Source organism: Cygnus atratus, chromosome 7 (genome assembly GCF_013377495.2).
Source record: "Cygnus atratus isolate AKBS03 ecotype Queensland, Australia chromosome 7, CAtr_DNAZoo_HiC_assembly, whole genome shotgun sequence".
NCBI lineage: Eukaryota > Metazoa > Chordata > Aves > Anseriformes > Anatidae > Cygnus > Cygnus atratus.
In genome coordinates, this window is record NC_066368.1 from 14865621 (window position 1) to 15413995 (window position 548375).

Consider the following 548375-nt stretch of genomic DNA (forward strand, 5'->3'; position numbering starts at 1 on the left):
GTAACCAGGTGAGGCACGGCACAGGGGCAGGAGGAGCACCGTGTGCCCAGGATACATCCCACGGCAGGCACAGTGCCAGTAGGCTCCAGAGCAGCCCCTGGGACGATGCACCCACTGCCCCCGAGCAGAGGGGAGAGGCTGGGGACAGCTCTGCTGTTCTGCTGGTAGTGGGGACACCTGCACGCCAAGAACCTATACAGCTGGACCATGTCTGTGCCCCACGGGAGGAAAGTTCTCCCCATGGGGGTCCAGCCTAGAGACCCAGAGACCACCCCGGAGGGTCTGATGAGCGGGGAGATGGTGGCACGGGGCTGGAGGCTGGTCACGCTGTGGGGTCCCCAGGGGAGACTGGGGGGACGGGACCTGATCCCTGGTACCACACGCAGCATTTCCAGGCAGGTTTCCCAGGGACAAAGGGGTGCCCAGCACGGCTACAGGCTGGGGGTGGGAGGCGCCCACAGGCAGCCCCTCCAGCTGCGTGGGTGCCCCGCGGGGACAGCCCCACACCTGCGTGTGGGCGCACAGCTCCTCGCGCGCTGCCCCAGGTCCCTCACACCCATGACCACCAGTGCAAACGCCCCCTGCAGCAGCCCCCCCCGCACAGCTCTGCCCCCCAGAACTGGCACACGGGGGCTCTCTCACGCTCTGGACCCCTCGCGCATCCCTCCCACGGACGGGGGCGCTGCACAAATACCCCGCTCCCCACCTCGACGGGGCGCACCCCACGGCGGGATGCTGCCCGCGCCCCCCGGCCGGACCCCTGCGCGCACGCGAGCAGGACGCGCCCCCCGACGGGCTCCCGCACCCGAGCCCCCCGGCCATTTGCACAAGCCCTCCCCAGACGCCCCCAAACACCCCCAAAACCTCCCCAGGGCCGCTCGCCGGGCTCCCGCACCTACATCCCCGACGGGCTCCGGGCCCCCCCGGGCACGGCCCCCCCGCCCCCGGACAAAGGCCGCCGGAGCCCCGCGGCTACTCACAGGCGCTCGGTGCCTCGGGGGATGCTCTTGGGCACGGCTCGCAGGGCCGTGCCGTGGCAGTCCACCGTGGTGCCGCTGCAGGCGCACAGCGGCGGGCAGGCGGCGGCGGGGGGGCCCCGGCACAGCGCGGCGCAAGCCAGGAGCCAGGCGGCGACCCGCAGCCCCGCCGGGACCCCCGCCGCCCCCCCGGGGGTCGGGGCCGCCGCCATGGCAGCGGGCAGCGGCGCTAGGCGGAGGGGCCGCTCAGCATCACCGGGGGGGGGGGAGCGCGGCGCGGCTCGGCTCGGCTCGGCTCGGCTGCGGGGCGAGAGCCCCGTCGGCGGCACTCCTCACTGCCGCCCCATCCCGCAGCCAGGCACAGCCTCCGCGCTGGCTCCTCCTTCCCCGCCGCCCTGCCCCCCCCCCCCCCCCCCCCCCCCGCAGCAGCCCCCGCCTCTCCCGGAGCCTCCCCCCCCCCGGTCCCCAGCCCGGCCCCCGGGCACGGAGCCGTCGGGGCTCTGCGCCCCGAGGGGAGAGGGGGGCTCCGGTCCCGGCTGGGGGTGGAAGATCCCGGGGGCTGGCAGGGGCTGGGGGCATCCTCCGCGTCCCCCCGTGCGCTCCGAGCACCGTTCTCCGTCTCCTTTCCCATCCCAAGGGAGCAGCTCAGGAAATAAAGTAGCGTAAATGTTGCTGTGGCTGATCCTCGAAGAACGAAGAGGCAAAATGTACCTGTTTCAAGGCAAAACATAGGCAAACCCAAGAAATCTTGTGAGCTTGGCTCCAGGCTGTTGATATCTCAGAAACGAGAGCAGTGCGTTCGCTCTGGTGCCGTCCATTTTCTTCTCTGAGGTCTACAAATGAAAAGAAGGAGAGTGCAACCAGGAGGGCCAGACACCTGCTTTATTAGTGGCACCCGAAACGCTTCCATAACCCCACGACTCCAAGAGCTGAGTCGTGAAGGGAGACAGCAAAGCTTTCCGAGATGCCCACAGAGCCCTGGCTGCTGGAGCAACCGCTGCAGATTTCCTTCTCGGAGAGGAAACCCATCAAAGGAAGGGATGTGGGAGCTATCAGGTTGCTCCAGCAGCAGGAGACGAGGTGTGTGAGCACGGACACCCCACCACGCACCCCTTCCCCTGGCCAGCAGGGTGTTTGCAGGGCTGGCAGCAGGTCCTGGGGCCAGGAGCACCTCTTAAACAATACGGTGCTACACTATTCCTTAACCAGAGAGCCAGAGAGGTGCCTGCTCGGGGTCCCCCTGCAGCAAGGACCCCCTCGCACACGCAGGGCTGCGCGCCTTGGCGCGGATCAGCAGCCCTTCCCCGTCCCAAATGCCGGCTCCCATCATCTGTCTGCATTTTCGTGACATCTCCTTCCTCTGGCCCCAGTCCCGGGAGGAAGCAGCGGCTGGGACGCATGAAAGGGGTTTGTTCCCTGTTGCTACACAGCAGCCCTGACAGCGAGGAAGATGAGCAGCTTCCCAGGGGCTGGGAGCTGACCCCGCGCTGGCACGGCTTCGGCGGGGACCCTGGTGGCAATGGCACCTCAGAGCACCCGCAGGGGCCTGGGTCAGCGTGCCAAAGACCTCAGCTGAATTTCTGGGCGTGAAGGCTATTTCCTAATAGCTCTGTGCTCCCCAAAGCTCCCGCTCCTTCCCTCCCAAATTCCCTGTTGCCCCAGGGCCATGCCGCCGGGCAGTGTCCCCAGAAGGGGACATTGTGTCCCTGCAGGCGCTGTGCCGGCTCTCCCTAGGCTGCTCTTTGCCTCTAATGCTGCAGGAAGGCAGGGCAGGACGAGGGATCTTGCTTCCCATCTCTTGCAGCCCCTTGCCCAGGGCAATTCCCAGGGATTTTGCTGGGCTCGCTCACCGCAGGGTCGTGGTCCTGGCAGAGCCGGGAGCCAGCTGCCCCGAGGCCACCTCCTGCCTGCTCCAGCCCAGTCACGGCTCAGAAAATCCCGTCCCAGGCCAACCTCTGTCTTTCATCCTGTGGGTACCCTGGCTCCTCTCCTCCTGCCGGAGCTTCTCGCCCCCTCCTGCCACGCAGCTCCATGGAGCATCCCGCTGAGCTGTGCTGACAGCCACCGACAACCCCTCTGCAGCTGCTCTGGTTACAAAAGCAATCCCCTTCCCGGGCTGCAAGCACAGCGAGGGCTGAGCAAGCCTTGAGGGGCAGGGGGTGGGCTTTGCACCGAGCCCCCCCTTCAAAAACCTCAGCCTGTGGTGCACTGGCTGCAGCCTGTGTGGCAGGGAGCAGCCCCGGCACAAGTTGAGGCTGGTGCGGAGGAGAGGGAGGTGGCACCGCTGCGAAACGGGCCCAGATGAAGATTTGGGAGGCAATGCTGCAGGCTCCTGAGCACGCTGCATGGGCTGGTGTTAGCCTCGGAGAGCAACAGCTGCCTGGGAAAGGCCCAGGGTGCCGCTGAATATGGATGAGGAGCAGGGAGAAAAATAAAAACCAAACTTTTCTTTATCAGGGGAGGCCTGGTCCTGCCGTCTGCCACCGGGATCTGGGCCAAACTGCTTGATAGAGAGAGAGACCATCTGGATCGTCTGATGGGCTCTGGGTTTGGTTAAAATCAAGCAGAAGCTTTTTTGCAGGAGAGGAGTTTCCATGGGAAGATCTGGGGAAGGATTCCAGGGTACGCGCCAGACCTGTCGTGTAAAGAGATGCGAAGCAGCTACAAAGCTTCAAACAAAAACTGCTGCCAGCTTTACGCCAGCCCCCCCAGGGCAGCACCCGGGCACCATTTCCATCCACCCGGGACGGGCCATGGCACGCCACTGACCCGCCTGGCCCCTCTCCTTGCTGGGCACGGGCAGGAGCTGCAGGACAGCCAGGATCCGCCGCTCCCGTCCTTCCCATGCACGCAGCAGCCCCCGGGCGGCTCTTCCAGCAGGCGGGATTTGCTCAGGGTAGGACCGAGCGCTGGTGCATGTAAAACGCAGCCTCTGTGCATGCCCAGAGCCTGCTCCAACTCCCTGCATCACCACTAGCAGGGTCTGCACCGGGGCTGTACTTTGAGCTTTCCACCAGCAGTGCTGCCCAAACACGCCCAGCCTGGGAGCGGCTGCAGGACCCGGCTGGAGACGTGCCGGGACCTCCGGCTGCCCGGCGTTCCCCAGGGACCTCTCCTCCATCCGCGGCCACAGCTGTCACAGCCGGCCGGCTGGTGCTGGGAGGGCAGGCTGCCTTTGTCACTTGGCTTCGGAGGGTGAGGCATTGTTTGGAGCGGGCGGCGTGTCGGCCACGGCACCTGTTGGGCTTGCGCAGCGCGACAATGCCCTTGATGGGTCTATTATGGAGTGGGGCGGGCAGCCGGGGGCCGCTGGGCTCACAGCAAATCTCGCCTGGTTAGCAGCAGTGTCGGGCAGGGCTGGGACGTGCTGAGGAGGCACTCCTTCTGGTGACTCTCCAGGGATAAGACCCAGCTCCCTGGCAGACACCACCAGCGTCGCCCTGCGAATGTGGCCAGCATCGCCCCCGAGACACTGCCAACGTCGCCCTGCGAGCGCTGCCAGCCTTGCCCTGCAAACCCTGCCAGCGTTGCCCTGCGAACGCTGCCAGCACCAACCTGCGCCAGCACCACCCTGCAAACACCGCCAGCATCGCTCCGCGAGGACGGCCCCGCTGACTGCGGGAGGGGGACGAGCCCCGCACCCCGGCTTCCCGAAACCACTTCTAGCCCACAAGGAAAACATTCGCGCCGAGCAGCCCAGACGCAGCTGGGGAAATGCTTGTTCCCAGCGCGGCTGGACACACCAGCAGCCTGGGAGCCGTGCGGCACGGCGCAAGCTGGTTTGAATAAACCACACGCGAGGAGGTGCTTGCGAGGCGCCTCGCACATGGAAGCACTATTGTTCGTGCAGCGTGGGACCGGGGGCTCGGGGTCCCCAGATGTAGCGATCGTTCCACATCCGTGCAGTGCATACACACGCGCTCTGCCCTGCTCGCTCTGCCTGGAGCCATCCGCTAACCCCCCTCAATGAAGAGGCGTTGGAGGGATAATTTACTGCTTAATAGAGTAACTTTCTATTTGCTTTTGCCAAGCGCATCCAGCATATTTCTCCGCGGTGCCATAAACTGCAATGCCTCCACCATAAAACCCTGCCTCCCCATAGGAGCAGGTGGGTTTTCAGCTGATGACCCCGGCCACAGGGTAAGCAGAGACGCTCAGCTTTGTTTTTGGAGGAATAAGGCTTGTTCTCGCCAATCCCTTCTGCTTTATCACAATCCCCCTTCGCACTGACACCCCTGAGCTGGGAAACCATCTAACCTGAAAATAACGAGTGTCTCAGCCTGATGGATGAGGGAGGCAGCAGCTCTGTCCTGATCTTATTAATGAAGACACCCTGGGTGCAGACGAGCTTCCCTCTGCTCCATATTTATGGCTAGCTGGCGGCTGGGCCCACGCTGGGCTGCAATCAATAAGCTGCGTGCCCGCGCGGGCTCGTTGTGCTGCCGCAGTCGCAGGCAGCCTCTGCGCCTTGCTGATACGCACCCGGTGGAGGAGGCACTTCAGGGAGCAGCTGCTGCAAAAAGGAGTTGCAGACCCAGAGGTGTGAGCCCAAGGGACTGGGTGTCTGGCTCTGGCCCTGAAGACGGATGACAAGAGGATGCCAGTAGCCAGCAATCACTTGAAAAGCAGAGGGAAAGGGTTTGTAGCCTGTCTTGTGGCAGCTCTGCTCAGCTGCAGATGAGTGCAGGGCTGTCATGGGGGCTGGAGGACCGCACTAGAGGCTACCTGCAGAGCTGTGTCCTTAGGGTGCATCCCTCCCAGCACCCTGAGCGCTGCTCCCTCCCTTCTCCCTGCCCTCCACGTTCTTGTGTGCTTTATTCTTAGCCCCAGGTCGCTCCCTGCCTGTCCCCCAGATGCAGGCAGGGAGGAGAGCAGGTCCCCAAGGCCACAGGGTCCACGCCAGCCCCAAGAGGGTGAGGAGTACAGGGGTCTGTCCTGCCAGCCCCCTCTTGCTCTGCTGCAAACAGCCCTGGCGAGGCACAGCAGAGCAGGGCTGGAGGAGATGCACCCCAGGACACCCCCACATCCCAGACCTGTGCAGGATTGGGCCCAAGAGCTGGTCCAGAGATCCCACATCTACTCGCCTACACGATTTATGAGCTCCAGCACGGAGCCCTCACAGGGGAGATGAGCAAACAGAACTAAACATGGTAATTTATTCACTCCATGAAAAAATATTAGTTAATCCAAGCCAATGAGATTGTGAAGCCTGATAACTGGTCTGGCTGGTGCCAACATCTATCGCTAGCAGTGCTTGTGTTTTTTGTCTACATCGTTGCCCTAGGCAGTGAGATACAGCAGCAGCATGACAGCTCCCAGCCACACATGATAATTTAAGAGAGAAAATACCTTATTTCATCTCTGAACCAGGGCAGAACAGTTTAAAAAAGAAAAAAAAAAATCAAGACAACTTGCAAAAATTGATTTAGATAGCAGTGACAGTCTGCAGAACTTATTTGCAAGTCTGGGCAGTGCACTTTAAGATAAAAACTGTTTAATGAAACGAAGGATGAGTGCTGCTTGTTTGCTTTGTAATGTCACTGCTGTGCAGGAGTAGTGACAGGCCAAACCAAACACCCTGAAAGCTGAAAGATCCCCTTCCAAGGATGTACCTTCACCCAGTGTTTGGTCCCAAAGACTGCAGCCAAGTGCTTGGGTTGTGGTTTCAGGGACTGAAAACTATTCATTTTCAAAATTATGTAAGCAGGCTGAAGCTGTCGCTTTGAATCACAGCTGCCTCGGTGCTATCAGGGAGGCGATATTTGGATTTGCAATATTCAAAATAGCTCCTGTGAGTTTTTGCATCCCTTTGTTCAACACTTTCAAAGCCAGAACTGTCTCTCCAGACTCCCAGGCCCGCTTCCCAGTGCGGAGAAGTCCACTCGCTGCTGCTCCCCAGGCTGCGGGGAGATGGGACACGCCAGTCCCTTGCCACCCAAGCGCAGCCCCAGAGGAGAGCACGCTCGAAGCTCACCCTGCAGGAAGGCAGCGCTGCTTTCAAACGTACCGCGCCGCTCGCTTCTCCTGCTTCATTTTCACTTGCATGGCGAGGATGTTAATGAGTGTCTGAGCCACGGCGGGCAAGCCCAGGGCATTTCGAATGTGGAAGAACTTCACAGAGAAATAATCTGCATAAAAATCTGAGACACCATTATTAAGGAAGCAAAAATGCAAGCAGAAACCATCCTCCCTCAGCAGCCAAGAAAGGAAGGGTTCTACAGAGAAAAATGTATTCATTTGATCCATTATTTATATAAAGTGCTCTTTGTAAACCTGATTTCCCATCACCCTGGATGACAGCAGGGGGGAAGACAGGAAAGGAAGAGGCCCATCTTTCAACCTCCGGGGAGGACAGTCTGCCCGGGCACCCTGCATCGTGCTCAGATCCCGCGTGGGGAACAAACACCAGTGCCATGGGAGGACAGAGCTGCAGGCGGGCGGCGTCTCTGCACTCCGGGGACAGCAGCACTGGGGTTTCTGAGCAGACATTTCCTTCCTTTTGAAGGCGGATGCACCGCCAGGTCCTCACGGTCCCAGTGAAACTGCTTAAGTCACTCAACAAAACCATTAAAAATAAAAGCATTTAATATGGGGTTTTCACATGAACACACTGAAAGGCAGCAGTCTGAAACGGTACGTACACAGCATATATAAATAAGAACAAAGATTAAAAATACTTCGGAAATGATAGACTCTGGGAACAGTTAGTGGCTGCTCTGGGAGGAAGCATCCTTGTGAGGCAGCATGGCACAGGGCAGACAAATGAGGCACATCCCAGACACGACTAAACCCCCCTGGTTGTGAAGCAGTGTGAGCAGTGGGGCTGCTACAACCAAGGGTCCTCGAGGCCAGGGCCCTGCCAGCCACCGCCATGCTCAGCACGGGCTAAAGGCAGGGCACCGACCCCAGGACCTTCAGTTCTGAGCCTCCCTGGGGACCGCCCTGTCTGGAGACTGCGCCCACCCCTTTGCAAGGGAAGGCATCCAAGACAGGCAGAAGGCTTGGCTGGTGCACCAACGATACTTTTTCTTAGGGCTAAGCAAGTCTCAGCTGTGCCAGAAGCCAGCAGTCTCTGAGCTGGAGCTAACAGTAAGGGGCGACACGAGAGGTGAGCTACTTCCCTCTCGTCTGTACAGGAGCAGTGTATTTAGCACGAGGGGCTAGATTGCCTTGCCAAGCCAACGTCCACACAGACACAAATACGCCCAAGTATGCCAGGGGCAAGGGGGAGAGGAGGGATGGGATGAACAAAAGCTTCACCCCACGATTGCCTTTACAGTCTCTGCTAACAGAGCTCTGCTGGGGGCCGCAGGAGCAGGGCTTTGGCTTAGCCAAACACACCATGCCCTTCGGAGAGGAGCACAAAGACAGCCTAAGCCTCTGGAGGGAATGATTACAGACGCATCCGAACAGCACATACGGCTACCATAGCAAACAGCCTCTGCCTTTCCTGACAGCATCCTCGCCTGCCCAGTCCCTGAGGAACCAGAGCTCTTTCTTTGCTGTGACAGAGGCTCCTAACACCAGCAACTCACAACTCCCACATCTACGGTCCCACTAACCCCTATGTTTTCAAGGCAGCTCCTCCACTCCGGGGTCAGGCTGGGGGCAGGCACCCCCGATAAAACACCAGGAACATCCCTCTGGACATTGCAGCATGAGGCACGTGGCTTTGTAGCTCTTCAAAACAAATAAAAATCCGAGTACAAACCCATGAATAACTCCAGCTAAGCTGCTCAGGGCTCCAACAGCCCCTTCTGACAGCTCTAGCCAGTCAGACTGAACTCCCTGCTCGCATCCCGATATTCACACCTCCTGCCACCAGTTGTCTGGGAGAGCTGTCAAGGACAGAGCTCTAACTCCTGCCGGCTGCTGGTTCTTAAAGATTAGAAGACAATTATAATTGGATTCCAAAGATTATTTGCTTCACCACGAAGGGCTGAGAAGCATTTAGATGGTTCCCTGACTGATTAAATCTTTATTTCACAGCAGTGACCCTGTGTGTCTCCTCCCAGAGAGCTTGCAGACAGGTACTTGGCAGGATTGGCTTACTGGAGCACTCCAGCTTAACACCACAGCTGACACTGGCCAGCTGCGATGGGGGGGTTACCCTGAATCTAGATGGTTTCATCTCATTTCTGCAGCTCAGGGCAAAAAGCCCAACCTGGCTCCAGCCCTTTCTCCCCACTTAATGACTAATCAGCCGGGCACCTGACCAGCCATCCAAATGTCTCGAGCCAAAGCCTTTGGCACCATTTGCAGCAGATCACAAACGGCTGGAGCCCTCCCACACCTCTCACGCTGCAGCTATGCTGTGCAGACAGCCACCGGACTGCCTGCCACAGCCACCCCAGCATCCAGAGGCTGGGCTGCCCTGCCCCTGACAGCTTCTGCCAGCCTCCTGCCCCCAGGAATAAGCCCTGCTCCTCTTAGCCTCCCTGGGGAACACGAAGCAGAGCCACTTCTTGCTCACCGGGCAGGGCGAGCAGCAGCGTGGCACTGCAGAAACACGAAGGCAGTGAGCAAGGGCTGCCTCCAGCCCAATCTGAAAGAGCGATGAGAAAGGGGCTTTCCCCAGGCCCCACCTGAAGTGATGGCACCCAGAGCCTCTCCTCTTCCACCAGGCCCCTCCTGTGCTCGGTACCATTTGTGTGCTCCAGCCCTGCAGGGACAAGGCCAGAGGGACCCCGCAGGAAGCAGAGATCCCAGGAAGCACAGAGGGCATGGCTCCAAAGAGGCACGGTTAACTGTCAGGATGCGGGTAAAGGTTGGAGTGCACCGCTCACACTGCTAACAGAGGGAAGGAAGCAAAACCAAGCCGATGTGTTAAACACCCAGAGCAGAAAGAGCAAAGAATACAGTCTAGCAACATTGCAGAGAAAGCTGGGAGTAAAACAGGGCCCCACAACGCACAGGGCTCCCCTTGTAAGCAGCTCTTCCCAGAGCCGGTAGGTCAGACATGCTGCACAGGTTTTGGTTAGATAGTGGTTTGCCCCATAGTAGAACGAAATATAATTTATGTACAGAACGAAACAAGTCCCTGCAATCTTTGCCAAGGTCCGGTTTCACAGGCGCTGGAGTGTTGGTAAGGGCTGCAGGCTCCCCGCTCAGTGCAGCACAGTATTCACAGCTTGCGAGGCCGGGCACTCCCCACCCGTGCGTCGGTGCGAAGCCATTCAGAGGGACGAGGAGTCCTTGGAAAGCAGGTGGGCTCGCATGCGCCTACAGGAGTCCTGGAGCAAAGAATTACAGCAACTGAATGCCTGAGACACAGAACACCATGCAGGAAGAAGGGGACACGCTATTATCCCCCTCAGGAGGACAGCCCAGCAGGCCAGGTTCTTTCCTCACAGGGAAAACGTGTGCATTTGTCTCCCTCACCTCTTTCCGGCCCTCCAAAGATTTCAGTTTTGCTTGGGACATGTGAGCTGGAGATCCACATTTCTGTAACTGGACGAGATAGGGGAATAGGAGCAGAGAGAGGAAATGAAGTGGCATCCACAGCATTCTCTGGGAGCTACCTGTACCACCAGAGAGCAGCTGCCACCCAAATCTACTCTTGGCTTGTCTGGCCCAGGGGACAGCCCTACGCACAGGCAGCAGGCTGTGTGCAACTTGTGAGGGAGGATGTGAGGAGTAAGTGGGCATAAGGCAATGTCCCAGAGCAGGAGTGCAGATAAACCCAGAGGGACAGCCCTGGACTGGAGGCCCAGAGCTGCCACCCATGCCCCGGTGGTGCCCTCATTAGCCCTGCACTGCTCTCCTCACAGCAGCTTCCTAAGGCCTTATCTGATCACATTGAAGAAACTTGGAAACCTTGTCTTGAACAGAGAACAGTGAGCAGCCCCCCAGGATCAGTCAGATGGGTGCCCAAGTTGCATCCAAACTCCCTTCCACAACTTGAGCAGTGCCGGGAGCAGCTCTTACCAGGTGGATGTTCTCTTTGCTGGCTCGTTTGGGCTCCGGTGTGGTGTCCCTGCTCTTCCTCTCCACAATAACTGGGGTTCCCAAAACCTTCCGCTGCCGTAAGAAGAGAGGGCCATTGGCTAGTGCTTAGAGTGCAGAGAGGAAAAGAAAGGGAAGGAGCAGGATACATTGCTGATAGGCAGCTGGATGCTGGGAAAGAAAACAGGAAGCCAGGCTGGAACAAAGACTGCAAAGCAGAACCACTTGAAACACCATGCCACCAGGCTGAGCCTGCCTGATCCTAGAGAGTTTGGGAGCTGACAGAAGAGCTGGCCAGGAGCCCAGTTTGTCAGAAGCAGGTACATGCTGCTGCAGGGCAGCCTACAGTGTGCTCACACCTATGCTAACAAGCTAGACTACATGACCAGCTCCCTGTCGGTCCTCATCTCGTCTCAGAAAGCAACCAAACTCTCAGAAAGATGCACAGTTCCTACCGCCAAGCGTTTCAGCAGAGCACCTCTTAGGTGATTAAGCTTTATACTAGCAAGGCTTATTCTCACCATGCTGCCTTTTCTGTCCCCAGTGGATCCGTGTTCTCTAGCAGCCAATACTTTGAACAGTCCCTACCTTTGAGGGCATCATTCAAGCCAGGGCAAGGCAAAAGCAGAGAGCAACATCAGAAACTCACAGCAGAAAGCAGGGCTCAGAGGCTGCCTTTACCTTAATGAGGCCGCTGAAGGAGCGCGAGCGGGTACGTCGTGGTGCTGGGGGTGTGGCTGCTTCGGAGCCAGGAGTGAGAGCTGAAGGATGCTTATTAAACTAGGAGGAAACACGAGGGCAGTATGTTAGCACGGTTACTGTCAGTTAAACCAGCCCCTTGCTGCTGCATGCTGCCCTCTGGCTAAACCTCTGCCTGGCTTTTCCACACCCCAAAATGGAGGAGCAGTTCATAGGTGCTGGGAGAAGAAAAAGGAAGGTTACACCTCCCACACAGGACTACAAGGAGCCTGGGTGCAAGGCTGCTTTATGCTCGCTACCAGGTTAGCTGTTGAAGCAAAAAGAAGCTGGAGGCTAGCAGCCAGGACAGGAGCTGGCCATGTCACCCAGTCTCTGTGGAGCAGCAGGTTGGCTGGGAATGCTCACCTGAAACCAGTTTGTCCCTCTCTCTGCAAGCAAGAGAGGAAGGAACTTTTCCCTTCCCAAGGCAGGAAGCTCATTAAGGCCATGATCAGGACTGGGGAACTGCTGGCTGGCCCATCCCTGGCTCAAAATACAGCTCACAGCACAACGCGGTGCAGGAAGCTCCACTGTCAGCCACATCCAGGATAGTCTTCCTCCTCCCCTGCCTTCGTACCGGTCATACTGCCTCTTACACAGCCCGGAGTCCCATCTCCCCAGCCTGCCCAGGACTAGGAGCAGCTCTCAAGCAGGCCCTACTTTCAGCCCTACACACAGAATTGTGCTGACAAGCACACCCCAAAGAGATCTTTCCTCCCCATGCTACCTGCCGAATGAGCTTTTTCTTCTTTGCAGAGTCAGGCATATTGTGGACATGGCGAAAGAGCTCCCTCAGAGCCGCCTCCGTGCGCTGCTGGGTCTCCTCCTGATGGCAGGAGTCCAGTCGGCTTCGCTTCTGAGACTTGAGGGGCTGCAGCTCCTTGGAGCCAGGAGATGTGAGCAAATCCAGGTCATCCTGGGAAAGAGGAGACAGCAGTCGCTTGCCATGCTTTAATCCAAGTGAGCCACCCATCTGAGTCAGGCTGGGGAGAGTCTCGTGAGCTGCCTCACCCCAGTGAATGCACAGGGCTGTGTTTTCCCTACCCCTCTGCAGCAGCACTGCACCAGCAGGCCCCGTGCCAGGAAGAGGTGACAGCAATACAAAGGTGACCCCATTGCTTCTTCCCTCCCTTCCTAGATGCCAGCTGCAGAAGCCCTTCCAGGCCTGAGAAGAGTCAGTGCAGCTCCTTGTGACACCTTTTCCCTCTCCTGCACCTACGAGGGAGAGAAGCATTTGCTGGAGAGGCGCAGCCAAACCTCGTCCCAGTGGCAGCAGGTAGCCTTTATCCCAGCCCCTCTACCAAGCAGCCTGGCCATGGCAGCAGATGCATCTGTCTGGAAGGCAGAACCCCGTGAAGGAGCAGGTGCTGCATGTACTGGGCACGGGGAGCAGGTTTGCTGCTAAAGAGGTGCTGGTAGCTTTCCCCGCGCTTTTGATTAACAGATGCTCCAACTCTGCCCAATTTCCCTAATGCAGTTGCCTGCACTGCCACACCATATGGTTCCCTCAGTCCTGTTCTCTAACAGATCCTCTTTCACGACTTGGTTTGTTTTCAGTCTCTTTCACTCACAAAGACCCCTTCGTAGCACCACAGCCTTTGCCCTTTCATGCAGGGCAGGCACCACAGCTGCTGGCCTTACCTTCGACGTGTGGGCTCTGGATCCCAGGTAGTGCAGCCTGGCACACTCCCGGATGTACGCTGGGGCCTGTGACCACGAGCAGAGAAAATACCATATGTATGTTTAGTGTGCTGGGCCCTGGGGCAAAGGCAGCCCCACAAAGAGCTGCTCTGCAACCACTCTGCTGCTTAGGGCAAACAAGGCAATGGGTTTTCATATCCTCCGTGGAGTCCCTGCTCAGTTTCCCTTTGATACATGCAGCCAACACAAGAGGAAAACAGAATAAGAGCTGGGTTCTACAGAAGCTTTGTCCAAGCAGTTCCCCCAGCTCTGAGCTGGACAAAGAGGGCAGAAAGAAAGCTTTCTATGGGAAGTCTCTTTGCAGAGGGTAGATGCCTACAGTGACCAGGAAGTCAAAAGACTGTTGCAGAAACATTTCCAACATTTCCTTGGAGAAACCCCCAGACAGCCCCACGTTCCTGTCCTACCACAGCATCCCACTCTGAGCTAGACAGAGATGCCCAAGACTGCAGACTGTGCCTATAACAGCAACAGGTTGACTGCCACTCGCAGAGAAGTCCACAACGAAATGACCCTTTGTATTAGGGATGCAGCTCTTGGCAGCACTCATCCAGGACAAGCCCCTTCAGTTTCCCTCCCCTCTTCAAAGGGAGCCTGGCCACCAACTGCCCCAAGGAGACAGGCTTCCCAGGCAAGAAGCAGGTGCTGGGTGTCCAGCAGAGGGTGGTATTACACTGCACCGTGCTCCTGACCTGCCAAGGCACAAAGGCCACCTCTGAGCTGGCTGCCTTCTCCTGGGCTGCACGCCCAGCTAAGGCTTCCTCTCACTGAAGGAACAGCTTCTTGCAGGAATCCTGCTCTCACTTCAGAAGAGAGCACCCAGAATATACCCAGACAGATCCCAGGTGGCAGGGGTAAGGGCCATTCCGTCTCATGCAGAAGGTGCATGGAGAGCAAGACCCCAAAGCACACTTACCTTGAAGAGTTTCTGTGAGTGTTTGATCATGAAGGTCACTCCATTGTTTAGCTTTGTGATATTCTCTTGCAGGTCATTTGCTGTCACCTGGCAAGGGGACACAAAGGCACAGCTGTTAGAAGGAAAGTAGGAACTGTCTCTGCTGCTGCCCCTGTTGATTCTGGGGTACAGACACAGACGATGTCTCAGCAGGAGGTGGGCAGGCAGGGCTCAGAACACACCAGTGAGCAGAGCTCAGAGAGCCAACACTGCTCTGAGATGAATGCTGACCCAAGACCTTGGCCACCCAGACAATTCTGGGGCCACACAGTTCACCCACAGCACAAGCAACCTTGCAGAGAGACATCTGCAAGGTTTGTGCAGAGCTGTGACTCGTAAAAGCAGGTTTGTGATGTGCTTTAAGTTTTACTGAAAAAAATACAGAGCAACAATTGCAAAATGAAACCTACGGTGGGTCTGGACTGAACACTAGGACCGAGTCCTGCCAGACAGCACCACCTCACCATCCCAGCCTCCAACCCTCACACCACTGATTGTATCAGCACAACCTGCCCGTCTTGGTTCCTCCCCTGTAGGCCTGACAAGCCTCTGCTTTCTACCTTGCAAGATCCCACCAACAGATACCGAGGCACTGCTCACATTTCTGGGCCACAGGATATGGGGCGCGAACATGAGGGCAAGATTGTGGGCAGACATCTTGTTCTTGTCCTGCTTCTTGGCGGTCTGGTAGAGCAAATCCAGCAGCAGTTTGAGTAAGCTGCGGTTGGGTGCAGGAAGGATCAAGAAGAGCAGCTGGAGGGCTTCAATTTGGCGCTCTTTGTCCGGAGTGCTGGTCTTATTTCCCTTCTCATCAAACAGCGTCAAGTCTGCCAAATCACAGGGCTGAACATGAAGGACATGCAATTCCCCCTCCGACAGCAGGCTTGTTGCAACCAGTTACCCTTCCCTCTTCACATGCGGATCTCCTTTGAACTCCTGCACAGCCCTTCGCCCTTTGTATCCCTCCCCAGCTCCCAAACCCCCCACCTGACGTCTCAATCTCCCACAGAACAACACAGTCGCTAAGAGTTTTGGTGGGTTGAAGGCAAGATGGAGGTTGTTCACGTAAAGTAGAATCACAGAATATCCTGATTTGGAAAGGACCACAAGGATCATTGAGTCCAGCTCCTGGGTCCACATACAACCACCCAAAATCAAGGTAGTTCAGCAACGGTCATTAAGTACATGCTCAGTTATTAAGTTATATTAACCATTAAGTAATAGTGGTTTGTAAGTACTCCTCAGTTCAGGAGACCCCAGGCTTTAAATAGATGGAGACCCAGGTAACCCATGCAGGCTCTTCTCTCGAAGGCATCTTATGCTGGAGAGAGAAGACTGGGCTAGGCAGGCCTGGTCTGATTCCTTAGGGTGTTCAGCTCCAGTCTTTCCACCATTAGGTGGAGATGGCAGGAAGATTCCTTCTTAGGGTTTGCATTTCAGGATCTCCCACAGCCTAGCATGCAGCTCTTGATCACTACCAGTTTCCTAGCAGGCTGGCTCCATCCCCTCTGCTCATCACTCTTCTGTTGGTCACTCACCTGCAATTTTGAGGTGGGCATGGAAGTGCTTGTGTGTCAGCAGGGGCTCTGGTAATTCACCCAGGAACATCTTAAGCAGGGTGGCCACATCGTTGGAATGAAATTCCCCAGAGTCCAGGTCGATATCTGTACCACTGTTCAGAGCATCCTTTAGCATCTGTTGCCTGATGCTGTTGCCTGGCACCCGAAACAGACCTTCTGCTCGTAGATCTGTTCAACAGAGGGGAGCAAAAAAAGCTACCAGTTATTCAGAGACTGATTTCCATCTTCTTACTATACCAGTTCTCTTTCCAGAGCTTGACAGCAAACCTCGGTGATCTGCATTAAGAGCCACGACTTCAGGCTGACTCCCATAAGCAAAAAGAGTACATGCAGAAGGTGAAATAAATCAGCTTATTTGCTAGGCAATTCTGGGGAACAGCCATCTAGTCCTGCCCACAACTCCTGCTGCTGGAGAACTCGGAGCTTTCCACCCTGCCAGCACCAGAGACCTGAGGTGGGCCAGATACCCCTTGAGATAGGAAGAGAGCGAGAAAGAAGCACTTACTTTTGTGCAGATACTCAATTAACTGGGAGACCTGCGCGATGCCTTCTTCTGTCAGCGGTGAGCCGAACACCACCCCTTTCTCTGCGGAAGAAAAGATAAGATGTTCAAGCAGCACAGAGCACAGCAGTCACAGATGGTTGGTCCCCACAGAACAGGATCTCAGCATGCAAAGACCACTGCCCCAAAATACTAAGGGTGAAGGTCACAAGGACCCCCCCCCCAGATGTTATTTCACAAGCACTCCCAAATAAGTCACTTCATCTCACCGTGCTGTACTTACAAGAGCTTCATCATCCTGCTTCTTACCTCAGCTTAATTACAGTTTTTATCAGCTAAGGCAAACATTCTCTAGCTCCTGAAAAGAAAACAACACCAGAACAGATGCTTCAGTTTTAAAGGGCATATCATCCGCAAGCCTGGACCCTATGGAAGCAGCAGCGTGGGAAGTGTAGGTGTGACAGCCTGGACTGCCCAGGTGCCTGATGCATTGGCACACTCCACACCTGGGAAGCAAAGTCCAGCTGAATCCTCACTGTGACTTGTCATGGAGCGGAGCAGAGAACTATGAGACTACGGGAGAGGGGAACAGGCACTAGTGGGGAGAGCAGGCATGATCCAGAGGGCTCATGCTGGCCTCCTTGACAGGGATGGGGAATCCCCAGAATTCCTAAATCTGGTGAATCTTTTCATTATCAGCTGCCCCAAGTAAAGTGCAAAGTATCAGAGGGATGAGCAAGGAAGAACTAGAAAAAAAGGAGAGTAGCAAAGCAATGAGCTGGGCCCTGCTCCATAAGGAGCACCAACAGCTTCTCTTACTCCCCAGGTTTGCTGGAGCGGGTACAGATCAGGCATGAGCTGGCACAGATCAGCTCCACAACTCCAGTAGTGGCAGGCTCCAGCCCCAAAGGAAGAGAAAAGCAACTGAGCTGAAAGGAAGGAGACTTGCATGGGAGGAAGCATTAGATGAGAAGCATGTTTAAGTGAAAAGTACTTGAACTAGTGCAGAAAACTGTTCTGTCCAGAGGGGGACTCCCAGGTGAGTGTTTATCAAGCAGGACAGTTTTTTCTAACAAATGGAGTCTTGCTGGTGAAAGGCTTTTTCCACCAGATGGTGGAAACAGCCAGCACGCTCAGTCCCTCTGAAAGCTGAGGTAACTCCTACAGGCTTCACCAGGAGCAACCACAGCCCTGTGCACCACTCCTTCCCTCCCCTGCACAACGGCTTTGGCTGCAGGCAGCCAAAGAGCTGCACAGAACACACCGCACGTGCTGACTGGCACTGAGAACTTGACCCAGGTACGCAGCTGGTTTGTCCTGCCCTCACACTTCGGCTTCAAAGAGCCTGCAGATTAAAGAAAAGAATGTTCCTCCCTCCTCCACGGCCAGACTGGCAGCACTGGCCACTTCCGAGGGCTGGCTGGGCGTTTGCACCCCAGCTTTCTGTGGCTGAGAATTTTCCTACTTGTAGTTGCAACTGATAGGCAAGCTATCCGAGCAGTGCGTTGGCTGGCCTGACAGAAGTTCTCCCCCCACCAGCTTTGCCTTGTTTTTTTTTTTTTTCCTCATAGCACATTGTGATTTGACTAGCCTTTGGTCTGCTGTACTACAGATCTTACTGTTCTGTGGTGTTGATGTTCACAGCATGTGAGAAAGACCTGGTTAACACTGTGCACTTCTCGAGCAGCCTTCCTGTACGACTAAATTTATTCTGCCTAAAGAATGTTCCACTTTCTTCCAGGACTTCTGAAATACATGGTAAGTCACCAGGAACTCCAGCCTCCCGTTAAATCAAGAACTTTCTGACCTCCCTCTGATAAAGCACAAGCTCCAGTCTTCCAGGAGAAAGGAAAATGTGACCTCTTGATCCACACGTAAGATTTGAAAGGCTTGAGTGCAGAGGGAGAGAACAGTTGGCAAAAGGTTCTTGTCCTTGAAGAAAACTAAACTCATTAGACATTCAACAGATAGAATCAATAGTGGCCAGGAAGAGGAGAGGAAAATACATCTTCTTGAGACATGCCTGACAGATTCGATTTACTTTTGAAGTCAGAAGCTGATATCTGAATGAGAATTTGATTCTCAAAGAAACTTGAAAGAAGCGTCTGGAGAATGGATGCTGAGTTACAAAGGCTTAGATGTTACGGCACGACTGCTTCTGAAACTAAGCAGCAGCATGAGATTGAGTTTCCTGATGCCCAAAGAAGTCGTATTTGCAGTTTGATCAGCTCTGAGCAGTATGGTCCTTGGCCTCTGGCTTTGAAGAAATAAAACCTGTTTGTTCTAGCTGGTCTATAACACAAAGGAAAACAAATGATAGCTCAAAGATGAAACACACAGTACACGAAATTGATTTTCTCCGTAGGCACAAACTCCCTTTTTCTCCGAGTTTGGTCAAGGAGTTCACAGACAGTGCCTGTCAATGGAGGGAGACACTGCCATTGCAGCCCGGGAGCACAGCCAGCAGACCTGGAAACATCTGCTAGCTGTAGCTGCAGTGACACATGGCCAGGGAATGGTCTGAGTGGGGAAAGGCACAGCTCTTGGGGGGAGAGGGCGAGCAGGAGGTGTCAGGTCTGAAAGTCGGCAACAGCAGTGCTCCAGCAGAGTACAGATAATTAAAAAAAAGCTAGAGAAGGCTCACAAACCCCTGCTAGAAGGTTTTGACAAGAACAGGGAAGTTTTCTTATGCACTAAGAAAACCCTCTCAACTCAGGTACTCGCTTGCTCCTGTTTGCCAAATAACAAGTGTCTGAACGTCAGGTGTCTGGCACAGAGGCAGGAGCGACACAGGTACGAGCACAGTCTAACCGCAGTTTGGGGGCAGCGTGAAGACCTGTTATTATGGAGCAGCAAGGTAAATCATGGCCATGCTCACTAATTCTCGCCTAAGTATGCTAAAGTACTTGATTTACAATACTTGATTTTCCCCTGCAGTGCTGTCCAGCCCAGGGTGAGTGCTCCCAATGGGTACAGGGCAGACGTCAGCACCAGAAAATTCAGCCTGAGCACTGGAGCTGCAGGGCTTGTCCTTATAAAACAAGATGGAGGCACAGGTTTGGTAGAAGCAAACACTTAGAGAAACTATACAAAGGACAAAAAAAAAAGAAAAAAAGCGGCCATACTCAGACACACTGGAACCTCCCTTCTCAGAGGTGCTCACGATAGAGGAACTGCTCAAAGGAATTAGAAATGTCCAACCCCAGGCTGCCAGCATTTGAAGGCAGCTACCCACAGCTTCTCTGCCAGCAGGCAGCTGGTCTAGCTAGTAAACCATGGCAGACAGAAGGATGTGAGAGGTGCCCAGATGGAGGTAGTTTGTCTAGATGAGAGAGGTTTCACTGAACTTACAAGGAGAACCAGCATCCCCTCGGAGTGTGGGTGGAGGTGGGAGAAGGCACATATACACCTAGAATGGCCTGTAAGATGTAACAAAACCAAGCAGTAATGCGAGCCAGCGAACAGGAGAGGATCCAAACACAGCTGTGCTGCTCAAAGGCGAAGCTCAGACTTCTGAGGAGGGGGCTGAGGCTACTGTTTTGTGACTCCAGAAGAAAACTGGAGCTGAGTGCTTGCCTCAGAAGCATGATCTCCCAAGGCTGAACCTGGGCTTGAGCAGAGCCAGGCAGCAGAGCTTTGCCACTGACCGCTGGGACTGGGACGTGGATCAGAGCTGCACTGGCACTTGGAGAGGCTCTTACCTGTTTTATAGATTTGAGCTGAACAGAAAAGACCTTCAAGACAGCTTTTACAGCAACTGAAGGAGACAGCAAGCACCAAGTGAAGTCAGTGGCCTGGAAAACCTGGGCATTACCGTTCTTCACAGAACTTGATGTTCTCAACCTTTATTAATACTCCATCACTTATGAAGAAAGCTAACGAGCTAAGGAAAACAGAGCATGGACTGCCACAGACAAAGTCAAGCATGCTGCATGCAGAGACAAAGCCACCTTGGCATGCACTGGAAGAACCTGCAGTTTGTTCAGACACACCTCTCCAGCTCTGCGCTATCCAGACCTGGAGCATGCACACAGCCACGTCTCTGTGGTTTGTGCTGGAATCCCCCGAGATCACCACCAACGGTATCAGGCATTCAACACGAGCTCAGAAGAACAGGTCTATGCTGGAAGGTATGTAAACTACGGGTGACAGAGGATGACTGTCAGCAACACCCTGAAGGTAGGCACCAGACGTCATGCCATACTCACCTTTGCGTTTCAAAGACATCAAGGAACGAAAGAATCCAGAAGCTGTGCTGTTTGCCCCAGGCAGTTTTGGGTCTTCCTCTCCCATCAGCTGGGCCAGCTCTGCCCCAGGCAGGTCGATGAGCCTGGTAATGTTGCTGACAACCAGCTCTGTGAACACCTCTGGTTTTTCATGGCGCAGCTTTTCCACGAAGAAGTCGGGATTGAAGATGATGGGCTGGCTGCGGAGGGAGGAGTCATTGCAAATGACAAGATTGCAGATGGCATCACTAGAAAATAAAAGAGAAGGAGAAAAAAAATAAGGCAACTCCTCATCACTTTTACAGCCAGCTGGTCTGCCCCAGAGGAGGCATCTGCTGACACAGGAGCTACCAGTCTATACCGACGGCGCTGTCTGTCTTTGGTGAGTGTTCAGCACCGTGCGCTTACGTTTCCCTTTGGAAAAAAAACATTTCTGGCCTGTTTGCACAACGCAGCCCATGCCTAGCACTCCACGGTGTGATGGTAAAATATGCAGCACACGACAACGCCCAACCAAAGAAACTGTCACTGCATCCACGTCCTCCTAGCTCAGGCAGCAATGACATACAACATTTTACATCAACTTACCACTCCCGGTCATAAATAAGTTTGGTTCTGTCTCCTTTCCTCCCAGAAATTCACTCCCAGTGGCCTGAAAGTCTAAATCCCAATCTAAATACTTTCATGGCCAGCTCACACTCAGCAGTTCCCATTGCTGTTCCAACGTCACTACCTTTCTACCGACAAATAGGAAGTCGCCATGCCCTGGGACTCTGTTTTTAGGACCATGATTTTGCCACAGCACTGGCTCATAGCATCGCTAGGGACCCAGGTGACAAGCTGCCAACAAGGTGACACCCTCCGTTCAGATACACATTGATCAGTCCCCCCGAGCCTCCTCTTCTCCAGGCTGAGCAGGGCCAGCTCCCTCAGCCCTTTCCCACGGGGGATGCTCCCGTCCCTTAACCGTTTTAGCAGCCCTTCACTGAACTCACTCCAGGAGCTCCAAGTCTCTCTTGCCTCTTCCTCAGGCTGTTTTTTCTCTGACCTCCCAATTCTCTACTGACACCCACCTTCTCCAGCTTGAAAGCTTTTCACGTGGCGTGAGAAAAGGGATGCATCCGAGACACTGCCCTACTGAGGGTTATCTGTAACAGGTACTTAGCCCTAGCAGAGGTTAGGCAAATCACATTTCCCATGTCTAAAAATAAAGTTATCAAAGAGATCCCGGTTTAATCAGCACTCTTCACCATGCTCACGCTGAACTTAGCCCGATTTCCGTCTACCTCTAGGTCTTTCATTACCATCTTCCCACCACTGTCTCAAAGGCTCGCACACTTCTGAAGTCAGGCCCAGAGGCTAGCGCCTCCCTTGCTTCTCCTCTCCCTCTTTTACTCAAAAGTGAGGGCTCATGTCGTTAATCCCCAGTCACAAGCTCCTGCCACGATGCCATACATTGCTGCAAAGCGCTGCCCTGTCCCCGCGAGTCGGTGTGCTGGGAGGAGGCTGCCCACCGCCCGGCTCGCACACACTGCCTGCTTTCACTCGCTGACGTTCCCAGCCCCACCAGCCCCATGCCACCCGAGGTCTCCCCGTGCCAAGCGTGCTCCCCCGGCAGGCACAGCACCCTGCCCCTGCTGGGGATGGATGGAGCCCGCGGCACGGAGCTCTGACCGCAGCCGGGCGGCCGTGCTCGCTTCCACACCTGAGCAGAACGGCTATCTGCGTAAATTTGACCCAAAAGACCATCTCGGTGCAATTCCCAGGGTGCGTGATCGGAATAAGAGAAGAAAAGCCGGGCTCTGGCTCCGCAGGGAGAAAGAAACTGGCTGAAATCACAGGACACCAGGCGCCCAGCAACACTTGCACCGTGAGAATCCCCACAAATCCCTCTCCCCTTCTCACTGCTCCCCGTGGATGTCTGAGGCTCCTTCAGGAGGACGGAGAGGAGGAAGGTCTGCGAGGCAGACCGCACGGCAGGCTGCCAGGCCAGCCAAAATTTCTGAGAGCTCCGAAAGGTTCCCAGCTGCACTGCTCGGAGCGGCCTCGGGAGCATGCTGCCGACTCCAACTGGGGGCCACATTTTCCCGAGTACCTCCCAGCGCGTTTTTCAGCACTTTGTTCGACGCAATAAATCGAGACCGAAAAGGCAACAGCCCGATCCCCGCTGCCAAGAAGCGGCCGGCGATCAATCCGATCATACTCGCATTTCATCGCACAGGGCTACGACACACGAGCAGTGCCGGCCCTGAGCCCCTCGACACCTCCTCCCGTGGCGCTGCAGCCCCTGAGAAGGGTTAACAGCGAGTGTCTAGGCCCAGTGACCCCGCCGGCAACGATCCGTGCGCTGGTATTCACCCGCTCGCAGTTTTGTTTCCCCACAGAGAAGATATGCAAATACTCTGCAGCGGTTACATCGAGCAGCACGGATGATCTGCGCCCTCCGACAATCAGACACCTAGATTCGGAGAAAGGAAATTAAACAATTTCGTCAGCTAGAACTGACTGACGGGGCTCCTCTGCACAGCCGGTGGTCGAGCTGCACGAAGTTTAGCGACATTTAATGCGAGAAAAAGAAATAGAGAAAAGTAAATTTCTTACATGAGTGCTGAGAGCTTTTGGAGAGGCATTAGGAAGCAGAGACAGGGGAAAGAACTTGCTCCTTGTCTGCAGCAACAAAAGAAACCTGCCTGTCCCAGCACAGCCTATGCAAATCCCACGCATGCTACGAGACACAAGGGCGCATTATTGGGGCTGAAAGGCCCCCTTGGCACACACTGGGCATCAGCCTTCACGCAGAGACAAAACAGAAAAGAAAAGCTGGACAAATTGATTCATGTCTCTTGCCAAAGGCTGCGTAGCTGGAGTTTAACGGCAAATAACTCCTACATGGAAACCAGGGCTCTGAATCAGGACCGGCGTGGCATTAAGTGCTCTCCACCTGTATCTAAGAGGGGTCCACAAAACAGCCCCAAACCCACCCCGCGTTTGCCATGAGGAAAGCCAGGCAAACGCGTCCCCAGCAGCATCCAAGCACAACCGGTGTCGCGGCACCAGCAGGACAAGAATGAAGTCCCCTAACCGCACAACCCCGTGCCCAGGAGCCTTGCTCGAGACGCTCTCAGGCCGTGCCTTTGACACTTTTAGATCATTTCAAAGACTACGCGTAGTCTGCGAGCTGGGAACGGCCCTGTCCCTTGCCGTGTGCCACAATGGCTGTGCCACCACGTGCCGTTCTCCCACTCCCACTCCGCCCGCCGCAGCTGGGACCAGCCTCGCGCGCCCTTATTGTGGCACTCCGACCAGCCACTTCATTCCGAAAGGTCGCTTTACTGGCGGCTCTTCCTCGCGCGGAAAATTTGCCTTTGTACCGGTATCGCTAATCAAAATGGAAGTGCGGAGCACACCCCCGTTTCCGAGCAAGGATAAAGCCCCCACTGGCTTCCCGCACAATAACCCTGCCAATCCTCGATGCTGCGCACACCACAACCTTCAGAGAGAGCCATGTGCCCCATCTGCTGTTTTCACGTTAAAAAAGGAAGATGGATGTACTCTGCCTACACTCAGTTTATGTAACGGCAGCGAAGGGGAGACAAACATTTATTCAGGGAGGTTTTTCGCTAATTTTTTTTCTTTGCTTGCAATTAGAGATGTATTTTTATATGCTGTGAGCTCAGATCGCTTTCCGACACGGCGAAAGGCAAAATAAAGGGCTAAATAGCTTCCTCCCTGATCCCATGAATAAAGTCAAATCCCAATGAATAATAAAACCTTGTACTAATAGGGTTGTGATTAAGACAGCAGATTAAAAAAAATGGGCCCTATATTGTGCCGAGATTCTTGCCATTCCCGCATCTTTCTGGAGCGAAGCCTGTGATCCCGGCCAAGCCACAAAGAAAGCTGTCTGTCACACCCGGCGTTCTTCCTTCAGGCATGACAGCCCCATCATTTCATGGGGAGTGGATGGTGCAGGAGGTCAAAATCATGATGGATCAATTAATCCCTAAGGTAACTAGAGCCGATCCGGGGAAATGTCTCGGAAACGAGGACAAAAATGAGGTTTTAAGTGGCAAAACCTGGTGATCGAACCTGTGGGTAGGAGCTTTGCAAGCAGGCAAATTAGCTCGTGTGGAAGCAAGCTTGCATTCAGCCAGGTGAGACCTGCTGTTTTAGCAGCTTTCACGGAGTTGTGTTTTTTTTTAATTGTTCTAACTCCGTGCATGTGAAGGCAGAAACAGATTCAAGCAGCATGAAATAGAGCATAAAGAGAACGCGAGCCAAGAAAGGGAGGGAAGGGGTACCTCTGGGGCAAGGCGTTAGCCGTGTTTGCCTAGCTGGGGAAGAGCTGGAAGCTGCTGATGTACCTAATTCAGCGGCAAAAGCATCTCCAGTGCCATTTTGTGCGCCTCGGACGTTGTCGCTAAAAAGCTAATACCTCCGTCACACCACAGCGGACGAGTCTCACCACAGAGGAGTAACAGGATTAAAGAGCTTTTGAAAATAAGGCAGATAATGGAAGAAAATCTCCCTGTATAATAACAAAACCTTTGGACTGAGAAACAGGCAGGCTACCACCGAGCAGCGAGCGCGGAGCGATAAGCAGCCGCTGCCAGGGAGCACGAGACGCGAGAGATTCTTCGCCTGGCTAAGCACAAAGGGAGACGGGATGGATGCGCTCAGGCTCACGTTTCCCCGGGGAGGGAGAAGGAGCATCGCTCCCCGCGCCGTGCCGGAGTAAGGAATCAATTAATGAGGCTGTCTGAAGGCCGTGTTCCGGAGCCAGATAGGAGCCAGCCCAGATTCTGCGACGAGATGAAAGAACCGGAGTGGAATTATGTGAAATCGTTTTAAGAACAAAAGGAAGAGAAGACAAATTATTTCCTAGATTAAAAAAAAAAAAAAAAAAAAGAAAAAGATTTAAAAGAGCTCTAATGGGAACGGACTGCAGGGACATTAGAAGTGACTCCACAGTTAAGGGTGTTTTGAGGCTTGTACTTCAGGCTGACATTCTTGCAGGGCAGCGTAACAAAGATCACATTCAGCCCTCCGATTCAGCACAGCAACTCTTCCCGGGGTGACCGATTTTCCTCCGAGAAATGTCAAGAAAAACATGCCACAATTTTTGCCTAGGGTTGTGCTCGTAAGGTCCATGAGGGCGAAGTCCCTTTGTGATGAGCACAGAGTGCGCAGCACAGCGGGTGCCAAGCCTTGACCGCTGTTTCTAGACTTAATCCAAGTGAGCCATAATGGAAAACACTGCCTTTTTTAATTGTTGCTTTGCTTTCTTCACCTCCGAACAGCTAACACGGAGCGAATCAGCCTTTTGGCTATGGGAATCAGATAATAATATACAATTTAAACAGCAGGGAAGCGGGGAACAAAGCTGCTATTATGCGACTGCAGCCTGTGCTGGACAACCTGGAACTAATGCGACACTCGGCCATCTTTTGGACGGCGGATAAATTGGCTATCCGGATCCCTGCTACAGCCCATGAATTCAAATCCTGCCTCAGCAAAGGCCTCAAAGCAGGCCTCGGCAACATCAGCTGCACATCTGTGATGCGAACCTGGAGGCAGGCAGACCTATCTGGGAAGATAAAAGGGCTGGGGGGGGGAGCGTGCCTTGGAACAAGCTGAGAGTGCAACGTGTTACGAGCATCGAGCAAGACTGCAGCAGCAGGACAGCTCTGTGCATGGGAAGCGTCGGGAAATTGACATTTCAGCGTGATTTTCTCCAAGTTTGACCTCAGCGAATTCTTCTACGGTATTTTGCAGAAAGTCCGCAGGAATACTGTGAGCGGGGCGAAGCAGTACTTCAATCAGCCGCCAGCACAACACCAGAGCACCCGGATGCCTTCTGGTACTACAAGGAGACAAACTAAAAGGGGAAGACAAACTAAAAGGCACCCCAGAGGAGCTGCAGGCTCACCACGGCGCTCCTCACCCAGCCTCCATCCCAGCGGGTGATCCCGCGGTGTGCCCAGGGCTCCGCAGACACACCGAAACCCCGCCAGGAGCTCTGTGATTTTACATGAAGGATTTGCAAGTTGGTGTGTCTGCCTTAACGTAGTCTAACAGCTTTAACTAAATAACAACCCCGATCTTCACGACTTCCGATGCGGTACGAAGTTTGTAAATGTCTTTATTTTAATGTAAACCCCTCCAGGAAGCAGCTCGAAAAGAGCAGCCTTAGATCCAATCACGATTGCACTGAAGGCAGCACCAAAACTGAACCTTTTCAGATGGCAGCAGCTGCCTCTCCTCATTACTGCTCCATTCACTTTTATCACTGTGGCATTGGGAACCTCAGTCACAGCTGGGGACTCCGCTGTGCTCCGTGCTGTACAAACACAGAACAAAGGCAATACCCCGTCTTCAGAGGGCTGATAGCTAAATCTGAAATGAATGCTGGAGGGACAGAAAAGAGGAGGAATCCCAAGAGGAGAGGCAGTACGATCAGTCAGCATGACTGATAACTGAACTCCGGCAGCTTTTTTGTAGACACTATTAAAAAGGAGGGCGAGGAAGGACAGGGAAAATAATCAGGTCACACTGCAGACATTTAGAGAAAACCCAGCTTGTGCACGGGGGCAGCGTGGGGCTGCGCACAAAGGAGCGGGTCCGAGACACATCATGCAGGGCGATGGGACGTGGGGAGCGAGCCCAGGCCGGGAGCTGCCAGCCAGGCAGCCTGAGAAAGCCCTGCAGCCCCTTCCCATCGCCCAGAAGCATCCTACCCGCCTTGGAGAAGGTCACAAAGTCCTGGGGCTGGGTGACAGCCTGGCACAGGCAGCGGGTGCCGTCACCAAAGGGTGAACGCCAGCCAGGTAGGTCCCCCTGCCACGGTACGTACCCACATATACTGCAGATGCTGCTCCTTGGAAGAGCTGAAATTAGCTTGATTGTTCCTTTAAAGCCTCCACCATTTAAATTGCACAAATTTATTTTAAAAAAAAAAAGGTTAAGTTCCTTTGAAACACTTTAAAACACCCATGACCACTGACAGCTCCCACTTCAGGTGGGAAGGGTTTGTATAAACAGAAACTGGTGTAGTTTTCTCTGTATAGCGATAACCATGACACAGCGATGCATCTTTTTTGTTGTTTACTTTTCCTAACACGCCATTTGCTTTGGGAACACCGTACCGTAGACCTGAGTTTTTCCGTAGACCACTTGGCACCACGGGGGATCTGCCAGGGCTGCTGCCTCCCACGTCCAGCACAGGGGAGCGCATCAAATCCCTTCCCACCAGAAAGCCCCCGCAGACACCACGGAGCAGGGCAGAGGTGGGTCCCACGTTCCAGATGTGTAAACTCTCACACGCTGGAACAGCGACAAGGCACCCCTGGACGCGTGCCAGCCCTCCGGTAAGCCGGTGACATCTGGTCGGGGCTGCCGAGGCACACAGATAAGCAGGCGAGGCGGCCGCGGAGCGGCGCAGCACGCGGTGCCAGCAGCAGAGCCGCGCCAATTAACCAACTCACCAAGCTGAGCAGAGCGGGGGCCTCCCAGGGGGGATTTGGGGCAGGCTAGGATGTCAAAAGCTGGAACGTTGCGCGCAGCCCGCTCCTCGACAGCTCACGGGGCCGCAGGAATGCCCGTGTGGAAGCCCCAAGGCGTAACGCCGCGTTTCAGCATCCTGTCTGAACTCCAGCTAAAACAAAAAGGGAAACTAATGCCGGCTCCCCTGAGAACGCGCTGCCTCTGAAAAATCAGAGCTGCCACGCTACCGCTCGAGAAGAAAGGATGTTTTTGGATGGACTCCAAATTATTAGAGATTTATAGGCCAAAAGCAAACATATTAAAAGTTTTCGTTAGCCATCTGGCAGGCAATTATTTAAGCAGCTTATTGCATTCCCCGCTATCTGCAGCTTCTGAAAAAAAAAAAAATCACGAGGGAACTCGAGATAGCCTTATGGCAGTTACCTAGCACAGAGGTGAGAAAGGCCAAGAGCCAGGGTGCGAGGCTGCTGCGCCGTGGGGGAAGATGTGCAAGGGCCCCGTTGGATCTGAGAAGTGCGAGGAGGGGCTGGGACCCAGCAGACGTGTGTGCGCCCACGGCCTCAGCACTGACCAGGCTCTACACCACAATCCAGCCTAGAGGGACGGTGTTTCCAAGAGGAACGTGACTTCAGTGCAGTCACTAAGCACAAGCCACCGTTCCCATCCTGCCGTCTCCTTCCCGTCTGTCTGTGCCTCTTGTGAAACCACCACACGCTGCAGACCGTTGCCCTTTGGGACAAGGGATTCGGTTTCCCCAGCGCAGCATCCAGGCTGAACCGAGCGCCCAGGCACCTTTCAACAGCGCTAGTGAAGCCCAGTGACATTTCCATATGCATGTGAATGCGCGCACAGCGCCCAGGCGATGACTAGGCTGGCAAGGAGACCCAGACGCTGCTTTGGGATATGTGGGCAAGCCACTCTCCCCCTTCAGACAAACACACAATCAACTGAAGTGCAGCAGAACAAGGATCCCGTTGTCCAAGCCCATCCCAGGCCCTGGATGGGAACAGGAGGGGGTGTTACATGCAAACATACAAAAATACTGCAAAGGCAATGCAGCCTTGTGTCGGGATGTATGGCTATGAGGGCTGGGCAGAGTGGGGGATTAAATGCAATTCTGAGCCTCAACGCTTTTAGCGAGGGCTGTGGGGAAGGGAACGTTTGAATAAGCTCGTCCCTGCTCCAGGCTGTCTTTGGATGAAAGCAGCCATGTGTTCGCCCTTGGCTTTAACAGCCAAACCAGCCGTTTTTCCTGTGACTCTCAGCAAGTCGCTTTGACTTTTTACCATTAGGTCATGCTTACAGCGAACATATTCCTATTCGCAATAGGACATAGATGGCAATTGTCTCCCCTTTCAGTGCCTATTTACGACGTGAGCTGTTGTCGTCCAGCTGTTCTGTGACACTACCAAGAGGCCTTTTCCCAGGACACCCTGCCTTCCAGGCCCGGGGCTGGAAACCTTCCCACTCACGCCACCCCTGCCACATCAGGTGGGCGACACGAGCACCGCATTGAACCTTAGATGTACTCACTGAACCTTAAATGTACTCGTTGAACCTTAAATGTATTTCACAGAAGGGCCGAGGTCGGAAGGGACCTCTGAAGACCATCTAGCCATGCCGAGCAGGATCAGCTGGAGCACGTTGTGCAGGACGGCATGCAGGCGGGTTTTGGGAATCTCCGGAGGAGACCCCAGAAACCTCTCTGGGCAACCCAGTGCTCTGCCACCTCCCAGTAAGAAGCGGTTGTATGGTTTATATGGAGCCGGAGCCTCCTGGGCTTCCGTTTGTGCCTGCCGCCTCTCATCATGTCGCTGGGCGCTGCCGAAAAGAGACCGGACACATCCTCTTGATGCTTTAGATACTGACATGTGTGGGCCTAGACGCTTATATGTGCGCCTAGACACCTGTATCCTTTAAACCCGTTAGACATTTACAGGCGCCGACGAGCTCTGCCCTCCGCCTTCCCTTTAGCAGAAGGACGTTTGTCCTTTTGAGGCCAGGCGCCGTGTCACGCCGCAGCTATCGCCCCGTTAGGAGGAGCCGGGCAGAGGCTGCAGACAGGCCGGCGGACGGACGGACGGACGGACGGACAACCGAGCGGCTCCGACCGCCTCCGGTGGCACCGGGCACGGGCACCACCTCGCGTCTCCCGTCCGTGCCAGCTACCACCCGCCCTTCCCTCAGGACGAGAGAAAACGGGGACCACAAAATAAAAACACACAAAACGGGCGGAATAAAAACGAAAACCAGCGGCCGCGCTGCCCCCCCCCGCCCGCTCCTACCTGCGGCCGCCCCGCCCGCCGTCTGCCGGCGCTCCCGCCGCCATTTCGGCTCATACCTGCCGCCCCGCCTCCCCATTGGCCCGCCGCGCCACCCGCTGGTCCGCCCCACTCCTCGCTCCCGACTCGCCATTGGCTGCGGCCGGAGGCGCCCCGCCGCCATTGGTCGGTTCGAACGAGCACCGGGCGAACGAACACGCGCGACGGGACAACGGGTACCCGCCCCCCCGCGCGGGGCACGCTGGGAGTTGTAGGCGGGAGGGTGGTGATGGGGGCGAGGAGGCTGAGGGCCATTTTGCCTGTGGCTGAGTATCCCTTGTGGCTGGGCTGGCACGGAGAGCCCACACGGCTCCAGGCAGAGGAGAGGAGGCTGGGAGCTGCCTGCAAGGCCGGCACCTGCGAGCCTGGGGCTCTGTGCAGAGCTGTGGAGGTCCTTGTGTCGCTAGCATTCAGTATCCACACACCTGACACCCCAAGTTCTATCATTCAGTAGAAAAATGCACATTGCTGCCCTTTTAAGGGAACTTTTAAAATGTGGTTTACAAGTAACGGGTGCAGCAGGACCTGCCCGAGCCTGCAGAGACAACGAAGTGCTGCAGGAAGTATGACTTGCACCATAAACCCCAGCTCATGTCTCTGCACGAATGTTTTTTTAATCTTTGTTCGCCATCAAGGAGAAATATGATGAGAAACAACGGACAAGCACTCTTCTTTTTTCCTTTCTGCATGGAAGCACCTGCCTTGCCCCTAGCCTGAGTCCATGTTCCCCTGCACATTTGCTATACACGGGTTTGCACACAGCTTTCAGGTAGCAACTAAAAGAAAGAAAAAAAGACTTTTTAGAAACAGTAAGTGAAAGTGTAGATCAGAGTGCTGAGGGGACTGGAAATTAATCTGACAGTTTTTTTTTTAATTGACTAGATTTCTGCTGGAGTGGTCCCTTGGCATCTTAAACCTCCACACTTAATTATCTCACTGCCAATCATTTTAGCATAAACACCAAATTCCTCTTATGCTACTGCCCCCAGGAGGGTTTCTCCCGTCCCTGCACCTTGGTGTGTGCCAAATCTTGACTGCAGAGGCCCCGGTGTGCCAGCAAGGAGCCCCAAGGGCACTGCAGTGTGCTCAGAGGTGGCGACGGCCCATCCCTGAGCAGGATGCAGTAGGGGACAGCCCACAAGACACATTTGTCCCTCTCAGGGACATGTGTCACCCCTCACCCTGCCCCATAGCAGAGCTGCTCTGGGGCTCCCGTGGGACGCAGGGACACAGCTCTGCTCCCTGCCAGGGACAGCTGCTGCTGGGGAGGGGGCTTGACTCGGAGCCAGCCCCCCCCGGCAGGATGACGTCTCCTCTCCCAGGGTTTCTATTGCATTACATGATTAATTAGCTGATTAACAAGATGTTGTTGTGGAAGAATCTGTTCTCTGGACACCGGCTCAGGCAACACCATCCTCTGTGCTAATGAAACGCTTCTGTTCCACGCAGGCGTGCACTAATTTAAGCAACAACATGCAAATGAAGAACAATGCAGTGAGTAATCTGGAGCTTTTAAATGAATTAGCTACAGCCTTCTCCAGGCTCTGTCTCCAAGGAGCGAAGAGAAAGCAGGAAGATAGATAGCTCTGGTGGGCCCAGAGCCACATGTTACAGGTGCTGGCTGGCTTGGAAGGTGACCTCCGACCGCCGTCTGTCCCACCATATCCTGCCCTCAGGGGATGGAGGAGCCAGGCCTCCCCCCCAGGCTTTTAAAGGGATCTTGAAACAACAAAAAGAAGAACAGAAGAGAGCCACTAAACTGGATTTGCAGCCTCCAGAAAGCAGCCTGCAGTAAGAGGCTGAACAAGCACAATCCGTTTAGCTTGTTAGGAGTCTGAAAAGCGTTGCAATTCCAGAACATAAGCTACCACAACATGAAATGACAAGACTAACGGCTTCTTAATACAGAAGAGGAAAGGGAACCCAGGTATGTTCACAAATGCATGTTCTTCACGATGTGAGCCATGGGACCCGTATCCTCCAGCCACTGCCCCCACTTCCATTCTTCTCTACAGCATGCTTTGGCCAAACACTATCTTTTGGGCTCGGTGCAGAAGTAACTGAGTGAAAACTGATACTCAGGCCAACCTGAGATGTCTGGGCAGCTAAAGGTCCAGGGTTGTTGGTGCTGCTCAGGTGCAGCTGGTAGGGAGGTGGTGAGAGCAGAGGAAAGACCCACTCTCAGCTCTCACAGGTAAGACAAAGGGCCAGCCAGAGAGGTTAGCAGCAGCAGCTTTTCAGCCAATTAAGAAAAAAAATGCAGCAACCTTTTTGTGCCTTGCAACCAGGCCTGGCTGAAATGATCAAAGCAGAGGCAGAAACCTGTGATGGCCAAAGAGCAGACAGCGCCTGTGGCACAGATCCCACAGTTGAGGGATCGCCCAGGAAAAGGTGCGGCCAAAGTCACCCTGTGCTGAGCGAGGGAGTTATACAAGGAAATGGGCTGCAGCAAAGGACTTTTCACCAGCTCTGGCTTCTCTTCCCGGCCAGCCCCCTCGCTGCTCTCTGTGCCACAGCTTTGCTGCTGGCAGCCCCCAGCCCCACCATCCCAGGCTGGTGCCCCGCAGGGTCCCAGCACCAGGACCAGCTGCACCGCAGGAGATGTGCTGAGGGCAGTGTTCACAGGAAGGAGAAGAGAAATCAAGGCTGAGTGTGAACAAGGGGTGTTTATCAGTACAGGGAGTTCATTACATTACTTGCTCTCACACACACACGCACACACACACACCTGCACCAGGCAACCCAGCAGCTTCCTCCAGGGCAGGGCTCAAGCCATGAGTCCATAGAGGTGGCTTCCCAAGGAGTCTCCACTCACAAAGTCCCTGTCCCACAGCTCCTCTATGTCGCAGGGTGTTATCAGGCCTTGGCAGGTGCAGGCAGAGCCTCCGAGGCTCCTCAGGGGCGCCGGTTCTTCAGGCGGCTCTTGCGGCCGGCCTTGGCCCCGCGCTGGGCGCCCTTCACCAGGCCCTTGAACTGGCCCTGCATTTTCGCCTGCTTCCTGGAGGAAGAAATTGGCCAGTGGCCGTGTTAACGTGGCCACAGGGCACAGCCAGCCCCTTTGCATGCTAGCACAAGGTTGCTCCAAGCTCTGCGAGGAACAGCACAGAGGCTGGCAGGGAGCCCCCAGATGCACAAAAAATGACAATGAGCACCATCAGGCCCAGGTTTGACCCCATTCCCCACCCTGTGCCCTTCCCAGCCAGCCCCACCTTTTGTTGAGCCTGGCCCTGTTCAGGGGGATGTAGGCATAGGGGTCGAGCTGGCCCTTCTTCTTCACGTCGCCTTTGCCTTTCTGTGGGAGGTATCGACATGGAAGAAGACGAAGCACAAAGGGATATGCATTCGTCTCCTTCTGGACAACACTGGCACACGGTCACCCCAAAGACTACATTGCGTAGCCCCTGGGACTGATCTCCCACCCAGCTGATGCTGCAGCACCAGGCATCTGCCTTGAGTGCTGAGCAGGAACCGGCCACAGCGAGGGCCAAGATTTTTAGAGGTACCATGTGTTGACAGCTCCTCTTGGAGCAGAGCTTCCTGCGCTTCCTGCCCCCAGGCCAGCAGCAATCCTGCCTCAGCAGAGCCCAAGGCATCCCTCCCCAGGCCCTGCCACCCCTGGGGCCCTCACCTTGGATCTGTACTCTGCACCGAAGGCTGGCTCCTTGCCTAGCTGCCGGTGGATCCCAGAGCCTCCAGCTGGAAAAGAGGCAGCGTGTGTGTTGGAAGGGTCTGCCAGGGCCTGGCTCCCCCTCCCCAGCTCCCACACTGGGATAAACCAGGGCTGGGGGAGCTGCTCCTATTTCTGCCTCCTCCTCCTGAGTGCGAGGGCAGGAGAGCAGCACAGAACTGTGACAACTTCACATGAGCAAAGACCTCTGCTCCAGCTGGCTTGGAGCAGCCCAGCACGGAGGGTACATGGTCTTGGCCCCTGCAGAGCAGGCACAGGCATGTGACATGCAATTACCTCTGTACTGAGGGTAGCTCCCGGCCTCTGGTTCCTCATCGTCTGCCTCCTCTCTGAACCGACGCTTCTGGCTCTTCTTCTGCAGAAGGAGGACATGGGGTCCCTGCAGCTGGCTTGTCCTTACGGCGCTGCCCCCCACAGACCCACGACCTCCTGCTTCCTCCCACAGGGGTCCACGGACCTTCTTCCACAACCCCCACGCACATCCCCTGTCCCAAGCCAGCCTCCTATCCCCTCCAAGCAGCTGGTGTGTGCCCTGTGTTCCCTCTGGCCTCTCGGGCAGAGCCGCAGCTCAGGCACCCCCTGTCTCCCCGGGACCACACGCCCCACACTCACAGTGCGAAGGCCCACTTCTTGCAGCACGTCCGCCACCTCTTCGTCCGCACCTATGGCACAAGACAAGGGGGTCAGCGCAGGGCACAGGCACAGGGGAGCCCCTGCACCGTGTCAGCCTCCAGGGCAGGGAGCCCCTGCCAAACCAGCACGGGTAGCCGTGTTCCTCCCAGTCACCCCCTCGACGATGGAGGATGCTTCCACCCATGTTACCCCAAACTCCCAAGAATGCACAGGCAGAATAAAAAAAAAAACAAAAAAACATACGGAGTGCCAGAGCAGGTCGAGCATAGTCTCTGCCATCCCAGACAGTACCTTTCGCTCCATCATCCTCCATCTCCTCCTCCTCATCGTGGATGATCAGGCGCCCGTCCTCAGACACCTGGAAGTCATGGCTCACTTTTCTGGATCTCTTGGGGGCTGGCTCGGTGGCTGCACATGGAGAGATGGGTCAAGGCCTGGGGAAGGGCCCCCTTCCACAGCAGCCATACCCCAGGGTCCCTGTGCATTGCACCACCCCTTGCCCCATCCACCCCAAAGGCTCTGCTCCTCACCCAGCACCCGCTGGGACACATTGGGGTCCAGGAAGTTGAGGGGCTCATCCTCTTCCCCTTCTTTCAGCCATGCCTGCCCCTTCTGCCGTGCTTGCTTCTTCCGCGCCTTGCCTCGCTGCCGTTCCTCCTCTTCCTCCTCCGAGTCCTCTGAGTCTGCCAGGATCTCCTCCATGCTGGGCACAAGGCACAGAGGACGATGGAGATGGACCAAGCTGGGGTGCAGACCCCAGCCTGCCCCACAGCACAGTAACCCTAATGCCTGAGCATCTCCAGAGGCATCGGCCGAGCAGATCCAGCACCAGGCCCCATGTTGGGGCTGCTTCTAGTTCACCCCCAGCCCATCTCTACCTGTCTCCTCTGGGCTGGGCAGGTGCCTCCTCCTCCTCCTCCGTCTCTGCAGCCGCCTGCCTCAGGGCGCGCTGCTTGCGGCTGCGGGCTTCAGCCTTGCGGATGTTCACCAGCACCTTGTGGTACTCGGCTGGCAGCAGCCCCTGCACCAGCTCGAAGCTGCGGGGAGCACACAGAGCCCTCAGTGCCCGCGGTGCAGCACCCGGGCCTCCCGTACCGCTTCCCGGGAGCTCTCCCACTGCCCCAAGCTATGCCCCAGGAGCCGAAGGGAGCCGCAGCGCGCCCGACTCACCCGAACTTGCGGATGAACTTGGTGAAGAGGTTTCGCAGCTTCATGCGGAAGTGGCGCCTCATGTCATCCGAGAGGCCCCCCACAGCTTCCAGCTGCCAGCGGAGACCCCTGAGATCAGTGCCCTGCAGCCTCCCGCCCTCCTCCTGCACCTTCCTGCCATCTCCCTGCACCCGCTTGTGCCGCAGGCAGGGCTGCAGGGAGGTCTCCCTGCTTGGTTTGTGGGGGGTCTCCGGCAAATCCACGCCAATATTTGGGAGAGGAGCCTTCTCTCTGCCACCAGGACCAAGGCTGTACCCCTCGGCTCCCAGGCAGGAGCAGGGCACAGCTGGGGACACCCCTGACATCCCCAAGGCACCAGGGGCAAGGCAGCTCCAGCTCTACCACCCCACGCTGAGCTCTCACCATGGTCTGGACGTGCTTGGCCAGCAGCTTGGTGTCGACCAGCAGCAGCACGACCTTGAGGAAGCCCAGGGCAGCCTTCACCACGTCGCGCGTGCGGGAGCCCAGCAGCAGGCAGACGTTCTGCAGGAGCTGCTCCACCACGCTCAGCCCCATGTGATCTGCGACCGCAGCAGGGCTCAGCCCGTGCCCGGCCCGCTGCCCGGCCCCGCCGCGCCCCGCACCCCGTCCCCGCTCACCTTTAAACTCGAAGAAGAGGCGGGTGAGCGCCAGCACGGTGCAGCTGATCATGGTGACTGAGCCCGTGAGCCCTGCGTACACCAGGAGCAGGAACCGCTCCATGGCCTCTGCAAGAGTGGAGGAACTCAGGAGCTGCTCGTCTCGTGCCCCGCTGCCCTTCTGGCCCGTTTCAGCCAGGGAGAGATCAGCATCGGGGCCTGGCACAGGTCTGACTGCCCGGGTCAGAGCAGCCGTGGGCCCAAGGCAGCCGCTCACCTTGGGGAGTGGGCCCGAAGCGGATGAAGGCGTTCCCCATCTCCACCAGCAGCACGAAGGCGTTCTTGCAGGCCCCCGCCGACACCTCCTTGGTGCACAGGATGACCTGGAGACACAGAGGCGGGTCACAGCCCCGCGCCCACCCACCACGGCCGCAAGCCCCTGGGTCCCACGCTCACCTCTGGGACCAAGGCGGTGACGAAGGGCTCGTGCTCAGCCGAGAGCTGCTTCACGATGTGGAACAGGCACTTCAGCCGGGGCTGGGGAGAGAAACAGCCCGATGCCGTTAGACTTAGGGACACAGCCCCATCCCCTGCCCGCAGCAGCCCTCGCTCTCACCCTCTTGGCCGGGGATGCCGCGCTCTTGAGCGAGTCCAGCAGCGCTGCCTGCAGCTCCTCCAGGTGCGAGCGGACGAAGGCCTGGCAGGGGGCATGGGGAGCGGCACACACCTCCTCCAGCACCCTGTACGCCTTCTTCTGCATGCTGCGCTCCTTGCTCTGCGGGGACAGCCAGCGGCACCGCCGTCAGCGTGGCCCCTTGGCACGGCATCACTGCGGCACCCTGCGCCACGCTGCACACCCGTCCTGCAGCACAGCTGCGAGATGGAAGCAAGCAGAAGGTGCCCCCAGCACCCCGTGCCTGCTGGGGCTGGGAGCAGACTGACCTGGAGGGAAGGCTGGATGGTGCTGTACAGGGAGCCCAGCGACTGCTCGTCAGCGTAGGGTGCCATTGCCACCACCAGATCCAGGAGGGAGAGCCTGGAGCAGAGAGGGACGAGCAGGTAGGTAACTGCAGGGTCACCAGCGCTCCCCGACCAAGCTGGGACTCTGGTTTCGAGTCCCATTCGATGCATGAGAGCGGCACGTCCTACAGGGGACAGCTTGGGTGCCCCCAGCGCCGCTCAGTGTGAGGGAGCTGGCAGCTTCCCCCCATAGCACCAGTCCTCGGGTGTTACCTGGCAAACTCTGAGCTCTCAGGACTGGTCAGCTTCTCGCTGGCTTTCTGCAGGAACCCGCACACCATCTGCAGGGCAGGCACGCAGTCAGGACTCTCCCTCCTGCTCCCCACGAGCACCGGGGCTCAGGAGCGCAGCCCCCACCCCACTGCATCAGGGCCCTGGCCCCATCCCTCCCCTGCCGCACCCACTGCGCTGCTGTGGGCTCTGCAGCAGCCTCGGGGAGCTGGCTGACCTGAGGGCCTGCAGCAGCTGCTGTGTGAGCACCCTGTGGCTTCGTGGGCAAGCCGGCAACACAACAGCTCGGGCAGGCTCCGGCACAGCCCAGGAGCAGGCTCAGAACTGAATGAAGGGAGTTTTATTTTTATTTTTTTTAACGGCACGTGCTATCCGCTGGGTAAGTGCCACACAAGACCTCATGGAGACCAGAAGCACGAGTGGGTCTAAAAAGGGCCAGACAAACCCACAAAGGGCTCACGCGTGGTGCTCCAGGTGTAGTTACAAGACTGGGAAATCCCAGACCCCTGACCAGAAAAGGGATGCTTTCCCATCAGGAAAGAGAAGGGGCTGCTCTCCGCCCAGCTTGCTTCCTACCGTCCTCTCAAGTCATGCACCCCCCAGAATGGGACCAGCTGGGAGCTTTTAGCCCACGGCCCGCAGAGCCTCCCCCCTTTCCCCATGAAACGAGGGAAACCACGAGGTCCCCGTGCCCCTCACCTGCGGGTCGGTGATGGTCAGGTAAGCACGCACGGTGTCCAGCACGGAGCGGCGCTGAGTACTGCTGCTGCCGTCCTCCTCGGGCTGGCTGTACACGTTGAACAGGATGGGCAGGAAGTTTTTGGCAAAGCGACCCACTTCTGCTCGCTCCGCATCTGGGGTGCGAAGGACAGGGGGGTGCGGATCAGCGGGGCCGTCAGACCCCACAGCTGCCCTCACCGGGTCGCTGCGGGGGACAGGGACCCCCCGTTATCCCACCAGAGCCCACCCGACCTGTCTCGCAGCCCCGGTGGATGAGGGTGCGCAGGGCCTGGCACACGGTGGGGCGGAGGTCCGGGCGCTCGCTGATGGCCATGCCCAGGGTGCGGGCCAGCCCCTTGAAGGCCCCCACCACGTCCGTGGGGTGGGTGCAGAAGCCGGGCAGCAGGCTCCAGACCTGGAAGGCACGGGAAGGAGAGGGAGGCCAGCAGCCTTTGTCCAGGACGCCACGGCCCAGCCTGGCACTGTGGATATGCCACGGCAGGGGGGGCGAGCACCCCCTGTTACCTGCCACTGCAGCGTGTCGTAGATCTTGGACTCCAGGCTCTTCCCAGCCTGGGAAAATTCCAGGGCTGCAAAAGAAGAGGGAGAGATGAGCAGAGCAGCAGAGGAGGCAGAGCCCTGCTCTGCCCCAGGGAACGGAGGTCCTGCGGAGCACCCAGCACTGCACCCCTACAGCCCCTCTACACCGCCCCCTCCTCACCTCTGCTCTTCAGGGTGGCTGCTAAGGGCAGGAAGTAGCTGGTGAAGAAGCCGAGCCGCGCGCCCTGCATGTAGTCCCGCAGCACGGGCAGCAGCCAGCTGCGGGGGAAATCCAGATTCTCCCTGGGGAGGGAGCGCAGAGGTCAGGGGGAGCACGGGGTGCTGCCAGCACCAGCCCCTGGCCATGGGGCACGGCCCCAGAGCTCGTGCCCACAAGGAGGCTCAGCACCGTGGGGAGGCAGGGGGGCTGGAAACCAGCAGACGTGGGGCCCCCAGGCCCTGGCTAAGGGGCAGGCAGGCTTGTTTCCCACCGCCGGGGGCTGCGCTCACTCCTTGCCGTCGATCTGCAGGGGCACGGCTTCCAGCAGCACCTCGGGGCCCATGGCACCCACGGCGGCCCCCACCGCCTGGTCCACTTCAGCCGTGTAGGGGAAGTGCGGGGAGAGACGCAGGTCACACAGCGACTGGAGGCACTGCGGGGACAGGGCAGGAGGGTGAGCGAGAAGCCGCGGAGGCTGGCTGACCCCGCACAGCCTCCCCGCCTCGCCGCTCACCTTCCTCATGACGGGGTGGCACTGCTTCCCGCACGACTCGAAGAAAATCTCCAGCACCTGCAGCACCTCGTCCCACGCCGCGTGGAAACGATACGTCAGGCCGTCCTCCACCGACCTGGAGGGAAGGGACAGCGATGGGGACGCACCCAGCGCCGTGCCACCCGGCCTGCCAGCCCCCGCTGGGGACCAGGCAGCGGCTGGAGCCGGGGGACGGCCTCTCTCACACCCCACTGCCCCCACCTGAACATCTTGCAGAGGTAGGAGGCAGGGGCTGGGGCAGACGCAGTGACGGTGCCCAGCTCGTCCATGTGGGGAGCCACGCACTCGGTCAGGAGGTTCTGCAGGGCAAAAAACAGGTTGGTGGTGGGCTGTGATGGGCCGGCCCCAGGCAGAGACCCCAGCCTGGCCATCAGCAAGGACCAGGGCAGCTTGCCACCCAGGAAGGCAGACTGAGAGAGGGACCCTCAATCAGTACCTCGAGGGTCTGTGCTGCAGCTGACACCACCTGAGAGTGCGGGGACAGGAAGCAATTCATGGCCGCCGAGAAGAGACGGGGCAGGTGAGCCCAGCACAGGTCCTTCTGCAGCCTGGGGGAAGGACAGGAGGCTGGTGAGACGGAGCCTGGCCTCTCCCCTGCCCAGCCCCGGCCTCTCCCAACCTGCCCAGGTTGACGTGCGCCCTCTCCATGGTGGACAGCCAGGTGAGCAACGGCTGCAGGTCACTGGCGCTGGGCACGTAGTCGTACAGCGCCTGGGGGAGCAGAGGGGCGGTGGGAAGGGTGGAGGTGACAGCAGCCCTGTCCCTCCCCGCCGCAGCACCCAGCACTCACGGTGATGATCTGGGCGTTGAGCTCGGCCGGCAGGCAGGAGGTGCTGGGGTGGGCGCTGAAGAGGCTGTAGAAGGCCTGCATGGCGCACGCGGTCACCAGCTGCAAGGACACGGGGTCAGGAAAGACAGCTCCGTGGAAGACCCTTTGTGCTCTGCATCCCTACCCCAAAACGGCCTCTGCCCTACCCAGCCCTACAGGAAAGCCCCATCTCCGGTAGGGCATCCTCCCTCCTCCACAGCAGCCAGGCCTGCAAGCCCCATCTCTCCCTGGGGCGCTCCACACTCAGATCCTGCATTTCCAGGTCCTGCAGCTCCCCAGCCAACAGCCAGGGAAGTCTGAGCCCCTCCAAGGGCAAGCTGGTAGAGCTGGGACTGGCATTGGGGCCGTCCTGGCAGCCTGGCACGGCAGCGGGCACAGGGACAGAGGACACTCACCACGTGGCTGAGGGTCATGACTCTGAGCAGGGTCTCGCAGCAGGTCTTCACCGCGGCCGCAGGGAAGCAGGGCAGCAAGTCCCGCAGCAGGGTCAGGACGTGCAGGGTGGTGGTGGCCTCCTTGGCACCTGGGGGAGCGGAGCAGCACCCGTGCTTGTGACCGCAGCTCTGCCCAACGCAGGGACCCCACGGCAGAGCTGGGGCTGACCCATAGACGTGGGTGGGGTGAACTGATATCCCTCCCAAACACTTCTGAGAAGAACAGAACAGACAGAGGGCTCTGCAAACACCTTGAACACCTCAACGTCATCTCACACCCCTCGCAGCTCCTCTCACAGCAACCTGCGGCGCTGCGCACTGTGCCGTTCCCTTCCAGTCCCTGTTCTCGCATGCTGCAGGGCCCTCGTTCTCAGCCACAAACCCCTGCCCCAGCGCCCCGTACCTCCGGCTTTTTCAATCTCTTGCACACAGAACTTAGCAGTGGAGGGTGCCGCAGGGTGATGCTCAGGGGCTGCATCTCCAAACATGAACTCGCTGCCTCTCAGGACAGAGCACACGCCGTACTGAGCTGCTTTCCGAACCTGGGGAATGGTTTGAATAGAGGTGTGTAGGAACCCTGGGCACCAGGAGCACAGCCAGCCCCAGAAACGAGCCCAGGAGGCAGCACGGGCACAGCCCAGGGCGCTGGGGACTCACCTTGGGCTTGGTGTGAACGCAGAAGCTCAGCAAGCCGTGATAGACCTGGAGGGTGACAGGGTAGCTCCAGGCTGCCAAGTCCTGCTTGCGCAGCAGCGTGGCCAGGCAGGACAGGACCTACAGGAGGGGCAGGAACATCAGCACCACCCCTCGGAGACCCCTCACTGCCTGCCTAGCCCCGCAGAGCTGGCGCTGCTGCCTGCCTCTCCGTTACTCACCCATCGCAGGGCAGAGGTGGAGCCGCTGCAGGCCTGCGAGGACACGATGCCCACGAAGGCTTTGGAGGTATCCGAAAACTTCTTTATGAGCACCGGGCTCGGGACCCTGCAGGGGGAAGGCGCGCAGGGTAGGCAGTCACACAGGGAACCACGCACCCGGCCTGGTGAGGGGGGACAGTGCCAGCCCTCTGCCAGGACAGGGGCAGCTCCTCTGCCGGTGACTCACCGCTTCAGGACGAGGTTGAGCAGGTAGGCCACAGCAGCCAGCGACTCCGGGGTGTCCACTGCCTCCAGCGTGGTCATCTGGAAACAGAGATAGGGTTTGCACTGACACAGCCCTTCCCAAAGCCTTGGAGAAGGGGACAGAGAAACCAGGAGCAGCCTGACAGCAGCTCGGCAGGAGAAGGACGCCCGGTGCATCTGACGGGAGCACGGCACCCCTGGGAGCGCACCCAGGCTGCCAGCAGCAGCTCCCGTTGTGCCTGCTCCCCGTGGCGGCCACTCACCAGCGCAGCAAAGTACTCCGTCTCCGTCTCCTTTCCCCCCCGCGAGCGGATCACCTCCGTCACGGCCGCCAGCACCGCACAGATCTGTCACAGCACCAAGGGGAGCCGGTCGGTGCCCTCGGTGTAACGGGATCCCCCCGGGACCCCCGCACCCAGCCCAGTGTCTCCCAGTACCTCCTTGTGAGCGGCGGAGCTGGACTCCCAGAAGCGCTGCACCTTGCTGAAGGTGACGTTGGTGCAGTCGCTCAGCCCGCTCAGGAAGGTGCCCGAGGACCTCTCCGTGGCGGCCTCGCCGTCCTCCTCCTGCTCCATGGGCAGCGGCACCGCGCTGCCCTGCGGCCGCCCCGAGCGCAGGGACCCCGACTGCAGCTCATCGTGCAGCTTCACCGCGTCCACCGTCAGGGTGCTCTTCTCTGCCGGGAGACGGCACGGGCGGGGGGTCAGGCCGGTACAACCGTGCCCCACACCTCCTTCATCCTCATCTTCATCATCATCGTCTTCCTCCTCCTCATTTTCCTCATCTTCATCCTGCTCCTTCCCCCCCCGGGGGCCCTATGCAGCTCACCCTGCGCATCCCCCCGCACCCTCCCGGTACCCCCCGGTCCCACCGGCTCCCGGCAGAGCCCCCCGGTCCCTTCAGCACCCCTCCGGTGCCTCCCGGTGACGGTGCCCCCCCGGGTCCCAGCAACACCCCCGGTCCCGGCAGTGCCCCCTCGGTCCCCGTAGCACCCCCACCGCCCTCCCGTCACCCTCCCGGTGCCCCCCGGTCCCGGTGTCCTCCCGGTACCGGTACCCCCCGGTGCCGGTACCACCCCGGTGCCGGTACCCCTCCGGTCCGGGCGGTGCTCCCCGGGTCCCGGCAGGGCCCCCGCCACCCTCCCGGTACCCCCGGTGCCGGTGCCCCCGGTGCCGGCGCCCCCGGTGCCGGCGCCCCCCCGGTGCCCGTGCCCGTGCTCTGCGCTCACCGGCGGGCCGGCTGCAGAAGCGGCTCCTGGCGGCCAGGCGGTGCCGGCGGGTCTCGGGGTTGCAGTCGCTGCTGTGCCCCTTCCGCCAGCGCCGCAGCTTGGCGGCGGCCCCGGCCCGCAGCCGCCCGCACCGCGCCATGCTGCCCCGCTCCGCGTGCCGCCCCCGCCGCGCTTCCGCTTCCGGCGCCCGCCGCCATTTTGAGGGAGAGCGAGGTTACCGGCCGCGCGAGCCGCGCGCGGGAAGCTAAGCAGGGTCGCGCCCGGCTGCGGCTGGGATGGGCGACCTAAGTCGGTGTCTGCGGTCGGGGCTGCCGGCTCTGCGAGGGGCGTGCGGGAAGCTAAGCAGGATCATCCCCGGCTGGCGCTCGGATGGGCGACCTAAGTCGGCGGCGCGGGCAAAGGGCGCCGCGTGACGCCGCTGTACCGGGGGAGGAAATACGGACAGCTCCGCGCCCTCAGGAGCTCCTCGCGCGTTGCCCGAGGCCTGCGTTCCCCTTTCGCCCCCCCTGCAACCCGCACACCGCACCGCCCTCCGCCGCAGGGGGATTGGCGCTGCGCCGCTATTCGCGTCGCTACGGCCCGCAGCGCGCCGCGCCGCGCGGCATTACGGCGCGCTGACGTCACCGCCCGAAGGTCGCGCCGCCCTTCGCGGGCTCGCCATGCGCTACGTGCGGCCTCGCCCGGGCGCCGCGCCGGGCTGCGCATGCGCGCGGGGCGCTGCCCGGGGCGGGGCGGGGCGGCGCGGGGCAGTCGCGGGCGGGCGGCGGCGGCGGCAGGAGCGGGCCCGGCGGCGGCATGGCGGCGTACCGGCTGGTGCTCGTGCGGCACGGCGAGAGCGCCTGGAACCTGGAGAACCGCTTCAGCGGCTGGTACGACGCCGACCTCAGCCCCGCCGGCCAGCAGGAGGCGAGGCGCGGCGGGGAGGCGCTGCGAGGTAACGGCGGGGACCGGTAACGGCGGGGCCTTCCCCCCCACACCCCCCCCCCCGAATACGGTGCCGGTAACGGGGCCCGTGGGGGCCGCTCCGTGCTGGGCTCAGCCGGCCGCGCACCATCTCGGGGCGGTGGGCAGGGCCCCGGTGTCCCGTCCCCGGTATGTCCCCAGTGTGTCCCCCCCCCCCCCGTCCTCGGTATGTCCCCGCTACCACCCTCCCCGTCCCCGGTATGTCCCCGGTGTCCCCTCCCCGTCCCCGGTGTCCCCCCCTAGGTCCCCTTCCCCCCTCGTGGTCCTTCCCGGTGCCCGCTGCCCCCCCCCCCCCCCCAGCCCTTCCCATTACACAACGCTGCCGCACCGGCCCGGTGCCCGGTTCCCCCCCCCCCGCCCCCCCGTTAAGCAGCCGCCCCCCGGTGCCGTTGCAGACGCCGGCTATGAGTTCGACATCTGCTTCACGTCGGTGCAGAAGCGGGCCATCCGCACCCTGTGGACCGTGCTGGACGCCATCGACCAGATGTGGCTGCCCGTGGTGCGGACGTGGCGCCTCAACGAGCGGCACTACGGGGCGCTCACCGGCCTCAACAAGGCCGAGACGGCCGCCAAGCACGGCGAGGCGCAGGTGAAGATCTGGAGGCGCTCCTACGACATCCCCCCGCCGCCCATGCAGTCGGACCACCCCTTCTACAGCACCATCAGCAAGGTGAGCAGCTGCCCTCTCCCCGGGGAGGACGAACCCCTGGGCATGGCACGGAGTCGAGGGGAGCTGTTAATTATTAGCCCCGCGATCTGCGCTTTGCTGCTTGCTCTGGGCAGAGAGGCTGCAGCGAGTGTCGTGCTGCTGCCGCCCGGCAGGGCTGGTAGCCGAGTGCAGTCTGGAGGCAGATCCCAAAGGTGCTTTCTCACGGGCGTGTAGCTGCAAGCCAGCGCTGTGCGTGCAGAGCACGTCCTTGAGCCGAGAGCTGCTGAACGAAGGCCCCGGTGCCACCTTCCCGCGCTGCTCTGCCCCCGGTGTTGCTCCTCGCCGGCGCACAGCAGCGGCTGGGAGTGCAGGGCCGTGGTGTGAGCGCGGTGTTTCTGCAGGACCGGCGCTACGCTGACCTGACGGAGGACCAGCTGCCCACGTGCGAGAGCCTGAAGGACACCATCGCCCGGGCTCTGCCCTTCTGGAACGAGGAAATCGTCCCGCAGATCAAAGAGGGCAAGCGAGTCCTCATCGCAGCCCACGGCAACAGCCTGCGGGGGATTGTCAAACACCTGGAAGGTAGGGCAGCTCGGGGTGCCCCACGGCCCCAGCTCTGTGCGAGCGGGGCTCTCCCTTGCGCTCCCCGCGGGTGACCGGCCCCTGTGTTCGCAGGCATGTCGGAGGAGGCCATCATGGAGCTGAACCTGCCCACCGGCATCCCGATCGTCTACGAACTGGACAAGAACCTGAAGCCCATCAAGCCCATGCAGTTCCTGGGGGATGAGGAGACGGTGCGCAAGGCCATGGAGGCTGTGGCCGCTCAGGGCAAGGTCAAGAAGTGAGGCCAGGCGCGCAGGCTAGCGAGTTAGTAGAGTTGTCCCCCCTCTGTCCCCACCCCTCTGTGCACACCCCACAGCCGTAGGAACTTGGAGCTGCAGAGCTGGAGCAGGGAGCAGCTCCCCAGGACTTGGCCCCTTCCCTTTGGACCAGGCTCCCCTCTGCAGGCAGCCTGGGAGCCCGGGGGCGAGGGGCTGCGTGCACGGGGGTCTGGTGTGAAAGGGAGCCCTCGCTCTGCCAGGCAGCAGCTGCACCCCTCTGTGTTCTCTTCCCAGCCCTCGGGGGATGCTCTGCGCAATTCCTTGCCGTGCCCGGCTTCTCTGCTTTGCTTCCCCAGCAGTTCTTGTCACTGTTACTGTAGTTCTGTTGCTTGATTTAGTTATTCCCGGGGCCCGACAGGAGCGGTGGGGGGAGCGCGGCGCGGGCGGTGACCGGGATGGGTGCCCTCTCCCCTTGTGGGAGCGTGGCGTGAAGACCGGTTTGCTTAGATACTGCCAGGGTGGTTTTGTGGCGCGTGCCCCACCGTGCTCCTGTGTGGTGCGGCACCCAGCGGTGGTACTCGCGAACCGGGACCTAGCTCCACCAGCCCATGCTTTAATTTATTGCCTTTGGACAAAGGAGGGAGCGTGTTGCCTGGAAGTTTGTGTCCGCCGCGCGCTTCCCACGGCCAAAGCCAACCCTAGCCCCGCTGCCTCGTGGTGGGGGCGCAGATGCCGTTGTGCCCCATCCCACAACCGTGTACTTGGCACCGTCACTGTGGCCTCCCCCGCTGCTGGTGTAGTGAGCCTGGCCTCGCACTGGGTCATTGTAACTGTCCAACAGTAGCAGCTGTCTTGTTCCAGTTCAATAAAAGGTTAATATGCAATAAGGAGCTGGTGCTGATTCCTGCTAACGCTGCGCCACGTGCGCCCGGGCCACGTGGGGCTCCTGCCTTGCCCCCCGCCTCCTTTCCGGCTCTACCACGTGTCCGCGGTGCAGCAGGTGCTGGTGACTCGCAGCTGCAGAAGGTGCTTGGGCTCCGGGGAGCGAAGCAGCGCGGCTCTGCAATCGCGGCAGGAGGGAGGGAGGGATTCACCGCTGCTCAGCCGGGCTTCGCTGGCTCGGGGGTGGGGCGCTCCCCGGGCCCCAGAGGCACGCGGGGCACGCGTGGCCTGAGGTGATAACGCAGGCTGAGACCAGCCGCGGCCTGCGCTGGTTACCAGGGACCTCAAAGCCGCTTGGTGCTCCCCAGGCTGGTTAACAGACAGCTCCTCGCACCTGCACCCCTGTGGGAAACGGCCCCCTCCGACAGCTCCGCTGCAGCAGCCAGACCAGGGGGGCTACAGGCAGCCAGAGCAATTCCTCCGGACAAAAACCGAGCGGAGCACAGAGCTCTCAAAAAAGGATTTATTACCTACAGCAGAAATATAAAACCCACCCTGCCGTTCCAGCCTCTCACGCCCAGAGGAGCCCCCTCTGGCCCCACAGACCACCCCCTGCAGGGTCCGCGCAGCTCCTGGGGGTGCAGGCCGGTGGGCGAGGGGGCTGCTAGGTCTGCAGGAACTGCGGCTGCACGCGGGCCACCTTGCGGAACTCCTTGGTGTGCGTCTGGGGGCACTGCATCTCGCACCAGCTGATGGGCACCATCTGCACCCCTGCGGACATCCCCCGTCAGGGGGCTGGTTCCCTCCCTCCTTTCCCACCCCCAGCAGCCCCAGGCCTCCTCCCACGGCACGCGAGGCTCAGCAGGACGAGGCAGGGAGGAGGCCGTTCGCTCCCCGAGCTGCATCAGCTGCTCCTCACGCAGGGCCGCCCGTCCCTACCTGCCTCGCTGCGAGCCACCACCACGCCCAGCTCGTTCTCCGCCGTGCTCAGCAGGTAGTTGGACTGCGCGTCCCCCAGGGAGATCTGGGCGGAGGCGGGTTAAGGGAAAGGTCTCCCTGCACAGACCCTCCGTCCCCCACTGCCGTCCCGAGGGGAAAGGATACGACTTTGGCCAGGACTATGTCACCCGGGCGGAAACTCTTGTAAACTTCTACCTGCGTGGGACAGAGCGGACGCGAACGCACAGCGTGTGAGGGTGCTGGTCAGCGGCAGCCACCCCAGGGCCCGTGGCAGGATGAGCGCCCCTGCCAACAGGGCGCCGGAGCGGAGGCGGCTCAGTTCCCAGCAGTGCCTTGCTGACCTTATCTTTCTCGGTGGCTCGAATATCTTCTCTCCTGGAAAAGGAGGCACAGGAATCTAATACCAAGCAGGTCTCTCTCCCCCCTCACCCCATGGCAGGAGCTGCCCCAGCCTCCCTGGACACCATCCAGCACCCGCTGGACACGTCCCAGCAGCTGGAGCACAGCTCCTGCCAAGTGCCCAGGCAGCAAACTTCCCCCAGCTGGCCGGGGCCAGGCGGGGCGGGCCAGGACACCCCTTTGGCCGGCGGGCAGTCGCACGCCCAGCCCTTTCCTTACCGTATGGTGCCGCGGAAGGTGGATTTGAGCGGCGTGGAGCCGACGTAGAGGATGTGCACCTTGGCGAAGCGCGAGTTGATGCTGCAAACCTGCCGGGAAGAGGGGCGGGGGGTCGGCGCCGGCACAGGCGGCGTGCTCTGGTCCCGCTGCTCCTTCCCAGGGCTCCTTCCTCGGCGCCCGGGCTCCAGGGCAGGGACGCCACAGGGCGCGTGCCGGCACCTCGCGCCCCACGCTCCGCCCGCGTCCTCCTGGCAGCCGGAGCCGTCGCAGCAGAGGCAGGGCGCTCACCCAGCGTCCTCCTTCCTCAGAGAAGTTTCTGGAAGGCAGAGCGCCCAGCAGCCCCCCGGGGCGGGCAGGCAGCAGCCCCCCCCCCCCACCCTCCCTCCTCCCCCCCCCCCCGAGCGATGCGGGCCCTGCGGGACCCCGCCGGCTCCCGGCCGCACCTTGCAGGTGACCACGGCGCCCACGTCGGGCAGCAGCTGGGCCTCGGCGTCCCTCAGCACCGACACCACGGGCACCTGCGGGGCGCGGCGGGGCTCAGCGCGGCCTCCTCCCCCTCCGTCCCCTCGCACCCCCTCCCCCCGGCGGCTCACCCCGCCGTCCTCGCCCCCCCGCCGCAGGCAGCCGGCCAGCGCCGAGAAGACGGAGCCGTGCCGCGTGTAGGTGCCGCTGCCCGCCGCCGCCTCCGCCGCGCTGCACAGCCGCTCCCCCGGCACGCAGTACCGCGCCGCCGGCGGCGCCATCTTGCCCGCACAAAAGCGCCCCCCCCCCCGCGCTATTGGCTGTTAGCACGGGACGGAGATGAAAGCGGCGCGGCTATTGGTTGCGCTCCGGGCGGGGAGGGACGGGGGAGCGCGCTGCCCGCTGGGAGTTGTAGTTCGGGCGGGGAAGATGGCGCTTCACCGGCGGGCGCGGCGCGCAGGCGCCGCCGCGGGGCCGTGAGGGCGGCGGGGAGCCGGGCATGGCGGCGGCGGGCGGCGGGGAGAGGGCGGCAGGTGGGCGGCCGCGGCGGCGGGACGGGCCTCGGGGCGGAGGGGGGGGGCTGGGGACCTGGGGGGGGCGGGGCCGCTGGGGGGCCCATGGGTGCTGGGGGGGCCCAAGGGTGCTGAGTGCCCGTGGGGCTGGGGGTGCTGGGGGGGGGCGTGGGGCTGGGGGCCTGGGGAGGGCCCGTGGGGCTGAGGGTGCTGGGAGCCCCATGGGGCCGTGGGTGCTGGGGGGCCCCTGGGTGCTGAGTGCCCGTGGGGCTGGGGGAGCTGGGGGGGGCCATGGGTGCTGGGGACCCATGGGGATGGGGGCCTGGGGAGGCCCCATGGGACCCGGGGCGCTGAGAGACCCATGGGGCTGTGGGTGCTGGGGGTCCCCGTGGGGCTAGGGGAGCTGGGGGGGCAATGGGTGCTGGGGGACCCATAGGGCTGGGGGTGCCCCGTGGTGCTGGGGGTGCCCCGTGGTGCTGGGCTGCGGGAGGCCGGGGGCTGGCAGGGGTCCGGCCGCTCTCAGGTGCCCCCTTGGCGGCAGCGGGGGCCTGCCCGAGGTCCTGGCTGCGCTGGAGGCCGCGGGCAGGCGGCCCCGTCGTGCTGGGTGCCCCGCCGGGGCGCTGGGCTGGCTGCAGGGGGACGCCGCCCTGTCCCCGGTCAGCTGCTCACCCCCTGCGGGCTCCCTGCCCGCCTGCTGCCGTCTGTCAGGGAGGGAATCCCCCTCGGCTGGGAGCCTGGTGCTCTCGGGAAGGGGGGAGCCGGCGTGGCAGAGAGGTGCTGGGCGTCCCCATGGGGCTGACCCCCAGCTGCTGGCCGCAGCGGCGTGTCTTCCCGCGCTGAGGCCGTGTGGGTTGGTGCCACCCAAAGCCCGCCCAGACTGAAGTTGTTAATCCGCTTCTCACCTAAGCGTTCAGAGAAACACCCTTGGAGGGGCTAAGGGGAAACGGGAGCTCGGCGCTGGGGTTTGCATATCCCTGATCAGGGTACAGGAGACGCGGAAACCTGGGTAGGAGCTGCGCGTGGGGTGCCGTCCTCGTGTCCAGCCCCACACCGCTCATGGGGCACAGGCACAGCTGACGGAGATGGTTTTGGGGCTGGGGCGTGCTGGGGGCTGCCGCCAAGCACGCTCTGTGGTGCAGCGCTGTGGACGAGCGCTCGGCCCCGGCTCGGAGCGTGCCTTGGCAGGACCGTGGGGCGGCCGCGCTGGTTAATATTGATGGCTGTGCCCGCGCGGAGCCTGGGGGCCCCGACCCAGCAGATCGTTTGCCTCGTTTCTGGGCCGGCTCGGGTTCCTCCTGGCTGCGGCACGGCTCCTGAGTGGGACAAGGGGCTCAGCGGGAAGGCGAGCGCTTGGCTGCGCGCGCCCCTGCTGCCCGCGCGGCCTCGCCTCGCCAGGGGCTCTCCTTCGCTGCCCTTATCCCAGTTACACTGGGATTCTTGGAGCGGGGCTGTGAGGTTGGGACAAGCGTGGGTTGGCCTCTGCGGCTTGGTCCGGAGGTTGACGCGAAGGGAAGCAGCGTGCAGGTGCTGCCTTCCGGGGGTGAGGAGAGGGCACGTGTCTTGTGTGGGCTCCCCCCTTCCCGAGCCAGTCGGGACGGGCTGGGGCTGGGGCTGGGGCTGGGATCACCCCGCTCTGCGAGCAGCCCTGGCGCAGCCCTGCCCTGGAACGGGCCCAGCACCCCGGGTGCCCGCGCCGTCTCTGGTTTCCTCCGAGTCAGACTCTCCGTGTCGCTCCCCGGCCCCCTCTCCTCCGGGAAAGATGAGATGGGACCAGGGAGCGCCTGAGGTCAGGCATGGAGGGCTGGGAGACCCGCGTCCCCCCGCTGCACGCCCACGCAGCCTCACAGCCTCGTGGAGCTGGGGCTCAGCTCCCCCTGCTGCTGCTGCTCTGCGCGGGACAGAGGAGAGCCCGGCCCCGCGTCCTGCAGAGCTGCACCGGTGGCGTCGGCGCACCCAGGAGGGGACGCCCACCCCGAGGGACAGCCGGGCCGGAGGGTAAGAGGGCGTCCTGCCCACGCCGAGCCTCTCCCCCGCAGGCGCGGCGCGGCAGGGATGAGGAGCCGGCAGCGGATGTTCGCCGCGGCGATGCGCCTGCTCCTCAAGTGCCTGCGGCTGGGCCGGCGGCGGCGCTTCAAGCTGGTGCGGCAGGGGTGGCAGCTCTGGCACTACGGGCGCCTCTGCCTCCGCTCCCTGCTCTACAACTCCTTCACCAACAGCGACGTGGTGCTCGACTCCCTCTTCGAGCCGGTCTACTGGCTGGTGGACCACGTCACCCGCTGGTTCGGCGTGGTGAGCGCGGGAGGGGGCTGGCGGGGCGCTGCTGGGGCAGACGGGGCTCAGGGCCGGGCGTGAGCTGCGCTGCTCCAGGAAAGAAGGGGCAGGGGCCGCGGCGTGGGTTCTGCTTTTTTGCTCTGCGCCTGCGTTCTGTCTCTCCTGAGCAGCACGGGGCAGATGCTGCCCGCTCTGCTGACCCAGACCCCTTTCCCGTAGGTGTTCGTGGCACTGGTGATCGGGCTGACGAGCTCCATCGTGGCCATCGTGTACATCTGCCTGCTGCCCCTCATCCTGCAGACGTACACGCCTGCCTGGATCTGCTGGCACCTCACCTACGGGCACTGGAACCTCATCATGATCGTCTTCCACTACTACAAGGCCATCACCACCTCGCCTGGGCACCCCCCGCAGGTGGGCACCGACAGGCAGCTGGGTGCTGGCACCGGCTACAGCTGAGCCCCGGGAGCGCCTCGAGCACCCTGAGGGCTCCTCCAGGCTGGGCAGCGCTGGGACGGGAGGCAGGGGAGGTGCGGAACGCGAGGAGCAGGGGACAGCGTGGGGCTCGGGTGCATATCCCCTCTTCTGACCTGCGTGCAGGCCAAGAACGATCTCACAGGCGTCTCCATCTGCAGGAAATGCATTGCCCCCAAGCCGGCTCGCACCCACCACTGCAGCATCTGCAACAGGTAGGGCTCCCTCGCTGCCCGGGACAGGACACCTCTCCTTCCCTGCCACGTGCTGGGAGGGCTGAGCCCCTTCCCCTCTGCTCTGCTGGCTTCTCGCCCGTCTCTAGCACAGCGTGAGGGGCCGGGGGGGCTGGCTGCCCCTTCCCAGACGCGGTGCTTGCGTTGGCGCTGACAGTTGTGCTGCTCTCCTCCCTCCCAGGTGCGTGCTGAAGATGGACCACCACTGCCGTATCCTCCTGCAGTACTACCCAGCGGCGCCCTCCCGGGGAGCCAGCCCTGCTTCCTCCTCCTCTCCCGGCCCCTCTTCTCTCCCGAGTCCCCCAGCATGGGGAAGGAAGGGTGCTGGCAGCCTGGCCAGGGGTCCTGATCCCCGCGGGGTGGGTTTGGACTTGCGACCTGTAACAGTTACAGACCTTTAACCCCAGAGGCAGCCTGGCTGAATAACTGTGTGGGACACTACAACCACCGCTACTTCTTCTCCTTCTGCCTCTTCATGACCATGGGCTGCATCTACTGCAGCATCAGCGGCTGGGACATGTTCCGGGACGCCTACGCAGCCATCGAGGTGAGCAGGCGGGCGACCAGAGCCCCTGCTCTGCCCCAGGAGAGGAAGCGCTCGCGTGCTCAGAGGCTGCCTGGGCTCCCCGGGCTGAGCTTGCAGAACAGGGCTGGACCAGCCCTGGTGTCGCAGTGACTTTGCTCCCCTTCTCCCTCCTCCTGCGAGGCCCGTGCTGCCCTGGTCCGGTGAGGTTTGAGGGGAAGGAGCCCTCCCCTCCGAGCCATGTAACTGGTGCCCTGTTTTCCATCCCCCTAGAGAATGAAACTGCTTGAGAAGGAGAGACTGCAGGTGGCTGCCAACCAGGTGGGACATCCCTGCTCCCCAGCTGCTCCAGGCAGCGCGGGGCAGAGCTGCCCTGCAGGCTGGGGCCTGCTCTCGAGGTGCAGCCTGCGGCCAGCACCAGCCCCCCTGCTCGTCTCACGGGGTCACAGAGCCGGCGCTGGCTGGGCAGCGCTGCTGCAGGCACTGCCTCCAGCAGTTAGGGGCCTGCTTCCCTGCGCGCCGAGCTTTTCCAGGGGCTTTGGCTGGTGGCGGCAGCAGCCTCGGGCAGCAGCTGCTTGGCACGTGCTGCTCAGGCCCTGCTCTCCTGGGGAAGCAGCAGCGGGTACGCCTCTCCCCCCCAGCATCACCGCTGCGCGGTGCGGTGACCTGCCCCCCTACCTCCACCCCCCCCCCCTTGCTTGTCACTCACGTGCCAGCTCTCGGGTGGCGTCTGTCTGTCTCGCGGCTGTCGGGCTGCCTCCCCGTCGCCCCGGCTGTTGTGTTGGTTCTGGCTCCAGCCCTCTCCAGCTGCCTGATCCCCGCGTCAGCGAGGGGCACAGCGGTCCCTGCCCGGCTTCACGCTGTCGAGCAGCCGGGGTGACCCACCTCCTCCGTCCTTTCGCAGACGTACTACCAGACCCCGCCGCCCACCTTCTCCTTCCGCCAGCGAGCCTTCCACAAGAGCGTGGTCTACCTCTGGGTCCTGTGCAGGTAACGGGGCACGGGCTGGGCGCGAGGGTGCTGCAGGACGCAGAGTGCGGCCCGCTGCAGTGCTGCCGTGCACCGGCCCTTGCACTCCACCTCCCCTGGGCCACGCTGCCTCGCTCTAGCACAGATATCCCTGCCCTGCTGGCTCTTGGGCCTCAGGAGGAGCAATTTCAGGTCCCTGGCACAGGATGAGACTCAGGGAGGCAGCCGCAGCCCCTGACACTAGTGAGGGTGTTAGGTGCAACCTGCTGTGCCTTGCTGTTCCCAGCTCAGTAGCCTTGGCCCTGGGCGCCCTCACGCTGTGGCACGCTGCCCTCATTACCCGCGGGGAAACCAGCATCGAGAGGCACATCAACAAGAAGGAGAGGCAGCGACTGCAAAAGAAAGGCAAGGTGAGCGCAGCCCCTGGGGCGGGGGGGCCAGCCGGGCAGAGCCGGACCTGATGTGCATCTCCCTAACGTGCAGGTGTTCAGAAACCCCTACAGTTACGGCAGCTGGGACAACTGGAAGGTGTTTCTGGGCGTGGACGTGCCCAGGTAAAGCCCCGGGGAAGCCCCTGTGTGGGAAGGTGGTGGCACAGCAGCGGGTGGGGGTGCTGGGGGTGAGCAGGACAGCGCCTGGCCCCCTGCCAGCCCCCCCTTTCACCCACCTCTGCGGGCAGGGAGGCTGTCACGGCACCCGAGGGACGCGGGCTCGCGCTCCTCGCTGCTGCTGACAGCCCTGGCTCCGCTCCCCAGCGCCGAGACCTCAGCTTTCTCTCTCCACAGGCACTGGCTCACCCGCGTCCTGCTGCCCTCTCCTCACCTGCCGCACGGAACGGGCCTGAGCTGGGAGCTGCCCCCCTGCGTGTGCGAGCCGCTCCTGGCCATCTGAGGCCTGGGTGCCGCAGAGACGTCCCTCCCCGCCGGCAGGGGAGCACGAGGGGACCCAAACCCACCACCGCGGCTCTGTTTCGGCCCGGGGGGTGCTGGCAGGCGGGTGCTGGCACGCACCGCTGACCCTGGCCGGAGCCAGAGCCCTGGGAAGCTCTTTGCACTCGGTCGGTGCCTGGACGCCTGCTCTCCGGCACCTCGGGGGCTGCGGGCGGCCCCGGGGGAAGGGGCAGAGCTGCCGCTCCCTGGTGTAGCTGGAGGTGCCGCCCTCGCCGTGCACGGGTCCGGGGCCCAGCCCAGCTTCCAGCAGGCTTGGGGGCAGATGACGACTTACCTGCTCCCCAGGCAGACTTTTTAAGACCATCCAATAAATGTGGTTTTGTTTTGTTTTTAAGGGCTCTTTCCTGTGGTGGGGGGCACAGCAGTCTAGGGGCAGGGGAGGAGAGGGAGGCCGGTGATTCCCCAGCGAGTAAAGAGGAGCAAGGGCCTGCACCCAGCACCTTTAGCTGTGCAATGGCTGGGAAGGGCACTGGAGTCCCAGCCCGGGCTGCGCTGAGATCCCTCACAGCGTTACCAAAACAGATGTTTATTCCTCCTGCAGAGGGGCTGCTGCACACCGCACCCGTGTGCACAGGCCTGCCCTCTCCCTTCACGCAGGGCGAGTCTGTCCAGCACTGTCCCTGGCTGCAGGCAAGCCACAAGCAGCACAAGTCCTTCCCTCCTGCGGGCGCAGGGAAGATGGGGGGGGTGCCGCGGTGTCGCTGTCTGCTGGCCCCCACGCTCCAGGCAGTACCAGCTCCGAGGGAGGCTGCGCCCGTGGCGTCAGTTGCATGGCTTGGCAGGGCAGCAGCATCCCCGTCAGATTGTCAGCCAGCACGGGGGGGGGGATGCGGGGCGCTCACCTGCCCGGGCTCCCCACCAGGAACCTGAGGGGACAGAGACGGCGCTGAGCCACGTCCCCGACACCCCAGCTCCTTCCCAGCTCCAGCAGCACCCGCTTACCATTCCCCCCGTGCTGCTACCGCCTCCTTCCGCACCAGCCTCTTCTTGTCATCCAAAGGCTTGGCCAGCGCCCGGATCACTCTGGCCTTGTAGGGGAGCAGCTGTAGGAGAGAGACTGCTCTTAGTGAGGGTGCCGGGGTGCTGGGTGCCCCCCAGGAGGCCTGGGAGCCCCCTGCACAGCCGCAGGGGCAGGCAGCGGGCTCTGCAGGAGCACTTACCACTATTGTGGGCAGGCTGGTGAGCGCGTGGGCGCAGCGCAGGGCAGCGATGCGGACAGCCTGCAACAGACAGGGGTGAGGGGACGGAGGGGACAGGGGCGCAGGAACGGGGAGCGCGGTGTAGGAGAGGGGTGCACCCACCATGGCGGGGCTGGAGGTGAGGCTGAGGAACTTGGTGACCAGCGTGTCGACGTGAAGGCTCATGATCTGGGGAGCTTCGAGCAGCAGCGGCTGGAGGCAGCTCAGGGTGGAGAGCTGCACCACGCGGTCCGAGCAGGACAAGGCCTCAAGCAGGAGGGAAAGCAGCTGCGGGGGGGGGGGGAGGACACAGGAGACGTGAGCGGCTCCCAGCTGTGCGGTCTGTGCACTGCCACGGTCCCCCCGCTGGGGCCGGCTCTCACCGTGGGCAGCTCTGTCACCAGCACGGGCTTGGGAAGGTGGTTGAGCACGTGGGACAGCCCCTTCAGGTAGTTGGCCTTCACGTCTGCGGAGGGCAGAGACGGTTACGGGCAGGAAGGAGAGGACGCTGGCTCAGACCCCCGGGGTAAGGGGGCACTGGGTGGCGGGGCTGGGGCCAGCTCTCACCGGGGCCAGCCCCGTGGAAGCCCTGCACCAGCTTGGGCACGTTGTCAGTGAAGAAGCGCTGGCGGAACATGATGCGCACGTCGGCGTGGCAGCCCTTGTGCAGCACGTCCGGGGACTCGGCCATGAGCAGGGAGAAGCCATCGGCCGCAGCGGGGCCCAGCTCCACGTCGCCCAGCAGGCCCAGCAGCTGCGAGAGAGAGAGCGCTGAGACGGGGTGCCCGCAGCCAGGGGCACGGGGGGAGCAGGCGGGCTCCTCCAGGAGCACCCAGCCTCACTGGTGCCCACCTTGTCCGTCAGGTGGGAGCTCAGGGGGTGGTAGCGCATCACCAGGGCTTTGGTCACCTGTGCAGGCAGAGCAGAGTCAGCACCACGCTGCCCCTTGGAGGGGGGAGCCCTCTCCCACGCGCAGGGCAGGCCTTACCCAGAGCAGCAGGGTGAGCGCCTGCACTCGGCGGGGCCCCTCTGCAAGGCCAGGCTCCATCCTGTTCACTGCAAGCTGCAGGATCTCATCCAGCTGCTGCCCTGGGGACACAGAGGGGACAGGCTGAGCCATTTCCCTGCCACCACTGTGCAGGGACCCGCACACCCTGCCCAGCACCCTTACCCGCTGGGTGCTTGTTCACCAGCCCCGCGAAGCACTTGGCGGCCGTGGTGGCCGTGAAGGGGCAGTTGCAGGAGCAGCTCAGCGCCAGCAGCTCCCGGAGCAACCGCTCCTGCTGAGGGATTGCCACCTGAGAGAGAGACAGAGCGTGTCACAGCCTGGGTCCGCAGCTGCTCCCTTCCTCTGCCCGTGGAGCTTGCTGTGGATCGGGACAGGATGGTGCTCAACCAGGACCCTTCTCCCCACCAACTTACGTTGCGAGGCAAGGAGCAAACGAAGGCCATGAGGAGGGCGACCAGGCGTCTCTGTGCCTCCAAGCACTCCCCCTCCTGTGGGGGAAAAACAGCGCCCACATCAACCACGGTCCCTGCCGGCAGCCTGTGCCCACACCCTCACTTCCTGCCCCTGTTCAGTGCCCCAGCCCCAGCCCCCGACGCACCGCAAAGGGCTGGAAGGAGCAAGGGAAACTGTTCTGGGGCAGGAAGGAAACCTCTCCATCCAGGAAGAGGGGCACCACGTGAGACACGCTCTGGGCAGCCCGCCTAGGAGGAAGGAGACATTGCAATGTGCTGCTCTGGGAGCATCACCAGAGAACTCCCCGGAGGCACAGGACCCCCCCCGTGGAGCAGCAGAGGGGAACGCAGCCTGCCCCGTGTCCCACGCCAGCGCTACTCACTCAGGGCTAAGGTGGGTGGTGGCAGCGCTGATCACGGGGACCATGGCAGCCAGCACGTCCTCCTCCAGCAGCGCCTTGCCCAGGAGCGGGTGGGCGCTCTCTGCAGACAGCAGGGGGAAAGGGACGTGGCGCTGCCCACCGCAGCTCTGCCTCTGGCAGGGGGCAGCAGGGCCCGCGGTGCCCGCGCCTGCCGGCGGGTGGCAGCAGCAGCGCTCCGCAGGGCCCCAGGGAGCCGCTGCCGCCCCCGCCGGGGCTCCAGCGCCGCGCCTACCTCGCGTGGCAGCCAGCACGGCCACGGCCAGCAGACAGGGCACCGCCGCCTGGTGGAAGTACCAGCAGCCCTCCGCGTCCTGCTGGCACCGCAGGGCCACGCGGTGCAGGCTCTGGCACGCGGAGACCACCTCTTGGGCGCTGCCGGCCTCGCTCCCTGCGGGGCACGGTCGCCGTCACGCCGCGCAGCCGCTGCACCCGCCCCCCCCCCTCGGTGCCAGCAGCGTCCCAGGGCAGCCACCAGGAGCAAGAAACCCAGCTCCTGCCCGGCCGCGCTGTGCAGAGCCGCCCGCTGCGTTACCTTTCTGCACCTTCCGGAGATGCTGCAGCAGGACGGGGACGGTCTCCCTCACGATGCTGGTGTGTGTGGACACAGCTGCCAGGGCCTGCAGGCAGCGCTGCCGCAGAGAGCGGAGGTCCAGGGACCTCTCCTCGTCCCGCTCTGAAGGGAACGCACACCTCAGAGGGGCGTTAGGGTGGCACCCAGGCTCCCTAGCCCAAGGACATTCAGGGCCCAGCCTGTGCCGGGGTAGATGGGGTGCAGAAGCTCGGAAGGACCACCCCGAGCCAAGCCCAAGGCTCCCTGCCCAGACCGCGGCCGGGCAGCTCCTCGAGGGCAATCCCAGCTGCAATCCCTAGACACAGCCCTCCCCGTGCCAGCACCACAGCACTTGTGCTGGGAATTTCACGACAAGGCCAGCCATGGACGGACCTGTGCCATGCGGCACGGCCTCACGGCTTCACCCCAACACCAGAAGTCGTTCCCTTCCCACCACCACCCCTACCTGACCGCAGCTCCTCCCCGAGCCTGGGCACCATGCGCCCGGAGAAAACCGCTGGGTAGATGGGGGCCAGAGATCCAGCTGCCTCCATCGCCGCTTCGCTGCCAGGAGGGAAGAGAACAGAGGGGGGTAACGTAAGCAATGCAAACCCTGAGCTGCTTGTACACCACCTGCAACGGTCTGGGCCAGAAGGTGCCTCCAGAAAGCCATTTCTCAGCAACCTGCCTTTTTCATGCTACCGGCTAGCAGCGCAGAGCCCCCTGCATTGCAGGCCCAGGCTTCCTAATTTTCAGACCACAAACTACTGGTTTAACCCTTTGCTTTTACACGCGTGCCTCCACCGCCCCTCTCTGCAGCAAAGACGAGTTCTGTTCCTCCTCCCAGAGCGTGGGTGACTGGAGCGCAGCCCTCACCTGCTCTGGGAATCCTCCTCGTGCAGAGCGAGCCGGATGAGGTGATCCACAACCAGCTCCAGGTCAGAGGGAGACAGGAAGCCTGGAACAAGAGCCGCAGAGGAATCACGCCCTTGGCCAAAGGCAAAGAAGATCCTGGCGTTCTGGCCAGCACCCTCCCCCCTTGTCCAGGCTATTCGCAATGCTGCAGTACGCAGACTCCGGAGATACCCAATATGAACAGGCAAGAGAGAAACCGAGCGTCCCTAGAGATCACAGCCTGGGTAAGAAGTGCTGCCACTGCTCCCGTGTGCCTACGTGCAGCACAGGCGGCCAGCCAGGGTGCCCCAGCAGCCACGTGCACCACGGCTCCCAGAACGGGGTGACACCTCCCCCTGCCGCCCCAGAAGTGCGGCACCAACCTCGCAGGGAGCCCAGGACGGTCAGCGCCCTGATCCCAACCAGCTGCAGCTGCACACTGGGGTCCGTCAACGCTGAGAACACCACAGAGCAAACTGGGGCTCGGAGGGACAGCAGCGCACTCTCATCTGGAGACAGAGGCACAGGCGGAGTCACTGTGGTCATCCGGCCGTCACAGCAAAGCCACCCCCACGGCACTGGACAGACTCTTCCCGGGGCAGACTCTTTTCCCTGTCAGCTCACACCCACCCACCCCCACGGGATCCCTGGCACAGGCAGGTGGGCTGCACAAGCAGCTGCCCAAGTCAATGAGCTTTTGTTCTCCGTCAGGGTAGGGGAAGGTGAGGGCAGTGCCAGGGACACAGCGGGGGTACGTGGGTACCTCCGGAGGGACCGGCGAGCCTCACCTTCTTCCACATGTCCCCACTTCCGCTGCAGCTCCAGGAAGCCCAGCAGCATTTCCAAGATTGTCCTCCTCTGGCTGCTCTGCAGGGACACAAAGGCATAACCCAGCTCACCGTGACCGCTGGGACCCAGCTACGTCTCGGCCCAGTGCCAGGAGGCCAGAGGGTGAACAGGGGGTGCCACCCACAGCCAGGGAAGGACACCCATTTCAACTGACGCCCACCCACCCTATTCCCACCGAGCCGGGCAGAGCAACCGGGTGCGTTCAGCCCTACTGCGCGTGACCCCTGCGCCCGGGGCGTCCCTCACCTGCGAGTGCTTGGTGTACTGCTCCAGCAGCAGGGGCAGCACGCTGTGGGTGAGGCGCTGGTAGGTGCGGAGGGAGGCGCCCGCTGCTGCCTGCAGGAGTTTGGCACTCGGCCACACCAGCTTCATGTCGGGCTCGCACAGATGGTGCCTGCAATCTGAGATAGGCCGGGCGTCAGCCACGCCGGCAGGACTGCCTCTGCCTCGCGTGCGGGGCGCAGCTGGTAGCTGGGCTGGGACACGCTGCTGGGGCACGGCTCTGAGCTGCAGCGCGGCCTCCTTGGCAGAGCTGCTGCCTCCGGTTCCAGGCACGCAGCACAGCTTTGGACTCCCCGGTCCCAGCTGCGAGGCAAGCAACTCGATCCAATTTGCATTTCCTACTGTACCCTCTCCTCCTCCCTCCTACAGCCAATTCCCTCGAGAGAATTCCCTCAGAAGCCAACGCTAGGTGCGAGACCCAGAAAGAGAAGGAACAGGCTTCAAAGAGAACATGAGGGCAGACCTCCTCTGGCTAGGAGGCTGCTTGCAGGCCTGGCAGCGCCCGCAGGCCTGGCTGCTCAGGGCAGGGTAGGTCTCCCTGCCAGCTACCTTGCAGGACGCTGCTGAGGAAGGAGTCCAGGAGGTCCTCGGCGTCTGAGCTGAGCACGGAGCGGGAGAGGCAGGCGGAGAGGGCGTGCAGCGCGGTCAGGCACTCTGCCTCAACCTTCTCGCTGGCTGTCTGGAACACCTGCAGGAGAGGCCGCGGGATGAGCTACGCGCAGTGCTGGCCCCAGCCGCAGGCTTCACGTTCCCAACACGGGGCTGAAGGGCTCAGGCCCCAGCACGCAGGAAGCCATGCTTCAAACAACACACCCCGCAAGCCCCGAGGGGTGGCCTGTCCCCCCATCCCTGTTTTTCAGCTGGGCCGTCCGAGGCCACTGGTGGGGGCTGGGAGGAGATACGGGGCCCTTGCGGACTGCCTTTGTTAGGGGCCCCGCAGTACTCACCTCCCTGCGCAGGGATGACCAGAGGCTGGGGAGGAATTCCTGCAGCTCCTTCTGCCCGTAGATGGCACAACAGGCAGTCTGCAAGAGGGAGCCAGGAGAAAGGATCAGAGAGAACTCAGGACCAGTAGCACACAGAGCAGGGACACTCTGAGACAGGAAAATGTGGACCGGGCTCTGCAAGGGAGAGTCTTCGGCTGTCAGACACAGGAGAGGAGCTACTGCTGGCACAGGCCAGCTGTGGGCTGAAGGCACTGGGGGATCCCTCCTTACCAGAGTCTGCAGGGAGTCGAGCTTGGCACTTTGCAGGTCTGAGTCCATCTTCTCAATGAGCAGAGGGAGCAGGAACTACAGAAAGAGGCGGTTAAGACAACCCGCTCCGTGCCACATTGTCCCTGGCCCTGCAGGGCTGCAAGCTCGTCCTCTGCCGGAAGAGCAGAGCTAGAGAGAGACATGCAACAGGCAGCCCCTTCCCAGGGTGCCACCCTCCCCACGCCCAGCCCCAGCGACAGGCAGGACACAAGGGCTGCCAACAGGCTCCTGCTCCCAGTTGTTCCCTTCCCGCAGAGCCGCTCTGGGAGCTGCAGAAGTCGGAAATGCAGCCTGTGCTCAGGCACGGTGCTCGGGAACCCGAGGAGCCACCTACCTCAGCAAACTGGGGCGTGGAGGCCAGGACAGCCCGAAGGCTTAGGATCAGGTCTTCTCTCTGGATGCCATGAGGGTCGTTGGGGGGCTGGAAGAAGAGAGCAGGTCGTGAAACAGCAGCCAAGCCTGCGTCACCTCGTCTCCAGCAAGGCAGCAGCAAGGCCAGTCTCTACAGCCAGCTTGGCACTGGCCTGGGTACCGCAGCTGGCAGCACAGCACTGCCCAGCTCAGACTCTTGCCCATCCTCTCCTCCCAATCCCTGGAGGGGACATGAGACCCTGGGAAAACACCAGAAGGAAGGGGTTATGGCACGGGGCAGACTCACTCACTGGAGTAAAATCAATGGGGAAGTAGCAGGACGTCACTTCAAACAGCTCCTCCACAAAGGGACCTGCGGGGAGGGGACGGTGTTAGCAGAGACGCTGAGCAAGGGAGGCACAGCAGCTACGCCCAGCACCCGTGACGGGTCGGCTCCACAGCTCCTAAATCACGTCAGGGACAACCCAGCCCTGCTCGGACCCAGGAGCCATCCCTCCAACGGTTCAAAGAGAAGCGATTACGTCCCTCGATTGGCTCTGCAAAGCAGGCCCAGGCTCACCCAGGGCATAGTTCTTGGCAATGAGATCGCGCACGATCTGGAAGGCCACCAGCAGGTTGCGGGGATCCTTCTCGCCATCCATCACCTGGATGAAGCCAAAGGTGAAGTCAGCACCCAGGCCCTTCAGCTCTGCAGAAAGAAGGTGCAGGACACGAGACCTCACCAACGCGGCACGAAATCAGCCCAGCTTCCCCAGTCCCACGGCCCGTCCAGCTCTCCTCAAGCAGTGCCACAGAGCCCTCGGAGCAGGAGAAAGCAAGCCACGTCCCCAGCCCGAACAGCCCCGGAGCGGTTCTGGCATCTGCCCTCACCTTCCTCCCTGGTGACCATGAAGTTGGTGATGATGCTGTAGACTGTGTGGCGGTCCAGCTGCAGCAGGGACTGGAGGGAGGAGCAGAGGAATCAAAACAAGCCTCCGTACAGGGCAGCACTGCTACCCCCCACCCAGGGGCGCACGCGTGCCCTTGAGAAGCGGGCAGCGCCCCCGCAGCTCAGCGGCATGCGGGTCCCACGTACCACATGCAGGGCGTGCACACGCTTGTGCGACTGCACCTGAACGCGACCGCGTCCATCACTAAATGGACACTACCACAATCACGCCTGGGCCACTTATGCTGCCCAAGGCCTTCCAGCATAAACTGTCTTAAGACGGAGGAGAATTTGGGAGCTGGAGCCACCTAAACACTGCCTGGAGAACAGAAAAAAGGAAATAATCCCCCTAGGGCTGATACAGGAGAGGACAAGGGCCAAACAGGAATCTCAGCTGCCTTCTGCCTCTCGCGCTGCGGCGAGCCACGCTGCCTGAGCTCTGCAGGAGCGCCGCGCTGCTGCCGGAGGATGTGCTACGCTGCGCTGCCGCTGAAGGTGCTCGGCCCTAAAGCAGGCAGGCTGTCCCCAGACACACACAGAGAACAGGAGGAAGGAAATCACACTGCTCACCTGCACGTGCACCTCCTGGAAGATGGCTTTGAGCACGGATACTGCTAGCCCTGGGGCTAGTACCTCACACATGCTCTGGGAACAGGAAGAGAAAAGCAATAGCAACGATGACTCTGTACTCGCAGGACCCTCTCCCTCCTACCCTGGGGGGAGCTTGTCACCCTCACGGAGGAGGAAGGACAGGACACCCGTCATCCGTGCTGCCCCCAGGGTAGGCAGGGTGTCCTTGCCCCAGTGCCAGCACGGGGCAGAAATTCATGGCATTCTCCACGCCCCTGCGAGGGGCACAGCAGGAGCAGGAGGAGGCAGGGCGACGCTGCGGGGCAGGAGCTGGCGGCCCAGCCGGTCTCTGCCCGACACGCTGCTTCAACTCGCACCCAGGAGCTGCACCCCCCCAGCGCCGCCCCGGAGCCACGCTCGTGCCGAGGGCCGGGGGGACACAAGCTCACCAGCGCACGGAGTCCCTGGAGCACCGAGGGGATCACGAGGTGATGGTCTTGCAGCCGGTTCTCATAGAACAGGACCAGGTGCAGCACTGTCAGAAACAGACACCGGCGCGCGTTAACCCCGGAAGGAGCTGCCGGGTGAACAGCGAGAACGTCTCGCGCCGGTAAAAGGGACGAAGCGCCACTGCTGGGTGCGCCCCCTGCGTGCTGACACCGTCACCCTCCCCGTGAGGGACCCACAAGCGGCCGCAGCGGGGCAGCACCCGCCTCGGGAGGTGCTGCAGCCACCCGAGAGGCGCTTGCCCCGGCCCGTCCGGCCACGCGGCTGCAGCCACGGGCAGGGAAGCGGCAGCCGCCCGCTTGGCCGAGGCCGCAGGATGTCACGGGGTGGGGCGGGAGCCCCGGCCCCCCCCGCGCTCAGCTCCACAACACGTTCCTGGGGCCTGAGTCACGGCCGCGGGCGCCTGCACAGCCCGGCCCTGGGGAGCGGCAGCAGGAAGCAGACTGGAAGAGCCGGCCGGCAGCATCCTGCGCCCACAGCTGCTGCAGAAAGTCACCCCCCCGGCAGGCAGCCTGACGCAGCGCCTGAGAAATGGACTGCGTGAGGAGGGCCACGAGGGGAGACGGGCTGGCCGCGGTGCCGCAGCAGCTCCCCTCCCGGCGGAGGTGACAGCTGCTGGAGACTTGGTTCTAACCTGGCGTGCTCCCCTGATCCCGCCAGGCCTTCCCCCTGAACCTCCCCAGCTCCTTCCGCTCCTGCAGAGCTAACCCATCGCCGTCGCAGTCACCACACCTGACCCCAGCTACACCGGCAGCTCGGAGCGCGTTCTCCCTCTGCCCCGCCCAGCACCAGTCTGAGACTTACACGGGGCCCGGCACGTTCCAACTCCACCCTTCCTGTCCTCTGCCTCGCCTACTAACTGCTCCCCTGCCCCGCCGCCAGCCTGCAGGCGTGGGTTCAGCCACCCACCAGCAAGGCCCCCAGTCCAACTCCAAGCCCGGCAGCGCTTAACCGGGTTTCCCTGCCGCCAACCAGCCGCCCTGAGGCCTTTAACGCAGCCAAACCTTCTCCTTGCCTCCACGAGTGGGGCATCTTCCTCTCCTACCCCGGTCCCCTCCTCCGCTCTCATCCTCAGGCTGACCTCCCCTCCTCCCCAGGCGACAGGGGTCCCCCAGGGTTAACCCGGGCAGCCCGAGGGCTGCGGCGTGACTCGCTTTGCGAGCGACGGCTTTCCTGCAGCGAATCGCCACCCGGGGATTTCGACGCGCAGATGCGTCCCCGAGGCTTCCCACGCGGCGCTGAGCACGCCCGGGTACGCAACAGCCACACGCTGCCGGGGGCACCGGCTGCAGCGCCAGGCCCCTGCCAGGCCCCGGCGCATTGAGGGAGCCACCCGAGTCGCGTCGGGAGGGTGGCAAACAGGCTGCGGCGCGAGGCCCCGCGTCCTCGTCGGACTTTGACTCTCCAGGGACACACGCAGAGCTGCCGCGGTGCTAAAGCAACCCCTCGCCAAGCGCAGGGCAGGCTCTGAGCGCCCCCAGCCTGCCAGCAGCCACCGCGGGGCCCAGAGCAGCGCTTACCCTCCTTCTCCTGGAGCAGGGAGCGACACTCGAGCAGGACCTGTGACAGCAGCTGGATGCCTCGCCCTCGCGTCCGAGGATCCGTGTTCTCCAAGCAGGACCTGGCCCACGCACGGCGAAAACCCAAGAGGGCCCTTGTGAGCGGGGACCCCCAGCGGGCAGGGGGCACGCCCCGAGCGAGCGCGTTACCGACCCGACGGCGCCGCTCGCCGGGCACGGCCCTGCCCGACGGCACGCGGGGGGAGCCGATTCCTCCTCCTCCTCCCCGGCCACGCTGTCCCCAGCAGGAGCCGTCTCGGCTGCGACGCGTTCTGGGGCTCGCTGCCTGCCACGACACCTTCCCACCGTGCCGGGGGGGCCTCGTGGGCTGCCCCGGCCCTGTCCGTCCCCAAATGGCTCCCCTGTCCTGCGAGGGCACCGATGGGGCCCCGTGCGGCGAGCAGACGGCACGCCTGCTGCCCAGCAGTGCTGAAGCCAGCCTGCCCTGCTCGAGCCGGCAGCACGCACGCTTCTCCTCCTTGTGGGGGCGTCCCCGCAGTCCCCTCACACGAGGTACAGTGCGTATAAGGCTCTCCTTACCCCAGCGCCTCCACGAGCTGCAGCACAGTCCAGCTTCCGTCTTTCACCCCTGGAGAAAAGAGGTAAAGAGAGTGAGCCAGGGACTCCCAGACCGTCCCTTAGGCACGGCGCTACTGAACGCCCGGCTGCCCCAGCTCTGCGCTGAGCAGCACCTGCACAAACTCCCTGCAGGATGGAGGGCATGGAGAAATATGGTTTTGTGGCGGGAGTAAGGCAGCGCCGGGACTCCTGGAGCCTATTTCCAGCTCTGACTCAGACGCCCCGGCCAGGTTGCTTCACTCACCTCCTGCCTCAACGTTCCTGCAGCCGAACCGGGGGAAGAGTCGCTCCCCGGGAGGCTTTGGAAAGGGCTGGCTGCGTCCTACGGGAGCCCTGGGGAAGGGCGGGTTCTCCTCTCCTGCCACCCACAACCGCCGCGTGCGAAGGCTCTGTGCGTGCCTTGTGCTCGGGCACGAGGCACGGTGCTGCTCTGCCCAGCCCACTAAGCCGTACCTCAGGCGGCACGGGGCGGTGCTCGCGCCTCTCCCCCCGACCACCCCGCGGGAGGTCCGAGCAGCGAGCCGCTCTGCGTTTTCAAAGCGGCACCCCCACGCAGCTGCCCGTGACCTCAACAGGAAAGAGCGAAGCGCGAGATCTGGCCACAGCCAGCTGTTAACGCTCCTGCGGTCAGGAGCCCCTCGCTCTGCCGCAGCCAGCGGGCTCGGCCCGGTCTCGGGGAGCAGGGGGCCGCAGGGCTTTGCCTCTCACGAGGTGACCGCGCCAGCCCCGGCGGCGCCACCCCTGCCGGCTCGCAGGGACCTGTGCCCTCCCTGACACCTCCCCTCCCGTCCCCCACGCCATCCCAGGCACCGTTTCCGCACACTTTCTGTTGCTCCTCTCTCCCCCTCTCCCTTAAAACCTGAGCCCGGTATTCCACCCCACGGGGAGCGCGCGACGGATCCCTGTCACAGCGCCTTCCCCCCGCCTGCCTTTTAATACCAACAAACTCAGCCTCCTCTGACACCTGTGCAGCCCGAGCTGCCCGTGACAGCACCGAGGTCCTTCTCCCTACGTGACGCGTCAGCCAGCGCTCGGCAGCACGCGCGAGCAGCTCACTGTGCCTCCTCCAACAACTGCACAGGGGCCACGAGGTTAGAAAAACCTCCCCTTTCGCTCAAGTATACGTGATGCAATCTAATACTCCCCGATGTGCGGTTCTGCGCGAGGTCAGAGGGGCCCGAGGCGCTGGCTCGTCCAGGTCGGTTTGTCACAAGTGCCATACGGCTGGCGGGAGCTGGGGACCCCTCTGCGTGTGGCTGTGAGGAGACAAAGCTTTCTCCGGGCACTGCTGTAACGTGACCACGGATGACAACAGCAACTGTAAGGTTGTCTTCCCTTGCCGCTGTGTTTTCCGCCCCATCACAAATATGTCAGGGGCTTTGCGCAACTCTTTTGCGGTCTCTTCGATGTCCCATGGGTTAGTGTCCTTTCACCTCCTCCAATTTCCCTCCATTTTCCGCCAACGGTCAGTTCGCAGCCGAGCATCTCGGGAGGGGTCCACGAGCCGCTCCTCTCTGCAACGCAGCCTACGGAGCCCTTCCCTGCTCTCTCAAACCCTTTCCACAGCGTGCCAAAGCCGCTGCCTACAAACACAAACGCGCCGCCTTATCCTTAAAAAGCCGCCCTCCCGCAGCTACACATTCCTTGACGCAACCAAGTCACCAAACGGCTGCTCCAAGCGGACGGAAAATCGCCCCAGGAAAGCAAACGCCTAAAGCCCTGCCGGAAGAGGAGAACCCGCAGAAAGGGCAGCACGAGCCTCGTGCTCCTGTCAGCTCACCCACCCCCACGGCCCGAGCTCCCGCTCCCTGATGCAGACCAGCCCTGGCACCGCTGCTACGCCGCACGCCTTCAGTCCCGCACCACGCTCCCGACCGGCCCTACGAAATCCTGACCCCGCAGCCCCCGCAGCTCTGCTTCCACCCCAGCCCCCACCAGCCCCGCCTCGCCCCGTGCCCCTTCCCGTGCTGCTGCCCCCCGCAGACCCCGACCCTTCGTCCCCAGGTGCCGCTTCCCAGCCTCCCACGGGCACCCCCCCGCGGTGCGGCTCCGTTACCCGCGGCCCCCGGCCCCTGTTGCTCAGCACCCCGGGGCTGCCCGCGCCCCGTGGCTGCCCCCGCCCGTGTCCCCGCCGCCATCCCAAGGCCACGGCTCGCCCCCAGCTCCAGGCCGCCCTCCGCCAGCCCCCGGCCCTGCCCCGCTCCCTGAGGCCCAGCCCCAGGCCCAGCCCCCAGCCCCCAGCCCAGGCCCTGCCCGCGGCCCCCCCCCCAACCCCCTCAACCCCCTCCCCCCCCGCGGCCCGGCCCGGCCCCGCCGCCCCCCGGCCCGGTACCTGCCGCCACCTCGGCGGCGGGCCCGTCCTGCTGCCCGCCCGCCGCGTCCCGGACGAGGCCCCCGAGCCGCTCGGCGCCCGCCCCGCCCGCGGCCGCCGCCATGACACCCGCACCCAGCCCGGCGGCCGGCGCCGCTCCCGCCGCGCGCACGCGCGGCCTCCCTATCCCTATCCCCCTCCCCCTCCCCCTCCCCTCCCCTCCCCTCCCCTCCCGTCAGCGAGCCTCGGCGCACGCGCGCTCCGACCCGCGCGCCGCTCGGCCCCGCCCCGCCCGCCCTTCTTCCGCCAGGAGTACGGCGGCGCGGGAGGGCCACGCGCGGCGGGAGGACGGCTTCGCGCACGAGGGCGGTGCCGCTGCCGGCGGCGGGGCGGGCACGCGCGCACCTGTGGGGGCGGGGCGGGCCGCGGCGGGGGGTGGGGGGGGTCCGGCGGCGGGGCGGCCCCGGCGCTCAGAGCCGGGCGGAGGCGGCTGCGCGGCGCCGGGGCCCCGCGGGTACGGGCGCAGCGCGGAGCCGGCCCGGCCCCATGCCGAGCCGCCCGCCCCGCCGCCGCCGCCGTCGAGCCCCGCCATGGGCGGCTGCGTGGGGCGGCAGCGCCGGGAGCGGCCCGCCGCCGGGAACCCCCGCAAGAGAGCAGGTGAGCGGCGCCGGGGGGGGCGGGGGGCGCCGCGCCGTGCCCCCGGGGCGGCTCCGGTGCCGGCGTCCCCGCGGCGGGGCCGCCCCGCCGCCACCGGGGGCGGGTTTTCCGCAGCGCTCCGGTGCCGCCCCGGTTGAGGAGCCGGGCCCGGGGCGCGGCGGGCGGCCGGGAGCGGGCCCCGCAGCGCTCCCGCCCCGTGCGCCCCGTCGGGGCCGGGCGGCGCCGGCCGGGAACGGGCGCCCCGGCGTGCGCCGGGGGGGCGCTGCCGGTGTCCGCGGGCAGCCTCCGGGGAGCGGCGGGGCGCAGGGGGGGCTCCGCTGCCCCTGCTGCCCCGTGCCGGCGTCGGGGGGGACGCGGGGGGGCGCCGGGAGCTGCAACCGGAGGCTCCCCGGGGCCGTGCCGGGACGGGGCGCGGTGTGCGGCTGCCCCCGCCCGCGGCCGGGGACGCGGCGCCGGGCCCGGCACGTCCCGGCACGTAGCGACCTGCCGCCGGCGGGCAGCGGGGCTGCGCCCGGCCGCTGCGGGGTGCTCCCGGTGCGGGGGCCGGGAGCTGAGCCCCGTGGTGGGACCGGGCTGGGGGCGTCGCCCTGTGCCGCCCCGCCGCGTCCCCTCGGGTCCCGGCTGGGGCCGCGAGCTGGGCACGGGGGGCTCCAGGGGCTCCGGGAGATGCTGGGGACCCCCCCACGGGACCCCCCACGGGACCCCCCCACGGGGCGCACGGCGCTGGGAGCGGCCCTGGCGCGGGGGTGCCGGTGCCGTCGGGGTGAGGCTGCCAGCCCGCTCCTGTCGGCTCCCGCGTGGGCGCAGCGAGCGGCCGGGCCCCCCGGTACCCCCCGCGGGCACCGGCTTGCACAACGGGCCGGGAATAGCGCGGCGCGGGGCGATGACGGGCTGGGCCCGGGCTGGGCGGCGGCGATAAATAGCAGAGGCTCAGCTCCTGCCTACCTGGGCAGGGCTGGCGTGGGGCGGCCACGCCGCCAGCTCGGGCCCCGCGGCCCCCGGATCCCGCTTCCTCACCTGGGCCGGCCTCTTCCCTTTCCTGGAAGCCGAGCGGGGGGCCGGGAGCCCTGCCGTTCGTCCGAGAAGAACCCGGCCCCATGGGAGCCCCCTGCCCTGGCTGCAGCAGGCTCTGCTATCTGCCGTGCCAGCCCGCGCCCGCCTCCGGGGCGGTGAAGGTGGCAGCGCCGGGGTTGAGCCGTGGGACGCGGGAGGACCTTCGTCGCCCTTTAATCCTCGCGTGTCCTTGTCTACCTGGCTGCCCTCGCACCCGGCCGGGGATGTTCCTCTCCGGCCCCGGCCACCTGCAGCAGCAGCCGTGGCGCCGGTGGCTCCCTGCCCTGCGGTCCCCGCCGCGTCCTCCAGGCCGGTGCCGCCCGGTGCCCGGGGCGGGTGCTGTCCCTGACCTCGCTCTGCCACGCTGCAAATCCCAACGGCCCAGCGCCGTGACTGCCGAATCGGCGGCGCTGGCTGCAGCCGGCTGCCCTCGCTCCTCGGGGATGCTCAGCGCCCTGCCCCAGCCCTCGGGGTGCCTGCGCTGCCCTGTGCTGCACGGGGACCCTGTGCCGTGTGCCCAGCTCCAGCCTGGGTGCTCGCTGGGTCCTGGGCGAGCAGGGGATGGAGAAGTCGGTCGTGTAGTGCTTTGCGTCACCCCGACCGATTTCTCCCGGGGGTGGCGGCTGTCCCCAGCAGCAACGGGCGGCATCACCCCGCCCTACAGGTCACGGCGGGCGCTCAGCATCCTTCCTGCGCAGCCGGGGTCCCACCTTCCCCCCGCGCCCCCCGCAGGATCGGTGCCGGCTGGCCGCCCCGTGGGGCGCGGAGGCAGGAAGGAGCTGTTGTCACTCATTGTCCCCAGCTCAGCTGGGAGTGACAACAGCTCCTTCCTGCCCCACGCTTCCGGCCGTGCCGTGGGGCTGGCAGCACGGGGCCGTTCCCACGGGGCCGCAGCCTGGCGCGGGGCCGCTCCACAGCTCCAGCCCGCCCGGCGCCCCGCGGCGGTCTCTCCGGCACCACCACCCATCGTGGGTGTCCCGTGGGTGGTGACACCCCCGTCCCCTGCCGCAGCAGGGTGCTGCCAGCCTGGGAATGGGCTTTTGCCACCGCCTGGGGCGACATCCCGGTGCGCTCGCCCTGCTGGTCCGTGCGGCGGGCTGTCGGGGCCAGCAGGGCCTGGTGCCACACGGTGCTGTCACCGCCCGCAGCAACGCCCCGCGTGCCCCGGGCGGGCAGAGGACCCAGAAGTCGTGGCCCCCCCCACTCAGCGGGGCTGCGGCTCAGCCCCCGTAATCCTTTTCCCACTCCGGCGCACCGGCTTATTTCCTGGCTAATTCCCCAAGCTATAAATACTGCTCTGCCTCAAAGGGCCCTGCAGCCACCCTGCTGGCCCCCGGCCCATCCTCCCCTGGCCCCAAAACATGCGGGAGAGAGCCCTGCTCCCTGCTGGGGGCGAGGGAAGCTGCTGGGGGGCAGCTGCTGTGCTGGGGGCTGGCTGGGACAGACGCTGCTGTGCGTGGTGTTTGGGGTCCCCACCGGACTGCGGGGCAGGGTGCCCTTCCCCGGGCTGTAGGGGCTGGAATTTGGGGTTTCGGCCCCCTGCCCCGAGCTGCCGCTGCCCCCCCCCCCCCCAGGCCGCAATGAGCCCCTGAAGAAGGAGCGTCCCAAGTGGAAGAGCGACTACCCGATGACGGACGGGCAGCTGCGCAGCAAGCGGGACGAGTTTTGGGACACGGCGCCCGCCTTCGAGGGCCGCAAGGAGATCTGGGACGCCCTGAAGGCGGCCGCCTACGCCGTGGAGGCCAACGACCACAGCCTGGCCCAGGCCATCCTGGACGGAGCCAGCATCACCCTGCCCCACGGTGAGGGGGTGGCAGCTCGGGGGGCGGCGGGGATGAGCGCCCCACATCGGGGTGCGGAGCCGGGGGGGGGGGGGGGTTCCAGGAGCCTGGGGGCGTGACGGGGACGCCCCACAGGGCACAGTCGCTCACCCCGCTGTCCCCAGGGTCGCTGACGGAGTGCTACGACGAGCTGGGCAACCGGTACCAGCTGCCCGTGTACTGCCTGGCGCCCCCCGTCAACCTGATCCTGGAGCGGGGCGAGGAGGAGGCGGCGGAGCCGGCCGAGCCCCTGCCCAGCGCCCGGCGCGAGTTCGCCCTCAAGGTGCGGCTCTCCACCGGCAAGGACCTGCGGCTCAGCGCCAGCATGGGCGACACCATCGGGCAGCTGAAGAAGCAGCTGCAGGCGCAGGAGGGCATCGAGCTGGCCTGGCAGCGCTGGTTCTTCTCGGGCAAGCTGCTCACCGACCGCACGCGGCTGCAGGAGACCAAGATCCAGAAGGATTTCGTGGTGCAGGTGATCGTCAACCAGCCCCTGCCGCCCAGGAACTGAGCTCCGGCGGGGAGGCCCCTTCCTGCGACGGAGCACGGGGGCACCTCAGGGATGTCCCAGCCCTGCCAGAGCCACCGGCTCCCCTCCCCGGGGCCGTGGCGCCGCGGTGGCCCCGCTGGGCTGGAGGCACGGGCACAAATTTGCAGCGGAAGGTGTGGGACCGATGTGTGCCGGGGGGCCCCGCTGTGGGGCCGCCCCTCGGGGAGAGGCTGTGACCCGCCAGCCCCGGCCACGAGACCGGGATCCCGCTGCCAGGGGGCTGCGCGGAGATGTCTCCCCTCTGTACATAGTCCGTGTATTTATCAATAAAGCCTTTTCATCCTTCAGCCACGCGGGGGCTGTCCCCATGCATCCTCGTGTAATGGGTGCCTGCCTTTGCGCAGCCGGAGGCTGTGGCACCCGTGGGACACGGCACCCAAGGGACCTGCCCGTGGCCAGGAGGGGGCCGTGTCCCCGTCTGTCCCTCCCCTGTCCTCAGCCCGGTCCCCGGGGGCCAGGTCCCAGCGCATTAACTGTCCCAGCACAGGGCACGCTGGCCTCATCTTACAAAAAGGGAAAGCAAAATCCAGGGGGGCTGAGCAATGTCCCCGGCACCGGGAACAGCTGCGGGCTCTGCCTGCCGGCCCCGCGTGCGGCGGGGAGACCAGGTGGCGCTCGGGATGCTCCGGCCCTGAGGTCATCCTCCAAAGCAGCGCGGAGCCGCCGCGAGCATCCCGGCTGCCCGGGATGGGTGGCACGGGCTCAGCACCTGCGGGTTAACGCACACCGTGGCCCAGCTCCATCCAGCCTCCGGACCGCCGCTGAGGGCTCTGCGCGCCCCAGGTCCCCCCAGCCCAGCGCGGGGGTCCCGGGCGGCCGGCTGGCTGGGCCGTGGGTCGCTTTAAGAGCGCGCAGGAGGTGAGCCAGGGGCACCAGAAAGCGGCAGGGTGAGCTCATGGCTAAGCTGCCCCAGTCATGTGGAGCAGGCACAGCTGTCGGTGCCCTTGGGCAGCGGGACGGAGGGGCCGGCGGCATAAAGCCGCGCCGCCAGCGGAGCCGCCGGCAGCGCCGGGAGCTAACACCCGTGGTGCTGAAGAGGAGGAGAGGCCGCGTCCTGCCCGGGGCTGCGCACGGGGCGGACATGGAGCTGGACGTGGAAAAGGCCAAGGAGCTCATCGACCAGAAGCTGGCGGAGGAGGAGGAGGAGGAGGAGAAGGTGGGTCCCGCGGGCTGCCGGCCATCCCGGGGACCTCAGCAGTGCCCGGGGATGGATGCTGGGGCTGCCCCGCGCACCCAGGGCTCTGCAGCCCCCCCGTGTCCCCGCAGAGGCTGAAGGGCGATGGCCCGCGGGAGCCGCCGGCCGTGGAGCGCATGAGCACGCCGGAGCTGGAGGAGGAGAAGCGGCAGGGCCCCCGCCACAGGGGCATCGAGGCCATCAAGGTGAGGGCCGGGTGCGGGGAGCGGGGCGCAGGAGGGCACGGCGGGGACGAGCGGGGCGCTGCGTGTCCCCGCAGGGCCAGGAGCGGGTGCGGAGGAGCTCGGTGGACCTGCGCCGGGAGATCATCGACGTGGGGAGCATACAGCGCCTCATCGAGCTGCGCAAGCAGCGCCGCAAGCGCCGGGAGGAGCGGGCGGCCACCCCCGAGCCCCCGCCGCCGCCGGAGCCCCTGGAGATCGTACGTGCAGGGGCTCCCCAAAAAGCCAGGGTGCCCTTGAGGAGCAGGACACGGGGCCCCCTGTCGTCCCCGCTGCCCCAGCCCTGCCCTGCCCTGCCCTCAGGAGGGTCCCGTGGAGCCGGAGACCTTCCTGCGAGCTGCCGTCCAGGGCAAGATCCACGTCATCGAGAAGTTCCTGGCGGATGGTGGCCCCCCGGACACGTGTGACGAGGTAGCGCAGGGTCCCCGGTTGTGCCTCGGATTGTGGTGGGGGGCACGGGGGGGCAAAGCCAGCCACCAACGCGGCACCTCGCCCCCCCCAGTTCCACCGCACGGCCCTGCACCGCTCCTCGCTGGAGGGCCACACGGACATCCTGCAGAAGCTGCTGGACAGCGGGGCCACCGTCGACTTCAGGGACCGGGTGAGGCCGCGTCCTGCCCCCATCCCCACGCCCCGGCCGCTGGGCACGAGGCAGCCGGAGCGAGCGGCAGCGGGGTGGGGGTCCCCGCGGCAGGGCTGGCTGTCCCCAGGGCGGAGGTGGCCGTGGGCTGGGGGGGGGGCACAGGGTGGTGGTGTCCCCCCCCCGTGACGCGGGCTCTGCGTGCCCAGCTGGACTGCACCGCCGTGCACTGGGCCTGCCGGGGGGGGCACCTGGACGCCGTGAAGCTGCTGCAGGACCGCGGGGCAGACCTCAACCTGAAGGACAAGGTGAGGGGGGCAGAGCCTGGGGAGGGGGCTGTGCTGGGGGGCACAGCAGGGAGGGGGGTGCCGATCCCTTCTGGTGTGTGTCTCCCCTGAACCCCAGCTGCTCAGCACCCCCCTGCACGTGGCCACCCGGACCGGGCACCCCGACATCGTGGAGCACCTCATCCACTGCGGGGCGGACATCAACTCCCCGGACAGGGTGAGTGCGGGGCCCTGCAGCCAGCACGGGGGGCAGCGCCGAGCCCCCTCCGAGGGCTGTCACGCATCCCTGCCCGGGGTGCTGCCATCGGCACGGCCGGGGCTGGGGTGGGCACCGTCCCCGTGTCCCCTTGGGGACGTGGGCGCGCAGACGGAGCCAGGCTGTCCCGCAGGAGGGGGACACGGCGCTGCACGACGCCACGCGCCTCAGCCGCTACAAGATCATCAAGATGCTGATCCTGCACGGGGCCGACATGATGGCCAGGAACCAGGTGGGCGCCGCGGGGCACGCGGGTGCCCGTGCCGTTTGCTGCCGCCCCGGCCCCAACCTGTGCCCCCGCTCGCAGGCCGGCAAGACCCCGACGGAGCTGGTGCAGCAGTGGCAGACGGACACGCGCCAGGCGCTGGAGACCAAGGAGCAGCCGCAGGGGGAGGCCGAGGTCCCCGCGTGATGGCGCCGGGCAGGGACCGGGGCTGGGCTCGGCGCCAAGGAGCGGGACCCAGCTGAGTCAGCCGTGTTAATAAAGCCAGCACAGAGCAGAGTTCGGCTCCGGCGGGCTGCTCCGGGGAGGTGGTGGGGCCGGCAGGGGCTGCGTGGTGCCCGGACACCGAGCACAGGGGTGGGTGACGCCCGCGGGGCCGTCACACGGGTGGCTCGGTGGCAGGACTCGTGGCTGCGGGATGCCCGGGCACTGTTTGCACTGCTTCGCAGCCCCGCCTGGGCACACTCGGGGAGGAAAACCATCGAGGGCTGCTCAGACAGCAGGGGCACCGCCAGCCCCTCAAAACACGCGGTGCTGGGGAGCAGCAGCACTGCTCTGCCTCACCGGAGCCGTGCCAGGAGGGACGCAGCAGCCCCCGTACACGATGTGCCACTTGTGCTGCGCACCGTGCCCCTCGCTCGCTCCCCACCGATGTTCCCACTCGCCCGTGTTTACGGGAGACCCTACACCAACACCCGGAGCAGGCAAACGCTGCTCACGGCCCTGGGACTCCCTGCGGTGCTTATTCCCTTCCCTGGCCCCGCAGGTGCTGCAGCCCAGCTCCAGCCTCGTTAGGTGGGAAAAAGAAGGGAAAGCGCCGTTGGTGCGGCCGGGGCTGATCCGGAGGGGCGCTGAGCTCCTTCTGCAGGCCCCTCCTGCAGGAGGGGAGAGCTCACCCGGTCCCACCCCCCGCCCCGTCTGCCCAGCGGGGCCACGGCTCCCTCACGTGCCCCATCAAACATTAACAGCCCCTCGGCGGGGCGGGTGGCACGGGCTGGCCGCAGCACCCAGCCAGCATGGCGCTCAGCACCCGCCTCGCCTCGGCCCTCCGGCCGGCCCTGGCAGCTCTGTGCCGGGCAGCCCCCGGGCAGCGCCGGGGGCTCAGCACCCCTCCTGGCCCGGAGCCCACGCTCGACCTCGGGGGCATCTTCCCACCCCTCGCCACCCCCTTCTCGGCCCTGCGGGAGGTGGACTATGCCCAGCTGGAGGCCAACCTGCGGCGCTACGCCAGCATCCCCTTCCGAGGTAGGTGCTGCCCCCGGCCCCGCCGCTCTCTGCGCAGACCCCTGCCCACCGCAGGCGTCCTGCCGCCCTCCCGGGGGTGCTCAGCCCCCAGCTGGGCTTCGCTCGGTGGCGGGCAGCCCCTGGGGTACCTGCCTTGCGTTTCAGGGCTGGTGGTGCTGGGCTCCACCGGGGAGCACCCGTACCTGGCACCCCGCGAGCGGCTGGAGGTGCTGAGCTGCGTGCGCCGCGCGCTGCCCCGGGACCGCCTGCTGCTGGCGGGCTCCGGCTGCGAATGTGAGCGTGGGGAACGCGGGGAGCACGGCGGGGCTGCATCCCCCCGGGACGTCCCTCACCGCTCTGCCACCTCCCCAGCCACCCAGGCCACCGTCGAGCTGACGGTCAGCATGGCAGAGGCCGGGGCTGACGCGGCGCTGGTGGTGACGCCCTGCTACTACCGGGGAGCCATGAGCAGCGCCGCCCTGGTGCGGCACTACACGGAGGTGAGCCCTGCCCGCTGCCCGCCCGCGGCTCTGCCTGGGGCAGCAGGGCTGGGGACACGTCCCGCCTGCCCCCATCCCACCCGCAGCTCTGGCTGGCTGCCCGCAGGTGGCCGAGGCGTCCCCCATCCCCGTGGTGCTCTACAGCGTCCCTGCCAACACCGGCCTGGAGCTGCCGCTGGAGGCTGTCCTCACCCTGGCTCAGCACCCCAATGTCATCGGCATCAAGGACAGCGGCGGGGATGTGAGCGAGGCGGGGCTTGCCAGGGGAACCCAGGGCTGGCCCCAAACCTGTCCCCGAGCTTGGAACAGGGTGTCGCAGCCCTTCCCCGAGCCACCCCCAGGACCCCGTGGTGGGGACGGGGTGATGCGCGCCCCCAGGCACACCTCTCTCCCCAGATCACCCGCGTGGGTCTGCTCGTCCACAAGACGCGGCAGGAGGATTTCCAGGTGCTGGCGGGATCGGCCGGCTTCCTTTTGGCGAGCTACGCCGTGGGTAGGTGCTGCCGCTCGCCTGGGGGCGCGGAGCGCCAGCGCGGGGGCACCGCAGGGCGGCGAGGGGCAACGATGCCCAGGAGCTCGCTGCCAACGTGCCCCCGCGTCCCCAGGTGCCTCGGGGGGGGTCTGCGCCCTCGCCAACGTCCTGGGGGCCCCGCTGTGCCAGCTGGAGCGCCTGTGCCGCCAGGGCTGCTGGCAGGAGGCCCGCGACCTGCAGCACCGGCTCATCGAGCCCAACGCGGCGGTGAGCGGGCAGCGCAGCCGGAGGTGGCCCCGCAGGGCTGGGGGTGGTGAGGACGAGGGTGCCTGGGGGCTGTGGGGCAGCCTGGGCGGGCAGCGCAGCGCCCGGGCGGGGAGCCAAGCCCGGGCTGGAGGCGGCAGGGTGGGAAATGCCAGCCCTCTCGTGCCAGGAACAGCGCGTGCCCTGGCACCGGGCACCCGTCCAGCCCCAGCGTGAGACCTGCAGGCTATTTATGGGCGGTGATGGGGGGAATTGCTGCGCCTTCCCGGGGGCCCCGTCCCACCGTGGGATGGCTCCCGGTGTCCTGCAGGGATGCTACACGAGTGGGGACCCACCTCAGCCCCGCGTGGCCCTGCCCCGGGGACGCGGTGGATTGCTGCGCCCTCCTTCCCGCAGGTCACCCGCCGCTTTGGGATCCCGGGGCTGAAGAAGGCCATGGAGTGGTTCGGGTACTACGGGGGGCCCTGCCGCGCGCCCCTGGCCCCGCTGAGCCCGGCCCAGGTGGAGGAGCTGAGGGGCACCTTCAGCACCAACGGCTGGTTGTGAGCACCCAGGACGTGGCCCCGCAGCGCAGGCAGCATCGTCTCCCCCTGCCCCTTCCTGGACTGGGAAGCCAGGGAGCTGGGGACGTGGTGGGGACACTGGGATCGTGGCCAGGAGGAAGCCAGCCATCTCGCTCCTTCCCGCTGGACAGGGCTGGTGGAGGGGAAGCTCAGCACCCTGTGGCCGCCCTCGTGTCCCCCCTGGGCACGCGCCCAGCCCCGCCAGACCCCGGGACAACCCACCCCGGGGCTCCAGCTGGGTGCCCCTCATCCACGTGGGCGCCTGCAGGGAACAGGGCCTGCAGCCCCCAGCTTCTTGCTGTCCCTGCGTGGGCCGGGTGGCCCCGAGGTGCGGAAGCCCACGCTGGCCCAGCCGCCCTCCAGAGCGCCGCGAATAAACCTGCTGACTCCCCTCCGCGCCTGCGTTTGTGCCCATGCAAGCAGCCTCCCGCCTGCTCCCCAGCAAACAGGACACAGCCCGGGCGTTTGGCAACGTGGTTTACTCAGCTGAGGCCCGTGCAGGCGGCAGCACAAGGCAGGGGCGCAGCAAGGCACGGGACTGGTGTGGGCACAGACCGGCAGGGGGGGGCTCGGCCAGGCGGGGCGGGACGCCAGGACCCCACGCCCCTGCGAGCCAGAGCATGCCAGGGGTGAAGGCAAGCACGCGTGCGGATGAGGGATGCACACGGGGAGCGAGGCGGGGAGCTGTGCGCGCCCTGCCTGCACCCCTGCCGTGCCCCTATCCCTGCCCACCCGGCCCAGAGCCCCCTGCAGCAGCCCTGGCACCCCACGCTGCCCTGCCCTGGCCCCTTGCCCAGGCTGAGCCTGCTTCCTGCTCGCCACCGCTGCCGTCCTCACCCAGCTCCCCAGGGACGCAGCACGAACAGGCCGGGCCAGGCATCCCCTGGTCCCCTTTGGCGGGGATGTCCCCAAGGCAATGGGCAGGCTGAGCCCTTCGGGGGCACGGCAGTCACCCAGCGCCGAGGGCACAGGCCACAGGGTGCCGCCCCGCCGGGGGACCAGGGCTGGAAGAGCGGGGCCAGGCGCTGCCCCTCTGCAGGCACGTGGCCCGGCCTGCTGCCCGCCGGCATAGGCACCCTAGGCAATGGGGCCAGGAGCCAGCCCCAGCCCCTAGCCACCCGCCCGGCTCCCCGTGGCATGGTGGCAGCCCCGACCACGCCATCCCCCAGCCCTGCTGGCGGCTGCTCTGGTGGAGCCGGGGGCAGAGCGGGGGTTCTGGGGAGAACCAGGGCTGTGGGCAGACGGAGAAGGCGCCACGGCGGCCTCAGAGCCGCCCTGGGGCACTTGGGTGGGGGGCAGAGGGGTCCGTTCTCCCACCAGCAGGGTTTTGGCACAGGGGCCCGCCCGGCGTGGCAGGGGGACCCCTGGCCCTGCCGAGGGGGTGGCTGGCAGCGCCATGGTCCTGCCGCCCTGTAGGGCCAGCCGGTGCCCGGTGGGGCCCTGCCGCAGAGGGAGGGAGGTGCAGGGGCCAGGGCGCCGTCACGCCGTGAGGCTGTGGGCAGACTTGGAGGCGCTCTGCGCCCTCTGGATCACCGCCTGGCACTTCTCCCGCCGCAGCAGCTTGTTGTTCTCGAAGAAGCCCTCGTTGCGGGGCACCCCGTGAGAGCCGTCGGGGAACGTCAGGAGCCCTGGGGAGGGAAGGGACGGGAGTCACGGGGTCGGGAGCAGCGGACACGGGGGCCGGGCCTGGGCAGACACAGCGGGAGACACTGGGAGGGCAGGACAGCAGGGGCAGGGGCGAGCGGGACATGCTGAGCTGCGGCGGGCACAAGGCGCCGGCTGCACATCCCGCACCGGCGAGACCCCCCCCCGGTGCGCCGGGCACTCACCGAAGCCGTCCACGCGCCCGCCCTTGAACTCGCCCTCGAAGGTCATGTTGTCGTAGCGGGTGAAGACGCCGACGCCGCTGAACTTGCCCTGCACGAACTCCCCCTCGTACCTGCGCGGGACAGCGGGGGCACGGGCGGGGATGGATGTCGGGGGGGGCGCGCGCCCGGGGCTGGGCAGGGCAGGGCGGGCCCCGAGGGGTGCTGAGCTCACCTGGAGCCGTCGGCGAAGCTGAGCACGCCGCAGCCGTGGAAGAGCCCGTTCTCGAAGTGCCCCACGTAGGCGCTGCCGTCGGCGAACGTCAGCTGGCCGGTGCCGTGCCGGCGTCCTGGGCAGTGACAGAGAGAGACGGTGAGAGGTGGAAAGAGCCGGGACCGGCGGGGAGCGGCCACCCCCGCACCTGCGGGCTCAGCACCGGCTGCCCCGTCCTGCCCCGTCCAGCCCCGTCCTGCCCCGTCCGTCCCGTCCCGTCCTGTCCATCCCTGTCCCGTCCCGTCCCATCCAGCTCCATCCCATCCCCTCCATCCCATCCATCCCCGTCCCGTCCCATCCATCCCCGTCCCGTCCCGTCCATCCCGTCCCGTCCGTCCCGTCCATCCCGTCCCGTCTGTCCCGTCCCGTCCATCCCTGTCCTGTCCCGTCCCATCCAGCTCCATCCCATCCATCCCCGTCCCGTCCCATCCATCCCTGTCCCATCCCGTCCCGTCCCGTCCATCCCGTCCCGTCCGTCCCGTCCATCCCTGTCCCGTCCCGTCCCGTCCAGCTCCATCCTGTCCCATCCATCCCCGTCCTGTCCCGTCCCGTCCATCCCGTCCCGTCCATCCCGTCCCGTCCATCCCTGTCCCGTCCCGTCCTGTCCAGCTCCATCCCATCCCCTCCATCCCATCCGTCCCGTCCCGTCCCGTCCATCCCCGTCCCGTCCCGTCCCGTCCATCCCGTCCCGTCCCATCCCGTCCCGTCCAGCTCCGTCCCGTCCAGCTCCGTCCCGTCCCATCCATCCCGTCCCCTCCATCCCATCCCATCCCGTCCCGTCCCGTCCATCCCGTCCCGTCCCGTCCCGTCCCGTCCAGCTCCGTCCCGTCCCCTCCATCCCGTCCCGTCCCGCCCGCCCCGCCCGCCCACCTTCCTTCCACTCGCCGCGGTACTCCTCCCCGCTGGAGTACGTGAAGGAGCCCTTGGTGAGCGTCATGGCCGCCGCCTCCGCCACCCGCCGCCGCCTCCGCTCCGCGCCGCGCCCCGCCGGGGTCCCGCCGAGGGGCGGCGGCGCTGCCCCCCCCCCCGCCGGCCCCCGCCCCCCGCCGGGCGGCGCCCCGCCGCCCCGCGTCCATCCCCGCTCCCCGTTGGCTGTCCCCGCGGCGCCGCCTAGCAACGCGGCCTGCCATTGGGCGGCCTCCGCGCCGCTCCCTCCGCCGCCGCCATCTTCGGGCGGGGCGGGGCGGGGCGGGGCGGGGCGGGGCGGGGCGGCCTCCCGGGAGGGGCCGCGGCGGAGCGGGGCGGTGACGCGGCGGCGCCGTGCCGGGGCGGAAGCGGCGGGGCCGTGCCGGGATGGACGAGACCAGCCCGCTCGTGTCCCCGGAGCGGGCGCAGGGCCCCGACTACGGCCTGCCGGGCGGAGCCGTGCGCGCCCCACCGGCCGCCGCCGTCCCCGTCCCCGTCCCCCCGCCGCCGCCGCCCTCCCCGCCCGCTTCCCCCGGCGGCCGCGACCGCGAGCGGCAGCCGCTGCTGGAGCGCGGCGCTCGGGGCCCGGCGGCGGCGCAGGCCCAGGCCCAGGCCCAGGCGGCGGCGGCGGCTCAGGCCCAGGCGGCGGCGGCGGCGCTGGCGGCGCAGCGGGAGCGGAACGAGTTCCCCGAGGACCCCGAGTTCGCCGAGGTGGTGCGGCGGGCGGAGCTGGCCAGCGAGCGCGGCATCTACCCCGAGCGCATCTCGCAGGGCTCCAGCGGCAGCTACTTCGTCAAGGACCCGCAGGGGGTGAGCGGGCACCGGGCCGGGGGGGGGGGGGCACCGGGCCGGGGGGGGGGCACCGGGGGGGGGGGGCACCGGGCCGGGGGGGGCGGCACCGGGGGGAGCCGGGCCCGGGCAGCCGCGTGCCCGCAGCCACGGGATCGGCGCGGGGCGGCCCGTCTCGTGACCTGCGGGGCCCGCTCGGCTCCTCCGGCTGCCGCTCCCCCCCCCCCCGGTGCCCTCAGAGGGTCCGTGCCGGGAGCAGGACCCGGCTCCTCTGTCCCTCGTGCCCCCGTTTTTCGGCGCCGGGTGGAGGCTGGCTGCTGGCCGGGCCCCTGCCTGGGGGGGCAGCGCGGGCTTCCCGCTGCCGCAGCCGCCCCGGCGCCCGGGAGGAGCCGTGGGGGCAGCCGGTAGGGGCTGCGGGGCAGAGCGGGCCCGGCTGTGAGGCCGGGGCTCTGGGGGCTGCTGGGGGACGCGTGCGAGGAGCCGAAGGCCGTGCCCTCCCGGCCGCCTCACCCGGCGGGTGCCCTGGCTGCCCTGCCACGAGCAGGCGGGGTGCGCGGCCGGTTGCTGTGACTCGCTGCCCGGGGTCACCCGAACCCCTCCGCTGCCGCCCGGGAGGGAGCGCGGCGCGCCGCCCCGGCGGGCGGGTCGGGGGCGGAGGGCGAGGGCACGGGGGGAAACCTTTCGCCTCGTGCTCGCTTCCCTGGGGCCTGCCGGGGACCCGAGCTGTGCCTTTGTCGGATGTGCCTCCCCCAGCCCCGGGGGCTGCGGCGGTGCCTTCGTGCTGGCCCGGCTCCCTGTGCCCTGGCGCCAGGCAGAGCTGTCTCTGCTGCGCGGTTCTCGGAGCGAGCTGCTGCCGGCGCTGCTCCCCGGGCACCGTGCTGTCAGGCTCCGCTCCCCGCTCCAGGACTGGCGTCACCCTGCTGTACGTACTCCACGCGGCGCCGTGCTCCACGCTGCCGGAGCTCCCGGCAGGCTCAAACCCAAGGACACGGCGGCAGCCTTTGTGGGGCTGATAAGGGGATTGCCCGTCTGTCCCCTCGGCCTCCCCCACCTCAGGAGGGGTTCTCTGTGCGGTCGTGGGACAGCTGACCTGCTCCCGCTGCCTCAAACCTTCCTCCCAGTAGGCAAAGCCTTGCTCCCGCCTCCCCTGGGCTGGCCTCCGGCCCCGGCACAGCGGGATTGCCGTGGGGTTCCCCACCGGGCTGTTGGGACACGCACGTCGCGCTTCCATGCCGTGGCAGGAGCTCGGCTTGGGGAAGTGCTGGCCGGCCGCGGGGAGGAGCGCTGGTCCTGTGCGCTGCCGACTCATCCCGGAGGGGGCTGTGAGCCCGGGCTGCTGTGCAGACCCCTGGGGTGCCCGGCCCCGGCCCTGGGGTGGGCGACCTCGCTTCTGCCCCGAGCCCTCATCTCGGCTGCGTGGCTGGGCAAAGCTGGCTTGGTGACCGCACGGCGCCTAGCTCGGGGCCTCCGAGCCCCTCGCAGCAGTGGGAGTACCTGTTTGGGAGCTGCCCGTGACCTCTCACGTACAGGACCCACAGAGCAAGCCCCTCTGTTGACTCTGTTGGGCCCCGCATCACAGAACTTTGTTTTCTGCTAAGGTCCTCCAGCTTGCTTTCTATTTCGGCCCCGTTTCCTCCAGTCAGTTGGGGATTGGCTGCATTCACTGCATTTTGGAGCCAGGGAGCCCTGTCCCCCTCTGCTCCCCTGCACGGAGGCAGTGAGCGGTAGCTCCCCCCAGCCCCATCCCAGTGACCTTTGGGTGCTGGGATATTTACCAGGGACAGCGTCATCAGCGCTCTCGTGTGGGACGAGGAGGGTGGGGGCAGGTTGGAAGGCCGTTGGGCACTGCTCACAGCAGCTACGCAGGGAATGGAGAGGGAGGCACCTAAAAACCCAGGCCTGCACCCCTGGGGCGTTTTGTCCCCAGCTGCTCTGGGTGGTGTCCGTTAGTGGGGGGCTGCAGCAGCCCCCAGGCTCCCTCCCACCCCGGGAGGAGTCCCCTGGACCTGGGGGTGGTGACGGGAAGGGCACGGCAGGGCCGGGCGCTGCAGGAGCGTGGGCTGGGCTGAGCTGTGCTGGTAGGGCAGAGCCCGTCCCCGCCGCACGCTGGCTCGGGGCGAGTGCCCTGGCTCTGCCAAGCCCTGAGCGTCAGCTCTCTCCCGCTCGCAGAAAATCATCGGCGTCTTCAAGCCCAAGAACGAGGAGCCGTATGGGCAGCTGAACCCCAAGTGGACCAAGTGGCTGCAGAAGCTGTGCTGCCCGTGCTGCTTCGGGAGAGACTGCCTCGTCCTGAACCAGGGCTACCTGTCGGAGGCGGGCGCCAGCCTGGTGGACCAGAAACTGGAACTCAACATTGTCCCTCGCACAAAGGTGAGGGGATGGCGGCTGGCACCTCGTCCTGGGGAGGCCTTCGTGTGCTGCTGCCCAGCTCCGCTTGCGCCCTGTCGTGTGGCGCTGCTGAGCTCGGGGATCTTGTGCTGAGAGCTCTGGACCGGGACTGCTCCGGCTCAAGCCACGGGGATCCTTGCGCAGGGCAGAGCCCGCAAAATGCTGCGTCCTGTTTTATCGACGAGCCTGTGACAATTGCCGGCTGTCCCTGCTGACCCCTGTGCTCCCGTCCCCCCAGGTGGTGTATCTGGCCAGCGAGACCTTCAACTACAGTGCCATCGACAGGGTGAAGTCCCGAGGGAAGAGGCTGGCCCTGGAGAAGGTGCCCAAAGTGGGCCAGCGCTTCAACCGCATCGGCCTGCCGCCCAAGGTAGGGCTCCCAGGCCCTGCACGTGCCTGTCGCTGCCCCCCCATCCTCTACGCCCCTCCGTAACGCGGCCTCTCCTTGCCTCAGGTGGGCTCCTTCCAGCTCTTTGTGGAGGGCTACAAGGATGCTGACTACTGGCTGCGACGGTTTGAGGCTGAGCCGCTCCCCGAGAACACCAACCGGCAGCTGCTGCTGCAGTTCGAGCGGCTGGTGGTGCTGGACTACATCATCAGGAACACAGGTAGGGCCGGCCGCCTGCTCCTTTGCGCCCTGGCGGCTGGAGAGCAGGCAGGGGCTTGGCATCTCCTCCTGGCGCCCAGACCTCCCGGCAGCACCGCCTGGCTGCTGCCGGACGGCACCGCCTCTGGAGGGAGTGCGGCTTCCGGGGCTACTCGCCACCGTGGCCGTCCTGTTCCCGGAGGTCTGGAGCCAGCTGGGACCCACCCAGGTGCTGGGGTGAATGTTTGCCAGCTGCAAGGACCCGGGGACACCCAGAGACGCAGCACCCGGCTGTGCCACTGTATCCTACCTGTATCCAAGCCCCTTCCAGGCTGGAACGGGGTTGAGGCGCACCCCAGGGCTCGCAAGCTGACCTCTCCCTCTCGTTCTCTCGAGAGCTGGGGCTGTGTGGATCTCTGTGGTATCCAGGGCGGGTTGTGTGGGGGCTGATGTGGCTTCCCAGGCCCGCTGCAGGCTCAAGGACTCTGGGGCGGAGGCTGAGCCTTGAAGTCTGTATAAACCTGCCTCGCCTCTGCGTCGGAGGAGGAGTTGTCTCCTGCCCAGCACGGGCAGGCCCCCACGGCTGTTTTTCTCTCCCTGCAGACCGGGGCAACGACAACTGGCTCATCAAGTACGACTGTCCCCTGGACAGCGCGGGCGTGCGGGTGAGCGGCTCCTCCTGGGCAGGGGTGCGCGGGGCTGCCTGCTCCCGCGAGCTGGCGGATGGGGAGGGCATTTCCCAGCTGGCTTGGGATCCTGGGCGTGCCGGGGCCTGATCTTGTCTGCTGGGCTGCCCGTTGCCCTCCGCGGCGGCGGGTTGTGGCCTGGTGGGACTTGGAGGATGCGCTTGGGCTCCGTGGGGGGAAACTGGGCGTGCTGCGTTGCTGGACTTGTGCGTCCTTGGCGGGAGGCCTGGTGGGGGTAGCTTCGTTTTCACCCGGACCGGAGGTGCCCTAGCATTTGTCCGCAACGCTCCCCGGTGGGCGAGGGACTGCATTACTGGCGAAAGGCTGCTGAGCCTCCGGTAGCCAGGGCCAAGACCCTGACGGTGGTGCCGCAGGGAGTGGGAGACGGGCCGCTTCTGCTGGGCGGCCTGCCTTGTAACTGGTGCTCCGCTTCTTTCCAGGACAGCGACTGGGTGGTGGTGAAGGAGCCCATCATCAAGCTGGCTGCTATAGACAATGGCTTGGCCTTTCCTCTGAAGCACCCGGACTCCTGGAGAGCATGTGAGGCCCTCAGGCTGTGCTGGGGCACCCTGGCGAGCCGTGCAGCAACGCGCTGTCCGTCCTGGGGACGTCTTCCTCGGGGGCTGGAAGAGGCAGTAGCTGGGCTGCCTCTCTGCAAACCTTGCAGGGGCGCAGACAGCTCCGCCTCGGGGGGGCCGTAGGAAGTGGGTGCTGGACCTTGTGTCCCAGGTGCAGGCGGTCCCGTACCCGAGGTCACCTTGCACCTTCCCTGGCTCTGACGTCTTGTGCTTCCTCCCACAGATCCCTTCTACTGGGCATGGTTGCCGCAGGCCAAAATCCCTTTTTCACAGGAGATCAAGGACCTGATTCTCCCCAAGATCTCAGATCCCAACTTTGTCAAAGACCTGGAGGAAGATCTGTATGAGCTCTTCAAGGTGAACTGGGGAGGGGCTGAGGGTGGCATGGGAAGAAGAAAAGCAGGGGTAGCGCTGGGGGTGCTGCGTCAGGGTGGTGGTGGACAGAAGGGTGTTCGAGCTCCTCGCGGTGTTGCTGGGCCGAGGCATAGCAGGGTTATCCCAGTGCCAGGAGCCGAAGATACAGCTTGGGGAGAAGCAGGAACCCTGTGGGACAAGAGGGGAGAAGCTTGCTTGGGAAGTAGTCGTCTCTTGAGTAGTGTGGGGCAGAGGGTGGATACTACCGCGTCCTTCGCTCTCTCTTGCAGAAGGACCCTGGCTTTGACAGGGGGCAGTTTCACAAGCAGATTGCTGTCATGAGAGGCCAGGTAAGGCAAATCGGAGTGGCTCCAGAGCCTCGTCCTGCCTGTCTGGCAGCGGGGGTGCTGGAGTGCCAGCTCTGTTCCCCCGGTGGGGCGGCTCAGGCTTCGCTCCGTTGTGCTGTACAGATCCTGAACCTGACTCAGGCGCTGAAGGACGGGAAGAGTCCCCTGCACCTGGTTCAGATGCCACCCGTGATCGTGGAAACGGCGCGTTCCCACCAGCGCGCCGCCAGCGAGTCCTACACGCAGAGCTTCCAGAGCCGGAAGCCTTTCTTCTCCTGGTGGTAGCTGTGGGAGCCGCGGGCAGGGCTCAGCTGCCTCGGACTGGCACTGCGAGAGGAGCTGGGCCGCTCCTGTGGCTGGGATTTGACGTTCCGGGTAGAGCAGCGAGCAGGCGTGGCTGGAGGAACCTGCAGCTGGAGCAGAGGAGCCAGGCAGGTTGGGCACGGTCCCCCTCCGGCTCCCCTGGGGCTGCGTGGTGCGCGTACAGCCCTGCCTGGGGAGGAGCTCAGGGGGAGGCGCGGGAAGCGGCTGCGAGCTGCAGCGTGGCTGGGACCCTGCCCGCGCCTCCTCTCCCTGGCCTGCATGCGGTTCTGAGCGCGCCTCCTCGGGCTGGGACGAGCTGGCTCCCCGGGCCAGGATCCGTCCAGCCCTTTACACCGGCTGCCGGCCTTCCTCTTCCCTGCCGTGCCTGCCGCTGGCTCCGGGGCTGGGAAGGCCTGGAGCGGGTTGTGCTGCCCTCCCCTTCCTCCAAGGCGTGCTCTTCTCCTCCTCACTTTCTCTCTTCTGCCCCAACCCCGTGCAAGCTGCTTTCCTCAGGGGGAGTTCCCGCTGCCTGTCGGTGCAGTGGGGACCGCAATGAACGGCTCTTCTCTGGCTGGGGGCTCGAGGAGGGGATGTAAGGAGGACCCTGCTCTTGCCTGCTCCCCCGGGCAGGCTTGGGTGCGGTTTGACACTAAGTGGAAAGAGGTGCTGGCTCGTCCTGGTGCAGAGCAGGCGGCTCTGGGGGGTGCTGGAGCCTAGCCCGCCCCAAGCAGGGGTGCAGCAGCCTCGCCCTCTGCTGCCCCGGTCCATCCATCCTGCCAGGTCCCCACAGCTGCTGCTGCTTGGCTTTTGCCCCTGCTCCCAGCAAAACTCCCCGGCTGCTGTGCAGCCGGTGTCGGGCCAGCCAGCACGGCTCCAGCCTTGCTGTACCTAGTGCCGCCCTTGAGGGACAGGGGGGCTGCTGGGGACGGGGGGCAGCTGGAGGGGGCTCTTCCTGCTGCGTGGGTGGGAGCCACGCGGGAATTAGGGTACTGGGAGCACACGGGGACCAGTGCGGGCTCCTGGCTGCCCCTGTGCTGACAATCTGATGGGGGGGGGGGGGGGGCGAGGCAGCGAGCATCCCCTCTCCCCAAAAGCTGCTGAGCTGTGTTGTATGAAACGGTACCGGGGCTGCTGCCTGCGTCTGCTTGCCTTGAGCTGTGGCTTTCCCTGTCGCTGAGGAGAGCTGGGGGTGGGTCTCGCTGCCCTGTTTGCCCGTCCTTGGGGGGGGGGGGGGGAGGGAAATGAAGGCCGGCTGGGGCTCTGCTGGGGGGGCTCTGCTGGGGGGGCTGGGAGGGGAAGGCAGCTCACTTGTCTCCTGTGAGCGGGGGGGGGGGGGGGCTCGGCCCCGGCTGTGCTGAGGATGCTGCGAGCACAGGGGAGCGGAAGCGAGGCCCCAGCTCCCCAGCCAGGCCTGGCTGCGTCTCCGACTGACCCAAACCGTATTGTTCTGACGCACTGTAGAAATGTATGTAATGTATTTAAACCATGCAACCGGCTGAATAACAGAGCTGCCTTCACCTGGCCTCCTCCGCGTCTCAGCAGCGGCTCCGAGCGGCGGTGGGGACGTCCCTCGGGGCCGGCTCCAGCGCAGCAGCCGGGATCCGGGTCGCAGCCGCAGAGCCCCAGGCAGCCTCTGCCCCCCTTCTGTTAACCGCTGCGCTCGGCGTCTGGGGCGAGCCCAGCCAGCGCCGCCGTCCCGCAGCCCCCCGGGGCCGGTTCCCGGGCCGCTCAGCACTGCTGCGGGGACCCCGGGGCCGCCTCAGCCCCTCCGCCGCCGGGCTCCGGCTCCTTCTCGGTGATCCTGCGGGGAAGCGGCGGGTGAGGGCGGCGCGGCCCGGCCGCGGTCCCCCCGCCGTCCCGGCCCACACCTACCGCAGGCGGCCGAAGCTCCGCAGCGCCGCCGTCCCGAGGCCGTGCTCGGCCGCTCGCCGCCGCCGGAGCCGCCGCAGGGCCCGGGCCATCCGCCGCTGGCCGCCGTACCGCCAGACGAGGCGGGCGCGCTCCTCGGGCCGCTCGGCCCCGCCGCTCCGGAACAGGCTCCGCAGCTCCGGCAGCCCCACGCCCTGGAAGATGTCGGCCGAGGCCCGCTTGCGGCCGCGGGCTGCGGGCGCCGCCCGGCGCGGGGGGTCGCTCACCACCGAGGCCGGCGTGCCCATGGCCCCGGCCGCTGCGGGCACCGGAGAGAGACGGCGTGAGCCGAGGGCGGGCCCCGGCCCGGCACGGCCCCGGCAGGCGGCGCGGGTCGCGGCCTGCCCAGCGCGGGCGAGCGCCGGTGAGGCCGGGCGCCGGAGCCCCCCCGGCACCGGGCGGGGGCGCGGAGGACCCGGCTCAGGCCGGTGCCCGCCGTCCCGCCCCGCCCCGCCCCGCCGTGACCCGCTTTCCCCGCGCCGCCCCGCGCCCTCTCCGGCCCCGCGCCCCGACCTGGCGGTGGCTGCCGCTGCCGCTGCCCCCGCCCCGTCACCGCGCCCGGGCCCGCTCCGCTCCGCGGGGTCCCGGCGCTGCCCCGCGCCGCGCGCCCCTTCCATTCACCCGCCGGGCCCCGCCCCGCCCCGCGCCGCGCAGCCAATCCGCGGCCGCCGCTCCCCGCCCGGACCAATCGGCGCCCGGGGGGGCGTGGCCGCGCCGCCTCCCGGAGGGGAGGGCTACGTGGCGCCCGTGACGTCGGCGAGGCGAGGGGGGCGGGGAGCCGCGGAGGGCGCGGCCACGCCCCGGGCGGTGCCCGCCTGCGTCACTCCGAGGGGGAATCCCGCGTGACGTCACCGGGGGGACCCCGGCGCGCGGGGGCCCGCCAGCGCCCCGCGGGCCCCGCGCCCCGAGCCCGGCCCCGCGGCGGGACCGGGGGGACGGGACGGGACGGGACGGGACGGGACGGGACGGGACGGGAAGGGAGGGGACCGGAGGGGGCCAGAGGGGACGGGCCCGGAGGGGGGGACGGGACGGGATGGGACAGGATGGGACGGGATGGGGCCGGAGGGCACGGGACCGGAGGGGACCAGAGGGGACGGGGCTGGAGGGGAGGGGACGGGACGGGACCGGAGGGGACCAGAGGGAGGGGGCGTGACGGGACCGTAGAGGACGGGACCGGAGGGACGGGGCTGGAGAGGAGGGGACGGGACGCGACGGAGCTGGAGGGGACGGGAGGGAGGGGACCGGAGGGGACGGGACGGGACGGGACGGGACCGGAGGGGACGGGAGGGAGGGGGCGTGACGGGCCCGGAGGGGCCGGGCCGGGCCCGGAGGGGACCGGAGGGAGGGGCCGGGCCGGGCCCGGAGGGGAGGGGACGGGAGGGGCTCGGCCGAACCCCGCCCGGCGGCGGCGGGCAGCGGCAGGCCCCCGGGCGTCCGGTGGGCCGTCGGGAGGCGGGGCGGGGGAGGAGGAGAGAGGCCCCGCGCGGGGGGACCGCTACGCGCCAGATGTTTGGCAGCGGCCGGCGGCCCGAATCGCTGCCGGGGCGCTGAGTCCCGCCCGAGCCGCGCCGCAGCGAGGCAGGGCCCCGCCATGGCCCGCACGGCTCCCCCCGCCGCCCCGCCGCCCCCGGGGCCGCCGGCCCGCGGCTCCCTCAGCCTGCACCGCGCCTACCTGCGGAGCCCCCTGGGGCTGCTGCGCCTGGGGCAGCTGGTGATGGGCGCCGCCTTCTGGGTCACCGTGGCGGCCCACAAGTACGAGGGGGCGGCCCACTTCGCCCTCTTCGCCGCCGTCCTCGTCTGGCTCCTCACCCTGGCCCTCTTCGGCCTCAGCCTGCTGGGGCGCTGGGCGCTGGTGCCCTGGCTGGGCTCCCGCTGGCTGCTCACCAACCTGCTGCACGACCTGGCGCTGGCCGTGGGGCTCTACGCGGCCGCCACCGGCATCATGGGCTACAAGGCCGGGCGCAAGAGCTACTGCAACCTGCCGGGCTACAGCCAGCACTGCCTGTACGGCGCCTACCTGAGCGCCTCCGTCTGCGGGGCCGTCACCGCCTGCCTGTACCTCTTCTCCGGGCTCTACTGCCTGTCACGGCGCTGCCGGGACCAACGCGACATCATCTGAGACCCCGCGGCGCTCGGCTCCCCTTCTCCCCGCGCGTGGACGGACCGCAGCCCCCCTTCAGGACACAGTGACCCCGCCGCCTGTCCCCTCCCGGCTGACTGCACCGCGCTTCCTCCGGAGACTCCCGCACGGACGGGCGGACAGACAGAGGCCTCCCCGAGCACGGCTTCCCCCGCGTCCCGCCGGGACAGCGTGGACGCCCGCCTGCTGCTCGGGCCCCTGTCGCACCCCCGGACAGAAAGATGGACGGATGTAGGCGAGTCGAAGGACCCGAACGGGAAGCCCTCAAGAGGGACCGTGATTTCTGGGAGCCCCGCGGGGCCCTGCCCAACTCCCCTGCCCCAGGCCCTGCAGATGCCGCGTGCTCAGGTGGGTGCCAACTCTGCCCCCAGGGGGACAGGGAGACCGGCCCGGAGGAGCCGAGCGAGGCGAACGGGTGGGCGCAGCCCCCCCACCCCGCCGGCAGCCCCTTGTGCCTGCGCCCTGCTGCGCGGCACTTCTGTTGTTCTCTAATGGAGGCTCTGATTTCGGCTTCCCCAGCCCGGGCCCCTCCTCCTGCCCAGCCTGACCACGTCTGCTTTCTTCCTGGAACTGCGCGGGGCGCAGCCCCTCCCTGCCCCGCGGCCCCGCAGCCACCCGGGTCCCGCTCCGGATGCTCGGCACAGCCTCACCCGGCGGTGCCCCCGCCCTGTCCCGCTCCGCGGCCGAGGGCAGCGCGGCCTCCAGCGCTGCCGCCAGAGCCTCCAGCGCCGCCAAAGGCTCCAGCGCTGCCGTGCCCGCGGCCGGTGCCCCCCGGGCAGGGGGATAAGTTCCTCCGCCCGTGGGGTTTGAGCTGCCCTGGGACGGAGCCGGGTGCCCCCTGGGGAGAGGGGGGCTTTCGTCGCCCCAGCCTGAAGCTCGGCGCTGCTGGCTCGGCCTCGGGGCTGCGCTGGGGAGCGGGGCAGGCGGCGAGTCCCCGCGTGCCCCCCTGCAGCGGGGTTTGCGGCTCCCCTCCCACCTCAGCGACCCCCCGAGCCCGCCCAGGGCTCGCCCCGCGGGGCCGCGCAGCTCCTCTCGCTCCCTCGCCCTGGAACGCTCCCGTGCGGGACTCCCCAGCTCCGTCTCCGGCCTGCGACGAGGCGGAGGAGGGGAAGGGCGAGCCCGAACCACCGGGGGAGGACACCGGCGGCGGGGCCGGGAGCGGCCCCCGCGGCCCGACGGAGACGGGGAGCGTCGGGGGACCGCGGCCGCGAGCCCCGCCTGCTGGCGACGCGGCCCCTGCCGCCGCGGGGCCCGTGCCCGCGGCCTTCTCCGCCGCCTTTGGGGGCTCCGCGGCCCCGTGCCGTGCCCGGGCCGGTCCCGGCACGGCGCCCCCCGCGCCCGGTCCCCGCTGTCCCCGCGTCCCCGCTGCAGCCCCTCCCGGGTGCCTCCGGGCTCGGCTCCCAAATAAAGAGTTGTCGGCGCTGCCTGCGTGTCTGGGCCTTCACTGGGGGGGGCGGGGGGCGGCACCGGGAGGGGGGGGGGGGGACCGGGACCGGGACCGGGACCGGGGCGGGCCCCCGAGGCGGCTGCCAGCGCGACGCCGCTTCCGCCCTTCCCTTTGCCCTCACGGGGGCGGGGCGAAGGGAGGAGTCCCCGCCCCTCCTCTCCCTCCTCGCTCCTCCGATTGGCCGCGCCCGCGTGACGTCACGCGGCAGCCGGGCGCGCACCGGGAAGCGTCCCGCCATGCAGGCGGCCGAGCGGGACGGGGCGGCGGCGGCGGCGGCCGGGGGAGGGGGAGGCGGCCCCGAGCCGGCGGCGGGCGGCGCCGAGCCCCCCCCGGAGCCCCCCCCGCCCGGCAAGGCGGCCGCCTTCGACCTGCTGGGGCTGGTGCGCAGCTACCGGCGGCTGGAGCTGTACCTGGAGCCGCTGCGGGACGCCGCCGAGGCTGTGCGCTGCCTCCTCCGGTAGGTGCGGGGCGGGCCCGGTGCCTCCCGCTGCCCGTACCGGTGCTGCCCGCCCCTCGTCCCATTCTCTCCCCCCCCTCCCCCCTCCCCCCCCCAGGTGGCAGCGGCCGCTGTGCTCCCTGCTGGCCTGCCTCGGCCTCAACCTCCTCCTGCTCACCCTGGACCGAGGTAGGTGCGGCGGGAGGGCGGGGGGGGGGGGGGGCGGCACCCCCCCGGTGCGCCGCTCCCGGTGTAACGGGGTGCCGCTCCCCCCCCCTCCCCCGTCCCGCAGCCGCCTGGTACTCGGTGCTGGCCCTGCTGGTGCTGCTGCCCGCCCTGCTGGGCTACCTGCAGGAGACGTGCCGTGCCCGGCCGGCGCAGCAGGAGCTGGTGCGCAGGAGGCAGCACAGCGTGCGCAGGGAGGAGCTGCGCAGCGTGCGGCTCTCGCACCAGGAGGCCCTCGCCCAGGTCAAGGGCTTGTGAGTGTCCCCCCCCCACTCCCCGGCCCCTGCCGCGGGGCGTCGCCTCCCCGCGGGGCTTATAGGGGCGCCCAGCGGCCCGGCTTCACGCTGGCCCGGCTGCTGGGGTGCGCCTCCGGGGTGTTGGGGGGGATTTTGGTGAGCCCGAGGGGTCTCGTTGCAGCCTGATCCAGCTGGAGGGCTTCCTGAGCGGGCTGTGCTGCAGCTGCGAGGCGGCGTACCGGGTGCTGTACTGGGAGAACCCCGCCGTGTCTTCCCAGTGAGTGGCGCCGCGGTGGGCTCAGTGGGGAGGGGGGGGCAGGTCTGGGGGGCGGCGGTTGATGTGCTTGGAGAGGGTAGGTGGAGGGCCGGGCAAAGGAAAGGGGGGCTTGTGCTGTGGGGGGCGTTGATCCGCCCCGACCAAGGCGTCGTGCTGCTCCTCCCCAGGTTCTACGGGGCGCTGCTGGGCTCCGTCTGCATCCTCTACCTGCTGCCGCTCTGCTGGGTCATGGCCATCCTCAACAGCACCCTCTTCCTGGGCAACCCCCAGTTCTACCAAGGTGAGAGCCTTCCCTGGGGGCGGCCTGGGTGGGGTGGGTTGGGGAAAGGCCCTCTGAAGCTGGGCCCCCTGCCCTCGTCCTCTCCCAGTGCCCTCGTGTGGGCCCAGTGTCCCGTGCTGGGCTCTGCTGCGGGACCCGTCCCCAGCTGAGCAGCTCCTGGCTGGCGTGTGAGCAGAGGAGGGCTCAGGGCACTTGGCAGAGAAGGCTTGCGTGTGCCGATGGCCTTCCTGCGCCCTGGAGGCTGCTTCTGGCGGCCAGCTGCTGCGTGGAGGGGCCGGGGGAACGGGAATGCCCCTCGCTCCAGCCCTGATCCCCTCTCACCAGTGATGAAGGAGCTCAAGGCCTCGATCGAGCAGTGTCTGGGCACCAAACCCCTCGAGAGTGCTCCGGAGCCTGCCGAGCCCCTGCCAGCCGCTGCCCCGCCGGACCGGACCCCCACGCCCACCAGCACGGAGGTGAGGGGCGGCAGGGCTGGGACGTGTGGGGTGGGAGCTGTGGGGCCGCCAGGGCTGGCTGTGCCTCTGTCCCTCTGCCCACAGGCGGCTTTGGTGCGCCTGGCCTGAGAGCCCATCCTGAGCTGCCGAGGGGCTGCCCTGCCCTGCTGGGGTCTTGGCTCAATGCGAACCTCTTGCAGGACCTTAGCCCTGGCAGTGTGGAGGAAGCGGAGGAGGCAGAGCCCGATGAAGAGTTCAAGGACGCTATTGAGGTTTGAGCCTGGCGGGGAGCGGGTTGGTCCCACAGGGCAGCCGAGAGGGGCAGGGGGGCTGCTGGGGAGGGAGCAAGGTCGCGGCTCGGGGAGGGCAGGAGCGGGGCTGGGCGCCCCTGCAGCCTGACTCCCCCTCTGCTGCCTGTCCTTTCTGTCCCATGCTGCGGGGAAGGAGAACCAGCTGCTGGTCCTGGTGAGTAGCGCCTGGCTGGGGTGCGCGAGGGGGCATCAGCTCCGGGCTGCAGCCGGCAGCCTGCTCTTGGTTTGGCGGTGACTGGTGGCGACGCTGGGGGAGCACCCTGTTTTCCCGCCCGTCCCTGGGGGCGGGCTGTCCCACAGCCCCCAGCCGCCCCTCCGCTCTCCGCAGGAGGATGATGAGGGCTCTCAGTGCTCAGCAGACTTCGACCTCAGCCTCCCAGACAACGGCTTCATGAGCAAAAACGACGTGATCCGCAGCAAGGTGTCGCGCCTGACCGAGCGCCTGCGCAAGCGCTACCCCAGCAACAATTTTGGTGAGGCTGGGGGCCCGCGCTGGTTGGGGAGGCGCAGCGTAGCGGGGCCCGTGCCGCTCCCAGTGCGCAGCGGTGCTGGAGTGGGAGCAAACAGCGTGGCGTGCTGCCTGCTAGGGCTGCGCTGGCACCTCCAGCGACCTCGCCCTCGCCAGGGGGGTGTTCGTGGCCCTCCTGGGACGAGCAGGGGTGGCGGGGTCTTTGCGGCAAGCAGGCGTGGGTGCTCCCATGCCTCTCGGGTCCCGGGGAGCAGAGCCCTGCCTGACCTCTGCCCTGTCTCTGCCAGGGAGCTGCACGGGCTGCGGAGCCACCTTCTCGGTGCTCAAGAAGAGGGTGAGTCTTCGGCTTCTCCTGCTCGCCGCCCAAGTGAGCTGTTACCAGCGGGTGTCTGGCTTGCTCTGGCTGTCCTCAGTCACGGCCCGGCCGTGGGTGACCTCAGCTAAGTGCTGGGTGTTGTCACGTACCGAGTGGTGCCAGGGAGCCTTTGTGCCTTTGGAAGCTGCCTCAGGCCGAACCCGCACGTGCTGCCGTGCGAGGCACCTGCTCCTGTGCCCTGGTTTAGCTGTTGTCACCTGAGTGCTTCCCGGGGACGCGGAGCATGGTCTGCCTGGGGGCTCGTGTGGAGGTGGGAACGGGGCTCAAAGCCACTACAGCGTGTGCCCAGAGGAGCGAAGGCCACCCCCGTTGTCCTAGCTGAGTCCCCCTGCGTGATGCTTGTCGCGCAGCCCTGGGCAGGTACAGGAAGGCCGCATCTCATCCCTGCTCCGGATAGGTATTGCTTGCTGTCTCCCTGCTGCCTGCTGATCTCCAGACTTGGGGCTCCTTCCCTTTTCTCCTGGGTTAGTCTGGTGCGTGTCCGGGACTCTTCCAGAGCTTGCGTCCCTGCAGGATTACAGCATAGGAAATTACAGTCTGTGAACCTCCCCGAGCCTGTGGCTGCAGTGCTCTCCTGTGGTGTTAGAGCATACTCGCATGCGGATCTAGCATTGGGCCTGGGCACTTTGTCCTGCTGTTGTTGTCAGGCTGCCATTCTGTGACCAGGGCTTTCCCCCCCTCTCCCCTCCAGCCGGGGTCGCTGCTGGCAGTGCCCTGGCACTGGAGCTTGCTGGGGAGGGCTGGGACCTGGCCCGGCAGCTCCCGGTGCTGCAGTTAGCGCCTCACCTCTGTCTCTCTCCCCAGCGGAGCTGCAGTAACTGTGGGAACAGCTTCTGCTCCAGGTGTTGCTCCTTCAAAGTTCCCAAGGCTGTGATGGGAGCCACGGGTGAGTGGAAGGGGGAGGAGGGCGGCGCGTTCCCCCTCCCTGAGGGGTTCGCAGCAGGTCGCGGCTGCGGTCCCGAGCCCTTAGTGGGTGCTGTGGCGGAAGGGGGACGTCTGACACCTGCCTTCCTCCTTTCCAGCCCCGGAGGCTCAGAGGGAGACGGTGTTTGTGTGCGCGCTGTGCAACCAGGTGCTCACCAAGTGACTGCGGCAGCTCGTGGGCGCCGTGCTGCCTGCTGCAGGCCCTGCCCTTGCTCGCCAGGAGCCCGCTTCCCAGCGTGGCGTCACCGCCCTGCCGGAGGACCTCTGTGCTCGCTGCTCCCCCCGCCAGCACGGGGCTGGGGGCAGACCCAGGCGGTGTTTGCTGCACCGTGGCTCCCTGCAGCAGAGCGCTGCCCACAGCTGTGCCCCCGTCCCTGCGGCTGCCCCCCCGCCCCAGCCCCAGTTGCTCAGTGGGGCTCCCCAGCACTGACTGCACCCTGCTGAGAGCTTGCCCGGGGCCTGGCTCAGTGATGGAGCAGCCATCCTCCCTCCTTCTGGTCCTACCTCCACCTCCTGGCAGGGGCAGAGCAGCCTCGGGGCTCTGTCCCCACCTTCCTGAGCGCTGTGCGGGGTGACCGCTTTTGGGATCGAGTCGGAGCTCTGCCTGCGTTCCCAGGAGATGTAACTTCGGTCCTGGCTCGGCTGAGGCCCTGCTCATCACTCCCGTGTTCCTCGGCCTCGCTGCGTTCAGGTTTAGTCCCCGTCCCCCTCCCCGTCTGGCTGTAGCAGAGGAGGCGAGAGGGTGAGTGTGGGCTGGGCTGCGTGAGCGGCTCTCGGCTGCGGCGAGAGAAGAGGCGTGAGTTGGTGCTGCTCTGCGTGCGTAGCGACTGCTGCTTCTGCTGCAGGTTAACGTGTGTGTATATAGAGAACGACCAATAAATCTCTTGCCACCGGCTGGACCTTGCCTTGCCCCAGCGAAAGCCGCCCCATTCCCTGATGTCTCTGCAGCCTTGGCTCCTCCGTCCTGCATGTGGCCGCGGAGGAATGGTGTCCGCCACCTTGTTACTGCGGCTTCCATCGTTCTGGCATCCAGCAGCCTTGTTGCCTGGGTCCCGGGGCTGCGTGGAGCTGCTCCTCCTTGGCCGTGCCAGGGCCTGATCCTGCTGGCTGGGGGCGAGGCTCCCCGCCCTGCCGAGGCGGTGGTCCCGGCAGCTGCCCGCCCGCACAAGGGTGACCTTTCCCTGCGCGAACAGCAAAGCTCGCAGCTATCCCAGGAATGTGACCCTGGCTGCTGTGCAGCTGGGAACGGCCGCGGCCGGGCCCCCCGCCAGCCAGCTGCAGCTCCCCGGGGGGGCCGGGCCCTGGGGCTGGCAGCGCCCCCGCCCCCGGGCTGACACCCACCGATGCTCCGGGAGCACGGGTCTTGGGGTACCCCGCGGCGTGGGAGCTGGTGTGGGGCAGCCTCTGGGCTGTGGGCTCCTGGACCCCTTTCTCGAGCCCTGCCCTTGGGAAATTTGGGGAGAAGCTGAACTCCGCGTGCCCGAAGTGTGCTGGGCGTGCTACGAAGCTGGGGTGTTTGCTGGGGGGACGCTGGTGTGCGGAGGGGCAGGGGGTTGAGCTCAGCTGGCTCGGGCTGGGGGACAGGGAGAAGTTGCTCATCTTCCCAGAGAAAGCGCTTGGCGAGACGAATGCGATGTCCATGTATGCCTAAACGCTCCTCAGAAGGAGGCTGGTGACGCAAAATACAGAGGGCTACAGATAAACGCGGGCTGTGGGAGATGGGGATTTATTTGCGCACTGCAAGTTTTGCTGTAAATGACATAATTGATGATGTTTATTCCTATGGCAGCGCGCTGAGCAGCCTCGGTCGGAAAATACCTCCTAACACTACTCGAGTTTTTCCTCCCCAGTTTTTTTCCACCTTGGCTGGGGCAGAACCCACCTGCCCCTGTGCCAGGCTGTCGCGGGGGCTGCCTGCGCCCTGCCCCTTGCTGGCGGTGGGGCAGGAGCACGTCCCGCTGCTGGGAGCAGGATCAGTGCCCCCTGGGGCTGTGCCCGGGGCGGGGGGGGCAGCAGGAGCAGGGCTCGCCCTGGCGTGGGGCAGGTGCTGGGAGAAGCCAGGCAGAGGCAGCCCGCAGCCTCAGCTCCCCTCTCGTCCCCAGGGGCTCCCCCTGAGGAGCTGCAGTGTGCCGCCGCCAGGCGCCGGGTAAATATCCCGGCCTGGGATCTTCGTGCCTGGCTAGGCGGCCAGGACACCCTGTAACGCAGCAGGCTCAAAAATGCGCTGGGTAAACAGGGCTGGAGCAGGACGGGGGAACCCTGCTGCCCCCCGAGGAGCCAGCCCGGGGCTGCCCTGGTCCTGTGCTGCAGGGCAGGAGCTGGTGGTGCCCGGGGATGGGGGCTGCCCCATCCAGGATCTGCAGCCTCCTTGTGTGCGCCCCAAAACTCCCAGCCCGCTGCAGCTCCTTCCCTGGAGCTACAGATCGAGCCAGGACCCTTGGCTGCCCTGTCCCCTGCTTCCCGGGGTCCCGAGAACCACAGGGAGCAGGACGCAGGCTTCTCCGAGGCAGAATAATTTACTGGGGTGGGGTCAGGCTCGGACGGGGGGATGAGGGGTGCAGCGGGGCCGGGCTGGAGGTGGACCCCCACTGTTGAGCTGTGTGGGATGGGAGGGCTGGGGAAGCCCAGGCAGCAGCTGTGCACCTCCAGGCACTTGATCGTGGGAGCTGGGGGGGCAGTCTGCGGGCACGGAGGGCAGCAAGGAGCTGCCTTGGCTGCGGGGGGGGTCCCTGCAAAAGGGAGGGGGGAGATCCAGGGCTGGGGCACGAGCTCTGCAGGAAGGGGACACGGCATGGGGATGCTCTGGGGGGCTGGAGGAGGGATTTGGGGAGGCTGAGGGTCTGAGTCACGTAATTAGGAGCTGGGCAGGGGGTGCAGGGTTGAGGTCTTGGGGCAGCCAAGGGAGAAGCAGGGGCTGTATGCGCAGGCAGGGGTCCTGGGGGTGCAGAGCTGGGGGTTCAGGACGGGACAGGGGTCCTGGGTGCAGATCGAGGCTCCCTTGAATGCAGCTGGGAATCTCCGGGGTCCTGGGGTGCCACCAGGGGTGCGGAGCAGGGCGAGTGCAGGAGTCCCGGGGCAGAGCCCTAGCGCTGCCCGGCCCCGTAGAGCAGGGGGTGGTAGAGGGGGCAAGGGTAGGAGAACATGAACTTGACGGCGAACTTCATCTCCTTGTTGTGCTTCTGCCAGGGGTAGATGGCGAGGAGGAGCAGGCGGCCGCCCACCTTGCGGCCCATCACCAGGAAGCTGCCGCTGAGGCTGTCGAGCTGGGGACAGGGGCAGGAGCCCGCGTTCCTCATGTGCAGCACCAGCTTCTTGGTGTCCTTGCGCTTGAGGGGGCCCAGCTTCAGCACCTTCTTCTTCTGGGCGGCCACCAGGCGCCGCTCCCCGTTCTCCTCCGTCACCTCCTTGATGCGCATCTTCACCACTGCGTGGGGACAGCCGGGGGGGCACTGCTGGGGGGTGCTGCGGGGGGTGCTGGGGGCACTGCTGGGTGCTGTGGGGTCTGGGGCAGGTGCCTGTGCAGGACAGGGTGCGGCGAGTCCCTGGGGCTGGGTCCTGATGAAGGGTCTTGGGGGAAACCCCTACCTCATGTCCCGTTCTGCCTGTCCCCCACGCTGCCCTATTTCTGAGGCACCCCAAATCACACAAGGTCCAAGGGAAGGGCTCGAGTGGGTTCCCACGGGGCTGTCCCTGGACAGCGGTGCCTTTTGGCCAAACCCCTGCCTGGGCTGCTCTGGGGGCAGCTGGCGCTGTCAGGGGCAGGGGGGTGTCGGGGAAGGGGACCCCAGCACTCACCGAAGTCGCTGGAGCACATCTGCTGCATCATGCCGTCCGCCTTGTGCTCCATCTCGCACTGCGTGCAGATCCTGGACACTGCGGGGTGACACCAGCTGCCGTCACCGCTGGCTGTCACCGGGGTCAGCTCGGTGGGGACACGCTGAGGGAGCCCTGGCAGCCCCCGGGAGCTGCGCCAGGGTGATGGGGGGCACCCAGTCCCAGCACCCGCTTCCCAAGAGGGACAGGGAGTGGGGTGACCCTGCCAATGCTCTGGGGCGCAGCAGGGAGGGTGGCAGCGGGGCGAAGGGTGCCACAACCCTCAGTGCCTGATCCCAACCCTGCTCTGCATTTGGGTGACGTCCCTTCCCCTGCCCGAGGGGACAGCCACCAGCAACCTGCACGGGGCGAGGGGGCAGCACAGGTGCAGCGCTCAGCGCTGGGTGCTTTGGGCTGCTGTGATGGGACGTGGTGAGAGGAGAGGGACACAGCTCCCGTGGTCACCCCCAGCACCGCTCCCTGCTGCCCTGGGGCAGCTCTGTGCAGGCAGCGAGGGGCGCCCAGCCAGGGCTGCTGCCACCCTGGGGGCTGTGCTCCTAGAGGAGGAGCAGGGATGGGGGCTCCGCGGTGGCATCCCATGTGGGTGTCCCTGCCTGCATGGGTGTGCACGTGTCCCATCCCCTGTCGCAGTGCCCTGCCCGCTTACCTGGCGGCGGGGTGGCCTGGCTGTTCCCGAACTGGACGGCGATGCAGAGGTCGTGGTCGGAGGGGAACTTGGCGCAGTGCAGCATCTCAGGCCAGGGGAAGCCGTAGGACTCCATGACGGGGGCGCAGGAGTCACGCACCACCTCGCAGAGCGAGCGGCATGGGTAGACGGGCCGGTCGAGGCAGACGGGGGCGAAGAGGGAGCAGAGGAAGAGCTGGGTGTCGGTGTGGCACTGCTTGGCGAGCAGGGGCACCCAGCTGCTGGCCTGCTGCTTGGCCTCGGCCATGGACTCGTGCTCCAGCAGGTTGGGCAGCCGCATGCGCTTGTAGCCCACGTCGTAGCAGAGCTGCATGTCGGCCGGGATGTCCACGCACTGCGGCTCCCTGCCGTAGAAGCGCCCGCGGGGCACGCTCTCGGGCTGCCAGCCGTAGTAGTCGTAGTGCTGCCCGCTGCCCAGCGCCAGCAGCGCCAGCAGCGCCAGCACCGCCGTGCCCGCGGTCCTCGTGGGGCTGCTCGCCCGTGGCATCGCCGCAGCCGTGCCGTGCCGAGCGGGACCGAGCCGGCTGCCTGCTCCCCAGGCGCCTCCCACGCCGCCCTTTCAAAGGAGCCCGCAGGCCTCGCCGGCAGCCAATCTGCTCCGGCTGCCGGGCCCCCCCCGGGCATGGCCCCCCGGCCCCACGCCAGGCCGCTCTCCCTCCCTCCCCGCCGCCAGCCCTGCCTCGCACCGCGGGGTGGGCGCACGGCGCTGCTCGGGGTCCCCCCGGAGCCGTGTCCCCACCGGGGGTGATGTGCTCCGGGAGGATGGCTCAGCACCGGGGTGCTTCGTGCCTCCCTGCCCCGCGGGGAGGTGGTTGTGGTGCCCCCGTTACCCACAAGCACAAGCCCAGCCTGCCTGGTCCTGGCGTGGGGTGGGGGACCCCGGTTCCTGCCCTGTCCCCCTCCCCTGGAGAGACCCCCCCGGAGTAGGGGTGTGGGGTGCAGGGGCTGGGGGCGCAGGACAGCCCGGGGACCCCGTGATGCTGGAGCACCCACGTGCACGGTGCCACCTGCAGCCTCCGCTCCTGCTCCGTCCCCTTCCTCAGGTCTGGGCTCTCTGTCACCCCAACCTGTTGCTCCCCATTGAGACAGGACGAGGGGGCTGGGGGCGGGGGGGGACGTTCAGACCCTTTCCCAGGCACTGCCAGTGCCTGGGGCACGGGAAGAGCCGGAGCCCAGCGGGACGTGCCGGGGCCACATTCCCCCATCCCCTTGGAGATGGGCCGTGCTGGGGGTGCCGGGCTGAGGACCCCATTAGAAACCCATTTGTCTGCAGGGGTTATCTGGGGCGCCCCCTCCCCTTCCTGCGATCGATGCCCCGGCCTGGCCAGCGCCCCCGTGCCGCCCCCAGCCCCTGCCCGCCGGATAAGGCGCTCTGCTAATGGGCGGCAGAGCAAACAGCCCGCTGCAGGCAGGCGATAGCAGCTGCCCTTTGCCCCGGGCAGGGGGCAGGGACGGTCCCCAAAGCCCCTCCAGGAGCCATCCGCTATGGGGCCGTGCTGGCAGCCTCACCCCCGCACCGTGCCCGTGCCTGCAGCCCGCTCGCCCTGCCTGTTTCCACCGTGCTGGGCGCAGCGCCTTGGTCCACAGCCCCCAGGGATGCTCGCTGCTGGCCTCGGGACTGAGCTCGGCTCTCCTGGGCCAAGCCCCGGAGATGGCACCGTTAATGTGTAACCGCCGGGAGCACGATAAGATAGAGCGGCCCCGTTATCAGGGCTGCCCGGTAGCAGGAGGGGAGGGTGTTGGAAGCATCGGGTTGTCCCAGGAGGAGCGAGATTGCCCGGGGATAAATGGTGATGGGGAATAGCTAACCTGTGATGGATGGCCTGGGGCAGGGCAGCGGGGAGCTCGGCTGATTGCTGCGGGTTCTCCGCTGGGAAGGGGCCAGGGAGCAGGAGCTGCAGGGGCAGGGGTGGGAGCCTGAGGGATGGAGCCGTGGGGGCGTGCGGGGCCCGTGCGTGACGCTGAGCCTTGCCCTGAGCCCTATCCGAGGAGCAGCCTTGGCTGGTGGGACTGGGGATGGCGGGGGGGGGGGGGGCAAGGGGCTCCCTGCCAGCCCCTGGGCCCCCCGTCTGTCACGATGCCTTCATTAGAGCCACTGAGTCACCTCCTGGCAGCGAGGCTGGGGGCAGCAGGGCTGGGCTGCAGAGGGTGTTCGTAGGGACCGAAAAAAAAAAATAAAATAAAAAAGGCACGCTTAAAGGGCAACGGTTGGGATGGGAAGAAGGACCTTGGCTCCTGGGGATGTGTCCCAGCTCTGGGGGTCCATGCTGCACCACCCAGGTGCCCCCAGTGCAGGTGGAGCTGGGCCGTGGCCGGGGCGATGGGATGGGATCGGCGCCCTCCCGCTGTGGCAGCTCCCACGGGTGGGGATGAACGGCGCTGCCCTTCCCCGCGCCCTGTCTGCGCAGGCTGTGCCCGCGCCCGCGTCCCCAGCCGGCACCGCACAGTGGGCCGGAGGCGTGACACTTGCGCCTGTCACTCGGTGCAGCGAGGCCACCAGCCCTGCCACCGCCTGGGTCACCCTGCCCGGCACTGAGACCAGGACGGGGGCTATGGGGGCTGCCCCCTCTGCGGTGGGGACCCCAGGGATGGCCGGCCACGGGGACACGGTAAGGGGACGTCCCCTGCAGGGGGGCTGCCCCCAGCCCTGCCCCGCTCCCCCACCAAGGCACCGGTGCCGGGCTTGGGTTGCACCCAGCGTGGAGCCACCGCCCAGCTTGCCCCGCGGTGGGGTGCCGGAGGGAGGTGAGGGCAGGGGGAGCACGGTGGGACCGAGCTGTCTGGGGGGCTGCGGGACCCCCAGGGCGGTCAGGATCGGCGGTGGCCACGCACTTGCCCTGCGCCCACACACGCTCGCGCTTGTCTCGCGGCCCCAGGAATGCGGCTGGCAGCGCTCCGGGCACAGCTGCGGGGCCGCGGCCACCCTGGCGCCCTCCCAACCCCTCGGTGGCTCCTGCCCCGGCTCGTAAATCCTGCGAGCACACAGAGCCGCTGTGTGCTGCCCGCCCGACCCCCGGCCCCGTGCAGGGCAGGGACCGCGTGGGGACCCCTCGGCGCGAGGCCGGGGGACAAGCCCCTTCCCTCGCCTTGTGCCTGAGGACGTGGGGACCTCTGGGCAGCGCCGTGCAGGGAGCAGGGGAGGTGTGGGAGCCAGCCCTCGCCCGGCCTGGCTTCCCAGCAGGAAGCTTTACAGAAGCTGGTCCGTCATTTTGGGCACCTCCTGCCCAAACCGCATCCCTCCCTGCCCGCTTGCTCGCAGAGCCGGCAGCACGTGGGACCTGGTGCTGCGTCCCCCCCGCCGCACACCCCTCGGGTGGATGCAGCCAGCCCTGGGGACGTCAGTGTCCCCTCCCTCAGGGTGCTCAGACTGCGGGCAGTTCGAGGCAGCGTCCCTCTGGAGCAACACCTCCTGCACCAAGGGCCACGCTGGGGTGCCTGGAGCTGTTTGCTGGTGGCTCGGGGTGTGGGGGACGTCCCCCCCCCCCCCCCCCCCCCCGTGCTGACACACACACACACCTGGTGCCTCCAGGAAAGGTTATCAGCTATCCTCCTCGCCTCCCAAATGTCACCGTTGTCCTCGACAGGGCGGTGAGCTCATGCTCCCCCCTCGCCGTTCATTCAAGGCCCCCCCAGCGCCGTGTGAAGCGGCTGCCAGGGCTGGCACTGCCCTGGGTCCCTTTGAAGTGGAGCCGGGAGCTGCTGACAGCCCCGACGGGTGGCTGCGGGCTGAGGAGGGGGCTCTGTGCCCCCCAGATGGGCAGGGGCTCGGTGCAGGATGGGGCTGCAGGGGGGTCCCCTCCGATGGTCCACAGCCACCGTGCTGGGAGCGCGGGGAGGGTCGGGGCTGTGGGCAGGGGGTGCAGCTCCATGCACCAGGGGACGTAGTGGTGGCACCCCCTGCTCCTGCACCCCTGTCCTGTGGGGAGGATGGCTCTGGAGCAGGGAATAACGGGAATAAAGGCAGCTCCCGCAGCAGCCGTGCGAGCGGTGTCCGCCTCTGCTGCCAGGCAGCCTAAAAATAGCCCCCTGGCAAAGCAGGGGGAGAAGGGCCGTCTGCTTACAGCCGGAAAGCCCACGGTGGGGCATCAGGTGGGGGGTCTGGCAGGCTTGGGGGGGCTCTGGGGAGCTGGGGAGTGCCATGGGGCAGGTCCCTGACGCTGGGCAAGGCTCGGTCCCAGGCAGTGAGGCTGCACGGCAGCTCCCTAGGGATGGCAGCACCGCGGGGTGCACGCAGGTGGGCAGAGCCCGGGAGATGCATCTGGGGGCGGCGGGGACAGCTGCCCCCCCCCCCCCCCCCGGCTGCTGTCGGCCCCTCGCCACCGCGTGGGAGAGCGAACCTCATCTCCTGGCAGGGGAGACATTGCCATGGAAACTGGCACGGCCGCTGCCAGGCGGTGACGTGGTGTGGCACGCCGCACGGGAAGGGGCTGGCGAGCGGGGCCTGGCTCTGGGGGCATCCGGGGACACCCCGGGGTGTGCGAGCCTGTGCCCGTGGGTGCACGGGTGGGTGCACGCGTGAGTGTGGGTGCACGCCCGTGCCTGTGCACATCCCCAGCTGCGTCCGTGCGCATCCCCAGCTGCGTCCGTGCGCATCTCCAGCTGCGTGTGTGCATCCCCAGCTGGGTCTGTGCACATTTCTATTTGTGTGCCATCCCCAGCTGTGTGCCCGCCCCCAGCCGTGCGCGCACGTTGCCAGGGCTCTGTCACCCTTTGCCCTGCCCGGTGTCCCCAGGCGCTGAGGGACGGGCTGGCCGCCCTCCTGCCCCGCACAGGCCCTGAGCCCCCGGCCACCAGCCGTCACCCCCTTCCCTGCTGCGCCACCCCCTCCTCCTCCTCTGGGGACAGCGCCTGTTTTCCGCCCGTTTGCCTTCCCCTGGCTCTAACTGAGCCGCCACCGGGCAGAGATAACAGGGAATTCGTCAGCGCTCCCCTTTGACGTCTGCCCGCGCCGTGACCGCAGCCCTCCCTCCGCAGCCGCAGTTTCTGCCCCAGCGACGCGCCCCGGCGGGGGGGGCTGCCAGCCCCTCTGCCGGCCCCCCCGGCCCCCTCCCCAGGGCAGCCACCCCCCGCGCACCCCCCGCACCCTCCCCAGGGCAGTCAGCTCCATAAGCGCCCCGTGCGCCCTCCCCAGGGCAGCCACCCCCGTGCACCCCCGGCGGCACCCCCCCGGCAGCCGTTTCCCCCGGCCCCCCGCGGCCCCCCCCGGGGCGGGGCGGCTCCTCCGGGGGTTCCCCGCTAAGGGCTGCGGGCGCCCATCCCCGCGGCCCCGGGGCCGGCCCGGGCGGCTGCGCACACGGGGCCGTGCCGGGCCCGCCTCCGCCTCCGCCGCTCGGCTCGGCAGCACCGCGGACAGCGCCGGTCCCGCCCGCCCGGCCCGGCTCGGCTCGGCCCGGCCCGGCCCGGCCCCGCGGACAGCTCCGCTTCCCCTTCTCCCGGCCCGGCGCGGCGCGGGGCGCACGGCGCGCCATGGCCACGGAGGTGGGTGCGGGAACCGCCGGGCGGTGCGGGAGCCGCCCGGTGCGGGGCTGCGGCGGGGACCGGCCCCGGGGGGACGGAACCTCGGTCTGCCCCGGCTGCCCGGGGCTGGGGGTCGGAGGGGCGCGGGGGGGGGGGGGTGGCAGGATGGGACCCGCGTGGGGCTGGGAGCTGGGGTCTGCGCGCACGGGCGGGTGCGGGGCTGGGGTCGGCGCGGGGTGCCCTTGGCGGAGGGGGCCGTGCGGGGCTGGGGTGCGGCGCCCTGCTCGCTGCGGGTGGGGCAGGTGGCAGGAGGCGATGGCACGCCGCACGAGGGGTACGACATGCCCTTGGCGCCGCCGTCCCCCTCTCCATCCCCGCTGCGACCCGCGGCTGGGGGAGCTGGTGGGGGGTTCTCATCCCGCGCGGGGTGCCAGGGCTGGCCGGGCCCTGCTGATCCCTTTTGTGCCACCGTTCCCCTGCTGCACGGCCGCTGCAGACCTGCTTTTGCAGCCCCCTGCTCGGCTCGTTGCCCTCCTCCTGCTGGGGACCGAGGGCTGTCCCCGTGCCTGTGACACCCCAGGGGACGCACAACCACGCATGCAGCAGCCGGTGCACACGGGGACAAGCGCGTGGCCCGCACCGGGGGCTCCCTGGGAGAACGGCACCGCCGCCAGGCGCTCTGCCTGGGGACCCTCTCCCTGGCCGCAGCCCCCCGGCTCACCCCGCTGCCCCCCGGCCCCAGGTGCACAGCCTGCAGGAGCTGCGGCGCAGCGCGTCCCTGGCCACCAAGGTCTTTGTGCAGCGGGACTACAGCGACGGGACCACGTGCCAGTTCCAGACAAAGTTCCCCCCCGAGCTGGAGAGCCGGGTAGGGAACCCAGCGGCGTGTGTGTGTGGGGGGGGTGCCCTATTTTCGGTGCCCCGTGGGGCCTGGGGGGTGGGAGAGGGGTCTGAAGGCATGGGGTGTTGCAAGGCCCTGAGCCAGCTGATGCAGCTGGGGCAGGGTGTGTGCTGTCACTGCCCCCCTGCCTGGGGTTTGCAGGGACCGGGAGGCTCTGGGGGAGGCTTGGTAGGTCTTGGCATGCAGGGGCCAGAGAGCTGAGACAGCAGCTGAGCAGGGAGAAGAGGTTTAAGTGGTCCCCAAGGCACTCCCTGGAGCGGGACGGGGCAGTGCAGGGGGCAGCTGCTGGCCAGGTTTGTCTTCACCGCAGCTTCTGCCCTAGATCGAGCGCCAGCTCTTCGAGGAGACCGTGAAAACTCTTAACAGCTTCTACGCTGAAGCGGAGAAGATCGGGGGCAGCTCGTACCTGGAGGGGTGCCTGGCCTGCGCCACCGCCTATTTCATCTTCCTCTGCATGGAGACGCACTACGAGAAGGTGCCGATGCCCAGGGGAAGGCGCAGGGAGCAGGGGGGCTGGAGGCCAAGGGCAGGCACCCAGGGACTGCCGGGGGGGGGGGGGGGGTGTCCTTGCTGGCGGGCCCCGAGCATCCCTCTGCATGCCGGCAGGTCCTGAAGAAGATCTCCAAGTACATCCAGGAGCAGAACGAGAAGATCTACGCGCCACGGGGGCTGCTGCTCACCGACCCGCTGGAGCGTGGCATGAGGGTCGTATCCTCTGCAGCGGGGCGGTGGGGTGGGGAGGACATCGCTGGGGGGAGGACGAGGGTGAGGGAGGGAGGCAGTGGGCAGTCGGGCGGCGGGTCTGCGTCTGGCGTGTCCCCGGCTGGTCCTTAGCAGTGCCCAGATCGAGATCTCCATCTACGAGGACCGGTGCAGCAGCGGCAGCTCCAGCAGCGGCAGCTCCAGCAGCAGCAGCGGTGGCGGGGGGGGGCGGCGCGGGGGGCCGGTGACTGGCAGAGAGTCCCTGCAGGGACTCGTACTGCCGGGACAGCGGCCTCTCCGAAATCCGCAGGCTGCACTACCAGAGCACCCGCTTCTAAGCCCAGAGCGGGCGGGCGGGCGGGCAGGGGGGGCCCAGGGGCTGCCCGCCCCCCCTCTGCGACGTGCCCCCCACAGCGGCTTTGCCCCTGCTCAGACCCGCTGCGGGCAGGGGCTGCTGCTGGGGCGTCCCAGGTGCTTCCCACTGAGCCAAACGAGTGCCAAAGGGCTCCCGCAGCCCCCACCCCGGGGTGCTCTGCGCCGCCGCCCCTGCCCCGAGCAGCCCCAGCGGGCAGCGCCCCAGTGCCCCTGGCAGTGCTAAGGATGGGGGGGCTTAGCCCCGTGCCCCCGGGGCGCCCTGCTCTTGGTGCCACGGGCCCGTTGTCCCAGTGCCACTTTGCGTGTCGGTGCCGTGCGCGCACCCCACACGCTGCCCATTGCTGCTCCTGGGGGCCCCGACTGCTCCGGCAGCACCCCGCTCCCTGCCCGACCCCGTGCTGTCCCCAGCGAGCTCCCTGCTCCCACTGCTGAGCCCTCCTCTGCCCCACACGTCCTGCATGCGTCCGTCACCTCCCTGCATCAGGGGTGCCCCGCTCCCTGCACCCCGCAGGCACCAGCTCTGCAGAGCCCCCCGCACCCCAATTTTCAGCCTGTGGTGGGGACCCCTGGCTGCAAGCCAGGGCCAGGTGGGGGTTTGTCAGAATGGGGGGGCAGGAGATGAGCATCCCCACTACGCCCAGCACCCCAAGGAGAGTGGGTGCAGGGTGGAAGCGAGCTGGCGTGGCTCTCCCGGGGCTGCAGGGGGAGGGCTCTGCCCCCCAGGACCCCCCTCAGCTCGGTCATTGTGTGCGTGGGGACCCCAGGCCCGTTGTTCCCGCTGGGGCACCCTGCATGGAGCCCTTCAATAAACCTCACGCTTCATCCCCGCCACCTGCCCTGCCTCCTCCTGCGCCTCAACAATGCCGGGGGCTGTGCTGGGGCCGGACGCCCCCTGGCACAATGGGGGGCACCGAGCAGGCTGTGGGGGCAGCCCCGCAAGGAGGGTGAGCGTGGGGGAAAATGAAAGGGAGGGATGGGGCATCACAGCCCCAGCAGGACACGTCCCCGCAGGAAAGGGCTCGGTTGGCAGCGGGCAGAGCCTGCATGGGGACCGTGCCCAGCAGGGCTGGGGGGAACAGAGGCAGGTTAGGGGGGCCGGCAGCATCCACCCCCAGCCAGGGAGAAGCCACAGCAGCATCAAGAGCATCATGCACATGCCCCGTGGGTGGTGGTGCAGAGCTAGATGTGGTCCTGCAAGCCCTGGGGAGCAGCACCCAGGGGCAAGGTGGGGGAGAAGCAAGGGGAGGCGGCACAGTCCCCAGGAGCAGGGACCCTCCAGGCATCTCCTGCCAGCCTCCCCCCAGGGTCAGGGGGTGCTGGGGGTGCTCCCAGCCTGCACAGCCCAGTTACTAGACAGTGTATAGTTTATTGGGGGGATTCTCGGGGACTGGGGCTGGAAGACTGAGCAGGGTCTGACTCCAAACAGTGGGGTCAATACGTTAAAAAACAAACGGGGGGGTCCCTCCCCTGCCAGGCTGGGGGGACCCTCCTCTGGCGGTGTTGGGGAGCGGGGTCCCCCCGCTGCAGAGGGGACAGGAGAAGCAAACACGTCGCAGGCCAAACCAGCAGGCACATGGTACGGTATCAAGTCGACGGAGCAAGCGACCACCAGGGAGGCGCCGGAGAGGCGAGGGGAGCGCTGGGGCTGCTTTCCCTGGCTGCTGTCCCAGGGAAGGTGCCGCCTTCCCCTGCCCTTCACGAGGCGGCCGCCCCGGCACGGCGCAGCCGGCGGTTGCAGGGCGGTTCGACATGGAGAGAGAGAAAGAGAGAGAGGAAGAGACAGGCAGAGGGCGGCCGGTCCTTCCGCCAAGGCTGCTCTGGCGAGTTACGGGCAGGGGCTAAAGTGCATAGAGGCAAAAGCAGAGTCCGAAGCCTAGAGGGAGGAGGGCGCCTTGGGGAGGCCAGGGCCAGCTCCCGGCGGAGGGGTATCCCCCAAAAAAGGCCACTTGAGCTGCGCAGAGAATGAGAGAAGGAGAGACAGAGAGACAGAGAGAGAGAGAGAGAGAGAGAGAGAGAGAGAGAGAGAAGGGGAGTCAGTGGCAGCTCAGTGGGAGGCGCAGGACCAGTGGGCACAGAGGCGAGCAGCTACGGAGCCGGGGTGTGGGTGATGGGGCAGGTGCCCAGCGGGGTGCAGGAGGCAGCTGGGCCCTGGGCTGGGGCACAGCACCATCCCGGGGTGCAGCACCATCTGGGGGCCCCGCCGTCACTCACCCACGCAAGCCGTGCCATCCTCGTTGGGCTCGAAGCCCCGGCTGCAGCGCTTGTTGCTGCGGCAGCGGTACCCGCCGTAGGTGTTGATGCACACGGGCTTGTCCCGGGGACAGACGAAGGGGAACTCCGTGCACTCGTCGGTGTCTGCAGGCAAAGGGATGTGGACTGGGAACTGCTAGCGGTGGCCCCCCTGGCTCCCCCTGTGCCCACGCGGCTCCCCGCTCCCTGCTGTGCCCCACTGCTGCTCCATCCTCTGTGCCAGCCCCACGTCCCCCTGCCCTCCCCACCACATCCCCCTGCCCTCCCCACCAGGTCCCCACACTTGCAGGCCACTTGCCCGTGTCCCCAGCAGCCACTCACCTACGCAGCGTCCGTTCTCGTGCTGGGAGAATCCCTGCCCGCACTGCAGTTGGGGGAGAAGCGGACACAGCCAGGATGGGGCAGGAATCGGGAGAGCCCAGCCCCTCCTTTCTGCCCCTCAGAACTCCCCTTGCTCCCCACAGCCGGCCCTCACCTCCAGCGGAGTGGGCACCAGCGGCTCCTCAGTGTCCTGGGGGTAGGGGACCTCCAGCACAGAGTTGGTCTCACTGCTGGCCACGGCTCGCACCAGGACGCGGCCATCGGGCCAGGTCACCTCCAGGCTGCTGGCCTCATCGCGCCCTACAGGCGGGCAGCCTGTTACAGGGGTGCCTTTGGGGTGGGCAGGGACAAAACCTCCCCTCGCTCCTGCAGCTGGTCCCTGGGTGCTCGGGCCACAGAGCTGGCCCCTGCCCGGGGGGTGCTGGCAGGGTTTTGTGTCCCCCCCCCCAGCCACTCCAGCTCACCCAGCCCAAAGTGGGCCACGGGCTCCATCTCGCACAGGTACCCCGAGCCGCCGTCGATGATGCGCAGGTGGGCGCCGCTGCGCCGCGTGAACAGCACCACCTTGGCCCCCCGCGCGAAGGCCCCGAAGCGGGTGCGGGGAATGACACGCAGCCAGTTGTTGTCAGTGCCCTGGGAGGGAGGGACGGGCTGGGGGTGAGCCGGGAGAGGAGGCAGGGACGGGGGACAATGCAAGGAGCCCCTGCTTGACTCACCTGGGAGCCCTTGAAGATGGAGATCGGCTGTGCCATGGACTCGCCATGGGACAGGATCAGGTCCAGCATCCCATCGCCATCAAAATCTGTCACCGCACCCCCTGCAAGGACAGAATCAGGTCGTGCTTTGTTATGAGGGCACATTATGACAGGCACACCCCAGCACAGGCCACCCCTGACCCTGGGACCCACCCGTGCCCCGTCCCTCAGGCTCCAGCGCATCCCCTGGGTTCAGCTCTTCCACGATGGGGTCTGAGTGCTCTCTGCGGGTGAGCCTGCCGGACACAGACAGGGAGTTAGGGGACATGGGGGCTGGCACATGTCCCCCAGCAGCTTCTCCTGGCAAGTGCTTGCTCCCTCCTGGAGCAGTCCCGTAGAGAGGTGACAGCCCCGGTGGCACCTGGAGGTGATGGGGTTGGCAGGGGTGCTGCTGATAGCTGTGCAGGGTGGTTGGGGGACTGGCCCTGCACCTCACATCCCCAACCGCTGCCACAACCCTCAGGGATCGGAGAACCCCCCCCCAGGGGCTCCCAGCTCCCCACAGCCCCCCACCCTCCACCCGCCCACAGGGCCAGCAGCGGGCAGACAGCAGTGAGGTGAGGGGGTGCCACCAGGCAGCAGTGAGGAATTGATCCCCACAATTAGCGGCAGCCACGAGCAAGCTTCCAGGCAGCTGCTGATCAGCAGCACGGGGACCCCAGGGGCTGCTGCAGGCACGGCCGCAGCAGCTGGTAATGACACGGGGAAGGGCTCAGGCATGGCTCCTTCTACGAGCAGAACCGGAGCGGGGGGCCCCCCGTGTGCCGCCGGTGGAGAGCGGCGCGGGCTGCTCGGCCCCCCAGTACGGGGCACGTCCCCCGGCCCTACCGGAAGAGGCGGTTGGCGGAGGAGCCGCGGTAGGCGATGTTGTTGAAGAAAACCTCCAGCTCCTGGTCGTTGTCGAAGTCGGCGGCGATGACGGTGCGGACGGGGGACGGCATGGAGAACTTGGGGGTGGCGATGTCCTGCGCAAGGGACGGGCAGGGGCTGCCAACGTGTATGGCGAGCAGGACGCCGCTGGCGAGCAAGGCTTGGAGCCAAAGCAGGGTGAAGCTGGGGTCCCCCCAGCAGCGAGGGCTCAGCAGCCCCAGCCCTCACCCGAAATCGGACACGGCCGGGGGCCCCCGCCTGCAGGTAGAGGCGGTGCGGCCCGTTCCAGTTGCCGTAGACGATGTCCACGCGGCCATCGCGGTTGAAGTCAGCCAGCGCCACACCACGTCCGTGCTGGTAGGGGTCATCCAGCCCTGCGAGCAGCAAGGGGACAGGGAGACGGGACCCTCCCTGCTGCTGTCTCCCCAGGAGATCTCCGGAGACGTGGCCCTGTGGTCTCCAATCTCAGCCATCCCCTTCAGTCAGTGGGGCTGTTGGTCCCTGTGTCCTCTCCACCCAGGGTTGTCCCCCCCCGTCCCCCTACTCACCCACAGCAGCTGCCACGTCCCGGTACGTCCCGTCCCCCCGGTTGTGGAAGAGGAAATTGGGGCTGTTCTCGTTACCGCAGAATATGTCGGAGGCACTGTCACTCAGGATGGGGCCCACGGCCACCCCACGGCCCCCTGGGGACAGCAGCCAGGGGTGAGGGGGCTGCCCTGCCCCAGGGGGGCGCGTGCCCCTGTGCCAGTCCCGGTGCTCTTGGGACCCCCTGCACCCCCTCCTTGCCCGTCTCCCTCCTTCAGTCCCTCTCATCAGGAGCTAATTGGGGCTGGCAGCCGTTTGTGTCACTTCCAACCTAATCACTGCCATCGCCATGGTGACAACACTCCTAATTAGCAACAATTTACCGCCACAGAGACAGGGCCCAGCGGCGGTCCCCGTGGTGGCATGGGGCGCAGGCTGGCACACACCTCTGCCAGCATCCCCAAGCCCTGCTGATGCCACGGGGGCGTCAGAAGGGTGACAACAGGCACCGGGGGGGGGGGGTCCCACAGGTCCTTCCCACGGGCCGTGGGGCTGCTGATAGACAGGGTAGGCAGGCAGATGCGTGGCACGGGTTGCGGCAAGGGGCTGTGCCCCGTCCCCTCCGTACCTGTGTACCTGCTGACGCCCGCCTGGGCGGCCACATCCACCAGCACCACGACGCCGCGGGCAGGGTCGCTGGCGGCCACGTCCATCTCGATGAGGGCATGGGGGCCCACGTTGCCGCTGGCGTAGTTGGCGATGTAGATGGAGTACCTGCCCGAGCCCTGCGGCCGGCGACACTGCCTCAGCGCCCGCCAACGCCCTGCGGCTTCACCCTGCTCCTCCCGGCCAAAACCTGGGCCCACGGGGATGGGTTCGGGCTTAATCCTCCCTGCCGTGGGGCTGGGTGCTCTCAGAGGCGCTGGGTGCCCGGCGTATAGGTAGCAGTGCCTGGTGAGGGCTGGGTGAGACCGTGGCTAAAAGCACATGGGACTGGGGACAGCCACATTGTCACTCTCCAGTTTAGGGCACCCTGTCCCACCAGCTCCCCAGTGGGGCAGATGCCCCCCCTCCCTCCCATCCCCACCACCCTCTTTGTCCCATGCAGCAGCAGCTGGGCCCTGATTTAGCGATAATCGTTTGGAAACAAACTGCTGGGGGAGGAGGAAGAAGAAAGAGCAGGTGACAGGAACATAAATCACCTCGACAGGCACGTTTATCAGCTAGCGGCAACCGCACGGACAGGCGCCCGGAGCCCTGACAGCCACCGGCTGCTGGGAGGGGGGGGGACGCCCCCAGCTCTGGCAAGGGTGGGATGGGGATGGTGCCCATGCAAGTGGAGAGCTCCAGGGGGCTGGCCGGGCAGTGGGGATGCGGGGATGCCCCCTGGCCACCCTGCCCTGCCCGCTCACCGTCCGGTCCACGCAGGCAACGGAGCGGCCGGCGAAGCGGCTGGCCACATCCCTGTTCACCTTGTCGCTCAGCAGGTCCTCCCAGCGCCCGTTGCGGAGCTTGAAGAGCTTGTCCGTGTAGGTGGCCATGCCTGGGGGAGCACGGGTCAGGGGGCTGCAGCAGCCATCCTCCCCCTGAGCCCTGTGTGCAGCCCCCTGGGATGTGAGCTGGTGGTGCCAGATGCCAGTTTGTTCCCCGAAAGCAGGGATCAGTGCAGGGTGCCCCGTGGCAAGGCGAGCATCCCAGCCCCCTGCTCCTGTCACTGTGAGAGCTCCCATGGCTCTTAAGTGCCACCAGGAGACGGAGAGAAGAATCAACTCATTAAGGTAAAATGTGTCCCAACAGGGCACAGCCCCGTAGATCATCCCTGGCAAGGCAGAAACCGATGCCGTGCCAGGCGCAGGCAGCGAGCTGTGCTGCCTGTCACAGTGCCAGTGTCGGATTTAGGGACAGGCGTGCCGGCAACCTGGGTAATTGGGAGAATCGGGGACATACATCTGCTGCTGTGGGATGGGGACAGGGCAGAGCCGGGTTGGAGCAGAGACACAGGGAGCTCTGAGGGTGCCTGGTACCAGCCTGGGGCACACAGGTCCCCTCTCCAGGAGGGGCATCCCCAGGAGCTCAGACAGCACCAGCAGGGCAGGATTAGCTCCTGGCTTTGTCCAGAGGGCACAGCTGCTGCCAGACACACCGAGACTGGCAACACAAGGTCCAGAGCACACATCCTCAGCAGCGAGGGGACACTGCTGCCCCCGCTCGGGGTGCTGCGGGGAGGGCGATGGGCAGCGGGAAGTGCTGACTCAGCAGCTGGCCGGGCTCCGCGTCCCACCCGCGCTGCCATCAATCAATGGAGCCACTCAACTGAGAAATTAACTCCAGCCCGCACACATCCCTCACGCGCCGAAGGTCGCGGGCAGCCGCGCCGGGAGCCTCCCCCCTCCCAGGGGCTCACCGGAGAAGGCGTTGTTGGTGTTGAGGAAGTAGACCTCCTCGCGGCCATCCCCGTCGATGTCACAGGCTGTCACGCCGATGGCGTTGCCCTGCCGGTCCCGCAGCGCGTAGTAAGGGGAGCTGCGCTCGTCCTCCGCCACGTTCACCAGCCGGCCCCGTGCCTTGTCGTACTTGAGCACCAGGTTCGGGCCGTTGTACCTGCGGGTACGAGCAGGAGATAGCTCCCCAGGGATAGGCAACAGGATGAAAGCCCCTGTCCTGTCCCCACGTCCCCCGGCACCGCACACTCCCCACGGCGGGCACAGCAAAGACCTGCGTGGTTTGTGGTGGCTGAGGGAGGCATGCTGCCCTCAGCACCCAGGTGGGGGTCTGGCTGCCCACGGGGAGTGCTCAGCCTGGGCCCCTTCCAGCACACATCGGGCATCCTGTGTCTGCCCAGCCTGGGCACCCAGGTAGGATGGGGCACAGGTCCCTGCTTGCAGCCCTTTGGCAGGGCAGGGGAGGCAGCACGCAGGGCAAATCCTCTTGGCACGCTGCGCCCCACAGGCTCCCCGCCTGCTCCTGCCCTGCGCACCAGTAAACAAGTTATACAACGGGCACCGCTGCTTACAAAACCGCTGCTGGCTGCGAGCGGTGGCCTGTGCCCCTCCAGGGATCTCCAGCTGCGTAGGCTTGGTGGTCCCTTGGGCAGACACCAGCAGCCCCTGCAGGGATGAGCCCCCCTCGCGGTGGGGGGGGGGGGGGAAGCAGGTTCCTGAGCCAACCCAGCAGCACACAGCCATGCCTGTGCCCCTTGCCCCCAGCATCACGTTCTGTGCCACTGAGGGACAGCCGGGCTCCTGCAGCCCCATATGGGCTCACGGGTGAGGGATCCCCCCTCCAGGTGAGGGCACGTGTGTGTGCAAGCCTCCCTCATGGAGGAGTGTGCTGCACACACAGCCTGTGCCACTGCCCCCATGGCTGGACCCGCTGGCAGCAGCTGCTCTGTGTCCAGCCCTGCTCTGGTGCTGGGGCAGCGCAGCACACGGCTCCTGCCTTCCCAGTTCCTGCCAGCCCTTCCGAGCCATCACACCAATAAAGGGCTATAAAAAACCTCCAGCCAATTAAGCGAGTCTCCAGAGAGCGCTGAGTCCTGTCAGCGGAGCCGAGCCGGCTCAGGGACACGCTGGCTGTGTGCTGCGGGGTGGGACCTGGCCACTGGGAAGCTTTCACAACCCTACAAAGGGTACCTGGCCCCAAAGCTGGGCTCAGGGCACCCGTGTGGCCCCACACAGGTGTCCTGCCAGCAGTGACACTGGGGCACCACACACCTCCTGCCGGCTGGAGGGGCTCGGCAGGGGGTGGGGATTAGCAGAACAGTAAGCCTTCCCACAGTCAGGGAACTCAGCTGGGCACCACATGTGCTTTTTTGGAGAAAACAGAGTTTGAGCAAGTCGGGAAATCAGCAGGGAGGCTGCCAGCACCAGGACACGGGGCTGCAAGGAGCTCCTGTCCCTGCAGGGCCACCACATCCCACTGCCCCCAAGGCACCGCGTGCAGGCTGCCCCTACTCACCCCGCCACCACGATCTCGAAGTCACCATCGGCATCCAGGTCGGTGACGGCCACACCATAGTTGAGCTGCGTGGGGTTGCTGTCGTAGTCGGGCGGCAGGAGGCGGTGGGTGACGGCGGTGAACATGGGCTCGCTGCGCTGCGAGCCCTCGCTGAGCCAGGCCAGGGACAGCAGGCACAGCGCCAGCATCCTGGGCACCTGGGGGAGACCTGCAGCCTGTTGGCTCCCCTCACCAAGCCCCCGCTCCTTGGAGCCTGAGCACCCCTCTGCCCTTGCATGGGAGCTGCTCTCTTTCCCCTCCTCGCCCCCCACCCCACAGCCCCGCACTCCTCCAGCCCCAAACCCCCCAGGCACTGCCACAGCACTGAGCCCCCATATGCATGGCCCTGCCTGGCTGCAGCTCACCCTCTGGGCTCCTCGGGACAGAAGTGTGGCACAGTGAGCTGGGAGCAGGGCCATGAGAGCCCATCCCATGGGAGGGACCAGGGTGCTGACGAAGCTGGGCTCAGCCACCGCTCACCCTGCCCCAAGGGGCTGCGGGCACCCAGGATCCCAGCAAGAGATGTGGATCACGGGCTTGGCAGGGCCAGGGGGAGCAGGCAGTTGCCTGGCTGGAGAGGAGGCAGTCGCCTGGCTGGAGAGGTTGTGCCCTGCCTGGCCAATCCTCCAGAGCTGGGAAGGCCCTGGGAACAATGCCTGGTGACTCCAGTGTGCCTCAGTTTCCCCATCCTGACCCACAGAATGTCCCGAGTTGGAAGGGACCCCCCCAAAGGATCATCGAGTCCAGCTCCTGGCTCCACACAGGAGCACCAAAAATCAGACCGCACACCTGAGTTGTATGAGCACTTCTTGATCTCTGTTAGACTCGGTGCCATGACCACTGCCCTGGGGAGCCTGTCCCAGTGCCCGACCACCCTCCGGGTGCAGGGCCTTCCCCTAACACCCAGCCTGACCCTCCCCGTCCCAGCTCCATGCCGTCCCCTCGGGTCCTGTCACTGTCCCCAGAGAGCAGAGCTCAGCGCCTGCCCCTCCGCTCCCCTCGGCAGGAGGCCGCAGGCCGCCATGAGGCCTGCCCTCAGGCTCCCCTCGCCCAGGCTGGTGCTGTTCCTCCTGGGGACCCCGCGGGGCCAGCTCCCCCCCGGCTGGCAGGGAAGGTGCCTGCGCGGGGATGTGGCCACGGGAAGGAGGTGCAGGGAGGAGAGGCTCGATTAACCCGGACTGCGGAGAGCAGTGGCTGCCAGCACTGCTGGCAGGGCTGCGGAGCTTCTGGAGCTGGCTCTGACCTGGCTGTAGCGCAGGTGACAAGTGAGGTGGCACTCGGGACAGCCACCCACGGGGCAGGCAGTCCCCTCCAGGGGACGAAGCCCCAGCAGCAGCGAGCTGCGCATCCCCAGCAGTGGGCAGTCCCATGAGCTGGCTGGGAGCAGGAGAAACCAGCCCTGCTCCCATGGCCTGGAGGGATGGCTGGGTGGCCCAGCAGGGGACATGGCTCTGTGGTGCCATTTGTCTGCTGTCCCTGCTTCCCCGGGGCAGCAAGGTGTCCAGCAGCAAGGGAAGGGGAGCCTCTGCCCCCAGCCCACCTGGGCTCACCAAGGCAAGCTATCCACACACAGACAGGGGTGCAGGGCTGCCCTGTGACCCCAAGCCTCTCTCTCTGTCCCCAGCCTGCAGGGACAGTGGCTGTCCCCATGCCACTGGCAGGGCTCTGCCTCCCCTCCAGCTCCCCCTCTTCGCAGCTTGGCCCGCTCCCTGGGTGGCCCCCCCACCCCATCCAGCTGCAGCCAGAATCCCTCCAAGTTGGATGGAGCTTTTCCAGGAGGAAACAATGCTCCTGATTAGAGACAAAGGGCCCTTCCCCACAGATCCGGTGCTGGGTGCCATGGTGGGGGCTGCCCGGCCCAGAGCCAGGCCATTTTGGGAAAGGAGGAGGAAGATCCAAGCTCCTCGTGGCGGATGGGAGAGGCCCCGTGCCTTCCAGCATGGCAGGAGCCTCCACCGGGGCTTTGAGGACGCCAGGCCCTGCTCACACAGCTGGCGCAGGGCTCAGTCCCATCTTGTCCTGACAGGGCCACATCCTGGCTCACATTGTGAGCGCCTGGAGGCAAGGTGACCCCAGGAGCTGCAGTCACCCCAGGGCACCTTGCTCTGCATGGCAGGGCCTGGTGGCACCGAGCCGAGCTGCGGAGGACAGGTAGAGGCGGCAAGAGGACGGGAGTGTGGTAGGAAGCAGCATGGGCGCCCACGCAGGGGATAGCTGAGCAGCACGGGGACAGGGTGCTGGCCCCACAGCTGCTCCATGGCAGGGAGGTGGCTCAAGGCTCTTCCATCTCCATGCATGGCCGCTGCCAGCAGTGCCCTGTGGGGACGAGGGGATGGGGCTGGGGTAGCAGCAGGGTGTGTGGGACCAGGAAGGGGGCTCTGGGGCAGGCAGGGGGTTGCACCCCACAAACCCCTCACCACAGCTGGGGAGGTGATATCCTCAGGGCTCCTCATGCACATCCCCATGACCCTCAGCACGGGGAGGCAGGAGCTGGCTGCCTGCACAGCCACCCCATCCCGTGTGCCACCATGGCGTCGCCGCCTGCTGTGCCTCACATCCCAGCCATGTCACGCCCCACCACTGCAGCAACAGCCCATCCCGGGCCACAGCCACCACCAGCACCGCTATAACATCGCGTGACATCGCGCAGCAAGGGCCCTGTCACACCCCAAAGGCACCTCAGAGCAGTGACAACACAGTACCATGACAGTGCCCCATGGCATCCCGCTGCCTGTGTCCCAGTGACATGGTTTTCCCCTTCCTGCCACTGCTGTGCCTCCCAGGGAGGAGCAGGTCTAGGTGTCCTGCAGACTCGCTGCCCCTCTCCCACAGGGGCCACGGTACCATGGGGATGCCAGCAGCACCCCTTCCACAGCGCCTCGACCCTGCAGTGCCTTTACTCCAGCCGAAACCGCGTGCCCCAGTCCGGGCTCAGTGGTGCTCCCTTCCACACCCCCTTGCAGGCCCTGGCCCGGGCACGCATCCCACCAGGGGTGCTTCTGACGGGCCCGAAGCCCCCAGTTCCTGCCTGTCCCCATCCCCGTCCCCTCCCACGCAGGACTCCTCAGCGCCGGACCCGGCGCGCTGGGGCTCAGCCAGCAGCGGCTAATGCAGTGTGGAGACGAGCAGTCACCTTAGCCTCGGAGCTCAGCCCGAAGGGACACCGGGTCCTTGGGGGGCTTGGCTGGGGCAGCACAGCCGGCCCCTTCCCGCACAGCCGGCCACACCGAGACCCCCCTCCCCACGTCCCCCACCAGGTGGGAACGCCCCCGAGAGAGGGGCTCCCCCTTCTCCCCTCTGCCCCCCACCACCGCCACGTCCCCAGCGCCCCCGAGGCCACCTCGCGCCCCCGCGCCCCCTCTCCCACCACCCCGCCCCCACCGCCGCCCCCTCCCCAAACCCGCCCCCAACTTCCCTCGCCACCCCAAGTCCCCGACAAAGTTACCGGGGGAGGGAAACGGGGTCGGGCCGCGGGGGCGCGCCCCCTACTCACGGGCGCGGGGGGCTGCCCGGTGCCCCCGCGGCGGCGGGAGCGCATCCCGCGGCGCCCTCCTCGCCGCCCGCCTCCGGTTCCTCGGCGCCCGGCTCCCGACGGCTCGGGCCGCCCGAGCGGGGTTTATGTAGGGCCGGGGCGGCCGCGGGCTCGCCAATGAGCGGGGCGAGGGGCGCCGCTGCCAATGGGGAGCGGGGAGGTGGGGCCGCGCCGCGCTGATTTACTGCCCGAAATTGCAGTGGAAGCACGGCCGGGCAGCGCCGCTCGGTACGGAGCCGAAATATTACGGGGGGACCCGCTGGGGGGTGCGCCGGGAGCGCGGCTCGTAACCTTCACGGGGTGGTGGCTCGACCCGTCCCACCCCAACCCACCCCAACCCATCCCAACCCATCCCATCCCACCCCATCCCACCCCACCCCACCCCATCGCATCCCACCCTATCCCACCCCATCCCACCTCACCCTATCCCACCCCATCCCATCCCACCCCACCCCACCCCATCACATCCCACCCCACCCCATCCCACCCCACCCTATCCCACCCCATCCCACCCCATCCCATCCCACCCTATCCCACCCTATCCCATCCCATCCCACCCATCCCACCCCACCCTATCCCATCCCATCCCACCCCATCCCATCCCACCCCACCCCATCCCATCCCACCCCACCCCATCCCACCCCATCCCACCCCACCCTATCCCACCCCATCCCACCCCACCCTATCCCACCCCATCCCACCCCATCCCATCCCACCCTATCCCACCCTATCCCATCCCACCCCACCCCATCCCACCCCATCCCACCCCACCCCACCCCATCCCACCCTATCCCACCCCACCCCACCACACCCCACCTGCCCCCAGGACCCCCCGGCGCACAGGTCCGGGTGCTCAGGAGCGGAGCCACCCAGCGGGCAGTCCCCGCAGATTTCCACCCGGGGCACGGCGAGGGTGGCTCCCCACCAGCTGCCCCCTGGGTGCGTGTGGCCGTGGGTGCACAGACCTGCCCCGTCCCCTGTGCCTTGCCCGGCAGGGCAGTGTGACTGTAGGCAGGGAGGGGAGAGGGAAGCCCCCGAAGCTGCACCCGAGCGCTCTGCATCTTCCCCGTGCCCTCACCTGTGTGGCCCGTGGGTGCTGCTCCACTGCTGCCACCTACCCTGCGGGGGCCCTGGACCAGCTGTGCCCTGTCGGGCAGCATGTAACAGCGGCCCCATCTCAGGCCACGCAAGTCATGGACTTGCCAAAACCTCACAGCCAGGGGGTACCTGAGCGGGGTCACGCACAGCCCCCAAGGGCTGCCTTCCCTGACACATCTTCCCCCTGGGCAGCCACTGTGCTGCACAGAGCATCTCGGGATGCAGAAAGGGGTTGTGGCAGGGATGGGGGCAGCGCCGGTGGGGCACTGCCTGGGTCACCCCACCGCAGCACGTCCCCAGGCACCGCAGTGCAGAGGCTGCAGCCACACCACTTGTGCCGGGAGGCTGCAGGAGCCCACGGCAGTCTGGGCTGCTTCGAGTGGCTGCTCTCGTGCCCTGCTGAACCCCTTGTTTCTCACCAGGACGTGTCTGGCTGCAGCTTCTGCCCGTTTCTCCCGTTTCTCCTCTCCCTGCTGGATTCGAGAGCTCTCAGTCCTGGTGATTTTCTCCCACGGTGGTGCTGCCACGTGAGCATCAAGTACCCCTCCACTGCATTTCCAGCGATCCCTCTCCCAGGGCGCCTGCCTGAGCAGTGGGCTTCTGCACAGCTGCCTGAGCAGGGTCCCCACGGCTGGCAGGATGGTGGCCAGGCGTGGGCGGCCAGGGAACCCGCTGTGGGGCACTGCTTTGGGGCAGGAACCACCACTGCCCTCAGTGTTCACCGTGAGGAGGCCAGGATGCCAGGCAAACGTGGTGTGAGGGTGCACATGTGTGTGCAATGCTGTGCTCATGTGTGCTTGTGTGCCCCAGAGCTGTGGGCGCGCTGTGCCTGCCGCCTTGCACACACGTGTGCACTCAGGGCAAGCACCCCCCTGAGCCCAGAGCCCCGCTGAGCCGTTAGCTCGTCCCCGGTTTGGTAACCACCCCGGTAATTATTCGCACAAACTCTTCCAACACCGTCCTGGCGAGCGGCAGGTACAGAAAACAAACACAGGCAGCGAGCCACCTCCGGCGTGCCGCGACTGCGAACGGTGCCGGCCACATGGGGCCTGGGGCATGTGTGTGGGGCCACAGGGTGCCCCCCGATACGTGCTGCCTCCCCCAGGGCCCTTCCCATGGGCTTTGTCCCCCCAGCGGGCTGGGACATTTCTCTGGGGGGACAAGAGCAGGACCACAGCCACGGTGGCCGTGCTTCAGTCCCTGTGCCCCTGTGCTGGCTGGGGACGCGGGCGAGCACCCAGGAGCTGCAGAGGGGAGCGGAGGGTGGGCAGGAGACGAGCCGGGCTGTGCCGGGGAGGCGAGGCAGGGCGCGGGGCGCATGGAGCCTGGCTGTGCTGGCGACCGGTGGCGGTGGCGGCAGGGACAATGGACAGGAAATTAGAGCGAGGCGGCAGTGAGACATGCTGCGGGGGGGAGGGAGCCTGAGCTCCATGGAGGGCTGCAGGCAGGCTCCGGGAGGCTCTTTTCCTGTGGCCCTTGTGTGCTCGCTCCATCCCTGCCGACCCAGCTCCTGGCACCCTGCAGCCCTGTGCCTGGTGGCTCATCCCCCAGCAGGATGAGAATCAGCCTGGGACCAGCTGGGTTCATGGCCCCCCAGCGTGTCCCCTCCAGCAAACCCCAGGTGGTGCAGCACGGACTGGGCGCAGGTGAGCAGAGCAATGCTGACTCTGAGCACTATCCTCCAAGACCCTTGGCTGGGGCTGTCCTTGCTCTTTTTGGAGCACCGTGAAGGCCGAGGCACCTGCACACAGCCCAGCGAGCACACAGCACCCACACGCAGTGTGCACACTCGTGCATGCATGCAATACAGCCTGCGTGCAGCACCCCTGTCTGCACACACCCTGTGCACACACATCACGTGTGAGCACCCAGCACAGTGCCCAAGCACACGCGCGGGCCTGTGCGCACACCCAGCGTGCACACCACATGCACACACTGTGCATGCTGCGTGCATACACCGTGCACACTGCCCTGCACACACCGTGCACAATGCCCTGCACGCTACTCCTCGCTGCGTCTCCTGCCCCGGCTGGTGGCTGCCAGCACAGCCCAGGCAGCAGCCTGCCAGGCCTCACCACGCACCCTCGCTGCTTTTTGACAGTAGAAGAGGGCGCATGATGTCGCCAGCAGCATGCCGCAGGATCCCTCGGCTGCTGAGCTGCCCCTGGCTCCTGGCACCGCTTCCTTCTCCGGAGGGGCTGTGTTGGGACCTCCCCGCTCCGAGGGTCTAATTTCCACCCTAAATGTATTCATGGATAATTTATCCCCAGTTGTTCCTGTGCTAATGTTGTCTTTTAGCTGAAATAGCTCTTCTCCTCCCTGGCGTTTACCCCGCTGATGTATTTATAGTGCGCGCTTTGTTCCCCCGCAGCCTGCGCCGTGCCGTGCACGAGCCGCCGGCCTCCCGCTGCGGGTCCCCCGGGCTCTGCCTCCCCCTGCGATGTCTCTGTTCCTCTCCTCCCAGCACTTGCAGGTCCCCGAGACCCACAGAGGGCCACAAGCGAGTCCCCAGCCCCACCAGAAATGCCTCTCCTGGTGCCTCCTAGGACTGCTTTTGCCTCTCCCATGACTGCACACCCCTCGCACGGTGGCTCACAGCCTGCAGGCGATGGATGCCCGCACTCGGCAGGCTCCTCGCTCCGTGCCTCTCCTCCCTGCTGTCCCCTCCCCACCACTGTCCCATGGCACCCGCCCTCCTCTCTCGCACACCGACCCCTGCCAGCTCTGCTCCTGCCCCTGGTGCCCAGACACCTCCCAGCCCGGGTCTCTGTGCCAGGGCTCGCAGTGACCTGCGGGCTCCCACCTGTCCCAGCAGCCCCCCAGGAGCACAGGGGCTGCTGCCTCCCACTGGCGACATCATTATGGCCCTTCCTGGGTCCCTGCCTTCTGCCAGCCAGCCTGGCAGCCCCTGGCAAGGGGCTAGCACTGGGGCCAGGTCAACCCCGAGGTGCATTTTGCCTCGTCTTCCAGTTCCTTTCATCACGGGCTTGCCGTGCTCCCTTGGCAGCAGCAGGGCACAGAGGCAGTGCCCCAGCACCCTGCCCCTGGCTCTCCCCGTGCCCAGACCTGCACGGCCCCCAGCCACTCCTGTCCCCGTGTGCAGTGCCCCCGGGTCCCCACGTGGACTCTTCCTGTCGCCGGGACATCATTAGAAATGTTAATTATTAATTATCACTAAAAGCCCTTTTTGCTGCATTGCTGTTCTCTGCCGATCTCTCTGCCCCGTGCTGCCTGTAACCGGATCTGCCCGCGATCGGCTCCTGCCTCGCGGTGCCTGTCCCTGCTTTCCCTCCCTACCTGCGGGGGCTCGTGCAGGGCAGTGACAGCAGACAGAGCCTCTGTCCCCTGCAGGACACTGCCCCGCGGACGAGCTGGGCTTGTGCCACCTGGGGACCTGGAGGAGATGCGGGACCGCCCTGCCCTGTGCCAGGAGAGGGGACGCAAGGCTGGGGAGGGAGCTGGTGGGTGCCGCGATGGGGCCTGGGCCCATCAGCTCTTCTTGGGCAGGGCCATGGGGTCCTCATAAGGGGGCACGGGGACGGGGCTGCCTTGCTGGGGGGGTCTCAGGTGGGTGGAGGCCCTGGGCCGTACCCAGATGGGGAACAGCAAATGGAGGCTGTGGGGAAAGCTGGGCGCTGCTGGCAGCCAGCTGGGGCTGGCAGGACCCGTGGGGCGGCTGCGTTGGAGGAGCCGTGCAGCTGTGGAGAGGCAGGGAGATGTGCAGCCTGCCCCGCTCGGCCTCCTCTTCCAGGGCTCCTGCAAGATTTATCAGCTCCAGGTGGGTCCCGCAGATGGATCGATTCAAATCACGGACCACGGAAAGCAGCCGGGTTCCTGCCCACGGGGCAGTGGCTGTCACCCACGGGCAGCAGTGCCACAGCCAGCGCCGGGCGAGACACGGACAGAGACCCAGGCACGGCTGGCGGGCAGGAACCACCTCACAACAGCATCCTGGGTGCCTCCCAGGGACCACAGCCACAACAGATCAAGCTGTGACAGTGACAACAGGGGCTAACTTGGGCAAAAGCACAGCCCGTATCCCCTGAGGCGTCTCTCCTGCTTCTGCTGCCCATTTCCCAAGAGCGGGGCTGCCCGGGTAGCACGCTCCCCTGCTCGGGGGTTGTCACCCACGCCCCCATGCTGCTGCACGGCCATCAGGCACGGTCCTGCTGAGCAGGCTGGCAAACAAGACAGTACCGGGAAGGAGACAACAGCGATTGCTCAGGGAGATTGCGCTCGGGGGCAGGCTCCCCGGGGGAGTGCAGGGAGGAGCACCCAGGCTGTTCCTGGAGCGGTATTGATTCCTGCAGCACCGGCGCTGCTTTCCCTGCCTATTTATTTTCGATGTGCAGGAGAACAGAGGGAGCAGGAGAGCCCTGCTCATCCCCCCAGGCCAGACCTGTGCTCCCAGGGGCATGGCCAGGGCTGCCGGCCCGCAGCCCCATCGCCTCCCTGCCCGCCAGCCGCCGGCAGCACCGGCGCCTGCCCGCACCGCGGGCTGCTTCCTCGCATTATACAGCGCTGTCACGAGCCGCCGGGTCCCCAGGTGTTTGGTGCAATAATGCAAAGCAGATCTAATCTGCCCCAGCCCCGAGCTCTCCGCAGTCCCCTCCCCTGGCTGCTGCAGGCTCCCAGGCCAGGCGTTGGGGAGAGCTGGGGTGAGGGCGCACACGGCTGTGATGGGCGATGCCCTGTGTGCCCCTGCGCGCCCACTGCAGCTCCCGGGGCTTTTCTCCATCAAAAGCACTCTGCTAGCACTTGCTCTGCAGCAATAAATCAGCTGGGTGCTCACGGCAGCGTGGGCCCACGTTGGGTTCCCTAGAACGGCTCAGCAAGGTGGGAGCTCAGTGCCAGCTCCCGGCTGCGCTGCGTGACCCATTTATTGCCCGGTGTTTCCGCAAGAAGCCCGACATGCACAGCTCAGGGTTCACGGGTCGTCCTGGCAGCTCTCTGGGCTGTACCTGGCTCTCGGTGCGTGGGGAGCCCCCCCTGCTGTGATGCACCGTGTGTGTGTGTCGAGCTGGCAAGTTCTCAGCTCCGAGGACACGGGAGCCCTGGGGCCACGGGCAGGTGACCAGCACTAGGGCTCAGAGGCAGGGCTGGGGGAGAAGAGGCTGCTCGGGGAGCAAGGGCAGAGCCGAGGTTGCCCCGTGCCGCCTCTCCTCCCCGCTCCTGTCCCCGGGGCTCAGCGCAGCGCAGGATGCTGTGCGTGCAGGAGCTGGATGCACGACTTGCCTCCGATCGGAGCCGGATCTGGGGCTGCCGACAGCCCCTTTCTCTCCCGTGCTGCTCCTTTCAGCCTGTGCCTCCCCGCGGCCCCGGCTGACGCAGCTGCAGATGAAGAGACAAGGAGAGGCAGGCAGCACTCCCGGCCCGCTGTGCCGTCCCCTGGGAGGCACAGGCACGGCAGCTTCAGACCCAGGCTCTCTGGCAGCCCCGCTATCAGCAGAGAGCGGCCGGCCGGCTGGCTGCCCGAGCTGTGCCGGGGGGGTTAAGATGCCCAGGCAGCCAGGGCTGGGGTGCAGGTGGGGGTCTGGGACCCCTGGCGCAGAGCCATGGGGTGCTGCAGCTCCCACCAGCGCTCTCCCCACCCGGGATGACTCCCAGGAACCCTAAAACCACCCTAGCCCAGGAGAAGTGGGGGCACGGCCATACAAAGCCCTGCAGCCCCATGCTGGGGCGGCCAGCCTCGGGGCTTGGTGCAAGCAGGGTGGCGGTGCGAGGGGACCCTGTCCCCTTGTGGCACTCTGGAGGGGACCACAGTGTCCCTTGCGGGAGGCAGGAGCACACCAGGAGGGGACACCTGAGGATGTCTCCAGCAGGGGGAAGCAAGGGGGGGGTCCTCCTGCAGCCCACACCTCGCAGCGCTTGGACCACGCTGCTGCTGCCATGGAAACTGCCTGCGGAGCATCGTCCTGCCTCTCCGTCCAGGGAGACAAGGCCACCGCTGTCCCCAGCCTTCCCAACCTCCAGCCAGGGTGCTGTGACGCCCTGAGCTCAGCCAGGAGCACCCGGGAACAAGCACTGCCCAAGCCCGGCAAGCCCAGTCCCCCCAGCTGCTGATGGCTGCTGACCCCAAGCACGGAGCTGGGCCCATATGGGGTTTTGGGGTGGGCTGCATGGGTTTGACTGGGCAGGCATGACTGGGTGCTGCGGGGTGCTGTGGTGGGGTGGGGGCACCCTGGAAGGGACACTCCGGGCGAAGCAGTGATGGAGAGGCCAGGGAAGTGCTGGCAGGGGCTGCCTGGTGCCGTTCCCAGACAAACCCAGCTCCCACGAGGCCAGGGGCTCCACGCTGCTTGGCCTCCCACAAACATAAATCATTTTCTAATTTATAACATGAATAATTGATTTTGCCTCCGTAGCTGGCGATAAATCTCCTGTGCGCACATGCATAAGAAAATAATAATAATGAAAGCGATCAGGAGCTGCTGCCATCGATTACCTGCAAGAGGGGCCACGGTCCCCTCTGGGACATGGTGGGCTGGGGCTGGGGCTGCTCCCGACGGGCGCCGGGTGGCCCTGCTCGGTGTGAGCCTTCCTCATCCTGCCCTGGGGCCACGGGGGTGGCAGGGATGGCCCTACACATCTCAGTCTTGCCCAAGGGTTGCCCTGCTCAGCTCCCAGTAGAGATCCTGCAGGGCTGCGGTGATGGAGCACAGCCTCCTTGTTCCCCACTGAGCCCAAATCAAGGGAAATAAAAGGAAAAATGCATCATCGCCTGGGCCTGCCACCCAGCATGGAATAACCAGGTCCTGGTGCTCAGGTGCCCCCGGTGCTGAGCCCTCAGGGCTGTACTGGCATGTAGGGGCAGGCACGCAGCTCCGTGTCCCCTGGGCTGTCCCCTGCCTCCAGCAGAGCCCAGCCGGTCCCCGTGCGCCCCGTCCCTCCAGCCCAGGAGTGCTCGGCGGCGGCAGCGCCTCATTAGGAGCCGAGGCTGCGCTGCTCCCCGGCGCGCTCCCCTGCCGCCCACGCTGCCGGCGAACGCGTGCGAGCGCCGGGGCCGCGTTCATTATCCGCTCGGCAGCCAGCCTCGCTCCACGCCAAACCCCAGGAAGGATGCGGAGCGACGCGGCCCGGCGCAGACACCTTCCCTCCGCCCGTTCGTCTGGGCCTCCAAGGCGCTGAGCACCCCGCAGCCCTCCGCCTGCAGCGGGAAGGCAGGATGCGGCCCGAGGGGCGCCTGGGAGCCTCCGAGCAGGCAGCAGCGCTCCCGCTGCCTACGTGACATTAAAAGCTAATGGGAAATCAATGGCAGCCTCCCGCGGGGTCACGCCGGCGGGCAGCGCTGCGGGAAGCGGGAGCCCTGCGCCCACCGCTCCTGTTGGCCATGGAGCCCCGTGTCCTTGTGTCCCTGTGTCCTTGTTGCCCCATACCCTCGTGTCCCCATGTCCTTGTCACCCCATGTCCTTGTTACCCCATGTCCTCGTCACTCCATGCCCTTGTGTCCCCATGTCGTTGTCGCCCCGTGTCCTTGTTTCCCCATGTCCTTGTCACCCCCTGTCCTTGTCGCCCCATGTCCTTGTGTCCCCACGTCCTTGTGTCCCCACGTCCTTGTGTCCCCATGTCCTCGTGTCCCTGTGTCCTTGTCACCCCATGTCCTTGTGTCCCCATGTCCTCATGTCCCCGGGTCCTCGTGTCCCTGTGTCCTTGTGTCCCTGTGTCCTTGTTGCCCCATGTCCTTGTTGCCTTGTGTCCTTGTCACCCCATGTCCTTGCCACCCCATGTCCTTGTGGCCCCATGTCCTCGTGGCCCCATGTCCTCGTCCCGCTGCCCCCCAGCACAGCTCCTGGCAGCACATCCCAGACGCCCGTCGGGGTTCCCGTGCCCACGGACGCCCTAAAAGCCAGCACCGACGACCCTCGGGGGGTTCCCTGGGGGACACGGAGCCCCCACAACGGGGAGGGAGCAGCCGGGCCACCAGGGTCACCCGCTGCCGTCGCCTCCCCGGCCGCCGCGCTGTCCCCCGGGGCCGCCCCGGCGCGCTTCAGCCCGGTGGCGCGGGGCGGTGCCGCGCCCGCGCGGGTGCCGGTGCCGGTGCCGGTGCGGGTGCGCGGGGCGGTGCCGGTGCCGCCGCACTACAGGTCCCGGCGCACCCCGCGGCGGGACGGGGCGGGCTCGGCGTGGCGGAAGCGGCGGCGGCGGCGCGGAGCGGCGGGGGACCCGGCGAGGCCACCGGTAACGCCCGCGCCGAGCCCCCCGACGGGCGGCCCCCGACGGGCGGCCCCCGCTGCGGGCACGGGCACCGGGGGGGCACCGGCGAGGGGCGAGAGCGGCCCGGGGGGGCGCCCCCTGCCCCGTCCCCGCCGTCCCCGGTCCCGCCGTCCCCTTCCTGTCCCCTGCCCCAGCGCGCCCGGGCGGCTGCCGGAATCCCTCCGGCCGTACGGCCCGGGTGCCTCGTCCCCGTTCCTCATCCTACGGGGCGGGAGCCCGCCGTGGTGGGCGTCCGCGGGCTCCGTGCCCCCGCACCGGGGGCTGATTCTGCGCCCGTGCCCCCCGGCTCCGGTGTTGTGGGGCTCCGTTTTGGGGCTCGCTCGCCCTGCCACCGCCGTGCCCCCCGGTGAGCCCGTGGCGGGGTCGGCGGGCACGTTCCCGCTGCGAGCCGTCCGGGTGCCCGGCTCTGCCTGGCCGCGCTGGTTTTGCTTCCCTGCGGCTGGCTTTGGGAGGCCCCTGCCTCATTTGCATTTTTCTGGTTAAAAACAGTAATTCTGCCCTTTTGAGGCATCTTTATTTTTGAGCCGTCATTAATTTTCCCTCCCCCCTTATTTATTTATAGACCTCCTCGCTTTTGTGCTGATCCTGCCCTGGTATATTTGTAAAGCCTTTCGTATTCCCCGTACCCCCTGAGCGCCTACTAACTCCTTCTGCTTTTGTGTGTTGTCCCTTTTTTTTTTTTTTTTTCCCCTGCAGCTGTTAAGGGGACGGTATCGACCTATAAATCACCTCCTGCCTGAAACGTCCCCCTTCTCTTGTTTCCAGGTATCTCCTAGGAGCATCGGGAGCGAGAGGCGCGATTGAAATCTCTCCCTTTTCTCCGCGTGTTTCCCTTTGGCAGCCCGCCGGTGTCGGCGCTTCGCCGTCTCCTCGCGGGTTCCGTGGCTGGTGCCGTGCCTGGAGCACGTCCCTCTCCCGGGAGCAGGGCAGGAGGTCTCAGAGCCCCAGCAGCCGCGGGGCCGGGGCAGGCGTGGGTGGGCAGCAGCCCCCCGTTCTCGGGGTGCTTTGCTTGGCGTCGTGTTGTGCCGGCGGCTCTGTGCCATTGCATCACCCCGCAGCCAGTCCGGCCTCACCCTGCTGGGTACCCAGGTCCTTCCGTGGCCCTGCTGCATGAGCCCGTCCTGCTCTGCTTAGAGCAGGAGAGGTGTGGAACGCTGATATCTGTGATGGGAGACACCTGGGAAGCCTTGCAGCTTTCTAAAAGGGCGCAGGGAGGTGGCGGGTGCGGACGGGCAGCTCCTGTCCCCGTTCTGGGTGCCGGCGCCGTGCAGCCAGCGAGCGCTTTGAGGTGAGCTTCATAATCGGGGCTGTTTAGAATCTCCTTGTAGCTTCGTTTTTATTAGTAGTTGTAGGATTTTTTTCACCCGAGCTGCGGCAGGCTGTAAAGAGTGACATTGCCAGCGTGCGAGCTGCACACCGAGGCTGCACGCGGTCCCCCAAAGGGCGCTTCCCGCTCCCCGAGCAGCGCTGCGAGCCGCGGCCCCGAGGTGTTGCCGTTCCCTGCCCGCCGTCAAGGCTTTAAGGTTACGTGCTCTATCGATGGCAGTATGGATTGAGTGGAATTAGAAACCTCGAAGGCTAAAAAATACAGCGCCCTGCCAGGAAACGAGGCAGCCTGCTGGGAGGGCGGGGCTGGGTGGCACTTCAACTTTTCCAGGAACTGGCACGCTTGCGTGCGAGCCCGACAGCCCGGCATCCGTGCGTGGCCCTAAGAGAGGGAGGAGAGGAGCGCTGCCCGTGCACGGTGCCGGTGGTTGCAGAGGAGCAGCACGGGCCGGCACGGTGCCCGAGCAGCTGCTCAGACCCTCACAAACTCGTGCCGGAGCCTCATGCGCCCCAGCTGAGCCCGCACGGCGCAGGGGAGAGGAGATATAGGGGCGAGCGGTGACTTGGTCCCCAGTTTGGGATCCGTGGGGCTGCCCTGCCAGCGTAGTGTGAATGAGACCTGCAGCCAGGGCTGTTGCTCTGCCTCCCGGAGCGTGAAATCAGTCGGAGGTGACGCGTGGCCGTGGCATCTGATGAAGTGTGTATAGAACCGGGGCAGGAGCTGCGCTGCCCTTAGCAGTAAAAAAAAAACCCAAACCCTCTGGGCTGCGGGTGTCCCTGCCAGCCCGGGCTGGCTGCTGGGGGCTGCTGCAACCTTGCTGTTGTTTGTTGCCTTGCTTTGCCTGGTGTTCCCTGCGTGACATGCCCGGGGACAGGAGCTGCCTGCCGCATGGCTGCGGGACGCGGCTCGTCCCTGGCAGCGCGCGGGGAGAGGATGCTCCCAGCACCGCCCGTCTGGCTAATGCCGCACCATCTGCTCTGGAGGGTGAGGCAAGGTGAATGGCAAGCTTTCGAGGAGCCCATAAATCCTGCGTGCGAAGGCTCTTCTTGGAGGTGACTTGGGATGTGCCTGGAGCGATGCTGCTCCTGGCTGGGCTCCCCGAGCGGCGCTGGCACGTGCGGTGGCTGAAGGGAAAGGAGAGCACCCTTGCTGGGCAGCGTCCCGGGGCTGGAAATCCGTGCTCCCGTCTGGGGAGCAGCGCTGATGGGGCTCAGCAGTCCCCCCGCAGGCTCAGCCCCTTTTGCTGGAGGGGAGCAGGAGCAGCACCAAAAGCCCCGGCTCCTGCACGGGGTGCAGGTCGCACGGTTTGGTGCGGTGGCACAGCCACGTTGTCTGCCAGGCCTGGCTGCTGGGGGCATTTTCCCTGGGGAAATTCCCCCCTTGGAGGATGTGGAAGCAGCTCCGCAGCCCTGGGCGAGCGAGGCGACGTGGTGGTGGAGAAAGCTCTTTTCCCTACGGTTTTTTTTTTAGCTATAAAATGCCCTCAGCCCCATGGCCGTGCCTCCGAAACGGCATCAGGCGTGTGGGCCTCGCAGCCTGGGCGCTGCTCCCCGTGGGCAGGCAGATGTGGCTGGAAGGTTTTGCTGAGGAAGCGTGTGTTAGATAGCATTACGTGTGCCAAAATGCTGATGGCCGGGGGCTGCTCCCGGTGCCCCCTCCCCACCGGCACACGGCTAGGCTGGGCTGCCGCTCGGTGAGAAAATGTATAACGCCTCGGTGCTGAAAAAATGGACTAACCCAGAGCTTGGACGGTTTATAGGATGCGTTGCTTTTTTCTCAGTCGATAAGACAAAGGGGACCATTCTGCCAGCGAAATTAGTGTATCAAAGAAGGGAAAAAAAATGACAAGCGCCGCATATGTCTCCGCAGTGAGAAAAATGGTGGGGGCAGCGTCGCCCCGGTGCCCCCTCCTGCCCCGCACCGAGTGCCCACGGGGGTGGGCAGGGGCATGGAGCTCCTGGGGAGCACCGGGGATGAGTTTGAGGTGTGGGGTGAGACCCTGCTCTTTGGGGGCTGTGCTGGGTTGGGAGGTGTGAACAGGGGGCAGCCGGGTCCTTTGCCGGTGGTTTCCCCACTGAAGCCGCCGAGCCGCCTGCTGTCTCCGTCTCCCCGTGCCGGGCTTGCTGGCGGTTTCGTGAGAGCCGGGAGAGACCCATCCATCACGCCAGGGCTCTGCGGGGAGCGCTGCCTCCATCCGTCTGCCTGTCTGTCCGTCCATCCGGCAGGCGCGGGCAGCCCCAGGCGCTTCCCGGCCGGCCGCGGGGCAACGGCGGGCTCTGGCAGCCCGGCACCGCCGGCTCTCTGAGCGGGGGCCATGGGCACCAAGCGTGCCACCGCCGGCCGGGGCCGCCCGTCCCGGAGGCTCGGCGTGGTTCGTGGGGAGGGGAGAGGAGCCTAATGTACCGGAGGTGCCGCGGAAATGAGAGCCTTGGACGGATTCCTGGCCCTATTGATCCGCCGGCAGTTTATGCATCCTGACATTCATAATCTCGGTAGGCTCTGATGTTCCAGATTAATGGGCCCAGGGGCTGTCCATCCGTCACTTCCACATTAATTACTGAAGAGGTGTTTTTCCAGTGATTTACCTGACAGCGGCCCGTGATGAATACCCCTAAACAGAGTGGGCAGTGATTAATCACGGGGCCCCGGCCCGGCCCCGCTCTGCCTTCCCCTCAGCCACAGCGCAGCCCCCCCACCCCATCCGTCTCCATAAACGCTGCCTGATGCATATTTATAGGGGCACGGGGCCTGGCAGATAGCAGCGCGCCTGGTTGTGCCAAAGATGATGAAAAATAAATCTCCGCCAGGATGGGGCAGCCCAGGAGCCTGGCATGGCCACGGCTTCTCGCCAGGATGTCCCCGTCCCGACCTGCTCGGCGTGCTGGCACCGGGGATTGCTGTGGGTGTGTGCTCAGCCCCATGCATTCAGCAGGAGCTGAGCTCCCCTGCCTGCAGCACCAGGGCTGGGGTGGGCATTGGGGTCCCGTTTTTGCTCTCAGCACCTCCTGTCTCCTGTGTGATGTTTGCACCGTGATGGTGATGGTGAGGCTGGTCCCCTCCAGGAGACCTGGAGCACGGTGCCGAGCCACCGGGAACTGTCCTGGGAACCGCAGGCAGCCCCTGTCCTCTGCCCAGCTCCTCTGGCTGTGCCGGTCCTTGCAGCAGCGAGTCCTGCTGGTTGCGAGGCCCTGCAGGCGGCGTGGCTGCCTCTGCTGGCTGGCTTTCAGCTCAGCCAGACCTTTAGTAGTTGCATGTCAGCTCCTCATCTCACACCCGTGTGCCAGGTCCCCGCTGCAGCTCCGTCTCTCCTCCGTGCGTGGCACGGTCACTGGCTGCCCCTCGTCCCTGCCCTGCGATTCCTGGTGCCCTGCAGCCTGGTGCTCCAGGGATGGGAGCCCTGGGACTGCCTCCTACCTGCCCACCCCGCTCCCGTCGTGCTTGGCCTGAGGGCTGCTCGGGGCGCGGGTGGCACTGACGCTTCTCCCCTCCGCAGGTGGCGGCGGCACCATGCAGCCGGAGGCGCGAGGGCGGACCGGTGCGCGCCGCAGGAAGCCCGACATGGCGCTCTACGTGCCCAAAGCGCGGCGGGAGAGAGCGGCGCAGGAGGCGGCTGCGAACCACCGGGAGCCTGAGAAGCAGCGCCCGGCGCTGGACGTCGGCCGGGGCGGCTCCGAGGGGCAGAGGCGAAGCCCCGGGGCCAGGACGCACGTGGGCAGAGCAGCCGGCAGAGAGAGCAAGGCGGGCGCTCGCCCCAAGGAGCCCCGGGCAGCCTCCGCCGGGGATGGAAGGGTACCAGGTGCGCACAGCCGGGGCTCCAGGGCTGGCACGGAGCCGGGAGGCAGCCCGGAGAACACGAGGGCATTGCCCAGTGTGCAGGAGCCAAGCCTGGATCTGAGCGCTGCCCAGCCCTCGGACAGGCAGGGCAATGCATCACAGGACGCAGGGCTCAGGGACGAAGCTGTGGGGTGCTGCGGACGGTGCCGGACCCGCTGTCCCCGCAAGGTGCCCAGCCTGGGATGCGGGGGTGACCCCTGAGCCTGGGGGTGACCCCGATAGCCCAACGGCAGCTCCGCCGAGCGTGGTGTGTCGGACAGAGCCAGGCGGGTCGGAGCATCTGGGGGACAGCACCCGGGTCCGGGCAGGGACCTCTCGGGGTGCCCGGCACAGGGTGGCCCTGCAGCCGGCAGGGGAGGGCAGCACGGGCAGCACTACCCAGCTCAGCTGCAAGGGTGCAGGTCTGGACGCCCAGGAGGAGGAGAAAAAAGGAGCGTGGAGTGTCTCTCCTCGCAGGGCAGAGCGAGGGCTGTGCCCCCAGGGCCACAGGGGAGGAGGAGGGGAGGCAGGGAGGCAGCACCGTGGCTGCCCCAGGAGGAGCTGCCTGCGAAGCTGGGTGCTCAAGGGGGGGCGTGGGTGACGGATTGGTGCCACTGGGGCAGGCTGCAGGCAGCACATCCCAGCTCCTGCCAGAGCACACAGGGCAGCTGCCGCCTGGCAAGGAGCAGAGCGCTGCCGGTGCCGGGCATGCCGCTGGGGAGGGAGTCCCTGCGCCCCATGGCAGCACCGGGGCTGGGAGCAGCCCACCAGGGGCGGAGAGTGGCACTGGGGAAGGGGCTCCCCGGGAAGCCCCGAAGCCCCGCCGTCCCTGGAGCTGCTGTGCTGCGCTGTGGAGCGGGCTCTCGCCCGGGACCGGGGCTGAGGAGCGGGCGCAGGCGGATGAGGACGAAGAACTCGCTGCAGCAGCAGCACCGGGAGGAAGAGGAGGAAGAGGAGGGAGGTCTCCGTAGCAGCTCCCCAAAGCCAGGGCCCGCCAGCACCGAGACCCAGAGCCGCGGCAGCCCGGGCGGCGAGGAGAGCTGGGACGCGCTCTTCAACGATGACGGGGACTGCCTGGACCCACGCCTGCTGGAAGAGGTGAGCTCGGCGAGTCGGTGAGCCTGGGGGTGGCTGGGGGTGGCTCTGGGCTCTGTCCTTGGGGTGCTGCCTGCCGTGCAGCGTGCTGTCACTTCCAGCCACCCCCCAGGGCACAAAGTGGTGCCGAAAGGTCCAGGAGGGTGCTGCTGGGAGCTCCTCGCCCCTGCCTGGACCCATTCCCCTCCTGTCCCTTGGTGCCAGCGAGGCCCTGTGAAGGCTGGGGGAGATCTTCCCTCTCTAGTACATAAAGTGCACCCAGCAAAAACGTGCTCGAGAGCCGTAAACTGCAACTGCACCCTCGTGAAAGCAGGGCTGGTAATAAAGAAATGGCTGAGACGTATGGGCTCCCATTGAAATAGCAACATGAAGTTTCCTGAAAACTACATCTTCTTAATCAGCTGTGGCTCATTACCATGCCCTCCTGTAAGCGTGTGCCTAAATTTACTACAATTAGCTGCTTAGCACTGGGAGCCGTGCCGTTCTCCTGCCGTTTGCAAGGAAAGCTCGGCTTCTGCAATGAGCCTGGAAATCCGTTATTGCATTTTAAATCAGCGGCGTAAAACTGGTAATGTTCAGAATGACATCAATGGACCCAAAGTAACAAACAGCGCTAATATTAAAAACGAATGTCCAGCCCTGACTGAGAGCAGGGCTCCAAGTGCCCAATAGTAGCGGTGTGCAGAAATGGGATTAGCTCCGGAGGGTTTTCCCTGGGCTTGCACGGGGACATGGCTGTGCCGTGTTATGGTGTGGCCGTGGGATGCTGTGGGCAGCTTGTGCCACTCAGCGTCAGTGCTGGCTCTGAGGAGCCCTGGAGCACCCGTGTTACATCCCCCGTGCACTCGCTCTGAGTCAGGGTTGGCCTTTCCAGGGAGCTTCCCCAGATGGGTGAAAAAGGACCTGGAAAAGGGATTTATCCGTGAAAAGTTGCCGTTTTTCCCCCCTCCACCCTCGGAGTCCCGTGCCGAGCCTGGTTGCTTCCCGATGCCTCCGAGCTGCTGGGAGGCAGATGCGCCTGCTCGGGGAGGGTTCGGGCTCTTGGGGAGATGTAGCTGTTGTTAATTAACTAAAAGGACAAGAAAATTAGTAGCGTTCTTCGTCATAACTGAATCCTTATGCGCTGCGGATAGCCGGCAGAGAGCAAGATTTATGACGTTCTGTGTCGGGAAGAGATTTCTGATAGCAGACGGCTCTTTAATCTAGCAGGAGAAAACATAACGAGATCCACTGGCTGGAAGCTGAAGCCAGCTGAAGCCAGACTCGAAGCCAGGCGCACGTTTTTTAACACGGAGGGTGCTTAACCACTGGAACAATTTCCTTGCAGCCTTGCTGGATTCTCCACCAGCTTGCCGTGGCTAAACCCAGGTTGTCGGTGTGCGAGGGACCCGCTGTGCCTCCCCGGGGGCTCTGCCCTGCAAGAGGAGCTGTGGGGTGAGGACAGCGCCTGGGGCACTGCGTGCTGGTGGCAGCAGCTCTCCAAATCCGTCCCTGCAGGGCGGGGTGGTGGCTGAGGCACCTGTGCATGCTCCTGCACCTCTCAGCACCTGGATGGTGCTGCTCCGTGCTTCTCTGGCTGATCTCTTGGAGCAGGAGTGTAAGCAAGTGTGGATGGGTCTTTGGAGAGCAGCGAGCCGCGGCAGACAGACTTCATGTCCTGGGGCGTCCTGCCTTGGCCATCCACGTCCCCCAGCTCTCCCCGGAGCCTATCCATTGCAGGGGAGGGCAGGCTGAATCTGTCCCACGTCCCCTTTGATGGTGCCCTGGGATGCAAAGCTGCACCGCTGCTGTTAATCCTGCCTAGCCAGAGCATCCTTGTGCATCGGTGAGCTCGGGCTTGGGTCCTGCCCTGGCTGAGCAGGGCTGGGGGCCGTGCTGCTGCGGCTGGGGGGCTGCGGGCACAGGGGGACCTGTTGGGCCATGCCTGCCGCGCAGCCGAGCCCGGCTGCCAGCCGGCTCCAGTCCTTGCCGCCCCGCCACACTCAGTGATTTGTGAAGGTCAAGGACCGCGCCGGCACTCCGCGCTCCGGCTCTCCAATCATCGTCCTGGCGCCCTGGCGCTACCCCAGTGCCCTGCTCCCTCGAGCATCGCGGCAGGGCTTCATCCTGCTCCCTCGCGTCCCCCAGAGCAGGCAGGGGGGCTGGAGCCCAGCCAGCTGAGTCGCTCGGCCGACGGGAGATGGTCCTGTCCGGCAGCGCTGGGCTGTCCCGCAAGCTCCATAACTCAGCTCTCCCCTCCGCCGGCATCCAGCCGCCCCGGCGGCACCCCCTCACCTGCCGTGAATCCATCTTCCCCATAAAATTGTCGGAACGAGCACTTTTTATTGACTGAGCTGCCCGGGATTTATGGACTCTAACCTTCCAGCCGTGGTGCGCTCCGCTACGACAGCTGGGGGATCGGGCTGGGGACCCGGCTGAGTTATGTGTGCCTACTCCCCCGGCACCGCGCCGCAGCCCCTTGTCCCCCTGGCACTACATATTTTGGGAAGCTGAGGTGCAGCGAGTGGTGCTGAGGGGGCCCATTGGCACTGGTGCTGTTGGGACACAGGGGAGCGGGGTGGCTGCGTGCCCCCGCTGCGTTGTGCAGCCGGCAGTGGGAGACTGATGCCTGTATTTTAAAGTGAAGGTTGAAGAATTGGAGAGGTAGAAAAGAGCTACAGCCGTCATCTTTTAGGGCTGGAGAAATGCCCCGCTGTGAGATACTAAACGAGCACAGCCCGTTCAGCTTATCAAGGCGAAGGCTGAGAAGTGACTTGATTACTGTGAGCGAGTGCCGTCACGGGGAGGGGAAGCCTGGGACCCAGGGCTCCTTAATCCAGGAGAGAGGCAGAACGAGAACCAACGGCTGGAAACTGAAGCCAGACAAATTCAAATTAGAAATAAGGCATAAATTTTTAGCGGCGCAAGTAGTTAACCGGTGGAACTGGCTCCTCGGGGGAGCGGTGTCTTTCCCAGCATGGTGCCGCTGGTGTCTGGCAGGCGGCGGTGTGGGGAGGTGGGACGGGGCTCGCCGATCCCCGTGTTCCTGCATGGTGGGGTGCTCGTAATGGGAAAAGCAACCGCGTGGCACGAGTGTCCTGGTGGCTAACTCCCAATGTCCCACCGCTGTTAATCCAGCAGCAGTGCTGGTATGTGGCACGGGGGTGAGACTGCTGCCCGGGCAGTGCTGGTCGTCCACCAGGCGCTGGTGCTGGTGCCGGGGTTCGCTCAGCACCATCCCTCTCCCACCCCGCAGCTCTCGGGGGGCGAGAAGCGCCGGCAGAGCCTGCAGGAGCCCCGCTTCGACTACTACGGGGCCGAGCCGGCCGCGCCGGACCTCAGCGATGCCGAGCTGCCCCACGTCATCGAGATCTACGACTTCCCCCCGGATTTCCGCACCGAGGACCTGCTGCGTGTCTTCTGCAGCTATCAGTGAGTCCGCGGCTCTGCCCGGCGCTGCAGGCTCGGCGCCGGGCCCCGCTGGCAGCACCAGGGCCTTGCTGACCCTCCCTCCATCTCTCCGGCAGGAAGAAGGGCTTTGACATCAAGTGGGTGGACGATACGCACGCCCTGGGCATCTTCTCCAGCCCATAACAGGTAGCAGCCCGCGGGGTGTTCGGTGGGAAGGCAGAGGGGGGACGTCCCCTCCTGGCACCGTCTGGGCGCACCCCTCGGCTCAGCCGTGCCCCGTGGCCGTGCTGGGCTGCCCGGCAATGTGCCGCCCCTCCCCACAGCACGCGACGCCCTCAGCACCAAGCACCTGATGGTGAAGACTCGCCCGCTGTCCCAGGGCACCCGCGCGGCCAAAGCCAAGGCCAGGGCGTATGCTGGTGAGTGGGAATGTGGGGGCACCCCCAGCGCGCTGAGCACTCTCATCCCAGTGCCCTGGCTGAGCTGGGGCCGTGCCAGCCCCCTGCGTGGGTGCCCACGCTGACTCGCCCTCCTCTGCTCTCCCCCAGACTACCTGCAGCCGGCCAAGGAGCGCCCCGAAACGTCGGCCGCCCTGGCACGGCGCCTGGTGATCGGCGCCCTGGGGGTGCGCAGCCCCCAGACCCCTGCCCAGCGGGACGCCGAGCGCAAGAAGCTGCAGGAGGCTCGGGGTGAGCTCTGGCCCCGGGAGCCTCTCCCTGCGCTGCTGTGGTTTTCTCCTGACCCTGGGGAAGAGCTGTGGGCAGCTGGGGGGCGATGGGGCTCGGGATTTACCCGTTTTTTTTTCCCCGCAGAGAGGAAAGCGGCTGGAGAACAAGCAGCGGGAGGATGCCTGGGAAGGCCGGGAGTGAGCTGCCTTCGCTTTCAGCCCCTGCTGGAGGGTGCTGCCGGGGGCCTGAGCCCCCTCTCTGCGGGCAGGCAGGGCACCGGCACCTGGCGATGGAGCTGGGCCTGCCGCTGCCCCGTGGGATCTGTGCAGGATGGTGCTGGGCACGGCCACGGGGTGCTCGAGGGCTCTTTGGGGCCGTGCAAGCGCTGACCCCGTTGGGTGCCGTCAGCCGGTGCTGCCCGTCCTGCCGGCGCAGGCTCCCCTGGTGCTGTGGTGGCAGCCAGCGGGACGCGGGGAGCTCGGTGGCGACAGCGCCGGCCACACATTGCGGGTCAGCCATGGCCACGCTGGGCCTTGTGAACGAGAGTGTCTTTTATTTTGCTAATAAATACCATTTATTTTGCCTCGCCTGGCCTCCGAGGAGGGGACACAGCAGCGCGGGGGGCCGAGCTTGTCCTCCCCTGCATCTCCCTTGGCGTGTGCCACGTGTGTGCTGCGTCCCCCCCGCCGCTGCTGGGGCTTTCCCCACTGCGGGGTGGTGGGCGAGTGGCAGGAGGGGCAGGGAAGGGCTGGAATGTGCTGGCAGGGCCCCTGTTTTACATGCGCGGCCCCGAACAGCGGGGCCCTTGTTGGGCTGCGGGAAGGGCGGCCCCGTTCCCACCCCAGCCCCGTTCCCAGCCCGCGCGGGGCTGTGATGTGGGCTGCGCACCTGGGCCCGGCGGCGGGGGGCTTCCTGCCCTGCCCCGCTGACCTGCCTTTCTCCCAGGGCCGTGGTGCATCAAAACCCTAAAACCACCCCTGCTGCCGCTGCCGGAGGAGCACAGCCTGCCCCGCAGCCCCCAAAACTCTCAGGGCCCTTGTCTGGGGGGCTCTCGTGCCCGCAGCAGCAGGTGGGGAGCGGTGCCCCGCTGCCTTTCCGCCGCCCGTGCCAGCGGGTTGTGTGTTTTGGGTCACCTCGTGGCAGCCGCCCCGTGTCCCCTGGCTGTCCCCCAGCTCGGTGGCGGAGGAGCTGGTCGTGACCCCGCGGCGGTGGCTGCCTGCCCCCGCTGCCAGCTGGGAACCGTCTCGGCCGTGGCTCTTGGCAGCGAGGCGGGAGCGGCCGGGTGTCTCGGCCAGCGGAAAGTTTCAGGGCGAGAGGATGCTCTCACACGGAAAGCATCTTCCCCGGTCCGGCGGGGAGCGGGGGGAGCCCTTGGCGGGGCGAACCTCCGGCAGCACGCGCCTCGCCACGGGCCTCGCTCGCCGACATCCCACAGGGCTGCCAGCCCTTGTGGTCCTCCACGTGCGGGGACAACACATGTGGAGCCTGTCCTGGCTCCGGGGAGGAGACGGGGGCTGGCCAGTGCGAGTCCGAGCCAGTGGGATGGGGATGGGGACAGGGATGGGGTCGGGGCAGAGCGGAGGTTCGGGCTGCAGTGCTGCCAGGAGGGGGTGGCGGTCCCTGGTGGCTTGCTAGGTGGGATTCCCATTTATATCCTTAAAAAAGTAATATATGCTGGAAACCACCCAGCGGAAAAGAAACAGAGAGCAGGGCACGTTGTCCCCTGTGTCCCCACCTTGCCCTGAGGAGCGAGAGCTCCCAGGGGCAGAGCAGCCCCATCCCTGCTCCTAGGGCTGCTTTGGGGCCGGGGAGCTGCCAGGAACAGCCTGGGAAAGCCCAGCAAGGGCTGCAGCCGTGGCGGCCGGCGGGCTGGCTGCCGGCCCGCGCTGCCGCAGAGCTGGCTGTGCTGTTGCTGTGCTGTGCTGCGCTGCTCACGGGGTCAGGCAGTTCAGGGACAGGGTGCCCCGGCCTGCGGGCACTGCTGGCCGGGAGCCGGAGCCGCCTGGCACCGGCCCCACGCAGCCCTGCACGAGGGCTGGTGGCCCTGGGTGGCAGGGAGGGGACCTCCTGGGGGCAGGATCTGTCCCTGCAGGGACCAGCTGCGTGTCCCGGAGGGGAAGGAGCAGTGAGAGGGGAGGTGTGGGGAGTTGGGCTGGGCTGCTAATGGGCTACGTGACCCTGTGCCACTACAGCACCCCCGTCCCATTGCACAGCACCTTTATTGAGGACGCGACTGCTGCACGGGTGGCAGTGCCCGGGGCCTGTCCTGAGTCCGGGGGGGCGGCGGGGCTGGGCGGGCAGGCTGAGGTAGTCATCCCGGGGGGCACCGGAGTGGCAGAGCTGGGGGCTGCTGCGGCACCGGGGCCCCTCCCCGCGTCCTGCTGGCAGCACGGGGCTCGGCCCCCCTCCGGCCACGACGTTCATCCCCATCCTCTGTGGCAGCATCAATAAATACAGAAGGCTTCGAGTCCCTGAGCTCAGTCGGGTGCTGCCGCGGCCGGACACAGGCTGGGAGGCCCCTGGGTGCTGGGGGGGCAGCGTGGCGAGGCGGGGGCTCACACGAGGTTTGTTGGCCAGGCGCTCCCGCCGCTCCATCTCGCTCACCACGTCGGCGCCGTAGGCATCGCCTGGGAGGGTGATGGTGGCAGTGAGGGGACAGGACCTGCGGCACCCCTATCCTGGGTATTTCCCACTGCCCCCTCTCTGCCCCTGGCCCTCCTTACTCGTGTGGCAGCCGTGCACCCAGACGCGCTGCCCGTCGTACTTGCACTGGCACCGCATCACGTTGTTGGAGAAGTCCGACTCGGCCACCTCGTGCTTGGGGTTCACGACCACCTGGGGAGGGCAATGGGGCACAGCTGGGGGCACCGCGGCGGTGCCACCGTGCCTGCCACACACACACCACCACGGGCACACGTGGGTGGCCAGGATAAACCCCAGAGCAGGCAGCGGCGTGCGCCCACAGGGTGCCGGTGGTGCCCGTGGACCCCAGCCCCTCACCGATCCCGTTCCCGTGTCCCCCCCAGCCCCTCCGTGCCCGTACCTGGAAGGTGTAGCTGCCCGCGGCACGTCGGTGATGTCGATCCACTGGCAGTCGATGTCGTGCCGGTAGGTGTCCCAGCACCCCACGCTCACCCCCTGCTCCCCAAAGTTGGCGCAGGCAAAGCGGCGCTGCAGCCCTGGGAAAGGATGGGGGGGGGGGGGGAACGTGAGGAACGGCGGGGCTGGGGGGCTCCCTGTGCCCTGCCTGCAGCTGCCACCTACCCTCGGGGCAGTTGGTGTCCTCCAGGCAAAAGCTGGCCTTGTGCCCTTCGGCCACCTTGGAGCCGTTGAGCGTCAGCAGGGTCGTAGTGTGGTGAAGACCTCGATGCTGTGGAAGTGCCTGCGGGGACAGGGGGGTGAGCGGGGGCCGGGGCAGGACGGCGAGCGTGCGGCCGGCCCCGACGCCGAGCCAGAGCAGGCAGCACCTAGAGACGAGCGGCTCTGCACACAAATTACAGCCTTGCAGCCAAATAAAGCCCTAATGACAGTGCCGGCCCGGACGCTGCTAATTACCCCCCCCGGGCGGGCCGGCCTCTGCCAGGGTGGGGGCCGTGTAGGAGGGACGGCGCCCAGTAAGCACCCTGCAGGGCACCCCCCGACCCCCGGGCAGGGGGGGGGACGGGGCTGCCAGGTCCCCCCTGTACCCAGCCTGGCCCTGCGCAGGGGCAGCCCTGGGACGCAGGGCACCCACCGGTGTGGCACTGGTGCCAGGTCCAGGCGTGCCGTCCCATGCGGGGGTCGGGAAGTCGGGGCTCTGCCCAGGTTGTGGATCTGGGAGGAGAAGCGCCAGCAGGCGGCGGTGGCCGTAGGGCCACTTGCATGCTGTCGGCCGAGCGGGAGAGGCAGCGCTCCTCGTGGGCGCAGTACAGCAGCCACCCCAGCGGCCGTCCTCCAGGTAGGCCGTCTCCTGCACCAGCTGCGCGTTCATCACCAGGTCCGGGGCGTCTGGCACGGAGGGGATCGGTGGGGACAGAGCTGCTGGCCACCTAGCCTGCACCACCCCGGCCACGCAGGGCTGGGTCCCGGGAGAAGGACGGGCGCCCTGTGGGCTGCCAGGTACTCACGGGTGGTGCAGGTGACCCCCGCCGAGAAGCGCCCTCCGCCGCTGGGGCAGTGCACGGGGCCGTGGCGCTGGCACTGCTGGAGGGCCAGCTCGGTGCCCGTGCAGCGCACCCCGCTCATCACCACCTCGGAGGCGTTGGGGCTGCCCGCCCAGTACCAGGTCTCCTGGGCAGGGAGGAGCACAGCGCTCAGACCAGCCCTCGGGCTCCCCAGCACTGCCACCAGGGCTTGTCACCGTGTCCCCACGTGCCCTGTCCCAGCTGCTGAGCCATCCCAGCACGCCCAAGCTGTGCAGCCCCTCGTGCCGGGATCCAACTCACCTGCAGGGCGTGGCTGGCGAAGCCCAGCCCCAGCTGCCTGCAGACGACCATGGCCTCATTCAGCCCCCACTGAGCACCACACACCGCGCCCCACCGCAGCTTGCCCTGCACCGGCACCAGCACCTCCACGACGCCCTCCTCGGGGCTGCGGCCCCCGGCAGGCGCACCTGTGGGCAAAGAAGGGCTGAAATGGGGCATGGGGCAGCGCCCCAGCCCCTGGGAGTGGGTCAGGTAGCACCATCCATCCAGCTGAGCATCTTTTCCACCTTCCTCTTCCTCCCGTGAGAGCACTTTCACCACTGGCTCATCCTGAGGCTCCCACATCAGCGTGGTTTGGGTGGCTCTGCCTGTCTCCATCCCCTGGCCACACTCGGAGCATCCACGCTGGGCGGGGGGCTTGGGGTGCTGGGGCAGGGGCTGTGCAATGGGGCCGGGGCTCAGCGGGTGCTGGCAGGGAGGCAGGGACTCACCTGGCTCTGGAAGTCCATGTGGGGCACGTGGCAGCGCACGGCCGCGTCGTTCTTCGTTCCCCGTGCTTGCACCCGCTCTGCTCGGCATCCTGGAAGCGGCACTCGCCCAGGGAGCGCTCGTGGCCGGTGCAGCGCACCTCGCTCATGTGGATGGGGCCCAGGCCTGAAGCAGTGGGGGGGACGTGAGCGCTCCTGCCCCTGTGCCCATCCCGGATCCCCCCCGCACACCCCCGGATTTGCTCCAGCAGTGCGCAGAGGGCTTTTCCCCCCCCCATGCGCTTCCAGGCCCAGCAGCACCCCAAGTCCCTTGCCCCATCTCCCGCCTCACCTTGGCCCATCCGGGCTCCCACCAGGGCTTGCTTCGCCGTCCCGTAGCCCAGCTGCCGACACACCACGCTGGCCGCCGCCAGGTCCCACCGCTTGTGTCACACACGGTGCCCCACTGCCCGTGGCGCAGCACCTCCCACCCGGCCCTCGCCGGCGTGGGCGCCCGCTCGCAGGCGCACGGCGCAACGGGAGGCCCTGGCACGGGGAGCGGCCCCGGTCAGCGGGTGCAGGGGGGGGGTGCCGGGGTGCTGCCTGGCCCCAGGAAAAAGCCTGCCTCAGGGGGTGCGGGGCCGTGCCGGAGCTCACCTTTCCCGGAGAGGCTTTGCTGGGAGGTTTCTTGCCCCTGCCCTTGCCCTGCTGGAAGGCAGGGCCGGGGATGCAGCTGACGATGGCGTGCATGCCGCGGGGACAGGCGTGCTGGCGGGGGGGGGGGGGGGCCGGGGGGGCCAGCTGCGTGGGGCAGCGGGCCAGGTGGGGCTCCGTGCCCCGGCACTGCACCTGGTGCAACCCAGAAGCTGCTCTTCTGGCTCAGGTTCTTCAGGCTTGCCGAGGGAGAGGAGCGGAGACGGCGGTATTCTGGGGGGGGAGAGGCTCCCCTGCAGGTGCCCCCTGCCCAGAGCTGGGCCCCTACCTGGAGCTGGGGTCCTTCAGCTTCATGTTCCACAGCTTCCTGCAAGGAGCACGGCCGGAGGTCGGGGGGGCTCAGCGCCCCCACCCCGTACCCCTGCCCTCCCCAGCACCCCACAGCAGCAGCTGGGGCTGGAGGGTGCTTCCACAGCACGCTGGGGCCTCTCCCGGTGCAATTCCACACCAAAGTTGTGCCCCGGCGGGACAGCACGACGCCTGGCACCGGCAGGGACTCATTATGGGCTGTATTTATAGCCCCAGCACAAGGCTTGGCTCTCCTGTGCCTGCACCCACGCTGTGCAGGGACAAGGTTGGGGAGCATCCTGCAGCTCCCTGGCTGCTGCCAAGCCCAGCTCTGCCTCGTTGAAGCCCCCAGGAAGGGGGGCACAGGCATGGACAGGTGCCCACACACCCAGCCATGGGTGCACCCCTTCCCTGGCACCCCCCCCTTCATCACCCTACTGACCACCGTGCCCCAGCTGCTTGTCCCAGGAGCCCCACGGCATGTCCCACCAGCCCCTGGCACCCTGCCCCGTGGCTCATGCCGTTCCCTACCGGTAGAAGTTGGTGCTGACGTGCTTCTCCTGGGGGAAGCCCAGCATCCCGCAGACCACGCGGCTGTTTGTTCCCGGTCCAGCCGGCATCGCACACCTGCCTCCAGTGCCCGTTGTGTTTCACCTCCACGGCTCCCTCCGTCACCGGCATGCTCAGCCTGGCCCGCGCCAGGATGGGTTTGATCCGCACCTCCTCCAGGCTCAGCCCGGTGCCTGCGGGGTGGGCACGGGGGCTCCAGAATGGGACACGGGGTGGAGGGTGGGGACAACGGGACCTGCCCCCAGCCCCTCGCCATCCCAGTGGGCGCCAGGTCCCCGCTCACCTCTCCCAGCAGACCAGGGGCTGCGGCCGGGTCGGGGCCGCTGTGCAGGCGCTGCCCCGAGCAACCACGCCCGGTGTCCTCGCCGTGGTGGCAGTCGCTCACGCCCCAGCCGTTGTGGGTGCACTCGGCCAGGGAGGATTCGCTGCCCCCGCACCGCACGTTGTCCAGCCAGATGGGGCCTGGGGGATGGACGCGGGCTGGGGGTCACCGCTGGTGGGACCCCCTCAGCACCATGGATCCAACAAGTGCCCCCCTTCAGGCTGCCCCCTCCCACAGCACCCCATGCACGTTTCCCCAGCCAGCCCCCAGCTGCCCCTTACCTTCCCCCTGGCCGTAGGTGGCACTGTGTGTCCAGGTGATGGCCGCGGTGTAGCCCAGCTGCCGGCAAGCGACGGTGGCCGCGTGGAAATCGAAGCCATCGTCGCACACGGTGCCCCAGCGCCCCTGGTACAGCACCTCCAGCCGGCCCTCCCCGGCTGGCCCCCGCGGCCCCGCCAGCCGCAGCTGCAGCCCGGCCGTATCCTGCGTGCTGGGGACCACCCGGCACAGCAGCAGCACGAAGGGGAGCAGGATGGGGCTCGCACCAGCCGGCATCGCCATCGCGGCTCCTGGGGTGGGATGCCTGGGGACAGCCCGACGCTGAGCCCCTGGGGAGCACAGCGGGGTGGGGTGCTCCCACAGCCCCCCCGTGTCCCCAGCAGCGTGGTGTGGGGGGGGATGTTGTGCCCCCTTGCATGGCTGGGGCACCCCTGTCCCTGTGCTCTGCGGGATGCAGGGGCTGGTCCCTCTGCATCCTGCACACAGCCCTGTCCCCATCCCCACTCCTCTCCCCCTGCACCCCCACTGGGAGCACCGCTGGGGCTGCTGCCCCCCCACCCCCCCGAGGTACCCGAGCCCCCCCGGGCCAGCCCAGCACTCACCCTGGGTGTCGTCGGCGTGGGGCAGATGTGGGGCAGGCAGCGGCGTGGGGACGCGGTGCTGGCTCCCGCTGGCCTCCAGCAGCTCTCCTGCCGCCCGAGCACCGCCTGCTGCCGCTTTTATGGTGCGGCGCGTGTGGGACGCCCCGGGTGGGGGGGTCCCACGCTGCCCAGCCCAGCCCCAGCCCCCCCGCACACAGGGCCCAGAGGCCGGCCCTGCACCCTGGCCCCCCCTCCAGCCCCACTCTGCCACCCTGGGGGCAAAGCCACCCCTGCCCACCCCCAGCAGCTTTTTGGGGGCGCAGAGCACACATGGGACAGCCCCCACCTGCCATAAGCCTGCCCCCCACCCCAGGATGAAGCCAGGACCCCCAGCTGGGCTGCCCCCGCCCAGCATCACTGCACCGCGGGGCTGGCCCCCAGCCAGGCAGAGCATGGCTGTGCTGGAGGTGGCAAATTGTCCCACGGGGACTCCCCAGGAGGACACCCCTCGCCCCACGCGGTGGCTGAGGGGGTGCTTGGACATGGGGTGGCACAATGGGGCCAAAGGACTTGGGGGGGCACTGATACCAGCAAAGGGAGCCTGGGAGGGGCAGGGGGCAGCACCTGGGCTATCCCTGAGCCAGGCTGGCTGCGGGGGTCCCCAGGTGCTGCCTCCCCCCCCCAGCCGTGCAGACAGGGGGTGACCCCCCCGACCAGTCCCCGGGGCACCCCGCCGCCTGCGCCCCGCCGCGGGACGGGGATAAACAGGAAGCGCCTCTGCCCCGGCCGTGGCCACCGGCTGGCCAGGAATGTGCCGGTGGCTACCGGGTTGTTTGTTTGGAGTTAAAGCAGCCGGTTCCTGCCGGGACGAGCCAGGAACAACACGGCCGGGAATAGCCCGTGAGCTCATCGCCACGTCCCGCCAGGGCCTTCGGCACCCCCCCAGGCACCCTGCGTCCCCATGTAGGGCACCCTCGCCCTTACCCTCTGCCCCAGCTGAGCTGGTGGGGCATGTGTTGCGGCATCTTCTGGGGGGGCTGGCCAGCCCTGGTGCCCCGGGAGGATGAAATGAGGATTTGGGGCCACGGGGGTGCATGCGTGGGCCACGGGGCAGCGGGATTGTGCTGCAGCCACAGGACGGCGGCCAGGGGAAGCCCTGGGGAAGGGCAGGGTGGGTCCAGCAGCGGAGCTCGTGACTCACGGAGTCACCACAGCTCACGGTGTCTGGGTGTTTGGGAGCTCAATTGCCTGAGTGTGTGGCCAGGAGCCCCCCTCGTCCCCCAGGGGATGGCTGCAGGCGGGTAGGGACGCCTGGGGTCCTGCTCCCAGCTCTGCCCCTGCTCCTGGGGGGAGCAAGAAGAGGGCAGGGGGGGCTCCGAGGAGCTCTCGGCACCGTGTCCTGCCACGGTTAGGCTGGGGACGGTGTCCCCTCCTTGCTGCCACCCCAGCCCAGCCCTCGGGGCTCGCCGGGCACCGGCACCTGCAGTCCGTGCAGCCGGCGGCAGCTAAAAATACGGTGCTGCAGCAGGGCAGCCCCGGGCGCGGGAAGCTGTGGGCAGCGGGCGGGCGTGCGGGGCTATTCTGAGGGCTGCGGGCCTATTCCTGGCCGGTCAATATTGATTCAGCCAGCTCAGGTGCAGCAGCGCAGCCCGGAAACGCCGTATTTAGGGCCCGGCGGGAGGAGAGGCTGGGAGCTGAATCGGGAGCATTGTCCCCGGGAGGAAGAGGGCAGGGAGAGGATGTGAGCTCTGTCATCTGCTGCGAGCGGCGCCCGGCAGCGGCACGGGGCAGAGCGTGGCACACCCAGCGTGGGCTGCCTGAGCAGGGCTGCTTGTCCCCGTTCACCGTGACACTCCTGTCCCCTCCGGCAGGGCCCCCAGGCAGTGCAGGTGGCACAGCACAGCCCACGCTGGGGGGGGACACGGGGTGGGCTCTGTGCTCACACACCCCAGGACCAGCGCACCCCATAAAGAGAGCTGAAAAACCATGTGGAGAGGGCCAATGCATAGCCTCTGGCTGTGTTTATTTCCGTGGGTGCCACAACACCCGGGGCATGGTGGGGCCTGGGGAGGGGGTCAGCCCGGGCCCTGCCAGCCTGCCCCCCCACACACAGGGGTGCTGCTGCCAGTGCTTGGCCCGCTGCAGTGGTGGCAAGCAAGGCGGGGACAGCAGGCTCTGCGTGGGGACAAACAGGGCTCACTGCAGCCGCATCCCCACGTCGGTGTCCCCGCTGCCGTCACAGGCGCTTGAAGTCCCCGAGAGCCACCCGGGCTGCATTGCGTCCTGCTGCTCCCATCACGCCGCCTCCTGAAAGGCAGAAACGGGGAGCAGTGGCCGCAGCAGCAGGGGCTGCACTGGGGGGGCTGCTCTGCCTCACCGCCAGGGCTGAGACTAGCAGACCTCACACCTTGTGCTCCCCTTGCACCTCGTCCATGCGCCCCTGCCCTCCTCCTGCAGCCCCCTGGGGTTTTCCCAGCTCCCAGCCCTACTCACCAGGGTGTGCTCCGCTCCCACACAGGTACAAGCCTGGAACTGGGGACCGGTAGCCCGAGTAGGATGGTGCTGGCCGGGCAAAGTACAACTGGTCCAGGGACATCCCTCCATGGAAGATGTTCTGCAACTGGAGCCCGGGCAGGGTGAGCGGGCTGTGCCTGGCCGCTTGCTGTGCTCAGTGCTGAGTCCGCACGGTACCCACCCCGCCGGGCAGCCCGAAGACCCTCTCTAAGTCCGGGGGTGTCAGGATGTCCCTGCCGATGACGGACGCCTTGAAGCCTGGGGCATAGGCTTCGATGCAGTCGAACACTAGGGAGGGACAGAGGCACTGGCAGGCAGCTCGGGGGGACGCGGTGACCGGCCCCTGAGCACGAGGGTGGCTCTGCCTGCAGCAGGGACCAGCATTCGTGGTGTTACCTGGCTCCGTGCACGCGTTACGTACCCGTGTCCGCATATGCATTTCTAGCCTGCTCGTCCCAGGGCTGCCCGCCCGCCAGCTCGTACGGGGTGTACTGGGTGAAGAGGGACACAACATGGCAGCCCCGCGGGGCCAGCCCCGGGTCCAGCGCCGAGGGGATGCACAGCTCGATCATGGGCCTGGGGGAGCGGGACTGAGCCACCCCAAACATCCCCCCAGCACTGCTGGTCCTGCCCCTTCTCCGGGACACCATGGGGAGGGAGCGAGGCGGGGGGGGCTCCTACCTGCTGGAGGGGTGCCCGCCAGCGGCCTCGGTGTAAGCCTGGTGCAGGAGGTGGGTGCCCTCGCAGTTGAGGTGGATGGAGCACTGGTGGTGGGGCAGGGGCTGGCCGTCACGGGCGTTGGGGGCAGCCAGGAAGCTGGGCAGGCGACCCACTGCCACTGGGATGGGGGGGAGACTGGGCTGCAGGCTCCTGGGGAGCCCTGCAGCCTTGTGCTGGTGTGCCCCCCGAGATGGGATGGCGGAGGAGGCAGCCTCTTGTACCTACCGTTGATTTTGGTGACAGGGGAGCGCGTGTCGACACGCCGGATACGCCGGGCAAAGTCCTCCGGCAGCTGCTCCTGGAGGGGGACAGGGGACACCGCGGTGATGGAGCCACCACGGGGCAGCCCAGCCATGGGGGTGACAGCCCACCAAGCCCCGTGGTGGCCCTGCGTGCCCCATACCTGAGGGGTGAGCTCCAGGAAGGTGATCTGGGGGGAGGCGTTGGACAGCACCACTTTGCTCCTCACCTCCGTCCCGTCCCGCAGCACGACGCCCTGCGCCTGCCCGTCCCTGCCCAGCAGCACGCGGCACACGGCCTGGGCAGAGGGGAAGGGGCCAGCACCTCACCCAGCTTCTCCATGGGGCCACCGGGCAGCCTGTGGAGGTCCCCGTGCCCAGAAACCCAGTACCTTCTCGGTAAAGATGTGGGCGCCCCGGCTGGTCGCTGCACGGGCGATGGCTTGGGACAGGGCCCCCATGCCACCAGCCACGTAGCCCCAGGCACCGCGCCGCCCCTCCAGCTCGCCCATGACATGGTGCAGCAGCACGTACCTGCAGGGATCGGGACAGACCTCACCCAGCCCCTGAGCCACTCTGGAAAGCCTTGGGGCCACGCCGGGCTGAGTGGGGTGGCCTGGAGGGGATGGCGTGGCTGTGAGCCCCAGGGAGGGGACGGCACCCTCACCCGCTGCCAGGGCTGTGGGGGCTGCTCATGGCTCCAATCACCGCGTCGGTAGCCAGGGTTGCCTTCAGGGGCTCCGACTCAAACCAGTGATCCAGGATCTGGCCCAAGAGACAAGGATGGGAGCCGGGCTCAGGGCTGGGCTGCAGCCAGGACCTTGTGGGCACGCAGGGAGGCAGAGTGGGCACCCGGAGGGTGGCTCTGTGCCACTGCAGCCGGCACACACCTTGGAGATGGGGGCTGTCAGCACCTCGTAATAGCGGGGCAGCTGCCGTCCCAGCGCCAGCCCTGCGGGGAGAGGCAGCTCTGGGGTCTGCACGGCTGCACCAGGACACAGCCACCGGCACCTGGTGGTGTTGAGGCCAAGCAGGAACCCAGGACCAGGCACACAGCCATTGCCAAGGGGATCCCAAACGTACCTGCCCGCAGCAGGGGCTGCAGGGCTCGCAGGGCTCTGAGCCGCTGGAGCAGGGAGCCCTGCCCCAGGGCAGCTGTATCCACAGGGGGGGCATCCAGCAGCGGGTCAATGGCAGACACTAAGCGCCCCATGAACGCCTCATATGCAGGGTAAGCCTGAAAGGGGACAGCAGGTGGCCAGAAGGGACTGAGCCTTGGTGGGTGCACAGGACACCCTGCCGTGAGCATCCCTGCTGCTCCACGGGGCAGGGCAGCTCCTCTTTGGGGCTTTGCTTTGCCCCGGCCCCTGCGGTACCTGAGCATCCTTCTGGGAGAACTGGGCGATCTGCCGCTGGGTCTGGGCCATGTCGTGCCCCAGCAGGAGGGCGCGGGGTGGGCTTCCCGTCCTCCAGCAGCGGGGTGAAGGAGTAGGGGTCCCGCGGGAGCACCCTGAGGCCATGCCGCTGCGAGACACGGAGGGCAGTGAGACAAGGAGGCAGCAGTGTCACCCTGCCATGTGCCAGGAGGTGCTGGTGGCCCAGCTGGCGACAGGCACTGTACCTGCAGCTCCAGCTCGGTGTAGATCTGCGGCCGCAGAAGGCTGAGCAGGTAGGATGCCCGGGAGAACTTAAAGCCTGGAAGACGTGGGGTGGTGAGGGGTAAAAGGGGCAGACAGGGGTCAGGAGGACACAGGGCACGTGGGGATACCTGGTACGATCTCCTCGGTGACGGCCGCGCCACCCAGCACGTGGCGCTTCTCCAGCACGGCCGTGCGCAGCCCTGCCCGCTGCAGGTAGGCAGCCTGCGGGGAGTGTGGCATCATGCTGCGGGTGGCACGTGTCCTCCTGGTCCCAACCACCTCCCCGACCCCTCGTCAGGGTGGTTCCCGCTTCCTGAATCCCTCTGGGAGCCCCAGCCCCTGCTCTCGCTGCAGACCCTCCCCGGCCCCACAGCGTCCCCAGGGTGAGCGCTCTGCCGCCGGTACTCACTGCCACCAGCCCGTTGTGCCCTGCAAGGAGAGACGGAGGGGAGCTGAGCCCGGCTGAGCCAGGACGGCCCCACGGCACAGCACATCCCCACACCAGGGATGCAGGGCACCCAAATAACAAGCTCTGGACACTGTAGGGAGCATTCTCCCCCATCCCTACATCCCTGGGCCCCAATGGGACGGGGTAGGGGACAAAGGCACATCCCCCAGCTCTGCTCTGACCCCTTAGCCAGCAGCACGCCGGGGAGCTGCAGCACACACCCACCCGTGCCAGCCCCCATGCAGCTCCCCGGCACAAGCAGCATGCCGGGGGCCGCCCCCTCCCCGCCAGCTCCTCACCCCGCGTTACCTGCCCCGATCACCACCGCATCGTACTCCTGCTGCAGCCGCGCTGCGGCCCCGCTGTGAGCCAGGCGCCGTCCCCGCAGCCCGCGGGCAGCAGAGCCCGTGCCCAGCCTCGCAGGGAGCCCGGCCGCCATCTCCGTGCAGTGCCTGCAGCTCCTGGACTTTGCTTCCACGGCCACACTTCTCACGGGGCACGGGGAGGGGACACGGGGCCCAGGGCAGGGGACACCTTGGCGCAGGGCCGGACGCTGCGTCCCGGGACTTGCGGGGAGGCTGGGCAGGACACGGTGCCCACAGCAAGGCGCCAAGCCCGGCCAAGCATTGCCCAGGGTGTGCAGAGAGGCTGGGGAGAGGCTTTGTGCAGGGCCAGATCCTGCCTGGTGCTCAGCAGGGTGCCGGGCACACCAGCTCACTGCCCTGCTGGCACCGCAGGGACCCAGGGCACTTGGCTAGGCCATTTGGCCACTGAGTGGTGTGGGGAGGGGGAGCTCAGCCCCCCCGGAGCAGCTGGGAAAGGGGCAGCCTGGGGCTGGGCTTGGCTCCAGACCCACAGCTTCTGCTCAGCGGGGCAAATTCCTACCCAGCAGGACAGGGCAAAGGCCCTGCTGCGGTCCAGCGCTCCCCGACCCACAGTGCCCAGCCCCAGCTGCACGGGGCAGCGGCTGCACAGCCCCCGGAGCAGGGGGAGCCCCGGTGCCGTGCCCAGAGGGCTCGCACATGCACCGACACCAGATGTGTCTGGCGAGCACGTGGGCTGCCTCAGCTCTGCCGCGTGCTGGCTGCCCAGCTCGGCCCCGCCGTGCCCGGGAGCTGCGTGCAGGCAGGGGGTGCATCCCGTGCACCCCATCCCTCGGGGACCCCGACCCATCAGCCCCACATTTAGGGGCGCAGGGGGGGAACGGGGTGCACCCCATGCCGTTCACGGCGCAGGTTTGGCTACAGCATTTTGTTCTCGGGCCAAAGCCAGGCAGCGGGGCCAAGCCAACGCCATAAATCCTGCTTTGGAAACGCGCTTTTCAACAAGGCCGTGATTTGCCAAAAAGCTCTCAGCCCCGCTCCCGGCCCGTCCCGCGAGGCTGCTGGGTGCCAGCCAAGCAGGCGGGGAGGGGAGAGGCGGGCAGCGCAGCCCTGGCCGAGGACGGGGAGGCTGCACGTGGCCGTCCCCAGGCACGGCCAGCCATGCACCCAGCTCACGTGCACCCCCTGAAAGAGCAGCACGAGGAAACATCCGCACCCGCTTTAATCCCGGCCCCGGGGGCTGCTCAGAGCAGGGGGATGCGGGAAGGCTCCCAGAGGCGCCGGGCCAAGTCGCAGGCCTGCTGGACCACCAGCTCGGAGGGGATGATGCCCAGGTGCACGGTCAGCAGCTCGTAGCACTTTACCACCTCTGCCTGGTGGTTCTTGCTGTAGTAGCGCAGCAGCTTCCTGGGGAGGAAAAGCGGGGGTGTTCTGCAGGGCACGGCGCAGCCTGCAGGGGACGGGTCTGCAAAATCAGCCCCTTTTGGGTCGTCTTCCCCTAGAAAGGCCCTGCCAAGGACATCCCTGCAGGGCCAGGACCACAGCCTAAGGCTGTGTGGCACCCCAGCCCTCCCAGCATGGGTGCCCCTCCACTGCCCCGTCCCAGCAAGCGCAGACAGCGGTGCCAAGCAGCAGGGCTGGGGACTGCTGACCTGTAGTAGTCTCCTGCCAGCATCCCGATGGGAGCGGAGTCGTCGGAGAGGACGGGCACCTCCATCACCTCCAGCTTGTAGCCCTGGGGACAGATGACAGCAGAGGGCAGGACCGTACCAGGGAGGGGAGGAATGAGGGGGCCGGACCCCAGGGGTGCTGTGAGAGGGGCTCAGCCCCATCCCATCCCTCATACCAGCTCGTTCTCGAACCAGAGGAAGTAGGAGCAGCAGTAGTCGCCGTCCTGCAGCATCAGAGTTGTGTAGCCCTTCTGCAGGTATCGCCGGGCCAGCGCGACCAGGGACCAGACCTGGGGGACAAGGGGCAACCGAAGGCTGAGCACCAACAGCCGGCTGCACAGCGCTGGCCCCGCTCAGGCGCTGCAGGGCCGCATCCTGCCGGTACCTTGCTCTTGACGAACTCGGCCAGAGGCCCCTTGCCCAGCTCCGAGCTGGACTTCTCCGCCATGCTGAGCGACGGAGCCATCATCTGCCCAGCCGTGCGGTCGACGTAGATGAAGTGCACCAGGCCAGGAAAGTCCTCCAGGTACGTGGGGCAGGTTAAGGGCATCCAACAACCTCGGTGCTCTTTTGGGACAGCCCCCAGGCCCCGGGGAAGCCCCCCTGACTGCCTTCACCTTGCCCCCATGCCCACCTCCGCCCACCCTGCGGGGGTCCCGGCCCGCCCGAGCCGTGGGGAGGGATATGACACCATGGTGATGTTGCGCCTGCTCTTCACCAGCAGGAAGTCCCGCCAGTCCAGCAGCTTCTCCCTGTCGAGGAGAGGCGTGGTGAGAGGCCAGGACCCCCTCCCCAGACTGTGGGGCAGCCCCCCGGGGGTGTGGGTACCCCCCTCACCTCATCAGCTTCTGGGCACGGTCCCGCAGGCCCTGCGACAGGCTCTGGCTGGAGGTGCTGAGGAAGAGCTGGCGGTACACGGAGCAGAGCTGCCGCTTCACCGTGCCCAGAGCCTGCAGCAGCCTGGGCCAGGGGACAAAGGGGACCCGCTTTTAGTCTGTGGTGAGCACAGCAGGGAAAACCCCGGGGGCTGCAGGCATCCCCCGCCACCCCGTACTCACTCCAGGCTGCTCCCAGGCTCGCTGCGGGAGAATATCTTGTTCTTGAACTCCACCCAGGCGTTCTGCAACTAGACAGAGACAGGGCTCAGCGCCTGGCCAGCGGGACAGCAGGACGGGGTCCTTGCATCCTCGCTCCCACCTGGATGTCCTGCCCGCTCAGCTTCTTCACAAACTTGTCCATGCGCTGCCGCAGCTCGGTCAGGATGGGAAAGCTGCGGGGGGCTCCCACCTCCTGCCCCTCTTCCAGCTTCTTCTCCAGCAGCAAGAACCCATCCAGCAGCTGGTGCAAGGTGACGGCCACGTGGGTCGTAGGGCCCTGTTGTAGAAGAGGGAGAGGGGTCAGGCAGGACCCAGCCCAGCTCCGCTGCCTTCACCTTACAGCTCACCTTGGTCAGGAGCACGAGGGAGATGCCCGGCCAGAGCGGGAGGCAGTGCATGGTGTGGGGCAGCAAGGGGCAGTAGCCTTCCCGCAGGTTGGCATCCAGGAAGATCCTCCTGGGGTTTGAAGCTTCAGGGACCAGAGGCTCCAAGGTCTGGAGCAGGTCCTCTGCCACCTGGGCAGAGAACAGGGATGCTCAGCCCCCTGCAGGGACAAGACAGCCCGCACCAACCCAGAACCTTCTGGAGGGACACGGGGGCAGAAGCAACGTCCTGAGAGCTGCAGCCAGGCACAGCCGAACTGAGCAAGCTGGAGGGGCCACACAGCAAAACATCAGCAGTGAGGGAAGCGCCCAGGAATCCCAAAAGAGCAGCACACAGACGGGAGGCTGCTTGTGAGGGATAAGTGGCAAGGAGCAGAGGCCGCAGAGAGCACCACGACAGGCTGGGGAGGCATGGATCCGGGAGCAAGCCTCTGCCCACGCTCACCTGGACATCCGCAAAGTCTGCATCCCCAGCAGCCGCCGGCTCAGGGCTCTCGGACCAGCTCTCACTGCCTGCAGGGAACGCAGCAGCTCCGCTCTGCCTGCCAGTCTCCCACGCCCCCCCAGACCCCCTGTGGGGCTGCAGGACCGGTGCACGGCTCCTTCCCAGCCAGGCACTCACCCGTGCTTTGTCTGCCCGGCGAGGGCTGGGGCGTGTAGTAAACCTCGGGTGTGGAGAGATCATCTGTGTCCTGCCAGCCAGGAAGGGCTGGATCAGCCGTGCCCTGCAGGCACGACTCCGGTGCGAGCAGCACCGCCAGCGTCCCACGCTGCAGCTCCCAAAGTCCCGGGCCCTGGGGCAGCCACCCACTCTCACCTGATCGTCTGACTCCTTCTCTGCACCTCCGCGGGAGCTGGGGCTGCTCACCGGGATGCTCTCGCTTCTCTTGGGTCCTTGAGGCAACACCTTCCCTGCTTCAGGCTTCCGAGACGAGAGAGGAAGAAAATCAAGCCCTGGCCCCAAAAATGTCAGCCCCCCAGGGGCACCCCAGCCCGCTGCCCCCACACCTGGGGGCCAAGCTCCTCCTCGGCGCTCTGGCTGGGGTACAGGTCCTGCACCAGGAGGATGAGGATGAGCAGGTCGGCGGGGCGGATGGAGCTGGCGTTGCGGCTGCGGAACAGAGAACGGAGGGGTCAGGAAGGATGGTGAGCGGCCGCCCCGGGAGGGTTGGTGGGGCCGGGGTTGGGCGCACCTGGAGTAGAAGGCCAGCAGCTTGGTGTGCACCAGGAGGAAGGCATGTCCCACCTCGTCCCCGCCGCGCTCGGGGCTGGCGTTGATGTACTGCACCACCTGCCTCTCCAGGAACTCGATGCACTGCTCGCACAGCTGGGGGTGGATCAGCCGCTCCACGGCCTGGGGCATGGCAGGGAGGATGCTGAGCCCCCCCCCATACCCAGCCACACAGCCCCAGGGCAGGCCTGGGCTGCTCCCTACCCCCATGCACCCCATGGCTTGTGGGGCTGCCCCTATGCTCCCTACCAGGAGCCCTTCCCCAGATCCCGGGATGCCGTTCAGCATCACACCCTGCCAGCCTGGGGGGCATCCCCGGGCTGTGACCAGCAGGTCCCAACGCACGGTACCTCCACAGCAAAGCTCTGGTCCTCCTCTCGCAGGCGGAGGTAGGTCTCCAGCAGGCCCCGCAGCAGGCTCCAGACGTGCTCCCGCTGCTCCGAATCGGCCGGCCGCAACCTGCGATGGCCTCAGAGCATGAGCCACGCGTGGGGTGTCACCACCCCGGGTGGGTGGGCACCCCAAACCCCAAAAGCAGCCCAGCAAAGAGAAAGCAGGTGGAAATCCCACTGTATGGGAGGGTCTCAGCTACGGGACGTGCTCCCAACAGCCCCGTTTGGCAGCTCCCCCGGAACCCCCGTGCCCCAGCCCGCCCTGGCCGGCGGTCCCCGCTCACTCCTTGCGGATGAGGTGGGAGTCGAGCGTGACGAGGCCGCAGTGAGCCTCCACCAGGCGCCGCAGCACGAAGAGCGTCCTGCGCAGGTCGTCCTCGCTCTCCGTCCCGTCGCCGTTGACCGCGATGTACAAGCAATCCCCAAACTGCAACACGCAGCGGGGTCAGACCCGGGAATGGCCGGGCCCCCCCGCATCCCCTGCCCAGCCCTACCATGTGCAGGACGTGGAGGTGCCGCCCGTGCTCGGCCCTGAAGCAGGTGTAGGTGTCCGACAGCTTCTCCAGCAGCGCCGTGCAGGAGATGATGAGGGGCGCGAACAGCGTGTTCAGGCTGTCCTCCACCGCCGGGCCCTGGGGTGCACGGCCGGCTCAGCACCCCGGGACCCCCGCACTCCCTGCCCCACCCCTGCTCCGCCCCCTGCCCCTGCCCCCGGGGCCGCCCCGTCCCGTCCCGTCCCGTCCCACCTGCACGGCGGCAGCGGCGGGCGGCCGGAGCCGGCGGAGGAAGGCGGCATCAGCCCAGTAGAAGAGCAGCTCGGCGGCGCTGCTGGCGATCAGGACGCACCGCATTGTGTCCCCCCCCCGTGCCACCGGGACCCCGGAGCACCGGGACCCCGCGGCTCCGCCCGCCCCGCGCCGCTTCCTGCTCCGCCGCCCGTGGCCGCCGCGCCCACGCGTGCAGCGCCCCCGGTGGCCCGGCGTAACCCTGCACGGCCGGACCCGGCTGTCCCCCGCTCCCGGTGCCGCTGCCGGTGCCGCTCCCGGTGCCGGTGCCGCTCCCGGTGCCGGTGCCGCTCCCGGTGCCGCCCCGGGATGCTCCGGGCCGCCCCGCTCCCGCCCCGCCGCGGACAGAAGACGCCGGCGCGGTGGACAGCCCAGCTTTATTACCCCCTCTCGTCCCGTCCCGGTGCGTCCCGGCTGCTCCAGCCCGCACCGCCGGTACCGGCGGGCAGCGCTCCCCCATCCCCGCTCGGGCCGGGAGCTCCCCGCCGCGGGGCGCGCACCCCCTGCCTCCGGGCTCTCCGCTGCGGGCCTCATTAATTTAATTACCAACATTTACAGCCGTGGGCCCGAGCCCTGCCCGCACGGCCCGGGGCAGAGCCGGGCGCCTCCTCCTCCCGGGCCGGCCCGCAGCATCCCCGGAGCACCCCCGGAGCACCCCCGGAGCATCCCCGGAGCACCCCCGGTGCATCCCCCGAGCATCCCCGCAGCATCCCCGCAGCATCCCCGCGCTGGTCCAGGCCGGGCCGCGCTCGCAGCGGCCGAGCGGCAGCAGAGGGAGCTGCTTCCATGCGCTTGCTGCGAGGCTCCGGGGAGGGTGCCCGCGCTGGGCTGGCCGCCCACGGCGCCGCCGGAGCGGGGCCCGGCCCCCAGCCCTCCCCGGGAGCCCCGGGGCTTCTCGCTGCGGCCCCGCTCCCCTCCCCCCCCGCCCCCCCAGTTCGCCGTCGCAACGGCTCCGGCCGGGCAGAGCGGAGCTTTTTTGGCCACGGGTTGGGAGAGGCTGCCGAGGAGGAGGGCGTCCAAGGGTGCGAGGCCGAAGGGCGCGGTGCGGAGCCCCCGCGGGGCTGTGCGGGCTGCCCAGGAGGCAGCGTGTCCAGGGGATGTGCGTGGGGCAGGAGCGGGGCTGCCGGCTCCGTTCTGCGCCGTGGGCTATCGGTACCGGCAGGCCAGCGCGTTCACGTTCTTCACCACGTAGAAGCTCATGGTCAGCGGGGGGATGACCAGGGTGCGGCCGGCCCGCAGCGGACGAGGCTTTAGCTCGGGGAGGGTCCCATCGTCCACCATGGCCAGCGGCTGCCCGTTGAGCTGCACAGACCTGCGGGGCCAGAACAGGGTCAGGGCGTCGGGGACGGGGCGGCGGTGGCAGAGCCAGCCTTAAGCATGGCACTTACTTGGAGTGGAGCCCGTCTTTGCCGTAGGGCTGCAGCAGGTACTGGTGGACGATCTTATCCCGCAGCGTCCCCGCCAGCTTGATTTTCTTCCGGGAGCGATGCAGGTTGATGATGTAAAGGGTGATGGACCCCCGGACGTAGTTGTGGCTGCGAAGGGGAGAGCGGGAGCTGAGGGGTGTGCTGGCACGTGCCCTGGGAGTGTCACCTCTGAGAAAAGGGCCTGAGAGTGTCTGTGTAAGACCCAGCCTTCTGCAGCCACCCGGATGGGATGCTGCCACCCTGGCTGCCCCTCCATGGGGAGATGCCACCTCCCCATCGTGACACCTTTCCAACCATCCACTGCCCTCCTTGGCCACGGGTGGCACAGCTCGAGGCGGTGCTGTGCCAGTGCCCGCAGCAGGGGTGGTGGTCCCTGGGCAGCCCCCCAGGGCCTCGCAAGGAGGAGGCTGAGAACGGACGGGAGCTCTGTGCGCGAGTGGCGTCTGCCCTCGCTGCCCCGGGCACTGAACTGACAGCTCCAGACACTGATCCTCTGTCCCTGCCTAATCAGACAGCCCCAAACAAAGGCTATAAAGCACTTTGCACCTGTCAGTTACTGGACAAGGTTTCCTACCGAGCTGGAGGCATGTTGAAAGCATCTGGACTGTGTAAAGAAACAGCCTCTCCTCCTCCACAATAGCAACTTGTGTCTGCGGAGGAGGTGGCCGCCTCCCCCCCCGCTCGCTGGGGCGCTTTGAAAGACCTTATCAGCGAAACAATAACCAGGCCGGGCTCCCCGGCACTGTGGCCAGGCGGGTAACCCGACCGACCGGGGGCCCCTCGTGAAATCCACCCCCTTGATCTCTGCTGCCGGGGCTGCCCCGCAGCCACCGCTCCGTCCCCCGCCGTCCCCGTTCCCAGGCGTGGGCTCCCTCCGGCCCCCGCAGCCCCCAGGCTCCCTCGCCCCATCCCGGCTTACTTGTGGTAGCTGGTGCAGTGGGCGTAAATGCGGAGCTTGTCGCGGATCACCCTGCCCGGCCGGGGTTTCCTCTGGAGCCCGGCCACGTGGATGGCCAGGACCTTGGGACCGATGAGCCGCTTGTAGAGCAGGGACAGCCAGTAGTCCTGCGGGGCAGAGGGGACAGTCAGCAGCACCAGCCCAGGAGAGACTGCTTTCCCGGCTTGCAGCCTAGCAGAGTTTGGGGCTGTTTGGGTGAAAATGTTCCATGCCAGATGTCTGCCTTTGGGGTGAGGGTTTTTTTTTTTCCTTTTCTTTTTTTTTTTTTTTGCACAGATCAAGCCGAAATGGCGTAGCTGTTTCCAGGAAGGAGGTTAAGGAAGGAATACATTGCTTTGCCCACACCAAGAGACGCTGCTGTCCTCTAAAGGAGCTCAGCTTTGGCTGGGCTGTGGGGCTCGGAGGAGAGCAGCACGGGTGCCACCTCACGTTCCCATGGACCCGCTTGTAGCCCAGCCGCAGACCCACACTGCCACACACGTGGGACCATGATGTCTGTGAAGTCTGTGCCTTCACCGAGCACGCAGGTCCCCTTCCACTCTCTGCACGATGCTGGAGCCCACCAGAGCTCTCCCATGCTCTCCAGCTACGTTGATGGCACACTGACTTTGGGGACTGCTCAGGGTACTCCATTTCCCAGAGGAATTTCTCCTCCTTTAAATCCTCCCATGGAGTTAAGCACCCATGACCATAGCGCGGGGAAGCCAAAGCTCTCAAGAAATAGGAAACGTTGAGCCCCTGCACACATGCGTTAATGATGCAGCCTTTAATTACGTCACCACATACTATTTTTTCCCACAGGGCACGGCCTCGCTCAGCACACAGGATGGGCCCCAAGCCCCGGGGAGGGAGGCGAGGCTGTGCAGTGACGGCGGCCGCCGTCTGCAGGGCCCCCCACTCATCCGCTGCAGAAGCTGGGAGGTGTGCGGTAAATGAAGCAGGGTTGTGGGAAGGGAAGGGGCAGTCTCAGGCGGCGGTCGCTGGGGCTCTGTCCCTGCCACTGCTCCAGGCACTGCAGGTGACACTGGGGACACAGAGCCTCTGCTGCATAGCGTGCGAGCAGGGCCACGCTTCTTCCCTGGGTGCTGCCTGTGGGTGCAGCCCCAGAGGACAGCCACCTGCTGGAGCAGGCTGCTCTGTTCCAGCAGTGCCTCCTGTCCCAGCACAGGGACGTCCAAACCCACTTCCCCTTGCTGGCTCAGCTTCAGCCACAGGGCTGGAGGAAAAGCCTCCTCCTGCCCTCCTCTCACTGCTCCCGGCCAAAACCACGGGGCTTTGTGCCACAGCAGCCTCGTCAGTGCTTCCTCTGCAAACCCAGGGCCCCAGAGGAGAGGTGAGGGTGCGGGCAGAGGCGAGCACATCACTTGTGCACCCTGAGGATGCTCAGCCCACGACGCCAAAGCTCTCGAGCTGTTCCATACCACAGACGTGTGCTGTGACCGATGCACGTGCTGCTGTCCCCGTGCTTCCTTGCAGCCTGGGGACGTGCCCACGTGCTTCGTTTGGTGCCTGCCAGCCTTTCCCCATCACGGGAAGCTGCTCACCCTGCTCGGGCGTGCTGCTGGCAGGATAAGCAGTGCCTGGCGCACTGAGGGCTCCCCGGGGAGCTGTGCTGGTTAGCAGGCGTCGTTACAGATGAGTAATTACCCGGGTTTATGGCGAGGCCAAAGGTGAACACAGATCGCGGTGTTTAGCCCCACGGTCGTGAGTTGAAAATAAATGAGTTCAGCGCCCCGAGCTACCTGTTAGCTCAGGCTCTTAATTCTCCCTAGCAGCCCTGTGGGGTTTCTTGCCTCCTCTGCACATTCCCACCAACAAGATGCTGCATTTGCCTACAAATTATGGGGGCGACGGAGGCTACGGCCAGGGACTCAGAGGGTCTCCCTGAGCACTTGGTGGCCACCCTTGAAGTTTCAGGTGCAGCCGAGGAGCACTTGCAGACGCCACAAGACAGTAAGGCAGTGAGCAGCAGTGCAGGGCGAGCTGTCCTGCACAGTGTGGGATGTCTCCAAGGCAGTGGGAAGTATTTTGGTGCAGCCATTGCCTGTGGGGTCAAATGCTCCCCTGAAAGCTGTGGCTTAGCTGTGTCCCTTTGGTGCCCTGTGTCCCTTGGTGCCACAGCTGCCAACTGCCCTGGCAGAGATGCTCAGGGCGGTGCGGGGACTGATGTGTCCCTCCAGCATCTGCGAGAGGGAGAGCAGTGATACCTTGCTCTGAAACCTATGTTTCGAGAAGGATGTGGAAATACCAAAGAGAGTTCAAAGGAGGGCCAGAAAAATGACCCAGGGGCTGGAAGAGGAGCCTTTCTCTGCAGACCCGGAGGAGCTCGAGCTATTCAGCTTGCTGCAGGGAAGCGCTGAAGACAGCTGCAGCTTTTCGCGTCATCGCAAGCCCGCTTGCAGCAGGGGCCAAAATCATGTTCCTTGCCATAAATTACCAGGAGCTGGTGACACCGAGTATTTGGATGATGAATTGCACACGCACCTAGCATGACGAAAACAAAACCACTGGGCGCGGGCACTTCCCCAGCTGCTCTGGGGCTGCTCCGACCGCTTACACGAGCGAGCCCCAATTAAAATCCCGTCGGGGCTGCTGGGCACCTGCGGCCACGGCTCGTTTTCACTCCTGTTCAAATGGTTACCAACTTGGGAAGAAGCTGGTCTTGAAGCCCATCTTGGCTGCCACCAGGGTGGCTTTTTTCCCAGCCACGTGCCCTGGCAGTGCTGCCACCTTGCAGTGAGCCACCAGAGCCTGGTGCAGGCAGCCCTGCATGGGGTGGCAATGTCCGGAGAAGTGCTTGGCTCCAGCCAGCCCCACCACAGGGAGGACTGGGGTTTTGGAGTTGCCGAGGGCTCCTGCTGTGAGCCATTTATACAGCTGTAACGTTAGAGGAGGAATAGCAGAAAGGAATCTGGTCCGCTATTAGTCCCCGGGGAACCGAGGGAGCTTTCTTGCTTTAATTACTTTGCAGACCCATTAAGCAGTGCTGCTGCTACAGCCCTCCCTGGAGCTGCAGGCGAGGAGCACCTGAACAAAGCCGCCCTGCACATCAGGAGGTCTCCTGGCCGGGACGGCTGATTTACAGGCAGGAAGGGCCGTTGTCTCACGCGGGTTGATTTGTGGGGCTCAGGCCAGCCACATCTTCTGAGTGCCATGGGGCCAGCGGAGGCCCGAGAGCTTTCCACCAGACAGGGAAAGCTCAGAGGGTCCCGCTTTATCTCTTTGCACGTTTTAATTCATTGCAGGAGCTTTTAGAAGCTTAAGCTTTTGGAAACGCGGCTGATTAGCCAGCCCTTCAGACAGCCCTGCTAACCAGATCCTCCTGCCTCCAGGGCCGCTACATGGGGTGCAGGAGCGTATCCCTTGCTCTCCTCTACAGGCAGCAAAGCAGCTTTACAGCCTGTCCGAGTGTGTCCAGCTGTGCACTCTGCACACATGAGATGAGGTTGCCATAGCCTAAAAGCTTGAGTCCCAGACCTGCAGCCTCTCTGCAAGCGGCAGAGGCAGCTGGACATCTGGGATGGACACTGCCGACCCCGCGGTGCCCAGCCTGCCCCACGTCACCAGCAGCACTCGCTGGCTTCTCCTCTTCCCCTTGCTTCTTTCCTCTTCTGAACCCATCCAAGCTCTTCCTCTGTCCCTCAGGCATGCTCAGGTTTCAACGTCCTGCTCCATTTCTGCACCGCGATCTGCATTCTTACAGCCCAAGCAACCCTTACGGAGATAAGAGAACTGGCTTCCCGCACCTCACAGGACAGAGGAGCTCGCCCTTTTATCCCTCTGCTGAGCCTGATGGCTTGTTTTTGGCAAAAGCACCTTCCAGGAAAGCAGTGACCGTGGTTCGGGCGGCTTGGCAGGATGGAGAAGCCGCCACTTCCCATGGAGCCTGTTCCAGCAGCTAAACATCCGTGCTGTTAACAACCCTTACTTTCAGCTTGAATTTGTCTGGCTTCGGCTTCCAACCAGTGGTTCTCGTTCTTTCTTTTTCCACTAGATTAAAGGATCTTCAGCATCCAGAGCTCTCTCCCTGCGGAGGTCCTTGCATCCTGTTCAAGACGCGGCTGGTCGCTGCTCCAGCACGGCTGGACCGTTGCAGCTTTTAACATTACACATGACCTTGGCGTGCTTCTTGGACGGTGCTTCTTGCCCAGTGCCTTTCTGCTGAGGAGCAGAGGGGAGCAGCTGGGCACCAGGTGCCCTGACCAGGGCAGGAGCATCTCCATGGGGCAGGAGAGTTGCCGCTGCGGCCGCAATGCCCCCCCTGTGTGCTTATGGGGGCTTCTTTCAGGCTGGCTCCTGTCCACCCCTGCGGGCTGAATATCTCCTAGTGGTTAGGGAAAGGAAAAGGCCACACACTGACGTTAAGGCAAAATCCAGGCTGGGAGTGTGGCAGCCCTGGGAATCACCGCCGAGCACCAGTGGCACAGAAGGGAGAGGCTGCCCGGGCACTGCGTGGGTGCCGTGGTTGAAGCAGCCCTTGGTCAACACTGCCCTTCTTGTGCTGTCTCCTAGCAAGGCGGGTTCTCTCCCGGCCAGCAGAGCAGCTGGAGGAGCAGCCAGACCCCTCTTTGTCATCACCTCTCCCTAACAGGGTCCAGGCCATGGAGGCAGCAGGAAGGGAGCAGAGCTGCAGGATCAGATGTGTTGGGAACCAAATGCAATTTTTTTTTTTTGCTGTTTTCCATTCTTCTGCTGCTCTTCACCATCACGCTACTTCCCTCTGCTCTGCTGGCAAGTGTGCACTGCCCTGGGGGGCGCCCTGCTGTCCCCACTGGTGGGTGGCACAGGGTGGCTGGGTGCACAGCCTGCGCACAGCGGGGCTCCTTGCTGCACGTGTCCCACAGCCCCAGCGTCTGGGGGCCGAGCTGCAAGCAGCAGCGCGGCTTTGAAGCGTTTGAGAGTCCAAGCATACGCACTTCAGAGGCTTTTTTTATGGCGCATGAAGAGGGAAAGGGCCCTTAACCCAATGTGACAGCGAGCAGAGAGTAAGCGCTTTAAATCTGTCTCCTTGTTTGCAGATAAAAGGAGCCTCAGCAGGCTCAGAGGTCCTGGAAGACTGAGTGCAGTGAGGGTAGGGACAAGCAGGGGATGCCGCAGTCCCTGGCACATGGCACAGGGCTGAAGGAGAAGGCAGCAGGGGGGTGCTCAGCCCCTCGCACCTGCACTGGGCAGCTCCCACCTGCAGCTTTGGGAGCTCACTGGAGATGTCTGCAGGGCACCATTTCCCCTCTGCCCATCAGAGGACCGCTCTCTGGCTGGAGCTGTGCTGGGAGAGCCCTTTCCCTTGCTCGCACTCGACCTGCCTGGGGTTTCATCCCTCCCTCCCGTGGCCAGAGCCCACGTCCCACACGAGGCACCGCTGCGCGCCCTCGCCTCTCCCGTCCCTTCCCGGTCTGCAGGCGTCGCTCGAGCGAGAGCCCGTGCTCCAGTGTGCGGGGCAGATGGGGGTGCCAGACACCCGCGCTGCAGATTTATGGCCCCGAGGAACAGCTTCCATCTGTGTGCGAGCTCCATTGGACCAGCTCCCTCTCCCCACCCTCCGTCACTCCCTGCCTTGGGACGCTGCCTTCCCCTCTGCCTGTGCAGCGCCCAGCGCCACGCGGCCCCATTCGGGCGGCCCCGAGCCAAGGGTTCTGGACCCCGGCAGCGGGGTGGCTCAGTGCTGAGCGTGCAGACGGGTCAGTGCCGTGGTGTGGCTGAGCCCCACGGCCCCACAGCCAGCTGGCTGGGCCGGGGGTGGGAGCAGGAGCGTTTGCAGGAAAGAGCTCTCTGCAGACCCAGATGCTGGGTCTCCTCTTCGCCCCGGGGTGGGTGCATGCGGCCATGGGGCAGCGGGGCCAGGCTGGGTGCAGGGGGAGAGGATGCGTCCCCCACAGCTCTGGCCGGGGGCTCCCTTCTGTGCTGCACGAGGCAGGAGAGGCTCCGGCCGGGGGGGAGGCCGGGACCTCCAGCTGCACCGAGCCGCACCGCCGGCCAAGGCAGCTCAGCTAACGAGCGCACCGGGGACGTGTACGTGCTGCAGGCAGGGAGCACGGCCGGGAGCCCTGCTCCCAGCACTGGCACCGGGTCTGCAACCTCGATGCCGGACCCGGTACAAGCCCGGAGGCCTCCAGGGGCCTCCACCCTCCAGGACTGACTGTAACTTTCCCATCGAGTTCCCCAGTGCCTGTGGGCTAAGCAGAGGAGGTGAAAAATAACCCGCAGCATCCCGGCCCCGCCAGGCAGAGCACTGCGCACCGCTGCGCTGCTCTCCCAAGGACGCCATCAATTCCCGTGCAGCATTACCCTGTCTGCTGCTACCACAGCTGAGCAGGCAGCCTCTGCCATCGCTTCACCCCGCCATCCCTGGGGCCTTTCGCATGCCTCCATATGCTGTATATTAAACTTACAGACAGAAAGGAAGTTTTAGCATCTACCTATGGCAGGAGAGCCAAGTGTCTCAGCATCTACAGCCTTTGGGAGAAGGTCTGAGAGGAGCCACGTTATCAGGAGATGTAAGTTGGGATTTCAGCTTTGGCCTTTCCCTGGGGCTGGAATCGCTCTGGCCCTGCCTAGAAACATGCCCAAGTTTCTCCACACATAGCTATAACCTCACAGCACTTTTCCCTGCGCATTAAGGGAACAGGAATCAGCACTAAGGATGGGTAATAAAGAGGGGAGTGCTACATGGAAGAGCATCTGAAAGGGTGTATAACATGCTCTAACAACCTGAAGAGACAGCTCGCACTTACCTGGGGGGACTTTGCAATGAAATAAATGTTTTGCATCATTCTGGACTGTTTCAGAATGATATTAGACAGGGGGATGCATTACACACACGGCGTGCCTAAAATGAGCATACAGCCACTAAATGCCAGACGGGCCTTTCAAACTCACTGCCCTGTGAAGGGTGAATATCAGTGGGCTTCTGCCCTTGTTTCCTCCACTCCCCGCTCCCACACACGTGGGGATGGGTTTAGGTGCGTGCAGACAGCCTTACATACAGGACAGAGGCTCTGTGTGAAGGGCTTCTCAAACACGTGCCACGCAGTCGAGCCCTGATTATTTTACAGCTGGCTGCCCCAGTTGCTCAAGAAGAAAAAGCTCTCCAATACCTGAACAAATTCCCTCAGAAATAACAAGGCATTAAAGCACTTGAGATCAGCAGCATTAAGGTCAGCAGAAGCATCCATATTCCCCAGGCTGATCGCATCTGTGCCCTGTCCAGGCACCTCGTGCCGGCCTGTTTCTCCTGTTTAGTACCCCAATAGTCCCAAGAAAAGCCCATTTCCTCAGCTCTGCCCCTGGAAGGAAGCTGGCCTGATACATTAATGGCAGTGCCTCAAAGGAGAGGGTGGATGGGCACCCAGGGTGACCTGCATCCCGAAGCACCGCTGCCCTTCTCTCAGCAGCCGGCTGACTCGCGCCCAGCCTGGCAGTGGAAAAGCCTTTGTCCCGGCCGCTGATGGGCAGATTGGGTTTCACAGCCTGGCGACCCCGCATATTGGGTTTCAGAGCCCGGCGACCCCGCACAGGTACATCCAGCCGCTTTCATCCCGCTGATAGCTCCCACGGGAAAATCGCAGCCGCTGCGCCTCGGTGCAGGTCACAGTCTGGTCTCGCTGGGCTTTTTTCATGTCTGCAGCTTTGAAGCCCTGCACCAATTTGCACCTGCTCGTGGCTCTTTTGAAGCATGGGAAGGGGCCTGGGGAGCAACACTGGCACTTGCACAGGACCATGGTGCTGCGAGGTGGGAAGAGGATCTGCTCTGAAGCATGCAGGGGAGCGAGGAAGAGGCTGTGAAGGGTGTCTAATTTATTGGGAAAACTATCTTTAAAACAACAGCATGATCTACTCTCAATACCTTCATTGTCTTTACCAGCCCGGGGTTTTTTCCCTGAACTCCTCCCCTGGCGCTGTCCTGCAGCAACCCCATAAATTCCTTCCCGGGGCGTGCAGAGCACCCAGCCGCCCTGCCAGCTTCTCCGCTTACAAGGTGGGGGATTTACTAGACCAAAGGGGGAAAAAAAAAAAAAAAAAAAGAAAAAAAAAACAGATGAAAAGGAAACCTGCTACTTTTAAAAGGGTTTTGCATATGCTTTCTTTATTAGCACCCTGTGCACGGGAAGCCCCAGCTGCCCAGGAGTTTTTGAAGATTGAGGGATGCTGCAGGGCACTGCAGCCCCGTGTGAAGCCATGCGTGCCCTTCAGCTCAGTTTCAGAGCCCTGCAGTGGGTGCCGAGGCTCCAGCCCTGCTGTCCCCAGACCAGCAATGGGGCTGGGACTGATCCTGCCATGTGCACCTGCCTGGGGCTGTCCCCCAGCCCGTCCCCATTGTGCCCTGCCCCATGTCCCCCATCCTCACTGTGGCACCATCCTCCCTGCCACGCTCCTGAGCCCTGGGCACTGGATGAAGTTTCAGGCACAGCGGCAACGCTCCCCCATCTGCCTCCAACATGCTGCATTTGACATTAACTAATGCCTCCTATTAACACTGAACGGAACGGATCTGGAAAAATTCATTTGCGAGCCGAGTTCAAACAGGCCACAAGCAGAGGTGGATCCTCAGCTGTGCCCTGGAGCTTTCTGTGGTGAAGCCAGGCATCTGCGAGAGGGGTCGGGGACAAAGGCAGCACATCCTTCTGTGCGCAGGGAAGAGAAAAACCAGATCCCCCCCCAAAAAAAAACCATCAAGGAGAAGGGCGCATCTCTGCGAGCGCCCCCGGGCAGACCTACCGGCAGGGGGTTGAAGTTCTGGTCCACCAGGTGGTTGTGGCCGTGGTCGAGGAAGGAGTGCCGCACCACCACATCGATGCCCTGGCTGGCCAGCAAGCCCAGCGTGTTCAGCCACCTGCAGCCGGGGGGAGTGGGGAAAATGGTTTCCAGACTACAGCCTGCACCCTGTGCTCTGGAGAGATGCAAATGCCCAGGGAGCAAAGGAGGGAGTGAATGCATGCAAGGACATGGGGCTGCAGAGCAGAAAGAGGGCACGGGTGCTCCTGAGCTGGCTGAGGGTGGCAAGGCCACGGGGTGCAAGCCCCGGATTTGGGGTGCTCGGGTCACAGCCTCCCCTTCCCTTCCACACCCTGTGGGCACACTGGGGGTGCTGTTGTGGGGTCCCCAGCAGCCCTCTCACCCACAGAGCAGCAGGGCAGACGGGTCATAGGGATGCTACGGAGAAAAGAGCAGCACCCAGGCTGCTGCTGGGGCACCGAAGCAGCGTGCAGGGGGGCTCTGGGCGCAGGGCTCACCCCCCAGCTGCCGCAGCCACAGAGCCCACACGGACGGCAGCACCCTGGTGCTGGGGAGCTGGCGGTACTCACAGGAACCCGGCCGCGTAGGAGTCGGAGAGGTTGTTCATGCCTCCGGCCGAGGTAGCGCCAATGCCTTCCAGCCAGATCTTCTTGCCTGGTGTGTAGGTGTTCACAACCTGTGCAAGAGACAAAGGCAAGCACGAGACCTCACTCCTGTGCCCTGGGGAGGGCAAGGTTTGCTGTCTCCAGCATGGGACAGCTGTGTCCAAGGCGGGGACAGTGTGCCTTCATGCTGGCAGCGTGTGATGGAAGGGGACATGGCTGCCAGTGTGGGAGCACCCACACCTTGGCGTCTCTGCAGCATGGGACATGGCACCCACAGCCAAGCACAAAAGCACCAAGGGCTCAAGAAGCACGGGCACGTGCTGGAGCCCCTTTTGAAGGCATGGTCGGAACCAGAGTGGCTGTCCCCAAGCATGGCAGCACCATGGCTGAGCAGGAGCCACTTCACCACCTGCGGGGTCCCTAGCACAGCCGTGACGTCCATGTCAGAGCACACTGCCACCCCTCAGAGCTCCAGACAACAGCACAGACACCTGCGAGATGCCGGGCACAACGGCACGGCTCGAGTGGCAGGAGCTGCCCTCTCCCAGCCCGAGCAACCTGCAGCACCACGCGACAAACCCTCTCCTCCCTGGTGACCCCGCTTCTCCAGGCCCGACCACGGGCTCCCACAGCCAGATGTCTGTAAGCCCCACGGCCCGAGGAGCGCGCCGCGCAGCCTGACGGATCCTGCCCCATTAGTGAGGAGCGCTGGAATGTGCTGGATGGACTGGGATCCCTCAAAGCTGTTAAATACGCCAGCTCTGGGCTGCCTCCCACTCACAGCCTGCGAGAGTCGACATCCCTGACTGAAGCCCCAGAGGTGTTGGCATCCTGCCTGTAATTATCTAAGCCCGCCACCTTCCCCAGTCGGAGAGGAAGCAATAAAACAGGGAAGTGGACAAGCCCAGCTGCTCTAATCAGCCCCGGCAGGATGCACGGACTCAAAGCCAAGCTGGAGGCTATTAGCACCCAGCGCTGTGCTTTCGCTCAGCCACACTGGCATTCCCGAGAGAGCCCTTCCCTCTCCCAGACCCGATGGAGGGCAGCTCCTCGCTGCTGAGGGTTGGGGTTGGATGGGGACCAGGGACCCCCAGGGCTTGTGCCCTGTCCTGCCAGGCTGTCACCGCCCTGCTGCCCATGAGCGCGCCCTGGCTGTCCCCTGCCCTTCCCCTCGGTGGCCCAAAGCTGAGACGGGATAGGTGCCACCGGTTACATGCGGGAGCAGGGTGGGGTAATGCCCTGTGCTCGGCCCCATGTCCATCCCGTGCTCCCCGCCATGGGGGGATTGCCCGCATGCCGGGATGATTCCTAGCTTGTGCTGGAGGACTCGGCAAGCAGCTCCTCTCCCCCAGTTTTGCTGTGCCGACCATCACATCCCCTTTCCCGGGGCCTCTTTGAGTTGTTTACTCATCCTATGGTTTCTCCCTGCAGGAATTACAGCAGCGTGGTGACTGGTATGGGATGAAAACCTAGACAAGACAAGCGGACGGACATGTCCCCTAGTCCTTAAACACCTCCCCAACTAATACGTGTTCCTCATTAGCTACAGGACTGGCAGCTGTGCCAGCCAGGCCACAGCCCCGGTGCCCACAGCAGACAAGGCAGGGACCCCTCGAAGCCCCCGTCCCCTGCACAGGGGCTGCAGCCGGAGCCATCCCTGGCCGGCGGGGACGGGAAGGCTCGCTGCGCGCTGCGCTAGCCAGGGCTGCGGGCTGCGACACAGCAACAGCTGGGTTTTATAACACAGTCAAAACACGATCATTGGGGGAAAAAAACAGTTGTTCATAGTGACCGTGATTCTCTGCTAGTGAACATCGCCCTGGAATTGCAGCAGTCACAGCGCCGCAAGCAGTGCTTTAAGCACGGGCAGAGAGCAGGGTTCAGGACGAGTCCTCTCCTGAGCCACCGCCCTGCAGGCAAGGCTGTGGTCATGATCTGGCTGATTTGGTTCCTCCTGATCCTCTCCTCTTCCTGGGGAGGATGGTTTGGAGGATACTCACTCTATACGTTGCTCCCTTTTTGGGTGGAAGACTCCAGAGAGTCAGCTGCTTTAGAAAGGCTTTGCACAGCAGCACCTGCCCACGTGTCCAGCCCTCATCCTGGGGCACCTTCCCTCCTGATGCCCCACACATCCCGTTTGGGGCCAGCACTGGTGCTGCCCCTTCTCCCCTCCCATCCCTGGGCACTCCTGTCGGCTGCCCTCATCCTTCCCCACGAGCACCTGGGTGCTGTGCCAGCCCCACGGGGCCCCGAGCGGTGCCAGGCTGGGGTGCTGAGCTGCAGCACCGTGGGCACATGCCCTCTCGTCTTGCAGAGCCTTTGCACTCACGCACTTTCTGGATTTTCCTGATCTGGTCGGACAGCGTGTCTAGCAGGCGCGTTTTCAGGAAGTCGGTCACTTTGGCCACTCGACCATCGATGTAGTAGCTGGAAGGAAAAAAAGAAGGCGAGAAATCAGACCACTGGCAGGAGCTCTGCCCCAGCCCACATCCTCCTGTCCTGCGCCAAGAAGGCTTTTTCCCTCCAGTACAGCCCCTGCCTGCACCCTTTGGCTGTGCCTGTGTCTAGAGGATACTTCTGGTCTCTGGAGTGCGACGTGATGTCGTTGCACCCTGCATACAGAGCATTGCACGCTGCAGAAACCACGGGAAGTTTTGCTTAACTATTGCTGGTGAAAGAGCGATGCTGGGAGCAGAATGCAAAGGGCCAGGAGCAAAACAGCACCGATGGCTTCGCAGCACCTTCTGCACTGAGACCCCACAGAAGGGGAATCTCAGACACAGTGCCTGTGATAGCAGCACCTGGGCTGCACGCCCAGGGGAGCTTGGGCATTAAGGGGTACCCTGGGGCACAGGGGTGCTAAACGCAGGAGCTGAGCAGCCTGCACCTAGGAGCTCCTGGGCTCCCCTCTGCAGGCTCGGCACTCTGTCCCCTACTCCCCCAGCAGCAGCTACACCCAGGAGAGCACTGGCAGCACCCAGAAGAGCACTGGCAACACCCAGGGATGCCAAAGGATGCGCACCCTGCCCTCTGCTTCCAAAGGCACGTGCACAAGGGGGCCAGCCTCGTTATTACCAGGAAGATTGCTTTTATGGGATGTCAAAAGGATGTCACACATCTAATGGCTTAAATGAAGGGCCCCTTAGGAGGTCACTACACAGACACCGAGGAGAAGGATCCCTAACAGCGAAACACCCTCTGAGACACACTGGAAAAAGGCAGTGCTGGGCACCCTGGGAGGAGATGGGGGCACTGACATTCCTCCTGGAGACCACGAGACTGCGCTCCCTTCTGCTCTGAGCACCAGCACCCTCCTGGCTAAGCCCTTGCTGTTTTTTCTGAGCAAGGACTAGTGACATTGGGGTCCCCAGGCTTGGAACCTGGGGTACCAGTGCAAACCCTGCTCCCAGTACTTTCCTCATTCTCCAACCCAGCACAGCCCACAGCCGTGTGCCCGTCTGCAGAAAGGCAGCGTCCTGCCCTGCATCCCCCACCGGGAGGCTGCGGGGAAGTCCTGCTCCTGCAGGGATCCCTGCTGGCCTGGAAATGGCACAGAGCGCTTCCCATCCAGTGGGCTGGCTCCTGCTCTCCATGTGCTTGCTTACATAAAACACGGCTCTAGTGCTGCCAGTCATAATCTGAATCAGCTGTCTCCAAGTGTGGGAGGAAGGCTTTGAAATGCCTCAGTGCTGGCTCCTGGCTCTGGGACATAAGGTGAAGTAGTCTGCCCTGGGGCGCAAACATCCCACATTTGGAGGCTCCTCCTGTATGAGTGTCCGGGGCTGGCACCTCTGCCGCCATGCGAGGAGCAGTGGCACCCCTTGCAGACGTCTCAGGGGCTCCAGGTGACACCAGGATGCCTGCTGCAGCGTGCACTGACATACCCCAGGGACAGCCATTTGGCTGATAAATAATTTTTGCAAGAGCAGCTCTGTGAACCTCCTCCACCCAGATCCGCAGTGTGCAGCAGCAAGCCCCGGCGCATGTCGGAGCCGTGCCGGGTGATGCAGGAGCAGGGGGATGGTGGTGGCTATGGGGGGGCTGGTGTTAACTCGAGTTACGTGGGCCCTTTGCCCCCTGCACAGCACCCGTGGGCACCTCAGCAAGGAGGTAATGGAGCACGAACCTTACAGCACCTGTACCTGCCCCCATGGGTGTTTTCAGGGCACGCTGGGGTGCAGCAGTGGGGTTTGCCATGGGCTGCCCTACCACCCTTGGCACTGGAGCTGGAAAAATGGCAGGGAAAGAGGTTTCCTCAGGGCTCAGAGCTTGGCGATGGACACAGAAGAGTGCAGCAGGGCTTTTTGGTAACACATATCTTGTGGGTGATGCTGCTGCAGACAGGTGGATAGGTACTACGTGCTGGCTTTGGTTTCCTGGGGCATGAAGAAAGGCAGATTCCCCTTTCAGGAGGTGCCTGCTCCTCTACAAGGTGATTTCCATGTGACAAGCATCTCTACCGCAGCGAGGCCCTCGTGAACAGCCTGGTGCTGAATGCTGCTGTTTCTCTAGGACCAGGTCCAGCAGAGACAAGAGGCAACAGCAACGTCTCCTTGCAGGGACACTGTCAGCAAACCCCTCTCCACGTGGGTGCAGGAAGGTGAGGGCAGGAGCACTCCAAAGGATGCCGCAGCCTAAATCAGCCTCAGCCCAAGCACACGGCACACGTGCAACATGCACGAATGCTCAGAGAGGATTTTTGCTTCTCACTGCTCTGCCCCAGTGATCAGGTAATGGGGTAAGCTTGGAGCTGTGCAGGGCTGCAGGGAGGGAGCAGCCAGCACTGGCTGGCCCAGAACAGGAAAGAATTACAGCTCAGCTAGCGGATGCCCTAAACACCAAGGGTCTGCTCTGCAAATCCTCTCCCAGCTGCGTGGTTCCAGCTGTGTCCCGCAGCAAAAGTCAGGACCGTGCCAGCCAGACCCCCAAAGCCTTGTATCAGGGGGGAATAAGGAAGAGGCATTTTGGCACATCTGTGCTGACTGCAAGGGCAGAGATTATCTCCGGGTGGGGGGCTTGGGAAGTGCTTGCCATCGCTCACCATGCTGCTGACTGCCGAGAGGACAGCGGGTCTGAGCAGCAGGCAGCCAGGGGGCTTACAGAGATCACTTTTTAAGACAAAATTACAAAGCAGCGGACTCTGGGGATGGCAGATGTTTGGATTTTACTACAGCACTTAAGAACTGAACAGAAACGATTTTTTGGACTGCTGTGGACAAAAAAAAACACTATCACCTGGGCTGAAAACTGGCTGCAGGGCCGTAAAAGGGAGGTTGTGTGAAGTGGGAGTGGATGGAGTTAGCGAGACCTCAGCCTGTGGGCTCAGCTTGTAAAACCAATGCAATCTCAGAGCCCAGAAGAGACCCTCAGAAGCCAAAAGCAAGCTGGCACCCCCTGGTCGGATCCTCCTCCAGCAAGGTGTGCTCTCACCTACAGCTCTGCTGCCTACTGGGGACAAGATCTCGGCTTTAACCAGGAGCAGCCCTGGGGCAGAGCCACCATCACAGTTTTTTCACACCTGCGTTAACCAGCCAGAGAAATTGGGGTTGGCACGGGGACGAAAAGCAGAAATCAACCTGCTTTGGTCCCAGGAAATCTCCTTGCTAACAGCTCGCCCCTCAGGGCAGCAAGGAGGGCAGCACCATGGCTTTGGGTTTTTAAATGGAGCCTGGAGACAATCCCAAGGTTTCTCTGAGGTTGCCAGAGACCTCTTGCAGATCTGCCTTGCAAGTTTTCGGACACCAACAAGTTCTTTCAACACCTCCAAACTGGTTAGGAGGGGAAGTAGCATCAGTTGCACAAGCCCTGCGAGAAGAGAAGGTGTGGATGTCTGCGCTGCTTTGGTACCAGGCTGCCGAGGGACAGGGAGGTGACCTGCGGCTGTAGGCTTTGTGGCACGCTAGTGCATTTCCTTTTGAGAACCTCAGCTGTCAGTTAGGACAGCACAGAAATCTACACAGAACGCAAACAAGCGACAGATCTTTAAAGCAGAAGAAGCGATCGTTAGGCGTGGATGATTCCCAGGAGCAAAGGCTGCAGCTTTTCTGATATTCACAATGACTCAGTGCACTTGACTTAAAACAAAACAAAACAAAATAAAAAACCCCAAGCAGCCGCAACTCTCCAACCTCCGAAACCGCCAGCAGCAGCTGCAGAGCCCCGGCGCTGCCGAGCACGTCCCCGGGCGGCAGCAGCAGCAGCAGCAACACCGTGCACAGGCATGGGCAGAGGCAGTGCCAGGGCTGCAGCCTCCCTGCTGAGGTCCAAGGCCAAAGGAGATGCATGGTCAGGTCCCCCCCGAGCAGCACGGGGTCTCTGGAGGTTCAGGGACAAGCAGAGCAGCTCCAGCCCAGGCTGATGGGTGGGTTCTGGGTATAACATGGCACCGGTGCAGGCCCTGAAGGACACATGGGCACAGAGCATGCGGTTTCTCCTGGTATGGGAAGCGCTAGGTAGTGCGACTGCACTCAGAGCTGGCTCAGTGTGTCCCCAGTTTGATGCTCCATCCCTGCAGACAGGCTATCTGCAGGAATATAAAGGCCAGCCAAGGAAAAGAGGGATGGAGCAAATGAAGTCTGGATGAGACACGTCTCTGAGGAAGGGCCACGTGCAGCCTCCTCGGGTGTCCCAGGGATCAGTGTGCTCTACAGAGCTGAGCCCGTTGCAGAGCAAGGGGTACCCCACTGCTGGAAAAAAAAAAAAAAACAACGTTCAGATACACAACAGAAACCCAGTAGGTGCTCGGAGCACTGTGCTGGGGGAGGCCCCGCTGTATCTCCCCAGAGGCGGACACGGCAGCGCGGGCAGGACCCAGCCGTGGGGTGAGCCACGACCTGTGCCAGCGCCCCGTGCCCGGCCCCAAACCCTGGCTGCAGCCAGAGCCTGGGAGCCGAGATGCAAAGGCAAGGCGGCAGCCCACCAAAAAGCACCGCGGGGAGCCCAGCGGGGCAGGACTGAGCTGGAGGTGCCCCGGTGCTGGGGTGGGCTCTGAGGGTGCTGCTGGAGAGGGGCTGGCAGCACAGCCCTGCCCTGCCACCCCTGAGCCTGCTGCCACCTCCGCAACGTTTTTCTGGAAGGATCCACAGCTTTCTGCGTGGCACCACAAGCACCGAACCGTATTTAATGAAGGCAGTGCACTGGCTCCTGGGCAGCTGGTTTCATTTACCTCCCCTTTCATTTTAAAGAGAAACCTTTGCCCCTATTATCTGACCTCTTCTTCTGTTGCAGCTAATTACATTAAAGCCCACTTCCCAAAGCTCAGGAATTTCCGGATCTACTTTGTTGCCTGCCGCTACGGGGAGAGTCTGCTCGGAATTAGGGCCTGCCGGGGACGCGAGCGGGGCCGACCTGGCCGTCAGCATCACACCCAGCTGTCACCAAACCGGGACACCTCTGCCAACACGGGTGGCCCCATCCCTGAGCATCTCCCCAAAATGAGGCACGGGTCCTGCCACCGCTGCCGCCTCGGGAGCATCTCTGCCTGCATATTCTACCTATCGAGGCCAGAAGAGCTGTCATCCAAACCCAGCCCAATTAAAGCACTTTAAGCAGCATCCCATGCATATCTGTGTGCTTGGCACCCCTGCTTTGCCATACAACGTGGGTGACTTTCCACCTCGGGAGGTAACATGGTGTTCTCCGAAGATCTACAGGGACAGATGTCCACTGGCTTTGAAGATGCGAACATTTACCTTCCCCATGAGTAACGGGGATTTGTGTGCTGCACAAAGGGGATTTGCCCGTTAAATTAGCCGAACTTGGAGCTCTGCACAGCACTTGAGATGGAAAACCAGCCGTGCAGCCATACACAGGAACGGGCCCAAGGCACGGCTGCAGGTTAAGGAGGCAATGAGTCTTGAATGTGTGCAGGAACACCGAGCTCCGGAGCAGAGCCAAGAGGAGATATAGCTTTGGGAAGGTTTCTGAGTGGTGGAGACGTGCTTCCAGAGACTGAGGGGGTCTGCAATAAACCGAGCATTTATTCCTAACCAAGCATAAACTAGATTACACGAGAAACGCCAAAACTCTCCGAGCCACTGTCAGTCCTACCTGCCACACCCTCTGCTAGTGGAAATTCCCTGAGCATTTCTAAGCCGTTCACACATCCCTCTCCAGCAACACATTACTTCTGAAGAGGGAGGCACACATGCTGAGTTACATATGTAAGTGAAACCATACTAAGAAAGGCTGGCAAGTCTGCTTATTTACACCCAGTGTCACTTCTCTGTCAGATGTATTTCAAGAAGAGGGAACAGTCGTGTGTTTTCGCATAGATGATAGGGATCCCTGCAACATATTCCCCACTCAATTCCCTCTCTGGACTGAGCACAACCTTTTCAAAGGAATAACAGATTTGACAAATTTATAACCAATATCCCTGGAGAACGCTAGGATTTGGAACAGAAAGGCTCGTGCTTGCAGTTAGACAGCAGTTCAGTTTCCTGCTAATAATTTTCTTCTTGGATACAAAGGAACTTGTTTTGTTTTGTTTTGCTGTTTGGAGCAGAGGGATGAGACACTGTTTTGACATTTACTCATAAACAGTACAGAAGCCCAGATTGGAGCCGTGGCCATTGCCAGTCCTCACAAAAGCATACGGGTGCAACCCTCCCGAGCTGGAAACCCGGGATGGGGGAGAAGCAGCTCCTGTGCTTGGGTGGAAGCGTTCAGCACGCGATGTCCTGGCTGCTCTGCCTGCCTGCAGGGGCTGTGCCATCCGCCCTGCCTGCAGCACCTTGCCCTGCTCTGGCAAGGAAGGGTTTGCAAGGCGTCGTGCGGGCAGTTCCCTGCACGCCGGGCTGCAGTTCCCTGCGTGAAGGCTGGACGTTTGTTCCTGCAGCTCATCCAAGGGCTTGGCCCAGCCATCAAGCCCCGTTTCAGCAAGCGAATTCCTGGACTAAGTAAATGCGATCAGCACATCGTGTAATCATGAAAAGCGAACTCCCAGCTGAGACATAGATCATCATTGCACAGCGTGAGCCTGTAAGTAACACAAATCCCGCTCCAAGCGCTCTGCTACCCCGCTGCCCCGCTCGCACCGAGCTGCTGCTGCTGCAGGGAAGCCCCGGGCGAGCCACGCGGCGGCACAGCGCAGCAGCCCCAGCTCCCCGAGGAACGGCACCTGCCAGGCATAAACCACTCTCAGACGCAGACGTTGCTTTTGCAGGAGGCTCCCAGGCTCACGCACCGACACAGAGACCCTGGGTGCGCTCAGAAGAAATCCTTGTGTCTTAAAAGCCACTGAGCTCTTTTCTGCAGGTCTCCAGATGGGTTTACAACAGCAAGTGGGATCTGCAGGAGTGGAGCAAATGCCTTTGCACCCTGGCCAGGGAGCCCTGAATCACCACACTGCTCTGCTCCTGCAACCCCCTGAGCACTCCCAGAGGGCTGGCTGCTGAAGACCAGCCTGGGGACACAAGCCCACCCGGGGACGTGAGACCCCAGCTCCTGTGCTCAGGGCACCAGAGCACACAAAGTGGTCTCACCCTGCCCTCTGCTTCCAAAGGCACGTACCCCCAGCTTAGCTTTGGGCCAGCAGTCATGGGGAGGGAGGAAAAGGGCTCTCAGGCAGTCCCCTGGACCCACCACATGCGTCTTTCCCCTCCCTCTCCTCCCCAACCAGCACCCCGAGCTGTGGATGCAGCGGTCCTCAGCAGGGCTCGGTTTCCTGCAGGCAGGTGGTTTTAGCCTCTGCCTCAGGCGCAGTGGTAGAGGTGGACACATCCCCTCCTCTATTCCCTCCAGAGGCCCCAGAAGGAGGGGCAGCACCTCCTTTTCCTATTTAAAGGCAGTACAAGGACAGCGGAGGTGGCTCCCATGACCTGTCCCCTTCCCCACCCAGACAGCCCATTAGTTCTGCTCTAGACGTGGTCAGATCGCTGCAGTTAGTGCAGGGAAGCAGGAGGAAAGGCGAATACCTACTGTTGCCAGGTAACAGCATCCACCGTGCTGCCAGCCACTTTCATGAACCTATGGGAAACAGAGGGAGAAACGAAATAAGCCCAATGTTGTCGCAGGCGTCCATAAGCGCAGGGGCAATGCGAAAACAGCCGATGCCCATCCTACATCACAGGATCCCAGAGATGGTCACCATGCTCACGATGTTGTCAGATCCTTTCTAAAGAGATCTATGCATCCTTTAATTGGAAGAATAAATTATCTGTTAGAAACAAGATATGGGATATGTACTTAGTTCTATGAAAGCAACAGCTTTCAACAGTGATTAAAGAAAAAGCTTTAAATGCCCATCTTAGAAAGAGACACTTCTTCACCCAACATGTGTTTGAGGTGAGGAACCCCTTCTGGGTTCCAGTCCCGTCAGAGACTGGGAAAATTAGTGGAATTAAAACCCAGCAAAGCTATTAAATTCAAAGATGCCACCCCCAGCTCAGGAAGCCCCTTAGCATTGGAAGACGGGAGGAAAGGCTGGACAATTACTGCTACATGCTTGCCTTGTTCTGGGGCTCTTTCCTGGGCATTGGCTTTTGGAAAACAGGGAATTCAGCCGTCAGTGTGGCCAAGAGGACATGATGATGTTTTTTGGTGCACAGAGACCCAGGAGCTGCCCCAGGGAAAGGAGCTGCGAGTCCCACAGCACCCCCCAGGCCTGCAACCCAGGGTGGGAGGGGAAGAGGAAGGTTTGTGGGGAGAGGGGAGACCTTTGATCAGAGCAGCTGGCGAGGCAGGGAACAGCAGCAAGCCTTGCAGCACATGAGCCTCTAATCAGGTCTGAAACAAGAGCAGCAACTTCAGCCTAAATATAGCTCGGAAACAATCATTCCGACTTTAAATTAATGACGATGGTCAATTATAGGCTGGGACAAAAGGGCAGCTGGACCCTGTGAAGCATAAGAGGACACTGGCAAAGGCAGAGGTAATAAATCCCTGCGGACAGGAGGGAAGAGACACAATTAGAAATGGAAAAACAATAACACGCTGTAATAGCGCTGATGCGCCGCCGCTCCCGCTGCCCAGCAGGGCAGTGACTGTCAGTTCCCAGGCTTGTTCCTCAGCAGTGCTTTGTGTCTCTCCCAGGGCCTGGTTGGAGTGGTGGCACTGGGGACATCTCCTTCCCAGCTGCACAGGGCAGGCGGGATGGAGCACAAAGTGTGAAATCTGTGCTGCATGCACAGGGTGTCTGGCTCAAGGGGAAAAGGAGCACCCATCGTGATGGAGGCGCCTCTGAGGCTGCTCTTCTGCAAAACTCACCCCTTGCACAGCCACCACACCGGTCTTTTGCAGGGACTGAAAGCAAAGCAACCCCCCAACAACAGCCAGCATCCCTGGAGCAGAAGCAGTACCTCTGCCTGCCCGATCTCCCAGGGAAAATAATTGACTTCTTGTTAATAAGCTCCTGGGAAAATTTCGTTCTAGGGCACAAGCAGCACTCTGCAGACCAAAGGCTTCAAAGAAAAGGTCCTGGATTGCTCCGTTTTCCTCTTCTGTCTCCATAAGAGTGAAACAAATTGAATAGTTCTAGTCATTTTCAAATCTTAACATAAAAGATGCATATCTAGCTCAAATTTTGCTTTCTGGATCTGTATTTTTTTTTTCCATGTTCCTTTTTTTCTGCCATTTTATTGAGATTTTCACAGAAGGAAGATCAAAATTTCCTGCTAAAGCTTAGGGCCCTGCCTCAGTGATGGAGTCGTGCCTGGAGCATCCCAGATAACTTGGGTGTTGGCCTCTACCCTCCAGAGGGAACCGGGGTCAGCTCAACAGCCAAGAAGCTGTACTGCTGGAGCCGGAGATGAAAGCCTAGGGCAGGTGGAGACCAAGCGATGCACAGGTACTCGAATATCTGCAGCTCAGGAATACAGATGTTATTAATCCCTTTATTCCTCTAGCACCTGTACTGCGCGAGCCGTGGATTTTGAGGCCAGCGAAGCTCCGTACAGCCCTGCAGTCCGACCAGTGCTGGCACACGTCTGCCTGGGATTTCCTGGACTGCACGATGCGCACATGTACAGCACCACGCAGGCAGAGCGGTCCAGAGGCTTCCGGCATGGATCAGATCCCCTGCACATGTGCCGCCCAGATGCTCCATGCCGGTGCAGTAAATCTGCCATCTTCCCTAGGCTGGGCTCTGTGAGCACCGACCGACGCCGCGGTGCACGTGCAGAGAGTCTCCCCCTAGGAGCAGAGGGACAAGTGTGGGGCGGGCGACACGGGCAGTGCCTGGAGCACGTCCTGTAATTCAGGCGGCAGCCCCAGATACTGCAACGTGCCTGGCTGGGCTTCCACACAGCAAGTTTAAGCATCCTCAAAATCTGGTGGGGCTCAGATCAGATGTCCAAAGCAGCTGGCAGCCCAGAAGGGTACTGCTGGTGTGACACGGGGCAGCACCCCGAGGACAGGGCAGGAGGGCGGCTGCACTGCCTCTGTCCCCAAACCTCTGTGCTGTGAAACCTCACCTTGTGTCTGACCTCTCCCTGAGCACCTCCCCAGGCACATCACAACCTTCATCTGAGCGTGGGCATGTCTCAGGAATACATCTCCTGTCCTGATCCAGTACTCGCCAGTCCTCGAGCACCCACTGCAACCTTAAGCAAATTGCTCCCATGGTTAATTAGCCTCCAAGTATGTTATTGCTCATCTGAATGTGTCTGGCTTCAGCCTCCAGCCACTGGAACTTCCTAGGCTTATTCCTGATACATTAAAGAGCCATCTGCGTTTGGAAATCTCTTTCCCATGAAGGTAACTGCAGATTGTCAACCTTGAAATAAAAAAAAATAATAAAAAAGTAATCCAGTAACAGAGAATACAGCTGCACAAGGGAGACAAATTACTATCTCGCAGCCCCCAGGTGGTTCAGCATGTCCCGGCTCCTGGAGCTGGATGTAACAAACATGGCTTATTGCATCTCTTACTCCTTCGAGTACTGTGAAAGCAAACTGTGCCAGGGCTTAGCCACCAGAAGAGCAGCTCTGGAAAGCTGGGGCCAGTGTCAGGCTCTGGAGTGGAGCATGCTCCCATCTGCACTGATTTTTCTGCCTTGCCACCTTTCTGGTAAACCCAACAGGGCCAGCACCCATTCTCTGGATCCAGCACTAACTGCTAGAGCAGCCTCTGCCCATACAGCTGTGCCCTCTTTGCCATCCTAAGGCCTGCCTGACTATGGGGCTCTAGCCCACCTTTTTACCCAATAAACTGAACAAATTGAGACCTGAGAGTGGCTGCTATAAAACAAACAAAATAATCAGGTGCATCTTTATCTGCTGACTGTAATGGGAAAAAACAAAAAACAAAACAAAAAAAAAAAACATAGTACAAGGTTTCCAGAAGCACAAGTACCTGCAGCAGCACTCAGAGATCCCAGCTGCTGCAAGGACCTTGACCTGCATGCCAGGCTTCAGACCAGATTTCCCTCTGGGGACTATGTAAAAACCTGCTGCGATATCACATTCTCTTTCTGCTCAGCAAGACCTTCCTGCAACCAGCACGATCTGCCTCAGGGCTGGCCAAGCCTTCCGGCAGAAAGAGCTTAGGTGAGGGCAGCACCACCCAGCTGTGCAACCTGCACCCCCGGGGCCCTGGGGGCTGCATTGCATCGTGGCACTGCATTACCACTGGCATGTTTCCCCACCAGCAGTTTGTCTAGTCCCTTTCTGATCACACACACTGACGACAACTCCTGCAATGCCATGCATGCTGTGTCAAAAAGCCTTCCAAAGCTTCTTTCCAACCCACTGCCTGAATTGTAGGAGAAAGCACAACCCACTTAATCTCCTCTCACGTGGCGGACATCGCATACCTCCGCACCTCCTCGGCTCCTCTCTGCTACCTTTCTGGTTCTATTACTCCTTTTCTGAGATTGAATGACCAAGATTGTAGATAGACGCCAGGATGAAGGTACACCGTGTACCTATGCAGCGGTTTAATCTCATTTATATCTTTTCCTACCAGCTCGTTCTCCCTATACAGGTGACAGCTATTTTGGCTTACCAGCCAGATCAAGTTTCAGTCACAAAAATTGCCTTAAATCTTTCTCCCAAAAAAGCAATAGCTAGATCCTTTCCTTACATCTCAGATCTTCATTCCTGCTGTAAAAGCAACTGCAAAATGCCTCACCACATCCCTCACGTCTCATTTCAATGTATTTATGAATGCATTCATTCACAAGCTTAACGCTACCCAAGTTTGAGTTTACACTGCAGTGTCCTGCCCTTTGTATCATTAATTCCTTGCCCTGTGGCTTGATTTTTTTTTACATAAAATTCCTGCTCTGGACCTATTCAATATCCTGGTACAGCCTGTGCCACAAGACTTGCTGTAGCTTGCAAAAGGGCGAAGCTGAGGTGCTTATGTGGCAGAGAGGGCAGAAGCCCTTGTCAGCAAGACAACAGGCCAAATACCTGTGTTTCTTCCTGAAACACACCATCTGTGGATGCGTGGAGCAGGGCTGAGGATGGGGAGGTGTGTCCCACAGCCATGTGCTGTGCTCACACGCTCTACAACCCACCAGGAGCCCCACCACCGCCAGCATCTTTCTTTGAGGGTGATGGAAAATCCTCCCACAGGAGCCACAGCACTCAAAGAGGCTGCCCTCAGGTGTCAGAAGACCAGATGCCATCAGTCCTTTGGTTCACCTGGGCAAAACATTAAGCTGGAGCAGCCTGGCTCCTCACCCAACCCCAGCCACCAGTTGCGGTGCTCAGAGGGTGACCAGAGGATGGACGAGCAGTGATGGCAGCAGCAGCAAGACGGGGCTGAGGAGGCTGGAGAGAGGGCAGAGACAGAGAGCCGAGGAGGCAGCAGGACTGGTGGGGAAAGGCTGTAGCTCCAGACAAGCCTTTCTCTGCTCTGATTTATGCTTCAGCAGGGTCCAGCACCCTGAGTGCCCACAGAGCAGCCTTGTGTGGACAGGACCTGTGCCTGCCTGCCCTTGTCCTCCTGCCACTGCACCTCCAGCCATGGCAGAGGTCACAACTCGATGTCTGTGAGTGCCCAGTGGAGAACTAGGCACCGCCAGCTGAGGAACAATAAATGACAAGACCCCCAGCCATATCTGTCCAGACACGTCAGCCTGAGATCTGTACCAAATGTTGTGAGCTTTAACATATGTTAGCATCTCTTCTTCCTAATAGCTTTCCCTCGTGTTTCTGCTCTTCCAGCACTGAACCTGTGATTCATTGATGCATTAACCTTTGTGTCTGATTCCTGATCTGCTGTTAAAATCTATGTTAATTCCTTAAAATCCTACTTTTTTATTTTTTTTTAAATTCCGAGCAGTTCTGGGGTGCCTGTACCTACAGACGCCGTAGGTAGCTAAGGTGGTCTGCTCTCCGACAGCTCAGGCTGCATGAATGGTCTAATTAACACCTCATCAAACTCAACTGTGAGCGGTGTCTGGACAAATTCCCCCTTGCACCTGCGCACTCACAGGACACGGTGCCTACCCTCCCATGCAGCAGGGCCACAGCAGCGCTCTGGCACTGCAGAGCCCATCCCTGTGGCAGTGATTTAGGGCTGGTCTGCAGGTCAGGGCAGCCTGTGGTGGCACTGGCACTTATGGTGGCACTGCAGCTGCTCTGAGCCATTGTCCCGGGCAGGGTGGTGCAGAAGCTCCACAGCAACGGGGAAATGTAATTTTATGTAGTGCTTGGCAGTGAGACTTCTCTGGGTGCTTCAGCACTTCAGGTAGCCCTGGAGGCTTTCCCTGGAGAACACCTAACGCCACCTTCTGTGTTCTTCTACTGCTGGCAGCCTCTCCCTGGCTCTCTCTGAGCTCACCTTTCCCACTTCAGCTCATTTCCACCCCACCAAAATTCACTCCCACACTTTGCGGAACAGGGCACTGCCTGCCTAGCAAGCCAGCCACCCATCCCGTCTTCTGCACGGGGGTGTCTCATCTCCAGCCTTAGTGCTCACATCATAACCTTCAGTTTGGCATCTCTCTTCCTAGCTGGTTCACTTCTGCTATTGACCACATTTTTAAAATAAAACTCCTAAATTCCAAAATTCCTCCCAAATTCCTAAATTCCTCCTCCTCCCTCCTGCCTGCTGGCTTAGTGGGGCTCCCCCAGGATCTCCAGGGGCATGCCTTGGCTGTGCCAGCTCCAGGCACAGGCTAAGTCACATCCTGTGGACCAGCTCTGTGCTGCTCCTGCAGCAGGCAGGCAGCTCTCGGTAGCACAAACCCAGAGTACTGAAGAGACCTCGGGGAGCTGCTGTGAGCAAAGCTCAGGCTCTCAAGCAGCTGTCTTTTTTTAACTCTGGTTCTGAATACTGCAAATGAATGTTTAACCCTGTGTCTTCATTTAATTTGACATTTAATTAACGCCATGGAGCCACGTGCTGCTTGCCACGAGGACACAAAGCTGTCCCGCAGGGGAGAGAAGCACTCTGAGCAATGGGGACCAGTGTCGCCCTGGCAGGCAGGGTTGGCGGTGGAGTAGCATGCAGCTCAGAGGACAGGCATGCTCCTTACAGCTCTTTCAGACTAGTGTGGGGGTCCGGAGAGCCCCCTCCACCCAGCTCACACCCTACCTCTTACGCACCTCCTTCCCTTCCATCCGAGGCTGGGTTGCTGTCGTCCTTCCCACCCCATGGCACACCACAGCCCCGCTCCCAGGTCACTTCCCCTTCTCGGAGAGCTGCTTGGCTCTCATCCCCCTTGTTTCCCTTACTCAGCCCGCTCCTCCTGGTGCTAATAGGCTTCCTGCTGCTCAAGGCTACTACAGCACTTCGCAGCGCCCCGAGACCCCATCACTGCACTGAGCCAACCCCCGGGGCTGCAGCCAGCCATGTGCCGGTGTGGCATCAGCGTGTCCACGGCCACGGTGCCGGAGCAGGGGCTGTTCCCTTGCTGTCAGCACGAGGGATGCTGGCGTCGCAGCTGGGCCAACCAGCTTCAGGGGCTCCTTGTGCTGCTGAGCAGGGCTGAGAATCTGGCCCTCGCTCCCTGCCTGCCTCGCCGGGGACCGCATCAGTGTGCTGTTTATTGTTTCTGCCAGATCATTCATGCAGATGTTAATGAATGCGAGACCCAGCATTGCTCCCAGCAGAGCCCCTTCCACACCTCCCCCTGCCCAGCCCTCTGCGCTGGAGTTTCTGTTTACAGTCCTGCAGGGAATTTCCCCTCTGCTGGATGGTCTTCGAGTCTCCATGGCCCAAATTCCTGCTGCCAGCAGGCTCCCACACCTCCCTGGTTCCCGTAGCTGTCCAATGTCACCTTCAGGTGTCTGAGTCCCTCACTGTCACCATTCTTTCTCCGCACTCTTCTCTCTGGCCTCCCCACACTCTAGACCTGCCAGTTGTCCTACCCATTACTTTAAGCACACAAACAGTACAGCCACCTCCCAGCATCTCTGTCAGATCCTGAGTGCCATTTTTACCTAAAGGGATGAAAAATAAACCAAGAATCTAAAGCCAGAGGGTCAGTATTACCAATGGAAATCACAGGGGTTTGATTCTGGGGTGTGTTGGCTGGAGCAACATCGCAGCACTGAGTGGTACCTAGGTACAACACAATAGGCAAGCCTTTCCTCGAGGGACAGCGGGAGGGGAGAAAATGGCATGTCCCAGACAGGTCATGAACTCTGCTGGTGAAAGGGGTTTGAATCTCTGTGCCACAATTGGGAAAGCTGTGTATGTAGCTTGGTCAGAATCAATGTGAGTAATCACGAGAAATAACGCTGTGACAGTGGCTCTGTGCCACGCATTGTCCCCTGCTCTGTACGGCTTGTCCTGGCTAGGAAGGAGTGGAGGGCTTGGACAGCGAAGAAGGGTGCTACAGGCTCTCCCTCTGCACAGATGGGGAAAGCACAGGGAGAAGAAACCTCCAAATGGAAAGAGTGAAGTGTCCAGGAGCCAACATATGCACTGGCAAGAGGTGCCAGGAACCACCTCCTGGCACTGAAACCCACAGGCGTGTGGCAGCCTCCAACCACATCCCTGCATTGTCTTTGCATCCCAGCAAGGCAGGCACCTCGGTCTGTCTGTAATTCCACCAAAATCCCACCAGGGACCTTTGTGAAAGCAGACAACCACATCCCCAAGCCCCTGGTTCAGAGTTGGCTGAGCTGTCCTGGCAGCTGCTGGGAAGCCAAAGAGCCTGTCTGCCTGGCAAGGGGCATCAGGAGGGTTTTCTGATCCCTTCTGGATCAAGGCAACATCACTTACCCCTCCAGGAGAGCAACAACATTCTTCCTGGGTCTCCCGATGTTCGGCCCGTAGAGGTTTGCTCTGGAATAAGTGCGGATAAGCTGCAGCAGGCTTCTCAGCTGGATGTAGTCCTTCCCCAGCTGGCTGCCGTTCACCGAGCGGCCGATCAGGGTCCGGTAGTTGTTGGGCTCTGGGCAAACGAGAACAGACAGGCAAGGCTTGCCGGCTCTGCTCTCCCACCCCCAGTGCTGGAGAGCGCTCACGTGCTGTCACACAGGAGCAGCCAGGAGGGGCTGGGATGCTGCGGGGCTTCTCCTCCCGTGACCCTTTGGCTGTGGGCTGGGCGAGGGACCTGCACCTTGGTGTCATTCCCCTGTCCCCATGGTGTGCCTGTGCCCCTGGCAGGGCAGCTGCCCTACAAGTCCATGCAGCTGCTGCTCTGCCTACCCCAGGACCAGCTGTGCCCAGCAGCTGGGGCAGCGGGAACATTTCTTTTATTCATACCAACCGACCAAAACTTCCAGCTGAGGCCCTAACACAAGCCAGGTCTGTCCTAGCACTGCACTGCCTTATAGCGGGGACCTCCAAATCCCTCTGAACCAACTGGCCAAGTGTCCCGGGACCTGCAAACACCCCCTTCCAAAAGGGAACAGGGCTCTGCTGTGGCGTGCTGTGCCCCGGGGCTCCCCGTTCCCACACCCACCGTTGCCCAGCTCCCAGGAGATGTTGTATTTCTTGCTGGCGCTGTACTTCAGCAGGCTGAGTGCGTTGGAGCTGTTCCAGGAGTTGTTGGGATTTCGGCGCAGGGCATTCAGCGCAAAGATCAGGTGAAGGCCAGAGCAGTCAGCAAAGTTATAGAGTTTGTCTAGAGACCTGGCTGGGAAGAAACAAAACACAGCTTGTAGTTCAAAGGAAAGCAAGTTCCGGGGAGGTTCAAATGATCCTGCTGTCCGTCAGGCCTCGGCTTCTGTGTGACTGAGCCAGGGCCAGGTGCCACCCCGTGACTGCAGAAATGCACCTGACCTTTGAGACCGGGGCAGGATTCCCGGCGTGGGCTGAACGACACTTGGATGCCCTTCACCACCGTGTCAGAGCTAGAGGCCACCTTGCCAGAGTCAAGGGACTTCATAACGTCCCTTTTCATCTGCTCCTGGCAAGGGAGGTTCAGCCTCTCCTCTGCTTATCCTGCCTGACACCCCTTTCGGAGCAGACCTCTGCAGTGCCTGGGGAGGACGGGAGGAGACCTGCAGGAGGAACCACCGGCGTGGCAGCCCACTCACAGCCACAGCTCCTACAATCCATGACAGCCTGCACCGCTGGGACACGGCACAGGTGGCACGAGGGACACGATGACAGCCACGAGCTGCCTGCACCAGGCAGGATGAGCACACGCAGCCCTACGTCTGCCTCCAGCCTGTCACCTCTCCTGGCCACCGAGAGCCTCGGCAAACGTGGGGCAGTCCCTGAGGTCTGAGAAGAATGAACTGATTTTTCAAGCGGTGCTTTAGGGGGTTAGGGAAATCAGTTAGCCGAGCGGTTAGTGTTTGATGGATCACAGCAAAGGCATGGGAAGAAGAAAGGAAAAATGTGAAAAATAAATAATCCTCATACAGCTTTTTTTTTTTTTTTTTTTCTAAATGCTACTGGTTGTTTGAGTGAAAAGTAGCTGAGTTAGATTAACCTAATGTATTTATCCCGCTGGCTCAGGCATATTAGCTGGTTTTCTGGATGTTTAGTGGATTAGAGACAGATACAGTTACTTAATACTCATTTACTTCAGACCTCCAGGCAAAAAGCTGTGCTTGAAATGGAATTGCTATGGAGAGGATAAGACAGACACCTCGATGGCAACACAAGGACAGCCAAAAGGTGTCACCTGCAGCTCCCCTGATAAAAAAGAAATCTTTTCACTGTGCAGAACAGCCCGAGTTCTTAAATGCTACAGGAGGAATTTTGTTCATCATTAGGAGTCTCTGCAGAGGACTGGGAATTGATTTTCCATGCACCCACCAGAGGAAACAAGCCGTCTGTTTAACCCAGCGCAGGCCCTGCCACTGTGAAACGATATTTTCCCCATGACACTTGTTTCGTTTCTGCGCGCCTGCACACAGAGATGCCACATGCGTTTCATGCTCTGCCACAACTTTCCAGGCTGGAAACCTCCATGGAGAAGGGCAGAGAGCTGGGGAAACACGCAGCTCTCTCGGGGCTGTTCTCCTAGCACGCACCAACCTGCAGAGCACAGCGAGGCCACGCAGAGCTGGAGACACTGTCAGACACCTCTGAGTCTTATTTGAGCCATCAGGCAGGTCTCAAACCCACTTATCTCCTTTATCCTGGATGGCTGCTGTAGGATGGAGAGGATTGGGAAGCACCAGTCCCTCTGGAGGCTCGGGCAGAGCCTCGATGCCCAGCTGGCACAGGGTGCCCAGCCATTAGGTGGCCCAAGGACCCTTCGGTCCCACCTCGTCTGGCCACCCCGCTCTACATGTCTCCATCACTTTCAGCTGCAGTTAGGTGGGAAGAGCTCCGTCATGGACGGCTAAAGTACAACAAGAAGCATATTTAGTAGACCTTGAGTGATGTCCAGCCCTCCATAAGTACAAACAGGGCCAAAAGAAATGGCTGTAAATATTTTACTGCCATGACTAGGGATGGCCACGTTACTTCTGAGTAATGAGAACACGAAGAATCACAGTATTATTAACAGCTGGCTAAAACTCACTTTGAATTCTGGATAATTGCACCATTTTTTCTTCATCAAACACAGAAAATCTTCCAGGAATTTAACCTTTCCCCAGCTAACAGATCATTAGGCAAGGCTTTCACAAAGCTTTTCAATAGAGAAAGCCATTGTTGTACCAGAATGAATCTTAATAGAGCAGAACTGGATTTATACGACGCTCTCGCTGCCCCTTCTCCCCCTCCGCCTGGTGCACGTGCACACACTCAGAGGGAATAAGGAAAAAAAATTAAAAAGTAAAGAAACCTGTACACAGCAGGATAAGAAAAAGCACTAAAACGTCCAGTTCTGAGTGTGTAGACATGAAAACCAAGGCAGTGGTCCCAGTTAGCCGTCGCGATGCTATACTGAGCAGCACGCAGCAGCTTTCCTCTGGCAGGAGCAAGCAGACAGAGTCTTTGCACCCCATGGCCCTGGCACAAAGGGAATTCAAAAGCTATTTGGGCCTTGCTGACCCTTTGCATCCTTGGTTGCAGAGGTCTGGACACATCTAGAGAGTGAAAGCCGTCATACAAGGCATGGGGCCGGCTGGCAATGAGTGAGGATCTGCTCCCAGTGCTGCCCTCGGCTGAAGCCATGCACAGGAATTGGAGATTCTGGCCGTCTGCCTGGACCTCTCGTCCTGCTCTGAGGGGGACAAAGCAGGAGGTGGTGTCTGTGAGGCCACAAGTGGTGGTGGGGCTCATGGGGCTCATGGGGCAAGTACATCCTATGAAGTCGTCTCCCTTTTCTCTCCTTTTATACTGGGCTAAATTTTAAAGTTCTCTGAAGGATGGATGGCACTTAACTCTGCGGCATGCCAGCACAAAATCTGAGGCATATTAAAACATCTCTGGCAGTTTAAAATAATTGGAAAGCGTTTCCAGTCGCAGTTACTGAATTAAACATTATACTAGAGACTTGATAGAGAACATAGCCTTGACTGCTATTTGGTAAGAGGGACAGTTCAATAATCTCTGGGTTTGAAAGTCTTCCACATTTTTTATTCTGCTTCAGGAATTCTGCTTTGGCAAGGCTCAGCAGAAGTGGAAATTCGTGTGCATGAGAGGGAGGCTGAGACCCGGTGGAGGGGTGGGGGGCACAGCATGGCACAGCATGGCACGGCACGGCATGGCACACCATGGCACGCTGGGAGCTTTCATAACCCTGGGAAGCCAACCAGAGGATGGGGGAGAAGAGCCTGTTCTTGCTCCATCTCACTGCTCACCACGTCTGCCCCATCCCTCCTTCCCCACCGCCTCCCGCAGGCGCAGTGTGTGCCAGTGTCCCGCGCTCCCCGCGTCCTCAGGTTAGCTGAGAAAGCACAGAGGGAGTGCTGAGACCGAGCAAATGCGCAACAGATGAAGCCTTCTGTTTATAAAGCAAAGAAATGCAGTTCTAGGAATAACGATTTCAACTAATCACGGGTAGTGCTCAGCTCCGCATTACCCATAAATTCTGGAAAACGCCTGGAGCATCCCTGCAACTGACTCCTCGTGCCAGCACCGAAGGCAGCAACATCCGCTGCCCCTCCAGCACCCCGCAGGAGATAGCAGAGGGAAGGGTTGGGAAAGACCTGGCAAAGAGCAAACAGAAGCCCATGGAGAGCTTTGCAGGGAGGGGGGCATGAAGGGCAGGACAGAGTGTTCAGACAGGAGATGAGTAAGCTGGGGAGAACGATGAATGGAAAAAGAAAGGTATTCCCACTGACAGAGGAACAAGTGGGCACATGGAAAATTTATTTACAAACAAATTGCCACCATAGCCAGCTGAATCCCATTTGCACTGGCTCTCTCAGGCTGAAAGTCCTCAGAAAGCCATGTGTGTGGCAAGGACTTGATGTTTTCTTAGCAAATAAATATGAATCAGAAGATATGTAACAGGCAATCAGAATAACACCAGCCCCATGGGAGAGGTCTGCAAAACTGGCTTGAAATCTTCCCATGGCTCCCTTCCCCAGGCATGGCAAGGTTTCGGACAGGAAAATCATACCCCCCTGCTCACAATGTGCAAGGTTAGAGCACCAGAGAGCAGCCTTCATCACCACCACTAAATCAGAGGAAAAGCCTCATCCCATTCTGTCCATACACACCATAATATCCAGCTTGATCCACACAATCACAGGAAGATTTTTCTATTCAAGCTGTATACTCAACTATCCTTTCAAAGCTGATGCTTAAAGCAAATTTTAAAGCTTTCGAGGCTACCAAGAAACCCACACAGTTGCTGGAAATTGCATTCTAATGATGACCATCCCAGCTGGGAAGCTGTTTGGTTTTAATTCAGTCTTCTGAAGCGTTTTGCTATGCAGTAAAACCACACGGTGTAAAGATGCTCAAGAATTCCCAGGCAAAATTGCTGGCAGGAGGGAAAAGTTTGCTCGCCTCAGACAGACGGACATTTCACCTGAAATGCTCCCTCTACCTTGCGAAGCTCCTGGTGTCCCCCAGAGAGGACGGAGGTCTGCAGAACCCCCCGCTTGCTCTCATCTCACCACCCAGGCTTCTTCATCACCCTGCTGGTGAGCAAACACAGCAGGCGTGCTGCGCCCAGGGCAGTGGGGAGCGCATCCCAAGGCAAGGTGCAGCGTTGGAGGTCTGCTCTGAGCCACCAGAAGTGCTCTGGCAGAGCCTCACGGTGCTACAGAAAGGGGATCTGCTTTAACCCCATCTGAGGAATACCTGAAAGTTGAAGGGACTGGCTTTAATGCTGCCCGCCAGTAAAGCAATACTGCACGCTGTGTGTTAATGAGAAGCTGGATTTTGCATCCAGCTGGATGACAGATGGGGGATCTGGGGCTATTCCCCTTGGAGTATTGAGGGGGCTTTGTTCCAAGGGAATTGTTGTCATCATCCCTGGTCTTTAAGCAGCTGAACATTGACCCTCGATATTCATTCAAGTCTTTAACTAGATATTTTATTTCGTTGCCAATCCAGAGGTGATTATGCTGACCACGTGAGCTAGGTTTAGTCCATAACAGCACCGTACAGAAATAGCAGTCTGGGGGCTTGGTGTCAATCTCTCGCCAATAAGGAGCTTGGCTGGCAGCCATGGATTGTGGGCTGAGTTCCCAGCTGGCATATAACTTGGAAGACAACCACGAGGTCTGGGTTCAATATCCAATTGCTAAGGAGTCTGGCTGACAGCCTCATTTTGTGGAATGAATCCCGAATTAATATAATGCTTTTGATACCAGACAAGGGGCATGGCCTGCTTCCAAATGCTGTAAGGGCTCAGATAAAAGCCGTAGGCATCGGGTTCAGTGTGTAAATGGTATCGAGGTCGGATAACAGTCAGGATTGGGCTTAATCCTTGGATGGTGAGAAAAAGGAATGAACCCTGAGCTCTGCCTTCATGCGAAAAGGAGCTGAAATGAGCAGAATAGCTCTGTTTTCCATCCTCACACGGTAAAGAGCTCACAGGACAGTAATGGTTTCTAGGAACAAGTGTATACTGACATGGAGCTTCAGAAGAGATGTGGGATCTGGGTTCAATCTCAAAGTGCTGTAAAGCTCAGATAATGGCCAGAGGGGCAATTTCCAAACCCTCTGTTCCAGCCTGGTGCCTGGGCAGGAACCAAGATCACATTACAGCTAGGAAAGCTGTTTTCCTGTGCTGCATAACTTGGAGATTTAAGACATTTTCCCTTTTTGATCAGGATGAAATCCAGCATCTTCAGAATTTTCAGAGAGAATTGGAGGTGGGTAGCAAGAGGGCTGCAGGTTTGAACAGAGCAGAAGACCAGAACAAGAGAAAATGAGGCTGTGGTCATCACCTGCTCACATGCACCACCTCAAATCGCTGAGCTTTAGCCAACTGAAACTGCTCCAGAGAAGACAAGGGCACAGATTTTCAGCATCCCCTGCAGTGCCAGCACTGGGCCCCCCTGGGACTGCTGCAGGAGGCAGCTCATCCCACCAAGAGGCAGCACCAACCTGCCTTGCACTTATTTCTTACACTGCTTGCACAACGGACTGGTGTGAAACACTGTGTGCAATGAGAATTCACTCTCAAGCCTCACTTGTGGAGTTGCTTCCTTATGTAGTTAGGATATTTTGCTTGAGGTCATTCAACTCCATATAAAGGAAAACTAATAAAATTTATGTAAAATATACGAGCACCACTTTGAGTGGGCATTTAAAGCTGGTCTGTTATGCAGGAAGCCCTTCCTTGACAAGCTTTTTACCCAAAGCAATATTGTTCCTGTTAAAAATGTCAAATTTGACACTCCAGTGCAACCTCCTCTTCCTTGAAGAAATTCCTGAAAAATCTAACTCTATTCCCTGGGACTCTCAGCTTGAGCTCCAAAGTCCAAATGGGATGGACCACAGAGGGCTGATCTCTGTGAGCACTGCTATAACAAGCCGGGGTCTGTAAGTCTGACCTCCAGCTACCCAGTATCTTGAGCATCAACCACAGATTTGGGGTAAAGCACCCCAAAACACCCCGTAAGGACAGCAACCGCCCCTTCCTAATGAGCAAGGGAGCAGAAGACAAGTGCTACCAGTGCCACCCCTGCACAGGCGGTATTTTTCTCTTAGCCTGCGTGAAGCTGCCCCGCAGGCGCTGGAGAGCTGTCACAGCCCACGGGGCAAATCCGCCTTCCCCTGGCTTCACCTACGGACACGGGGCGAGCGAAGGCGCCGGTGCTGGGAACACAAGTGCAGATATAACCCAGCTCGGCTGCCAGAACGTTTGCTGACAGAATGACTGTTTTATATGGCTATAAGAGCAGCTATAAGCGCAGCTGTCTGAAAAGCAGCAAAATCTATGATGTGTGTTTCTAAATCCAATGACAGCTGGCAGGGCTGCGCTGCAGCTCATTCCTTCTTTTACACAGTTTAGCTAAAAACACTTCTCCACGATCACCCCAATTTATCAACAAACAGCAGTTTCTGGAACAATTTAAAAGCATTCCCAAATAGGCAAGAAGTGGTCAGCTCCTCAAGCACTCAGTGATCCGTGAGCTCCCAAATAGGCAGGCAGCTGGGGGTGGATGGGGAGGGCTGACGGGAGGAGCGAGTGCGCTCCCTGCCACCTTGCGGGGAGGACAGGGCTGTAGGTGACACGGGGGGGATCAGTGGGGACTTCGAGGTAGCTGGGAAACTGCAGGGAATTACCCATAGTGGGGAGGATGGTGGGTTATATGGCTTAAAGCTGTTCTCAAGTGCAGACAAGAGCCATTTCTGCGCTGCCAGGGAGGAGGGGTGACACGGCCACTGTCCCTGTGTGGTGTGGACAAGACACAGGGACAAGCATTGTGCCTGTCCCCATGCTCACCTCCTCCTGCTGTGATGCTGGGTATTGAAACCACCATGGGGACCCATTTCCCTGCACAAAGCTGCTCAGCCAAGGTGCACCTACATCATCATCCCGAGGTGCCATCATTGCAAGGCTGAGGTTTTCTTTACAAATATTTTTTCTTGACAGTGCCTTAAGTGCTATCACTGTATCAAGAGGATGGATGTTTTCAGCACTTTCTTCTAAAAACTGAGCTGCAGCATGGGCTGATCAACATCCCAGGCACACTTGATCCCAGGTATCAAGTGTGTTTTTAACGTTCATTTAATCCCAGCAAAATGCCTAACCTGGGCAAGCTGTGCATCCAGACCACGCATTCCTGTAAACCAGGGTGGCAGCTCCAATATAATGCTCTTGCTTCGCTGCCTGATACGCTGTCATGTGGCAGATGCACAGCTCGCTTCGGAATAGCCTCATGCAGGGACGTGAGCCAGATCCACCCAGCAGCATCCGCGGAGCTGCCACGGCGCAGCGCCGCACACAGCTCCCTACATCCCATCCTGCGGCCGGGGTGAGTGGGACTCGACAGCCACATTAGGAAGCTTTAGCTACCACATCGGGAACAAATTCAAACCGAGGATTTCAGTGTTGCCAAGTCCCGACATGGAAAAATCATGAGTCAAATTCCCCCAAATCATGGGACTGGCTCGAGCACCCTGCTTTGAACAGAATTTTCACTGCCTGCTGTTTTCTAAAATTTTGGGAGCGTTGTAGGACATCCTTAAGCTCTTCTACCACCAGGAGGGCTAAAACCTGGCTTGGTTCCTTTTTTTTCTTGTAAATTGTGTTGTTTTACAGGTTGCTTGGGCTGGCCGTGCATCCCCGTGGGCTGCCTCGATGGCAGGGGCAGGCAGCGAGCAGAGATGCTCCGCCCTTCGTAAGGGAGCTGCGTCTGCCAAGCTCCCCTCACCATCCCCACGTATGCAGGGGGGAAAACCAGAATTCAGAAAAACCAGGTTGTTTCACACTTTATGAGCCTGAATCTCCATTTCCTATTGTGCACAGAGCCTCAGGCATGAGGCACCTCTGCAAACGGCCGGTCCCGGTCCTGGCCTGTCTCCTGCCTGAAGACCCCCTTCTTGCCATCCCATCCACCTTCCCCAGCCGCTCCAGCCCAGCGGAGCAGCTGATTTCCCCGGGAGGAAGAGGGAGTGACTGGGGCTCTTCACACACTTTGTGAGCTGGGCATCTGGTATTTTTCAAAACTCTAAAACATTTTAACTGAAAACTGTCCTGAAAAAAAACACCACAAAAAAACACCACACCACCCCACCAAAAAACAACGCATAAAACCGGAAATGTTTCAATCTGAAATCCTTAATTAAAACCACACTCTTTAGTACATAAAGAAGGAAGTTAAAAAAGAAATGTACTTTTGCACATTACAGACAGCATTATAATAAACACAAAGCGCTGCCAAGAAAGAGGCATTTTCAAGGCTAAAGTAGATGCCTCCAGCTGCACTAAAATACTGTCAGAGGGCTTGTCCACATTACGAAGTGTCATTGTATTTGAACACGATAGCGAACAACCAAGCTGGATGGATGGGGAAGACAGCAATTATTGGCGCGGGCCGCCAGCGCTGCGGCGAGGACCATAACCCACTGGGGTCTGTGAACTCCTCTGCCTTCCCACAGATCCCAGACCCCGGTCTTAATCTGTAAAATATTTGAAGGAACTGGCCCCGGCTCTTCCTGCTCCTCCGCTCCGCTCCGCGGCTGGGCTCAGCAGATACGGCTCAGCTGGAGGGACCCGGCTTGGCAGGAGCTCTCCCCAGCTGATCTTTGGGGAATCTTGTACCAGAGCACACAGGGTGGAGCCTGAACCCGATTTTTGAGGCACAGACAGAAGGCCGGAAAAGACCGGTGTCACGAGCCTGACGCCCTGCTCGAGGCAGCCCGGGGAGCATGCAAGTAGTGCAGAAGTCAAACCCGGTGCTTCAGCAGGACAGAACTGAGCTTTCATAGAAGTATCCATTATGGGCTTGAAATCTGTTCTAGGGAAATCAGCTGATCCCCATAAACACGTTGCAATTATTACTTAATGTCCATGATCAAAATAAGCACCTGGCTTCTAGTCCAGACTTACCTGTCTTGATCCTAGTGACTGGATCTTGCTATATGTACCACTGCCAGCTAGGATTTAGTTTGTTTCGGATAGCTCAACTTTAAGAGCAAGCCACACCTAATTATATTTCCATTAAGCAGTACCTTTTGCAGCTCTTCTGTATCTTCACAGTACAGCAAGCTCTCCAAACTTCCAGCCAGTTCTGTGGCTATTTGCTGTTCTACAAGTCCTACCAAGTTATGTCAACAAACCTCCACTGCGCTTGACATCTAGGATTGCATGAAACAATATTGACGTGCTTAGGAAGGACAGAGAGAGGATGCTGCAAAAAGTAGTGTCTGTGTGAGGAGCGAGAGGGCACCGAGGCGATGCCCTCCAACCCAGCAGGACTGGAAACTAGGTCTGAGGGGAGCCACTCACAAAAGCTGCTGGGTGCCCTAAAACCAAGGCTTGGGGGTACAGGTAGGGGGAAAGGGAAATTGCAATCGGATCAGAGAGTGAGTGAGAATACCAGGACAGCCTTTTGATCACAGTTTATGTCTATACATAAAAACCAGGAGAACAGGGAATAAACAGGAAGGCTTCAAAGCCCTCATATACAACTACGACATTTAGCCTCACCCATACTACATGGAAACACATTGAAGGGCAATATTGGTATAAGAAGATATAACTTGCAGGGGAAACAGAAGAACAGAACAGGAGGTTGTTGGGTGGTTTTTTTTTCATTTGTTTTTGTTTGGTTTGGTTTTTGTTTGTTTGTTTTGTGTGTGTATGAAGAATACATTGGGCTTCAAGCAGAGGTGAGAAGCAAACTCTTTGCATGTCCCCAGGAACAGAGAGGCAGACAGAAAGTTGATTAATAGTCCAAAACTGGAAGCAAATTTGAGTGAAAGTGCCTACAAAACCACAAAGTTCTGCAATTTAAGACAGTGAAGGAACAAGAAGAATGGATTAAAGATAATGTATTAAAAAAAAAAACAAAACACAAAAACAAAATCAACAAATTTGAACAAATTCAGGGCACAGGTCAAGAGGATCTCTGGGGAAGGGAGTTTAAGACAGCATTTCCCAACCAGTGAGACATGGAGAGGCAACAGCTGTGCTCTGGGTCCAGGGGAGAGAGCAGCACAAAGAGCAGCAAGAAAATACCCTGGAAATATAAATAAGAGGAAGAAACAGGAAAATATCAACCCATAACTCAATGCAAAATAGTAAACAATGTATTGACATATAGAAAGATCTTTGCTTTGCTTTTCATAGAAAAAAATAACTGTGACATGGTTGTTAATCACTTTAATTTTAATTGTGAAACAGAAGCAGATCTGAAGAGGAAAGGAACAGATGAAATACGATTTAGGAAACCTAAACCACGAAGTGTTCAGTTATCACTATAAAGTCTGTGGGAGATTGTTTTGCCAAACACAGAAGTTTCGTATTTATTCAATACAAACTTTTTCTGCATTTTCACTGAGAATTTTGCCATTATCAGCATTCCCTCTTGCAATAAATGCTGCCCTTCTTAGCCCTTTACTGAAATGGCTTTACTCCTGATATGCTTGCAGTTTACTGATTGCTTTACTCCTTTGGACACAGATGCATTCCCTGATACCCTCTGCTTCCTCTCGCCGGTTGCCAGCGTTACAGGGGAAATGCATCTCTTCCAGCTTTACTGCAGTGGATATGTCATCAGCCAAGCTGCTTCTCTTCACCCTTTTAAGGTGAGCAGGGAAGAACAGGCATGACTCCTGCTGAAGCAAGCACCCAAAGTGTCTTGGGTGAACTCTGTTGGGGTCCATGTCTCTCCATCTCCCTGGAGGGCAAGCCAAAGCCAGCCAGCCCTGAAGATCAATGCTACAAAGACATGGACTTGGATGGGCTGAATGCTACATTTCACAACAGCCACCGCTGCCAGCACCACTCCTCTGCATTAGTTAGCACATCCCCAGTCTCTGTGGAGATGGAGAGGGGTGCTTGTGCAGCCTGCCAGGACGGTAGCTCCAGACACCATCCATTAATTGTATAAGCATCATGGCTAGAGGTGGCTGTCAAAAACCCAGGGAGCCACGCAGGAAGAACAGGCAGAGGGGAGCACAGCTCACCCATGAAACCTGGGGCTCAGCTGAACACACAGCAAAAGGCTCTGCCACGAGTTACTGCAATCAATGAATGGATTTAGATGTCAGAACTTATGTTAGCTCTTTTCCAGAGAGACCCTCTGCACGTTTCCTACTACGCCTGTGTACCCAACTGCCGAGTGACCTACAGCACTGCCCTCCCTCCTCCTCCTCCTCTCTTACTACTGCAACACAAATCCTCCAACTGAAAATACATCATATTCTGGAGCTAGAGTCATATTAAAATTGAGTATATGAGGTGCTGGATTAAGCTAATGGTATCATTGGCTTGCCTTCTGGGAGAGGGATCTGAGATTTTTGCAATGTACTTGTCAGATTTTTAAACTTTCTCAACTAAACAAATAACCACCGCTAAGCCTCTGAAAGGGATTCTGCCCCCAGCCAGATGAGAAGGCATTTAGAGACAATTCTTGGGGATAAAGGTTGATCTAAAGAAGCAAAATTTCTCAGGGTTTAAGTGTAACTATGTCACTGGTTAAGTAAACCGTTATCTTTCTGAATATTGCATAATCTCTGTTGAAAAAATAAATACATGGAAAATAATAAAATCAACTTATTAAACTATATTCCCTAAAATTGCATGGCAATCTCTAATTGAGTAACTCCACCTGAGAACCACATCCTCTCCAATCACATATGGGATATGCCCACTGGCTCTCACCTTGGTTAAATGGGAACCATGTGGACAGCATTACGAGAGGGAAGTGCAAGAAAAGGTGAGCCCAGCGAAAGGCAGACGAATGCACCATGGCATGCCGAGGAAGATTAAAGGGAGACAAAAAAGGAGGGCTGAAAACTTTTGACAGGAGAGAATGGGAAATTTTCCGTATCTGAGAAATGCTACAATCTTTCTCTGAGTGGAAAGGAAGGTGTTGGAAATTGGAAAAAAAGACTAGGGCTTGTCCTGGGAGGCAATGCTTCAAAAGCACTTATTTTTCAGCTTAGCAATGACCTTGCTCCATTTATTGCTGAGGTCTGTGGATGTTGGAAGCCTGAACCTGCAAAATGAGGCTGGCTGTGCATTATTGTACAGCTGATAAACGTTACACTTTCAGAATTGGAACATATATTTATGCTCACAGCACTCAGAAATGACTCAACAGATTCTCACTCAGATTTCAGGTCATCTCCTCAAGCCCTCAGTCTGAAACTTTAGCATAAGGAATTCCCATTTAAACAGAGATTATAGGATAAAACCATAAACACTCAAAACAGTTTTGCAATTGCCAACCTGGGTTTCAACATGCTCTTGTGCTATATTGGCACCAAGGGGACAAAAAAGGTGAGCAGACAGAAACCAGGAGGTGAGGCCAGGCACCAGGACCACCTCCTGGAAAGAAACTGGAGGGTGCAAGGATGAGGGCAGCAGTGGCCACAAACTTGGCAGCCCCAGCCTCTTCCCAGCAGCACTGACCCCCAGGCCAAGCACCATCAAGAGCTGGTGGTGGAGCACTGCTGAGCAAAAAAGCTCTGGCCACAAAGTGGTTGAGGAAGGGATGTGAAATATTTCGTGTGCACATGCACACAAACAGGTAACAACATTTTTAGCCTTTTTGGCCATCCAATCAAGAAGTCTCAAGTTCAGCGCTTGTGTTAGAAGAGAAGATGGCAGCGGGGATGAGGGCTTTATCAAGCTGATGCTTCAGGTCCTTGTTAATCATGATGTTTTTCTGGTGAGCTTCATTGGCACTCCAGCACACACAAGTCCCGACACAACAAATGCAACACAAGCCTGTAACTATCAGAGGGGCCTGGAAAGCCTCATTAGCTCTCTGATGGCCCCTCACCCTAGTGCAATCTAATCACCAAAAGGTCTGAGCAGAAGGGAAACCCAGTCCCTGCAGTGCCCTGGAGGAGTTTTGGCAGTGCTATTGATAGCCATGCTGCAGGAGGGCATTGCCTGGGGCAGTGCACTGAGAGCTGGTTTCTAATCGGCGCGTTTCCTGCATACCCCATTCCTTGGCACAAGAGGTGCTGCAAGTCCTATCACTGATGATTTCCCACTTCTTGAAGGATGGAGATCTGCAAAATTTCCTTAGCCTCTAATGGCTCCTTCCCAAGGACAGACTCGCTAGGAGGTGCAAGCTATTGGCAGCTCGAGGGCCCAGAGGAGCTGTTGACCGTGTTTAGGCCACAATCCAGAGGACTTGATTTCATCCAGCGTAAGTGGAGCTGTTTTATTTATTCTAGTGGTCTGATGGCAAGGAGGAGTACTCCCTGGCTGCCCACAACAGCCACAGCCCTGTTCTAGACACGGGACCCAACACACGGCCCTGCCCCAGCAGTGCTGCTCATGTGGGCCTGGTGCCCATCCTCACGTGCCACCTGGAGGTGAGGTTTTGGCAGGCCCATGCTGCCTCTCCAACCCCTTTTTCTGCCTTGAGAAACATTTGTTCTTCTCTTAGACTTTGTTGCCTGGCCCTATCAGATAAGCCCCTGTGGTTGCTCAACAGTAACAGCTCCATGTCATGCCAGAGGACCATTTGAGGCCTCTCCTATCTCCAGCAATGGCCAAGAGCAGATGCATGAGAAGAGCATGAGAGGTGCAACCATGCCACGACACCTCCCAGGGTATGCTCCCAGCATCTGGGAACCATGGTGTGGGGACATCCTTAGCCAGAGGCACAGTCTAGATGTTTATGAGACTCTTCAGGGATTTCTTTTTCAGCACCTTGTTCCAGGAGTCTCTGAAACGTTGTAAACTTTTAGCCATCTCGCAGCCTAGTTGCTGGTGGTGTGAAAACCCCTTCTTCACAAGGCCAGGGTGGCCTCCATGGCCTTCACCAGGAGAGAGACCAGGAGGCACTTTCCTTCCACATCTCCACCACAGGCAGAGGGCCCGGTGTGCCTCCTCTGTTAGGGAAAGTAAGGGTTTGAGAAGCAGCAAGTGGGCAGAGAAAATGGGAGAGCATGAGAGGCACCCGTCACGGAGATGTAATCTCCTGGTGGCAGCTCTGCCACCGAGGTGCAGGGCAGAGCACTGCTGCAGGGAAGCACTCAGCATCGCAGGATATCCGGATCCCTACTTCCCAAATAAAAACAATAGCAACAGCAAGGAAACAACAGCAGCCCCAGCACTTCATATGCAACACAAGCATGACGAAACTCAGCTCGGAGTAACCTGCTGTCCCATCTAAAAGTCTGAGAGCAAGATGTCCTAGTTCACACAAAATAGCAAGTGTGCTGAGCCCTCAGAACAAACCCACGCCAAATTATAAATAAAGATCCAAGAAGACTTGACACAAATACTGAGGCAATGACTAGAGAAATGACTTATGAAGTGCACACTGAATGCCTGCAGGGCTGACCAAATGGAGGAGAAGCTTTTAAGAACTGCAGGAGCTTTCCAGAGGAACAGAATCTAAGGAGTGCCAATTTGTGTCAAAGATTTTCCATCTGCACATAAATAAATAAATAAGGAAGATGGAAGCAGACGAGGAGAAGCCTGTATTGTCCATCACAGAGCCCTATGTGGGTGTAGCTCCTCCAGTGCAGAGCCTGTGCTGGACTCCAGCGAGACTGAAGCATTGCAGATGGCCTATGGTAGACATCTGTATGGAGCTGAGTTATATGTTATAGGTCTAATTCTGCCTCCAAAATTAATACCATGTTCTCTACGTGTCTGAATTACTCTCTGGACCCGCACAGCATTCACCTGCTGGAGAGGGAGCAACACCATCCCTCTGAGGGATGGGAGACCAGCGAGAACAAAGGGGCAAGAAAAGAAGACGCAAGACAATAAGTAGAGGGGACAAAGAAAACATCAATCGGCCAAGCCATGGTGTCTTGGGTCCACGGCTGTTAATCACAGCTTCTTGGCATAGGGACACTAGCCTTAACATCCATGGGGTGGTCAGCACGCCTGCAAGGGAATGGAGAGATGGATGGCAGGCAAAGAGGGGCGAAGGCACGCTGGAGAGCGCGGGAGGGAAAAACATTTTGGGGTTTATTTTTCACACAAGATTCACAACATTCCTCAGAAAATTTAATTTTGTCGTCCTGTTCTTGTTTGCTAACCAGAACCAATTTAATTTTAAAACAACACGCAGAGCCAACGGGGGGAAAACATTTTGCAATGGCTCTTCGCTCCCACTTGGAACAGCCAGAACAACTTAACTCGTTCGGCTCCCACAGCCGCCACACCAGCCAGCCTGTGGGCCCGCCGGCACGGGAGGGAATCGGGGACTCGCCGGCGCCGGCAAACGATATGAGGCGAATGGCTTTTTTAGAGCAACTTGACAAATCCCACCCCGCGCATCTGCAGAGGCTTGAGGCCGAGGCAGAGGAGAGCAATCTGTCGTGTGCAGCCTCTTCCTCTCGCCGCGGGGCTGCCCCCAGCTCCCCGGCCGACAGCTCGCTCCGTGGTTTGGGGGGAAAAATGGTTTGTTACCGCACTTAACAAAGAGCAGAGAGCTCCTATTCCTCTTCCGCTACCAAGAACATGCACGTTTCTCGTATCAGCATGCGAGTCTTCTGTGGTTTTATGCCTTGTTGTGACAGTTTGGTAAACAAGCTGATAAAATCAAGCACTTTTCAAAGGCAAGGTTAACACACTCATGTGCAACCTGGCTTGTCAGAGAACACCAGAAACTCCAAACACATTGCTTCTGCTTACCATCTGCATGAGCTTATTCAGACTAAAATAACAAAGTGTGTTTCCTGATCTCCATCAACGTAAATAGAGCCATTAAGCTGCAAGGGTGTTTACATTCTAGAAAATAGTCATTGCATTCATCCTGATTGCTCCCCATCCCGCAGCCGCAGCTCTGCTGCAGCCCCACACCAAGCATGGCTGGTGCCAGCCCCACCAGCCACCAGTTAGCACTGGGCACCGGGACCCACGACATCTGTGCCTCAAAGCCAACACGAAACCTTTCACAAATATTATATGTTGCTGTCCAAATTTGGTTTTATGACTAAAAACAAGGAGGCACTTGAAGGATCCAGCTCTCCTCGTAATATCTGGCAGGCAGAAGTAGGAACATTCACATTTTTAAATGGAGCTCTTCTGGTAGGTAAAACTGTAAATGTTAGAGCAGCCCTGGAGCTTCCAGGCAGCATGCTTACAATATCCCCGTCCTCAGCATCACACACACCCTGACACTACAAAACAAGTGTGTAGAGGTGGCACAGCCCGCATCCCAGGGGATGTGCATCCTGGAAGGGGAGGGGACCAGACCATCTGCTGAGCATCGCATCTCCAAGCACCGGAGCCAAACGCCACGCTCTTTTTTGGCTGAGGCAGTGCATCTGCTCACTGAGAAGGGCTGGGAGTGATGTGCCCCAGCCCGTGTGGAGGTCCTGGCCCGGGGTGGTAGGACACTGGCAAGGTTGTGTTCCCATGTCCCCACAGCATGCACAGTGCTGGACGCTCGCCCCTGCCGCTCGCCTCCTCGCAGCCCCCATAGGTGTTCCTTTAATTGCCGAGACCATTGTTTTCTCTTGGCCTAGCTTCACCTGCAGAATTTTAGAAGAATGAGAATTCCACATTTGGAAATAATAACAAAAGGATAAAACCGGGCAAATAATCGTGCAGGCCAGGTCACACATTCCCGTTTTATTAGACTCAAACCCTCCTGAAAGAATTTCCTTGAATCTGCGTGTACTAGCTAAGCGCAAATATTTTCTAAAGGACATTCTGTTTCACAAAATGGAGGGGCTCCATTGCTGTAGGAGTTACATCATAAATTATCCATTATAAGTTCAGCAAGCTTTGTCTTTGCGCTGTGTAGCATAACAGCCCTGGACCTGCCCTCTCTTTCCTGCTTGGCAAGCCAACCCCACAGTTTCACGGTCCCATCAACAACGTTCCCCATCACAAGGCCAGAAAGCTCCGTCTGTCTGTATCGCTGCTCTTCACAGCTTTTGTCTTTGTCTCAGTCCCAGCTGAAAATATCCCTTCCCTCCTTTGCATATGGCTCTTCCCTACCCTCTCCCTCTGCTAGCAATTAACTCTGGAGCATTCAGGAAACAGAACGAAAGACAAGGTGGAAGGCAAAGTTGTTTTGTTCCCCACCATGCTGACAGGGACAGCTCTGCTCAGCCTAGCTTCATGCCCACAGGCAGCCTTCAGCAAAAAGCCCGCACAACGCAAATACGGGTGAGAAAGAAGCGAGTATGAGAGCATTTACTTCAGCTGCTGATGTTCTGCCAACCACGTCATACGCAACCGTTTAACAACAAGGCTCGTGAAAAACAGCACATGAATAGCTGCTTTTACCTTGAATTTCAAGGCATTCTAGCTATGCAAGTGCTGTTTTTAAGAGCAGAACAAATATGTTTTTTCATTTGTACGTGAGCAACGGTGAGATGGGACAGCACACACTGCAGGAGTGCCATCACCCTCAGCACAGCCAAATGTCCAAGGGAAACGTCCTGCTGTGCCCAGAGCAGCTCATCCCACATCAGGAACCATCTTGGGTCCAGAGCTATGCACCCGCTGGGAGAGAGGCTTTCATCACAGCCTGTAATTAAGGGGAAATGTTAATGTTACATGTTAACTTGGACCATGAGCTATCCTGGGAGTTCAGAGAATTTAAAAAATGCAAGTATTTTGATAAAGCTGATCAGTTCGCATACCAACTTTAATTCCAAATAAATCAGGGAGGTTTGACTTTTTTTATGCTGAGATACTACTGTAGAAACAGAAAGCACCTCAGCAAATCTCGGATATGCTATAGGCAGGCACAACGTGTGAGCACTCAGCACCTTGCATCTTTCCTTCTGCATCTAAACTGGTTAAAGAATTACTCAACAGTTTGCATAATACACCCTAAATATCCTTACAACCCCACAGATTCACTTTGGGGGGGCATTGAGTAAAAAAGGATGCCTGTGGCCTGACTGTGTATTATAATCACATCCAGCCCTCTTCATCTGAGGTGTATGTATCAAATATCTGTCCAAACAGGAAGGACGCACACACGGGATAGTCAGAACAGCCGAAGCTCATGCACTTGAGAAGGAAAACATTTCTCAGTTGTGCGTGGGTTGGCTCTGAGCATCAGGAAATGCACGGGAGACGATGCCCAGTGGTGGGGCGGTCTCATCCACGGGACGCGCTTAGGCACACTGGGATGGGGTTACTGGGAAAGGGACATTTTGAGGACAGGACTGGGCAGGAGACCACCCCTGCCCAGGGTCAGGTCCTGCTCAGAAGCCACCCAGCCCAGCTGCGAGAGGTGAAAGTGGCAGCCTCGGTCCGTTCTCAAGCGCGTGGCAATGCTTCATTGTCAAAAAGATGGTGCTGGCCAGAAATGTTACTACATTATTCAGCATTAAGAAACATTTTCCACTTAAGAACAGACACAAGTTTCAAGCCAGTGCAAAAGCACCCTTTCAATCAGTAGTAACAATGGCATCATTCAGTTCTGCTGATGCTTCAGCTGAGATCGGTACTTCTGCCTGTATGGTTTTAATAAAAGCAGCCAAATAATCCAGGGATGGGCTCTCTAGAAAGCCCTACGGAGGGTTTGTGTACTCCAAACTGGAGCACAGCATTCATGGCAGTTAAGGTGGTACTCGTGAGAACACAGCCCCCTGGGATAAAGATGTTCCCAGCACAAGCTGAGGCAGTGCAGAACTGTATGCAGACAAGCCCCAAGAGAGAGGGAAGAGAATTATGGAGTGTTGAGCTAATTAAGTTCACAGCCTTAATTATTGGAGCACTACAGCTGATAATGCAAAACCAGCCTTGTAAACAAGCTTCTATTTTCAGCCACTCATGCCAACAACTTTCTTCTGAAAGCATCTGCTGCCGCATTCAGACTTGTCCCATCCCAGGGGCACGTTCTGGAGAGTGTAAAAAGGCGTTCTGAAGTGCTGCAGTGTCAGGTAATTAAAGCAAAAGGCATCTTGACAATTCCCACTTTTAAACAAATAATGAAAACATGATGGAGCATTTCAAACTCATCTGTGGGGTTGGATCACGCATGGCTTAAGTGCTGGTTGCAAAAAAAAAAAAAAAAAAGAACATGGGAATTCAGTTTTATATATGACTTCCAAACTCATAACCTTTAGCTTCTCTTCAGAGCATCCTCTCCCGAGCTGGGAGGAACGAGAGGCAGGGTCGCACGCAGCCCCTCCGCCTGCCTCGGGAGAGCACAGATGGAGTCGCAGCCTCACACCTTAAGTGGCCTCATCCTTCCGGCCATGCGAAAACTTCTGAGAGGCTCTGAAGCCGGAGGAACCATCGCCTCACCTTGTCTGACCTCTTGTACATCACACGCTATAGTATTTCACCCACTTATCCATGTGCTGAGCCAAATAACGCAAATTTGGCTGAAGAGTGTTTTCTATAAAAGCATCCAGACTGAATGTGAAGCATTACAAGACGAAGAAGAGAAGCCACCTTTTTTGTCCTCTGCCCCCCTCATCTCCCTTCCTTAGGTAGTTTATGCAGACAGTTAAATATTTGTGTCCCATTTCTAATTGGAATTCTTTGGTTGGCTTCCAGCCCCTGGTTCTTGCTCTGCCTCTAGCCAATAGATTAACAGACTCTGCAGTAAATTATGAGTGTTTTTTTTTTTCCCAAGAACACACAAATCAAGTAACTTTTTGGTCTTCTTTTTGATACACCAAGCTGCCTGAGTTTGTGAAGGTGCTCCCTCCACACAGCAAGTCAGTCTCTCTCCACCCCACGGAGCACCCTCTGCCTGCACACATCCAGGTGAAATAGCAAACTGCTCGCCCTTAGTAGATACATGCCTCAGCTGGTGCATGGGGAGGGAGAAATGAATGGGGACAGCAGCCTGGAGACGGCACCAAACTGTCCTGCAGAGTGCTGAGGTTTCCATGTCAGCAACATCTAAAACACCATTCCTGTTCACGTGAATGCTTCACACGTCAATGCACAGAAATTAATCCTTGAACGAATCAATGCTTACGAAGGCCAGAAGAGGTCATCACATCATCTAGGTTACCTTGTGCATAGCCAGAGCCAGGTACCTCCCAGAGACACCTTCATCAAACTCAGTAGAATAAGAAAATCTACTTTTTTTTTTTTTTTTTAAATGTAAAACATGTACACCAGGTTTCCTATCCATTTATGATGCTACTGCCCACTCAATGAAGGGTTGAGTGTTTCCTGGTATAGGATTTAGGCAGTGATGTGAGGGTTTGGGAGCTGGGGCGGCTGGAACAAACAGACTGTCGTGAGCTGTCAACATGTGAACAAAGCCATCAACTATGTGATGAGATTCCTGGGTGTTAAAATACATTTCACAATTCCCACAGCACATGGTGATTTATAATTCACCCAATTATCCATGTCTCTTTGTGGTGTACAGCAGAAATGTTAATGAGGGAATCAGAGCAGACTGAAATGACCAGCTCTCCATCATGGTCATATGTGCTGTAATGACAAGAAGCACATTATGATATTCCAGTGGCCATTCAAGGGAAGCAGGGCTGGGAAAATGGGGGAAAGAGGTTAGAAAAGGACCAGATCACCTATTGCTGCTGTGAGTAGCAGTCTGAAGAACAGGGGAAACCAAGACACACCACTTCAGTCCTGGGAGAGCAGCAGTGGCTGATGAGCCAGCCTTACAGCCCCCCGGTATCATGGCCTTGAGGGCAAACCAGACCTTTAAATGACAATGCATTTCACCACTTCTTACCTTTGCCCTACCACTGTAAATGCATGGGGTCAGGCAGGTTAATGAAATAATGTGCCGCTTAAGCCCTGCCTGGTGATAAGCCTGACCCCACGGCTCCCCACCACTCACCACACCCGTCCCACATCCCTCGAAGAAGTTGTGTGGAGGGGCTGCAAGCCCGCTGCTGTGTCCTCACTGCACAGAAGTGGGGGTCCCCTCCCAGGCCAGGACATGCCCCAGAGTGCTATCGCGTTATCGGTTCTGTGTATCTTCTGTTTCACAGCACTTTCCAACTTAACTCTGGCCAATCCACCACTTAATTGCAAGGACTTAGTCATTGAGTGAGTGACTAGAATTGGCAGGTTATGGGAAAAATCTTTTCTGGAAAAGGTTTTTCTCAGCTGCTTGATAAAAACCATGATAGCAGGGCTATCATGGCTAAGATGCAGGGGTCACCAGGAGCTTGCTGCTGTCAAACTTTCACAGGCTCTCTTGGACCTCCAAAAGAAGCCACTCAAGAAACAGGGGCAAAATCAGAGTAATCGAGCTGCGCGCCTTCCTCTTGTCAAAGCAGAGGTCAAACACCATGCAATAAAAAAATAAAAATAAAAATACAGAGCTTCTTTTGTACGCCTCTTATACAGACAGGGTGTAAGGGCCAGGGATGGAGAAGCCCTCACGGTCCCTGACACAGCTCTTCCTCGGCACTGCAGGGAGGTGCCAGGGACACACAGATGTGATTGTAAAATCAGGAGTGGTGGCAGGGACGGGCCAATTATTTTAATTTCTAGGTTTTTTTAATTTTTAATTTCTAGCTTGACTTTTAATTAAAAAGGCAGTGAAATTAATACAGCCAAAGTGGATAGGGCATCCTCCTCTACATTGCTTCAGTAAACACTTCCTTCTGACACCAGGAGGCACCAGCACCCTGAGAGGGATGGAATTCTTGTGGGTGATGCTCCTGGCTAATTTCTAGGTATGGATGCATGCACTTTTTCCAGCTGAGCAAGCACCACTTCCCCCTAAGTGTGAGACTTGTATTTGCACACAGCCTTCCCTATCCCTTCATCTTATCGCAGGCTTTCTGGTGTATGACTATCTGTACCAGCCATCATTTTTTCCCCTCCGCATTCCTACCCAAGACTTGCACCTGTCTGTCACCCATCAGGAGTTATTTACAGTAAAACCTTGCTTTTTCTCCCCAGAATGTGACAACCCCCCTGCGTGTGCATCATTACCCAGCAGAACTGCAGCAGCACGCATGTGCCCAAGCAGCCACTAGCTGTTACTGCAACCACCAGCCCGAGGTGTCCCCTTCCCATCATCATTATCCCTAGACATTGCCACACTTGAATTGCAACAGGGAGACAGGCTCCTTTGTATATGATGCTCGGCTTATTTCTGAGCATATAAAATCTCCTGTCTGTGGTTAGTTACGCACCAAGGCACCCAAATGCTGAGCAAGCAAGCAGCCTGCATGTCTGACGTGATGAGATGCACCACGGCAGCTACATCCCCACTGAGCACTCAGTGTATTTGGGTGTTTGTCTGTACTTGCAACAAGCCAAAATGAGGACACACCGCAACACCTGGCATTATTCTCTCCCTCCTCTCTTCCATCACACTGTGCATCCAGTGAGGTAAACCCCTGAGAGGGACAGGAAACAACAGGAGTCCAAGGCACAACCTTAGCACTGGCTGTATTTAAATTTTTGTTCAGAAACTCCTCCATCAGTGGGAATCGGGCTCCTTTGGTGCCCAAGGAGGGAGCTACAAGAGAGCAGGGTTTCTGTATCAACAGCTGGCAGTCGGAACAGCACATCCCCAAATGGCACCGAATTAGTGCCAGAGGTGCTTGTCCCTTGGGAAGCCGCTCCAAGGAACCCACACCATGCACAGCCCCTGCCAAGGGGGGTCCCTGAGCCTTGCACACAGGCAGGAGGCAGCACTGATGTTAGAGCATGCCAAAGCACACAGTGCTGCGCTGAGCCTACAGAAAGCCACCAGAGTGGATCTGCCCCGCAAGGTCCCAGTCAAGTGTTTCTGCAAAGCATAAACCCCTTAAACCTCATGTTTCTGGAACTTAAATCTGCCATTTTAAAGCGGCTTAAACGTGATGTGAACACTAATAAAAACACCATCCACCAGCTCTGCTGCTGCAAAGCAGCTGGGCTTTGAAGTTGGATAATTCACTTAGCAGGAGCTCAGCCTCGCACTGCTCGCGAACAAGGACAGAGGGACTACAGGAGCATCGCTAACAGCTAGATCTAGCTGGAAGAACTACCAGGTTGTTTCTATTTACTGCTCAGGGTACTAACAAGTCCAAAAAGGAGAAAAGCACATGTACTTCCCTTCTACAAAGGCAATGTGAGCAGCCCAAACGCACGAGGTAACTCACACACGAGCCTCTTAAAGCAGCGCTTGTAACCAGTTCTGGGTTCTGGGACACGGTTGCCCCAAGGGAACAAGTGGCTAGGTGACACACAGCCCCTCTGCGGGATTCACGCTCTCGGGGGCTCACTGAGGCTAAAGCTTTTATTGCATTTTTACTTTGTTTCAGGGCTGGATAATTTTATGGCCATTAATAGCACTTAGAGCTAAGTAAGATATGCCTATGAAAAGGTAATCGAATGTCATGCATGAATCCAGAAACCAGCAGTGGTTCGTTCAGAGAGGTCTGAGCAAATGGCAAAATAATTATCTTTGCAAGGAAAGAGGAGATGTACTTATATGTTAGCAATTAGCAATACGCACTTACACATTAGCAGCTATACACGGGCAAATTAAGCAAGGTGCTTGGAGCCATGGGCACGGCTGGCTCGAGGCGGGTACATCAGCATCTGCCAGGGCAGGGCACCCTGCCTAGCTGACGGGTGGCACAGGAGGGGATGGATGTGACCCAGGCTAGGTATTGCCACTGTGGCAATGGGGACTTTGCTACACTGACGGAGCAGAGGATTAAACTCTGATTAAGTCAGAATGAGATGTGCTGTCTGCCTGCCCTGCAATGGGGTCAGTGGGGCGCTGCAGGGAGCGCAGCCGAGCACCTCCTGCTCACGCGTTATCGGTGTAACTGATGTCCACTACAAGGTTTTTTTCCGGAGAGGTTTCCTGAAAGGTTAATTAGTGTCAGACAGCATCAGAGAAACACGTGGCTGGTCTGTCCCGCTGAACAGAAGTAATGACTGAAGGTTTGTTTGTGAAGTGACCTGCATGTACTGGTGCCGCACTAAATCATCCTCGCCATCAGTTTCTAGTGTGGAGAAAGCAGGCTGCGGCTACAGGAGGGAGGTTTTGTACAGCCAGGATGCATGCCTGCACCCAGCTTGGTGACACCGGTCTCTTTAATAGCACGTTCTCCTGTACTGCATGGGCCCCTCAAGCGCCCCGTGATGAGGATGGAAGTAAAAGAGATGGGACAGCATTCATCAGAAAAGATATCTGAATAGATGCTCTTTGATCACAGGGAAGGAAAGGCAGGTTGTGACATTATGTGGAAAATGAACCCCTGAGAACCACCTCATTGCAGGGTGAGGAGCAGGCTTTTTTCCCCAGGCAATGCTCCACACAGACTGCCTAAAAAAAATAGCCACAGAAAAAGCATAGACTCCAGCAAATTAAATGTAAAAGCATAATAAAGCAAGTCAAAAAGATTTTAAGAAACAACTTACTAAAGCCTTAAAAACTAATAAAAGCTTTTTTTCAAGCACATCAAAAGGAGGAAGCCTGCCAGAGAGTCTGTAGAGCCAGTAGATGGCTGAGGCAAAAAGATAAGGCTACAGCAAAAAGCTAAATTAATTCTTGGCATGTGTGTGAAGGAGCTTAAAAAGGTTCCCACAGCAGAGCCTTTCTCTCCGTGGGATGAGCCAGAGGAATGTCTCCAGCCGCAGCACCAGCAGAGGTGCAGGGGCTTGCAGAGCTGGGCAGGGAAATCACAAAGCAGAAATTTTAACTCACACCCATGTGAGCTTCCCCCTTGCTCATCCCCTTTGTAATTAAACCGAGGAGCTCATTACTAGAGGTGCACTGTGGGTGCCACAAGGCTGGCTGAACTCCCCGAGCTCTGAGATGAAGGCATGGGAAGAAATGCCCCATCAGCAATTAGCACCGAGCTGGAGGTGCTGTGCTGGCGTTTCTGCACGCCTCCTGTTCGGCTTTCCATCAGAGGTGAGAGGGGCAGGAGACCCCTCAAAGGGAGGGAGAAGCAGCCCCAGAAGGAGGGGAGGCTGTAGGTGAATGTCAAAATGAGCCTCACCAACACACCGGCTGTCACTTTGACTTTATTTTAATTATTTTATTTTATTATTATTTTGTTTTATTTTATTAATTTATTTTAATTTTATTTTATTTTACTGAGAAAAGACCCCAGTAAAGTTCCCAAACCAGCAGAGGTGGGGAGATGGTGCAGTGAAGCAGGCCGGTCTTGGAGGGGTTCAGAAGTATTTTCTGGGGGTGCTAGAGGTCAGGGACTGCGCCTGCAACCACCCTGGACATCCTCGGCCAGAACACTTGAGCCACCAGCAGAGGGGAGATGTGTTGGTTCCAGTCCCTGGCTGCTTCCAGCATAAACTTTATGTGATTTGCTATTAAGCATATTCTGTCATCACCACTCACAGGGCTCTGCAGCCCAGCCATAGTACTGCAGATGATGAAATGAGGACCAGGGTACACATCCCCAGCAACACTTACTTGGCTTCGCAGGGTACCTCCCAGGAGAGCCTGCTGCAATGCTGTCTGTGACAGAGCTGTATTATTAAAGTTAATATTGTTTTTGTGGGAAAATTGCAAATATGGGAGCGGTAGAAAATTGGGGGGGTTGGAGGTGGAAGTGTGTAGGCTATAGAAAGGTGTTGTTGTATAACTGGACTTTTTGTACACTCACGGTCATTAGAGAATAAGGAAAAAGTACCCAGCTATAGCTGGTTCTTTAGAATGTTTCCACTGCTGAGCCAACGTGTCAAAGACCCCACAAGTGGCTGTGTGCAGAGCTGGGCTGGCAGGGACAGGGGCAGTACCCCACGGTTTGGCAGCCCAGCTCTGGGTGCCTCCAGCACACGGCTTCGGGACAGGGGCAAGGAAAATAATAAAATACCTCCACAAATGAAGTGAAATACTGATTTTTAGTAAAGCATCTTCATTGGCTGCTGAGGACTCAGCGAGCACTGGTGCATGGGGAGAGCTGCCTGGCTGCATCCGCTCGTCGCCCGCTTGCCCTTCCTTGACCTGGTGGTTGAAATTTTCTCTGTATGAACCCAAATCCTACCTTCAACCCCCTGGAAAATTTCAATATTCCACACAAAAGACAGCGTATAGATTATACATTCATATATTTAGCTTAAAAAAAAAAAAGTCAAGTCTCGCTTACTCTTTTTCACTTAGACCTCCTTGGGGCAGGAAACGAGGGCTTTCAATTTGGCTCTGACAAGGGGAAATTTGCAGACGAATGGAAGATGGCTTTGCTCCTAGAAAAGCTGGCATAACTACTCCACAGTGAGACACCAAAGAACTTCAAGCTATTCAATTTATTCTAGTGACAGATAGTGCGTCAATCACTGCTTAACCACCGGAATATGTTAAAAAGATTTTTTTTTTTAATTATAAGTTACACTTTAATTTATCAAAGCCAGGGCAATTTTTAGACACAGAGAATGAAGCAAGACAAATGTATGTACTAGAAATAAGCCTCCTTTTTATACATACATACACTGAAGGCAGTTAATCATTGGAACAATTTATCTACACTGTGGAGGATTCTCCATCACATGTTATCTTTTTAAGGCAAGAATAGAAAGTTTTAATAAAATCTGCTCTGGTTCACCAGGAGTTGGGAGTTTTAAGTAGGAATTTCTGAATAAGAATTTTTGTTCGATGTTATTATGCAAGACAGACAAGATTTTTGTGTTAGTGCCTCCTGACCCTAAAAGCCAAGAATGACTATAATGAGAGAGGTTTCCCATTAAAGGAGATATTAAGGGAGTTAAATTATATTTCTTTGAACTATTCTGAAAATTTTTGCTTTGATGTAGATATTCTTATTCAGTCAGTGTTTATTTAGATATCAAAAGGTACTGAAACTAATCACAGGAGTTTTTCTTAATGTATATTCAATATAGCACAATAGACTTAGTGGAGGATGTAAAATATCTGAAGTATATTAGGAGTTTAAAAGCTTGTAAAACTATGGATTACTAACCCAGTGCTATGAATGCATTTGGGGATTTGATGTGATGTTGCAGGATATTAGTTTCCAACCCCAATAACCGCAGCAGGGTGAAGGGAAAGCCCAGGTCCCTCTAGCAACACAGAGACAAAACATTAGGAACCCAAGCACTAATTTCTTCTGAACTTGCAGCTCTCTGGTTGCACGAAGGTCCTTCCCTGGTCACACACGTCCTTTGCTAATGCAAACAACCGCCTGCGAGAAGGAGTGCTGAACTTTGAATCAGAACTAAAATAGGTAGAATAGTCAAGTATTAAACTAACCAGAGCTCTGGATCAAACTTTTCCACATTACATTGAACTCCGGCTTATGCACACCACACACCCTCTTTCAGTTAACACAGACTAAATCAGATCTGATTCATATTCCAGCTAAGGATCAGCTCTTAATTCCCTCAAACGAAATCCAGACACAAGGTGCCCCACGTTCCTGCACTGCACGGATTCTTAAACATTTTCTTCCTTCATGTACACACCCGGGACACATGCGTACACATCATCGTGGTGCAGGCAGATACACAAAGATGGCTTTTCGCCAGATGTGCTCCTCTACAGCAAGACATAGCAAGCCTCCTGTCTCATCCCTGCTTAGCTAAAAGCAATTCACATTCGAAATACCCATGAATAGTTCAAAAATGACAACAAAATTTAGGCAAGGCTCACAAAAGCCAAGCTCCTAGCAGCTCCCTAGCTGCCAGGCATGCTTCTGTGCCAGCCACGGTGTAACCACTTACGCACTGCCACTGTGCTGGTAACAAAGCCTGCCCGAGACCAAAGGGGCATAGGTTTTCATCAGTCACTCCACAGCCAGATGGCCCTGGAAGGCAGGATTCACCCCAAAGTGGTCCCGGCCAGGAACCTCAGCATCTCACGTAGCCCTTGCCCCGCTGGAAGGGAGGAATGGGCATAGCTCACCCTTCTTGGCTGTCTTTGTCAACAAACACTGCACATGCCACCAGGAATCAAAGGAGACGTGTTTGTTTGAAACCCCTCTGAACCGAATCTGAACAGCAAAAGTGAAATAATTCAATGCAACTATTGAACAATACTGGATTAGGCCCTTTAGGCTTCCTGCACGATTTTTCTTCCCAGTTTGACAGAAAACTAGCTGTACTTATTCTTTGAATATGTTTTTTCCATCCACTTTGTAGAAATTTCATCCAAACCAAGTGTCCTTGGATTGTTTATGAGACAAATGCTGCCTCACAGTCAAAATATATCACAGCTACTATTACCTCCCCAGATCAATGGATGTCAAAACAGAAAACAAATTTGTTCTTGACTGGTCTAGGTTAGACCGATGTTTCTTGTCATCTTATCCTCAAAGTGCTTTTAAATTAGTTCATAATTTTCTCTAGTATCTTCCTCATTATCAAAGTCAAAATGATCAGCCCATAATTACCCAGATTTTCCTTCTTAGGAAAGAAGGATGGTGTTTGTGCTCCTTCTGCTGGGACACAACCCATCTTCTACGGACTGCCAGGCACGGCTGTGTTGGGGCAGGCCGGGTTATCTATAAAATCTCTGGAGCATCTTTTCCTAGCCTGGTTTCCTGCCCCAGCCATGCACAAGCCCCATACTCATGGATGTTTTTGCCACATGTTCCATGCCCTCAACAGGGGAGATGCTGGAAAGCTGGGACACCTCAGTGAGGCTGCCTTTGAGCAAGCCTTGCTTGCCGTTAAACACTGCCCAGAGCTCTGCCCGGTGCCAGATCAGCACCACACAGGACTGGTCCTTGCATCAGTTACGAGTTGCATACCAAGGGCATGGGAGACCTGGGGAAGTGTCCCCATGCACCAGCAATGTCACTCGGCCACCTCAGCCCCAGTGCCAACAATGACAGCATGCCAGGCTGCCGGCTGCCAGCACAGGCTCACCGAGCCCTCTGGTACCCCTGCCTGTTTACATGTGCTTGTCTGAAGTTGGGGGGAAAAAAGGAAAAAGGAAAAAGAGGAAAGAATAAGAGAAAATGAGCATTTTAATTTCCCAATAAAATCTATGCCACAGTATGAGTCATTGTTTGCTTTTTTACACTAGTTGGGAGAGGCCTTCTGGTTTTAATAACTAATACTGCTGAGTTCAATAAAAAGCACTTAATTTAATTTAATCCAAACCCTGATTAATGCCAGCTTCCCCTGGAATTTTATCTTTGTTTTAATTTGAGTCACTATGTTAAGGAAAAAAAGACAGAATGGGATAGGAGTCAATTAGTTCCTGTGCTTGTTTCTGGGCAAAGCACTGGAAAATGGAAGATTGACAGGTAGGGGCTAAGAGTCTATTTTCCCCCCATTCCTTGGGCTGACTTTCCCCTAAAAACCTAATGTTTGCTTAGTCTTAAAAAGGGAAGCTTAACGGCTCACAGCTCAGTTTGGAAAATAAAATATTCCGGGGCCAATTAGGATCAGATTTCTTTGCTGGAACTATATTGCTTTTAATGTGTTAATATTCAAAAGATATGCTACTGTTTAATTGGACACAGAGAGCCCTTAAAGCTCGACTGCTCTAGCATTAGAACAGCCAGCCTCATTCATGGGCTCTGGAGTGGATACAGAAGGAAATAATCTGGGATAAAACCTTGATAAGAGGTTTTCATCCTTTCCCTACAATTGTGCACACATATGTTTATTCAGATTCATATCTCATACAAATAACCGACACTAACGAGTTTTGTTTTTTTCTTTTGGCTGGAAACCAGAACATCCAAAAGCTAGGAAAGCCTAGTACACAAGCTGCTGATAATTCAGTTCAACACCCGCTGCGGACGCAGGGGATCAGCTCTGCCCAGCATCACACAGGAATCCTGTGACAGCGCCAGGGTTAGGATCCAGTTCTCCCACATCCCTCACCAGTGCCTTAACTACAAGTAAACATTCCCTCTCCTCTTGCAGCCCTCTATCTTATTCTGCACAAGGAATACGCCAAGGTCCTGCCAAGCCAATAGTTTTTAATTACATGATCACATACTATTGTAATGCATATATGCAAGGGAACTGAATTAAGGTTGCATGGGCCTGGGTATTTTCTAGCTTTTGTGACTGATATCTGCAGCTTTACAGGGAAGGTTTTGGACACTGTGTCTAGGATTACTTGTCATGAAAGAAACTGGAGAAGTAGTGAAATCACACGAACATACAGGACGCCTCGCAAACACCAGCAGCAGAGCGTTCAGTTAGGACCTTAAAACAGCAAGGCAGACCTTCGTCTTGTCTGCAAAGAGCCAGGGCTGGGAGCAGGAGGCTGGAGCAGTAATTACATGGCAGACACTTTGCCACATATGGGTTTCAGGTCTTTTTTCTCCCCTCTAGGCAGGCCGGGATGCTGGAAATTAGTGAGCGTGAGCTCTCTGCTGTGCTAGGGGCACTCGGCAGCGCTCTGGCGTAGGCGGGCACCGCACGCTCCTTCTCGGTCAGATGTCTGCCTGAAAAAGTCATAACTGTGTGCGTGTGCAACAGACCTGTAAAACTATAAACAAGCGGAGCAGAGGGGCGAGACTTGCCTGGATTTGCTTGCTCCCAGCTCGTCCCATCATCCCCAGGTGAAGGGGCTTAGGATGACCACCGCAGCAACCCTGGTGGCCAGCAGCAGTGGGACAGAGCCGTGCTGGATGGCACCCTTGGGTGCAGGTGGTGTGAGCCCTTCCTGCTGGCGTCCTGAACTAATGCCTTTCTCCTGGCACTGCTGAAAGGGTGGCCCTGCTGGAGGCTGGGGGACCAAGGCCAGCCAGGGAGGGTGAAGAACCCAGCAGCTCCCCCCAGAACACAGCAGGAGCTGCAAGGCGCCTCCTCCAGTGCCTGCCCTCATCAGGCACCCTGGGGTCCCCCCTGCAGCAGAGTCCTACAGCAAGTCAATCCTTCCTGCTCATCCCTGGGAGAGGGATCTTAGGCCCTGCCCCTCTATCTTCAAAGAAATCCATCCCCTGTAGTTGTTGGGCAGCTCTTCTCTAATAAAAATTAAGCAAACAAATGTAATAAAGAGTTTTATTCAGAATAGAGGCCAATTTGCTACTAATGGCAGCATTAAGGTCCTAAAAGGGTATTGAGTTACGGAGCAGTAAAGCCACAGAAAACAGCCTGTAGTTCTAAAATAGCTACAGGTGCCAAAATTAAGGAGGACAAAATTACCAGTCTGGTTTCAATGTTGGCCTGCAAATACACAACGCAACATGAAAAATAAATGGCAAGTGATTGTTTTCATATTAAGAAGAAGTTGTTTGAACATTAAATGCGTTTCATTGTGTAATTTCTATATTTGCTCTGTTCCCAAAACAGGGTTATTCACCTAATAGATTAATGAGATGACACAAAACAGGGGGGGAAGGTCACGTATAATCAGAGCACTTTCTGCCAGTGTTTATAAAAGCCTGCACCCTTTAGCCACCCCAAGGAAGAGCATGCCGTACTCAGTACTATGTGCCTTGGGAGGGGCTGAGCACCTGCACGGCTCGGAGTATACAAGGACTTTAAAACAAACCAAAGCTGCCTTGGCGTGAAGGATGGCAATCTTTCTGGATGACAGAGAATGAGATTTCCTGCCAACTGACCTCCCATCTCCGAGGTGGTGGGGAAGAGCCGGCCATCAGTAGCATCACCATTCAACTGGGAGGAGCGTGTGTTCCTCGCCCGAAAACGTGCCGTTTGGGCTCAACGTGACAGCTGCTTGCACGGCCACATGAAGCAGCATAATGGCACATGAAAGAAAAGGTCAAATTTACTAAGTGTTGAGGTGTCATTAAAAGCCACATATTATTTCAAGATGCGCCTCCAGCAGCAGAAAGCCCGTCCACCCACGGGGAGCTCAGGAATTCCTTCCAACCCCGGTGGAAATCGCTGATCCACACAGACTTGCACAAGACCTGGCTCTTTTTCCTGCTCTGTCCTTCTTTAAAGAGCCAAAAAAATAAAACCAACCAGAGCAGCATGAGCCTCTGGCAAGCCCCTGTGCCTTCCTTCCCATTTGCAGAGCCTTGTGATTACCTGCGGGCTGCTAATGCAGTGCCATGGCTGTACCCCACCTCCCTCAGCTCTCTCTTTGCTTCAAACCATTGCTTCCAGCAGCCTGATGCTTCCCAGGGGGATTTGCCTGCCAGGAGGTGGTTAAAGTCAAGCTCCAAACATCTTAAACCTGCTTGATTCCCTCACCTCTGTGCTTCCCCTTGAGCGATGCTGGTGGGAGCTGCCTGCATGGGGCAGGAACTCCAGCCAGCGGCACCACCTGCAACATCTTCCTCACTGCCATCTTCCTCGCTGCTTCCTGCTACTTTCCAAATAAAACTAGCACGGAGCCGCGGCCAGCACAACTGTCAGCAGCAAGAACAATGTGCTAAGGCAAGCACCAAGGCAAACAGAGAAGCCATCAGGCTCTCCACAGAGTAAACACGAGCTAAAACCCAGAGTCGCATAAATCACAGGGATGCTCCAGGGGGGAGGATGAAGGGAGGGACTCGTTTGTCTTCCAGCAGCCCCAGAGGCCCCTCTGAGACCCGAGCAGCTTGGGCAGCGGTGCTGGCAGCGTGCTGTCCGGCTTGGCCAGGGAGCTAGCTGTGGGGTGGGCACTGGCACGTCTGCTCCTGAGCTCCTCCAGGAGGGCTTTCAGGCTCACGGCCAGCTCACACTGCTCCGCTGCAGTGGGAGAGCTGCAGCCAAGAGGCAAAGCCCCTCTGTCACAACCCCTGAGAATGGGAAGTGACTTTTGCTTCTTCTTAGGCTGCACACCACAGGGCACTTCTGAGGGTGGATCTGCAGCTCCAGACCACAGCGCTGAGATTCAGGTGTGGTGGTTTGTCCTCGAGAGGCACTGAGGTCTGGACGGCTCTTCCCAGGACACAAGCCCTCTAAACACTACATATATGGACTGAATATCACATATAAAGTCATTTCCATAGCAGTTTGGGTTTCCAAACATGCTTGGGCTAGAGGCACTGCACAGATGTACTTCACTATCTCTTTTGCAACATCCTTCCAAACTGCAGGAGAAAAGCCATGCCCATTAAGGTCTCTGCTCCTGAGGGCCCTTGTTCCCCTGGAGGACAGTCACTGTATATACCTAAAGCAGTGCTGCGAGAACTTGATATCGAGTCCCAGGTTCCTCACTTGGCAATTCAGCAGCAACTCCCATTGTAAGTTGCATGACATGGAAGCAGGAGATAGTCACTGTGCTAGAAAATGAAAGGGATGCCAAAGTTTGAGCCTAATGCAAGCAGTCCCTTCACTCTCCAGCTTGTTTCTCCTCCTGCATTGTAGAGCCCTTGTGGTGTACCTGGGTCCAGTTCTTCCTGGCACTAACACTTGATAAAAAACATCTGTCGTACACTAACTGTAAAATGCATGCATTTTTCTTTTAGGTGCTATGCACGTTCTTGACTTTTACCCAACACTTCTTGGATGTCTTGGTGCTGCAGCACCAAGTCACACGAGTCAAAGACTCACCCTGCCATCAGGCATGGACAAATGTGGCACAGAATTAACGTCACAGAATATCCTGAGTTCAAAGAGACCCAGAAGGATCATTGAGTCCAACTCCCAACTTGTGAGAGTCCCTAAAGGTACATGGCACAGGACGTGAAAAAGTTAATGTTAAGGATTAGTATCGAGACTTAAAGCACAAGCTTTTTCATGTATTGAAGTGCCCTGTGAGGCCAACATTTTCAGAACACTTTAAATTCATTAGTCATACAAGACTAAGCATTCGGGAACAAATAAACATTTGCCGAGGGTAGTGGAAACAGGGGTTGGCTGTTTGTACTGAAGAGCGACTCCTGTGCCCAACTTTTTAACACACTAGCATGCTCTGTGTTACATATTCTCAAGTTCTGCTCTCCATTCACATTATTTGGCTCTTGCTGAAACTTTGGGCTTTGCACAAACAGTAATTGTGCAAAACAGTACATTTCAGTATTAAGCTCATTTTAAGTTTTCTGATAATCTCTGCCTGGCAAAATGTACACGGAAAATAAAGAGATGATTACAATAAGCTGCTCAAACAGTAAACAGCAGTTATTTCTTAATTCAGTAGCCTCACTGTGTGTATGTCTGAGCTTATAACATCCCCGAGTACTGCATGTTGGTTTAACCTATTTTGCAAAGCTCGGGAACAGAGATTAATTTAGCTCCTTTATAAGCATCTCCAACAGCTGAATACACTTTCCTTCAAAGACTTTGTAGGCAACCCAGGAGTCATTAAGGCAGTGCCACATATGATGTTTTTGATACCAACATAGATAAGGCAAGTTACAAACTTTTCATGAAACATATACAGAAGGAAATGCTTTTCCTTTTGTCGTATAGTCAGCAAACAACCAGAAGAGTATTATTGCTAATTGCTCTGAAATACTAGGATTGAGATATTCATTTTAGATTAGCCATATACTTGTGCATTTTCCTTTGATCCCCCTGCCACCTCCCCCTTCACAAAGTGAGTTTAAGTCCAGGAAAGTTCTGAAAAATCTTTTTAATAGCAGTTGACAGTGGTTGTGTTCAAATCCAGTAATGTATTCCTCAAATGCAAGAAATAAGAAATGTGAAGTCTGTAACCCACTTTACATTCCAATATACAAACTGTCTTTAGCTGGTGTCACCTCCTTGCAGGGACACATCCACAGCCACAGTCCCTGGTCAAAGCAGCAGTGCTACATCCAAGTTATGCTGAACTACAGGACTTTTACTTCCAGAGACTTGCCAGAGCTCTGCTGCCTCTTCTGGGTTTTCCTATTTCTACGTGTACACTTAGGGATTTACTCTTTTCCTCTATTTATCCAAAACTGATAAGTTGAAAAGCTATCCACTTCCAAATCTTGCTGCCATGGGGAGCTCCATGAGCTTTCAGACAACAGTCAGCAGATCATCATGCACTTGGAGGAGACTCCAGAGAAACCAGAGAAAACAGGAACTTCCTACCCACAAAATTCCAGAGAGCTCATGCATACAGACCAAGTTAGAAGCCACTTGGGATGTGCCATAAAGCCATAGCAAGTGGGAGGCTACACCTCCAGCCACCTCCCTGCAAAGCCTGATGCCCGTGGGATAGCATCCAGGGTGCTCAGAGACATGCAGACAAGCCAAGTGCCCTCCCTCCTGTGCCCTTTTGCACGCAGCCTCATCCAGCACAAGCCACATTGGCAAAGGATGGGATTTTCACTGAGCACTCTCCTGTAACAGAACTATGAGAGAAATCCATCCCACAACTCTTCAGTGCTGGGTTACAGAGATGAACACTTTGAATCATAAACGTGTTTCTGTAAGAGACACCCAGGACCTGTCTGAGGACCGCCTTAGCCAGATACCTGCTGCTCTTTCTTGGCCCTTCATGCAGGAGCAAATCTGGGATTTATGAAACAAGAGAAAAAGCCAGATTCAGAAATAAAATGTGCTGCATCCTGTTTCTTCAAGGCAGGCTACTTCAGCAAAGTCCTGAGGAGGTCTCCAGCAGATGGATGAGGGTAGGACAGGGAGGTTATGTCTATGCTGGTAAGTGTCCAGGGACATTCCTGGCACCAAAGCCAACTTGCACCAAATATCCCGTGTCTACTGTAATTATCTAACAGCCTCCAAAATAAGCTTGTGAGTCCAAGTGTTCCAGCCACCATCCCACACCCAGGAATTGCTTGCAAAAGACAGGCTGGCATGGCCAGAGCCGTGCTGAGGACTGCTAACGCATGGGCAAGCTGCCCTGGCACGGCTGGATATGCTCCCAGCCAGCGTGCTGGGGGAGTACTGCCATCTGTGAACGCTGAACAGCATACATCCCCTACTGCCCCAAGTAGGTGAGCAGGTTGGTGAGAAACCACAGTTGATCTATACAGCCAGAAATAGTTGGAAAGTGTGCATCGCCAGCATCTCTCATTTCTTCCCACCCTAAGAGTTCAGGGGACTCCAGGGCAGAGAAGAGGGATGGAAAGTGCTTGAGGTGCACATGAACAGCATGTTTTGAAGAGTTTGGCACTGGTAAGTGACCTGATTTTTTCCCTTCATGCTGTCCACACGCACATTCATAGTGTTGGAAGCCCTCACGTACGCCTCTGAGTCACATCGAAGGGAAAAACTCTGGAGTCTTTGCAAGGGCAAAGCACGGAGGGATGCTGTGCCAAGTGTTGTGTCATGCCCAGAAGAGTGAGACAACACAACAGCACTTGGCAAAGATATGAAAATCCCTGCAGGCTACCCAGAAAAAAAAATACACACACACCAACAACATTTAGGTATCCATTGGTGTCTGAGACAACCCTGAACATATGGGCAACACCACCAGTTATTCAACCTTGGTGCACCTGCACCGAGTCCTGACACAGCCTGCTCCTCTGCGCAGCATCCATCACTGAGAGTAGCTCAGTTACTTGAAGTTTTGCCACAGAAACTAAGAAGGGAAAGTATTTACACAGAGAATGTTATTTTATGTAAATATGATAAAGGTGAAGACAGAAATGTAGGAAGGGGTCCATGGCACACAATTCAGGGATGCTGCAAACACACAGCAGCTCTGACATGCCAGATAGGCTCTGCACAGCCCATTTGATGCCTTGCTATTCCCCAGCTGTGCACGTGCCACAGTAGTTCCCATGAGAGCTCCACAGTGTATCTGGGAGGTAGGGGCTTGGAAAGCAACCAGGCATCTCTGCAGGGATTCGGTCCTCCTGCAGGAGCAGAGCACCCATCCTGCCTGCATGTAGGCATCATGCTTCTCAGTGGGCAATGTTGATGGGTAAGCGCAGTTCCGCTTGGTAATACCAGGTTAAAGCTAAAAGCAGCTAATTATGATATGGAGAGTTATAAAATGGTAGCATAATGGATGCACAGTCAACAAATTCCTGAAATTTAGATTATGGTTTGCTGGTTTCTTCCCTGTGGTATCACCCAGTCATTCAGGTTGAGGATGGGCTGTAGCCAAAAATCCCCTTTCAGAACAAGCTCTGAAGACATAACCTGAGCTTGGAATATTGCCTGCAAGTATCTGCTCTCTCGTTTCCAATAAAATACTGACGGGAAGCAAGTCTTCAAGCAGTTTCTGGTCCCTCCTACTCTGTTTCCGGTTGCTCACTTTGGTGATGGTAACATACGAATTTTACTATTTCTCTCCTCTTCCATCATCTGCTCAGAAGCGCACTCTGCTCTAGCTCACACCAACACTGTTGTTCACACTTCTGTCCAAAAAGCCCTGCTTCCACTTCTTTCCACACAGAGGCCAGGAGATAAGGATTGCTTGTTTCAGCCCAATCATTTTTACTGTGGTTTCTTTTGTTTTTCCTGACCGGCCTTCTCAGCACAGAAAACTCCGCTGATGCATTAAACTTCCAAAAAAAAAACCATTACAATCAAGAAATAATTACCTTCAGCAAATCAATACACCTTCAGCAGCATGCTGAAATGACATTGCATATGCAGAATAAGCAGTGGCATTAGGAGGGGGCATCTGGAGCATGTCCAGGCGGGCAGGGACCCCGTGGGGTCTCAGGCTGCCATCCCATGCTGGGACCAGCCCCAGCAGCCAGGGCGCTGGGTTCCTCGGAGCACCCATTTCATTTTGCTCCCTCCACCAGCACCGAGCTCCTGGCAGGAGCTCGAGGGTTTGTAATCACTCATATGAGCACGGGGATGAGGCAGGAAGGAGGACGCACAAGTCAGGAGCATCCCTGCCCGTCCCACAGCCCGGCGGGAGGAGACTGACTGCCAAAAGTTCATACAGAGAGGGGTATGCAGCAAGCCATCGGCCATGACCTGCTCCACATCTCCTAGTGACAATCGAGCTGGCAAAACACTCCCTGCTCTGCAAACATTGCCCTGGGTGTCTTGCGGTACGTTAATCACCCTGCGTAAACACACCACCGTCTTAACCACCACCCGGCACATCATAAATACAGCGGTTTGGAGCCGGCCATTGGTCACTTGTCCAAGGGATGGTGCTGTAAATTCAGAGAGCAGGAGAGCCTGCACAGGAACAGCCCAGGAGAGAGCAGGAGACAGCTGTTTCATTTCTACATCTTACAGGAAAATATTTCCATGAAGTGTAATGTTTGGAAAATGTCTAACAACCCGGTTCATGCTTTCTACAGATTATGTGGACTTAGCATTTCTGTTGTCTATACTGGGATAGATGAATAGAGAGATAAAAGGAGGCATGAAAATATAAGACACTTGGAATGCGGGAGAATCTACAGAATGTGCGAAAAATGTAGGAAAAACTAAATAAAAGAAGAAAAGACAAATGAGATATCGTCAAGGCAGCAAGGGAAGGAACAGGGTCCCAGTTCAGAGGTGGAATCATTAAATGACAAGCGAGGCAGCTCTCGCCTAAAGCCCACACGATTTTTTAGCCCTGGAATTCACTAGAGGGAGCGTGCACACCAGGGCGAATGCCAAAACAAATCTGTTCCCCTGGAGAAGAAGGGAATATCCTGAGAGTTTCATCCCCTGGAAGGGGGACTCAGGGAATCAGTGGCTGGTGCCTTGGCCATAGCTGACGGGAGCCCCAGCACACCACACAGCGAGCGAGGCAAAGCAGCTTTGCTCGTTTCTCAGAGCTAGGAGTGAACATTGTGGGTCTTCTCTGCTGCAAAGAGGAGGGGAACACACAGACCCCTGCAGGGACCTGCACAGAAAGGGGACAAAGGCAAGTAATCACGGAGCATTGGCATGGAAAAAGAGTTTGAGGCTCCGGACATATCCAGGATCATGCCTCCTCGAAGCCAGGCCATGACAGAGTGCCTTCCCACTGATTCTGATTGAAAACACCCACATTTCAGAAGGGAACATAAAGGCCTAGCACAAGCTGGCTGGGATTTCCCAAGTATGCATGTCTGTATGGAGCAGGCTGTGCATGTGCAGCAAGCCTAATCCCTCCGGGGACGTGCTGGGCTTGGACACGCGCAGACCAGCTCCTCGTTGAGATCTTGCATTTCCCTCAAGCTCACTAGGAGCAATCATATAACACACGCACACTTGGTCCATCCAAGGCTCCCCAAGAGGGTCCAGTTCCAAGAAAGCATCATCAGTTCCCGGACAAGCAGCAGCTCAGGGCTCCCATGCATGCGGGCACTCCTTACATCTCCAGACGTTTGGCAGCCGGTCAGGACTCCCGCATGTGCAGACACATCTGGGTTCCCCAGACATGTGGCCGTGCAGAGTTTCTGTACACGCAACATGCAGCCTGCAAGGCCCAGTGGCACTTGAATCCCCTCAAACCTGCCTGGACAGGAGGACACATCTGGGGAAACTTGGAGAGATGGCTGGATGAAAACCAAAGTAGCCCAGGAGATGGAGGCGGTGGAAGAAGGCAGGGGCACCACAGATCAGCACAGCAGCCTGCATCCCTCCCCTTGCACCTTCTGTCTGGGGAAGGACCAGTGCTTGCACCACCTGGGGCCAAACCCTAGAACAACAGAGGGGTGAAGGCAAAGGCTCGTGCTGCTCCTGGACTGCCCTCCTGTTCTTGCACAGAGGAACAGGAGGCACGGAGTTACTCCCAGCTCCCCAGGGACTTCCAGAAATAACACAAACATAACATCTCGCACCAGCTGGCCAAGAAGACTAAGGAACAGCTTGAAGAGGAGCCAAACCTCCCATCCAGTTCTCATGGCCCCCTCCCCCAGACCCAGTCCTTTTTCTGGCACTACGGCATCCTCAGCGTTCAGCCCCTAGCAAGCTGCTCCTCACAAGCCACCATCATTTTGACAGTCACATAACTAATTGCAACTAATCCAACCCCCTGTTTGATGTAACTGGGTATCCTAAACCTATTTAACATAGATGTTGGTGGAAACAAGGGATTATTTGCACATACCTCAACCCTGCTCCCAGGGCTGTCCACCACATACCCATTAAAGCATCACCCTTCTCCATGTTCAGAGCTCCTCATTAGCCCCTTAGATCACATTTTACTGATGTTTGCAAAAGACACTCTCCAATTAAAGCAAGTGCACTGTTTTTTCCCATGAACATTAGAAAAGATGTGTAAAAAATAATATATGTAGAAAGCATTTTCCTCTCGAGTCAGTGCAAAAGGAGGCTGGCACACTCAGCAGTGTTTGGGCTGCATGTAAATGAGCCAAACAACATGTTTCAAGATGAAAAAAGTCCAGAAATGAATTTTAGAAGAACGAGCCCCTTATGAAAAGATACCCTTTGCAGCAAGCGGTCCTCTCTGCCGGGCAGAGCTAAATTAAAAACATTCCCAGCCTGATTCAGCCTGTAAGGTTCCTGTCGTCTTCTGTCACACATTATTAAACAGATCAGAAACAGGATCTGGGATTACAGAACAGACTGAACTCAGGACTTCAGAAGACACCTGTCCTATAAATAGGAATCATTTACCAGTTCAGAACACCACACGTTTTGGCAACCTATCAGCCAATAAAAGCAGAAGCCCCAACACCAGAATTACCCTAGCACTATTATTTTAAATGCAGAACAAAGATTTACATCATCGTGACTTAACCCCTCATTTCCCAATTTTCATCTAGCATATCTGCACTGAATCTCCCCCAACATTTACCTTTCCTGTAGGAAGCCCACTATTACCTAAATCTTTCCCAGTTTCTGAATTGAGATTTTTTTTTTTTTAATAAAATCCACACAAGAATAGCAGCAACTACAAAAGCAGCACTAGGTTTGGAGCTGTTTATCCAGATCTATTGATTTCTTAGCTTTTTTTTGCCTGTATCCCCACACCCCGGGGTTTCAGCTGTGAAACTCTGAAGCCTGCTTCAGTTGCTCCAGACATCAAACTTCCAATTGCAAAGTGCTTCAGAAACACCAATTAGTGATTCTGCGCAGGCTCTGATTTGTTGACACTTGGGTTTCTAGGAAAAATTAACAAAAACACGTGCAACAGCCTACATAAGGAACAACGCAAAGCGCTGCTTCCAAACAGGTGCAGCCGATTATCTGAGGCAACGCTGTGCCTGAAAAAAAAACACTATTTTCTTCACAAATTTTAAGAGCACTAAAAACTTCCAGATAATGGGAAGTCCCTGAAGCTTTTAGAAAGTGTTTTCTCATACTCCATACCTGGTATGACAGCTGCTTCTTTGCAGCTATGGGGAGTTGTGGTTTTCCATTTGTGAAAATTCAAGTGAAATCTATCATTTTTTGGAAAGAGTCGAAGTCCTGGGGTTCTCAAATATCTTTACAGGTTGAACATTTGGAAAGGATTCAAGACTCCAATCAGAGCTTGAATATGTGGAAATATTTAACTCTCTAAGAAACAGTATATAAAATAAGCTGTTTCTCTGCTTGATGACTATTTCAGGATTGACTAATGACTTGTCGTGGTGCCAAACACCACGGAGATGGCTCAAGAGGATAATTTCTGAAACTTGAATTTGTAGCATTCTATCAAATGAAGACTATTTCTGTGTCAAAACCCTAGATCTGGGAATTTATATATAGCAAGATCATAAATGAACTTTTGGACACCAAAGTTCAGAAGTAGCTCTACTACACTTTTCAATGAAATATCTGCTAAATCTTTTTTTTTTTTTTTTTTTTTTCCTGGGGAATGAACAAGCTTTAAAATAAAGCAGGAAAATAAAGACTACTGTATCAAACGCAGGCCCCTCCTGGGGAATCTCTTGCATTTCAGCTGTTTGGGCTCTGGATCTTGGTCTGGGGAAGGACCTGATGGCAGAATGACTACTACCCCACTGTCCTGGTCAGCCCATCAGCTCCTCTCTGGGGGGCATTATGGCAACAGTGAGCAGCTCAGCTTGTCTAAATCCAGCCAACTCTGGCCAAACAGCCCAGACATACACTTGATCTTCCTTGTAGTGCACGTGATGCCAAGGCCAGACAAGTCCTGGCCTAGGCAGGGGCTAAACTCACATCCTTGTTCAGCCAGGACAAAAACCATAGGTTGACCTCAGCATCGTTCCCTGCAGGGTGAAGGGCCCATTTGGCCAATTTACTAGCAAAGGCTAATTAATTCAGCTGGGTTTCAGGGAGCAACAAATCACTATGATCAGCTCTTCTCTAATGGGCACACTCACGTTACACATTTATTCAGATTATAAGGATGGAAAGGGCCATTAATATAACATCGTTTTGCTTCCTGTTTGATAGGGGTTAGAGGACCTAACCTAATAATTACCACACAAAATCCATAACTTCTGTCTGAAACAGTTTCAGCAAGAGCCTTGATTTAAGGCTGACTGATTGTTAATTCACCTCATACCTAGGTAGAAGTGTTCCAACATTTATTCTCAGCATTATAAATCTGCACATTATTAGCCCAGGGTTGTCCTGCACAAGGCTTTAAATCATAGGTTCTCTTTGTGCCTTTCCTTGCTAACACTTCAAGCTCTTTGCTCTGAGCTCCTTCTTCCCCTTGTTGGTACTTGTACACTATGATCAAGTTACTTTTTAATTTTCCCTTGGACAAAATAAGTAGATGAATCTCACTGGAACCTTGTCGGCAACTCCATATTTCCAGGATTTGGTCACATTTATTGCCCTTTTCTGAATATTTTGTAACTCGACAGCATCTTTTCTTCCGTAAAATGGACAGGAGAACTGGACTCAATGCCCCGTACTGCCTCACCAATGCCATCTCCAATGTTAAAGCTTCCCATTGGCTCTTCCAGGGCTCCCTTTGGGCACAGGGAGGAACAGAGCCTGTCCTCCCAGCCACTGCTGCCCGTGCCCACCCTGCTATTTGCAGCATCTCCTTTTTCATTATCAACATGAGATCTCCAACTCCTTTTTCATTAACCACTTCCACCTCACAAATACAGCCTGTACTCTTTGATCCTGTAAAGACCCAATTTACATCCAGCATCAAAGCACACGGACATGTAAAACTCAGATACCACTCCCAGACTCGAAGCTTGCTAACAACAGGAGACTGCAAGAGCCAGGCAGCAGATTTTCCACCAGTCCCCTGACACAAAATGTGACATAATTGAAGGCTTTGGTACTGTGAGCACAGAGATACAGCAGGTGTTAGAGCAGTTATGTTTATTTAATATCTTACCGTTTTAAAATAGCCTTATACTCATCACTAGCATTAGCGGGGAGCCGCACCAGCTGGAGGCGGTGTCATGTGGGGTTTCCACCATGCCCAGGGCTGGAGCAGAGCTTGATACTGACCAGGCAAAGAGAAGAGGGCCCAAGGTCTGATTAGCAAGAGAGGCTGCACAGCATGATGTCTGGGAGCATGACAGGGAGGATGAGAAAGGAAAAACCATGAGTCCAGCAGAAGGGCCATGAGGCTATGACGAAGGCAGATATCCATCAAACCCAGCTGAGCCCTGGCAGCACAGCAGCTGCTGTGCAGGGAAAGGGGAGCGGGAGCAGTTTATGGGGACACGGGGAAGATGCTGCCCTATGGGAAATGCAGGAGAGGGTTAAATGGCGGAGATGAACATGGAGTTGGGTTTTGGACAGGCTGGGGAAAGCAGGCAGCTGTCCATTGTGGAGGTTATGTGGGCTGTGCGGGGCTGGTGGGTAGGATGGGGAGGATGTTCTTTGTGGGACATTGCCACCCCAGAGAAGCAAGCTGGGTCCAAATCAATATGGCAACCTGCAACACTAAGGATGAGAGACCTGAGCATGGGTTCTCATGTTTGTGCCACAAGAGGAAAGCTGAGGGCATCGAACCCAGCCAGGAAAGAAGAAAGAAAAGAAGAAAAGAAGAAAAGAAGAAAGAAGAAAGAAGAAAGAAGAAAGAAGAAAGAAGAAAGAAGAAAGAAGAAAGAAGAAAGGAGAAAGGAGAAAGGAGAAAGGAGAAAGGAGAAAGGAGAAAGGAGAAAGGAGAACAGCATGGAAGATCAGCCATCACTAGGAGCTCCGGCACTTGGTTCCTGTATGCCAGCCTCACGGGGCACAGAAACAGCTGTGGCACAGTCCCCTTGGCAAACAAGACAACAGACACTTGGCGAGGGGGATGGAGACATCAGTTAAGTGCCACGCATGTAGAATCATGACATACAAGTCAAATCTTAGAATGTACCAACTTGGAAGGGGCCCACAAGGATCACTGAGTCTGACTCCTGGAACCATACAGGACCACCCAAAATAAATAAATAAATAGATAGATAGATAAATAAATAATATATATATAACCACAGACTATCACAAATATGTGCACAAAATCAGGCTGCTCTGCCAGGCACTAGTGCCAAGCAGGCCGGGCAAAGGGCATCTGCCCCCTGTACCCACCTAAACGCAAAGCCTCCGGAGGTACAATTTCCACTTCCACTGCTATACACAAACACCTGTGGTTACAGCCTCCTGCCGACCTAAGGACTGTCACCGTGCCCAGGTTCCTGTTCTGCACAGATGACATAAAAAGGGTTACCCACCCAGCGAGGCTCTGGGTGTACGTGCCAGAGAGTGACAAGGAACAGCTATCCAACATCAAAAGGTTTCCAGAAGGACCTTCTGCATTTGGTACAACTATTACTTTGTCAGACATCTAAACAACTTATTGGACTGTGTCATCCCCCCTTCCTTATTTTTTCCTTCCCATTAACCTCCAAACAAATCCCAGAGCTGAATCAGTTTCCTCCATTTAGAGGCTCCACTCAAATTGTTTCTAGGATTCCCATCTTTCTCTTTCTTTCTACTTTACAAATATATAAATAGTCACATCGTCATACGAGACAAGTAGAGACTGACTCTTATGGGTAAAAAACAGATGTTTCCCAATCTTCCCTAACAAAGTAATATTTTATATATGGCTCTTCAATGGATTTATAGCCAATGAAGGGATGTTACTACATTAGCTCATGGAGGGGGTGGGTGATAAAAACTGGAAAGGAAGAGCCAGACAGGGAAAAAAGAAGCTATCCAGAGCGCTGCAATTGGAGAAGCATGACAAATGGGCAGCACAGTTTTAGAGGGCTTCGACAGCAAGGCAGATTGCCTGGCTGGGAGTGATTGTCCACAGCTGGAGCATCGCAGAGACCATCTGGTATTTCTTAAACATGCTTTCCCCAGGTGATCCGACTCTTGGAGTGCCCCAGCAAAGAGAAGAAAAAAGGACTGCGAGTCTCAGCCCCATTTCCAGGGCTACCCTAATTAGTTAATAGAATTATAGTTGAATTGGTTTCAGTTTCTCCTACAAAACGTCTGCTTTTGCCACCTTCTCAACAGAAAATAAAAAAAGTACTTAAATTCATGGAGTTTCTCATTTCTTCAAGAAAGTCAATGATTGTGTCTCTTGGCACAGCAACCCAATATAAAACTTAATGAAGTAAAAAGAGATCCAGAGTTTCCTTTGAACACCTTGCAGCCTCGCTTTTCTCCCACCACGTTCAGCCGTGCAGGGCATACATTTCCACAGGCTCCCACATTTGTCTCCCACCCCTGGCGCACCCATCCCCAGCATGAGCCTCTGTAAAAGCAGACCACAGACTGCGGGTGGGACTTGGAGATCCTCCTGTTTCCAGGATTTTGACCCTTTCCTCAACTTGGAAAAGCGTTAAAGAATTTGATTAACAGTGCATGCCACAGGCTCCTGTCCCCACGGCGAGGGGCGCGGGCAGAGCAGCAGTACGAGGGTGTTCGCTGCATCCCTCACGTCCCCCATCCTGAGCCAGGAGCGCCAGGAGCCACTAATGAAGAGAGCAAGAGAAAGCAGTAAATAATAAATGAGCGGACAGATGGAAAAAGGGTTAGCATGAGCAACCGGGGAACAAATCCTGGGAAGCCAACTGCGTTCCCACCAGCAGGCAGTGCCCCCACCGAGCAGCACAGGCAGGAGCCCAGCTCTGGCTGCAGCTCCTCACCCCCCACACCTCTCCCTTCTCCTGTTTTCTCTATGTCTGAACCCAGCCACGGAGCATGGGGCCGTCAGATGCATCCTGTACGCCACAGAGGAGGCAACCACCCCGCGGACATGCAGTCCTGATTCCCAGCTGCAAAGCTTTCCAGCAGCACATAAATACTGGTCCTGTTATTTTTCTCGGGGAGAAAATATGTTGGGATGGTGGCTGGAGCGCTGAACCTGATGATACTCCTCCGACTGCAGCGCGATTTGTTGCTATGTCACAGTTTGTTAGATTTTTTTTTTAATTTATTTTTTAAACTGCAGAGAACTTGGCACGCACAGTCTGTCCATATAGGCAGCCTTGGCTCCAAATGGGTGCTGGAGAAGAGCTAGTGAAGCTGGGCAAACTGAACATAATACCAGCCAGAAATACATTCACGAGGTGCTTCAGCGTCTCCAGGCTGAGAAAAAATCTGTAAGGAAATGATTGGGACAAAATATTGCATAAAAGACTATTTAAACTTTAAGTGTTTTAGATGGCCAAAAGCAGCAAATTCCAGCACCAAAAAAAGCAGGGAATTTTGGATGAAAACCCATCCTTAAAAAGTGGCATAGACAGCTAGAAGAGCAAATAAAATAAGCTACAATTATAAAGCTAAAGAAATATCAACCAACTGGAAATTACAAAGTGTAGAAAAATTATGAAGTATTTAAAGACATGAAGAAAAATATAATATCTTGCACAGTTATTAGTGGGAATTTAAATATAAAGGAAAGGGAAACATGAACAGAGATATAGCTCCATTATTCTGTCCACATGATAGAATTACTGACTTAGCTACAAAAATATAAATATAAGCACTTTGTTTTGGAGGAAAATATATGATGATGAACTAATAAGATGATGTACTTCACAGTTTATTAATAATCGAGAGATGTGTTAGATAACATCTGCTTTAGATAAACACAGTTAAGTCATCCGCTCTGGATAATTTGCACCTCTGAGTACGCTAAGGAGATCTCTGACCCATTGACGCTAATTTTTAATAAATCTTGGAATGCCAAGTAATTCTAGATGGGTAGAAGAGTGCAAACCCTGTGCTGGTATTTAGCAGGACAGGCTAATTGCCTGGGGAATTGCCGCCAGTCAGCCTGGCATCAGACCTAGATAAATTAATTAAAAGCTAATTTGACAATCTAGCGATAATTCATTATATTCATGTCTCAACTAATTACCAGCCAACATACATCGTACAGAATGAAGTCCCATCTAACTGTTACAAGTTGATTTAAGAACTTGCATTAATAAGAATAGCTCGGCATAAGTAGATGGTGAGAAGTGGCTGACATGACAAAAACATTCATAGCCCGCTTCCGACCCCACATGACTCAGTGTTTTTATCAATCATTTAGATGAATATAAAATCTTTGGAGGCAGCGTGCAGACAGCACAAGCAGGTTAGTAAATAACGAACAAAACAGACCACGTTCACCCTGCGATCCGATTTGTATGGCTGCATGGCCACGGTCCAACAAGGCATGCTTTAATGCAGCCAAGTGCAAGATAATACACGTACGGGAAAACAATATAGAGCTCGTATTGACAGGATGGAAAAGTCTGTCCTGCAAGGCCACAAGACAAAGGAGGAGCTACAACTGGAGTTTTGCAAAGTGGAGCTTGAGGAGCCAAATCTGTTCCGCTTATGAAGAGAGAAAAGTGAAGGAGTGCCCCAGGTGCTGCACGTAGGCGCTGCACGGGGCAGCGAGAGGCAAAGCAAGGTCCCAGGATCCTGAGGCTGGAAGCCAAAGCTGGGCCCAGGGCTGGCAGAGAGGGAAGCCATCAGCAGCTCAGGGAGCAAGAAAAATCCCATGAGAAGACCTGGATGATCCTGGGGCCCAGCAAAAAAAGCAGGGGTGAAATTCAGTCACGCAGAGGGCAGGTATAAAAACTCTGTGTAACATAAGAGTGGAAGGAGCCCAGACACTGGCACACTGGGGGTCTGCTTCAGGCTACAAGATCAGGGAGATCAGAAGCACGGGCTTATTGGGAGCATCTGAAATACAGAACCCGCTGGTAATTAGGGACCTTTAACTGCCCACACATTTGCTGGGAAAGGAAGACATCAGACACAGTCTTGCATCAAGTTCCTGGAATGCACCGAGGAAAAAATTGAGAGAGGAGACAGGAACGGCACTAGAAAGGAGGCTTCTCAAGATTTGATTCTGATCAACAAAGAACCAGCAAAAGTGCGAAGGTAGAAAGCAATGTGGGGAAGGGATCACAAATGAGGGTGTTCGTACTCGTTAGGAACGGAGAGAGAGTAAGAATAAAAGCAGCCTGTTGTGAGCTGAGCTGCAGCTCACTCTGAGGACTGGCAAGCAGGACTGCACACAGAAGGAAAAGGGAGCTCAGGGAAGATGGTATTCTGCAAACAGGCAGCCAGATAAGGCAACAAATGCAAGTTCAGGAGGGGAAGGGCGGTATGATGAGAGCAAATCAGAACACACACACACACACACACCCCAGCGACCTGCAGCACACGAAGGAGAAGTAGAAGCTACAACAGAGTGGTATGGGAGAGTACAAAGGGAGGGCACAAGGGAAGAGGGACAAAGCAAAAGAGCCAAGCATTCAAAAGAAACTGCTCACAGCAAGGATCGTGAGTGGTAACGAGGAGACATTTGATAACTACATTAGTGGGAAGAGACAGACCAAAGAGTTCATCACCTCCTGAGCAGGGAGAAAAGGTTAATAGACGGTTTTATGCCACTGAACACGCCACAAGCCCTCCTGAAGCTGTTAGTGCGTGTCAGCCCTCCCCCCCTCACACAGAAATCTGTTTTCTGTTAGGTTTATGTGTTTTCTTTATTCTCCACACAGCACCCAGAAAAAGCTGGTTCTGGTAATGACATTACGTATTAAAATCAACAATTATAGTTACATTATAAGATACACAATTTATAAAATATTTTCTCTTATGAGGCTTGTTAAATAGGATGGTAAATCGAATTTAATAAATACTAAATATGCGGTAAGAAGTCACATTCCCCACAGTTACAAAAGAAATAACCAAAACAGATAATGAGAAAGCCAAAGTGTTGTTTAACAGACTAGCAAGTGTCACCTGAAAAAGAGATTCACCTTCCTGACCTCTCTCACACACACACGCCGTCAGCACACAATGAGTTGTAAAACCACTAATTAGGGTAAGAGAAGGCAGTGGTCCCAGGGGGTTGGCTTGCAGCTGTCTCAGGAAGCAGAGAGGTATAAATTGGGACGCAAGAAAGGTATTTCACAATAGCCAACAACTTGCAGAGCTGTGCACAGAGACAAAGCTGAAATGTTTCAGTGCTTTTGTTGGTTCAGACTTCATGCAAAATGATAACAGACCACACAGTTAACGCAATTAAAAGCAGCAGAGTTCAACTGTAAGCTATAGTAGAGAATGAGCAGAAGAAAGATTACTTAAATGTGATGTTCCTAAATGGGCCTGAGGTCCGTCAGCAACTATCTTTGAGAATTTCTGGAAGACAAATGAGGTTTCAGAACACTGCAAAAGGGCAAATATAAATGGCTATGTTCAACAGGTTGAAAAATCAAGGAAATTGCAGACCAGTCAACATAACTTCAATTCCTGGAAAAAATTTTGGAACAAATCATCAAACAACCCATCTGCGAGAAAGGGCTGGAAGTAATAGCAATGCCATGTGAAGCCAACCTGCTTTCTCTTTGACATAGAAAAGGAGTCTCATATGTGAGATAGAACCAACAGATGTTATATACCTTTACTTTAGCGAGGCTTTAACTTCAGTTCTGTATAATGTTTTAATTAGCAAATTAGGAAAATAGAGTCTAGATGAAATTCCATACGGGGAACACACAACTGGCTGGGAAACTGTACACAAAAATGCAGACATGAACAAGCAGTACCATGCCAATAAAATCCACGATTGTACAGGGGTACACAGACAGGAGTGTCACACAGAAGACATGTGAAATAATCCTGCGGCTCTTCTCAAGAGAGAGCTCAGCACACCATGGCTCATTTCAAGGCAAGACACTTCAAAAAAAGCCCAGACCAAGTGGAGAGAGCCCAAGGGACGCCAAGCAAACAAGAACCACAAAAAATTTAAAGAGCGCTGAAAGGGACCTCAAGAGGCAGAATCAGCCACGCATGTGTCATTCAAATTGAAAATAACATGGCCATGAGGAAAGAGCAAAAGAAAGGCAGTCGTTCAGCGCACAGAACAAAAGTCTTAGGGGAAACATGATAACAAGCCTCAAATATGCAAGAGATTTCTGCAAGGAGGAAAGGAGCACTGTACGCTGCTCTCCTTGTCCACAGGGAGAGGACATGGTGTAACGCGCCTAAAGCGAAGCAAGAGATTTTAGAAACCTCAACCGCTCAATGATATAAATAATTACATCCTAGAGCTGACTGCTGCACCAGGGTATGGACTCTCAGTTGCAGGAGGTTTAAGAATAAAAGCCACATCGGTTAAGTCTGGTAATGATGATGTCCCAGAAACTAGCGCAATGCTGGTGCCCTGCCACCGAGCCCCGCAGCCTGCTGGCTTCGCACACACGTTTGGGACCACGATATATTTCAGCTACACACCAAATGCCCTCGGAAAGCTGTGTAGCAAAAACAAACAGCCACTTCATTTCAGAATGAGCTCATATAAACAGCTGATAAAGGCACAAACCCACTTGGTTACAAGAGAATGTTTTTCATGGTGTGCTTGCCAGCACCACCCCCTCAGCTCTGATGCTGACATCTCAGAAGACACCTGCAAGCCATCTTCAAAAGGGACTCTGCCAGTCACTATCTACAGCCCCAGTACAGATATCACTTTTATGACATATTACAGTTTTCCTGACCCTTCCTCCTGGAAAATCCTTCTGTTTCAAGGCAATTATATTCTCCCTCTCTCTCCCCCATTGGAGCTAACAATGTCATTGCCTCCCTTTTGCTGGCATGACTCCTCCACCAGTACCTCAGTTGTGTTAATCAATGAGACGAACTCAAGAAAAATGTTTTCAACGTGTATTTAGCTTTGAATGTTCCTTTTCCTGCGTCACCTCTGATAAAAGGTTTGAGCCCCCAGAAGTCTGTCTGCTTTTCCAACAGTATTGGCTGGTCGGATAAAAAACACTGCCTCTCCTTATACACCTTTCCCCGAGCAGAGCCCAGGTACAGCTGATTTGTCACGGAAAAGGCTAGAAGATGCCCTCTTGAGGTCCTTTTCAGACCTATTTTATATGATGCCGTGGATAACGTGCACAACATAATGGTCTGTGATGGAGCAGAGGGCAGGCAGCTTGATCCGAAGTCAATAGCCAGCCCGTTACCAAGCCTCAGAAAGAGGGAGAGGGGGAGCAAGCACAGCACCAACCACCCTGCTGCAGCACCCAGTAAAATAGCATCGATACACAGTGCCGCTGTACAGACCACATCGTGTTCAGGCTGAGCCAAAATAAGGTGTTGAAAAGGGAAGGAAGCTGCACTTACCTCTGGAAGGTGGTCAGACACCCTCCTGGGTCCTGTCTCACAAGCCCCCCCCCTTCAGCCCCACAGAGTGTCCTCCACGGAAGCTGGCTATAAACTGAGATAAAACTATATGTCTGGGGAAACCGTAGCAACAACAACCTAAGCAACCTTTCTGTCTGGCAGCACAGGCACCTAAAACACCTTCAGCCCCTTGCCCCACTCCCTGCACAGCCCCTTGCAACGTCAGCCCCCAAAGCACCCCCCCAGCACCCCACAGGGGGGCTCTGGGCCCTGCCGACACTTCCTGCTCCAGGACCCCCATCTCCCAAAGCAACCTCCCTCAGCAGGAATCACAGAACTGCCGGCCACCAGGGGAGGCCCACAGGTGCAGGAAACACAAATGTCACAGGTGCTTGACCTGAGCCATGCGATTCCCTGCCGCAGCAAGCAGGGCTCTCACCATCATCACAGGAGACGATAAAGGCATACTGATGGTATAAAATATGGTATATTTCTCTCGGTGGGGCCGGAAGAGGCTCAGCGAGCGCCCTCAGTAGCGTGGGAACACGTGTGGTGGGCCGGGAGCTTTGTGTGCCTTGGGGAGGGTCTCCTCTCTTGCTCCCTGCCTTTAGGGGCTGTGTTGCACAGTGTGGCAGGGCGGGGGGCTCCCACCGCACACCCTGCGGTTGTTTTGCTGTCTTCCCGATGCAGATGTGGGGTGGGAGGACAGGCTGGAGAGCTGTCAGCACCGGTCTCCTGGTGCGGGGAAGTAATCTGCTTTGCAGCTTCGACCAGAAGGCAGAGCAGAAAGAAGAGACGCTTTTCTGCTGTTCAGAATGAGGAGGGGGGGGCACTATTTTGTTTCCTCGGGATGGGAACTCCTGAAGGCAAACGTACTATTTATGGTTCATCCTTGTATCTTGGGAAGCTCAGTTACACTTAACACTTCATGCAAATACAGGAGGGGACAGTTTCTCACATATGTCTGTTGACCTCCTGTGCAATTCCCTCTTCCATTAGGCTTAACGGGCTTTACTTAATAGCAGTGCAGAAACCAGTCTGTGTGGTGCACAGTGCAGATATCCAGTCCTTCAAAGCACAAATGCAGGACACCAGCCCAGCACAAACTGGCACCACAGATGGCGGGTTTCAGACTTAATCTGTCAAAGCTCTGCCTGCTACTGCCCCACTCTCCCCCCAAGGTCACCACTAAGACCTGCATGCACTGAGTCTCCCTGCCCTGGGGCAGTTCCTCACACCTCACACGCTGACAGCCCAACGCTGTGCAATCACCAGGCCTCCAAAATCCCCTCACTGTGACCTGGACATTTCTCCTGAGGGCTGCAAAGGAAGGGAGCCTGCTGTGACTCTTGCAACTTTTACTCCTGCTGATATGGGCTATAAAAGAAACACCTCCTGCTCCCGTTAGCTCAGCTGGGCAGAAGCAGAGAGGTGTTTGTAGGGAAGGGCTGAGCTGCAAGCAGTGGTTTCCAGAGGGCAGGCAACTCTGTGCACCCCCCTGCTCCACCACCGGCTGGCCTGGCAGCACAGGAGATGCTGACGTGTGAAACGAGATACCTATCTCTGAGCAGCACGGGGAGGCAGCAAAGATTAATATGCCTCAAAATGTTATACAGCATTTAAATAGCACTGTCACAGATCAAAGACTATCACTCATCTCAGGCAGGCAGGCTCGGTAAGCCTGGAGAGATCACGTACGGCAAACAAATGCAAGATGCAAGAGAAAGCCTGCAGACAGGAGCAGAGGAAAGCTCATACTTGTCCAGAGAAATTGAAGTGGCCTAAGCCAGAGTCCAACATGTGTTCCTGGAGGAACAAGAGCCAGAAAGACTGCCTGGTTTCACTCAGTCTCAGTTGTGTCTTAGCACAAAAAGCACATTTTGTTTTAAGACAGCTTCTTACCTTGGAGGTACCTGCTGCTGGGAACAGCTCAACTCCCGGTGCAAGGACACAACCCTGCCTGATGGCTGGGACAGGGAGCCCGCTGGGGACTATGTGCGACTGGTGACTGTATTTGGAAAAGCCCCTGGTTTACAACAGTGCCCCGGGGACTGCAGAATCATGCTCCTTGCATTCTAAGATCTTTCGTTCTTAAAGACATTGGGATACTGCGTGGAAGTGTGATGCCAATACCACTTGCCCACGCCTGCAGTACAGGAGTAAGTATTCTCACGTGACTTTGGGCACGACACTCCATTTGCATTCCTTTGGTATAACTGAAGCATGGCAGGAACTAGCAGTAGCAGAAGCCCCATTTCCACAGAGGCTTGGGGCTGAATAGTCCTTTGCTCTGGGTTGGACACTGGTGCTCAGGGTTGCCCACGGTGCGTGCACTGCATGAGACCAAGTGACGCCTGGATACAGCCCTCCAGGGGAGAAACCTCATCTTCAGGGATCCCCAAGACACTCCATTCTTGCTCACTGATCCCCTTCAACATCCTTCCCCAAACCAGGTCTGGGTCCTTGCTCCCAAACCTCACCTCGTGTACCTTGCTGCCGACCTGGGGACTCCCTCTGGCACCATACAAACGCATTGTGCAGGACAAAAAGAAGTCCTTAAGCAAACCCTGGCTGATTGAATTTTGAAGGTAAGGAATGCCCTTCTGCAACAGATGTACAACCCCCTCTGCCCACCCCAAACACCAGATCCATCACGGAGAAGGGAAATATTTACACAAGTTAGTAGAGTTCCAGTTAAATATTATGCTTAGCTGTCTAGAGTCCATGTTCTCAGACTATGTCTATGAAATAAAAGATTAAACTTCATAACAATTATGAAGTTGCTCTGCTCACATTCAAAGGGAGTTAAAGGACATTAAAATAGTTCTTTGGGTAATATTACAGTGAAATTGCTCTCTCCCTCCTAGAGAGTTGGAGCTAAAACCTTGTGAACTCTCCTGTAAACACACTTGGAAAGGCTAAGAGCTGAGCTGATAACCAGGTAGCACCTCTGCTCCGCAGGTTCCGTAAAGTATGTGAGCAATGCCTGAGAGCTTTTGAAGCAGTGAGGGAAAGAGGATAGGGGAGAGCAGCTTCTCTTCTCGAGGGAAGTTTGTTTAGTGGAAAGTAAGCAAGTTGTCAGGGGAAAAGCTGACAATGTTGATTCCAGCAGTTGTACTGGGAATAAACAGCCAAGTGGATTACGTTACAGGGAATGAGAAACGGCTCTGAGGATCCCATTTAAATGCTGGGCTTTCAGGAATGATGCGATTCAGCCACACTCCTGGCCCCAGTGCCCACCAGCCCCTGGAACTGAGCCCCCTGCCAGCCCCGGTACGGCTAGCCCTCCCCCGGGGGGGTCCCCAAGAGGTCGGCACAGCTGATGTCCCCAGGGGCACCAGGGCTCACAGGGACAGGGGAGGACATGGACGCATGCTGTCTTAGGGCTGGGGGCTGGATGCGAGGCTGCGCAGCACCCGCTCGCCTCTCCCAGCCCAGCTGCGGGGGCCGCCATGGGGTCTGCCAGCACCCCCCCGGCCGGAGCGCGGGGCCCTCCTTCCCGTAAAAATGGGATGCCTCCCTGCCTTCCACAGGAAAGGACCCAGCAAGAGGGGAAGGGGATCTCGCTTGATTTATTAGCCTCTTCCTCCTTCTCCTCGTCTGTGGCTCATCCAGCTGTAGTGATAAGAACAGCTATGAAAGCACACTGCTGGCTGCTGGGATCCCATCCTTCTGCCCACTCACTGCCTGAAGACATCAGTCCTTTACAAGCACCATTAAATGTGTATCCAAAATGTGGCAGTCTCCTCCATCCTTTGAGATTGTGTTCCCTGGATAATACAAACAGTTGCCAGAAAAAGAGTATCCTCTCAGCTCTGTCTGGGCCATTATCCCTTTATATTTGCTCTTTAATATTTACTGGGTTCACACAAAGTGCATGCTCTGAAAAAAAAAAATAAAAAAATCAGCTGCAGCTTAAAGGACTCCAAATTTAGTAATTGCTGCAGCCCCACCGACACGAACAGTTAGCAGGGAGATTTCTCCAGCGCTTCACGTGCTGTGGTATTCTGCTTAGGTCAGACTGCGGAAAACCTTCTGTCCAGAGGCACCAAATCTGGAGTGTCTGCAGAGGTGCCAGCTGCAGAGGCCTTATGAGTCCACCATAATTTCCTGCAGATCCTTTCCCTCCCAGAACCCAGTAATCTTGGTAGGAAACAGAGGCAGCCAGCAAGATGCTGATTCGTACCGAGGTGAAGCACCCGAGGGTTTTAACACACCTGTGAGTTAGCAAGAACTAGCCACAGCTCCTGGCTCCAGAGCTGGTCTTGCAGCCTTACCTGTTAGTGTGAGGTTGCTGTATGTGTTTGAAAACTGCTCCTTTAACAAAACCAAGTGCATCTGAGCTGCCTTTTCCCTCTGTAGCTCCAACATTATGTCAGGATGCTGGGCGATCTTACAGCCTTTCTGCTTATCCAGGGCAATGTCACTGCGAACAATGTCTACAGCAAAAGGGAAAGAAAAAAGGGAGATGGCCAAACCTCAGCTTTCATTTTCACCAGACGCTTGGATCAGAACCAGCCAACATGACAGCCACACAACCATCACTCAGCATGAGCAACCCAAAAAAAAGGGTCCAAACCCCTTGGATCCACCTATCCAATGAACCTCCTCTGCTCAGGTCTCCTTTTCTCCCACAGAAAGCTCAAGTCATTGACTTTAAGAGGCTCACACCACCTTCCACCCCTTCCATCCAGAACCTGCCTACCAGCTGAGCTCTTACAACTATGACCCCTCCCTTGCAGGAAAGTGCAAATGGCTCCCAATATATTTATTTTGACGCTGTTACTGGTGTGTTTGACACTAAATAATGAGAGAAGACTAAATCTTGTTCTGGTGACCCCTGCCTTCCATTTACTATGGCTTGACAAAGACAGCGAAGAAGGCTTGGTCTTGCCCTGTTCACTCAGCATCATATGAGCACTTTTAAAAATCATATTGTGGAATAAGAATACAATATTCCCTCTCCTAGAACAACTCACCTGCTGGGGAAATGCGAAGCTGGGGATAGCAGGGGAGAACAAGAATAAGATGTGGCCAGTCTCTAAACAGGGCAGGGGCACAAACCAGTCCTTTTGGGACCATTTTCTGAGCTGAAGGAACTCTGTAACATGCTCAGATCCACAGGCACCATATGTTGTACCGAATTCTTACAAAACCTTAGGCAGCCAGCAGTGATAAGGAATGACGGAAGTTGGAGTCCTTCCATCGCATTGCATGAGGTCACCCTTTGCGTCACAAGGTTGCCCTTTCCTTGGTTTAATTCCCATCTAGCTAGAAGTTTCTGAAGGAGCTTATCATCAGAAGAGAGCCATTTCTTGCTCCACATGCGCTCTCCAGCTAAATTATCACTATGCACATCAAAAAACACCAAAGCTGTTTCCAACAGCCGTGTTTCTGTCTTTCAAGGTGTCAAGCCTGAGGTGCAAACCTAGGTTTCAAACCCTGTCTTGGGCTGACAGAGAACCCCCTCCGAGGGTGATGGGGAGGGCTGGAGGCCGCATTGTCTGGTTTGGACCAAAACAGGAGGGAACTTCTTCAGGTCGTGCCTTGTGGGTCAGGACAGACACTCAGCTCACCTCCGTACCAGGCAGGTGCAGGACTCCAGGCCTGCCACTGGGGTTGCTCAGGGCCCATAAGAGCCTGTCCAACCTGCTGACTTTTTTGCTGTTACATGATGAGGAACTGAAGGGCGGGAGATCCAGCAACGGGATTTGGAGGGGACAAGCCATTTCTGTGAGGTTTCCAAAGGCCCCAGAAGAGTTTTGATGGGTTTGGTGAAAAGACAGAACAGGCTCTCCTCCAGTGGGACAAAAAGCTTCCTGGATCACAGTAACTGTGAAGAAGGAGAGATCTGCAGGGTGCCACGGTGAGCTCTTGGTCCCCCAGCAGTGGCATAGCCACATTCAAAGAGCACACCCCTCCTGCTCGGGCCTGCTTTTGCTGCTCCTAAAACCCAAACCACAGTCCACATGGACCCAAAAGGAGGAAGCAGTGGCCTGGTACCAGGGGCCCTGTCCTTGCAGTCAGGGGCCAGGGCAGCACCTTGGAGAGTGCAAGGGGACATGGCAGCGGTCCTGTGTGACACCCCCACCCCTGTCTATGGGGACTACGGGTCACAGCAACCACATGCTGTGTGCACTGTCTCCAGAAATGAGGGGCAAGAGCAGTGTTTGGGGGCCTGTCCTTAGATGATGGAGTAATAGGGATTAGCACGAGGATGCCAAACCCCATTCAGACAGATCCCCGGTCATTTTACAGAAGCTGAGGTCAGAGGTGGTGAGGGGGAAGGTGTGAAGGGCATGGAAAGTGAGGACACTTTTCTTGAGGTCGGCTTCATGGGTTTCCCAGAAAGCTGCCACTGCAGAAGTGCAGGAAGCAGAAGCAAGGCATGCGGGGTCCCTGCCTCTCAGACACAAGAGTCCAAGAGATTTGCCCAAGACCTACAGCTGGAGGTGGAGCCCACACTCATTATAGCTGCAGATTAAATGCTGGGTGGATACCTGGGATATGAGGCTCCCCAAAGAACTCAATGCCCAGTCACAGACCAGCGGCATTGAGGGAAGAGGGCTGGCAGGGTGCAGATGCTGTGGAAGCTCTGGGGAAACCTCAGCAAGAGCAACCCAGGGAAAAGAGCCCACGGCCATCAGGTCTGAAAGTAAGGGAGAGAAAGGGGAGAGATGCGAGGAGAAGGAGAAGGAGAAGGAGAAGGAGAAGGAGAAGGAGAAGGAGAAGGAGAAGGAGAAGGAGAAGGAGAAGGAGAAGGAGAAGGAGAAGGAGAAGGAGAAGGAGAAGGAGAAGGAGAAGGAGAAGGAGAAGGAGAAGGAGGTGCTGGGCAGGGCAGTCCCTGAACAGGACACTGCCTTCCGGAACGTGGAGCAGCAATAAAAACAAACACCAAAAGTCGAAATAAAATTAAGAAAGAAAAAAAGAGAAAAAAAAAAGAAAAAGAAAAAGGAAGAAAACCCAGCACAACAAGAAACCAAGCGCCTCTTGCCAGAAGTGAGAGAGAAGAACTCCAGATGTGGGAGCCCCAGAGGACGCCAAATGGTTTCCAAAGCCGGCAGCTCTGCCTCGAGAGGGAGCGGCCGGGCCGGGCCGTGCCGGGCCGTGCCGGGCCGGGTCAGTACCCTGGCCAGCTCAGCACGGCACGGCTCGGCGCGACTCTCCCGGGCGGGTCCCCGCGGCGCAGCCCCGACGGGGCGCTGCGGGCCAGCCCCGCTCCGGCGGGTCCCCGCTCCGGCGGCGGCGGAGGCGCGGTGCCGGGCCCGGGAGCCTCCATGCGGTATGCCGGGAGCACACCCGTGTGGCGGCCAGGTGAGCTGCGGCTGCCCGGAGCCGCCCGCAGCATCGCCCCCCGGCCCGCAGCATCGCCCCTCGGCCGGTCCCTGCGAGAGCTTCCCCCTGCCCCGCCCGGAGCCCCCGGGACCGGCCGGGCTCCTGGCGGCCCCCCCGGGCGAGCCGCCTGCCCCCGGGGCTGCCGTGAACCCGGTGAGGCTCCCGGGCAGCCCCCCAACGGACGGGCGAGCCGGGAGGAGCGGTCTCATGGCAGAAATCCAGCAGGCACCGGGCAAAACCCGAATCCGTTTCGGGTTGCCGGGCTTAGAGAATACCTACTTTTTAAATGAACGCCTTTAAAAATGCTTTAAAACTCAGATTTGTCTCCCGGAGTTGCCATAAAGAGCTCACTGTCTGCAAAATGAGGAGCACAGCTTTGATGTAGAAAGCCCAAAGATTTCTCAAGCCAGAAGCTGCATCCTCATCGTGTCTGTCTTCAATAGGCAATCCTCTGACAGATTTGTCTCATTCCTTTCTTTTAGATGGGAAAATTCCCTGACAATGAGTTCCACAAGTTATTTCGCACTATATAAAAAATCATATTTGTTTGTTTTATATGTAATAATTCCGCTGGATGCTCCCTATTTCTTGTGTAATGAAAGCAAGGAAATAATTATTCCCAAATTGTCTTCTCTGCATGCCTCTGAGTTCATAACATTTATCATATCATCAGTCATTTTTCCCAAGCTGAAAATATACTGATATCTGTGTCTGAAAGCTGTGATTTTGACTGCCTCCATCACCTTATCCTACACAGATGTACTCTTTGCACGGGTTCGTGTGGTCCCACTATAGCACAGTGTGCGTATAGCCTAAGAATGCTCTCAGTGGGTTTCTTTCCTAATGCTTCCTAACAGTGATTCGCTTTATACTTCCTTAAGTGCATTCAGAGAACAATCCATTATAAATTCAAAACATTTTCCACGAATGGCAACAGCCAATTTATAACCCAGTTGTATAGGAAGTCACATGCATTTCCCCCGTGCATGTTATTTTGCATGAATTATTTCTAATTCATGAGAAGATGTAGCATAGAAAGAAATGCAGAACTTAAGAAAAAAAAAAGTAATGTTTTTTAGAGAATTTAGGATGGTTATTAGAAACAATGAAACATATAACCACAGGAATCTTTTGTCTCACCCATATAGCAGCAAATGGCTAACTAATCAGGATCTCATTGTTTGATTGCGCCATTTCCTGCAGTTATAAAGCAATTTTCATGCACGATTCTTGCAAAACAGTTTGAAATTTTACAAGAAAAACGGAAATAAACAGCCAGTCTTCGGAAGCATCTCCTGCACAGAGGTACCTCCCTTACCTCATGTAAGGTGATTTCTGTGGCCGTTTTTTATTTGCCAGGAAACGGCTAAGCACGGGGGCTCCTTCCACAGAAGCCCCCGCCACGCAGAGCAGGTTGTAGTGCTCTCCCTGTGCTCGCAGCCCCTGGGACCCAGCAGGCAGGAGGCTGCTGCAGAGCTCCCACTGAGATGTGGAGCTTTCTACAAGCAGCCTGGCAAATCCCAGAGCACCAAAGGCCATCAGAGGATCTGCTGGTCTTTGGGACAGAGTGCTCGCAACATCTGAGCTGCTGCAAGCCTCCCAGAGGAGCTGTGTTTTAAACACTTGGAGGGTGAAAAAGCAACTGTTTCCTCTGTGAGCTCTGAGAGGACAGATGCCTAAGCTGTCGAGGGACACAGGCAGACAAACAGGTGCTCTGGGAGATCAGAAACAGAAGGTGGTTCCTTGAGTAAAGGACAGCTCGTTTGTTTGTTTATTTTTACGGGGACAAAAGGATGATTCAGCTCCTTCAGGTACACCTGCTGCACTCAGAGCAGTTTTATGAGCTGGTGGAGCCAAAGCAGCAATCCCAGCCACAAGACAATAACCCTCACTGCTCTGGCGTCCTCATACCCCCTGGTGACCCTCATCGTCCTGCTCACTAAATTCACAGAAACAAAAAAAACACACAGGTGCCTTATTTTCCTGAATTAGTTTTCTGCTGGTTTGGCAGATGATCAGAAAAGTGCCAGAGCCAACGCAAGGCAAGCAGCAGGAGGACACAGCACGGAGCAAAAGGCAGGCACTGGGGACCAACACTTTTGGTGGCAGACACCCTAGAGATGACCTTCACCAGGTTCAGGGGACAGTTTTGTCAAATTTAATCTTACCAAGACTGATGCTGCCACAGTCCTACCTTTCACTGCACGCTTTCCTTTCTTAGCACTTGTGGCCACACATTACTTGGTTAAGGCAGCTGCACTAGCTGGCATGCAATCACCTCTCCGCCTTTCATTTCTGGCCTGAACTGACTCTCCACATAAATTCAGGCTCCTGATCCAGCAGACGGCAGGAGCATGCCAGAAGGGGCAGGCAGGTAGGAGCAGCAGCGTGCTGGCACACACCTCCGCATCCGTGACCAGTCATTCCCATGTTCTCACCCTGAGAACTTGGGTTCCAGGTGAAGGGAAGTGCCACTTGGCAAAAGGAGTATCTTTAACAAGCCCAAGTGCAGGAGGTAGAAGATGCCAATTTTATGTTGAAAGAATATAAAGGAATCCTTGGGTCATTTAGCAGTTTACTGTCTTCCTTTCAACACAATACCTAAGACTTTCACACATATTCTAAAAGCACAGCATCCTAGAAGCAGCCTGTGAAATACAGACTTGGCACGGGTGGAAGGTGGAATCCCCCTGCTGAACAAACCTCCGAGTTCAGGTGCAGTGCCAGATATAGAAAGGTGTCTGAAGGAGTGGATCCCAGACGAAAGGATACCCACAAAACCCAGTAGCCAGGATTACACGGCACAACACAAGGTTTCCCACACTATATGGCAAAATCTCCTGACTAGTACGGAAGGCATAAGGAACATGTCTTTTCCCAGGTTTTTGTGGTAATTGGCCATTTTTCCAGATGCCCTGTATCCTCTCCAAAAAAGGAAATAAAATAGAAGGAAGTAACTTACCAGCAATTAAGAGAGTATTTTTGAAATGTGTTGTCCATATGCACTTCAGCTCCGAAACTTTCCCTATGCACTACCTACAGCATGTATATGTGCTCCCCTTCCCCTCTCCCTTCCTCAACCCACACAGGGCCACGCTGTCAGTGTGTGGTGAATGTCCTCTGGTCTCTTCTCAGCCACAGACCCCCAGCAGGCTGTGAAAGGACAGAGAAGTCCCAGAGGCCACGCACTTGGGCCAACACATCTTGAAGAACCTCCGCTACAAGAAACTTCTCTTTTTCCCTTGAGTTTTCCTTTACAGCACATACGCAGAGGGGGAAACTCTAAGTAATGTTTATACTACCACAGGTTGTCCAAAACTGGTCTCTGTGGCTTCAAGGTAAGAGGCAGTTGAGGACAGGAGGCTCCACCTCAGCCCACCAGCTCATGCTATAGCACCAGCGGGGACCTTCCAGAACAGGCTCTAGGATTAGGACGGCACCTGTAGCACCCCTTGCTGAACCAACAGAAGAGACACCAGCTCTCCAAACCACCTGCCCAGGGATCAGACGTGTGCCTGTGGCAGGAGAGAAGCATCTCCAGCTAACAAAGCACAATTCTCAGCACAGCTGGTGAGGAAAAACAAACTCAGCAGGGCACATACAGAGAAGCTGCATTTAAGGGAGACACAAGTCTCTCAGGCCAAACACGTTGCACCCCTTGACCAACAAGTGTCAAAAAGTCCCCAGTACAGCCCCACCTCCTGGTACCAGAGCTTGGTATACAATAAACTGGTTTTCCATTGCGAGCAGACTTCAGGCAGACCAATGCCATATTCAAAAAGGTTGGACTCGGGGACTGACCGTGCAAAGCATGGGCTGCACGGGATGGCAGCCACCCAGTGCGCACTGTACACAGGGATTTAATGTAACAGAAAATGTAGATGACCTTGTAATATTCCACAAAGTTCAGGGGATACATACAGATGTGCTGCCATCAACAGTGATCACATGCCCTACGGTGCACCCAATCCATTTCTCATAGGCAACTGCTTTTACAAGTTCCTCTGTCAGGTATGAACAAATCTGCCACCAGGTGATGGCATTTCTGTGCCAGCTTTATATGCAGCGCCAAAACAAGTTGCCACACGCACTCTTTGTGGGCACTGCAAGCTGCCGCCGCAGATCACTCATCACTTTGTTACCCTAACTGCCCAAACATGACGGGTCTGGGGTGGAGTGAGGCTGCTCAGGGTTACAAAGGAAGGATGCCATACCTGGCGTTTTACAATGCTTCCAGGTCCGTGCTTCCAGGAAGAATTTGTGCAAGAAAGGAATGACCCCAAAGTCTAAAGGGAACGCTTTACTGCAGGAAAATGAAGTATACTTTAGAAACAAACAAAAAGAAACCACTATAACCCTTGGATTCACCCACATTCTCTCAGGGAAAGAATGCGTGGCTGTAGAATAAGCTGTTGAATTACTAAATTACCACTGGTGAATCCGTATCAGTTATGGACCTGAGCCCAGTTGTTCCAGCCCCACTCAGGTGGCTGAACACGAAGAGGAGATGAAATCAGGATTATAAGGTACTACAGAGCACTCTGCTAAGCACTGGGTCTTTTGTGCTAAAGCCCCAGCAATTTTCCAGAGGCATCTGCCTGCCTGAAAGCTGCAGACCTAAGGAGGCAAGGCAGGAGGCTGACCTGTGCTGGCACCTTGCCTGGGCATCGGGGGGCCTCCAGGGACACCCTAAGAAGATACCACCTAAGCTGATCCCTAATGTATCCACTTCTGATACACAGCCTCCAAAAATGGCACAAATGTCCAGCTCTGTGAACTGAATGGGTACACCTTGGTGTTTGTCTCTGTGTGTGTTTGAGGGTGGGAGGTGGTGCTTCCTAACCCAGTGCACCAGTACCGGGTACAATTATAAGGTGCACTTCTGCCCTTCAGGTAGGGGGGAGAGAAGAGGAAAAAGAAGGGCTGGTGAACCCAAAGGAAGACCTAGGTAAAGGCAGTTTTCAGAAGGTGGAGTTATGCATGGTTTTAACAGTGTGAAAGGGAAATAAATGTAATTTTACATGGAGGGAAAGAGTTGGGAGAATCTCTGAAAATTTCAGATTATCATAAAGGTGACGCACTACAGGGACGCAGCAGAAAATCAAAGGCAGCAGTGAGGAACCTGATCTGGAGGGTAGCAGGGTAGCAGAGGAGGATTTGCAATGCAAAGATCCCTGCCTGGAGATTCATTCAAACTCTAGCAAGCATCGTCATGGTGCAGAGCATCCATGAATGATGCTGCAAAGCAGCCCTGTTGCTGCTGCCCGGCTGAATGCTTCAGCTAGCACATTTGGGTGGCCCGTGAGCATGCAGAGGTGCAGCGTGAGCACCGCTCACAGAAGGTACTTGCTAGTTCTCAGAGCAGCCTTGTGTGCATGCCCTTCACCTCTGCCTCTCAGCCCTGCACATTACTGAGTAGTTGCAGCTACAAGGAGATAGAGGAATATGAGATGTGCACTTCCCTCCCGGTTATGTGCGGGCCACATGGGAACACAGGGCACGGGAGCATCCATAGGGGCTGCAAAGAGAGAACAGGCTCTGAGTTCACAAGCCTGGAGTCTGTCTGCACCCACAGGACAAATGTGCAAAGAGACAAATGCTCAAAGCAGAAAACGACTGAGCTATGACTTGTCACACCACTAAAAATCACCAAGGTGACGTGTCGGGCTTAGACATTCACAGATTTCTCTTTTAATCGCTGTCTTTTTTAACTAACCATGTCCCATAGCTTCTTTCCCGCACCCATGCCACTAAAGATCAGACAAGAAATTTCAGAAAATAGTTGCTGGCCGAACAATAGCACATGCACACGGACAACAACCCAAATCACCCCAGATAACTCAGGGAGGGGGCAGGGAACTAGCAGGGCGCTTGCTGGCTTCCCCCATGCTCAGACACTGATTGCCATCTTTTTCTGTGCTGCCTGCTCAGCTCACAAGTTCTTCGAAGCAAGGGCAGGGTTGCACGTTGGTGCATGCCCTGAGCCCAAGCAGATCCCAGACAAGCCACAGATGAGGGAACGAAAACCAGAGCAGCGCTCCGAAAGGAGAACATGGCTGCTCAGATCCAGTACAGTGGGGCAGAGAGCTGCAGTGGCATCAGGATTTCATTTTGGAGAACTGGATCCCTCTAGTGAAGCACTCGGTGCAGCCTCAGCACAAAAAGATGAGAGCTACTAGCAATTCTAGCCCCGGAGTTTGCACACAGATCTTAAGAACAAATAAGAAAGCTTTGCTTCCAGGCAGGAAATCCCTTTTACCACACCTTTCTGATTTACACTGGTGCTTGATACACACCACATGTGTCCCCTCCTTCCCTCACCCACATTTGCAATGGTTCTGTTCCATATTTAAGTGATGAAAAGTTAAGACCTGTGGTTACAACTTCTATGAGAAGCTTCATTCTGAAGGACTGCTACATTTCAACTTTATTGCCACGAGGAAAACTGAAAAAAAAAACACAAAAGCTTTCAGTCCTTCCCTAACATGAAAGCTGTTGTGAAGACTTTTAATAAGTGTAAGTTCTCTCCTGCAAGTTGTTGAAAAATTGACCTTTAGGCTGAAGTAGGAAAATTTATTCCTACAAATGTTTTGTATGAATCCCCTCCATGGTTTTATGTGCTACACTTAATTTCTCCTATCCGAGGTGGCTGCAGCAGGGTTGGTCAGCAATTCCTCCAGAAGATCATCTCAGTAGGCAGAGCTTACAACAAACCCTTCACCGGAGATTTGTTACGAGAAGGAAAAGTAAAACAAGTTATAACATCGGGACTGCTCCGGGTCAGAGACCAAGCAAAAGAAGGAGCACACAGACTTACCCACCTGCCTGCGTGTGGGACTAGAGGGACGCTCACCTCGCCGAGATCAGACGTTACGAGGGGGAACAGCGGGAGGGAGAGCCATCAGAAAACTGGCAAACGCATCTGCTTTTTCCATTCAGCACTGTGCTGCTGACTAGATCTCTGCAAAACTTCCTCTGTTCCACAAAACTGCCCACTGGGATCTGTCTGGCATTAATTGGCCTTCAAAATTACTTATGGAAATATCTTCAGCTAATTTTTCTAAGTCATGAGTAAGAAAAAAGTTTTTTTATTAAAAAAAAAAAAGGGCAACGGAGAAAAATCAATAAATTCTTGCATGCGGACATGGTATTCTGCTTCTTAAAATAAATGCCTGAGGATGGAGACTCGGCCCTGACTTTTCTACCAAGTTTCTTTGTGCGAATTAAGGGCCACAAGAGGTAAAAACCTTTTGTGCAGCTGCAGAACCGCCGGGGAGGAGGGCACAAGAGCAGGGAGGAAGGGAGCAGAGGAAAGCCGGGAGCGAGTGAATTTGGGACAGAGCCGCGGTGGCACGGCGGGCTGGACGGGGAGCGACCCCACCGGGCACCGACGAGCGGCGGCGGCAGGCGGGGACCGGGCGGCCCAACCGCCACCGAGCCCCGTTGTGCGGCGGGGAGCCCCGGGCGGAGAAACACGGGAACGACGCCGGGGTCCCCGGGGAAAGGCAGGGCTCCCCGAGAGCACCGCAGGCTCCGGGCAGGGCGGTGCAGAGGCAGAGCGGGGCGCGACCCGCGGGGACCCGGGGACCGTCCGGTCCCTCTGCGGCTTGCGGTACCGTGCGGGAGCGAAAGGAGCCGGCGGGGCACGGAAAGCCCCGCTCCCCGCTGCGGGCCTTTTGTTCCCCGGGACCGGCCCCCGCCGGATATACCGGCAACGGGAGGGAAAGGGGAGGCTCCCTCGCCCGGTGCCCGGAGGGCAGCACCGCCCGGGCACGGCACGGCACGGCACGGCACAGCCCCGCCTGGGCGCACGGCGCTGCCGGTGCCGCGGAGCCCGGGCAGGCGGAGCGGGGCCACACGGTGCCCGCAGCCCCCCGGAGCCCCCCGGAGCCGCTCCCGCCCCCCGCGCCCGGCCCGGCCCGGCTCGGCTCGGCCCGCGGCGCCGCTCACCGTCCTCGTAGTTCTTGAGGTAGTAATCGGGTCCGGGCCCGCCGCGGCTCTTGGCCGGGTTCTTCACGTTGTGGAACTGCAGAAAGTCCGTCCTCTTGCCCGCGAAGCGCAGGAAGGCGGGGGCCAGGCCCCTCGCCAGGGTCACCAGCCGCCGGGAGCTGGGGAGAGGAGAGAGGGGGCTGAGGGGGCTGCGGGACGGCCCGGCCCTACCCGCACCCGCACCGGCCCGCTGCCCGCGGGGATCGGGGGCTCACCACGGCCCGGCCGCCCCGCCCGGCACGGCACGGCCCGGCCCGGCCCGGCTCGGAGCGGAGCGGGCACCTCCGCAGCTGCGCCCGGCTGCGGGGCTTTGCGCCGGCAAAACGGTGCGGAGCGGGAGCGGGGCCGCCCCGCCTGGTGGCGGCTCGGAGGTCGGTGGGACCCGGCTGTGCCCCCCTCCCGGTACCCCCCGGACAAGTGCAGCGGCGTGGCGGACGCAGCGGTGCGCCCCCGCAGCCGTGCCGTGCCGTGCCGTGCCGGACCGTCCCGCGGGCACGGAGGAGCGCAGCGAGGCGGAGGCGGCGGCCGGCGGGACCCTCGGAGCGGGCGTGCGGAGCCCCGCTCTGCCTCCCCGACTTACCCAGCAGGGAGGGAAGGGGCTTTCTGGCCGTCCCAGCGCCTCCAGGCCGCGGCAGCTCGGCGCAGCTGCAGCCCGGCTCTGCCCCCCGCGCGGGGCTGGAAGTCCCGGGGAGCGCCGGGCTCTGAAGACCTGGCCGACACCCCCGCTCTCCGCCCGTCGGGACCTGGGGAAGGCTCGGCTCGGTTGGGCAGGCGGCCCCGTTCCTGCTGCTGGTTGTTTATTTATATATTATTTTTTCCCCTGCGCTGCCTCGGCCCCATGTTGTGCTTTTTTTGCGGAGGGGCGGTTGTTGGAGCGAGGGGAGCACGACATTTTTGCAGTCATAACTGATAAGTCTCCGAAATGCTTTCTCCATTGCAAACATGTGCATCTTAATGGAAACCATGGCCTCGCTCCCTCCGTCACAACAAGCGCCGCCAGCAGCGCGGAGCCCGGCGGGGCTGGGAGGCTGGGGCCGCCGGGGCGCCCCGCGGGCGGCGTGGGGAGGGCGCCGGGGGGCTCCTGCCTTACCTTAAGAAATCGAGCCAGCCATCATGAATGATGGAGGGGTCCAGCTGCAGGGAGAGGAAATTCTCACTGATTATCCTGACAGGGCTCTTGGTGTTGACATCAAGGAGAATGAGAGTTCTTCCCTTCACACCTGGAGATTTCTCCACCGGCAGCGCTCTCCTGTCCCCGGCCTGGGAGGGCAGCGAGAAGGTGGCCATGAGGGCCAGCCCAGGTGCCATCAGGGCTAGGAGCCCGGGGGGGCAGGAGCTGGGACAGGGCATGCCGGAGAGCAGGAAACCCCTAATTAACTCGCTGTCTGCAGGGGCTCGCTGGTGGCTAATTGTCCTTATCTAAAGTGTGGGGCGCTCTGCCTTTTTTTGCAATGTTTTGGTGCTGGTGGAGGGGAACTCACGCCCCTGACCAGCCTTTCTCGCAGCCGGTGCCAAGACTCCTTGCAGCCAGCACCGCCCCTTTAAGAGATGCAGGCTCCAGACATTTTTAACTTTTTGAAGGTAAGGGGAGGCTCCTGGTTTAACCCCCTCGGCTCGGGGCCCGCCGGCCCGCCAAGACGCCGCCAGCACCGAGCTTTCGCTTTGCCCCGGCTCCGCCGCGCACCGGCGGCCGCTTTCCGCCGCGGGAGCTCCCGGAGCGCGCAGAACCGAGCCGCAGCCGGGGCACCGAGACACCGGGGAGCTCGGCACCGGGACCGGAGCGCAGGCGCCCAGCGCGGCTCCGGCTTGTAAGCAGGCGGTAAGGCAGCGGGGGCGGCCCGGGTAGGGGAGAGAGGAGTCGCTCACCCCTAAAGGCACCAGCCGCGGGGAGAGCTCGTGCGGGGCTGCGGCGACCGGGGCCGAGCGCTGCCGGTTTCGCGGGACCCGACGGGCGCGGCGGGAGCCCGGAGCCCCCGTGCTGGAGATTCGGGCTCGGATCGACCGGGACACGGACACCGTGGGGAACCGGGCGCCGGGGAATCGGGCCCTCGGCCGCCCTCGGGACCCGCCGGTGGCCGACCCGCCGCAGACGCTCCCGGTGCGGAAACGGCAGCGCGGTTCGACGGGACCGCCGGTGCTCCCCGGTCCGGTGCCAGCCCGTGCGGGACCGGGGCGGCGGGGCGAGAGCCGCCGCCGAGTACCGGGGCGGGACGGCCCGCCCTGGGTGCGCAGCGGAGGTTTCAGCGCTGGGTGCACCGTGCAGGGGGCTGCCGAGCTGCCCGGGGAGCGATGCCTCACCTCCGGGTGCGCCCGTCCGAAGCGGGCATCCTGCTCCGCCGGCTGCCGGTTCCCGGGCAAGCCCCGGGCTCCCGCACACCGGCAACCGGAGAGCTCCGGGCCGCGTAACGCGCCCTACCTGGGCACTCCGGCGCCGGCGTGGTCCGCCCCGGCCCCCGGCGGTTCGCGGGGCCCCGGTGCCGCGCAGAGGGGCCGGGCCCGGTGCGGGCCGCACGGAGCTCCCGGAGCCTTCGGGGCCCCGCGCCCCCGAGGACGGGGCGCCCGCAGCGGGAGCCCGCAGCACCATCTGCTGGTCACGGGCCCGGTCCGGGGGAGCCGGCACCCACCTGCGGCCACCCCTGCGCCGGGGGGGTCCGGAGGTGGCGGGGCCGAGCGGTGCGAGGATACCGGCACACACAGCTGCCTGCTCCCGGTGTCCCGGGCCCCGGGGAAAAAAAAGCCGTGGGCGAGCACGGAGGGGGCACGGTGTGCCCGTGCGCTGAGTAGTAGCGGGGGGAAGGCTGAAGCACCCCCCCACGCACCCCGTTCCCCGGCAGAAAGCTCCGCTGAGGCTTAACGGGAAATGCACAAAATGGGATTTGTCGTGGAGTGGCCCCGTGAACGCGGCCGGGCTCCAAAACAGCCCGGGAGAGGCCGCCGGGCGCGCACACGGTGACAAAAAGCAGCAAAGTGTGCCCCGGCGCCAGGCGCGGAGCAGCGGGGACTCGAGCGCTATAGAAGTAAGAGGATCCGGGGGAAAGGGCTGTGCAATTTCAGCTGTGCAAAGCCCTGGCATCCCGGGACAGGAAGAAGGCAATTTAAGCTTGGAAATTTGTGTTCGTCTGCAAACAACTTCAGTTTTCAACAGCACTTAACCGACCCGGGACCTGGAGTCTCCAGAAGTTGCTCGGTTTCGGGGTCACCGCCAGGGAGGGACACGAGTTTCTGAACTGTCGCCTTGCTTTTTCTTGTTTTTAACCTTTCGGTTTGTTTGTTTATCTTGTTTTGGTTTTCGGTGTTATCAAAAGACATCAGCAAAGCTCCGGTGGCATTTGTTGGTCAAATAAGCGTTGCAGTTGCAGGCCGAAATTTCGCGTCCTGCCTCCTGCTAAGCACGGCTCTGTTTTAAAACGAAACGCGAAGGCGGTACGCAGCGAAGGACACGAAAGAAAACAATTTATCCCGCTTAACCTTTTCCCTTACAAACAAACCGCTTCGGAGGGGAAACGTGTTTACTCCGAAGCGTCCCCCGCAGTTACTCCCCGCTCCGGATGCTGGGAAGCGGTTTATCTGCGGGGCCGGCCCCGCCGGCACGGAGCAGCAGAGCACACAAAGCCTCCCGGCTGCCAGCGGCTCGCACACCGCCCGGGGGCTCGCCGTCGAAGCCCTTCCGACGCCGCTCACCTGCGGCCGGCGGAGGCACGGGCAGCCGGGAGCCCTCCGGGAGCTCTCCGGGAGCCCTCCGGGAGCCCTCCGGGAGCCGGCAGCAGGGCGGCTACCGGCGAGGGAGGAGGCTCGGTTGCTCCTCCGGTAGCCCGGGAGGGAGGGAGGGCGTCTCGGCTGGCGGCGGAGGGGCTCGGGCTCGAAGCGCCGGTCCTTTCTTGGATTACGGTAATTGCTTTAGAAAGCCTGGGTAGCATTAAACAAAAAAAAAATACAACCCTATCTATAAAGATTTACTCGCGGTTTTGGCCATTTGGAAATACATTTCTCAATTTTCCATCTACTCTGAACTTGCTGTTTTTAATCTCCAGAACAGTCATTGGGAAAGAAAACTGGGGGAGGAGAAGCATTTCTATAAAGAGTTTAACCAAAGCACATTAAATATTTTCCCAACATCACCAAATAAACAACAATTCTCCAGCTCCCAATAAACTATTTAAAGCATGTCATATCATCTCTTCTGCTCTTGCCAATGTACTTTCCTTCTAATTTATAAGCCGATTAGAGCAGGGGCCTGTCTTTTGGTGTATATTTGCAAAATGTCTGGCACCCTTTCAGTCAGTCACAGCTCACAAACACATAAACGTGCATTTAACTTTGTTATCATAGGTAGTTACTGCGATTTTTTTCCTCACTTTTCTACAGCTACTGCCTGAGAAAGTGCTTGTTGTAAATGATCTGATCAGTTGTTGAAGGCTTTCAGCAAAGGAAACCTCTTTGGATCTCAGGGTTGATACAAAAAGAAAAAAAAATAAAAAAGAAAAAAAAAAGAATAAGAAGAAAAACTAAACTGAGATCTCTGGCTGTATAAATTGGCCCAAAAGAAAATAGGAAAACCTCCTTAGGAGGAACATTTTTAGCTCACTAGAAAATAAACGTCTGCTCATAAATGATGAAAGTTATTATCATCAGAGGATGTGCTGTACCAAACAAACCTCCATTAGGCTAGGAAGAATAAAAACAAGCTAGACAGCCTTTTTAAAAAAAAATCATCATGTCTTTGATTCCCAAGATATCAACCATGTCTGTTTCTGTAGTGCTGTCAAGTAAACCTGAGTTATGGATGCTCTAAAAGAAGCCAGCAAGGAGAAAATTCAGCTAGTGAAAGTAAAGAACGCTATCCATAGATAATGTACCAAAATATGTTTTCTTTTCAGACTCTTAAATGCCTGCCCTGTACCATGGCCTGACTTACTTGTTCTCCCCAGACAATTTCTGAAAAGAGCAAGGACAATGAATGTGGTCATCAGACCCTGTAACAGCACAGCAGATTCTTTTTATTGAGGTTTTTGCTCTTTCTGCACTGCTGTGTCCATCATTTTCACCACAAGAGCCTTAATGTCTGGAATGCAACCTCCTAAAATTACCAGTGCCCAAAGGTGGGTGCTGCACAGCCTGAACTCCACTGCTGAAACCATTTTCTAGCATGTTGATGTATCATGTCTAACCTGAGCGAGCAGGGAGAAGACAATTGCTTGATTTAATGCGGTATCCGTGCATTACTCTTTAATGGAGGTGTCCTATGAAGTTCTGTAACAAGCAAAAACATCTGTCTGGGCTAAGACGACCGGCTGGCTAGGGAGCTGAGCAACAGCACGAGGAAAGCAAGCCTACTGAGAGAGCTTCCTCCTTCCATAAGTGCGAAAGGCAGGGCATTGATCAAAACCCACCGCCTGGGCAGGAAAAGCACATTTGGCAATGCCATCTTTGCGTTTTTGCCAGCGTGAAAGGAACTCAAACTGGTATCTCCAAACCTAGCCACAGCACAGTTAATTAGTAACTTAGTAGCTGCCTAAGTAAGAGCTCTATAAAAATAAAAAAATAAAAAAGGATAGGAACAAAAAGGAGGCACCAGTGCATGGGCTCTCCCTGGCTGGGGCACACAGATGCCACAGAAAGACGCATGAGTTACAAAAGGACTGAAGTTGCATTTTAGGCAGCTGCTGCTAAATTGTGTTTTTTTTTTCTTGTTTTATGCCTTTTTTCCCAGTTCTGTGAGCAGCTTGGTACCACGTACTCTGCTAGAATAAATTGTTTTTATTCTTTTCCTTCATCTGCCTAATTTGATGCATGGTCTCAGAAATACTCTGGCAAGCCCAGGGTACCTCAGCCCTGCAGATCTGTCTCCAGAGAGAATGAGCAAGCTTCCAGAGCGTCTGACTCCCAACAGGTGTTCCAAGGATCCTGAAAGCTGAGATGCACGAACTGCACAAAGCTGTGAGAACTGCTCTGGAGGTGGTGAAACCAGGTGCTGTCCGGCCCAGCAGTCAGAAATCCCTTTTGCCCAGTGCCTCTTCAGCAAGCAGGAAAAAAAATAGAAAAGGAAAAAAAAAAAGTGGATAATGACTGGGAATATCTCTACGTGTAACACTGCCTTTTGGCAGAAGGTGCTCTTTAGACCCATGAACTTCCCTGTGCTAATCAATGGCTGGGTCTGAATTAGCTTTTGTCTTTCATATCTTGAGTAGAAGCAAATGTGGCAGCAATTCGTCACAGCCAAGCAGATAGAGAACAAACACAATAGGAGACCCGTAGCTCTGCTGCACTCCGAAGATCACAATAGCCTCATAAACATTTTCCTCAAACTGAGCCCAGCCCCAAGGAGCAGAGAAATGGGTAGAATTATCCTCATTTCACATCCTCATGTGAAAGAAAGAGGAGAATACGCCAATTTAACAAGCCTGAGAATGAACACAAGCAAGTATTTGTCCCACCATCTGTGAGGAGATGATAGAGGTGAAGGAAGAGGGAGTACGGGGGGGATGGTAGAAGTTCACAGAGACCTTATATTTTTCTGGAGAGATGCTTCACATTCCAGCAGCAAAAATGAAGGAAGCGGACATGAGGAGTAGATCAGAGAGGGGAAATAGGAAGATGGATGAAGTGCAAGGCTGGAGGAGCAAACAAGTCAATTACAAAAAAGAGGAAGGGGCTGTGTGCAGAGACCAACAGGAGAAGGAGCTCAGAGGAAGAAACAGCAGCCAAAACACTCTCAAGTCAGAGGCACTGCTGGGGTCAGGGAGGCAGAAACAATCAGAATCTGTCAGGTAATTATAAAATTGTAAAGCTCTGTCCTCTGTGTCTGTCTGATTATGACACCTCTGCCACCAGAGTCTGCAGCTCTGTCAGGACAACTGAACACTGCTCTACTACAGAGATGAGAAAAATCAGCTGTATCAAAGCTCCAAACTGATGGTCTGCAAAGGGAAATCAGAAGAAAAGTGTGCAGCTCACAGGCAGGGAGCAAGAGAAGGAGCCACTGAGAACTATGGGTTGTGACTGAAAAGCACACAAGTAGAAGAAGGAGAAGCAAAGTGAAATGCTGGCAGTGTAGAAGCAGTGGATGCCCAGGACGAACCCAGGAGATGAAGAGGATCAGATGGGCAAAAATGAGCACCACAGAACGAGGAGAGAAGGCCAGCAGGTGCTGAGGTATGCTAAGGGAGCCACGAGAAGATGGGCTGATGCTGGGTAGACCTCAGACTGACCCCCTGCTTCCATTCTCCAGTGAAAGCTCTAAAATAAATGCAGAAAAAGCAATAATTTCAACTTACAAATTTTAAAACCAACAGTTAAGTTCCTGACCTACTCCTCTTTAAGGTGGTGGTGGAGAGATGAAGGTCTGCACGCATCACTTGTCAGGCTGAAATCCATAATCTGGAGGACCTCTTTGGGATTCTCCAGCCATGCAAGAGCATGGTCTGCCTGCAGCTTCACGTGATTCTGGTACAAAACCCATCCTTCCCACTGACCATCAACAACCACATAGTTCCTTCTCCCATCTCAGGAACAAGGGGGCAGGAAAAAAGTGCTGCACAATGACAGAGAGAAATGAGAAGTATTTCCACGGCCCTTGCAGCAACACGGCCTCACCTCAGCACTGTTTCAATGCTGGCAGGTCTGCAGAAACAAGGGGGAAGGTTGCAGGGAGGGTGCAGTGTCCCTAGCCCAGGCACAGTAACTTCTCAGCTAGAAACAATTGCAGGGAAAGAGCACGTATCCACTGCCCAGGCATCTCCTTTGTCCTTTCTACCAGGATCTGTGTGTTGTATCATTTCTTCTCTCTCCAGTTTCCCTTCTGTTAGCCCTTTAGTAACAGCAACATGGAGAAAGCTAAAAATAAAGCAATATAAGCAATATAATAGGCATGCAATTGCATGTCTATTTGCTTTGAAAAAATGATGCTTTATTTCCTGTACAATGGAAAGTACAGTTTGATGTTACAACTATCGGGTTTTGACTGAATGCAGAAATTTGACTTAAACAATGACATTTCCCCCCGTATTTAGTATTACCATATGTCCCTGATTATATATTTAAGTTGCTGAAATGAATTAAATTTCATGGCTTCCCCAAGTTAGATTCTCTTGGAGTGGACTGTCTTTAACAATTAACCAAAATACTCAGAAAACACTTTAAATCAAAACAGCAGACCTTTTGGTATAATTTCAGGAGAAAATTGGTTATCGCAAACCAAGCGCTTAACATGTCAACATCCAGAAGGCCGGCTAAAGCTTTGCAAACCTGCAGTAACCATGTCCAGGACACAGAGAAAAAGAGTTAATTCAACACCACAGCCTCAGAAAGAGGAAAAAAAATGAAGCTCCCTTGCCTGGGGTCTTATTCCTTCTGCTTCAGAAGTTATCATATATCCCACATCTCAGTGCTTATTTCACTTACTTGGGCAAAGTATCTTCTCTCGGCTGGCTGCAGAGCATTAGTGACAATCACGTTGCAGACATGTTCCATGAGAAGCCAGCTCTGTGCTTGCTAGTTTTCTTCCCACTTTCTGGGGGGAAAAAAAAAGAAAGAAAGAAAGAAAAATCCAGCTTTTCTTTACTCCTTCTGTTTCCCATCACGATTTGGAATTGCTAACATTTCAATCCCCAACAGCAGTCCCCCAGCAGCTCCTCGCCCCTTTCTGGAGGACCAGCGGACACCAGACCCCCTGGGCTCTCCTCCACCAGGAAGGAAGCGAATTGCAGCCCGCAGCCTCTGGGACTCTGACTTCAGACCTCAAAGTCAAGTTGATCTGAAGGGGCTTTACAAAACTCCCCATATCCATGCTGCCCTCCTCCTCCTCCTGGACCTGCACCGTCAGAGCTGGACAAGGACAGCTGTGATCAGGGGTCTCCCCACAGGCAGGGGCCATGGACCTTGAGAGCTGCGGCACAGAAGCCGCAGAGGGAGCAGGTTATTATTCCTCACTGAATAGCAATAGCAATGTCACAACAGAGAACAGGTAAAAGGAGGAGACCACGGTATACGAAGAAAACAAGGGCGGCCACGCAGTGCTCACTGGAGGACTCAAGAGGCAGGATGCAGCCAGGACAGGCCTCAGTGAGAGCCTTGGAAACTCATGTCATACTTTGCCAAAGACTCAATCAATTGAGCATGTGCTAAAGCTCAGTTTGTTTTGTCTTATTTTGAGCTTTGGAAGATATTTCCTATCTTGAATCATTGAACATGCTCCAGCCACACACCTGCAACTTCTGGAGTGCATCCTCTCGGCGAGAGGCTGGCTAGCACGTCGTCACTTATGCAGGTCAAATCCTACTGAAAGCACATCAGACCACAGCTTTCGCACCAGTTTACTTTTACATGAAGCACATATAAGCTAACATCTGGCAGGAACACAACTATGTCCTGAGCTAGATGCAGCTCGTCACAACAGATGGTGTGCTTGAGACCGCAGGACCAGGGCAGCTTCGCCCCAAACCGAGCATTCTTTCTCCTCCACAGCCTTGCACAGAGTTGAGCTCTTGCCACGAAGGTTTTGCAGTCCCCTCACCTCCTAGGCTGCTCCAGATCGTACGTAAAACCCAGCCTGCAGGTCACTGGTCCAAGCACCCGGGTTATTTTGCTCCTGCAGAGGCATCTCATTGCATGAAGCAGGATCCTGGCACAATTATACTGTGCATCAGTGTAATGTGAGGTTAGCAATACTCAGAAGCAGCTTCTACAGACAGTGGCGCCAGTGAAGGAGGAAAATGCCTCGCCAACACACACGGTAGCTCTGCCAGCACACACACAAGCAGCCTTGGTAGTTAGCGATCTAACAAGTTGCATCTGCTGCCCGCTTGGGGGCAAAGGATGGAGAAGTTACCAAAGAGGCGCCTCCAGTGCCACTTCTTCAAGCCTGAGAGCTTCATCCTAAAGGGAGAAACATACAGAAGAGAAAACCTGACAGCGCACATGGAAAATACAAGATGTGACCAACCGCCTCTGCAGCCTTACAGTTACTGCCCAAGACTTTTCCTCCCAGGTTTATTTTGCCAGTAGAAGCACGGAGAGAGGTTGCCACCTTGTGGTTCCTAATCCTGCAGTGCCACGGCTCCGTGCGCTCGCCCAGAGCAGCGGTGTGCAACCTGCCGGCTGAGCATCTCCGGCAACCAGGGTACTACGGATGAGAGAGCTTCCCAAGCACCTACTTAACTAAAAAAAAAAGAACACTGTAATTCGCAGCCCTCAGTTCCTACACTGGAAAATCCTTCGGGACTCTTCAGGTTAATAAGGATGAGTAACCACTGACACAGGTACCTAGCTTCCAAACGGTGACACAAAGTGCTGACAGGGATGCACAAAACCAGATTGTCTTTATGACATTCTCAGCATAAGGTTTTTGGACATTTCAGGGCTGGTGACAGCTTGCTGTTGCAAAAATATGGGGTAGTGTCAGACAGTGGTTCCCACATGGCCCTGATACAGACGGAGCAGCCATGTGCTTGCTCCCAGCACTTGCACACAGAAAGGCAGGAGCAGGCTGAACTTCTCCCTGTCCCTCTGGGTACTGTTTACGGCAATTTATGAGATGTGTTCCTCGGGTGGTACAAGTTCAGCCCTGGGGAAGGTCTGGAAAAGGAGGTTATGAGTTAGCCTCTGTAAGTCATGCCCAGGTAGAGCACCAGACAGTGCTCCTCCACTGGAGCTAGGGAGGTAGAAAGGGAAAACCAGCAAGAGCTTGTGAAGCAGCACAGAGCCCCCATGAAATCCCAGGGAATTAATCAATTTTGAAGAAAAAAAAAATTAGCTGCCTCTTCTGCAGAGGGGGAGAGTTTCTCCCAACACAGCAAGGAGCACAGCTCTCCCTGGTAGCTCCTCATGCCTGTGTGCCTGCTGACATAGTGACGCACAAAGCAGCCCATTTTCATGGGTGTGAGGAGGAGACGGTGCTGTTAAATGACAGCACTGATTCACCCCACCAGCCACCTTCTCCTATAAATCCCTCACTTGGCCCTGCCCAGCTAAGGCAGGGCTGTCTGGCTCTGTCTGAAGGCAGAGGGACCGATGGTGGGGCTGCAGGGCAGGTCCATGGCAGCAAAAGCCTCTCGTGGCTCCGAGAGAGGTCCCCAGCACTGACGTGCTCATGTCACACAGCCTCTGCTCCAGTCCTGCTCCTGGCACTGGAACAAAGGCAATGGCTCTTGCAGGGGGTCTGGGCTTCAGCTTCTCCATCAGACTTAGAGCAAGGTGGAGGAGGATGCAGGTCGTGTCTTGGGCCACTGTGGATCTGGATGCCTTCCCTGGAACGACAGAGTGGGGAGGAATAATAATGAATAATAGTAATTTGGGGGGAACTCCATGACGTTTTCTGGCTAGCTTTCTGCTTTGCCATTAGTGAGCCTGTCAGAGATGTAAGCAACTGACTCTTTTCCAGTTCCCCAGCCTCTGCTTCGAGGCTGTCCTGGATGGTGGTCCAGGGAAGACACAACAGTTCCAGCACTAGGCGACTTGTTAGCAAGAGTTAATACCCCCTAAGTAAATGGGGGGATATTCAGCACATACTTCTGGAGCTGATAAATCACTTTTGCATACCACACTCTCCATCAGGTCTAGGCACAAGAATAATGTTCGTTCCGGAGCGGTACATTTGTTTCCTAGCAAGACTGCAAACTTAAAGCTGTCCTCCCATTAAAAACCAATAATAACGATGCCTCCCACAGGAAGAAGAGAGATGAAAGCTGAAAAGCGAGACGCTTGGGCCTCAGCAGACCGCAGGGGGAGGCCGGCTGCGAATCCCTCGGCAAGGCCACCGTGCGCCCCCCAGGACACTGAGCCGCCGAGCACCGGGGGGGCGCAGCCAGCCCCCAGCCCCGCACCGGCCGGCTCCCCCGGCTCCGGGAGCGGGGCCGCGCTCCGGAGCATCCCCGGCACGGCCGGGCCGGAGGCGGGGGGAGGCGCGGGGCCGCCCGCAGCGGGGATGGCTGTACCGGGGGCTGCCGGTGCCAACCTCCCCGTGCCACGCGTGGGCTCCGCGCAGCGCGGCTCCTCCCGCCGGCTCCCGGTCGCACGTGGCGCGGCGGCTGCCCGCCCCCCGGCCCACGTGTGCCGCGCCGCGCCGCGCCGTGCCGTGCCGTGCCGCGCCGGCTCCCCGCTGCAGTCCCGGTGCGGCGGCGGGCGCTGCGGCATGGCGGCGGCGGGCCCGGGGCGCGGCGGCGGCGGCGGCGGCGGCTGGGGCCGGAGCCGTGGCGCCGTGCTGCTGCTCTTCTTCTCGCTGTCGCCGCGGCCGCCGGCCGGGGCCGCCTGGCTGCTGGGGCTGCGGCCCGAGGACACGGCGCCGGGCCGGGTGTCCCTGGAGGGCGGCGCGGTGCAGGCGGCCGAGGGCAGCCGCTTCTTGCTGCGCCTCTACTTCCAGCCGCCCCCCGAGGGCAACGGCAGCCGCGGGCCGGCGGGCGAGCGGGAGCCGCGGCTGGTCTTCATCGAGGAGGCGGCGGCGGCGGCGGGGGGCAAGGCGGCGGCGGGGGCGGCGGCGGCGGCGGGGGCGCGGGGCCCGGCGGAGCGGTGCCGGGAGCGCAGCGCCTGGGCCTCGGACGTGGAGGTGGTGGGGCCGCTGCGCTCGGGGGGCGCGGCGGGCTCGGCGCTGGCCGAGGTGCGGGTGCGGGAGCCCCGCAAGGGCGAGGCGGCGGCGGCGGCGCCGGGCGGGCGGCTCTTCTCGCTGTGCGCCTGGGACGGGCGCGCCTGGGCGCACCACGGGGCGGCGGGGGGCTTCCTGCTGCGGGTCCGGCCGGCGGCCCCCGCGCTGGGCGCCTGGCTGCTGCCGCTGCCCGAGGCCGGCTGGCTGCGGGCGCTGGGCGCCCTGCTGCTGCTGGGGCTGTCGGCGCTGTTCAGCGGGCTGCGGCTCTCGCTGCTCTCGCTGGACCCGCTGGAGCTCCGCGTCCTGCGCAACAGCGGCTCGGCCGCCGAGCGGGAGCAGGCGCGGCGGGTGCAGGCGGTGCGCGGCGGCGGCGGCACCTACCTGCTGTGCACGCTGCTGCTGGGCCAGGCCGGGGCCAACGCGGCGCTGGCCGGCTGGCTCTGCGCCTCGCTGCCCGGCGGAGGGCCGGCGGCGGCGGCCGGAGGGCCGCGGGGAGCGCCCTGGCTGCCGGTGCTGCTGTGCGCCGCCGCCGTCTTCCTGGGCGGCGAGGTGCTGCCCTACTCGGTGTGCTCGCGGCACGGGCTGGCCATCGCGTCGCGCACCCTGTGCCTCACCCGGCTGCTGATGCTGGCCGCCTTCCCCCTCTGCTACCCGCTCAGCCGGCTGCTGGACTGGGCGCTGCGGCAGGAGCTCAGCGTCTTCTCCACGCGGGAGCGGCTGCTGGAGACGCTGCGCGCCGCCGGCCCCCACGGCGACCTGGTGCGGGAGGAGTTGGCCATGGTGCAGGGCGCGCTGGAGCTGCGCACCAAGGTGGTGGAGGACGTGCTGACGCCGCTGGCCGACTGCTTCATGCTCCGCGCCGACGCCGTGCTCGACTTTGCCACCGTCTCCGAGATCCTCCGCTCCGGCTACACCCGCATCCCCGTCTACGAGGGCAACCGGCGCGACAACATCGTCGACCTGCTCTTCGTCAAGGACCTGGCCTTCGTCGACCCCGACGACTGCACCCCGCTGCAGACCGTCACCCGCTTCTACCGCCGCCCGCTCCACTGCGTCTTCAACGACACGCGCCTCGACACGCTGCTCGAGGAGTTCAAGAAGGGTGAGGCTCAGCCCTGCGCCCCCTCTGCACCCCCAGTGGTCCCCGGTCGGCAGCCCCCCGCGGCCCACCCTGCATCACCTCGTGGTGGGACCTGGCAGGTACCGGGGATGCTGGGGGGAGTCGGGCCCTGCATGCGCTGCTGTGGCAGTGACCTTGGTGTCCCCTGGGGAACCGGCCCCCCGGGTGGACGGATGGAAGGCCTGCAGTGCTGGCCATGCCTGTGATGTTAACGGAGACCGTCAGAGCCTTCGGCCTCGGAGGTTGCTGTCCCACAGGTGAGCCTGGCTCGCAGGGCCTGATGTCACAGCGGGGCTGGCGTGGGGCATGGTGCTTGCCCCGCATCCCTCCCTGGGCAGGGCAGCGCTCACGGCTCTCTTCTGCATGGGGGAGTTCATGGCAGGAGATCGCATCTCATTACTCAGCTCTCGCGTTTTCAGCTTAGTAGTGAGAAGCAGGTCTAGAAAGTGTTTCCATGAAAGTAGTTAAAAGGAAGGGAAAAAAAAAGCCTAAACCCTTAGAACAAGCTCTACTTTCTTTGCAGCTGCGATGCTATTAATAATGCAGCAGCTGCCAGCAGCCCCAGCGAGGCTGAGAGTTGTGTTTCATTAACCCTACCTTGAGAATACACACAGCATGCATTTTCTTTTCCCGAGTGGGAATTGTGAAGCGCTTTGCTGTGTGATGTTCGGTACGTCATACCGTGGTGCGTGAACCTTTAAGAAATGGCTGCAGCAGTGACATCCTGCGTTATGTAATGCAGGATACACTCGGCTCCCGAGCTGCCTGTGGCCTCTCTGCTGCAAGCAGAGCTGATCATGTGAGAAGGGCCAATCTGGTCCATCCCAGATACAGAGGAGCCTCTCTGTGAGTCATCCCCACACTAGTTTTTGGAGCTGGGGGGCACTGGGGGATAGGATGTTTCCTGAACACCGGGAAAGCGGTCATCAGATACATGCAGGTCAGCATCCTCTCCGGAGATGCACAGCTGCATCCCCAGCACTGAGAGGGATCGCAGGGAGAGGAGTTCTGTGTGGCACAAAACACTCAACCTCTCTGCCCCGCAGCACAACTGGGGACTCCTCATGTGGTGCAAATCAGCAAACTCCTGTTTTTAATAACAAGGCTGAGAGTAAAAGCATTATGATTGCTCTCTGGGTTCAACCTTGATGAGTTGGAGGAGCTCCCCCCAATACCTCTCTTAACATAACCAGCAGTGTCTCCTCTTCCCAGTTCCTTATGTACCTTGCAATTCTTTCTTAACTCTGTTTTCATGCATGATGCTACAATGTCACTGAAGTTCATGTGAGATCCCCACTGCCTCTACCTTGCCTAGAGAGTCAGCTGTTAAAGATATCAGATGAGGTGGGCACAGTCTCCCCCTGTCAGCATCCCCTGCATTTTATCTGATTTCCTTTGACGTATCCAACTACTTTTCCTTCCAGATTTGTTTTACAGCCCGGTACCCTATGGATCAATAGACCTATATAAATGGACTTGCGGTTGCTCGGCTCCCTGCCCTTTGCTTCCCCTCCTTCCCCCTCCTCCTCTTAGCTGAAGATGTTTTCTGTGTGTCACTCCCTCAAGTGGCAGGCACATTAACAAGCCTTGCTACCAGCCTTCTGCTGCCCCGTACTAGCCTTCATCCCAAATGAAGACTTTCCAGCCTTCTCCAGCCTTGTTCCATTAAACTCTTGGCATTTTGCTTCGGGTTCTTCCTCCCCTACATCTGTTTGCCATCATGGTCTTCTGGGACATTTTGCTACAGCAGTCATGTAGAGCTGTCCCTAGAACTTCTTTCTGTTCCAACCTCATTTCTCCTTGTGTTTCTTTAAATCACATGGCTGAAAAGTCTTGCTTTTGGTCTTACAATCTAACTCAGCTTGGTGTTTAGCAATTCCAGCTCTTCCCCCACGTGTTCTTATCCCCGGGTGTTGCTGTTCTCTTCCGATTAATCTTTCTGCTGTTTGCAGGCCTTTTGTTTACCCCCAGTACCTCGTATTTGTAGATGTCCACCCCAGCCACCCCTAGCCCAGGCCTGAACCCCTCCTAAACTCTCATTTCCCAGTTCTCAACACAGGTTCCTGCTCCAGCTCCTGCTCCACCACAGATGTTCGCTCCCAGCTGCCTCCAGTCACATCCACTGCTGTCTCAGCCCAGTTCACTTGACTATTTAATTTCGAAAATAAAGATTTCCCATTTGTAATTAAGAATCTTCATCACTGTCTCATTTTCTGTGTCTATGTGAATTACGTTGAAATATCTCGCTTGATCCAATCGAGATTGCCTTCCCTGGCCAGGTCTTCTGTGACACCTCTAATTAGCGAGCAGGTTCATTGCTTGTTGGCTCAGTGAGTGGTTAATGAAGGCATTCATCAGTTCACACATCCAAGGTGTCGGCAGGACAGCAACTGCTCCCACTGATAAGGCCCAGTCTCTAGGAAATTAAAGTGTCTGCTAATGATGGGCATTGCTAACCAGGTCCTCAGGTTTGTGACAAACTTCTAGAGTGACCCTTCTAGATTTCTTTTCCTTCTCCCATGATTAACACTTTTTGTATCCTTTATTTCTTTGGGTTATTGCAGTGTTTATGCAAAATACCCATCACGTTTTGTATCTTTCTTTCCTCGATAGCAATATATACTTCAAGATCTGCGTTTTGCTAGTGATTAATGTTCTGCCACATGCACTATGCCTATAATGTCATTTTTTGCATAATGCGTAAGTAACATTCAATTTCACTGCCTGAGCTCCTTGCCATAGTACACAAACATTTGTTCTTACTGAAAATGTCAGTATGATTAAATACAGCACTTTGTGACTCTTGCTTACACCTCCGTTAGCGCTTTCCCTTTTCTCTCTCCCCTCCTACTCACTGCTATCACGCTGCATTATCCTTGTTTACCTGATGCATTTTCCTTTCATTGTGCTATCCTAGCTATGAAGATTATCAGTTTTCCCCCCATCTCCAGTCTTCAAACAGGTTTTGAAGTTTTCCTTCATTAGTTTCTAGGTATGCCCACAGATAACTGTTTGAGCTCAATTCCCTTCAGATGCGCTGATGTCTGCCTCAAGTTTCATCCACACACAGCAGAGTCCCCTTTTTCCCCAGCAGGGCTTGGGGCAGGTGCAATTACCCTGCCATAGGCCTGGCAAAGGGCACTTCTGGCTTTTGTAGAATCCAATTGCCAAAACGTGTAAACCAGATGCAAACAGCAGCACACACTTCAGTAGTGCCTGGGGAGTTGGTGTGGTTGCAATGACAAAGAGCAGCTGTGAGCTCCTGCCCCATCACAGCAGAGACATGGCCAATCCCTTCCCACCTGCTCTTTCACAAGCATCCTTTGATGCCTGTCTCCTGGAGAAGGATGGTTAAACTGGGGGCACTGGTGGGAACTGGGAAAAACCCAGGGAAGGCTGCAAACAGCAGCAGAGGGGAGACCTGGCCTGCGAGAGGAACAGCTTGGACTTCAACTCACAGCCTGAGAGAACAGGGCAGCTGCTAAAGCAGTGCTGGAAAATGGCATTACAGCAGGGTGGGGCAGCTCCAGCTGGTGGCAGGAAATGCTTGTGCTAGAGGGCGGTTTTGGCTTGATCTCCTCGGTCATCTCAGAGTACCCGGCTTTATTCTAGGCTCACAGGAGGAGTTACCTCATACACCAGAAAAACTGCTGCACCATATTTAACAAAGTAAAGCAACGTAGAGGGGCAGATGAGGTCCCAGTAAGACAGACTTCACCTGAGGAGAGTTGAGCTAGGAGGAAAGGTTTATGCACACATTCAGTGTGGAATGCTGCAGGCAATGCAATGCAGTCTGCTTCCCCTCCACCGCCAGAAGATAACCGAAGCAATGTGTAGTGCACCTCCAGCCCTGTGGTCTATGGCGTAACTCCATGGGGAGCACTTCCCTGAGGTGCACCTCCTCGTTCCCTACGTGCCTTTGGGAAGTCACAGTCTCTGCCTATTAAGTCATTTATGGGTTTTGCTGGCACATTTCCTTGGGGGGATTTCTATATTCAGAAGCGGTACCTTTCAGCGAATAACCTTCCACTGTCAGAGAAACGGCGGAAATTTGCTCTTACAGTCATCTTTCTACAGTAGGCCAGAGACTGAGATGCAACTCGAATTATTCTTCAGTGGTTTGGTGTCTTTTAAAAGACACTAAAAGTAAGTTCTCCAAAAGCAAGCTTCCTGACTTAGCAGGGAAAACAGCCTGTTTTGTCAAGGACAATTTTGCCCTAGGGTCTAGCTTTGCTTTTAAAAAACACTCCACAGCCTCTATTATTAATAGATTTCCACAAATCGAACGTAGCTGGAAGAGGTGCTCAGGCTTGCCAGGAGCGAGGACCGGTCGCATTTCAGCTGCTTTTCTTACTGCCCTCCTCCTGAGCCCGCAGTCACCGTGAGCACAAAGCATGGCCTGAGCTTTAAACCAGCCTGTAGGAGATTTTTGCGAGTGGGACTGTTGCTGTCCCAGACATCCTGGTGGGATGAAGCCCTGCCCTCTGCAGCCAGTTGTACAAGCTGAGGAGCCCGTTGTCATCCCAGGACCCATCCACGTGCACTGAGCAGCAATCGCCAGGCTGGGAGTGGGTGAGGTGCTGATACACAAAAGATGGTTTCAGTGACTCACGCTGCGACTCTGCCTGAAGCATTACTTTAATTTCCCCCAAAACACCATGCTAAGTCTCATCGTGTGAACGCTGTGCTGCTACACCCCGCCCCAGCAAGCCCCGAAACCAGTTTGCCCTGGGGAGGCATCCAGCATGACCAGAGGGGAGCTGTGTCCTCGGGAGAGGCACCCAGCTGCCCAGTGCCCTCAGGGCCTCTTGGGAACTGTGGGAAAGAATAGAGTGTTCCATGCTACAGACACCACAGAAAATGGTTTTGCATCAGCCTTTTGGAAATATCTGGGTTTCTAGCTTGGAAGAGTCTCAGCACCCTCGTAGGCTTCCCTAGCAGCAAGGAACATGCAAGAAAAGCATTTGTGGGCAGGCAGATTGAGAGCCAGGAGGCCAGAGCCCTCTTGTACAGCAGATGGAAGATGAGACTCCGTGTCTGGTCTAATCTTCCTCTTACCCTCCTCATCTCTTTTGTCAACCATAACACATCAACTACTCCAAATAGCTTATGTCCCTTCTTTCCCCCAGATTTTCTTAGGATTAGGAAAACACCACAGCAGAGTGTGAGAAAGGCTTTTGTACTCCAATAGAGGCAGAAGCAAGCAGATGAAATTCTCATCCCCAAGGAAGTCTGGATTCAGTTAGGATTCACAATTTTCCCTTTATATGGTGCTGATTCCCTGCAGAGCCAGGCACCCTCACAGCCCTGCTGGGCATCTCCCTGGTGCTCAGGTGCAGACGTGCGTTGCCTCCTGGAGCAGCTCCTCAGGCGTGTGGCTTCATGCTTGGTGCAGGAGCCTGGTGACACAAGAGCATGCTCACTCAAAGTTTTCAATTTGGGGTCCCCAGTTAGTTCAGATACAAGTCTGCAAAGAGACTGGAGCTGCTGACAGCACCCCCAGCCCAGAGAAGAGCTCTGATGAGAAGCACACGGAGAACAGACTTCAGTTGCATTGCAGTTGTTTCTTGAATCCAATTCACTTACTAATTACTATTCTTTTGCTTTCCATTTTGTAGCTGTAAATTATTTGTGCCTGTACCTTGAATTCATTGGAACAGCTTTAGACTTCACAGTAAAATTCACAAAAATAAATTTTATACTCGGAGTGCTCATCACGTGGAACAAGAGACAAGACTGAAGCATCTTTAACATTCCTCTGGCAGAGCACCTACATAAAGAAATGATAAGGAAGTAGTGTGGGCTATATTTGCAGCCAACAGCACTTTCTTGCCCACAAAGAGAGGCATTTCCATGTGTTCAGACTGTATTCTCCCACTGGGGAGGATGCTTTGAGGTGGATCTATGCGTCCAAGGTCATTTGGGTACCAACAAAACCCAAGGCTCCTAAAAATGGGTATAAAAGCTTTATATATCTGTTTGGATACTGGCTTCTTCCGGAAGCTTTCAGCTGTTTACATTAGCTCTGTAATTTTGCATTTTGAGGCATTAACTTCTCAGAGAAGCTGTTGTTTGAGAAGAGCAGATTTCGTGTGGCTCATAAAGAATTCAGTAAAGTTGTATCCCGTGCTGAGCAGACACTTAATCACCTATAGACTTCCTGTGTGAGAGCAGTCCTGCCGAGGCCAGTGGAGCTATTCGCACAAGTAAAGTTAATTGCCCGTTTGTTCAAGCATTTACCAAGCCAAGGCTTTGATTCTCAAGAGTCTCACCGTGCTTCCTTGCAGCAGTGATCTCCCTGTAAAATTCACATGTGACAGCCTGCTAGCGGTGGAACAGCTCGCCCTTATAACTCATTTCGTTGGAGCTATCAAGCAACAATTACAATAGCACGGTTTTTGGAATTGGTTTTACGGATCTTAAAGCTGTTTTAGATCAAGTTTGTTGTTTTGTGTAAGTGATTTATCGCTCTTTATTGTGCTCCCACTGCAGCAGACCTGCAGGGTGGTGCTGGAGAAGAGACTGCCACCCCCTGCTGTCCCCAGCTGTGTCCCTGTACCGCCACCCCCTGCTGTCCCCAGCTGTGTCCCTGTACCACTCTCCTTCTCTCAGACAGCTTCCACTTCAGAAAATTACCCAACTTCTGCCCTCATACCTGTTCCAAAAGCCTCTACCATTCCTCTTGGCAAGTACAGCAGCTCCCACAGCCAGGCAAACACACCCTCATGAGGCAGCACCCCTAGCCAGGGCACTCAGACACCTTGCTGCCCTCCTGAAAGGCCTTTTAAAAGAGCGGTGGGAGGAGATGTGGGACCTAGCAGGTGTGGGGGCAGCAGTTAGAAAGTGGTATCGTGTCCCTCAGGGGGAAGTCAGAGGCAAGGTGGGTGCAGCTGGAAGCAGTGGGAAGTGCACCCCTCTGGCTGGGAGGGAGGTGTGGGACATTTTTGTGATACGGGCATCAGCTGGCAGGGCAGGGGCTGAGACCAGTGCTCTCCTTGTGGGGCAGGAGCAGCCACACGAGTTGCAGCCATTTTCCCCTTCTGGGGACCTTCTCTGCTTCTAGCGTGGGTGTTAGCCTGGAAACCTAAAACTGGAGGTTTATAGCATGGCTCCAAGTGTTTATTTTCTGTGAAAATAAAGAACCCTTGAGCGCTCTAATAGCCCTGCTGGCTCTGCCCCCAGTGTGGTGAAGCCCTGGGTCTCCTCCCAGCATGATGGTGCCGGGTTATTTCTAAATAACCTGATTTGCTGCTCTGTGAGCGTGGGGCTGGGATCGCATTTCTCTGTGGCCGCCCTAGAGTAAATTATAGTGTCGATGTAGGTGTTTGGCCAAAAAAAGAATTGCCTCCATTACTCTCTGACTGCCTTTAAGTAGCACCTAAGCTTTTTGTAAGGGTTTGGTGGTTTTGGGTTGCATGTAAATGTCATTAACAACAAGCTTTTGGCCAAAAGAAATAACTTTTCCCCTCTCCTCACTCACCCGAGGACTTGTAGAAGGCCAGATGGCCCCAGTGTTTGGGAGTGGGTTTTGGCAAAGGAGTCATTTTCAAAAGTTGGACTTTGCTGAGATGAAACGTAGCTGTTGCTGCTGTGTTGCAGCCAACTCTGCTTCTTTTTGCTTTTTAAGTCTCGAGTTGTGTTGCTTTATTACCCGCTGAACAGACAATGTGCACAAACCCTTGTGTGAGGTGAGGGAAATAGCCTGGCCAGCAGAACGTACCGAATTCTCAGTGCCCCGAGGCTATTGATTTGTTTTGTAAAATGCATCTCCAGCTTTATGGGAAGAACAACAGTGCTACTTGCGGTGATGTTATGTTCTCATTTCTAATTCTGTAGGCGTGGGAGGCAGCGAGCTGCTCTCTGAAATCTTGCAATAAAAGCTTGGTATGAGGAGGAGGGAATTTATGCTGTGGAAAATGCCCAAGCTTTTTCTGTGAGAAATGTATAGTGCTGATCTTCGTCTGAGAAATAGCGTTTGCTCGTCTCGGATCCAGGGCAGGGTTGTTTGAAGGTCGCGTGTTCCCCAGAAGGACGCGTTTGGTGGGGCTCCAGGCTGCCCTGGATGCAGAAGTCACCAGCGGGTGAGGAGGAACCTCTGCAGTAGGCAGGAGCCCACGCACATTGCATTTCTGTACCTAAATAGTGGTCCCGTCCCCTGGCCCAGGTATAAATGGGAGAAGCAGACGCAGAGGCACAAGAAAAACTGCTTCCCTTTCAGGTAACCATTGCTGCTCGAGGAGCTCAGCTCTGGGTCTTTGGAGGGAAAAAGGGTGTTTTCAGCTTTCCCGAGGGCCCTGCAGTGCCCATGGGAGGGGTAGCTTTGTGCAGGATTAGCGCCAGGGAAACAGAGAACAAACAGAGGGGAAATGGCTGGATGTGGTGCTGCTGAAGGACATGTTTAGTGTTTTCAGCAAAAGTAGAGGTCCAGAACCCGTGTGCGCTGCTGCAGGGCGTGGGAGCCGCACTAGGTAGAGCGGTGCTGTTAGCTGGCAGGTCCGAGGTGACGTCTGAGCTGGAAACCCAGGAGTTGTGCAGGGCTTGGGAGCTGGGTTCTAGTCAAGCTGTTGAGCAGGAGCATAAATCAGAACAGACAATAAGGGAAGGGAGAAGTTGAACAAGTCAAAACTGCTTACAGAGAGTAGAGCTGGACACGCGAAAGCAGATAGCGATGTTTAAAGTATGCCAAAAGCAAGAAGCCTGAGAATGTGTCAGCACAGCTGCCAGCTTACTGGGGGCAATCGAGGAAGCTGAAATTGTGATTGAGAAACATGGTGACTTCTGAGCAGGAGTCACCGTCACCGCAGCTGAAGGAAGGTCCTGCTCCCAGTCTGTGTAAGGTAACGGGGTGCTGTCAGGGGCAGGGTTTGGAAAAGACGTTCAGGTGCAAGCCAATTGCTTGACAAGGGCTCAGCCTCCCTGTCCAGATGGTTCACCCAAGAGTTCGGCAGGAGCCGAGCTGAAAGCTGCGAACAAACATATGCATTTCTGCATTAAAACCAGCTGCTGTTCCGCCGAGCTGGAGGCTTTGCCTGCGTTTAAAGGAAAACTTTCAGATCGGTCCAGACAGTGATGGATAGAAAGATGTGGGGGAGCTGTTCCTGGCAATTTGGTAGGAAAGATAATTAACAACAGAATGAGAAAACACCAGGAGGACAAGGGAAACCAGTAGATCCCAAGGACACGCTCACGTTTTTGTGTCGGAGGACGCTGTCTCCTTCCTCCATTAGAGCTGTCTCGTGCCAGCGAGGCAGTGGGTAAGCAAGAAGGAACTGACACAACGTATGTGCAAGAGGCTGCCAAAGAGCTAAACAGGGGGTTTGGCTGTCCATCTCCTCGGTAAAGAAAGCAAGCAGCCCCAAAGAGCTGGGCAGACTCCTGCAACACCCCAAGGCATCAGCCTGACAGTGGCTGATGGCTTCTTCTCCTTCTTCTTCTTCTGGGTTAGCACAGCTGGGGTGGGTTTGGGTGATGGGGACCGCTTCAAGGTATGGCTGTGCCCCCCACCCAGCCCTGTCCTGCCAGCTCGTGGTGCTGGGGATACCTCTCATGGGGTGGGGGTCTCAGTGCTCTCCCCCGGGGGTGGGGGTCTCACTGCTCTGCTCTCCCACCGCAGGGAAGTCCCACCTGGCCATCGTGCAGCGGGTGAACAACGAAGGGGAAGGAGACCCGTTCTACGAGGTGATGGGCATTGTCACCCTGGAGGATGTCATTGAGGAGATCATCAAGTCTGAGATCCTGGATGAGACAGATCTGTACAGTTAGTGTCCCAGAGCAGCTACTGCGGTGGTGGGAGCCCACAGACAGATACATGGGAAGGAAACGGGCCAGAGCAAATTGTGGTCCTTCCCCAGAGCAATTAACGGGCATGGTGGGAAAGACGAGAATGATGGAGAGATGCCGGTCAAATGCTAGGGAGTCTTGAATGCTTGAGACAGATCAGCATCAGACTCATGCCCGAGAAATAAGTGTGTTTCACCAGGGAGCTGCTCCAGGGGCCGTGATGCCCAGCGCTATTTGTCCACCCCGCTGCTGCCCCAGCCCCACTACAGCGTGAGCAAGACGAGCTCTGCACGTGGGTGCTGCAGGCTCGGTGGGTAACAGCCGCTCTCTGCCCACAGCGGACAACCGCAAAAAGGAGCGCGTGCCCCACCGGGGCCGCAAGCCCCAGGACTTCTCCATCTTCAGGCTCTCGGACAGCGAGATGAAGGTGAAGATCTCCCCCCAGCTCCTCCTGGCTACGCATCGGTTCATGGCAACAGGTACCCTTGTCCCAGGGGATACATGCGACACGATGCACAGCAGCGGGTGTTCGGGGTCCTGCATCTCCCTGCAGTACGACCAGGCACCCCTCAGCTGGTCCTCGTTTGGGCTTCCCACCACCACCAGCAATTTCTGCTTGCCTGGTCCCCCCCCAGGCTTCCCTCTGCCCTGCCAGCATGGTCTGCGTCTGGCTGCCCTGTGCAGGGGGGTGCTGGTGCTGCGGGGAGGGGGCTGCTCAGCTCCAGGGGTGGCAGGTTCCTGGCACCCCACGTTCCCCCCAACAGCCCTGGCCCCGCTGAGCCAGCCTGTGGTGCCTCCCCTGTAGAAGTGGAGCCCTTCAAGTCCCCCTACCTCTCCGAGAAGATCCTGCTGCGGCTCCTCAAGCACCCCAACGTCATCCAGGAGCTCAAGTACGACCGGAAGAACAAAAAGGCGGCCGAGCATTACCTCTACCAGCGCAACCGCCCTGTCGACTACTTCGTTCTCATCTTGCAGGTGCAGGGGCAGAGGGGCCGGGGAGCCCCCTGCTGCGTGGTGGCATGGGGTGGCACGGGGTGGCCCGTCTTGTCTTGCTCCTGGCTGCTTCTGCAGCAGGGGTGGCTCTGGGGTTTGTAAAGGATACAGAAATTCCCGTCTTCTTGTAGGGTGGCAGGGACCCCCGCAGCGGGTCAGTGGGCAGGGGTGTGGGGGGCCCCATCTGAGCGGGTTTCCCTCCTCCTTCCAGGGGAAAGTGGAGGTGGAGGTTGGCAAGGAAGGGCTGCGGTTTGAGAACGGGGCGTTCACCTACTATGGCGTCCCCGCCATCATGGCCATCGTCTCCTCGGGTAAGGGCTCTGCGGGCCCCCTCCAGCCCTGCCCTCGCTTCCGTGGCTGGGAAAAGGGGCTGGACGTGGCTGTGGGGTGGGATGGCACCCAGGACCCTTCCTCTGTGACTCACGTGTCCTCAACTGTCATTTCAGATAGTGACGTGCGGAAAGTGAGCAGCCTGGCTGGGTCCTCCTTCCTGCGTAGGTATTTGGGAGAGGCTGGGGCTCTCGGACCTCTCCGGCTGGGGGGACGGTGGGCTCACAACCCAAAACAGCAGCTCTGGCTCTGCTGCGGGGTCAGAACCCGCTGAATTCGGACTGATGGGAGGTGCAGGGAGGGATGTTGTTGAGGCACAGGGAGCGGCAGGGGCAGAGGCACAGCTGTGCAGGGCTCACACCAAACCCTGAAGAAACGAGCGTGAGTAGTGGGTCACAGCGGGGAATGCGGACATGAACCCTTCAGCATTTAACCACTTGTTATTAATTAACCCCGGTTATGTAACCTTTTTATTGCCTGGCTATCTTTGGTGTCAGCGGCCGGGGCAGGTGTGAGGCGAGAGCTGGCCCGGAGCAGGGGCGCAGCACAGGAAGGTTGGGAACCGAGTACAGCACCAAGTGCCGGTGTTATCACCCCGACCTTTGCTCCCTGCTGGCCGAGGTTGCTCTGTCAGCTCCTGGTGCCGCTGCCACTGCTTGGACATTTATTTGCAGACGGTCTCGGACCAGGGGAGGACACAGCCAGGAGTTACTGGGGGAGGAGCAGGGAGGAGGAGGCTGCAGGGCAAGCTTTCTGGGGAGTTTAGCTTGAAAGCAGCTGAAAAACATTCAGCAGATGGTTACCAGAGCATTGCAGCCCCGTGGAGGGCAGGCAGAGTGCCCCAGGCAGGAGAGCCAGCAGGGAGGGGTGACAGTGTGACAGCGGCTGGAGAAGAAGGCTGAGAACCAGCAGTCTGGGCTCTGCCTCTGGTTTCTGGGTGAACACTGCCAGCAGTGGGAGCAAGATCAGCTATCGGAAGTGTGTTGCTGACGCTGTGTGTCAGTCTGTCCACGCTTCCCAGCCTGGGAGCCCTGCATCACTGTTGCATGGCCCAGGTGCTTGTTCACAGCACTGGGGTCTGTGTCCCTCCTGGAGTCCCTGTTCCCAGGGCTGGTGAGTGCCTCCCCCCAGAACAGCCCCAGGGGGTGGGAGCTGAGGGAGTGAGGGGAGCCCAGCCTGGGGCTACTGGCACACAATTCTCATCCTCATTTTTCCTCTTGGTCTGTCCCTCTCCTTACCACCTCTTCTTGCCTTGCCTGCCCCGTCCTTCCTCCCACCCCCCTCTTGCAGTGCCTGTCTCGGTGTCCCGTACCTTCGCCTTCAGCAGAGGGGACTCCCTGGCTGGCTCACCAGGTAACGGTGCGTGGCTCAGGGAAGGGGTCCCTGCATGTGCCAGGCCCTCCCCAGCTCCCGGTGCCCCCGCAGCACCCCACACCAGGCAGCCCAGAGGCACGGGGAGCTGCATGGGTGCCTCACCCCCCCTATGCCCATGAAGAAAGGGATGGGGACAACTAGGAGCCATAGGTGGCTTGGGCTTTTTCTGCTGGGCAGTTTCCATAAGTTTAAATTCCTGCACGTGCTGCTTGTGCTGAGTTTTCTGGCTGCTTGCTGCTGCTGACCGCGGTTACCCACAGCTCTGCGTGCACGCTGCCCTGCTCGGCTTGCTTTCCGGGAAGCCAGGTAATAGAAGGGCGTTCCAGCAGCACAGTCAGCAAAATGGTGACATTGCCCATCCAAGGAACAAGCTGCCTTTGTTCCCTAATAAATCACCGGCCAGACAAAATCCATCACGCTGCGTGTCAGAGGCCGTCGGTCAATGTGAGTGACGGGCCAGCTGGCCTCTGCAGCCCTGCTCCCGTCGGGTAGGACACCCTGCACCGGGGACACGTGCCTGCCTGCCTGCCTGCCGGCAGGGTGGCCCCGGGAGCACAGCGCCCTGGTGCGCAGAGGACAGAGAGGACCCCCGTGAGGGCTTCCTCCAGGGAGGGATGAGCCAAAGGGCCCTGGTGTGCACAGGGCACTGCCTCTGGAGGTGACAGGGATCCCCTGGCCCTGCTCCAGCACCAGAAGCCCGTAAGGCAGCACAACGTGATTTCTTCTCCTTCTTTCTCGGCCCTCTCTCTGCCTCCCCACCCGGCCCCGGCCCTCCCCAGTGAACCGGTCACCCTCACGGTGCAGTGGGCTCAACCGCTCCGAGTCCCCGAACCGGGAGCACAACGACTATGGGGGCAGCACCACGCAGCTCTACAGCAGCAGCAATAACATCTACACTCCTGACTACTCTGTGCACATCCTCTGTGACGTCCAGTTTGTCAAGGTACGGCTGGGCTGGGCTGGGCTGGGCTGTCTCTTCCTGCGTTCCTGGGAGCATCTTGGTGCCCGCAGAGCCAGCTGAGCTGTGTGAGCATGCCTCTGTGTGCCCAGGTCACCCGGCAGCAGTACCAGAACGCGCTGGTGGCCAGCCGCATGGACAGCTCGCCCCAGTCCCCCGACATGGAGGCCTTCGACAGGGACTCAACCAAGGCTTCGACTGCTCGGGGCACCCCGCAGACACCCAAGGAGGACACTACTGCCCTCCTGAACGAGAGGAACAGCATCATGTGTGAGTCACCCTGCGGGCACCCCTCGCCTGCCATGTGTGCTTGTGCCCCCATCCCTGCCACCATGCCACCCCGCAGCCTCACCGGCCCCGTGCCCCCGCAGGCAGCCGGCCCGAGGGGCCGCGCAGTCCCAGCGAGTCCGTGTGCCTGCGCATGGAGGCCATCCCCTTCATCCAGGAGGAGCTGCCTGAGCACAAGGACAACAGCAAGCGGCAGGGTGAGTCCGTTCGGGGGCAGAGCCTGGGGGCGGCGAGGCCTTGTGCTGCCCCAAGGTGCTGCAGCCAGGCTGGGCTCTTGCAGACAGGGAGTGCTGCGGTACCGGGCTGGAGGCAGAGTCCCCGGGCAGGGAGGCTGGGACCGGCTCCTCTCCCAGCAGCAACGAGGAGACCCTGGGCAAGAGGCTGCTGAGATCGCTGAGTGAGTGACCAACCGGGGAGGGAGCGCCCGGGGTGCTCAGCGCCCTTCTGCCCAGGTCTGAAGCGCGTAGGGCTCGCCCCCACCCGAACCCCTGCACCCCCGGCCCTGAGCACCCTCGCCCCCTGCCCCGGGGCTCCCCCACCCCAGCCCCCTCGGTGCCGCTGCTGCAGGTGGGCGCAGGCAGCACCAGTCGCCAGAAGGTGAGAAGGCGCCGGAGGAAAGCTCCAACCTCGTCCCGCTCATCACCTGAGCAGCAGCGTGGCCGGAGCACGGTGCTGGAGGCCCACGTGGACCAGAGGTAGGAGCCTGCCCCTTCCTGCGGTATTCCTCCCCAGCAAGGGGGAGGGTGCTTGGTTTTAGTAGCGAGAAAATCAAGTTTTCTGTTGTTGAAGCAACGTGGTTTGGAGGGCTGCAGAAAGACCCACCCAGAGCAGACATGGGTAACGGCAGTCCCACGCAGGCACGCGTAGCTGGGGGCTGGAGATGCAGCAACAGAGTCCAGCCACCCTCAGGGAAGGAGCAGAGGTTGGGGAGAGAGTGAGACCCCGACTCGTGTATTTTCACAGATAGGAATGTGTGTCTGCACCCGTGCCGCAGAGCTCGGTTGGGGTGCGGCAGGGCTGAGTAGCAGCAGGGCAGGCTGTGCATGTGTCTTCCAGGTCTGCAGCATGGGGGTCTCCCGCCGCGAGGCTCACGTCCAACAGCAGCAGGTCTGCACTCGCTCGCTGCCCACCCGCCTGCCCGCGCCGCCCCTCCCTGCAGGACCCATGCAGGCCCCATCCCCAGGCGAGAAAGGATGAGCCCCCGGGGGGGCCAAACCACCCAGGCGGCAGGGACCAGCTCACAGCAGCCCCAGGGCCCTCGCCCAGCTGCTGCCTGGTAGCATCTGGTCTCGAGGAAGAGGTGAAGGAAGGAAAAGGGGAGAAGCGTTCCCTGTGGCAGTGCAGGGAGGGGCGGCCCGACCCGAACTGCCCTCAGCATCATTGCCCATCCCCATCCCCGCGAGGCCCGGAGCCCCTCGGTGCCGGGCGCTGCACAGACGTGGTCTCCACCATCAGGAGAAGATGCTTTTGGGGGGGTGCCACGTGCAGCTCAGGGCCCCAGGACACGTTTGTGCCGTGCCCGGCGCCACGCACATCGCAGCACATGCTGACCATCGCCACAGCCCTCCCCGGGGGGGACGGCCGCTCCACGCCGCGCTCACCCGTCCTCCCGGGCGAGGGAGGCTCGGGCCGAGCCCCCAGGGGGGCACAGGCCAGGCCGTAGTTTTTGTAGAGGCTGACTGCAACGGGGATATCAGCATTAAAGGTGATTTCTCCCCGAGTGAGGCCCTGTCTGTGTGAGGTGGGGTATGGGAGACACATGGCTGCTTCCCTCCTAGGCCGGGGGGGCTGGGCCAGGCTGGAGGCACAGCAGCGGCCCAGAAACCCTCACACACGTGTGCCAAGGGAGCAGGTAGATGTCCAGATCAACAAATGCTTCACATTTTCCCCCTGCCCTCCATGAACACGGGCTCCTGGGCAAGGGGGGGGCAGGCCTTCCCTCACTCCTGCAGCCAGGAGAGCCCTCAGCGGTGCAGGGTCAGACCTCAGAGGAGGACTAGGGAAGGAGAAAGGAGTTAATGATACGCCCCTGCAGACACAACAGTGGGATACACATGCTGGAGCACAGCCTGACAGATAACAAATCTCACAGTTCAGCCATGCTGATAAAACCTCAGCTGGACTAAGTACACCCCGGCCTGGGGACTGCTCTGCTGAGGAGACAGAAAGCAACTGCCAGGAGGCCAGAGGAAAGCAAGGGCTGGCAAACAGCCTACCCTGAGAGGCTGAAGGAAATAGGGTCGCTTAATCTGAGCTGGTGAAGGATGTGGAGGGGGGAGAGGAAGTTTTCACATACATAAAAAGCCTTTGGAAAAAAGAAAAGGAATAATCTGTTCTCTGTTGCCATGGTAAGTGGGATAATGGTAATGAGCTTACACCACAGAGAAGGAGAAATTTAGGTCACTCGTTAGAAAAAAGAAGTCTGGTAAGTGCAGCAAAGTGCTAGTACCAATCACGTGGGTGGTTCAGGCTCCACACCTAGAGGTCTGTAAGAACAGCAGTACAGGCAGATGTCAGAAGGAACAGAAGTTGGTTCCTCGACTCTTTTCTCTACAATCACCCCTGGAAGTCACCCGTTGACCATCATCACCCCCAACTGTGGGTAGACACCAAGAGGAGAAAAAGCCTCCCACCTGTCCCTCTGCGCAAAAAGTGCCTCTGCCTCACCAACTTGTGTGATGTGAGCGACTGATCTAAGAGGGACGGACACACCAGGGTGCATGAGTCCCCTTGGCCCTACAAGGGAAGCAATAACAGGGGCAGGGAAGGTTCCTGAAGGCCATAAGGCATTCTGCTTCATTGCAAAGACCCCTGACAATCAAGAGACACACACTGCAGACACAGGAAGGAAACAAGGCAATTTTCCCCTTTGCTTTCTAAGCTGCAGCACAAGCAAAATCCATCAGGACAGTAGTGACTGTCACTGACTGACCCCGTTCCCCTTTCCTCATCAAGGTTTTGGCAGGAGTCTGCTGTATCAAGGTGGTAATGTCAGCTCCCAAACAGATCTGCAAAGACAGAAGCAGATGGTCCCAGCTCCTTTTCAGTGCCAGAAACCCAGGCTGTTGCTGGCAGAACCCACTAAAGCCAGAGTAGGTGGTAGTTCACCAACAGCATGCTGACAAGGGGAAGCAGGAAGGATCCACAGGCCAGCAGCTCTGGGCCAGGGAGAGACAGCCAGATGGTGGGGTAACACGTGAGCATCCAGTGAGGAAGCACAGCAGTGCCAGAAAGAGGAAGGAAAAAGACAGACGCGAGAAACTGGTCAGCTTCACGTGCAGTCACAGGGAGCTCCAAACTACTCTTCCAATAGGGCTGTGCTCCATTAAGCAGCAACTGTGATCATCAGAGATACGACACACTGCAAGGAGAAAGGGAAACCCCTGAAACACAAGGCGTGAGACAGAGTGCACAAAGCAAGATGCTAAGACTTTAACCTCAGCCTGAAAGAGGCTAACATGGCCTGAAAGCAGCAGGGTACAGAGGACCTTCAGTGCTGAGCCTTCCTGTGCTAAGTGGTACAGCTCTGCAGCGTGGGCCCTTCCTCCAGCAGTGACCTGCTGGGTCCTTTCCTACTGGGAAGACATCACACAAGCCAGGGGTAGTGTTCAGAGATGGAGGTTTAATTTTCCGTCAGCAACACAAAGCAGTTATTACAATTATGAATGTTTGCTCGCGTAAGGCTCAGAAATTGGTAGGGGAAAGCCAGCAATGGCCTTGCCCCTCCACAAAATACTATTGAGTAACATTAATTCACAACCCGTATGAGCCCAACTGTTTGGGCTGTTATCCCATAGCGCATTGCACTGGCACTGGCCTTAGCCTAGATCAAAACAATCAGTTACATGGAGTTGATTTGGATGCGCTAAAGATGCGGCTCTAAGTGCCTGAAGACCAGGCTACTGTCAGTCAAATGAGAGCCAAGGCAGCTCATGCTGCCCTCACCTCCTGGGGCAGTGGCTTACCATATTGCAAGGAGTATTTCAGAAAAAAAAAAAAGTCATGATTATCCCTGATTGAGCTACTGCTCCCATCTTTATTAAACCCCAAGTGGTGTGGACAAGGCAAGCTCTGAGCACGGAAATACACGGACTACACACTACAGCTTTGGTGACTTCATGTAAGTTTGGTTGTTCCTGTGCTTCATTGGATTTTTGTGACAGCTTCATGGATGGACTTGGCCACATAGTCCAGGTTCTTGGTAGTCAGGCCACACATGTTGATGCGCCCGCTAGCCATCAGGTAGATGTGTTTTTCCTTGATCATGTACTCCACCTGCTTAGCTGGAGAAGGAAGTGGACATCAGGTCAGAGCAGCAACCCCACAGCTCAGAAAAGCCCCTAAAAACAGTCAGGGCTGCTTAAATCTTCCACAACAGGCAGAAGACTTCCAGCACTGGCCACTAAAATGCTGGTGTTTCAGCCCTGCCCTGCTATGGAGGCAGTGATACCAGGACTCCAGCAAGGTCCCCAAGAGATCCCTGCCTGGCCTACTTCAGCCCATTTCACCCTTGCTACCACTTTCCTCTCCCAGTCCTCCTTTCCCCTCCCTACGGCAGCACCAGGGCACTTTGTACTTACGGTTCAACCCCGTGAAGCTGAACATGCCAATCTGGTCCGTGATGTGGTTCCAGGTGCCCGGGGTCCCCAGGGACTCCAGGCGAGACCGGAGCTCCGAGCGCATCAGCAAGACCCGATCTGCCATCGTCTTCACGTTCTCCTTCCTGCAGCAGGCAGGAAGCAGAGCGTGAGGGCGGGCACCTAGCTGGTTTGGAGCCTGACACTCACGGGGACGGCTTCCCCTTCCCTCTCCCGCTGGTGACACCTACCACTCGGCAAAGAGCTGCGGGGACGTAAGCGTAGTCGCCACGATGCGCGCTCCCTGGGAGGGAGGGTTGGACCAGGTGGTGCGCACAATCTTCTCCATCTGGGAAAGCACACGCTGCACGTTGTCTGCGTCTTTCCCCACCACGGTCAGGTTCCCCACGCGTTCATCTGCGGACGAGCCAAGAGACGTGAGCCATCGGCCCCGCGCGTCACTGCAAAGCAGAGCTCTCCCCCCGACCCCTTTCCCAACCCCGCACGCCAGCCCCATCTGTCTGGGTGTGGCCAGCTTACTGCCGGACACTCACTGTAGAGACCAAAGTTCTTGGAAAACGACTGTGCACAGAAGAGCTCAAAGCCCTCGGAGACAAAGTATCGCACAGCCCAGGCATCCTTGTCCAGGCTGCCAGAGGCAAAACCTTGGTACGCCGAGTCGAAGAATGGAAACAGGAACCGGCGCTGGAAGGAGGAACAGTGTTAGAGGGAAACCCCTTCCCCACAGCTTTCACTTCACCCCCCGCTGTCCCCATTGGGGGACAAATGACCACTGAGCTTCTGGGGGAATACAAAAAGAAGCATGGCCCAGCAACACCAGACTAGTGGGTTTTCTTTTTACTAGGGGCAAAAGACAACGAAGACTAAAGTGGCAAAGAAGAGGTCGAATGCAGGAGAAAACTCCACTCTGAAGGATGAGGTAGGGCACAAAATATATACTGCCTTATACCCTAACGTCCAGCACCTGTGAAAAGCAGGTGCCCCTGGAGAATCTTCCCAGCGTGAAAAGCCTCAACACAGCCCATTCCACTGAGTTTGGACGTAGAAACTTGGAGGCGTGAGCAGAACTGGGATGCTTCCATCCTCCGAGCCCTCTATCCTCACAGCACAGATGAGCAGCATCCTGTCAGCCTCTCCCTTCAACACCTGCCCCATGGGACTCTTCCAGCCCCTGCCACATCTCGTGCCATTCCCTAGAGCCCAGTTTTGGATGCAAGTCCTCCGGCTGGCTCAAGAGCAACCCGTCCCCTCGGCACGGCTGTAGCCCCACCGGGAGCCCATACCTTCATAACGGCAGCAATCTGCTTCCACTGGTCTGGAGTAGGGTCTGTGCCCGTCGGGTTGTGCGCGCAGGCGTGGAGGATGAAGATGGAGAACTCCGGGGCTTTCTGGCGAGAGAGCGGGTTTCCGTCAGGTGCACTGACAAGGCTCAGCACCCACAGCGCAGGAGGACTGTGAGCTGCTCTGGGTACCAGCAGGGCTTTGAGCAGAGATGCTCTGCCAGGCACAGGACCACGCTCAGCCCACCCCGCGCCAGGTTTCCTCACCTCCATGTCATCCAGCAGCCCCTGGAGGTCCAGGCCCCTCTTGGCGGCATCCCAGTAGCGGTAGGTTCTGATGTCTTTAAAGCCAGCATCCAGAAACACAGAGTTGTGGTTCTCTGGGGAAAGTAATCACGCTTCAGAAGAGCGAACTCCACCTCTCTGCAAGCCACCTACCCCAACCCCGGTACGTCCCTAAATTCCCCAAAATACAGAGACAATTCCTTCACCCAGAGAGGCTTTCCCTCACCCCGAGGAACCCCGCCGTGCCTTTCTTGGGCACCGACCCGCGCGGAGGCGGCACTCACCCCAGGTTGGCGAGGAGACGTAGACCGGGGTGGCCGTGTTGTTGGTGCCGTTGTACCACCGCCGCAGGAACTCCGCGCCGATGCGCAGGGCGCCCGTCCCGCCCAGGGACTGCACGCTGCCGATCTGAAACGGGGGGGGCCTGGCCGTGAGCACACGCGGCACGGGCACCCAACGAGGGGACCCGAGGCGTGATTCCTGGGTCACCCCACCGGGAAAACCCCCTCCTTCAGGGCTCTTCAGCAACCAGACCCAACCTGACATCTATAACTTTAGGCTCCATTTTTTTTCCTAGTCTTTTTTTTTTTTTTCTTTCCCCTATTCTGGAGTTTTTGTTTTTTTTTTTTCCCTATTAATTCATGGCGCAGAGATTCCCAGCTAGTCTAAAAGTTGCTCGTTACCAGGAGGGCCGGCTGCTACCTGACTCCCGATTCCTGGGGGGGGGGGGGGGCAACCGTTAAAAACGGCTGCGACAAATCCTGGGCACAGCCCTTCCCCGTAACGATGCGGGGGGGGGGATTCATCGGGGTACGCCCAGCCCCTGCAGCCCACCCAGGCCGGAGGAAACCCTCAAATCCTTCCCGACCGCCGTTACCCACGCCTCTGCCCCCCGTGCCGCGGGGGCTCCTGGTGCCCTCCCGGTCCCGGTAACCCCCCCCCCCGGTGGTCCCGGTGCCACCCACCCGGTTCTCCTTGATGGCGGGGCTGTCGTCGCCCAGGGCGATGCGGGAGGCGTTGGCGCGGAACTCGGGCAGCCCGAGGATGGGCAGGTACTCGTGGTTCAGCTTGCCGTCACCGGCGATCAGCTGCTCCACCTTCCGCACCACCGGCAGCACCCACGGCAGCCCCTCGTCCGTGCGGTAGGCTGCCGGCGGGGGGGGGGGGGGAGGGGGGGAGGAACGCTGTCACCGTGACCTTTACCGAGCCGCGGGGGGCAGCGCCGCCACCCGCGGTCACGCCAAGTCCCGCCGCCTCCCCCCGCCCCGTTAACGGGAGCCCCCCGGAGGCGGCCCCGCCGCGGACTCACCGCCCACGCCGAGGTTGACCTTCCGCGAGTCGGCGTCCTCCCGGAAATCCGCCGTCAGCTTGAACACGGCGACCGGGGGGGCGCGCGGCACGGCGGCGAAGATGGAGGCGGCGGCGGCGGCCATGGCCGTGTGCGGGGCCGGTACCGGGGCCGGTGCCGGTGCGGGGCGCTGCGGGCGGCGCGCGGCCTCTGGAGGAGACGCTCACCTTCACCGCCGGGGCGGGGCGGGGCGGCCGCGCGCCTCCGCCAATCAGCGAGCCGCCGGGCCCCCCGCCCCCGCGCCCTCCGCCAATCAGCGGCGGGCCGGGCGCCGACCGGGAGGTGGCGGGGGAGGGGGGGGGGGAACGGTCGCGGGACGGAGCGGTCGCGGTGACGTCAGCGTCGCGGTGACGCTTCGCCGCCGCTGATTGGTGGGATGCCCACGAGGCCCCGCCCCGTCGTGGCGCGCGCCGGCGCGCCGGCGGGAGTTGGTGGCGGGAGCGGTGCCCACGCGTGGGGGCGCCCGGGGCGCGGCGCGGGGACGGGTTGATAACGGGGGGTAACGGGGTGGGGGGGGCGAGCTCCCGGCAGCACCGCGGCCTCCCGCCGGGGCCGGCAGCCGCGGCTGTGCTGGGGGGTGACGGTAGAGGGCAGAGGCGGCCCGTGCATCGCCGCCGCCCCGTCAGCAGCCCGCCGCGGCTGCGGGTCGCGAGCAGCGGAGCCGGCCCGAGGGTGTCCCCGTCCCGCCTCGAGCCCGCCGCGCCCGGGGCTGAGCCCTGACCCGCGCCACTCGGTGACACTGATGACTTGGTGACACTGCCGGGCGCTGCGCAGCACCGAACCCTAACCATAAGCCTAACCTTAACCCGAACCCTAACCCTAATCTCGTTCCTAACCTCAACCGAAACCCTTCCCCCAACCTAATGGGGAGCACTTGGGCTCCTTGGGGTCTGTGGACACTCCTAACGCAGAGACGATGAGCAGGGAAGCAGCAGATGAGAACAAGGGCGCCAGAGGCAAATGGGGGTAGCCCACCTCCGGTAGGTCACATTTTCGGCTCACGAGGACCAAAGCTCTGTGCGAGTGGGATGCTGCGAGGGGAAAGGCCGACCGAGGCTGCGGAGAGCTTCCCATTCCTGGAGCAGACAGAAACGCAGGGGAGTCCCCAGACTGGCGGCCTCGCGCTGCTCTAACTGGTTTCTAATCCGACCGCTCTCCAAAGAGCGCTGGGACACTTGGGGACAGGGCCAGGCCCTTCCCCAGTGCAGCAGCACTGCCCGCTGAGCTGGCTGTGCCAAGCCACCGCGCAGCCACTTGCTGGGGCAGGCTGAGCGGTGCCACTTGCAGGGAAACAAACAAAAAAAGAAAGCTTTTTCCCCAAATGGCCATGGTTTTGCTCCCCTCCCTCAGGGACTGCCGGGCAGCCCAGCAGTGCTGGTGTGCTCTGTGCCGCTGCCCGTGCCTGCGAGGCCGGGGTCGCCGAGCCGGCAGGAGTTACCGGCTGGTGCGGCGGCTGCCCCCAGCCCCGCCGGTGTCGCGCGCCCTCGGCTGCGTGGTTTGGGGCTCCTCTGGGAACAGATGCAGGAACGAGATAGACAGGCACAAAGGAGCAGGCAGCCGGGTGGCTGTGCGTTAGCAACATCCCTCTGGCCCTGTGCTTTCATCTCCCCAGCCTACACAAAGGGTGCCACCAAGACGCATGGAAAAGCAAGAGAAACATGGGAGCCGGCCCCGAGGCAGCCCTCCCTTCATCTCCTGCCGCAGACTGACAGCCAGCAAGGACCTGCCACTCAACGTGAAGGCTCGCACACCTTACCCAGAGCGAAGCAGCCCCCGGGCGTGCACCGCACGCAGGCACGGCCCCCCGCGCTCAGCCCCTCCGGCGGGGGCACGGCAGCCAGCACGGCTCCCGCACAGCTCGGGCACCCCGGGGACGTGGGGACCGCTGCCCTCCCGCTGCCTGGAGCCCGTCCCAGGGGACCGAGGCTGGGCACAGGCAGGGTGCAGGCAGGGGCAGCATCACGGCCGTTCCCACCGGTGCTGCGCGGGGCCGTTTTCCCAGTCCTCCTCTGAATACAGATGTTTTCTCAGTGCAGGATCCAGACAGAGGAGGGTAAAATGTTTTCATTCCAAGCTCCCGGGGTCAGGTCATGGTTTGTCTAAATGGCTTTTGTTGCTGTAATTATCAGATTAGCTGATCTCTGGCAGCGCGTTTAGGGGCAGCTACATTAACTGCGGATCCTGACACCCCCTCCCCACCAGCACCCTGCCCAGCTGGGGCAGTGGGTGTGCAAAGCAACGGGGTGGGATCAGGGGTGGCACAAGAGCCATGGGAAAAACTTGAGCTTGATTTGGGGCTGGTACCCAGGACCCAGGAGCAGCCGGCATCTTTTGGGAAGACTCCAACCTGCAGTGCACAGCTGCTGCAGATCCCCGTCCCAGGCACCTGCCTGCTGCCACTGCTGATGCTCAGCATGCGGACACGCGATGGGGGCACCTGAGGTGTCTCCCCCCTTCAGGGCTGGTGCTCCGGGGGGGCTCTGGGGTGAGGGAGGGGGCCGGTGCCTGGCCGTGGGGAGGGCAGCCTCCAAGCAGGCAGGGAGCTCCGGGAACAGGAGCGTGAGATAGCAGGCCAGACGGGGAGACGAGAGAGCAGGGCGAGGGGCAGATAAAGAGGGATCAGGAGTTTCCGGCCCCCGCCAGCCCCTCGCTGGGTCTGTCTGTCAGCACCTCTGAGTGCTGATGGCACTGAGCCCCGAGGCAGCCGGAGCTGCCGGCCCCACCGCGGGGCACCAGCAGAGCCTCGAAGGGGCCCCGCCGCTGTCTTCGCAGTAAGCCACAACGCCAGCAGATGCTTGGCCCCTGGCATGGCCAGGGGTGGGCAGTGCCCGCGCACAGCCCCACGGGTGCCCCCAGTTTTTCCATCAAACGAATTTGTTAAAAAGCAGTTTCACTGCATTTCAGTTTCTGAAGTCTAGTGGTGCCAGGGCGCAACGTGCTGCTAAATGAATGCTTCTCCCGGGAGCAGAACATCTACACCTCTGCTTATGAAGGGTGTTTCTACCTCCTTAAATGTTTCAGAAAATTTCAAGAGCAAAATGTTGCCTAAAACACCATGTTCCTTCAGGAAGTGTTGTCTTCAGTAAAATATAATAAAAATAGTGGGAGGTATATTCCCATAATTTTTCCTAATTCCATGAAAGAGCTTGGTTAGCTCCAAAGGCAGGCTCTGGAAGCTGGAGAATAGCTCGGTGCAGTGAGGACAAGGCCTGTGTGCTCACAAGAACAAGGGAGCACACCCCCCACCTGGGCTCCAACCTCTCCTACCACCGCTGGGCACCACCAGAGGTTCTCCAGTTCCTTCTGTAAGTCCACAGACACATCGCTCCTGGTGTCCCAGCGTGAGCGGGTGTGTGGCACCCAGCACCCACCTGCTGGCAGAGGGCAGCAGAGCTGCTCGGAGACCGTGGCCATTGCATGAGCCGCCCAGAAAATGAAGCCCAGCGCCCTGGGGCATTGAAGGTGCTGTCCTAAGGGTGCAAAGGACCAAATGGAGAAGGGACTCGGTTATCGGTCCCCAGCATCCCCAGCCCCGGGGTGGGTGAGGCATCGCTGTGTCAAGGCACGGAGTTTTGCACAGCTGGGGACGGAGGGGACGGAAGCACCCACGGCACAGCCGGTCCCAGCTGTCCCCTCCGGGCAGCGCCTGTCCCTCTGCCTGGCCAGGACGTGGCCAGGGGAGAGGAGCCCGGCTCCTTGCAGGGCACCCCGTGCTGCGGGTAGGTTCAGGACCCTGGTGTAGGAGCAGATTTACTGAAAACAATTTATTTAATATAAAAAAATAATTTTCTTATGGCATTTTGGCTGGCGTCAGCCAAGCGCTTACTCACCCGGGAATTCAAACAAAGGCAGCGCTGGCGCCCAGCCAGGGGGTCGGGCGCTGGGTGGTCGTGTCCATCCCGGCCTCGGACCCGCCTCTGGGTCACTTGTGGGCTTGTGGCATGATGTCTCCATTTATTTATTGGAAATGTTTGAACAGGAAATGCTAATGGTTTGAGTTTTGGAGACAGCTGGAGGGGTCCAGCAGGAGCTGCTGGGAAGGGGAGGGTGCGCACGGACGGGGCGGCTTGGGGAAGGAGGGGTCGGTGCCGTCGGTGCTGCTGATGGAGACCTGTCCCCTCCGCACATTTGGGGTGGAGGACCCAGTGGAGATGAGGCTGGGGATGGCTCTGTCAGCTCCACTGCCTCTTCCTCTGCCTCTGACCTTGAGCACCCATGCAAAACGTGCAGCACTGCTGCTCCCAGCACACCGTCCTGCCCACTGCCCACAGCCAGGGGACGGCAACCACGGTCCTGCAGGTCCCATCCGCGTCCCTCAGGGCCTGGTGGTGCCCGCCAGCAGGGGAGGGATGGGATGTGAGAGGTGCCTCCCCCTGCAAGGGGGTCGAGAGGTTCCTCCGCAGCCTGGCTCTGGAATGGGCTGTTCCTGCGTTTGCTGATAACAGAGGAGGTGAAGCCTGACCCAGGAAAGCAGGCAAGATCCGCAGAGATAAACTCCCTGCAGCAAGACAAAGGCACTGACCTCTGCGCAGCCCGAGCCGCCGCATTCCCACAAGCACAGCAACAATTGCCCGGGAGCAGCAGCGAGCCCCGCAGCGAGCCCCGCAGGGGCACGAACACCTCCCGCAGCCTTGGCTTTTAAGCACATCAGCTGCAGCTACCAACTGCCCAGGCAGGGGCAGCACAGCGAGCCCCTGGTTATTGCTCGCTCTCCATTTCGTGGTGCAGCGTGTGTGGCGCTGCCTGCGTTGCATGGACGGAGAGCACTTGCACCTCGTAACCAAAGGGAAATTCCTCCTGGGCAGAGCATCCCTTGGTCCAGCTCCCCACGCCCTCCCTCTCTTTTAGCTGCCAGAGTTCAGCCAAGCAGGTGCTCACACACATTCCCCACCTTACATTTCAATGCATACGCCCATTGCTTTAGTTTTCAATCCCAAACGCAGCAGAGGCTCTCAAGCACTGGTGCACATCAGGGTGCACTTTGTGCGGGGGCTGTGTGTCCCCTGGCACCCTGGCGCACCCCGGGAGGCTGAACCGCTGCCTCTGCCAGCCCTGCTCCAGGGCCCGAGGCTGAGACACCGGGCACCCCCGCGCCTGGCCCTGCCACGTGTCCCTGCCCCTCTGCCAGCACTGCCCTGAGACAGCAAGAGCTGGAAAAGGCAGAGGCGCTTAATGGGATTTGCAGAAGCAGCCAGCTCGGTTACACGCCTCATGCCTGTTGTCTCGGGCATGTTTTTAAAATCTTTATCTCTGCATCATTAAGCACTGATCTGCATTTGAAAAGGCTCCCTTCGGTTCCCTACCTCTGAAATGAGGATAACTCTGCTTTACCTCATCGCAGGGTTACGAGGATAAACAGATTAAAGGCTGCGAGATATTGTGGCAGGGAAGGTTAAACAAGACCCTGTGACAGACAGCCCACGGGCAGGAGCGAGCATCAGAGCGAGGCACACAGCACAAGCCGGCGACCCACCTCTGTGCCATGCAAATGACCCCCAAATCCCAGTGTCGGGTTTGCCACCGGCTGCCTTCCCAGGACACGGTCCTCCGGCAGCCAAAAGCCAGCCGAGGGGCTGCTCCCACGGCCAGACACGCACCCGCATCCCAATTCTGGGAGCAGGGAGAGCAGGGGAGGCTGTGCGGAGGAGAGGCGATGATCAGGAGCTGGAGGCTCAGGGAGGATGTCGATGGCGCAGGTACAGCAGAGAGGGCACCCAGGGCAGAGACAAGAGTGGGGGAACGTGCACTTCTCCAGAAAGAGCTGGTGGGGGAGAGGATGAGCCAGACAATCACTGTCTGGAAAGTCTCACCCGGGTCCCTAGTAAAATAATGGCACAAATATTAAGAAAAGGAGCTCTGTAAACATCTAGAGGATAATGAAACCATGAGCTATAAGCAGGATGGGATTTGTAAATAAAGGACCGTGCCAAAAACAACAAGCCCTCCATAATTGTTTTGGATAGAATGACAAGATTAGTGCGGGAATGGGACTCGGCGGATGTCATGAGAGGAGACCTGGAAGCACCAGGTCTGTCCCCCCAGCCTGGCCATTAAAGAGCCCCCGGCACGTCTGGGCAGGTTTCGGTGGGCTGACCTGCTGGGGCGCAGGCAGAGGTGTCCCAGCACCGTCCCACTGGCGGGGCTGGCACCTGGGGACGTACCTGCCCTCCGGAGCTGGGACCTGCTGGCGCCTGGCACGTCACAGTCGGTTCTGCAGTCGCTGTCGCCTTGGCCACCTCTGAGGGGAGGCATAACCCAGCTGTGGTGCCATGGATGGGAGAATGAGAAACAAAACTGAGCAGGGCTAACGGCAGGTATATAATGCTAGCACTTTCCATGCTGTACCTCAGGTTTAGGCAAAGATTTTTCCTTTGTGAGCATCAAAACGGCACATTCTCCAGAGCTGCAGGGTTCCCTTGTGCACTGCAGCATCAGATTTTTGGCCAGACTTGCAGGTAACATGCATGCGCCTCCTTGCAACCAGGCCTTTGAAATGCAATGCTGTGAAAGCACAGAAGTGCCAGCACAGCACAGACCAGGCAGAGCCAGTTTTGATGCCACACAAAAGGCGGAGCAGGGGCCTGGCCAAAACATACCTGGTGGGAGAAGGGGCCAGCCCCTGGGCTCCTGCAGAGCACGGGGCCGTGCTGGGCTGGGTAAGAACCGCGCTCCAGCAAGCATCTGGCAGCATTCAGCACGCACTGCAGCATATACTTACAGCCGTGCACAAACCAAGGGTGAAATGCACCATATATGGTGAAGATATTATTAGTTCATAGCTGTCTTAATAGGATCTTCTTAGGAATTCTTGCTCGAAAATTAGAAACAAATAGGTTTCAATGGGGGACTGAAGTGTGGACACAAACTGCCCGAAGGACCAAAAGCAGCGGCTTCGAAGAAGCAGCGAGCAGTGAGGCCGTGGCTATCTCACACAGATATCTGCAAGGTGCTTAGCATCGTACAGTATTCTGATTAAATATTTGTTCTAAGTAATGCCAATTGTCAAAAAATGTCCCTCAAAGGCTCTGGGTGCAGCCAGACTGAGGGGCAGCACGAACTGGCTGCTGGCATCCTGCTGCAGCCCCTGCTGTAGGACAGGGACACAGGGTTGCCTGCTGTGACCAAGTCAAAGTAAAAGCTGGATGTGAGCTTGATGCCGGGACCACGTAGCAGCTGCAGCCTGGGTTGTGAAGCCGGGAGCGTGGGGAGCAGGAGTTAGGATGCAGTGTCCTGCACCCGAACACAGCATGGGAGGGGGAGCCAGCCTGGAGGTCCCAGGGCTGGCCTGGTGCCCCCATTTCAGAACCTGCAGAAGATGTCCTTTCCCCTCACCATTTCAGTCTTCCGTAGCACCCTCACAGCCAGACTGGGGCTGAAAGGGGAGAGGAATGTGGGTTGAAAACTCAGAGCAGCACCAGCACTGGGGAGACGGTGGCATCTCCATCTTCAGACATTTCCAAAATTTGACTGATGAAGGCCTGACCAGCGGGGTGTACCGCCAGAGCTCCCGAGGCCAAAATTATTCTGTGAAATGAGAGAGGGTGCAGAAAACAGCCACAGAAAAGACACAAGGGCAGGAGAACGCACCCCACAGTGACAGAATCAAGCTCAACCTGTTTTCTCCTTAAAAAAGCTTAAGAAATTTGACTGCTATGCACAAGTACTCTGATAGTAAGAAAATACCATGTACCAAAGTGTTTTTATTCCAGCCAAAAAGGCAGAACAAGAATCAATGGCTGGAAATTAAAAGCCAGACAAAGCTGCATAAGAAATAAGACATGCATTTTCTGAGCAATGCTGATTAGCCGCTGGATTAACCACTAGTCAGTAAGACAAAACTCTGAGCTCCCTCACTTCTTCAGACCAGATGCTTGAGTGAAAACCCAAGTTATTTGGATCCCAAAAGAATAATAAGATGCAGCACTTGGGGAGATCAGAATAGGTGATCTAATGACTAACTCTGATCTTAAACATAGTGAGTAAAAATGTATCATGTTTTCAGTACACACACAAAAATTCACATCGCATGAACTCGGTGTAAACACGGAAGAGGTGACATCTGCGGGCCCGCAGATGGAGGGGGGCAATTGTTGTAAGCCCTGTTTTCCAAACAGAAAAACACCCAGCCCACGGACGACCCATGGGGGCCTTGCGGTGGGAGTGAAACCACGAGCTAGACAGGAGCTTGCAACACCATGGGTCTGTCACCATACAGATTCACGAGCAAGGCTGGGTCTGCCCTAGGGTGTTCTCGGATCCCACATGTAGGCATACGGTCAATTGGATGGGGAAGAGGAGGTCTCTCTGTGCAGGGCTTGGTGGAGACCACACAAGGCATGTGACCTTCCCAGGAGACGAAGGACCATGGGGATCTACAGAAATGGAGAAAAGATTGGACTAAAAAAAAATGTAGAAGAAGTGCTTCAGATTAAATAACAAAAATGCTGATGGGGTTGACGGAAACCTGGACGGCATCCACAGCTGAAGAAAAACACACCTGGCAAGGACCAGTCCCAAATAGACTGGCTAGAGGCAAAATGATCTCTCTTTCTAGTATCCGTATTCATAGAATCATAAAAAATAAGCCTGGAAGGCCCTCGAAAGGTCACCCAGCCTGTCTGCCTGCCGCCAAAGGAGGCAAACCCTTCCTGGTGGTGGTTTTGTCTAAATTCTGCCTACAAGAAGCCGCTAGTGGTGAAGGCAGCTCCCAAGAAAAACGAGTTTTAATCTCCTTTGCTGCAGTCATTGCAGGGTGAGCCCATGGTTTCTTGTTCTTTCCACCCTGAAAAAAAGGAATAGCCCATTATCTCTTGCTTCGTAGCAGCACTTTATGCATTTGAAGACTTTTATCTTATTTCCCTGCAGTTGTCTCTTCTTGATACTAAGCTACCCTGGTCCTTCAGCCTCCTCCAGTATGTCATGTTTTCTGAATTTCTGATCACTCTTGTTCTTCCCTGGGCTTCCTCCCAGAACCACAACTTGAAATGCTCAGCCCAAAGTGGGACCCAGCACTCAGGCTGACACTTTCTGAGTGAGGCAGGATTACATCAGGTGTCCCACGAACACCTTGTTTATATGTCCCAGTGTCACTTCGCTCTTCTCACTCAGCAGGACACTGCTGGCTCGCTCTCCCTTTGGGACCCACCGTCACCTCCAGCTACCTTCCTCAGAAAAAGCTTGCTCAATGCACAGCTAGTGGGTGTGCAGTTGATTTTCCCCAACTCATAGAAAAGCCTTATTTTGTTTTTATCTGTAGTTTTCTTTCAGATTTCTCCAATTTGTCAAGAGAAGCTGAGCTGCACTCTTGCAGGCCCTACCAGACTGCCACTGCTTGAAGGTGAAGATCCCATGAAATCATTGGCCAGGCCTAGGTCCAGAGCAGGTCTGTCTGAGGGTTAAGCCCTGGTAACTCCCCTTTCAACAGTTTTCCAGACAGTTTTGCTTCAATGTAGCCCCATGTCCATCTAGACCTCATTCATTTAGACCACATTCCTCTCCCCCACCCATGAGAATTTCACATAGGAATTTAAGTGAAGTCCCACAAACGTTGAGACTGAGCACACCTTCTGTTTCTTCGCTATCGGCAAGCATAGATATCCTCAAGTAGAATAAAATTCAGTTGTGGCTCTTAGCTGACAGCCAAAGCTGCCACTTACTTCGTTATCTCTACTTGCATGTCGTGTCCGTTCATGATGTATTTGCCTGTCTTCAGTCTGTTTATGCAAATGTCCCATTTTTCCTTTGACTCTGCACCCCTGGTCTTGAGTAAAGCTCAGGAACTTGGAAAGATGCAGAGGTTCATTTTGGGAAAAAAAAAAAAAAAAAAAGGAAGAAAACTGCTCAACAACAACAAAATCCTCGGAACTCACATGTTTATCCAAATTCATCTGAACCTTCTGGGGACAGTGACTTTTTAGGGTAAAATGAAAACAAGTTCAAGTGAGTTTTCCATCCCTGCGACCGTACGGTGATTCCAGCCAATCTGAAATAATTTTCCAAGAAGATTTCCTGCAACCCCACAGTGATTAAAGGAAATAACATTGTGAATAAAGGGACATTCTTCAAAGTCAATGAAGGAGCCACAATTTGTACGTTCTCACAGAGGGCCGGAAAGCGCCGGCGCGAGGTGGACCTTGCGGCGTGTGGCCCCCCAGAAGGAAGAGGGTGGGATGTCAGGTCCGTCCCTCTTCCCCAGCCAGGGGTTGTGACCGGGCTCCTCCCGGAGCCGGCGGTGAGGGAAGAGGCCCCCCAGGCTCCCCATGGTTGAGGACGAGAGGCTTGGTGGTGGCGGGTGAGCATCCAGCATGTTCGGCATTGGTTTGCTGATGAGCCACAAGACCCAACGGGCCCTCTCCAAAGCGGGGGCGATGCGAAGACCACCACAACTCCTGCTGCCCGGCCTCCACGCTGCTTCCTCCATGCCGGGAAAGCCCCGTGCCTCCCTTTGTCTGAACCAAACCTTCAGCACGTTCGCCCGGCCGGGCTCCGAGATTGACAGGGCAATGTGAACGGGCCCGAAAAGCCACTTTGGTGGAGGCAAAGGCGCCGGGCAAGCAGGGTCCTGCCCGTTCCGCCGGCTGCAGCCCCTCTGGCTGGGGCTGCGGGAGCCAAGCAAACACCCCGGGAAGGGCGAGGGAGGGATGAGCACGCGCCCAAAATGGCCGAGCCAAGGGAAGTTTTAGAAGCCCGCCTTCCTAGCTAAAACAAAGAGAAGGGAGTGCAGCGGAGGCAAGGCAAGCTGGGGGGGAAGGCGAGAGGGGGCTGCCTGCAAACCCAAACACACATGCTTCAGTTGGTGCCGCGTAATAAGGGAATTAGCTAATGAGCTTACTGCGGCACAGGGACCAGTCCTTTAGAAATATCATGGCCACCTGGGGAGGCTCGCGGAGGAGCTGGGCGGCCTTAAGCTGCAGAGCTGGGAGGATGAGCCCCCACGGCCCCAGAGCCGGCCCTGTTCCCTCCTGACCAGCCCATGTCCATGGAGCGGGTGGGAACCGAGCGAGAAGAGCTCCCAGAAACATGGGGAACAAAACGGCGTTTTGGAAAAACCCAGCCACGGGCTGGGGCTGCAGGGTGCGGCCAGTCCCCAGCACTGAGCGCTGCTGCTGCAGCAGTGATGGATGTGTCGGCAAACCAAGGAACTCAACAATATGGATTTTTTTTTTTTTTTTTTTCCGAGCCGTTCAATACAGCTGCATAAAATCCGAGCTGTAAGTGCGTGTGAGCACGCTGGTTTGAACTGAAAGCGGGTGAGAGAACGTAATGTTAAAAGTCACTTAGAACAATGCAAACATTAAATATACAAATACTCATCAAATGCTTCTTTAGAAAGCGGTTTTCAGAGAGCAATCAGGCGGGGCTGCGAAAAAAAAATTGTTTGCTGATTAATAAATAATAACGAGTTTAAACTCATTGAGGAATTTGTGCACAACGCAGTATTTGCATGAATTAGAGAAGGGAAGTCTGAACAGCGCTGAAGACATAACACTCCTCCGAAGAAAAAAGGGAAAAAGCAAAAACCTGAGCCAAAAATGAGGCTCCACTTGAAAGAAAAAATTACTCCCACAGCAGTGAGGACAGCACCCGAACCCAAATATTTGCTGAAAAGTTGGAAATCGAGAATTTTTATTTATAACATAGAATTATCATTACTAAAAATGTGAAAAAATAAGTTATGAAAATTACTGAAAATTTTCTTGCCTAAAACGAATTCAACTGAAAACTATTATATGGAAAACAGGAGCTTTTCATTTAACTTTTCTATGGGATTTTTTGAAAATTTTTTTTTAATTAAAATTTTTATTTTTTTCAGTTTCTTAAGCCAGAAAGCTGATCAAAATGTGGAAACAGCTTGTTTTAATGTTTCCATTGTCTCCTTTTTCTCCCCAACCCTGTAGCTGCTTGAAGAAAGCTGGACGTTTGCATGAGATTTCCTCCTCTGTTTTCTCATCTTGTTTTCGCTATGCTGTCATTTTTCTAAGCATTTGTACTCTTAGAAAAGAGAAAAGTATAAATAAATGCAATGTAATTTGCTCAGCTATTTCAAAGCTATAAGAATAAAATAGTAGAAGAAAGAATACAGAAATATTTTTAAGATTTCGGTAATTTTTCAGCTGTGATAGAAGCAGTTTGTGCCTATGTAGAAAATGCTGCAACTTACAGCCAGATGAGATTAGATCTGTGTGTGTCTGTGAAATTCTTTTCTAAAATGTTGAATTATAAAATTTTTGCAGGGGAAAAAAAAAATCCAGGGCTATTTTCCTGGGCTTCGATTGGCTTCCCCGCGTACCGTAGCAGAGCGGGGTGCCGGGACAGCGCAAGGACAGAGGTGCCACAGCTACCTGAGGGCTCGGCTCCTGCAGAAGAGGAGCCCAAGCGCTGTCCTGCAGCTCGGTGGGACGGAGCAGCCAGACCCTGGTGGTGGCAGCGCCGGGATGGAGCGGGTGGCCACAGGGGGAGCGCAGCTGGGGCTGGGAGGTGACAGGGACACGGGGATGAGACCCTGTGGGAGACGCCGGGTACAGGCACTCGCACACCTGCAATGTGGCAAAAAGGGAGAAAACCCACCAAAGCTGGATGTGGGGAAGGAGGGTAGATGTCCCCATGCCGTGCTGTTCACCTCTGTTGCTGTGGGAGGTGTCCTGGGGACACCCCAGGTCCCCCAGCGTGGGCAGGGGCCAGGGCTGGGAGCATCGCCCTGCCCGGGCTGGGGGCTGCAGGCCAGCCCCTCACTCCTTCGGCCCCACGGTCCTTTCCCGGCTCCCCACACCTCCTCCTGCCTGCCGCGGGGGGGCTGTCACTCCGAACAATAGTCAGCCAGCGTTATTTATTTTCTAAATAAATCAGCGGGTCCCACGCCGAAGGGCTGGAAAGCGGCGGTTGAGATTAGACCCTCCCCGAGCCCCGGCTGGGCCTTGAGCCGCTGTCAGGGCTGCAGAGAAACAGCAGCGAACTCTCACGCAAATGGCCTATAAAAAAGGCCCCTGTCAAAGGCACCTTGACCTGCAGGCTCGCTTTGGTGCTGGGCTCCCCAGCGGCCCTCCCCTCCCTGGGCTGCGCTCTCCTCGCATGATGTATTTCCCCTGCCTTTTTTAGAGCTGCATTATGTTAGCTCCAGGAAACAGCCTCTTCCTTCTTATAAACACAGCCCTGGGTTACTGACCAGCGGCCCTGCCACTCCACAGCCACTCTCTGTCCATCCATCACACCTCGCTGTCACCCTGGCAACATATCTCTTGGACCGGTCCGGCTCCAGCGATGGGAGAGGCGGGGGGGGGTGGGGGGGGTGGGGGTTGAGCGGGGGGGTCACATACACAGAGCACAATTCCAGCCTGCTGACTAATTCCCTGGAAACCCTGGGGCTGCACAATGAGAAAGCCTTTCCGAGGGTTTCTCGAGCGTTACTGGAAGGTCAGCCGAAGGTCGGCGCAAGGACACGGCTCCGACTTTCCCCGCCGTCAGCAGGGCGGGTGCGCGGGGCAGCGGGGGCGGGCGGCGGGGGTACCGGGCGCGCGGCGGGAGGGATGTTTGGAGAAGGGCGCCTGGGCCCGAGTGGCCCCGCGGCACAGTGCCGGGCGCTGGGGACGTGCCTGGGACGGGGCCGCCGGGGTGTCCCGGCAGCCAGACAGGCGTCAGCGGGACGGGGCATGGCCGGCGGCGTGGCCCCTTCCCTCCCTGCGATGGCAGGGATGGGGAAAGGAAGAGCTGCCTTGGCCCCGTGCTAGCTCCCAGCTGCCTTTGCCTTGGTCCATGTGCCCAAGGGTTGGCGTGACACCATTGCAAAGGTTGTTTGCAGCGTTGGTGGAGGTGACCCAACATGGCTGCCCGTGGGCTCCAGTGCACTGAGACAGGGGTAAGCCGTGAGTCGCACCAAGAGAGCCAGCTCTGCCAGCATGGGGACAAGTTTTGGATGAGTCTTGGGCCCATCCAGCCTTTTGCATGTGTGCCTGAAGCACAGCAAGCAGGAGGGGGTCACCCCTGTCCTGCTCCCAAAGTGCCACCCATGCCCTGCTCCAGGCACCGGACACGCCAGCCCCACCGCCACCTGGTTGTCCTCCCAGACAAGCCATCACCTCGCAAACAAAATGCCATTGGAAGGCAAGTATTTGTGATGAAATGGGAGGTGTCTGCTCTCCAAACAGCACAGCCTCGCTTCTGCCCATTCCCAGTGCAAAGTTGGGAGTCAGATTTACATGGGGAAAAAAAAACAAAAGGCAAGCTTTTAAGGACACATCTTCACAAACCCAACCCAAAGCCCCATGAGGGCAAATCCTCTCTAATCCATGCTCTTCCTTAGAGGTGTAAGTGGAGTGGAAGGGTGGAGGGGGGATTTAAATCTGGAAAACTGAGTTCCCCATCTCTTAGGTCTGGCAGAGAGCCCACTGATAGACTAAAAACAAGTCTGCAGAGAAGCCTGTGTGGGATAATCCGGCACTGGCCCCAGAGGGGACAAGAACAATTAGGAATCCTCTCTCAAGACTCCACTCCAAGATAGAAAAACAGTTTATAATTTCATCCAGAGTTGTTGTTAGAAAGTTCTGATTCATTGGGATATACTAACAATTCCTGCGTAGTAATTACGAGGAGAATTCATTAAACTAACTCAGAGATAAACTATTAACAGAGACCTTCAAATCTCCCACCTGCCTGCCTGCGTGAGGGACCCAGGAGCTGCTCTATTTGTGCAGCAGCCACTGGCGAGGAGCTGTCGCAGGAGGAAGCAACATGAGTCGCAATGGCAAAATGCGAAAACTATTTTAAAGGAAAACGAAAGAATGGGTGTTTATTAAAAGTGCACAGACCGAGTGCACGCTCCGCAATTAACCTTTCCAGCCACAGTAGCCAGACAGGGAGCTGTTTTCCTTTGCTTCCCCTCAACATGCCGCAGTCTCCACCCGCGGCAGCCGTTCCACTTCCAGGGAAAAACATGCCACAGCACCGGGAGCTCGCCTGCAGCCGCCTTGGGAAGCGGCGTGCAAAACGCCTTCCAGCCGAGCCCTCCATGCCGTGCTGCCTGGGGCTGCCGACTGGGAACAGCGAGGACGAGCTTCCCCTGTCCTGCTCCCGCACCCCGGCTGCAGGTAGGCGAGAAGTTTTCCTCCAGGCGGTGGAATGTTTGTGCTCAGCGCTGCCGAGCTCTCCGGTGACAAGTTACCGGCTCAGAGGATGAAGACCTGCAGTGCCCCGGAGCCCCTAGGGGAGTGCCACCGCACCAAGCAGTGCCACTGCCTCTGCACTGCCTGCATGCGCCCCGGGGAGAGCTGCGGCACAGCCAAAGTTGCAGCATGGTTTCTGCTGAAGGAGGGCTGGATTTGGTGTCCCTTTGAAGCCTGCTTACCCTGAGAACACCCTGGCAAAGCCACACCGTGTACATGGTGGTGCACATTTGCCAGCTCTGGGGGCAGCCGTTTCCAGGACGGCCTCACCCGCATGGGAACAAGCCCTGCCTGCAGCCGGAGGAATCTCGATTAAGCAGCGAGAGAAGTGGGGACTGGCTGCCAGGGAGATGCCCTAAACAAGAGGAACTTATCGGCTCTGTTTCCAAGACGAGACATGTGTCAGCACCTCGCACAGATGCAGCCTGGCTTCTCGCTCCTCACAAGCACGCCTGTGCCGAGGCACGAGGCTTTCCATGTCTCGAAAGGACGCCTGCAGAAACAGCCGCGGAGCGACTTGCGAAATTTCTTCTAGAAAAGGCTTTGCTTGGGCTAGGAAAAGCACTGCACCCAGAATGCTCCGGGGGACGCCTTGGACGGGAACAGGAGCCAGCGTGCAGCTGCGCTCGCAGCGCCATGTGTTTGTCTGGGGACCGGCCCCAGCGGCGGCGCGGGGAGGTCCTGAGCCGGGAGGAACACCGAGTGCCGCGGTCAGCAAGGATCCGCTCGGCGAGTACACACACAGCAAAGCCTGACACGGCTAATCCCCCCCCCCCTGTTTATTATGTAATAAAACGCTTTCCAGACCTGTTAAAATTTAATTGGTTTAATCTGAATTGTTCCATTTTCTACAGCGCATGCAAACACAGAGCCTGACCCTGCCACTCTCGTGTGAACCGTCCCGCTGGCTGCGGTGGGAGCAGGATGAAACCCGCTGACCTCAGCAGGATTACGTGCATGAATCAGAGCTGCAGGCCTGGGCTCGAAGCTGAAATCCAGCGCCGGGCAGGCCGCCAGCGCAAGGCCCAGGGTCCACTTACGCTCCACTTAAGCCCTATGGGATGCAAGTGGTACACGGGCCTGGGGATGCGAGCGGCGAGCGAGCCTCGTGCTGGGCCTCTACCGAGGGATGAATTTCAGCCCTGGTTCTTAACCTCATGGACGCAAGCATGCAGCAACAGCCCCCAAGGCACAGAGCAAAGGCGCTCAGAGAAAGGCTGCGGGTTTTGCTGGTGTGCGTGTTTGCGGCGGTGTCCTCCAGCTGCAGCCCTGGCACAGGAGCTTCTCGTCGCATGAGCGGTAAACTGTGATTTATGACAGATTCTCCTCCAGAGGAAGAGGTGTTTGACAACCCTCTGCACGTCCACAGTCGCAGGGCCATGTTGTGCAGCAGGGTGGCTTTGTCAAGCCTGCATATCCTTTGTGAGCAAGAGAAGACGAATCAAAGCAGGCAGGAGGGGGTCCTTGGTGCTGACATTTCCTATCCTGCATTGCTTCAGATGTAGGATGACCTTTACCTGCTCCTGTGGTTTGGCTCTCACTGAGCTCAAGCTGTCAGGCTAAGTTTTGGAGCTCTATTGGACACTGAAATAAAGGGCAGCCTCCCCTTTGGTGTCCAAACCCACCGAGCTTCCGTTCCTGCAAGGACCACCACCCTTGTGAGAGCCACTCTTATCCCCCAAAATGCTGAGTGCTGAATGTTACACACAGCTACTGGTACCCAGCACCACCCTGGATCCCTCAAATCAAGCTCCCAACTTTGAAACGTAGGTATTTCTCAGGACACTGGAAACTCTTGGTATGACCGTCAGAAAAACACATTTCTCATCGAGGTTTTGTTTGGGGACACATTTCCAAACCATACGTCTCCGTGAAGCAAACGTAAATCAGCCAATGCCAGAGCAAGAAAATACTGAAGAAAAGCAAATATTTGCAGTGACATATTTCTCCAGAAAACGGGCACTGCATGGGTGGTCGTTTTTGGCAAGGGCAAACCAGGGGGGCTCCCAGGACGCTGAGAGGCAGATGCAGGTGTCGACTGGCAGGCCCGGTGGGCAGGAGGGCGCAGGCATTCCCGGCAGGGCCGGGACAGGACAGTGGGAGAGGAAGGCAGCACGGTGCTGGGCGAGCGCGCAGCATCCCTGGCAGGGACCCGGCTCCTCAGCCTGCAGGAGCCCTCCGCTTTCTCGGGGATTAAAGAGCGCATTTCGTTTGGAACAGGAGCGGAAAGGAGTCATTGCTGGGAAAGCGTCGCGGCTGGGATAAAAGCCGCTCTTTATCCCGGGAGGCGGCGGGCCAGGGGCCGTGCCAAGGCGGGCGCGCCAGGGGAGCGCGTCCCGGCCCGGTGGCCGCAGGCGGGGCCGCTCCGTGCCCGCTCTCCCCGGTGCCTCCCGGGGCGCGCCCGCCGTCGGGGCCGGGGCTCGGTGCGCGGAGCCCCGCGGGGAGGCCGGGGCCGTGCCGGCAGGTGGCCGGGGCGTGCGGGGCCGCAGCGGGCCGGGAGCAGCGGGACACCGCCGGGGCCGTCCGCCGGGCTCTGCCCCGGGGTCCGCGACCTCCCCGCGGCGCGTCGCCGGCCCCGCCGTGCGGGGGCGTCCCCGGAGCGCTGCCGTTCTCACATAAATCAGGGCCGAGCCCCTGGGAAAGGGCCATCCTTCACCGGGCGCTGCTGACAGAGAACGAGAAACAGACGGGCCCTGAGATAAACCACGGCGCGGAGCGTTTACACAAGGGCAGGCTCTGTGTAAATAGAGCCGGGCGCGGGGGGCAGCTCCCGGCGGCGCGGACCCGCACCGGCCCCCGGCCCGCGGGGCTCGGGGCTGCCCGGGGCGGCGGGCAGGTGGGCGCAGCCCCCGGGGGTCCCCTCCCGCGGCCTCCGGGGGTCCCCTCCCGCAGCCGTCGGGGGTCCCCGCCCGCCCCCCGCCGGAGCCGGGGCCGGATTACCGTGTTTGTTTGTTTACGGCCATTAGCGCGGGGCCGGCTCCAGCACTCGGCACCCGCGAGACTAATGGAGCAATTAGCGGCCCCGCGGCTGATAGCATCGCCCCGAGCGAGGCCCCCGGGCCGGGCAGCGTGCTACCGGGCCGCCTGCGCCCGGGCCCCGGCGGCGGGGGGGCTGTGCGGGGCGGCTCCGCCCGCCGGCCGCGATGTGCAGGGCTGCTGCCCCCCCGCTCCGGCCCGGGGGGGGCTCTTGGCTCCGCCGCAGCATCCGCACGGCGAGCTCCATCCATTACAATAATCCCCTGTCTAAACAGAGCGCAGGAGCGGCCGGGACAACAAGGCCCCGCTGTAAACAGAGCTCAGGGGACGCCGCTAATGATATAAATAAAATAACCATTAATAGCCCGGTGACCCCGGCCCAGCCGGCTTGGGAAAGCCCCGGAGCCGCATCCCGGGGCTGACACCCGCCGGCAGTACCGGGGCTGCGCCCTCCCCTGGGTCCCGCACCGGGACCCCGCCGGTCGCCCCGGCCGTGTCCCCCGGCGCCCCCCGCCCCGGTACGGACGGGCCCGGGCAGGGCCGAGCAGGGCGCGGCTGTGCGGGGCCGCTGAGTTCTGGCCGGGGCCGTTTCCTCGCCTTATCCCGCCGGGAACCGGCCGCTCTCAGCCCGCCAAAGCGGGCCCGATCCGACCCCACCGGGAGAAAAGCGGGGGCGACCGGGGGTGCTCCCACGCGTGTCGTGTCCCGGTGGGGACCTGCCCTGTCCACCCGCGGCGCCTGCGTCCCCCGAACACCCGCCGGGGCCGGCAGCGGCAGGAGGGAGCGGGCCCCGGCCGGGCCGGCCCGGCGGCGGCAGGGAAGCGGGTCCCGGCGGGGGAACCGCTCCCGCCGCCTCCGAGCCGCCCCGGGGAGCCGGTCCCGCCCCGCCCGGACTCCCCGTGCCCGCGGGCCGCGCCTGGCGCTCGGCCCGTCCGGGGTGCAGCTGCGGGCGGCAGCGCGCTGGCGCCAGGCGAGCCCACGGGGCCAAGGAGCGTGGGCAGAGCCGCCCGGGCCCGGTACCGGGCCCTCGGCACGGCGGCTGGAAAGTCAGGAGCTGGAAAGCGCCCCTAATTCCACGGCCACCCAGGGCCCAAAAGGCCGAGCACCGCTGCCTTGTCTCGCTCCGGTCCCCGCTCTTGCCCCTGCCCTTGCCCCTGCCCGCCCCGCCGCAGGGACCGGCCGGCACCGGGCTCCCGGGAGCGCGGCCCCGTGCACAGCCCCGGCCCTTCGCCGCGCCTCGGCGAGAGCCGCCGGCCGGGAGCGGGGCCCTCCGGCGGGCGGGAGCGGGCCGAGGCCCTCGGCGGCCCTGAGAGCCACACGGCGCTCCTCGGTACCGGGGCCGCGGCCCGGTACAGCCGGGGCGCCGTGCGCGGTGTCGGGCCCCGAGGAGGCCCGGCTACGGCGAGCGCGTTTCCCGGTCCCCCGGCCGAACCGGGAGCAAGCGGGGAGCGGCGAGGAAGGAGAGATTTACTGCGTGGGGTTCGCGGCGGGGAACGACCCGGTGCGCCCGGGACGGCTCCGGCTCCGCCGGGGGAACGGGAACCGGCCCCGCCGCGGGACCGTGAGCACCGGAGCTGCGGCGTCTGCGCGGGACCTGCACCCCCGGCCCGGGGCTGCGGCGCCGGTAAATGCGTTTCGCCGTTGCGGTGGGACACGGGGAAACGAGGGCACCGACAGGGCCGGTAAATGGCGGAGCCGCCGCCCGGTAACGACCCGAGAGGGGCGCCCGGGCAGGCCCCGAGCAGCCCCGGTCCCGGGACACTCACCTGCCCGCCGTGCGCGCCCGGCTCCCCGCCGCCTCGCCTCGGCGCCGATCCGAGCCCTGCGGGGCGGCAGGATTTTAATCACAACGGAATTTCCCACCCGGGACCCCCCCGCCCGACACTTGGCGCGCCCGGTGCCCCCGCCGCGGCGGGCTCTGTGCCCTTCGAGCTGCCGGGGGCCGCGGGGGCCCGCCGCGGGGCTCCGGCAGCCCCCGCCCCGCCGCTCCGGTGTGCTCGGCGGGGAGAAGGCGCAGCTCCGGGCCCGGGGGGGACTCGCGGTGCGGAGGGGCTCCGCGGGCAGCGCCCTGCTCGCCCGTTGCGTTACCCGCCGACACGGCGGCGTGGCGGCTCCGCGGAGCCGCTGCCCGCCCGTTACCGGCGGGAGAAACGAAACGAAACGAAAGAAAACGAAAGGAAACGCCGAATAGCCCGGGTTAGCGCTCCCTGCCCCTGCCCCGCTCCTCCGCGGCTCCGGGCTGCCCGCCCGCCGCTTTCCGGCCCGGTTCTCCGGTACCCGGTGCCGGCGGGGCTCCGGGGCCCGATCCGGCCGCGGCGGAGCAGGGAGCAGGGCGCGTTCCCGGGGCGGGCGTGGTGCGCGCCGGCTGTGGCCGGCGGTGATTTGCCTCTTACGGGGGACTTGCGGGACAACCGGGGGGGGGCCCGGGGGACACGGAGAGGGTCGGGCTACGTGTACGTCGCATGGCCGCTGTCCGCCCGGGACGCGGCGGGCACCTCCCGGCAGCGGGGCACTTTTGGAACCGGGCGGCCGGTTGTGGCCGCGCTGTCGGGGGGGCCGGGCCCCGGTTGTGCCGCACGTGTTCGCCCCTCCCGGGGCCGGGCCGGGCCGAGCCGTGCGCGGGCAGGGGCCAGCGGGGCGCGCCGGGGCGGGGGTCCCTACCTACCTACACGTGCTTAGCACTGGGAGGCGCGGCGGCGGCCGCGGCTCTCTCCGGGGTCCCCGACCCCGGCGCGCGATGCCCGAGCCCGCGGCTGTGCCCCGGCGGGCGGGTGCCGGGCCGGCGGGGCGCTCTCCGGGGAAGCGGCCTCCCCGAGCGCAGCCTTAATACATTGCTATTTCTGGCCGGGCGGCCGGAGCCGGGCAGGGGGCCGGCTCTGCCTCCCCCTCCCTCCAATGGCGAGGCCGCCCCCGGCCCCCGGCCCCTCCTCGCCGTGACGTGCCGGCCCGGGGCAGAGGAGGCTCCCGAGCCCTTGGCTGTCCCTGCAGAAGCTGTAACAAAACGCAGACCCCCAGCGCCGGGCTAATGGAGGCAACTTAGACAGGAGCAGGCGCGGCCCCTCGTCTCTCGGCGCTGCCTGCTCCCCCCGCACCGGGCGCGGCGCTCCCCGCCGAGCCGCAGCCCGAGCGCCGCCGGGCCCGCGGGACTCCCCGGCCGCTTGCTTCGCTGCCCCGATGATGTTACCGAGCCCCGTCACCTCCACCCCCTTCTCTGTCAAAGACATCCTCAACCTGGAGCAGCAGCAGCAGGACCCGCACTATGGGGCCCAGCTCCCGCACCACCTGGAGCACCACTTCCACCCCGCCGCCTGCCTGCTGGCGGCCGCCGACGGCGCCCGCTTCTCCGACGGCGAGGAGGAAGAGGAGGAGGACAAGCTGTCCTACCTGACAGCGCCCGGCGGCCAGGCGGACGCGCGGATCTCCACCGACAGCTACGTGCACGCCGTGCTGCGCGGCTCCTGCGAGGCCCCCGGCCCGGGAGAGGAGCTGGACCCCGCGGCCCGCGACCCGAGTGAGTATCGGCGCCGCCGCGCTCCCCCCGCGCCCCGCCGGGACGGGGCCGCTCCCGTTCCCCGCGGTTCGCTCCGGGTCGGTCGGCACGGAGCCCCGGCCCCGCCGCGTCCCCCGAGCACCTCGAGCAGGGGCTGCGGGAATTCGCAGCCTCCGCGGCCCCGGGAAGCGCCTCCACCGGGCCGCGCCGCGATCAGGCCCCGGCTCCCAAATTTCGCCAGCGGAGAGGGGAGGGAGGAACGGGCCGGGTTAGGCCCAACCGGCGCCCGGTGCGGCGGAGCCCTCCCGGGGAGAGGCGGCGGGCGAGCAGGTGCCCGGCTCCGAGCGCGGCGCGGCCCCGGGGCTCGGCCCAGCGGTGCCGCCGCGGTGCCTCCGCAGCCGGCCCGGAGGAGCGGAGACGCGCCCGGCCCCGCCGCCCGAACCGGCGGCTCGCAAGCACGGTGCCGGTGCCCGGCCCGGCGCTGCCTCCCGGCCCGAGCCGCGGTTCCCCGACGGGCGCGCAGCGGCGCGGCACGGGGCACGGGGCACGGGGCACGGGGCACGGGGCACGGGGCACGGGGCGGTGCGCGGCGCGGGGCTCCCGCCGCCCGGTGCGGCCCGTCGGGAGCGGCGGCGGCCGGCGTGGGCGAGGCGCAGCCGTGACCTGTGCTCCCCCGTGCAGAGAGCTGCGCCCTGAAGAAGCCGCTGGACGCGGCGGAGAAGCCGGACGAGGCGGAGAGGCCGAAGCAGCGGAGCCGGAGGAAGCCGCGCGTCCTCTTCTCGCAGGCGCAGGTCTTCGAGCTGGAGCGGCGCTTCAAGCAGCAGCGTTACCTGTCGGCGCCCGAGCGGGAGCACCTGGCCAGCAGCCTCAAGCTCACCTCCACGCAGGTGAAGATCTGGTTCCAGAACCGGCGCTACAAGTGCAAGCGGCAGCGGCAGGACAAGTCGCTGGAGCTGGGCGGCCCCGCGGCCCCGCCGCCGCCGCGCAGGGTGGCCGTGCCCGTGCTGGTCCGCGACGGCAAGCCGTGCCTCGGCGGCTCGCAGGGCTACAGCTCGGCGTACAACGGGCCCTACTCCTACAACGGCTTCCCCGCCTACGGCTACGGCAACGCCGCCTCCTACAACCCCGGCTACGGCTGCACCTACCCGGCGGGCACCGGCGGCGCCTCCGTGCAGGCCGCCTGCAGCCCGGCGGCGGCCGCCGGCCCCTTCGTGAACGTGGGCGGCCTGGGGGGCTTCGGCGGCGGCGGCCAGCCCCTGCACCAGGCGGCGGCGGGGCCGTCCTGCAGCCAGGGCGCACTGCAGGGCATCCGGGCCTGGTAGCCCGCACGCACTCAGGGCCGGGAGCGGACAAGGCAGCACGGCCCGGCGGCCCCGCAGCGCCGTCGGGAGCCGCGCCGCAGCCCTGGACCGAAGGCGGCGGCGGCGGCGGCGGAGGGGCGGCGCGGCGGGCCCCCGGTCGTCCCGGGGCCGCGGGGCGGGCCGGCGGCGGAGAGGAGCGGAGCGGAGCGGCGGGCCGGGGCTGCCCCAGCTCCCCGCGAAGCGCCGCCGCCCCGAGGTGCCGCCGCGACGGGCGGCCCGGAGCCGGTCGCGCCGCGCCAGCGGAGCAGCTTTGCTTGTAAAAAAGCCGACGGCGGGGCCCGGGGCTCCCGCGGCCCCTCTATCTACTCTGTATCGGTTACTGCCAGCGCCAGCTCGCGGAGTCAGTCAATAAACCAGGTGCAATATCCGCCGCCCGCTCCTCCTTCGCCCGGCGGCCGGGGCCCGGCGGGGCCGGTGCCCGGCGGCGGCGGGGCTCTCGCAGCGCCGTGCCCGCGGGGCAGGGCGGCCGGGCCGGGATTGTGAGCGTGCCAAGGCGCTGAATGGGGCCGAGCAGCTCAGAGCCGGCCCATTGTGGCCGCCGGGCCGGCGCTGAAAGGAGCCGCCGAGGAAGGTAGCGGGAATAGGCGCTTATTGGATTCGGGAACAAAAGGTGTGGCAGGGAGGCGAGGGACAAAGGGGCCCCGGCGCCGAGATTGACGGGCCGCTTTGCCCCCCACTGAGGCCCGGGCCCGGCGCTTTATGCGCGGGGGCTGCAGAAACGTGCTGGGTTTTGTTCCCCTTTCTCTGAGCGCAGGGGGAGAGGAGGGGGGGTCCGCGGGCCGCTGATTAGGGCCGGCCGGGCCGGGCAGCCTGAATGCCGGGGCATTATTGCTACATGTTCAGCCGCTTCGCTCGGCTGCAGGGGGAGGGGGCGGCCGAGACCCGCACGACCGGCTGCGGGGCCGCTCCCGGCCCGGCCCGGCCCGGCCCGGAGCTGTGAGAGGGGAGCGCAGCCGCGGTCCCGGCCCGGGCGCGGCCCCGCCGCGGAGCCCTCGGGCGGTGCCGGCTCCGCCGTGCCGCTGCCGTGCGGGGCCCAGCGGCTGGGCGGCTGCGGAGCCCCGTGGGCTCGCCCCGGCGGTGCGGGGAGCTGCCCCGCAGCGTCCCGCACGCCCCCCCAGCCGCGCCGCCGGTGCTCCGGGAGAGGTGTGCAGCCTCCCCGGGCGCAGCCCCGGGCTCCGTGTGCCTCCCCTTGCCCGGCGGTGCCCACCGCGTCCTGCCCTCCTCCCCACGCGTGTCCTGGGCTTTGCCGCACGCCGCCGCACAGCTCACGGGCACGGGCGCTGCTAAAACCCGCGCTGATATATATATATATATATTTATTTATTATTATTTTTTGCACCGTGCGAGTTAAGCGCGCACCGTTCGGAAACCACCGGAGAAATTCACAGCTGCAGCCCCGGGCTACGAGCAGGCTCCGGCCCCAGCCCTGGCTCGGCTCGGCACGGCTCGGCTCGGCAGCCCTGTCCCGCGGCCACCCCGCGGCCGGGAGGCTTCGCGGGGCCGGCGCTGGGAGAGGATGCGGCACGCCCAGGCGATTGTTTGCTGGATGGCAGCAAGGTGTCGCGGGAGAGGAAGCCCAGGCTCCGCTCTTGGCTTTCGGAGATGAGCGGTTAAGGCCCCGCGGTCTCGTGGGTAGAAACAGGATAGCCAAGAACAAAGATAGGCAATGTCCTCCCTCCGCGGCAGCAGCGAGCCGAGATTTGTCTCTGCCATAGGAAAGAGCTGCATTTTCCTCCACGTTCTGCCAGACCGCTGTTTGTAAAAATAGGGGACCCCGCGCGAGTTCACGCCTCGGTGAGCAAGCTGGAGGAATGGAAACCGCAGCACAACCTCCTCCAAAATTGGGGCGTGCGTGAAGAGCTCCCCGCTTGGCACAGCCCCTCCAAGTAAGTGACAGATGGGCAGAAACCCACCGCACCCCCAGCAGCACCCAGAGGCTCTGGTTGAGATGCATGCGCCTGCAACCACTCTCTGGAGTGCAGCCACTCGAACAGAGCAAAGGGGCGCGCGCGCACACACACACACACACATATATCATGGCCCTGCTGCAACAGGCAACGCCAGGCAGTACCGGCATGACGAAGCACCAACAGCCCCAAGCATTGCCGTAGGCATGAGTTCAGTCTTGTGGGCACCCTGCTTATGCCCGGTGACACCCGTGTGTGCTCCCCAGCCCTGCTGTCCCCACCCGGGGCCAGACCAGCACGCAGCCGCTGCTCTTCCAGGGCCTAAGGGATGCCAAGAAGCCTGGCTGCAGGCTGCTGAGGCACGGTGGAGGGAGTTCCTGCATGTCCACCATAGCCAGCCCCGCTCCTGGACAGATCCCAGCTGTCCCACCAGCTCAGGCTGGGGGGGTGGGAGGGGGGCAGGGGCTCGGTGGGAGGGATCCAGACCCCCGAGCCGATGGGGAGGACGGAGCGGCCAGCGGTGCTGGGGAGCTGGGAGCGGGGCGGCGGAAGTGAAGCGCTCCAAAGAGGAGGAACAGCCGGCGGAGGCCGGTGGGAGGGAGGTGGTGGGAGACCGCAGATTGGCCAAGCGGCCCAGGGAGGAGAGACACAATGGAGGGAAGTCACTGCGTGGCCACGCTGGAGGCAGCGCCCGCCCGTGACGCACCTCATCCCATGGCGCCCTGCGCCGAAGCGAGGTGCTGCTGGCTGCGCCCGAGGCGAGGGGTGCAGCGCATCGGTGGGACTCCCTCCTGCGTGGTCCTGTGGTGGTGGTGGCAGGGCTGGAGGAACGTCAGGGAGGCAGAAAACCATGGTCAAGGGGCAGAGGTCGCGTGTTGTTCCATCCCAGTCAAACAGGGGGATTCACTGAAAGCGCTGGTTGATTCTGGGCAGGGCTGAGGTTGCCCAAAACAACGCGCTGGCTTAAGGCAAAGGAAGGGTTGGACGAGGAGGCCAGGCTTTAACCACCAGGCCTCAGGTCCACTCCTTGCGTGGGCTCAAATTCTGATTTTCATCCAGGCTTCCTGGCCAAGGAGGAGCCCATGAGCAGATCTCGCCTCTCTCCACTAGGCTCCAGCAACTGCCAGGAAGGGGCTGTTCAAACCCCAGTTGCAGCTGGTTTCCTACAGCCTCTGTCCTGCCCAGGATCGCACAGGAGCAGCACAGCTCCCTCTGGAGCACCGCAGATGTGCTCTGGCTTCCTCTACTTCCCGACATCTTTTTCCACTTCTCCCTTCCAAGCCTTGCAGTCATCTCCCCCCCTCATGCTCTTCACCCTTCCCGGTTCACGGTGCGCTTGCAGGCATCAGCAGGGAGCTCGCCTGGGCGCAGGGCGAGACGCACGGGGGCCCAGGCTGCCTGCAGACCCCGCTCCAACCCAGGCACAGCCACTGAGGGCTTGGGGGAAGGGACCTGGGGACCCCACAGGAGCCCTCAGTGCTCCGAGGGAGTACTCTGGGAGCACCCCCCTGCCTACACAAGGAGGGGTTGCTGCCCAAGCACTCCCCAGTGCTGAGAAAGCTGCGGCCAGCCATGGATTGGGTGAACAAATTAAAATATCAGTGGTTGTGCTGTGCAGCGGGGGTTTCTCACACCACTTGCCTACCAGCACAAGTGCCAGCGACCTGTCTATCTTTCGTGGATGAGTTACTGATGGCCCCAAACCCTCCTCGAGCCTGCCCAGCGCACCACGAGATGGCCACACCTGACTTAGCAGGGGGGGCTCTTGCGTTTTTCAGCCTGGTCCCTGCACTGGTTAGAGCGGGCGCAGAGCTGCTCCGGGGGGGGCTGAAGCAAACCGCCCGAGGAGACCCCATCACCGTGTGCCCCGCAGCGCAGAGCAGTCCGGAGGGCACCTATCCAAAAGCCACCATCCGAAGGCCACCCGCACCCCTGGCCGGCTGGGGGCAGCGCAATAAAAGCAGCACAGGCTTTGCAGGGGTGCCGGGGCTGTGGGTGCCGGCCGGGACCCCCGGACGCCCCCTCTCCCAGCCGGGACACGGGGCACCGGCCTGTCCCCAAGCGAGATACGCCACCGCCACCTATCGGCAAGCGCACGGGGCCGGGCTGGGGGCAGGCACCCCGGTGTCCCCGTGTCCCCGCGGCTGGGTTTGGGTCGGTGCTGGGGGGCTCGGCACCTCCCCCGGCCCCTGCCGTGTCCTTGTGCCCGGCCGTTTGCTGGCTCTGTAAAAGCCGGGGAGCTTTAGCCCCTCTCCACCCCAAAGCGGTGCCGCCCCCCCCCCCAGGCCGGCGGCATCCCCAGAGCCCCCCCCCCGGCCCCGCTCTGCCCTCAGCCTCCGGGCACCGCGCTGCCGCCGCCGGTCCTGCCCCAGGGACGCGGAGGACACCGAGGACACCGAGGACAGCGGGGACGGGCGCCGTGCGCAGCGCCTGCAGCCTCTCACAGCTCCGGGCTGCAGAGGGAGCTGCGCCCCTGCTGGAGCCGCGGCCCGGTGTTGGCCCGGCTCCCCGCTCCTGGCCCTTCTTACAGCCCCTGGCCGTGCTCCAGGCGACGGGCTGCCCAGCTCTGGTGGGCACCCAAAGGTGCTGGGGGCAGAGAAGACGGCCTGGGTTCGCATTTCTCCTCGCACCCGCCGTGCCGTGCTGGACGCGGTCTGTGCCTTGCCCGAAGACAACGCCAGCCCCTGTGCCGTAAGCACCCCGGGGAAACGAGGGCCAGGAACAGCCCCAAAATGTTCCCAACAGACGAAGACACAGTGAGAGCAGACCCAGCCATGGGATGTCATGGGTGGCTCTCTGGATGGCCTCTTAAGTGCCCACAAAGCAGGTTTTCAGCCTTGGCTTTACCTTTCAGGCTGTTGGGCGAAGCCTGGGCTCCCCTCCTGCCTGCATCCCCGCGATGTACGGCAGAGCCGGGCTGCCTGGGACCTGCACGGGCAGGGGTTGTCCCCCAGCTGCTCCAGCAGCAGCAAGGGTCAGCAGGCAGCTTCCCAGGGCCCACCAGAGGCAACGTCTGCTCTGTGTCCAGGCAGCTCCAGCTCCTGAGTTTACCACCGCTGCAGGGCCGTGGGGTCATGAGAACTTGTATAACTTTATTGGGGTCTGACAGAGCCCTGAGGAATCCCAGAAGCAGCGCAGCCGGGGCTGGGGGAGGCTGCGAGGGCACCCCCCTGCTCCCCGCAGGCGCCAGACCTCCCCCTCCCACTGAGCAGGGCTGGCAGGCACCGACTGCCCCATGGCAGAGGGGCTGGGGCAGGAAATTTTGGGGTGGTGCAGGGCGCAGGCAGGGATGTGGCGCAGCGAGGCAGTGCCCACGTCCCCCTCCTGTCTGCCACCAAGCCGGGCTGGTAAAGGGATGGCTTGGACTCAGCCCCCAAGGCTGGATTTGCTCAGGAGCCCCCCAGGCACAGGACAGCCACGCTGAGGGGATCTCCCCATTTTGCCCTGGGGGAGAGGAGACCCCTGGCCCAAGCAGCTCATCCCCCAGCTCTGCCCTTAGCCTGCACTCGGCCATCTTGAGTTACCCCGGCGGGCAGCTGGGTCTCGCTGCAGCTCCAGCTACTCCTGGCAAGGCAAACAGGGGCTGCCCGAAATAGCCTGGGCTCGTGCCACGGCAGGGCTGCCGTGCCCCCAAGTCCATCACCTGGGGCAGGGCTGGCAGTGCTGCCCCGCTCTGCCCTGCTCGGGGACATCCCGCCTGGCACCAGCAGCAGGATGAGGCCGGAGGGGCAATGGGACGTGGGGCCGAAGGACAGCAAAGGCTTGGACGTGGCTGGGGATCCTGCAGGGGGGTGAATCGGGTTGTCTGCGGAGCTCCGATGGGCTGAGCGCGGCTCACTTGCTGGAAGGCCAAAAATAGCCCGGTTACTCAGAAGAGGCTGTAGGAGGGATTTCACATGAAGCACAGCCAAATGCCGAGGAGGCCACAGGCCCATCCTCGTGCAGCGGGGCTTCAAGGAGGCGTCACAGGACCTGGGAAGGGCAGCAGCCACGGCTGAGCTGGGGCACCCAACCCCCAGCGGAGCCCCCCAGGGAAGGCAAAATCCCCTCGCTGCGGGCAGGGAGCGTGTTTGTGGGGATGCCACCACCACGAGCGGGGGCTGGAGGTGCTGGGTAAGGGGCTGGTTGGTCACTGCAGGAGCCTGTGCCCAGGGCTCACGGCACCATCACCACCAGGGAGAAACCAAGAGCAGCAGCCTTCCCCCAGGAGGTGTTTCTGGCACTACCCGTAGTGGGGAAAACCCTACAAGTTAGAGGGGCAATAGCTGAGGGGATCAACTAAACACCCTGCTAAGAGAGGTGGCAAAAGTGGGACTTCTGTTCAGCTGGGATGGACCCAAATGCATTCAGTCACAGCAGGACCGGAGGTGGACCAGAGGACCTAAGGAAGCCTCGTCAACACAATTAAAAGGCAAATCTGAAAGCTGCAGACAGGAGGGATTTTCCTGGGCCCCTGAAGCTCCCCTTGACAAGCCCCACTGGGCCCTGAGCCTCACAGAGACAACCCCCTGACAGCCACGGGCTGCACAGGGTGTGTGGGTGTGAACCAGCCTCTGAGCATCCCTGATGCCCAGTTCAGTTTCCCACTCTGCACCCACGCTGGGCTTGAGTTGAAGCCGTCTTGGGGCGAGGAGCTCCGCACGCTGCAGGCAGCGCCAGCAGCAGGCACGCTCCTTCCCGCCCTCCACGGCCCGTGCGTGGTCCTGGAGCCGCTCCTCGGGCCGGCCGCTGGCCCAGGGCAGAGGTTCAGCTCCGAGGATGGAAGGAGATGGCAGCAGGACAGGGGATTTTTCCACTCTTCCATGGCTTGGCCAAAAGAGATATCTGGAAAGCCCCCTGGCCGCTCCCGGGCAGCACTGCTGTCCCCGCAGTGCCACCACCCCGGGGCTGCTCTGCGGGCACTGGCAGTGCCCTGCTGCTGCTGGGTGAGCTGGCAAAGCCCCAGCAGAGCAGGCAGGCCATGGCCCGGTGAGAGGGAGGCCAATAGCTTCCCTGTGCCGTGCTGAGTTATCACAGCCCCGTTCCCGGGGGTCTCGCTCCCTCCCCCGGCACGTCTGCGGGCAGTTATTCCTGGAAACACCCCTCCTCATCCCGGAGTCGCCTTCAATCATGCCTTCGCCCGCTGACATTTATAGAGCCTCTTCCAGCGGCTGACGGATTTAACAGCACGAATCTCTGCCCGGCCCCTGCCTGTGTTTGTGCCTTTCCCTCCGAGGCATCTGCAACGGCCTCGGCGCGAGGGCTGGAGGCGAAGCTGCGGCTCTGCCCTGGCCCCACGGAGCTGGGCCGTGCCCGTCTCCTGCTGCTGGCAGAGCCCAGCCCCGCACTGCCCGCTAATCCTCCCTCGGTCTCTCCCGGCCGTTTCTGCTGCTCGGATTCCTCCCTCTTGGGTGGAGGAGCCGCAGGGCTGCCAAATCTTGCAATACTCGGGTTATTTCTTAAAGCCCCAGCTGCTGAAATGGCGGGGAGACCGGAGGCTCACCGGCTTTCCGGTGGCTTTTGTTTCTTTAAGGAGTGGCTGATCCTCCTGCCTGCGCGCAGCAAGCCGGGCACAGGAGCCCGCGGGGCACAAGGAGCCCGCGGCCCAGGCGGGGAGCAGCGGGCAGGCACGCAACCACGCAGGGCTGGTGCCGACCCCGTGTCCCCTCCATACCCAGGGACACCCCGAGCGGCGAGGGCGAGCCCTGCTCACCCAGCCCTGAGCCTTCCCAGCGGCAGCAAAGCCCCTTTCCCCTCGCCACAGGCAGGGTGCGAGGGGCAGAGCCCCCAGCACCCCCGTGCGGGGCAGCCCCGAGCCCCCAGGGACGCTGGCAGACAGCACATACCAGGGCTGTGAGCGCATTTCCTCCAGGGAGTTATTTCAGGCATGGCCCGTCCATCCGTGGGATGGATGCCCCTCCTGCAGGCACGCAGGGAGCACCCCGCTGGGGCCAGGCGTCCCCACGGCACCCCACAACGGGATCCGTGGGCTAAGGAAGGCGGTACAAGTAAGCAAGGCATCGGAGCTCAGCACACGGCCCCTCAGTGCTGGCTCGCTGGTCCAGAGCTGGGTGGGACTCCGAAAGAAATCGGGGTCAGCATGGCTAAGAAAACAGTTAAAAAAAAATAAAAAACTGTTATATTATTAAATCGGAGAAAATATCGAGCAACCGTGTTCGTAGGGTTTTAAAACGCCCGTCAAGGCACAAACTGGTCTACCCCAAATCAGGAGCTGTGCTGAGCCCCAAATCCCCCATGTGAGGGCAGCGCAGAAGCCATGCGAGGGCCCTCCAGTGCCACCCCGCACCGAAATGCCCGCTGCCCCCAGCCACGAAGCCTTGGCAGCTTCTCCCCGAGGTCCCAACAACCGCCCTTCTGGTGGTCCCTCCTGGACGAGACCCTGCAGCCAGCAGGGGACACAGCACGGCTGCTGCCCTGCCCGGGTCGCTGCTGCCTGGCCAGTGGGGCTGGCACACGGCCCGAGGAGGGGAGAGACTGCAGGGGAGAGGCAGGACGGTTCCCAGCCGGGTAGTGCAGGACTCTCGGCCTCGCTGCTGTGGGGTGAAGCCGCTCTGACCTGCCCCGTCCAGCTTTGTGACGGCAGCGGTGGCGCAGGGCTGCGGTAACGGGTACTTGGCTGTACGGAGAGACTTAGCAGGGGGCTGGGCTGAGAGCACTGCTTTTCCCAGACTTTCTTCCACCATTTAACGCCTTTTTCCATCAAACTGCTGAGAAAGACACGTCCTGTCCTTCACACAAGGGCCTTCACCAAGCCTGCTGCTGCTCCCAGGGCCCTGGCAGACAGCATCCCACCCGCCACCCTACCAAGAGCCCCCAAAATAGCCCAGCACCGGGCAGTCAGAAAGGTCTCGCGCCACCCGAGAGCAAGAAGGGGACGCGACAATAGAGCAGAACTGTTTTTATTGGAGGTGTCAAGAGCAGGAACATTAACAAACCTACGACTCCCCTCCTCAAGTGCCATCCTTCCCCACCCACCACCACCACCAGGGCAGTCAGCGTCATGTGTGCGTGCTACAAGACAACGGCAAGGCTTACACTTTGCTTCAGCCAAAAGCCAGACAAAGCCTCCGGCGTCCCAGGCGGAGCCGCTGCCCCCTCCTTGGCGACTGAGCTGAGCTGCGGCCCTGCCAGCGGCAGGGCAGGACGTTCACCTTCCCCTCCAAGCAGGGGCGAGCTTTGCAGCAGAGGAGGCTTTTGTTACGGGAAGGAGAGGAGCGCAGCTCCACCGAAGTGCCAGGGGACGTGACCTGGGCTGCGGCTCCCAGCAGGACATCTCTGAGGGCCCGGGAGAGAGCCAGCTGTGCAGCTGGAGCGGAGCTGCAGCAGCCCCGGGCAAGAAACGGCGTTGCTAAACCCCAAAGGGCTTTGCTGCCCCCTCTCTTCAACACGAACCAAACCGAAAGGGAGAGGGTCAGAAGACAAACCAGGAGGGGAGATGAAGCAGGTCTGGAGTCGGGTTCAGCTCTGGCTCACTTCCCAGCCCGACGTTCTTCCTGGCGCTTGGTGAGGATGTACTTGAAGAACTCGTACACGGACCAGGCGATTGCCGTTGAGGGCATCTGATAAATGACTCTGGCCTGGACCCCTCTGAAGTAGGCAGTCACACCGCCCACTTGGTACACCGTCCTGAAGGCATTGGCCATGCCTGTGATGTGTCCGCTGATGTTGGAGCTCAAGGCCAGGGATTCCTGGGTGTTGAGCAGCGTTTTGCAAACGTCCAAAGGCGTGGTGGCAGCAGCAGCTACAGCCCCAGCGCAGGCCCCGGAGACCACGTGGGAGCCTGGGTTGTACTGTCTGTGGGGGTTGAGCTGCTCCTGCAAGAACTCGTAGGTCATGAAGTGAATGGCTTGGAAGGGGATGTTCATGGTGAGCTGGGTGGTGTAGCTGCGGTAGAAAGCTCCAGCCCCTTCATTGCGCCACACAGCCCGTACACAGTCCGTCACGCGCCGGTAAGGCGAGTTGTACATCTGCATCCGCTGTTTGACCACTTGGGACGCACGGCAGCAGCCAGCAGCAGCAGCAGCAGCAGCCGGGACCCAGGCGCAGAGAGGAAGAGGAGAGAGAAAGGGTAAGGGTGAAGGCGGGCTCCCTGCGGGCGCTCAGGACTTCAGTCACGCTGGCTCGGGAGCTCAGGGCAGACCGCTCCGGCCAGCGGCGTCCCGGCAGGGCTGTACCGCGTACATCTGCGCAAGGCGTCGCCGTCACTGCACCGCCTGCAAACCCTGCAGCCCGTTCGAGGGAACGTCCTCGTACCCAGGTGTGAAGTTCGACATCCGATGCGTGCACCCCCCTCCGCTCCACGTGACCCACCTCTCCCCACCTGCCCCTACGGACCTACTGCGCAGACAGAGGAACCCCCCTGCAGTTATTCTGTTATTTTCCAGACTTCCGCCCCCCCCCCCGCCTCGCACAGGAGCGGAGCCCAGCACAGCCTCCAGCCGTGTCCGGCCTCCCCTAACTCAACACGACCAGCAGGAGCCAAAAACGATGCGACTGCAAATATTACAGCCGGGGTAAGAAGAGTAGCTCCAGGGGAGGAATGACAACAGACCAGCCAAAGCAGCTGCCTGCTCCCGAGGGTCAGAGCCCAGCGGCGGGCGGGCAGGCAGGAGGAGGCCTTGCTGACGGCAGGCATTTCTTCGGGAGCGACAGCCCGGCGGGGGCTCGGCAGTCCCCGAGCCTGGGTCAGCTGGAGCTGGCAGCGGGGCTCCCGGCTGGGGCTGCCAGGCTGCGGGCACGGCCCCGCTCAGCACCGTGCGCGCCGCCGCAGCTGCTACCGCGGCTCTTTACTCGCCCGCTGTCCCAAGCCTCGCAGTTTTAAGAGGAACAAGTCTATTCATCGCTGATCTATGCTCGTTATTCCCCCTCCGCTCCTCCCACCGCCTTCACAGACGTTAGTTAATTAAAAATCTTCCTCCTGTTTTCAAACCAAGCTTAACAAAGTCAGTACCTTCCAAACATTTCCTAAGCTATCTCTTCTCCAGACTTCTTTAAGGCGCCTTTTGTACCTCAGCTTTTTCTTTTTCATCCTTAACACACGCCTAGAACCACATCACATCTTCCCAAGGAGCTTTAACCGCAGCGTTGTCTGGTTTCAACGCACTTGGAATGACTTTAAGAGTAAGATCACATCTCTCTTGCTTTCTCTGCTGCTCCAGGTAGCTGCCAGTAGCGAAAACCCCTACTCCTCCTCATTGGAGGTTTGCTGGGCTCCCCAGAACGAATCCCAGCTCTGGAATCCCACGTTCTGAATCCCACGTTCCCAGCTCTGTAACTGGCAGCCGCTGGGCTCCCTAAACGGAGCCTATACTGACCCCCCAAAGGATCCCTGCGGTCGGGCGAGCAACAAGGACAGGGGGGCCACGGAGGGACCGGGGCAGCCCGGGCAGATCCCACTCCCAGACCCCCCGGCAGGGCAGGCTCATCGTTACCTTCTGCAGGGTTCATCGCTGCGTCGTGGAGCAACGTCGCTACACACCCGGCTGCACCTGCAAAACAAGAACTGCCACATGTGAGGGGAGGAGGTGGCGAGAGACCCCGGGGCTCCACCACGACCCCGAGTCCCCCGCCAAAGCAAAGGAGGAAGTCCCCCTGCAGCAGAGGGCGAGATCCAAAGGCAGCCTCCATCTCCTGTCCGGAAGGCGGGCTGGTCCTCAGCAAATCCCACCCGAAAAGAGTTCAACAGAGAGAAGAAGAGGAGCACAGCAGTCTGTCAAGTCTCGTGGGCCGGCCGGGACTCCCTCAGTCCCAGCCCTCGCGGGCCACCAACTCGCAGGGCTCCCACGGGACAAGGGTCGCTGTGCCCCACGCCCAGCACCACGCGGGAGGAGGAACCACACAGCGCTTCGCTGCACGCCCGCCTGCACTCCCCTCATCCCCACGCTCTCCCGGGGCCGCAGCGCGGCGACAAAAGCACCGGGCGCCACAGCGCCACCAGCCCCGAACCCACCGGGCGGGCTCCCGGACCGCGCTCGGCGCCACCAACCCACGCGGCCGCGGCCGGTCCCCGCTCGTCCGTCGGCGGCTCCCGTCCGCGGGCATCCGTCCTCGGGGGCCGGCGGCTGGCCACTGACCTGCGTCGAGCCACGGATACCTGGGAGCAGCTCGGGGCGGGCGCAGGAGCGGGCGGAGGCACGAGCGGCGCTTCACCCCGCCCGGCACCGCTAGCTCACGGCTGGAGAGAGCACAGGGCTTTAGCACATCCGTGGCCCCGCCACCCCCGCGGGGCTGCCTGCCCCCTCCCCGCCGCCCCGCGGCCCCCTGCCCGCTCCCCTCCCCGCCGTCCCCAGCCCCCGCTCGCCCCGCGCGCCTGGCGGGGCCCCGGAGGAGGGCGGCGGGGCCCCGTTGGGACGAGTACCGTTGGCCACATGGCTATTGCCCCCCGCGTGGATCACGTCGCTCAGTGTCTTTTTTAACTTTTCGTAGCAGGCGAAGTAGAGGGCGTGGGCCGGGCCGGCTCCGGTGGCGGTGATGTTCATGCCCCGCATGGGCCTCCAGACGCCCTCGGTCCGCACGATGCGCCACAGGGCCTCCAGCACGTTCCGGTAGCGGGCGGCGGGCTCCGGCCGCAGGCTCTGCATCCGCGTCTGAAAGGCAAGCCCCGGGCGGGCGGCCCGTCACCCCTGCGGCCCGGGGCGGGGGCACCGGGGTGCGTGTCCCCGGTACCGATCAGCCCCTGCTAGGACGCCCCCGGTCCCGATCACCCCCCGGTCCAACACCCCCAGTACCGATCACCCCCAGGCCCGACGCCCCCCCGGTCCCGATCACCCTCCGGTGCTGCTCCCCCCGGTGCCTATCACCCCCTGGTCTAACACCCCCGCTACCGATCACCCCGGTCCGACCCCCCCGGTGCCGGTCACGCCCCCCGGTCCAACACCCCCAGTACCAATCACCCCCCCGGTCTGACACCCCCGGTCCGACCCCCCCAGGCCCAACACCCCCCGGTACCGACCCTCTCCCCTCCCCTCCCTCCTCCCCCTCCCCCTCGCCCCACCAGGCCCGGGCCCGGCCCCGTTCCCGGGGGCCATCCCCGCCGCCCCCCCCCCCCCCGCGGCCCCGCCGCCGGTGCCGGTGCCGGCACCTTGACGCAGTCCACGGGGTACATCACGCAGTGCTCCATGACGCCCGCCACGGCTCCCGCCAGCATGTGCGTGGACACGGCGGCGCCCTGCGGCAGCGCCTCGTAGTCGGGGGCGGGCGGCGAGCGCGGCTCGGGGGCACCGGGAGCGGCACCGGGCCCCGCCTCCGCCTCCTCCGCCCCGCCGCCGCCGCCGCCGCCGCCCCGCCGCGCCCGCCCCGCGCTGCCGCCGCCGCCGCCGCCGCCGCCCATGAGCAGCAGCAGGACGCGGCCCGACTCCGCGCCGCCCCGCGCGCCGGGGCTGGCGCCCGCCCCCGCGCCCGCCCCCAGCTCCATGGCGCCGCCGCCGCCGCCGCCGCCGCCGCCCCGGCCCGCCGCGCCCCGCCCCGCCGGCCAATGGCCGCCCGCCCTCCCGGCCGCCCGGCGGTCCTATTGGCTGCCTCAACTTTTCGCCCCGCCCCTTCTCGCAGCCCGTTGGCCGGCGGGCCCCGCGACCTTTGGGCCGCCCGCGGGGCTGGCGGCCTGTTCCGCTCCGCGCGGGGACGGCGCGACGCTATTGGCTGCGCGGCCCGTCACTCCGCGCCCCCGGCGCGTGCGGTTTATTTGGACGGCTCCCATTGGCCCGGCGCCGCGATAGGACGAAAGTCCGCGGGTGACGTCACACGGGGGAAAGAGGGAGCGGGAGGGGCTCCGGTTGGGCGGCGCGCCGGGGGGGCGTGGCCGGGCCGCGGGGAGGAACCGATTGGACGCGGCGGGGGGGGGGAGGCGGGGCCGGGCTCCGGGGGCGCCCATTGGCTGCCGGGGGAGGGGGCGCTCGGTGACGTGGCCGCGGTGCCGGTGGCGATGCGCGGCGGGGGCACATGGCCCGGTGAGCGCCGGGACCGGGACCGGGACCGGGACCCTCGCCCTGTGCCCCCCCCGGGGCTCCTCCGGTGCCGCCGCTGATCCCGCCCTCTCCCCGCAGGCTCTCCGTGCCCTGCCCGCCGTGCCGCTCCCCGTGCCCGTGGTCCCGGCAGCGCCCGGTGGCGCTAGGGCTGGCCGCGGCCGCGGGGCTGCTGCTGCTGCTGCTGGCCGCCGCCGCCCCCCGCCGCTGGGCTGCGCCGCCCCGCCGGGGCGAGAGGTGAGTGCCCGGGGGGGGTGGGGGCGACACCGGGGGGGGGGGGGGCGACACCGGGGTTGTTACCGGTCCCGGTGGCCGCAGGTACCTGTCGCGGCTGGAGGAGCTGGCGGCCACCGACACGGAGGACGCGGCGCTGAGCTACGGCGTGGTGGTGGACTGCGGCAGCAGCGGCTCCCGGGTCTTCGTCTACTTCTGGCCCCCGCACAACGGCAACCCGCACGACCTGCTGGACATCAGGCAGATGCGGGACCGCGGCAGCCGGCCCGTCGTCAAGAAGATTAAACCCGGTACGTGCGGCACCGGGCGGCACCGCGCCGCCCCCCGGGGGCTCGGGGCTCACGGCTCGCCCGTGCCCCGCGCAGGGATCTCGGTGGCGGCAGCGGCCCCGGAGCGAGCGACGCCCTACCTGCGGCCCCTGCTGCGCTTCGCCGCCGCCCACGTGCCGGCCCCGAAGCACAGGGAGACGCCGCTGTACGTCCTGTGCACCGCCGGCATGCGGCTGCTGCCCCAGAGGTGAGCGCGGCGGGGAACGGCTGCGGCCCCGGGGGGGAGGACGGGGAGGGGGGAATCACCGGGAGCGAGCAGCCGGAGCTGGAGGAGGGTTGGAGCCTGCGGGGAGGGAAGTTTGGGCAGGGCCGGAGCGTCGCAGCGTCCTCGAGAGGAAACGCTTTGGTTCGGAGCCTCAAGCGAGCAGCCGGAGCTTCTTTAGGTTCCTCCTTCCGGAGGGTGCTGGGGCACGCTGCAGAGGAACCGCTCCTCTCCGCGGTGCTTCCGCGTGGAACAGCTCCCCGGGGCGGGGGGGGGGGTCACCGGGCCCCTGACCCCCTCCTGCGCCCCGGCAGGCAGCAAGCCGCGATCTTGGATGACCTGGTGAGAAACATACCCCTGGAGTTCGACTTCCTCTTCTCCAAATCGCACGCAGAAGTGATCTCGGGGAAACAGGAAGGTAGGAGCTGCTGCCACCTCCGCTGCCTCGTCCCCGTGCCCTAGCCAGGAGCGCACACAGCTGGCATCAGCCGCAGCCCGGCTGTGGGGGGGAGCACCTGCGTTCCGCCTGGGGGCAACCCCTTTCTGTCCTGCCCAGGTGTCTACGCTTGGATTGGCATCAACTTCGTCCTGGGCCGCTTCGATCACGAGGACGGTGAGCGTGGGAGCAGGCAGCGTCCGGCCCTTCGGCTGCCTGACCTCCGCCGTGCACGCCAAGCCCCCGAGCCTCGGGCAGGGGGAGGAGGCACCGGCGCTGCCTGCAGCGACAAGTCCCTGCACGCGGAGGGCACAGGGGGGCACGGCCAGGCAGCTGCGGGGCAGCAGGGTGACAGCAGGGGGGAGGAAACGCCCCGCTGCCCCTCGCTGACGGGCCGCTGCGGGTTGCAGAGGAGGCGGCGGTGGTCACCGTAGCGCTGGGGGACCAGGCGGAGTCCTTGGTGCGGAAGCGCACGGTTGGGATCCTCGACATGGGGGGCGCCTCCCTGCAGATCGCCTACGAGGTGCCCGGCTCCGGAGCCTTTTCCTCCCCGCAGCAGGTGCGTACCCGGCCAGGGGACGGCGCCGGCAGCAAACCCCGGGCCGTCGCCGATCGCCGCCCTCTGCTTCCTCAGGAGGAGGCTGCCAAGAGCCTGCTGGCGGAGTTCAACCTGGGCTGCGACGTGCAGCACACCGGCCACGTGTACCGCGTCTACGTCAACACCTTCCTGGGCTTCGGGGGCAACTTCGCTCGGCAGCGCTACGAGGAGCTCGTGCTGAACCAGACCCACGCACGCAACCGGTACCGCTGCCGCGCCTGGAGGCGCCCCGTTGTGAAAGGGGACACCGGGGCCTTCCCAGCGCCCTCTCCCCCTTGGATTTGCCCCAGGAGCCACCTGCGGCGATAACGGCTCCCACGGCCACGCTGGCAGCAGCTGGGTGCCAGCAGCGGGTGCTGGGGCCTCACGTGGCGCCCGAGCGCTGCCCTTCTCGGAGCCCAGCAGGTTTATCAGCGCCGCCGCCCGCTGCCTTCCCCTCCTCCAGCAGGGATTCGCTCAGCACATCGTCCCGTCGCGTGCCCACCTCCGGCTCTCTCCTCACCTCTCGTTTCTCGCTTCTTCCGCAGGCTGCACGGCCAGCAGACGGGGCTGAGCGCCGAGACCCCCTTCCTGGACCCCTGCCTGCCCGTGGGGCTGGAGGACACGGTGACGAGGGGCGACCGCACGCTGTACATACGCGGGCGAGGGGACTGGCAGGCCTGTGCCAAGCTGCTGCAGCCCCTCCTCGGGGGGCCCAACAGCAGCCAGGACTCCCTAACGGGGGCCTACAAAGCGCCCATTGACTTCAGCAACAGCGAGTTTTATGGCTTCTCCGAGTTCTTCTACTGCACCGAGGACGTGCTGCGCATGGGGGGCCGCTACAACGCCCCCACCTTCACTGCTGCTGCCCAGGTGAGCGCTGCCCCGGCCCAGGGAGGCACCGTTACGGTGCTGGGAGGGAGCGGGGGACGTTCCTCTGCTCCGAACCCCGACTTCTCCTTCCCCCAGGAGTACTGCAGCCAGAGGTGGGAGGTGCTGACCCAGCGCTTCCGCGGTGGCCTCTACTCGTCGCACGCGGACGAGCACCGAGTCAAGTAAGGGGCCGTGGCTGTACCCCCTTGTGGGGGGGCTCACCAGCTTGGGGGGCTCGGTGGGCTCTGCCTTGGAGTCCGGCTGACGCTCCTGTGTGCTGCCCGCAGGTATCAGTGCTTCAAGTCAGCCTGGATGTACCAAGTCCTTCACCGGGGCTTCCGCTTCCCCCCGGACTACCCCAGCCTGCGCACGGCCCAGCTGGTGTACGACCGGGAGGTGCAGTGGACGCTGGGCGCCATCCTCTACAAGACAAGGTTTCTGCCACTCAGGTAATGCAGGAAGGAGGAGAATCAGCTCCGGGGCCGCGCCCCAGAGCCCAGCTGTGAGGGGAGGGGTGGCAGCAGGACCAGGGCTCTCAGCAGTACCCTGTGTACCCAGCGCAGCTCACCCCTGGTTCTGACTCTCCTCGCTGCAGGGATCTCCGGCAGGAGAGCATGCGGCAAGCGCACGCCTCGTGGCTGCGCCTCTCCTTTGTCTACAACCACTATCTCTTCTTCGCCTGCATCCTGGTCGTAGCGCTGGCCATAGTCCTCTACCTCCTGCGGCTGCGCCGCATCCACCGGCGGCAGCAGTGCGCCGCGCAGCTCGACGTGCTGTGGCTGGACAAGGTGGTGCTGCTGCCGCCGGGCCAGGCGGACGGGCCGTGACACCGGGGGCGCGCCCGCTGTCCAGCTGCACCAGCAAAACCAGGACCGAGCGGCAGCCTGGGCTCCCAGGGCTCGGACGCTTCCTCGAGGACCATCTCAGCTCTGCGCTCCTTCATCTCCACCTCAGAACCAGGGGCTGGGGGCCGAGGCGGCTACGGGCAACGGAGCCCTCCTCTCAGCCTCGCCCCAGTCCTAATCTTTGCATTCCTTGGCCTCTGGCCTTCACCTTGCTGCAGGGGGTAGAGCAAAGCCCTTTGCTGCCACCGCAGGGTCAAACTGCAGCCCCTGCTGGTCCCTCAGAGAAGCAGGACTTACCTGAGGCAGCCCAGTCGGGGCCGTAGCCTGAAGGAGCAGGCTATCCCCTGACTCAGGCAGCAGGTCGCAGAGCAGCCGGGTGAGGAGGTGCTACGGCCCGCTGCCCTAGGCTGGCCTTTCCCCAGGCTGGTGCAAGCATCGGGGCTCAAAACGTTACTGCAGGAACCCCTGAGCCAAAAGTTCCCCCGAGCTGCTCTGCTGGGGCTGACCCCGCACTCAGAGCCCTCCCTCTTGGTGCTGTGCTGTCCGCCACAGCCCCCTCCCCCGCAGAACAATCCTCCTGCAGCGTTAATCGGTACCCAGGCGCGGCGCTGAGGGCTCAGGGACTGTTTCCCAAGGCCCCACCGAAGCGGGCTGTGCTTCCTTTCATTCCTTCCCTCCTAAGCATGGGGCGTCCCACGGTTAATCGGGCGCTAAGTGCAAGGACCAGTGGTTCTTGCCCCGTGAACGCAGGCTGGGCCTGCCTCCGGGGCAGCCGCCTCACTCCAGCCGTGCTGGGGGTGCGGGGGGGCAGCTCAGGGCTGGGGGCTGCCTTCTGCATCCCTCCGGGCACCGGCACAAGCCCCGTTCCTTTGGGGCCGGAGCCCTGACCAACCGAATCAAGTTCTTCGCTTTTACTTGAACTCACCTGCGACCGTTCCTGTAGCAATAAAAAAAAAGCCTCGAGCCATGCAGCAGGCGTCTTGTGCTCCAGTGAGATCCAGCCAGCAGCGACAGCGTGGGGCTGGCAGCACGCCTGCGGGCCCGAGCATCGTTTCACGCTGCTGGGACTTGCTGCAGGCGTGGGGCAAGGGAGGCGCCTTCGTGCCAGTGGCTGCTCCGCACAGCTGAGCTCACCGAGCTGTTGTGACCCTTCCAAATAACGCTGCCCACCTCCTTCCTCCCAAGACAAGGCAACCGAGCCTGCCCCCTCAAGCCTCTGGAAGATGTTGCTCTCTGCTTTTTACCTTATTTACACCTCAGCCTTATGACTGAAGGGACTGAAGGCACTGTCTGGGTGACAGCCCACCCAGCTACGACAGCTCCTGCAGGGCCCAGGCACAGCTGTTTACCAGCTGAGCAGGTACCCGAGTCTCCCTCTGGCACATGCCGTGGTTTATCCGTGACCCCAGTCCCGAAGGACTACCATACGGGTGGCGTCAAGGATAAAATTTGCCCTGCACTCATGTGCTGCCATTTTTCCTCAACAGTTGAGGATCCCGGCCTTGTTCTCACTGCAAGAGCAGGGTTAGAGGTGACGGGGGAAGGGAGATAATCGGAACAAAGCCCAGACTTCCTCTGCCTCCAAGCAGCAAGTGACTGCTTCCAGCATCACTTACGAAAAAAGGATTTATTTCCACAACACAAACTTAGCACAGACAAATAAATAAATACAGATAAGTCGTATCTGATAAATAGGGGCAAGGGACGACTCCGTAAGTTCTCAGGACATGGGTGGGAGGGACGGCGGTACCTAGACACTACTGCGGCACCCTCGCTGCTGGGGCGGGAGGTGATGACAGGGCCCCCCTCCAGCCCCAGGCTGCCAGGCAGAGCCCCCGGCCCGACACCCCAGCACCTCCCGCATCGCGCCCCTGCCAGCCGCAGCCGGGGACCGACCGCAGGGAGGTTCCTGCCTGCACGAGCTCCTCATCCCAGGCAGGGGCGCAGAGCTCAGGGTGCGCTGGGGCCGCGGGGCCGGCCTCTGGCCCAGCACCTCTGGGACCTCTGCCTGGGGCGGGAGGGGAGACGCTGGAGCAGCAGCGGGAGCTGGGGGAGGAAGAAAGGGAGGCGTTAGCACCGAGCTGCGCCCGCTCAGAGAGCGCTCAGGTGGGGGTGCAGGGACCCAGCAGCCCCACGCTGCGCTCGGCACCCCGCGGCCCCGCAAGCCGAAGCGGCTCCCACCCGCAGCGCCCGACCCCGCGGTTTCGGGGACGCGTCGGCCGCCCCTGCCCACTCACGGTGACGACGGGCTGGAGGGGCGGGGGGGGGGGGCGCTCTCCGTCGGGGCGCGGGGCTCACTCCCAGAGGAAGCGCACGTACCACACGGTCTCGTTCTTCAGCTGCGGCCCGAACAGGGGGTTGGCCTGCGCCAGGATGGCGATCAGCCAGCTGCGGACGGACGAGGCCCGTGAGGCGCGGGGAGGCGGGAGGGGAGGGGGGGGGGGGGGGGAGGCCGGGTACTCACAAGAGGTAGCAGCACACGGCGGCGGTGACCAGCATGGTGATGATCACCCTGCGGAGGCAGCGGGGTCAGGGCGCGGGGCCCGGCCCCGTTCCCGTTCCCCCCAGCCCGGCTCCCGCCGGTCCGGTCCCGTGTCGTCCCCCCCCCTCCCCCCCGCCGCTCACCCGCGGTTGGGCCCCTTGGGCACGACCCAGGGGGCGGCGACGCCCACGAGCCCCCAGAAGGCGGAGAAGAGGACGAGGGGCAGCGCCAAGCCGTGCGCCGTCATGGCCGCCCTGCGCCGCGCCGCTCCGCGCCGCTCCGCTCCGCTCCCCCCGCCCCGCCCACCGCCGAGCCCGGCGGCCAATCGGCGCGCGGCGCGCCGCCGCCCCGCCGCCTCCCATTGGAGGAGACGCGCGGCGAAGCCCCGCCCCCCCCCCCCCCTCCCGACTCCTCCGCGGAGGCAGCGGCCTCCCCTCGGCCTCCCCTCGGGCCTCGGAGCCCTCCCGCCCCCCGCCCCGCGCCCCGCGCCCCGCAAGCAGGCGGACACCAGCGGCCGGGGGCGGCGGTAGCAGCTCCTTTATGGCGCGCAGCCCGACCTCCTTGCCCGGCCTCCGCGGTGGTGGAGGCCGTGCCTCCCGGCCTCCGCGCTCACTTGGGCAGCCTCCGCAGCTCGGCCGCGAGCCACAGGGCCGCGCTGAGCAGCGCCAGGGAGCCCGACTGGTGCGTGGCGGCCAGCGGCGTGGGGACGTAGAGCAGCAGGGTGCCGATGCCCAGGCCCACCTGCCGAGAAGGAAGAAGCGTGAGCGCGGCCGTGCTGACGCAGCACCGAGCCCCCAGCACAAAGCAAGGCCCGCGGCCGGACTCTCCCCCGCCCTCTAAATCACTGCGCGAGCCGTGCCGCCTCCCGGCTCCAAACGCTTCGCGCAAGCGAAGATCTTGCACCGCTTCCACCGCCGGGAAGGGTCTGTCCTGACAATGTTTTGCAGCGGAAATAAAACAGAAAGTACCTGCACGCAAGCCACAGCCAGTAAGGAAGCCACTGCCGTCCTGGTCCTGCGAGGGAGCGGGATCTTCCGCGAGAAGAGGTACAGCGCCGTGATGGCAGTGACTGTGGCAACTCCCTAAAGAGGGAAACGAGGTTGTAGCGGGAAGGAGAAACAACTGCCCTTTGAAAGAAGTCCCAAGGAAATGTTCACGTCCCATAGGAACAGTTCACAGCCCCCACCAAATCCTGGAGTTCCTGTGCACCCCCGCCGGTTAACCCTGAAATTTATACTCAAGTTATGGAGAGTTCCATTTTCTCTGAATTAACGCTTTACTTCCCAATGGCTTTTCCTCATTTCTTCAATGCATTAGGAATCATTTTTGCCCTCTCTCCATCTGTCACCTTGACAATTAAAGGTGGAAGCTGTCAGCTGGAAAAATGATCTCGTTTTCACCACTCAGCCACAGTTCCCCAGCATTATCTCATCGCACGTGTCACACCAGATGATGATTCTTCTAAATCACTTACTCCTTCCTTTCAGTCTTAGTGATGGCTTAGCCCACAGTAACGCCAGCAGCGTTATTTGATATCCAAATTGCTCTGAGTTTTTTTCCACAAGGCACTCTTGGCGTAAAGGAACTTCAGAAATGCTAGAGGAAGCAGACACCACTCAGTCGTGAGATTTCCAAGTTTTATTTCAACACAACGTCCACAGGCATTTCCGCAGCGAGGGCTACCCTGACCTGCGGCTCATGTCGTGGAAAACGAGACACAAAGAAATGACGCCTGTAACTTGGGCAGGAAGACATCCTTAAGGAAGGAGACCGCATTGGAAAAAAAAAACAAACGAGCGCTAACCTCCCTCTTTCTTTGGAAGCACGTTGGTGACAAAGCTCTCAGGACCTTAGGACGCCCTGGATATCACTCACACTGACAGAAGCGCAGCCCAAAGAGGACAGCGGGGCTGTAGGAAGCCACCGGGAGGAAGCAGACATAGCAGGAAGATGGCACTTACCAAGATCCTGTGATCAAACTGTACGGTTGTAGGATTCTCAAAGACATTTCTCAGCGTGGGGGAGAAGGCAAGAAGGTCGTCTGGGATCCAGCGTTCCCCCATTTTGGGGAAGGAATTGTACACAAGGCCAGCGTCCAGCCCTGCCACAAAGGCACCTGCAATTCCAGAGCAGAGAACAAGGCTACTGGACGAGGTACAGACGGCACCCCGGGCGCAGCTCTTATATGCGGCCTGACTCAAGAACTCAGCTTGGTCCTGAATTTCTCTGGGAAGCCTCCGGAGATCACACAACAGCGCGCAGGCTGTGCGGCACGTCTCTGCCTGCTCAGAACTTCCCAGTACGGTACGTTTTTTGAATGTTAGCTCCCTGAAAGGAAGGAAGTTTCCCCACAGAACGCAGCGGGGTTTCTCGCGGTCCCCACCAGACCAGAAGGGAAACAAGGCAGAGAGAAGCAAGCCACGGACGGGACAGCGGTGTGAAACAGCCTTACCTGAAAGGGCCGTAAGAAAAACGAGAGCTGCAGTGCCATGAGCAAAGCGCCTCAGGCGCAGGAGCTGACGGGTCTCAGGTAACTGTAAAACAAAGTGAAAAGAATTCAAGGGAAGTATTTCCAGTGCTGTTTGCAGCAAGCGAGGAAAGCTTTCGTTGCACATACAGGCGGACAGGTTGGCGCGTATTTTACAGGAGGGATACAGAGGGCAACGCACAGCACAGCCACGCTTCAGTGGTTCCTCAAAACCACACGTAATCAAGTCCAACCTCGTGCAGAAACCGAAGCGGCCACTGGACAAGCGTTAGCACAAGTCATTTGATCTCCTGACTCCTGCCGGAGCTTGCACGAACTCTGAGACTAGTCACTGTTGAGCGCGAGTACAGCAGTACAAGTCAAATGCAACATCCCGTAACTGTTACCAAACAGCCTTTCCACCAGCTTCCAGGAACGGGATAAAATGGAAGTAGCCAGCGCTCTCCACACCCTTTCCTTTACCCCACGTCCCCCACCCTCCAAATGGGATACTCCGCTGTGCCCTCAGCTCCTGAGGCACCGCCTCGTACCTGGTGTCGCGGCAGCAGCAAAGAGAGCCCCGTCCACAGACTGGCAGAGTAAAGAACCAGCGCGGAGCCGAGATGTGCTGCGAGGCGGTACTGGCTGACCCGAGGAATGTCGTAGGAGTCTGGCTTTTCTTCCAGTCCGCTCTTGACCATGTACCACCCCAGCAGCCCCTGGCAAAGCAACAGAGGGTGAGAGCCAGCTCCCCCATCCCACAAAACAGAAAGCCAGAGAAACGTTAGGGATAAAATAACTTGGTTCTTCCATCCTGAACCACCCTACCAGCACTGACCCCCCTCCTCCCCCAAAAATCTTTCATGAATCCCGGTGTTTTGACTATGCTCAGTCAGGAAACGTCCAGAGGAGATACCACAGCTACTCCCCGCGGCTGCAGAGCGCTCACCTGGAAGCACACGAGCCCGCAGAGCGCAAGAACGCAGCCCTTCATGGGGCGGCTGAGCCAGCCCTTCCTCCAGAAGTATGCAGCTGGCAGGATGTAGGCCAAGCCCACGACGCGGCCCCACATGCGATGGGAGTACTCCATGTACCAAATGAACTTGAACTCTGTCAGCGTCATGTCGTGATTCAGGCTGTTAGGGGGGTTAGAACAAAGAACTGCTTAATGTGATGGCGCTGTCCTGCTTCCCGTGATGAGGGATCACCTTCCTCTAGGAAAGGAGGTGACAGTGAAGGAGGGTGACTGCACGTGGCCACCACCAGACGCGCTCCGCTCGCCTTGCTGGTGGTATTAGAGGGCAGTTCTGTTCTCGTGAGAGCTCCCCGTGTTGCACGGCCACGGGAGCGACGCTCCCAGCCCCATCCCGCCTCCGAGCGCTCACATTCTGAACTCGGGGAACTGCTGGTACTTCCGGAACTCCGCTTCCCACTCCTGCTGCGTCCTCGGGGGTTTCATCTCCTTCACCAGGTGCCAGTCGACCATGGAAAGGCCGGACTCCGTCAGCCTGCGAGCAGACACGGGTCACTGCCTGAGCGTTAAGTAACCGACAGCCGCTGGCTGTAGCGGACAGCGCTGACAGAGCTGGGCAAGGCCCCGGGACGCCCAGAAACGCCTCTAAGTGGTTCCCAGCTGGCGCCCTCGCCCCTACCCCCTCACAGCCAGGGACGGAGGGCCATGAGATGCTTCCGCCTCACGCCCGGCGGCGCCCACCGACCCCCCCCCCGGCCGGGCCGCCCTCACCTGGTGACGCCGCCCAGCACCACGGCCCCGGCCACGGCCCCGCTACAGGCGAGCAGCCACCGCCCCACGGCGGCCGGGACCGGGACCGGGGCGGGCGGCGGCGGCAGCCGCTGCTGGAGGCCGAGGAGCCGGGGGCGTGCCCGGGCCCCGCCCCCGCCCCGGCCCGGGCCCAGCAGCCGCGCCCCGGCCCCGGCGCCGCGCAGCACCCGCAGCATCCCGAGCGACCCCGGAAGTGGCGGCGGCGGCGGCGGCACCGGAAGCCGTGGCGAGCGCTTCCGGCCGTCACCTGGGCGTCACCATGACGATCCCGCGGCACGTGACCCAGAGCCAGCAGCGACCCCCGCGCGCCGCCAGCGCAGGTGAGGGGAGGGCGCGGGGCGAGGCGGGGGCGGGGCCGGGGGAGGTGGGCGGGGCTTTGTGGGGAGGGGGCGGGGCTTTCCCCCGCCGCGCGCGCGCGCGCGCGCGCGCTCCGGCCTCGCCCCCTCGCGGCACGGGCCCGCGCCGGAGGGCGCGGGCCCGTGCCGCGAGGGGGCGAGGCCGGAAGCGGAAGCGGAGGAGGCGGAAGCGGAAGCGCGGCGGGAGGCCCAGCGGCGAGGCGGGCGCCGCCATGGCGCGGCTCGGGCTGACGGCTCCGCTGCCGCCCCGCAGGCATGGAGGATGGCTTCCTCATGGAGGTGTGCGTGGACTCGGTGGAGTCGGCCGTCAACGCGGAGCGCGGAGGTGAGGCACCGGGGAGGCACCGGGAGGGGGGGGCGGGCGGGCGGGCGGGGAGAGCCGGGGCCCGGTGCGACCCGCTGCGACCGCCCCTCCGCAGGTGCCGGCCGGATCGAGCTGTGCGCGGGCCTCGTCGAGGGAGGAACCACGCCGAGCATGGGTGAGACCCCGTGCCCCAACACGGACCCCCCCCGGCTCCCCCCTCCCCCGGTTCCCTCCTCCCCCGGTTCCCCCCTTTCCCCGGGTCCCCCTTCCCCGGTTCCCCCTCCCCCTGTGCCCGTTCCCCCTGGTACCCGCTCCCCCGGGCCCGTCAGCTCGGCCAGCGCCCCCTCCCTAACCCCCCTTCTCTCTCTTTCCCCTCCTCCCCCGCCTCTCTCTGTCCCCGCCAGGCCTCCTGCAGGTGGTGAAGCAGTGCGTGCGGGTCCCGGTGTTCGTCATGATCCGGCCCCGCGGCGGGGATTTTCTCTACTCGGACCGGGAGGTGGAGGTGATGAAGGCTGACATCCGCCTGGCCAAGCTGCACGGGGCTGACGGGCTGGTGTTCGGGGCTCTCACCGAGGATGGGCGCATCGATACGGAGCTCTGCACGGCGTTGCTGGGTAAGAGCATCCCTACCTGTGAACGCTGAGCTCGGTGGGATGCCGTCGTGAGCAGGTGGCGTAGTTCTGCGCTGCTCTCTGTGATGCTGTGGAAAGCCCTGCGTAAGTGCCTTGGTCTGCAGGCTTTGTCTGTGTCCTTGCCCTTCTCCCCCCCTTTTACACGTGTCGTGTGTTGTCATACGTGCAACGCGTTAAACAGGTAAGAAGTATTGCAGATCAAGGGCCGCTGCCCCAGGCAGCTCACTGAGTTTGGGGCCACTTGGAACAAAAACGGAGGGCTTCAGAAGGAAGGAGAATTAGCTGAAGTGCTTTGGGGGATCAGAGGCTTAAAGCGTTGGATTCCCTCCCATTTTCTTTGTTCTTATCCTGATGCCCTGTGACAAACTGTTAGGCCAGACTCTCAGCGTATAGCAAGAGAGGAATTTGCTTCCACGTCTTTTCCATCAGCTGCGTGCTGAGCCTTTCTCTGGCAACGTGGAACTGGGATTCCTGCGTGCAAATGGATGCACTGGACGGAGTACAGCAGCATCTGATAAAGCGATGAGGTGCTCTGCTGGGTCCGGTGTTTTCAGGGCAAGAGGCAGTTAGACTTCTTTTTGTACAAACAGACAACCTCTGCCCAGTAAATTGTTAATGCTGAGCACCGCCGGCAGAATTTGTTATGGACTGTTTTAGAACAGAAATTAGAAGCAATGAAAGAAATGGGACAAATCCTGTTTCCTGCTTTCAAATAGCATCGGTCCTGTGCCTTTTCCCTCGTAGATGAGACAAGTTCCCTACTTTGTTCCTGCAGAGAAAGACATCTCTGGCAAGAGCAGAGGATTTTTTCCCAACCAAAGAACCTGCACAAAGAGGAGCAGCTGTAGCTGTGTTGTTCCCAGCAAGTGCTGGGAGTGTTCTGAGCTCCCCAGAAACGGCCCGAGAAGCCTTTTACCTCTTTTACTTTATGTACTTTTCTGGTTCTAGCACGAGGGACCCTCTCTACCAGCCCAGACTGACCATGTGCCTTCTTATTGCAGCTGTTTGTCGTCCCCTGCCTGTCACGTTTCATCGAGGTGAGTCACCAGCACAGGGCCCTATCACGGACCAGCCTCTGCCCTGCTGACGGGGGCAGGTGGGGCTGGGCGGTAGCTGGGCTTAGTGGATGTTGGTCTTCCTTTGGAGGCGGGGGAAGGCCGGGTGTGCTTTGCGAGAGTACGCTGTGGCTGCGCCCTTTGCCCAGGAGGGAAAAGGTCCAGGGGGTCCAGGCCTGGCGGCCGTGTCACTGCCCTGTGCGGGGAGGAAATGTTGAAACGTTCAAGGAGCTGAGCACTGCAGCCCTGCTGTTGCTGCGAGGGCGATGTCGTAGCCAGGAGCTGTGCCTCCTCGCAGCGGTGGCGAGCTGGGAGAAGGGCCCTTCCCGTCTCCTTTTCCCTCGGGTGGGGGGCGGGAGCAGGGTTTGAGCAATGAGCTGAGTGATTTCTGAGCTGTTCCGTTGGTCTCTCAGCCTTCGACATGGTGCATGACCCTCAGGTGGCACTGGAGACCCTGATTTCCCTGGGCTTCGAGCGTGTGCTGACCAGCGGCTGTGACAGCTCAGCGCTGGAAGGATTGTCTTTGATTAAGAAGCTTGCAGAGCAGGTAGGTGTTCCCTCTGCTCCTCTGGGTCACCGTGGCTGCTTCTCGGGCATTGCCTGGAGGCAGCTCCTTTGTGGTAACCCTCATTTCTGTGAGGGAGCTGCTGTCCAGGAGCTCTTTCCCCCCACGTCTGGTGTGGCTTTAGTCTGTTTTCCCAAGTCCCTGCGGGTTGGATCCCTGAAGTCTCCCGCAGCAAGGGCTGACTGGGCTGTTCTTGCTCGTGGAGTCAGAGGCGGGAGGTAAGAGTTACTTTCAGGACAGGGCTTTGGCTCCAAGTTGATCCCAACTTTGGGGCAGCAGTGCCCACGTGAGCTGCCCTTCAGGGCTCTGATGCTTAGGGACCTGGCCGGGAAGCCGCTGCTGTGGTTAACTCGCACAGACAGCGGCGTGAGGGCTCTGCTGGGGCGTCTCAGCTCCCGTTAGGAAAGTGCAATGTGTTTATGAGAGGCGGTCAGGTGAGAGAGAGGGGCAATGGGAAATGGCGACAAGTTGCCTTAGCCGGAAGTCTTTTCCGCTTTTCTTTGTCAAAATGGGAATAGGACAAAAAAGATGGGTGAGAGTACGTGAATCATAAGCTGTGGTGGCACTCGTGAGCTTTCTGAGGGCGCGGTACACAAGCTTTCATTGCCACCATATAATGGCACGTGGGGACACAGTGCTGTGGCAGTATCACTAATGTGTTACTCTTCTTTCAGGCAAAGGGCAGAATCGTGGTGGTGCCAGGTAATTTTTTAATTTTTTTTCCTCTTATCTGTAACACGTCCGGTTTTCTCTGGCTCCCATTCCTTAGCCTCTTGCCCTGGGTTGTGCTGTCTCATGGGGCTTTGTGAGCCAGGTCCCCAGCGGGGAGGTGCTCCTGCCCTGGTGTGAGTAAAGCCCTCAGAGCCTGCAGCTGCTGCTCACCGGGGGATCTGGGGACAGTTCTAGATCTGTCGGAGAGCGTGAGCCACGGCTTCTCCCATCTCTTTACAAGTGCCAGGGTCTCCGTTGTCCCAAGGGCTCTTTTCCCCCTCTGTGCAGGTGGCACCGATCCCTTAGCAGGTAGATCCCAGGGGTGATGTTGGGTTTGTGGCGGTGCTTTCCGTGCTGGATGTGACATAAACGGGGATTCTTCCCACCAGGGGGTGGCATCACGGAGCGCAACCTGCAGAGGATTCTGGAAGGCTCTACTGTTTCTGAGTTTCACTGCTCTGCTCGCTCAGCCCGGGACTCAGGGATGAAGTTCAGGTAACTGGTTATTTTTCTTCACTATTTTCTAGCAATCCTGTGTAAGGGAAAAGCTGGATTGATGTGAATATAAGTTTGTAGAACGGGTGTAAATTTCAAACAGCTTTCTGGGTGCTAATTATGCTCTTGTGGTTGGGATCGTGATGCCTGGCTCTGTGTTCTGCAGCGTGTGAATCCAGCGGTGCTCATCACTTGGACTCAAGCTCCGAGCACAGCCAGATCCTTGGGGCATTTCCTCTGCTACTGCTGCCCTGGGGTTCGTGAATGTGCGTGTGCTTGGGAAGGCAGGTTCCGGTGTAGTTGTCTTTGACCTGTAAAACTGCTGTGTGTGGCTTTTGGGAGGCCTGTGGGAGGCACCGCTGTGCACAGTGAGGAATGGTTTACATTTGACCACAGGGCTGCACTGAGTTTCTGTAGGTGCTGTTTTTTCTGTCCTTTGAATTACTCTTCGTTCTGTCACTGTCTCTCATCTTTGGTCTGGGGGGCACCAGCAGGTATTCTGGCTACTGCAGACACCGGGGGAAATGGTTTTCCTTGATGTATCTTACTCATCTGTATCACCTGCAGCTAGTAACCAGTCATTTTCCTTACAGAAATCCAAACGTTGCCATGGGAGCATCCTTCTCTGCCCCTGAATACTCCATAAAGGTGGCAGATGTGGCCAAAGTGAGGACCCTGAACGCAATTGCAAAGAACATCCTGTAGTGGAAGGAACTGTGCTGGGACAAGAGCGATGAGACTCCAGGGTCTTCCCTGCCACATGGACAGATGTGTACCGCTTCCGTCCTCAGGCTGCAGAGGACGCAAACTAGGTGACAAAGCCTGACGTCTCTTCCCTTGGTTTCCCCTGAGTGACCAGTCCCTGGCCTGGCTGGAAACTTGGCGTTGGCCATTTTAAATAAAAGGACTCATTCCTGGACGTTGTGGCAACGAGCTGCTCAGCAACACTTGGGGAGGAAGGGAGCTGAGCGCGTAGAGGAGAACGACTTGTGTAGCACTGCATGTGGTCGTCAAATAAACACTGCAGCTGCTCCCCTCTTGCCGTGTTGTTTTTTCTTTTTAATTTAATTTTACAAATAGAAGTGCATGATCTATTTCGCATAGTTCAGTACGTTATGCTTTGGTGTCAGTTCTAGATAGACACTGTGAATGGAGAAGTCCACATGAGCTCATCTGTGTAACATGAGGCAGTTTGTACAGGAGACACAAACATTTACCAAGGGCAAGGTAACGGCAAATAAACACCGAGCTAAAAATGTAACTAAAACCCTAGTCATGCGTCAGGAGAGCCAGGCCTGAGAGCAGCAGAACAGAGATGTGTCAGAATTAGTCAGCCTCCGGCCGCCCCAAAGGAGAAAACAATCACATCTAGAATCTAGAATGCCAGGGAGGGAAACAACATAGCCACGGCTGCAAAACAGTGCCTGGAATTAGAAATCCAGCAGCTGCTAGGTAAAGAGAAGCACAACAAAGCCGTCAGTTGATACATCTGTTGATACGTAGAGGTGATGAACACGTGAGGTAAACAATGGGAAGAAGCATCTACCAACCTGACTGGTTAGGTGAGCTAGTTGGGAGCCAACCTGGGCTACAGAGTGAGAGTGCTCGAGGGGGAGGGTGGGTAGACGGTGAGATTCCTTGGGGAGCCAAGGGGCTTTTCTCAGGGAGTTTCCAGGTTCTTTTCCTAACACGACGCACAAACCATGTGTTTATTCTTCAGACAGTGCTCGGGGGAAAGAGCCTGTGGAGTTACCGCTGGGTAGTCAGAATTGAAGCCTTGGACTCCTTTCAGTTACCTCGCAAAATACCCAACAAAATACCTGAATGGTGTCAGAGAGGTCCATCGGAAGAGTAGAGACCCAGCGATAAAGGACCTTTAATCTTGCTCCTTGGTGTTCTCTAGAAGATGCACAAAGCTGAAGGGAATCCCCCTGACAACAGAAATTCTTGCAAAGTGTAAAACTTCAGATTTGGGTTCAGATTTGTCTGCCCATCTCGGCAGTAGCATACAGTCTGTGAGGATGACAGGAGAATGTAATATCTGAAAAGGTGGCGGCAGCATGTCACCTTACGTGAATGAGGTAGTTGAAAACCTGTAACAGTAACTACATAGCTTCATCTCGGAGGGCACATCCACCTTTCACACGGATCCATCAGAGGTATCAGTGTTTCCCAAAACACATCTCAGGAGCATACATGGTATTTCTTAACATAAGAGCTGGGAAAGGAATGGCTGCTTTGTGTGCGTCGAAGCCTTTTCCAGTACTGGCTGATGTGCAGTCAGTAGGAAGGATTCAAAGTCAGAAGGAATGGTTTCACGTATGGATATAGTCGCCGTAGTTCAGGACACCTGAGTTCATGGAGTGGTTTCATGTATGAATATAGTCACTGTAGTTCAGGACACCTGAGTTCATGGAGTGGTTTCATGTATGAATATAGTCACTGTAGTTCAGGACACCTGAGTTCATGGCTTAAGTTGTGAGTTTTCATGAGTCACAGTGGTGATTAAGATATCTTGGAGGTCTTTTCCAACCTAACTGATTCAATGATTCTGTGTTATCACAGAGGCACAACTATAACTCAGTGGGAATGTTCTGCTGACGCAGCCCTCTGGTATCATATATGCAGAGTTCTGTTCAATTTGTGTGAAGGGTTTTTGTTTGTTTTTTAAAAGAGACTTTTGAACTCAAAGCACTTTACCATAACAAAGCAGAGAAACAAACACCTCAGAAATGGAGATGTGCAGTGAGGACTGGACTAATTTGTAGACTGCCTTGCAGAAGTCTCCTTCATGGACCAGATCGGGTGAGACAGGCAAGAAGGAACGCTGCTTTTGAAAATTTAAGTTACAAGATGGTGGACCACATGTGGGTAAAAACGGGGAGCACAGAGAAAGTGTGGTATTGTTGGCCATAGAGAATTTAACACTGCTCAGAAGGTAAGGCTGTGAGCCTGGGTGACAGGAAAGACCATGGTGTGGACCACAAGGTGATTCAATTCGGTGCTTTCTTGTCTAACATATCAGATTGCTGCTCTCATCAGCAGAGTATTGGTGCTGGCCTGGAGGACATAGCACGGGTTAGCTTTCCTAAAAAATAAATAAATAAATAAATTGAAGAGGATTCAATCAGACAAGGCAATAATAATTAACCAGTAAGTTAGACGTTGAACCTTCCTCTGCTGTTGATGGCAAGGGGGCTGTTCCTGAGCAATTACTCATTGTATCACCCTTGACTTCTGAGCTACTAACTGAACAAATGAGACAGCAGAATCCTTTCAGTCCCTGTACCTTTCCCTTTTACCTAATGCTCCTCAAAAGCTTGCGTGACAGAGCAAATCCTGTTCTAGCCTTAGGAGAGCACCATCCCCACCTGAGCCTACACCTCCACCTGTCTAAGTAGCAGGGTGATGACTTAGTGGCAGTCCCCCTCCTCAGGAGTGGTCCCGTGGCTGTCTCAGATACTGGGGGTTGCCTTAGAATGGAGATGGAAAGTGGTTTGGGTTTTGTGGTTGGCCGACTGCTGTAACCCACAGCTGCGTGCTCAGTGAGCACAGAGATGTGGGAAAGGGAGAAGAAAAAGGAGAAACTGGGAAAATCTCCAGGATCTGCCGGCAAGAGGGTGGCAGAAGGAACCTGGATCCTGGGGGCTTGCAAAGGCCACTGCAGCAGGAGGACAGCTCAGCTGCCACACTCGGCAGGTTGGCAGGTCTGGGCGCTGCTAGTGTCCTGGGCGTCCCTGCTGGTGGGGCATGTGAGGAAATGCTCCTGAGGCACCAGTCTTTGCTTGACTTTCTGGCAGCATTCAGCAGGCTTGTTCTGGAAGGAAAGATTTGTTGCACCAAGGCAGTTTCGTGGTTGTGCACAAGCCTGTCTGTGTACACCGGCAAAGGCTGTGATTTCAGAGCAGTGGCCGTCTTGTGCAATGACTGCACTGCAGAGCCTGCGGTGGCTCTGTGACAGCAGCTTCCCTTCCTTCTCTTTCTTGGGGCTTCCTCTTTTTCTCTTCGCTGGGGCTTGTGCGGTTTTCCAAGGCCCTTTTGGTCACTGCTTTGGTCTGGGGCATTACGCAATGGCATCAAGTTGATAATTAACTGTGTGCCATCAGGGATTTTATCCCAACACCAGCTGAGGGTGTGTGGGGACTTTTATCCCACGTATCCACCCAGGACTTTCACAACCGGGCAGAGCGAGGAGAAGGAGCTGCCGTCTCGTCTCTCCTGAACCGAACCATGTCGGCAGCCCTGGAGAAGTTTTGCGGCTCTGTCTTTTGGGTGAGTGGCTGCGTCGGGGCCCCCATTGCCTGTCAGGGCAGGATGCTCAATGGAAGGGGAGAGCAGTAAATCGGGAGAGCTGGTGTGGAGGACTGCGGCTGCAGTGGGATGGAAACTGGGGGTGGGAGCCCTAGAAGTTCTGGCTCTTGTGCTGTGAGCCAGGTGAGGGTCAAGCGATCCCGAGTGACCTGGCTGGCTGTCCTTGCCGTCAACAGAATGCCTCGTACCTCACTCGCCCGGATGCTGACCTGCCGGAGTGCTTCCAGAAGACTGTGCTGGTCTGGATCCCCCTTGGCTTCCTCTGGGTTTTCACTCCATGGCAGCTCCTGCCCATGTGCAGGTCCAAAGAGAAGAAATCATCTCTGACCAAACTCTACATCTTCAAGCAGGTTGAGTGGGGCTGAGGGCACGTGGAGGGCAGGCTGGAGCAGCCTGGGATGAAGGGGTGCTGAGTGGAAAGCCTCTGGGTTGGGGTCAGGTGAAGAATGGACAGATGGGAAGTGTAGGAGAGAGGGAGCAATGGGCTGGGGGTACCCAAAGGGAAGCCCATCATGAGGTGTATCTGGGACAGAGGGGATAATAGGGCTGGGATGCGCAGGAAGGGCTTAGGTATGTGTTGTGGCCCTCGATCCTGCGGGCTCTTGTGCTCTGAGCTTAAAACGATGGCAGTGCTCCCATGGAAGGGCCCTAGAAGGCTCTCCCAGCCAGGTATGGGTTGGAGGGGTGCAATGCTCTATGGGGCTTGGTGCTTTTCGCCCCGTTGTGTTGTCTCCCAGTGGTGCCCAGTGCACCCGCTGGGCTGGGTCTCCCCTCACGACTGCTCCCTTCTCCGCACAGGTGCTCTCTGTGCTGCTGGTGCTGACGGCGGTGGCAGAGTTGGCGCTGGCATTTCTGGAGGACACAGGGCAGGACTCCCCGCCAGCGGTCCAGTACACAAACCCCAGCCTGTACATGGTCACCTGGGTAAGCGCTAGCTGGACGTCGTCACCAAAAAGTCAGGATGTGACTGCAGGGACGAGCAGCAGAAAACTTCCATAGCACGGGGATCAGGGGGAAGCTGTATCTGCAGGGAAACGGCCGGGGAGATAGGAGCCGGGGAGATAGGGGCCAGCCCTCAATATGTGTGGGAGGTACCCAAGGGAATAGGCTGAGGGTGGGTGTCTGGCTGTGTGGTGCTCCCTCCTGTTTCCTTAAAACTGGGATAGACACGGTGCCTGTGGCCGTAGCTGAGCTTTCTGCCAGAGGCCTTTGTGACCCTTCTGCTTTAAGGAAGGCCCCAGGCAGGGCAGGATGGGGCAGTGAGAGCTCTGCACTGGGCATAGCTATGGGCAACGTGGCAGCCGGGCTGAGCACATCAGAAAGGACTTGACTGCTCCTCAGCTAAGTGTTGAGGGCCAGCCCCAGAAACTGGATGCAAAACACTGTGGATTTTTTTTTTTTTTGTAACACGTCTCAAGCAGGCACAACCTCCCAAGGGGTCTGGGATCAGCTGTGCCATCCATAACCAGCCTCATGCCCTGCAGCAGCAAGGGCCCCAGCTGCGTGTCTCAGCAGCCGGGCTGAGGGGTGAAGCTGCAGTAGGGTGAAGTGTAGGTCAAGGAGGGAAGAGTACAGGTTTCACAGGGCTGATAGCACAGCATGAGCATCGGTCCATGGCATGCTGCTCTGATATCTCAGTTTCTCGTGTGTAACCACTGAATTTTGTGGGAAGAGTTGAGAAGTGCTACAGAATTCCTAGGCAGAAGAGATTTGTGATTAAACTTTTGTGATTGAAGTTTTGTGATTAAAGATTTGGTTTGTGAGTAAAGATTTGTGAGATGGGTACTCTGGGAAACTAAGGACATAGAGACTGTTAGCTTGACAGAATATGCACAGAAGTAGCAGATATCTTGTAGAAGTTATGGGCTGTTCTAGCAGTCTTAACAAAGCCATAAAACTTAGGAGCTACACTTACAAGCAAACATAACACCCCAGTTTGCTAACAATTGCTCTTTTATCATGTCATTTGATTTTGCATGCTAAGTTTATGAGAGATTTTAATCCGAGGGGACTGCCCAGAGATACTGCCCTGCCTGGGTCTTTGATCTGGCTTTAACACCAGGTTTTGAGGGAACATTCAGGAGACAGAGTGATGCTCAATATCCACTCCTCGCAGCAAGTCTAAAAATCTAAAAAGAGAAGTAGTGCACTGCTGTATCATCAGGGTGCCTTCAGACCTTGTTGGTTTTTTTGTTTGTTTTTTTTTTTTTTTGTTTGTTTGTTTGTTGTTGTTTTTTTTTTTCCTATATGGAGTTTGATCTTACATCTTTCTGAAATAAACCTTTGCCCTGTGCAATTAAGTCCGAAGCTCCTATAGGACTGGCAGCGAGCTCAGTGTCTTCAGGACAGTGAATCCCAGAAGACCGTGTGTGACCATGTCCTGGGACACATGCCCCAAAGACACGTTTAAAGGGCAGACCTAGTCTTGCTGCCCTGCCTGAAGCTCAGACCGATTTTCCTTCTAGTTCCTGGTCCTGCTGATCCATGACACACGCCGGTTCTGCCTGCGCAGGGACTCGGGGATACTTTTCTGCTTCTGGATTCTGTCCCTGCTCTGTGGGATATTACCGTTCCAGTCCCTCGTCCGGAGAGCACTGCAGGTCAGGTTTGGCAGGAAGCTGCGTGCTTCCCAACAGTCTGGTTCTGCCCCCAAAGAAAGTCCCTGCAGACTTCATCCCCTGACAAGCCCTCAGTGGTATCACTGGGGTCCCAGTTGCCCTAAGAACCCTGGGGGACTGGAAGAGGCCCGAAGAGGAATTACTCTTTAAATTCATCCACTCCCTTTGAGGACGCATAAACTCTCTGGGATTATTTTATCCCCTTTTGGACTTCCAGGAGGAGGTCAGGGAGAAGGAAAGAGGGGTGGTGAAGGGAAGCTGAGCCAGGGACCAGAGCAAGTTTTGCAACTGCTCTGTTGGGCCTGCCCTGGTTCACTGTACTGGGGATGCTCTGCCGCTGAGGGCCTGGTGGCTCTGAGACAAGCCCCAAGAGTCACCCTGGGCTCCGCGTTCTTGCAGGACTCAATCTCCGATATGCCGAGGTTTGTCCTTTTCTTCATTTCCTACGGGCTCCAGCTGCTGCTCTTCCTTCTCTCAGGCTTCTCAGACGTTGCCCCAGAAGCAAAGGAAATTACAAAGAAGGTATGAGGTGCAGGCAGGCGTGGGTGTGGGATTCGGGGTGTCACATCCCAGCTGGCTTTGTGCAGGGCAGGGTGGGCTGCCTCAGGCTGCACAGATGTCTGTGTGAGGCTGGGGGATGTCAGCAAGGGGCACAAGGAGATCTGGAGCCTGCAGCCTGGGGCACATGCACGTGTCCCCAAGGAGGAGGCACTTCTGGCTGTGAGGAGGGGTTCCCTGGGGCTGGAGCTGGCACTGCTGAAACCTCTGGGGTTCCTTAAGGGTTGGGGTGCCAAGGCAATTCTTGTCAGTACTGTGTTCTCAGCACTCATGATGCCCTGTTACCCACTTCTCTTTGCTTTGTACCCTAGAATCCAGAGGTGACAGCCTCCTTCCTGAGCTCCATCACCTTCGAGTGGTACAGCAGGTGAGCAGGGCTCCACGGGAGGTCTGGGCTGGCGAAATGCGGGGGTGCTTTAGGGCTGGGCCAGAGCAGAGAGAGATGTCATTTTCGATGCTGTCTGTGCAGCCTGAGCTCAGACCCTTCCTGCCTTGCTGTGCACTGGTACCTGGTGCACTGGGCCCAGCCTGCAGGTAGCAGCAGTCTGCCACAGCTGGGACATGTGGCACAGAAGTTGCACAGCTGCTTGGGAGCAGGAGGTGAAGCTGCAGCCATACCAGGCTGCGTGAACATGAAGCAGGGGCTTGGCTGCAGGGAGCTGGGTTTGTTGTTCTTCCCTCTGTCAAGGCCAGACTGGGTGTGAAAGCTCTCAATTTGCAGCACGGACTCTCATGCTGGTGTAGTGCGGGAGACTTGCTAAGGGGAGATTTCTCTGCCCCACAGGATGGTTTACAAGGGCTATCGCAAGCCCTTAGAGATCGAGGATGTCTGGGACTTGAAAGATAAAGACAAGATACAGGTTATTTACGGTACTTTTGAGAAGAACATGAAGACTGCGGTGAGGAAGGCCCAAGCAGAACTGGAGAAACGGAAACGCAAGACAAGACAGCGGGAAGGTGACCCAGAGCACGGGAATAGTATGAGCAAGGCCCAGAGCCAAGACATCTTGGTGATGGTAAGTCCCTTCCCTCACCTGTGGGAATAGTGTCAGCTCCCTGTAGCCCCAGTGCTGGGTTTTCCCCACTTTGATTCTGCAGGGCCATTGGCAAGGATAGGGTGACCCATGACAAAGTCTTTCCAGTCCTCAGGAGATCCCCATATTTTGAGAGACCAGGAAAGTCTCCATCCTCCTGCCCTACAGAAGGACAGGAACCACCCTCAAGTCTGCAGTACAAGCAGCTCCTTCATTCAGGATAACCTGGTCTGGGGGCTGTGGAGCTGTCCTGGAAGCATCCTTCCAGGTGCAAGAAGCCACACAACCCACCCATTTACTTCTGTGTCATCTTCCCTCTAGGAGGAGAAGCAGCCAAAGAAGAAGAAAAAGGGGGACAAAGGCCCTCGCAAGGATTACCCCAGGGGCTGGTTGATGAAAACTCTCTGTAAGACCTTCTGGCAGAACCTCCTGCTCTCAGTGGCTTTCAAACTGGTGCACGATGGACTTGTGTTTGTCAGCCCCCAGCTGCTGAAGTGAGTCATTCCTCTCTCCCTGTCCATGCACTCTCCTGACCTCGCACCCAGCCCCACCACATTCCCTTGTGCACAGCTCCAACCCCACCACCACAACACACACACCTCTCCCAGTCCCACACCCTGGTGACATTTTGCGCCCTCGGCAAAGATAAGAGGAGGTCTTGGGTTACAGTTTAATGAAGAACCGAACAGATCTGAGCTGGCTGCCAGCTGCTAAGGATGAGATCTTGCCCCCGACATCCTTCAAAATAGTCTCCCTGAGGCGGGGGGCCCCAGCTTGCTGTGTGTCGAGCCAGCTGTGTGGAGCAGGGTCTCTGTCACTGCCCTTGTGAGGCTGCTCTCCCTCTGTTGGTCTGGAGCATCCTGCTTGGGGCTGTCTCAGGAGGGTGAGTGTCTCATGGCCCACTCTGCCCTCCAGGCTGCTGATCGCCTTTGTGTCAGATGAGAAGGCATTTGCCTGGCAAGGCTACCTGTATTCCATCCTGCTCTTCCTGACAGCACTGATCCAGTCCCTCTGCCTGCAGCAGTACTTCAACTTGTGCTTCCATCTTGGCACAAACGTGCGTGCCAGTCTCATCGCTGCCATCTACAAGAAGGTTGGTATGGCCCTGTCACCACCCCCGGTTGGCTTTCTCCCAGCTGTGCTGGGGAATCTGGCATCTGTTGCCTGCCCAAGCAACCTGGGGTAAACTGCATATTTGATGGCTAGCAGGGACCAAGGAGAGGTTTCTGTTCAGAGCAGTGCAACACCTAGGGCAGCTGCCCCTGGTATTCCTGTCCTTAGACGTGTTGCTTTGCTCCCAGCGTGTCGCTGGTTCCCCCTGTGCAGGCAGCGACGAGAGCACCCATGACCAGCAGAGAAGCACCAGGAGCAGTTTCAGCCTGGCCTGCTAGTACCCTGCTAATGCCCCGCTTCGTGTCATTCTGCTGGCTGCCAGGCTGCTCCCACAGCCCTGCAGTGACTGTTTTTTCTCTTTCCAGGCACTCACCATGTCCAGCGCCACCCGCAAGGAGTCCACGGTGGGAGAGACCGTGAATCTGATGTCGGCCGATGCCCAAAGGTTCATGGACATGACCAATTTCATCCATCAGCTGTGGTCATCCCCCCTGCAAATTATCCTGTCCATCGTCTTCCTCTGGGGAGAGCTGGGCCCCTCTGTCCTGGCTGGCATCGCAATCATGGTGCTGCTCATCCCCATCAATGGGTTCCTGGTTGCTAAGGCCAAAACCATTCAGGTCAGTGGTGGGGGCAATATTCTCCCTGTCCTCCCACTCCAGAGGCCTGCTCTTGTTCTCCCCACTCCTTTTCCACGCTCCCCTCGCCTGCCTTGTTATGCTGCAGATCTTTCCCAGGCTAGGAAGTTTGACTTGGGCTGGGGGGGCTGTAGCTTAAGCCAGGGGGAGATGAGCACCTGAGATAAACAGGAGGCAGGTGAGATCTGCTTTGCTATCACAGCTGAACTTGAACAGGTCTGAGTGCAGCCTTGAGGACTGAAAGCAAGATGTTACCAACCATAAAATAAAGCTTTAGCTCCTGCCTCATAGCAGGGTGCTGTTTTTACCAGGATGTCCAGAGTCCCAGGGAGCCAACATCCAGCTTCGTTGCTTCTCTGGGTTCTGGAGTCCCCCCTTCTGTTCCCTGGGGCAGCCCAGGTGTATTTCCAAGGGTGAGCTCTGCCTGGTTTAGATGCTGACATGACCCGTGGCTCTTCTCTTTGTAGGTGAGGAACATGAAGAACAAAGATGAGCGCATGAAAATAATGACTGAAGTCCTCAATGGAATCAAGGTGAGCAGTGGAGTGCAGACCCCTGAGAAGCTGCTGCACCCCTCTTCTTTGTGCACTGTACCAGAGGCAGTGCACCCCAATAACCCTACAGCATCAGAGTTACTGTCTGTCCTGGGGTCTCTGGGGTGGCCAAGTCTCAATCTCTAAATTCCCTTGTGAAAGGCTGGCTGGGGAGGAGCCCTGGGTACTTGGAACAAGACTTACATTACAGGAAGGGTGTTCCAGGGATTTCCTGGACAGCCATGGTGGTGAGCATGGTGCCGTGGTGGCAGAGGCTCACAGTGACCTGTGAACCAAGGATGGGGAATGGGAATGCTGTAGGAAAGCACTCTGAGCCATGGGGAAAGCAGTGGGCAAGCAGGCTTCTGAGCAAGGTGCTGGCTGCCAGTGAGCTGGGTGTGAGGGTGGGCATTGCCGAGAGGCCAGCACCTGCTCACCCTGGTTGGCCCACAGATTCTGAAGCTTTTTGCCTGGGAGCCCTCCTTTGAGAAGCGAATCAATGAGATCCGGGCACGTGAGCTGAAGGACCTGCTGAACTTCACGTACCTGCAGTCGATCTCTATCTTTGTGTTCACATGTGCCCCCTTCCTGGTGAGTGCTGAAGGGCCTGGGGAGAGCTGCACCTCCCTGGGAGCTGCGCTTGGGCTGCGTTCGAGGGGGTGGGAGAGATGGGGAACCTCAGCTGGAGTGCAGTGAGGGGGAGCAAAGGGGCACCCAACCACACTGATGGTGGCTTTCTCTGCTGCTACCTGTCCCAGGTGTCCTTGGCGAGCTTTGCTGTCTACGTACTGGTGGATGAGAACAACGTCCTGGATGCGCAGAAGGCCTTTACTGCCATCTCCCTTTTCAACGTGCTGCGCTTCCCCATGTCCATGCTGCCCTTGGTCCTCTCTTCCCTGGTCCAGGTCAGTGCTCACGCGGTGCAGGAGGGTCTCGTGGTACCTCTATCCAAACCAGCACGTGGGGCTCGGATGTGTGATGGATCCGGGCCCTGGACACCCAGGGACATGTGCACAGGACTGGCAATAGGGTGGCACAAGACTCGTGTGTATGACACTGGCTTGGGGCTCAGAGGTGGGGGCTGCTGCTCAGGTGAGGGTTGTGTATATGGGGTGCTCTTCTCATGGGGCTCCTGCCAGCGTACCCAGCCATGCCATCCTCTTTCTGCCGTGACAGACCAATGTCTCGACGGAGAGGCTGGAGCGGTACCTGGGTGGAGAAGAGCTGGACACCTCAGCTATTCATCACGACCCCATTTCAGGTGGGCAAACCTCCATGTTAGTCCCTGTGGGTCATGGGCTGGCCCAACCCTGCCCACTGAGCAGTGGGGCCATGGGGCAGTAGGGGCTGAGCTAGTTTGGAGGTTGAGCTATAGAGGTGGGAACTAGACGGAACCAGGTGAAGGGCTGTGCAGAAGGTTTTGAGGGCTGTGCAGGCTGGGTTTGGGGACATCTGGGTTGGGATCAGGGACGAGGCAGTCCAGAGCTTCCTCAGCCCTGAGGTGTCTTTGTGTTGACAGGCAGCGCTGTGCGTTTCTCGGACGCCACGTTTTCCTGGGAGCAGGATGGCAATGCTGCGATAAGAGAGTAAGTGCTCTGTGTCATGTGGGGCCAGAGGGGTGGGGAGAGGGTCTTTCTCCCTTGTATACTGTTAGCTGGGGGTGGCAGTCGCCTCTTCACAGTGCTGCTAGAGGTGCACCCCCCTGAGATGCTCCTCTGGTAGTTCTGCTTACTCCACACTCTCGTCTTGCAGTGTCACTCTGGACATCGCACCTGGGAGCCTGGTGGCTGTGGTGGGCGCTGTGGGCTCGGGCAAGTCTTCCCTGGTGTCAGCCATGCTGGGGGAGATGGAGAATATCAAGGGACACATCAACATCCAGGTGAGAGGAGCTGGCTGGCACAAGGGGCTGCGGGGCTCGCAGGGGGCAGTGAGGCAGGCACTGGGTGACTGTGCAGCCTCCCAGGTCAGGGACCAGGCTGGTACCAGAGGGGCTCCAGGACAAGGACAAGCTGTGGGAGGTGGCCGTGTTCAGGCTGGTGCCCTGGTGACGAACCTCTTCTGTGTCTCTATGCCAGGGCTCCCTGGCCTACGTCCCCCAGCAGGCCTGGATCCAGAATGCCACGCTGAAAGACAACATCCTTTTTGGGTCAGAGCTGGATGAAGATAGGTATCAGCAGGTCATCAAGGCCTGTGCCCTCCTCCCAGATCTGGAACTGCTGCCCGCAGGGGACCAGACGGAGATTGGAGAGAAGGTATCAGCTCTGGGCACTGTAAGGAGAGGTGGGGGTGAATAACTGTGGGGCAAACACAGGCAGCAGAAGAAAGAGCCATATCCCTGTGCCAGCCCAGGGCTCACAGAGGTCCCTTCCGTTTCAGGGCATTAACCTGAGTGGGGGCCAGAAGCAGCGGGTCAGCCTGGCCCGGGCAGTGTACAGCAATGCGGACATCTATGTCCTGGATGACCCCCTCTCTGCTGTGGATGCGCATGTGGGCAAGTACCTTTTTGAGCACGTGCTGGGGCCAAAAGGACTGCTGCAGAAGAAGGTGAGCACTTGTGTCCTCCTTTTTGGGACTAGGCCAGGTAGAAATGACCCTGGCACTGTGTTGGCCATCCAGGGAAAGCTGGGGTTGCTTGCTTAGGACAGAGAAGGGATCCCTCAGCTTTCCAGTAGGCAGGAGAGTCCTTGCGGATCCCTAGAGGGGTGTGGAGAAGTGAGGGGTGCCCTGTGTCCCCATAGACAGGCAGTGATAGATAGAGAGGTCCCCAGCTAGAGGACAGAGAGCCTGCAGGGTGAAGGCTGGGCGGCAGGGGATGTTCTGATGCTCACTACCCTCCAACTGCAGTGCCGCTTTATTGCAGACACGGATCTTGGTGACACACAGTATCAGTTTCCTGCCCCAGGTTGATAACATCGTGGTGCTGGTGGCAGGAACAGTGTCTGAACACGGCTCCTACAGCACCCTGCTTGCAAACAGGGGGGCCTTTGCCCAGTTCCTGAACTCCTATGGCAACCAGGAGGAGGAGGCTGCAGAGAAAAATACCACAGGTAATGGGAACACTACTGAGCAGGTGAAGGGGCCGTGTGTGTGTCTTGAGATTGTGGAAGCCCCATGAGCCTATTCATTACTCTGACCTGGCTCTATCCAGTCCAGGCCCCAGCTGTGGCTGCTGTGTGTCATTCCCAGCTGCCCACAATCAGCAGCTCAAGGGCTTTCTGCCAAAGAATTGCATCCAGGTATTACTGTGAATAGCCACCAAAGGATGTCTAATGTTTTTCTGTCTTTTTAGGTCATTTACGTGTATAGCTCCCATAGTTTTATGTGGCAACAAGCTGTACACTTTAACAATATTGGGGTGAGAAAGATCCTTTAGTTTATTTTGAACGTGGTGTTGGATAACATTTCATCTTTGTCAGCTCCCCCAGTCCTATGGAAAGGAGTGGCACCAGGTCAGGTAGATGCTCGCCCTGCCAGCTCAGCCCTGGGTAAACACTGATAACGCAGTTGTCCAGCTGAAGCCTGGCTATTCCCAGTTTGTCCCCACAGGATCCATCTCTCAGCTCAGAGAGGTGCTCCTAAACTGGAGTGACACGGCCTACCGGGTCCTGCACCTGCTAAACTAGCACAAATCTCTGCGGGAGAAGTCAGCAGCGGGAACTGACTCTGTGCAGGCCTTTAGCTCTGCTTTCCCTGACAGCTCTCCCTCCACAGCAGATTTCTTCCTCCCCCTGCTGTGGTGGGGCTTGCAGCAGGGTTGGAAGGGGTGTGATGTGTGGCTGGAGGACGCAGTCTGAGCCTGGAGCGTGGGGTGGAGATGAGTGCAGTAGATGTGTGGTGTATGGGATCGTCTCCTCAGTGCCTGACCCTGCCTTCCTTCACCCCTGTGTCTGTAGCTGTTGTTTTAGAGGAGGTTGAAGAGCAGAGTGATGAAACTCTTGAGCCTTGTGTGGAGGAGGGGCCCGATGATGTGGTGTCCGCGACGCTGAAGCGAGAGGCCAGCATCCATCGGAGAGAGTTTGTTCGCAGGTGGGGACTCAGCCAGAGCCCTCAGCTCTCTCCCTTGGCTCCTGCATTGCTCTTTAGGAGACCAGGGGGCCTGGGGGCTTCACTGGGGGATTCTAGCAGAGAAGGGACTGGAAGCCTTCCTGTCTGCTTCTGCCACCACCAGCTAGGCTGGATAAAGAGCATCTGATCTTGCCTTTACTTGCATCGTTGTGTCACAGCCTCACCCTGTGGTCTTCTCTGAAACTCCTTCTGCTGGGCTGGTTCTGCTTTTGGAGCCAAGGGCTCTGATTTCACAGCTGCAAATGCCTAGGGCTTCCACAAAGCTCATTCAAAGCTGTGCAGGTCAGGACTTTTATCCCACGGGGCTCCAAGGCTGGTGTCCCAGTGCAGCACAGGGCTGGACCCCCAGGGGAGTAGGAGCCATGCAGCACCCTGTGACTAACGGTGCCCCTCACCTCCCTGCAGCCTCAGTACAAAGAGCACCAGTTCCTGGAAGAAGTCCCAGGAGGAGCCCCCTAAGAAAGTGAAGGGCCAGCAGCTGATTGAGAAGGAAGCTGTGGAAACTGGCAAGGTGAGGAGAATGGCAAAGGGGTAGGAGGGACAACATAATGCCCTGGCTCAGTCCTGTAAGACCCTGGCTGTGGCCCAGAGAAGCCAGCTCCAGCTTTCTGTGGCCCCACTGCAGCCAAGTGGCACCAAAGGGGCAGTGCTGCCTGGAGCTGGTGGCCGAGGTGGCCCTGGCTGGGGTACAGGCTGCTAGTGCAGGGTGGTGGAGGGAGGACGTGTATGGGAGCAGCACCGTGGGCAGTGGGGGAGGAGAACCGAGGCTGTGTTGGCTGTTCCTGGCTGGAACTGAACTGGTCCACAGGTGAAATTCTCCATGTACCTGCGGTACCTGCGTGCTGTTGGCTTGGGGTATTCTTTCTGGGTTGCCATGGGCTACATCGGACAGTACGTCGCCTACGTGGGGACCAACCTGTGGCTCAGCGCCTGGACTGACGATGCAGAGCGCTACCAGAACCAGACCTACCCCGTGCAGCAGCGAGACCTGCGGATCGGCGTCTTCGGGGCACTGGGGGTGTCACAAGGTGAGTGTGAGAACACAGGATCCGCTCACCTCAGTGATGGGGTCCAGCAGGGATAAGGCCTTCAAGGCCTGCAGCCAGCAGTGTCCAGCTGCCTGCCACAGCCTTCCCTCCTGCTCCTGTCTGGACTGGGTACAGATACGAGCATGAAGTCAAAGTAAACTGACCCAAGAAGACTGTGTTGCCCTCTTATGTTGAGGATCGCAGTCCTTTACCAGTTTGGAGATTGTGCCAGTGCACACGGCCTTCCCAAAGGGTTAGTGTTCTTCCCCTGTGGTGGGACACAGTTACTGGGGCTTTCCAAGAAGATGAGGTGCAAGATTGTCACAGAGGATCACTGTGGAACATCTTGATGCCTCATCACTGCTTGATGTGTCCCATGAGCCAGAGGGACTGACAGGGGGCCAGTGTCACACGCAAGCTGGTGCTGACCACCCCGTGCTCTCCTTACAGCTATCTTCCTGCTCTTTGCAACTGTCCTGTCTGCTCACGGTGCCGTGCGGGCCTCCCGGATTATGCATCAGCGACTGCTCAGCAACATCCTGCGTGTGCCCATGAGCTTTTTTGACACGACCCCCACTGGCCGCATTGTGAATAGGTTTGCCAAGGTAAGAAAATCCCCAAAAGGAGGTGTTTGTTCTGGCTGGTCTGGAGAGCGTTGGGTAGTGGCACATCCCTGCTGAAGTTCAGCACTGCATAAGTGCGTCCGAGTTGGGGCCTGGAAGGGAGTAGAAGGTATGGTGGATGCATGGCTGCCTATGAGGTAAACCACATCCTGGGCTGTATTTACTAGGAGGAGAGTGGACGGCAGATCCCAGGAAATTATTTTCTCTTCTGCTCGGTGCAAGGGAGGCCATGGCTGGATATTATGTCCTGTTTTGGGGCCACCTGGTCAAGAGGGATGTAGAAAAACTGAAGAGTGTTCTAGCTGGATACCCAGCTAGAAGAGGGATGATGGCCAGCTGGAGACCTGGGTACACCTACGTGGACCTGGAGTCAGCCCTGTCACTCTTTGTTTCTCATGAACAAATATGTGTGTTCCTCATGAACCATATATGTGTGAAATCTTTGGATCCCTTCCTCTCTCTGGGGTCACTGACTGTTTTTCCCTGCTTCTTTTTACGCTCTAGGACATCTTCACAGTAGATGAGACCATTCCCATGTCCTTCCGCAGCTGGCTCTCCTGTTTCATGGCTATCATTAGCACATTGCTCATGATCTCCTTGGCTACCCCATTCTTCACTATCATTGTCGTTCCCTTGGGCATCTTCTACTATTTTGTGCTGGTGAGTAACTGGGGCCTGAGAGAAGCTTCTGCCCTGCTTGGAGCAGTACCCTTGTCACTGCCGGGGTTTGTGCTGATAACTGAGCTGTGTCCCTCGTTTCAGCGCTTCTACGTCTCCACATCACGCCAGCTGCGGCGTCTGGACTCTGTCACCAGGTCTCCCATCTACTCCCACTTCGGTGAGACAGTGTCAGGCCTTTCTGTCATCCGGGCCTATGGACACCAGGAGCGGTTCCTAAAGCACAATGAGAGCACAATGGACATCAATCAGAAAAGTGTTTACTCCTGGATTATCTCAAATAGGTGAGTTTGCTCCTTGTGCCACAGCACTCTGCATCCAGGGGCCTCTGGTCCTGAGGTAGGTTCCTGAGATGCTGAAGTCTTCCCTCTTTATCTCAGGACATGCTCTGAGGGTCTGTACTGGGGGAGCTTGGGATAGGACCACCATCTGTGGGAAGGAGACCTTCTAGGGTGACTTTTAAATGTAGAGTATGGTCCCTATAAAGTATCAAGAGCCTGGGCAGGTTGGTCTGTGCTGCTGAGGACTGCGATGCTCTTGCTGGGTTCTGGGAAGAAGCTGACGCTTCAGGCCAGGTGGGAGTGTGATGGGGGCACTGCCTGCTGCTGGTGTGTGTCTGGCTGGATGCTTTGTGTGTGCGAGGGTTGTGCAGCTGGGGCTCCTTTGATACGGCATTACCAGCACTGGAAGTTACATGTGAGACACAGGGACTGACAGATGTGATGGAAGAGCTTGCAGAATTAGTCACAAACAACATGCTGTGTAGGGGCGGGTACCACATGTATGGTGAGCTCAGGGCTGGATGCTCAGGGCTGCTGGTGGGATGCTGGTCTCACTGGTGGGCCGTGCTCTCCCTGTGCAGGTGGCTGGCCATCCGTCTGGAGTTCGTTGGGAGCCTGGTGGTCTTCTTCTCTGCACTTCTAGCTGTGATTTCGAAAGGCACTTTGGATGGGGGCATCGTTGGTCTCTCTATCTCCTCCGCCCTCAATGTGAGTCAATGAAGGCTTTTTCTGTCAGGTTTCTGGGAGCAACACCCTGATGGCTCTGGGCTGGCTGCGGGATGCTGCCCTGCATCCAGCTCTGACACGTGGGGAGGGGATTAGCTGGGATCTCCCTGCTGGGGAGGACAATCCCTGGGAACCAGTTCGGAGCCAGGAGAGCACACATCCCAGTGTGAGGGATATGCTTGATGCCGTGGAGAGGAGCACATTCTCTGTGGATCAGAGACACTGCAGGAAAGCTTTTGAAGGGCTGGGGAAAGGGGGCTATGGCTGGTAAGAGGAAAGATAGGGGCTGCCAGGGATGCTCGTGCCCAGGCTGTGTCCCTGAGCTGTCAGCTGTCGGTGGGAGGTGGTTGTTCTTGGGTCCCGCTGAGCTTTGTGTCATCTGGTGCTGCCGTGCAGGTGACCCAGACACTGAACTGGCTGGTGCGGATGTCTTCAGAGCTGGAGACGAACATTGTGGCTGTAGAACGGGTACATGAATACACGAAGGTGAAGACAGAGGTGAGGAGACCAGGGTGTGGGCAAACACCGGCTGCACAGCTCGGTGCAAGCCAGGACTGCAGGGTGCAGCCCCCTAACACTCCTGTGCCCCCAGGCTGCATGGGTGACAGAAAAACGTCCGCCCCACGGCTGGCCCAGCAAGGGCGAGATCCAGTTCATTGACTACAAAGTTCGTTACCGACCTGAACTGGAGCTGGTTCTTCAGGGGATCACTTGCAATATTGAGAGTACCGAGAAGGTGAGGACCTCTCTGCCTGCAGTGCACCCTTTCCCTAGTGACTCTGAATTGAAGTTGGTTCTGCTCCCTTTGTTCCAGTCTGTGGACTGGGGAGGGATGGTGATGTGGATGTGCCTCCTGGGGACTCCAGAACTGCAGGGAAGGGACCAAAGGAGATAGTCTGGGAGATGGCGGTTGCAGATGCTTGCTCCCATGCCTGGGTGTGCTGACACTCTGTGGCTTGAGCCTGCATAAGCCCCACTGCTGGGGGAGCAAGGTTCATGGCTGCAGCCAGCACAGGCTCTCGGGCAGTCTGTGGTGCAGACAAGCCAGCAAAGCTGCCTATGGGGATGGCACAGAGGACCAAGACACGGGGAGGCAGACCCTGTCCGAACTGGATGTGGGGCTGGAGGGCTGCAAGGCTCCACACACCTTCCCATAGGAGTGGAGGGGGAACTGGCAGGAGGCAAGGGGGGACGTGCTGGGGAGCAGGGGGCAGGGAGGCCCACCACACCAAGAGAAGAGCACCTGCCCTGTTTTCTTCAACCCTGCCAACGGGTCTAAATACCTGCTTCCACAGGTTGGGGTTGTGGGCCGGACCGGGGCTGGCAAGTCCTCCCTCACCAACTGCCTCTTCCGGGTGCTGGAGGCTGCGGGAGGGAAGATCGTCATCGACGGGGTGGATATAGCGACGATCGGCCTCCACGACCTGCGCCAGAACCTCACAATCATCCCCCAGGTGAGCCGCATCCCACTGCTGCACAGCCTCCCCTGGCTCTGTGCCCTGGGCAGCCCATCCCCAGGTGCTGCGGAGAGCCCAGGGCCTGTGGGCATCCCCTCACCTCCGCCCCTGCCAGGCAGCAGGGCGAACAGCCTGTGGCCAAACTTGGGGCGGGCAGGCCTGGAGCCATCGCCTCTGCTGAATGGCCATGGCAGACGTGAACACGCTGTGCTGTCCCTGGCAGGACCCCGTGCTCTTTACCGGCACCCTGCGGATGAACTTGGACCCCTTTGACCAGTACACCGATGAAGAGGTCTGGAAGGCCCTCGAGCTGGCTCACCTGAAGGCATACGTGCAAGACCTTCCCGAGAGGCTGCAACATCTTGTGAGCGAGGGAGGGGAGAACCTGAGGTGAGCAGAGGAGCTGAGGCATGCCCTGTTCCTGTCCCTTCCCCTGGTCCTGGGAGAGAGGGTATGATGGCAGTGGTGGGGTGGGGGGCCTGAGAAGGTCTTAGAAGAGCAGCCCTCAAGCAGAGTGGGTGTGCGGGGATGAGGGCACAGAAGCTTCTGGGACTGAAGGTGAGAGAAACAGGAGTTAGGGCTGATCCTCACTGCCTGGGAGCCAGCCCTTCCCTGGTGGCCCAGAGAGGAAGACGCTATGGGACGTGGTGCTCGGACAGCAGATGACCAGCTGAGGCAAAGCCAGGGAGGGCTAGGCAGGCATGGTAGTGGGGTCAGGGTGGCGTGTGGGAGTGGACTCGCAGATGCCCTGCTGGTCCTCAGCACCACCTGTTTGCCTGGTGACTCACATTCCCCACCTCATCCAGCGTTGGGCAGAGGCAGCTCGTGTGCCTGTCCCGGGCCCTTCTCCGCAAAGCCAAGATCCTCATCCTGGATGAAGCAACGGCAGCTGTAGATCTGGAGACGGATCACTTAATCCAGACAACGATCCGGAGCGCGTTTGCTGACTGCACTGTCCTTACCATCGCCCACCGCCTCCACACCATCATGGACAGCAACAGGTACCATGGGATAAGGGGAATGAGGCTCAGGGCTCCTAGGAAGGGGAGGGAGATGCCAGCAGCAGGCACAAGGTTGTAGCTGGAGGGGCCAGGGTGGTTACAGTGCCCAGAACAGCAATATACAGAGCCTCCAGGAAAGCAGAACAGAGAATGGGAAGGACGACCATGTATTAGTGAGGAGTAACATTTTTGGGACCCTTTACAGCGACAGGTCGTAGTGGGGTTGTTGACACCACATGCATTTCACCCCCCGGCACAGGGTTGAGAGCCCTCACCTCTCTCCTGAGAGGTGAACCACCTAACGGGGTTGCAGAAGGAATGTGTGCCAGCGGGGCTGTAGTTCTGGTGCCAGCAGCACCATTGGCTCGGATTGTGGGAGCTCAGGTGTTCTTGTTCCCTGCTGCCAGGGTGATGGTGATGCAGGCAGGGAGGATTGTGGAATACGACAGCCCTGAGGAGCTCCTTCAGAAGCAGGGCATCTTCTCTGCGATGGCAAAGGACGCTGGCATCACGAACACTGAAACCACCACGCTGTAGGTGGAGCAGATGTAAGTGGAGTGGAGCAGCGTGCAGGTGAGCAGCTCCCTCCTGCTCGGACTCACCAGCCCAGCACCTGGATCTCCCTGCAGCTGGACTGCCTGGGAATTTGTGTTTCTGCAGCTGGGAAGTGAAGGGGAGAGAGTGGCTTCTCTGGCTGTCAGGGACAGAAGATATGGACCTGAGCTGTTACCCTTGCTGCCACACTCTGCCTGCTGTGCACAAGGGTCTGGAGCTGCATAACTTACCACAGTAGAGAGGGGAAAGTTACATCAGGCAGGGAGACCACAGCCCCTTGTGGGTCTTAGTTTTTCTGTTCATTATACCACGGGAACCCAGCTGAGAGATGCTGTAGCATTGTGGAATGAAATTTACAGTTTAATCTAAGAGTGAATGTTATAATTTTTTAATTATATTTGTAACCCTCTCGTCTTCCAACTAAAAGTCTGATTTTAAGATATGCTAGATAAGCCTCGGTTTAGCTTAAAGCCTGGCGAGCGTTTGGGGAAGCTGGTACGCTGAGCTCATGCAGACACAGATTGTGGGAAGTCCAAACCAAGTGGCACAGGTAGACCCAGGCCTCAGCCCCAGCCATGAACATGACAGGCAGTGGAGGTGGAGGAGCGAGGGCCTACCTGCCTTCTCAGTGGGTACAGCTCCCTTCGACTGTAGCGCAATGAACAAGGCAGTCCTTGGGGCTATTGTAACCACTACCTGGTGCTGGTGCACATAAGTCAGAGAGAGGTGGGCACATATGCACGCTACACTGCCCTGCACACACAAAACATGGTGCTTACTGTCGACAAACTCTCGACCTTTCTTTGTTCTTGGCCATCTAAGCCTGGCGCTGCAGCACTGATGGCTGTTGGCTCAGCATGCAGGGAGCCCGTGCCAGTGTGCGCTGCCTACTGGCCCAGACAGGTACAGCAGAGCAAACAGCAGGAGGGATGCAAGCCTCTCATGAAGACCTCTGCTGTGAGGCTTTACTAGTGCCTGAGCTGCAGCTGGCACGAAACACCAAGACAGAAGCATGCCGCACCCCACTGAGAGGGAAGTGGCCCTGCAAGATGCACGTGAGGTCTGTGAGCTCTGCTCCCGCCCTGCTCGCACAGCCACACACGCACCAAGCACTTCTCTCATCTCTCCTGCCACTTGCACGGGTGCTTCCTGTATACAAGGGCAAACGTTTATTTACAGAGCAGCAGTACAGGGGACACAAACACTGCCCCAAGGAGAAGGGAGCTTCCCTCCTTCAGGGCATGGCAGCAGCACATAAGACACGCCACCCCTGCAAAGGGCACCGCATCCCTCCCAGAACATAAGCACCATCTCCAGTGCCCTGCAGCAGGCACAGGTGAGGCACTCCTGGTCAGAGCCCCAGAACATGAGGCTGCAGGACAGCCTGTGTTTTGCCTTCTGCCCCGCCCCAGAGCAGCCCTGCTAGAGCAAAGAGGCGGGTCTGGGACACTGGAGGCACAGTGCTGACAATGGAAGACGGTGTTCAGGGTCTATGGCTCTTCTGGGAGCTGAGAACCCGATAGCCTGGACAACCCCCCAATAGGGGTTTCTAGTTCTAAGCTAAGAAAGCTCAGAGAGGCCCCAGCCCCTGGGAGACCAAGCGCATGGACACAGCACCCATCAGGGCTCTGCCGTGGGTGCTCCTGAAGGCTGGGCTCTGAAGCTGAACTACTCACAGCAATCCTCAGAGCAGCTTCCTCAGGCCAGCACAGATGTCCCACCCTGAGGTCCTGCACAGACAGGATAGACCAGGCTCCTGCTGCTGCTGAGAAGGCACTGGGAATGCATTCACAGGTTGCTTTTAACGCTAAAGATGGACTCAGCAATAGACTTCCACAGTCGAAATCCACAGCAGCTCAGCCTCGGTTGAGTCATTCCCTTCTGGGACATGGCCCCATGCTCTGCTCCCCGGCTCCTGGCTGGAGGCAGGAGGCTTGAACAGCACGGGGTGACAGCAACTCACCCCTGCCCTCAGGCAAGCCGCCTGCCCTGCCAGCCCACGCTTCCTCCTGCCCATGGCAGCCAGCACGATGGGGCTGGAAGCACTGCAGGGCTGCAAGGAGGCACAGCCTCAGCCCCCTGGCGTGAGCAGCGGAGGCTGCAGGGCCCCCGGCAGTCCCAAGGCACAGGGTGGGGGCTCCTGCCCCCTGTCTCACGTGTACTCCGTCTTCCGGATGTAGCTGGAGGGCACGTAGCCCTGCTTGCCGTGGGCCTCGGCCAGCCACCACTCTCGATTGCCTGTGATGTCCTCAAACTGCAGGATCCTGAGTCTCTGGTTAGCTGACACGCTCAGCTCGTTGGTGTTTCGGCCTTTGAAGGTGTAGAGCGCGTAATAGACCTGCTGGGCAGAGGGAGGCGTCGGTCAGACAGGCACTCAGCGCAGCCTGGATGCTGCATGGCACAGGATGTGTGCACAGCGCTTTGCAGAAAACCAAGGCACAGCCAGAGCTTCCCCAACCCGCCCACCCATTTACAGCCTTGGTCTGTGGCTCTGCACGTCTCCTCCTCCTCAGCCCCTTGGAACAGAGCAACCTCCACCTCACTCCTCTCCCTCATCATGGCCAGGACGATTCAGCCTCCACTCAAGCGAGGGGAAGGTCAGCCCTCGGCACCCCCGGCCCCCCGGGCAGCTGAGAGCTCACCTGGTTGCCCTCTGACTCGCTGCTCTCCAGCCCGGAGTCTCTCTCCTCCACCGAGGACACAGGCCTGAGCCGCGCTTTGGCGGGGTGCCCATTGCGAGGGCCGGGGCTGTAGCCTGGCTCAGGGCGGCTGTAGCGGCGTGGAGATGTCACCACACCAGCCTCCAGCCTCTCCGTCCTGTCACCAGAGCTGAGCTGGGGCACAGAGGGGGAGTCCGTCTGCGAAGGGGACTGCGGGGGTTGGTACGGGTCTCCTGGGGAGGCAGAGTCCTGCAGGGGTTTCTGAGTGAAGGCCACGGCTGCCCCGCTGGGGCTGAAGGTCAGCGTGGTGCTGCTGTGCGGGGAGGAGCTGCTGTGCTCGGACTCGTTGGAAGAGTGGCTGCCCACGGAGACGTCCGACTGGCTGCGGCGCGGGTTGTAGGGCTTCAGAAAGGAGCTGTACACAAAGCCCTTGGTCACTGCGGAGAGGGAGAGGAAAGGAGCTCAGATCAGGGACCTGGGGGACCAGAGGAGGGGAGTCGCAGCAGGCACCGAGGGCAGGAGCAGCCACCTACCCCCGTTGTCTATGAGCCAGCGATTCTGGCTGCCCATGGGGTCCTTCTTCTTGATGACCCCCACGATGTCTCCCTCCAGCAGCGAGACATCCAGGTCTTGGGCAGCATTGAAATTGCGCTCTGCCTGGAAGAGGCTGTCGGGGGAATAGCGGGCCAGGAGGGCAGCTCGGATGTCGTCCGACTGCAGGAGGTAGCTGGGCTGCAGAGGAACAAGGCAGGCATGAACGGTGTCCCAGGCTCCCCGGTGAGCCCTGACACGGGGCAGAGGGGACTCACCAAGGCACCAAGCGGCTGCCGCCGGGCAGACTGACGCTCCATGGTCTTCCTCTCAAAAGGCTTCTTGGGAGCTGCCTGGGACTCTGGGAAGAAGGTGAAGGCCTGGAGCTGCTGGAGGACCCGGCTGTGCTCTTCCTGGAAGACGGCAATGAGGTTCCCCTCCCGGCCAGACACCTTCAGCAACTGAAACCAGAGCGAGGTCAAAGTTAGATGGAAGCTACTGCCGAAAGTAGCCAAGAGCTACAGCAGAGACCATGCCAACTCCCAGGCCAAAAGGGGCTCTGAGCCCTGCCCGTGACTTCAATCAGGCCCAGACCTGCAGCACTGTCTGGATACAGCTCTGCGTGATCCCCAGGCTCATGGCCTGAGGTTCTCCCAGGCAAATGCTGTCTTGCCACTGCTCCCGGAGCAGCCAGAGCACAACTCCCACCTCCACCATCTCCCCACACAACTCCATCTCGATCAGACAATCCTTGCCCTGACAGAATCCCATGGGAACCCTCCCTGAGGCACTTAGGGACTGAAACAGCAGCAGCAGCATCCCCCTGCAGTGCGGGAGAGCTCGGGGACAAGCCCTGCGCAGAGATTAGTGCTGCACTGAGCTTGGAGCACTGTCTGTGCTCCAGGAACCCACCGACAGCAGGGGCCTCAGCTCCTCCAGGGCCAGGCGCACGAAGTCACAGTGTGCCTCGGCGTAGCCCCGCACGCAGCTGGCAAACAGCTCCTTGGCGAAGCACAGGAACTTGGGCAGCTCGTCCAGCAGCTGGGCATTAAGGGCCTCGTAGTTGTTGCGGGCCGACTGCAGCTCCTCCAGTGTTCGCTTGTCCTTCAGCTTCTCTGCTCGCTCTGTGCAGTTGTGGAAGTCGAGGAGCTTGTCGAAGCGTTTCTGCACCAGCTTGTGAGGCCCCGCAAACATGCTCAGCAGCTGGTTCAGCGGCGAGCTCACCAGCCGCTCCGTCCGCTCTTTCTGGTGGGCAGAGATGCAGGGAGCAGGTGAGATGAGGAGCTCTCTCCTCACATGCCTCGTACACCAGCAGCTCACCCTCTGGTACACAACCTCCCCAGGACAGCACAGGGTCCACCTTCCTGATGGCACCCTACCAGAGTTCCAGAGGTCCCTTCCAACACGCATTACGCAATAACCCTACATAAATGTGCTAGCATGGAAAACGCTACAGGAAGGACGCTACACTTCTGGCAGGGCTGAAAAAAATGTGTACCTAACAGGCATGCTCAAGGCACAACCTCAACCCACAGCCACCAAAGCTCTCAGGAGGCAAGAGCTGAATGGGGGTGCTCACACCTATTTTGGGCTGCGTTACCCGTGCAGCCACCCACGGGTGGGAGAGCCCCAGAGGGGTGCCTGCAGCACGCGAGGACATAGGCTCACTCACAAAGTTGGAGAAGAGCTGGTCGCTGATGAGCCGGTTCACTTTCTGGAACTGGTCCAAGTCCCCACTGCCTTTCTCCGTGCACAGGTCCCACATGCTGACCGCTGCCAGCGCCTTCATGCAGGCTGACTCCTGCGTCAGGGACATGCAGTCAGCACAGCCACGCTTGCCACCCAGGGGAACAGGGCTCCCAGGGCAGGCTCACGCTCCTGGGGCAGCCCAGACCCCCAGAGGCCAACCCCCAGGCAGGGCTGAGGGCAGAAGCATTGCCACGTGGTACTGTAGGTACGCACCGTGCAGGCAGGAGGGGCAGCACGTGGTGAGCCCCACATCACACCCAGACTCACCCGGACGTGCTGCAGGTAGAGCGAAAGGTCCCTGATGAAGGACTTGATCAGCCTTTCTTGCATCCGAAAATTTTTCTCTGTCTCCTCAAAGGCTTCATCCTTCAGCTGTGAGAGAAAAGGGCTCAAGGGAGGCAATGCAGGAGTCTGGCACCTCCCAGAGTGGGAGATGTGGGGCCTCCTGCCCACAAGCCAGGGAGCAGAGACGGGTGGTTCAGAACCTAAGTTCACTCTGCCTTGCTGGCCTGGATGAGAACTACTCCCTGGGGAAGGGATGGGGGGAGTCAGCTGGTATCACCATCTCCTTGAGCACCACAGGGTGTAAGTGTACCTGGCAGGTGATGCACATTACCTGGGGTGCAAAGCCTGTGAGATGCTTGAGGTGGCTGCTCACACGGTTGGATTTCTTGATGATAGAGTGGAAGTTGAGCTTGGAGATCTTTTCCATGAGGCTATCTTCATCCCCTTTCCGGTACTTCAGCACTAAAAAGATTGAAGTAGAAATCAGAACCCTTATCAGCACAATGTTAACATTAAATACATATTCTCATCTTATCATTCTTGTTTTCATTTCATGGCTATGTATTCAGCAATTGCATACATTTCATATCACTGTATCACAAGAAATAGCTCATGTCAGATGTGTACTACATTATCCTTTGCGTGTTGTATGTCATGCTTAGATTTTTAAAAGCAACTCTCTTATGGCACTGCTGTGAGGGCGCAGTTTATTGAGGTCAGATTCCCTCCAGGACCATGCAGTTGACAGACTCCAATCCACCCAGCTCCTGCCCCTTGTACCCCAGCTCTACCCAGCTACTCACCCAGGTCCTTCCGACGCTTGTACTCGTTGATGTTGACATTGATTTCTTTGACCGCAAGGAGAGCAGCTGTGAGCGGAGCCTTGTCAGGGTGAGACTCAGGGGTGGCACTCAGCAGCTCCATCAGCAGCAGCGGGTACCTCATCACCCTTTGCACTGGCTTGATGAGGAAGGAGCCCAGGTTAATGTAGTTTGTGCAGCCCCTGGGAAGTTGGGACAAAGAAGATGCAATAGGTTTCAATCCAGCTCTGCCCCCTTGAACTGACCCCAACCAGACGCAGAGCACCAACACCTCCAAATCCATCGTACTTCCTAAGTCAGGCCACCCTCACCTCCAAACCCACCGTGCTCCTGAACCCGCAGTGGTTTCAGATCAGCCCCAGGTTTCCAGACCTCACTAAAACCAGGTGACTCTTCCCAGCCAGGATCCTCTCCATCACCAGACCCACTGTGGGACCCCACACAGGTACAGCCTCGAATGTACCAGAGCTCCACCTGCCTCAGACTCCATCCCACCACCCTACTGCTGGATCTGGCCCGCAATGCAAGGCAGACTGTGCTCAGGACTGCAGCCAGCACAGGGCTCTCCTTCCTCCCTGGGGCTGGTGGCTCCCCAAACCTGTTTTCAGCCCAAGACCTCCCCTCGCCTCACCACCTAACTGTACAGCCCACCCGTTGCCACTGCTGTGACCGTGCCGCAGGCAGGACCCCCAGACATGCGCCCAGCCGGTGGCAGGAGGTGAGTCACGAGGGAGCAGCCAGGCCGAGACAGACGGACAAGCGGGGACTAACAGGAAGGAGGCACTTACCACTCACTGTACAGGCTCCTGCCGGCCCACAGAGTGCCAAAAAGCAAAGAAAAGCAACAGGTTAACGGTGCAGCAGGCGTGCACTCCCGCAGCCAGCACCCTCCCGCAGTGACAGTGACGCTGCCATGGCAGCTCTGTCCCGTGGCGGCTGGAGACGTGGCATATGCCGAGGCAGGCAAAGTGGCTCATTTCTTCACCAGCCATGGTGGTGCAGCACTTGGGGAATAAGAACCTTAAACCCAGGGCATGCTGCCTTCTCCCTATTTTGGTGGCCCTACAGGTGTCCCAGCCCCTGTGCATTGGGGCAGAGGGGCAGGGACGCTGAGGAGTGAACCCCCTAGCCCAGCCTGATGGCCACCACCGCAAGAGGCTCCAACCTGAGGCTATCCAGCAGGTCCACCAGTAGTTTCTGGATCTTCTCATCCTTCTCGTAAGTTTCCAGCAGGGCAATGGCCTCATCATGGTTCTGGCAATACACCCTGTAGACGCTCTCCAGCTCTGCACGCTGTGCCAGGAACACCGGCCCTGCACACAGCAGCAAAGTGGGACGTCAGTGTCTCCAGGCCCCCCTTGCCTTCCACAACCATGCTGCATTCATGGTGAGACACTCCGCGTCCCCCTTCCACACACACAGCTTGAGAGGACATAGTTATGGGAGCACCCAGGATGTCTCCTTGTCACCCTCAGCATGCCCACCCATCCTGCGTGCTTCACTGTCACTACAGACCAGGTGGTGTGGGCAACTGGGGACAGAAATGGCAAGCTGTGCACCAAGGGCATGTCGTGATAACTCGCCAGGACATGTTCACTCAGGCTCTGAGAGGACTGTTTACCTAGCTGAAGAGCCACGAAGGGACCCCAGGAACCACAGGCAGAGAGACCTCAACCTTATCCAGCTCTCCAGGGGGTGACTGGTCGGTGGCACTGGGAGTGGAGAGCCACATGGGGAACAAAGGCATGGGCTGCCCAGGGCCTGAGTTGGCTGTGCAGGTGTGAGGAGTGGGGCACTCTTTGGGTAAGGAGCCAGGGAGGGCCAGGGAGTGACCCACGGGGCAACACAGGTCTTCATGGCTTCACCAGTGGACTGATGAGCACTGACAGGGACCAGCAGGGAGGAAACTCTCCCAGGATTTAAACTGCTCTGTTCTGCCACCCCACTAGCAAACCACATCCCGGCCTGCTGAGAAAAGGCAACAGCAGAGTTCATACCAATGGCATCTGAAGCCTCCAAGGTGGACAGCAGCTGCTTAGAGAAGCTTATCACCACTTGGATGTTTCCAAAAAGACCCTCAAAGTCTACACTCTGCATCTGGGGAATGGAAAGAGAGATGTCCTGGATGGGAGAACATGTCCCAGCCAGACCCAACAGCCAACCCTTGCCCTCCTGCAACCCATCAGCCCTCAGCTCCCCATCAGCCACCCAGCTTGGCCTGCTCCCACCACAGTGACTGTACTCACTCCCTCATCCTCACTGTGCATTGAAATTCTCCCTCCTTACGTGTACTACCACTCCTCTTTCCCAGCAATTTCATCCCTGCCTTTGTTCACCTGACATTCTCCCTCTCTTCCCACCAATTCTGTCATGATGCCAAGACCCCGTATTTTCTTTCTCATGACAATGAATTTAACCTACAATACAAATGAAGAGGAGAACAGTTCCCCGCTCCATCCAGGAAATTAATCTATGATACTTACTGCTAGATTTCTTGCTCTCAGCAACAGTGAGAGCTCAGCAGGATACCAAAACAAAGGGGATATTTCTATGAGCGCAAGGAGCAACATGAATCATCCTGCTGCCCCCAGCTTATCTGAATTTCCCCTGTCGGTTCCTTTGCTGCTCCAAGAACAAAGCAGACTCAGTATCTTCACCCCACCCCATTAATGCCACATTGTAGCCTGCCCCCACACTCCTACCTGTGCCTGCTGCAGGGGCACCATGATCCTCTCCACACACATCTCCAGGTCTCGGATGTAGTCCCTCTCTGTCTGGAGCAGTTCCTCAATAACCTTGGACCTCTTCTCCAGCATCCTGTGCTCTGGGCTCTCACTGGCAGCTGAGGATGTCTCCAGGGATGGTGTCTGGGAGGACAGGAGGGTCATCTCTGCAAGACAGACAAGCATGATCAGCATCCTTCAGCGATGCCTGGCCTGACCCTCGCTAGGCAAGGCCAGGAGACAAGCAGCAGCTGAACTGCACCCACAACCTATGAGACTGCCAAACACGACGGTTAGAGCAGGGCCAGCAGGATGCCCCTGGTTGCTCCCACAGCCTGCCTCTACCACCAGCCCTCACAGTACCAGTACCGCTGTACTGGGGACCCAGTGCTGAGTGCTGCAGGACAGGGACAGCTTGCAGAGCCTGTCCCTGCCCACCCCATGCCTCCTGCCCTCCTGCCACCAAAACTTCAGTTGTGGTAATCCAAATATTCACCGGCCACTTCCCTGCTGCTCCTGGCACGGGGGCCAGCAGACACCAAGCCGCACAAACCTGCCCCAGGCCTGTGACGCCAGCTGGGCCCTGGTATCCCGACGCACACCCCTCTCCTTCCTCTGCCCCCAACTCTGCTGCCCCAGGAAACTCTCGGTGGGGCTGAGCCCTGCTCTCCTCCTCGCCCTCTTGCCCCAGCAGAGGAGCTGCCGACTGGCAGCCGGCTGGGGCCTGGCTGTGGCAGCCTGGCGATGGCGGCTGTCCCCTCCCCTGGGGCTGGGAACAGGGTCTCCATTTTCCAACTCCAGGGCATTTCCATCTGAATAGCCGAAAAGGCCTCCAGGCACCCACAATGGGGCTGCCGGCGGCAAAGCCTGGAGCTGGACCGTGACGAGAAGCACTCGTGCAAGGCCAGGAAAGCCCTGCTCGGGTGGGACCGAGGTGGCCAGGACCCACGGCCGGCACCGAGGCCGAGCCCTGGCGAAGCTGCAGGCAGCGGGGGGACTGTGTGGGCTGCACGGGGCACAGGCATGCGGCAGCCGCACGCACCCCACAATGACACGGGTGGGTGCCAGGCCAGGGAGGGCCCGGTGCCCCCAGCACAGCCCAGGGACGTGCCCCATGCCCAGGCCCACTGTCCCCTCACAGTCTCCCCACCTGGCAAACCGCTGGCGTGCGACAAGGGGAGCGCAGCGCAGGGAGCCCCATGTCTGGGGGGCTCGCCGCCCTCCTCCTCTTCCCTATCCCGGGCACAGGCTGCTGGTTTTCCTCCTGGTTTTCGGTCCCACCTGCGGCGCCCCCGCCAGCCCGGCCCCCTCCCATTTTCATTCAGGTTCAGACATTTTATCCCAGCGGATTCCTGGGCCCCGGCAACTCAGTACCCACCTGCCTGCTGCTCCACCGGGTGCCCCCCGGCCAGAAACACAGCAAAAGCACACCCCAAACTCAGCCAGAGAGACCTCCAAGCCAGGCTCTGGCCCAGAAACTCAGCTCTCCTGCACTTCATTGCTGCTTTGCAGAACTGGCACCCACGGGGCTCGCAGCCCCTTGCGGCACACCCCAGCCTGTCTCGGATCCGTAGTTTTCGGCAATTAGCCGATTTGACAAATGCTCCTCAACTCCAGCTGTCTCCCACGCATCGCCAGCTGCTGCATTTCATCGGGGTTTTATCAGAGCTGTGGACAGGCCCCCAGCTCTGATATTTGTACAAGTACTTCTGCAGGACAGGCACGTCCAGATCCCCACCTCCCTGACCTCTCCGGTTGCAAGCCTCAGGCAACAGCAGGCCGAGCGTGGGGGGAAGACAGCGCTGACACCAGCCCCAGCCCTGGGAGGCTCCGCGTTATCCAGGGGCTTGGCACCCACCGCACAGCCCCTGCAGACCCCAGTGCTCCCCACCACCAGGTGCTGGGGCTGCCGGGCCTCACAGGGTAACCACCATATCCAGCAGTGGTGTGAATGCGGGATGGGAAATCGAATCGCCTAAACTGATGGCTGCCTTGGCTTCCCCAGCCAGCTTTATCAAACCAAACGCAGCAGGAGCCTGTGAGGAGGGATGGGGAGCAGACGCCGGGTTTTACATTTACTCACTGTTTGCATTTCCACAGCATCTGGAAAGCCTCAGTTACAGACCAGGCCCTACCCTGCAAGGTCCTCTGCAAACACACCACAAAGGTGTCCTGCAGGGCCACGGTGCTCAAAGTGTGAACCCAACACCAGACAAAAAAAGGACACAGAAACACTCAGAAAATATGGCCAGCAGCTCTCTGCAGCTCCTAGCTCACGAACAGTAGAGAAACAGAAACAATAAATGAGTTATTTTAAAGAGTTTTTTTTTTTTTTCTAAAGGAATGTCATTTGTTTTCCAGGAAAGCAAACTCAAGTGGCAGAGCAACATGGAAGAAGCACGAAGGTGTTAACTGAAATGTAAACAGGTGAGTGAAACCAAGGCAAGGTGCGTGTGTGAGCTGATACTGAATGAGCTGACAAAGCATGGGGTGGCCCCAGGAAGTCTTGAAAATGAGCCTGTATTCAACAACAGCCAGAAATGACCCATGAATATCCTGAGCCGGAAGGGACCCACAGGGATCACCAAATCCAACTCCTGGGAAAGATTAAATTGATTCAAGTTCAAAAGGGAAAGATTAAATTTACAATGGCCAAAGATTTGAATTTTGCATTTATCCACATGCAAAGTGACAACCACCCTGCCTGAACTTTGCACAGGAAATCTCGGACTTTACCACATTGCCTAACAATCCTGCTGTGCTCCCTCATTCAGCTGTAGCTATCTGGTGGCTGCAGGAATAAGTCTGACTGCAAGGAAGCTCTTGCTTGGGCAAACCAGGTCCTCAGATCCTTGCTCCTGGCCATTTCCAACAGTTCTGTGCCGGAGAGCTATGGGAGGCTTCCAGGAGCAGCAGGCGCCTCTTCTGCCAGCCCTGCCTTGCACAGCCCTGCCCCAAGCAGGGCAATGTCCCCTCTGCACCCGCGCCGTGGGGCTGGCTCCAGATCACCGGAGCGGAGCTGGGGATCCCCAGCACCAGGGCGGCTCCCCACACTCCAGCGAGCAAACCCCTATCACAAAAACCTCCATCAGGCACCCTGAGGCAAGGCTTTGGCTGACTCTCCTGAGGTCTCCAGCTCCACAACACCTTTCCTCTGCAAGTCTCAAATGCCTGTCCGGGGAAGGAAAATTAAAACCTTTCCTGCACAAGTTTTAAGCCCATAACGGTCATTAGTGCAGCTTGCCTGACCTGGCGCGATGCTGTCTGCCAGTTCCACCCACTTAAACCGTGTCAATGTTTCCATTATTGTGCCTGTGATTTCCGAATACTCAAACAAATTAATTCCCCTCTGGCCTTCTTGCCCTTTCCGAATACTTCAAGATTTATTTAAAAACAAGGCAGCTGCAGAGGACGGCTCTTACGACTCTTGCTATTTATCACCAGCCCAGCATCCTCCTTCAGCCATGAACTCAAAATGCCATCCTGCTTCTTTCCAAACACTCAGAGCTCAAAAAATACAAATACAGATATGTATTTTTTTTAATACTTGGCAATCCCACCTTATTGGTATGGACAATTCGTAGGACTTGTATTTAAAATCTCTCCTTTTTGTATTTTATATAATCTCTTTTGATTGCCGTCATTTTCTTTTTCTTTGCTTGTTACATTTTTGTGTATGTCTAATTGCAGTATTCCTTAAATGAGGCTTATTAAGCATTTAACTAAACTCACCCTCTTTCACAGCTGTGGGTTTTGGTCATCTAATAAATACTTTTTTAACAAATCCCCATTCAAATGTTACCGCTCTACCCAAGCCATCAACTCTGGAGGCCCCAAGACACACACCACAGCTGGATTGGTCTCCGTTACTCTGCAGGAATGCTACTGGTATTTCTAATGAAGCCACCAAATTCCAGTCCAGTGACAAATTCATGTTTACCCATCATACAGATGCCAAAAGGGCATTCAGAAATACTCTCCCAAAAACAGTGTTCTCAATCACAACGTTTAGAGACTCAAATTTTGTTCTCTCCTAGCTCTCGCATAAGCTCTGCGATATGTATCTCCAAAGGAAAATCCCTAACAACATTTTTTTTCTCTATCCCTTTTGGGGTATTTGTGACAAACTAGCTCTCTTTGTTGCTTTGGCAGCCTGAGGCAATCTCCCAGTTGTGCCTGCTTCTGAGCCTTGCTGGTCCCCATGCTGATGCACGGGAGGCCCAAGGGCCATGTGTCACCCATCTGCTGGCAAACAGGCAGCGAGGTGTCGAGGTGGAGCACATTCCCACCTCCGCCTTTCCCGTGGAGATCATGATTTTAATACTGCAATCACACGGCTCAGGCTGCTTGTCTCAGAAATGCCACTTTCACTGATGTTCTTCCACCGCCAGAAAATGTCCAATTCTTATAACCGAGCTGCCGGTGTGAGCACAGGCACAGCTAAGAGCTTAGCTCCCTGCCCCACTTTGTGAGCCGAGTTAACCCATGAGCACCGGACCCAGCAGGATTTGCATCCATCCCGCAGAGGCCAGCAGCTCTCCCAGAGGGCCGCATCGCCTCCCCGCTCCTCCTTTCCAGGGCTCACCTGCCGTCACGCCGTGCTCCTGTGGCGCAGCCTCGAGGGCGCAGGCTGCTAACCCTGTCCGGAGAGGAATGTGCTGTCCATCGGCAGCTATGGCTGCGGCTGGGCACCCTGCTGCCTCTGCCTGTGCCTCCTAAGCCGAGCCCAAGGAGCCTCAGCACCGAGGACGAGCCCTGCGCAGGCTCGCTCGGCGCCAGCCTCCGAGCGGAGCTGCACCCGCCTGCAAGAGTCCAGCCCCAGGCTCAGGGCCCAGCACAGGCAGGCAGTGACTCAGGACAAAACAAACCAGCTGCAAATATTTGAGGTATGTGGATGCCAGGAGGGGAGGGGTTACTGCCTAGCAAGAGAGGAGAGGGGATGAAACTAGGGCGGGGAATAATTAATCCGAGCGAAAGGCTGAGCTCCCTGCCAGGAGCAGGATCTGCCTGGGGTGAAAACTCTCGCTCTGGACACAGGTAGTAAGTCCTCAGCACAACATATCTACTGCTCCGAAAGAAACAGACTGATATATTCAGCGGCTCACTGCTTAGGAGCAATGAGAGAAATCCAAACCCTAAGGATGAGCTGAACAGGAGCAGACTGGGGCACCTCTCCAAGGCCACCAGAAGGTCTCGTCTCAAAGGTGTCCCGCGCAGAGCCTGGTGGCTCCCCCAACATGGCCTCTGAGGTCCCGTGGCACAGGTGAGCCGTAGGGCCCTGCTGGGCTCCTTGCTGGAGCAAACTGCACTCTCAAACCTTGGAGGATGGGGACTAACAAGATGCTCACTGGCAAAGACAGGCGAGAAGCCCTGGGACGGGCAGGGGTTCTCATGGTCCTCCCAGGACATCTCCCTCCCGGCTGTCCCTGCCTTCCCTGCCCTTACGTGCCTCTTGGCTGCCCTCTGCTACCGTGGACTCCAACGCTGAGGCAGGACATCAATAAAAAACGACTGCGAGCAAAAACAGCAAGAGAAAATAGAATGAAAACTGGAAGTTCTTTAAAAGGATGTCTTAAGCAGATAATCCAAACAAACACTGTTATGCAATCAAGAAAGAGAACAATAGTGATGGAAAATTTGTCCTGGGCCTGTGCTTCGATAGAGGCAGCAAATACAAACACATGAATGAATACAGAAAAACATACAATAGACAATAGATATTGGGTGAACTTTCAAGTACAGAAAAATTAGAAGAAAGATATCAAGAAAAATCCATGAATGGCAGAATTAAGAATTCAGGTTTTGTTTTTTAAATGAGGGAATAAAGTGCTACTTTATAATCCAATTTTATTTCCACCCAGGACAAAAGAAATACTTAAAATGATCTAATCCTGTAATAAGCAGAGAGAGTAACATTCTTGATAAAAATTCTTGGTGAAAAGGCAAAATTATACAATAAATGTTCTGTTTCTTTCCACCTAAAAAGCTGAGATAAGACCTTGCTAACTGGCACCTCAAAAACCCATTGCCAGTGGAGAATATCTAGAAAAGAGGGCATTTCTAATCACATTCTCCACAAACTGAATTTAGAGTTGATCCCTTATAATATTTTCAAAGTAAATGGGAAATCACTGAACATTGATTTTGTAGGATCGCAGATAAGGATTACACATACTAGTCGCTAACTGAGCCAAGGTATTTTGAACAAGATGGAAACACTCAAACCAAGTAGGTTTAACACAGACAAATGCATTAACGTATTAATGAGGATAAGAAATGCAGCCACACGCAGGGCTGTGTTCTGGGACTAGTGACTCTGCTCAGGTCAGCCAAAACTCAGCAAAAGTTCCCAGAGTGCAGCAAAAGTGTGTGTGGGGATCTGGGACAAGGGATAAGGGTGCAGCAACCTAGACACTCACCTAGGATGTCCCCTGCTGCTTTGAAGTCCACTATTTTAAGAGTAAGAACTGAAAAATAAGTGAAGATCAGGAAGAATAAACACTGACAGGTCTTTCTGTGAGTCTGTGCCATGAGTATTTTAAGACCATTAATTACACAGACCTGAAGACTGAAAAATTACTGGTAGAACCGAAGGCTGGTAATTACAGTACCTGCCTGAGAAAAAAATACCATCAACTAAAAAGCTGTAATTTAGCAGAAAAAGGTTGCAGGTTGAGAGCTGAAATACAACACATTAGCATGCAAAACATTCAAGAGGGATGGTGAGTAAGCGGCACCGCTATGTCAGGAGGAGTCTCCTTCTGTTGGAGCATCAGGCAGACACATCTGAGCCTCCACTTGGAAGAGATGCTCTAACCAAGTAGCTGTCACTGGGCTGTACCACAGAGAAATCTGCGAGAAGTGTAACAACCCAGCTGGTGGAAAAGATGTCCCCATATCATCCCTAACAGGGCTTCCAAGTCCTGAATTCTGCTACTCTGCGGAGAGGAGGAGGAGGCTAGGAGAGAAGCAGACAGCGTTGTAAAAAGCACCTAGAGGTACACAGAGAGGGAAAAGCAGAGCAGACTTTTTCCTAGCAGCAGGACAGGAGGGTGTCTGCTGCCAAGCGCTGTGGGATGACTTTTGGGAAGGCTCCCGGGTGCTGGTGAGGTCTTACACAGAGCCAGTGCAGCTACAGGGGCTAAGCACATCTGCTGAGGAGGTGTGCTGCTGATGCTGGCCAGGGCCCCAGTGGGGCTTGGAGAGGAACGTAGCAGGGACCTGCAGCCAGAAACAGGCTGCAGGACAGACAGACACTGTTACAAGACACCTGGAGCCTTCCTTGCTCCCTGTCCTGCTGTGTTACCAGCAGTGGAGCACGGTGTGTGGTTTCCCCAGGCCCAGCTGGGAGCTGACTGCAGTATTTCCCCAGATGCAGCTCCCACAGGCCAGCCCCTGCCCCATTTTGAGCCTCCCAGGGCTTTGCAGGCTGCTTCCCTCCTCACTGTGCTCCTGGCCCCTCCTAGCTGCCCTTTGAACCTCCTGGCACTGCAAAACCGCTCCCTTCCCATGCCCCAGGGACACAACCGAGCAAAGTCCCACCCTACCAGGGCAGCCGAGAGCGCAGAAATGCAGCCCGCGGAACCTGCTTAATCAAATACCTCCAGAGAACAGATTTTTTTTGTAAGCTGATAGCCAGCCGCAGCCTCCAGCACTGCCACCTAGGTGGCTGCTGCACTGCCATGCTGGTTGCTCCACACTTCAAACCCCCCTCAAGGAAAGCGCACGTACAGGTGCCTGAGCTGGACGCAGAAAGGGCGCAGCAGCAAACAGGTCCTCAGACACCATTACCTGACGGGGAGGTCAGGCCCAAGGTGGGCTCCTTCACTCCCTCCACCCAGCCTTGCTGTCCCTGCCCCAACACCTACTCATGTCCTTGCAACAAGACAGCAAACCCCACAAAGCTGCTTGCAGCCGACTGTCGCGGCCGTGCTGTCAGCAGTGGGACTGGGCGCTAGGGCAGGACGAAGGAACGCCCCGGGGCCACCGCACCGGCACCTCCCAAAAACTTCCCTCCCTACCTCGCTTCTCCTTCCTGGTTTGTACAAACTCCGAGTGCCGCAGGGTGCTGGGAGCCGTCCTCCTGTAGAAACTGTTTCGCTGCAGCAAGGAGCCCGTCCTGTTGCCTTCCTCGGCCTCCGCCTCCCAGATGTGGCTCCAGTCTGGCCGGCCCGTGCGTACCCTCGAGCGCTCTGCTCTAGCATCCAGGGCTGCTCCTTCTGGCTCCCCACAGCCATTGCAATCCGTGTCCCATGTCCTTGACTGTCTGTAGCAGGAGCCTGACTCCAGGCTTGTGCTGCTGTCTCCTGAGGACCAGGCTGCAAATGCAGGAGCTTCACAGCCTCCAGCTGGATCGCTGCGGCGCATGACACGGCCTTTAGGCTGCTTGTGCTGCTCAAAGTCTTCTTGGGCTGCCTGGTCCCTGGCATCTACGTACTGCCTTCCCTCCTCCCCGTACCCTCTAGAGCCCCTGTCCTGCCCACGCTGCCTTTCCCTTTCCCCATAATGTCCTTCACCCTCACTGTAGTTCCTAGGATCTCTGTCCTCCTTATACCACCTGCCCCCTTCCCTGGACTCTGCAGGGCCTCTATCCTCTCTGTACCGCCTTCCCCCCTCCCTATACCTCCCAGGTACTCTGTCCTCTCTGTACCGCCCTTCTCCCATCTCAGAGTTGCAGTCTCTGTACTGAACGCCCTCCCTCTCGTTCACCCTGTAGTTTCTGTCCTCTGTGTCCTGGCTTTTGCCTTTCCAAGCCCTGTCTGTTCTCCTGCGGTCCATGTACTTGTAATCTTCCTTCCAGAAGCCTTCACAGTCTCCGTTCATGCTCTGTTCGTCCACGGAGATGCCCTCCTCTCTCCTATAACCATCCCAGCCTCTGTCTGCTCCCTCGCAGTCCGAGTGCTGCCTCTTCGCCCTGGGTCTCTCATCCCAGCGAGCCTCCCTGAGCAGCGCGTCCGCCCCGGTGACGCCCTCTCTCCTCGCAGCACAACAGTCCTCGTATTCCCAGCTGAGAAGCCGAGGATCCTGCCTCGGATCCTCCACGCCATATTTCGTCCTGGGATAAGTGCACATCGTCCTCCTGGGGCGCGGCACGGGTGCCGACCCCCGTGCCGCCTGCTCCCTGAGCCCCGGCTGGGGCTGGCGCCGCTTCTCCCCTCTGCTCCGGCGCTTTCTTCCCAGGCGAAAGGCGACCGGCACTTCCTGAAACCAGCCCGCAGGAGTACGACGGGGCCGTGCCCAACGGCTCAGAGCCCCAGCCTCCTCCACCTGCTGCCCAAGGTAATCAGTAACCAGCCCAGAGGGAGGGAGGCCGCGGGGAGGCTCTCGCTGCACGAACCGGCTCCACAGCTTTGCCACAGCCGGCAGCCTCCCCGGGGCAGGGAAACGGAGCGCAGTGGGGCACCACCAGGCCGTGCCCTAAGACCAACATCCCCGGGGAAGGGAAAGAGGTGCGTGCGAGACCATGGGAAGCCACAGCCCAGATATCGAGCACCAGATCTCCTTCCCCTGCCTCCACAGCCCTGCCAGCTCCAGCAGCTAGCACGGAGCCCGAGCGACGCACCCCTGTCCTCCACACCTTCCTGCCTGTGCTCCACACCTTCGTGCCGAGCCCCAACCTTCTGCCAAACCTCACCCACAGGTGAGGAGCAGCAGGAGGTGAGCAGCCCTGGGGCAGAGCCGAGGAAGGGGCCTGAAGGCACTGTCTGGGTCACGGAGTCCAGTCACCCACAGCCGTGTGCCAACACACAACATGAGCTTCCAGGAGGCTGAAGAAACTCCAGTAACTCCTCTCACTACAGGGTTCAACATATCCCCGGTTTTCCATACCCCAAACACAGAAGCTCCAATGAGAAACCAAGAGATGACCACAATGTGCCCTGAACAGACAGGAGAGTCCACGGAGGTCATCCATGCTTCAGGTTCTTGTAGCATTTGTATGCACAACTGATGTTTCCAGCTGGCAGATGGCAAAATTAAAACCAACACACCCTCCTACTCCAGCTGCAGGAGGGCAAGCACTAATCCTGCCCAAGTCTGGTCATTAGCATAACTTCAGTGTACACACAAGACATGCCGAGAAGCAACCTGCACATTGTAGACACGTATTTTAGAAGGACATATACTTTGTGCTGTTCATTTGGCTCCCCAGAGGACAAATGGATGGGCTGGGTTCCCCCAGGACTATGCCAGCCCTACTTCATGCCCTTAGGTAGGACACACTGATCATAGGACCAGAGCTGCTGCTTCTAACTCCTCAGGTTTCTTGAAGGGCTGAAAAATCCCCTGGGACTAGTAAGGGGATAACTCGATGGGCAGGATGTCTCAAGCCAGTGCGTTAGTTCCTGCCTAAAACTTTCAGTTTCAGTAACCAACAAGTTCAGCAGGACCTTCCTCTGTCAGGAAGCAGTGAGACAGCAGGAGATGTGTCCCAGAAAGATCCATCCCGGATTTGCCTCTCCCTAACTCCAAGCCTCGAATCTTCTAAGCATCCCTCTCACACCCCACTGGTGTGGAGGCTGCGTGTTACCCTGTTTCCCCAGCGCACTGACATCGTCCTTCGCTCCCGTGTGCTCTGCATCACACACGATCCTGCAGCAAAGCGCCTGGGCCCCACACTACTGATTAAGTAGTGGGAGGCTGGCGGCATTGAAATCAGAGTGAGTAATCCCAAGGCATGAGCTGACATTTCACTCCACCTCCCGCACGCAGTGCCCACATTTCCTGCACATCATGAGTTTTGGTAAGAGAACTGCACTGTAAGAGCTCCTGGGAGAAGCTGGGGAAGGGACTGGGGGAGATGTATGTTTCCACTTTATCTATTGTATTATGAAGTATAACAGAGTTAACAGCACTGATGGTTATATCGTGGCTTTGGGTTTTCAGAGTCCAAATGTGCCACATAAACCAGGCAGCCTTCTTCTCCAAGTGTAAAGCAAAATCATTGTAATTTGTAGTGCCACAGTGTTTACAAAAACAACCAAAATCAAGAATCAAAAAAAATAGATTAAAAGACTGGCTCCAGCAGTGCCTGTATGCTGCAGGGGCCAGCTGTCCTCCTAAAGCACCCCTACCCCCTGCTGCCGCAGACTCACCTCTCAGCTCCTGCAGCTCCACGCTGAGGCTCTCGATGTTGGAATCACAGAAGTCAAGGTTTTCCAGGGTCTCCGCTCTCACCAGCTCATCCTGCTGCTCCTCCAGCATCAAGCTCAGCTCAGCGCGGGTCTTCCCGTAAGCCTCCAGGTCCCGCTCCACCTCTCCGATCCTCGTCAGCAGGATGGAGCAGGGGGAAGCCGCTCCTGTCTGCATCAAGTCATCGCGGCCCTCCTCTGCACGCTGCTCCGGGGCGCTGGGCTGCAGCTGCGGAGGGGCCAGGCTCCTCCGCTGACTGCTGGACGGAGGCCGAGGCGCGGGCCGGGAGGGCTTGACCGAGAACGACAGGGACCTGCCTTTGGGAAGGCGGCCGGGCTGCGAGGGCACAGGGGCTGTCGCGAGGGTGCTGGGCCGAGGAGGGGGTGGCCTCAGGGCTTTCCTCCTCTCTGGCTGCTTGGCGTGGGAGGCAGGCTCAGGAGACCCACGAACGATGTCCTTCTCAGAGCTATAGTCCAAGATGGAGAAGTGCCGGGAGACCTTGTCCTGCTCAGCACCGGTACTCGACAGACTCTTCTCAAACTGTGCCAGCTGCTCTGTCAGTTTGGAGTCGAGGTCTGTGCAGCCATCCCCCTGCGCTGTGAGAAGGGAACATTCCCCCCACGTCCCAGACCAGGTGTCCGAGCCCATGTGGGCACCTCCCAAGCTGGAGGAACAAGATTTGGACTTCTCCTGCTGACTGTCCACCCAACCATCCAAGTCCTGGGCGCTGCTCTGGTTCTCCTGGGGCTCTGGTGCTGCCCAGCTGTTAGGAGGGGAAATGACCTGGCTTCTGCAAGTGTCTGGCGGGGAGCAGGGAGCCTGCTGGGGCAAGGCAGGACTGTCTCCATCATGCTCAGGCAGGGCCTGAGGCTCCAGTACACCTGCTTGGCCAGGCTTGCTGCTCTGCTGTGGGGGCAGCTGAGCAGGGGGATGAAGGCCATTGACTGTCTTTGTGCAGTCAGAGGGGAGGGAGTCTGCTGTGGCTTTGGGATGTGGCCCCTGGAGTCCTGCGTCAGGAAAGGCCTGACACTGTCTCAAATCAGTGCCCAGAGGACCCTCCGACCTCTCCGCCATGTGAGATGTAATGGTGTCAGACACAGGGTGTGCAACAGAGCCATCCTCCACGTCCCTGCCATCTTGCCCTGGCAAAGGGAGAGCTTTGGAGCAGGTGCTCTCTGGGTCTTGCTGGGTGGTCGCTTCACAGCTGACTCCAACCTGGGCATCTCCAGCACCCACCTTTTCCCTGCAAGGGTCGGAAGCTTCCAGTCTCACAAATCTGTGTGGGAAGATGCCGCGTTTCCCCCTCAGCTCCCCATCTAGCCAGCCATCCTCCAGAATGCCCACAATCCGAATCCTGTCGCCCACATCAAAATCCAGTTCCTGGGACTCCAGGGCTTGGAACTGGTAGAGGGCAACACCATAGGTGCTCCCTGGCTCCTGCCCTCCATCCTCTCTGCTGTCCTCCTCCTGTTTGGTGGGAACCTCCACTGTCCCGTTGGTGTCACAAGTCCCTCTGGGCTCTGGATCCTCTGAGGTTCCTGCTGCTCTCAGAGGAGTAAGCAGCTCCACAAAACCCTCTGGGAAAATACCCCTGTGGCCTCGGAGCTCCCCCTCGAACCAGCCAGGCTCTGGGATGCCAACGATGTTGATCACATCCCCTTCCCTGAAGTCCAGTTCCTCTTCCAGCTGAGCAGACAGGTCCATCAGGGCCCGGGCTTGGCCCAATGAGTAGGCAGGCACCTCCAGGAGAGCGCTCTGGGACAGCTGACGGCTCCGAGTAGAAAGGCACAGCTCCCGCACGCATGATGAGGGGAAAAAGCCCTTGGAACCCCAGCTGCTTCGGCCCTGGAGCCAGCTGGAGGCCAGGGAACCCCCCAGGATCACCAGGTCTCCTGCAGGGAATGAGACACACCAGTTCAAAATTGCCTGTACGATTGTTTCTCACCTCCTGTCCTTCTTGGCTGTGGGTAAGGTCTGGCACTCTACACAGACTGCAGAGACTGAAGGTAAGGCACAAAGCACTAGCAGCCTCATGCATGTGCATAGCTAAGTTACACGGTTATAGCTCCATGACTTTCCAGTTGCTATGCCATGAAGTTGCACCAAAGCTTTGATTTCCTCCCCGAAAATCTAGGATTTGGGGATTGGAGGGCAGTTAAAAGGCAGCTGTAAGCCTACTGTGATCACACAGCTCCAATATTTGGAGTTTCAAGAGTAACAATAGATCATAAGAAACTGGTATTGGAGGGAGGCTGGGACACAAGGGTCCACAGAGGTTTTGATGTGACCCATGTCATGGGGTATTAGAAAACTCCCCTCTCTCCCCTGCCACTGTTGGCAGGATGCTGTGACAAGGCTCACCCTATGCTTCTGATAGGACAGCAGGGGACTACGAGATGCAAAGCAAAGGAAGGGAATGGAGATTACCTCTCTGCAATGACAAGCTCCCTGGCTCTTGAGATGTGAAGTCACTGGTACAAACAAACAGCTTTTCTCCCTGCTTCAAAGGGGGAATATCCACAGGTTCCACAAAGCTGCTAGGAAACTGCCCTAAAATGAGAAGCATTTGTCAGCAATGAGTCTTTTCTGTAGCCCACCACAACTCCCTCCACCCTTCTTCCAGACTCTGGGATCTATTCCTCTTGCTAAAGGAAAATACTGTGCCCCCAGCTACCCAGGGTGCCTCAACAGCATGGTAGAAGAGGAATGGGTTTGAGAGATGGGAATTCCTCAGGTTTTAAATGCTTGGGAGCTAACAGAGAACAAAAATCGTTGTGCCCTTGGTTCACTCCAGGCAACCAGTACCATCAGCAGAGTTTCTGGGAACAGACATACCAGCTTTTCTCCACTTTCATTGCCTGAATCCCAACTCAGGGCCATGACGAGGACTGTGAGATCCACTAGTGCTGCACCACAAGACTTCCGACTGGGCACATCCACCTTGTGCTCCTCACTCTGGGAGGCCTGGCCCCAGCATGGCCTGAGCGCACAAGTCAGGCCACCCCACTCAGGAAGGCCATGTCTGCGAGCCAGAGGCTCTGCCTCTGCCTCAGCACTGCTGAGGCTCTGGTGACCTTCCCCATTTTATCACCTTGTGCAGCTCTTTCACCATGGTACTCACTGCTGGATGCCCAGCTACTCTGAGCAGGCCACAGCCAGACAGGGCTGTGCATGCTTGGCCATCGCAGGACTTCATCCTGCTCCTGATTTCAGCCTCGGGAGCACTGGATATGGCAGAGCTGACTGCAAAGCCCACTACAAATTCCTGTCTTTTACAATTCATGGCAAGGAGAAATGATGGACTATGGGCTAGTAGTACTTCCAGCATTCACTCATGATAACCACTCAATACGGTTTCCATGTTCTCCAATAAAACCTGGAGACATCCTATCTCAGACTCCCTGCACTTTCCACCAGGATTAGGCAGTTTGGCATCTGCTGTCATTAACCTGAGGTAGAGCCAACAGCCCACAGGCTTCTAGTTTCAGTGGCTTCCTTCAGAGTTTTAACCAACTCCACCTCTTTTTCCATGTCCTAGTTTCCTGCTCTGTACATGGAAACAACCTAACACTGTTAGAAAGGAAGCCATGGAGCTACATTGATTATTCCCCAGAGTATTAAGTATTATTATGGGTAGGCTGCAGCACCTACACAGCTTCTATTAAAAAGTGCTTTTTCAATCCCCTGCAGCTTTAGCTTAGAAAACTGGGCAGAAAACTACGACAGCTGTTCCAATGAAAAGCAGGAATGCAAGCTGGTTTTGTGTTAAAGGTCATTAAAACCCATTCTGTTTGACTTCGGCATGTTTCTTTATCTTTGAGCTATGATACGCATCTGTTTATTGTTTCTTCACAGCTTTATGTTCTTGAGAACAAGCACTTCAGTTACACTGAGAGAAAAAACTGTGGTAAAGTAGCTGCTGCTGATTACTGCAGAAGTAATTTGTGCCCAGTGGCTTGGGATCAGGCATGTACTCATTCAGTGCCATTTATCAGCTACATGGAGCATAGGGGAAAAGCCCTCTTCTGCACCTTTGCTCCTGTCCATCTTTGTTTTAAGCAGAGACAGGCGCCTGACAGCCCACAGCTGGTAGCAGAGCCCAGACTGCAGCTGCAGTAGCAGCCCCATCTCCACGGCCAGGCGTGGAAGTGCAGCCCTACCTTCACGCTGAGCAAAGAGTCAGGCTTCTGCTTTGAAGTGGCCTGGTTTTCATCTCTCTGAGAGCTCACGCATCTCAACGTCGGTAGAGATGAGAAAGAGCTGCTTACACCAGGACGACGAGACTAAGTGTTTCACTAAGAGCATTTTGGTGCTTCAGAAGTTTCTCACGCTCCTCCAAAAGTTTAGCAGACTTGCACACTACTTCAGGCACCCAGGTATTGGTCCCAGCTTGTGCGGGAAAGCGTTTTAAAGCAAAAAGGAGGAAGCGGGGCTGAGTCAGGCCTCCAGGAGGGACATGGATTCTGTCACTGAGTGTCCCGCTGACTTGAACTGACAAGGTCACTTGGCGTTTCCACCCTCAGTGCATCTGTTTCCTCTCTCCCCTTCCACTGCCACAGCAGGTCAGTGCATAAACTAGACAGGAAATGGCTGTCCCACCACAGAGGATGTAGCACCTAGCGTTGTGAAGCTCCCGTCTCAAGAAGTGACACACCACTGATCTCTCTCAAAAGAATAAGCGAGCTATCTGAACACCTGACGTGCAGCTGGAAGGGAACCTGTACCCTCAGTCCCAAGTGAAGCCCAGTGAAAGATCTGGTACAACAGTTCCGGTCCTGCATGCCCCAGTAGCACAGCACTGGCCAGGGAAGGTGCTCATGGTGGATGCTGAGATGGCAGGCGGCAGCTTACGAACCCAGGGGCAGGCACCTCCAGCTCTTACCTGTGACACCTTCCTTTTTGCCGAGGAGCCAGAATTCATCCACCACAGCCAGCACCTCAATGACATCTCCCACGAAGAGGGGCAACTCCTCAGAGACGCTGGGACAGAAATCAAAAACCGCTCGTACCACAGAGCCAGCCTCCATTGCGTGGGGTCTGCAGCCAGATTGGTACCTAAAGCTGAAATACAGAGGAAGTCTGTTAGTGGCAAGAAAAACTTGAAATTATCACAAATATTCTCGGAGAGGAAAACCTTTCCTGAGCGCAAGAGGCAGGGACGCTGAGGGGGCCCTGTCCTGAGCTCACTGAACCCCTTCCCCATGCAGCCAAAGGAGGGGGGGTCTCCAGCAGTGCAGCCCCCATGGTCCTGCCTGCCTTATCCAGCCTCTCTGGCTACCTCTGCCGGGACACATTTGTGCAGTACCAGGGGGAGAAGCAGCAAGAAAATCTAGAAGCAAATTCCCGTCAGGAAGGAAGCGAGAGGAGGGGAGGAAGCTCCACGCTTCCCTGACACCAGGGCAGGCCCAGAGCCCGCTGAGGCCTCAGCAGGCAGGCAGCAGCCACCACTGCACGGAGCTGCCGAGCCAGGACACTTCTCTGTATCGCCTTTGCTCTGCACCAAGCAGCCTTCCCAGCAAGGCCCTATGCTGCACCGAGGCAGCGGCAGCCCTGCAGCTTCACTGGGCCGTCCCCTTTTCCCTTACCCCTCAGGAAGGGAACTGAAAGGTGCATCTGTCCGAGATCATCAGGAGGCCTAAGATTATTCCTCAGCATCTGCAGCTCAGGCTGTAAGCACTTCCCTTTGTTTTCCTGTTTCACCACAATTACGGGCAGAGCCCGGCACTGCTGACACCTCCCGGAGGTGTTCTCAGAGCCCTGCCCTTTGTGGCCCCAAGACACCAGCACCCTCCCTGACACGCTGCTGTCCTCCCACACCATGGGAGCCCGAGCAGGACAGCTCCTGCTCTGTCCTGTCAGGCACAGCCACTCTGAGGAGCAAGCCCTCTTTCCTCCAAAAGCGTGTCGATGTGCACAGTGGGCAGTCACCCTCCCAGCGCCACGCAGAGCTGGCCGTGCACGCACCACGGCTATGGAGCAGCCACGTCCATCGCTAGCAGCAGAAAAAGCAGGGCGACAACACACAACAGCACATGTCACAAACAGAAAGCTGTGCATGTCCCACCTGAGCCCCGGCGAGGCAGAAGCAGGGGAGGCTAACACGGAGAGGAGAGAAACAGCCCTGCTACCGAGGTGCGGCAAACTTCCAGCCAGAGCGCCAGCAGGGGCTCCGGCCAGGGAAATGCTTTCTGCTGATGGGACTGCTGTGTTTATCCAGGCCGGCTCACCTCCTGGGAACAAAGCGGGTTTGTGCTCGGCAGCAGCGGCGTCCTCGGCACGTCCCTGCCCGCCCCCAGCCGCCGCCAGCATGGCCAGCACTCTCCCACCACCCGCACCTCTGCTCCTGCCGTCACCCCTATTGCTCTCCACTGCCTTACCCCTAGCACGTGAGCTCCTTGGGGCACAGGCTGCCCCTTTGTTACCAGCATTGTGCTGGCTGAGCAAACAAAGAGCCCAATATCCAGCAGCCGACAGCACTTTGCCACCAAAAAGAGATGAATGGACTGGAGTGAATCGGGAGCACAAAGAGCTGCAGTTCAGGATAGCAGGAACCTACTGAGGCAGAAAGAGCAACAGTATAAAAACATGACCATGTGGAGCTGGGAAAAAGATGGAAGAGCCCTCAATTAGCTTGGAAATAGCAAAGACAAGAAAGCAGCCTCGCACTGTGTGAGGTGGGGTGGCTGTGGCACAAGGAACCGCTGAGCTCAGGGTCCTAAAAACACTTGCCATATTCTGAACCTGCACACTTCACAGCTGCTCTGGACAACAGAAAAAAAAAACAGGCAGGTGAAACTGCTGCCTCAGGGTACGTTCTCCAGGATTATAGTGAGATTTCTGGCATTTCCTCTGTCAAAGGGGTAACGTAAGAGTGGTTTGAGGAATGTAAAGATCACAACATGAGCCCTGCAGACCCAAACCCTTTACAGTGGTCACTCGGAGGACATGGCCCTCCTGCTGCCTGGGACTCAGTTACTTGCCTGGGAAAACAGCAGCATCCCTTCCTTAACTCACCTGGAGCTCTGGGGACTCATTCATTAAAAGCGCTCTGTTTCAAACGAGACGGAAGATTGAAAGAGGCAGGCACAACTGCAATTGTTCTGACACGTACCTATTAACTGCACTTAAAATAAAACACAGGTACTAACATATTGATGTGAAAAGCAATCCCCGAGAGCCAGCCCATGAGGCAAGGAAGCATTAAGTAACTTCTGAAACAGCCAAAAAAAATCCCAACAAGCCCATGTTCCCTCAGCAGTACCGAGAAGCGGGATCATTCCCTGACAAAACACACAACTCTGTGGGAAGGGAAGAGTTCAGAAGCACCGCAGATATGGCAGACTAACAACAGGAGGACCCAGGGAAACTGGGCGTGCTCTCCTTTAGCTTAGAGATTAGTGTCTCAGAAAAGAGAGACCAATCTAACAACTGACACTAACCCAACCACTTACTTCCGAGATGCAGGAGTCACTGACTGACTGTTGGACGAAGGGAAGGGAGCAGCTACAGCCCTACTGCCGCAGCACAGATGAGTCGGCTCAGGGGGATGCGAGTGTCAGCGAGCACGGGGGATGCTCGGTGCCAGTGCCAGGGATAAGAACCTGGAGCATGCAAACTCTCCTCCGAGGCTGCTGGGGATTTCTGATGAGCCCACACAGGTCACTGACAGCACTGGCCACTCCTACCCGTATTCCAGAAATACCAGATACTTCTTTTGCACATCCTTCTCTAGAATTGCCCCGCATACACCACCAGACCAGCCTCTTGCCAGCCAGACAGCAGGGAGTGTAAGCCCCCAGAGCTGGTCCTACCGGGGCAACACCTCCCAGATCACTCTGTCCCTTGAAAGTCCAGTGACCAGCACCTGGTAAACTGTCCTCTTCCAGCAAGGGACTGTGAAACACCTCTGAATACTAGGCTGCTTGCTGTCCTTTTCCATCCATCCGAGTCTAGACAGTATGCCCCTGTATTTCAAAGCAGTGGATCAGTCTTACAGGGTTTGCTTGCTCCGTAACATGATTCGAACACAAAATATTATGTTTTCCAGGGTCTTGGCCTTGTCTTACTCCATGGAGTGCTGACTGCCAACATTTTCTCCAAACCTCCACCTAGAAAAGGAAGTCTCCCAGCATCTTGCAGACGGGGAATGTACTGAGTCCAATTCCTCAGCTTTAATGGTGGACACGAGCTTCTCCCAGTTCCAGCCCAGATCTGCCCGGTGAGAAAAACATCCAGCAACTGCTCGTGCAGGGGCTCCAGCAAGAAGAGCAGATTGCAGGGAGAGCAGGGCTCCGCCTGTGATCCCCAGTGAGTCACAGCTCCTGACTGCTGGCCAAGCACCATCCCCTCTCACCTCCAAGGGGGGCAATCCCTCCCAGCCAGGGGGAGGGAGGGCTCCCCCACAACTCAGCAAACTCCGGGACTTCACCCTGGCAGAGGTCAGGGCTGCAGATTGCAGCAGAGCTGGAGCAGGACAGGATTCCTGCCTCCGCCTAGCAGCACATCCACGTCCAAAGAGAGCCTCACTGTGCAAGTATGAAGCTGCGGCACAGCGGCAAACTCGGCCCGCTGAGAACATGCTGTCTCTGTCTCGGTGCCTGATCCTGAGCAAACTAGGTAACGTGTTCCTGGCGCCCAGCTGCAGCCCGCCCGGTGCCCTGACACAACAGCTTTGTGTAGCGAGGCAGAGAAGTGAATTCCCGGGGCATTAATCACTCCTCCCAGCCTCCCCACATGCATGCTCAGCACACATCACCTTCGTGGAAGACAGCCTACCCCTTCTTGTCATTAGCTCTGGAGTATGTCTGGTCCGGTGTGGGCTGATGAAAGGACAGACCGGAATGAAATGAGAGCTATTAGCTCACTTACAAGATTGTTGTGAGACCTTCAGCGCAGACCACGCCACAGCAGCCAAGAGGAGACATTTACACACTGACTCAGACAATTTCTCTTACCCTCCTCTCTCCTCGTGGCTGAGATTGGACAGGGTAAAATGCCTCAAATAAAGGACTCACCAACACAACAGTGAATTATTACCAGGCACTTGCTCAAAGGATCATAACTTACATGGAAGCAGACCCACTGAAGATGGTGATACAAATGCCCTTTTGGACTCTGCCTGATCGTAAGGATGAGTAAATTAATTTCTGATGAGTTTCTGCAGCTTCAAAACGGGAGTTCTCTCTTCCCTGTTTTTGCTGAAGCAAGGATTTCAAGCACTTAGAAAATAATGCAGCGACACGAAGAGATCATTTTAGGTTGATTACAAACAGCATTAATAGCCCCAGTAAAAGGAGAGACTCAAAGGCTTTTGAGACAGCTAATCCAGTGGTACACCCAAAGCATTGATCAGATTATGAGATAAAAAGCAATAATGAACAGATGCCACAAACTTAGCAGCAAGAGAACCAGACTTGACAGGCAGCATCCCTAAATGTCTCCCTCCAAATAATACCTCCCAGCTTCTCGCTCAGACAGTGCTGTTAGAGCTGGCTATGGGCAGCGCTGCAGCGTAACTCACCAGCACAGTAACCAAGAAATTAATATATCACCAAACAGAAAAAAAATGCAGTGCAGGCTTCCACACGCACAGTTGGTTTGCACAAGGGAGACAAGTATGTTCTTGTGCAGCAGATGTCTCAGTCTCTTTAAAACTGAGAGCCAGCCTAAGCAGTAAACCAGGAAGGAGTCTGATTCCCAGAAGTGCACAAAAGCCAACTTTGTCACAGAACAATTAAAGAATATTAAAAAATGCTGCCAGTGATCTTTTTTAAAACTTAAAAATGCCATACTTTTTACCTCTGTCTTTTCACGCCTCCTTCCCCTCACTGTAAGATAATGCCTGTTTGCCGAAAACAGAATCCACCCCCAGAAACGGAGGTGCCCTCTGCCTCGCTCAGCTGCTGGCTCTGGCTTCCACAGGACATTTGCTGCAGTGCTCGCCGCGCACTGAGCTGCAGCAGCAGAACCTAACGTGCAGTGGGCAGAAACCAGGCACGTCACTTGGCTTCTCACACGATTGTGTCAGGAACAGAAGCTCACTAACTACGTGCTGAGGCATTTTCCCTGCCCTTTACCTCTGTTCCTCCCACCTCCCCGTGGCCTCTAAATGTGGCCACCTCTCCTCCCTTCCTCCTTACCCCGCTGCATCTGCAAGGCCTGCACAGTCCTCAGCCACGCTTCAAGGACAGGACATTGCCCACGCTGGAGCACACCCCGAGCACTCGCAGGAGCCTTTGGAGCTGCCAACTGCAGTCACCCCCCTGCTCCGAGCAGAACGTGTTGCTCTGCAAGTCCCCGGAGGTCCTTGCTTGCCTGCACATTCCTGGGTGGGACAAACAATACCCCATTGAGCCAGGCCCTGGACACGGTGCCAATGCAGGGACTGAGGAAAACTGCAGAGCCACCCCTACAAACCTCAACAGAATGGACAAGACCCCAAGCAGAGAAAAAGCAGGCTTAATGGCACAGGGGAGAGGAGCCTTCTCCCGCCGGGGCCATGCGGACTGCTGCAGCCTCTCGTTAAAACATGCTGTTTGTCTCCGCAGATCCCAAAGAGCCCCCCCCTGAGCTTCACGCAGTGGGAAACACGTGATCTCTCTTACGTCCTGCCATCTCCAGACCCCATATGGCTCCCAGGAGGATGAGGAATCTCCTCGCTTTAAAAAGAAACAGCTTCATTTCCTTTTAAACCTGACATACAGAAATCATTAAAATAAATACACCAAGGTTGGATCAGCAAACCCCCCAGATCCAGGATCACTAAGAACAACTGCTGCTTGAGCTCTGCCTTCCCCACAGCACACGTGTGCAACAGTTCGGGGTGTTTGCCACAGGAGCTCTGCGTGTACCACACAAGTCACTCACACCACGTTTTTTTCCCTCCAGCTGGGCACTGGCTGTCACAGTGTTGTCACCTGCTCGGTAGCGGGACACGGCTCAGTGCCGGCTGGCAGGGTTTGTGTGGGGTAGGCGTAGGTTGGGGAGGAAGGAAGAGGAGCTCGCGTTGGGCCAGATGGCAAGCAAATGAAAGTCATCTGGAAACTTGAGCACAGCATCAACTTTTAATGCAAAGCAGAGCACCTTGCCAAAACATGTGAGCAAGGACACTGCGATGGATACTTAATCTATAGCATTGTGGACCTAAGCACACAAAGGCAGCACACAAAGGCAAGAAGCACCAGCTCAGGAGGTAAGAGCTTCCCCAGTTCTAGCCACACTGTACTGAGTGGCTGCATGCACTTTGCAGACACCGTTACCAAGTCCTGTCTTCTCCCTCCCCGAGGCACACGTCTAAAACGATACAACATAGAATAAGGACCAGACAAAATCCCAACAGCAGCACCCCTTCTGCCCTGCAGTACCTGTGCCTGGGCTCCTGCAGGTAGGCAGTATACAATCACAAAATTAGTCATTGTACCTTGAGTATGTATCCAAAACAGGTTGAACTGGGGATACAAGGACATTCCTCAACACTTGAGAACGTGACTTTGTACCCTGACCGGTATTTTTCAATGCAGCTTTTGGACAGAAGTCCCCAGTGATGGTTTGGTTGTTGGGTAGGGAGTGTAGAAATAGGGGAATTACTGCAGTTTGAATTGGAAGCTCTACTCTTTGCTCACCTTTACTCCCATTCTACACTGCTCATTATCTCCAGAGAACCTAAATCCCCTGGGAGGGACTCCATTGATACCTGCTATCATGTGGACCTAACTCTTTCCAGAGCCTCTAAGTGCTCCTGACAAGGAAGCAATATAGTTTATGTCCTAATACAAAGGTTCTAAAAACAAAATGAAGTAAAAGCTATGCCACTCAGAAGTGGGGTTGAGCAATCATCACGAATTTACAGTTCATTAGAAACATATTTTTGTTGGAGGTTGAGGGGAAATTATCAGTTAAGGTAGCGAAGTGCTAAGCACAATTCAGGGCACCCCACCCAGGCACACATCGCTGGCATTACAAAGTCCGTCTGAACGTCTGAACAGTCACCCACTGCGCAGACACCGCAGCCGCACACCGAACGCTGCGATCATCACACAGCCACGCTCCCCAGGGCGGCTAACACACCTGGGGCTCTGCAGGGCCATGAGGCTCATGCCTTTCCTCTCCTGTAGGAGTCCCTCCTGGCCCCTTGCAAATTTAACATTTTTCTAAAATCTTTACACATACGTACAAGTTTTTAATGTCACTGCTAATCCTAAGCGGAATGGCAACAGAGTGGGTGCATGGCAGCCAGGCATCAGGGAAAGTGGGAAAAGGGCATTGGGAGCAACTGAAGCAGCTGGAGAGAGAACTGAAACCGTTGTCCTTGGCAGAGCAGAGGATTTCTAAAGAACAGCAAAAGAAGCCAGCTCAGAGATGTGGGCTTTAACTGTGCTATACAGGGCCTTGAAAACAAGGAGGACACATTTAAACACGGTGCCCAGCACGACTTGCAGCCAGAGAAGTGAGTCAAGATGAGGGGGATGATGGTGACGTCTCCCAGCACAGTACAGAGGCTGAATTTGGCAAAATACTTAAAAAGCTACAAATTCTGTATCTACAAACTCTTTCAGGCCTTTTGTGGATGTAAAGACAGAATCATAAAGAAAGCGAAGGAGAGAATGGCAGAGGCAAGGGGAGGGCGAGCTTTTTCAGCAGAAAGTCATGTAAACATGACAAGCCTCAAAACAGATGTTACTTGCAATATGTATTACACAACTAAAGGCTTGCTAGGTACTCCGCAAGGAGAATGAGATGTGAAAGGACTGGTGTGGGGGAAGTACTTCAAACACCAGCAAAGGCAGCGGAGCTTTTTCAACTCAGAGGCCAAACTGTGTCAAGGACGGGATCAGCTGCGGCACTGCTCTGCTCAGCCTGCGGCAGCAACAGGGTCAGCCCCAGAGCTGCAGCCCCTCGGAAGGTGTTCAGGATGCAGTCTCCATCCCCTGGCGAGGCCACTGCAGGAGGCACCGCCAGTTTGCCTCTCTTAGAGCACAAGGCGGTGGTGCCAGGCTGGCAGCAATGCTCAGCAGCTGCCATTTACTAGAGCGAGAAGGGGAGGAAACTCTCGGAAGTTTCTCTTCCCAGGCTGGCACAAGCAACGTGGGTGCTCACAGAAGAGCAGCTGGGGAAGGCACGGTGCTGCACCCTGGAGCTTCTGCTCCCTGGGTGGGCGCCTGTGCTGCCCCTCACCACAGCATCACCGATCTGGGTGCCGGAGCTCACATGCCTGTGCTGTTTCTCCAGGGCCAGGTGCTCTCCTTAGCAAGCTGTCAGGGTCAGCTACCTGCAGGTCTGCCCGGCAGACAGACCGTCACCCCGAGACCCCACCAGCCGCACAGACGCGGCTTAAGCCGCCCCACCCCGAGGCCGCTCGGCCCAGCAGCACGAAGGCACGGTGGGAAGCACCGGGGCGCCTCGAAGGCTGCTCCACGCAGCCTGGGCCCCCGAAGCGCCGTCGGGGCAGCGTGCGTGCGGGCAGGGCCCCGGCACACGCCGAGCACCCGGCTCCGTGCCCTGGGGGGCGAGGACAACACAGCCGCAGCACAGCCGAGGGACAGCCCGGACCCAGCGAGCGGCACCCCCCGTGTCCGGGGACACCCGGCACGGCCCCGGGCACGCCGGGGAGGCCCGGAGCGGCACGGCCCGGGGCGGGGGGCAGCCAGGCTCCGCCGCCTCCCTGCCGGGGGAAGGCAGGGCAGAGGCCGAGGGCCGGCGGAGGGGGGCGCGGAGCCGAGGGGCCGCAGCAGAGGCGGGGGCCGGGCCGCGCCGGGCGAGACGCAGGCCGAGGGGGGGCGCGCAGGGCGGGGGGAGCCGAGCGGCCGGGCCGGCGGAGCCCGGCTCCCCCCGGCGGGTCCCTACCTGCTCCCGGCCCGCTCCGGGCGCCGCGGCCGCTCCGGCCCTGCGCGTCCCCGCTCCCGCCTCCGGTCCCCCCCCCTGCCCCCGGCTCCCCGCTCCGTCCCCGCGGCCGCCCAGCTCCGCCCGGCCCCGGCCCGGCCCGGCCCCCAGAGCCCGCCCGGCCTCGCAGCGCCCCGCCCGGCCCCGCCGCCCGCCCGCCTCCGCACGGCCCGGCCTGGCCCGGCCCGGCCCGGCCTGGTGGAGCTGGGAGGCCGCGGCCCGAGCTGTTTCCCGGGCAGGCCCGGAGCCTGGGGGGACCCCCCCGCTGACATGGGGACAGCCCCGGGACGGCCTCGCAGCACTGCTCGAGCAGGAGCAGCCGCCGCAGCTGCCTGTGCAAGCCCACTTAGGCTCCTTCCCCACAAAGTGTTGCTGCCTCGCAGGCACCACGGGTGGCAGGGCTCCGTTCCCCGCTGCTGCCTTCTCCTGGGTGTCTCTCGCTGCCTCACGGGCAACAGCCGAGGAGTGGGTCTGCACTGTCCATCTGGTGCAGTCTCGGTTTTGCTGCAAGGAGCTGGCTTTGGCGGCTTAGACCTGCTGTAGGATCCCCCAAATGGAGAAAAACAAAGAGCTCCTGGCAGAAGGCAGCAGCCGGTTTGTGCATCACAGAGGGGGCACACCACGTACTGTTGGTCCCGCGCTGATTTTCCTGGCAGGCCGAAAACGCTTCCATGCCCCGAGGGATACCCTCCCTCAGCAGCACGCTGTGAAGCCCCAAGTCTCAGCCTCCAGCGCAGTTATCGCAGCTTGACACTTGTTTGTGCATTTAGCTACACTTCTCCATGGCAACCTCCGAGCTCACAGCTTGGCTTGCCACCAGCTAGGAGCAGGGTGCGCAGAGCACGGCGCACGCCCTGCTGTGAAAGTCGTGTTAGTGCGTGCACGGGCTCCGAGCTGACTCCCCGTCTGCTCTGCTTGTGCCGGGACCCACACGGCTGCCACGGCGCTTTGCTGTTGGCAGGGGGCCCAAGGCTGCACAAGGAGCTGGGTGCTTTTCCCTGCAGGTACGGTTCCTCGTGTGCGCTTTGCTGGAGCCGAAGAATGGACACCAAACCCTGCCACTGGGTTTTAAATGTTGTCCTCTGAGCCTAAAAGCTCTTCTGTTCTTGCCAGCTGAGAGGTTTTGAGCCAGGGTACTCCATCCTTTACACAGAAAGAACAGCCAATCTGCTCTGGAGGACCTTATCCTGGAGCAGCGATGGGAAATAGTCTTCTGCCTCAGGGACGGCCAGCGCTGCCCAGCGAGGTGTAGTGTTTACCCAGCGGTGCAGGAGCAGAAGGACCTGGCAGCTGTGCACAGCCTCCTTGGAAGCTCTGCCGGCTCACAGCATGTGACCAGCAAGAGCCAGGAGGGGGATCTGAACTGCACACAGTTAAGAATGAGCTTGCTGCAGCTCCACAGCTTTCTCCAGGGCACCATAAAATGACCGCACAGGTGTCCGTGTTCACAGGGCTGTGAGAACGGCACAGAAGTGCAGCCAGGGGATAGTGGTGGGTGGTAGATACAGTGGCACCTCTGGGTAAAAGCACAGAGTCCTTTGCAGGCAGCAGCGCAATCAGTCTAAACTCGTATGTGCCAAGACAGAAATAACACCATCCAAGGAAAGCTGCGAGGCTTTTTCTGGAAGCTGAATCCCAAACCAGTCTTGCATATAGCAACAAACCCTGAAGAATGTAGGTCTCTGAGACCGCCCCAGCTTTTCCTGGTAACTCTCACACTGGACTAACTGTATGCATTTGGGCAGGTCTGTGTCCCTCTTCTTCTGCCTTTGCCTCCACTATTACTTACATGGTGGCTCCGAGCTTTTCATTGCTATCTTCACTTCCAGCCAACCCTTTCCTTGGCTTTGAGTTCAACTTTTCCAGTGTTCCAGGAAAAGCTATGCACTTAAAAAACAATTGTATATTTTTAGCTGTAAAATGTGTCCCCCTGTACGTCTCCACTAAGCATTTTACTGACTGTTCTTCGTACAGTCATCCATTTCTATCTCTCTCTTGTTTAACCTCAGCACTGCTGGAGAGTCCATCATCCCAGTCCTCCTGCGGCCTTCCAGGTCATGGCCATGACCAAACCACCTCTGTTGACATCCCCAGCAAAGATGCCTCACCCTTCTTTGAGTTCATCTGTTTGTACTTTCCCTTGTTCTGCCTCCTTCATGCCAGCCACAGGAAAAGGTTCGGAGGAGGGCAGTGAGGATGCTCAGGGGTATGGGAGCTACCAGGCAGGCTGGGACTCTGCAGCCTGGACGAAGGATGTGAGACCATTGCAGTGCAGATGTTGTGTCTGAGGGTTTAGCATTGTTTTTAGACCACGCTTCTTGCAACACTTGGGACTAAGTTCATGGCAAGCCTTTGAGAGGCGGGTTTGACAGAGTGCTGTCTCGGAAACATTTTGTAACCATGTTTTCACGTGGAGAGCTCGGCCATGGCCAAGTGGAGCCTTACCAAACTGTTCAACACAAAAATATTCAGAGCTGGGAGGAGATTGTGCTGGACAAATCCCAGCCCAGAGAGAGTCTCTTTCAAAACAAAAAGGTTATGTCTTGTAGGGACTGTTTTATAGGGCAAAAAGCTTTCCATGAAGACTCCATCTTCGCTGCTGTGCCAACAACCCCACAGCAGCCTGCCAGGGAGAGTGCTGTGGCCTCCTGGAAGGCCTGTCCTGTTCCAAACAGAAGAAATCCCCCTCCTCTGACTCTCCCCTGGAAAGCAAGGGGAACCGAGATGGTCTTACATTTTCTAGGACCACAAGAGGGCAACATGAGAGCACCCTGCAACCAGCAGGCTCAGCAAGGCCACCTGTGACCGTCGTGGGATGGGTGCTGGTGGCATGGGCAGCTCTGTGCGAGCAGAGCATCCGTCCCTCTGCCCAGGGACCACACGGCTGATCTAGCAAGCAGTGCAACCAGGGTGGGATCCCAGCTGAGGACTGCTCCCTGGCAGCCCTTTCCTTGCTCTCAGCTTCAAAGATGTCCTTGGAGGCAATCTGAGCTAGTGCCGTGGCTGGGGGCAGGAGTATGTTGCACATGGGTCAGATGCATGGTGACAGCAGATCCTTCGGCATCCTGCATGGGGCCAGGCTGGCCTCCCTCACCCTGTATGCATGTCCACCGGCAATTGTGCACCTACACGTGGCTTCAAACAGGAGGGTCCAGCCTCTGGCATGAGGCTGCTGGCCTTGGCCACGGGAAGAGGTGTTAAGACACAAGGGAGTTTGAATGTCTCAGCCTCGCTGCCCTAATTCACATCCTTCTGGATGCCAAAAGAAAAAAAGAATCTGAATTCAGCTTTGGTTATGAATGTGGAACTGGCCACTGCCTCTGGCCCACACCGGTCTGTGCAGACCAAAATCACTCAGAGCCATGGTAATGTGCAATACTGCTTCTGGCACTTTTTTGCAGTAGCCTGACTAGATACCCTCTGAGGGACAGTTCGCTCTGCCTTTCCAAGAACAGACATGGCAGAGAAACAGCTTCTGTTAGCAGGCAGAGGTACAAGGGCGTGTGTGTGCTGCTACGGCTGAAAATGCCGCTAGCATCTTGCAGCACAGACGGGGGAGGATGTGACAGTGAGGGCTGAAGTGCAGAATACCGCCTGTAAAGTAGGCTGGTAGAGGTTCCTCTCGAGAGATGAAGTGTCAAAAGAGGAGGAGCAAGGAGATGTCTGGGGGACTCTCCCTGGACAGACCTGAGAGATGGAGAGAGCCAGTGCAACAGAGGGGAGCTCGGGATAATCAGTCATACAAAAAGAAATTGCGGGGATGCATGGGTTGGGACTGTTTATCCCTCTGGAGTTATTTATTTATATTAAGAATGCCAGAAAGGTTTTGCCTGCTGAAGATACTTTTAGGGTGGAAATAGCTTTATTTCCACTTTTGCTTCTACTCCAAGCCTTCCCAGACAGGGCAAGCAGCATTTTAAGACCCAGCCTCTAGCACCCCACCTCGCTGAACCTTGGATCATACCTTTAACCCCATTACAGCTCACTGGCTTGCACTGTGCCTGCCCAGCACACTGGCAGCAGTCATGCATCCAGATTTCCCTGCCGCACACTGACGGAACCAAGATTCAGGCAGGTTGTCTCAAAGGACCATCAAATCACCTGTCCTGCACTCCTACTCACTGGTTGTCAGACCTCACCTAGCTGCTCCTGTGCTCAGACTAATTGCTTGTGTTGGCGCGAGCAGACCCTTCAGAGAGCCATCTGGTTTGGATCTGAAGACATAAGGAGGCAGGATAATCCATTGCTTTTGCCGGCGTGTACCGTTTCATCCTAACTATAAATAATCCACATGAGCTACCAGGAAGTCCCATCTGCACAGCAAAATGGACGTAACGTCACTAGCTGGGAGCTGACCTTGGAGCATCACAACCCAGCGCTGCATCCCTCCTTGTGGCGTTCCACTCAGCGACAGCTGTGCTACGCATAGGACACGCTGTGTCCAAAACTGGACACACATGCTTTAAAACTGGCCTTCCTCTAACTTCAGGGTCTACAGGCAGCAACCATCCTTACCTGAGGGAGAAGCATGGCACTCGCACCCTGAGGATGAGCACCAGGATTCACGCGCCCCGCTTGTGAGGGCAGCACTCGCTGCCGGGACTCATTCTCCCTGCTGTGCACCAGTGAACATCTCATGTGCGCTGTAGCAGCAGAGTCCGGGCGTGCAGGGAGCAGAGCTCTCCTGGATGGAACAAGGGCAGGAGGGCAGCTCCGCAGCTACAGACACGCTGCCTGGGGGACCGCAGCCTAGACACGTTCTGCTGTGAATGACTTCACGATTTGCTCGGGGATTAAATACTTCCTCGTTTAATAACCTAATAATTCGGGCTAGTTTCATGCTGGACTTTCGGAAAGTTCACTGGCTGCAGTCTTCAGCCAGGCCTCATACAAAGGGCTTCCCTCAGCTCCCAGCCAAGTGAGCTGTCCTCATCTCTGGGTCCCCCGGCGGGTGGCTCTTGGCACTACCTTCTTCTGAAGGGTTTTATTGTTCGTGCGTGTGCCTGAAGCTTTACGCTCCGGGGGCTTCCTCACCACATCTTGTTTGAGCTGGAAATGCACCTGGAGAAAGAATAACAAACGCATAACGCAGTGACTGTGCCCTGCTGGCTCCAGGGGTCTGCAGGACCTGCCCCGGCTGATTGTATTCTAAGCTAACTCATGGCCAAGACAAGCGTTGCCAATCGCAGGCTCGGTGTTATGATACAATGGGAACTCAGTGCTTAAATCAGCTGGAAGTATTTTTCTTCCCCATGGAAAATACTGTACCAACCATCAGCTACATTTCTTACGCAGGGAGTTGCTCTTGTGGCAATGCAATGTCCTAGGATGATTTGGAAGATGAGCTGTGAAAGGCGAGTGACTGAGCTACGATCTTTTTTCATCTTTTCTCACAGAGAACAGAGAAAAAGCTTTGCTTTGCATCTCTGTGAATGTTTAATCCACAGAATGGTTAGGACAAACAGACCTTCTCAACTGCATCTTGTTAGCTGAATCCTGCTTAATCAGTCCTGCAGCGACAAGTGGCTCTAGTAGATCCAGGAAAAAAAACATCCACAAAAGAAACCCCCGCCCAACCAAAAAGGATCAAACAAATGGCTGTGGGGTAGCAGTGGAACAAGGCAAACAAATGCAGTCACAACAGGGAAGGGGCAGAGGGAAGTGGGGACAGGTGGGCTGCTGTGAGGGGAGATCTGCAAAACCAGACCCTCAGGGAACAAATCTGTCTTCTACAGCAATGTGGTGAAAGGAAAATCTCTTACAAAGGAAAGCCAAAAAGCAGGGTGCTTAACCTAGCAAAACAAAGGCTAGGACTGGGCTTGACAGCTCTCTATAAATACATCGGGGAATAAATACCAGGGAAGAAGAGGAGCTATTTAAAGCATAGTGTTGGCATAAGAACAAATAGGGATAAACTGACCATAAATAAATTTAGGCTGGAAATTAGAAGGTTTCCAATTCTGAGAAAAAGGCAGCACTGGAAGAACTTCAGAGGCTGGGTAGGGTGGGATGAAGAGACGGAGGGTGGGAGAACCACCACAGTGTATTTAAGGCAGGGCCTGACCAGTGCATGCAGAGAAGCACATGGCGTGCCAGGATGCTGCAGTCGGGGGGTTCTTGCCAGTCCTCAGCCAAGGCTGTGCCCAAGGTCCTGCTGCATTCAGAAGGCAAGGGCTGACCAACCACTGTTTTATAACCTATTTTGAGTTGTCCAGCCTGCACTTAGAAGGGCATTGTAAGAGCTGGTTTCACTTTATCTCCCAAAGGTGTTTGGCTGTTCTTTGCTGGCACCCGGTCCCCACAGCAGCTCTCAGCAGAAAGAGGGGCAGCCCTCAGCCTCTTGCTGCCAGTCTGATGATGTGCTTGGTCCCAGGCATGATGCAGACAGCAGCAGAGCACGGAAACCCACAGAGCAAAGGGGACAGCACAGCCTCAGGGAACAGACACTGCCTCTAAACCATCACGTCCTTGCAAGTGGGGAGGTTGGAGGGAGAGCTGGAGAGCAGCAGCCCCAGCCAGCCAGGGGCTCACCCCATGGCCAAGAGGCAGAGGGGTACAGGAGACTTTTTGAGGCACCCTAGTGACTACGCAGCCTGACTCACCAGTGAAGGTTCAGCTGGGCCCACTGTTGTTGTCACTGTCTGGGGCTGGTAGCCCTCTGCAGAGGCTGTGACAGTGTAAGTGCCAGGCAGCAGCAGCCGGAAATAATCCCCCATATCGCCTGGAACACAAGATGAGAAGAGAAAGCACTCAGGATGCATAGGATGCAGAGTAAAACATATTCCAGTAGCTCTTGCTGAGCGTCCTTCCTTGAGCCTTCAAAACCCAGACAACTTTTGGCCTTCCTTCCAAATCTGCTGGCTCCTGCAAGGCTGGATTCACGCAGGAAGCCTGCAGGTGACGTCTCACTAGTGCCACGGAGCAGAGGTCAGTCTGCGAGCAGACGCCAAGTGAAAGGGGCCGGGGCAGCAGTGCTGGCTGTGCCCTTTCACGGGGAGGGTGCAAATCTGAGCGCTTGCTGGTCGGACAGTAGCAGGCCTAAAGGCATTCACAGCTCCAGTTTAACTCCTTATGCATAACACCATTTTTTAATGCCTGTCATATTCAGTTTTGCCACGTCTGTGTTACCAGCAGAGTTTTAATCTCTCATCAGGTTACCACTCCCCTGATTCCTCCGGCACAAGGAAGCCCCAGGAGCACTTTGTGTACTGCTGGGGCAGGGACAGGGGGACAGGGGGCTGACAACAGCGAGGGAGCAGCACGTTAGGGATTACTTAGAGCATCTGAATACATGCCCATCTATGGAACTGCACGGGTATCGCAAATCTGAGTCATCGTTACGGGCAGCCTGTGCATTTTGGCTTAGGTGGGCTCAGCCTGGCTGGGAAGAGGCAGAGGGGGGATCTGCTCACAGCCTGCAGCTCCTCGAAGGACAGCTACAAGGATGGCAGAGCCAAACTCCTCCTGGTACATGGGGCAGTGACCGTGGATGGCAGCTTGGGGGTGTCAGGGTGGATCAGGGAGCACAGCTTCACCACGAGGGTGAGACACTTCAACAGAAATCTCCATCCTAGGAGGTCAGTGGGGATCAGATGGAGAGAGTGATCACCGACCAGAGCCTGTGCTGGGACAATCCTGCACCCAGCAGGATGTTGGAATGGAGACACCAGCGAGGCCTTGCAGCTGGCTGGTGCAGTAAGAGTGCCACTCTTACATTTGGAGTGCCACCGAGTCACAGACCTATGGCCAGAAGTTAATTTTGACGATTTCATAGTCTGACCGATGGAGAGCTGCAATATTGGCTTCTTTTTCTGCAGCCAGGCTGGTTGAAGAAGGGTGATTATGAAAATGAGGTTAAAATCAGCCAGCAAACAAGAAACCACCACAGTTCAGATCAACTAAAGTGGCACTTCATTCTCGATCTAAATTTGTCTGGCTTGAACTCCCAGCCTTTCATCTTGTTCTGCCATTGTGTCCTTTGCTATCAAGTATTTGAGCTCTGTGTAGACACAGATACTTGAGCAGGTTATTCCCTCAACCCACTCTTCGGTTATGTACAAGGGTATTCTCTCCTCTCTCTCAGATAACATAGGACTCTGAAGTCCCTCACAACAAGGTTTGCTTTCCGGTTCTCACCTCTTTCTTTCCTCAGCCCTCTCCATTTTTGCATTTTGTCCCCACAGCACCCAGCATGGGTGCATGCTGTGCCACTACGTCCCCCTTGCCTTGCCTTCTATAGATTATACATTAGAGGACTGCTCCTTAGCTACTGCTTTACCCTGTCTGTTCAAACAGTAGCTGACATGATCTGTGGCCAGTGTACCTACACTTAAACAGACCATTACAGTAAAGGATGAAATCAGAAAATCCACTTCATTTTTTCTCACTTCCTAGACCACAGTTGCCTCCCCTGAGACCCTGGCCCAGCTGCTTGTGAACCCACCTTCTCCCTGGTCCAGCAGGCAGAGGCAGCAGCACTACCCTGTGCACTGCTCATTTCTCACAGCTAACGTCTTTCAGAAGCAAAACATGCTGAGCAAAACGCTCACTGTGGCCTCACTCCCCTCCCACAAACCCAGACAGCCTCTCAGGGGGACACCACGCAAGGGGACCGGCGACCCACCGGACGTAACGTCATGGCTGATTCCCTGGACAGAAATGACTGCTCCTGCAATGCCGTTGTTGTTCTCGTCTGACACCATCCCTTTGATGCCCTGGTGAATCTGCAGGGAGACAGTGCTGGCTGGGTTAAGGCCCTCCCTTTGCTCAGGAGGGTATTTCTGGGTGCTGGAGGAAGGCAGAGCTCTGGGGACACCATCACTTTTCCCCATACCCCTGGCTGTGCCGGTTCTCCCTAGGACTAGGACACAACAGCCACCCCAAAACCCACCAACATCCCTTCCAGAGCACCCAGCAAGGTCCATGGCCTCCTCCCTCCTACCCCAGTGCTCCCAGTGCCTGCTGACCCCCTACCATCAGGGCTGGGGCCCGCTGGGACCTGCGGGAGAGGGGTGTAGGTCCCAGGATCACCTCCTTACCTCTTCGATGAAAGCAACAAGCGCCTCCCGGTTGGCCATCCACTGCCGCTCCAGGTCCTTCTCGGGGGGAAACTTATTGCAGCTCAGCTCCAGGGTGATTTCAAAGCAGTTGGTGTAGAGGTAATTGAAGTCTTGCATGCCTGGAAGAGGACAGCCATGGCCAGGGGAATCCAAAGCCCCTTCCCTCCCCGCTCCCGTGTCCCGGGTGTCCCGGCACACGTCTGTCTTCCACCAGAACTGCTCTGCTCCCCTTCTTTGCAGCCCCATCCCCTCATGGTCACTCAGCTCTCTCCTTCAGTCAGATCCTTCCCCTCTCCACCTGTGGAAGCTCAGGGGGGCTTGGTACCACAGGGCCTCTATTTCCCCTTGCATATCTCTGAGGTACAACCACCAGAAAAGTGCTATCGCCACAGCCTTCCCTAAGCGTCTCGCCTATCCCCTCACCTCTCTTCAGCCCAGCGCCTTGCTGTGGCGGGTGCTGCTCAGCCCTTACCTTTGCTGAGCGAGTACCAGGACGCCCCGTTCGTGATGCCATCAGCGAAGTAGTCCCCACAGTTCCAGCCGCGGTGCATCCAGCCGTGGGCATACGAGTACGTCTTGGCCAGCTGCAAAGACCGTGGCCGGCAGTCACACAGGAGACAGCTCCTGCCTTTCACTGCCGTGAAATACAACCCGAGGTGGCCAGGACCTCTAAGAAATGTAGGCAGGTGAAAGAGCAGGAGGAAGAGCAGAAATGTGGCAAGCTGGAGGCTTGCTGATGGCACAGACAGCTTCTGGCCTGCTCCTGCTGCCCCCCCGCCCAGCAAATGGCACCAAAGGGAGGAGTAAATACAGGACAAAAGCTAACTGGTGTCAATCCTGATGCAAATATCACATCTACCAGGGGAATTTTATTAGGAAAGCGTTCAGGCAACTTGTGTTTCTGGCATCTTTATACTTATTGCCCTTATCAAAGATTGCTGTTTATTTTTAGATATGAAGGCAGGGTCGAAATTGGGACACTGGATCCAAAGCCTGTTCTTTGTGTAGGACAAAGTTTAAGAGAGTGGTGCTTGCATTTTCTAATGCACACTCTATACCTTGTGTTATGCTTCAGATGCTAGTATAATCTCACTCTGTCAGCACAAAAACAGTTACTTCACCGCATGTCTGACTTCTGAGGCTGTGTGGGGACCACCAACCTCTGCCCCAGGCTGCAGGCTCTGTCTGGCTTTGCGTGCAGCTCCGCTCCCAGTGCACCCTGGCAAGCCCTGTGCTTCCCGGGAAGGCTGACTCCAGCTCAGACATTTTTCTCATTAGCTGTTCTAACGCAGACTTTCTCATTCTCGTGCTGGTTTCTGTGTTTCCTAATGGAAGCAGTGGCTGAAGGCACTGTTTTCTGGGACATTTGAACAATGGAGAAAAAACAAAGGTTCAGCTAGTCCTAGCAGGATCAGTAGGACATATCAATACTTTCCAATCCTCACCTTCTGGAACAACTTGTCGTCAGGGGTGGGAGTGTTGACCGTGCGCCGGTGGCTCCTGAACCGCTGGTCCTGAGATTTGTCGTAGGGGTAGTTTGCCACCACCGCTCCGCCGTGCAGGTTGGCCGACAGCACGAAATTGTAGCTGCCGATCCACTGAATCACAGCCAATGTCTCTGGCTCCACCTGTGAGGAGAAGAAGGGGTGAACCGCGACAAGGGGCAGGCCCACATTGGTTTTCTGTGTGCAGAAAAGGACTGCTGTAGGAGGATGCTGCGCCGCTCACAGCATCCCAGACTGGTACCTGGCTTTTCCAGTTGTCAGGCAGCGGGATGTGGTGATTCGGCCCGCTGATTTCCCCGCTGTAGTACATGAACGTGTTGAGGTCAGGAAAGTTGCGGTTCAAGTCCACTCCGTTGGCGTTGTTCCTCCCCGTCAAGTACCCGATGCTGTCCGGGCCCTGCGGGGCAAGGGTGCATCGCGGGGGTAAGAACAGGGTGAGTGCAGCAGGGACTGGCCATCCTAGCAGTGCTTTGGTGGCTTTGAGTTGTAGCACGGTGGGCAAGGCTGGTGTGCAAGCATCCTCCACCACCCACCACAAGGATGTCCCCTTCCCACTGCCCCAGCAAAGGGGACCCCGCAGGAGCCCTGTCTGGAAAGGCGTTCGGCCCCTACCCGGCTGGAGGCGGCGCTCGCTTGCCTGGTACCTGCTTGGCAGCCACTTCGTACCCGTCGGGGTTCATGGAGGGCATGATGTGGATGCGCGTGTCGTGGAGGAGGCGGGTGACGCGCTCGCTGCCCCGGCGGTACTCCTCGCACAGGAACTCGGAGAGCTGCAGCAGCAGCTCGCGGCCCAGCACCTCGTTCCCGTGCATGTTCCCGACGTACTTGAACTCCGGCTCCACTGCAGAGAGCAACGCAGCAGCGGCACCATCAGCTGGGGCTGGGGTTGGAGGAGCCCCTTCCCACCCCAGGGAGCCTCAGCAAGCCCGAGAGACCCCCAGTAAATGACAAGAAATGGCCCTTTCCCATGGAAAATGGAGGCGGCACAGAGGAACTGGGGAGGGGTGGCAGGAGAACTGCTGCCTCCAGCCCTGAGGTGCGGGGGCTGCTGGTGGGAAGGAGAGAACAGGCCATTTCTGCTGCCTCTGCCATGTGCAGTTTGCTGTCACTACCCCTCACCCATGTGGCACATTCCTGGTCAGCAAGCTTCAAGGAGCTTTTCATTCCACCACAGGATAAAATCAATCCCTGGCCCCTGGCAAGCTGTGTTCTTTCACTGAGAGGCGGGGTCCCTGCTGACTCCATGCAGGTGGGAGGCAGCAGAGGTTTCCCCTCTGCCTCCCCTTCACCTGCCTCCGAGGGGATGGCTGGGGGCTTCCTCACCCCCCAGAGATGGGGAAGGGAGCTCAGAGAAGCCCTGAGCAGCTGAGCTGCATACTTATCAAACTGCCTCTTGGGCAGCTCTGGAATGAGCAAGAAGGCCTCTTGCCCCTGGCTTTTCTACAACTAGAGATTTAGAGTCTGCAACCAGAGACTCACTGCTCTGCTGAAGGAGAGGCAGCACCCATGAGGGATGGGTTAAGCCTTCCCTGCTCCAGAGGCTTTTAAAGCAGTTGCTTGTCAGAGAACAGATGTCCAGTTGCAGGCTGCAACCAGCACCAGTAGGATGAGAGATACCAGGAGAATCCAGCTAAAAAGGGAGCCCAAGTTTCACGTGACAGGGTAAGGACAAAACAGGGCATCATTACACACGTTGGGCTGGCAGAGCTCGGGACTCACTGTGAGTTTTTCAGCCACCACCAGTGATCCCCAGTGTCCATGATGATGCTGGGGCAAAAGACACTGCAGCCCTGCTCGCTGGGCGCCTGCTGCTTCCAAAATCCGACCAAGCTTCCAGATGTGCTGAAGACAGACTCTAAAACAACTCTAATTTTGGCACCAGATTTTCCTTTTCCGTTTGTTGCCTGTGACCTTTGGATTGCCGTGCCTTAGTGAAGGACACCGCGGGTGGGCAGTATGTGTTGACCCGGTTAGATTTCAGGAGACATGAGAACTGACTTAATTAGGTAATCCAGTTATTAAATCTATAAAAATGTCCTGGGGTTATGCACAGCCTTCATTTAAAAAAAGAAGGTCTCAGCAGGGACTCCTCCTCCTCTGTTTTGTTTGAGTCTGAGGCAGGATTTGTCAGCCTTTTTCAGTTCGCAGACCCCTAAACTTTATCCACGTGGACACACAAGCCCTAATTCCTGCATGTAAGCCAGCTGACTCAAGGCTTTGCTTTTTGGAGTTACATTCCGTGGCCTTCGAAGGAGTCCCCAGATTCCCCAAATTCCCATGCTACAAGCTGGAAGCACCCAAGAAGCAGGGCTACCAGGCCACGCTGCCAGGGCTCCTTGCACTGAGGACTAGGAGCAGGTCAAGCCAAGTCTCTGCCTGGGGCAGGGAGACCTTGGTCACCTCCTGCAGCCCTCCCAGCCGCTCTGCTGTGGTTCTGCCAATATAAAACCCAGCGCAGCATCGCCAGTGCCCTTTGCTCGCTCCTTGCTTTGAATCATGCCCCGATTGCTGTGGAGGTGTCCGAGGCCTCCTCGGTGCTGCGTGGGTTTCAGTGCGCGGTGCTGGCACGGAGGTGGTCGTGGCGGGAAGGCCCTCACCGTGCTGCTCGGCACTCCTGGCAGCGATGCACTGGGCTGCAGGAGGGGGTGCAATGGGATCTGGGGGGGCTGCTCCACTGGAGGGGTGTGCAGCAGCAGGTCCCGCTCACCCCTACGGCACTGCCATCGGTTTTCCACGGGATTATGACTTTTCCACGCGCCCTGCCCAAGCTGCGGGAGCTCAGCACCACCTTTGCTGCGCAGCCCCGAGAAGGGGGGGGCCGGACCGTTCCCCCCCAGCGCTGCCTGCTGCTGCAGGCCGGGGGGCGGCTGCCGCCTCTCCCTGCCGGCTCGAGGCTGGCTTTCGGGCAGGAGAGGGTGGCGGAGAAGCTGGCGTGCTGGGACGACCTCGCCTGCGTCAGCCCGCGTTTCAAACCCACGGCTCCGTCCAAAGTACGTGCCTGGGCCGCGCTGCTGCTCCGGAGCGCTCCGTGCGCGCACGCAGCCTTCGGGAACGCGCCCCCGGGGACCCTGCCAGAGCCCCCCCCCGGCACCTCCGGGAGTCCTGCGTGGGACGGGGGCAGCCCCCACCCGTGTCCCCGCGGCGCCGCGTGGCAGGAGAGCAGCGGGGCCGTCCCGTCCCGCCCCGTCCCGTCCCGTCCCCCCGTACTCACGGGGCTCGTGGATGCCGGGGTAGTCGCTGAACTCCAGCACGTAGAGGTGCCGGCCCTCGACGCTGCGGCCGATGCTGTAGACGCGGGTGACATAGGGACACTCGCTCTGCACGCGGAACAGGGCCTGCACCATCTCCTCGTAGCGGTGGTGGACGAAGCTGACGGCGGCCGCCACCTCGAGCAGGAGCAGCGCCCCCGCCAGCGGCCGCAGCCCCCGCGCCATCGTCCCGCGGCGACCGGCGGCGCTCCGAGCCCCCGGCTCCCTCCCGGCCAGGAGCTAAAGTGCACGCTGGAACCAGCTCTTTCCAGTTCCCCCGCCGAGTGCCAGCCCCCTGCACCTGCGGGCGGGGGGCGGCGGGAGCGGGGGCAGGGATGCTCCCCCCGGCCGCCCGCTGCCGTCGGGGAGGTTTCCCCGCTGCGGCTCACTCATTAACCGGACGGCAAACAGGCCCCCGGCGCCCCTGGCTGTCACGGCAGAAGAAGAGCAGGGCTGGAAAACTGGCCGCGGAGGGCGGCGGGGCTGCCAAGCGCACAGGCGGGCGGGGAGCGGCGGGGGGAGAGGAGCGGGGAGCGGGCGGGGGGCGCCCCGCGGGGCCGGTGCTTCCGGGGGGAGCTTCCCCCGTCGCCCCCCGCCGCCGTGCCCACGGGAGGTTGAGCCCCCCGCGTGGGGGGAGAGCCCGGCGAGGCGAGGGTGGGCGCCCCCGGGACCCCGCGGCTGCTCTCCTGCCCCATCTCCCGGGGAAGCGGGGGAGATGCGGCCCCGCCGCCCCGGCCCGATTGGGATGGGGCCAGGATCGGCCTCCCCGTGCTCTCCTACCCGGGCAGCCCAGCTGGGAAGTTGCAGGGGGAGCAGGGGGCGGCGCGGAGTCTGCTGTCGGATGCGCAGCCCTCTGCTCGGGGGTGTAAGCCCGCCTGCTGAGCGCCCTCCAGCACCCAGCGGGCAGCAGCAGAGAGCTCAATAGCCTACAGGCAGACCAAAATGCCCTCCTGTCTGTTTGCAGAGATGCGCTCTGTCTCTGGATTTGGAGGAGGCTGATTCCTCCCCATCCCTCTGCCACATCCACGCTTGCCCTAGCGGGCTGCAGTCACCCAAGGGTCCCGCAGCTCTGCCCACGGACAGCGGCGGTCTTGCTTTGCAGCCTCACCCCGTGGGGCTAAAACTCCAGCAGCTTGGCTGCTCTGATGAGGGTGTTTAGTAGGCCATCTCTGACACAGAGCCCAAGCACTGCTGTAGCCAAAGGGTTTGCCATCACAGCTGGGCACGCCAGCAGAAAGGCTGCCTTTGCTGACACGAGCACGCCATGCTGGCTGGTGACCACCCTGGAAAGGAGCTCCCCCTGCCGCCTCCCCTTCCAGAAGCAATGGGCTTCTCAGCGTACTCAGGGCCCTTCTCAACAGCTACCAGTCCTTCACGTGGATCCCCACTGCATGGCTCTAACCTCTGTGACGTGGGTTGCTTTAGCTGCCTCTCCCCCCAGCAAAGCATCCTCTAGCAGTGCTGCCTGGCCCCACTGCTGTCCTTCCTGTCCTCCACATCCGCTTGGGTCGCTGCCCGCCTTTCTGCCCCAATGTCCCAGGACGAGCAGTGAGAAAACGAGGGAGACCTTGTTTATAGGGCAGGGGAGGTTTGAGGGTCCTTGTTTGGATATGGGGTCTCTCGGCTGCACCCTGGGACATTGATATCCTGGTGAAACCTCCCATGTGGGAATTAAGAGCAGTTCATTCACCTGGGGCCACTGGCAGAGCAGAGAGAGGCTGTGTTCCTGCCTGAGCAATGGGCAAGCAGCATTTTGTACACTTGTCCCTGCGGAGCAGGGGCAGTCTAGGAGCAAGGTAAAGCAGATGCAGAGGGGAGGGAACACTGTGTTGTGTTCGCCTACAAAGCACCCATGCCCTGCAGCAGCGGCTGCTCCAGCAGCTTGCGCAGCCAGGCGGGTGTGTGGTGATAACATCAGCTGTACAACATGCCATGTCTGGTGGGGTTTTTCAGGGCTGACAGCCCACACAGTGGTGGGAATGCCCTTGCCTCCTTCACATTGCTGCTCTCAGGGCTGCTGGGTTCCCGCAGAGCCACTGCTACACAGCTTTCAGCAAGCCAGGCAGTGCCAAAAGGGTGGGCAGCTTTCCAGTGCTCGCTGGTGTTACTTGGCAGCCAGAGAGCATTAGGGCTGTAGTAAACCCGCACAAACCCCATGTTTGGGCTGCCTCCCTCTCCCCTTTCTCCTCCCAGGCTGTTTTCAGTGGCCTGTGACAGCAGTGGCAGAGCTGGAGCTATAGTGCTGCCAAGGGACACATGGGAAAAGCGTGCACTTTCCTATGGAGACAGGGTGACGTTGATGTGAGAAACAACAAGAAAAAGAAATGGCAGAATGCTAGGTCCTAAAAAAGAGCCATGAGCAAGATTTGGGGTGGGTGGAGAACGCATCTCACGCACTACTGGGTCTGGAGAATTACTCAGCGTTATCCATGGCATAGGCGTGGAGGCAGCCTACAACCAGGCAGCAGCTTTAAATCAAACGAATAGGAATCATTTTGCACACAATGCACAATGAAATTACCTCACCAAAGATGAAAGATAAATGAGAGCAAAAGAGGATTATACAAATTAATGGAGAACAGGGGCATCCACAGCTATTAATTGTACAAGTCCAGATGCAATCACTTGATCACAAGTTTCCTAAGCCACTGACTGCTGGAGGCGGGATCACACTCTTTTCTCCAACTATCATCTCAAGTGTCACCCACTGCACAGCTGGAACCAATGCTGATGCGCTGCACATCTGATCTGAGCTAGCATGGCCCTCGTCGCAGTCTAGGAAAATAACACGCTAATGAAGTTTTGAGCCAACAATAAATCCTGACATGTTAAAAGACACTGATGAAAGCAGAAACAAACAATGGAGGACATTAGCTCTTAGAAACAGTGCAGGAAGTAAACAAAGACATAATCTGGAAAATGCAGCGAATACATCTGGGACAAATCATCCACCGCCACCACCCCCCACCCCAGATGTTCAAAGACGGAGAGACCTTGAAGCAGGAGGAGAAGGGACCGCACAAGCAGGAACGTGCTGTGCCACAGTGGCAAGAGGGATGCAAATTCCAGCCCCGTCCCCCTTTGGCTCGTGCAGGTCGCAGGAGCCCATCCCTCTGCAGCCAGCCCTGTAAAGACTCCACCTGGTGCCTTAGCTTTAATTCTGGCCATCTTGTTACCAGAGGAAGGCTGGAAAATGTGAGGAAAGTTCTAGTTAAGAGACGTTAAGAATGAGCAAACTGGGGAGAGCGTGTGCTGAAAGAAAAATGATGAACCATGACAAGTATGTTTGCCTTGGCTGAGCTGCAGCTGTGGTTGCACGCAGAGGCAGAGCCATGCAGCCCCAGCACGAGGCGTGGGCCCCGTGTCCTTCACCTGTTTTCCAGGGACTGCAGCGCTGGAACGAAGCCAGCAGAGCTGGTGCAGGAGAGAAGGACGCAGGCCTGCAGCCCATGGCATGGGAGGACAAAGCTCCTTCGGGGAGGTCAGGGTAAAACTAAGCCAAGGAAAGATGGGGTTTGGGTTCTAGCAGATTTCCAGGGAGCCAGACCACCCTGGGAGGGGCCTGGAGCCAGGAAAGGGCATAGTGTCTGTCTTTGCCAGAAGCAAGCGCTGCCCATCCATCCAACAGCAACTCCAGCTCTGACCCAGAGCACTGTTGGAAGCTGGCAGCAGGAAATCCCATCTCAGGCCTTTTCCACCTTTTATGCCAAAAGCTCCATTCCACTACTGTGCAGGTCCCATCATCTGGAAAACAGCACAAAAACATCACTAGCACAGGTTGAGAAGTCTTTATTGTGATAAGGATACAGAGATGGGTGTGTGCAGCAAAACAGAGATCCATTTCAGCAGGGCTGCGCCACACAAAGGAAGCGCAGGGCCTGGGTGGCAGGGCACAGGGACTCTTGGCCTCGGCCTGGCCCCTAGCCCCAACAGGCCACTGAGCTCTGGGCCGCAGCCAGGAGCCATGCAGGGCCCAGCCCTGGCACGGAGCAGCCGGGGAGCTGGGACAGACGAGAAGGGGGCATGGGTCCAGCTGGGAGCTGCTCTTGGAGAGGCTGGGGAGCCCCGGGCAGCACCAACTCTGCAAGTCAGCATCTCACTGCAGAGGTGACGGCCTCACTTCCGAGAGGGTACCTCCAGCAAGCTGGCTGGCTTTACTGGGCTTTGCTGCAGGGCTGGAGAAAGCAGCTTGAGCCTGTGCCGAGAGGAGAGCCAGCTGGGCTGGGGAGGAGTGAGGGTACTCATTAGAGCCTGTTGTGGGGACTGGTTGCTCTCTGCAAGAGGTGTGGGAGAGCTGTTGTTTTTCTCCTTCCCGCCAAGCTCTCAAGTCTCACTGATAGTTCTGCCTCAGACCCAGCCCTAGGGTGAACAGGAGAGAGCTCATGGAAGTCATCAGTCACAGAGAGGTCAGACTGCTCCTGTGCTCTGCCAAATGAGCAAGTCCCCCACAAAGCATCTTCCCAAAAGGGCACCTCTCAGCACCCATGCCCAAGTCAGACCTCAATCCCAGGACACGCACCCCAGATTGCTGCGGCACCTCTCAGGGCTCCCTGTGACTGTGACAAAACACACAGACAGGAGAGAGCAGGGTCTGAGATAGCTGCAGCCCAGCAGAGCTGAGCAGACCGTAAATATTTGCAAGACAAGAACTCATGGTGTTTAAAGATGCTTTAACCTAGAAGAGCAAAACCAGACAGGAGCCAGGGGCTGGAAATTAAAGACAGAATCTATTAAAATTAGAAATAAGGCACAGATAATTTTCAGAGAGGCAGATCAACTGCATTAACAAGATAAGTGATACCACATTATTACCATCTGACATATCTCCCCACTATCTTTCATAGTCTTCATGGTGGGTTTTGTCCTTAGGTGACTCTGGAATACACACTTGAGCCAAATGCAGCTGGGTCAGACACAGCAGAGAAGTAAACACATGAACATCCACTAAAATTGAACTCCAACCCAGGATTTTGGGCAGCCCCCAGAAATGAAGTCCTGCAATGGCAGAGAATGTGGTGGGGAAGAAAAATCATACCCTTTGCTGGGAAGGTTCAACTCCAGCTAGTGATATGAAAGGGTCTTGCCATGGTAGAATACCTTCAGTCAACCCATTCCTGGAGCCTCAGCTTGCTTAACTGATTTTTAAGTGGTATGTCTGGTATCTCCCCAGCAATTCTAATTTTGGAGATCGTTTCATAAATGTGATCTAAAAATCATAAGGTTGAAAAATAATGGAACTTATGTCTTGTATTTTTTCTCAATTTTGGGCCTTTAGATTGCACTTAAAATACATTTGCATTTTGTTTATTTTGTTTTGTAAACAGGACACAGTACTTGCAATAGAGATATAAAGTGTTGCTAAAACTCTTCACCCAGGTTCCCACCTCTTTTCCTTTGACATAAAACCTTAGCAGGGACCAGACTAACACAGATATTCACTACACGCCAGTTTCCCATCAGGAAGTTTCTGAAACTGATGTGATCTGCCAGTTCCAGCATCACAGACAAACCTAAGCAGCCCTGGCAGCTGGCTGTTCTGCCACGAAGTCTCCTACCTTGCTTCCATGATCAAAACTTACTGTTAATCTCTTATCTATGCATCTTCGCTGAAAAGATCAGAAGGAAGACTCTGTCTCTAGATGAATCCCCACCTCAGTGTATTTGCAGACAAAATAAACTGGTAAGTGAACAAAGTGTGGGGAAATGTCATTTGTGGGTTGACCTGGACCACTTGCTTGGGGAAACGTTCTTAGAATGGTATGCACTTCAACACAGCCACGTGGAAGGCAAAGTATCTCATGATAAGAAACAGTGATGTATGCTGTAAGACAGTGGCCATTCTGAGGCTCTTTCATGGCCATTTTTGCCACAATGGGGGAAAAAGGCCAAGATGCAATAGTTAAACCGAACAAAGTAGTCCCTTATAAAACCTTCTCTTAAGTGAACAGATCTGACCCTGAGATATATGAATAGGAAAAAAGAGTGTAAATCAGCAACAGAGGGTATTACTTTTATATACACTATTAGGGTGTCTACTACCACTTGCTTTGGTGTCCAAACTTCAGAAAGATGTAAAAAAATTCAAAGTTGACTCAGGAGCTACAAGTGAGGCCACAACAAAGCACTTCACAGATTGAAGGTCAATCTATTTAATGTGATACAATGACGACTTGCAAGCACCAACAAAGAAAAAGGGATTTTGATAGCAGAGTTATTCAGTCTTTCTGAAATGGGCAGATCAAGATTCATAAGAAGCTGAAGCCAGCTAATTCAGAGTAAAAATAAGACAGATTTTTGGAAGAAGAGTGAACTGCCCAAACATCTTACCATAAGACAGGATAGATTTTCCCCTTACCTTTAGGTTCTTCAATGTTATGGTTCCTACTTCCAGGCATGAAGTAGAAATAACTGGGGGACATTTTCCAGCCTGCACTGGGCAGAGGGACAAGCTGGGAGAGCACGAAAGCCCTGAGCTCTAAGTCTGTGCTTGCCCAAGAGAAGGCTTCATCCAGGTTGCACATTCTCCCCTGTACCTTTTGCATCTTTGCTTGGGGAAACACATGAAGGTGTCTGTGTGTCGTGCCTTTCTCCCCGCAATACCTGCTTTTTGCCTCCAGCACATACACGTCATTAGAAGAAGAGATTTCTGAGATTTCTTGGGAGGTAAACAGGCACCAGTGGTTTCCAAGTGTTATAAAAATGGATTTCTGACTTACCTCTCTTTTATGACCAAGGAATGGGAAATAGAAGAAAGATTCATAATTCTGATCAGTGGCACCCCCCTAGCTGCATGCTAGAAGATGGGCTGCAGTATGTGCACTTGCAGACCCTGGGTCTTATGGTTTTGGGATAAGTCTAGCTCATGAGGGAAGGAAAAGGAAATTTTCACTGATTTTGCTGATGGAAAGAGTGGCTCTATCTGTGTGTGCCCATGCTGGCTAACTGCTGCCAGCTGTCTTTTTATAAAGGAACATGTCCCGACAAAAATTTTCCCTGGGTCAGAGACTGCTGTATGATCAGCACAGTGACACTGGATTGCTTTAGTGGATATCTACCTGTAGGCATGCTAATCAGAACAGAGTCCCTGCAGGCATAAGTGCTCACTACTGGTCAAGGATCCGTGGCCAGTATGAGCTCTTCCCACAAAAAAATCAGCAATGCCTGTCTGGGAACTCGCGTCTTGATGCACAGTCACCCTAGGGACATGGGAACGGCTCAGCATAACAGCGAGCCAGCTTTGGTCCAGCAACAACATCAGGAAGACGTGGGAAAGAGGCTTCTTGCCACCTGTGAAAGGAGCAGGTCGCTCCCAGAACCCAGCTAAGGACTGATGACCGCCAGCACATTCAGTTTCTTCATCCTCATCCCTTCTTGTTTCAGAGTGACATTTGGGAGCATGGCCAGCCTTTGGGGACCAGCAGGCTACAGGTGACCATACCCAGCAGAGGTGTGCTGGTGCAGTTTCCCTGCTGGAAGGGCTCTGGGGAATGGGAACAGCTTCAGCAGAGGAGGAGCCGGATCACCCTGTGTGCGAGCACTCCCAAGAGCTCAGTGGCATGTGGGACCCTGAGATAACCCTTGCAGGAGCACTGGCTCCCAAAGATTGCTGCTGCTTTTCTCTTTATAATGCTGTGTACAAGGCAAAAAACCAACAAGCAGCAGAGTTTCAGTGAATGAAAGTACGACCCATTCAAGAAGAGGACACCTGCTTGTCAGTCCTTGGCAGAGGGAGGTGGTGAGCCTGGTGCCCCGACGTCTGTCAGTGCAAGTGAGAGTCAAAAGAGATAAATGCCCTTGTTGTACACAGTCAGTAGCTTCAGCAAGGAGGGCTCTGTGGTACAGCCTGCCCTGCAGCAGACTCCTGGCCCTGAGCGGCTGGGGTGACACGGCCCCTCTCCCTGCACGGCTCTTCCTAAACAATCCCCTTCTGCAGGCACTTGGGCTTGTGGAAGAGAAGCCAGGCAAGCACGAGCACGGATACCAGCACGAGGGAGCACAGCACCATCAGCCCCACGTAGCTGCCGTGGGAAAGAGGGGGTGCAGCGGGCTCCTCCGCAGGGATCATGTTGGTCAGGTTCAGCATGTAGCCCAGGGTCCAGCCTGCATCGCTGCTGCCGATCTGGAATGGGAGAGAAGCAGAATCAGGGCTGGAAGGTGCAAGGGCAGTGTGCAGCCCTGCCGGGGAGGCAGCACCCCCTGCAGCAGACGGGCCAGGTTGTTTCCAGAGGGAGCAATTACTCCGTGGAGCAGAGCCCTCCCCGCCACAAATCCTACCTTTCCAAGGAAGTGGATCCTTTGCCAGTTCTCTTTAGTGAATTCATAGCCATTTTCCAGGAGAGAGAGGATGTAGGCCCCAGAGAAGCAATATTCACTCAGGTACTTCTCTTTTATCTGGTGATATGCTTGCTTTACCTAGGGAGGGAGGGAGAAGTCACCAGGCTGCCAAACACAGGTTCCCACAGCTGCAGCTTGCACCTGAGCATTCAGTGCAGGTGCTGGGGAGAATGTTCCCACACTTCCCTTGGAAATTACCCCCAGCCATTTATCCCACAGCAAAGCACAAGCAGCTCAAGTACCTGAGCTCTCTGCCCTGCTGCAGAGATGCAGTGCTGCTCACCTCGTGCCAAGGCCGGGCGCAGAAGCTCTGAACAGCACTGGCCACTTTGTCCAGGGCAAAGGGGTTTTCGTTTGTCAGGTTCAAGAAGTTCATCACAAAGTAGAAAGCAGAAAAAGCCTGGAGGAGAGAGAATATTTTAACCTGAGCAGGACAACAGGAATCCCACAAAAGAAAACAGCCTTATTCAGAGAAATACGAGAAATAACATCACAATTACAAAAGCAGTTATGTTTTCAAGAGCAATGTCAGTCATAGCATCTGCAGACCTGCAGCTCTAGGACTGCTGTTTGGTGTAATGGTGTCACGTGTTCAGTGTGCACTGCTTCCCCATCACATCTGGGAGGCAGACAGATAGGCGAGCTGACCAGTTTCAGTAACGCTCACACACTTCTGTGTCAATTTCTCATCTGGTGCCACTTTTTTACCTCAGGAAACAGGGTTTGCAGGAGCCTGCAGCAAGCCCTCCTGTCCCTGGTGCTGGCCATCGGGGGGCACTGCTTAAAGAATGAATCAGTAAATGGAGCAACACTGGCTGAAAGGCCAGTATCTACTACAGCAGCTCTTACATTTGTTGTCCTCACAGCAAGCACACGACTTTCATAGTTTTGTGTCCAAAAAGTCATCTTGTAAATGAATTCCTGCCCCAGTCATGGGTAACATACTTTAGTATTATTCTGAGTTTCTGCTCTTCCAAAGTTCTGGGTTGTAGAAAGTCAAAGAATTCAAAGACTTACCCCGAAGTCCCCCTGTAACGGAGGTAGGTATATCCCATTGAAGGAGCAGCTGGAGTAAGGACAGCTGGTTTTGTTAAAGAGATTCTGGATGCTTCTTCGACACTTTTCATAATTCCCCTCTCCCACAACGTACAGCTCGCTGAAAGGAAATTGCTTTTTCTCGACTGAAGTACAAGGGTTTTTGAAGAGGTCACTGATATTTATAGTTCTCTGATACCCTTGGTGAAAACATGGATCAAGGATGCTGCTGCTCTCTGTGCTCTGAAAGTAAGATCAATCCAAGCTGTTACATTTCACTCCACAGTAACACACTAAGAAAGAGCCACAAGGAAGGGTGACCACAAGGCACTTGTCACGGTACATCACACCAAGATACACACACATTGGGACAAAGTGGTGAGGATGAGTTTAAGGCATTAGCTGTAATGTGGGAGATGTGACTATTGCTTCTTGCTCTGTTACGACCTCCCTGTATGACCTTGAGCAAACTACTTCCATCCACGTTTTGTGAAGTTGCAGTTGATTTGGGATTCTCAGAGATGGCAAGGTGCCATCTCCCAGGTTTTTCGGTTAAGCACAGTACTCCTGCTATCCCATGCCAACAAATCAAGGCACCTCATATTGGTAGTACCATTGAAAGTGTTGGCTGTCATCTCTCTGAACACCTGTTTTGTCTTTACGGAGGACAATGACATTTCCCAAATCCAGGCTAAGGGATGAGACATTTAGCTGGAACACAGCAACATTCGCAGCGGCAGCATGTCAAAGGTGGGAGGGCCCAGGACCTCCACCTGCAACCACAGATGCACTTGCCTGTAGGTCCCTGGCCAGTTTCTGTTGCAGAGCCTGGTCCTTCCCGTAGCAGAGGAAGCTGTGCGTGTACACTCGGTAATCTTTGCCATAGAGGCGGAAATACAGCAGGTTCTCTGGGGACTCAGAAGGGCTTTCATCTGGTACAAAAGTAATCTGTGTTGAAGCTCCTCCAAGGTCTAATGCTCCCGATGTCTCACTTACGGATTTCAGGGAATGTAGAAGTTTTGTCCAGCCAGACTTTAAAAAAAATAAAAAAAAAAAAATCAAAGACACATACATCGGGCATGTAGAAGATGTATTTGGGAGCAAAAAGAGAAAGACTTAGGAGGAGAGTAATGGAAGCACCAAGCATAGAAAAGGGAGGAAGACATGAAATTAGAGCTGAAACAAGACACAAGAACAAGATGCCGGATCAGAAAAGCAGAAGATGGATCATGTTTGAGTGTTTGGAGGAGGACTAAGAATATGCAATATAACACAACTGTTATGTGAAAAAACAGTCAGCTTACTGTTTCAGTGCCCAGATGATTTATAAGCTTGATAGCTGAAAACTGAACAGTTATAGCAGTACTTTGCAGATATTCACCCAGGCACAGAAATATGTTAGATCAGGGAGTGAGGAGGATGCTGTACCCAAGGGAAGTTATTGAACATGTTGATTGTTTATTTCAATGCTCTAGGCCTGACTCCAGTAATGGCTGAGGCAAGATATGCAGCATCCTGAAAGTTTGCGCCTACAATACCCTCCTGCAAGGCATGATTTATGATGTGCTGCCAGCTGATGATTCAAACACAGACTTGCCATTGATACAATACCTGCTTGAAGTTACCCAGCAGGTAGTTAATGGTGATCCATCCATAGGCTCCTTCTTCCTGACCGCTGATGATTCTGGCACCCTGGAAGTTGAAGGGAGCTGACCGCAGCGTCTTCTCTACTGAGGACAAGACTTTGTCAGCTGCGTTTTTATTCTCCAAGCTGGATAAATGGAAGAAAGGATGGAGTGACTCTGTCTGACAGTTCTCTGCAGCCTATGGGCTTTACTCTGAGCAGGCAGGCTACAAATCCCCAGCAAAAGCATCAGTTATAACCTAACAGTCCTTCATATGGGTACATCCAGTTGTAACTGGCCATGTCCCTCTCTGTCACACAGCTGCCACCAGCTCTGACACAGACCCCACACCTGAGAGCAGGACCTGGAGCAGAGCTCTGCAGATCACCTGGTGAGGATTCATCAGGGAGATTTTTCTTGCTCTACCATCACAGAACTCCATGACCTCTCGTACCCTGAGTTTTCCCAGGCAATACGTATATGAGATTAGCTCCTTGCCCCAGCCAGGTAACAGGTTGGGGGCACCCCCAGGAAAATCACAAATTTGAATTAAAGAAGGAGATATGATTATAAAGTTACCTCAGCTTGACTTAGTCTCAGGCAGAGTCAAGGCGTGTGAAGAGTTACAACGTGACTGGGCATAAAAATCCTGAGTGAAACCTAATAAATACTAGGTTGTGGAGGATGTCTGAGCATCCTCCCCATGTGCCCAGAGAGGCCAGCAGCAGAGGGGGGTATCTGGGCAAAACGTGAACTGGTGGCATTTCCAAGGACTTCACCCCAGAGGCCCCCAGCAAGCATCCTGATGGTCTGAGGTGCAGGGTAAGGGGGCGAGCCCTGCAGTACCTGAGGAGCCGCATGCCGGCAGTTGCTCCGAGGTAGACGGGGGTCTCCTGGTGCTGCTTTGAGGGAATCACACCCTGCGCTTGTCGGAGACACTGTTGCAGAGAGTGGCCTGCGTTCTCCGTGTCATGGGAGTAACCTGAGATCCCAGGGCCTGCAAGAAATGGGGAGACTTCACTGCACCAACTCCAAGCATAACCCCAGAGGGCTGCCATGAGCCTCGTATGCTAAACCGCATAACTATCACATGCAGCAACATCAGGTACAACCACTCTATTTGAGTTTCGGAAATCCTACAGCACCAGCCCTTTCTCTGACATGCAGCAATCTTCTGGGCCAGCCAGGGCCCTACAGAAGGACCGAGGAGCCACGAGGAAGCCCAACATATGCAGGGATGGCTGCAGCACTGGGCAGCTGCCTCCACTCTGCATGGAGCAGGCCACGAGCCAGAGATGAGGGCTGTGGTGAGACACGGGACTTGTTTAGCACAGATTGGACATCTTCAGGCTCATATCTGCTCCTGCCTGGTTGTAGGTCATGGATCTGAGCCTGAAGATGCCTGACCCTTTGCTACACTGCGCCTTCCAGGGGAAAATGTGATTTGTTTGCACGTTGTGTGCACACTGCAGCAGCTCTCACAACCTGGTGACAGCAGGGCGCTCCCCAATGCTGTGGCCAGGGCGAAATGGCCCAGGGGAGGCTGACACCACCTCTCCTCTGTTCCTCATTACATGTATCCTTTGGGCTTTCTTTAACGCCTTCCTAAATCATAAAATTGCTATTTACACAGCAATTCAATATTATAAAAAGTAAACAACGACATGCATAAATTGAGCAACCTTGCCACATGAGCCCAGCTTGTGCAGAAGCCTTTAAAATGAGGTAAAATCCTGCCCTCCCCTCTTGCGGTTTAGCACCACTTCAACAGAGACCCATGCAGAAATTAAATTTAGTTATTAGTACGTTGATGTGGCTCTTTCCAAAAAGCATTTAATTCTGTACATCCTGAAACAGAAGGAAAATGGACCCAACTTTCCTTTCAAGATGGTCAGGCACATGCAGTTCTCAGCAGGAAGCAGTGCGATATACATTAGAGCCCATATGTTACAGATAACAATCACTGTTGGCCCCTTCCTCCAAATTTCTTCTCCCCCACCCTTTGGCTACCTTATCTCTTCAGCCCATGCCCCTGTCACTGCTTCCTTTCCTCCTCTTACCTTCGACTTTACACACCTCCACCTGCTGCACCACCCCGGTGTCGTTCTCCTTCTCCGCTGGCCACTCGTACACGTACAGGTTAGTGTGGGATGACCCTGCGTCCAGCACGATCCCATACTGTGGACAAAACAGATCCTGTCATCACATCTGAGCCAGGGCTGGACACAGCCTGTGCTGGTCTTCACGCACAGGGGACCAGAAATAATGAACTCTGAATCTGGCAACTGTGCCACATGCCACATCATTGCTCTTCTCAGCAGTGCTTCAGTTCAAAGCTTCCATCAAAGGGAATGAGAGCGGACAAGTCGCAAAACCAGGAATGATTGCTTAGGAGAGGATCCCCTGTGAAGTCATATTGTTTCCTACCAGGAAGTTGTACTAGAAGGTGCTTGAGGTGCATGGAGCCAAAAGGAGAGATTAGACAAGACAGCAAGGACAGCAACTCGTCCCAGAGCCCCATGCACCTAAACCCCCACTTGGCTTGTTTTCCTATAAAAGCTCCAGCTCGTAATACCTTAGTATTCTTCGGAAGTGGCTGGTTTTGGGTCACTGCTACAGTAATTAAAGCAATTGCAGCCAAAGTAGAGAGGAATCCCAGGACGAGTAGAATTTTTCTTGTCCAGGACATCTTTGGTTTGGTACCTGTGACTAGAGCAGGAAAAACACATTAGTAACCCAGTGCCCCATGTTACCTCACCCCAAAAATCTTCAGGCATGTTCCTGCAGTCCCTTTCTGCTCTGAAGCATTTGCCTTTGCCCACCCCTGCTCCCATCTCCCTCTCTGTGTCCTCACATGGGATTTCTTCGATGTAGAGCCTGACCCTGGTGTCCCGCAGATGTGCTCTCACAGGCTGTGACGCATCTCCATGGGCCAAGTGGGGATGAAGGAGAACTTCAAGATGCCCTTATGGCTAACCTGTCTTTGAGATATCCACAGGTGGCTGAGCAATCATATACAAAACGCATCTGCATTGGACAAACACATGCTTGTTCTGTAGCTCTGCATTTGATTCAGTAATTTCTGAGAAGCTGAAACATGAGACTGCTAAAATATAAACAAACTTGTGGAGCCAAAAGCTTTAACCCCTGCTATACTTTGCCATAGTATATGTCATGCTTCGTTGTGCTTTTCATGATGTTGATGAGAATTTACAGCATCCTTGTCACTGGTAATGCATTTAGGAAGTCTAACACTAACATTTCAGTATGTTGCAGCCACAGTTTAAGCAGCACTGTCCTGCACCTTGGCAATGATATACGGAAAATATCTGTACTCCACAGGGTATTTAAGAAACCTACAGAGATTTTTAATGACATTCCTCAAAAGACCAGTGACAGTGAAATGGTGAATAGTCTGTATTTGCACAACTGGCATAACACAGTTTTAAAAAAAAAATCACACATTTTGCAGAACTTGTGGTAGATTGATCTCTTAATTGTTACCAATACAATTGCTATGACCTATCCAGCAAATTAATATTTTGTGGCTTAAAATACATGGGTAACAGTACAGTTTTCTAAAAAAGCTACTTATGGTTCTGAATTATTTCCACCAACTGATATGGCATTTGAGCCTTCAGCTTTAACACATCTGCATTTGTTAGTGGCTAGCGTAATGCTGTCTACTACATTTTTCTGTTTTGGCTTCTCCTTCACATATCCCACAATGGAAATTTCAATTTACAACTTAGGCTCAGTCACTTTGGTATTGCTTAATAGAATACAATCCGCAACACAAAGCTCTAGATAGGGTACTAGCAAAGATATTTTCCAAGTTTATAACCTAGCTGTAAATTCAACAGTTACAACTAACGAATAGCTTTGGCACTCTAATACCTGTTCCCATTATTACGTGAAATCCACTTCTATCCACACTGAAGTTTCATATTCAAAAGCACTTGATTTTCTTACTGCACACATGGTCTGCTGTTTTCTGTTCTCCTTATATACAAGTGCTCTAGAAGATGTTTAGAGGTTATCCAGGGTGACCATACATCTGTGCAGGCAACCACATCAACCATCTTCACGCTAACTTCACACTCCAAGAAAATGAAGTAACTGTGTTTGCTCTGCACCTGCACACCAGAACTTAAGTTCCAGAGGTCATTCATTCTCCAGCCCTTTAGGCAATATTGGATCAGTAGAAAACCATCCTGGCACCCCACATCATGCATGCAAATGTGAAAAGTATTCAAGTTCTGAACAGGATCATCTTCTAACTACTCTGTTTCACACAAATGTTAGCCCCAGATGCCAGAACTATGCGAAGTGCTACCCAATCCTATAAATGATCCAGCATCCCAGGATCAGTTCACTTAGGATAACTTCTCTGAAAAAGGTGCAGGGGAGCTCCAGGAATCTCTACATCTGTAGACTAATCATTTCTTCCCCATACATCTAAAGAAAATTGAACTTAAAAGTGCCAAGAGAGCTTGTTTTGAAAATCTCCCCACAGGTTTTCCCCATAGGAAACCTGATGCTAACCTGGAGTTTTGTACTCTCTCATTACACTCACATGTAAATCTGCCGAGGCTAACTGAAATTTGGAAGCTTGTTATGCTCACATTTTAAGAGTGCCTGTTAGAGGCACAGCATGCTTGCCAATATCTCCAAGAATGTAGCTTAAAAAAACAGTCTAGTGCACATACCAGACAGTAGGAGGGAAGAACGCGTTTTACACAGCTTTATTCAAAAGGGCCCCAGAACTCATGGCTTGAATTGATTAGAAACAGCAATGTGTGACAGCTGGGAGACTTTTCTTCTCGATGGAGACAGTTGGCTCAGGTTATGAATGTACTGAGCATGTCCATTGAATAAAAAGAATTTTAACACTAAAAATGAATAAAAGCAGATGATAGAATGTATAATTAGCTGCATAGTATGGCTGAAAACGGAAACTGCTGCTGACAGCTGCACAGCAAATCCATGTAATTGTTGCCACCCTTACTCTGAGATTTTGTCTAGAAGCAGCCACTAATGGCTTTGTTTGGTGATTACAGTCCTCGGGTTGAAAAATGGGTGCCTTTGCACCAGTTCTAAGATTTTCACATTTCCTGTTATGATGGGTATTGTTGTCTGCTGTATCTTTTTAGTAGCAGCACTCTGGAAGTAGTGGTATTAGCAACAAAGTAGGAATAATTTTCCTACCAAAATTGGCCTTTTCAATAAGCAGCTAGAGAAATCCCTTGCCTGTAGGCAGACATAATTTTCTGCATCCCACCTGCAACCTCAGATTAGTCATTTCTTTTCCAAGGCATATTATTTCCTTAGCTCTGAACATGACTTTCACCTCTTGAATTCTAACTCAGCATCACGAGTCCTCGTCAGGGCTCTGGGGGCTGTAGACAGTGATTTCATCGTTGTATCCCATATCAAGGCATTCATCTGCACGACCTCTTACACTACCAAACAGTACTTCGTTGAAACATTTTGTACTTGAAAAAGTATGAATGATAAGCGTAACGCAGAGGATAAACTACCAAAACAATAACCTGCCAAACATCACTTTAAAAGCATATAGATTACTTGATATTTTTTTTTAAACATTGCATGTCCAGATAAAGAATTCAAAGCAATTGAAATAAAACATCTGCAGTTTGCTCAGACAGGTGAAGTATTTGCAAAAGTTCCCTTTCCTATACACTTGGTTTCCACCATCAGCTCTAGACATGACTGCAGGTTCTTCAAATGCCTAGAGAATTATCTCATTCCCCAGCCTCCCCAGCTCCTTTGCACCGTGTCCCTGCTGCTGTAAGCTGTGCAAACACCGAGCAAGGCAGCCCTTCACCCTCCAGCACCTCTGCAGCTGCCAGACCCCAGCACTTCTTCACCAGCAGTTTTCCTTAGCCAAAGAGTGAGCAGGCATGACCACCTGCCTCTCTGCCCAGCCAGAAACCAGAGTCACATTTCTGTGCTTTCTCCCATCATGCCCCCACTGTAAAAGATGATAAAAAAAAATAATCATGTAAGGCCATAAGCAGGCATAGAAACTATACGCTGCTTTTCTTCTTCCCCACCCCAAAGCTCGGAGCTGCCTGGTGCTGCAGCCCTGTCCAGCTACGTAGGTATGAAGCACTCTCCAGATGTTGGAGCACAGCCCAGCTGCTCCGGCATCTCTGTCTGTTTCTAATTTTGGTCTCTTTTTTTTTTTTGTAGGGGCTACCACCGGCTCCATCAAGTGATTGTTGCGGGGCTCAGAGCATAAACAGGTCTGCTATCTTTTTTGTCCCTGAGTTAGCTATCAACGGAGAGTGATGCTGGCAGGCACTTCAGCTGACAGCCGTTTTGCTGCAGAAACCCTGTTGCTCTTGGTGAAGAACCCAGGAAGGCCTGCACAAGCGTGGGAGGCAGCTCTGTGTGACAGCAAGTGAGCAGGATCACCCCCATCATCTCCCAGAGCCTCAAGACAAATAGGAAACTGTTCCTCCAGCCAAAATCCCACTGCCACTGGCAGCCCTGTGAGCCAAGAGATGTCACTCATGGCCAGGGTTGCCCACCTCCCTGCTCCCTTCTCACCAAACACAACTTAGCCACAAACGCTACAAGAAATCAGGCAGCCTACTGCTTGCAGAGGTGCAATAAACAGGGATAAGGCTGAAGTTGGTGTTTGCTCTTTCCTTTGGATTCCCACACTCAGCCTGTTATAGAAGGGACCATAAGAGGCTATAAGGTAAGGCCATAACCCTTCCGCCACACAAGTGCCCCACTGACACGTGCTGGCTCCTCACAATCGCCTTATGCTCTCAGCACGCATTTGCATGGCCAGAAACACTCTCATTTTCAGCCTCGTTTTATTTATTGCCATTTTAATCCCTCTGTCTTTGGTCCACCTATGCCTCAAAACTTCAGCAACTCTCACTCCTCCTCAATTTTCTCTTAACCAATTTATAAATAATGGTTCCCTCTGGATTGTGTCCTTCTAACCTTCTCCATCTACCTGAAGAGTCCAGCAGCCCTTCTCCACATATAGAATTATTTATTTTTCTCAAGCATCCCTGACCAGATCTGCAGAGAGATCAGCCTTGTGCAGTAACGTACCAGTTACACCAGACGCTGCAGTCCCAACCTAACTGAAGCAAGGTGGGGACCCCACGCCTAAGCTAGGTATCCCCACTTCAGACACAAAATCACCTGCCATCACAGCCAGCGATGAGACATCCCAACACCTCTACTATGCCACCCCAGCAAACCCACGTTTAACTGCATTTAGTTAAATTAGCTATTCTTCATGCTGCAAGGAAAGGGAGTTCCAAGGCACGCTGCCTGCCGCCCACGGGGCTTGCAGTGACGACAGACCGAGACAGCGTCACACTGAATCCTGCCCATCAGCTGGCAGCTGCCTCTGCTGCTGATCACCCACGTTGCTGCTGCAGCCTGTTGGGAGTCTCTCCAGTGACTGGTTTCCTAAGCACACGTCCAGTCTTTGGGGGAGAGCTGCTGGCTGCTCATGCGATCCCATAGCCCATAACAGGAGCACAGCCCGCGGAGTTCCTGAACCCAAACATATCACAAACACAGCTCAGCATTGAGAACCTGTCAAAGAAAACAGGTAGACTTGACTGACAAATTGGGAACAGAACAGGCTGAAATGAATGATTCACCGTATTTTTAAAGCGAGGAGCAACGATGTGCTTGCCTGACTGCCAGCTGCAGCCAGAAGCATCTGAAGGCACAGGAGCCCACGGCTGAAGGGTGCCTGAATCCCACAGCAGTCTGAATGCACGCAGAGCCAGTGACAGGCTTGGTGACAAAAGATGGGCAGCTTGGGCACAAGGAGCATCCATCAGGTCAGGCACTTGCAGAGAAACATCACCCAGTCCACCAGACAGCCCTGCAGACAGGGGCTTTGGCAACGCAGCCCGCCCGTTTATAAACTGTGAGAACTCACGTCTCTGAAGTTCTGCCTGCAGTGATGGCAGGGAAAGGGGATGGGAGCAGGCAGTGCTGCTGTTCTGCCACGGTGCATATGGGGTACATACGTTATCCTTCCGCCGAGGGAAAATGAGCATCTGTCAGGCTGAATTGCACACACGGTGAGGCTGCTGAGCTCACATCGGGGTTTGAGGAATATTTTGCTGCAAAATAATGTGAACCACATGTTTCAGAAAAGCCTTTTCTTAGGCTGGCAAGAGGCTCGGGTTCGTCTTAGCATATAGACACAATCCCATATACAGTATTGTATGCAACTGGTTTGGTTTGGAAGCATTTCTTTCAAAATACCAGGCAAGACACTGAACATGCTGAAATCACAATTCAAGCTCCAGACCAGGATTTACACCACTTTTACAGACGTTACGCAGAATAGTATGGGGGGCTCTGCTTTAAGTTTTAATTATTCATATGGCAAAGATTTTGGCTTTAATACTAGTGTGAGAGCTGGCCCTCATTGTGGTGCTATGTACAATTTTAAATGTATATTTACTGTATTATAGTTTTCCAGATGAAGTACTTATAAATGCTGACATACAAACACCAAAATCCTAGCAAACTGATTAACCATAGTTTGTTTTTTTTTTTAATGGAGTTTTTCAGAGACACTTGATGCTTTGAAATTGCACAGCCCTACCTATTGATCTCAAAAACAAGCAGGCTTGTACAGATCTAGACTATGCAACCAGACAAAGAACTTTAATTAGTTTTTGCCATGTACCCGTGTGTGTGTTAGTGAGCTGGGAGATGGAATAAAGAACATGCCTATTGCATTTGTGATAGTACCAAGTTGGGAGTAAAAGCACACTGACGAATAGGACTGGAATTCAGAATAAATTTGGTAAACAGAGAACATGCCTGGGGAACCCATCCAACTCACTTTAGTAAGAACAAGAACAAATATAACGTTTAGAAAATAGACATCACACAAAGACAGCATGATGAACAACTGGTTAAGGCGCACATCCAGAGAGAACATTCTTGCAGCTATAACAGTTTGAAGAAATCCTTCCCTTCATTTAACAGGGGTAAAGCCTCTTATGATGTTCTATGCCCAATTTTGGGCACTGCCTTTCAAGGAAGACGTAGACCACTTGGAGAAACTCCAGATGAGAACCAAATAGATAGATCAGAGGTCTAAAAACTTGACCTATGAGGAAAGATTGAAGGAATTGGGTTGTTTAGATTAGAAAGAGAAGAGCAAGGGAGACATTAACTGTCTTCAGACAAATAAAAAGCAGAAGAAAAAGGATTTTAGCAAAGCTTAAGCTAGACATCAGGAAGCTAATTCTGTTGGTGAGGATGAATAAGTCATAGGGAAGGTGGCTAATGAGGTTGCTGGGTCAACATCTTTCAGTGCTGTTGTAGCTGACTCTGCCTCGAGGCAGGAGCTGATCCTGGACTTCTCTCCCAGATCTGTTTTCTTGAGGATTAGCAAAAGCAGGGTGATGCATTCAAAAGCCATGCCATTAGGAAGGGCCAATGCAGCAAGGATGCTATCCTCATGGGATATAGCTGCAACTGCTCGAATAAGTCTCATCTCCTCCCCCAGTAAGGCTCTAGGTAACATCCAGACCTAAATCAGCCACAACCACCCTGCCACCCACATGTACAGCACTGCTCCAGATGGGAGCACCTCATCCTCCTTCTGCTTTTCAAGTCCCGACAGGGGCATGACCCTGGGAAACTGCACGGGATGCCTTGGAGTAGCCCTGTTTTCCAGGAAAAAAAAAAAAAAGCAGCATACTGCAATCCTGGAGAGCTGGGGAGTGCTGGAGGCTGCAAGAGCTGAGCAGCGGCAGCACGAGAGGGAAACAAAGGAGCGGGCAGCACACAGGGCCCTTCTCTCCCTGCCCGCGGCCGCCCGCGCATCCGGAAGGGGCACAGGGGGGCTCAGTGCCGGGGGCACTCCCACGTCCGCCACATGCTCTGGAACCACAGTGTGGCTGTGAGACAGGGGAGCCACGTCGGGGCGTTACGGACGGGAGCCAACAAACCCCTTCCATCCCTGGCTGGAGACCTTCCCACATCTGGTGCATGTGGCTTCCCAGCCCTGCTCGCCTCCCCAGCCACATCACAGCTCCCGCGCCCCCCGCTCATTAAATCGTCCCTCTATGGGAAGATATCCTGCTGGCTTACGTCCCGGCAGTCAGACAGAGATACTCAATATTCTCAAATACAATCAACAAGTGGTAGAATAGGGCTGACACAGTGACCTTTTGACAATTAATTTTCACATTTATGCGATGTTTACTAGGCTTCTAAATCTGGACCCTGCTTATGCTCTTTTCTTTAGGATTCACACATCAAAGAGGCTTTCAAATCAGAAGAAATAACTGTTAGCAGTTACATCTGTCTCCTACCAGACAACTTCTGGCATTAATTTGTGTTACCAGCCCATCAAAGCTATAATTTAACTGAAGAAAATTTATTATTAATCACAAAGCTTGAAGTTTCATCAGAAAATACCTACTGAATTCAAGATGGCTTTTTTACCCTGCCCTTCAAAACTTATCACCCAAGTTATCGCTTGAATGTACTTGGCTATCACACAATGTGAAGACATCCATTTTTCTTTGAGGGAAAAAAGCAGCATGAAGCACTGACACCTTTAGTTTTCTTATTATTGATAGTTCCAATATGCTGACTTGCCGTGGGCCAGCGTTCCCATTAGGCTTCCTTTTGTGCTCAACATCTCTCAATTCTTTGCTGTTCTCAACTCTCTGGCTATAATTTTTTCCTTATGCTTCTTTAGACCATCTTCTAAATCTTCTAAATTTGAATTTGCATTAATTGCAGTCAGCTTCCTTTTTTATTTCCTCTCTAAACATGCATATTTCTCAAGGATTTTTTGTTTAAATTAGCATAACTTTCAACTGCTAGATTAAGGCTTTTAGGGAACAGGGTAAGTTAATAGGCTGCTTCTGAATCACAGAATCGTCTAGGTTGGAAGAGACCTCCAAGATCACCTAGTCCAACCTCTGACCTAACACTAACAAGTCCTCCACTAAACCATATCACTAAGTTCAACATCTAAACGTCTCTTAAAGACCTCCAGGGATGGTGACTCAACCACTTCCCTGGGCAGCCTGTTCCAATGCCTAACAACCCTTTCAGTAAAGAAGTTCTTCCTAATATCCAACCTAAACCTCCCCTGGCGCAACTTTAGCCCACTCCCCCTCGTCCTGTCACCAAGCACGTGGGAGAATAGACCAACCCCCACCTCGCTACAGCCTCCTTTAAGGTACCTATAGACAGCGATAAGGTCGCCCCTGAGTTCCTCCTTGCCCCTGAGCCTCCTCTGACTTGCATTCCTATTTGATTATTTTAAATCCTCAGCTGATTCAGCTCAAGGATTTTAAATTTGGAAAACCACTTCTTTAAAGAGCTACTAGGTATCATTTGTTAATATAGAACAGATGTCTATTACTTGCATAATAATTCTTAACACTCAAAGCAATATTTCTTTCTCTGTCAAGACAGGGCCTGCATACATTTCCCTTGCGCTGGAAGCAATGCATTGCAAATTACAAGATTATCACCCTTGGTTTTGAGGAATTACCGTGTCATTGACAGACATCTGCCATCACACCAGCTTTTCATGTAACTAACTATAGAGGCAGTCACTGCCCCTCTATGGCATCCTGGCTGATAATGGGCACTAACCTTCACCCGCTCGGCGTTGGTTGTTGGTTCCCAGCTCAGCCCCGCAGATCTACTGCTTACAACCATTTACCTGTTGTTGCTGCTGGTAAAGGCAGCAGGGCCACTGCTTTAATAGGGAGACGTTAATAGGAAGATCAGTGACGTGACAGTCGCAACACCTACTCAGTGCAGCCCACCCTTCCCCAGGCCCATCAGCCTCCCTGCACTAGGATGATGCAGAAGTTACCACGACAAAACAAAGGAAACAGCCTTGAGAAGAATCATTTCCCACCCCAAAAATAACCACATTGGGCCAGAAAGTTGAGAAATTTCCTAGAAAACAGTCTTGAGCACTGTAGATACTGCTACCTCCCAACAGGAGGCTCTGGCAGGGAAACGACCACAGAGAAAACACATCCAAATCCCTTGCCACCCACAGCGTGCTGCTCTGTGCATTCCCCAGTGTCAAAATATGCCCTCCTAAAAGCCACCAGTTTCCCTGTTTGCCCTCTCCATTGGCAGCTGCTCCCGCCTCAAAGACGCTGAGGCTGCAAGACACTTGCCGCATCTCAGGGACGTTTTTCCTCTGAATCACGGATTCCTGGGATTGCCCTGCACATCGAGCACCACTACTGCTTTTCAGGGGCTTACTTCCCCAGCTTCCACAACAAAAACACGGCTACCCACAGTGCTGCATGCAAACAGGCACGTGGAAAACCAGAGCTTCCCGAGCGTTTCTGCACAGCAAAGCAACCAGCTTTCCTCCTGAAGTTTCACTTCCCATTCGGGACCAAAAACCACTGGAGACTGCAGAAGCATGGACAGTGCTCCAGGAGAGAGAAGAGCTGCTGGCAAAGCCACTTTATCATAAAAACTCACTTTATGAGTGAGTTTTTCCTGCCCTAACTTGCATAGTACCCAAAAACTGTAGTGGCCTTTCCTTTGCAACTAGTTCTAGCAGATGAAGTGTGAGGTGCCTTGCTAACAAGGCAGGGCAGCAGCCTCACTGCATCCCTTCAATAAGTAAAGGTTAAGACTGCATGCATGAAAGAGATTGATCTCTACTTAATCCCAGCTTCTCCCACTTACCTCCAGCTGTCAGCACTGCTATCTCCTTTCTTCATTGCAAAACACAACACTGGAACAGCTGGGATAGTTTCTGTCTCCTGCTGAGGAATGCCTCCACTGTCTAGGCTTTGTGGAAGAATATACTGATTTCTCAGAGGTCAGCTTTAATAACTAGGATTCCCACAAACCATGGAGAGAATTCAGCTCATGATATTTGGCATGAATATCACGCTCTGTTCCTCATGCTGCTACTATTTCCATTTCAAATAGCAGGAAACAAATTACCCTGTGGTATTTTTAAGGACAACCAATGGGAAGAACAAGGGACCAAAGCCCCTAGTGGGGCATGGGCCTCAGCAAAATGTCCGAGTGGAAGAGGAAGAACTTCTCCTTTGAGGCTGCAAAGGTAATAAAAAGCAGATTGAGAAAACAGTAGAAGTTAAATACAAATCTAAATTTTCGTGGTTGGAAGCCTTGCACTTTGCAAAGGCTAGGGCCTTGTGGAACAAAACAGCAAATAAGTTTTGCTGGATGAACGGTCTGGGACAGGAACTCATCAGCCTCCAAAGTTCAGATTACTTATTACAGGGAGATACTGTGAATCCCAGGGAGATTCAGGCTTAGGAAAAGAAACTAATTTATAATCAAACCACAGTATGAACCACATGTCTTCCTCACTTCATTCCTTTTTTTTTTTTTAAACAACATTCTTGTCTCAAACAGTTCAAAATACAAATGCAAAATGCTCTGGATAAGGCAGTGTGGGTACACAGTGGTGACAAGGACAGGGGGCTGTTGTGAGCGGTGCCCCAGCTGCCCTGTCTGCACGCAGCATGCCAGGGGCTGCTACAGAGGCGTTAAACCACGATGATCTGCTCTGGGTGACCTCGGCACAGACCGTACCAGGGCTGGCCCACAAACAGAAGGTGCAGCTCCAACTTCTCACCACATCCCCCCCAGAGAAGCAAGAGCAGGAAGGAGGTGCAAGAAGGGAAGTCCTTGAGCTTTTCAGTAACATTGCCTCCAGCTCTCTACTCCATGCTCTGGCCTCTTTGACCAGAGGTGCCTACCAGGATGGAGACATCAATACTCTTTCACCATCAAAGCCAACAAAGCAGAGGTTACTTCGGCTGAAGAGCTTGAGACACGCTCGCAGCAGCAAAGGGGACGTAGTTCCAGTATGGAAAAAAGCCACCAGCTGGCTCCGTTAAGAGCCTCTGTGCAGCAGGAATAGCCAGCACAGCTGGGCCCCCACAAAAACAGCCAGAGGTCTGCTCCTTCCCTGCCCCAGCCCATCTGAGCAGGGCTCTCCCTCCGGGACTGGAGGTCCCCTGGAGCCACAGCACTTGTCTCCAGTGTGCACAAAAGAGGCCTGAGCAGGGGTTTCTTTCCTTGCATCTCCTGCAGGAGGTTTAAAAGGGTATTTATTAACAGCTCTGGGACAAAGGAGCAAGAAAGAAAACAAATCCGTTTATAAATCATCTAAGGAGAAAACTTGTGACTCTAATGGTCTCCTTTGTAATTCCTTAAGTGTGGCCTGGAGCTGCCCTGGCACTGCTCCTTGTGATGCTGAATCAGCAGAACAGCCCTGCTTGCACAGTAAATAGCCAGATAAGGACAGAAGTGCCCTGAAGAGGAAAGCTCTAACTTATGCTGTGAACAGATTTTTCTTGGCTTCTGCTGCTATTTGGGAAGACTGATAGTGGTCAACTTTCTCACCACTAAATACCAAATAGTGACTCACATCTACTTCTACCTCTGCAATCCAGGACGTACACTTTCCTCTGGAACAAAGTAGAAACAAGACAGAGAGGGAAAATTCATGTGAGAGCTGTCTCAAACAATACTATCCAGTGCTGGTTGAGCTTTCAGATAGTCCTGAACATTTTACCAGACTTTTTCCTTTGATAACATTTCTCAAGTGGGAAGGAGAACAAAGAATAACAAAACACTGTTATGTTTAAGAGTTACACATAGCAGAGAAGAGCTGAAGTTTCCAGCAATTAGAAGTATAAATTCCCTAAAATAGATATGCAATATATCATTTTTAAAAATTAAAGTGGCTGGGATAAGGGTTCTATTGTGTGGACTGAATAGCATTTAAGAGCAGAAGGCAACATATCAAGATGACAGGATATGGTACAACAGCATTAAAACCATCACAGATACGGATGAAGAAACAAAGGCCTCAAATAAAAATGGTAAATTGCACTGGGAGGAACTGCACAGCCAGGGAGGATAGATAAATAATATCCATCGTATCTACGGAAACCATCCTACACAAGAAATAATACAACGTGGAAAAGACAAACACGAGAAAAACAATTCAAACTTCAGATACTCAGAAAGACAACATTAATGAGAAACAGGGTTTGGTTCCAAAGAGACGTGGGCTTACTTCAGGAGATGTGAAACGTGGAACTACGGGGCAACAGGCTGAAGGAGAAATGGGAGTTGTACAGCAGCTCTGCACAGGGATGTCTGTGGGGCTGCTCAGAGCAGATGCGGAGTCCTAGCTTTGACAACATTTGGGAACTGTTTGGCTGGGCTCCCCACACCGCCCATTCAGATAACTCCCAGCAGTGGGTCTCCTCCCGGGCCATGACCTGCTCACCCTTCGTACAGACACCCTGGAAAACAACTTGGTTCATGTGGGAATGGTGAAAGCAAAAAGCTGGTGAGAAGTTTCAGTTTTGCTCTATTACCGAAAGGATCTAACATCTTTCCTTGCCCTCCTGTTTTGTCCAATATTTTTGCCAAATAATTTTCAATAATCAATTTTGTTTTTTTTGAGGTCAAAGCTCAATTTTGGTGTGATTACATTTTTGTACCGCTAACCATGTCGAAGCAAACTTTTTAAACTCTGCTGTATTTACCCAAAGTGACATTATAAACTAGTTATAAACAATCTAAGGTTTCACATCTTTTTCTCATTTAAGAGCGGAATAATTTTTAGCATAGCTATGGTACGGCTACGATAACATAACAACAGCGCAAGATCTTACGGAACAGAAAGATGATGCATGTTTTGCAAAATCGCTTCAGCTGCACTCACTCCCTCCTCCACACTTGTTCCCACAGTACTCACGTGTCCAGGTCTGGCAGGATCCCGCGTGACGTGGGACTGGGGGTGCCAGATGCCAAGTGTCCTCACTGCATCCCTTGGGTTCCTTCTCAGTGGCACCTACGCCTCTTTGTGCAGGTCTTTTATCATCTTCAGGACCTAATACTACGCCTTGAAACCTTGCTTACTTCAGCTCCTGAGTACCCCATGATAGCTGGTTGCCCCAGCTAGGCTCCCTGTTTCCTCATTTTGGGTTTCTTTATGCCTACAGCCTGCCTTCCTGCAGGAACAGGAGGTGGTGCACAGGGGACGTGCTCCAACCTCACTACCATCTTGTTATAGGAACACAGCTTTTGTCTCAAGGAGTCATCTGCATGGGGGCTTTATCAGCATGCAGGGTTCCTTCTGATGGGCCATCCCTTATCAGGGTGCAGGATGCAGGGCTTGTCACAAACACCACCTTTGTCAATGTTTATCCAGCTTTACTGCACTCAGTCACATCCTTGGTTATCAGCACAGACCATGCTTTGAGCCCTTGCTCTGTTGCTTCATCCAGCCCTGTTATATACACTTTTGTTCATGTTTCATTCAGAACAGTTAATATCCTGCTTCTTCACCTGCATGCCGTGCCTGGATCTGTGCTTCCCAGACCTTCACTGTGGCAGCAAAAAGGTCTGCTTGTCTTGGCTAGGTCACAGGTGACCCCAATAACAGCACAAGAGGAAAGGAGGCAGATTTTCAGGTGGTGGGTCCAGGCCGTGCTCCTGCACACAGCTCTGTACTCCAGCACACAGCGCCCAGGGCAGCACCAGGGCACAAGCAACCTGTGGCATGGTGCGGGGTGAGACCACTGCCACCGATGCAGCCCTGAGCTGGTGGTGTTCTGTCACTAGGCTAACACGGCAGGGCTGGCACAAACATCAGCTTCTCCTAGAAAGTTCCTGGTCAGCCAGGATAGCTGCAGTTACCCGATAGCAGGACCGCAGGACACACAAGGAGGCCTTTGTGCTCAGACATTTTCCCATGCTCATGTCACAGCCTTCTCTCAGCAGACGGACGCCGCTCAAGGCCAGGGCTGTCTCACTGCTTTCCACTGCTCCCAGGCTCACCTTGACTCTGTGGCTTTCACACATGACTCCAGTTTTCAGCAGTCCTGCCTGCTCAGAACATGAGGGGAACTAACACCAAACAGATAATGCTGGAGCCAACCACCATACTTGGCTTTTCTGTACACTGTACATCAGCCTTTCCCTAATACCAAGCCAAAATATTTGAATTTGTCTCAGTGCTTTCCATGCACGTATCACAGCACTATTTGTCCCATTTGTCCAGACGGGGAAAAAGCACAGGAGAGCAGCAGAAAGCCACCCTGATGCTCTGTCCTCCAACCACCTCCATCCACTTCCCAGGGAAGCTCTCACAGCACACTCCTTCCCACCCAGGCAGAGTTCCCGGGGTATAAGGCAGGAGCAGCACACGCTTCATCTACACCTACTCTTGAACTCGTCTCCCACTGTTTTGGTGTGTTCTCTCTTGTTTTCTACCACACTAATAGCAACTTGGGGATTATTGGCCTAGTAAAGTACACACAAATGACTCATGCTACAAAATTTAATGTTCCAGCAGAGCTACATACAAGTGTGGGAAAAGGAAAGATGTCATTTTGGTTAGAAGAAACATGATGAAGAGAAACAGAGGCAGCAGAGCCCCATAGCTGGAAAGAATGCATTCCTCTGGTCTCCTCCCCAGTCTGGCTTCAGGGATGGAGGCAGGAGAAGCCAGGACAGTGAAAGAGTTATTTACTGCTTCATAAAGGAAGTTATGGACTACCTAACAGCAGTCCTGCTGTGTTATATGTAATCTCTATGACATGCTAATAAACCTAAAGACTAGCTGCTACACCCACAACAAGAGTTCCTGAGATACGGTTTGCAGCATATTACAATGTACATTCATGGTTGCAGTTTCCTGAGAGGTAAATGGGTAGAAAGGCTCTCAAGATTACTATTTACAGAAGGTATCTATTCCCAGCGAGGCTGACGGGATCCAGTTTGCAATCTCACAGCCACCAAGTGGCCACAACACAAAAAGGTCCTTAAATTGGGAGAGAAATTACTAGTCTCTGAAGCAGAGACACACTTTGTAACCTAAAAAGCAACTGTAAAATTACTGCCTTTAACAAGGAGTTCATAGCATGGGGCCAGGTTCTGTTGTAAAAAACCCTATTTTTATGAAGTACAAAGGCTTAGTTTCACAATTGGCATAACTCAACTGCGCGCTCCGTCACAAAAAGGGACTATCCTGCCTGTCTTCTGCCAGTGTTGTATCTTCCACGTGTACAAGTACAGACTCTTTTTAAATTTTCTACCAAGCTACCCTTCAGACAGGCCATGTTCTCCGGTGAGGCTGACACAGCCACACGTGTACTAACGGCATCACGGAGCAGCGTGGGAAAGGAGCAGGGGACTGAGTGCCCTGCTCAATGGGCAGGGCAGACAGCTTAACCCAACTCCCCGCGTTAAACCACATGCTCTTCTCTTCTTTAAACTGTTAATTCATTTCAAAATAAGGCCTTACTTCTCTCTAATGACAGAAGTAGTCTTAAACAACACTGCTGGAACTTCTTTTTTTGTCTTATGACTTCCACTACTTCCAGTATTTCCAACTCTGCAGATGAGAACTTGATCGCTTGCTTTACTAGATTAAAGTTCTTTTCAGCTTAGGCTGGTTTCATGTTTACTGCAGTCTCAGACAAAACTAACAACCAGTAAGCTTCCTATACTATTTCAGGAAAGCAAGACTAAACAGCTGGAGATCAACCTACTGGGCACATTCAGCTCAAGGCAAAATTGCATCTCTGCAATGTGATCCCTACACGGCTGCTGGAGCCAGCAATTAACGGCTGATCTTGGCCAAGAGCAGATGTCCTCCATGGAAAGAGCTGCCCAGTGCCATTTGGGCAAAGAGTAGATAAGAGGAAGGGAAGGTTTCCAGCCAAGGAACAAATCCCACTTTCTTATCTGCTCCCACTTCCAATCCATGCTCCATACAGGAGCTCTGACCTTGCTTTCACCACGTGCCCACTCTCTGGGCTTTGGCATGTGCACCATGGACTTCTTCATCTATCAACTGGGCTGCAGAGGCTCACATTTCTCCCCGTCCCTCAATTCTGGAGGAGCCTTCCCCTTCCTGCCCAAGCCCAGGGAGGAGAGAGCAGAGGCTGCTGACACCCCCACCCCAGCTGCAGCTTCACTGCTGGTTAATGTATAGAAACCACAACGGCCATAACGTCAGTTTGTCACTCTGCCGTCTTAGGAGCCCTTTGAGCACAGCGTGAAAATGCTGTGAATTTAGGGGCAGAAGTGGTTTCGATGTCTTCAGCTGCTGAGTCACCTTTTCCAGGCAGCATGCAAAGCTCACAGGCCAGTTACGATTTGAGCTCTAGCTGAGAAGCTGCAGGGAGAGAGAAACCAGCCAACTCTCATTCTTCTATAAAAAACAGGTTGATTTTCTTCTTCACTCTCTTCCCTGAGGAGGATCCAGCACTCACCACCCTGCACAAGCAAGAAGGAGGCTCTCAGGAGGATCAGAAAAAAAAAGAGAAAACAAACTGAGCTAACAGCTATTAACTTCTATTTGTGCAAATTATAAATCCTTGATCAAAGGTGCAAGTCTCAGCCTGTGAACCATTCAGGCACTGTGTAAGGGTTATTTTGTTGGGGCAGCAGAGACGTAGCATGCAGCTAGATGAAAGTCACAAGCAGCACAGGACAGCGCAGGCTGTTAGGCACACATCTCCTACCACAGACTTATTCACTATCTACAAAATATGTTGACATTACAAGGGGAATGTGAAGGCAGACAGCAAAGCAGCATTGCAGATGCTCCCTGGAAGCTCTTCCCAAGAGAAAGAGCCCAAAAGGGTTCATGCAAGAGCTATAGCAGGTGGAAGATGAGGCATCTGCAGCTTTGCTGGGACTGGCTGAGCACTGACTGCAGTGACCAGCTCTCACCCTTGAACACGGGAGCAACAGCTCACAGCCAGCACGACACAAGGGACAGAGGGATGGCAGAGCAGGGAGATGGGGCCCATGGAGAAGGATGGGGGGAGTGAGTGCACAGGAGGACATGAGCAGATGAATTTGCACAGCACACACTTAGCCGACTTTGTTCCTTTCCATCTGGTCTCTCACACTTTTTCCCTTAACTCATTTCTTAATTTGTAGTGCTAATGCAGCACTGTTTTAGAGCACAGGGCTGGTTTTGTGTCACACCCGGTCTTACAGCGCAGCCCTCACAATAGCTTTGATCTGAGTGACTTTCACCCTTGCCTCCTCCTCCTCTTTCACTTGAGCTGGCGTTAGCATTCAAGTTAGAGAAGCTGAGAGTTATTTCAGGGAAAAATAAAAAATAAAAATCAAGGCTAGGGACAAGGACAGGTCCCTTTTCTATCTCAGCAGCATAGACTTATGTCAAACTACACTGATAGCAGAAGTGCAGCCTTGGGCTCTGCTCTTCCCCACACAAGCATACTGGAAGTGCCTGCCATAAAACTTTAACTTTGCTCAGGAAAGAGAAGTTTCCACCAAGCTGAGAGAGAAAGCCAGTGCTCACATCCACCTGACAAAAATATATGAAAACACAATTTAAGAAGTATTCTTATCTAACTTGTCTTTCACGAAATCAGCTGAAGTGTTTCTCTTGTGAACATAATACAGAATTTTACAATTTAACTTTGATTGGTCTCAAGCAACACCAATCCCTTGTGGACTGGCTCCTCAACCAGTGTCAACTCAGCATCATCCAGCTCACCCCCAGGTTCAGCCTAAACACTTCTGCCTTAATCACATCTTAAACCCCAAAACAAATCATTTCCAAGCTGAGAACCTGACTCCTGTCTCAGCCCACTTCAAATCGGATCCAGCTTCATGGTAAACGGCCGGTGAGCACCGGACGATTTGGGTTAGTAAAAACAGGGGTGTTAACTGCAAAATCAGGCTTGCTAGTTGCTCTCAAACCAAACTGTGCTAAAGATGCAAACATTTCTTGGGAAAAGAAGGAATGTGACTAGGCTTGGTATTTTTGCACCATATTAAGCCAATTAAACAACCTAGGAAAGTCCAAAAACTATCAATTATAGCTCTTGTAACCTTTCCCTTTTCAGGTGTCCAGCCTGAAATTTATTCTTTCTCCTTCAGAAATTCCTTAAGCATTTCCTACGCGTTTCTGGTAAAAATACAATTGGAGAAGCAAACACAGGTTCGCATGGTCACAATAAGTTTACATAGAGAACAACTTTTTCCTTCTACCATGCAATGCAGCCATGCATACAAGGCCATAAATAAACTGAGTTAGGGCTGTCACACACACACACACACAAGCATAACCATACACCTCTGCAGATTTCTCCCAAACAAAACTTCCAGGAAATCTTTCTAGCCTATTCAGTATTTGAATATCCAACTTTCTTCCCAAAGTTGCATGAGCTGTGCTTTACTAGCTGGCATGAAGCCTATTATTTGCTCTTTATGTTTCCCAACCACTCTTGGCTTAGACTTTCCTCTGACTTAATTGGTATTTATACTGGTCCTCATAGCACTGACAAGCCCCATCTGTAAATCAGCAATGATTTTTTTAAAATATTTTTTTTTAGATTATTGAAAGTATCTAACCCTATCAGGCCTCTTGCAGAATACCTCTGCAAACACAGCTGTTGAATCATGATTTCCCTTGGTAAATATTTTTGAGATCTGTCATTTAACCAGGTCTTAATCCATTAATTCATTCTTTGCTGACGACTCATAAGGAGACTTTCATAATCAGAATAAAGTCAGAAATGTATCTATTGCTATGGAGAAGTTGAAGCATGGGAGGTTTGCTATCTACAACCATGTTTGCCGTCTCTATAATAAAATAAGAGCAAATACTTCATTGGAAAATAGCTCAGAAAGGACCATTTGCCTTCCCAGTCCTACACTCATAACCCGCTCCGTGGCCATCAAATGCCAGCCAGGGAGATTTCTTCTTCCAGTTCCTCTTTTGTGGGGTGGTTCCCAAACTATCAGTGAACTCGGGCTTTAGGAGTTTCTTAACTTACAGCCTAGATTTATTCACCGTGCGCTTGATCTTTAAGAGTATTTTTTCCTAAAACTTTTGTAGGCCTCCAGCCTCAATTGAAAAAAATGCAGAAGATGTTAATAGGGATAACATAAGATAAAACACAGACTGTTTTTTTCAAATGAGAATTATGTCAGTCTTGTTTAACATCTATTTTGTAAGTCAGCTGACTTTGTAAAGTAAACAAACAAAAACTTTCAAGAAAGCAAGGTCTCTGGAGTACTTGGGTACTTGAAAGTTACTTGGAGTGCTTTATCCCTTATAAAAGCATTCCCCAGCCACAGAGTTCCAAAGAAAAGGGAATGTAATCCTTAAAGTTCTTGATGCAGGCTCTTGTAGATGGGACTATCTCCATTCTAGGACACAGATTAATAACCTCGCTTGAGTGGACCACATGAACTCACAGGTTTGTTTCCATCTGGGATAAGTAATTTCCTTCTTGGTGCTTTACTTCCCATTATTAATTTTGCCTGTACTGTCCATTTCCACAATAACGTTATTCTGAAAGCTACTCTGGCAAGTCTCATCCTCTACTAAAACAAAAGAATATAATCAAACTACCTATTAAGACTTATCAGTGGGGAGACTTCCCCAATAACTTACAACTGATATCAGGCTAAATTGGTAACAGTTACCTGGGATAATGGTTCAACATCAGCCTCCTCATTCCTGTTGTCTGTGATTTCCCTAGTGTTCTCTTGCATTTAATCTCAAATTTTTATGAAACTTTATCCCCCCCAATCTTAAATGAACAAAGCAGGCTACTTAGTTATACTACACAAAACATTCATTCATATCAGAATTCATCTACCACCCCAACCCCAAATTTTGAAAAGTACTTAACCACCACCATTGTGGGTTTTTCTGTATCATTAAAATCTTATGTTCTCCACCTACATAATGACTATGCAGTTGCTAGATATACATTAGTTTGTTCCTAAGACACACAGAATGCCTCCTTTGAATTGTGCTTGGTCCTGCTGATTTTATTTAAAGAAAATAAAGATGTCAGGAGAAAATTATAATTTTCCACAATTCACAGCTTGTATGTGGTATCAGATGTTCTCTATTTCCTCTTTCTCCACTTCCTTTGCATTTACTTGTTTTAACTTTTATTCGCTACCTTCACTGCCCTCAAAGAACTAGCAAAACTCATGCTTATTCTTGTTTTTGGAGTACCAGCTGGTGTGTATTCTTTGAATTTGCAATCTTCATTCACATTCCTTTACGTTTTTTCCCCCTCAGATTGTGCTTTTTACTGCTCCATGCTGCAACAATCACTGGTCCGTAGAGAATGGTTCTCTGACAGCAGCAATTAATTCAACACGTACATAGAACTCCAAAACAGAGTTACTGCTTCTAGTTCAGTTCAGTACCTTTTATGTTAAATTTTACATCTTTTACAAGAGTGCACAAGAAGGCATTCACACTGATCACAGATATCATCTGTTGCTCTGTAGCAACCCAAAGATAATTTCTCCCTTGGCCTGTTAGAATATTGATCCAAATTTCAAGGCAGAGCTGACAGTACCAGTATTAAAAACGCAGCTCTCCTTCAGCTGAGGTGCAGCACTGCAAGCCTATTGCAGTCCCTGCAGACAAAACTTGCAGGGGAACAGGTCTGTCTCACACTGAGACACCCCCTAGTAGTAATACCTTTTTGATGAAAGGATATGCTCTCAGTGGGCTTGTGCTTCATTTCAAGGTGGAAACTTTCCTCCTGGCTGATAGATACTGGCTGCCTTGGACTCCCCTGCACTGAGACTATTGACTGCTGCCTCTGGGAAACATAGCTCAAGAGGCCTTTTTAAAAATGGTGCCTCCTGTTTTCTTCTCCCATGAATTTTTGCTATTCGCTACAACAATTTCCACTAAGCCTTTACAAGCAGACTGACATTTTCTGCACATCAGCCCATTGACACCATCACCACCTTTCCCAGAACTAGTTCAAGCACTAGTTGTCAGTTTCCTCCTCACTAAAACTCCCAGTTTTTAAATGCAGGCTCATTCAGTTGTCTTTGCTGTATCAGTTACCGTCTAAGTTTCTTCCCTGTGATTCCTCACCTCACTGGAAAAGGCATCTCCGTTCATGCATTACATTTCCTTTCTGGAATGAAACTTTCGAAAGACTGGCTTCAAAGCTATTATCATCTCCCTTCTCAGCAGAGGCAGATTGTTTCTGAATATTTCCATGTTCACTCGTGACTGCACAAATTAACGAGCTAACCCCCCACTTCTGCCAGTCTTTGCTTTAAATTTTGATTTAGGTCAGACTGAGAAACTTCTTCCACTCAAACACCATTTATTACATTATATGATGTTAAAAACTTAGAGAGGTCTAGTTTTCCATTTTGTTTATTCTGAGGGAAAAAAAGGATCACTTTTTGATTCCCTGTTGTTGTAAGGCTGTTGTTCCCTGAAAGGCTATGCCTAGTACTGAATAAGAAACTACCAAAATAGTGAAAACTGTTAATCCCTAGGCTTCTCACTCAATTTACTGGCTAAGTTTCTGCCCAGATCCTTTTCCAGTTTACTGCTACTTGCCCGTTGTCTGTGATCCTGCTTTGTTTTTAAAAGCCCCACACAAAGCGCCCAGTACTGTCAGCAGTATAGAAAGACAGCCCGTGTTGCAGAAGTTGCTGTAAATAGTGTAAGCCGTCCAGACAGACAAAAGCAGACTCTAAACTGGAAAAATGTTTCTGCCAAATGTTAAGTGCGACTAGTGCTGCTATGCTTCACGTTACGTGCACCGAGCAGGCTGATTATAAAATGCAAGCCTCGGGACAAGATAGATATCTTAAAAAAAAAAAAAAAAAAAAAAAAAAAAAGAAAGATAACTGTGCAATGAGCATCTTCAGCTAGCGCTGCCTGGCGCTGCAGTTAAGGCGAGAAGGCTGCCCGGGGGAAATCCTCCTCTTCCTTGCGCTCCGGAGCCGGTCCTGGCCCCGAGCTGAAGCCGGGAGAGCCCCCGGCAGGCAGCACAGCGCTTCTCCCCACCAACAGCCATCACCTTCCCCCGAGCGTTTTTTTTTTTTTTTTTTTTTTTTTTTTTTCGCTTTTCCCCTCTCAGCGCGCTCCCAGCGCCGCCGGGCTCGGCAAGGGCGCTGCAGGCGGCTCCGGGCTGCAGGCGGGGAGCCCCCGCCGGCCCCGCCGCCTCTTCCCCCGCACGGCCAGGAAGGGAATCCCCCGCACTGACGCGGCCAAACTTCTGCAAACGCCAAGCACGGAGCGCTCGCTGCCGCCCGCTCGGCTGCGGAGCCGCAGCGCCGGGGGAGCCGCCAGTCCCCGGCCGCCCCCGGCTTGCGACCACCACCACCGCAAGTTGGGGGGCGGCCGGCAGCGACCCTTCAGAGGCGGCCCAGCCGAGCGGGACTACCAAGGCTGGAGGCCGGCTTGAGCTTGGGGAGGCTGCGGGGGGGGCACCCCCAGACCGGTCCCACTCCGCCCAGCCTTAACCCCCCGCAGGAGCGGGGGGACGCGCTGCCGGCGATGCCGCAGCCGCTGCTCGCTCCCGGCCGGGGAAGGGGCAGGAGCTCCTCGGGAACGCGCACAGCCCCCCCCGAGCCGCGGGATGCCGGCCCGGAGCCCCCTTCCCCCGCGCTCCCCCTCGCCGAGGGTCGCGGCCGCTCGCCAGCACGGGGGCGGCGGGGTCGGCCTTACCCTTCGGCTCGTCCATCGGGGCCGGTGGTCGCGCCCTCCTCCCTCGCTCTCCCCCCTCTTCCTTCCTCAGCCTCTGCCGGCTCTGAGCTGCCTCAGTGCGAGGTGCTCATGAAAATGGGCGCTCCAGTGGTCCATGGCAGTGGGAGGGGTTAGCTTAACTCTACGTGCCTCAATCTCTCCGACTCGCGGGCTGACCTCCCGCTCCCCTTAAAGGACTGATTACCTCCCAGCCGCCGCCGTAGCGGTGCCTCGGGCTCCCCCGCCGGGTCAGAGGGTCCCGCAGAGCCGGGGGGCGTCCCGGTGCCTACCCGCGGGGGCGGCCGCCGCTTGCTCCGTTGGGGCTGCGCTCTGAAGAGGGGTCACATCGCTGGCTCCGAGGGCGAGATGTCATTGTGCCTGCAGAGGAAAGGCGATCTGTCGGTTTTTTTAAGTCGTGTAATGCTGAGCAAGCTCCCTTTGCACCAGCGAGGTACGCGAAGAGAACTGTGCTGGGCGGAGAGAAACATCTTCATACCTGAGGTGCAGCTGGCAGGGGACAAAAAAGATTTGCAGTAGCTTTACAATAGCAGCTAACGAGTCGCCTCCTATGCCTGCACCACAGGATGAGCTCGCACCCCTTCCTTTTCAAGGAAAAGTTCCTGGGGAACTCCTGGAAGGAGCCAAGTTTTCAACTGCTTGCCAGGAAGGCTCCAAGGGACCCCTCTTCACCCCAGCACTGCACACCTCCTAGGTGGACTGCACCTCAGTGACAAACACAGGTCAGGGCTGGATGAGCCTCAGCAACTTTCCTCTACAGCCTCTCCTGCTCAGGCCCTTTCCACACATCCCCCCACTCCCTCCTCGGGTCTGCCAGCCTCCCACTCCAAGGGAAGCTGCCACCTACCCCAGCTCTTTCACTTCCTTTTCAAGGCAGTGCCCACCCACCCACAGCTTTTCCCTGTCCCCATGTGTCTTTCCCTGCTGGTCACCCAGAGGGTGAGGTGACAAGCACAGGCTGCCACCAGCCACAGCCAGCTGCCCTGCCGGTACCAGAGCCTGCTCCTCGGAGGCATTGCTTTTACTGTCTTGCTTCCCTGCACCCGGGGGTGTCTCTCTGCAGCCCAACAAGGGGACACGCTGCCCTGCAGCTGGGAGCCATCCAGCTTTGTGCCCACCTCCAGTTTCTGCGGAATATGTCCAGAGGAGAGGCAGGAAGAGCAGGGCCCTGCAGGCCGGTGCTGGGACCCGGAGAGCCACAGCTACACACAGGGCTTCAAAGTCCTTCAAATCCTCCTGCCTTTGGGTAAACGCCTGACTGCAAGCTGCAAACTAACAAAAAGCAACAGCAGATCTTGCGTCATTTCCACTAAGAAACAAAATGAGAGAAAAAAAAGCAGCCCCGGAGATGGGCATTTATGTTCAGATAAGGTTCCAGACAGTGTGAGGAGGAAGCTTGAAAACAGAAATAAAAAAGAGGAAACTAGAGAGATCAGGATGTAGTTTCCACACATCTTAAACAAGGGCAAGAATACCAAAGCAAGAGATGAGTACTACTTTTCTGCTCCTAGGTCAAAACCAAGGATCCTGTGCAATTTTGGAAGAACAAAATATATCTTAAACATTCATCTCCCCTCTAACCACAGTAAGAGCTTAGTCTCAGTCACCTTCCTCCTTTAAGTTTACACAAGTGTATGTGTGTATGTCTAAAAACACACTACTTCATTCCTGAATTTGCTATATTGAAGATGAGGTGTGCTGCCTTTGGGACTCAAATGGAGTAAGAGTGAGCCCTGGGACACATTAGCTCCATTTCCAGCAAACAGGAGACAGAAGGAATGAAGGCAATAAAGCTGGAATCTGGAGCTAAAATCTCACAGTTTGGGGCTGATGGAATGACAGAGCCATAAGAGAGGAGAGTCAAGGAGCCTGGGAACAGATCTTCAGGCATTAGAAACAAAAGTAGCTTGTTTCTACAGAAAGAATTGGTATGAAAACATCTAAAATACTTTAAACAGAAACAGGCCATCCCATCACCACTCAGGAACAATACTGAAGTCATCCTGTCTGTGTTTGTTTAGGGGCACGGCCTGGGGGTATGTATTTAGATGACGACATATCACGCTCTGCATGTTTAAGACAGACTGTAGTGGAAGCTTCAAGAAAAACTGTGTGTGTAAGCACTGGCCCTAACAGAGAGAGGCTGAATACCCCTTGGGCTTTCCCAGGTTTCCAGCCCTGTGTGCCAGTTCATCTCACTACCCACCAGACAGAGCAGCAGCCCTGGGAAGGAGGGCAGCAGGTATGCAGCCCTCTACTCCCCACATCTCTGCGCCAGGCAGATAAGCAGTAAAGGTCTCCAAGAACATGGTAAATTGCTGGCAGTACAGGGAGCGGAATTTCCTACAAAGGGAGGATGCTTGGAAAGGGAGGCTGAGAAGAGGGGATAGGTATTAGAAAGACAAATTATCCAAAAGCACTGCTGGTGCCAAGAGGCTTTTTTTCCCCCTCCAGCATTAGTCTCTTTGGCACACACATCCCACATTGCAATCCCCCCAGACATGACAGTTTTCACAACACAGTAGGTCAAATTCTTCCCACATCTCCAGGTTTATCTGCAACAGATAATGTCCAAATGCTTAATTTGAATACCCCAAACACTTCCTTCATGAAAACCAAACCTCTTGCTTGACTTCTGAAGAAACAGAGAAGCAAGCAACAAGCTCTACAATATTTGCCTGTTTGTACACTGAAAATTATCAGATCACTGCATTCTTTATAAAGAAGAAAATACTATTGCAATTTAGGTAAAAAAGATAATGACCTTCATCATTCCTTCATCATTCATTCCTGCATCATTCCTTCCTCTGCTCCTCAGCGTTAAGCTTATGAAATGCATTATCTGTAAAGATGACTTAAGTTCCTTTCTTCCATGTTAGTTCCTTGTTTTGGTTTAAATATTTGTAATTGTCTTCTCAGAGGATATCACTGTGCTGTCACCAATACTCATACCTCATCACCCAAAATCTGCATATCATATCTATGATAACTTTTTTTTTTTACTGTGTTTTTGTTCACTCATTACTTTATTTATTTTTAAATTACTTATTACTTTTTTTTTTTTAAATCTATCAGTAAACATTACTACCACTTCTATCACCCAGTCTTAATATCTACAAGTCCCTTTCATTTTTTTATTTTTTTTATTTTTTTTCATTTCTTCACTGTTTCTTGCACCAGACCATATCTGTACTGCTGGTTTCTTTTCTACTTTAACGTAATTTCCTCAGAAATCCTGATGCTATTTTGTTATCAAGTTCAACAGAAAACATCCAACTTGTCTGCTACTCAACCACTACCCCGTCATCAACTTTATTGGCTACATTTTTCTCCATTCATGTTCAGATTTCATAGCCTTTAGTCAACTGAACTCTTTTAGTGACGCAGGGATCATAGTGCTCAGCAGACCCATTAGTTATCTACTGTTTGTATGTGATGTCTACAATACTGATAACAGAGGAAATTACGTTCATTGAAATGGGTCAAAAAAAGAGTTCCTGCATTTGTTTGTAGAGGTGAATCAGTTTTCTAGTTGATTTATTAGGTTTGTTCCTCCAAACATCACAGCCATTTAGCACAAATTGTTTCATTTGTTTTGTACAAATACAAGTTAACACCCTTGTTGCTAAAGATACATAAAACTTCAGCGAATGAAAAGTATGAACAAGTTTTCACACAGCCTCTGGATAACAGAAGCAATATGAACGATGGATGGACACTGAAATATTTCGAAGAAGCAGTACCAAAGGCCCATCCTCAAATATCTTGAGCTGCCAATCTAATTTATATGTTCATTAGCAAATTGTCCAACTCCATAACAGGCTTGCAATACCATAATCTATGGATTCAATATACTTTCAATGCTATTATCTCATTTCATTAAAAATCCTCTTGCCACTTTTATTTCACTTTACAAAAATATATTAACATACTAAAAGTAAAATCAATTCACCTTCATAAACTCTACAGCTTAGTATAAAAAATTATACTCTAAAATGTTAATGTGTCACAGGGTTCATTATTTAACCACCTAATTAACATGATATCAATGGCTCTTTCTGCTGGGGTTATTTCATATTCTTTCGTATTCCATGTCAGCTGTAAATATTCTAAACCAAACTCCAGAGCATCTTACTTTACTTGCCAATTTTAATAAAAACAATCACAGTCCCAAACAAGGCAACACCCTGCCCTGTAAGTCTGCTTCTTGTATCATTACCCATCATGTTTATACAATGCATCATACTCCCCTGCTGGGGACAGAGCTCTTGTTTTTCCTTTCAGGCAACTAGGCATAAGTAATATTACTGCTTTTGAGCAAATACGCTAGTGTTGGTGGAATTTCTGAGTATTTTATTCTTATGCTCTGCATCTTTTAGTATCTTCCTATCGTTTTATCCAGCAGAAGTGGCAGACACTCTTATGTTAGCTTATCAAAGCAAAAATTTCCATCTTTCCCATAGAGTGGAAGCCTTCCTTGACTACACAGGCCATAGCTCTCAACCACCTTAATCTCTCAGTTCTCACTCTTCATATTATTGGGCCACCAATACCTTGAAAAGAAAGGTGATCTGTAAGGCAAAATAGGTAAGACTTATGATGTACTATGTATTATGTGTGTGTGTATATATTATATATATATAGTGTACTATGGCACAAGAAAAAATGGAGTAAGAAGAATACTGAAGAAAAATATCCTCGATGGCCTAAAAGGATAATAACAAGAACAAGACAGAGAAGAAAAATACGAGAAAAGTCGTTAGTATACATATATATTGAAATGGGATGATAATGAGCACCCATAGCCAGTCTAGTAAGCAGAACTTCACAATACCTCAAACTTAAATTGCAGAATGAAAATAAGAAAAATAAATTGTCAATATGCCTCTAGGTCTTGAATAATTACTATCTTACGACTGAAGGAAGGATACAAGTTTTGCTACCAGCTCTTCTGTATGGTTTATGACCAAAGTTAAATTAAGATTTAACAAGACAAAAATTAGTATGCAACACATTGGTAGCTAAGACAAAAATAAATATAAAAATAACCCCCAAACCAGCTATTTTTGAAAAAGAACTGTACATATTTAGATCAGATTAAGTCACTCTATTTTAATATTATTTTTCAGTAAGAATACACAGAATGCAGGAAATATGCATAAAATGAAAAAAAAACACTTTAAAATAAATGCTTTTTTTTTTTTTTTTTTTTAATGTCTGAATTCAGCCTGACTACCCACTCACCCTCTGTTAAGTGATTTGTTCTTTATTAAGTGAGCATCTGCAGAGGAAGACCAGTTGCAGCACACAGACACATTGCCCATCCAATGTCACCCAGTCAACAGCAAAAGAGAAGTTGACTGTATCCATCCAGAGGGACTATATGAAGACAGTGTCAAAAAGGGAGATAGCTTAAAAATCCTGAGTATCTTTAATTTGCATATATTTGTTAGCCATAAATACACACATGATAAATCATCCCACCTACTTTGCTGTGTTCTTGAAGCATAAAATATTCTCCCTTCCAGCAGAGTTACAGAAAGTAGGCTTTGCCATGGGAGATCAGTAAGCATCCGTTCGTGTTGGACCATTTCCTGTCTTTTACCAAAGAGGAATGCACTAAATCTTCACAGCTGTAAAACCTGTTGCCTTCTTTACACCTTACCTAACTTCCATAGGTCTGCTCTGAGTTTGCTCATGTCCTATGCATGTTAGCACTACAACGAACTGTCTCTAGAGATAGTAGTTCTCAGATACTTGCTTTCAGATTCACACTATGAGATATTTCTCCACGTGAATTTATATGTGCCTTACATCACTTTGGATACAAGCATTTCAGTGTGGTCATCTTATTTAGTCTCTGTGAGGTTTCATGTTCTCTTTTTTAGTTTTGTACTTCAGACTGATAAAAATGGAAAGAAAAAGGACAGACTTCAAAGAAGCCCTGAATTTAACGCTGTATCTTAATTTATTGCTTCCATAGGTACTAGTACTTTTGGTTTACAGAAAGTCTTCACCCCATTTTGATTCTCTTTGAATTACGCATAACAGTTAATTATTTCTGCTAAAACTTTTTTTTTTTTGGTACTTGCCTTAATTTAGAACTTGTGGAGAAAAGGTTAAGCTTGATGATTTCCAGTTGTATCAAGCTTCACATGAAATCCAAAGTTGGAAGCCTAATTTGTAATTTTATGAATTTGTGCATGTATTAACAGAGATTAATCAATTTGGGGTCCAAAGTCTCATTTATATCCACTGCATGATATAAATAGCTCTCCGGTCCTTCTATTAGTTGTACTGGTTGGCTTCCCCCTTTTTCCTCCACCACCAACTCCAAGTGTCATATCTTCATTATACAATCTATATCTAATACATGTACAGATCTCTTCTCTTACTAAATACACCTGTATAATTTCAAATCCTATTTAGCTTTTTCTCCTTGAGCTGTTCTATATACCTAAACATATGCTTTACTTGTTCAGCATGCAGGTAGCATCATGTCTCACTTCTTCCACTAACACGCCTCCAGCTCCATATCTAGTTCAAATTGCCATTTGCATTGTCAGTGTTCTCCTGTACAAGCACAAGTGTCTTCACTTACTTAAATGAGTAGGTATATTCTTACCCAACAATCTTGCCTTCAGGAATAGCCTTTCTACATCTCAGCATTACCTGATAGCTGAGGCTCTTCAGTTTGCTATTTTTTCCCCCTGAAGTTAAACATCTCAGCATCTGTCATTAAATCATTAACACTTCAAACCTTCAACTTCCTTGGCTATAAGCACACTGATAAATTCTATTAAACAAATTATTGTACAAATTAGTTTGTTAAATACTTATATCCCCCCCCCATCCTTTGGAAAAAGGAAGTTACAAGAGGAATGGAATTCTGCGAATACATATGAATAAAGAGATATTTAAGTCTGAAAAATATTTTCAACTGAAAAGATTCATAAAGGACTAAACAAATATGCTCATCCATCTTTAAGGAATTCCCGCATGACAGTTTCTCTTCTAAGGGAACTACCACTTTTTAAAACCTCTTGTGCAACCCACTTTGAGGTAGAGAAAATCTCACAAATTAGATACATTAACTAGCTCAGTTACAGATTACTAGACTCTACAATCAGTTCTCATTTGCAGACGAGACCCTGTTTGTACTCTCTTCCCCAAGCGTGCTTTCAGTGCTTGGACAAAGAAATTAGCCATCTATGCAAATCCTGCTGGTGGTATTTCCAGCCAATGTCCTATTCACAGCAGAACTTGCATTCAGCAGGTAAGAAGCTTATGCTGTCGCTGGCAGCCCTGGGTGCCAGGACACTCAGGTAGGGAAGGTGGCATGGTTGGAGCAGGATCAGTGCAGCACTGGTCAGGAAGGGACACGACGCGAAAGGCAGGACATCAGCTGCCACCTCCTGGCTCAGCTCTCACCAGCACCGCTGGATCCAGCAGCAGAGTGACTGCTAACATTCAAAAGCAGTCAGCTGCAAATACAAGTTTATGGGTTTTAGTCCATTTCTTAAGAGACTTTAGAGTGAGAAATCAGTTTAAAAACTATAATCAACAAATAGTTCTGTTTTCAAGCCCATTAGGGAATGTCAAATTTCAAACTTCCTAACTCAGATTTCAAATTCCTTATTGAACATTTTAAGCTTCTTTCACTAAATTGATAGCTGGTCTTTAAAGACCTGTGGGTCATTAATCAAAATTTCTGGACTAATGCTGGAAGCTGCAGAAGAGAACAACTGCCTACAGAAGTTGCTGTATTTCTCTTTTACTCTTCACTTTTACATGGAACAGGCTTCCTCTGAACTCAGTTATGACTGCTGGAATAAAATTACATCACACTAAAAAACCAGCATGCTAAAAATATAACTTGTAGGTATAATCTTAATTATGCCTAGGTTAGAAAGATTTAGTAACCTTGGAGATAGAAAACAGTGTAGAAACGATTATTTTTAGCATCAAGGAACTTCTCCAAGCAACAATGCCACACAGTACAAAAATATACCAGGTCAGTATGTTCTGGAGATTTCAGATGTTTCATCCTCTTATGGCCTAAACCATAGTACTATTAAACTATATTACTCTGGAACAACTTTGTGCTTTTTAGACTTCTGTTCCATGTGACTAAACAAGTTATACAGACATGCAAAGACGTAAGAGAACTTCAAGTATACCATCTTTACAAGCCAAAGCTAACTCAACACAAATAGCTTTCCACTTGTTATCAAGGGAACTATCCACTCTTTTCAAATTTAATTTGCCTCATAACTTGAAGCTACCAGGCTGTAGTGACGGGCAGAAGCAGTCTCAGCTAAGAGTGCTGTTAGGAAAAAAAAAAAAAAAAAGCCACATCACTTGGTGCTACAAAATCATATTTGTGTGCTGACCGTCCTCCCCAAGTTCCCCTTGGTTTCTTCTGTTATGAATATTTCTATTATGAACATGTCAAACTGGCCTGCTGGAGCAAGCACAGCAGTGTGCCAGCCTTTTCTATCTCCTCACTGGGTAGCGAGAGCAAATGTGTGCCTGTGTGTGTTTGCATGGGACTGTAGAAGGAAATGACTGAAAGCACTGTGTGAGTAGTATCTGTTAATAACAGATTATATATCTTTATTATATTAATAGCAGCTTCACTTCTACTAAATGAAGTAGAAATTCAATAATTGCTTGAGATCTGTGTCTCTCCCTGACTTGATGCCCTACCAGTGAAATATACCTCATAGGCTAGTACCATCTTGTTACCTATGAAGAGAAGCTCATACATATATAAATGTGCACCTAATGTCAAAGGCAATATGAAAGCAAATATACTGAACATCCATTAATAAGATTTACCAGAAGGCCATATGCAGATATCTGTCATTAATATCCAATGTTTTCCAAAATGCCCAGATTTCTCATGGGTTTGTTACCCCCTCATGTAATACCACCTCTTAGGTGCCAAACACACAGTAAGGTCTCAACCTCAAAGGGCAGATCGCACTCTCCTCCACTGAAATCAGTACAAGCAGGCTGTGAAAAAGTGAACAACCCTGAAAAATCAAGATTTCAGTTCCTCCCTGGAGCTGTGCCACTGCACACTGCCACATTAACCGGCACATGCTTTACCATAGTACAAAACCAGAGTTTAAAGACAGCTTGGTTTAAATGCACGCAAAATTAAGTATTTAACATCGGAACAATAGGGTTCTTTGTAGCTGGGAAAAATGTTTTTTTCCCTCCAAGTGTTGGCAGATTAGCCCCAGCCTATTCTGCTTCTCTTTTGCTCTGAGCACTTTTTTTTTTGTACTGTTTCAAAGAACAGTCTGGAATTCAGAGAACTGCATTACCTACCGCTGTGATACAGGCCTGCCTAGCATTATGAAATTGGAAAATGCATTTTCCCAAAGTAAACTTTCATTTAAACTTACAGAGATCCTGGAATACCTGATGGGGGCTACAATAGCATGTACAAATGCAAATACTGCCAACCTCAATCCGTTAGTCTTTTCTTACATAGTTTTCCTTTGCTACTTTTAAGCCCCTCCCTTAGCATTCATTTTTTCCTTTTTCTTTTTAAATTAAAGTTTCACTTCTTTTAATCCCTTCCTCCATCTGAAGCTTGCTCTTTCTCTTTTAAGAAGTCCTTCCTCTCACTTCCTAGTATTATTCCTTTTCTTGAATAAAAAAAATCTAATATTTTTACATTAAGCTATTTTATCTGAGTTTTTCATGTTTCTTTTCCCTGGAGAAGGCTTCTTACAATTGTTGTGCTTTTATGTCTAAGAAATTCTAAACACAATGCTGCTAAACTAAGTTTAAAGCATGAAGACTGGTTTTACTTTAGAACAGTAATAACATTACTTGAAATTGTTCCCAGATGTAATCTATAAGACTATGTTAAAGATGACAACATTTACTAATTGAAGTATGGCATGATTTATGTAGTAGTCTATCATTGCTGCTCTAAATGACTGCCTGTAACTAAAATCTGTCAATCCTTTTGCACATATTTAATATATTTTAAGACACAGTAGTGATAGCAGTAAAGGACAGCAGTGACAAGCTGAAGAACTACTGCAGAATGCGCTCATAAGTGCTCTTCATCTCCATTTCTTGTATAGCAAGATTTATATACAAAATACATTAAAAAGCTACTTTGAAATGATGGTAACAGCCACCTGCAGAAAACTAGCATTTACAGTCTTGATTTAGTTTTTAAAGTACTAGCATTCTAATAATTGCACTTGTTCAAACTACAGAACATAAAGAATTGTCAATGAGGATCAAAACCTTATTTGAAGAAGACAATCATGGCTTCTGATTTTCATTTCCCTCCACTTCATCCTTTTCACCCCAGATTGACCCTATCTCAAACCGATTGCCCAGCTGACTGTTCTTGACACAGGAAAGGCAAAATACAAGAGTGCAGTATTTATTTTGAAGATTTTTTTTTGTATGTATTTATACACACATCTGTGCAAATCTCCTGATAAAAGAGCTGTAATATAATTATTCCAGGCAAATTTCATCACCTCTTTCTAATGGAAGTTAGATATTTGTGGTCCATCCCTTAACTTTGGTTTAATAAGGATAGCTTAGCCACTACCATTAATTTATAGGAGGGGTAGAAAAGCCCCCTCTCTGGTAATAATGACTATCACCTCTTCAGACTCACCCAGTTTTGTTCACAATCCCTTTATCTTCTTACTCCCATTTCAATGTCTCTTTCCATGTAGTTTTCTGCGTCTTTATCGTACTCACGTACTTGTCAGCCAAGTAAATCTCGATGAAACTATCTTCCTTGAGCCCTTCCTTCAATCATCCTTTTAATAAGGAAATCTATAAATCTACCTTACCCTCCAATGAGCTGTTAACATGACTATAAAAAGAATAACCGAGGAGAAGACAAGCAACAAAGGAAAGCCTGCAACACAAAATCTCAATATCAAACAGCCTCAGGCACTTCTCATTGAATCCTGGTCTTACTCCTTCAACGGCAATTCAAAAAGTCTGAGTTCAAGAGCAGTTTGGGACTCCAGCCAAAATCCAGCACGAGTGAAAGAACACCCAGTCACTCAGGCAAGAGCTGGAAACTCAAAACAAATGGCAGCCAAGTCACCTCCTTTGAGTGCCACCACATACGACATTAACTATATTAACTATGCTTCTGCACGGCCACTGGGGAGCAAGCAGACCAGCAGGCGCTGAATGCAGATAAACATTCAAACATTTAGAAGCTGAGGTTCACTAAGGTTCAGAGATATACAAGGAGTATTTCTATGTAGACTGTTTGAGATTCTTGGCAAAAGCCAAAAATCTAGGATCAAACCATGCTTTGATTGCCTGTTTCTTTAGTCTCCTAATTCAGGGTGTTTATAGACCTTGGTTTCTCCCACAGAAAAGAGAAAATAAAACAAGAAGCAAGAGAACATTGGGATTTGTTGTTACAAGACCATGAGTCTGTACAAGGCCTGTGGTTTCCTCAGAGGGAAGAAGAGGTGGGATTGTATTCAGGCACAGTGCACCCAAAGCACAGTGCTTTCCAGGGTTGCTTGCACCTCCCTTGGTTGTCCTCACCATCACCAAAGTGTTCTTTGTTTTTTCTAATCAAAGCAGGATTTATGCAGTTTCTTAGAAACAAACATCCCTTCGGGACTGAAAGCACTCCTCAGGGAAACTCAGAGACAGGGCTTGCCCAAGGCTGTACACATCAGCATCTGAGAGTTAATAGGCAGCTACAGGTCACTGGTTTCTGCCATGTGGGTCTAGTCCCAGGCTTGACACGGCATGAAGCAGCCCAGAGGCAGTTTGGTCACTGTCCTGGGGCAGCTCCATGCTAAAAAAAAACACACCCTGTGGGCTGCCCCTTGTATGGCCAAGCAGCAGTGCATGGGTCAGAAAGGCATGGGAGAGATCTATCCTGACGTATACTCTGAGTTTGTACCATGGCCTGCTTCCTAAAGGTGTCCTGTGCAAATGGAAAGTAATTTAAAGAAAATAAATCTACAGATGCAAAGAAGTTAGAAATATTTCAAGAAGTTTACTGCAAATATGACCATAATTTCTTTAAGGAGATGACATAAAAGAAAAAAAAATGCTGTCACAGGTAGACCAACTTTCTAGCCTATCCAAATTTAGGCAGCTGTGGTGGCTTAAGGCTTTGAAAGATAATTAGCAGAAAACAGTCAAAGAATTTACAAGCAGAGTGAAACCCAGTGTTTTCAGCTATTTTGAAAACATGTTGGTCAATGAATGCTAATTTACCACTTCGTGCAAGATTTGTTTAGTTCATGCATTCACAGCTACTCTTTGATGTGCACTACAGCAAAAATACCCATTTTCTTTGAAAAAGTAGTACAACAATTACACATGTTCACCTGGTGATCACACTGCAGAAACAGGAACCTAACAGTTCACAACAAAGTTCACGTAACCCATTTAAGCATCTTTGTTAACATATATATATGTTTTTTCCATTGTCGAGCATAGAATAAGAATCTTGCAGATTGAATACAATGACAGCTCACTTAATCTCCAGAGATATTTGTACAGCCTCATTACTAAGCTGCTGATTTAAAGTGTCAAGGTGACATTGGGCATGTCAGTTAAAATTGTAACTACTCCAACAAAGTAATTCATTAGCCATAATTTTGAGATTAAAAAAATAAATGTCTTCACTAACACAATAAAAATTTAAATAATGTAGGGTTTTATCAGAGCATTTGCTCCAGCAGAACTTAAATCTCAACAACTTTAGAGGCAAGCAGCCCTCCAGCAGCAGCTCTCCCAGCAGCGTGACACCAGGCTCAGGCTGCCAGCACCACAGCAGGAAGAGCTTGAGCTGCAATTAGGAAGCATGGCTGGCTGCCTGGGGCTACAGGTCTTGGGTCTCTTAATTGCATAGGGTGCATTAATAATTCCACTGCTTAAACGCCTTGGTTAGCATAAACGGCTCTGGCACTTGGAATACTTTACTTAAATAGTGTGCAAATGAAGTAATATTGCTAAAGACCTGGTTTAAAGGTAACAATATAAACAAATATTGATCATATGCAAGTGCTTTGAGAGCTACCCAAACATTGATCAACATTCAAACAGCAGAACTGTTCATAATACAGAGAGCTGATTAGATAAGGAGATAGGAAAACAACTACCAGGAAATCCTTTGTTATATAAAGCCACTAGCTGAAATAAGCTATTGCATGTGTAAATAAAACATTGATGATAAACAGAATTCATCGGCAGTCAATACTGTAGATACACTCCACGTATTTTCAAAAATCAATCCATAGTTAAACAAATAGTCATCACTATCCTATCTACCTGCCCTGCTCCTGCAAGTACATCAGCCATTTTCAACAGAGGTGTGTGTCAGTGCTTTATGCAAGCTTTTTAAGTTGTAGGAGCTGTTTACATGTACCAGCAAGCTGGCTTCAGACTCTCCACATCTGCAAAGCCACAAACCGCTTATATCCACCTTGGGAAAAGCATTTCCCCTGCAAGCAAAACAGTTGGTCTTTCCCCGGGGGTGGAATTGCAATCCCTGACTGTGATAATCACCCCCCCCCCCCCCCCCCCCCCCAACACCTTGCTTTGGCCAGTTTCTCTCGTGACTTCACTTTATTTACAGATGCTGTTGTATGCACCTCACCTGAGTTAGACCTCGTTATGTTAGCTGTAATCACTGTGAGCCAGCCTCCTAGGCTGCAGGATGAACGCGCACCTTCACCCCACAGTGGGAATTGCTGAAGCAGAGCAGAGTTTTCCTTGTTCTGAGGATGATACCACACTGCCACCCTCAGCAGGAACAGCAAATCATCATTAATGCGAGCATTTTCCTCCTTTCAAAAAAGAGAGCCTCAAGTGATCTTGATTTCACTTTGTGAGCCATAAACCTGTCTCCCATCCACTGTGTGTTGCTGTTACAAGCAGTAGCGCATTTGCAGGAAATAAAAAGTTGAAGCACCTGCACCAATAATGTTTGCTGTGCTCTGCTGAGGCTCCTCTTTGGATATAGGGAGACAGTATGTAAAGACAGACTGACAAGCAGCTACAATGGTAAATATTCTTAATGAAGAAGTTTGATATGTCTTTTTCATAGGTATACACTGGCTGAGAAATCAGAACCACGTAACTTTCCTTTTCCCCACTGGGTATAAGCATACAAAAACAATCTACAAGAACCAATTTTGTATAACATATTTGAGTTTGAAACGTTACAGTTGATGTTTTGCTGGCATACTTAATGGACACTTTAGCTATCATTATCCTCTACAATTTAAATACTTACATTTTCTTACCTTTAAGACAGCTCTTGAATCAGTTCAGAGTACCTGTTTTAAAGTATCTACATTGGAATCAATGGTGATTTCTCACTTGCTCAAGTTTGTGCCACCAACTTAAGAGATACAAAACCTGTAATTTCAGAAACATTTGGGAAGAGCTTTTACTTATATCAAGACAAGATCTTCTTCTCTGTATAGTCTGTATTCCCTTAATCAATTATTCATGTTCAGGGTATAAAACAGTACAGTCCCCATCTCCTGTCCATGTTTATGTCTGCGTTTGCTCTGTAACAAACATTATACACTCTTCAAGAAGACAGTCATAGACATGTAACAGCATCAAGGAGGTAATCCTTGAATAAAGGTGACAACACATTTTTTTGTCTGAGCCCACATTTTCATTTTCTTTTCATATTTGTCTGAAAGTGACCAGGAAAATAACATCCTAGAAGAAAATTTCACGAGTAGTGCTAATTGACTACACAAAACTAAATAGACTAGAATTGCAACTTGAGCCAAAACCCTCAAATTTCATATATATGTTATACTATAAGCCTAAAATATATTAATATATTGTAAATAAATAGTTTTCCTTAACATTTGCTATTTTATATGATGGCAGTAGATGAATTCATTTAAGTAATTTTTACTCACAGAAAGCAAACAGTATTCTACATTGTTTTACCTCCAGGAGGCAAATTTTCAAATTTCTAGGTCTGTAGTTACTCAAAATATTTGCAGATAATATATTTCAGTATCATACACAAAGTACTGAAGAACATCACGTGCAGAATGGATTTAGTACAACTTTAAAAGTTACCCTTATTTTAAATTTTAGCTTCTCCAAGTGCTAAAAGTGTACATTGTTTTCATTTTTAATAAAATTCTCCCAAAATGTTAGTTTACTTCAGTGATAAAACTGATGCTTCTTCAAAAATGCCAGCACATTAGCTATTGAAATTATACTTAATTCTGCACTGTCAAGAGAGTAGACATTATGTAATCATACTGTCATTATAGACCTGACAAAATCTTAACTGTTTTATTTCACTAATCCTGCAGTTTTGAGTTTTCAATCTAGTTGTTTAAGGAAATAAAATATATGTCATTGCCTACACACATTAGCTTGAAAGTTCCCAGTAATTAATTTTGAATACACTAACTAATTTGACTCAGGTTTGATAGATGATTATTTTCAAATTTATTGACTTATTCAAGAATAAACACAGAAGGGAAGATCAGATCTTTCAGTGTCCTGCCTTCTTCCCAGAAGAAAGTTTGAATCCTGAACTTAACCTTATCTGGCCTTTAAGGAGCCCAAACTTCAAAAGAGTTGTTGCCGATACCCCAGTCAGAGGACAAAGCATCAGCACAAAACCCAGAGCACTTTTCAGACACCAGCTATGGGCCAAATACAGGAACTGGGCTTTCATAATCTTGCTCCTCATAATGTAGGTACAAATGGTTTCCATTTTCCACCTGTCTACTGTCATCCCAGAGCCAAGCGTCGAGGCTTGTTTTGCCTCTGAGACAAATACCCCAGCTATGGGTATTTGGCCAAAATATGCTGTTTTCTAGGCTCCCCCTTCAGTGCAGCACTGTAGTATTCCTATAGTCTGGAAATGTAATTGTAAAATTGTCTGAAAACAACTTTGTTACATCATAATGTAAATTAGACCAGGAGATTAACAGTAATTGCTCAACTCGAGGTATTAAAATTTCAATGTAACTTTGCAAGCCTTTAATAAAATACACTTAGAGAGCAGAAGATAAAGAAAATGCAGGACAATCAGTACTGTAGAATAATAAGAAAACACCAGGAGTGATTAGGCTGGGGAAAAAAAACCAACACACACACACACACCAAAACCCACCCAAAACTATGTTTGGAATAAATAGTCTTAAACTAAAAATACAAATACTTTCAAAAAAGTTGTGGCTCTGACAGCTACAGTTTAATTTTTAGATGGTATTTTCAGTCTTTTACTGGATTTAAGAGTACATATGCAGCTAAAGGTATGCTTTTCAAACATGTTAGTGATGTGTAATGTGAGCACTGCACATCCCAAGGAAGGTTCATTTAGTAGGCTTGAACTGAGTTCTCTGCTGAGTTTTCTCTGATGAGTTCATTAAAACAGACACTGAAGATAATTCACTCCATTGCCATCAATTACTGTATGATTTTGAATTCATGTGACATCTAAGACCACTGTAGATGTTGACTCACATTAACTTCTACTGAAAGATTTTTGTACGACATGTATATCTATAACTCCTTTTAAACTGCCTTTGGCATTTTCTGTTCTCAGAATTATTTTTTTATTCTAGTTTAATAGATCAGACAGATAATGTATTTTTTTGAATTAAAGTAACTCCACATGCATTCTTGAGGAAAATGGAAAGTGATTTGAGCATAATTACACATTTGTCACATGGTCTTTTGGCAATTTAAAACACTTTTGCCTTGAGGATAATGGAGATAACAGTTTCTCCTGTGGAATTAAGGTCCATTGTTACCCAGATTAAAGTTTTGCTTCTGATTTAAATAGGAACATGTGGAAGTCCTCTGTATGGACCTGAAGTTCAGATACATTAAACCATGACAGCAATCTGTCAGATCCTTTTAAGGTTTTTAAAATATGGATATTTAGGCTTAGGATTGTAATCTAGTCTGATACTCTGTACTTATTTAATTCACTTGTGAGCTAGCAGCGTAACCTGTAATTTCAAAATCACAGGAATTGAGGCATAATTTCCATCCATTGCACAAGAGCCTGAGAAAGGCAGAACATCACGATAGTGATTTCTTTATATAGATCTGAAACTATCAATCTGAATAGCTCCAGGAATGCAGAGACTTAAGTATGCACCAGTGGTTTTTAAAAAAAGACTCTTATGATGTTTTTCTAATGAAGACAGATCTCATCTGAGATTTTTCCACCACTGTGTTGCTTTAACGCTGCCTAGGCTATACCACCCTGCTTATTGCAAACTACAGCAGACATTTAATGCTGAATGGATTGCCTGTGTCCTCCCCAAAGGACTACTGAAGCAGCTGGTGAAAAGTGTCAGCACCTTTGCCTAACACTTTTCCACAGCCAGGATTCAGCATGAGTACTACAAGTGCAGTTGTGTGGCACTGAAGTACACCTTTAGCAAATCATGTGCTTGAGGAACCTGGTGCTCCACAATTTCATAAAGCCAAGCTTATGGCATTTATGGATTTATTTCTCTGTGGTCTATGAATTTTCCCCTAAAGAAGCTTAGAGAAATTCAGGAAGTTTATTTTGAGGTTAAAGCAAATTTTCTTTTCCTTGGAAATTTCTGAAAGTCTTACAAAGAGTTATTCCCAACCGAAAATAATGTTGTCATCACCTACTTACAATGAGCTTGGAAAAGTTTAACTTCACCAGCTATTGGCCTAAATATGCTGTATGTCTTAGAATTTCATCATACACAGCATATTCATAATGCAGACAAAAGCAAACATTGCATTTTAATTTGATAAATATAAGATTGTAATTTAAAGGACATTTAGGAGGCTATTGTCTTGCTATTATTCTTCTTGTATGCTTTCATAATAAGTGAAAGCCTAACAAGCACCTATTAGAAAGTCTCCACATTCGTAAGTAAATTTTAAAGTAAATATTGTTGAATACCTTTTCTGTTTACACATAGCCTAACTCTTAATAAATGGTACATTAAGAACCAATTAAGAACACAAATAGGAGTTTGATTATGGGGTAGTGCACAGCCAGCTTTAGAAACAAAATTTGTCTCAGTTTCCTCAATATGCTTTTCAAACTTGGGAGTACATTAGCAGTTGGAACTCGCAACTCATGCTGAAAATAAAGACAGAAACAAAATAAGTTTTTTTATTCCTTGTAAAAGAAACAAACTTCTACATGATCTCCCTAACGTCATGTCATGTGTTGACAGATTACAGAGGCATAAACTGAACTGTAAACAGATGAACCCTTGGGCCATATAGTCACAGCACAGTGCAACCCCATTTGAGCTGGAAAAAAGTATTTTCTGTGAAAGCAGCATTTCAATATTATGTCATCAATTCTTTTCATCTTGCTCAGATCACACAGCAGGTAGGACTTAAGTGAGCCTTTGATGTATAGTTCTTAAATTTTTAGCATGTCTCATGCATGCATAGCTGATGATAAGAAGTGATCATGTACAGTCATGAACATTGGTGGCATCTTTAAGTAGACTGAGCATGGGCATGAGAGAGCAGAAAGTGGCACTTCTGACAACTACTTTCATAAAGAGTAGGAAAAGTTCAATAACCACGCCAGCTTTGGGGAAGAAAGGTCAACCATTTTCCAGTGATTTGGCATTACCACTAGGACTGGACAACAGCAACTCAGTGAACTTGTTTGGCCAGACAGTTCCCACGTCTGGTGCCTCACACCTCTTCCTGGTCCTACTTACAGCTGGGGCTTCCTACCTATACTCAAGTGTATTTATCATGGCTCAGGCTAGAGACGTCATAATGACGATGTAGTGCATTAATATTGATACAGTCCCCTGCAGTAATGGGGATGGTGAAAACTGTGTCTTGATGCTTCAGCAATGCACTAGCTTGAGGCTTTTTAATCGATAGCTGAATGGGTACATTCTGCTCACAATGAAAAGTGAGCATTTCGGGCTGGTAAGAAAACCTGTCAAGCCACGTCTTTCAAACCAGCAAGATACACCACAGCCAGAGGCTTACACATTTCCACTGTCCTAATAAACTGGAAGATTGTATATGATGCAAGGCTAGCACAAGCCTGTCTGTTCTTGACAGAATCAGTTAATCCACCCGGCCTTTCAAGCATTGACAGAATCATACAAAGAAAAATCAATTACCTGAGATAATCAAATCCAGTGTCTTCATCTCAGCTCTTTCACTCATTTCATCTAATTCTTGAGTATTGACATTATTCTGGGCATAATGGAAACATAAGTACTTCGTTAAAGCCAGCACCTGGACATACTCAATAGTGTAGCAAGAGCTAACAAAGCTATGCCAAATGCATCCTTACTGCTGTAAAGGAACTGACAAGTAATACAACCCAAAATATGTGCTTTTCAAAACAGCCTTTAAAGATACAATGGTTTCAGGTGAAGGTGCCTTGCCCTTGGGGTGGTTTCCCCTTGGAGTGCTTTGACACTACTTGTGAAGAGTAAAGGTTAACAAAGTGCCAGAAAGCTATGACCTGAGCTGAAGGTGTTCACGTGCAAGATGCATCCTGGCTGCAAATAGTGGCATCCATTGAGGTAACAGAACTACAGTGCTCCAGGCTGAAAGGCAGGGTAGTAGAGCCCCAACTTCAGTAAGAGCATTTCAGCATAAGTAATCCTACAAGAGGTCAGGTGAACATTAAAGCAAGCCATTAAGCCCCAGTGACTTCAGTGAAACAGAGGTGAGAAGTGAAATACAAAGTTTGCTTGACAAGTAAAAGCTTACTGAGAGCAGAGGAATATCAGTCCTAGATAGGTCTAAAACAAAATGATGAAAACATCCAATACTCGAACAATGATTGTGTTGTATCTCTCTTCCTGCAGGTAACACTCAAAAATTCCTTTCTGTATGACTGGTCAGCAAGATACAAAAGGGAAGACTGAATTCTTAAATTTTGAACTATTTTCTATTTCCTTTATTTTCACTCAAATAATGTGGAACAGTTGTAGAGTACGTGGCCCTCAGGTCACTGAGAATTATAATAATCATTTCAATGCAACTATTCATGCAGTCTGTACTAGGTATAAGAACTTAGATTTTCATGGACAAACATTCCTACTTGAGTGTAGACCCTATCACGTATTAGGACACTAACTGACTCTCCCTCTACTTCCCATATATAATAACCAGAAAACTTTTTTCTAAAGAATTCTAAAGATAGAGCATGTTTTATGGTGTTATTTGCATCCATTCCATTACACTCACTGGGGCACTCTATAATGAAAGAGTAGTTCATAGTAATTTCAAATAGATATTCTCCAGTTAGCAGATTTTGTAAGTCCTCAACATCAGTATTACGTATTGGCTCATTAAAGTTGAAAGATTTAAATCAATTCTATATGTCACTGCGCATTCTCTTACTTTTTGTTTTGCATTTAGCTTAGGTAGAGAATTGTATTATTTGGTCTCACTTTCAGGTCCTCACAAATACTGCTTTTATTCAGGACTGGCTTAGTTAGAATTCCAAGCATTTACCATTGCATTAACACCTCAAGAATGATACTAATGAAATGTTAATGTAATTAAAAATGGGGATGTTCTGGTTTATGATACATCACATCACTAAGTATTTCATGTATCAATCTGATTAAATGATAATGATATTGGCTTATTTATAAGGGCAATCTATTATTGAGCAAACAGTTCAAGCAATTAAAAACCCATAGCCAGCCTGCTGATCACAATTTAATACATCTCCAGGATTCCCAGGGATATTAGGGGTTCACTATATTTTCTATTATTCTTAGCATGACAGCTATTGAAAGTCATTACAGATTATAATGCTTTTTAATCAGCACTGCAGATTACAACAATCCCTGAGGTTGCAGTTTATAACGAAAAACTACTAAAAAACAACTTACCTGATACGAATGCAGAGGGCTAAATGCGTAGAATTACATGATTTCTTACTGTGGATAGCCAGATTTTGTGTGTTCTCTGAAACAATTTCATTACTCTTTACCAGCCTGAGGATGGAGTCAGCTGATTTTCCCAGCGTATGAATGGCTCTATTCAAAGACTTGAGCTTTGGGTTAATAATTGAGCCATCCTGCTCTGGGACTAACTCAAGGGCAGGTGACGGGTTTGGCACCTCAGAGGTCCCACTGTTACAATGGGAAAGGGCACGGGCTTTGCAGAAGGAGGGAGCACAGCCCTTGCTGATGGTGCAACAACCACAAGCACTCTGAAGAACCTGCACAATCCGGGGTTAGACAAACCAACATAAGCTTTAGTTTTATATTAACAGGCTTCACCGACAGCCCAAAAGCTTATGTTGGTTTGTCTTGGGAATGGAATTCATTTTTAAATGCTGTCATTTACCTGCTTCTCTCCAGCAGACACCGTCACACTGCTCATGGCCTGGGTGCCATTTCAGGTGATCTCGAGTCCCACTGGCAGCTACTGCTCCGTGCTCTTCTCTGGAGAGAATGCACACTGCACAGGACTGTCAAATGCGTCTCAACTGCCTTGAAGTCTTTTAAAAGCTTGAAAGTCAGACAGGTGTCTATTCTCACTTCCTTGAAAGTGGATTACTCTTCAGATTTTTCCATTTGAGTGTTCATTCAGTGACAACTGAAACAGCATGCTTCGAATTTTTAGAGAGATTGTTTTCATCCTATTTAAGTTATGACCTTTAGTTACTGACAACTCGAAATAGGTTTTAAGATTTAGGTAGAAAAAGATCCCTAGAATTTTCAGAATTTCTGATACTGTCCATTAGATATAATCTATGCTTGAAGTACTATTGGGAATAATAAACAAACATCAGCATTGTTTCTATGCCAGTTGGTAATAGAATCGTCTTTAAAGCCGTTTTCTCAGTTCTAATGCCATGAAATGCCACATGAGACCAAACTTGCTGATTCTCTCACTTGCAGCTGCTCTGCAATAGAAACAATCAGGATTTTTTTTTTTCCACTGGGTTTCAAGCTTTCTGCTTGACTGATTAAAGATAAACGCTATACATGTTACAATTAAAGTGTGTTCAAACAAGAGATATGGGGGGGGAATTACCCCAGAGCGGGCACACTCAGCACATATTCTTGACTTATAATTGGATCAGCATTCAGTTTTTGGAGGGAATGTAGGATTTTACATTTCTAATTTCTCCTGCCCACAGATGCAGTAATAAATAAGGGCTTTAGGCAGTAACAGTAACAGAAAGGCACAAAGCAGCAGGGAAATATGCTCCACTTTGTCAGAGATGTGCTTTTCTTTTCTGGGCGCCAGCCCTTTTCGTGTCGTGTACCTTGGGGCGAGCTTCCAGTGCAGCAACAGCAGGCACGTGGTGTCAAAGCAGCCTCCTATAATAAGGCATCACTAGCCATTTTATAGATAAAATAATAAAAAAAAGCAAACACAATGCATACTTGTGACATGAACTGAGAGTAGCACATGCTAGAGGAAGGGAACCAAATCTGAAGATCCTTACTACTAGAAGATGCAGGGCTGGGATCTCTCAGACTTTGCCTCTCTCTATCATCAACATCAAAAAAAGCAACGCTAGCGGTTGAAACCGCAGTTATCAAAGCCATCTCTTCTCCGCAGATTGGACCAGCAATACCATATTTTGGTACTAGTGATAGTGACCCTGTCAGGAAGGATTTCTTTTGCTCTTCCTTATTTCTTAACTGCAGGCAGTGGCTTCTGACAGATCAAACCGACAGAATTTACTTCCGCTAATACAGCCTGGTGTGGGAATTTCATTCTCCATGTGTTTTCCTTCATCTTGTGCTGCATAGAACAGCATTACCGCAAATGAAGTGATACTTCTGCACACATGCAGGCTGCAGACAGTTCCTGAGGTAAGAGGTTGGAAAGGAAAGCAACGACAAAACTAGTTTTTCCCTTCCAGTCACTGCTGGAAAGACTCAAACAGCATTACCTGAAAACTCCCAAAAGATCTCTACATCAGATAGAAAAGGATGGAAGTTTCTACCCGTGGTAGCTGGGGTGCAACTATTTCAAGAAGGAAAACGAGAAAATAAGTTTGAGGCAATAAGTTTTATGCAAGCTTTGGTACAGGGCCAAAGCACAAGCAGCGTGTTGGGAAGTGCTGTCCCGACTCTCTTTTGGCAGACATCCCTCACCGCTTCTCCCTCCAGCACAGTTTACCCAAAGCCCACTAGAAACTGAAAAAGGCGAGAGCAAGCAAAGGAGTGGCACTAGGGGGACGAGGCTGCTTAGAGGCACCTACGAGTGCGTGTGTGCACGTGTGCGTGCGTTAAGCCAGCACTAGCAGGGGGGCCCCCCCACTCCCAGCGCCCACCCACCGCCGCCGGCCAGGGGCGGGCTCGAACCCGCGGCGCGGTGGCCCCACACTCCCGGCCGGCCGCCAGGCTGCACGGAGCCGGCCGCGGCGCTCCGTCCTCCGCCGCCCCGCCCGCAGGTAAGGCGCGCCGGGAGCCTGCCCCAAGCGCTGCTCCTTCCCCTGGCTCCTCTGCCCTTCCTTCCCTTCGCATTCCTCCCCCCTCAGATTATTATTGTTATTTTTTAAATGTTATTCCCCCTCCCTTAGGTATTAAGATGCGTTCTGCTGGATTCAAAATATCAACAGCCAGAATATTGCCATTAGCAAGATAAATTGCCATTAGCAAGATAAAAGTAAGAACTGAGGAGTGATTTACGCCCATCCTCCCTCCCTAGAAAAAAAAGGAAAAACTTGGTTTAAAAACAGTGAGTGGCATATGGAGAAGCATCTCCTGGAAGGTTAATTCAGGAGCCAGCTTCCATCTTTCCTCCAACTCACCATGAAATCTGTGCGGCTCACCTCAAATCAATATGCAGATCGAGTGTGCATGTGCATTAAAATGTGTGCCATATCTGAAGGAAAACAATGTGTTGATTAAACCGGTTATTGAGTCATGATGGAAGGAAATATTTGAGTTAAATGAAAGCATTTCTTTAGCACACTTTCTAATTATAAAAATCACCCACCTATACACAATTTCAGTGTCTATTCAAACTTTATAAGTAGGGTTCTTGAAGGTTACTTTTTAGCACGACAACTTTAGGTAATTCTAGTGACTTGTCATAAAATAAAGCTAATCCAGTATGTACTTAAAGAATAGGAAGACCTTGAAATAGTCATACACTTATCCATGTGGGAAGATTAGTCAAATCCATATTATTGGAAGAAAATCCAAAATACATGTTTTGTTGAAAAATACCACATACTTTCAAAGTCCCTTTTGTGATTTCCCTTTAGAGTTCTTGCTGACTTTGAGCTCAGATTCACATCTGTCAGAATAATGCCTCTGACTTTAGCCTTAAGCTGGCACAAGTGCGCAATTGAGCCCAGGGCACTGAACTTCTTTGAGACTATTCAATATTTTGTTTTTGTATAATTAGAAACATTTCTTCCTGTGAATATCATTTGCTAATGTATATGTTTCTACTAATTTTAATTACATTCATTTGTGCCAGCTTGTTTCCAATGCAACAACTTTCTAGACTGAAAAAAACAAAGCTGTTTTAATATTTGGTTTTCTCCTTCCCAGTCTTTCATCCTTTTGCACTGCTCAAAACAGCTAGTTTGGAAGTCTCCTGGTTACAGGACGCTTACTAATTCAGCAAGGAATTAAAAACTTCAGACTCAAACTGATGAGCAGGTGCCTAGTGGCTTAGCATCCCCAGAAAAGTCATTCCTTGTGTAGAGGTTTTGACTACTCTTACAAAAGTGAGAAGGAAAAGAAACCACTGTTGTTCAAATTCGTATTTTGCACAGACAAGAAGGTAACATTAGGTTACACCCCCTCTCCCCTCTCTCCCCCCCCCCAATCCTTTGCAACTGCAAACACGATTAATTGCAAAACAAGGGGCTAATTTTGTTGTACATATCGGAGGAACATCTCTCCTCCTGGCTGAGCGTTTTTACAAAGATGGAGGTGGCTTTAGGCCTAATCTGCTACTGCAGGGCTCAAGCCTCGAGCTTGTGTTCGGTGACATACAGGGAGATGTCCCTTATTCTCCTGTGCCACAGGCTGCATGGACAGAAGCTGAGGGCAGACTGGTTGGGTCCTGGATAGTTTCTGCCACACCAGAATGCTCAAGTGAAGCCCACAGACATCAGTGTCTATGTGGGGAGACTCTCTCCTCCAGGTCATAAGCCAGAAGATTCCAATTCTTAACTTTCATAAGAAAATAATTTAAGATGGCATCAGAAAGACATCACTTCATTTGTCTTTTCAAATCAAGTTACTGCTTTCTTAACCTGAAGCAGCATATTCTGTCTAACTTTGTGGATTTTTAGCTATTTATATTAATCATATCTATTTTGAAAACTGTGGTTTCATTTTGCTACAGGATACAGAAACAAGCTGATTTGTATAACTACTGAGGTATGGTATCAGTGCTGCAGTAGCACTGTATCTGCTTTCAAACCACACTTGTAGGTACCCCTTAGAAGCCTGATGACCTAAAGTGGTCACCCAGGCAGCTGCCAGGTCTCAAGAAGCCAGGAACTGCCACCCAAGAGGTTGGTGTTCATCATGAGAAAGCTGCTTGCACCTTCCCTGCAAAGTCAAAAGTGCCTCTGAAGGTTGCCTAGCTCTTTGATTTAAACATTGATGCTTGAAACAGCACCAGAACCGAGTGCCTCTCTGCTCTTAGCCACTGTGGTGGCAGGAGGTGAGCCCTGACCATCTGCAGGACTGAGCTTGAGAGCACCTTGCAGTGTTGACGCGTACCTTTAAAGCCAGCAGGGACTCATTTTAGAGATGCAGTTTTGTACAAGACAACCCTTAAACATCCGCAGATGCAAGTAGAAGACCAATGGCAAGGATAGGAGAACTAGGATGTACCATGCGAAGTATTTAAATGAAAAAAGCATATATGTACACATAGATAAGCAACCCCACAAACATTTGATTAATTTGGATAACTACAAATAGCAGTAATCATGACTCAAGTGCCACTGATGTTCTGGACTTTTGGATATCAGCTGTCTAAAAGCAGATTTGAGAACAAAGCGTAGCTAAATTACTTAAATCCATTGCCTTTTTTTAAACTAGAAAATGGCCTGTGTGGCACACATGCTATAGAATTTTTTATGTATGAGCATAGCCCGTAATAAATACCATGCTTAAGCAGTCACTTACAGGCTACACTTGAATATATTTATTAAACTTACTCTGAGTGTTCATTACTACCTCCATTTTAGCAGATTGTTGAAACACTGTTTACTGTGAATATTAACATTTCAGTGTTACAATGCTCGGAAGTAGGACGCCTGATGTTAGGATGTTATAACGTAGGACGTTATTCCTTTGTTTCCTGAAGATGTTCCTAGAATCATAACATTCTGAACACCCAGTTGTTGTCTATCTAGTATAGCACTAATAAATTTCCTACCAGTTATCTTCCAGGTAACCCAAGATACCCATGAAACTATTTAAAATGCACAAAAACAGATAAATATAAAAATAATCATTTTCTATGTTATATAAATAACACTGATGTTTATGAAATTGATAATGCAGAGAACCTGGTGAGAAATACAGACTTGAAACTAGAAAGTCAAATGTCTCTAACAACTGGACAGTATTAAGTATTATGACAATACTGCTAGTTCTTACTCCTTTGGGTTTCTTTGATACAGCTTATGGTCATTCAATGATTTTTTTTTTTTCGAAGACAGCAACTTTACATGTCAACTTGTGTTATCTGGGATCCTGAAAAATGTAACTGGGTTGTTGTTCATACTGTCCAAAATCTTGCCTAATTATTTTTAAACAAATGTACCTTTTGGACATAGATTTATTTAGGATCATTTTTTAAAAACCCATACAATGCCCTAAACACATAAGCAACATTTCAGTATGAAGTTTCACTTACAGCTGCTTTTGCTACACCAGAGAAACAAATTCAGATTTTTCTTATCTGGTGAGTCTTAAGTTCCTTCTGCTTATTTTAATAAGACCTGCTGCTGTTGAGCAGTATCTTTGACAAAAACATCTTAGCACACAGAACTTGAGGAGTGTTGTACGGATTGGAGGAACATGCTGAGTGTTTCAGTGAGAAAGCAACAATTTTAGCCATTATTTGTATTATCTGGCACTTGTGGCAATTGTATTGATCAGAACAGAGTGTAACTGGAATCTGGCATCTCACTTCGGAGCTATTGCTGGGAATATCAACAGTAGAAACTGAATACCCTCCCAGCTCCCAAGATAGCACTTCGTAGCCCCCGTACTGTCTGTCTCTGCAAAGACAACATGACAAGACAGCTAGCTACTTTCTGTGGACCATGTAAATCTAACTTTGTTTACTTGCCCAAGGAGACTCCGCATGGTTTATCCCCCTGCGAGGTTAGAGTTTAGAAACAAGCTCGCTGGTATGCCAGCAGCCAGCTTGTCAGCTGGATGATTGGGGGCCTCTTGTAATAGGATACAGATACATGCATTGGTCCACTTTCAGTCAATTCTCCAGTTAGACCTGCTGCTGCCAGGCTTTATTCCTTCTAATTTGACCCATTTAATAAAAATAAGAAAACAGATCTTATCTGCAACACTTATACTGATTTACCATTTTTCCACTCAAGCCTTGCTCTCTGCAGTATTAATTGATCTTTACTTATTAAAAATAATCTTAGTGCAATAATTTTGCATTTTTTTTTCCTATGCATTTTAGGGAGACTTAAAAACGCCAAAAAACTAGGACTATTACAGACAGGCAGCCTGATTAACATGAATGCTTCACTGTATTCTACATAACACTGTCAGTGACCACAGCTCAGTTGTGTGCAGTTGACTTTTCCTAGTGATGTGCAAAAGTTAGCGACTGTCCATTTTTACTTGCTGCTTGTACACAGGCAAAGGAAGGGGGGTTAAGAAAAAAATTCTTATACAGCTTGGAAATAAGAATAAGGAAGACTGCCCACAAGAACTGGAGAAGCAGTAATGTCAGGTGACAATGCATAAAAACAAGGCTGGGAGTGAAGAATGAATGAAGAGCTTGGAAGTGACAGTGACATTCTGGGGCCATATCCAGTGGAGTTTCCTCTATCTGGCTCTGTACTTCCGAATCTTATGACTGCCTTCCATACATCAGCTCCCAGTGCGTTTTTACTCTTTTCAGCTTTCCATCATTTTCCCCCACAATTAATTCGTGTTGTTCTAACAGCCAGGGGATGGAATAAAAAGCACACAGATCTGTGGCCACGACGCAGCTGTAGTGGACAGTGCGGGCAGGGCAGTGCACTGCAGGAGAGGTAGCTGGCTGCGTTCTGCACTCTAGTTGAATCTCTCAGTCAAACACTTAAAGGTGGCTGTCATTCAGCAGTTTGGGTGCAGATGTCAAAAGCAACCACAATGCTAATTCAGCTTATGCTACCTATAAAACTGCTACTAACATTTTTTTAGATAATTCTATATACAGTTTTGGATGTCTGCAACAGCAGCCATGGGAATTCAGGCATATGGCCATTACCATATGACATAGTGCCTTCAGTAATTTTTAGTCTTTTTCCACACTTCTGCTTGTGGATAAGATGCTGCAGTATGAGGCATTTCATCCTTTGATTATTCTGCACAAAATCCACTTCCAGTTAAATTTTGAGATACTGCTACTACCTCTGCCAGCTCACTGCCTCATCCCATTTCATTCTCAGAGGTTCATGAAACTCACATAATTCACTTTTCCTCTCATGCTGAGATAATAAACACCAAGTTCTCCAGAGAAATGCCAAAACATTACTGTTTTACAGTTTTAATCTGATCTGAGTCAAAGTAGAAATCACTGTTGCTTGATCATACGGTAAACTGGGGCAGATATTTATTACCTTCACCTCAATTAATTCATGGTATGTTTAGAACATGAGGGTGTGTCAGTATGTGCACAATAGTCTATTAAAACCAAATGGCTCAACATTCCGTGCAGAGAACAGATTATGGATATTTTTCCAGGCTGTGGGAAAGAGGAAAATGTTGTGGTTCATGCTGAATTAGCCTTAAATAACAATAATTAATAAGGTCCTCTTAAGCAGGAAGAAATTTGATAATTTGATAATAATATTTGATAATTGCATGACAGAAAAAGTCCAGATGTGCAAACATGCCAGGAGGCAGGCTTTTTAGTGGAACAAAGCAGCTCAATAAGCCCTTTAAAAAAAATGGACACCATAGGAAGCATACACAGATGCATGTACACACATGCAGCAGTGATTTACACATCTAGATTAAGTGCCATCTATGAAGCTGCCTAAGAGTTCGGTAGCTGCCCAATTCCATTTTTCAGCTGGAAGGCAGTGATGGGGTGCTAGTCAATATGGCAACCAGATCTTTTGTTTAGTACTTCTTACACAGAGGACAGATCTCTGCTTCCTGTCATTTCTGTTCTCCAGCATACAAAATGAATTCACCCAGCACATAATGAGTTTGACCTTTCATGTGTTAGGGACCAAATAAAATCCCCCAGTAAAATTGCGAAGTTGAAAAACATCTGAAGGTAAACCAGTTGCTTTAGAAAGATTAGTGATTAATTCAGTCATTTTGATCTGCGGTACTGTAAAAACTAAAACAAGTACAGAGATATCCACAGTTTTCCTTAATCTGTTTTTAAAGGATCTTAAGAAACATTAGGGGCTCATAGTAGCAATTCAAAAGCTAAATATAAAAGAGGCTTTATGAAGTCAGTAAGAGCTTTCCTGGGAAACCAGAGAGGCAATACTTATTTTTGGTATATTTTCCTGTGAGATAAAGATAGCAAATCTAGAAAGTAACCACCCAGAACAAGATATGCAACAGAGATACCGCAGTACGAAGCGGGGGTGTTAGAGAATCAGCATTTAGAGAGCAATGTTCTGACAACACCATCTGCTCATCTGTGCTGTGTCTTCTTATTAAAGGCTCTCTTACTGTCTCATGCATGATTTTCTGTGGAAGTCGGTGTAGGAGTGGATGATTTATTTTGACATTAATATTTACCAGGCTGGTGTATGCTTAAAGTATCCAAGATGCTGAATATTTGTAAGTATTTAAAAAGCCATTTGAGTGGCTTTCATTTTTACTCGCAGATATTAGCAACTTGTTTTGTCACTTCACCACTGTTACAAGTCAGATACCATTCTAATTGCATTAAATCAAGCAAATTCCAGTAGTACTGGTTTTACTAGGACTATGGACTGAAACAAAGGTTACTTCAGGGCAAAAAAGTTAGCTAGCATTGTGTGTTGGTCAGCTGAAGAAGAGTAAAACAAAGCTTCAAATTCTTTATTGTTAGTAATTTACTGTGAATTTAAAGTGCAAGACACTCCCATAAAGTTTGTTCTGGACATTGAAAATAGTATTGTTAAGTTTTATGAAGCAAGCATCAAAGAGATTTCATTTGTATTTATTAACATTTAGTAATTCTCTCAGATTCTGAGTAGGTAGTGTTCCTGTTAAGTGTTTTTTTTTTTTTTTTTTTTTAAGTGTTTTGAAGCAGATCTTACAAACATCTCAGTGATTTGATGATATATAGTAAGAGTTGGCAGAGCATGTGAATTTCAGATCTGTTGAATGACTGCATTAAATTATTTTGACTGATACTATTTTCATCCAGAAATAGATTACAGAGCTGACAGATTACTTTCAAATAACCATTATGATTGTGAATCACATTGACAAGAGCAAAGAAGTTCATTCAGAAAACACCTTGCCTCGGTCCAACATTTTGATGAATGTAGATCAATGTAGGTATTTATATGATTATTTATATCCAGTTAAGAGATTCTCTTTTAATATAGCTAGAGATAGAAACAATTTCTTCTGTGACAGCTTTTCCGCATTAACTAAAAGCTTACCAAAGATGTGCATCATAAGTATTGATACTGCACATGTACCAGAGATGTTGCTCCAGAACAGCCCTACATTTCAAAATGGTACTTTTGTGTTTTACGTTGAGCACACTGAAGTGTACTCCGTGGAACTAGTACAGGTAGTACTCGGTGTTTATGATATTAAACTGCACATCTGCAGTTATTTTTCAAAACAATTAGTTTTGTAAGTATTTAAAGGATACAAAAATGAAAGCACTCTAGTATACTAGAATGTAATTTCTATCGACACATCACTGCTGATACCATGTCTTTTTAAATGTTGAGTTTTAACTGTTGTAGATATTTCCTAATATATTTTTAGCAGCAGTTACTAAGGTACCAACCCTTCAGTTTGTTGAAAGCCCTGACAAACTTGTGCATTTGTAATGCAAATATGTACTGTAAAACATTACCACTGCATTCCTTTTTTTTTTTTTTTTTAGGAGCTGCAAGACCTTCTGGAGCCAGACCTAAAAATGTGCATTCTTAAATGCTGCAGTCTAAGAGTGCTTTTTCTATTGGTGCTATGTAGGTAAGAAGTGTTTGCTAAAAAAAATAAAATTTCCTCAATATATAATACCAGGTAGCTTATAGCTAGAAACATACCTGATCAAGGTAAACCCAAATCCACTTGACAGCTGAATCTTACCTCTTAGAAAGATTAACCAACCCGGATATTAATAACAAAAATACAGGACTGAACTTCATGAATCATTTTCATTGCCTTGATGGAGTTGCAGATATTTTTCACTAAGACTGATAGGGAGAAAAAGAAAGGAATTTAACTTAAGCAAATGATCCTTCAGATGAAGGATTACTGTGTAGAGTGTGAATATCATACTAAATGCTTAGCAGATTTAGAAGGACACGTGGTCCTTGACTGAAGCATTATACCTTGCCCAAGGACAGCACACCTACATGTACTATAAGCTCGAGGTATCAAAGTCATCTTTATGCATTCATTGCTAAAGAAAAGTGTTTTAATTACCTGGTTAAAATGTATTCTTACTATGCTTTGTAGATTAAATCGTAAAGTCTTCAGGAAAGCTGAATTTTTAGGCTGGAAGGTGAAACTGATCCCTTTAATGTACAAATAATCCTGCTAATAACACAGTTGCCATAACAAAAAAGGTAGAAATGGAGCACTTCAAAAACAAACAAAAAAATGTTCTAAAAGAAGGAACATTTTGTAAGCAATTCTAATAAGAGCATGCAAGCATGGACAGCTTGAACAGTGTTGTCACCACAGTCTTTAGCTACCCAAAAGATATTTAAATTCTCTTTAGTCAATTCTCTTTGTATAAATGCCTAACCCATTTAGTCTCCCAGAGAATTCCTCAAGATAAGGTTCTGCCTGAGCTTTCCTTTCAAGTTGATGTGCAAACACACGTTTTTTAGATAAAGCCCCACTTGGCTGTGAGGGCAGATGGCAACTTCCTAGAAGGCAGCTTAGGATCTCCCTCTCCCCTGCCTTCTACAGTGCTATAAGGACATTTTTGTCCAGAACACATTTTTTGCTCTAATTTCACCTTTCTTCTTCAGCTGAGACATGCTACACACTATAGTCTCTGGGTAACACTGATGGCTTTGCACTAATAAAACTGCAGAGAGATCAACAAGATTTCGGAAGCATCTAAGTAACAAGGAGGCATGTCATGTCCTCCTTCCCCCCTCCAGAATTCAGCCTGCAGTGTATAATTGCCTTCCTTATCAGATGGACCTCACGAACCTTCTCTTACAACTTAAAATGGTTGAATGTCCAGAATCAGGAACAGTTAACTCCTGGATGGCATCCGTGGGAGCTGTGAGAACTCCCAGCACCTGTTTAGCTGGGCCATGAGTTACAGCATTGAGCTGATCTGATGATGTTGCACCCAAAGCTGAGCAGATGCTGAGAGGAAGTTCTGCCCCTTGGCTAGCTCACCGCCCAGGTGATGCTGAGGTGCACAGATGTCTTTTTCCAGTGGAAAAAAAAAATAGTAGGATTAGGTGAAAGTGTTGTTTAAATCAAAACTATCCAACTTTGCACTGGAACTGAGAAAAAAATATTTAACCGTACCACAGCAGAGCCCACAGTGAAAAAGCAAGTATTTATGACCCCTTTGCTTTCCTAGAGAGCGCTGGTGCATGGCTTTACTGCCCAAATGGTGGGAGACATCAGCAACTTTGGGGTTGTTAAAAGTATTGTTCCTCAGTCACCCTGTTCCTAGCAGATCTCTTAAAAATATCAAAGGAGAGAGGTGCACTGAAACATGGGCTGGGATTATTCCCCAAATGGTGTAGTAGCTAGCATGTTTGTATAAACTCTGGCTAAAATTTGAGCACAAGCAGGAGAAAGATGGGGTCGAAACATTTTCTCTACTGACTCAAATAGTTTAAACATTTAAAAAATATATTATTGAGACAGCCGTAGCCTCATCTGTCCTGCCATACAGAGGACATGATCTGTCACAACCCAGTTATTAACAGCATCATGCCAGGCCATCAGACTTCATACGTTACTTTCTAGACACTAAATGATTCTTAATGTCAAGCACTGAAAGTGAGGTGAGGTTAAGTTACTTTATAGACACGCATATTAGAAATCAATATCCAGTGGGTTGCCTGAAGGGTCACTTCCTCAGAAATATTTTCATTAAGAAATAGAGATGAAAAAACATAAGGCAAATTAATCAACTTTCAATCAAATTCAGGTTTACAGTTTGAATCATTATCAGGAATGAGCTTAAATATATGGTATTTGATCCCAAGAACAGCTATGATTCATTTCAGGAAAGATTTTTCAAATTAAAGGATGATAGGCAAAATTTATAGGGTTGGATCCAGAAGATTGTGGGATGTTGATGTTTTTGCCAACTTAAAGAACACTTGCATTATTTAAGTATTTTTTCCTGTATCTGGGAGGTGATAATGTAATGCCACTGTTTCAACTTTACCAATTAGCCAAAAGCCTATATGGCAGTACAGACTATTTGGAAGTGGAGAAATCAGCAGTGATGTAGGTGATCCTGCAGCAGTTTGTCTATGAAGGCAAGAGAAAAGCCTATATCCTTGAACATGTCAGGTGTGAAACAAAAAGCAATGCCTCTGTTTGCATTTGCAAACCGCTCGCCTGTCAGTGGACTGCCTGAAAGAAGCTTTTGCCCCAGCTTTTCCTGAGGGGTGCATTTCAAAAGCTTGCTCAGACTGCGTTTGGCATTTTGCTTCTCCCTTGCTCAGTTCTGAGGTGTTTCTCTGTCTTTCACAATACATGAATCTTGACAAAAATAGCCAGGGAAAATATTCCCACACACGTGTCTAGAGTGCACCTTTGTTTTAAGCAGTGATACGTACCTCTGTTTAGGGCAGCATCTGCCCGCCTCACCCCAATTACCCAATTCTGTTAGAGATACTAGCTTGAAAGCATCTTAAATAACAAGCTACTGTTGTACATTTCAGGTTTAGCCCATCCTGTAAAATACTAAATTTTCTGAGCCATAGGAATAAAAAAAAAGGAAATTTAATCATTATAATTCATATTTTACTGAAGCAAGCATGGGTCACTGAACCCAAAGAGTTTAACATGTTGTACATTGTCAGCCCAGAACAGATACGTACTCCAGGCTGTCAATAGTTTCAGTTTTCTTCTATAAGAGCATATTCTCTCCAGTGGCTGGAACAGCTGTTTCCAGGCAATTCCATATTGTGATGTGTGCCCGGGTATTTTTAAATACATAAAATGGAGGAAATAAAACATGTAGCTATATTTAAAAAGAAATACTGGGTAAAAGAAAAGCTCAGGTGTGTTGATGAGATGTGTAGGCATGAGAAGAAATCACCTCAGCTTTTATCTTTTGTGATCCCTGCACAAGGCAATGGCACAGATGTTTTTCCTACAGGCAGCTGCGAGCTCACTCTTGCTTAGTGACAAACATTGCATGAGCACTGAAGAGCACTTTAAAGGCATCAGACATCCTCTTTTAAAAGGTAGATAAGCAAAATCACTTAAGGCATGTAGCATCTAGAGGTTCTTTGCCTTTTAACACTGACAGGTTGCTTCTGGGTATGCCCAAAGTTACCAGGATGGGATCTAGCAGTACAGCGTGCTCATGTTTAAGATACAGCAAGTCCCTCTTGTGTAGGGACTTACTATTATAGGACTTCTCAAAGATTGCATAGCAAAATAGCACTTAATGGGTCAAGCCCTGTTAATTCACTGCATCAAGTATTGCACAACAGATTTCTCTTGGCAAAGAGTTCTTTATTTAAAGATGAAGTCTCCAGAAGAGCAAAAGTACAAGGCTACACATCACATGTTGATAAACGGAAAACAAGAATTTTCTCAGAAGAATTGTCACAGGTGGTTTAAGGAACATACTCATATGCCTAAATAATACTAAATATTCAAGATTTATTTCAGCAGATAGCTGTTAACAAGGGCAACACAAGACCATTCTGCAACCACATGCTGATCCACAGAACAATATTATACCCTTGCAGTGGAAGAGTGGCAAGTTTTCCTTTACTGTTTCACAATGTGAAAATTATGCAGGAGAAATCCAGTAAAACTGTGAAATAAAACTCATGCAGCTCATTGAACACTTCAATGAAATTAAATGTAAATCGCAAAAGCAGGAAAAAAATCTGTTGAAAGTACAGTATTTAAGAAATGAATTAAATTAAAATGCATTTCTAATTCCCACACTTCTCTGAAATATAAAGACTAACATTCTTACTTACACACACACTTCAACTCAATGCGACCACGCTAGCTTCTTTAGGAAGAAAAAGAACTTAAATGAAAAGCATTCCTTATTTCCATGCTGTTATTACCTAAGACCACACTTAATTGACCATTGAGTAATGACTTCTCTCTCTAAAAATAAAGAAATAAATGCCTAATATGACATAAGGGAAGTAAACAGTATCATCCAAATATGCAAGCTATATAAGTTACAAGGCTGTTAATGAAAACCAGCTACTTATAGTGCAATTAGCTCTGGTAAATATAAGAATTAAGTATCAGTAAAACTGAAAGGCAAGGGACACCACATCTAAAACCACAGAGCATTTTGGTCACAGGTATTCAGTAAGACTGTATCAGTAATTAAAAGAGTATCTTAGTATAGCATTATGGTATCACACCACCCTGAGATACCAGATACAGCACCCTAGCAGACAGAAATACACACTCTGACAGAGCAGCTCAAGCTCTCTCAAAAACATAGCAATATCCCAATGAAAAGGGCATTTCTGGAAGGCTATAAAAGGCCCAGAAACATATCTGGAAAGAGCAAGCAGGGATTTCAGGAGCGGCTTTGAGAGGGTTAGGAAGAGAAAACTCAGTGAGAAGCTCCCTCAACCATAGCTTTATGTTTACAGCTGCTTCCGTAAGGAATAGGTCCTGCAGCTCCTTCCCAGGGCCAGATTGCTGCAGCTCTCATGCCCACTGTAGGAGAACTAAGAAATAAAGCTGGGCTTGGGGGAAGAGAAACCCCCATCAGTTATAGGCTGGGGAAGAAAGGTGGAGGCCTTCTGCTAAATATGCAGGTGGCTACTCTCCATCAGAGACAATGCCTCTGCCCACAGCCAGATGGGCTTCCTTCATCACACGCACCAATTGCTTGTTTCTAACTTGAATAATTAAACAAAGGTCACACCTCCACTTTTCTCAGATCATTGGCAACGAGCAGTCAGTATCACTTGTGTTTTAATTCCTGAGGAGCACAGCCTGCTCCCACTCAGGGAGTGCTGCTGTAGGGGCAAAGCAAAAATTCAGGGCAAAACCATGTTCCTGCCAGTGCAATAAATCCTAAGGGCCTGGCTGTCCCTCCCACAGCTGCTAAGCATAAAGACTTGTGAAAGGGGGAAAAATAAGAGTCCTCACATGGCCTAAGTGAGGGATCATAATTTGAGCATGTGGCTTGTCCAGTCCCTTCACTTGTCTGCAGCCTCCATGTGATGATACTGCAAGGGCTGTAGCACAAAGATGGGGTTTGTATGTACTTATTTGTGTTTGACTGCTATATATTGTATCTGTAGCTGTTTCTGAGCACAGGGGTGGTGTGTATTCTTGTTGTACTTCACTGGTTTCGCCAAACAAGGTTATTTCTGTAACCTGTTTAAAAATGTTGCTGTAAAAGCAGGGTATTAAAAGTGTTTTTATGTGCTAATCTCTGAGGCTGGCTTCTGTCTCCCTCTAGGAGCTAAATTGAATGTATTTCATTATGTAAAAAGAAGCTTAACTTTAAATGCTGAAATAAACAATCAACACCCTTCCCACGTTCCTAGATTATAACAATAGTGCCCTATTTACAGAGAAAGCATTAAGGAAGATTGAGCTACTTTCTCAGGTGAGGTACTAAGAAGTACTAGACTTTGAGGTACAAAAGCAGTATCTTTTGTGAATAAGGGATTAATAGATTGTTAAATTTGGTATCTTCTGGAATGGTATTCTTCTGTAGTGTTGTGAACTGTGAAATGTAAATGTCTCATAAGTTATCTGTTAGGCAATAATCATTAGAAGTCTTGAAGCAGACACAATATTGGTCTGGAACATTGTCTCTGCTATGTTTTTTTTTGTTTTGTTTTAAATCATCTTTTTCTTTTCTTTCCTTTTCTTTTAGGTCAGTGCAAATTTGTGAAGCTGAAGGAAAGGGTCAAATTCTTCCCCCAACTATACAAAAAATAATAAAAGGATACAACAAGTATCTACGTCCATTTTTTGACAGTAAGTAGAAAAGCTGTGACTGTTGTGAGTTACGTTTGAAAACCAGCAATAAGAGCAAATGTTTTTTTCTCAGTGCTTTTTTTCCCTGTTGTTTGACAGTGACTCCTTTGAATCTACTTGATGTCCTAATATATAATAAGACATAACATAATGCTTTTTGTGGCCAAAAGTGAAATTTATATATTCCAGATATTCACAAGCAATAATTCTAGACTCTGTTAGAAACTTGGGCGTTAATGTTTACGTGTCCTCAGTGAAGCAAACTGCAAAACCTCACTTATTTAAAAGTATAATTTACCTTGATTTCCTAAATAATAACTATGCAAAATTTTAGTTAAAAATAAGACAGCTCTACATACCAAACTTTTCATAAAAGCATTGGCAAATCTTATTCTATACCAAGTATTATGTGCATCTACAAGAGAATTAAATAAATGCTTTTTGCCGTGGGTCTTAAAGGTCACTGAACTGGTTCATTGCAGTACTGTAAGGGAAAATAAACTGAAAACGTCAGATCCCTGTGTCGCACGGTCACAGTCACCAGGTTGGAAAACTCCCATTGTCTCTGGCACCAAGGCTGATTTTAGTGCCCTGCAGCACAGTCAGCCGTGCACACTTAAAACCTCAGTGATGAACATCTTCCTTGCCTGTTTATGGCTATTGTATGTATTACAAATGGTAGGGAGTTGCAGATCTCTGCCTGGATGAACTGCAGAACTCTGACACAGAAAATATCCTGCATGTTGAAAAAATGCTAAGCTTTGTGTATCTGTCAGAAAACAAACCTAGACAATAAATGTTAGGCAATTGTTCCTAAATTAGGAATTCAGAAACATTAGGGGTTACAAATGAAGACTTTTATATCCCTTTATATCCCATTTAAAAGTGATTGACTAAAGAGATTATCAGACCATGTTGTTACCTCTTGTCATCTAAACACCTGGTGAGGGCATTTCATGCTATATGCACTTTCTGAATCAATTTCCTAAAACATTAAGAGAAACCTATATTTTACGTTTAAGAGAGAGGGAAAATAAAAATGAGCAGATGAAATAATTATTGCAATTGCCTCAACTGCTGATACAACTGCTTTAGAGTATTTGCGTGGTCATTAAGAAGATTATCAGCAAAATAAAAGTAATGACAACAAATAAACTAACCCCTTCTGATTAGAGATAATATGCAATGAAAAATATAGTAGTGATCACTGAACTTATAGTTATTCATTGCTTTGTGCTGGTAATAGAAGCACATTGGCACTGCCATTATGAATGTGCATTGTTAGACAGCAAATGGAATTTCATTATAAAATCTTGTTACTGTAATTATGACCAACACTAAAGCACTCTTGAGCTATGAATCTTTTTTTTTTTTTTTTTAAATGTAGGCAGAATATTTTCTCAGCTATTGGAAAGCAGTAAATCTATAGCTCTTTTTTTGGCCTGGAATTTTTGTTCAGAGGGATGATAAGGAGTTTCCCTGTTTGCCTGGAACTCCCAGAGGAGCTCAAGCACAGCTGAAGTCCATGTCGTATGCAGAGCCAGTCAAGCACTTCCAGACAGTGTCAGAATCACCACATATGCTCACCACAGTTCAGGCATGAAAACACTTGTGTCCCAGAAATCTTTGATGGATGTGTAATAGCTCAACTACTGAAGGAATGGGACGGGACTCTGAAAAATACATTTTACTGGTGCCAATTGTAAACGTAGAGTTGGTGGTTTCACAAAAAGAGAAAAAAATCTGATTTGGGTGGCCACAGCTATCCTGATTTTGTTCTGCGTAATATTTTGCTTATTTCTATGGGTATGCAGATGGTGTACCTCATATCCATTCTTTATCAGAAAGGGATTTAAGTGTAACTGCCTTCACTTAGAATCGTGTCAGTGGCTACAGGACATCTGCTAAACACTTGATGAAACCAGAGTTTAGTCCCTTACACCTCTTCTGTGACTTTTTTACCTCCTTTGTCCTTCCTCCTCAGTGGATTGACAAAAAAATGGACCTTAAGATCAAACTGTTGCTTAGAATTTAGTAGGCTAATGAATGAATGCATAATAAAAAAAATAACCAGGGGTGTTCTGGTACTGGTAGAGATTATCAGCCTCTATAAAAGTCTGCTCAGTTCTAATTGCATCAGTGCTGATTTACTCTGAAGAGGAAACTTGTATTTCTAGAAATATGAACAGAACAGGATGCATATGGGCATTAACCCTAACATCGGTGTTAGCTGTCTGAAGTGCATGAACAGTTTCCCATAAAATGGGAAGAAATATACTAAAATAATAACCCGAAGTCAGCCTTTTCAAGACAATGGGATCCCTTTCGGGGGCTGAGATTACTTTTGCTTTCAGAAGAGTGCACGGTCTATTTATTTGTTTGGTCAGTTAGATGTGAGAGGGCTACAGGTTAGCTTGATTTCTAGAATAATGTAATTCAAAGTCATTTCCAAGTTCTTTGGCCTTTTTTTTTTTTTTTCTTCAGTCAGGAAATAGAGATTTTTTTTTTTGAAGTGATGTTTGCTGCCAAGACACAATCATACCCTTATAAAATCAGCGATGCTGAACTCCTTAATATTTAGCAAAATGGATTTTTAGTCCAGAAAAGAAAGCATTAGCTATAAACTGATGATCATAAAATGAAGGTTGCTTTTTCCTAAAGCTGCAAAAACAAGAAATCTTTACTAGTCAAGGAAGTATTATGACAGTTTGTAGGTTCTTAGTTTGTGTTTGGCCCTTTTGCTGGGACTGGCAGGTGGCTGAAAATTACTTAAGTGGTTATAACTTATTAAAGAGGAGACGACGAAGATATTTTTCTTTTGATTTAGATGACTATGCATAACAACATTACATTGTTGTCTTCTCTTGCATGGATTTGAATGATTAGATTTTCTAGATTTCATCCCTGGATTAAATTTACCTTATTTTAGAGTTGTGTCCTCCCACAAAGGTTACCTTTACAGACCCTTGCTACCAGAACACTGCCATTTATGCCCATCACAGACTGTCATTCCCATCTCTTTAGGTCTTTAGGGACCTAAATAAGGTGCCTACAGTTAGTTTAGATGAAGCCAGGCTTAGTACCTCAAGGGTAGACAAGTAAAACTGACCAAACATTTTATGTTTGTCTGTACTGGGTGGCACACACCAGTTACAAAATCACAGGGCTAATTTACGCAGTGTTTGATACACGGGAATCCCAGAAGGACTGGTTACTTGTCTCTTTTACCATCTGAATATCAATATTAAAAAGTTCCCTTTTCTTACTTACAGCATTTTAATGTTCTTGTTTGAGCTGGTTCATCAAGCAAGTCTAAATAATTTGAGCAGATAGATCCTGGAAGCTCTATTAAGAGATTAAAAGACTACCTGATATAGAATGATTTTAGCTATTATTTGGACTGGAATATGAAATGTTTTTATATTAGTATTAGTAGATAGTGCCCCTTAGTGTAATAATATCCATCATAACCTTCTAGATAGATGTGGAAGTCTTCTGTAGAAAAGCTGACATATGGGATTTAAAAATGCACAGTTATTTTCCTTAAATGTGCTACATAACCCTGACACTTTATCGCAGCAAGACAAGCAGATTTTAACATCAGGTTTTCTGCTGCAACTGCGTAGACCAATTTTTTACCTTAGGTGCTGTGCCAAACCTCTCCGAATTAATGAGCAATTCCTGCTGACTTCAGTGAGGCTTGGATCAGGCTCACAGAGTTGTTAAGTGATGCATAAAATCTTGTAAATAAGTTTATACAAATAGATTTTGTTCTGTGATTAAATGTGATAATTTAAGTGTTCTAATTAACAAGAGAGAGACTAGGAAAAGGTCACAGCTAAGTGTATTTGAATATGGAAGCTACTTTCAAGTGGTATACAAAAGTGCCATGCTTAAATCAGTTACTGTAAACCACATTTAAAAGATCATTTTCCTTAGCTTTCTAATGAGAATACATTTCAGGGTCTCAAGGTTTAAATTCAAGAAAAACAAATCTTCTAGTCCAACCTTCTCTATAAGACTGGTCACCATATTTTTCCCAGATGTTGTTTATATTAAATTCACAGAGTTTAATTAGATGATGGCAGTTCAGTTCTCAGAAGTTTACTGATTACCCCCAAAGATATCAGGAGATACCAGGATGTTAAGCGTGTCTAAGATCTTTTGATTTAATGAGACAAGCTCAAATGGTACATAAGAAATACATACCAAATAATTGTCAAGTAAATATTTTATGCACAGCCAGCTTTTCTGCTCTGGTGTCTGCCTACAAATACAGCCAATGTCTAATCTTTTGTCAAAAGGCAACAAGCCAAGAATATGTGTGGCCACTTGTATATTAGGAAAAAAAAAATTGGAATCCTTAAGACTTGTGATTTAATAAATTGACTTGGTACTTGTAAACTTTAACACACAGACGGTAATATAGATTTTCCTTCTTTTATGGCAATCAGAGACACAATGAGACTACCACTGTCATCAGACTTAACTTGCTGTATTCATGACAGATTTTTTTCTTACTAAAATGCTGAGTTCTGGAGATTCCAAATGATGAACAGTGCTTAAATTCAGTTAGGAAAAAAATCAACTTATTTGAAGTTTCATGTTGTCTTCATCTTATATAAACTGGGGCTTTGCTTGGTTTTGTCAGCAAATGTGTAGTATTGTACAGCTGGATATCTTTTCTGTGTACCTCTGTCTCCTCTTGGAGGAGCTGAGTAAATGCTGTTCATTAATTTTCATGTTGCAAAATTTCATATTATCATTCCAGAGTTTTTCATCTTCTGGAATATTTTTCTCTCTCCATCGAACCCTTTCTGCTGTTTACATGATTTTCGAAATGTGGGAAACAAATCTCGTCATGGTAATCTAATGACAGTCTTGCCAGTACTTGTCTAGATTGTAAAATAACTTAATTCTGTGTATTGCTCTCCATTGCAATAGTGTTTTTGCCAAAGCATAATACTGAAAGCTCATGTTGAAATGACTATCTGAGACAATCTCTAAATCCTTCTCAAAGACACTGCTTGCCAAGATAGTTTCCTGTCCTGTACGTACTGTCTTGTTATTTGTCCTCATATTAATTGCTTATGTTTGGTTGTGTTGTTTTTTTGACAAACTATTTAACAAGCTGTTGTTAGTACTATCCCCACTAATTTTTATCTCATCCATAAACTGTACTATCAAAGATACATCATTGTCTAAAGATCATTGATGCGAACAAATGGAATTGAACCCAATTCCTACTAGAAATGGGTATGTCTTCTGATGTCTTCATATTAACTATTACAGCTGAAATCTGTCAGAAGGCCTATCTTAATCTGGCCAGTCATTTCATGTAACATGTATTTGTCAGGAAAGATTTAGTAAGTTAAATACGCTGAAAAAATCCAGGTGCAGTGTATCCCTTTATCTAAAAAGTCTTATAATATTCTCAAACGAAGCAAAGAAGAAAATCAGGAGGACAAAAACACTTTCATGAAAAGTGTAATAAATTATTTTAGTTACACTTTTGCTTCTAATTCTGTAAGTTTTTCTTCCAAAATCCCTGAATGAGGTCTTCTTTCAAAAGACCATCACTTTAAAGAAATTTCTGAATGTCAAATTTGTTTTAAGCTTTCTTAAACTGAATGAACAAGAGCTAGCACTAGCTGTTCATTATATTGTTGATTGATTTAAATGGTAGGTTTTTGGAGTTACAAACACATACACGACTCAGTGGTAGTTGACTTTGTTGGTATGAAGTTTAACAGACTGTGATCACTGCAGTGGTCCGAACTCAAAGTTAGCTATTTGACTCTTCATGGTACACCTGTCAATATTCTGGCTACTTTCCCACATGGGATTACTGTTAATATCTGTAAAGTGCATAAAATAACCACCTTTGTACATAACATAGACTTTAACTTTTACTGAAGTTTAATTAAATTGTGTACCCATTGCTGTAACAAAATTTACCATTTGGCATTTCTTTGGCAGTTTACTGTATTTTTAAGATTCATGTATGAAGGGCAGAACATAACTTCAGTTCAGTTTTCCTCTGAAGATCAGTAGATTTCTTCTGAAGTTGTCATTATATACAGAATTCGGCCAAACATATGGAAATGTAGGAACCGACTGCCTCATCTGGCCTACTGCCCTGTTTTTGACATTGTCAACAGGAAACCTTTCAGAGGAAGGTCAGAAGAAACTCTGGTGGATAATTATGAAGATAGGATGGGAAGATTCATTCTAACTATTATTAATGCTTTGCTTATTTAACAAGTCACCATAAATTACATTTAGCCTTAACAGTTTTAGTTTTTTTAACTGTGAATGTTGTTCTGATTTAACTAACTGTTAAAGCCCAGCTGTTCTTGAAAGCTTGTGATAGTAGAGACTCCTTCCATAGTTTTTACTGCACAACTCGTCCTTGGCATGTTGTGGCCACCCTACTATCCTTCCAGGCTGGAATACGTCTGAAGAACTGGAGAAGAGGCAATTACTTTGCTTAATGAAAGCTCTTCTGGGCAATACCCAATGATGCTACCTTAGTTGCCTTTTTTGATTTGCTGTTTGTGCAGTTCAAGCTCTACTCTTGAAACTGCAGTAAGTGCTCATGATTTCACTCATGATCCTGTTCCTTCACCCTTGATGTTCTGCACAGGGAAACACCCATGCCTTAGCATCTCAATCTGTGATGGAGGGTGAAGCTAGCTAGCCTTGTTTCCACAGCGTATTGATTTATGTGCCTTACCTGTGACAGATGTCAAAGCCTTCATGGAAAAAAAAAGCCTTCATGGAAAAAAAAATCTTTCTTTCGCTTACGCTACCACCTCCTACTTAAATGAGTTTCTTGATAACCCCAAAGATCAGGATTGAAAATGGGGAATCCTACAGCCATTTCCAGCCAACAGCATTCCCACTGTCCTCCCCTCATCTCGGCCACATCTGCCAGCCCAAGCGTGAAAGAAGGAGGCCCTGAAAGCTAGGACAGAGGACTATAATGATCACGGCCTTCTGGTGTGCCGTTTGTGCCCCACTGACCCAGAAATGCAATCTTATAAGGGAGATACTCTTTTGGACTCTTTTAGATCTTGTGATTGAAGGCAACTGACATAGGAACGCAAGAGATGATTGTGAAAGCTTGTGAAACCATGTAGGTTTCTTTTTTACTTTGACTTTTGGCATATATGTGTATTAAATATCTGAGGGAATGTCACTTTCTCATGAGTTTTCATGAAAGCTTGACTCAAGACAGGCTGGATGCACAACAGAAGTGTTTGGGCTATGGAGACAGGCAGGGCTAGCAGAGCAGGACAGTATTGACCTGACTGCACCACCACTTGTTAGCACTTGAATTGCAAGGCACTTGTCTGCTAGGACAGTCGGTCTGAGCCTGAAGGACATCATATACAAAGCTAGGTATGTGTCACTTGATAATTTCTTCTCATCCCTAGTTACAGTTTATAGTATATAATAAACACACAGATGGCAATCAAGGGATACTGCAAGCCTACAGTCCTGCTTTAAGCTGGAGCTTTATATTTTAACTTTCAACTGAGTCCAGAACAAATAATTTATAGATTCTTTCAGGAGTGCCAGGTTTCTGGGACTCAACAGTTGTGCCAGACATTGATACTTTAACACTTGCATTGCAAATGAAAATTATTCTGAAAAAAAATAAAATCACAGATACCTTTTGGAGTGACACTTTTTTTTTTTTTTAAGTGTTTTTCAAATGGGATATCTATCTTATCTCATCTTTCTGATCTCTACATGCTGTATGAGGTCATATAAGAGCTACCTACATAGTACCTTGCAAGTGGCCCCACAGGAGGTTTCAGCAGTGGGCCTGTGGTTTCTGGACACCATCAGTTGCACAGATTGTATCTAAACTATTCCTTCCTTTCTAAGTATCGCATTCTCTGCTGCTTGTAGGTACATGGAAAGATGCACGTATTTAATAGGAATTTGTATGTGTATCTGCTTTGTTATATATTCTGCACATATTCAACCAGGACTAGTGTTATGTTTCCATGAAAGCTCTGCACAAATTCTGCTTTTTAAGAAGCACAGCTGGTGATCTTCTGACACTGAAATACGCATTCACAAGGAAGTGAGAGCCTGCGCATACTTAACATTACAATGACATCATGACAACTACCTAGGTGAGGTGTTTAATCACACTGAGTAAACGTTCAGCTAGTATTATTAAAAGGAGTAAAAAGTGACTAGCTTTCTTCGTAAATGCAGGTATGTAAGTCACAAGTTAACTGCCAGTGGACAAAAGTGGACAATGTTAAAATCAGTGACAGGGTATAGACAGTGCATTCTTAAACAGGCAGTAAATAAAGTCATTCAGATTCCCATCTGGATATTAGGCATGTGACATTGCCAGGAGGAACTCCTTTGTTCACCAACATCTGATGGACCAGATGTTGCAACTGGAAGAATTCTTTCCACCGCTCTGCACCTCAGAGCAGAAGGTTGTGATGTACAACAGGGATTGTGCCTTCCTCACCTTGTTCTGCAATGTTTTCCGCAGCCCTCTTTTTAGGGGGTAAAGAAAAATCATATAAAACCACCTTAGGAAATAAAACATGTTTATTAAAACCAAGGTAATGTTATTCTAGTAGTATTAAACTTTGGTTATGAAATCATGAAAATTCTTTCATAATCAGAATTTTAGTGATACTTTTAGAAAAGCTACTAATCATGTAGAAAAAGATGGAAAATGTCATGGAGGATTCTTGTGAACACCGTGTATTAAGTCACTGTCTGCTGGATGCTGGCTGACTTTTTTTTATTATTTCAGATGGTCCTGTGTCAGTTGGAATGAGTCTGGATATTGCAAGCATTGATACAATATCAGAAATAAATATGGTATTGTAGATTTTGCAATTTTTTTTGCTTGTTGGTAAGATAATGTGTTTACAGCTACTGGCAATGTGAATTTGAGTTCTTTTTTCCTTGTGCAGTCAGTGTGAGTTAGGAGAAGGATTAACTTCCACTACAGAGAGTAATTATAGCACTATAATAAGTACTGAGTTTCTAATGACTAGATTTCTAGACTAATACTTGTATAGAAAAGCAGACACATCATACCTCTTGTAGATACAAACAGAAGTTTGCTACTGAGCATTAATCTTAGTGAAAGGTATGTAAAGCAGTATTTATTTTCCAAATGAAATGTATAAATCCCTATGCATTTCAGAAAATCAAAGATATATTCATGTGACTTTGAAGCTACTCCTTTCCCTTGTATTTAGACAGCTGAAATCATTTTATTTTTCTTTTACTGTTACTGTCACATTTTAATTTATTCCAGCTGTTTCATTACATTTTGTATGTTATTTTTGAACAAACTATGAAATGGAGTATACTTTTCTAATTAAAGATTCAACATGCCTAAGTAGAACCAAAAGGCAAAAATCATTAGTCAGATATTCACACACACTGGAAAGTGTGTGTGTGTGTCTGTCTCTGTGTGTGTATAGAAATTTACCTCACTCAGGCTTCCAGAGAAATTGAATCTTAAAATCCCTTTTGTACTCAGCAAGTATTCACAGGTATTTAGGAAAGAAAAAGTAAGGTCAGAACTTAAGATGAATTTATCATACTGATAAAAACACACCATAAAATCAAAAGTTGCTTAAAAAGGTGCTAAGAAATTGTGTGATTTTAACGTAAGACAAGGCATACGTGAATTGAAGGTAAATTGGGCTGAGAGCTATCTTCAAGGTCTCAATAAATTTGGCACTGCTGTTTCACTGGTCATGTTGAAAGGATAAATTGAGCTAGAAGATGGTGATATATTTGTTATATTTCTGTAACTTCCTGTTACACTCACTTCTTTTGCCATTATGCATCTGAATTTATGCAACTTTTCCTACAGTTTTCTTAAAAATATATTATTTAGCATTTTGTTCACATAAACCACTGTTTGCAACCGCTTTATATAAGTCATTCTAAGATTTGAAGATTTACAGAGCCAGATTATGTGCTGACAAAACTCTGATGACTTCAGCTGATTTATAGCTCCAGGCTGAAGCCCTCAGCATTTACTGTAAAATTTCAGTGACCGTAAGCACAAAATCTATTCAAGATAATATTTCTTAGTGACATCAACATCACATCTAGTGCTGGAAAATTTGGCAGAATGAGAGGCAGTACAACTGCTATCTGAGTGCCAGCACTTAGGATTAGGATATAGAGAGTCACAGGCTATCTGTGCTCAGTAGTTAGTTCCATGCACTTTTGTAAAACAGAATAATGGTGGCTAGTTCTGAATAATATATATATATGTTTTGTATTTCAGGATTACACAGCTACCATATTTCTAAGGCAGAGATGGACTGATGAAAGGCTTTGTTTCAATGGTAATAAGAGTTTAAGTTTAGATGGTCGGCTTGTGGAAATGCTTTGGGTACCAGATACCTTCATAGTTGATTCAAAAAAGTCTTTTCTTCATGATATCACTGTTGAGAATCGTCTTATAAGAATATACCCTAATGGAACAGTCTTGTATGCTATACGGTATGTATATACCACATACCAGCCTTTGTTCTTGGCTTCTACGTACATTTTAAACTTTTCAGGTTAGCATGATTTTATGCTTAAGAAACTGGTCTATTTCAGAAGTAGAATATTCATGGTCTTTTAGTTTTACAAATACATGATATGACTGACTAATATGATTAAATTCTTAAATTTACTACTAGGTCTCAATTTCTTTGCTAAATAGATACTTTTGCTTTCACATAGACAAAATATAGGAATTGCATCTTGGCATTCTAGTTTCATATTGAAATCATCACAGAGGAAAGAAAGATAGTGACTGATTTGCGTTTTTTATCGCAGATTATTCTTTACAATAGATTTTGCTAAATGTAAGAGTGCTGTAAAATAAACTGCAAAACAGTAACAAAGGGAAAATGTATGCTATATGTGAGAAAAGAGAAAAAGTGCCCTTTGTAGGCTGCTGCTAAACTCAGTTGTTTTGCAGTGCTTTCCTGTTTTGCGTGCTGTTACTTGTTCACATTGGATACCAATAAAATTTAGATTTATTTTCTCTGCAATAGATGCTTGCCTACAAATATTAGTTCCAGAAAGTTACGTAGGTCATTTTTATTTTTACTGATGAGCAATTTTATCCCATTAATAATCAGCATTACTATGTTTTTCAAGGATCACCACAACTGTTGCGTGCAGCATGGATCTAACCAAATACCCAATGGATAAACAGACATGTACCTTGCAACTGGAAAGCTGTAAGAGAAGTTATTCTTTCTATTTTTATGCAATTAGAAAAATGTCTGATTTTTTTTTTCCACAGGCTACTGGCTACTAGATCTATCAAAGAGGCTGGAATATTCAAAAAAAGCCATGTGACAGCACGTTACCACTCTGTTGAATTAAAATAGTATTTGTGTACAAAGATAAATTCATAAGGCTTCACCGAAGATAGCATGGCAGTATTGAAAAGCTAATGTTAAATAAAACTATGGAAGATAAATCAGCTGTTTTGCAGGACGTCCTGTAGTTATTCTGTCGGTCTGCAGGGGGAGTTCTTTGAGCAGGATTTTCCAGTAAAGGCAAGAAAATGTTTTTTGACAGATCTGCCTCTTTTCTCTCTTTCAGGATATTGTGATTTTTTTTCCCTAAGGCATGATTCCTGTAGGAAAGAAAGAAATTAGAATAATTATTTGTAAGGCATAGAGTTCATATTTAATTAATTTACTGTCTTCATATTGAAAAAAGGTAATTGCATAGACAGTTCTGTTCCGAGATGGGTATAAACAGATCCTTCTATGGCTTAATTCTCTCTGTGCCAGTGCTGTGGGGAAAATGTCATAAATTGAAGGACTGAGACTAAATATTATTTATAGGTTCTGATTTTATCAATGTCCTCATATTTTTCATTAAAATATGTTCCCTAATACATTGTAAACATGGTCACTTTGCAAATACCCAAATGTGCACGTTTAAAATTAATGCTTTTCTGTTACCCATGTGAATAAGATCCTAGCAAAATATTTTATAATATAATGTAGGAATAATGTGGAAGGACACCTAAGAGATGTCCTACAAGATGAAAAAATATTTTCAAGTATTTGTCAATATATATTCAAAATGTTCTTTTGGAACTGTTCTTTCCAGTACTTGCTGAGTTTTATTGTTTAGCATTTCAGAAGGGTGTATGTGTTCCTCATTTTTTGTTGGTAACTAGCAGAAGATGGTTGCAAAGTTTTATTTTAGACTGTAAAGCAAAGGGAATCAACCCCCAAATCTTCCTCACAGCCGTTCCTCTAGAAACAACTGTTTTTTAAGGATAAGATTTGTTTAATGGTAATTTCAATAAGAATTTGGATTCATCTCTAATTTATTTTCCTTTGGAAGAGCATATTGGTAAGTCAAAATACCTGAATTTACATTAAACACATTGCTTAATGAGTCACTTAATATTTACTCTAGTTTCAGAATGAAATATATGTCCCACAGGAATGTGGGGATTTAAAGGAGACAGGATTAAAAAAAAAAAAAGAATTCCCTATATAATTAAAAATAAGCTTTGCTCAGAATGATTCCATCTGCTTTTTCAACAGTACACAAGCGTTTGCTGTCCAAGGGGAAGACATGGTAATGTCATCACAAATGCTCCTGTGTCATTTGGGTTTAGTGTTGAGGAAAACAGCTAGAAAATGATGATTACACAAAGAAAGAGTATGCCTTTAGCCATGGCCCTTTATCTTCAGTGCAGTTCATGCTTTCTTATGGGTATGCTGGAAATGGTGTTTGCTCCCTAATGATAAGCAATGTTAATTTATAGGCAAATAAGGACATCATCCTAGAGTACTGCTTGCAAATACCATTATGTGGAATTAAGAATTGTGAATGCGAGCATGCACACACATCCATAAAAATACTCATAAATAAAATGTAAAAGATGCAGCAAATACTTGAGCTGAAACAAAGTACTAGGTGTTTTATTAAATGTTTACTAACATAAAAACAAGCATGACATGACATTATCAAGTACTGGCTTTACGCAGGAAAACATCCCTCGTGGCCTTTACAACATGCTCTTCCATTACTAATAGTTAATAATGCTATTTGAATTCTACATTCTACACCAATACATCTGAGCCCCAAATTTCTATTGTTTATTTCCCTGTTACTGCATCGCTTTAGGAGATAGTAGGGCACCAGTTAGTGTGGTGGGGGCATTGTCCTCTCTGACACGTGGGAGGAAATGCTGCCAGTCATTTACACTGTGCTGAGGGCATCTTCCTCCCTTTTATTCACACGCAGACCAGTCCAGATACATCTTCATTTTTGGGCCCATCTCTGAAACTTTCTTTTTGAACTCATCCCTTAGCATTTACTCAGTGAAGAGCCATGTGAAGGCACTTAACTTGTGCTTGACAATCAAGGGAAATTAAAATTAGCAACAGAATGATAAAGAAACTCATTTGTATTAGGTATTATGAATGTTTAATCCCAAATTTACTATTCCTGCAGTTAACCCTGTTGATATTAGCTGCTTACATTGTATCAACGTTGATATTAGCCGCTTGCATCATATCAATGAAGCACAGTAATGAGACATTTTGGGCTTGAGGACTTAGTGAGAATGAAAACTCAGTATCATGTAAAAAGAAGAGAGATTATTTGTAAAAGTCAACATAGCTTAAGAATCTCGTTCATATAATTTTTTAAACATTTTATAATTAGTGAAGTATTAATCCCCGGAATAACATTACGCAGAGGGAGCAATGTGCTATTTAACTTTACTGACTATCTGGAAGACTGCCCCCAAGGAATTTCTTCACAGAGTTTTGGAATTAGTATTTTGAAGGTATTTTCAAATGAAGGATGATCAAAACCTGCTAATTATTCAGCTAACGAAAATACTTTAACATAACCATTTTATTGTGTTTTCCAAAGCAAAAGAACCTCCGTTTGGAGATATAGTTGTTATCACCTAGCTGGGCATTGAAATTTCCTCCCATTTCACACTACTTGAAACAATCAATATCTAATAAAAACAAAAAAAAATACTGTGGTACTCTGTAGTCCTAGACTTTATCTGCAGTTCATTTAGGAGAATAAAATGAATTTGTCTATCATGCATAAAAGCTGCTTTTACAAACCTTTTTATTTTGACCAAGGACCGTGCAACCATTTGTTTATAAGAACGTTATTTTATTTCTCATCTCCCAAGTCTGAGATATTTCCCAGAGTGTAGTCTAAGAGAATCAGAATCTTAGCTTGGACACCTATGCTTTTGGCTTAGTCTTTTAACACAACAGTGTTTTGCCTTTAATTGCTTTAAGTGTGAAAAGGAGAGCAGAGATCCCTGGCCATGATAAATTTTCATAAAACTTCCAGTGATAGAGGAAAAAAAGATATAAAGGATGGTCAGGCAAAGAATTTCCAGGTGAAATTGTCATTTTAATTGGTAAACAGCACATTGTTTCCTTGAAATGAAGTTTCTGAACTCCTGTTTTTCCTACATTAAATGGCTATAAGGAATATTTTTTTGGATATTGCAAGACCCAAAGCCATTAAATTAAAAGTATTGAAATACTCCTTTTTTATTTTAATGCATCTCTATTTATGTGATTCTAGAATTCTGTTCTTCTTGCAGCATATACCCTTGTGCAATGTATTGCATTATTGTCTCTCAATGTAATTTACTTACAATTGACTGGAGTCTAAAAATAATCATCTACTTGTGGTTCTGTTCCCTAAGCTTAGCTATTAACTTGGACAATAAAAGTCTGTCATATACAAGAATGATTGATCTAAGCAAGCTAAAGGAAAAGATGTTCAAATGTTCCCTGTTAATATGTAAATTACATTAACATAATCTTGAATTAATCATATACACTAGTCTGAAAATTGCCTGCCTTTTAATATAATGGGGAAAAAGTTACAGAGGTATTTTAGCTATGATTGTGACGCATATTGACAAGTGTGTGCGAAATACAGTTGCCTTCTGATAGATGATTTGTGTCCCATCTCAGCTCCTAATTAGCACTTGAAGGTTAAGAGCAAATCTCCCGTGGCCCCTGAAGCGTACCATGCTGTTGAGCCTGCAGAAACACCAGCTTCTAGGCTGATGCCTTTGGGAAGGGTCCAAGCTCCCAAGCCAAAATGCTATCCCAGTGATGTCCCAAGCCTCACTCAGAGTGCAGCTCTGGCACACGAGCCCTCAGCCCTTCATTTCTACTGATGGGAAGACCAAATACACTGTCCGTCATCTGACCGACCAAGAAAGAGCATCCTGGCATGTAACAAAGGGCATGTTCAACATTTAGTCCAAATGCTGTCAGTGCTCTAGTTCCTAAAAATGTGTTTCTTTAAAGCTTAATAGCTTTTGCCTTTAAAATACCATATGGTACTAATCTCTTTTGTTAGTTTGTCATCTATGTGAGAGAAAAAAATGATATAAAAAAGACCACCTCCAAGCTTTTGAATGATAAGCCTTTGCATATTCAGTCTTTGGGAATTTTCTTGTGAACAAGCATTATGTTCTGCCAGAAAAGTCATTGTTTATGTCTCATTGTACTTTCAGGCACACAAATAAGAAACAGCTGAACCATAACTGTACTCTGCACAAATTAACTATTGTGTAAAATAAACACTTTTGTTGGCTTGTGTATCACTACAGGGGGTTACAACATCAATGATGTCATGTTTTACTGGACGAGAGGAAATGATTCAGTTCGAGGTTTGGACACACTCCGGCTGGCACAATATACAGTAGAAGACCACTTTACCTCAGTATCTGAAGCGGTATATGAGACAGGTAAAAACACCCTTATAACGCTTTCTAGGTAGACTTTGGAATATGGCTCTGGAAACCGAACAGCATTCAGAAGCTAAGCACGATGCTTTCTCTTTGGGTGATACATTTTCATTTTCTATTGGATTGCGTTCTTGAAGCCTTACATGAATCTCTCAGATACTACCAGCAGAGACCCAGCTAATTTAAGGTTGAAAGTTTGTAAGTATTTTCTTGGACAGCGTTATTTTGGAGGCTACATATTGTCTAAAGAACCATGAACAATAAATGCAGTATTTATCTGTGTAATGTCAGGAAGAACTCTTTTGAAAGAAGAAGAACCTGTAAGTTGAGCATATAAATTTGAGTGAGACCATGGACGCTGGGTGCTCAGTTCAGGACAGTTCCCAGCCTTTCTGAGATTTCGACTCTGGTTTTATGTGGCAAAACAAAAGCCTTTCTTTGGCCATGGAAATTTCTGTGAATATGCTGGGTACTCTTAGAACACCAAGAAGTTGTGCTTCGTTGCTAGTGCTTGTAGGGATTGCTCTTTATCTGTGGCAGCCTCTGTCCAGCCTGGTGGGCAGCAGAGTGCAGGTTGCCTGTTGTGTGGTTCTTCTGCCCAGGAAAAGATCTGAAGCGTTTCCACAGACCTGCTGTTCTGCTGATCTTAGAAAACAGCTCTAGAAAGTTTCCCCTCACTGCAGGACTTGACCTCATTAAAGAGTCTGCTCCTGTTTATTATTATTATTATTTTATTTATTTTTTCCCTCTGAAATTTTGACAGGGCTTTCGGAGAGTTCAAGACGTGCCAAACGTGCTTTCTGCTCCTTGAATTGCTCTTAAGTCCTTCATTGCTATTCTTCACTGCATATTCAGTTTCTCTTCTGCCCAAGCGAACATACCAAGGAGAATAAGCAAGGGGAGTATTTAAATGAGGACACACACATCCTTCAAAGCTGTAGTTTCACCAGATTGTATGCTACTAAGTCTGAATCACTGACATATCATTCTGGTATTCCATTGTTGGGTATTTCTACTTTACCAATACAACCCAGAGAAACTTCATGGTCTGATTTCAGGCATTAATTCCGGCTGAAAGTCAAAGTTCTCTAAATGGATATAAAAGTAGAAAAGAAATACGTAAGAGCAGGCTCAGGGATCACTAAGTACCTTGCTACTTATGTAACTGACATCTGCTTGCCTTCCTCCTCTTTATAGCTTCAGGCTAAGCAACATCAGGTTCAATAAAAGGAGAATAAGTCTTTACTGCTGTTCTGCCCAGAAGGGTATTAGAACTTGTTCACCATACAGGAAAGAAAGAGAGGAAAACTGCCTAATTCTTACCACCTTCTGTCACAGAGTCCAGACAGTGCCAGAAAACCAAAAAGAAGTTATATTTTTACCAGATGGAATAATTTCCAATTACAACTGAAGTGGCATGGTCAGATAAATTGTGCTCTTTTTTCAGTTAATGATGTCGTCTTCTCCTTAGGTTGGCAATAATCATATATATAAAGGCACTTTCTGTTTTAGTATGTCTTAGCATATGCAACTTAATTTGATTAAGATTTCCCACATCTGCTTGTTTCAGTTCTACTGCATAAGAAAGCCACATTATGAAGTGCTATGCAGTATTTTTACATGAAATCTCATAATCCTCTTAATTTTCTACCAAGTCTATGGTTTAGGTGCTATTTTCTACAGATTTTTTAGGAAAGCAGTGCCTACTGTAGACCATAATAGATGCAAAAAAGCAAACAAATTATGGAACTATGTAATCAATTTGGAAGGGAAAAATTATATACTTTGGATTTCCTTAACATGATTAATAGATATCTGAAAGTGTTTTATAAATAGCAGTTATGATTCACAAGGCTAAAGCTAAAGATACTACAACACTGCTTTTCTCTAGTATTTCCTAACACAGCAAAAAAAGCAATCGGGATTTGAACTTGAACAGACAGTACAGCTGTTGTGCAAGTGAAATATTGTACAGCGATACAAAGCCCAAGTTCACATGCAGCCACAGACAGAGCCAAGATTAGAATGTGGTCAGCAAAATTCCTGCATAAGCAACTTCAGTAAATTTAAGAAAAGAACATCATGGATTAATCTTGTTTAAAGAACACCGTGTATTGCATAATAGTAATGACATTATTATAATCACATAATAGTAAGTTACTTTGTATAACGTTAACTATGTGGCTGGCTAGAGTTTTGTGTTGATTTTTTTCTTGACACAGAATAATTTCATTTTGGACATAGGTAAATTCATTGCTAGAACCACTTTCTGCAGGTCTTTAACTATAATCCTTATTCTGCAGACACTGATACACACTCTCTTGGACCCCAAAACCAAGTACGTGCATCAGTGGCTGCTGGGTTTTTATTTTAGCTGTCTAGCCAACACCACCTGAATTCTCAGAGTAATAAATGGTGATGTAAAAAGATTGCCTTTATTACTGGAAAAACATGAAAGAATTAAAGACTATTACAGTCTAGCTTTTTGTGTAAATAATGATAGAAATAAGGTTCACTTAATCTAATGTCCCAAGATAAGATCATCTATACCAACAGCCAACTTCCTAACAGATGTTTTCAGGAGTAAATTAGACAAACCTCCAAAGTGTCTACTCTTCAGCCTCCCTAGATGATTTTTTTTCTGGTGATTATTAAAAGCATATTTTCTTTGTATCTAATCTTGATTTCCCTTGCTGCATTTCAAACTCATTGTGCTCTGCATTGTCTACTGTGGATAAGGAAGACAAATTTCCTGCTATTTTTCAGCAGCACTTTCACCATTTCAAAACAGGTACATCTTCTCTCAGACTAACACTTTCCCTCTCTTTAATTCATACAAACATTTTTCTAGATCTCATGTCTTTGCTATTGTTCTTCTGTAGACTTTCTCATATCTTTGTTGCTGTGCTCTATCTGCACACAAGCTGGTACCCTGGGTACCCTGTTCCTATCTGATGTCCTCTGTAAATGGAGGGGATTACTTCATGCATTTCCTCTTTATCCATTCCAGGTTGATATTTGCTTTTCTTGCAGAAAATTCCTGTGCGTTGTTGACCTTGTTCAGCTTGCAATTTCGAGCTAGTAATTCCTGTCTGAGTAGTATTTGCCTCTTGTTGAATTGCATCTTCTTTTACTCATGCTGTTTTCTGGTACTCTTTGAGATAACTTCGTACTCTGATTTTTCTCTCCTGTGCAGTAAGACTGCTTTCTGTTTGGTGTCTCTTAAAAGACACTGTGTATGCCATTGTTTTCGGTACCAAGAAGTTCTGGACACAGGATAGAATCCTGTGTTCCCACTCAATAAATTATTCTATTTTCACAGCAACTGATAGCTCATCAATCTCTATTAATATTTTTAATCAGAGAAAAAGCAGAAAAGGGATTTGATACTTGAGGGTAATTAGCTGCTGATAGCTTTTTTCTGCTTTGCTGACTGGCGACTTCCTTGCTCTCACTACTGAAGTCCTACTGCCAAATTTTCAGCAGAAGCAAGAGCACTGAGGCTCAGTTTGCTCAGCTTAACACGGAGTACTCAACCCCTGCCCAGAAGCCAGGTAGAGCTTTGTCAGGCAGACCTCCACTCTTAGAAACCATAAGTCAGCAAGGTGGCACATCCAAACGGTATTATTCTGGCAGAACAGAGGGAAAGAAGAGACAGTAACATAAAGTCAGCCTCCTGTCCTTGATGCATAATGATAATAAGGCATTTGTCCTCTTGGAAAAGCCTGCAAGGGTAGCTGGCTGCTGTTCCTTGTCTGAAGTCTGTCTGCAGGATTTTTCATGGTCTTTCTCTCCAAATATAGAGACATTACCTTGCTCAGTCCTCCTGGACCCTCTGCAGTTCCCCAAGGAGATTTCTTCTTAATCAGCAATCTAACTTTTCTAGGATTTTCAGGTCGTCTTTTTCAAGGTGCAGTACACTGAATAACTTCTGTCATTCACTTTATCAGTTCTTTTATAATCTGTAATTGCTCTCCAATTGTTGTTTCTGATAATTTTGTCTTTGACATACAGGTCTTAAAAACAATCCCAGAACTGTATTCAGTATAATCTTATCTGGGGACCTCAGCTAAGATTCAAGCAGTTACATATGCATATGTATCTGTTACCATGTATGTTCAACTTGCCTATCTGAGCTCTTCGCTCAGATAATCACTCTTTCTAAGTAAGCCTTTCCACTTGAGTTGATGTACAGAAATTTTCCATCATTAGTTCTTTTTGCGATATTTCTGCAATGCTTCACAGTATTTACCAAAGCTAGAACTGTTTAGAATGAAAACAGTTTTGGAAAATGCGCTAAGAAAGTTACAGTAACAAAAAAGCATGTGGAAAGGCAATGAACTGGATGAATATTGAAGACACTAGTAAGCTAGTAAGGGGCTTTTTTTTTTTTTATTAACTTCTGGAAAGTTCTTTGTAGTACAGACAGAAATACACACAAACACATAGAAAACTTCCTGCGGCATAATTGTCTTTGTAAGTTTTATTTTATTTTTTAATTTTTTTACAGGTAAGCTAAATAGACATGCATATTTGCACACAGCTACTACATGAAAGAGTATGTTTCCTTCTTAGGAAACTTGAATTTCAAGCTCAATTTTTGTAAAGCATTTTTGTGAAGTTGAAACACATGCTGAGAAGCCCATCCTGATCTTTCATTTCCTTTTGTTCACCTCTGAAGAACAAATAGGAAAGGAAGTACTTTACAAGATCCTGACTGTGAAGAACAGAAGACTATGATTGTTTTCTGAAGGAGGGACAAAGGAGTTGTGATATTACCCATGTATATTGATACCCTTAGCATCTTACGAGTCAGATAAGTTGCATTACAGTTGCACAACTTGTTGGGTAATAATGGAAACAGTACTATTTCCTAAGATATATTTTTGTTATAAACGAGTAAAAAAAAATTGCATAATGAAAACTACAATTTCAGCACATAGGTGCTCTCTTGTACTGTCCCCTTAAAAGGTGAAAGCAGAGAAGAAAGTGATACATTGGTAGAGTTATACTGATGTGCTTGTGTGAGATGTACATCACACATTTTATCTGGCACCCAAGGGGTTGGTATACATATTTCATGATAGGGAAGAATGTACTCTTTGTGCCTGACTGCACACCCCTGTGCAGGATACCAAAGTGCTTCTTCTTACATAAAGAGTGATGTGGAGCTTGCTTTTACTGGAGTAGAGTTCATCAAGTCCATAAGAAGTAACTGTGGGAAGATACTCATAAATTAAAATGGGGATGCTGTCTGTAGAGCATCAGTCCTTCCTTCAGGCTCCCCTGCTGTGACTGTCTGCTGCTTTGGGGGGGAGCAGAAAGTGCAGGGAGGCAGCATTCTGCCATCAGCCAGGAGCAGACACCCTAGGAAAATGATTTTGGAATGATTTTGGCATATCTAAAAAATGGATGATCTAGAGTGATAAGGAAGCCTGTGGGGTTTTTTTGTTTTGTTTTGTTTTTAGGTTTATTTATCACTGTCTATTTCTCAGTCAGTGCAGTAATAGTGTTGTTAAAAGCATCGGTATTATGGCAAGATCTAACAGTGTCAGGTGGGCAGTGCTGTAAATTAGAATATTGTTTTAGAAGTGAAAACCAAAAGCCAAATTATAAGAGAAATAAGCTGTGTTTTCTTGCATTCAGAAAAATCTGCCTTAGACTTAGACCTATACCTGTTCAGCTAATGGGAAAGAAACTGGTATAATTTTTATGACACTAAACCAGAAGTAGTCAGCTAGAACCACCTGAAATTTGATTTTGTTCACTTCTTTCCTTTTTCTAGGGTGCTCTTTTTTAAAGCAGTAGAGAGAATTGGGAGTATATATGGAGAGTGTAGTCTGCTGTCTGGATTTGTACTTCATCTGTCAGCTAGAGCTACTGTCTAGTTTTGTACTTCTGTCCTCTAGTAAATTCTATAAAGCCAAAGTTACTCAGCTTAATCTTCTTTCACTGTTGGGTAACCAGAGTAGGATTACCTCACCTTTTGGCAGGTTAAGAATAGGTATATTGACAGCCATTCAGGTTCAGCTCATATTTGACAACCTATTAAACACAGTGATTTGATACTTTGGTAAGTGCTAAATCTGTGCCTTCACTGCAGAATTAACTATCTGCACAGAGATTATTTCCATCACATTATCAAATTTAAATTGGAGCACTCACACACTGAGGTGACATCCATCATGGGCCAAAAACTTGAATAAAAAACCATTGTCTTACTTTAATGCAAAGATTTTGTTCTCGGTATCACTCAAGCAAGGGACAGGCTTGACAGTTTTCAGGAGTTAACTTTAGTAAAGGCAGGATTAAGACTGCATGCACCTGTTTCACTTTTGATCTGATTTATAGCAGTACAGTCTTGGATGTGCAAGTGAAAGCCAATGAGATAAGGTAGTTGTGCATCATTACTATCATATGCAATGCACATAACAGTAGTAGCAAATCTGTTTCTTTTTAAACATAACTTTTGATACATGTGGAGTGTAGAGGTAAAAAAGACTGTAGTAGTTCCTTATCTTTATTTTATCTCATTGCTCATTTGTTTAGGATGCTACACATGCTTTACATACTATTTTTTGCCTCTTTTTCCTTTGGTTTATTATGGGAGGAGTTCATATGAATTCTATATGTAGGTTTCTTCAAAATTTCCATTATAAAAGCTCTTCTGAGCTCTTTAGAGAAATGCTGACACCATTATTATCATGTCCATGATGTGTCTTTGGATTCTGGCAAGCAGAAAGCCTTAAGGTTAGAGAAATGCCTTTTCTTTGTTCCCTGAAAATCACTCAGCTGTAAGCTGTTATATCTCTATTTTTCTTTGTTGTTCACATTGCTTGAGAAATTTCCGGCATCAGGAGAAATTACACGAAAGAACACAGGAACACTCAAAAGGCTTGTCCATGCTTGGAAATTACAGCAAAATGTCAAAGTGTGAATTTCAAGTTCGATATTTTGAACTAACTTCCCATATACACATTTGGCTTTTACACTAAGCTGAATGGAGAGACAGATGTAGGGAGCTAACCAGGAGAAGATGGTGCTGTATGACTATTCTGTATTGACTATTTCAGAGTTTTCCCTCCTGGAGGAAGTCTCTGTGGCTGAACCACAGTCACTCCAAGTGCTTGTGGAACTCTGCAAGGAGTGCTGTCCAATCCCTTCACCCCATTTACTGGGTACATGGCACCACATCCTTCCCTGGGGTTTGCACAGAAAGACAAGACTTTTGTGGAGGACTCAATTCCCTGCTGATGGATTACATCCTTTGCATTCCCACGCCAGCTCTGGGCTGACGCCCTTCCCTCACTTGCAGTGGCCATGCCATCGTCCTTTGCGTACTAGCTGCCAATATGCTGCGGTTAGGACAGTTGGGGTTACAAACTCTGCAGAGAAAATCTTTCTATTTAGAAATATCTCTTGATTTCAGGTTAAATAGAAGCTTATTAATAACATTCTTAACAGTTTTTATGTAGGTTTCGAATGCTTGCTATTGGACAGTAGAAGGTCATAGATTTACAGTTGCCTGTACAAACTTAATTCTCTTTCCCTAAACATGCTTTACGCTATAGCCTTTTGTTGTACAGACCGAGTGCTTTTCTGTAGCACCAGTGCTTGATTTAGCACAAGGATGAATGCAGACAAAAGCAGAAGTAATGTTGCACAGTTAACAGTTGCACTTCCTAATTTTTGAGTGGTTCACTTTGGTCCACTAAACACTTAAAATCAATTTTGATGGGTGAAAATGAACTTTAAGGGAACAGCTGTATTGGTAAAAATTACAATATCAATAGGTGTATGTTAATTTAATATTCCTCTTTTCACACAAAAATGACAGTAATGGTATAAATAGTCTTTGTACCTCCTGCCTCATGGACGGAGAAGTCTATCTTTGTATCCTTTTTTTCCACCATTAGAAGCTTGTTGAATTTACAAAGGAGAACCCTAAATACAGCGTATTCATACCTTCAGAAGGAGAAAGAATTGCCTACCAAAGGACTGTTTAATCCAGTAATGAAAAGGCAGAGACAACATGACAGAAAGCTGAAGTCAGGTTAAGATTAGAAATTAAACACACATTTTTAATAGATAGAATGATTTTAATCTACGTAACAGATTATTTGATGAATGCTGCTTGTCTTGATATCCTGAGATTAAGTCTAGATGTCCGTGTAAAAGGTGAACTTTATTCCAGACAAAGTGAATGAGTTCAAATAAGGGGTAATTGGGAAAACTTAATGGCCTGTGATTAAGGTCAGACAACATAATCTAGTAATTCTTTCTGATTTTAGGAAATCTAGCAAATCTTATAGTTCTCTAGGTTCAGTTTATACAACACTTAAAAACTGAATTTTAACTATCCATTTTCTAGTCTGGCAGCAATAAGGCATTTCTTGGCGTCCATTACTTGTACTTCAAGCTTTTGAAAGTGCTTTTCTTTGACTCCATGTCTCGCTGCACACCTGAGGGATACACAAATAGCCTGTCTGTGCACATGATGTTGTTGCTGAAGTGCATTCACTGTGCTGTAATTCCACCCTGACTCCCAGCACGCAGCACTGCAAACAGACGTACCTCCTGAAGATCGTTTGTTGGAACAATACAGATGAAGCCAAGGCTATCTAACCACAGTACATTCAAGCATTACTTTCTCTCACTGATTATTATATGTTATATTTTATTTTTATATTGTATTATTATTATTATTATATTATATGATTGAAGTTGTACAAGAATTTTCTTAAAAGAATGTTGTTAAACATACTTAATCTTGAACTTCAGAATAAAAAGTCTGTTCTGCTCATTAAATTAGTAAAAAGCAAGCTTTTGCCTTAGATCTGTTGGACAGGTAGCAATTTGAGATCCTACACTTCTGTTGCCCCAGCATAGCTAAATTTTGCTCAGTTAGTGTGCTGGAATTCAAATTCAGACTTTGCTTACCAGCGTGCTGTTCCCTAATGAAACCTGATTCTGTCTTTGGCTCTGTGGGCCTGAACTTTCATCTTCTGGCAGTCACTCTATTAAAAGTGCCACAGCACTGTGATAACAGTGACACTGCTTAGAACAATGCAAACGCTGCACTGCTCTAATGTAAAGAAAAAATACTGAAGATGCAAAACCACTGATTGTTTTCAAGTGGAATATGAGAGTTAGGTCAGTAGTACTAGGGAAAGTACCTGTCATCCACATCTGGAGCAACAGTAAATGAAATGAAAATCAAAATAAACCAGATCTGTGAGGCAGTTAAAGATAGACTCATGCTAACTGTATGATGCTATGAATGTTATTATGCTAGTTTATGTAGTAGCTCATAGAGGTAATTTTTGTTAATAAGCATAGCTAAATACATAGGTGATTTGAAATTTCCTTGTCTTTCCATGCATTGATGGATTTATTCTTTCCACACTAACCCCCTCTAAATTTCTAATTCAAGATGTTTTTAATGAAGCTCTGGATATGAAGTGACTAGATGTCACATATATGGATTTTTTCCCTTCAGTTCAATGTAGAATCTTCATGTTAGAATTTTTCAGCACAATGTTTAATTTTTTCAAGCTTATTTGTTAAGCTTTTATTGCATAGCAATGTGCAAAAATCATACTGGTTGATAATTTAAAGAACTTTTTGTGAATTGTACCTTCAAAATATTTTTTCCTGCTCTTTTCACAGGACGTTACCCAAAACTAGTGTTTCACTTTGAACTCAAGAGAAACATCTTATATTTCATACTAGAGACATACGTACCATCAATCCTCCTGGTTGTGCTCTCCTGGGTATCATTTTGGATAAGCCAGTCATCAGTTCCAGCCAGAATCTGCATAGGTGAGAAGCCAATAAAACAAAACAAAACAAGGGTTGGAGCATTAAGATGCTTGTTTTATTGCGCGTACATGGCATCCGTTTCCAAAAGGTGCAAACGCTTCTGAGTTTTATAGAATTACTTTTCTAGTTTGCCATCTGCAGCACATCATGCAAATTCTTCTTGAAGCCTTGCTATTATTTAACAAAGTAAATGTCCTTGGTAGCGATAGGAGACTTGGAGACAGGAGAAGCTACTGGAAGGAGAGGAAAAAACAGTCGTTTTGGAAATCATTTCAAAATATTCAAACGCATGCTATGTACAGACAGAATTATGAGGCTTTTGTGAGGGTGAATGATACATACTAATTAACACAGGAATAATAAGAGAATTATGAGATTAAATATAATTAATTTCAAATAAAGGAGATTCTGAAAGGGAAAAATGCAAATCAGTTCTGATCAGACTGCAGGTGGGGTAGGAAAAACACTTCTATAGAATAGCAAAGAAAAGATTTCACATCAAATGAGGCTGGTGGACAACTACACTGAGAAAAATGATATCTGAACGTTTTAAAGGAAGCATTTGCATTGCATTGCAATGATGATGAGTTAATAATATACATTCTAAAGCATGAAAATCTGTTCCATTTTAATTTCCAGTTTTCTCAGCTTTCCAAACATTTTTCTTGAGTATTTTCAAGCATTTAACTTCAGAATCGCAAGTGCATTTAGAAGCCTCCTTTTCAAAACATGCCCTTTTAAATGCTGTGGTGTACTAGGTGTTCATGAAGCTCAGGAAGAAGACTATCCTGGTTTCCCAAATGCATTGGAGGGCCTCATTGCTGTCCTCGTTTTATCAGAATTTATATTTTTGTGTTCCACAGGTGTTACCACTGTCCTAACTATGACAACGCTGATGATGGGAGCCAGGACTTCACTCCCAAATGCTAATTGCTTTATTAAGGCAATTGATGTGTACCTCGGTATCTGTTTCAGTTTCATCTTTGGAGCGTTGTTAGAATATGCTGTGGCTCATTTCTGCACTCTGCATCGACCCAGCTCAAAGGAACTTCCGAAGGTATTTTAATTCTTCACTTGTTGACCTACATAGTAGACTTCAATTATATCTGATAAAAAGAATAAGTTATTTTATTTAGCATTAATGGTAAATGTATTTAAAGAATTTTGTATTTTAGAATAATGACAGTGATAACAAAATAACTCAAAAAAGGAAAAGGATTTGTACTCCTGGAACTTTTTGGAAGAGATCAAACAGACTAAAACACCAGTGTGCTAGATGTATCACAAAAATCAGGCACCCACCTTCTCACAAGCAATGGCATACACTTTCTTACAGTTCAAAAATTAGACTGAGCAAGGCGGCTTGATCTTACTGCTGTACAGCAAAAGCAAACAAAGTTTTATCATCTACCATTTAGGAAACCTTCTGCATATTGCATGATACGTGAATCAGCTTACTAGCAGACAGCTTCATGTCTTAGGTATATCAGGTCCCTATAGCCTTCCACCTAGACCTTCTTTCTGAACAGCTGCAACTGAAGCTCAGACTTCACTTTCTGTTCTGGGTCATTATTATAGCAATGTTTTTTGCTGCTCTAATGAGCTTCCTAGAACGGTGAGATATTGTGAAATAGACTTAGAATAAAAAAGGATCAAATCAACATAGGCATTTTTGAGTCTGGTGGTTGTCATCTTGCTAAAATAATCAGGACAGTTTCGTGAAGAAATCCTGTTATATCCTCCATCTTCAGTGTTTGGCAGTGAAAACAAAGTCATGAGAAAGTTGGAAGGTGAGTGTCTTAAAGCTTTTAATTATGGAACTGAGTCTAATACGCGTGACAAAAAAGAAAATTTAAAGCAGCTTACGAATTTTCTAGACAAAGATAAAGACGTGAATTTTTTGGTAAAGCATGAAAAATGAGAATATGAGGAAAAAAATACAGGAAGATGTTTGGTTGAGTGCTGTACAGTTAAATGGCCAGAAGAAAGATTGTTAACAATTTAAGCAATACTAGAACAGAGCATTGCAAATGCCTAAACAAAGCTCCTCAATAGGTTCAAGAAACAGGTTACTGTCTTTTAAGCAAAGCTTAAAAACAATGAAGATCAGCTGAAGTGTGTTTGTTTACGCCTAGATAGTTCAACAACTAATATGGGATTTTGGCTGTGTGAATGTGAGATGAGTTTTGTAAATGCACAGGACTATGTTCAAACAAAGCTGCCATCAGATCTAGGTGTGTGAAGAAGGTTTGAAAAAGGGCCACAAAGGTGAGCCACCCAGTGGGTTTTAAAAGTCATACTCTAACTGGGGAATGTCTACAAATGGGCAAATACTGGTTCTGACTAAGGATTTGAGTGGGAAGCCTGAAGGTCATTTTTCCTGGCAAGATAGCATCAGTGACAATTCCCTCTGAGCATATCCATCTTGTGAAGTAAATGGTTGTCATTTGCTCATAGAGTGGAAAAAAAGAAAAAAGAAAGCTTATTGGAGGTAAGAAAGCCAAGTGCTTTGGTGCTTGGGTGATTAAGCATTTTCAGATCTGTGAAGGGCATTTATGACTGCCCTTGCCTTTGCATACCTGTGTCAGCTTCCCTTTCATATGGGGCACTGGCACTAGTGCTTGCAGGTGGAGCAGACGTGAGAACTCATGGAATTAGGTGGAGTTACAGCCCTATATAAGGAAGGAAGACTTAAGGTGCAGTTTTGTGATAGACTTAATGACTGAAAGGGATGATCTGTTACTTTAGGCGTGTTTCCTGCCTTCTTGTGCATCAGGGGCGAGCAAGTCCAACTCACTGCTTGCCCACACAAACACAAGCATAGGGAAGAGACAGTTGGTGGGTCCTAGATCAAATCAAGACTTCTTAGAATAAGGAAAATGCCTGTCATGTCTTTCTTGTACTGTAGCCAAGGAGATGAGCACTGCTTACTGAGCAGGATGCCATATAGAGCACACCTGGCTTCTGTTTGTCATTTCACAGTGAAAAACAAAATATCACAAGGACAGAAGTACTAGCTATAATGTCATGTCACTGTCTAGCAGGCACTTAACAAATTTCAGTGTGATTATTGTCACCACAAATGTGTTCTCCTCATTATCATGTGCTCTTGTGGACATAGGGTAATTAGAAATCTCACTTCTCAGTTTGTTATTCTCATGCGAGCTGATATAATGTTTGCACTCAGAATTATGTAAATAAGTTTAGGAGGTGAATTGAAAATGTAAACCTCTGCTTTGTATAGGAATTAGTTGCACTGCTTTCTGCTTTGTTCTTTAAAGCACTTGGGCACTGGCATATGAAGTTCTTTTGAGACCTTTGTGATCTCCAGTTTGTAGTAAAAACTGGTGAAACAGCCCATCATATCCATGCTCTTACAGTGTTTCACATTATGTGAAGCAGTACCCACAGAGCTTCAAAACGAATGGCAAAAGCAGGGGAACCACCTGCTAAAAGGTCAGATAAAGTGTGTCATTCATGTGAACTGCATGAGTTTCTCTTCTTTTATACACAGGTGTGAATTGTGCCCTTCTATAAAGCAGAGAAATCATTCTCGGACTTCATCTGTCTTTCACCTAAACCTCTTCCTTTGGGGCAGAAAGGGGAAAAGATTGAAAATTGAAAATTAGGTTACAAAGACAGTGTTGTGCATACTTGGCATTTCTGTGCCAACATTGTGTGCTCTGTATGAACACTTCAAGAAGCTCCAGGTGTGCAACACTCCTGGTTGAGATATTTTTAATCTTGAGCATCTATTCAATGCATTCAATGGCAGTAACAACTTTTCTCGATTCTGCTGGCTGTTAGATGTCAACAAGTACTTCAGTGAGCATAACCAGCAGCCACAGCAGCATGTCCCCTGTAGTGTCAGAAGATGTACAGTACCTTTCCTATATGTTATCAATTTTGTGTCCAAACAGAGCCCTTCTTAGTGCCAGCTGCCATTTTCTCATTGACAGTTGGAATCCAGAGAAATCTTAGTAGTGTGACATTTAAAATTAGAGTCACAGTTGAACTCTTGTAATGCTTTTTTTTAATAATGTGAAACATCTTAATCTGTCATCATATTCATTTCTCCATAATGAGTTTGAAAAGTCCCTTCATAGTGCCAGTTTATAAGATTGTAGTTTTTTTTATAAACTAGTGTTTGTGGCTGTTCTTGAGATTAACTTTCCCCTTTTTAAGCCATGCGATCCAGCACTTTTAGTGTAAATACATCTCTGTTAAGCAAGAACCCTGCCTTGCAACACCACAAGCAGAATTGAATACGTATGCACCACATACAGTATTTGCTGCCGAAATTATAAATGTCTCTTAGGGAGTAGAAAGGAGTTAAGAACAGCCTAATAACGCATCAGCCTCCTGCGGATTGTTCACATGTGGTTGTGTGAAAAGAAAAATGGTACGCACGCAATGTCCTTTCACGCTCTGCAGTACAACTAATTCTGTACCAACATTTAGCCAGCCCTACCTGAGAGACAAATAGACCCTTATCTAGAAGAATGCCCTAAATCCAGCCATTTTTGAAGTATAGATGTTCTTCTCTTTTTCCCTTTCTGAAAAATGAGAGAACTGGAAAAAAAAAGTCAGGATTCTTCTGACAGGTTCCTTTATTTTATTCACTTTTGAAGCGCCAAATGCCTTCGTTAGGCGATAGCCTGGGCACTGTGTTTGAAGCAGTGGGGGCTCCCCTGCCAGCCTTGGTGCTCTCCTCGGCCAGGGGAGCTTTCTGAAACAGGAGAGCCAGGTATTTCTAACAGAGCTGGGCTCCACAGAAAACTCTGGGTTTGAGTTTTAGTACTAGCCCGGGAATTGTTTAAGGTTTGGACCGGAGTTTTGTGGATTGATCCTCTGTGTGCTTTACAGGCAGATTTTTGTCCTGGCCTTTGGTTTCACAGTTCTCACAGAGCTGCAGGAGGCTAGGTGGGGGGTGAGTAAGTTTTTGTAGTCAGTATATTTTAAGGATGTCACATTGTGATGAACTATGATTATCTCTCTCAAATAAAATATACTAGACTTTTTTTTTTTCAAATTGAAAATGGAAAGCAATAATAATCCCTTTTTCTATCTCCATCTGTCTTGCTTCACTGACTCACAGCTGTCTGAGGACACTGTCCAGACTCCACTTTAATTTTCAAGGACGTTACTAATTTAGATGAAGAAAGGCCCAAGAACCAGGCTGTTTGCAAGTACCCTGGGCAGAAGAACCATTCTGCACCAGCATGGCGATCTGTCAGGTGGTTTAATGAGCATTCATTGTCTTTATTAGCTGTGTTATTTCTAAATGAGCTTTAGTGTGGCTATACATAGGGTTGTACCTATTAACTTTTCTGAAGTTTGTCCTTGTGTAATCTAGTTATTTCCATGATGCAAATGGAAAAAGTGAATTGGTCAGAGGAAAGAGATTCTGAATTCTACATTTCACAAGCAAATTTTTAGCCTCTTCTTGTTTGCTTGCCGCTCCCTGATGTGGAAGGTAATAAAAGCATCAGAAGACACATAAAGTTAGGTATAGAACTGCATCAATTAAGACAACTCCCCCTTCCAACTTTTCAAAATTAGGTTTAGGTTAGATACAAACCTGGAGCCAAACTTTGTGGCTTGGATCTGCTGGTATCTGCAATATCCCAAACCAGAGTTAAGACCCCAGAACTTTCAAGAAAGTTTGCTTAGAGCTGATGTCTAATCCCATGTCCTTTGAGTCAGTGGCAGAAAACCTGCTGACTTCAAAGGGTGAAGGTTTCATACATGAACTTCATGGCTCTGAGCCATTTCTAATCAAAGAAACAAAACCCACCAGAAGGCTTATACAACATTCTCCACAGGGCTGTCTTGATGCAGTAAAGCACATAAAAATGTGCTTAATCTTAGCATAACTTTGAACTTAAAGTATGGGTTTCAGTACTTGAAACAAAGTAGTATGTACTATTTAGTACTGAATTAGTTATGCAGCTTATGCCTCTTTATGATCGTCTTTTTTTTTAATTGCATTTTGTTTTGTTATTTTAACTAATTCTTTTTTCATCATGAAGCACAAGGAATAGAGCAGCCAGCTTTGCAGAAGGCATTTTGTATTCTGGGGTGCTTGATTTGGGCTGCAACCAGCTTCACTAACTGGTCTGGTAACTCCCTCTACTCCATCTGCCAGCTGGGGCTCCGCTTTACTCACTTTGTAGACATTACCTTTTGCGAGAGTTTCCCCTGAGCTGAAGACAGCTTACTCTTTTTTTTTTTTTTTTTTTTTTCATTTTGTGGATTTGCTGCTGTCTTAGATAAAGCTTAGTGTGCCATATTTGAGCACATTCAGCTTTGCTCTGCAGCCCTATGAAAGCTTCTTTGGTAAGCTATTGTGTAAATTGGTGTGTTTTACTTGTATACAGAGGCTCTGAAAACTGAAAGGAGCTGTCTGGTGCCTGTGGATGCTCGCCCTTGGAATCATGGAGCTGAACCACAGGAAGAGTTGTAGGAAAAATCCTATTATTTGCTTCACTTCTAAAGTAAATAGGCAATGAAATGTGCACTTAGGTTCCTGCTGTGCTGTTTTGTTTCCAATCAGGATGAGGATGAAGAGGCTGAAGAAGAAAGGAATGGAGTCCTGGCAGCAGTTGCTAACAGTTGCAGCGCCTCTGACAATGTGAACAAAATTGATTCAAACAAGAGCAGCAAAACCAGCATCAATGGCAAAAAGGAGAGAAGTAAACACAGTGGATGTAGTTCACCAATGTCAGTAATGAAAAGACTTTTCTGTATCTTTGATTGTTTCCACGTTAAAAATCCTTACCACATAGACAACTATGCCAGATTTTCTTTCCCGTTATCATTCATCATAATTAATGTATTTTATTGGGTATATTATTTGTATTTCTAAATATTTTAAAATTAAAACTGTCATGGTGTAAAGGTTAGAAAGTGGATACAGCAGGGAAGTTGCAGTAGAATGGGAAAGCTGCCTTAGGCTAAAGGGATATGAGGGGACATGCTGTCTTTTCAAGCATTTATGTGAACTTTCTCGTTAACTCACTTTTCCACTATTAAATGGCTGTCATCTGAAATTGACTTTCCTTTTAGCATGCATGTCCCATATTATACTACTAGTCAATGGACATTAAATTCTTTTTAATATTTTAATGGTCAACTTTGTAAAATAAAAGCTATATTATAGTTGTTTCTGAACTGTGTTGAATATGTTGAAAAATAAAGACATTGAAGTGTTGTTTTCCTGATATACTTTCAGTATTCAATGCCATCTAGCTTTATCAATAATAAGTTTTCCAGATTATACATGAAAATGTGTAATTGCAGGTTAAAGTATTTTTGCTTCATAGAAAGAAACAGTTTTGAAAGTGTGGGCTACCAACACCAACCAAACAATATGCGCAAATTTGTAAGACTGCAAATACGAATCGAGACTCTTCCCTCAGTCTTTACACAGAACTCACATAGGCATCACTGGCTTTTCTGAATACATGCATGGCAGAATATAGAAATGGACTGGAGCTAAGAAAGTTTAGATCCAAAGAATTGTTTTCCCCAAGTAAAGAAAATTTTAGGTGCTGGCCAATCCTTAGTGGAATATGGCCATTGATGCTGAAGTTTGTACTCTGCACTCTGCTCAGTTACAACTGCCTGGGTAACTATTATGCAGAGGAAAATTTTGATATGCTTCAATTTCAGCTTAGCAAATTTTGATTCAGTCAGTTGCCATTAAAAATTTTGTGTAAAGATGAAAAGCCTTACTTCCTGAACTGACAAGAAAACCCCTGGGTACACAATAACTCTCGATGAGAAAAGGGAAGGTTTTACACAGATAAACTTATGACCCACATTACAGAATGGTTACGCCTGATGAAAAATGATTGCAGTCTTTCTGACTGGTGACTTCACTGACAGATGTTACAAAAGTTATTGATCTGGCAACCTGTTTCCTGTACTGCAGTTTGGAAGTTTAGAAGCACGTGTTGCACTTTTTCCCTTACCATAATAAAAGTGCGAGTTGCATGTATATGCAACCTTGGAGGTCCCTTCCAACCCAAGGCATTCTATGATTCTATGTATATGTATAGATGCGTATGTGTGCAACTTAAACTGTGTACTGTGACGTTTACGATGATACGCAACACTGCATATGTAGAAATACATTAGAAATCCTCCATAACATTAACACTCTTTGACTTAGCTTCTTGGCAGTATGCTGCCTGTGAAGGTAAACACTAATACGAGAAGAAAGAAATCGTAAAATATTAGTGTGAGTTTGATTTGCCCTCCCTTGCAGCAAAATCCATAAAAGGTGTAAGAAACAATATATATTTTGTACTTTTCTTTAAATCGTTCTGCTATTGCAGATTTAATCTTAAACTTTGTATTCAGAAACAGATTTTGTGAGTTTTGCTTTTTGTTTATTTTGGAAATGAGTTGTAAAACTGGATTTTGAGATGTTTTTCCAGTTCTTTCAACCATAAAATTCACAGGAAGCATAAGTAGAGCTCTGAATTTAGTTTCCTAAATTTGAAGTTTACATTGACCCTGAATATTTTTAAATAGCTCATGCATATGGTACAAATTATCTGTTGTGTTAACACTAAATTTAGGATTAACATTTACTACAGATGTAAAGTAAGCATTGTATTTTCCAATTAATTTAGAGATAATTCATCTTTCGATAGTTTCTTAACAGAACAGTAAATTATTATGAAAATATAATCCTTTGTTGAGCTATGTCTTTCAATACCACAATATATATATTTTTGGAGATTTTAGACATTTGAAGGTATTAGCCCTTGCTGATTTTTCACTTTGTCAATTATTTGTTGTCTTTCTCAGAGTCAGCTATATTTTAGGTAAGTATCATGCAGCCTGCTTAGTGGGATGCTGGTAGGGATGTTATGACTGTATCTGAAATATTTCACCTAAATCAAAAGGGACATACTAAAAAGATGACGTTTTGGAACAGGCATTCACTAACTCATAAACCAAGGTGGCACTTTAAATAAGTATAGAAAATTTGTTTTAACATACAGTTAAACAACTAAATGCCCTATCTGAACTCTCCAGTCAACACATATTGAAAGCACAAGACAAGGGCATCCCATCCATCTGTTGGTCTGAGTAGCCGTATTCAGCACCATGGCCACCTTTATGATCAGTGCAGCAGTAACCTACATAGCTCTGTTCCTTTCATTGCAAGTCTCTTCATTGTCTGTGATAGTTATTTTAAAAGAACGGTTGTGTCTTTTGAGGTGGGAAAATGTATTAAAAGAAATAACGTCCCACATTTTCACCCTGCAATTCAAAAAATAAATTTAAAAAAGATTAGAGATTAAAGAAAGCATGCATCATAGTAAAGCCAGTGACAGAAGAAGAAATAGAAAGATGTAGACCTTCTGCTTTTCACTAACAGTTCTTGCCAGTGGCATAGTGCAGCAGAGTGCCAAAAACACCACTGGGGTTATAATGTGGAGAGGCTACTGAAGAACTGACGCTACTAGTACAATTCACTTTATGCAGCAGTAGATGGAGCTAATTAACTACTCTTCATGATTGAATGAGCAAATGTAAATGGCAAATGCTAGTTAAGGACTCTAGAGAAAAGCTACTAGAAACTGACATTTGTACTATGGTAACTAGGTCATGTTTTCAGTAACAGATTAATTAAAATCAGACAAAATAGTGTAGTCAGGTAAACTGTTGAGGACTTCTGTTTTTCGCTCTGAAGTTCAGGCTTAAACCCAGAGTGCCATTTCCATCATTTTAGCCACCTAAATCAGTAACATATTCTGCCAACCTGTGAAGTAACATCGCAACCACAGTATCTTGTGTTTGATGCCTGACTTCTATCCTTAGGTTGAGGTTTTCTCCTGCAGGTTATAATGATTCAAATCAAAGTATTACAGTATCTCAGCATTTCAAGACAGGCAGACTAGTGGCAGTACCTATGATTTTCTTATCAATATTTAAAAATTCTAAATAAATATTCACAGGTAATTTGCAGGCACACTGCTAAGAGTTGACACAAGCATCAAATTAATCATAAAAGCCAGTTCAAATCTTTAGGAGAAGTTTCTCTTGAAGATTTTTTTGCTGAAGTTTGCTGGGTTTGCTGAAGTGGTGGGAAATGAATCAGGGGGAGTCTTCTGGGCTGATTAAAGATGTCACTGCAAGAACAAGCTCTCTCAACCTGAGTGCTGAAGACTGGGATGGACTCTGCTCACTGTAGTAGGGAACTGGGTGCTCAACAGTGTTTGTAGCTGATAGGCTTGACATGAGTTTGAAGACTGTAATGGATTTGCCATTACTTCATATATTACTATATAACTTCATAATTAATACCAGGGTGCAGTTTAATCATATTGCCAGTTTCAGCTTTTTATCAGTTTTCATCTGGAGCCATTTTTCTTTCCTAGTCTCATCTAGCAGTCAAACTTTCCATCCTCAGAGAGAGAAGGATTTTAGGGGTATTTCAGTCTCCTGATGTGAATTTACTCATATAATTTGGGTTCTGTGTTTGCTTTCAAACTGGAATGGACTCTATTTTCCTATTCCAGATGAAATACAGTTAAAGCTTCAGAAGACAAATAAAAAAAAAAAATTAGCACCATCACACGTGCACACAAACCACAGCCCTGATTAATTTTCAAATTCTGCTCTGCATCTGAATTTAATCCAGATTTAACCACTAGATAACTTCATCTGTATTAATGCACAAACAGTTGATGATGCTTTCCTTGCTATAGCAGGTTTTGGAACCTAGACAGTAGAAAGATTTGATAGCAGTTTTATTTGATTTCTCAGGAGAGGAATCTCACTATGCTGGTTTAAAGGCAGATCAGGAATGGATCCAGAATCTCATAGCTCTAGCTCTAACTGAGGCTTAGCTGCTTTGCAAGCAAAACAAGCTGGCAAAGGTAGGGGAAAAAAAAAGAAAAAGAAAAAAAAATAAAAAGAAAAAGAATAAAATGGATTTTAAGCCTGAATTACATGGCATTATATTCTCAGCTTGCATGTCCCTGACCCTGATGCTATTGTTAATGATGCTACTATAAACATCACATTTCAGAAACAGCAACAAACTGGCCAGTGTGGGGAAAGCTGGCATTGCATCCACTGACATATACTTGGAAGATGCAAAAGAAGGGATTGCCTCCTCTCTCTCTTTTTTTTTTTTTTTTTTCCCCAGTTTCTTTAAGAGTCATTTCACTCAATCCACTTCCAGTTTTGCTTTGTCAAGCAGCTGCTTTGGATGAATGCCACTACAAGACAGACCGCCTGCGTCTTCCTTTACCTCCTCCAGAGGTCCACAGTCTCTGGAGTAATATTTTCTCCCCAGAATCAACATCAAAATATTACTGGATATGCACATTCAGGAATGGAAACTATCAATATTTTCCATTCATGCCCACAGTTGATTCATCCTTCATCTGGCTTTACCCACATAGCTTCTTTCGCAAATGGCATTGATGCAATTTTGGCCATCTCAGTGCTTCTCCATAGCAAAAGACCTGTTTCCATCCCAGGTTCTTTCTGGCTTAATCCTTGTCCCGTTGTTAAACCAATGATCTCCCTACTGAGGATCATGGATAAGTTTCCAAGAAGAATGGTCACATAACCATTACATGACCATGGACCAAATGTTCAGCATTTTATCTGCCCATCTGTTCACCATCTCCTGCTATCTGTTCCTTTGGCCATGAAAGACGAAATGAAGAGGAATCATTTAACAGTGCATTAGTCTCTTCTAAGGAAACCTTCTGTACATTTCTATGCATTTAAATACTAGTCCATTAGACTCATATGCTGAACTATCTATGCATGTAGCTAATTTAGTCCTAATCAAAGTGATCTCCATTCACAGCAATATGGTTTTGATTATATCTAATGGATACAACTGTCCTTTCCTGAGACAATTTCCTGCCTTGTGAAGAAAACTAGATCTATACGAACAGCTTCTACCCTACATTATTGGTCTGTGAGTTGGCCATAGGCATCTAGTCCAATCTTTGTGATAGTTTATAAGGCTTGCCTTGACAACCCTTCAGTGCATTTCTGACAAGTAGTGACAGTGTTGGCCTCTCAAAATAGCATAATCTTCAAAATAATAATACAGCAGATTAAGGTCTGTGAGTAGCTAAATATAAGTTGAACAGAAAGATGATGTTCATCACAGAAAATGAATAAGATATTGAGCATAATTTCATCATCTTTCCCCATCGTTCTTTATCACTGTGTAAGTGATCAGGTATCATTCCCAGTACTTTCTGAGGTTCTTTCATAATGAAAGGTTCAGAGATCCTACTGATCCTACTTTTCTTTTAAAAGAAAAATCTGAAATATGATGTGCAAATACTCTAAAGTCTTTGAAGTCTGAGGCTTCTTATATTTCAGGATAGTTTTAATTCTGCTGAATAACCTCTTTACACACTGCTGGTCAACTTTTTGCTAATTCTGATAAGTAAGAACTGATAACTCTAGAGATTTCCATACATTCCCATAAAGCTTGCCATATGAATGCCAAATACATAGCAGACTCTGCATCATTTCAAACTTCATGTGCTCACAGATGCTGGGATCTTATTTCAGGTGGAACAAATGGCCAGACTCAAAAATGCAGACTCCTTGTTCTGTCACTGTACTTCCCAGCATATTCCAGCTACTGGGTAAAGCCTCACTAAGGGTTTTTGAAAATGAGGAAATACAACATCCATCATGGTTGAGATTTTTTTTTTCTTTTTTTCAGTTGATCAGTCTCTCTATGCACCGCCAGCCAAAAACATTGTAAGAGACCAAAAGGGAGAGACAATTCCTTTATTTCCACCCTAATATCCTATTTTGTGATGTGCCACTTCTGGTCCAATAGTTTCAAAGCTGTATTCGCCTTGGGTTGCCATGTATTACTTTGGAGTCTTTGGACTGTATTGTACCTTTGTTTCTATAACCCAGCTATTGGTTACCTTTTCCATAAGAAAGTGCACATAATGGAACGAACTGGATTTCTCTTATTGTCAGATTACTCGAATTAATATGCAACTTTTTACCACTAGAACCAAAACGTGTTTTGGTATCTTCCACATATTTGCATAAGCCTCTATTTAGTTTTAGCATTTCCCTTCACTGAAGGCTGTACATTGTTTTTGATAATGTCAGGTCTTCAGATGCACTGCTGTGCTGTATAAAAGTTAACAGAGGGACAAGCCAAAATCATCAATTTTAATGATATTTCAACATCATTCTTGTCTTGTGTCATTCCTGTGTGCACTGCAGCCATCAATCTGTATTTGTCTAAAATGGTCTGTGCCAGAGCCTTAAATATAGAGAGAGCTGAAGAGGCTAATCTGTTACAGTTTGACAAGGTCTAGCTTCATCTGGCAATCCAGTGTGGCTGAATGCATCTGGTGAATTGTGCATCCACTTTCTCAGATCCAAATTGCTCTGTTAGCTTTCATGACCCTCTTATCTCTTTGCTGTCTCTGTCCATCCTGGCTTCCTTATCATATAATAGGATTTTGTTTGTGTCTTCCAATTTTATCTCTATTGGCTTTCAACATGCACGATGCTGAGAATGTATGCTGGTGGGTAAATCTCCCTCTCTGCAGGTGGGTGCTGGTAGCAGCAGGATGACTTACCCTAAAATGTACCACCTCATCCGCAGTGCAGGGCTCTCTTTAGTCATGGCTGCTGGCCACTCTTGTCTTGGTTCATTTCTCATATGAACCACTACCCACACCAACGGGTACCTCTACCCAAAGTTCTGCCTACCTAGGGCCCTCTACAAAAGGCTTCAGAGACTTAAGTACATGGGATGAAAAGTGCATAAGGCCAGATATATTGATATATCTGCCCACTGGTCCATGCTACCTAGTTTTTTGAACCCATTGTTATATTTTCACCAAATGTGATGAAAGAATAGAAATCCCTGAGACAGGATGTTCTTAGGAGCTTTATGAAAGGAAATGTCCAGGTCAGAGAGACATCTGACTGCTTCCCCACTGCAAAAAAGACAGCATGAGTTCAAACCCTTTTAGATCCCAGAGAATACACATTAAAGAGAGCATATCTAAATGTCTTAAACGTGGGGAAAGCTTCAATGACAATTTACATCTTCTAGACTTGAGAGTCAGTCAACACAGAAACAGAAATCTGGAGAAAATCGGGCTTCATTTGCTCTAACATTCATGAACAGTTTTTCCTCTCTGGTCCTCAGAGACTGAATGTGAGGCAAAAGGACAGAGGCACTGCTCCCTTTGCTTCTTTCCTAAATTACAGAGGCAGTTAGAAATTATGTTTTCAGCCTGTCCTGTGTGAGAAAACTGTACAAATGATGCTGCTATTACTATAGGAAAATATTTATGTCACTATTCTCCCCCCATTTTCCTTATTCTTTCACCTTTTTAAATGCTCTCTTTTAGTATTAGACTATTTTTTTCCCAGCTGAATTTAAATCTCTCTTGTTGACATGAATTGAATAAAAACCCAGCCTTCCTCCTTCACTTCCAACCCTGGATGGCCTCACTGAATTTAAGCTGGAGCATACAAGGGGAAGAAGTTACTGGAAGAAGTGTCTTTACTTTTGTAAAACAGAATAATTAAAGCATTTTTTTAATTTTTTTTTTTTGTTAGCTGAAACAAATTTGTTGTATTAACCTCTCTAACATTTTATGTATTTATAAACCTGAGTAAAGTCCAGGTCATAGGAATTTTACAACATATGCAGAAGATATTTTATTTAGAACCTGAAAAATAAAATAATGATCAGAAGAGGGTGCTCTCAGCTCATGCTGTTTTGCTATTGTTTTGAGCATTTTTTTGGAAGTCTGCAGAATTTTCTTTTCTCTCTGTTGAGATTAATAAACTTTTTTTTTTTTTCAAAATATTTTTATGTGGATTTTCACTAAAAAGTTTGTCCTTCGTACTGCACCATGTGTAAAACATAGGTTCAAGTCTTTAATTAATTCTAGATTTTTTATATCCTTTGAATGTTTTCTGTAATATGAACTTGCTCCATTTGGGCCTAAGCTTTAAAGTTATGTTCATATTCTCATGCAGTCACTCTGGTGACAGTAATATTTACAGGAACTGAATTTCTAACACCCACAACAGTGCTGTGGAAAACTTAAAATTGCAAGAGGAACAACTAATTCCAATAACACTTGCATTTTTCTCCAGGCATGAAAAAGGAACAATAACATATAACCAAAGTGATCAATTTCCAATTATTGAAATATCCAAAATATCAAAGTATTCACAAACACGTGATTACTTAATCTTTAGAGAAGAATTTAATGAAGTCTTAGTGCTGCCAATAATGAGTTTTTAAAGCCTGGCTGAGCAAAGCTTTTAAGCACAGAGTTCTCTTCAAGGAGTATGGTACATCAGAAAATACTGGATATTTGATAAATTTTACTAAAAGTGTTGATGTCACAGATAAAAATAAGCTTTATAAAAGTTCATTGATAAATGCACGTGGCGTCTTCATTATTTGGAGAGCTAGTCTTTTGAGGTGATGAAACTTTACTAAAATGCTCAGCACTAGGACACAGGAATAACACAGCTCTAATACTCAACATTTGCAGACTCGGCTTGCTTGTAGCAGAGGGCAAGTTCAGGTAGGAGGAAGGCACCCTATGTTAGCTGGTACAATGGAGCACTTAGCCCTGGTGCAGTCTGCTCATGGAAGAGAGCTCCCTCACTCTGATTCCCCACTATTTCACTTTTTCTAACAATACTTGCACTTACAAAGTACTGTGTAGCCTTTTTTTTTTTTTAACAGGCACATACAAAAACTGCCTGGAGGTGGAGGCTCACGTTTCTTGTATTTAACAGCAGTGATTGAAGTGACTTGTAAAAGGACTCTTGCTCTGAGTCTGTGTGCGTACATATATCTATATCTCTATATATATGTACAAATGTTTCTTGGAAAAGCATGTTTTTATGGGTTGGTTCCTTTTGCACTTAAGAGACTGTATTTCAACAATGAGCATCATCAACTGTCAGATCAAAAACCAAAGCAAGTAATAAACAGGGCTCCTGCAGGTCCGTGTGCAGAGAGGAGCTGCTCCCCAGAGCAGCCTTTTGGGAAAGAATTAAGAAAACAAGCAGAAGAGAAAATAGGCTCCCTGCTTCACTGAGTCTGTTTAAATTGGTGGGAAAATGGCTGATATTTGCCAGGACTCTGAATAAGGAAAACCTCTCTTCCACCATTTTAGATGTAGGTTTATGCTGTTTGCCGTTTCTCAGAAGAAAGGGAAGAAATGAAAGTGAGACAGCAGCAAGCACAAAAACAAGAGCAGTTTTCTTATGAAATGTTTATCTGGAAGCATCATATAACAAAGGAGGTAACCTGTCACTTCTCTTCTAATGATTTCCATTGAAGTGCCTGCTGTTCATGCACTCTTCAACATGACAGGTTAAAAATGAAGGAACCATATAGCTGGGCAGCGCTGTCCCTGCTGCAGGGAGAGATTATTTCTGTGCTCACACGGATTACAGTAAAATGGGATTCAAAGGCATGTCAGAGAAAAAAACACACGTGAATTATTGGGTATCCACCACATACTGAAGAAGGAAGACCAAAGACTGTAGGTCGCTCCTGTAGCTACTTAGGATGAGAGAGTGTCTGGAGGACCAGAGAAGAGGGTGCATTAAAAAGTCATAGGAAAAAGCAGAAACTGAGCCATCAGGTCAGCAGTAACTAGTATAAGTAGAAAGGCAGTACATACCCTCTAATCACACTGATTGTGAAGGAGACACTAGCATGCAGAGAGCAATTGCAGAGGGATGTTCACAAAATCATATCTGACCGCTCTGAGACTTGACAGGGAGAACAGATATTAGTGATCTGCACTGCAGCTAAAACACTGCAATGCAGGCAGGAGAATTGTTTTACCCTTAAGATCCAGCAAGTATTACAAATACAATTGTGAGTATAGTATGACCTGAGAGATGGTAACACACTGGTTCCATTGCTGCCTAAAAATTCAGATTTGTCTAAGGGACTATTCAGATGTTAACATCAATCACTCAGTTTCTAAATGCCTGGAGGAAAACTAGAAGAGGTGTAATGAGAGCCCCACAAGATGACACTTAGGAAAACATCAATCTATTTCACCAAATTCCAAGGTAACTTTCCACCCCAAATGGGATTACTGTAATAAAGAAGGGGAAGATCATCCCATCCCAGAACACTACCATTTCTCTCTCTGAATGCCTTTGCAGCTGATGAGATGTAAACTGAACAAAAGAAGAACCTGAAGTTTTGATTTTCATCAGATTTTACTTGACAAACTAGCATAAGGAGCCCTGTAGCCTAATAGATTGAGATTTTGGATACTTCTGTGCTAGTCCTCCTGATAACTGTTAGTGTGCTTTAATTTTCAGCTGGAAGTTCTTCACCTTCCACATGAAAGTCCTTCGTCTGATAATGCAAGCTGTTATCAGCAGCTATATGTTACTCTTTGAACAAGACAATAGATTTTTCTAGTAGGACTTTGGGGACTCTAGTCTTCTGCATTTGGGAAAAGGATCTGGCCCCATCTTAAGGCCCCATTTCTTTGACTCTGTGGTGATCTTTATTATCAGGGCAAGTGAAGGCACAAAGAAATGTGTTTGTAAAAAGTTACATAGTGATGATATGTTTGCTTTTTATTAACACCATTTTCTATTCAGAAATATTTCAAATCCAGAGAGACTCAGTGTATCATTACAAGCTCTGAATCACAGCTTTTTGGATGTGGAAGGCCAACAAAGGTGAATATATTATGTAAAGCAATTAGCTGCAAACTATTCTGTGTTAAAAAAAACTTTCTTGTATTTAAAGCAAATTTAAATCAACTGTCTCAGATAAATCCACATAGTTTTTATAGTTCAGTGGAAAAAGATAATTGCTTTTCACAGGGAGTCATCCTAATATTTTTTCTGTTTGATACCTCAGTCTGCGAAGAACCAGCTGAATTATTCTATTTCTGAAAATATCTAAGGACAAAGGGCTGTTTTTTATAGGTCACAACAAAGAATTTATATGCAATATTTCTGCTTTGGTTTGTCTCTACCTCCACCACCACTTTCAGAGCCAGCAAATGATCTGTGAATAGCTGCTCCTCTGGCCCCAATATCTGAAGGAGCAGCAAGCTGTAAATTGTCATGGCTGCACGTATTCTTAGACATTCACATTTGCTGCTTGCATTGTTATTTTGCCTGCCCCTGAAAACCTGACCTGATTATATGTACAAGAGTAGATCTCTGTCTATTGCCTATTGCTATTCAGCTAATGATTTAACCACACATAATTTTTGTTTAGCTTTATTGTTCACTAATTAATATTTTATTGTTCATAAAAATCCATGGTCTGAAAGCTGTTACTAAGCCTGACTTACCTGCATTGATTAGCAACGATTTTACATTAAAAAAAAAAAAAAAAAAGGAAGAAGAAGAAAAGAAAAGATCACCAGGGTATTTGTTGCATGGATACTTAAGGATATTCTGATTATAGATACACAATCAATTGTAATTGTTACATAGATGCTTAAATTGGTTATTCTGTCAGGCTAGTATAAAGATCTACATTTACTTCTCAACTTTTAGGTCAATCCTTAATCAGTCATTTTTGAGTGACCAGCCCTTTTCTGCAAGTGGGTTACCATAGAACAGCTAGCAAGTATCCTGCTCCTTTGAATAGCCTGCATCAGTGCTTCTCAGGGGGAGTCTGGAACTCTGATGAAAATATAAGCAAGAAAATTGGAGAAATCCTACAAAAGACTTTGGAATATAATACATTCAAAAAATCAGCATGGATTTCTGCAGTAAAACTAAACCCAAGAATATATGACTGATCCTGCACCCTTTACCCCTTGTTGGTGAAGTCTGTGGGGATTCATCTCAGATACTTTAAATGGAAAAAAATGAAACTGTAAAAACAACAGCAATTTGGTTTTTGATTTAAAACAGGCATTTGTACATGCTGTTTTTCTTTTCTCCAACAACAACAAAAAAATAAAATGAATATTTTATAGTTAAAATGCATTTATGTGTAAAGAACCACAAAGTTATTTCCTCATTGCAATGACTATAATTGTATTGCTTCAGATAACCCACAGACGTCTCTATAGGACAGAGAACTATTCAGTACCATGTGAATTCAATCCTTTTCAGAATAATCACAGCTGGTGGATAGGGAATAAATGACTGAATGAAGGTTTGCAAAACCCTGCCCTATACTGACACAGCAATTTCAGCTATTCATGGGGTTAGTTCTGGGAGTCTCTTTATCAAGTAGGATATTTGATCTGGAAAGACTTTTCAATAATCCTGTTTTTAAGAGTGTAAGTGTACTTGTTTCACTTTTGAGGTATATTTAAGGTCTATGTCTTTAATGCTGACTTTATGAAGACTAAGAATCTGTATGTGATGAACTTCAGGATTGAAGGTTGATCCCTACAATTAGATGTTTTGCTCAAATAGGTGGATTTAAAATATACTTGCTGTTCGTATGCAAGTAGTTCTCTGGAAATCTTGTCTGTGAGAGAACTGTATCTGTTTGAGTCTATTGCCATGTGAGACAAGTAAAAAGCAAACTTGTTGTTTTAGTTTATTAGTAAAAGCAGTATCTAATACTGATAATGCCTGTGTAGACTGGAGAATTAAAAAGGACTAAAGCCAAGAGTTTTAGCTGTTTCCATTCTTCAGATTCTACAGAATTAATGTCTTTTCTTCTGCCCTGATATATTAGTTTTACATGAGTTGAATGCCTCTGAAAATTAGCCATCAAAATAAAACATAACACTTTGTATTTTATTTTATATTACTTTTAATTACTGGGTATGCTATACCTGGCTGTAATCAGGTGTGAAGCAGGTCCTGAAACCTTATGGCTAATATCTAAGAAAAGGCCTATGGAAAAATATTGAAGGACAACTCGATTCCTCAGCAGCTATCATCTACAGGCATTGTGTTTTGAACCCAACTCTGTGGGCGTGCCAAGAACAAGTCAATTTCCAGAGCTCTAATGTGCTATCCTACCTATGGCTGAGCTGGACTTTCGGCTGTATCTCCCCCTCTGCTGCACTGGATGGGCTTTGGGAGGGAAATGGCAAAGGTGTAAACAACAGTGTTGTGCAACCGAGTGGTGGACCCAGCCACAACCCTCTCCCAGAGGCTTTGTCTAGCTGGATAAAGCAGAGGCAGGGGGAGAATGCGGGAGGAGGGGGGGAAAAAAAAAGGTTAAGAAATGTTGAACCAAGGTATATGTGAACAACATTTTAGGAATAATGCTTAAAAAGGCAAAAATGTACTGTAGATGGTATAAGTGTATTTCATTTATTTGTGTTGTAGCATTTTATGCTACTTCTCTGGCAGATATCCAGTAATTCTGTGAGTCTTAGAGAAAGGCTGACAGAAAGATGATGCTGTGGGGATTTCAATCTTACTGATTTATAGTCTTGGTTATGCTGCTTGGTTAGTGGATCATTATTTCTTACAAATGACAAGTTGCAGAAGCAGGTAATATTTTTGTCTGAATTTCAACCTTGATTTAGAATGCATGCTCACTTAGTATTTTGTGGCTGTTAATGTTTTAATTGTCAGTACTTTAAAAATAAACAATAACAACAACAACGGAGAAATAGAACAACAAAGCAAACAAAGAAAAGCAGGGGTTCTGTGTGATGGATCCCATTTAGTAGGTACTAGCCTGTAGTACCGCCCAGACCACACCACAGCTAGCTTGTTGGTCAGGGAATGTGCTGCCCTTGCCACCTAGCCCAGACAGCATGGACAAAGGCTCCCAACAATGTTGCCCCTCCTGGGCTAGAGTCCAGACTGCAAACAGCCCTAATAAGCAAAAAGTGGTGTACTGTCGTTAGCTACACATAGACAGATGTGAATTTAATTTAGGGGTTTCTTGCGCTCAAAAGAGGAACTTAAAATTTCCTTTTCTCAGGAAATAAAGTAGTATTGTTTTGCAATTAGACCCATGAACTGCTTTCTTAGCTTCCTTCTCTGGATATTTCTTGCTTCTGAAGCTGGAAGTTGGCATTGTAGGCTTAGCTGTCCCTTTCAGCTGAGGTCAGGCTGGTGCTGCAGTGTGGGTAAGGGATGATTGGACTGACACTTCTCGGTGCCCATCTGGCAGTGAAGGAGCAGTGTAGCAGAGCTTTTTTGAACTGAATCTCAGATTTGCTTTCCTCTTCCTCCCGTGCCAAATCAGGTACAGGACATGCTTCTTCCAATGCTTCATGAATGCAGTTTCCAAATGCCACTTAGCTACTAAAGAGAATAATTTAATGCTCTTTTGTTCAGTCACTGGGTGGAGGAATCATCTCTTTTTCAGATGGGGAGAAATGAGATGATGTCCAGTAGGTTACACAGGGAGCCAAGGATCTGAGGAGAAGGGGTGGATTTGCAGGAAGGCCTGCCTAAGGAAGGGTTTAGACCACTGATACGTGTCATTGTTCTTATTCACTAGTATGAACATATTTGATGCACACTGAGTTAAAGACTTGGATTTTTCTTTGCAGCCCATCTTAGTGTTAATGAGCAAATAATTCTTACAGGGTGTTTACGGTATCCTGTTTAAATAATCTTCTAATGCATGTAACTCAGTGCATTTACTGAGCCAATACAGATCGTCCTCTTTATTGAAAACCACTGAGCTTAATAACATCACAAAAAAATGCCAAGAATTTTGCTTATTACATTCCAAACTTTTCAAATATTATTTCTCATACCAGTCATTCAAAAGTTAGCCTTAGTCACAGGAAATGTGGTAAATAGTAATATAAGGAAAAATATGACTGATTATGTCACACTCCGTGTTATTTGCAGGCTAAGTGCCTGATTGAATTTCCAACGGGGCTAACGAAAATATTTGTTTGACTTCAATTAAAGTTTCATCAGGCTCTCAAGCCACCAAGCAAATTAAACTATGTGGAAGGAGTATGTTAATGTGAATGGGCAATCTCTTGCTTAAACTTCTGAAGTTTAAAGCCTGAAAAAAGACAGAGGTTACTAAATCATTCTGATAGACAGAAGCCAAAATAATCTCTCAGAATTTATTGTTTTTCCAGATAACTAATAGTGATAAATAGAAAAGTTTGAACTGGTCTCAGTAGAAAAAAAATCTGTAAGAAATATATCTCCTTACTTTTCAAATTACAAATTATGACAACCTGTTAGCATAAAAGATCTATGTACATCATTGCAGTAATTCACAGAATATCTGCAGTGATAGAGCAAGTTTCTTATCAAAACTGATATTAAGGATCTACTATTTTTATAGCAACATTGTCACTATGGGTCTTTTTAGTCTGAATATTCTGTGTATTTTTATATATATTGCAATGTATAAGCTATTATGAGATGGCTGAAAAAAACACATTATGATTTTGAAACCATTCAACCCCCAGGAAGTAAACACTATACTAACCTTTTCAGTTAACTTATTTTTTTTCAATCCCAAACTGAATGTATCACTTTATTTTTAAGTAGAAGAGAGTCTAAAGGCTCTTCTCCAAATCTGAAACATAAAGGGGCTATACCAAGGACAAGATTCTTGATTGTGCGCAACCTTATGAATTTATGAGAATGCTTTTACGTATTTTTCAGTTAAAGACATGGGGAGGAAACAGGCCTAATCAGAATTTTTGTGCAAGTATTTTTTGCAAAACTACATCTCCATCTGGCATTTTTGATCTGGATTTTTTTTTTTTTAACTTCTACATTTGGGAGGATAATTAATTTATTTTGACAGCAGAATATTCCCCCTAATCTACCATATTTCCAAATTATACCAGACATATGGCTTCTGTGTCATCAGCTCTTGATGCTTGTTCTTGGTTACTTGAGCTGGAATGGGGTCTCGGCAACCTCTTCTAATCTTTCCAGAAGGTACAGCTTTGGGACCCATGCCAGTACTTGGCAGCACAGTGCTGATTAAATCAGATGAACTCTATACTGAAACTAACAAAACCAAGACCCCAGTGAGGAGGACGAAGCAGTTAGTCACCTTCTATAGTCCAGTTTCCACCTGCTCCCACCTTGGCTTTTCTGTTCCAGTTCCATGGAGACGAAGACTTACTGACAGCTGCAGAACGCTTCTTTTCTATATTAGAAAAGAAGATTCTCACAGTAACTATGTTTGTAAGACTGGATTAGGCAAGTGAGGAACACTAACCAATTGCCTCTGAAGACAACTGAGAAAGCTTTTGGCACAGTAAGATTTTTTTCTTCCATAGGTAGGCTCAGCACCCTTTTCACTCATGTGCAGAGACTGATACGAGGAGAGCCTTACTGTAAAGGATTCTGTATGACCTGAAGGCTTGCATGTATGGCTTACTTTGAATTAATTTCCCAAATGCACTGCTTATCATGAGGTGTTCTCAATAGAAACCTTCATAAGCCTTGTCTTAGCACTTCTTGATTCCTGTGTGCACAAATGCATTGACAATATGAGTCGGTGCCATGTGTCTCACTTGTTCTGAAACTCTCCTACCTGTCTTTTACCCAATTATATTAATAGTGGTGGAGATGCTACTTAATGTGTTTCTGTACTCAAATTCTATGTAATTTTTTGCCTCTGTACTAAAGTGAATAATTGGCTTTTTTTTTTTAAATCCATAATGCCCAATAATATGTTCCATTGTTAAATGTCTGTGTTAGTCTCCAAAGCTAATTAACTCACTAGTGAACTCTTTGAGGAAATTAAGGCTGCAAGGCATTTCTTCAACCTTGACAGAACGCTGAGAAGTAGCATTTGGGTAACCATTCATGTATAACATGCAAAAGTTATATACTTGAGTATCTAGAGGAGACACGTGTCTGCCTATTTCAGCTTGAAAGACATAAAATAATTTCATTTCTTGGATCCGCTCAGGCTGGCAACATTTCATATTAACGCATTAGATTTAGTGTTTGGAATTTCCAAAGGATGAACAATAATGCAGTGACATTTACTGGAGGACTGGGAAATCCAGGTATCCTGCATCAAGAGGTGAAAGGATATTAAAGGAAAGTTAGACTTTCCTCACAGGTTTACACCTTCATAGGTTTAAGTCACCACCTCTTTTGTAATTAAGCGTGAATACCTAATTATAGCATGTTTCAGAGGTGTGTGATCTTCATGAAATAATTTAGAGACTCTCAATTTTTCATTAGTATCTTGTCATTTTCAGAAATAACAGTTCATTAAAGTTCAGTAGAATGATCTAATCTATCATTTTGCAAAATGATGACTATTTTGATAGCTTTGGGCATTAATTGTGTTTGTGATGTCCTTTCATTTACCAGTAACAAGAAATTATCCCATTAGTCTGTGGGCTTTTCACATGGAGTCACCATGCAACTTCTACTAGAACGAGTGCACAACGGGTGCTCTGTGAACAATATGTGATTACTGTTTAGAGTGCTCGAAGGAATCTAGCTCAAAGATCAGTCTTCAAGCAATTAATTGTTATGTGCATGCAAGAAGGACTTGAGGGGTTATGTCACTTTTTTCATCTGAAATAGTCAAACTAACAGGAAAACAAGCTGCAGATTGAAAATTTTATTGACGATCTGTTTAAATATTAGTTATGCAGGTATGTACAGCATCCAAGGGCATATGAGTGTAGTTCACTGTGAAATGTGTGACTTCAATTCATAATGTTCATGACTACTTAATTTCAGAATAATTGCACATGTGTTGTTTCCTTTTGCCTCCTCCAATTAATCAATCCTTAGCATGTTTGTTGAGAAACTTTATTGGGAAAATATCAGAATCTCCTCGAGGTTTTCCCATGTTCAGAAAAGTCGATGGTAACATATCACAGGATGTCTTTGGGCTCCAGTGATTAAATTTAGAATTCCTGAAGTAATTGCTTTCATTTCTGCTTTAAAGGCCAGAGTAAAAATAAGCAATGAAATCTCTCTTCTATTTACATAAACAACAGATGATCAGGCATAGGAGTACTCTTGACGGTACAGCCCTAATGAATTTACAAAACCAGTGTTTTTGAAGTATTCCACTGAGAAATTTTAAAGATGAAGTAAATTTCAAGGATTTGTGTAAACCTGTTTCAATGCTGATCTGTGACTTTTAAATTCATAAGATCTGGAACAAACTTACCCAGCACTTGGTAATCATAGTTTTCAAAAAATAAGCTTACATAGGAACATAGTAAATGTAGGTGAAAATAAGACCTCTCATGGCATGAAACCTATTCAGGAAGGTTAAACTATCTTAAATTGTCCTGTTTTTGTTACTGTCTAGGGATGTATACCTGGGCAGTCACAGCAGAACTGCTGAAGTTTCTGTGCCCTGAGGAACACGGAAAATGTACAATAAAGCTAAGAATAAAAGTGTTTCTCCATGTTCAGTCCACCCTCCTATTGCATTCACTGGATAACTGTTATTACAAACTGTTGTGGATAAACTGTTTTTCTTCCTGAATTCAGTATCCTTATGAGAAATTAATAAACTTGATAAATCCCCTGCTGTGTCGTCCACACCCCGCCCCCCCCCCCCCCCCCCAACAACAACAACAAAAGGGGTGGGGTGGGAGACAGGACCCAGCAAACCAACCCAAACTCCAGTAACACTCACCCCTGTCCCTGTGTGTTAATGCTATTTGAGGGTTGGCTGTCTGTATACCTAAAGTTCAAACCACAGATGCTCAGTTCAATTTCTGGAGAAACCACAGCAAACTTTGTACAGTGAACTTCTTGTATGGCATTAGGGCTTCATGCTATTTCTGTTATTTGGCAGGATTAGTTCTATGGGATTGCTGTTTCCTTCATATTGTATTTTCACTTTCTTGCTGACTATACACATAGATGTCTGTTCTCTCTCTCTCTCTCTCTCTCATAAAAATAGAAAATGTCCTCCATGAGTTTTAAAATAAATAATACTTTAAAACAAGTTGAGTTGTCAAAATATATGGAACTTGCTTCAGCTGACATGAATTGTGGTTTAGCTTATAAACAGTGAGGCAACTGAGTTGGCATACCTTTGTCTAATCTGAAATACGCTTATTAAGCATGGAAGAGGAGATAATTGTTGCTATGGGGTCAGAAGGTCTTTAGGAGAGAAAGGGGCAGCAGAGCTGTCAGTGAAAAGAAGAATGGCTCCAGTCCTTTGTGTTTGGGTAAACTCTTTTCCAAGATATATGTATTCTAGCAATGGAAACAAGGGTATCCAAATCTGCCCATTATGGTTAGCAAATGCATAGCTTGTTTGCAATTTTTTTAAATCACTAGATGGACGTATTACAAATGAAACAATTTGGGATAAATGCTAGTTTCTTATTAAACTTACACCCTGTTTCTGGTAGCAAAATATACTATAGTTACAATGAAAACGTAAGTTCCTACTATTTCTTAATTGATAAATTATATAGATTGTGTTACTGTGTATGAAACCTTTACCTTCCATATGGATTTCATAGCCAATGACAATACAATTGCACATATATCAGAAGCTGATGTAATTCTGATAAAGTTTCTTAAACTTAAGAAAAATGCTAATTATATTTGTATTTAATTGCAACAGCCATGTAAATACAAAGCTCTGATATAACAGCAACCTAGCATTTTCGAGCAGTAGGAATTGTGTATAAAACATAATCGGAGGCATAAAGGTGACATGTTATGTCTTGGAACAGAATCTTGTTACTTGATACTGTTAGTTGGTTCAAATGGGTATGCAAATCTCCAGGAAGTACACCACTGGTGATTCACTACTGCAGTGGAGAATGGTGATTGCCTGCTGAAGGGTATCTGGCAGCTGAATTGCTTTAATATGTGTGGTGTGTGTGTGTGGTGGTGGTGTTGCTGCTGTTTGTTTTATAAGTCACTGAAAGTCTCATGGAATTTTCTGGTTGTCTTGTGGCAATGGTGAACCCAGGTATCAGTGAACTTTTTGGTCCCTGGCATCCTGCAATCAGTGCACATCACAGAAGCAATCCCTGTTGAGAAAATGACTCATGCTACTTAGTTTTGCCTCACACTTTAACATGGTTTTAGTCACCCCTTCCAGTTACAGTTATATAAATATATATTTTTTTTTTCTGAGAATTCTTCTTCAGACTTCTATAGCCCAAAGGCATGCTAGTTGCCTTGCTTTACATGGAGAGGGGCAAGCAGTAAAATCCTATGGAGCAAAACTACCTTTATACTCAGCATAACTAGGATTTTCACGCAAATTCCGATCTGCAAAGAACATACATGCTAATTTTGGGCAGAGTGCAGCAACATAGAAAGTTTCTGTAGGCCAACACAAAGTTAAAAGATATCAGAATGGTTTAATTTAGACATATTTTTCATGTACTCATATCCTTTACAAAAAATCTTGCAAAACAAATCTTTAGCACATCTCGCCCCCCCCCACGAGGAAACAGATCTTGAGGGGAGAGAGTAAAAGGGCAGAGGCCTTGCCCGGTCCCAGTTGTACTGCATAGATGGAAGGCTAGAGAGAAAAATAAGGTCCTTGCTGGATTACATTTCCAATGGCTAACATTTTTACATCTGGAGCCAGATTATCAAGTCAGATCTCAGTCCCAGGAGAGTTTTTGCCCACAAAGCCCACCCACTCACAAGAACGGCTTCGAATGTAAAAGCCAACTGAAATCTCAAGCTGTCAGTGGTACACAAAGCAAACTGTAGGTCTTCCCTTCATCTGTGATTCTAATCTGCAATGTAAAATTGACCCTTCAGCTACACTCATGCACTTAGAATGTTGTTTTATCTGACGCTCTGTGCTATAGCATGAACAGAAGTTAAACAAACCTACGGGTTATTTTACTACTTTATCCATACAGAAATAGCAAACCATTACTTTTTTTAAGTACAGAAACAGTACCCTGGCTTTCTATTCATATTTGCAATAAAATCAGAAATACTTTTCTGGAAAGAGCTTGAAAAGATATTAATTTTAAGAGATTATAGGACAGCTCTGGCCTTCTTCAAAAGGAGACAGAATAATAAACAGACATAACTCCCCTTTCACAAATGCACTCACTGACTATCATTTTTAAACTCTGTTCATGGAGCAATTCCTATTCTATTTCTAGCATCCCAAAGAGCAATGACATACAGCACTCATTACAGTGCTCCTCACATCAGGAGTAAAAGGAATAAGAGCAAATAAAAGTGAGTATGGATAGACTTTCCATTGCTCCCATTTTCTAAAGAAAATCATTTTTCTCTCTTATGATCTGCCCCTTCACACAGCTGATAGATGAATGCTTCCCCACACTTTAGCTGAACCATCTGTGTTAGCAAGGTTTGCAAGAGAGTCCTGTTCAGCCACTAAGTAATAGTGCTGGCCAAAAAAATACACTTGGCTTTCATGAACTATTTTCTATCTAACTTCTCTATTTCCGTTACCTCTTGGAGCATCACATTTTGTACTCTGTAAGCTGTATAAACTATTTCAGCTCTATCAGCTCTAAGAGTTATTGAAGACCTGTCAAAGACCTGACTTTGAATAAGGAATTAGATTTTCAACATTTCTGAATTTTCTGTACTCTGCAGGGATTCTAGAAGAATTAGATAATTGTATTGTAAAACTCTAAACATTCCATTTTGGACTATGCATGAGTGTTTTATGTTACATATTTTCAGTGTATCCAAATTATTTGCTATGCTTTTAATGCTATGTCGTCTTTTCAAAAGAACTTAAAATTCGAACATTAAGCTGATAATTAGAATGTTCCTTTCAGGGCACTAAACACATTTTTGTCTGGCATGCTTTACAGTGAGTCCACTGTATATGACATTGTCTCAGTACAAGGCTCACCCTGTCTTGTCTTCCTGATTAATTAGAAACAGATTGCAGCCAGAGTTTTGACTGGTGGAAAGTGATTGTTACACAGCCAGGGACAAATGATTTTCCCACAGAATCATTCCAGCATTCTAAAGCCAAGTTTAAAAATATCACGGCATTTTAATATTTACATTCATCATTGAAAAAAAATGAACACATGGAAGAGACTGTAAGATATGGTATAACAACAGCCATTGTTCACTTTATGGCACTGTACAGAAGCTGATCTAATTCTTCAGTTGTTACAGCTGGCAAACAACCAGTCTCAGGGCCAAACTCTTGCAGCATCTGTGTATAACCATCCAGTACAAAATTGGCAGTGCAATGCAGTTATATAGGCAGGAAACTGTTTATGCCCTGTTATTTTCTATACGGTTTCCTATATAATGCTTGGGATCATAATTTTAGAAGCTCCTCTCAGAACCACACTGAGGGGGAAAAAAAAACAGCCTCCCCACATCTGTCTTTTTGTTGTTTATACATTCAGTCCCTCCCCATGAGAAGAAAAATTTGTAAGAGTGTTTCATTTTCGTATTGTTTTTATTTCTGTTTGTGTTTATATTTATTTATACAGAGTCAGAAGAAATGTTCTTAGCTTTCTTCAGCGCTAGGAGCAATCCTTCCATCCTGGGAGCAGTTATCCTGCATCCAAGAGGAGCTTCATTTCTACTTTTTCCTCCTCGAAGGAGACTGTGGCCTGATCTTCATGGTGAGTTGCATGGAGACAGAGCAAAGTTTTTAATTAGATCATTCTTTTCTTCCTAGATTTACAAGGAAAACTTCTAGATTTTTCTGGCTATAGATCCAGAAGCCCTAAAGATAAGGAAAAAACTTGTATTAAACACACCAGGTTACTTCTGTGACCATCATCAGGTCTGTAGGCTTCATCTAAACTCCAGAGCAGATGTGCCCCATGAGTCCTGCTGCCTTGGTTCCTGGGCTGCCTGTTAATGAGGGTACAGAACTGCACCTTGATCCCTTTCCTTGCCTTTTCTGGGAAGCCAGGGCATGCAGAGAACAAAGCGTGCTCTGGGGGTATTGTAACAACCAAGAGACGAGCCAACATCTGGAGTTAGGGGTACTCTGGATCTCACAGGTTACACACGCCCATAGGAGCCCTTGTTTATTTTTCTCTTATGAAAGAAAACAAATTTCCCAGCAGTGTCTCAAACTACAATCAGATATATGTTCTGGCTGCTGGACACCAAGTGGACTAGGCCTGTAATATAAATGTTCAGCTGCAGGGAAAATTTCTCCTTGGTTGCTTAGAACAGATCAAATGGCCTATATCATTCAAGTTAGGTACCATAATTGCTAGGGAATGTTTATTAAAAATGTAATTGATATGCCTATTATGAGTAGAATTCAGGATGTGAGTAATCTCATAATCTGCTCCATTTTCACTGCAGCTTCTTATGTTAAGTTTTTTTGACCATTGCTTCAATCGCTACATTCTCAGGACAAAAACTCATCACCAGGATTATCCGTTTCATAAGAAATAATATAATTCTGAAGAGTCCTATAAAAGGACAGTTTATTAAATGATTTCATAATTTCCTCCCTTTTAACCCCATTGCCTCACGTTTATTTAAAAGATATTTGACATTATTTTTAAAAAGCTTTGAAAGGGGCAGACATATTCTTAGTTTGTTGTAGCATCTAATGTCCTGAAATTCACGGATATTTGTGTCTCGGTATGATGGCTATATATTGTAGTGGATCAGTCACAAATGGGGGTATATAAGAAAAACAGAACACTAACATGTTGTAGAACATAAAATAAAGACCTTTAGTCCTGAAATTCCTCATACATGTCTAAAATATCAAGTGAGGTGTTTCTGGGGCTGCATATCTTTTGTGTTTATTTGGGCTAAAATTTTTCAGTGCAACTGAGAAATCTCTTACTACATATAAAAATAATTAAAAATATATGTATGTGACACTTAACAGAGGTATATTTTGTTCTTTTTGTTTTAAAAACACTTTGTTTAAATATGTTACCGTACTCTGGAGTAGATGCTTGTCAGTTAAATTAAAAGCATTTTGTAGCTGGCACTTGTGCTATGCTGACAAGCAGCTACAAAGAATAGTATGTTTGCACAGCAATTGCTGAAATTGTTTGAGAAAGACTGCACCTTTCTCCATCAGGTAACAGAAACGTCAACTTCATTTGAAAAAAAAAAAAGAAAACACATCATGAAAGGAAGTTTATAAAGATATATTTCTATGTTTGACACTTTCATCAGGTTTTGGACCAAGTCCCTCGGCTGTACTCCTGGTGGAAAAATTACATCCTGTTCTGTGACTTTCAAATCTCAAATGCAGATGTGTCATTCCTTAGAAACATCACAGGAGTTATTTGCTCAGAGAGAATCAAATTTGTGTGAATTCATTAAGTCAAACAGGACCATAAGTATGCATGATGAACCATATGTTTGCCTAAAGAAGTGCTGAATCAAGTGAACGAATGTTTTCACAAATAAATAAATGTGTACACAAATGACATCATACACATCATTAACAGAGATATTATGAATCCCTTCTAAAATCCAATCCCTTTATCTATCCATAAACTGGAGAACCAACTTAATTAAACTGTAGTAAGTTACTTTCCACTGAAAAATCATTCATGAATACATCCTCCTGCCACAGATTTCAAAAAAATGAGCCCTGAACTGTCACATAAGCCTTTGATTAGGAAAAGTAAATACACATACACACTAAAACTAAAACAGACTTAGCTTTTTTATAAGCTTTTACAGTCTCATCAAAATACAGAAGCAACAGCTGGGAGTTTTAACATATGTCCTACTTACAGTGCACAGCTTCCATTCAACTGTAGAACAGATATAATTATGTTCATTAGGTTTTGTGAGATTTAATTAATATTTGTATAACTCTTCGATATACCTAGTTATAAATCAGGATTAAGGTCAGAAGTTTTAATTACTTCATCTTCTCTCATGGGTATCTTTCCATATTATTAAGATATTTTCCTTCTATTCTGATGAGTATTTGAAATCTAAAAGATTAGGGGCTTCAGCACCTGTCTGCAGGACACCCTCTCTAGTTTCAGCTGATATCACAAATATCACACTCATTAAGCTACAAATGTGCCCAGTTTTACTTTAAAAGAGCAGATGTTTAAGAATTGGGACTTTCCAAGCTCCATGTGGCATTAGCCCAACAGTAAATGCTTTATCTACAACTGTGAAAGCATCATGTTCCTGGGAGAAGTTAGAGGACAAGGGAAGTCTGTGGAATGAAGCCTGAGATGTAAAAATGATCATACATCTGTAAGTAAGTATATTTGCAAACTGGAAGGAAATATAACTACCACTTAGTCCCACAACTCATTTGTGTGTTAGCTTTTATCTGCTTCTAGGATTTGCTGTCATATTTTATACAAGTATATGCATTTTGGAGACTGGTTGTGTTCACATTCAGGTTGTTGTTAAGTACAGGAACATGACAGCAGCTGCATTAGGTCAAGTCAAAGATCCATATCATTTAGCACTGTCTCACACTGCCTAGAGAAAGCAGATGTCCAGAAAATAATGCAAGACAGGGCAAGCATATTGGATACTTCCCTCTGAGAGCCTCTAGCCACTTGCAATGCTGAGCCAGACATCATTTCTATGTGTTTAGTAATCCTTGATGGACATTTTCTTCTTCATCTTCAATGTGTCTGGTCAATTTCAAACAATGCAAAATTTCCCTGAACATTGGAGGCTGCAAAGATTGAACTACTGTCACACTCTAACAGGTGAGACCCCTGTTTTACTTCAGTGGTAGAAGTAGAGTGGTTTAGACTTTAAATTACTCTAAGAAAGCAATTATCTGCTTCTATATTGAAGGCCATAAAATAATTATTTCTATGCAAAATTTACTGCACACAGAATGTACAAATAGAGCAACAGTATTTTTTCATACTTAGAATAGATATGTTATTTTGATTAGGAAGCATCTGCTATCTGTATGGTATACTGGATGCACTGGAACTTGATAATGTATTGCTGTAATAGCAATAGGTATCATCAGTGATGTATAGATACTATATGAAGGAAGAAAATTGGCATGGCTCTAAAGGTTGATGTATCAATTATGTGTCATCCCTATGGATGGAAATTCCATTCCTATGTAAGAATATAATAACAGTGCAATGTGACCAGGGTGGGGATGGTGACCAGGAACCTTGAAGGACAAAGTAGCACACGTGTTGAAGGCCTGAAAAGTCAGGCCAGGATTGCAGAATGTAAAGAATATCAAGAAGGAGAATGGAGAAAAAAACGTGTGAAAGCAAAAGAGCTAAATGAATTAATCTTTTGCACTGTTGCTTATGAAAAAAGGAAAAAGGAGCTTGAGGAAACTCTGACCAGAAGGGGATAAATTTGAGGAGTTTTCAGCTTGCGGTGTCCATAGAACTTACTTAAGAAGAAAATAGCAAAAGGAGCAGTAATATATTCTGACAATTAGGGAGGCCAAATAAAGTTGTCTGGCACGAGGCCCAAAATAGACAAAAGGAACACTGTTTCTCAGAATATATAACATAATTTTGGAACTCACTGTTGCCCCACTTAGTAAATGCAAAATTATTAATGGGTTCACAAGGTAATTATTACAGCGATAAAAGATACTCACTGAAGGCTATTAAGCAAAGTTGTACTGATGCAATCTCAAACTCAAGAAGCGTCTAAACCATAAATAGATGAGAGTTGGCAGTATGTACCACAAGAATCATCACTCCACACTTGCACTGTTTCCTAAGCATCTACTCATGATCATCACTGAAGACAAGATGGTGTGTTAGGTGGGTCTCTGGTCTGATACAGTTCAGCTGCTCTTATGTTCCAGGTACTCCAGCAAGAGGTAGATGGTACCATCATTTTTGCAATTATATTCTTTATAATAAATTTGCTTTATTATAAAGAAAAAGAGGCTTCTTATATTTTTATCTCCAAGATTAATCTGTGCAAGAAACTTCACATAATTAATAAGAGAAGATACACGTTTCCACTCTGATGGGCTGTGAATGTCATAATTTCTTTTGAAAATAAGGAATGTATTGTACATAGAAAAAGAAAAAGACAATTAAGAGAGTGATTATTTCTGTTTGTACAGTAGTTAAAAATTGCCACACAAATATTATTTGTGATCTTCATTCATACTGTGCTGGAAAGATACAGCTGTTACAACAAAGCAGATAAGTATGGAGTGAAATAGGAAACAGATTTTCTGGGAAAAAAGTCAAAATCTGTATTATGTAAACTGTATTCTCTGATGAGATGAGCTTCTTTCTTCTTCCTCAGCCCTGTTTCATTTTATAGGATTTTTTCAGTATCTGTAGTCAAAAGATGACTTTTTGTTTTATGCAAACAGTATGTATTCTAGTATGCAAGATGCACAAATATTGGGCTGGTGTATATGAATATAGGAGACATTTGTGTGTTTTGTGTTAATGTATAAAGTACTGAAATGTTTATACGGAGACTTTGAAGACAGATTTCAATTGGTGACAGGTTTTTCATCTGTAGTCTATTAAAGAAAACATTGTGTTGATTTCAACTCCTAAACAAACAAACAAACAATTATGATTAAATTTTAAATTGACTTTTTGCTTGGCAACAATAAACAAGTAATAGGACAGGAAGCTTGTGGTTTCCTGGATTCTCCTCCTTGCCCTTCTAGAACATGAGAGTGGCATCTCTCTTTACCTAGTCACCAGGGATCTCCCTGACTGCCACAACCTGTCAAAGGTGATAGAAAGTCACTCTGTGATGGTGGCAGCCAGTTCTCTCAGCATCCTTGGATGGATCCTACACAGACTTGTAGATTTGTGTTATGTTCAGTTTGCCTAAGGGGTCTACAACTCAATTTTCACTTACTGTGGGTAGTAATTCATCCTCTGGCCTTTGCCTCAGGCTTCTTAGAGCTGAGGTCTGAGGGAAAGCCTTGTCAATAAGGACTGAGACAATGAAGGTAATGAGCAATTCAGCCTTTCTGTAGCCTTTTCATTAGGTCCCCTGTTCTGTTCAGTAGCCTTATTTTCCTTCGCCTTCCTCTTGCTGTAGTACCCCTGTAGGAGTTTTCCTTGCTGTCCTTCATATTCCTCACCAATTTCACCCTCCTCCCACTGAACTTTGGCACCCTCTGTGCCTCCCTCTTTTAGTTCTGGCTTTGCATGCCCAGGGTACTGTTCTGTAGTCCTTCTGGGTAGCTCGTCCCCAGCATTTACCCTCTGTATGCTTCCTATTGTGTTTGAATCCAGTCACGAGTCCCTTGTCCCTCCTGTGCATCAGGACAGTCCACTCGCCTGCTCTGACCAGGTTGTCTGTAAAGAACGACCAGATCTCCTGGGCCCCTCTGCTCTTCAGGGCAGCCTCCCCTGTATGGTCAGTTCCCTGACCAAAGCGAAGTCCTCTTTCCTGAAGTCCAGGGCCGCTTTGGGGCTGTTTGTCTCCCCCCCTTTTCCTCTGGATTTTGCATCCTACCATCTCATGGTCACTGCAGCAAGTCTGCCATCATCTAAGATGCCACTGACTGATTCTTCTTTACTTGTGGTGTCCAGCGGAGCACCTCATCTGCTTTCATTGGCTGACATCTGTGTCAAAAATCCTCCTCAAGGCACTCCAGAGATCTGGACTGCATCCCAAGTCATTGCTCTTTCAGGAGAAGCTTGGGGCATTTACAGGCTCCCAGAAGAACCAAAATTATGCATGCAATTATGAAGATCCACGAAATCTTCTTGGTTTGGCAATGTAAAGGAGATATCTACTATATCCCCTTTGCTGGCCTCCCCTCTGATCCTGATCTGGAAGCTCTGAACAGAACCATCACTTTTTTCACAGAAAGTTGCATGTACTTGAGCAGCATATTTATATAGCGAGTTATCACCCCGCCTCCCCTGGTCTCACCAGACTGCCCTTCCTGAAGAGCTTGTGTCCTTCCATCATACAGCTGTATTTCTCTGACGCCAGTAGTAACAGTCCTTGAGACCGTGCACAGTCTTGTAACTCCCATTTGTTTCCCATGCTGTGTACATTTGTGTATTGGTACTTGACATTGGTCCCCAACCATGATTCCTTCTCAGTGGATGTATGACGGTTTCTAGCATTAGGTTCTCCTCCAGGATGCCCTTTCTTTTCACCTGTTTTTCTTTGGACTTTGGTCTCCATTCCCCCTCAAAAGTGGTTTAAAGCCCTTCAGTTAGTAAACCTGTTGGAAAAAATGGTCTTGCACCTCTTGGTCAGATGGGTCACATCTAGCATACTTTCTAGCTTCAAGGTCCGTAATTAAAACATGCAGAAAAACATCTGATCTTTACCTTCAACCTCTCCTTTGAACTCTCACCCTCTGTTTTATTCTTGATCCCATGTATCTAGGCTCTCTATTAACGATACTTTAACAAAATGACATCTGTATGCAAATCTGTTCTATGTGTTTGCTCTTTCCTTTTCTGTATCTCTGTAGTTTTATTGGTCAAAGAGCAAGCAATATATATTTTCTTTAACTTTTAGATCTGTCTCCTAGCTATGCAGTCTCCACTTTATATGGCCTGCTTCAGCCTATGTAATTCTTTCTGCATCTTTTCTTGTTTTTACTTTTTTTAAAATATTAAATATTTTGTCTTAAATATTATAGTTTGATGTTCAAATTGTACCTCATTATTGATGTTGGAATCTGGTTTTTATATTTCCTGTTGAGGAGCATATTACTATATAGTATTAGTACCATTCTAGTGCAGTGTTTTGTAGTTAAAAATGTCTTCCTATTGTTCCTGATAGAATTTATTTTCATGACAGGTTGTATATTTAAATATGGGTAAGGAAAAAAAATCTCTCTCAAATAACCATAACCTTTTGGTTTATTGTCAGAAGCTG

At 54.9% G+C, this 548375-nt stretch overlaps 35 protein-coding genes and 1 long non-coding RNA gene across 59 annotated transcripts in view; 17 read left to right on the forward strand and 19 right to left on the reverse strand.

Moving 5' to 3' along the window:
* Positions 1 to 7544: 7544 nt before the first annotated feature.
* ARHGAP19 (Rho GTPase activating protein 19) lies at positions 7545 to 30498 on the reverse strand. Its single transcript, XM_035543147.2, has 12 exons — positions 30413 to 30498; positions 20607 to 20872; positions 16402 to 16482; positions 15855 to 16064; positions 14917 to 15143; positions 14278 to 14364; positions 13302 to 13367; positions 12388 to 12576; positions 11604 to 11702; positions 10905 to 10997; positions 10359 to 10427; positions 7545 to 10210 (listed from the first exon to the last, which is right to left on the reverse strand). The coding sequence occupies exons 1-12, from the start codon at positions 30454 to 30456 to the stop codon at positions 10154 to 10156; spliced, it is 1488 nt and encodes a 495-aa protein (XP_035399040.1). The 5' UTR covers positions 30457 to 30498; the 3' UTR covers positions 7545 to 10153.
* A 2597-nt stretch (positions 30499 to 33095) lies between these two features.
* RRP12 (ribosomal RNA processing 12 homolog) lies at positions 33096 to 44074 on the reverse strand. Of its 2 annotated transcripts, XM_035568256.2 has the most exons (34): positions 43450 to 44072; positions 42659 to 42897; positions 42485 to 42568; positions 42205 to 42281; positions 41979 to 42084; positions 41761 to 41877; positions 41507 to 41645; positions 41065 to 41192; positions 40631 to 40729; positions 40460 to 40551; positions 40277 to 40388; positions 40042 to 40139; positions 39802 to 39916; positions 39578 to 39720; positions 39249 to 39370; positions 39053 to 39117; positions 38780 to 38942; positions 38507 to 38661; positions 37790 to 37857; positions 37499 to 37592; positions 37173 to 37331; positions 37013 to 37093; positions 36834 to 36939; positions 36578 to 36685; positions 36342 to 36499; positions 35940 to 36031; positions 35648 to 35806; positions 35300 to 35472; positions 35061 to 35177; positions 34749 to 34798; positions 34413 to 34491; positions 34077 to 34144; positions 33658 to 33740; positions 33096 to 33446 (listed from the first exon to the last, which is right to left on the reverse strand). In XM_035568256.2, exons 1-34 carry the CDS (start codon positions 43586 to 43588, stop codon positions 33344 to 33346), a joined length of 3891 nt encoding a protein of 1296 aa, XP_035424149.1. In that variant the 5' UTR covers positions 43589 to 44072; the 3' UTR covers positions 33096 to 33343. The 2 variants fall into 2 exon arrangements, with proteins under 2 accessions (XP_035424149.1, XP_035424059.1); XM_035568166.2 differs by having other exon boundaries at positions 36342 to 36685; positions 43450 to 44074.
* A 100-nt stretch (positions 44075 to 44174) lies between these two features.
* On the forward strand, positions 44175 to 46769 carry PGAM1 (phosphoglycerate mutase 1). Its single transcript, XM_035544915.2, has 4 exons — positions 44175 to 44383; positions 44808 to 45082; positions 45463 to 45643; positions 45737 to 46769. Exons 1-4 carry the CDS (start codon positions 44245 to 44247, stop codon positions 45904 to 45906), a joined length of 765 nt encoding a protein of 254 aa, XP_035400808.1. The 5' UTR covers positions 44175 to 44244; the 3' UTR covers positions 45907 to 46769.
* Positions 46770 to 47273: 504 nt separating this feature from the next.
* EXOSC1 (exosome component 1) lies at positions 47274 to 49107 on the reverse strand. Of its 2 annotated transcripts, XM_035544897.2 has the most exons (7): positions 48936 to 49107; positions 48786 to 48860; positions 48343 to 48431; positions 48066 to 48099; positions 47869 to 47919; positions 47704 to 47788; positions 47274 to 47535 (listed from the first exon to the last, which is right to left on the reverse strand). In XM_035544897.2, exons 1-7 carry the CDS (start codon positions 49083 to 49085, stop codon positions 47429 to 47431), a joined length of 591 nt encoding a protein of 196 aa, XP_035400790.1. In that variant the 5' UTR covers positions 49086 to 49107; the 3' UTR covers positions 47274 to 47428. The 2 variants fall into 2 exon arrangements, with proteins under 2 accessions (XP_035400790.1, XP_035400799.1); XM_035544906.2 differs by lacking the exon at positions 48786 to 48860.
* Positions 49108 to 49252: 145 nt separating this feature from the next.
* Positions 49253 to 55070, forward strand: ZDHHC16 (zinc finger DHHC-type palmitoyltransferase 16). 4 transcript variants are annotated; one of them, XM_035544883.2, is made up of 11 exons: positions 49253 to 49337; positions 51353 to 51605; positions 51807 to 52001; positions 52188 to 52276; positions 52476 to 52504; positions 52708 to 52841; positions 53091 to 53138; positions 53722 to 53807; positions 54073 to 54196; positions 54270 to 54340; positions 54572 to 55070. In XM_035544883.2, exons 2-11 carry the CDS (start codon positions 51369 to 51371, stop codon positions 54675 to 54677), a joined length of 1119 nt encoding a protein of 372 aa, XP_035400776.1. In that variant the 5' UTR covers positions 49253 to 49337; positions 51353 to 51368; the 3' UTR covers positions 54678 to 55070. The 4 variants fall into 4 exon arrangements, with proteins under 4 accessions (XP_035400776.1, XP_050568040.1, XP_050568042.1 ...); XM_050712083.1 differs by having other exon boundaries at positions 54278 to 54340; XM_050712085.1 differs by lacking the exon at positions 53091 to 53138.
* Positions 55071 to 55246: 176 nt separating this feature from the next.
* On the reverse strand, positions 55247 to 68576 carry MMS19 (MMS19 homolog, cytosolic iron-sulfur assembly component). Of its 8 annotated transcripts, none has more exons than XM_035544832.2 (31): positions 68476 to 68574; positions 66105 to 66153; positions 65526 to 65626; positions 63948 to 64033; positions 63499 to 63573; positions 62871 to 62940; positions 62560 to 62688; positions 62291 to 62352; positions 61963 to 62049; positions 61590 to 61664; positions 61320 to 61397; positions 60922 to 61060; positions 60337 to 60491; positions 60030 to 60108; positions 59625 to 59750; positions 59224 to 59305; positions 58814 to 58911; positions 58330 to 58470; positions 58030 to 58185; positions 57759 to 57858; positions 57522 to 57624; positions 57337 to 57411; positions 57086 to 57212; positions 56903 to 57003; positions 56767 to 56823; positions 56482 to 56668; positions 56298 to 56380; positions 56038 to 56202; positions 55897 to 55956; positions 55679 to 55779; positions 55247 to 55602 (listed from the first exon to the last, which is right to left on the reverse strand). In XM_035544832.2, exons 5-31 carry the CDS (start codon positions 63568 to 63570, stop codon positions 55575 to 55577), a joined length of 2736 nt encoding a protein of 911 aa, XP_035400725.1. In that variant the 5' UTR covers positions 63571 to 63573; positions 63948 to 64033; positions 65526 to 65626; positions 66105 to 66153; positions 68476 to 68574; the 3' UTR covers positions 55247 to 55574. The 8 variants fall into 8 exon arrangements, with proteins under 8 accessions (XP_035400725.1, XP_050568039.1, XP_035400714.1 ...); XM_050712082.1 differs by lacking the exon at positions 68476 to 68574 and adding an exon at positions 68200 to 68296; XM_035544821.2 differs by lacking the exon at positions 68476 to 68574 and adding an exon at positions 66388 to 66716.
* Positions 68577 to 68960: 384 nt separating this feature from the next.
* UBTD1 (ubiquitin domain containing 1) lies at positions 68961 to 72821 on the forward strand. The gene is made up of 3 exons (XM_035544784.2): positions 68961 to 69111; positions 71739 to 71966; positions 72110 to 72821. Exons 1-3 carry the CDS (start codon positions 69045 to 69047, stop codon positions 72493 to 72495), a joined length of 681 nt encoding a protein of 226 aa, XP_035400677.1. The 5' UTR covers positions 68961 to 69044; the 3' UTR covers positions 72496 to 72821.
* Positions 72822 to 73615: 794 nt separating this feature from the next.
* ANKRD2 (ankyrin repeat domain 2) lies at positions 73616 to 75533 on the forward strand. The gene is made up of 9 exons (XM_035545056.1): positions 73616 to 73690; positions 73801 to 73914; positions 73989 to 74150; positions 74254 to 74361; positions 74453 to 74551; positions 74740 to 74838; positions 74936 to 75034; positions 75207 to 75305; positions 75381 to 75533. The coding sequence occupies exons 1-9, from the start codon at positions 73616 to 73618 to the stop codon at positions 75483 to 75485; spliced, it is 960 nt and encodes a 319-aa protein (XP_035400949.1). The 3' UTR covers positions 75486 to 75533.
* Positions 75534 to 76312: 779 nt separating this feature from the next.
* HOGA1 (4-hydroxy-2-oxoglutarate aldolase 1) lies at positions 76313 to 78302 on the forward strand. The gene is made up of 7 exons (XM_035541257.1): positions 76313 to 76541; positions 76686 to 76814; positions 76893 to 77020; positions 77127 to 77261; positions 77417 to 77513; positions 77626 to 77759; positions 78153 to 78302. The coding sequence occupies exons 1-7, from the start codon at positions 76313 to 76315 to the stop codon at positions 78300 to 78302; spliced, it is 1002 nt and encodes a 333-aa protein (XP_035397150.1).
* A 477-nt stretch (positions 78303 to 78779) lies between these two features.
* MORN4 (MORN repeat containing 4) lies at positions 78780 to 81419 on the reverse strand. The gene is made up of 4 exons (XM_035537980.2): positions 81269 to 81419; positions 80360 to 80474; positions 80149 to 80258; positions 78780 to 79947 (listed from the first exon to the last, which is right to left on the reverse strand). The coding sequence occupies exons 1-4, from the start codon at positions 81333 to 81335 to the stop codon at positions 79799 to 79801; spliced, it is 441 nt and encodes a 146-aa protein (XP_035393873.1). The 5' UTR covers positions 81336 to 81419; the 3' UTR covers positions 78780 to 79798.
* A 272-nt stretch (positions 81420 to 81691) lies between these two features.
* PI4K2A (phosphatidylinositol 4-kinase type 2 alpha) lies at positions 81692 to 87905 on the forward strand. The gene is made up of 9 exons (XM_035543282.1): positions 81692 to 82114; positions 84263 to 84463; positions 84720 to 84851; positions 84936 to 85089; positions 85671 to 85732; positions 86194 to 86293; positions 86555 to 86688; positions 86976 to 87035; positions 87156 to 87905. The coding sequence occupies exons 1-9, from the start codon at positions 81692 to 81694 to the stop codon at positions 87315 to 87317; spliced, it is 1428 nt and encodes a 475-aa protein (XP_035399175.1). The 3' UTR covers positions 87318 to 87905.
* Positions 87906 to 88788: 883 nt separating this feature from the next.
* On the reverse strand, positions 88789 to 91053 carry AVPI1 (arginine vasopressin induced 1). 2 transcript variants are annotated; one of them, XM_035543270.1, is made up of 3 exons: positions 90916 to 91053; positions 89208 to 89502; positions 88789 to 89136 (listed from the first exon to the last, which is right to left on the reverse strand). In XM_035543270.1, the coding sequence occupies exons 2-3, from the start codon at positions 89489 to 89491 to the stop codon at positions 89064 to 89066; spliced, it is 357 nt and encodes a 118-aa protein (XP_035399163.1). In that variant the 5' UTR covers positions 89492 to 89502; positions 90916 to 91053; the 3' UTR covers positions 88789 to 89063. The 2 variants fall into 2 exon arrangements, with proteins under 2 accessions (XP_035399163.1, XP_050567978.1); XM_050712021.1 differs by lacking the exon at positions 90916 to 91053 and adding an exon at positions 89757 to 89863.
* MARVELD1 (MARVEL domain containing 1) lies at positions 90732 to 92807 on the forward strand. Its single transcript, XM_035543256.2, has one exon. It carries the CDS (start codon positions 90835 to 90837, stop codon positions 91360 to 91362), a length of 528 nt encoding a protein of 175 aa, XP_035399149.1. The 5' UTR covers positions 90732 to 90834; the 3' UTR covers positions 91363 to 92807.
* A 249-nt stretch (positions 92808 to 93056) lies between these two features.
* ZFYVE27 (zinc finger FYVE-type containing 27) lies at positions 93057 to 97692 on the forward strand. Its single transcript, XM_035545048.2, has 11 exons — positions 93057 to 93287; positions 93385 to 93455; positions 93559 to 93745; positions 93909 to 94004; positions 94172 to 94284; positions 94609 to 94739; positions 94919 to 94990; positions 95358 to 95502; positions 95786 to 95832; positions 96679 to 96760; positions 96897 to 97692. Exons 1-11 carry the CDS (start codon positions 93067 to 93069, stop codon positions 96959 to 96961), a joined length of 1230 nt encoding a protein of 409 aa, XP_035400941.2. The 5' UTR covers positions 93057 to 93066; the 3' UTR covers positions 96962 to 97692.
* Positions 97693 to 99881: 2189 nt separating this feature from the next.
* Positions 99882 to 101804, reverse strand: SFRP5 (secreted frizzled related protein 5). The gene is made up of 3 exons (XM_035545034.1): positions 101279 to 101804; positions 100594 to 100671; positions 99882 to 100222 (listed from the first exon to the last, which is right to left on the reverse strand). The coding sequence occupies exons 1-3, from the start codon at positions 101802 to 101804 to the stop codon at positions 99882 to 99884; spliced, it is 945 nt and encodes a 314-aa protein (XP_035400927.1).
* A 4979-nt stretch (positions 101805 to 106783) lies between these two features.
* GOLGA7B (golgin A7 family member B) lies at positions 106784 to 108715 on the forward strand. Its single transcript, XM_035545020.1, has 6 exons — positions 106784 to 106795; positions 107517 to 107642; positions 107998 to 108150; positions 108282 to 108383; positions 108520 to 108635; positions 108688 to 108715. Exons 1-6 carry the CDS (start codon positions 106784 to 106786, stop codon positions 108713 to 108715), a joined length of 537 nt encoding a protein of 178 aa, XP_035400913.1.
* A 2240-nt stretch (positions 108716 to 110955) lies between these two features.
* Positions 110956 to 135200, reverse strand: CRTAC1 (cartilage acidic protein 1). Its single transcript, XM_050711960.1, has 14 exons — positions 135063 to 135200; positions 117431 to 117627; positions 115878 to 116074; positions 114886 to 115016; positions 114102 to 114258; positions 113497 to 113631; positions 113177 to 113322; positions 112907 to 113043; positions 112232 to 112314; positions 112040 to 112140; positions 111788 to 111956; positions 111478 to 111623; positions 111324 to 111366; positions 110956 to 111107 (listed from the first exon to the last, which is right to left on the reverse strand). Exons 1-14 carry the CDS (start codon positions 135198 to 135200, stop codon positions 110956 to 110958), a joined length of 1932 nt encoding a protein of 643 aa, XP_050567917.1.
* A 1153-nt stretch (positions 135201 to 136353) lies between these two features.
* On the forward strand, positions 136354 to 140807 carry R3HCC1L (R3H domain and coiled-coil containing 1 like). The gene is made up of 6 exons (XM_050711961.1): positions 136354 to 136551; positions 139784 to 139959; positions 140055 to 140120; positions 140257 to 140357; positions 140487 to 140627; positions 140755 to 140807. Exons 1-6 carry the CDS (start codon positions 136354 to 136356, stop codon positions 140805 to 140807), a joined length of 735 nt encoding a protein of 244 aa, XP_050567918.1.
* Positions 140808 to 142237: 1430 nt separating this feature from the next.
* Positions 142238 to 147931, reverse strand: LOXL4 (lysyl oxidase like 4). The gene is given in 26 exon segments (XM_050711962.1): positions 142238 to 142261; positions 143166 to 143233; positions 143330 to 143441; positions 143650 to 143669; positions 143672 to 143785; positions 143871 to 143952; positions 143955 to 143988; positions 144336 to 144385; positions 144387 to 144434; positions 144436 to 144462; positions 144464 to 144534; positions 144537 to 144593; positions 144713 to 144875; positions 145031 to 145197; positions 145497 to 145548; positions 145551 to 145663; positions 145829 to 145922; positions 145925 to 145963; positions 145965 to 146014; positions 146133 to 146331; positions 146333 to 146369; positions 146459 to 146497; positions 147010 to 147077; positions 147079 to 147223; positions 147333 to 147510; positions 147652 to 147931. Coding segments are annotated over 26 exon segments (2331 nt in total).
* Positions 147932 to 150466: 2535 nt separating this feature from the next.
* Positions 150467 to 154230, reverse strand: PYROXD2 (pyridine nucleotide-disulphide oxidoreductase domain 2). Its single transcript, XM_050711968.1, is given in 17 exon segments — positions 150467 to 150537; positions 150724 to 150844; positions 150926 to 151032; positions 151166 to 151320; positions 151426 to 151582; positions 151690 to 151762; positions 151868 to 152002; positions 152096 to 152237; positions 152371 to 152468; positions 152594 to 152655; positions 152787 to 152940; positions 153080 to 153166; positions 153168 to 153227; positions 153325 to 153398; positions 153472 to 153565; positions 153753 to 153772; positions 154101 to 154230. Coding segments are annotated over 17 exon segments (1740 nt in total).
* A 1089-nt stretch (positions 154231 to 155319) lies between these two features.
* HPS1 (HPS1 biogenesis of lysosomal organelles complex 3 subunit 1) lies at positions 155320 to 159819 on the reverse strand. 3 transcript variants are annotated; one of them, XM_035538320.2, is made up of 18 exons: positions 159634 to 159819; positions 159382 to 159519; positions 159172 to 159314; positions 158846 to 158954; positions 158458 to 158618; positions 158273 to 158375; positions 158082 to 158186; positions 157887 to 157956; positions 157710 to 157777; positions 157229 to 157396; positions 156982 to 157158; positions 156843 to 156904; positions 156622 to 156744; positions 156471 to 156536; positions 156170 to 156314; positions 155961 to 156074; positions 155767 to 155849; positions 155320 to 155521 (listed from the first exon to the last, which is right to left on the reverse strand). In XM_035538320.2, the coding sequence occupies exons 1-18, from the start codon at positions 159736 to 159738 to the stop codon at positions 155359 to 155361; spliced, it is 2103 nt and encodes a 700-aa protein (XP_035394213.1). In that variant the 5' UTR covers positions 159739 to 159819; the 3' UTR covers positions 155320 to 155358. The 3 variants fall into 3 exon arrangements, with proteins under 3 accessions (XP_035394213.1, XP_035394204.1, XP_050567797.1); XM_035538311.2 differs by having other exon boundaries at positions 156843 to 156910; XM_050711840.1 differs by having other exon boundaries at positions 156843 to 156910; positions 156982 to 157396.
* Positions 159820 to 160818: 999 nt separating this feature from the next.
* Positions 160819 to 258426, reverse strand: HPSE2 (heparanase 2 (inactive)). The gene is made up of 12 exons (XM_035540483.1): positions 258167 to 258426; positions 257038 to 257195; positions 246030 to 246191; positions 190204 to 190377; positions 189519 to 189690; positions 181317 to 181364; positions 173729 to 173822; positions 171360 to 171466; positions 170773 to 170887; positions 162019 to 162164; positions 161061 to 161207; positions 160819 to 160984 (listed from the first exon to the last, which is right to left on the reverse strand). The coding sequence occupies exons 1-12, from the start codon at positions 258424 to 258426 to the stop codon at positions 160819 to 160821; spliced, it is 1749 nt and encodes a 582-aa protein (XP_035396376.1).
* A 10777-nt stretch (positions 258427 to 269203) lies between these two features.
* Positions 269204 to 285140, forward strand: CNNM1 (cyclin and CBS domain divalent metal cation transport mediator 1). The gene is made up of 12 exons (XM_050711943.1): positions 269204 to 270752; positions 280384 to 280527; positions 280889 to 281029; positions 281356 to 281525; positions 281755 to 281854; positions 281990 to 282037; positions 283164 to 283226; positions 284027 to 284190; positions 284298 to 284473; positions 284581 to 284690; positions 284774 to 284890; positions 285061 to 285140. Exons 1-12 carry the CDS (start codon positions 269204 to 269206, stop codon positions 285138 to 285140), a joined length of 2862 nt encoding a protein of 953 aa, XP_050567900.1.
* Positions 285141 to 288095: 2955 nt separating this feature from the next.
* Positions 288096 to 292237, reverse strand: GOT1 (glutamic-oxaloacetic transaminase 1). The gene is made up of 9 exons (XM_035539422.1): positions 291966 to 292237; positions 291622 to 291803; positions 290941 to 291064; positions 290639 to 290751; positions 290375 to 290479; positions 289625 to 289775; positions 289322 to 289487; positions 289074 to 289216; positions 288096 to 288776 (listed from the first exon to the last, which is right to left on the reverse strand). The coding sequence occupies exons 1-9, from the start codon at positions 292087 to 292089 to the stop codon at positions 288637 to 288639; spliced, it is 1248 nt and encodes a 415-aa protein (XP_035395315.1). The 5' UTR covers positions 292090 to 292237; the 3' UTR covers positions 288096 to 288636.
* A 21072-nt stretch (positions 292238 to 313309) lies between these two features.
* On the forward strand, positions 313310 to 314947 carry NKX2-3 (NK2 homeobox 3). The gene is made up of 2 exons (XM_035545397.1): positions 313310 to 313646; positions 314307 to 314947. Exons 1-2 carry the CDS (start codon positions 313310 to 313312, stop codon positions 314945 to 314947), a joined length of 978 nt encoding a protein of 325 aa, XP_035401290.1.
* Positions 314948 to 323776: 8829 nt separating this feature from the next.
* On the reverse strand, positions 323777 to 328336 carry SLC25A28 (solute carrier family 25 member 28; the record flags this gene model as incomplete). Its single annotated transcript, XM_035545184.2, has 4 exons — positions 323777 to 324880; positions 326325 to 326381; positions 327251 to 327479; positions 327974 to 328336. Coding segments are annotated over 4 exons (1167 nt in total), but the record flags the coding sequence as incomplete, so codon positions are not given.
* Positions 328337 to 328748: 412 nt separating this feature from the next.
* Positions 328749 to 333927, forward strand: ENTPD7 (ectonucleoside triphosphate diphosphohydrolase 7). Of its 4 annotated transcripts, XM_035545099.2 has the most exons (12): positions 328749 to 328838; positions 328935 to 329090; positions 329172 to 329377; positions 329453 to 329603; positions 329933 to 330036; positions 330175 to 330231; positions 330465 to 330613; positions 330689 to 330855; positions 331180 to 331504; positions 331601 to 331686; positions 331792 to 331953; positions 332100 to 333927. In XM_035545099.2, exons 1-12 carry the CDS (start codon positions 328831 to 328833, stop codon positions 332329 to 332331), a joined length of 1803 nt encoding a protein of 600 aa, XP_035400992.1. In that variant the 5' UTR covers positions 328749 to 328830; the 3' UTR covers positions 332332 to 333927. The 4 variants fall into 4 exon arrangements, with proteins under 4 accessions (XP_035400992.1, XP_035400907.1, XP_035400827.1 ...); XM_035545014.2 differs by having other exon boundaries at positions 329172 to 329603; XM_035544934.2 differs by having other exon boundaries at positions 331180 to 331686; positions 332100 to 333715.
* Positions 333924 to 335124, reverse strand: LOC118247618 (V-type proton ATPase subunit e 2). 2 transcript variants are annotated; one of them, XM_035545780.2, is made up of 4 exons: positions 334975 to 335124; positions 334814 to 334861; positions 334669 to 334737; positions 333924 to 334395 (listed from the first exon to the last, which is right to left on the reverse strand). In XM_035545780.2, exons 1-4 carry the CDS (start codon positions 335076 to 335078, stop codon positions 334107 to 334109), a joined length of 510 nt encoding a protein of 169 aa, XP_035401673.1. In that variant the 5' UTR covers positions 335079 to 335124; the 3' UTR covers positions 333924 to 334106. The 2 variants fall into 2 exon arrangements, with proteins under 2 accessions (XP_035401673.1, XP_035401769.1); XM_035545876.2 differs by having other exon boundaries at positions 334246 to 334395; positions 334587 to 334737.
* A 229-nt stretch (positions 335125 to 335353) lies between these two features.
* On the reverse strand, positions 335354 to 339272 carry LOC118247190 (cytochrome c oxidase assembly protein COX15 homolog). The gene is made up of 8 exons (XM_035544967.2): positions 339043 to 339272; positions 338684 to 338806; positions 338248 to 338434; positions 337850 to 338017; positions 337284 to 337365; positions 336793 to 336947; positions 335800 to 335913; positions 335354 to 335572 (listed from the first exon to the last, which is right to left on the reverse strand). Exons 1-8 carry the CDS (start codon positions 339255 to 339257, stop codon positions 335441 to 335443), a joined length of 1176 nt encoding a protein of 391 aa, XP_035400860.1. The 5' UTR covers positions 339258 to 339272; the 3' UTR covers positions 335354 to 335440.
* A 36-nt stretch (positions 339273 to 339308) lies between these two features.
* Positions 339309 to 344238, forward strand: CUTC (cutC copper transporter). Of its 2 annotated transcripts, none has more exons than XM_035545670.2 (9): positions 339309 to 339401; positions 339691 to 339762; positions 339857 to 339916; positions 340157 to 340355; positions 341375 to 341410; positions 341842 to 341975; positions 342668 to 342695; positions 343094 to 343199; positions 343793 to 344238. In XM_035545670.2, exons 2-9 carry the CDS (start codon positions 339700 to 339702, stop codon positions 343902 to 343904), a joined length of 738 nt encoding a protein of 245 aa, XP_035401563.1. In that variant the 5' UTR covers positions 339309 to 339401; positions 339691 to 339699; the 3' UTR covers positions 343905 to 344238. The 2 variants fall into 2 exon arrangements, with proteins under 2 accessions (XP_035401563.1, XP_035401405.1); XM_035545512.2 differs by having other exon boundaries at positions 339315 to 339401; positions 340146 to 340355.
* A 3191-nt stretch (positions 344239 to 347429) lies between these two features.
* Positions 347430 to 364400, forward strand: ABCC2 (ATP binding cassette subfamily C member 2). Its single transcript, XM_035544728.1, has 32 exons — positions 347430 to 347471; positions 347687 to 347860; positions 348309 to 348434; positions 349976 to 350110; positions 350528 to 350650; positions 350998 to 351053; positions 351471 to 351702; positions 352042 to 352214; positions 352636 to 352813; positions 353199 to 353453; positions 353939 to 354004; positions 354458 to 354595; positions 354763 to 354909; positions 355181 to 355265; positions 355524 to 355590; positions 355757 to 355883; positions 356080 to 356256; positions 356381 to 356548; positions 356865 to 357051; positions 357898 to 358030; positions 358475 to 358580; positions 358878 to 359097; positions 359548 to 359702; positions 360225 to 360380; positions 360483 to 360682; positions 361261 to 361387; positions 361802 to 361903; positions 361998 to 362141; positions 362701 to 362859; positions 363086 to 363252; positions 363669 to 363863; positions 364271 to 364400. Exons 1-32 carry the CDS (start codon positions 347430 to 347432, stop codon positions 364398 to 364400), a joined length of 4650 nt encoding a protein of 1549 aa, XP_035400621.1.
* A 1172-nt stretch (positions 364401 to 365572) lies between these two features.
* DNMBP (dynamin binding protein) lies at positions 365573 to 398216 on the reverse strand. 4 transcript variants are annotated; one of them, XM_035544425.2, is made up of 17 exons: positions 398160 to 398211; positions 389200 to 389378; positions 386745 to 386867; positions 384281 to 386209; positions 373167 to 373354; positions 372462 to 372561; positions 371630 to 371777; positions 371253 to 371270; positions 370447 to 370646; positions 369975 to 370105; positions 369626 to 369730; positions 369282 to 369410; positions 368522 to 368854; positions 367888 to 368070; positions 367612 to 367810; positions 367061 to 367515; positions 365573 to 366756 (listed from the first exon to the last, which is right to left on the reverse strand). In XM_035544425.2, exons 2-17 carry the CDS (start codon positions 389342 to 389344, stop codon positions 366571 to 366573), a joined length of 4572 nt encoding a protein of 1523 aa, XP_035400318.1. In that variant the 5' UTR covers positions 389345 to 389378; positions 398160 to 398211; the 3' UTR covers positions 365573 to 366570. The 4 variants fall into 4 exon arrangements, with proteins under 4 accessions (XP_035400318.1, XP_035400256.1, XP_035400496.1 ...); XM_035544363.2 differs by having other exon boundaries at positions 365573 to 366759; XM_035544603.2 differs by lacking the exon at positions 371253 to 371270 and having other exon boundaries at positions 398160 to 398216.
* A 4908-nt stretch (positions 398217 to 403124) lies between these two features.
* Positions 403125 to 412193, reverse strand: CPN1 (carboxypeptidase N subunit 1). Its single transcript, XM_035541082.1, has 9 exons — positions 411971 to 412193; positions 409404 to 409600; positions 409001 to 409156; positions 408700 to 408882; positions 407727 to 407838; positions 407234 to 407373; positions 406819 to 406918; positions 404798 to 404916; positions 403125 to 403256 (listed from the first exon to the last, which is right to left on the reverse strand). The coding sequence occupies exons 1-9, from the start codon at positions 412191 to 412193 to the stop codon at positions 403125 to 403127; spliced, it is 1362 nt and encodes a 453-aa protein (XP_035396975.1).
* A 3589-nt stretch (positions 412194 to 415782) lies between these two features.
* ENTPD1 (ectonucleoside triphosphate diphosphohydrolase 1) lies at positions 415783 to 448685 on the reverse strand. The gene is made up of 10 exons (XM_050711941.1): positions 448545 to 448685; positions 425577 to 425710; positions 425062 to 425179; positions 423848 to 423998; positions 422988 to 423147; positions 422172 to 422408; positions 421359 to 421619; positions 420625 to 420741; positions 420282 to 420419; positions 415783 to 420126 (listed from the first exon to the last, which is right to left on the reverse strand). The coding sequence occupies exons 1-10, from the start codon at positions 448558 to 448560 to the stop codon at positions 419920 to 419922; spliced, it is 1539 nt and encodes a 512-aa protein (XP_050567898.1). The 5' UTR covers positions 448561 to 448685; the 3' UTR covers positions 415783 to 419919.
* Positions 448686 to 479864: 31179 nt separating this feature from the next.
* Positions 479865 to 518935, forward strand: LOC118244229 (gamma-aminobutyric acid receptor subunit pi-like). The gene is made up of 9 exons (XM_035539043.1): positions 479865 to 479920; positions 485994 to 486097; positions 494895 to 494962; positions 496398 to 496615; positions 497267 to 497349; positions 501756 to 501893; positions 511563 to 511715; positions 512579 to 512772; positions 518272 to 518935. The coding sequence occupies exons 1-9, from the start codon at positions 479865 to 479867 to the stop codon at positions 518581 to 518583; spliced, it is 1326 nt and encodes a 441-aa protein (XP_035394936.1). The 3' UTR covers positions 518584 to 518935.
* Positions 518936 to 530919: 11984 nt separating this feature from the next.
* LOC118245191 (uncharacterized) overlaps positions 530920 to 548375 on the forward strand; it is a 43869-nt gene continuing 26413 nt past the window's right edge. Inside the window, exons 1-2 of the long non-coding RNA XR_004777793.2 lie at positions 530920 to 531022; positions 541070 to 541204. This is a non-coding gene — a long non-coding RNA (uncharacterized LOC118245191). The remainder of the gene's footprint in view (positions 531023 to 541069; positions 541205 to 548375) is intronic.

Coding starts and splice junctions, on each gene's coding strand:
- ARHGAP19 (XM_035543147.2), bottom strand. CDS start 30,456: ATGGCGGCGGGAGCGCCGGCAGACGGCGGGCGGGGCGGCCGCAG. Junction 16,065..16,401: donor AATTGAGTATCTGCACAAAA/GTAAGTGCTTCT, acceptor TCTGTTGAACAG/ATCTACGAGCAGAAGGTCTG. Junction 10,428..10,904: donor GCAAAGAGAACATCCACCTG/GTAAGAGCTGCT, acceptor TATCTCGTCCAG/TTACAGAAATGTGGATCTCC.
- RRP12 (XM_035568166.2), bottom strand. CDS start 43,588: ATGGCGCGGTGCGGGCGGCTGCGGGCCGGGGCCGCCGCCAAGCTGCGG. Junction 39,917..40,041: donor TACCTCTGCAAGATGTTCAG/GTGGGGGCAGTG, acceptor CCTTCCCTCCAG/GTCGGTGGAGGACGGCCTGA. Junction 36,686..36,833: donor CTTCGGGCCCACTCCCCAAG/GTGAGCGGCTGC, acceptor CCACTCTTGCAG/AGGCCATGGAGCGGTTCCTG.
- PGAM1 (XM_035544915.2), top strand. CDS start 44,245: ATGGCGGCGTACCGGCTGGTGCTCGTGCGGCACGGCGAGAGCGCCTGG. Junction 44,384..44,807: donor CGGCGGGGAGGCGCTGCGAG/GTAACGGCGGGG, acceptor GTGCCGTTGCAG/ACGCCGGCTATGAGTTCGAC. Junction 45,644..45,736: donor GATTGTCAAACACCTGGAAG/GTAGGGCAGCTC, acceptor CTGTGTTCGCAG/GCATGTCGGAGGAGGCCATC.
- EXOSC1 (XM_035544897.2), bottom strand. CDS start 49,085: ATGGCGCCGCCGGCGGCGCGGTACTGCGTGCCGGGGGAGCGGCTGTGC. Junction 48,861..48,935: donor GGGGGGGCGAGGACGGCGGG/GTGAGCCGCCGG, acceptor CGCGCCCCGCAG/GTGCCCGTGGTGTCGGTGCT. Junction 48,100..48,342: donor ACCTTCCGCGGCACCATACG/GTAAGGAAAGGG, acceptor CTCCTTTTCCAG/GAGAGAAGATATTCGAGCCA.
- ZDHHC16 (XM_050712083.1), top strand. CDS start 51,369: ATGAGGAGCCGGCAGCGGATGTTCGCCGCGGCGATGCGCCTGCTCCTC. Junction 53,139..53,721: donor TGCAGGTGGCTGCCAACCAG/GTGGGACATCCC, acceptor GTCCTTTCGCAG/ACGTACTACCAGACCCCGCC. Junction 54,341..54,571: donor CTGGGCGTGGACGTGCCCAG/GTAAAGCCCCGG, acceptor CTCTCTCCACAG/GCACTGGCTCACCCGCGTCC.
- MMS19 (XM_050712082.1), bottom strand. CDS start 68,281: ATGGCGGCGGGGACACGGGCGGGGGCAGCCACGGGGCGCGGGCAGCCC. Junction 57,859..58,029: donor CGTGCTGGCTGCCACGCGAG/GTAGGCGCGGCG, acceptor TGCTGTCTGCAG/AGAGCGCCCACCCGCTCCTG. Junction 57,412..57,521: donor GCTCCTTCCAGCCCTTTGCG/GTGCGTCGGGGG, acceptor TTTCCCCCACAG/GAGGGGGAGTGCTTGGAGGC.
- UBTD1 (XM_035544784.2), top strand. CDS start 69,045: ATGGGCGGCTGCGTGGGGCGGCAGCGCCGGGAGCGGCCCGCCGCCGGG. Junction 69,112..71,738: donor GAACCCCCGCAAGAGAGCAG/GTGAGCGGCGCC, acceptor CCCCCCCCCCAG/GCCGCAATGAGCCCCTGAAG. Junction 71,967..72,109: donor CAGCATCACCCTGCCCCACG/GTGAGGGGGTGG, acceptor CGCTGTCCCCAG/GGTCGCTGACGGAGTGCTAC.
- ANKRD2 (XM_035545056.1), top strand. CDS start 73,616: ATGGAGCTGGACGTGGAAAAGGCCAAGGAGCTCATCGACCAGAAGCTG. Junction 73,915..73,988: donor GGGGCATCGAGGCCATCAAG/GTGAGGGCCGGG, acceptor GTGTCCCCGCAG/GGCCAGGAGCGGGTGCGGAG. Junction 75,035..75,206: donor ACATCAACTCCCCGGACAGG/GTGAGTGCGGGG, acceptor GCTGTCCCGCAG/GAGGGGGACACGGCGCTGCA.
- HOGA1 (XM_035541257.1), top strand. CDS start 76,313: ATGGCGCTCAGCACCCGCCTCGCCTCGGCCCTCCGGCCGGCCCTGGCA. Junction 76,542..76,685: donor CGCCAGCATCCCCTTCCGAG/GTAGGTGCTGCC, acceptor CTTGCGTTTCAG/GGCTGGTGGTGCTGGGCTCC. Junction 77,262..77,416: donor TCAAGGACAGCGGCGGGGAT/GTGAGCGAGGCG, acceptor CTCTCTCCCCAG/ATCACCCGCGTGGGTCTGCT.
- MORN4 (XM_035537980.2), bottom strand. CDS start 81,335: ATGACGCTCACCAAGGGCTCCTTCACGTACTCCAGCGGGGAGGAGTAC. Junction 80,259..80,359: donor AGCTTCGCCGACGGCTCCAG/GTGAGCTCAGCA, acceptor TGTCCCGCGCAG/GTACGAGGGGGAGTTCGTGC. Junction 79,948..80,148: donor CGGGCGCGTGGACGGCTTCG/GTGAGTGCCCGG, acceptor TTCCCTCCCCAG/GGCTCCTGACGTTCCCCGAC.
- PI4K2A (XM_035543282.1), top strand. CDS start 81,692: ATGGACGAGACCAGCCCGCTCGTGTCCCCGGAGCGGGCGCAGGGCCCC. Junction 85,733..86,193: donor TGGACAGCGCGGGCGTGCGG/GTGAGCGGCTCC, acceptor GCTTCTTTCCAG/GACAGCGACTGGGTGGTGGT. Junction 86,689..86,975: donor ATCTGTATGAGCTCTTCAAG/GTGAACTGGGGA, acceptor TCTCTCTTGCAG/AAGGACCCTGGCTTTGACAG.
- AVPI1 (XM_035543270.1), bottom strand. CDS start 89,491: ATGGGCACGCCGGCCTCGGTGGTGAGCGACCCCCCGCGCCGGGCGGCG. Junction 89,137..89,207: donor CGGAGCTTCGGCCGCCTGCG/GTAGGTGTGGGC, acceptor GCTTCCCCGCAG/GATCACCGAGAAGGAGCCGG.
- MARVELD1 (XM_035543256.2), top strand. CDS start 90,835: ATGGCCCGCACGGCTCCCCCCGCCGCCCCGCCGCCCCCGGGGCCGCCG.
- ZFYVE27 (XM_035545048.2), top strand. CDS start 93,067: ATGCAGGCGGCCGAGCGGGACGGGGCGGCGGCGGCGGCGGCCGGGGGA. Junction 93,288..93,384: donor GCTGTGCGCTGCCTCCTCCG/GTAGGTGCGGGG, acceptor TCCCCCCCCCAG/GTGGCAGCGGCCGCTGTGCT. Junction 96,761..96,896: donor GGCTGTGATGGGAGCCACGG/GTGAGTGGAAGG, acceptor CCTCCTTTCCAG/CCCCGGAGGCTCAGAGGGAG.
- SFRP5 (XM_035545034.1), bottom strand. CDS start 101,804: ATGCCACGGGCGAGCAGCCCCACGAGGACCGCGGGCACGGCGGTGCTG. Junction 100,672..101,278: donor CCAGGCCACCCCGCCGCCAG/GTAAGCGGGCAG, acceptor GTCACCCCGCAG/TGTCCAGGATCTGCACGCAG. Junction 100,223..100,593: donor GATGTGCTCCAGCGACTTCG/GTGAGTGCTGGG, acceptor GTCCCCACGCAG/TGGTGAAGATGCGCATCAAG.
- GOLGA7B (XM_035545020.1), top strand. Junction 108,384..108,519: donor TGGAGCGTGGCATGAGGGTC/GTATCCTCTGCA, acceptor AGCAGTGCCCAG/ATCGAGATCTCCATCTACGA. Junction 108,636..108,687: donor GGGCCGGTGACTGGCAGAGA/GTCCCTGCAGGG, acceptor CGAAATCCGCAG/GCTGCACTACCAGAGCACCC.
- CRTAC1 (XM_050711960.1), bottom strand. CDS start 135,200: ATGTCGGGCTTCCTGCGGCGCGCACCGGTCCGCCCTCGCGCCTCCGGC. Junction 113,323..113,496: donor GGACGTGGCAGCTGCTGTGG/GTGAGTAGGGGG, acceptor TGCTGCTCGCAG/GGCTGGATGACCCCTACCAG. Junction 111,367..111,477: donor TGGTGCCCACTCCGCTGGAG/GTGAGGGCCGGC, acceptor CCCCAACTGCAG/TGCGGGCAGGGATTCTCCCA.
- R3HCC1L (XM_050711961.1), top strand. CDS start 136,354: ATGAGGACGAAGAACTCGCTGCAGCAGCAGCACCGGGAGGAAGAGGAG. Junction 139,960..140,054: donor CGTGTCTTCTGCAGCTATCA/GTGAGTCCGCGG, acceptor TCTCTCCGGCAG/GAAGAAGGGCTTTGACATCA. Junction 140,358..140,486: donor CAAGGCCAGGGCGTATGCTG/GTGAGTGGGAAT, acceptor GCTCTCCCCCAG/ACTACCTGCAGCCGGCCAAG.
- HPS1 (XM_050711840.1), bottom strand. CDS start 159,738: ATGCGGTGCGTCCTGATCGCCAGCAGCGCCGCCGAGCTGCTCTTCTAC. Junction 157,397..157,709: donor CAGACTTTGCGGATGTCCAG/GTGAGCGTGGGC, acceptor TTCTCTGCCCAG/GTGGCAGAGGACCTGCTCCA. Junction 156,745..156,842: donor GAGCCTGGGAGCAGCCTGGA/GTGAGTACGGGG, acceptor CCCCTGGCCCAG/GCTGCTGCAGGCTCTGGGCA.
- HPSE2 (XM_035540483.1), bottom strand. CDS start 258,426: ATGCCCTGTCCCAGCTCCTGCCCCCCCGGGCTCCTAGCCCTGATGGCA. Junction 181,365..189,518: donor GTTGTTGCTCTCCTGGAGGG/GTAAGTGATGTT, acceptor TGTTTCCCATAG/GTTCATGAAAGTGGCTGGCA. Junction 161,208..162,018: donor CACTGCACCAGCTACCACAA/GTAAGCCGGGAT, acceptor TCCCCTTCGCAG/CCACAACTACGTCCGGGGGT.
- CNNM1 (XM_050711943.1), top strand. CDS start 269,204: ATGGCGGCGGCGGGCCCGGGGCGCGGCGGCGGCGGCGGCGGCGGCTGG. Junction 282,038..283,163: donor GGCTGGGTCCTCCTTCCTGC/GTAGGTATTTGG, acceptor CCCCTCTTGCAG/TGCCTGTCTCGGTGTCCCGT. Junction 284,191..284,297: donor GTGACGTCCAGTTTGTCAAG/GTACGGCTGGGC, acceptor CTGTGTGCCCAG/GTCACCCGGCAGCAGTACCA.
- GOT1 (XM_035539422.1), bottom strand. CDS start 292,089: ATGGCCGCCGCCGCCGCCTCCATCTTCGCCGCCGTGCCGCGCGCCCCC. Junction 290,752..290,940: donor CGTCTCCTCGCCAACCTGGG/GTGAGTGCCGCC, acceptor TACTTTCCCCAG/AGAACCACAACTCTGTGTTT. Junction 289,776..290,374: donor AGATTGCTGCCGTTATGAAG/GTATGGGCTCCC, acceptor TCCTCCTTCCAG/CGCCGGTTCCTGTTTCCATT.
- NKX2-3 (XM_035545397.1), top strand. CDS start 313,310: ATGATGTTACCGAGCCCCGTCACCTCCACCCCCTTCTCTGTCAAAGAC. Junction 313,647..314,306: donor CCCCGCGGCCCGCGACCCGA/GTGAGTATCGGC, acceptor TCCCCCGTGCAG/AGAGCTGCGCCCTGAAGAAG.
- ENTPD7 (XM_035544856.2), top strand. Junction 330,232..330,464: donor CCGCTTCGATCACGAGGACG/GTGAGCGTGGGA, acceptor TGCGGGTTGCAG/AGGAGGCGGCGGTGGTCACC. Junction 331,954..332,099: donor ACAAGGTTTCTGCCACTCAG/GTAATGCAGGAA, acceptor TCCTCGCTGCAG/GGATCTCCGGCAGGAGAGCA.
- LOC118247618 (XM_035545780.2), bottom strand. CDS start 335,078: ATGACGGCGCACGGCTTGGCGCTGCCCCTCGTCCTCTTCTCCGCCTTC. Junction 334,862..334,974: donor CCCAAGGGGCCCAACCGCGG/GTGAGCGGCGGG, acceptor CTGCCTCCGCAG/GGTGATCATCACCATGCTGG. Junction 334,396..334,668: donor CTGAAGAACGAGACCGTGTG/GTACGTGCGCTT, acceptor TTCCTCCCCCAG/CTCCCGCTGCTGCTCCAGCG.
- LOC118247190 (XM_035544967.2), bottom strand. CDS start 339,257: ATGCTGCGGGTGCTGCGCGGCGCCGGGGCCGGGGCGCGGCTGCTGGGC. Junction 338,018..338,247: donor GCGGGCTCGTGTGCTTCCAG/GTGAGCGCTCTG, acceptor TTGCTTTGCCAG/GGGCTGCTGGGGTGGTACAT. Junction 335,573..335,799: donor TGGCTGTGGCTTGCGTGCAG/GTACTTTCTGTT, acceptor CCTTCTCGGCAG/GTGGGCCTGGGCATCGGCAC.
- CUTC (XM_035545512.2), top strand. CDS start 339,341: ATGACGATCCCGCGGCACGTGACCCAGAGCCAGCAGCGACCCCCGCGC. Junction 339,763..339,856: donor CGTCAACGCGGAGCGCGGAG/GTGAGGCACCGG, acceptor GCCCCTCCGCAG/GTGCCGGCCGGATCGAGCTG. Junction 339,917..340,145: donor AGGAACCACGCCGAGCATGG/GTGAGACCCCGT, acceptor TGTCCCCGCCAG/GCCTCCTGCAGGTGGTGAAG.
- ABCC2 (XM_035544728.1), top strand. CDS start 347,430: ATGTCGGCAGCCCTGGAGAAGTTTTGCGGCTCTGTCTTTTGG. Junction 353,454..353,938: donor CTAAGGCCAAAACCATTCAG/GTCAGTGGTGGG, acceptor TTCTCTTTGTAG/GTGAGGAACATGAAGAACAA. Junction 363,253..363,668: donor GAGGGAGGGGAGAACCTGAG/GTGAGCAGAGGA, acceptor CACCTCATCCAG/CGTTGGGCAGAGGCAGCTCG.
- DNMBP (XM_035544363.2), bottom strand. CDS start 389,344: ATGGAGGCTGGCTCTGTGGTACGAGCGGTTTTTGATTTCTGTCCCAGC. Junction 386,210..386,744: donor GAGCTTGTCATTGCAGAGAG/GTAATCTCCATT, acceptor CATTCCCTGCAG/GAGACCTGGTGATCCTGGGG. Junction 371,778..372,461: donor GGAGGCTTCAGATGCCATTG/GTATGAACTCTG, acceptor TGCTGTGTGCAG/GGCCGGTGTTCCTGGCACAG.
- CPN1 (XM_035541082.1), bottom strand. CDS start 412,193: ATGGCGCGGGGGCTGCGGCCGCTGGCGGGGGCGCTGCTCCTGCTCGAG. Junction 409,601..411,970: donor CCCCGGCATCCACGAGCCCC/GTGAGTACGGGG, acceptor TGCTCTCTGCAG/TGGAGCCGGAGTTCAAGTAC. Junction 403,257..404,797: donor GCCCAGCTGAACCTTCACTG/GTGAGTCAGGCT, acceptor TTCTTTCTCCAG/GTGCATTTCCAGCTCAAACA.
- ENTPD1 (XM_050711941.1), bottom strand. Junction 421,620..422,171: donor AACTGGCCAGGGACCTACAG/GCAAGTGCATCT, acceptor TCTTACTTTCAG/AGCACAGAGAGCAGCAGCAT. Junction 420,127..420,281: donor GGATCCACTTCCTTGGAAAG/GTAGGATTTGTG, acceptor CTCCCATTCCAG/ATCGGCAGCAGCGATGCAGG.
- LOC118244229 (XM_035539043.1), top strand. CDS start 479,865: ATGTGCATTCTTAAATGCTGCAGTCTAAGAGTGCTTTTTCTATTGGTG. Junction 486,098..494,894: donor TCTACGTCCATTTTTTGACA/GTAAGTAGAAAA, acceptor TTATTATTTCAG/ATGGTCCTGTGTCAGTTGGA. Junction 496,616..497,266: donor ACAGTCTTGTATGCTATACG/GTATGTATATAC, acceptor ATGTTTTTCAAG/GATCACCACAACTGTTGCGT.